At 40.2% G+C, this 576,716-nt stretch overlaps 1 protein-coding gene across 2 annotated transcripts; it reads right to left on the bottom strand.

Moving 5' to 3' along the window:
• Positions 1-116,813: 116,813 nt before the first annotated feature.
• Positions 116,814-558,522, bottom strand: CDH13 (cadherin 13). Of its 2 annotated transcripts, XM_058034103.1 has the most exons (14): positions 558,371-558,522; positions 471,690-471,801; positions 404,360-404,568; positions 375,301-375,417; positions 349,762-349,914; positions 304,696-304,840; positions 252,123-252,301; positions 199,396-199,536; positions 166,990-167,172; positions 165,789-166,042; positions 149,302-149,444; positions 138,569-138,802; positions 136,932-137,147; positions 116,814-122,074 (listed from the first exon to the last, which is right to left on the bottom strand). In XM_058034103.1, the coding sequence occupies exons 1-14, from the start codon at positions 558,413-558,415 to the stop codon at positions 122,067-122,069; spliced, it is 2,139 nt and encodes a 712-aa protein (XP_057890086.1). In that variant the 5' UTR covers positions 558,416-558,522; the 3' UTR covers positions 116,814-122,066. The 2 variants fall into 2 exon arrangements, with proteins under 2 accessions (XP_057890086.1, XP_057890085.1); XM_058034102.1 differs by lacking the exon at positions 116,814-122,074 and having other exon boundaries at positions 136,909-137,147.
• Between the last annotated feature and the right edge of the window lie 18,194 nt (positions 558,523-576,716).

Here is a 576,716-nt window from a genome sequence, read left to right as displayed (position 1 = left end):
CTTGCTGCCATCCATGGCTCTGACCCAGCTCCCAGAGGCTGTTTGCTGGCAGGGGAAAGCAGAGGTGACATCCCTGTGTCCCTTCTGAGGTGCAGGGACCACCCTGAGGTGCTGCAGGAGGTGTGAAGGTCCCTCAGGTTTATTGCTGTGCTCCTGAATCACTGCCCATTCCCTGTGAGGTGGCCAAAGCCATGCTGAGGGGTTGAATTTCAACTTTTGAAAGAAGTGCAGCTCCTGTTGGAGGGATCAGGGAATATGTCTGGAATATCTCTGCAGAACAGCTCCTCTGTGATAGGGAGTGTTTGCAAATTGCCCCAGATTTTAGGTTTAGAGCCAGCTCAATTCAGCTGAGGAGGGTCAGGCTCTAAAGGTATTTCAGCTGTAACCCTATACAACAACCCTGTCTTGTAGAATGTATGAAAAATACCCAAGATTTAACACTGACTTCTGAAATGTCATATTTTAAATGGATCTAAGGTGATTCCTCATGCTTTTCCTCTAGGAAATCTTCACTCCTTGGACTTCATCCCTTCCTTGACCTATGAGAGAGGCACTCAGTACCTGAGACAGGTAAGCAGGAGGGAAAAGTGATTTATTTCATACCCCCTAAAAATACAAGGAACTGATTTGGGGTATTTTCTCCTGTGCTGAGCAGTATTTTAATGCACAGCTGCGTTCTGCTGCTGTGGTAAAGGTTGTGCTGTGGTCACACTTTTTTGGGGTTTTGCTGTGGTCACTGGGTTTGCAGATCTCTGGCTTGAGGGACAGAGAAAGGTCAGGCCTGGTGGAAATTTTTTGTTCTGCTATTAAGAAGTTTTCTACAAGTAGCCCAATGTGCTTACTAGACAATGCCAGTACACATTGGGGTGGAAAACATACAGAATTCTGTTTTTGCTACTTATAGGTGTGGGATTATTGAGAAGTGATTTCAGCCACTCAGGGCCTCAAGGGTCTAATTAAAGTGACAAGTCTCCTCAGAGCCTGTGATGTTACAATACTTAGTGGCAGAAACAGGAATAAAAATCCCTCCCTTTTCATTGTCTTGCTGTTAAAATGTGTCATTTGACAGGAGAGAGGCATCAGGGTGGGCATTTTCACTCATTTGGGAAGCAGTGGACACCCAAAAGTGAGCAGAGAGAAGGATCAATCATTTTCTGTCTCTCACAAAGGTTTATCCAGCAGTAAAATAGAGATAATTCCAGCTGCATTCCAGCTGCATTCTAGTAGGATTTCTGTGGAGTGCAGGAGTTTTCCTGCAGTTTTCCATGGTTTATAAGCCTAGCTGTGAATCCATGGGTGGGGTTCTGCAGCTCTGTACCAGGTTTTGCCTCTCCTCCCCTTCGGGCTGCTGTGAAGTTGATAACAAAACTCCAGATAAAATCTGCTGGAAAAGCTTCTCCAGCTGGGCTCAGTTTTCCCATCTGTGGCCTTTTCTCAGAGCATTCCTGTCCCCTTTGCTCGTGCATTCCCTGCTCGTGCTCCCCACCCCCAGCAATGAGAGCACCCAACATTTGTGCCATAAATCCTTTATTAAGGACTTGCTGATGGAAGAGAAATCACATTCTGAATCATCATTTCCTCCAAGAGCAAAGCCTCTCAGGACCAAATATTGCAAAATGAGGCAGCACTCACACTTTTCTCTGCTCCTTGGGCTGCTCCCCAAGGGAACCACATTTTCCAATCCTGCATCACCCACTTGGGGAGTTGTTTACTTTTCTTTAGCACAATTTTTTTCTTTTAAATGATGCTTAATCACACCAAAGAGCTTTCTTTTCCTCAGACAAATTGTGTATTTACATACAATTCTCTAATTGCTTGCAACATGTTGTCTTCCAAGTGTAACACCTGCTTGGGGAGGCTGCTAATTTAGATATAACAAGATAAGCAGTGGAGTTCTGGGTTTTGTAAGGAAGGCAGAAGAAAAGTAATTTTAAAAATATAATTAATTAAGATGACATAATAATTGGGATTATTTTTTTCATATTCCATGGCAGATTTCATAGAAAATTATTTATTTTCCTACTGAAGAAAGGAAAATTTCTGTGAAAATTTGGCCTCATTATGGGACAGAAATGAGAAAGAAAAATCATGCCTTCTGTTTAAAAATTAGGAGCCTCTAAAGTCAGTTTTAGAGCCAAAGAAGAGCCTATTTCTTGGCATAGGAGAATCAAGGAGGAAGAGTTCTCCTCTCCCGTTTTCCCTTTGCCTTTCTTTCCAGCTGTGCCCACCAGAGGTGTGATGGAACTCACTGAGTTTTCCATCTTTGCTTTTTGCTTTCTGTCCCTTTCCCAGCCCTCACTGCAGAGGCCTCTCCAAATCCATTTTTCTTCCATTTGAGGCCCCCTGTGCGGTGCAGTGGGGAGTAAATGTCCTTGGAGGCTCCAGGGGCAAGGCTGGGTAATTGCTGGCAGGTGGAGCTGTGTCTGTCCCAGTGAAATCTTGCTTCCCTTATTGACAAAAGTGGCTTTCTATTGCCCTGATTCTGCTCATCTCCTTCTGCTCTGTGTGCCATAAACTAAAGGGAAGATTTGCTTCTGCTTGCAAAAATGCTGGTGGAGATGGAGCGCAGGGAAATGGCCTGGGCTGAGAAAATAACTTTGATTTTCACTAACCATGTCTTGTGTACTGTCTGAGAGCATTCGTAGGAAATAACTGTGTGGGGACTTTGTGTCATTTTTTTATTTCTGCCATTCAATTTCATTTGTGGCTTTTCTCCCTCCCTAGGATGTAACTTTTCTCTTCTGAGTATCTAGATGGGCTTCATAAATTGTTTTTCTCTCAAGCTTGTATGCATTTAAATGCAGTTTGTCTCCTTTTATAAATGGAAGGAAAGCAGGATCCCACTCTGTCCAGGTAGATGGGTTCTCACCTCCAAGCTTAGTTCTGGTCCATTCCCAAATTTGGAAACCCAGTTTCCTATGGCTCCAGAAATGTTTTTCCCTTTTAACTGTGGCCTCAGTATCTGTTTTTCACATTCTTTATGTGGACATCCTTATCTGTTCTTCATATCCATGCCACAGCACAGATTCCTGGCTGTGCTGCATATTTCAAAGGAAATATGATAAAACCTGATACCCAAACTCAGCCACCACAGAAAGGGTTCAACTGATATTTGGGGACTCAAATGAGTCTGTAGAGAAATCAGATCTGGTGTTTTCAGCATTTGCTTCCACCGTGGAGAACTCCTGTGTAAAGAGCAGAATTCAGATCTGGTGTTTTCAGCATTTGTTTCCACCGTGGAGAACTCCTGTGTCTGTAAAGAGCAGAACTCAGATATTTTGTTTTCAGCATTTGCCTGTAAAGATGGCTCTGTTATTATTAAATTCACTGCAGCGCCTTTGATAACTGTGCTGTGACAAATTGTAGGTATGCCACACAATTCAGGGCTCTGATTGTATTTAAAAAATATTTACAGAATTGTTTAAAGTCACTTCATATATATTTTATTTTTTTTTCCCCTTGAGGAAGGTATTTCATTTTACATCTGGGTCAGGCTACATCCTAAATGAATCCATATGGAAGGTGCAGGAGGGGGCTGTGGGATACCAGAGGCTTTTTCTTTGCACTTGGAGCCCATCCTGGGCTGTGAGCAAGCAAACAGCTTTGCCACCTGCAGCTATTTGCAAGCCAAAATGAAATGAGCTGATGTTCTCTGTCCTTTTCCAAGCATCCAGGTGTCCCCTGGATGGAGGTGTTATTGCCAGTGTTAGAGGCCAGCACAGAACCCAAATGGCTCTGTCTGGAAATTGCCCTTTGCTCTGCTCTGGGGTGCCAGGCTCTGCCTCATTACCAGGGACACAATTCCTGTCTGAATGCTCCTGCTTCAGCCATGAATAGGATCCAAAGTTCATTAAATCACTGAGCTCTGATTATTGAATTCAAAAGCATTTAAACAAGGTCTTGGACTCCTTTTTAGGGAAGATACATGTGGTGGCAGTGTTCACAGGGCTCCCAGGATGAGGGAAGAGATGAGGATCTGACTCCATGTTTCAGAAGGCTGATTTATTATTTTATGATATATATTACATGAAAACTATACTAAAAGAATAGAAGAAAGGATTTCATCAGAAGGCTAGCAAGCAAGAAGAATGATAACAAAATCTTGTGTCTGAGAGTCTGAGCCAGCTGACTGTGATTGGCCATTAATTAGAAACAAGCACATGGGCCAATCACAGATGCACCTGTTGCATTCCACAGCAGCAGATAACCATTGTTTACATTTTGTTCCTGAGGCCTCTCAGCTTCTCAGGAGGAAAAATCCTCAGGAAAGCATTTTTCATAAAATGTGTCTGTGACAGATACAGAGCTTCATTTGCAGGACACACCTGACTCCCTCCATCCTCACCTATCTTCTGGTCTCTGACAGTGTTGTTAAATACAATTTTTAGAATAATGGAGTGGTTTGGCCTGGAAGAGACTTTTAAATGTCCCAACTCCCTGTAATCTTCCACTGGATGAGGCTGCTCAAGCCAACCTGACCTGGAATGTTCTCAGGGCTAGGGCACCCGCGCCCTCTCTGAGCCTGTCCCAGGGCCTCACCACCCTCACAAAAAACTCACTCCTTATATCCACTCAGCACAGCCTGCTGGAATTTTGTGGAAAAAAATGCAGATGTTGAAATGGAAACTGTTTTTTGGGGGATGTATTTCCCAGTTTTGACAGGAAGCATTTCAGGTGTAAAGCTGAATTTCATTGCTGTGTTCAGCCTATTCAGAAAAGGGGGCAAGGCAGTGAACATAGGAGGTTTCCATGCTGACAGGACACAAAGTTTTATTCATGAGTGATTAATTATAAGCATATTCATGGACCAGAATAATCTGACTTTCCTCCTTTCTGTTGCCTGCAAGATTCTAATTTTTTTTCCAATAACTTTGTGATTCCTGCCCTCTGCTTCATTCAAAAGTCTTGGACTCTTGCTACTGTTATTATTATTTTTTTTTTTTTTGAAACTTCAGGTTAGTTACAAAATTCAGCTCTGAAAATGAGATTTTACAAGTCTTATAACTCTTCTCATGCTGTTATTAAATCTGGAGAAAGGTGACTTTAATTTCATCTGCTGCTCTTTTAGTTTTATTGTTGGCTTGTGAGCAGGACTGGAGAGAGAACACAGACAGAAAGCAGCAGCAGCTGAGAATCCCCTCCACCTGAAAGGTGATCCAGGTCAGAGGTGGGAGAATTGCAAGCAGAGGCAGAGCAGCAGCTGGGGAATCAGCAAAATAACAAAGCCTGGCTGAGGCAAGAGAGAAAAAACACCACCAGCCATGCAAATCGGGAGAGAAATGCAGGAGAAAAACACACATTGAGGAGCTAACAGAAAAATCATGTTATCGTTGGGTTGGGAACCCCATCAAATGCGCTTGGCAGAAGGAATTTATTTAGATATAGCTTCAGAAATCCCACCAAGGATCCACTGTGGCACTCTGCATTGTTTCCCAGCACAGAGCTGGCTTTGGGGTGCCACATGCTGCACAGCAGATGTCCCTCTGTCCCTCTCGCTGTGCCCACTGTGACTGTGACAGTGCAACAGATCCAGGAAAGGCTGTTTGTCTGATGCTTGTGCTGTGAAGTGAGCATTGCAAACAGAATATCTGGATTGTTTTCATTGCTCATTCGGGGGTAGTTCAGCTGGCTTCCTGCTTTTATTCCCATAAAACCACTTAATATTATTGTGGGGACTGAGCCATGGCCAAATGAGCCACTGCTCTGTTGACATCATTGCCCAGTTTTGGTCCTTGGTACAAATTTCATTAGCTCAGAATGCACAAGCACAATCAGAAGCAGCAATCAACACTTGAGCAGTACTTCCTGAAGCCCCACATCAAATATTTCCATAAGTGATTAAAACTTGTGCTGTGCTAAATCACAATGTGCACCAACAGTGCTGCACAGGGCATGTGTCAGCACTGCCTGAGCATTGCTGCAACTCAGACAGGGCTCAAGAAACTGCAACAAAACACACTAAGCAGGAACTCCTGCCTGCAGTGACAGGGTTTTGCTTAGAGTTTCACTGGGTTTTGTGGTTGTTCTCTCTTTCTTTTTTGTTTTTTTTTTTGTTTTTTTTTTCTTTAATGGATGACAGTGATTGTGAAACAACCAACCCCCTTGTCAGCTGTACCCATTTCTGTTCTCTGAGACTCTTAGAGTTTAGTTACTCAGAATAGTTCTTTTGGAAGACCATAACTGCGGTTGTTGAAATAATATAGTGAAATATATGAATAGATATAGAAATAATATCATTAAATATATGAAGTATGGTACATACAGTATAGTATATAGTGAAATAACTGTGGTTTTTTCAGTGGTTATTGAAATAGTATATTGAAATATATTAGTATATTAATATATATAGAAATAATATAGTGAAATAAATGATGTATAGTATATAAACTATAATTCACTATACTATATGAATTATAGTATATATAGTATGGTATATATAGTATAATATATAATGAAATACAGTGGTTATTGAAATAATATAGGGAAATATATTAGTATATTAATATAGACAGAAAATATAATGAAATATATGAAATATAGTAGATATAGTATAGTATATAGTGAAATAACTGTGGTTATTTCAGTGGTTATTGAAATAATGTAGGGAAATATATTAATATATATAGAAGTAATTTAGTGAAATATATGAGGTATAGTATATAGAGAAATAACTGTGATTTCAGTGATTTCAATCTCTGTGGGAAATGCCTGCTGTGCTCCTGACCCACAGAGACATCAGGGACTCAAACTTGCCCATTTGTGATGTGATTATCGTGGCCTCATGGTCCTGTGGTCTGGGTGACACTGGTGGGATGGATCACACAGGACATCACCAAATCCATGGGAACACAACTACAGCTCTTTGCACAAATTTCAGCAGGATTTGGATCAGCTCCTCAATCAAAAAAGGAGTTTTTCCATTTCTCCATCTGCATGCAGAGCCCCCATCTCCCAAGCTGTGCAGCATCCCGTGGAAGGATTTGTAAACACTTGAGCACTTTCATTGCTATGCTGCTGCCTGTCCAGTCCTTCACAGAAATCCATTCTGATTTCCCATTTCTGCAGGGATGTTTGCTTATCTTCTTTCAGCTGTCTTGGCCTTCAGGAAATTGAAACAGAAGGGCTCAGACCCCCTGCCAGAGATTTTGTTTCACAGTGCTCTGGTGCTCTTTATGGCTGAGTGATGAATACCAATTTAATTATACTTGGGAGCCCTGGCTGAGTTTTCTTTTGTTAAGTCAGAAGTGTGGAAATGAGTTCCAGCTACTGTTAAAGAATTGTTACAGTGCTACCACCATAAAATACAGAATTTCCACTGTACATATCTTGTTCTACAGCCCTTCTAAATTGAACTCAATTAAGCTGCATGTCTGCTCCTCTGTCAGGGATATCAAACTGCTCCAGTCACGTGTGGCATGTGGGAATGCATTAAATCAGGAGATTGTCAATACCTCCACACCATGTCCTAAGGTGCCCTTTGCTGAAGCTCCTTTTAAATTACTGTGAATGGCTGCAGGTGTAATAAACACATCTCTATATTCAGGGCATTTATTATGGAAAGGAACCATGGTTTTGCTGCTTTAAGGTTTGTGAGCAATGTTTGTGAGCAGAGGTGGATAAATGAGTATGATCACTGTGAAATTCCTGCTGTGGAAAGGGTGAGGATCCTTTATGTGGACAGACTTTGTTGGAATTTTTACTTTCTACAACATATGCTTCTGAAATAAGCTGGTGCATTTCCAGAGATTTCAGTGGAGTTTCATCCCCTTAACATTGGCAGAAAATTCGAACTTGTTTTGGGAAAAGAAAAACAACACAACAAAATATGTATGAACCTGATGCAAAATACCTTTAAATTCTCAGTGACCTCTATGGGCACTTCATGAAGCACTAACATTATTCATAATATCTGGTTTTGAGTACGTTTCTCTCTCTTCTTGCTGCTTCTTTCCCCAGCCTTCTTAAAATTTACAAAGCAAGACTGGTACTGAAATGGTATTTCCTAATATATGTGTTCTGGCTGACAAAATGTCAGCAGACTGTTAAACACAAAAAACCAAAAAAGAGGAAATTTTATTTATTTCTCCCTGCAGAAGTGGGAGGAGATGAAGAGCCCCATTGTCAGGCACCTCTCAGAGTAGGCAATTAAGGAGCAGCAGTGTACTATTCACATTCAGAGCATAATTCAATAAATACATACTGCATGCTCACATTCCACAACTGGTAATTACACACAGATGCAATCAACAGGTCTTTTCCAACATTTTTACAAACCTCATTGAACTGCTAAGAAACCTGAAAGGGCAGCACACCCACCCCACACACTCTCTGCTCTAAATCTAACCATAAATAAATTAATAAATAGAAAAAAAACCCAGAAAAAACTGTGGAAAGAAAGGATTTATCCAAGGAGAGAATTAAAAATTCAGCATGATTTTAATTATAGGCAAGTTCCTTAGATGTCACCTTTTAAAACAATGCCTATCACTTCCCATGGGGTGTGGGAATGTTTGGGGTTCTCTGTGATGCAGAGGTGTGAGGTGAGAAGGATGAGCCAGAACAGCGGCTGGACAGAGCTACAGAATAAAGCAGGGATTTATTAAAAGGATCTCCTCAATGGATTGGGCAGCACAGGAGTCCAGCCAGGGCTGCACCCAAGGTGAACTAAAATGGTCCCAAAATGAACCCAAGATGAACCAAAATGGTCTCAAAATGAACCCAGGATGAACCAAAATGGTCCCCAAATGAACCCAGGATGAACCAAAATGGCCCCAAAATGAACCCAGGATGAACCAAAATGGCCCCAAAATGAACCCAAGATGAACCAAAATGGTCCCAAAATGAACCCAGGATGAACCAAAATGGCCCCAAAATGCACGAGCGCTGCCGGGGTCTCTCCCTGGGATCAGTTCTGCTCCATTTGCACCTTGCAGTTCATTGTCCCATTCCAGCTTTAGCCCCTGCAGTCCCACCCTGCTTGTTTTTCTCTCTCCAGCCCACGGTGTTTGTGCTCCGGGGCTGAGATTTGGATCATTTGTCCTTGGTGCCCAGCTGGAGCAGGAATTGTTTTGTGTCCCTGCTCTGTGCACAGAGCTCAGCATCCCCTGATGTGAGCCCAGACCCACACACTAAAGCAGCACAGAGTGTGAAAAACAGACAAGCCAAAACCTGAGACATGAAAGGCAGAGCATCCCTGTGCCCAGGCTGCTCTGCACTCCCAACACCCAGGGGATGGAGGTGCTGAGGAGGAGGACACATGCAAAAGAAGCTTTCCTTATTCCTCCTCTTGGCTTCAAAGGTGTCACTCAGAACTGCCATTATTTGCTTGAAGTGTGGGAGCAGCAATGCCTGTGCAAACCAAAATATTATTTTCGTGCATTTTAACAGCTGTTGAAACACAACTGACACTTGTGGTTCCAGCCACAGTTTTCCCTCTGTGCTCTCAGACAGAATCAAACATGAAATTGTGATTACAAGATGTGTTGTTTGCTTTTCTGAGTGGTGCAGAGCTCTCAAATCCCTCATGATCAGGAGAAAATGAAAGACCTAAGAAGTCCTGGTGACTCTGAGCAGACCATGAGGGAATGATCTGAGGGGGAATTAGTGTTTTGCTGCGGTTTTCCTTCCCATAGTTCTGAAAGTTTGCAGCTTCCTTATCACTTTCTTGGCTCCAAAGAGAGCAGGGAATTTTCTCACCCTCTACTTCATTTGCTGCAAAATTGATAAAAAGTTGTAGCTAATGGGAGTGTGTGGAACACAGATGGATGAGGCACTGGGAGAGGCATCAGGAGCTCTAACACTGATTTATGGGACAAGTGGCTTGGGCTCACTTGCAGTAAACCACTTGAGCATTGTTCACAATCTTTAAATTACATCCCCAAAGAATTCCAGCTGAGGGCTGCGGTCCCCAGGCTGTGCTTTCTGCTGCTCCCATTCCTCACTGAATCCTAAACCCCTCAAGGCCCAGCTTCAAGAGGACATTTGGAGGGTAGTGTTCATTTTGTGACAGTCTTTCCTCCTCTGAAATCCACATTTCCAGACCCTTTCCAAGCCCCTGGGATATGATTTTTCTGGGAAAACTCACTGGACTACATTTTTAGGAGAAAAGCCCTTGGGGTGATCAGCGGGAATGTTGATGGACATCTCATTTCTGCACCTAGTGGTGCTGGGTTGTGAGAGAGAGCTGTTCCTAGGCCAGGGGATGGAAATTTTATTTTTCCTAAACTCTAGATAATGGAGCTGTTATTCTTCCCAAACTCTAGGTGAGTGGGAGCTGTTCCTAGGCTAGCAGATGGAAATTTTATTTTTCCCAAACTCTAGGTAATGGTGGTTTTAGAAACTCATGGGACATAATATATCCCACAGGGAAAAGCTGGTACCAACTAGTGATGAGCAGAATTACCACCTTCTGCAAGGCCCAGGAAAAGGGACCAGGTTGCACCAAGTAAAAAAATAGTGCGGAATGCTGTGTTTGTAATTGTGTGTAAGTTGTTCAGCCTGAACTAGGAGCAAGAAATGTGTTCCTCTCAAGACAAAAAAAAAAGAAAAAAAAAGAAAAAAAAAGAGATGATTCTGCACCATATGCTATGAAATGGAATTTTCAGGTACTCAGTGAAATTTTGAGTAAAAGCTGCATTACCTCTGTGAAGGATGGTCCTGAAGGACAGCAGGAGGGAGCAGGAGTGCTCTTTGTGGTACTCACAGTCTGCTTCAGCTTCATTTCATAATCCCCTATAATTGGATGTCATTTTTCCCCACGTCTTGAGCGCTCGTTTACCTTTGGAAAGGGTTTTGTGCTCAATGGGTGGAAGGTGTTCATTAAGCACGAATTATCACTTTGTTTAGCTGCTGATTGAGCTGAGGGCTTTGCACAGGTTTATAGCAGAGCATAAACCAAGGCAGGGAGAGAGAAACAATCCTTCAGTTCAATTAGAGATGGAGAGAGGAGCAGCTTTGCTGCTGAGTCACTCGAGCTCCATGAATTGCACCTCATTTTCCACATCTCTGCTATCAGAGCAAGGACTGATGTTGTTTTCTTCACATCTCAAACACACCAGCCTCAGAGAACACACTAACCTCCTTCATCCCAGCCATCCCAAGGTGTTTAGAGGCTTTGTAGGGGAATCGTTCCCTGTGGGAGAGAGGGGGGTGATGGCTCACTGGGAGCATTCTGGGCTGATTGAGGTAGGTGTGTGGCTCAGAATCTGTTACCTAGGGGCAAAACTGGGCCCACTGCTCAGAAGTATCAGAACAGAGCTTCTTTAGTGTTGTCTGAAGAGACCTTTGCAGGTGTGACAGGGATTTGTTTCTGGGTGATATCCCCCAGACCAGCCAGACGGGTGTGAAACTCTCCAAGGTATTAGTGACACATAGTCTGGTTTCAAACTGGAGCACCAAGCCAGCAGTAGAACAAGGACAATTCCCTGAATTGCTGCAGGCCAGGCCCCAAATGGTTTTTCCATACTTTTTTTCTGAACTGAGCAGTGATCCTGATCTCCTCACCCTGGCTGTGTGGCCACTGAGCCACCAGCCTTTAATTTACCAGAGCTCATCCATCCCTGCCACATCTGTACCTTCATCTGATGCCCTGTGAAGGCTGGGCTGGAACAGAGGCTGGGCAGAGCTGCAGAATAAAGCAGGGATTTATTAAAAGGATCTCCTCAATGGATTGGGCAGCACAAGAGCCCAGCCAGGGCTGCACCCAAGATGGACAAAAATGGTCCCAAAATGAAACCAAGATGAACAAAAATGGTCCCCAAATGAACCCAAGATGAACCAAAATGGCCCCAAAATGAACCCAGGATGAACCAAAATGGCCCCAAAATGAACCCAAGGTGAACCAAAATGGTCCCAAAATGAGCCCAAGATGAACCAAAATGGTCCCAAAATGAACCCAAGATGAACCAAAATGGCCCCAAAATGCTCGAGCGCTCCCGGGGTCTCTCCCTGGGATCAGTTCTGCTCCATTTGCACCTTGCAGTTCATTGTCCCATTCCAGCTTTAGCCCCTGCAGTCCCACCCTGCTTGTTTTTCTCTCTCCAGCCCACGGTGTTTGTGCTCCTGGGGCTGAGATTTGGATCATTTGTCCTTGGTGCCCAGCTGGAGCAGGAATTGTTTTGTGTCCCTGCTCTGTGCACAGAGCTCAGCATCCCCTGATATGAAGCACAGAATGTGAAAATATAAAAGCCAAAACCTGAGGCATCACATGCAGCAGGCTGAAGTTTCCTCATTTCTCTTGTTTCCCCAAAAGCAGCCAGCCATGAGCTCACTGACTGTCCCAGACTCTTTTAAGGCACCCCTGTCTCTGCTGTCTCTGTATTCAGGCAGACACAAGGATCAGCAGTTTCCCACACCTCCATTTCCTCCTCATCTCCTGCTCTGCTTCTTGCAGCCTGGGCCAATTTTTCATTAAGGAGAGCTCAGCAGTGGAAAGAGCACACGAGGCAGCACAAGCAGAGTGGTTTATTCCCTTTCCCACTGCCATATGATTCTTTGTTTTGAAATGTAAGCACAACATGGGGCATGCTGTTCTTCAAGCCGCTGAATTGGTGACTCTCCTCTCTGTGTGTTGTCACCAGCAATCAGGGATGGGGGAAAGGCAATCTCTCCCACTACTGATCCTTCCTGGGCAAAGGTAATGGAAGCCTGAAAGATTATTCATCCTCTTCTACTCAGTCTCATATGGTGATTTTTTTTTTATTAAAATACAAAAATATTTAAAATTTGCACCATCAGGAGGCTGTCTAAGCACTGCCGTTTATTTCATGCTTTTAAATCAGAGCTGCATTAATCAAAATATTTGCCTTGGAATTGAACAACCACTTTACTGCTTAACCTGGGCTGTCCCTTGGAATGCTCACGTGTGGATTAAATGAAAAGTAGAGCCCCAGGGTTTGATTTGTTCCTATTCATGTTGGGGTCCAGAGCTGAAAGCATTTAGTCCTGGGTGTCTAAAATGTCAGGTGTCACAATACAACATGAAATGAATGACACTCGCATGCTGAGATGTCCAAGGTAAAAAAGTGTGTTTATTTGGGGATTTTGATATTTATAGAATTCTAAACTCTATTTTGGATTTTGGTATTTATAGAATTCTAATTCTAAATCCAATCCGTGGATTGGAGGATGAAATTGCCACCTCTCCCACCACACTGTTGTTGACTGTTGGTCAAACCAGCAGTCCATCAATTCTCTCCTCCTCCAGAAAGGAAAGCAGAACAATCATTATTTACATGAAAAGTGCACAAGAAACTCCATTGCAAAAATGTAAACATCAAAAAGCTCAGAAGGACTTTAGAAGAACAGAGTCAGGGGGGGAATTCTGGTTCTTTCCACAGAGAGCAAGGGTCACTCTGGATTGAGGTGAGTGGCCACCCTCAGTCTGTGGCACAAGGGAGAGACACATCTGGAGGGGATTGCAGTGGGGTGAAGCCCTGAATTAATCACATTTTGGGAATGCACAGCTGGGAGGCAGCCCAGGGGCAGAGCCTGAACACCCTAATTTCAACCCAGGGATTTCAAATCACCCCTCACACCCTTTGCTGGGGCTTCCTGGAGAAGACCCTCCCAGAAGGAGATGCTGCCATGGGAACAGCAAAAGGAGCCCTTTAATATTCCGTGCATTGAGCAGCCTTGCTATCAATATGCTTTTGGGATGGCAGCATTGCTGAGTTTAATGATTAAAGATGCAAAAGTGCAGTTCGGTTCTGTACTTCCCAATGAAAATTAGACCCTCCAGAGATTATGGATAAATGACTACATATCCCAGAAAGTAATTTGAGCAAGTTCCAGATCACTGACCAGAAGAAAATTCAACTACTGAACACAAAGACACGTTTGCAGCCATGAACACTATCTGACAGGGTAACTAGATTATGTCAGATTCTGCTTACAGGCAACTGAAAATAAATAAACCTGAAAAATTACTTCACAGTGGGTGACTGTAGGTGGTGAAAAATACCACTCATGAAGAATTATGATCCAAACCAGAATTACCTTTATGCTCCTAATCTGCTCTCAAGGCTTTCTTTTTGTCTTTAAAATAATAATAATAATAATACTAAAAAAAAAAAAGCTACAACCTTAATATTTCTTACATGTCAGCTCAGACCCCCTTGGGTTAATACATTCTGCAGTCTTGTTGTTTACTTCTCATTAAGCTAAATGTTTTATGCAAATCATCTGACATAAAGCCAGACGACCAATCTAGAAAGGCTGTAATTCCATCTGATGAGTTCATTCAACTGAAATCTGTACTTAATTTCCATAATTATACTACCCTATTCTCATAATGTGAACTGATTGCTGCAAAAACACAAAATAACTGAAATGAGTTCAGATTTAAAATATGAAAATGATATGTCCCTTTGGGCACAAGAGTTATGTTTTACAAACAGTTTCTCTATTTTCTTTATTTTCTCCAACAAAATATCTCTTTATTTAAGGCTTTGCCAACCTCATTTAAAGACTATTAAAACGATAAGAGCTATTTCTAATGCAGTGTTGCCTTGCTAGTAAGAAAAAAAAAAGAAAATTAAAAATAAGAAAAAAGCAGGGGGAAAGAGAAGAAAATTGAGGGGAAAAAACCCACCAAACCAACACAGCAGGACATTAATAATTATATTAATGCATTATGCTCAAAAGCCCGAAGATTGCTGTCTTGTCATGGAGCTTAAACTCAGAACAAACTGGCTGTGCTCTTGCTGACAAGTCTAAGTATCTTTTTAATTATAGAGTCAGACAAATGAAGTTGCTGCTGCACCAAGAGAAGTCTGAGAGTAGTTTGGCCTGAAGGAGCTGCCGAGGGACTGAACTTCTCTTGGGAAGCTCAAACCTTCCAAAAGTCACTCAAATATCTCAGAACCAGAGAGGAAAGCTGTGCTCCAGCTTTGGGTTGGGTTTATGGAGGTAATTGAAGGAATCTGGTTTATAGAACAGTGATAATTTTCAGTATGCCCCTAAAAATGAAGTCACTAAATCACCAGAAGACCAGAATTTTTATAATTTTTGGTGTTTTTCTTCTGCCTGGTTGTATAACCACAGTTGTCTTATTGACAACAACAATTACAAAAAGTTGTAGTGAAATGGAGCAACACTCAGGACACCTGATGAGAAGGGCAGGGTGCAGAAGAGGTGTTTGAAGAGGTTAAATGACATCAACCTGATGGTGTCACCAACCCCTCCCTCTGACCTGTAGAAAGGTGCTGTCATATTCAGAAATGTGAATTTCCATGCAAAAAAAAAAGAGTGCATTTTATTATTTTTCTGTCTCTTGCATAGAACAAACCAAATATTTCCTTGGAATACTCTGAAAAGCAGTGGCTATTTTTATGTAAAAATCACTGATCCCTGCCTCAGGTTGACCCAAGAATTGGAGTTTCCTTCTCCAGTGTTGTCCTGGAGAAGGAATTTCTACCAAAATTGCCCTGGGTTCAGGCAATTTTGGGAGAAAAACCTCCAGAGGAGTTTCCTCCAGAAAAGGAAATTCAAGTGGGCCCGCCCCCTGCTGGTTCAGGTAAAAGATTGGAGAAAAGTGGAAAAAAATGTTTATTTAATAAGCAAAGCATTTACCAGCACAAAAAAATGAACAGTATTAAATTGGGGGCTTCTTGAATATATCCCAATTTGTGACCAGCCATTTGTCTGTCCCCATGGATTTGTGTCAGCAAATCAATTTTTTTATCTAGGTGTAACTCTCTCTTTAGGAAGCTTGCAGCACTCCAGCTCTGCTAATGATAACTGCAACACTGCTTTGAAACCCTCCTTCCTTCTCTGTGGGGGGAAAAAGGCGAAGCTGCAGAACTTTTATTTCTGTTATTTTTTTAATCACTTTTTCTGAGGAGTTTCTGAACTTTTCTGGGTGGTGGCTGGATTCAGGCTTGGCCTGAACTCTGTGTGCTCTTAACTTGAGAGGAGCTGAAAAATGCAGCTCGATTTTTTTTTTTAAACCTTCCAGAGGTTGGAGTGTGCAGCAGACAGCTCTGGATGGTGAAACCTGTGTAATGTGCCACACTGCTGTGAGCCTGGGCAATGAGACTGCTGCAGGAATTCCATGGGATGCAGATAATTCTGCTCTCACCATGATGGAAAAAAAATAATAAAAATCTGGGAAAAAATAATAATAATAAAAAAAAGATGGCAGAATCACTTTATAGCTTTCTAATAAAAATAAGAAGTAATCCTGTTAAATTCAAGCTCATCCAGCTAAATCCCTTGAGCTTTCTCATATCCCTGCTTTAAATATCCTCAGCTGGCTTTGCTGAAATGAGAAACACTCCTGGGTACACAGCAGCTGGCCCCGGCACATCTGTCAATGCTGGGAGATGCAGAATTACACTTTGGGGCCTGGGATTTGGGAATTTCTTGAAGAACTGGGGCAAAGTTGGGAGCTCTGTGAAGTTGCCCACACCTCCAGCCCATGATTTGCTCTGTTTGTGCTCTCAGCACACTCAGCCCCTTGCTGGGACTCTCAGAAGGAAGAGTGTCACTTGCTTAATTGCCACTATCACTTCCTGGAGCAACTGGTTGTTCTGGTGGAATGAATGCTCATTTGTTTAATTAACTTAATGGCCTGGAAGTGTCTAAACCCAAAAAGCTCTGTTCCAGCTAACTGGAAAGATCTCTGTGCTGAAAACAAAGGTTGCTCACAGCCTCATGGATTATTAAGTTTACATTTTTTTAATCAGAACTCAGGAAAAAAAATATTATTCCATAACCCAAGTCCTAGGAATTTTACAGTTGAGAGAAGTCCCTTTAAGAAATTAAATTGCATTTTGCTTTTCTGCAGGAAAGGCTAATGAGGCCAATTTAAAGGGATGTGATTTGTTCTGAAAGTGTTGGCCATTGTAGATTCCTCCATCTCTTGGAGGGAATGACCAGATTTTACTCCAGATGAGCCTGCTTTGGATCCAGCAGTTTGGATTTGTGTGCACTGAATGATTCTGCATTTACTGGGCTTATTTGCATGAAGCAATTTGGATGGAGTTTGGCCGTAAAAAGACTCTTGCCTGTATTTTCCTGCAGTTTTTAAAGTGATAAACTGTAGTATTTACCTAATGAGGAGCATAAGATTATTTTTCATTGTCAGTGGCTCCCTGATATTTACCTGAATCAACCTCAGTGTTTTATTGAAACAGTGTTCACCAAATAGATATTTTTGTTTATATCTCTCCCATATTCCATTTCCTGCCACTCCAAATTACAATAATTCAGATAGGTTGGGTTTATATTAGACAAAATTTCCATTGGTTGCAGCATGGATTTGCACTCCAGGTGATCAGAGTAAACCATTAATGGTATTTTTATTGTGGTTACAGGTGCTAACATTTCAATTTACCACACAAATAGCATTGCTTTTATTTTTATCTTGAATTTTCTCTTACTGAGATATCCGTGTGCCTCCCAGAGCTGTTGATTTGTGATCTGGGGAATGGAGGGGATGAAGCTGCTGGGATCATTCTCTTGTCACCACAGCTCTTCTCCTTCCAGTCCTGTTCCCACCTGGCTGCTCTGCCTGGAAATTCTTATTTCTTGTTTATTTAATGTTTATTCTTGTTTATGTAATGTGCAAAGTGCCTATTTAAAATAATATCCAACATATAATAACAGAGAACGTAGTTCTTAAGTCTTATCTGGAGATCTTCTAAATATCAGGCACGGGGAGCAGAGGGAGTTGAATAATCACCAAGGAAATGCCTCAGAGAAGGATTTTCAGAATTTCACTTAGGCACATGTTTCTGCCTCTTTACAGTCCAACAGGGCTTTAAACCCATCCCTTAAAAAGGAGTTTTTAATGTTGTTTGCACCAGTGGAACCAAAATAGTTAGGATGAAATAAAGGGCTAAAGAGAGATTTGGGGGTGAGAGGGGTACCATTACATAGAGGGAAAATATTTGGTAGGAAAATAAGTACTTAGGAATATCTGCTAATAGTATTGCATTTTACCTGAAGCTCCTCTGGTAACAGCTTGATGTTTTTCCAGGCTAAAGGGAAATTCACTGGTAGGATCTCTGCTTTGCTGGATGATCTTTCTGGAGAAGGAGGAGGGAGACAGAGCTGTCTCTGGAGAGGGAAAAGGGATTAAATTGAGGTGTGTGGGTGGAAATCTGCTCTGCAGCCTTACATCAATTTTACAAACCCACAAATTAATTGAAGTGGTTCAGGACAGCTTAAACCATTGGAAGGTTTTACTCACTCCTGGTCTGAAAGGTTTCAATGAAAATTTACTCTGAATACTGGCTCAGTAATTGGAATTCATGTACTGGCTACCAACTGAATGCCTAATCAGAATCTATTACTGCAGCTCTTCCTAACAAAAAAAATATATGTTCTGGAGTGCAATTCCACTCAAATTATCTGCCATGTCTATAGATTCAGCCCCCCTAATCTTCAGAGGAACAATTGTGCAGAGCAAATATTGGCACATCTTGTGCACGTCAAGCTGCCATCTCCATTGTTCTGGGCATTGCGTTGCATTTGGAAAATAAACTTGATTTTCATTTTTCTCCAAACATCATATGATAATCCCTGCACGTTTGCTTTACAAAGATGCTGTCTAATTAGTAGAATTCTAATTAAGTTCGTATGCAAAATGGTTCTATCAGGTGCCCATTTCAAGCATGAGAACCTTTGGAACTCCCAGAGTTTCTCATGGCCTCGAGTGACATTCCCATTTGCACGAGGTGTTTTAAAGCCCTTTGAGTTCATGTGCTGCTGCTTGATGGATTCAGTAACAGATCTCGCAGTGCTGCTGCAAGCTGAACCTGGAGAAGCCTGATCAGGTTGAGCTGCCCAAGATCCTTGGGATCATCCCCAGGGTCTCCATTTGGCTGCAAATCAACTGACACAACCAACCCCACACACAGGATCCTAAAGCTTTGTTGTACAGGTGAAGGCAAACAGTTGTGTGAGAAAGATGATTCAAAGAATTTTAAAAGTTTATTAAAACCTTATAAAAAAACACAACAGATGAATGAATAGAGAAAATATTACAGTGCCGGGGCAGAGGATCTTTCCCACCATGGGCTCACCCACACAATGGAAGTTTTGCCCTTTAATTCTTTAGCCCCTCCCAAAGTTCTGTCCATCAAATCCTTCATTGTCCAGTGGTGGAAATCAGTTCCTTAAATCTTTTCAGGAGTGTGCCATTCACATTCTCTGAAAAAATCCCTTTGCCCGGGATTTTCCTCCTGGAAAGCCTCAGAGTAAAGGAAAACAATTCTGATCTCATTTGCTTCTCCTGTGTTTTGCTCCTTTGGAATGTGTTTGGAGATTGTTTACCCACAGGTGATTGTTCCACTGGGTTCTGCTGTGAGTTGTTTTCACTCTTTGGCCAATCAGGGCCAAGATGTGTCAGGACTCTGGAGAGAGTCATGAGTTTTCATTATTATCTTTGTAACATTCTGTAAGTATCCTTTCTGTATTCTTTAGTATAGTATAGTATACTATATATTCTATATACACTATAGTATTCTTTAATGTGTATATAAAGTATGTATATGTTTTATATATATACTTTATATATATATATTTATATATATACTTTATATATTTACATATATACTTTATATATATATAGTATATATAAATAAAGTGTATATATATATATATTTTTATGATATCTATATATAATATAGATATCATAAATTAATAAATTAGCCTTCTGAGAACATGGGGTCAAATTCATCATTCCTGCCTTCATCAGGGCATTCCCTGCAAATACAATACTGGAGGGCAGGTGCTGCCATAGTAATGAGCCAACCCAAATGTCCCAAACCCAGGCCACCCCTAGTAACAACACAAGGGGGTAAAACAGCTATAAATCTATAAAACTTCTCTTAACATATACATGATATTTGCCTTTTAATTGTGAGAGCCAACCATCCCATCACTCATCACACCTGCCCAAAAGTCACAGAACTAGGCGCTGTGCTGTGAGGATGGGATGGGAATCAGGAATTCTCCGTTTTTCTGCTGCTGGGGCAGCACAAGGAGCAGTGCCCTGAGGTTCCTGTGCCCAGCAGAGCTATGCAGGGATCCCTAGGGCAGATCAGCATTCTGACACACCCTGCTGCTGCCATCCCTGTGCTGCTGCCCAATCCTGCCTGCTCCCCTGGCCCCTCTGAAACACCTCCCACAGCTTCCCAGGGCAGAGCTGGCTCTGCCTGCACTGCCTGCAGCTCTACACGAGCCTGCATTGTGCAGAGAGAGGAATAAACCCATTATCTGCTTAGTCCCACTGCTGACAGTGTGGCCATGAATAATGAGAGCAGAATTTGGTTGTTAATCCTTCATGTGCAATTAATTTCTCTTTCAAGTACATGTTCAGTGCCTCCTCGAGCCCGTGTAAATTACTGGCATCTGTAGCATCCTTTTGCAATTGTTTCCCAGCCCTGCTGTGTGTGGTGGGAGGAATTACCTCTTTTCAGGAGTGTGGAATTTGCTCCTGGCCATTTACTCCACGTCCCTGCTTTTCCATGGATGCAGCAGTGAACAGTTATGAGAAGTTATTTCCTCTCCATCCTTTCAAATTTGGCACACTTCTGTCACATCCCACCAAATGATTCTTTTCCTAGGCTGAGTAGTCCCAACTTATTCTATTATTGCTTTTATGGAGAGTTATTAGGCAGCCTAGTTTCCACTTTCTGAATTTTTTCCACTTGTAATGTACTCATTTTGAGATGAGAGAACCAGCCCTGTGCCCAGTATCCATAGTCTTTCTGGGACGTGGTGCACAGGATTCCTGTGGCTTCCCTTTCCTCAGGGCTGAGATATTCAGGTCTCTGGGATGTCCCTCCCAAGGGCTTTTAGACTTGCTTTGGCTTCTAAATAATTTTTTTGTTTTTCTTTTATTTCTTTGTCTTTTGTAGGTGACCCAAGAATATTTCAGAAAAGATTGTTTTTCTCTTTACACTATTTGTCTGTATGCTTTTTGTGGTGTGCCCCCTTTACTAAATAATTATTATCAAGAGGAATCATGAAATAATTAGAGCCAGCACTTCCCCCCTTTTGGAATTGCTGAGGAACGTGGTTACTTGGAAGCCACTTGTGTCTCTGGAGCTTTCGTTATTCTTTTTATTCACTGAAGAACAAAAAAAAAAAAAAAAAAAAAAAAAAGAAAACACGAAATCTGGAACTTTGTTCTCAACATGAACCTTGGATCTCTCTCTATTGTTACCCAGTCCTTGTTATGGATGAAATCCAACATCCTCTAAATTCCAGCTCATCTAAACTTGCAGCAGCAGATGGGTTGGGGGAACATTCTCCCTCATAGTTCCTGGATATTCAGCTGCCACTGGCACCCACAGTTGTGCACCAACATGTAAAACAGAAATGATTCCCTCCTTGTGAGCTCCAGATGAGCTTTGCTCTGTTCTCAGTGAGTTTCCCCCATTTTGTGCAGGAATGTTCACCTGTGAGGCCACAGTGAGCACGTTCAAAGCCAGGGATATTTCACTTGGATCCTCTGAAGGGATGACAAGCTCTCTGTATAATCAGAATGGCTTGGCCAGCCAACCTCAGCAGGAGCTGATTTTCTACTTCTAGTTCATTTATAATCCATACAATATTTCACTGCTCTTCCTCTAAGGATATAGCTTCACTTTTATATATATTTTATATGGACTTTACATTATGGCTTCTTAGATGAGAGTCTTAATGTGAGATCATGCATACATTACCCACATGCAAATAAATTATACATGTTCTATTAATTCTTCTTTTCCTTCCTCACCTCTCATGTACAAGCTGAGTTACAAAAATGTCTGTTAAATGCCTGCTCAGGGTATTCCCACTTTTCTGACACATTGCTTACTTCTGTTTCTTGGACTAGAATGGAGATTAAAATTGGAAAAGATATTTTCATAGTTTGTCTACTTTGGGAGAGAAATCAAAGAGAACAAACTGATTACTGCATCAAGGGAGACACAGATTTAGTGTTAGATTGCAGGAGGGACTGCTTGGAAAGAGGAATGAATTGGGTTGGTAGCTCACATTTATGATGGATTATAAACCACAGTGATTTACTATTTAATGCAGGGGGAAGAACTGTGGCATTTCCAAGCTTTGATTCAGGGAAGAAGTGAAATATTCACACACAAGTGGCCCATGTTATTCTAATAAAAGTCCCCACAGGTTGTAAGTCAGGCTCCAGCCTTGGCAGCAGGCAGGGCTTTGTGGCAACCTGACTTTTTAATAGCAGCCACTGGAGGGAATTAAGGATGCTGGAGTGAATCATCTGCTGAATGGCTGGGTAATTAGGTGCCCTGTTTCTGAACACAATATTCTGGAGGACTTGGAGACATCAGGAGGGCTTGCTGCAAAAAGAAGAGTGGCAGAAATAGCTGGGAACTGTGATGAGCTGTAAGCAAAACAGTGAGAATCTTGGGGTTTTTTCTACTTCTCAGGCAGAAAATTAAATAGGTAACTACCCCCAGATCCCAGGCCAGCATTTCCTGCCAGAGCAATCCTCTCACAGCAACAACTGGCCATCGTGGAATACGGCAAGTGCAGGATGACTGCCTCTCCCTGGAAGATGCATTTCAGGGTGTTAATTAGGATTCCTTGGTGAAGTACAGCTACACTGCAAAATATTTATCCTCTCAGTGCGTGTGCTGGGGTTTGGATCAAGGACTTTGGGGAAAATAGTATGATTTTTGAGGAAAATACAATGATTTCGGAGGAAAATAGCATGATTTCTGAGGAAAATACAATTATTTTTGAGGAAAATACAATGATTTTTGAGGAAAATAGCATGATTTTGGTGCCTCACTGTGCTGTGGCTGCACTGAAAGCTGGTAGAATACTTTTCATTTCCCACTCCCACCATCCCTCTTGAGATCTTATTTAAGTTCTGAATAGAACTTCCATCAAAATTGAGTTCAGTCCTTCTCCAGACTTCATTTCTTGTGAGTCTCCCACCAAGCAATTTTAATCACAATTGCCAACCTAAGAGTAATTTTAACAGAAGGCACATTTGTAACTGTCAGTGTTCATTCCAGAAACCTTGATCTGGATGTTAAATGTGGGGAAACACAAACATACAATAAATTCCATGCATGCAGCCAAAACAATTTATATTCTTCATACTGAATATTTGTAAGTGAGCACCCAGGCAATAACTATTCAAATGAATTTATTGGAGCTGAAATAACGTCAGAAACTCAGGAGCTGCTCATGTACAATTCAACACAAGGAAGGAGGTGAAGTAATGTACAATTGTAGCCTGAAATTTCTACACCAAGACATTCTGGCTTGCTCTCATTTTCCCTGCCTGCCTCCATTAGTAGCAGAATCCTTTCTGGAGAGGTTTCCTCAGTGCCACAGTGCTGCATGTGTGTGATAATGTGCTGAGACTTTACTCATAAGAGATCAAAATGACTCCTTAGATCCAATTCCTCAGCGCTCCGACTGATCTGAGTCGTGTGCCTGCTGTAAATAAATTCATTTTCACTCCCTCCCTCTGGAGATGGCTTGGATCATCGTGGGAGAGGAAATCCAAAGCAGTGAGGGCTCCTCCTTGGTGGCTGTTTGCCATTCATTTCATTTCATTTCCAGCACCAACTGTGGCTCAGAGGAGCAGGAGGTGCTTTGGGGGAACAGGTTCTGCTCCAAGCTCTCCCCCAGACCCATTGCCTGGTGGGTCTGGGTTGTGCACAGCCAGGGTGGGGCTGGAGGCTCAAACCAGCCAAGTTCAAGGAGTTTCAAACACAACTTTCACTCCTTTTTGGTAGGGACAGCCACACCAGAGCAGCGCTTATCCCCTGTTCCTGCACTGCACCATGGCACCGTGGATCTCCTCCAAATGCTCTGCCTCCAGAGGTTTTGGGAGTGAGCTCACACAGTGGTTATGGAACTGGGGAAAAAATTGTATTTCTATGGAAAATGCTGCAGATAGAAAATGCACTTCCTTCTTGCAATGCTATCCAGTAAGAAAATGGTCTCCCAGTGATGCCTTGTGAGGGCTGAGCTGGAACAGAGGCTGGGCAGAGCTACAGAATAAATAGGGATTTATTGAAAGGATCTCCTCCATGGATCCACCTTGGGCAGCACAAGAGCCCAGCCAGGGCTGCACCCAAGGTGAACAAAAATGGTCCCAAAATGAACCCAAGATGAACAAAAATGGCCCCAAAATGAACCCAGGATGACCCAAAATGGCCCCAAAATGCACGAGCGCTCCCGGGGTCTGTCCCTGGGATCAGTTCTGCTCCATTTGCACCTTGCAGTTCATTGTCCCATTCCAGCTTTAGCCCCTGCAGTCCCACCCTGCTTGTTTTTCTCTCTCCAGCCCACGGTGTTTGTGCTCCTGGGGCTGAGATTGGGATCATTTGTCCTTGGTGCCCAGCTGGAGCAGGAATTGTTTTGTGTCCCTGCTCTGTGCACAGAGCTCAGCATCCCCTGATGTGAGCCCAGACCCACACACTAAAGCAGCACAGAATGTGAAAAATATCAAAGCTAAAACCTGAGGCATCACCAACAAATTCCATCATCCAGAAAGCACCACAAAGCAGTCTGTGCTCTGCAGTCCTACATCCTTTTCCCTCACCCCATTATGTGAATGGCAGCACTCTAGAATTAAATTTGCAGCATTATAGAAATAGACTCTATTTCTTGCACTGAGCATTCCTTTCCTGCAGAGTTGCTCAACACCTTTTCTTTCTTCTCTTGTTTTTCAGGTTTTTTTTGTGCAGCAGCAGCTACAATCTGTCTGTTCACATCTGTTCATGCCATGGCCCTAATTTATGAAGGCCCCTCTCCTTGCCAGTAGATTTTTTCCCCTTATATTCTCTATTAAAATAATAATTCTCAATAAGGACCATGAAATAATCTGGTGTTAAACACAACATGGGATTCAGTGGCTTTATTACCAGCTGTGGAGTGGAGTCCATTGCAGATGTGTGGATCAGACAGGGTGCAAGGAAACCTCTGCATTTTCTTTGATTTCTACAACAAGCATGCATGAATAAATTCTTAAATGCTCCACTCCTCCCTCAGAAATGTAAAGATAGACGTCATTTAGCTCTGAGCTCCTTTTTGGGTGTTCCATCAATCATTAGCACAAATTGAGAGTCAGGTCAAGGGTGAGTAGAGCAAAGTTGTTGTGCTGCCTCCCTTTGGAAGCTGAAAAAAAGAAATTAAAGGGGCCTGGGACAGTCTCCTTTTGGATTCCGTGTCTAACAGCAAGATGTGAGCAGCCTTGGCAGGGAGAAGCATTCCTGTCTCCCCAAATTACAGCCCTGAGCCAAAAAGGGAGCACTGGAGAGCATTGGCAGAGCAGGAGTGGAAGCCACCTCATTGCTGTGGACAAGAAAATCTTTAATTAGGAAAAGGAGACATTTATGGGATGAGAAAGCTGCAGAAGGCCTTGTAGAATATCTGAAGACAAAGATGCAGCCTTTGCTGTTTATGTGAAAATAGGTTTTTTATGTGGTTGAAAATGTAATTTTTGGACTGTGTGGCACTAAACCATCACACTACCCACATCCTCCACTTCCAACACAGATATTGCAGGTGGGGTTTGTCTGCTGGAGCAGTGTCCAACCCTAAAGGGAAATATAGGAAAAAAGGTGGGCAGGTGGAAGTTCCTGCAGGGTTAGACCTGACTTGAGCCCGCACCTGGCCTCTACTGATCTAAACCTTCCAAGAAAACAAAATTATCGTGAATTTCCTCCACGCTGCTCTTGCTGAGGAGTTTTTTACTCAAATCCCTTCTGTGCAGACACATCCAGACTGAATCTGAGAAAAAAAAGAGTGTTTGACTTTTTTGGGCTTCTATTCCTTTTCCTTATCTTCCTGTCTTTTATTCCACCAGATGAAATAAAAACTGGAGGACATGGCATTTTTATCTCCTCCTTCATCCTGAGACACCTCTTTTCTTTGCCATGATAAGGTAAATGGAGTGAGCCTTTAAGCACCCCATTGTAAAGCATCTGCTTGACTGCAAGAGTTTCTCTATCACAGTGTTCAGGGGGAGATAAAAATCACATTCCTGCTCCTGCTCACATTGCCTCTGTTTGTATAAAGATTTCATTGGTGCTTTTTGTTGCAGCATCATCCTGCAATCTCATCCATGCAGCTCCAAAGCCACTTGGAGCAGCAAATCTTTTTGGAGTAATTCATTTCCAGGCTGTAAATCCTCTGTGGCATTGGGATAGGCATGGCCAGAATTCCTTGTGATGGTTGCATTTCCCTGTCTCCTTTGCTTGAATTCCCCCAATTTACCAAGCAGTTCTGTGCAGGTTTCTTACCAAATTTCCTCTCAAGCAGCAGCTAGAGCAGCCTCCAATTTTCTCAGTAGTGATTTTATATTTAATTCTGGATCACTGATGAAAAGATTGAATTCTAGGAGGCAGCCATGCACTAAAATTCCATTTTTCCATGACAACTTTCCTTGAAAACAGGTTTGTAAAATCTGCCATATGGCTGGTTATTGATGCACTTAATGTTTATATGAAGATGGTAAAACACTAAATTTAAACAGAATATTATAAATTACACTGCTGTAACATTACATTTACAGGAATTTAAGGGTTTTACCTCCATAAACTGCACTTGTAATTCTACCAGGATATGAAATTGGGTTAGTCTGACAAATCTTTCCTCCACAGAACCACAGTGACTCACAGTCCCTTTTAATTCTTTATCAGATCAATTCCTTTTTATATTTTTGGTGCTAAGCAAACAAGCTCTGGCTGAGTCATTTCACTGAGTCAATCTTCCTGGCTCACCATTTCCACTCTTACATTTTTCCAAAATTTTTTGATGGTTTGCTTGAATAGTTGAGATATCTCCTGAGCCTTTTCTCATCAAACTCTTGCAAGATTTCTTTCTGATTTTTGATATTCTGACGGACTCTGCTGAACATGCTCTTGGAAAGAATTTAATCCCTATGACTGGAAAGCACTTCCAAGTTTCTTTCACTACTGCATAAAAATATCATAAAAATAAGATTTAAATAAAAGCCAGTCACTTGTTGTTGGATCTCCCTTGCGCTTTGTTCCCTTTCTTTTTTCCTGACCAATTAAAGCAAAAATATAAGCATTTGTTTTGCTGAAAGAACCCTCCTGTCTCTCAGGCTTTCCTCCTGCTTGTAAAGTTCTGCAATACTTGCTTAGAAAGACTTTTGGGGCATGCTAATTTCAGTAAATTCAGTTTATATCTGTAGTCTTTGAGCTGAAGTCAGCTGGGCACTGGGAATTTAAAAGAAAAGCCATAGGAACAAAATAGTTTGTGAAGGAAGGGAGGAAAAAAAATCTCCTTTGCAAAGCAGAGAGTTCTTTTTCTGCTTTTCCCTGGATACATTTAATGAGAGGAAAAGGACTCTTGCAGTGACACCTAATTGCTTTTGTTCCTGTGTATTCCCCCTGCAAAATATTAGAAGCTGCAGATCTTTTGCTGGATTTGAGGACAGTTGTCAATCACTTTTACTGACAAAAAGACAAAGAAAGGATCATCAGCCCCCTTAGGCATCAAAAATCTTATATTTTCTGGATTTTCTGGCATGGCATTTTTTCATATTTCTGCACACAGGCTCATTTCAGAGCTCACGTTCCCTCCATCACCTGTAGGACTTGCACCAGTGGGCCAAAAAATGTCACACCTTGGACATTTCGGTATTTGCACGGTTCCATTTCTAACAGGGTGGAAAATATCACACATCATGCTTTTGCTTTTTAAGTAGAAGGGCAATTTAGAGCACAGAAATCCCCAAGCCAGTGTATAAGGGATGTGTGACCTGGTGGAGAAGAGGAGAAGACAAAATAGGAGTCAGGTGTGGCAAAGGATGGCCTTGCCTGATGCAGAGCCCATCTCCCCTGAGCAGAGGAGCTGATAACAGGGTGCTCTGCCCCCAAATCTGAGCAGGCCATCAAAAATCTTGTATTTGCTGGATTTTCTGGCATGGCATTTTTTCATATTTCTGCACACAGGCTCATTGCATAGCTCACGTTCCCTCCATCACCTGTAGGACTTGCACCAGTGGGCCAAAAAATGTCACACCTTGGACATTTCTGTATTTGCACGGTTCCATTTCTAACAGGGTGGAAAATATCACACATCATGCTTTTGCTTTTTAAGTAGAAGGGTAATTTAGAACACAGAAATCCCCAAGCCTGCGTATTAGGGATGTGTGACCTGGTGGAGAAGATGAAATAGGAGCCAGATGTGGCAGCAGATGTGGCAAAGGAGCAGCAAACCCTCTCACCTCCCCTGATTACAGGGTGCTCTGCCCCAAATCTGAGCAGGGTGTTCCCACCAAAGCCTTCTTCCCACCTCAGTGCACAAAACCATCTTTTCAAGCTTTAGTGCTGGTCTGGGATTTTATTTGTGGGGTGCCCCGTGGCAGGAAGGAAATGATGAATCTGACTCCATGTGCTCAGAACGTTAGTTTATTATTTTGTGATACTATATTATATTAAAGAATACTAAATTAAACTATACTAAAGAATACAGAAAGGATACAAACAGAAGGCTAAAAAGATAATGAAAACTTGTGACTCTTTCTAGAGTCCTGACACAGCTTGGCCCTGATTGGCCAAAGAGTGAAAACATTTCACATGAAACCAATGGAACAATCACCTGTGGGTAAACAATCTCCAAACACATTCCAGAGGAGCAAAACACAGGAGAAGCAAATCAGAGAATCATTGTTTTCATTTTTCTCTGAGGCTTCTCAGCCTCCCAGGAGCAAAATCCTGAGTGAAAGGAATTTTTCCAGAAAATGTGAATGCCACAGTGGATGTTAGGAAGAAGTTTTTTACAGAAATGGTGATAAAGTTCTGGAATGTTCTGCCTGGGGAGGTGGTGGACTCTCCATCCCTGGGTGTGTTTAACACAGCCTGGATGTGGCACTGGGTGCCAGGGTTGAATTGAGCTGTTGGGGCTGGGTTGGACTTGATGATCTTGAAGGTCTCTTCCAACCTGGTCATTCTGTGGTTGATCTTGCTTTTACAATGCACTAAAAATGTCTTTTGTGATGGTTTGAGTCAACAGTGCAGGGAATCATTCCTCCTGCCTTGTTGGAAGAAATATTGGGTGATCTTAGGTGCTACTGAGCTGCCGGGCATCTTTTTCACAGGGTTGTTTGGGGTGTGCTGCAGGAACTGTGGAGTTCAAGTGGTTCTTTACCCCAGCCTGGCCTTGCCCAGCCCACTGTGCATCACTCTGCCCTGCAGGCAGGTGGGTGAGAGTTTTCTGGAAGCTGGTTTCATTTCCGTGCCTCCATTTCAAGGACTCCACTGCTGGCTGTCCCAGCCCAGCTCAGTTTAACCTGATTTACACCCAGCTCAGTTTAACCTGATTTCCACCCAAGCACTCAGTCCTTGCCCAGCCCTGGGGACTGTAATGAACTCCTCCAGCTCTCACTCCTCAGCCCCTCCCTTCCCCAAACATTCCTTTTATTTGCAGAATTGAGTTGAAATGTCAGTGCTTCCCACTGACACGCTCCAGTCTCTGATGGATTCATTTCTCCTCTGCCTCTTCTGTATTTCTTTTCATTTGTTCTGTGTGAGGAAAAGGTAATGACTAAATCAGATTTCCAGGGTTAACCTCTTTTGTGTAATTTATAATTTGAAGGACCTTATGTGGTGCTAAATGGGAATAACCCTTTGGGCAGTTTGAAAAGGTTCTCTCACAGAACTTTTTATGATTGTTTCCTTTGGTTGCTGTTGGGATTTCTTAGGCAATCACTTTTTTTCTTCTTTTTTCAACATATATTAGCAAGAGATACTGATTTTTCTGCTGAATCCTTTCAGTTTCCTGTTACTGAAACACATGCCCTTTTTTTTAAAAGAAATCCCAAAACTGTTAGATGAATGAGAAACAAAAATAGTCCTTTTTGTTTGTGTTTTTTTTGGCCTTTTTTTTTTTTTTTTGGTATTCTTAACTGCCTTCCAGCATCTCCACAGCTGTGCAGCCTCATTTCAATAATGGGCCTTGAAGCCATTCAGTGGAAGGTGCTCCAAGAGGGCAAATTATAAAGAAGCTGCAATTTGCAAAGCTACACTGACACCAAGTATTAATTCACAATTTGAAGAGTTGAGGCCTCAGCAAAATGAGATGAAGAACAATCCTTGTAAGTTTCTTTGTACTTTTAAAGTTATCTCTCCATTGTAAAATTTATTTTCCAATAGCATCATATGCATGTCTCAGAGTGCATTGCCAGGGTCCTTTGTTTGCTGTTAGAAATTACCCAGGCTCAATTTTCCCCACAGTTCAGTTCCATGGAGCAGCTGTAGGAGGCATTGATTCTCTGTGATTTACAGGAGTGAAGTTTGGGGGGTTTTTCAGCCAAAATTCTCCCACTGTTAATCAATAGGTAATAGCAAGGACAAAGCACTCTCATATTCCTCCAATTCCTTTAGAATTCTTCAGTGGTTCTGCCCTCCATTTCATTAAATCATTAAAACCCTGTAAATTTTAGGCATAATGGGGAGAAGAGAATATTTTTCTCATTTGCTCTGGGCCTGTCACATACAAATGATTTATTTGGGCTTGCACCAGCTCCACTTCCAACAGGGTAAAAAAATATCGACCACATTACACATTTCCCTTTCAAGCAGAAGGACAATTTAGATTACACAAATCCCCAGGCTTGTATTATGGATATGTGACCTGGTGAGGAAGATAAAAGAGGAACCCAGCTCTTCCTGCAATGTGAGATGGATCTGGGAGAACAGGTTTAAAACTGCTCAAAGATTCACTCCCTCACAATCCTCTGCCTCCTCCTCCTGAGAAGGGCAAGGGATCTATTTCTGGGAGCTGCTTAGCACTTGTAACCTCCTCTGTGTTCCCTGGGTTTGAAGCTGAATAGTGAAATTCACCTGTACACTGAAAGCAGCACTTCTTTTATCCTATTTAATGGGTCTCCTGTATAGGAGTAAGAAAAAAAAAAAAAAGGCACAAAAATGTGTCAGATTAACTTTGCAGTAATGTGTATTAGAAGTACCACAAGGAAATCTGCTTAAGGTAGAAAGGTCCAATTTCAAAATATTTTTACATTTTTAATGAGAATTCCAGCCAAGCTCAGTATGCTCAAGATTTCTGCCTAATTTCTCCACAGTCTAATGTTCTAAAAAGGGTAATTATAAAGATTTCATTAATATGATCCTATAGACTCCCTTAGCAGGGAGAGTAGACAGGACTCAGGCCATGATACAGAGATGGTTCTTCAAATCCTGTCTTTCCATAAAATTCATCCTTAACTGGGCTGTGTGATGTTGTTATACCCATCAACCAAATAAAGTGACACATAGCCAGCTTGTCATCATTTAAAAAATTATTATTAATCTCCTTTTGTGCTGACTGAGCCCTGCAATCCTCGCTGCCCTCGGCAGCCTTCATACTTGGGCCCAGGGGAATTCAGGAATTCTTCATCCTTGGACATGGGAGCAGTCAGGAATTCTTCATCCTTGGGCCCAGGAATTCTTCATTCTTGGGCCCAAGGGCAGTCAGGAATTCTTCATCCTTGGGCCCAAGGGCAGTCAGGAATTCTGCTCTCCTGGCAGAAAAACGCTGGGGAATCTGGCTGATGGCTGCTAAAAACTGGCACTTTCAGTATTATTTCCTGCACAAACAGAGCACAAGGATGTGCCATCTTTGCCTGCCTTAAAATTTCGTTCAGACAATTTAAAAAAAAAGGTGCAAAAATGTAATCAAGAGCTGCCAAGCCGCAGTAAGTTATTCAGGTTCTCGATTGGAAGGGGGATGTGAAGAAATAAGATTTGTTGGTGTTTCCAGTTTGTGTTGTCTTGCTGTGGCAATTATACTTTCAAATACGACGTGCAGGGATTCTGTGCATCCCTGATTGATTGGAGAGGCTGGGGATGAGCTGCCTGTGCTAATTTGGGGCAGGGAGAAGGTTCTGGAACAGCCCCACGGCTCATGTTTGGGGTGAGGGTAGAGCTCCGTGCCCTCTGACAGATTCGAATTTATTTTTATCAGCTCATCCTAAGGAGCTTCTTGCTGGTATTAAACCAGCTGGACTTCTTGAGGCTTTTTTAAAAATTATTATTTTATTTCATTACTTGTCATGAGAGGACAACCTCTGCCTTGGGTCCCTTGGCCTTTTGTCCTTCCTTCATGCAAATGCACCAAGAGAGCTCCAAAAGGGCTTTAAAAATGCTGGATAGAAGGGAGCCTGGAGCTGAGAGCTTTTAGAAACTCTTAGAAAAAAAGTCTGGGTGAGACAGCAGCAAGGTGAAAAATTCACCCCTTGCATTCTTACCTCATATAACTCGTGGCTTTTCAGGTACACTCTCAGCCCAGCAATCTCCAGTAGTTTCCTGGATTATATTATATTATATTATATTATATTATATTATATTATATTATATTATATTATATTATATTATATTATATTAATTATATTATATTATAATTATATTACTCCCAAAAAAAGGGAGTTTAGCCCCATCATCTCTTTCCTTAGAAACAAATCACACCCTGGCTCTTGCCCCTCCTTGATGGATTTATTTCCTTTTCTGGCAGGTAGCGAGTAGAATTAGGATGAATACAATTACATATTGGGGCTGCTGGACACAGACAGATTCCTTTTTTCCTCCTATCTGTTCCAGCTGCCAGAAGGGCTGCACATGAATGCTCTGGTTTGTGTCAGCACCTGGATCATCCATCCTGGGGCAGCAGCCACACTTTCAGCTTCCTGGAGAATGTGGCTTGTCCCTTAGCATTGCCTGTTTGAGGGAATTTAGCATTTTACACTGTTTTGCTTTAGTTGTTTTTTTCCCCCTTCTCTCAAACTGTCAGGGATCCTCTTAGTAGAAGTGGGAAATTAATTTCTGCTTCAGGAGTTGCTTTGAAATAGACAATATACTGCAATTTGATTTTTTGGCATAACATCTTTCCTACATGCTGAACTTATACCTCTTCAGTAATTTTGCCATTATGAAAACAATGGATAGTACAGTTTATCCACCCCCCTCCTTCCCCCCCACATCTATTTAAAACTCAGAAAATAGCCTAAGGAGTTTGTTCTTCATACCCAGCATTTAGAATCATTATCATCACATCTTTTACAGGCTGGACATTATCTTGTCTTAGCATCACTTCCCAAGATATAAAGCACTGGGGGGTTAAGGAATGACTTGCCAGAGCTCATGGCCAGAGCAGTTAAATGACTCTGTTACATCCTCCATAAAAAGAGATTTTCATGCATTACTCCCAGCACACTGAGACATGAATGTCTGCCTGTCTACATCCTAAGGTGTCCTTGAGAAATCTCCCTGTGACAAGAATGATTTGTTCCAAGAGCTTCAAAAATTCACTCCCAGGGAAAAAAAAAAAAAAAAAAGGCAGCAGCAGGGAGCACATCCCTGGCACTGAGACAGCAAATGGGGCTGGTGTTTGCAGGGGTGCTCCTTTGTCAAGGGGGTAAAGCAGAGAAGCCAAGGATGAAGAGTTTCCCCTTCAGGTATCACTCCTTCAAAGCCAAAGTTCACAGGAGCAACAGGATTTACATATTTTAAGGGTGAATGTAAATGGACCCTTCTCGAGGCTCCTGAGGAGCACTTGGTGGTGTGCACAGGAGGAGAATCATTATTGGTGCTTCTCAAGGCTCTGAGGAACTTCCAACACCCAGGAACTCTGTGGTAGCTCCTCTTCCCTTGAGACACAGGCAAGGATGTTCAGTGGTTGTGAGCAGGAGAGCCAGAAGCGATGGGGAAAGCAAAAGGAGCAAATCAAATCCAGGAGCTCATGTTCTGCAGCATCCCTGTGGTTGGGACAGCAGTGGAAAAGGATGCTCTGAAATCAGAGCGGCCCTTTAGGCTGTTTTTGTAGGATTCATACCCAAAATGGGACAAATCCCAGGGGAAATCTGAATTCTGTAGGAATTCTGTCGTTGCTGTTGTGGGTGGCCCTCAGTCAAAGCAGGCAGTTCCATGCAATGCCTTGGAAATTAATATTGTGGTGCTTGGAAAAAGAACAGGAACATCAGAGTCAAGCAATGACATTTTTTCCTTCAGTTTTAAAAGAGGACTAGTTGAAAACCTTAACCTCAGGAAAAAAAAAAAAAAAAAAAAAAAAAAAGAAGTGGAATAAGGGAATCTAATTAAAGAGCTCAAACCTTGTAGTGGTAGAGCTAATGTCAGCATTATTCATACCTCAACGTGGAAAATTTGACAAAAGAGCACAAATGGAATTTAAATTGAAATAAAGACACAGGGGAGCATCTTCTCTGTCTGAAAGTAATAAATGTTTGGAGCGAGCTCCCTGTCAGGGTTTGGGAGGTGATGACACCCAGGGCATTTTCAGGAAGCTCCTGACTTCTGCTGTGTGGAAACAAAGCATGAATATGGATGGGCTCAGGTGAGCCCAGGGTTCTCAGGTGTTTGTTTGCTGCCAGCCCCTCCTGAGCACAGAGTGACAGTGCAGCATCACCACTGAGGGACTGGAGGGGCTGGGGATGAGCTGCCTGTGCTGATCTGGGGCAGGGAGAAGGTTCTGGAACAGCCCTGGCCTGGGGTGCCCATGGCTCACGTTTGGGGTGCAGGTAGAACTCAAATCTCTGACGGATTTAAATTTATTTTTTATCAGTTTAACCTAAGGAGCTTTTGATGGGAAAGAAGTTCTTGCTAGTATTAAACCAGTTGGACTTTGTGAGGCTTTTTAAAAAATTATTATTTTATTTCATGACAAGTCTCATGCTGCTGGCACAGGCCAGGCTCTGCAGTGGAGAGAATTTCCTTGGATTTTTGAGATCTTTGTGAAAATGCTTTTCTCCCTGGTGTTGGACTGTTTTCCAGCCCATAAATACACCCCAGAAATATTTGGCAGCCAAGGTAAAAGTTATTTAATTTGTTTCTGCTGCCACAGAGCTAAAATAAGTCATTTGTTATTTGTTCATAAAAATGAAGAAGGAAAGGGGAGGACAATGGTTTGGAATCAGCTTTACAAAAATATAATTTACACATGGGTTTTTACCTTTTGCTGGCCCTTATTGACACCTTTTCTCACACATTAGAGTTCATCACTGATCCCAGGTGAAATGCTGCCCATCTCCTGATTTACCATTTACCGATTTGGGCCATCTCCTGAATTACCTCTTGCATGGCTTAGTACTTCCCTGATTAATTCTCTTCTGCTTTAGATTGTTTTTATTCTCAAATTCAGGCCACTGCTAAAATTTCAGGAGCCTCAGAGAGGAGTTTAATTCCATGTAATGACACGATGGAGGTTGTTTTGACAGCTCTCTGTGGATTCTGTGTAAACACAGTTGTTCTGCAGGAATTGCAGCTTCATTTTCTTCCATGAATTCAGTGGAAATTAAAAAAAAAATTAAAAAAATCTTCAATCCATGATCACCCCACATTATGAGCTTCCAAGAGAAAAAGAATGCAAGGAGCATTTTTGGGGTTTAGGGACTGAAGGCCAAGCCTAGTAAAGTCAAGTGGAGTCTTTCAATCTTCTTTCATAGTCTGAGAGTGGGACCTGTTTCCATTTGGATAAATTGATCCTTTTTTTTTCATACACATCCAAATTAATGAAATTCCTTGTGTAAACATAGACTGATTGCAGTACTTTGAATTCCTCATTTATTTTTTGGAGGACTCTTGCATGCTTCAGTAAATATTTGCTCATTCACAGAAAGTTTTTTGAGAATCCCCAGAGTGATTATCTCAGGGCAATTGAGACATTCACAATAACAGATTTTTTGCAAAAAAAATTAAAATAAAAATAAATTACCATACAAGTGGAACATACAAGGTTGTTTCCTCAGCTGCCATGAAAATCATCATTACATCCATCTGTGAGTGTTTGTCAACATGATTTGTTTCAAACAGGCCAATTTAGGGGCTGTTTGGAAGCCCAGACTCATCTGACACCCATCTGGTGAGGATGCACCCACACAAACACAGCTCAGGACTGTTCTTCATCCTTTCCCACAAAACCCAGCCAGGAATCTGCAGATCCCAAATCCAGAATCTCCTGCAGCTCCTGGAAGAAATTCAGGTGGGTTTTAGTTGTGCCATCAAGATTTATTTCATTGCTCATTGTGTTGGTGTCAGCTAAATTGCATTTTTGTGCTTTCAAATGATGTTCTCATAGTGGAGAAATTCTCCTTGTCCCTAAACACAAAGTTAAATTGTGTTTTTATCCTTACAGTTTATGGGAAATTTCTTTACTTCTATAAGTTTGGTCCTTTACAAATTCCTTTAGATTGCTCAAGAGAGCAGGAGGCAAGATTGTTTAGAAAACAACATTTTTATTATTGTTATTTTTTATTTGTTGGGTTGGCAAAACATGCAGAAATCTACCTTCCAGAAAAAAACCAAATTAAGTACCTATAGAAAAATAAAATGTTGCAAAAAAGAAGCAGCAAGCACAACAGAAGAACGACTTCCTATGGCTGAATGGCATTTTTAGTATTTTTTAGCAGATTCCTACTTTTAGTTAGCAACAATGGAACTGTCAGTTCAACTAATGCAGTGCTTCAAATTTAATCACCTTAATTTATTCACACTGACCAGAAACAGAAATACAGGGTCCTTTTAATTAAATAACAGTCCCTCAGAATGCAGGGAAAAAATATATATCCATAGGGGATTATTATTCCGTTTCCTGCTTTCAGAAAGGACTTTCAAAACCCTCAAGAGTCACTTATGGTCCTTTCCTATTAATGAAATGATTAATAGAATATCATAATTACTCTTTAACAAGGCAAGACATACTTCCCTCAGAGTCAAGGGGAAAAGTGAAACAAGGAGTATCCTAAAAATTTGGTCAAACAACTGAGAGGTAAAGAGAGGAAAATAAAAACCAAGTCAACAAACTAAAGCTAAAATCCCCCAAAACCCCAAAACTAACCCAAAACCTGAGCCCTCTTTAACTGAAATATTGGATTCTTTGAATTCCTCCTTTGCAAATCCCACCTGAAGGCAACATCCTCATGCAAGTCCTATTTCTGCAGGGTGATAGGAGTTATATTGAGGAATTAAATTTTAGCATTTACTGGAAATTGAGACATTTCCCTGCTCTTTCACCTCCATTTTATTTGTTCCTTTTCTTATTAAAACCAGGCTATCAGAGTACTTAAACCTAGGAATGAGCAATGAATCAGAGCTTTCAAATGATGCTCAGACATCCCTGGAACAGGGTGCCAGGAGTTTGAAATCCCCTTTTTCTGGGCAGGGCAGGTCCTGGATCCAGCCTGGGCTCAGGGCAGCAGTGAGCAGCCTTCAGGAATCAGACAAATTCACTTTCTGACTCTCTGTGTAATTTCAGGGCAAGCCACTTAACCCCTTCTGGCTGCTTTTGTCACCTGCTGGCTGGTGGTTGATGGTGTAAAATAAAAAAAATTCCAGTGGAAAGGAATATTATTGAAAAGAACAAGGGGAGAGCCAGAAGCTCACACATTTCATGGCTCTGACTCCTGGGTGGTGCTCTCCAAAAATCCCAGGGTGTCTGCAGGAGTCACAAATTACTCCAGTTAGAATGGATTATAAATCTCAAGTAAAGCCCAGTCAATTCTACAAGTGATATATTTCTTTTATTACTGACCCTTTATTGCTTCTCTCTCTCACACACATCTATCTTTATCTATCTTTTGTTCCTGGGCACAGGGGGTGTTGTGCTGCATTAATATTCCTCTCTGCAGCTTTTCTAGCCAGCCCCATTTTCTCTCCTTCTTGCATCAAGAAATTTGAATTTTTAAAAAAATATTTTAATTTTTTTTTTTTTGGTGGGATTTTTCTTGGCTATGGAACAAAATATAAGGATATGAGAATTGGGATGGGATGGGGTGGAAACTGGGATGGGATGGAGAGGGAGACTGGGATGGGGTGGAGATGGGGATGCGATGGGAATTGGGATGAGATGGGGAAAGGAAAGGAAAGGAAAGGAAAGGAAAGGAAAGGAAAGGAAAGGAAAGGAAAGGAAAGGAAAGGAAAGGAAAGGAAAGGAAAGGAAAGGAAAGGAAAGGAAAGGGAAAGGAAAGGGGAAAGGAAAGGGGAAAGGAAAGGGGAAAGGAAAGGGGAAAGGAAAGGGGAAAGGAAAGGGGAAAGGAAAGGGGAAAGGAAAGGGGAAAGGAAAGGGGAAAGGAAAGGGGAAAGGAAAGGGGAAAGGAAAGGGGAAAGGAAAGGGGAAAGGAAAGGGGAAAGGAAAGGGGAAAGGAAAGGGGAAAGGAAAGGGGAAAGGAAAGGGGAAAGGAAAGGGGAAAGGAAAGGGGAAAGGAAAGGGGAAAGGAAAGGGGAAAGGAAAGGGGAAAGGAAAGGGGAAAGGAAAGGGGAAAGGAAAGGGGAAAGGAAAGGGGAAAGGAAAGGGGAAAGGAAAGGGGAAAGGAAAGGGGAAAGGAAAGGAAAAGGAAAAGGGCTCGGCTCTCTGGTAACTGCATTCATGAGCCATAACCCCAGAGTTCTGCAGAGCTGTTTAAAAGCCAGGTTGGACCTTCCAGCCTGAGCAACCAGAAAATGCCAAATTGAACCCACAGGGACACTGAGAGAACATGTAAGGTTGAGTCTGTACTAGAGAGAAACAGGAGAGACAAACCTTCCATGCCACGTTCAGGATGGCACACCATGCTGTCCCAACAAGTCCCCTTTATTTTACACCAGAAATTCTTGCTCCACTCCTGGCAGCAGGAGAGGAAAGTTCAGATCTCCAAGCCCACACCACTGTGATGCCTGAATGTGAAAATCTCTTGGAACAAATACACAGAACGGAGAGAGACAAATCTCTCATCTACCCTCGGGGACCAAATGCAACTTACAACTGCTGAGTGAATAATTAGTGTTAATTAGCAGTAGAAATTGATGCCTTTGGAGATAGTCTGCCAAGTTTTTAAGCACTTTAATACTAATGGATTTTTTTTCTCTGGGATAAATCTTTATAGAGGAAGCGAGTGCAAATTGATTTTTAAAGAGCCTGTCCAATGCTGAATTTATCTTATGAAAACATTGGGTTTAAAAACAATTACATTTGCTTTCAGTGTATTTTAATGCTTTTTCCAATGGATTAATTTCTCTTTAAATATTTTTGCTATCATTTTTTTTGCCTAGTTTCTTGGAAAAGGAGTCCGTGGAGTACATTTGCATGTTTGGAAGTTGTTAGGATAAAATATGCCACCATGTCAGGCTACTTAGTTCCTAAATCATTCTTCAATTATGAGGAAGTATTCAGCTGTAATGATAATGGCAGTCTAATGACACTTTGAATCACAAGAGTAAAGTTCACTGAGCAGAGGCAAAGACCTAAGAGTTAAGAAAATTTTCCAAGCAATTTCATGTTCTCTCTGTTCAAACACTTGCTGTCTGAACCCAGAATCCTGATTTAGGTTTCTTTTCACATCCTTGAATCTAAAATCAAGTAATGGGGCCAATAGGATTTGGAGAAAGGGCTTGAAAATGCCCTTCTGACTCAGATGGCATTTGGGATTTGGGCATTTCCATGGGGAAATCAATATTTCAGGGATTCAGGGCTGGCTGGCACACTGACGGTGACACACCAGTGGCACTGCCCTGCTGGGCCTGGGCAGGGGCAGCAGAATCAGACTGAAAAGTCAAGGATAAACAAAATATCTTGATTTCCAGAAGTTTTGGTCACCTTGGTTTCTCCCTGAAGTTTCTGAGAGAGATGTTTATTCAGGACATCAAAACTCTGATGGAGAAAGCTTAGAGCTGTTTGCAGGCAGCTGATAGGGAAAGCTCTAAACCAGCACAGAATAAAAGCTGTTTCTTGCATTATACTGCAGCCAGGAGTCAGAGAAGTAAATCAGTGCAGGAATTTCTTTGTTGTTATTGCCAGAAACACATTGAGGACTTTCTGGAGAAATCAGTGCTGAGAGGAAGGTTTGAAACAGATACATGTTCAATATTAAGCACATTAATTCCCATAAAACTGTGTAACTTTTCTAACAGGTGCTGTAGCAGTTCCAGGTTCTGTGAAAAGCTTGCTGTATTTCTTTCTAACACAGTGCAAAATGTGCAGGGAACATAAAAACCAAATTAATTTCCTGCCGCACGAAAGAAGTTTGCTTTCTCCAGTTTAGATTTAGAGGGGAAAATGGCTCTATTTTGCACTGCTTGAAACCTCAGAATATTTGTTCACAGAGGTACAAATATGAGAGTCACAAAATGAGCAATGGCAGCCAAGAGCATCTCTGCTTCTCCCTTTCTTCCACTTTTAGGATTATTTAGAATATTTTCTTATAGATCATGATCCAAAGCCAGCTCAAATCCATGAAGTACCACCAGTGGTTTCCATAACGTTTAGATGAGACTTTATTTGAAAATCACTGGGTGCTCCACAAGAGCAGACAATTCTGTGACCCTCCAGGGAACTGCTGAAGTTACATTTGCCTTAATGACAAATTGAATTTTTGTTCATGATGTGCCCAAAAGGGAGACAAGGCACAGAATTGATCTGGTGCCTCACAGCAATGGTGAATTAAAACCTTGAATTCAAACCTGTCATCAAAGCCCACAGACCATTTTTGCAACCTAGTTTCTGATCACAGTGCATAAATAAATTGGAGTTTTTTTTTTTTTTTTTTTGAATAAACATGTTTTTGTGTTCGTCTTCCAGATGAATATGTGGTGCATGTGTTCTGCATGGGTTTCCAGGCAAAATTAAAGAATTTGGGACACAAAGTGCCTGTGACAGAGAGGACAAGAGCGTGAGACCTGGCAGCACAGGTGATGTGGAGCTGGCCCAGCCTCTGTGGTTTCACTGCTGGAAAAGCCCATACAAGAACAAACTTTTGTCAAGAGAAGCCTTTCAAATATTTACAGAAAAGTAATTTTCAGGTACACTGAGATTCTGTACATTTTTAAATCCTGAGACACCATAATCCTTTGAGAGAATAGGTGTTGTTTTGGGTTGTGTGTATACTTTAGAGCAGCACTTGTTAAGTTTATTTTCCCTCTTAATACTAGAGACAGCAGTGACTTGAGTTTAAAATAAAAATAAATAAAATAAAAAGTAATTATTGCACAGGATGTTTTACCCAAATACCCAAACACTCTGGTTTGTACACAGATTTTAGTGACTCAAAGCCTCCTCACACAGCCCTTGTCCCTCCTCTGTGATTTTATCAGGAATTTCAGACACACAGCTCTGAAGATGTGCATTTATGCTTGGCTGGGCTCAGGCTCTGGGAAGTTGTTTGGTTGTGAACAAAACATGAAAGGAAACAAGCAGTGGCAATGGAATTATTTTTGTTTGTACCAGCTAACACCAGAGGCTTTGGGGATCACAAATATGTTGTGTGCTGGTATTAGGGAATTCACCACTTTATCAAAATGTTGGGTTTACAGGCCCCTGGAGAGTGACAGCTTTTCCTGGTTTTCAGTGAAAATGAAAATGTTGGTGTGAGCCAACCCTCTGTGCTCACACCTTTCCCTGCCTGCACCTCCCCTGTTCAATAACATCCTTTGCCCTCTGGGTGTATTAAACACAGCTTGATTACTCTAGAGAATATTTTTCTCCTTTTTTTTTTTATTGCTTTTGACTCTTTATTACTGCTCATTAGAATGTTATTAACTCGGTTTGGGCTGTGACAATCCTCAACAGCTGCCTCACTCAACAAAGCGTTTCCTTCCCTGGGCCTTGGGTGCTCCCCTTTGGCTGGGCTGAAAGGAGCAGCAGAGAGCAGCAACTTGGATTTTCTCTCTACCCATCTCTCGCCCCTCTTTGTTCACAAAAATGTGATTATTGCTCACAAATATGCGATTTTTAGTCACAATAAGGCGAGAGGTTTTTAATTTGTGCCTCATCAAGGATCCTGTTAATGACCTGAGGTGTGTTTTTGTGTTTTCCACCCTGACCCTGGTGATTATTTTGGGACAGTTGGTGATGTGAGTGGGGTTTCGGTGGGAAAAGAGGCAGGGTTGTGTCTGCTGTGAACTGAAATGGATTTTCCTGTGAAAAACCTCCCTGGAGAGAGCACAGACATTGGTTGGGCTTGACTGGAGTGTCCCAAAGGCCACCAGGGCTCTGCAAAAACCTCCTTGGGGTTTGCTTCCACCACAGCTTGGCACAGAAGGGTCACTGCTCCTCTTGGCTCAGGGAAGGCCGAGCTAAAATCAGAATTTCTCTTTTTATGAGGGATTTATTTAAATTATTGCAAAGCAGAGAGCTGTGGGAGGAAAGGAAAAACTTGAAAGAAATGAAGAGCATCAGGTGAGGCAATGCTGTGACAACACCTGGAACCTGAGAACTGAGGAAAGTTGCATTTTTGGGGACTGTAATTCACAGAAATGCTTCCCCACCTCTCTCTGTATAGCTCAAAATTTACGTTAATTTAATTAAATTATAAATTTAATTACATAAATTATGCATACTTTATACGTACCTTGTTACATAAAGTATGTATATACCTAGATATAATATATAATATACATATACATATAATAAATATAATATATACATAAATATAAAATATTATTATATTACATATTATGTATATGGCCACATATTATATATTATGCATATTACCACATAATATATAATATATTATGTGGTAAATTATATTCTATTAATTTTACATATATTATAGTATATATTTATTTATATATTAAAATATATATTAATTTTATATAGATAAATGAATATATATTTATATTATTTATATTTATTTTACATATATTGTAGTACCTTACATAAAGTATGTTGATATACCATATTTTAATATGGAAATTATAAATCACTTCAATTATAAATTTAATTACAGCTCACAAATAAAGCCCACAAGTGTTTGCAGGCTTCCTCCTTTTCTCTTTAGTCAGAGTTTTTCATTTTTCAAAGCTGGAGTGAAAACACAGCAACATCCCCAGAGAGGACAGCAAGGGCAGGGGACCAGGGCAGGATATAAACTTATCCACACAATTTAGATTTTGTTTTTACTGAATTATGCAGTAGCAGAGCTCTCAAACCTCGTGCACTGATAATCCCAAACCAGTGCTGTGGGAATTGTCAGAATTTGTGAGGAAATATGAAGATCTTGAAAGTCTATTTTTACCAAAATGAGGTGCAGGCAGCTGGAGTGCAAAGTTGTAATAAAAAATAAATTTCATAGCCCTTTTTGTGCATTAAAATTAGCCATTAATGAAAGAGTTTTGGATCAGGGCTGACCTCCAGCATGTACAAAACTCCTGTGTCTTTTTATTTTTATTGTTGCTCTGTTACTGAATTCTTTTGATCTGAGACCTATATTTATTCCCAGGCTTTCCACTGTGGCTTTGTCTCTTGTTTTCTTTTTGTTTTGCTTTGAGATAAAATGTTGAATTGAGTTCAAACATGCAAATAATGGATTTTAAATGTATTATTTGATATCATAAAATAGAAAGAAAAAGGGGATTTTTATTGCCTTCTAAAAAGGCCATGCTAGAGGAAATTTGACATTTCCTTGGTAAGCTGAAAATGTATCATTTAAAGTCATTGTAGTTTATCTGCTTTACCTCTAAGCAATTATACAAATCTTAACCAATCAACATTTCAAGTGGAAAAATTTTGGAATTGAAAATTCACTCATGTTTTCTGAAAAATGCAGCCACTGAATACGTATATTTTTTAGCATTCAGAGTGCAGTTTATGCAAGAAAAATTAGCTAAAAATTAATAGTTGCTGATGTCTTTTTGCCAGTTTGTGCCCAACTGCAGGACTAGTTTATTGTTTGTCTGTTGGTGTCCTGGGAATGGGAGCACAAGGAATTCAGGATTTCTTTCCCTGTGTGTGTACTGGCAGTGTAGGAGCCCTTTGGAGCAGAGAACTGCAAAATTTTGATTTTACAGCGAGTTCTGAGCAGCTTTTAAACATCCCGCTGCTGGTGGATGTGCTCGTTGTGTAGAGATGATGATAAAAAAATCAGGGTTTTTATTGATAGCCTGAACTTTTGCACCCAATCTGCCCAGATATTTTGGTGTCTGGACGTGGGGGAATACTGAAGGCAGAATATTTCCAAGGCCAGCAGAATGTGACCTGGGGCAGAATGTGCTTGTGGCAGCTCTAAATGTCCCACGTGTCCCAGAATTCCAGAATAGCCCTGCACCATTTTCTGTTCATTTCCAAAGGGAAAAGAGAGAGAATTTTCCAGTGCCCAACCCTGGAGTCACCAATATCACCAATATATTTCAACCAATATTTGTCCATCTGAACTGAAAACGAATTAACTTTCCAGCCTTTCAAACACGATTCTGTGCCCCATTTGATACTTTTTGAGGTTTTTTTTTGGCATCCTTGATAGTAATGGATATTTCTGTGCCCAGTTTTCTTTGCATTGCTCACCACCCATCTCTTGCCCCTCTCCATTCACAATAATGTGATTATTAGTCACAATAATGTGATTATTAGTCACAATAATGTGATTTTTCGTCACAATGAGGGCTGGATCAGGTGATTGTGCTGCAGGAACTGAGGCTCCATCCATTTGTTTTTAATGAGCTGCTTTTTTGTCTTTTTTCTTCTCAAGGCTATAAGGCAGCCATGAAATAGCACTGAGACAGCAGAAGGTCATAATTTGGGAAAGCTTTTTATTTTTAAAGAAATATTGATACAGTGGAATTGATTGTTTTGAAGATAAATGAGGTGACAGGCGCTTTTTGTTTCTTTTTCTATGAATTTTCTGTCTCAGCATAATAGTGACCCTTTTTTACCTTAGAAAATAAAAAGTGATGTTTTCAGCTTGGAATTCTATAATGGAGATGGCTTCAAAAATCAAATTGATGTCTGTGGAAGTAAATTTTTGTGGGGGGAGATGAATGGAATTATTTATTATGTGATGTAATTAATAAGTAAATTTGGGAAAAGGAGAGATAACCGAATTTCAAATTGGGAACAAAACAAGAATTTGGCAGAGAAAGGTGGTGAATCCCAGAAAGCCCCAAGTGCCACATCCACGTGGATTTTAAATCCCTCCAGGAATGGTGACTCCATTCTCTTTGGGCTGCCAGTTCCAGGTGAAGAAATTTGTCCAAATATCCAACTTAACCCTCCCCATGCACAACTTGAGGTTGTGGTTGTCATTATTAAGGGTAATTCTGTGTCTCAGCACTGCTGAACCCCGCTGAGCTGCCCAGTAAAACAGAATTGATGATTTTTTTACTCACTTGAGCATGAACAGAAGCCTTCAAGTAACAAAAATATCAAAAGGCCAGCTGGGAATTGTGTTTTTTCTCCATGACTAAACTGGCCAACAAGAGGATGATAATTAGATGGAGAGTAAGTCACACTTTAAAATCTCTTGTTGCTCTCCTTAGCAAAAGAGAAAAATCATGGACACACAGTGAGAGTAAGGCATTTAATCTGATAAATATCAGATTTTTCCCTTCAGCCACAGGGAAATGCAGCAACTGGCCAAAATAAACCTCATGTGTCCCTATGATTGATACAAGAAAGGCTGAAAGTCCCTAAATATTTCTTAAGAAAAGAGGAAAAACCCATTAAATTTGTGTTCTGTGAGGCGTGCAGTCCAGGCTGGATAATCAACAGCTGCCACTCCCAAGTGCTGCAGCACATTAAAGCCATATTTTATTGCCCTTCAATTGGGATTGCATTGCACTTCTGCCTGTGTGTCTGGTTCCCATATTGGCAGAGAGATTTGTGCTTGGTTCTGGTTTTCATTCTGGTTTTCATTCTGCTTTTCATTCCTGGTTTTCATTCCTGGTTTTCATTCTGCTTTTCATTCCTGGTTTTCATTCTGCTTTTCATTCTGGTTTTCATTCCTGGTTTTCATTCCTGGTTTTCATTCTGCTTTTCATTCCTGGTTTTCATTCCTGGTTTTCATTCCTGCTTTTCATTCCTGCTTTTCATTCCTGGTTTTCATTCTGCTTTTCATTCCTGGTTTTCATTCTGGTTTTCATTCCTGGTTTTCCTTCCTGGTTTTCAGTTCCTGGTTTTCAGTTCCTGGTATTCATTCTGGTTTTCAGTTCGTGGTTTTCAGTTCCTGGTTTCCATTCTGGTTTTCATTCCTGCTTTTCATTCTGGTTTTCATTCCTGGTTTTCAGTTCCTGGTTTTCATTCTCGTTTTCATTCTGGTTTTCATTCTGGTTTTCATTCCTGCTTTTCCCAAATGTCCTCCACCTCATGACACATCAGAGCAACAAAAGGACACCCAACAGATGCTGTTTCTTGCTATTTTTGTATTTTATCTTTGAGGGCTTTTTATCTGAGGACTGTGTAATAAAGTGATGTTAATTTTTAATTTTTATTAATTTTTGATTGATTTTTAGTTGGTTTCAATAATTACACTACACCATAAAACCATCCTGGTTTTCCTCACTGTCCTCCAATGAAATACTTATTTTTGAAGTTCATTATTCTATCAGAGGTGAGTGATGCAGAAAGCCCAAATGCTCTTTTTTGGGCACAGACTTTAGTTGTTCATCCAGCATTTTTCCCACACTGTTCTCTCCTTCCTGGGCTTTCCAGACCCAAGAAATGAGTGCAGATTTCTGAGAGTTGCCAGCCCAAGATGACACAGAGCTGACCCCTTTTTTCCATTCAGGACACTGCTGTCTTGTTTGTGCAGTTGCCATTCTTAATTTCATATTTCTGTGAGAAATAATTGGGGTTTTTTGCATATTTCTAAACCAAGCAAAGAGTTATCTGCAGACCAGAAGGCTTTGTTAATCAGTGTGGAATGTGCAATGGAAAAGTGTTTGCCAGCTTTTGCTCCTGGAAAATCAGGAGCCTGACAGAATTATGCCATAACTACAGTCTGGACAATTTTATTTCTTCTCTTTTTTATGTGTTTCATTAGGCATCACATTTTACAGACATGCAGAACAAACCAGGGAAATGGGTGAAATGAAGATAAATGTTCTCTTTATTCTCTACAAAGACACACAAAAAAGGAAGATCTTAAAAATTGGATTTTGTTAACATCTTTTTTCCCCTCACTTTTCCTTTGCTTCTTTGTTTCCCTTCTCATTCTGTGAAGAAATTGATTTCTTTTGTTACCATTTTTTGGGTGTTTCTTTTGTTTGCTCGATTTTTATGTTTTAACTAGAAATATGTTTGCACACAGCTTTGTGTTCTCACACAGACAACTCCCCCCACACCTTCTTAAAACCATTTTCTCCTGCCATGTGAATATTTCCTAATGCCATTGCTGCAGTGATCAGAGCACAATAATGCTCCCCCTGTAGAAATGTTTATGGCAAACTCTATTATTGTCACAGAAACAATCACTCTCTTTTGATTCCTGTGAAAAATTGACACATTTCCTGCAGACTTTATTTTCATTTCCCTCAGTTATCATGGAAGTCAAATCAAATCAAATCAGCCGCAATTTATTACAGCATTTAACACCACTCACTTGTTGGGAGCTCTTTTTGAAACTCAGTCCTTTCCCCACCTCCTCCTTTGAATAATGCAGGAACCAGAAAAAACCCAAGGATTCCAGATAGGAGGATAATTTGGAATTCTGCTGCCTGAAAATTGGCTGGAATTTAATTTAAATTTAAATTTTTAAATTTAATTTTTAAAATTTTAATTGCCTGAAAATTAGCAGGAGTTGGAGTCTTCCCAGTGCCATTGGGAGCTCTGGGTCACACCTGAATTTTCTGGAAAATGCCATTCCCAGTGAGCTGGATTTCCATGGCACAGCTTCGTTTACTGCACCTTCCCCATATTGTCAAGCTTGATGGTTTTTCTCCCCACATTTTGAAGTGTTTATCAGACAAAATTACAAATTAAGTTTTATCAGTCTTCCAAATGCCAAGACTTTTTGTGGTTTTTTTCTGCACATGGATCCAGAATAAAACTACTGCAGAGAGCAGGGCTGGGAGAGGAGCCAGGATTTTGTTTGATTAATACTTTGGGCACACTCCTAGATTAAATATATATGTGTGTGTATAAATATATATATGAAAACATTTAATAATAACCTTTTTCCTGGCTGAGATGCCGTGCTTGGCATTTTATTCTCATCCATTTCTGAGGCTGCTGGTTTGATTCCTGAGTCAGGGTTGGTTTGGATGCTGCATTTCTCAGGCCACACAAACGTGGGCTTTTATTTGAGCTGGAAAATCTCTTTGCAGCTGCAGCAGGATGGTTCTGGCAGCAGCACAGGTTGTTTTCCCTCAGGTGCTGAGGTGGTGAAATGACTTTAAATTAGTGGGCAGCAATCCTTTCTGCCAAGGCAGGTAGTTCAGAGACATTAAAAATTCCCTGCAAAAATAATATTTAACGTTTTGCAGCAACTAATCTGCCTTGCAGCAGCACTGCAGCTCATCTGGGCTGGGTTTGCAGCTGAAATTCTGATTTAATGTGGATTTGTACTGAGGGAACCGTGCTGTGTGTGGCTGGGTGAGGGAATTCTGGCACAGGAATCAGCTGCTGTGGGATGGAGATCAGGTTGTTCTGTGAGAATGTCCTTTAGAGCAGAAATGATCCCATTTCCTGGGCACAGCTTGAGCAGGGAACCTGCAAATACAATGGGTTAAATACAGAGCAGGCATTGCCTCACACAGGGCCAGGGTGAGAGAATTCCCAGCTCCGAGTGTGGATCAGAGCCTTCCCTGGGGCTGGAAAATCAGATATCAGATCTCAGCAGAATGACAGGGCAGCGAGGCCATCACCTGGAATATCCATATTTTCATCTATCTATTGCACAAGAATTTATAGTGAATTATAGAAGAATTATGAAGAAAATATCTTTCTTAGATATTCTGGCTGAGCAGCGTTGCTATTATTTAATAACCTAATTAATGCCACTGAGAGTTTGTGCACAGCTGTCCATCCAGCTGTGGCCCAGGGGATTTGGGGACATTGTGCTGACAGCACACAAACTTTACACCTTCAGCGCTGCAACTTTGGAAATGTTAAAATATTGGACAAATCCAAGCAACTCAAGGAGCTCACAGATTTATTAGGGAGCCTGAAACACTCAAAAGGAACCTTAACAATATTATTTCCTCACTGATAAGATCCCCAAATCCCTTGCAGTTCAAAAATTACAGAGGATTTAAAAGGCTCCATGCTGCAGGTTATAAAGTGACAGTGAGCCAGTCAGAGTGAGGAGCTCTGGCTCACAGAGCCACTGTTACCTTTTAATTCTCTGCACCCTGGGCCTTGACAGGTGGCTGTGAAGAGCAGCCAGAAATGTCACCTGTCCCACCCCTATCATGGCTGAGTTATTTACTTGAGTGCTTCCCACAGCATCCTCCCATAGAGGGTGGAAATCCAGAGGAAATCTGTCCTGAGAGCTCAGTGAGGGCTCCTGATCCACCAGGGGATTCCTGAGGGACACAAACACTCTGGATGCTGCAGGGGGAAATCAGAACAGCAGCACAGGTTTGGGGAAGGGCAAACAGAGATTTATTCATTTATCCATCCATCTATCCAGGAATGGGCCACACTAAAACTTGGCACTAAAGGATAGCTCTGTCAAGAGCTCCTGGTGCAATTCTGCCCATTAAACCTCGAGTTTTCTTTCTTTCTTTCTTGTTTGTTTTTTCCCTTTTCCTTTTCCTTTTCCTTTTCCTTTTCCTTTTCCTTTTCCTTTTCCTTTTCCTTTTCCTTTCTCTCCAGCCCTGCTCTGTGCTGCTGGTAACTTTCTGGGTGCTGGTCCCAACAAAAAGGGGAGAGCAGGGGCAGAGTTTTGTTGAGACGGGCCAGGTGAGACTCCTGTGTGCAGGTGCATCCTCTGCCTGCTCCAGAATTGTCCCAAAAAAGGCATTTTTCTCCCTGGTGCTTTGGCTCTGGAGTCCATTTATGCCATTCAGTCACAGTGCACAGAACCCAAAAGGAGCTCAGCTAACAGTGAACAAATGTTAGTTTGTTGGCTTTGATTAATATTTTTATTGCTTTAATTTTGATGTTTTATTTAATATATTTAACCTATCCCTAGGTTAAATATATTAAATACATTGTTATAGATACTTAATATATAATTAATTGTATATTATAGGCAATAATACTATATTTCTTATATATTATAATTATATTAATTATATATTATATATAATATATAGTTAATATATGTTATTATATACTCTATATTGCATATATATAATATATAAATATATATAACTGTATAAAATATATAATTAATATAGAATCTATATTAATATAGATATATATTAATCTATAATATAACAATATGCTATATATATAGCATATATAATACATATTATGATATGCTATATTATTATATAAGTAATATATAGTAATATACTGTATTATTATATAATTAATATATATTATATATAATATATATTAATTATATATATTATATATGATACATATATAATTATGTATAAAATATATCTCAATATAAATATATATCTATTTCAAATATCTATATCTAATCTATATCTATATAGATATAGATTAGATACATATATAATCTATATCTATAATAGATATCTGTTTGTATATAAGATATGTATATTATATATAGATATCTCTATATATTTATAATATCTATCTCTATCTATATCTAATATCTATCTATATCTATATATGCATTTAATCTTTGGCAATTTGATGTTAATGGGCAAGATCTGCCATAAATTCAGAGGGGTTTTCTGGGAGCAAATATTCAGTGCAAGTTTGCTTTGTGTGTGTTTGGTTTGTTCTGAGCTGCAGCCCCCAAAGCACAGGCAGACCCCTGAGCCCATCCTGCAGAGCTCCTGGGTGTGTTCAGGAAGGAGCAACCTAATGGGGCAAAACTGCTAAATTCTGCTTTTCCGGAGAAGGGAATGCTGATTTAATGAGTGTGGGTGCCTTGGAGAACTGGCTCCCTCCGTGGTTTTAGCTGTTGGTATTAGTTACACTCCAGCTGCCTTCCTGAGCTCACTCTTTTTCCATCAGGATGGTTCTCCTCACAAGTGTTTTGCATTTAACTGTTCCATAAGCATAGAGAAAACAAACACAGGCCTCCCCTGAGGAAAATAACTGAATTATTTTGTCTAAAATAGTATTTTTCCACATGGATTACTACCCACAACAGCAGTTCATGGATTGCACGCTTTGAGAAGGGTTTTCAGCACACTCCATGAGTGTAAGGGCTTTGGAGCCCCAAAAAGTGTTTTCCCCCAAGGGAGAACACCTGGGCCAGGCACCTGAGTCCAATGAATATTTTCTGCTGGGCAACAGTTCTGGGGTAGTTCAGAGGCTGCAGGTAAAACTCCAGGATGGGAGAGCTGCAAACCTAATAAAATAAAAGGTTTGCTAAGGATTTTTTCTCATAAAAGCACTTTTTCTGAGCAGTTTCTGTGCTGTTCTGGGACTGCACACTCCTGGTTCCTGCTGCTGGGCTGTGGATTTCCTGCCCATCTCCCTGTTAGAGGTAAGGTGCGAACTCCTAAATTTTACATATTCCCATATTTGATCACCAAAATCAGAAATTTGGGAGCGAGGAACAAAATGCAGCTTAGTCCTTTAACTGCCCACAGGGCTTTTTTTTTTTTTTTTCTCTCATTTCTCTCATCTTTGTTTTTTTATTTTCTTTCCTTGAGAGTAGAGAAAGTTAAGTTGCTTATGGGTAATTCATGAGCTAGAGACTGAAAATTTGGATTAAATATTTAAGTTTTTTTTTCTAAACAGTTATATGAAAGAAGCAAACACTGTATAGGTATTTTTCTTCCACATGTCAATCATTCTCAAATTCTGTTAGCTCCTTAAATTCTTTTTCCATGTTAATGACATCTCATTGTTCTATTAATGGTCTGCAGCAGGATTATCTGTATTTGTTTTCCATTAGTGCTTATGCATCTTGGTATGCCTGAAAAAGCATTAAAAAGTCAAACTTTCCTTGGAAACCTGGGAGAGGTGAAATTTCTCACAGTATGGACACTGGAACGCTAATTTTTATTTTATTTGTTTTTTGGTTTGTTTTTTTTGGGGGGGTTTTTTTGAGGAGTGAAGTCAGTAAGTTTGTTTGAGGCAGTGAAAAATGGAGCATTTGTCACTTTGGTGGTTTGGTTTATTTTTACATTTGCTGCTGAAGAAAGCCTGGAATGAGTTCCAGTTTAGCACCAGTTTAATTTTGCTCTTGTGATTTCCTGAGCTTGGTCCAAGCTCTGACAAGACCAAAATCTTCTGGAATAGGTGTATGGATTTTTTGAAAGAAACCGAATATATTTGGTGATGCTGAAGTGTGTATGTCCAATTCTGCAGGTGAATTAAATTATTCCAGCAAGAGCACAGGCTGTAGGGTGAGAGTTTCCACATTTCATTTAAACTTTTATAAAAAAGTAAATTAATGGCTGGTAAGGATTTGGTGGTGCCTCTACAGGACATGATTACAACACAGCTTTTCTTTTTAAATATTTCATCTTTTTTTTTCCTTTAAAATATTTCTCAGCTTGACCTCCTTTTCCCCTCTGTGTCACTCTGAAGCACTCCCCACAAGCCATCTGGACAGAAATATTCTCTGACCAGGCTGATTTGCAGCATTTCCCTGTTGGCTGTGGCTGGGGGCTCCTGGCAAAGCACACACCTTATTTATTCTGTACATTTATCAAATAAAGCTTGGCATGAAGCCATTGGGTTGGACAGGAGATTTATGGGGGTCTCTGCTGGCTTTGCAGTAGCCCCACGACGTTTTTTTGATGACCTGTTGAACAGAATTAGTTAAAAGCACTTTTTTTGGTTCTTTAAGACCTTCTGTATAAGCAAAACAGCTCACGGACTCTCACAGAGCTAACCCCTATTAAACTTATAAATGTAGCCCAATATTTTTTTAACTTTATTTCCAATTTTTGTGAATTCTATAGAATCTTATGTGCTGCTGGTCCTTCTGCTCCCCATCTTGGCATTTGACCCCATGAGATGCTGCTTCCCCCTTCACTTTCTTTTCTCTAAAAATCATCTGAAGTCTTGGAGAAATGCATTTAAAATATGATTTTGGCTTTAATAAAGAGGAACAAGGTGTGGTGGAGAGAAGGATGGAAAAGAAACACAATGATAATTTAAGGAAAACTAAAAGCCAACCCCAGAGACCCTTTTGATCTTGCATTAGAGTTTGTGTGCAAAATTTTTCCATCAGAGAGCTGTTCATGTTGACTGTGATGATTACAACATTTCTGTGCTGTAAAACCACTTCTCTAATCCCACAGAACATCAAGATTCAGTCTTTCACTGAGTTCTGAATTTCCTTTCTACACACCAGGGTTAGATCAAGGCAAGCTGATGGATTTCCTGGTAGTGTTTGCGTCCAATCTGTGGCTAATTTACCTGCAAGAAAATGAATATTTCCTCCCCTGCAGCATTATATCAGGAAGTTCTGAGGGCTTGAATTTTCCTGCCAGCTTGATTTGTGCCAGAGTTTTGTTTGATATCTGATTAGAGACATAATTTGGTTTGGTGGTGGCTGCTTTGAAAACCCAACTCACCACCATGAGGTGAGGTTTTGTGGGATTCAATGGAAATGCTGAGAGAATGGAAATAAATGGAAATAAATGTCCCTGTGGGAGGTGTCAGCTGTGCCAGAATTTACAAATCTATCTCCTGAACTGTTCCAAAAATCTGCTGTTTTCCCAGGTTTGCTTCCCCCACCTGCCCACTTCCCTGTACGTGTTCAGCTGGTGCAGCAGGAAGGTGTCAAAAATTCTCAAAAATTCAACTGCATCCAAACAAATTCTCAAAAATTCAACTGCATCCAAACAAATTCTCAAAAATTCAACTGCATCCAAACAAATTCTCAAAAATTGAGCTGCGTGAAAAACAAATTCTCAAAAATTGAGCTGTGTGAAAAACAAATTCTTAAGAATTCAACTGCATCAAAACAAATTCTGCCATGAAAAGCTGCAAAACTTTGGTTTGCTCTGAGTCAGATTTTAAAGTCACCCAAATGTTGATTTGTTTGCTACAACCAGCACCTCCTGCATCCCAGAATGATTTTAAAGAGAGGTGGCAACTATGAATGCACAGCCTGAGCTCTCTTTAATTGCAATAAATCAGCAGAGAAAAAATAAATATGTATTTAACATAGAAATTTAAAAAAATGCTTTCCTGGCCAAAAAAAAGTCACATTTTGTCACTGTCCCATACATGCACCAGCTGAGTTGCTGTTCCCAGGGATATCCAGAGAATTTTATATTTTTCCCTCTCCCAGGAGAATTTATAAACCTTGCTCCCAACCTCCTTATAGGAAACCGTGCTCAAAACCACAAGAAAATCCCTGGAACTGCGTTCCCTTGGTGCCACATTTGAGTGACTTCTCTTGGCTACAGTGGAGAACAAACTCAGATTTATTGCACATTTCAGAAGCACTCCTCACATTGCTTTGCAGCATTCATTTTTTTTCCCAGCATCAGCAATCAGTTGCACCTCAAATTCATCAACAATTTTACTTTTCTCTTTCTCTGGCTCTGCTCTATCTCCCTGCATGGCACTTGCTGAGAGGTGATTTTTACCCATCACTTTGCAGAAGGTCCCACGCAAGTTGTAAATAAGGAGCTGGCCAGAGGGAATTGTGGAATTATTCTACCTTGCAGCCTAATTAATGCCTTCCCTGCAATGGAGAGGTGCGGAGTGGTAATTTGGAGGTGGCAAAGCTGGGATTTATTGTCAGCTCAGGAGGCTGTGAGTGCCAGCTCTGCAGTTCTCTCCACCTCAGCTCACAACTGGGATCAATACTGCAGCTCCACGTGTATTTTTTATTTATGGAACACATATTTCGAAACTCTTTTTTTTTTCCCCCCTGTTGTTTTTTTTAAAGAGTTACCGATGCTTTGGTTTAGGCTAGCCAGGATTTATTTTGCTTTTTTTGGGAAGTGGTACAACAGCTGCCAGTGCTGGTGTTTGGGGTGTGTGCACCTTTGCCTGGATGCTCCTGGAGGCACATGGAACCTGCCACTCTCAAGTCCATTTAATTTAATTTCTCCTTCTGCCTCCCCTGGCAATGCTTTTGTCATGAGCACATCCCATGGCTAGTAGGATGGAATATAAAAAAAAAAAAAAAATATAATGATATATAAAAAATATAATGATAATTTAAAAAACACAAAACCCAATTCTGGAACCTGTTTGGATCTTGTATTTAGACTTTGTGCGCAAAATTTTTCCATCAGAGAGCTGTTCATGTTGACTGTGATGATTACAGAATTGCTGTGCTATGAAACCACTTCTCTAATCCCACAGAACATCAAGATTCAGTCTGAGTAATTCTAATAAATACCTGTGAATTTTAACTCTGTTTTTTCCCTTCCTCCTCTTTTTTTTTCCTTCCTCCTCCTTTTTTTTCCTTCCTCCTTTTTTTTCCTTCTTTTTTTTTTCCTTCTTTTCCCCTTCCTCTTCTTTTCCCCTTCCTCTTCTTTTCCCCTTCCTCTTCTTTTCCCCTTCCTCTTTTCTTTTTTTGTCCAGCAATATCACCTGGACAAAATGGAGATCAGGCAGTTCCAATTTTCCTCCTTTTCAGCTACTGCATTCCCACTCTCTGGATTTTGTGGCTCTGTTCAGGCCAGTTGTGAAATCCTTAAATCTCAGGGCTTCAGGAAAAACTTAGGCTTTAAAAAAAAAGCTTTAATTCAATCCCTCTTTTTGCCACCAGCCATGCACTCTGCCCCCACACCTGAGGGCTGTATTTTGATTTTCTATCCTATAAAACCACAGCCTAACAGCTGAGCTGGTGCCTACAATGCACCGTGATGGAAGCCTGGCTGTAGCTTTGATATATTGCAGGAAGGCTGCACTCATGAATTGTGAATAAGAGCAACAATTCCTCAAATATATATTGTCAAAGCCATTTTCTCTCCAATAACACTGCCCATAAAATGTAACAAGTGTAATGGCTGTTTTACTCACACTTAAAAAGTGCATACAATTGTAATATATCAGTTGTTGTTAAAATGACATCTGGGAATACAGGGAGATTTTTCTTGCCCTTTTCCCAGCTTCTTTACTACCAGTGTTTCCTGGTAAAGGTATTAATATTAAAGAATTGCTAGAGAGGATGGCAGCTACATACTTAAGTGTATATTCACATAAATATATATATATATGTGTGTATTTGTTGAAATGGATATTATTGGCTGTGGAGTGACGCAATAATTTCCCTGTAGGTCAAATAATGGGAATCTCTGTGCAATTTCACTCATATCTGTCAATCCAGATTGAAAAGTTGGTTGTTCCCAATCTGAAAAGTTGGTTGTTCCCAAACCCCATGGGAGGAAAGGGTTGATGCTCCAAAGATCACAAAACTGGAAGGGATGTGGTCTTGATTTTGACCGATTCATTTGCAGTCAAATGAATTCTTTAACTGCAGTTCAAAAGCTTTCCAGAGCAGTTTTTAAGAGCTCAGGAGGTCTGACAGAGGGTGCAAAGTTCCTTGAGAAGGATTTCTGTGCTCAGCCTGCAATCCTCCAGCAGCTCAGGGCAAAGGCAAAGCTCCTTCTGCCGAGGCCAGGATTTCACCCACACCCTGGGATTTTGGGGTCCTTCTCAGCACAGATGTTTGAAATCTTTAACAGGTGTAGAAATGTTGAAAATCCCTCTCGACTCCCAGAGCCTCGTGTTCTCCATTCCATATTTCCCAGATCCTCTCATAAATCGCTGCTTAACCCAAACCCTCATCCCTGCTCTGTCCTCCATCCTGCAGGGGGTTTTACTCACAGAACTCCTCCAGAATCAGCTCTAGGGACTCCTCTATGGACTGGGATGATTTATTTGTGGGGAATTTTAGAAGGAATTTGAGATGGGACTTGGGAATTGGTTTTGGTGATGTGGTTTATTTTTTTATTTTCTACATAGGTAGGAAAGGTGAATTCAGCTTACGTTGTTATAGTAAGGTTAGAAGGTTACAAGACCCTTAGTTTTGAGGCCTTTTAAGGATTTATTGATTAATAAAACACTCAATAAGGATATTTATGGTTTTGATCTAATTCTTAAATAATTTGTTTTATGGACTTCTGCTACAGTGTAAGATTTTTTAGCTAATCATGTTATGATACACAAACTTGCATAGCAGCTTTTTTAGCTGTTTTCCCTGACCACCCTCTAGCAGCTTTTATTGATTCTCCAGAAATGTCCTACCTGCTTATAGGATCAGGGCTCTCCAGTATTTAGTAATGAAGCAGAAAGCCCTATTTATATATTTAATGATGTGTCCTGGACCATCTGAAAATAAATGTCAAAGTTTCCTGTTCGAGGTTTATTCAACTGTTGCTCGATGGAAAGTTTGGGCTCTGGGAAAAAAAAAAAAAAAAAAAAAAAAAAAAAAAAAAAAAAAAAAAAATTCAAGGAGATGAGGGGAAGTATCTGAGCAGCTCTGAAATCACTGCTGGTGTGAAAAGAGGAGCCACGAGAGCCTGGAGGGAAGAGTTTGTGCTTTGAACATTTGCAATGGCAGTAGAATAAGCAGCTCTTTCATATCTGCTTTCAGAAGCTGAGTGGTAAAGGGAGACACAGGAATTTTGTTGAGCAGTGAATTAATAGATCATGGTCTGTTAATATGAATGTTGTTTGTTGTTACATTGAGGATTTAAAACAAGTTATTATTCTGCAATATTCACTTCTTTGTGTGTGTGTGATTTCAATCCATCTTCTTTTCCGCTTTGCCATTTTGATACATGGTAGGAGAAAAAAAAAAAGGGCAAGGGAAATAACAAAAATCTTGAGGAAGAAATGAAACTTTTCAAAAGCTTTCCATAGGGGGAAAAAAAAAAATTTCTTTTTCATCTTACTGTAAGTAAAGCTGGTATGAAGCTGGCTCATCCTCCCTTTGCTCAGAATCCCTGTCATGGTATCAGCAGCTAATGACTCCTCTTTACCTATTGAGATAGTGGGAAATTCTATTTGCTGTTGTGCCTGGAACAGCGGGGGCAGCCGGGGATGAGAGAGGCCGGGATAATCTCGGAAAGGCAGCGTTTAACACCTGTCGGGGAGCAGATGATTGCCACATCCCCGGGGATTAGCACAGGGAGCTTTTCAGAGGGGAGAGAATCCCCGCTCTGCTGCCTCTGCCCAGGTGGGTGTCAGGAAACACCGAGCGCAGAATGAATAAAAGGAACAAAGCGCGGATGAAATGTGCCTCAGAACTGGGGAGAGGTTTTCCATTCTCAGCTGTCCCGGCTCAGAAGGGCTTGGGGAGCACTTGGGGATGAGTGAAGTGGTGCCTGTGATGAGGAGGAACAGGAGACAAATGCTCTGCCACTCACCCAGAGCAGGAAACTGCAGGGTGGATTTGGCATGGATTGGCCACAAAAAAGAGCCTCGAGAGGAGCAAAAGCAGCAGTTTCATAACTTTGGGATGGATTGGCCCCAAAAAAACAGCCTCAAGAGCAGCAAAAGCTGCAGGGTTTCAGTTTTGGGATGGATTGGCCTCAAAACAGCCTCAAGAGTAGCAAAAGCTGCAGAGTTTCTCAGCAGGGTGGATTTGGGATGGATTGTCCCCAAAACCAGCCTCAACTGCAGCAAAAACTGCAGAATTTCACAATAGTGTGGCTTTTGGATAGAATGGCCCCAAAACCAGCTCGAGAGAAGCAAAAGCTGCAGAGTTTCATAGCTTTGGGATGGGTTGGCCCCAAAACCCAACTTCAACTGCAGCAAAAGTTGCAGTTTCACAGCTTTGGGGTGGATTGGCCCCAAAAAAGCCACAAGAGCAGCAAAAGGTGCAGTTTCACAGCTTTGGGATGGATTGGCCCCCAAAAATACCCTCAACATCAGCAAAAGCTGCAGAATTTCACAACAGTATGGATTTGGGATGGATTGGCCCCAAAGAATTAGCTCAGTCAGAAGCCTTGGGTTTGGTTTTGACACTAAATTTGCAGTACAGAATTATTTTAACAATTTGATTTTAACTGTTTAATAACCTTCACTCTGCTCAACAGCCGAAAGTCACTGAGAGATTTGTGACAGACGCAGGATTTTAGGAGAGAGGAAGAGTTGTTTGGTAGTTTTCTGAAGAACAACCCCAGAAAACCACGTTGCCTGGCACAGCATTTTAATTTAGGAGTGAAATAAAGCCCCAGGGAGATTTGCAGCTCTGTTGCAGCCCTGTGACCACTGTCAGCATTTACAGCACTGTGTGAGCACAGAGTTCCTGACCTGCTGGGAGGGCACAGGACCCAAATTTCTGCATCGTTTGACCCTGCAAGGAGCAGGGCTGGTCTCAGGGATCCTTGTGGGTCCCTTCCAAGCTGGGTTGTGGCACTCAGGGCCATGCTCTGGCTCTCAAGGGGGTGTTAGGTCATGGGTTGGTCTTGATGGTCTCAAAGGTCTTTTCCAACCTGGTTAATTCTGTGATTCTGGATATTCTGTGACTCTCTGCTGTTGTCTGTTTAATTGGAAGCCAACAGCCCAGCTTGGTGGGCTTTGTCCTGATCTTCACCCACTCTGTTTTCCAATACAATGTATTTTATCATGCTGTGGCGATCCTTGTTGAATGACCACAAATCTCTGATTGTAACCAAATCTCAAAATGAGAAATTTCATTGTGAAATGTGGGCGCGTTGTTTCTAAATGTGCTGCCTCAGATGAAATTGCAAATATCGTTGAAAATGTCTCAGGAATGAGAATAATTCTGAATTCTCCTCATCCTGGCATCCTTTGAAAATTGTCTCCCCCCCCTTGCTGCTGTGCTGGGAATTACCTCTTGTTTAGCAGCGAAGTCGTGACCCAACAAACCGCTGAGGTCTGATTGCAGAATAAAGATTTAATCAGAGCGTGGAGGCAGAAAATGAACTGTTTATGTTCCAGTTGCTTCCCTGTCACACCGTGTGAGTGGTGTTAATAGAAGGGGGACCTGGGCTACCCAAGGTGTCTGCAGCTCCTGTGTTCTGCTTTGCATGTGGAACAGGCAGCAAAAAATGCTGATTGCATTCTGACTAAATACAGCTTTGTCTGTCTTGTCAAAAGGCAAAAGCTGAGTTTTTTAGACTCACAATTTTATGGACAGTTCCAAGAAGGTTGGACCTGCTTGGTCCTTAATCAACACCATCGGCTAATTAGGGACTGCACCCTTCTTGTAAACATCTTTCAAGAAACAGCAAGTTCAAAACACCACCTGCAGGATTGTCTTAATTCTTTCTCTGAGCCTTCTCTAAACTTTCCAGGGTTTTTCCAGTTGCTTTCCTGTCCCACTGTGTGAGTGGTGTTAACAGAGAGGGGACCTGGGCTACCCAAGGTGTCTGCAGCTCCTGTGTTCTGCTTTGCATGTGGAACAGGCAGCAAAAATGCTGATTGCATCCTGACCAAATACAGCTTTGTCTGGGCATCAGCTGGGTTTGTCATTGTCAGAGGGGCACAGACAGGAAAAACCCTTTGTCTTTACCTGATTTGAATGTTTTGGGGTTTTTTTTTTTAATTTTAAAATCATTCCTTTCACACTGTAAATACAGCTTTGTCTAGGCATCAGCTGGGTTTATCATTGTCATTCTCACAAACAGAGAAAAGCCCTTTGTCTTTACCAGATTTGAATATTTTGGTTTTGTTTATAATTTTAAAACCACTCCTTCCACGCTGGGAGCATTCTGCACCAGCACTAGTTTCTGGTGAAACCAAAGGATCAGAAAACGGGGACTGGCAATCAGAGGCAGGAGTGGAGTTTAATTCATTTTGCTGGAGAGCCCTTGCCAAGGCTGCCATGGAGAGCTCTCTGCCTCTCCAAAAGTCACTCGTGCTTATGATAATTAGAGTTCCAATGATCTGGAACTGCTTGATTCAGCTAAAGTTTTGGCAGGTGGTTGACACAAAGAAGACTATTAAAGCACTGTGCTAGCCTTGGAAAAGTCGTTTCAAATTATTTGCATGTCTGTAATACTGTTACAGCATCAAAAAAAAAACCAAACCCAAAATGATCAATCTATTAGCTATGGATGTGTGGTTATAGTTTTCTGTCACATAAAACACATGAATTACGGATTTTGGGGGATAAATGGATGGAGAAAGTTCACTTGGTTAGCTGCATTAAACATTGTGCTATTATAAATTAAATTGTTCCTCTCTATATTTTGATGTATGATAGCTCAAGCTCACTTGGCACTCTTAGTGAGCCTGCCTATCTGGAACTGTGCCTGATGAGCAGGTCTAAATGTGGAATTGCCCAAAAATGCATGAAAAGTGTGTCCATCCTCTTCCAATTAAAAAAAAAATCCACCTATGAAAAACTCATAATAAATCCTTTATTTCATTTTTGAACCTTTTGCAAAACCCCATATATCAGAAAATGCCAAATTTGCCACCAGATGTCAGCTAAGATTTAAGGAGCTGCTGTTTTCCTGGACCCAAAGGTACTTTTGAGACAGTGCAGCCCAAAATCAGTTCTTAACAACTGCTAATGCACTTCCAGGGTTATTTTTAACTTGTCTTTTAAATGAAATATAAGATAACACATGCTTTACCATCACTGACCATTCAGTTACCTGCTTTTCTCTCTGTGCCTGTGTAAGGCTGTCTCACACAAGCTTTGAGGCTCTTCTTGACCTTTTCAGCTTTTTTTTTTTTTTTTTTGCTAATTTGGTGAAAAGATGAAACAAGGCTTTGTTCTTAATGTGCACCTCAGAACCTCCCTCAGAAGTTTTATCTGGGAATGTGAAATAGCCCCTGACCAGGATGAAATTCACATTTAAGTGTAGAAATTTATGGACATTACCTCACTGTCTGCTCAGAGTTCAGAGAGGATCAGATAAACTTTGCCAGGCATTGCCCTGGGAAGTTTTGAGGAAGAATTGAGACAATCCTGCAGGTGGTGTTTTGAACTTGTTGTTATTTAAAAGATATTTACAAAAAAGGTGTAATTCTCAATTAGCCAATGGTGTGAGTGGTGTTGATTAAGGGCTGAGCAGGTCCAACCTTCTTGGAACTATCTATAAAAATAAAAATTTTAAAGTGTCTATAAAAATATGACATTCTTAAAAAAGGGAGTGTAAAAATCTCAGTTTTATGCCTTCTTAGAAGACATAGGAGTCATGCCACTTCATTCATCAGTGACACATTCTACCTCCACTACTCTGAAAGAGAAGTTCAGTTTTTCTCTGCCACTGGCACACCCCAAAAAACAAGGAAATGCAAATCAAATTTCAGTAATAAATAAGGTAGAACTTGGCCCAGGAAGAGCAATGAGGTTGAAAATGAGGTTGGGAAATGTGCATTGTGTGGGTGTGCGGGGTGAGATCTGCGGACATAAAATGTCAGGCCCCACCTTCCATGAGCCCCTTTGCAGCTTTCACCAATAAAGCACCAGCAGATTTCCAGTGTGAGTGAATGGGGCTGGGATCTGTCTCCTGCTGGGATCCATCTCAGCCTGGATATTCAGATTTGAGTGCAGCCCAGCCTCTCTGTGCGCTCAGGTAGCTGCAGGAGAATCTCTTGGAATATTCAGCCCTTAATGTGTAACATTTAATCATGAAATCCTCAGTTTAGCTCAAACTGCTTTGATGATGATGGGATGATTAATAAAGTGGTCTGAAACGTAGTTCAGAGCTTCTCTCTGGGGAGTCTTCCTTTGCCAATTTTGGCAAGATGGCCTCCTGCAGCAGCAGCATCAGAAATGCCAATGGTAATTGAAATTTTTAATTACATTTCCTGCTTTATTTCAAGGCAACAAGCGTCTGGGCCGGTGGTGTTTTTATTTTTCCTCCTCTTTGAGTGCTGATAGTGCTGAGTGCGTGCAGGCTTCCTGTGAGCCCTTGGCTTTCTGAAGTTGATAAGGGATGAGTACAAAGGCAAAATGAGTCCCTTCCAGAGATAACCACAGCGTTTTGCAAGCCTTTTCGAGCCCTGCCAGGCAAGTTTACTTAAATAAAGTCCTCAAATTTCACGTGGCATTAAAGGGAGAATTCAGAGAGTGGAATGAGCAGAGCAGTGTGCAGGGGTTCCAGCCCTCACAGCATGACCCATGCCTCAAACCATAAATCATGGAAAAAGGGTAGGAGGAGACAAAACCCAGTCAGGGATTTCTCAGCGAGACAACTTCTTTACTTCTTGCAGAAGGTGAATGCTGCCATCATCCTCATCAGCACAAAGGGGAGCACAGGGGCCTGGGAGGGCGGGTGGTGTCACCAGGGACAGGCCTGGGAGTGGATAAAATAAAATGATTCACCATGAAGATGAAGAAATCATGGTCAGAGAATGGATAAAATAAAATGATTCACCCTGGAGATGAAGGAATCATGGTCAGAGAATGGATAAAATAATTCAGCCTGGAGATGAAGGAATCATGGTCAGCAGGGGCTGCCCTCAGAGAGTGCCCTGGGCTGCTCTGTCGTAACTTCCTGTTTATTCCAATTTATTCTTATTTGGGATTTTGCAGGCCTGGAATAGAAATAGTGCAGTAAAACCTGAGACATCTCCCCAGATTGCTCTGCCTCCTGTTGCCTGTTTAGCCCACCTGCAGCTGAAGCTCTTTGGTTTCATACAGTTCCTTTTGGCCAGGATGGTTTTTTGTGCGTCTAACTACTTCTTTAATATTGTAATGATTTGGAAAGGTCAGCAGGTATCATTGTCACCGCTAGAAATGAAGGGATGGGACTATTTTCAAGCTAAGAATGAAATTTATTGCTCAGATATCCTGAGATTTTAGAGGAGCAAGCATTCAGCCATAGCTCAAGAGCAGTCACGAGTTCTTTGTTACAAGGCAATACAGAACTTTCTAACCCAATAAAGGGATGCCACAAGGTTTATTTTGCTTTTCTGACCTATCACCTTGACTTAATTTTGCTGCACTGTGGATACTTTTGTCCAATGGGCTTCTAACTCACAGGCACACACACGATTCTATTGTAAATTCTAAACTCTCAGGTTATTCCATGCAACCACACCCGTACATTATCAACCCCTCACCATCCTATCAATACAGTTTTCTACATTGTAAATCATTCACCATCTTATCAATACAGTTTTTTGCATTATAAACCCTTCACCATTTTATCAATGCAGTTTCTCACTTAAGGCATATTCTCACCTGCAACTAGAGAAACATAAGTTTATAATTTTTCTGCTTAATATCTGTGAATTGTATTTTTACATTTTTCAATCCAAGCTTCTTCTAAGGTTGCACATCAGATCCTTCAGTGTCTGTAGAAGTTTCTGGTTTTCTGATTCCCAGAAGCAGGGAGAAAATAAAGCAAGTTGGGGTTCTGCCATGGAGTGGGCATTCAGTATTTTCAGAGTGCTCCTCAGCAGAGCCTGGGGAAATGTCATGGCATCACCCCAGAGACCCCAAAACACACAGACCCCAGTGCCTGTGGTTGCTGCTGGGATATTTTGCCTTTGAGATGGGTTTAGCTTTAATTTTCCTGCTGGAAATATAGAGAGCTATGCTGAGGCTCTGGCCTCAGGACTGGCTGGTTGACATTTTTTACATTTTATTTTTAAACATAATTTTTTCTTCCTCCTCCTTCCTCCTCCTTCCTCCTCCTTCCTCCTCCTTCCTCCTCCTTCCTCCTCCTTCCTCCTCCTTCCTCCTCCTTCCTCCTCCTTCCTCCTCCTTCCTCCTCCTTCTTATTATTTTATTATTCTTATTATTTTATATTTTTAATTACTAATAATATCCTTCTGGCAGAACTTTTGGCGCATAAAGTTACTGCATGTCCTCCTGAAGAACTCCTGTTTGGTATTTCCATTGGCCACAGCTTTCAAACTTGAATATCTGATTTTTTTTTTCCTTCTAGAAATGCACTGCAAATTTTCACTTCTGTGCTGGTTTTGTCTGTTTGTGATAAAGCTGATGGCAATATTTCTCAGACACAGCAGGGTCAAATTCCTCCTTCATGTGCCTTTTTACCTCAGAGATGTTGCAGCAGAAATCTCCTTCAGGCTGTGTTGTCAAAAGATCTCATCTCCTGCTTGAGAACCAAAGTTGCCCAGTTTTCAGAATATATCAACACATCAAGGACATTTTTGACACAGAGTTTCAGTGAAAACACTCAGAGTTTCTGAAATATTGTTCTTTTTTCCTTAGGTAGATAAATTTTAGCTGAGCTTTTTACAAAAATCTCATCCTGGCAACAGAGCTGACAATGTTAAAGTCCAGGTTTGAGCATTCTAAAAATTAAGCTCTATTAATGTTAATCTAATCAAGATTATTAATGGTTATAACATTACAGGTTCCTGTAAATATATGCTAATTTTAAACATCTCATTTAGAAATAGAAATCAGGAATTTCAATAAACTATTAGTGTTCTTTTGCAGGCTTTCCCTAATACTGTATTTTTACATTTTTTCATTTCAAATTTAATGTTCCTAGTTAATTTTTACATTTCAAGAAACTGTCTAAAAATTGTTTGAGATTCAGAGAGAGAACTTCAAATTCTTAATTTTCACATCATGGGGAGAGAAAGCACAAATCCATTTTCAAATGGAAATCTTAATATGGAGGTAAAATTGACTTTTGAGCCATTAACTTGCTTTTAACTCTGCCGTGTCTGAAAATAACTGTGGCAAAATTAGCGCTCATTTAAGAATGAATTTGTATAACCAGTATTTTAGTATGGCAAATATGTTGATTATTTTTTCCCCCTGGAGACTTGAATTACAAAATTGTTTTGTTGGTTTTTGGTTTTTTTTTTTTTTTTTTTAAGTAGAACTACAGCTTTTAATTAATTAATTTATTTATTCTGCATTGGTTTGTGCTGTGATTTTGGCTTCATTGAAATGCCAGCTGCAGCTGAGGCCCCGGGGTGCTCTCTCAGTGTTTTGTTGGTGCTTGTTTTACAAAAGCTGCCTCTTGCACAGGGCTGGTTTGGGTTCAGGCAATGGAAATTCTGTCCCTGGAGAGGTGGGCACTGTGCCACTGAAAAACAAAAACCCTCCAACAACATTTTTAGTGTCAGAGAATTAAAGTATTGCTGCCTTGATGTTGTTCTGGCCAGGATGTGCCACAGGAATAATTTCGTCCACAGAAATAATTTCGTCCACACACTGCCTGGGTTGTGCAGAGAGAATCATTCCATCCCACATGAATTTTATTTGATTTTCCCCATATTTCTACAGTCAAAACACGGAGGAATTCCCTGGTTCCACATTCACTGGTCCCAAGTTATGCAGTCCTTTGGTTTCCTTTTGGTTATTGATCCCTTCACCTTTGATATGAATTATCTTCTCATTTTTCATTCCCTTGTGGATGTTTTCCCAGAGCAGGTGTCTCTGACCATGCCAGGGCTGATGTTTGGAGATGATGCTCATTAATGCTCATTAATGCTCATTAATGCTCATTAATGGTCATTATCTCCCAGTCTGCTGAAATGTTAAACTCCTCAGACCCCCAGTGCTGGAACAGCCCTGTGAGAAGGAATTTCACTCCCTTTCCATCTGGGCAAAGGAGAAACAACCCCCTGACCAAAGTTATGTAAAAAATATTGATTTTGGTGTTGTTTCCAGCATTGCTGCTGTTCCTGCAGCTGGGCTGTGAAATCCCAGGGACACTCAGGGCTGGCACTGCCCTGGCCTGGCACAACTGCCAATAATTTCAATAATTTCCCCTCCTTTTCTCCATTTCATCTTAGGAACATTGCTTTCTGCCTCTTTAATGAAGAATTTCCTATTTTCCAACACCAACTTCCTTTGGAGATGAATGAGAACTCAGCAACCAACTTCTTCCCTCCTTGATGATGCAGTACAGAAATATTCATCAGGCAGCCAGAATTGTCTTTATTTACTCCTGTTCTCCTTTCCCCAGAGCTTCTCCTGCCTCACTTGTGCTGGCTGCATAATTATTCTTCATATTGCAATGAAAAACTGACTTTAAGATCTTTTCTTCATGTGAACACAACCCTCCATCCCAAGGCAACACTTTGCAGATTCAAATTTAATTGTGAATTAATTTAAAAGGGAGAGAGAGAGGCTGCACATTGTAAGGGAAACTTAGTGCTTGTTGTAATAATGAATGTTTTAGACTTTTTTTTTGTATTTTTTCTTAATTCTTGTAGTCGTGCTCAGCTTGAATGCTCAGATTCTTTCTCTGGAATAGACAGCTGTTCTTAAACATCCTTGCAGCCAACATTCATTCACAAGGAGATTTCTGCAGAATCTCCAGCAACATGCTTTTATTTTATTTTATTTAAGGGATTAACCCTTAAAAGCAACAGCCTGTTGCACATTCATACACCTCATCCATGATGCATAAATTCCATTCAAACACAGGATTCTGTCTGGGCAGTGTCAGCTTCTTCCTCTGAATCCTGACAGCATTTTCAGGACTAAATAAGGCAGGAAGAAGTTTGTTTTTTCTGATAATGGAGCAATAAATTCTCTTTCTCTGAAAGATTCAGGTGTCCTGTGGCTGCTATTTCAGTGTGAGTATTTAATTCCTTTCTTAAAAAAAATATCCCACATACATAGTTTCTATTTTAACATTATGTTATAACCTAAACCTGTATTTAACACACTACTTAAAAAATTAATACAGCATCACTTTCTAACACAACACATATAATATTCATTTTAATATTTGCAAAAAGCCAATCACAAAATACACATTTTTTCACAGCAAGCAACTTCCAGCTTTTTCCTCATCACTGGGGAAGAGATTCCTGTTCTTACCACAGCTTGGTTCTCTATAAATTCCTCTTTTAAAGCAAATTTCTCTTCCAAAATTATATTTTCTTGCAATGCCTTCAGAGCTCCTGTGTGACTGCTGCTGCAGAGACAGAGGTTGCCATGGGATGTGGAGTTAGCACAGCCCTGCTCTTTATTTCTGCTCCTTTTTATCAGAGAAATCGTGTTGTGGAGGGTTAATTTATTTTCTTTATTTTGGTTGCATATGTAGGTCACCCAAAACAAGTCATAAATTAATATTGGATCTGTAAAAGTGTCTCTTGTCTTGACAGGGAAAAGGTTGAGATCAATTCTGAGAAATTGAGAGAAGATGTATTTTGACAGGTTTTAAATTTATATTTTTAAGTGACAGCTCTTGCAATAGATTTTCTTTTTTAAATGCAAGTGTAACAAGTGGGAAACAAAACCAAATCATATTTCAAACTGAATGATGCATGCTAGGAACTGCTCTGAGTTTGGGGCTCATTTAAGGGTAAGAGAAGTTCTTTGGCCTTTAGGAGATGTAAGGAGAACCTTCCCTCAATTAGAGAGGAAAACTTGTGGGAATTGAACAAATTTGATATAAAATCTTTGTCTGACAGTCCTCAAGCTGCCGGAAAGGGAAAATAGGATGTGTCTATGTAATTGTAGACCTTGAAGAGTTTTTAAATATCCTGCTGTTCTAAAGTTTTTCTCTATCAGCGTCTATTCTATTCTATTCTATTCTATTCTATTCTATTCTATTCTATTCTATTCTATTCTATTCTATTCTATTCCATTCCATTCCATTCCATTCCATTCCATTCCATTCCATTCCATTCCATTCCATTCCATTCCATTCCATTCCATTCTTCTATTTTTTCAAGTATATTATATTTCCAGGATCTATCAGACTCTGCAGCTTCCCATGTCACTTTTCTAGTACTTTCCTTAGTTTGGGAAGGTATTTCTTGGTGCCTAATGTGATTTTTCTTGCCTCAGTTTCAATACCTTTGTTTGCCACAGACAAACCCTTCCCTCCTCAATCAGTTTCTGATTTTTATCTCAGAATTCATAGCCACGTTTGTCCTCTAAGGAAAGCTGGGATGTATTTTTGAGACCTCTGAGCCACAACAGAAGTTCCTATAAATGTTTTTTTTTTTTTGGGGTTTTCCTTCATCTCCTGAGCTCATATGAGACTTTCCTCTCTCTTTTCTGCTTTGAACACATAAACACACTTGAAATAATGTTCAGCTTTACAGAAATTTCCTTGTCTTCAGTGAAGTCTAAAGCTTTCATGAGAAGAACAAAAAAAAAAAAAAAAAAAAAAAAAAACAACAAAAAAAACCAAACAAACAAACAAAAAAAAAGATAAAAATTTGATTTCAGTAAGCAAACCCAAGGACTTTTGCAAGCCCTGCCCTCCTGGATGGGGAGGATCACAGAGGATGAGATTTTCTGCAGCAGGGCCAATGGGTGATTGAATAATTAGTGAGGAATTCAATCACTGCATGGATTCTCAGTGGGCCTTAATTACACTCCTCCATGCATGATCCCTCAAGCCTTGTGCAAGTGGATTTTCATTAAAGCTGAAGAGAGATTTCCATTGCCTGAGAATTACAAATTCAGGCTGTTGGCGTGTTTGGATTTGCCTGTTCATTTGGTGTGCTTTGGATGGATACCCAATACTGGACTTTTTTAATCTCAGTGTTTCAAACATCCAGATCTCTGTGGTGAAGAAGGACAAAGCTGTGCTTAGAAATTATCAGAATTATTATTAGAAATTAATAAATTCTGCTGAATATCTTTTTGTCTGCAGAAAAAAAAAAAAAAAAAGACTTTGTGTCTGCAGGGAAAAAAAAAATCAACTTGGAAGCATATGGTTTCCTATTTTTCCAGAAAATTCCTCTGATGGACAGAGGCAGTAAAGCAGCCGCAGGAAAATAATGGGCAAGATTCTGCATGGGTATAAAGGCAATAAAATCCTAGCAGGAGGCTAAATCAGGTTGCAGGGCTGCAGCAGAATGTGTATATTTTTTGGAAAATTCTTGCTGGTCTGTATCCAGGAGCCCTGGAGTGGTGGAAAACCTTGGTGAATATTCATCCCCAAAGGGATTCCCTGCCATGGATATCTGCAAGGAACCAGCTGACAAGATTTCTTTGCAGCTTTATATAAAGCTGGGGAATAGCATTTGGAAAATATATTTTCAAGGGTGCTATGTTAAAAACCTCAAGTTTTCTGTGTTGTAGCACAGCTTCTTTTTTTTTTTTTTTCTGTCACAATGTAAAGGTGGCTTTATTTTCTTAAAATGCTGAGGAAAAAATATCAAAATTTCACTGAGTTCACTCTCCCTAGTGACAAAAGGAGATGTTCTGAATAATCCATACACAAGTGGGAAAGCTTGTGTGAGGGAGATGACATTTTTAGACTGAATTTCCAAATCTTCAGGCTCAGTGACTTAGCTCTGGGATTATTGCAGAGTTTTCAACCAGGACTGGAGGGGAAGGGTTAGATGTGAATGAGATGTTTCTGTTTCAGGTTTCTAACGCAGATATTTCGCTTTTCAGCAGTAATAAATGACATTCAAGTTTGTGGTGGTCTGGTCAGAGTTCACTGCCTGTTTTAGGGAATGGATTGCACGTCCTGCAGCATTTGCAATGGAAATACTTTGGAAATTATTCACACAAATAATATTTGAATAATTGTGTATGATGGAATGTGTTCAGCAGGGCTGTGGTTGGGATTGGGTGATTTGGGAAGGAGGAAGGAGAGGAAGAGGGATGAAGGTTTTTCTGTGAGATGTGTGATCCTCACACAGCTTTTCTTCATGGGAAGGAACCCAAGAAGAAAAGTGCAGATATTGGCCACACAAATGTGTGGTTCTGGATTCTGCACTGCTGAAGAACATGGTTCTGCTTTGGTTTTGCACCGGGGGCTTGGCAAACACTTCTGTTCCCCAAACTGTGAGATTCCCCCTCACTTTCTGACAACAAAGCCTTCGTGTAAGGAGAGAAAATTTCCTGTCCTCATTTTTAATTGATTTTCAAGCTAGATCTTTGGGGACAACAGAACAAATGTTTCTTATACACCAAGAACAAAACGCTTTTTAATTTTTTATCCATTAGTTCAAACATCGAAGGAGAGGACAAAACCTTGCTGTTTCTTTTCTCGTTATTTTTTCTGTTACTTTTCTGATCTTTGGGAAGGCTTTTCTGGGGACCCAGCTGCCTCTGTCCCAGAGCTCTGACATTTCCTAGGCTGTCACTGCTGCTTGTGCACAGGGTTTTAAACCACAGAGCTCTGGGCACAAATGGACATTCCAAACGGTGCATGGCAAAACCTGGCTTCTTTTTTTGTTCTTACTACTCCTTGAAAAAGCTGCAAGTAGGTGTAAAGTAGGTCACTGGTCTCTCTTGAGGTTTGTTCACAAATCCAACTCCTCTAAAATCTCAGGAGATGTTTGGCTCTGAGTGAAACCTTGTAGAGTATTTGCTCATTCCTGGAAAAGGTCCTGATCCAGTGTTAGATCAGGCTGGCTCTGACACATCTGCTTTATTTGTGGTTGCAGCCGTTGACAATTACTTTGGTAACTATAACTACAGACTAATTAGGAAAAAGCACTATTTAAATGCTAAATAGATAAGGGAACTAGAATTCTTTTAGCCTGTCAAATTGATCCATTAAATCTCTGTGTGTTGTACCTGTAATTTCAAAGCTCCAATTATCATACACTTAGTGAAAGGAGTGATAACGTTTTCTGGAGCAGAAAGTGATAAGAGATAAAAGTGAAAAGTTGCCTAATAATAACTTTCACTAAAAGCTATCAACAGCAAATGTATACCTCTGATAAGAGGCAGAAGGCAGGAACTTTAAATCCTGATAGCTGCAAGCAAACAAAGGGAGGGAGAGCAGGAGCTGGAGGGAAATGGCACCACTTTGTTCAGACGGGATTTCAAACAATGCCTGAGAGCCCCACTCCTGTGAGAGGAGGAATTTGGTGTTCCATGTAATCCAGGAGAGTCATCTGCCAAAATAAAGCCACCAGAGGATGGAGGATTTGAGCATTCCTGGCTTTCTGTGGGATTTTTGGGTGAAACCAAAATGGGGATGGCAGCAGCTCCTGAGGCTGCTCAAAGTTTGGGAATTGTGCTGCCTCACATCTTCTCTTGAAAATCTCAGAGGGTAAGGTGGAGAGGAGTGACCTAAATGCAGATGAAATTCAGGTGAAGGATGGAGTTTATGGAGAGGAGAGGAGAAATTGGAGGTGCTTCATTTCTAATCCACAATGGGGGGAAGCTGAAGGGTGTCTGTCCTGTCTCTCTGCTTTTCTGTTGATCCAGATCTTTGAAGTGGGAGCTGGAGAAGCTTTTAGAAAACCTGGAATCAATTTTTGAAAGGGTTTAAAGGCGAGAGATTGTGTGAGGGACAAATAATTTCGAGAAAAAGCAAAAAGGAGGAGGAAGGTGGCCTTAAGGAATGGTGAGGTAGAAAGGATTGCTCTTGTTAAGCAGAACTTCCCTCACAGGAAAACAATGCAGAGCTGGCTGCTGTTTGTGAGAAGGGGGAAAGAAAAAAGAATCATTCTTTTTTTGAGAACCCAAGAGGCTTCATTTCATTTTGAAACCAATTCTTTGTAATATAATGGCAAGAGAGCATATGTATTCCAAATGGCACTTCAGCCCCTCTTTAAAAAGAGTCATCAGAGTTAAAACACTCATCCTTACTTTGTGGTGTTGCTTGCTGGCTTTTTCTGTTGGTACATTCAAAATGCTAAGCCTAACTTCTAATTGGTTTTAGAGACACTGATGCTGAAGTTTTGCATAGAAAGCTGAATTTTTTTCAGCTCCTACAATAGAGTAAAAAATGAGAAGCATGCAGGTAAAAGACAAGAAAAGGGTGATGTGTTTGCTTTTAGAGTCCCTTGGGAAGTTTGACTTTACATGAAAGAATGTTTTCATTTGAACGGTTGAGATAAAACAATTAAAAGGCTCTGCCTCTGAGAAACAAAAATGTTTGTTCCAGGAGAGGGAATGCTGATGCTCAGGTGGTGGAAATGCACTTTTAAAGCCTCCTTGAGCTGAAGTGTGGCCCCTGAACAAGGTGACACGGGTTTGTAGGCAGGTGGCAGGAGAAAGGCAGCACTGGGGAAGAATATGTGGTGAGATTCTTGAATTTTCCAGATGTATGTAGGAATCAGCACAAGATTTCTTCAGGTTTGGTTTTGCAGAACCTTATTCTGAAAGAGATTTATTTTCTGAACCCTTTTGTATTTTGTGATAAGGGTTAGAAGGAGGTAGGAATCAACATTGTCCTCCAGTCAATTAGAAATTAATCTGCCTTCATACCAGGAGCACTTCAACAGCAGCAGCCCTAAAACTGAGCTTCAGGTGTCACAATATTTTCCTTTCTTATAAAAACACCAATTTTATCAAAGGCTATTAGTAACAGAATAGGTTAAGAATGATTATTGATGGTGAGAACTGTGAAACCTCTAAATTTAGTTATGTTTCCTGAAGTGGTGGGAAGATGTGGTTGTGTTTGACAGACTGATGTCCAATCTGACAGGACAAAAGGAATGACTCAGATTTAAACATTTCATCAGACTTCTTCTGTGTCTTGGGACAATTTAACATCAATTTAATAAGGAAGGAAAATTCCTTATTTAAGTGCTGATAGAAGGGGTGGGTGGTGAGAACTGGCTGAGTCTTTTTGGCTGTGTGAAAATCACCTCAAAGAACTCCTGGTGAAAATTGTCCAAATCCACACTCCCCAAAAAGCAGCTTGGCACTGGGGAAAGGTGCAGGGTGGAACTGCTCCAATATTGGCCTGACAGGGAGCTTTTCACATGGAACAATCTCTGAACAGAAATAATCAAGAAATATCTTAGCGCCTGCTGAAAGAGCACGAGTAATTTATTATAGTAAATGTAAAATAAGGATTTTTGGTGTTTCCTTCCTCACTGTGGGCCCTCAACACCTCAAAATTCTGAGCAGTTTATCAGCACCAGGGACTCTGTGCTGGTGGTTCACGGGATCTGAGAGCGCTGACTGCTCTTCCATCTGCAGGAAATCATTTATTTCTTTATATGTTCAGAAATTCAGTGGGACAAAATAACAATAATAATAACTCCTGAGAGGCCACAGGTGTCACTGGGGACTTTAGATTTTTATTAGCTAACAGGTATTAAGTGTGAATTAAAAACTAAACACTGCATCAAAGGTCTGCAGTGACACCTGCAACAAACCCTGGCAGGATAAAATAATCCAGCTTGACCAATATTAAAATTAAAGCAGCTTAGTTTAAATCTCAGCCCTTTACACTTTTTTGAGAAACACTTTTTTTTTTTTTTTTTTTTTCCTTTGGGATTGTGGATGACTATTGACAACATAAAGGAGTTTTTTGAGGGAAATCAGAGATTCTTGGAAAGCCACAAAATCCCATTTTGGAACTGCAGGAGGAGAGCCCCGGCCCACTGTGTCTGCTGACTGTTCCCAGCTCTTCCATCTGTAGGAAATAGTTTATTTCTTTATATGTTTAGAGATTCAGTGGGATAAAATGCAAGAACTTCATAATCACAATAATAATGACACCTGAGAGGCCACAAGTGTCACTGGGGACTTAGTTCAGATATTAATATTCAATAACAATATTAAATAACAATATTTAATTCACGAGTGTGAATTAAAAAACCTAAGCACTGCATCAAAGGTTTGCAGTGAGTGCAAACTGGCAGGATAAAATAATCAATTTTGACCAATTTTAAAATTAAAGCAGCTTAGATTTAAATCTCAGCCCTTGGGGCTTTTTTGAGCAACACTTTTTCTTTGGGATTATGGATGACTATTGAAAGAACATGGATGAATGCTGAAAGAAAAGGGTTTCTTTGGGGAAAGCAGAGGTTCTTGGAAAGCCACAAAATCCCATTTTGGAGCTGCAGAGGAGAGCCCCAGCCCCCTGTGCCGTGCTGAGCGTTCCCAGCAGGAGGAGAGCCAGGAACCCGAGCTGACGTGATGGATCCCCCCTTCCCCTGCTGCCTCCCTCCCATTAGACCGCAGTGATTAAGGAGTTATCAAAATTTCATACCTCAAAATGACTGCACGAAAGCAACTCCTCCCCACGAGGAGGCGTCATTAGAGGCTGTCACTCACCTGCACAGGATTCTCCCCACAAATCTCTTCCTCTGGGCACTCAGCCCTTAAATTTATGAGGAAGTGGTGAAACCTTTAGCCAGCAAGAGCCACTCCTGAGGATAAATATGGGCTCTAAATGATTTCAGCCCATCGGGCATATTGGTTATTAAACCTTGCCTGGTGCAAGGGGGCATATGGATGTGCTGTGTCACTGCCAGCTGTATTAATTGCATGCTAAAGATTTTCAATTATTTAGGTGGAAATATGGATTGGAATTATACCAGGATTATTCAGGTGACTCTGACAAGCTGCAGCTTGAGAGATGTATGGAAACAAATTGGGTGCAGCTTGGTTTGATCAGGCATTGACTGTTGTCCCCTTGCTGCTGTTTGTTTTCCTTCTCTTCCTCCTTCTCTTCCTTCTTCTCTTCCTTCTTTTCCTCCTTCTTTTTTTCCTCCTTCTTTTTTTCCTCCTTCTTTTTTTCCTCCTTCTTTTTTTCCTCCTTCTTTTTTTCCTCCTTCTTTTTTTCCTCCTTCTTTTCTTTCTCCTTCTTTTCTTCCTTCTTTTCTTCCTTCTTTTCTTCCTCCTTCTTTTCTTCCTCCTTCTTTTCTTCCTCCTTCTTTTCTTCCTCCTTTTCTTTCCTCCTTCTTTTCTTCCTCCTTCTTTTCTTCCTCCTTTTCTTTCCTCCTTCTTTTCCTCCTTCTTTTCCTCCTTCATTTCCTTCTTTTCCATCACCTTTTCCATCTTCCCTTCTCCTTTTTCTCCTTCTCCTTTTTCTCCTTCTCCTTTTCTTTCTTCCTTTTTACCCTTCTTCTTTTTCTTCCTTCTTCTTCTTTTCCTCCATCTTTTCCACCATCTTTTCCTCCATCTTTTCCTCCATCTTTTTCCTTACTTTATTTCTTTTCCATCTTTTGCATAATTTTCTTCTTCTCTTCTTCTTCTCTTCTTCTTCTCTTCTTCTTCTCTTCTTCTTCTCTTCTTCTTCTCTTCTTCTTCTCTTCTTCTTCTCTTCTTCTCTTCTTCTTCTCTTCTTCTTCTCTTCTTCTTCTCTTCTTCTCCTTCTTTCTTTTCCTTCTTTCTTTTCCTTCTTTCTTTTCCTTCTTTCTCTTCCTTCTTTTCCATATTTTCTTCCTTTTTCTATCTTCTTTTCCTTCTTCTTCTTTCCCTCTTTCCCATGTACTCCATGCACAGATGAGATTAGTCCAGAGGAACACAAGCTGATACCAAACCAATCCATCCCTCCCCTTTTCCCATCAGTGCACCTGTGCAACAATCCCGTTCCCACCCTATTACTCAAGAAGAGATGCTAAGAATCTGGGTGCCATGCCCGAAGCCACCTGGAGGAAGGCGACAGCTTTACCCTGAGCCTGTTTATCTTGGATTCAGCCCATGGCAGTGTTCCCTGAGCTGTTTCCTTGGATAAAACCGCCTGACATGACCAAGAACATTTAGAGGGTGGGACCTGCACAGACCAAGCCCAGGCTCTGTGGACCCTGGACAGAGTTTGCTCCTGCCAGCCTGGAGCTCTCTGCATGAAGCTGCAAAAGGGGATGGAAAAGTGGGGCAAAAATAATCTTTGGAGCCTCTAATTCATCAAGCTTGCCTGCAGTTGACATAAAATGAATTTTCTGCTCTGGATAGCGACAGATGCTGTAGTGAATTGTGATAGATTCTGTGAATTGTGATAGATTCTGTGAATTGTGATAGAGTGCCTGGCAAAATTCAGCTGTGCAACGTGGGTGCTGATGAGGCTGGCAGTCTGTGTGGAATGGGATCCCACAGTGTCTGTGTTTGGATATAAAACATTTTCATGAAGTTCCTTCATGTAAGAAGTTGAAAAACTTCATGCAGAAATCCAGAGGTAAACAAAAAATCACAGCACAGGAAAGTCTGAACTGCTGGAAATCAGTTTAAAGTTCCACGAATTAATTACCTCATATGATGCTGCTTTTGCTCCAGTTTATGCCCTGGTATAAAAAAATCCAAATTTTTGTGGTAATTTTTATATATGCACTGGCTCTATGTTCTCACAGATTAACTTTAAGGAGAAAGAAGAACTTGTGTAATACATAACATTTGAATTTAGAGGGAAAGGAGTTATTTAAAAAAAAAATAATCAATCTGCAATCTGTCTTCCATCAGAGACTTGGTATAGCAGTTCATTCTTCTGCATCAGGCAAAAAGGGTCATGCCTCTGCTTTTATATAGATTATTTACTCCCTAAATGTCACATTTAGCTCTTAATTTCCAGTATATTAACATCTCCCCTTGGCTGCCCCTGTGAACTACCTGTGTCAGAAGGTTTAGGGCCAGAGCACATAAATGTTAATTTAGGAGGTGCAGTAGCTTTTGCAGCACTGAGCTTGCATGTCAAAGATTTCTAATGTAATTTTCAGAGCGTGGAAGTGTGTGAAAGATGCAGGAGTTCAGGGGTCAGCGGCAGCACGGGGTAGAAATGGCTGGGGGATGACTGAAGGACACAAAAACTTGTGGTGTGGTGTGGTTTTGGCCAGGTGGGTGTGACAGTGGTCACAGGGGTTCTTGGATGAGGGAGGAGATGAAAATGTTGACTCCGTGTTTCAGAAGGCTTGATTTATTATTTTATTATATATATAATATTACAACTATACTAAAAAGAAATAGAAGGAAAAAGTTCATCTCAGAAGGCTAGCCAAGCTAAGAATAGAAAAGAATGATAACAAAAGACAGCTCTCTCAGACTCTGAGATAGCTCAGCCTTGATTGGCCATTAATTATAAACATCCAGCATGGGCCAATCAAAAATCCACCTGTTGCATTCCACAGCAGCAGATAATTATTGTTTACATTTTGTTCCTGGGGCGTCTCAGCTTCTCAGAAGGGAAAAAATCCTAAGAAAGGATTTTTCAGAAAAGGATGTCTACGACAGGCGGGGATGGAAAAAATTCTCCCCAGCTTCAATACCTTATGTCAGCTTACACTGGAAAATGTAAATGCTAGCAGAGATGCAAACAGGGGGAATGGAGCTCATTGTGTTCTTCATCTCTCACCTGAACCACAGCTCTAAGCAGAGGTATTTGTAAGCAGTGGGAGGTGAAAAGCACTGGGGAGACAATAGTACTATGTAAAATAGCATCTGAGAGATGATGAGTTTATTTCCAGGCAGGCTCTTCAATGGTTTTCATGATCTCTCCATATCACACAGTGGTTTATTATTATTTTTCTAACTGATTGCACTTATTGCTGGTGCAGGTTTAAGTGGCCATTGGGACAAGATGCCCTTGCACTGACCAGGTTCAGTTTCACACAGACCCACTCAAACCAGGGCAGTTCACTTGCTGCAGCTGCAAAGAGGAAGAGTTTCACTGATTTGTGCATAAATCCCTTTAATGCTGCTCTGGAAGCAAAGGGGATCATTGGCCATGAGTATAAACAGCATTGCACTGCACCAATGTGCAACCTCACCCTTAGAGAGGTGCAGCTTGTGGAGCTCCCAAGGCTGACATTTCTAAAGGCAATCACAAGAGGTGCCCCAGGTGGCCACCAAGAGGTTTGTGCAGTTGCAATGCTGGAATTTCAGGCTGCCCACTTGTAATTTGTTTTTCTCTGGCCAGACCCGAGGGTGTTTCTGCAAGCTGGGGTTGCTGGTGCTCTCTGTTGGCTGCAGAGATGAGAATTGCAGCAATAAGGAGCTGCAGAGAAGCAGGAGTGGTAATGACAGCATGAATATGCAAGCAGTGCTCAGTGCCAGCACCATCAACACCAACAGATGTTCTCCTGCAGCTGGGGTCCTCACACCATTCACCCATTTTGCACATGTTCCCTCTCAACCAGCTACTCTGAACATTCCCAGCCAACAGGGGATGGCTGCTCAGCCTTTGTCATATTCTCCTCAAGTTTACCCTGGCAACATCTGTGTGCAGCCATTGCAGACCTGGCACTGCCTCTGTGTTGCTGCTGATTTCCTCTTCTGGTGACAGCAGCACTCTCATTTTCCATCCCATTGAACGTGGGAAATAAAGCAACCAGGGCTGTCAGACACGTCAGGCTGTGCTTATCCCACCCAGCCCTGGGGTGCTGAGCTCTCCCATCCCTTCTGGCTTAAATATGGAGCTGATGGAAGCAGCTCTTCCCCCAGGACACCTGGGCTGTGTCTCTGGGCATCACCCTGCAGCCAGAACGTTCAGCTCTGAGTGTGTGACACACTCCTCCATCCACCCATCAGACCCTGCACCTTCCCTTCATTTTTGTCATTTAAAAAACCCAAAAGAGTAACCAGCCTATTTATCAGATGGTTACAGAGCCCTTCTGGGCTGTGGCTTCAGTGGAGTCAATCCCATTTTCAGTAAGGAAGGCCTAGAATCCTGTTGCCCTGTTTTGAATGTTGATTTGTGATTTATCTGTAAGGCAGCTGTCCAAAAATTATCTGCTGCTTCTTCCACATTAAAGTGAATGTAATAGCTGTCAGCTCAGCATGACTTTATCCTGCCCATATTTGAGTTTTCACCTGCCCATATTTGAGTTGTCATCACTTCCAGTCTGTTATATTTAGCTTTTTTGAGCTAGGTCTAATAAGTTCTTGGAGGGTCATAACACCCTTAAGATAGCTCAGCTACTCTTGGAGGCATAAAAATCAGCAGGATGGCTTCTGCTGCGGTGTTGGAAACAAAAGGGTTTAATAAAAGGCAAAATAACAAACAGAGAAAAGCTGATCTAGGTGCAAGAGGTTCTTCTTGGTAAAACACCTCCCAAAAGCTATTAGTTTCTTTGTTTACTTCTTTTTCTACTAAATAACCCAGGCAGGACTTTTTGCTTCTGTCTAATTAGTTATCCTTAACTTTGAGGTGTAGTCTTCTGGGTTTTATGAGGTGTCTTTTCACTTAATCCAGGAGAGAAACTTCTGGGCTCCTTTCCTTTCAAGGGGACAAAGGAGAGTTTTGTCACTCCATCAACAAGGAGCTCACTGCTGCACCAGTCACTTTACAGAAGTCTGTAAAGGCCCAGAACAGTTTGGGTGGGAAAGGAACTCTCAGATCATCTCATTCCATCCCCTTTCTGCCAGACCAGGCTGCTCCAAGCCTTGTCCAACCTGGCCTTGAACATTTCAACTGGAATTAGTGAGTCATGTTCTGGAAGTCCTTGTCCAACATGGCCTTGGATGTTTCAACTGGAGTTGATAAATCGCGTTCTGAAAGTAAATAATGTTTCATGCAAGTTCTGAACATAACCATAAACACAGAATTTGCTGCATTCCCTCAGGTGTTCACCGTGGTTCTTCCCCTTGGGAGACACAGAAATTGTTGCAATGAAGGACCAAACAGCTTTGTGAGTTCCCAATTCCTGGGAGCAGGGTTGGGGTGAGATTATTAACATATTGCAGTTTAGTTATCAAATGTGCTTGCAGGAGTTGGGTTGTTCTTGGCTTGCTTGTTAGTGGTGTGTGCTCTCCGTGAGCAATAATTGAGATTAAACATCCTCTGGGGAAGGAAGCAATTTATTTTGTAGTAAACTGATATCTGTTGATATTTTAACGTTTCCTTACATTATTTATCAGTAGATTTGCATCCCTGAGCTGGAAAATATAATCTTTTATTGGGTAAGAAAAGTAATTTAATGTTAAAATTAAATAAAATATTAATTACATGTGAAAAGGCTTATGTAGCACAGACCACGTACTATATATTATTACAAATTGTTCATGCTGAATAAATTGCTTTGCAGAGGAAATGGGAATACGTTAGCAGAAAATAGAGGCACTGGAAGGTGGCTGTTCACTTTCCTAGATTGATTGGTATGGTTGAGCTGGTTGCACAGGTGGATTCATCTCCTGAGGGCAGGAAACCAGGAGGGAAACTGGGGGATGGCAGCTGTCTGTCCTTGGGTTGGAAAGGCACTAATATAATCAATAATAATAATAAATAAATTGCTTAAATAATAAATTAATTGCTTTGCAGAGGAAATGGGAATATGTTAGCAGAAAACAGAGGCACTGGAAGGTGGCTGTTCACTTTCCTAGATTGGTCGGTATGGTTGAGCTGGTTGCACAGGTGGATTCATCTCCTGAGGGCAGGAAAGCAGGAGGGAAATTGGGGGATGGCAGCTGTCAGTCCTTGGGTTGGAAATGCACTATAATTCTGTGTGTGGAATTGGTTTATGTCTCCTTTCCCTCTCCTGTTTGAGAACCTGCAGCTGGGAAATTTGGGGCTTCCACATTGCAGTTTTCCAGTCCATCAGAGCCCTAATGATTCAAGGAGCTATGTAATTGGGCAAAGAGCTGGATTAATGTTGTGACAATTAATTTAGGGCTTTAATTCATGTCAGGCAGAGGACAAACTCGGGGAGAATGGTTAAATGGTGGTGGGGAAAGCATTTCATTTCATCCACAACATCAATATTCTCTATTAACACCAGATCTCAGCGCAGACCTGCAGCACACAATTATCCCTGGACTGTACATTAATTTCTGTGTTGAGTCTTGGCCTCATTTAGTGTTTTATGTCCTGAATCAACTGATGTCTGCAGCAGGGAACTGCTTGCTTAGATGGATAATGTCCTGGCAGCCAGGGCAGCACCTCTGGAAGTTGTTGGAACAACGTGCATGGTCTCAGGCTGGGAAACCTTCCTGAGCTTCACGTGGTTGGGAGAAGTCCTGGCTTTGAACTCGGTGTTGTTTTGGGTCGGGATGATTTATTGTGGGGAAACAGCCTCACCTGCTGCACCCTGACCTGGCAGAGCTGCTCCCACTGAACCTGCACAGCTGCAAGGTCACCTCTTTGTAGCATTTGTGACAAAGATGAAAGTTCTCTCCAAGCCTTTTCCCTCAGAGCTAAATCCACCACAAAACCGGGGCTTTCAAGACTTTTTCTAAGCACAGAAATGTTGAGCACTAAGATAAAAATCCCACTTTATTATTTTTTTCCCTTGCAGCCACCTCAAAAGGTATCTGTGTTAAATTCACACTCTGCACCCTTTTGGGAGTATCCTGCAACTCCCATCCCTTTTCTACAACCACTGTAATACTCAGCTAATTTGAGAAGTTTTTGCTCTTATGTAAGCTGTATGTTTCTGTGGACTTGTTTTTGAGTGATTATTAATTAATACTTGTGTAATTTCACCTGAATATCTCAAAGCTCACAATTTCTTTTTCCTTCAGAGTGCTGGATTTTCAAATGCCAGCAAAACTTTGTGCACACAAATTAATTGCCAGATTTATGGAATAAGGCCTGAATACTTGGGTTGCAGCTATCTATATTTTAATAATATAGTTATTATATTTAGTTATAATAACTCCACCAAGTGATACAATAATCTAAATATTCAGTAGCAATACACTAATCTAAAAATTCAGTGTGTGTAGCTGTCAGTGTGTGTTCATCCTTCATGTTTTCCTTATCTAAAGGCCTTTTCATCAAAGGTTCTCTTTGGTGCATGGAGTCACGCAGACATTTAAAATCACCACAGTGAGATGATTTTCCTGGCATTCCTTTGCAGATTTGATGATAAAATTCCAGTGTACTCCTCAGTTGTGATGCAGGATGATTCCTGCTCCGTTGTCTCTCGAGGCTATCAGCGTATTTCATCTGTGTTTCCACCTTGTGTCTCTGAGCACACGAGAGCAGTGATGAATTCCACCCTTAAAAATGTGCAACACAGCCACAAAAAGCAGCATTAAGTACCCAGAACATCCAGAGTTTGAGGGGAGTGCTCAGGGCCGCTGTGCTGGAAGCACCATTTGCCCTTTTACAGCTGCTGGATGGATCCTGAGCTGGAAACAGGAATCCCTTCACTCTAACAGGTGCTCTCATGAACATATTAAATTAATATATAGCCCAGGATCAGGGTGTGGGGGTGTTTCCTCACAGGAATGCTGCTGGGAGTCTATTGCCTGTCATAACATTGATGCAGGCAGTCAGCTCCAGTGGATTTGTTAAACGGGTTTTTACATCAGCACATAAAGCCAGGGATTTATGGCTTGCCATAAGGCACACAAAGTGAGATTTCAGCTCCCTGTGGTGCACAGAGCATCACACATCAGGAATGTCACTGCTCCTTTAGCATCTATTACTCCAACCTGCTGCTAAAATGCAATTCCAGGCTGTGCCTCATGTATTGCAGGAGATGGGCTGAGACAGGGAGATGGATAAATTGCTGCGGGGTGGCGGCACAGAGGTGGTAAAACCCATCCTTCTCTGAAACTTTCTGCGGTTTTATTTCTGAAGGTGATCCTCGCTAACCCCACTTTTGATAACCCTGACAGTTCAGGTGACCACTAACAGGACGGATTAATTGCAAACACAGAAAAATCAGAGTGATGGGACTGAAAAAGCACCACAGCTAAATGGTGAATTGTCAGTCTGAAATGAACTTTTTTAGGCCAACAAACTCCTCTGCAGGCTCCATTTGTGGACAGCAGCTGATTCTAATTTCTGCTAGCAGTGCTGCTCGGGCTCTCCTCCAGCGCCTCTCTGCTGAAGGGCCTCTCTCAGCTCTGAAGAGCAATTTTTGTCCCCTGTGCAGCCAGCAGCAGCACGTCCTCATAGTGCTTCAAAAGCTGCTGCCAAGGCTTCACAGCTTCCTTTCCATCCCCTCATGATCTCCAGACTCGGTGTTCTCAGTGACAGCAGCAATCCTCTCCAGAGAGGCACACTGGGGGTGAGTTTTGACTCTAGAAATAGCTCACACCTTTAAAACAGTGATGTTCTTCACAGCAGCCACCAGCTTCCAACAACAGCAGCTGCTCCTGGTAGGATGAGGTGGAAGGGAACCTTTGGAGGTGAAAGGGAACCTTTTGAGGCCAAAGTGAACCTTTTGAGGTGAAAGAGAACCTTTTGAGATGGAAAGGAACATTTTGAGGTCAAAGTAAACCTTTGGAGGTGGAAGGGAACCTTTTGAGGTCAAAAGGAACCTTTGAAGGTTGAAGGGAACCTTTTGGGGTCAAAGTGAACCTTTTGAGGTGAAAGGGAACTTTTTGAGTTGAAAAGGAACCCTTTGAGGCCAAAGGGAACCTTTTGAAATAGAAAGGAATCTTTTGAGTTCAAAGTGAGTCTTTTGACATCAAAGGGAACCTTTTGAGTTGAAAGGGAACATTTTGAGGTCAAAGGGAATCTTTTGTTCTCTTCAAAGAGGTGCAGAATCTACTGCTGGTGATACTTTGGTCTGACAGGCATAAACTCCCTCGTGCAGATTTTAATTACATGTGATCTTCTAAATTACCTGTGTTTTTCTGTGAGCTGAAGCTCCAAATGTCAGATGGATGCAGCGAGCCCCTGAGCTGACTCCTGTTTTTTCTGGGTGAATTTCAGCCTTGTTTTATTTTCATTTCATGCACCAGTGTACAAATTTCTTATCAGCTTCTTGCCAGAGTAATGTGTGTGTCCCATGCTGGGCAGCTGGATGTCAGGGCAGTGTAAAAATAAAATTGTTTTCCATTGGCTGGGCTTTGGGAATAGAGAGTGAACTAAAAGCCAGCTCCATCCCAGCCTCCATTTCGTACATTTCTCAGGTAAATAGTGACCACAATCAAATAGTTGCTTGGTACCTGGTGTGAGGAGGGGGGTAACAGCACTGACAGCTGCCAGGTGCTGTGCCTTTCACAGATGGGATCATCCTGGGAGCCTGTCTTGGTTTGGAAAGACAGGTGTCTGCTAAGGAAGGCAGGAGCCTCCCCTGAAATGGAGAATGTAAACCCTCCCCACCCCTCCCAAATGCCGTAAATTTCAAATTAAGGGACTCTCAGGCAAAAAATATGGGAGCAGGAAATAACAGTTCTTTAATAGGGAAGGAAAAATAAAAGGATAAAATAAACAATGCTGTAAACTGGAACAGCACTGACAGAGTCAGAACCCAGCCTGACACCCTGTGGGTCAGGGTGTTGGTGGCAGTGCCATTGGAATTGTGGCTCAGCCCTCCTGCAGTGTCAGGGCTGGTTCTGCTGGAGCAGGGATCCTGTAGAGAAGGATGGATTCTTCCTCTGGAGATCCAGTGGAAGGAGAGGCAGCTGCTGTTCCTCTGGGGAATCCAGTGGAGAAGCCGTGCTGGTGTCTCAAAAACCTCTGGATTATATTCGGGTAGCAATGCTTGGCTCCTCCCTCTGGATTATATCTGGGTAGGAATGCTTGGCTCCTCCCTCTGGATTATATCCGGGTAGGAATGCTTGGCTCCTCCCTCTGGATTATATCTGGGTAGCAATGCTTGGCTCCTCCCCCTGGGCGGAGCATCTCACAATGGATGTTATAGTTCTTATCAGCCATGCTGGGACATTCCATAGCTGTTATCAGCAATGTCCCCTCCCGAGGGAGGAGTGATTGTGGTCACTCAAAGAGAGAGATAAGGCAAACTGCCCACTTGACAAAGGTAATCTGCCATACAGATGGTAATGGAAAACATCTTGCCTTGCAATCTGGAACAGAGCCACTGATCTGTGGGGGATGAGGGGTGTCAGCGCTCATCTGAGATGTGATTCTCACTCACACAGTGACACTGCTCCAGGAAATTGCCACTCAGCCCTCTCCCATCACATCCCATCTCAGGTTTTCAGTCTGCACTCCCTCCCTGTGCTCTGGAGCAGGGGGTGATGGTGGATGGCCCTGGCTGGTGCTGCCAGAACTGCCTGGGCTCTCCTGCAGCAGCAGAAATCTGTTCTCTCTCTCTCAGGATGATCATACCCATCCCTTTTGCTATGACAATCCAGATTTTACTGCATTGGAAGGAGGGCTGGACTTGTGCCCTCTCCTGGAGTGAGTCCTCTCAGCGAACAGACAGGGAAAGAGGGAAAAACTCCAGAGGGGATGTGCTGCTCAGAGCCAGACTCTCACAGGAACTCACACTGCTCTTTGCAAAAGTTTGACCAAAAACTCCAGCAGGGGCCTGCATGGGTAGAGAATATAGGGAATCCTGACTTCCCACGGGTTTGGGTCTGTGGTTCATTGATCTAGATGGCTTTCTTCTTCTATTTTAAGCGTTTCATTGTGGTCACAGCTCTGATCAGACATCAGAGTCTGCTTGGAGCACATTCTTGGGGTGCTTTAGATGCTCCATTGAGAGAAGCTTTAGGAGTAATGACCTGGAGTCCAGGAGAGGTCTGGCTCAGAGTGCAGCCTTTTTCTCAGTGGCTAACCTTCATAACCTCTCTCTCTCTTCTTGCTTCTTCTTACAAAGCTTGCAGGTATTCTGTATCTTTTAAACTTTTCCTCCTCAAATTTGATTGAATCCTGATGGACAGGCTGAAAAGCTGATTAGTGAAAGAAAAACAAGCTGTACGCTCACTCATGCATCTTATTCCCTGATAAGATACCAGGCTGGTATCTATAAATTATAAAAGAGCTGCCCTAAATATCACAAGATAGGCTTTATCACAAGGCAGAAGAAAGGGGAAAAAAAAAAATTTGTTTATTCCCTGGGTAATGTTTCAGCCATAATTATTCTTGGAACCCTGTAGCTTGCCACATCAAGCAAAACATCAGTTTCTAGACACCCTGCTGACCACAAGAGGAAGGATGCCAAGTCCTTCCCAAGCCCAGGACAAACAGATGTGCTGCCTGCAGTGCCGAGCCACGAGTAGAAAGGTTGGATCAGTTTCTAGGAAATTAACATTATTTAGCCTTTAGCAGAGAAATCCCATCTCGGGTACTCTTTTTAATAAATTTTTCTCATCGCCTCTGTTTCATTTGTACAAATTCCCCTGGTGCCACTGGTAATTCTTTTTTGTATCTGCACAGAATCCAGTGCAGAGGATCAAACAGCAGAGGCTGAAAAAGCAAACACATGAGCCTGGTGATATGGCACAGGAGTGCTGCTCCTCACTCTGCTGGCTGCTGCACCCAGCACAACAAAGAAAATGGCTTTCCAAATGCAGTGTCTGTCTGAAGGCCATGCACACCAGAGCAGGACAAACCTCAGAAGGGCCCCGCGTTCTGTTTGGCTCAGATAAGCTGCACAAAGGATCCAACTGCTTTGATGATTATCAGGAAATCTTGCATCTGCCAGGCTGGGCTGCAAAACTTGTCAGAAGCTCCCAGGTTTCTTGTGAATTTTTTTTTTTTTTTTTTTTTTTTTTTTTTTTTTTGCTGCTACCTGCTTTGAGGCAGGTGCACCTCTGGAAGGGGCTCAGTGCTGGGGATGAGTGGCACACAGAAAGAATTCAAAGGGACAGACGTGTTCCAAGGAATGGGGAGCCTCATTCCCTGGTTCCAGCTGGGCAGGGATGACAGAGAAGTGGGTGCAAAGGAGGAACAGCCATTGCCTTTCAGATCCCAGCAGCAGCAAAATCATTTCTGCTCTTCTGCTTGTGAGAATTTTCATTTTTGGGCCAGTTTCCAATTCATTGTTGGAATTTTTCATTTTTTTTGTACCTCTCATGCAGACCAGGGCAGAGCGGGAGTGGCATGGCAGCACTGAGAGAACCAGAGGACACAGTCTCAGGCTGTGTCAGGGGAAATATTGTGGTGGTGTTCACAGGGGTCCCAGGATGAGGGATGAGATGAGAATCTTGACTCCATGTTTCAGAAGGCTGATTTATTATTTTATGATATACATTACATTAAAAGAAAATGATATACTAAAACTGTACTAAAATAATAAAAGAAAGGATTTCATCAGAAGGCTTGAAAGGAAAGGAATGGAATGATACTAAAGTCTTGTGACTGATCAGAGAGTCTGAGACAGCTGGACTGTGGTTGGCCATTAATTAAAAACAACCACATGAGATCAATCACAGCTGTACCTGTTGCATTCCACAGCAGCAGATAACCATTGTTTGCATTTTGTTCCTGAGGTCTCTCAGCTTCTCAGGAGGAAAGATCCTAATGAAAGGATTTTTCCTAAAATATGTCCATGACAAAATGTAGGTTGGGCATTAGGAAAAACGTTTCACAGAAAGGGTGATAAATTTCTGGAATGTTCTGCCTGGGGAGGTGGTGGAGTCCCCATCCCTGGGTGTGTTTAACAAAGCCTGGATGTGGCACTGGGTGCCAGGGTTGAGTTGGGATGTTGGGGCTGGGTTGGATTCGAGGACCTTGAAGGTCTCTTCCAGCCTGGTCATTCTGTGATTCTGTGGATCTCCTGCTGCCATCTCTGTAATTTTAGGTGGAACCCTCAATGGATAAACTCCCAGTTTTCCTCAGCAGCTGTGTGTTACTCTCCTATTTCCACTGGATCAATCCTTTCTCCAGGAGCTGTTTTCACATTTGAGTCCAGGTTTGTCTGCAGCAAACTCAGGGTTCCTCTTTCTTTGGGCTGAAGAACTCTGTCTCTTGTTCTCTGTATCCTTTATTTTACTGGTGCAGCTGAACTTCAGCAAGAGGGGGCACTTTGCAAACTCTGCTTTTTGCCATCAGTTTAAAATTTTTTGCTTCTTTTTGCAAAGAAAAGACTGAGAGTGCCAAGCATCTTAGATTTTCAGATTATAAATTCTGTTCTTTCCCAGCCTGAAGAGCCCTTGACCACAGCTTCATTCTTTGTTTCCTACTGATTAAGTCAGAAGGAATAGTCAGGATTCAAAGAAAAAGTGCCATTTCTAAGCAAAAAATAATGACTCAAGTAGAAGGATTTCTCATGGATGCTTTTCTACTGTGATTTGGATGTATTTTGGGTATATGGGTTAAATGTATTATTCTCTTTGGTGATCTGCAATAATATCTTGCATCTCTAAGAAAATATTTTTTTAAAAAAGTTATATGCTTGCTTCAGAGCTGCGGCTGAATTAATTCTTAATATTATCAGGGTTAAAGCATCATCTTTATTTGAGTGGCAAGGGAAAAACCTCAGGGTTATTCTATTTACATAGAAAAAATATCTCCAGCAATCCCACTCACCAGTGGGTCCCAGGTTATCCTGAGGAGCTCCTGAGCACAGGGGGTACTCCTGAATCTCTCTGTGCACTTTCCTGATGGAATTACACTCCTTATTATTCCCACTGTCTGCTTTGTGCTGCTGGAAGATGACACAGATGTGGTTTTGTTTTCTGGAGCAGCACATGTGTGACTTGGAGGCTTTGCAGTGTAGAAATGATGAGAAGAATCAAAGAGGATTTACAAAGAGGAAGGCTAAGGTGAGGAATAGAAATATGAACACATGAACTCAGCAATTGCAATTTTAGCATTGCTAATTCTAAATCTGGCTTTTTAAAATCTTCTTCTTATTTTTTAAGCAGTTTCAACGGGGATTTCTGTAGAAGTTAAGAAAACCCAGCTATATATATATATATACACATATACATATATATATACACACATATACATATATATATATGTGTACATATATGTATATGTATATATATATGTATATTTATATGTGTATATGTATAAATATGTGTATATGTATATAAATGTATATATATATATATCTATATATATTTATAAATATACACAGCTTGGGAGCTGTGAAAAACACCAATCACTTGTTTTTAAAATTTTAAAAATTTATTAGTAAAAAAAATGGTTATAAAAATAATTATAATTATAATTAGAGTAATGAAAATTTGGACAATTTTGATTAGGACAATGTGAGACAATAGAAACAAAGAGTTACAGACAGTCCAGGTACCTTTTTCTGGGCAAAATAAGCCTGAAGAAGGATCCACATTACCAGAGGATTAACCCTTAAAAGCAGTGGCCTGTTGCATATTCATACACTTCATACACGATGCATAAATTCCAGTCAAACACAGGATTCTGTCTGGTCAGTGTCAGCTTCTTCCCCTTAATCCTGAAAGAGTCTTTATGGCTGAGCAAGGCAGAAAGAAGTTCATTTCTTCTGATAAGAGAGAATTCTGATAAATTCTCTTTCTCTGAAAGATTCAGGTGTCCTGTGCCTGCTGTCTGGTGTGAGTACCTCATTCCTTTCTTTAAAAAAATATCCCACATACACAGTTTCTATTTTAACTACAAAAGTTATATTTTAACTACAAAACTACGTTTACCATAGTATTAAAATGGTAATACAGAACTACTAATCAATACAACGTAATGCATGTAGTAAATATCTGCATAGAGCCATATAATATCACTTTTCACAGGAGCTGTGGATGGTGAGGCCTCTTGATCTTGCTGTGGCATTGCATTAAATAATATTTCCCTTGCAAATGCTTCCCCATGGAATCACTTGGCTAAATTCAAATTAAGCCCCTGCTCAGAGTGAGGATGGCAGAATGGAACCATCAGAGAACTACAAAATTCCAGCACAATTTAAATTGTGCTACCTACAACTTGCCCGCTTTTCTGCAGGAAAATGAGTGTCCCTGGTCACCAAGAATAGCATGTTCTGAGATATTCCAGCTGGAGCATGTAATGTGTAAGCCAGCCTGAGCCTGCCTTTCAACCAGAATTCTCACTAAACTCTACAAAGTCCTGCTGAGTTTCAAGCAAAATGCCAAGAAATGAAACACAGCAAAACCCTTGTGTTTTGATGAGTTCGACTTTGAATTTTGGTTGCATCTGTAGAGGTTCGGGTACAGGAAATCCAGCAAAAAATACCAAATTAATTTGAATCCAGTGATCTTAAATTTAAAAGTTTATCCAGAGGTAATTGGAGCTGCTTGGAGTTTTTCCCACTGACATGTGCAGGGTGAAGTGTCCAAGTTTAATCTGAAAATGTGATTATTTTATCTGAGTTTATCATGAGTTTAATCTGAAATATGTTTCAGTGAGGCACAAGCCATGTTTGCTAATACATACCAAGGAGCTTTTTACCTTGTTATTCTAATGAAATATTCAATTAGAACAATCGTTTAGTTTAATTGAGCAGTTACCTGATAATCTGCACGTGCTTAATGGGGTAAATGTGTGAGGCAGGTGCAAAAAAACCCCAACCTTTCAGTAAATTAAACTAATACAGCACTCAATGAACTAATGAGGTGTTGTGGGAGTTGCATCTCAATTAAAAATCTATGAGGGTGTATAAAGAACTTATGGAAGTTGTTTGTGAGTTTTGTCTGCTTTTCCATGGAAGGAGGAGCTGGTGAGAGGCTCCTTAAACACAAGGCTGAGCTGGAAATTAAAGCTGAAAATAAATTTTAATGAAAATATAACAGTAAAATCTATGAGGATGTGAAGAACTTATGGAAGTTGTTTGTGAGTTTTGTTTGCTTTGCCATGGAAGGAAGAGTTGGTGAGAGGCTCCTTAAACGCAAGGCCGAGCTGGAAATGAAAGCTGAAAATAAGTTTTAATGAAATTATAACTGCATTTGGCAGCCCAAGTTTTTCTCAACCTGCCTGGCCTCACCTTCTGATTTTCTGGATTTTCTCCTCACCCTTTATGAAAGGGGCAGCCATGAGAATGACCATAAGTCTCATTTCCTACAGAGAATTCCAGCAGAGCTGGGCTGTGTGCCTGAGGAAAACGTGATGTTTATGGACTTCGAGAATGAACAACCCCTGATATCCTGCAATAAGCCAAGGGGATGGATCCTTAATGCTTTTCCAGGTATGTTCAGAGTTATTCAGCAATTGGAGGCTCCAGGAGCAGATTTGATTGTCAGCCTTGCAGTGTCCCAGGGAGGATATAGATAATTTCTGGGAGCAGCAGGCTCCAAATGGGTCATTCCAGGGAAGAAAAGCATTTAGGACAAGATGCAGCAGAGGGAGGGTCATTGGCAGGGCTTCTGCCAGCCCGAACACAAGTTTTTTTGAGGTTTTTGAGGCTTTTTCCTGTTAATGTTGTGGCTGCTGAATCAGACATCTCCTCTCCTTCATGATGGTCTGACAATGCTTTAATGAGTTGTAATTGCACATCTTGAATTGTGATTACAGGAACATTATCCACAAAGTCTCTCTTTTTCTGCATTGCTCACAGGAACGTTCAAGGGCAGGCAGAACTTTCCATGGGCTTCCTGTTCTCCTTATTTTGTAAATGGGGAAAGGTGTGACTGCTCTGTCAGAATTTGTGATGGGCTGTATGAGCTGAAAGAGCACCAGGAGCAAAAGGTGTTTTGAATTTTTTTAGCAAAATTAACAGCAGGATATGTCCCCCTGTTGAAAGAGCACCAGGAGCAAAAGGTGTTTTTAATTTTGTTAACAAAATTAACAGCAGGATATGTCCCCCTGCACACAGGAGAGGCCTCACTGAGGAAAAGGGGTTGATGAGGAGCTCAGGATTTTGGCTGATCTGCTGCTTTGCTGAGAGGCAGATCCCCATTAGCACGGAGATGCTGTTCCTGTCTGGCCTCATCACCTTGGCACACATTGACATCACACCTGTAAGTTTAGATTACAGGTTTGTCCCCAAAGTAAAGTAAAATTAATATTTTACCAGAATCTAAAGAGGGGCTTTCCACAAAATGCTGCAAACAGGCTTCTAAATCCTCAAAAAGATAGGGACATCATTCTTTACTGGAGTAATTAGCAGCTACAGGATTAATGAGTTTGAAATGTGCTGTTATTTTGTTAGGATTATTCTTGACAGATGGACCTGTGATTTAGCTTAGCACTTCCTTTCTCTTGTTATAAAAATAATACTTTTTAACACTGGGAAATTATTTGTTATACTCAAAGCATTCAGAAATTTGCCCAGAACAGGAGTCAACCAAACACCATTCAAATGTGAGTTTTAATGTGAATTGCATTGGGTGCTCTATAAATCACACAGTGTTGTATTTGCCATTTGTGTATTTCCCATTTCTGGTTTATCCTGAGCACGAGGGCTGGGATTTGATGGTGCAGCAGGTAAGTGATAGGAGATAAACAAAATCTGTGCTTTTGGAGAGGATCAGACTTTGGGTCCCACCCCATGGTCTGTGTGACCGTGTTCACGGGGGTCTGAGGATGAGGGAAGAGATGAGGATCTGACTCCATGTTTCAGAAGGCTGATTTATTATTTTATTATATATATTACATTAAAACTATACTAAAAGAATAGAAGAAAGGATTTCATCAGAAGGCTGGCTAAGAATAGAATGGGAAGGAATGATAACAAAGGTTTGTGACCCGGACTCTCTGTCTGAGCCAGCTCCCTGTGATTGGCCATTAATTAGAAAAAAAAAACGCATGAGACCAATCCCAGATGCACCTGTTGCATTCCACAGCAGCAGATAATCAATGTTTACATTCTGTTCCTGAGGCCTCTCAGCTTCTCAGGAGGAAAAATCCTAAGGAAAGGATTTTCCATAAAAGATGCCTGTGACAGGTCTGCATGAGCCGATCTCCAAATCTGCTGAAACCAAGGGAAAAATCCGTGTTGGCTGGGCAGCCACTGAGTCCATAGAACTTTCTGAAAATGGCTCAAACCCCTTCTTCTGAAATCTGTGGTAAAACCCTTCATTATGGGTGTTGTTTTGGCCTCTGCTTTTGGGGATTTGTTCAGCTTCCATACAGAACCAACCCAGGAGTGAATGAGGAGCTGATGCAGCACCAACACCTCCTGGCCTGTGCTGTTCAAGGGCCCAGGGCTGCATCCCCTTGTAGATTTTCATTTATTTTACAGCTGCAGCTCCTTCTCTCAGCAAATCTTTAACATCAGGTGCGTGTTTGCATTGTTAGGCTTAGAACCAACATTCACCCTCAATACAACACAAGCCAAAACTAGAGCTTAAAATATTGATCAGTTTTTGGCATTGTCACTGTGGCAAAGTTAGAGATTCCTGCAAGAAGCTTGTGAAATTAGGTGTGCTGGAGGAGGTTAATTCTCTTTGATGAAGTGCTTATTTTAAAGCACAGACATTATCTGCATTGCAACCCTGTATGCTTTGGAGTTTTGCATAATTTCCAGCAATCTCTGTGCTGGAATTCTTCCCCATTATGTATTCTGCTGGTTAATTTATGAAGTGTGAGGAATAAAGCTGGTTAAAAATAAATTTACTTTGGTGATACTTAATCTTTCTCCACAATACAGGCCGTAATTAACATATTAATCTGTAACAAATGCTAAAAGTTTCCTCCTAATCTCTTTGCCATACATTTCATTTGACATTTCAGTTATATTTCACTGCCTTGCCCCGTGAGCAGAAAGCAGTAAAAAAATTCAATGAAATTGGGCATATTCGTACTAAGAATCTGATTTTTATATAAGATTAATTTGTTTTTTTTTTGTGAAAAGTCTCCGTGGCTGGGAAGAACGTGACTTACATGAACAAAAATGCCATTTGCTAAATGCCAAGGGGAAGGGGGGGATAGAATCAGATCTTGGAGATGATTATGTAACATTTTAGATGCACTCTGAGCTTTCTCAGTGTAAGTTAAGTGAAAAGCATGGCAGAGGCACATTAAGTTATGCTTTATGGGGAATAAAAACTTGTAAACCCTGGAAAATAAATGCAGAAATCTGTGACACCACAGCCTGCTGTGGGTCAAACTCCTCCCAGCACCCGAGCTTAACTTTGGGAGCAGCTGGAGGAATTTTAGGGAAGTTAATGGAGTAATTTTTATTAAAATGGCAGCAATATTTGGGGTTTTAATTCCTGGGAGTTAAATATGGCAGCACTGAGCTTAATCTGGGAGAATTATGGAAAGAAAATGGTTACAAAAATGCCTCCTTTGGTTCCATCAGGATTGTGAAAAAGCAGCTTTTTTTGGTAGACAAATTATTATTGTTTTTGTTGGAGGAGCAGCTTAATGTGCCAGTGGACAGGGATGGACAGAGTGACAAAGGGTCATGAGCTGGGTCCTGCCTTAGGATCTAAGAAAAGAACTCTGGAAACCTCTTCAGAGCACTGAAATGATATTATGGGATAATATTCAACGTGGCACACCTAACTAAGCAAATTCGCTAATCTATTTGTTAATTTTGAATCAATTTCCCCAAAGCCTCTCTCACAGACTTTTCAATTATTGCAAAAGGGAAAACCCCTTTCTCCTGAGATTGCAGGAGAATGTTTCATTAAATAGGAGCAACTGAGGGATAAGGTGGGAAAATACAAATTTCCAGTGTTGGTCCTGCAGAAAAGCAAGTCTAAAACTCCGGATTCTCAAAATTGCTGTTCAGATTTGATTGTAAACTGGGAGCCACCCATTACCTTTTCATCAGTAATCGATCCATAATTAAAAGTAACGATCCCGAGGAATGTAAATTTCCCCACAAGATGAATTTGTTTCGTGTGGCCCCTTCTCTTTTCCTTTCCAGTATTTCTCCTGTCCTGCTGTATTTGCCTGTTTGAATTTTCCATCCAAAATGTTTGTCATTTTAACAAATTGATAACATTTAACAAATTTTGATCAACTTTGATAAACTTTGGAGTATTTCTCTATTTCACTAGTTCAATGGATACCCCTTTTTTCCCCAGAATTATTTATTTACCGGCTGATTTTGCACCATTTTTACAGTTTATGCCCAGACAAGCCCTGGCAGTGCCCAAGGCTGGGCTGGACGGGGTTTGGAGCCCCTTGGGACAGTGGGAGGTGTCCCTGCCATGGCTGGGACTGGGTGGGCTTTAAGCTCCAAACCATTGTGAAATTTCCTGAGCAGCTCTGCTCTGATAATTATATTACTATTTTTATAACCATTTTATTACTAAATTAATAATAATTATAACTAAATTAATAGTAATTATATTACTATTTTTATAACCATTTTATTGCTATCAAACTTTTAAAATTCCACCTGGGATGGTGGCACCTGGCTGTCACAGGGTGCCACATCTTGAGGCACCTCAAGCAGCCCCTGCAGCATCAATCCCTCAGGGACAGCTTGGAGCATTTGCTGCTGAGCAGGAATTATTAATCTCACTTAGTCCTCCTGAATTTAAAATGTATGGCACCTCCTGCTCAAGGTACGTTGCCAGAGATGGAAACCAGACAATCCTGACGTGATGGATTCCTGAAAAATATCCCCATTCCTTGTCAGTTATTTATTCCCCTGCCGCTGACGCATTCATTCTCTAATATTTTATATTTTCTTCCAGATTTTTTCTGGGCACTGAAGATAAATTAGCTCATGTCCCGCTGTCTGTGTCTTCCTTTCCCACCTCTCTCTGTGGGTTTGGGTGTGGTATTTTGTGGAGAGCCTGGTTCAAGCATGGCTTAAAGAAAGAGGCCATGAAGGTATACAGCTGAGAGAAAAGTAAAAGGCAGCTGTGAAGCAGCATTTCCCAAGCTCGATTCTGTAAATAATTAGGCTCTCTCAAGCACCACTTTATAAACAATAAGATTCTCAGACAGTCTTCCCATAACAGGCAAAACACTCTGTCCTTGGGCTCTCTGGGAACAGATAACTGCTCTGGGAACAGATATGGAGGTTTTGAGAACTTTTCATATCACAGTGAGAACGCTGGTCCTGTTTTCAATAGACAAACCACAGGTATTGTAAAACAAAAGGAGGGGTTAGAGTTTTCTCTGTGGCCTATCGTGAGCTCGAATTTTGCAACATGCATGAAGTTAATTAACACTGTTATATAAAGTGGCTGATTGATCAATAAATCGGAGTCGATGCTGATCAACAACAAGATGGGTCGTCTCCCTTTGCTTTCAGCAGTATTTGCCCTTCTCATCCTTGTGGGGCCTCCCCTGTGCTTTGCCAAACCAGGTTTGTCCTGAGAGCTGATTGTCCATCCCCTCCTGGCTCTGCTGCTGTGGCTGGGTTTGGTTCAGCACTCTCTGAAATCAGCATTTGACAGCAGAAACTCCTTCCTCTCTTCCCCTAGTTAGCATTCGAGGAATGACTGGAGCAGGAGAGAGAGATGTCCAGGTTCAGAAGGATTGTAATTAAAGAGGACAAAGAAATTGAGAGCAAAGGTGGAAAATAAGGGGAGGGGTGAGAAAGAAATGAAAAATAAAAGACTTGAAGTGTCACAGAGTAGCAAGAAGTGGATCTCTTGATTTAAATCACTGATATGTTTTTAGGTATTTTTTAGCTTAAGATCTTGCTGTTTCTTCCCCTTTCTTTTTTCCTTTTATTTTGTCTTGAACAAAAAAGGAAATTTTACAGCTGCTAAAAAATTCTGCCATTGGGATTTCCCTCTGCCAGACCATCAAAGCATTGTGCACCTGCCAGTATAAATGTGTATTTTATAAACAAATAAATATGTATCTATAATCCTCACTCAGCAGAATTGGTGGTTGCCAGTGATGGTTCTAAGCCTCCAATCTAGGTAGAAATGGCTTTTACTTGAAATCCTGGCTGTAGCTCGAGGCACATGAGATCCCAGAGGTCCTGAATTGTCATTTGGGCCCTGAAAGAAAAATTGATGAGAGCTCAGCCCTGGACAGCTGGTGCAGCCCTTCCCTGGCAGGATGTTATTACAGATCTCCTCTGATATTCTGGGTGGGAGATTTCTGCCAGCAGGCTCAGCATCAGCCCAGAGACCAAAACTGGGGCTGAACTCCTCGTGTCTGATGTGATATTTGTGCCTGTGATAACTCCTTTGGCTCTCTGTGCTCCAAAGGAAAACTGTTCTGTGCCTGCTGTATTTGTGATCCAAACAGTGCTAGGGAGTTCACCACTGAAATTCTGCTTTGTTCTTGCACTGAGAACACCAAACTGCTCATTTGGATGGATTTTGATTTAGATTTTATTTTTTGTTTTTCAGTTTGGTGACTCATTTTCTAGACAAGGTGAAGTAAATAGCTGATGTTTCACGGATGGGCAGTAGATGGACTCATTCTTCTAAAATATAGCAGCTTTTTTTTTTTTTTTTTTTTTGTTGTTCTTCAATAGTTCTTAAGAATTCTAAAACCTTTTCCTCACTCCTTTTTTCACTTATAGTACACTGCATTTAGCTGTTGAGGGGCACTTTTTTCACTGTGGTTTACAGGGAGTATGCCGCACACCTTCAAAAATCCCCACTAAAATAAAAAAAAAGTGAGTTGTAATATTAAGTTCTTTGTCTGCTGCCTGGGATGTGAGCTGGTGGCATCTTCCCATTGTCATAACCATGCAATGAGGCTGAAGCTGAAAAATAAAACAGCTCAAGGCACGTTCCAGCAGCCCTGTCCTGTTCATTATCTGTAAATACCTCACTGCCAGCCTCAGTCCCCACCTCTGTGCATTTCTGTCACCGTCCTTTATTGCTGACTCCTTTGCTGAGCTGCTGATCCATGGCCTGCCCTGCTCTGGACATTCTGCCAAAAACAGGGCAGGAACCATCCTGGGACTCAGAAAGGGGAAGGGAAAGGGTTAATGACAGAATCTCACACCGTGGGTGCAGATATGGATGAAGAGTTTATGATCATAAAGACAAAGAGGCCAGAAGGAACCAGGTCTGGCATTGAAAAATGGGGTTTTCATGCAGCTGGAAGAACCTTTTAGCTTTGGGAGAAGTTCTCTAATGTCTCCTGGGTGGAGGCAGAAAATGGATAGAAATTGTAATGTGATCTGAATAAAAAGAAAAAAGCTGAAACTTTGCCATTGCACAGAAATGCAGTGAGAACTGGGTGTCATTCCTGAGTGCAGGAATATTGTTGTGCAGCTCCTGGGAGGGAAGAAACAAAACTCCATTACCCTGTTGGATGTGTTTAGCATGCTAAAATATGTACAGCTGAGCAGAGATGGGCTTAGCAAAGTATTGCAATGCTTTCAGGGGCTCCTATTGATTAGGGAGTTTATGGAAAAGCTGCTCTGCTACCAACAGGAAGGAATCCATAACACAAAATGCCAGAAAAATGAGTGGGCAAGCTTTTAAGGAAATGATGTGCAAATTTATTGCCAGGTCTGTGCAAAGAGGTGGAAATGAGGGGAGAATAAAGCAACCAAAATTTGGAGCAGGGAGAGGAGTAACCAGAGATGGGGTGTCCTGTTGCAGGGCTGCCTCTGGGGTTTGGGCAGGTGAATTCCCATCCCAAAAATGTTACAAAAACCCCTCAGGCTGTTTGTGAGAACAATTTTAGTGTTAGGGTTTGAGCCAAGAGTGCAGGACCCTCTGAGGTTGTGGATCCAGCAGGAGGAACCAGGATGCTCCACAGGGATTGCCACAAAGCAATTCCAGAAGTTGGAAAAAGCAGAGGAGAATGAAACAAGAAAAATCCTCTTTCAGGTGATGAAGGGTTCGTGCGTAGTCCTTGAAGGATATTTTTAATAGTGGGTATTTTAAGCACAGCTCTATTTCTTTATTTCTCTGGTGTTTCTGGACAGCAAAGGGCCCTGCAATTCAGCAATTTGTCACGTGTGTGTTTGCAGGGAAGCAGGCCATGGATTTGTAGATGAGTTAATGCAGGAGAGAGTGGAAATGGAGAAAGGGCAGAATTTTCTAACAGGGAATTCCATCAGCAGAATGTACTCACCAGTGGGAGATTGGGGCTGTGTGGCATTTAGAGGTGAAGGCAGGTGAGCATCCAGAGTAATTTGAAAAAATACTGATGTGGTGATTGCAGTGTCTGATCTATTTTGTCTTAGAGAAAGCTCTTAAATGTGAAAAAGTGATGTCTTTGGGGCAAATTCATATCTAACACAGATTGCTGTAGCTCCAGTGTTTCAGAAAAATGATGACATCCTCTATCAGTTGGGGAATCTGTCTGAAATTGTACTGGAAGCAGCACCTGAAAAGAAAAATAAGACATCCTGGTGCACAAACACACCCAGAGCAAGGAGCTGCTATGATCAAATATTTACAAATTTAAACTTGCTGCCAAAGTGTAACTCATTAAAACAGTGATTAAAAACCTGTTCCATAGGTGATGCAAGACCATAAATTGATCTGATTTCCTAATTTGGTTATCTTTTATCACTTTAAAGGAGCAATTTAATTAAATTACATTAAAAATTAAAAAGCCCACATTAATTACTCTATTTTATTTTGCCCAGAACAATGAAATTATAGTCAGTGTTATGAGTGACTGAAAAAATATATGTACACTCCTGCATAAGCCCCAGTATTGTGTTCTACAATGTTAAAATTCTGGAAAAAACTTTCTGATAACATAAAACTTTTAAAGCTGTTGCCTTTTCCGCAAAATATCCAAAATAGTGTTCAAGGAAAAGCCGTTTATCGTAGAAAACACATTGTATAACAAAGTTACAATCTGTAATTAAAACAGGAGATTTTCACTGCGCATTGAATCCCAAATTTGGACTTATCAGCGAGCAAGGTAATTAAGGATAAAGCTGCTGGAGATAAGTAACTCTTCAGCCATCTTCTGGGTGACATATGAAAGCTTCTAAACACTCCTGTGAGCAATTAATCTTCTATAACCCACCCCATGTGCAGATTAAGAGCAGATCCAGTCCTGAGCCAACACAGCACACGCTGAAATTTCATTTTTGAGCATCACGTTTGGGTTCAGCCTCAGTGGGTCCCCCATAAAAGGTTGATTCTTGAGACAAGAGAAGTGATATGTGCTGTTTAATTGTTTATTAGCACGAGAACTTCACACGGCGGAAGGAATGATTGTTTATCGAAACAAGACCTTCAAGGGATTCTTTAATTATAAAACAGCTTGATATTTTAAAGGGAATGACAGCAGCAACAGAAAGAACAATTTACTGTGGGTAGCAGGTTGAGTATAGCTTGGGGCCTGTTAATCAGTCATGCATAACAACTATCCCATAAAGAAACTGGAATTAAATGCAGGAAATGTTGTTTCTGCAGGAGGATCCAAAGAAATACAACTGGAAAATGGAATTAAGTTGGACCATATGACATGGAGAGGAGCAAAAGCAGTGTCTGCCTCCCAGCTGGGGATGGATAAAATGAAGGCACCAGTTCCAAGGTTTGGAACCCTCCAAAAACAAAGCAGTGGCAGGTTCTGAGGAAAGGGGGACACATTTGCTGCTCTTGGCGCTGAGACACAACCAAGGATTTGAAGCAGGTGGGGTTTTTTTTATTGGGCATCTCCAGTTTTAAAGGCAGAGAGATGGAATGGAGAATTTTGTCTTGAAGTTTTCTAGAAAGTAAACACAGACCAAAGCTGTTACCTTTTGAAAAACATAAGTTTATAAAGGTGCATGAATGCTTAACAACAGAAAGAGGATGTTTTCCCATTGTGAGGAAATCTGAAAGAATTCAAGACAGGACCTCTGAATTGTTTGAGATAATGTGGTTTATTTTTTAATCTTCTATATAAGCAGGAAGGGTGAGTTCAGCTCATATCTTCACTGCATGGTTCAGAAGATCACAAGACTTTTACTTACAAGACCTTTTAATGATTTATTGACTAATAAAACACTGCTAACAAGGATACTCATATTTTTGACTTAATCTTTGACTATTTTGTCTTATAAACTCATGCTACAGTGTAAGCCTTCTTAGCTAATCGTGTTTTGACAGATAAACTTACAGTACTGCACTCTAAACTTTTTTCTACTTAGCTTAACATGTTTCTGCTTTAAACTATAAATCTACATTCCTGCTTCTAGCACCTAAGTTTAGAAACCTTTTCTGAAGTCTCAAATAAAATCTTGTGTTTAATTCTAGGATTTAACTTACAAGCCCAAAGTTCTAAGAATTCCCTATATTTTAGATTCCAACATCCCATCAGAACTGTGCAGGGATGTCACAAGAAGAAGCACGGACTGGGGCAGTGAGCTGAGATGAACTTTGGGGCCAGCCTGGCACAGGAGTGAGGAAACCCTTTGGGAGACACCTGGGGAGCTTTTCTTTACCCTGATGCCTCAGGTTTTGGCTGTTCTGTTTTTCCCATTCTGTGCTGCTTTAGTGTGTGGGTCTGGGCTCACATCAGGGGATGCTGAGCTCTGTGCACAGAGCAGGGAAACAAAACAATTCCTGCTCCAGCTGGGCACCAAGGACAAATGATCCCAATCTCAGCCCCAGAGCACAAACACCGTGGGCTGGAGAGAGAAAAACAAGCAGGGTGGGACTGCAGGGGCTAAAGCTGGAATGGGACAATGAACTGCAAGGTGCAAATGGAGCAGAACTGATCCCAGGGAGAGACCCCGGGAGCGCTCGTGCATTTTGGGGCCATTTTGGTTCATCTTGGGCTCATTTTGGGGCCATTTTGGTTCATCTTGGGTTCATTTTGGGACCATTTTGGTTCATCCTGGGTTCATTTTGGGGCCATTTTGGTTCATCTTGGGTTCATTTTGGGACCATTTTGGTTCATCTTGGGTTCATTTTGGGGCCATTTTGGTTCATCTTGGGACCATTTTGGGACCATTTTGGGACCATTTTAGTTCATCTTGGGTTCATTTTGGGGCCATTTTGGTTCATCTTGGTTCATTTTGGGGCCATTTTGGTTCACCTTGGGTGCAGCTCTGGCTGGGCTCTTGTGCTGCCCAAGGTGGATCCATGGAGGAGATCTTTTCAATAAATCTCTGCTTTATTCTTTAGCTCTGTCCAGCCTCTGTTCCAGCTCAGCTTTCCCAAGGCATCAACCCAGAGCCCTGCTCTGGAAATTCCAAGTCTGGCATTGAGTGGCAAATTCAGCGAAAAGGCCCCACATGAAACTCCAGTGCCAGGGCAGCTCCACAGCTGCCTAAACCCTGCAATCCTGAAGGCAGATTTTACTTTTGTCTTCAGAAGGAAATTCCTTGTAGTGATGTTTCCTTTCCTGGCAGGTGTCAGGGAAAGAAAAGGCTGAGGGGTTCCATTCTGCTGCCCCATTTGCTCCTCAGTAAAAACAGAATTTAGGCATTTCATCTGGTGGCTTTTCTCAGAAGAGCTGAGATTCCTTTTGTGTAGACTTGGAGTTGGAAAATTCTGGTTAAGTTCTGAGGTTTCTTTTCTTTTTTTTTCTCTTTTTTTTTTTTTTTTTTTTTTTTTTTGTTTAATTTCACTGAGGGTTCTGTGCTTGTGGTATGTCAGGTAATTAGTTTTTAGGTAAATTAATCTCCGAGTGACACCAGGAGGTGGGAAGTTAATTCTCAAGCATTCCTGGTTCCTTTCTGACTATCTGATTATTGCTGAGTTGTAGGGGCTGTGTTCTAGAAAGGCAGCCCAGCACGGGGTTAAGCAGTGCCCAAACACAGGAAAAAGGGTAAAAAATTACCATTTTTGACAGGCCCACAGCTGCTTGGAGATTGCCATTCCCCAATTTTCATTTCTGTCCTGTTGCTGTTGTAAATTATTAATCAAACAGTGATTACCTGTGCAATCCTCTGAATTTCCAGAGAGCTTTCTTAATGGGAGCTAACACACCTGTCGTGTGCTCAAAGACAAGTTGTGAACTCTGAGCCAAATTTTCCCTTTTATTCTGCTGCTGCATCTTGTTTATGAGTCAAAGAATTTGGCGTGCAGGAAGGAGCAGGATTTTGCTGTGAATTAAACAGGAAAAGGAAAAACTTGTGCTACAGGTTGAAGAACAGAAGAAAATGCTGGCTTGGGTGCCAATGTAAAAATAAAGTGAAAATTCTGCAGGAACCATGGTTTACAAGACAAAGCTGAAATAAAAAAAATAAGGAAAGAATTTAAATAAAAGACTTGGGGAAAGCAAGGAGATACCAAGATAGCTTGGAAAAAATGGAGGCTGCAAGAATTTTATAAAATCTTATGAGAGTATAATTGAATTTTGGGGATGTTTAACTCAAGTAAATATAAGTGATGTCATCAGATCTCTAAATAAAGGAAGATAGGCTCAGCTGCAAGGCTTGAAGTCTCTCTGGAAAAATGCAAGACAGGTAGGATTGGGAAAGGTTTGCATTATTTTATCTTCTTCATGTGAAATTGTTGGACTTGTGTTTGATTTGCCAGGAGTAGAGGTGATGAAACACAACAGTGATGAGGAGAAATGAGGCCCCAACAGCACAGGTTCAGTACTCACACTCAGACTGGGGAGAGCATACAAAATAACCTTACTAATCTGGGAAGAAAAATGTGGGATGTATTTTTTTCTTAGAGTTTTTACAGAGGAATTGTTGCTTTTCTAAACCCAGAAGGTCTCGGTTTAGTTTTGTTCCTCATCAGCCTTGGAGGAGTTCAGGACTGAAAGACTAAAAAAAGCAAATGTAAAAAATGTTTTCCCACCTTCTTCTTACCTTTTGACCTTTCCAGAGGAGAAAAGCAAAGTCTCGTGTGGAGGCACCAAAGAGAGGAGCTGAGGAAGGAAGGGGCACCAAGGGGAACAAAAGGAGCTAAACCTCAAATATCAGCTTTTATCTGAAGGCAAACTGGAATATTTGAGACAGAGAAAACTCAGCAAGATGGATTGAAATGACAGCTCAATCCCCATTCCCATGCAGGGTCCTTGGGCCTTTCCCAGTCCAACAAATTTCAGTGCATCCCTTGTTGGCAGCAGTTCCAATTCCCAGTCTTGCTGGAATGTTGTGGTGGTGTTGTGAGGGTCCCCAGGATGGGGCGAGAGATGAGAATTGACTCCAAGTTCTCAGAAGGCTGATATAATTATTATATTATATTATATTATATTATATTATATTATATTATATTATATTATATTATTATACTATACTCTAGTATACTATATTATACTGTTTTATACTATACTATTCTATACTATACTATATGATATGATATTATATTATACTATATTATATTAAATTTATATACTAAAACTATACTAAAGAACAAATAAACTAAATATATAAATATTTATATAAATAAATAAATAAATATTTAAAATAGATAAATACATTTAAATATAAATAAATATATATATATATATATATATATATATATATATACTAAAGGAAGAGAAAGGAGCCATCAGAAGGCCAGACAAGAATGAATAATAAAAACCTGTGACTGACCAGAGTCCCAACACAGCTGGACTGGAATTGGTCATTAAATTAAAACAATTCACATGCTGGATAAACAATTCTCCAAATCACATTCCAGAGGTGCAAAACATGGAGAAGCAAATCAGATAATTAATGTTTTAATTTTTCTCCGAGGCTTCTCGTCTTGCCAGGAGAAGAAATCCTGGTGAAGGGATTTTTCATAAAATATCCCAGTGACACTGAGGTAATATAATATAATATAATATAATATAATATAATATAATATAATATAATATAATATAATATAATATAATATAATATAATATAATATAATATAATATAATATAATATAATATAATATAATATAATATAATATAATATAATATAGATATTTTATATAAAAACTATTATGTTATATTATATTATATTATATTATATTATATTATATTATATTATATTATATTATATTATATTATATTATATTATATTATATTATATTATAAGTGGGACTAAATGAATGTGTGATAAACCTTTCTGTTCTAGCTTGGGCAGAAAGCTGTAAAAGTGAACTGATTCATTTTATTCTATTTATTTATGTGGTGGTTTTGGAGCTCTGATTTATTCCGTTTATTTATTTATTTATTTGTGGTTTTTTGGCATATGTGGTGGTTTTGGAGCTGTGAGGATGCTGGGGAATGGCCAGGTGCTGGTCACTGTGGAGAGGAGCTCACTGAAATCTCAGTTTGAGGAGCACTGGTGGAATCTTTGTCTCTTGGTTCAGAGAGAAGGTCACTGGATTTTCTCGGTGATTACAGAAGAAGAGCTGAGCACCCAAATATAAGAAGGCAGCTTTAACTAAAACAGATGAAGAGGTAATTAACCTTCAGACTTGTCAGTGTTTCCAAGAACTGTAGGCAACCCTAACAGTGCCAGGTTCCTCTGGGTCATTCTATTGTGAATCACCCCAGGAAGATTTATTTTTCACATGGCCAATTTTGCTGCATCCTCCTCTTGTAAAAATCAAAGTGGGATAGCTTGCTTAAGGGGAAAAAAATAAAAAAAAGCAGCATAATATCTTGATGGTTTCTTCAGAGATATCTTCTCACAGTTATAGGTATCTTAGAAGGGAAATTGATGCATCTTCCTTTCTTCTTTGTGTGTTCTTGGTGCCACAAGCTGTGCACAGCATGCTTTCAATTAATTTAAACAAACTTTCCATCTGCTCCAACAAATGCAGGATTTGAGTGAGAGACAATGATGGAGTGACACGGAATGTGCTGATGGCCACTAATGTGGGAGCCAGTCTGCTGTGGAAAATGGAATATCCACAGTGGATATTCCCTTTCTGCTCCATGGTAAGGCTCACTTCGGTGATAAATGATTATTGTTTTCAATATTTGCCTAATCAGGACGGGAAGGGAAAGCTTTAGTGCTGGAGCTGGTGATTTACATTTTACAGAGCGTGGTAATGTGGAGAGCAGGATGTATCAGATCTATTCCCTTTTAATTGCCACTTTCATCAGGCTTTATGGTATGGAATTATTTCATTATGTTTCTGCACTTAAAACAAAACCACAGAAATGCTGAATATGATTGGAGCTTGGAAAGCTTTGGCTTTGCTATCAGCTTGATCAGAATACAGCGTGTGTTGCAAATATTCTGCTTTTCCCCAACAAATTCAATTCCAACAAAGGTATTTAAATGAGAAAAGCCAAGGCCACAGGAAAACAGCGACAATGGCAACATTCAAATAATGACACAGACTAAATTACGGTAAATGTGTACAAGAAAAGCCTTTTGCTATTAAATGTGTGCATTTACAGACATTAATTAGTCCTTTGTGTGTGGGGTTAAGAGGGGGGGTTGTGGTATTGGCTTTTTTTGGGAACTTATGGTGGTTTTTCTTTTTTATTTTTAATATTATAAAATAGTAACTAACTGTGATTCTGGCATCAGCCCTTCAAGCAATAATGTTTAAAACCATGTGTAATTAAGGTTTACCTGCAGCCCAACCTTGTTCCCAATTGAACTCAGGAGAATAAGTTTATGGTTTCTTTCCCCTCCAATTTAAATTAGCACACGAATTTGCAAAGTGGAATTATTTGGGGCCCTGCTTCCTGCTCCCTGTATTTTTTATTTTAAGTGCTGTGCTTTCAGCCCTGGTTGGCCTCTCCAACTGGTCAAACACATGGAAATCAGAATTCTGGGCCTGTGCAGGGAGCCGTGGTGGCAGCATTTCTGTGAGCAACAGCAGGGAGAAGACGAGAAACTGAATCCTTGTAATTCATTCAAACCCCACACCACTTGCACTTTGGAGTGGATTTCATGGAGAATGATTCTGTATAATCCTGTGTGGGTCCGTGGAAATTGATGCTGTGTTTTCATGGCCATTATTATGTACCCGCAGTCAGGGCAGGTTCCTCCCTGCTGCTGCTGCCACCTGTGGCACCTCTAGCCCTGGCAGGTCTGGGTTTGGGGTGGCTTTCTGTCTGTTTAGTTTGGGTTTTGTTTAGTTCTCTTTTTTTTTTTTTTTTTTTTTTTTTTTTTTTTTTTTTTTTAGATCTTATTCTTAGTAAGGCTGAGCAAGAGCTGAATTTCAGGTGACCTCGTAGCCTACCTGTGGATCAAACAGTGTAAGATACCCAGTGAGTGGGAAAAATCCTCCCTTTTCCTTTTCCTTTCCCTTTCCTTTTCCTTTTCCCCCCTTTTCCTTTTTTCCCCTTTTCCTTTTTTCCCTTTTCCTTTTCCTTTTTCCCTTTTCCTTTTTTCCTTTTCCTTTTTTCCTTTTCCTTTCGCCCTCCTCATCCTTTCATGACAATTTTGGGGTGATATTTATTCCTGTATCTGCTCCATTCTGCAGACCAGAATTACAGATTTCCCAGGGCAAGATGATGTGTGAGTAGGAGCCATTTAATTTCCTTTATTTCCTTTCTCCCTTGCTGCAAACAGACCCAACAAAGCGGTTTCTTCATCTAAAATCTGCTTTTCCTCACTGGATATGTTTTATGTGTAGGAGTGGTTCCAAACTTTGAAAAATATGAGGCAGAAAAGTTTTATCTGACCAGCTGAGAGAGTTAAAAAAGGAAAAAAAAAAAATAAAAAAATAAAGGGACATTGTTTTGGACAAATGGTGAACTCATTCCTCACTGATATTTAGCATATTTTGGACCTGTGTGTCACATTCCCTAATGAAAAGTGTTAACTTTCCCTCCAGACCTCTCCTCCCTGCTATTCTGCAGGACATTTTACACCTACAGCAGATAATGGCCTCAGGAATTTATATGCTCAACCTGAAAGCCTTGTAAGGGAAGTAATTAGACAGGCTTAATTAGAGCTGGCATGGCAGAATTGATGTCAGTAAACGTGCCCAATTCTGCCCAGAAAGGCACTTTCAGAGGGCTCTGAGTGCTGAGTTAGTCATGCTCATTTTTCAGGCCGTGTGTACAAGTGTGCAATATTTAACCACCATTAAATGCTGCTCCAGTTGGAACAGCTCCGTGCAGAGCTCATCCATTTAATCAATCCATCTCCTTCACTGTTAGCCTGCAACTGGTGCGGCTGCAAAGGGGGGAGAGCAGAGGAGAAAATGAGATGCTCCATTAGAAAACACCATTTGGAAGTGACAGATTAAGCCGTTGGAAGTGAAGGAAAACGTGAGGCATTTGGGGGACACTTTATTTTATGTGCAAATTGGATCATTGGCTGAAAAATAATCACTTGGTCCATCAAAGACATAACCCAGAAATGAGGTGGAGAGAGGAGTTAACAGAGGATGAGTAATGGAGGGAAGAGAACAGGCATGGAGCAGGGAGGGAAGATAATACAAGTTATTTAACATGGCAAACAATGGCAGCTAATGGTAATTAACAGCCAAGTGAACACATTTTTTCCCCTTAAAAATCTGGTGTTGGTGTCAGTGGGACTTGCCTGACTGCAGATGTGGAGGGGGAACGTGGATCTGAAGTGCTAACAAGAAAGCAGGGAAGGATTATTAGAGCTAAATCATTATTTATAATATTTTAATTATTATTAAATTTAAATTTTAACATTAAAAATAATATAATATTAAAAAAGTAATATTTTAGGGGAAAAGGGGAAGTCCAAGAGGAGGAATAAAAATTAAAAAGAATGATATCAGGAAAAATGTGCATTCTTCTGGTTCGTGTTTATAATATTGTTTAGAAATATTACAATATTTCTAATTATTATATTATTATAATAAAATATTTACAATAATGTATAAATATTATAATATTTCTAATTTATTAATATATAATTATTCTGAAATATTATAATATATATAATTATTCTGATATCAGAATAAAATTCCTTTATGAAGATCACTAAATATGTGTTTACCTGGAGGTTCCAAGTGACACATTATTGTCAGAATAATTGCACTCCAAACCAGCCCCTTACAGCTCTTTTAAGGTGAAATTGTGTCCTTAAACCATTGCTGGGTCTCCTCACACAGCCAAGGCCAAACAGCAGAGGGTTCTTCCTAATGTTTGGTAGCCAGAACTGTTCCCTGCTAAAATCTGTTCCAGCTATGATGGCATAATAATTTATTTAATGCAGTTCTAGCATTTTTTTGTGTTAATACATTTTTTGTGTTAATACATAGGTATATTTTCCTGCTGGAACCGGAGAAAACATTCTGATAATAGCTCAGGTATTATTTTCAATAATACTTTGGGGCATGCTACAGAATAATGTTTCTTTGTGGTTTGACCTGCCGGCTGGAGGCAAATTACCTGCTCCATTATCTGACTTTCCTGCTTGAGAAGCTTCATTTGAAACAAGACAGCCCCAGATGGAGAATATCCATTTATTCACCATTTATAAAGGTGTGTGGGTGCTCAGCTCTGCAGCCCCCACCAGGGGAAGGGGTTTTCAGACACAGATTTCCCTGTGGATCATGCAGCAGACAATAATTCTATCAAAAATTCAGTATTCCTCACTCAGCCACGGTGAATTTTCCCCTCTCCCATCCTCAGGAATGTTCATTCCCTGGAAGAAGCCTTTGTCCCAGCCATGAAGGATGTGAAGAACAGGATTTAAGGTTAAACACAGCCATGTGTGAATAGAAAGAGTCACTTTGGGGTTTCTGGGAAGTTCAGTTTGTCTGGCTTGAACACAAAATCCAAACACCCCATCCTGCCCATGGAGCTCAATATCCAGGGAGAGAACCATGGTTAAAGGACATTAATCATTAACCATGATTCAGAGACAGTTTGCATCAGCTGCAGGAATTATAAAATTCTAAATTAATGCTGGAAAAATCAGCTGAGTTGAAATCACCTCCCTTCACAGCCCCTCTATGTGTGTAGGTTTAAGAATTGGATTATTTTGCTTTTTCTGCACTCATTCCTGGGCCACTGGATGAATAGAGATGTCTTATATTTTTATAGCAGGCTGTTGGAAAAACAAACTTATTTACAATGTAAGTAATGGTTGAAAGCATGTAATACTTTAAAAATTATTTTAGACATTAAATTTTTAGCTCCCAAGCCTAAAAATGTCAATGTATAATTTTTAAATGCTTAAGGTATTCCATGGTTACAAGGAATGCTTCTGGAGCACTATTTTCTTTTTTTCAACTTAATTTCTTTATTTTGGGAGGTTGGGAGTCTTTGTTCATATTTGTTGTGGTTGTTTTGGGTTTTAGGAGGTTTTGCTTTTGGGTTTTTTTGGGATTTTTTGGGGGGTTTTTTGCCTTTTATTGGTGGGTTTTTTGGTTTGTTTGTTTGTTTTTGGTTTTTGGTTTTTTGGTTTTGTTTTGTTTGGTTTTTTAGGTTTTTATTTTTTTTCGTTTTTAAAGGAAATCTTTCTTGGATGTTTATGGTACCTTAGAGGTAATTAGTAAGTGTGGAGAGCCTGGTTCAAGCATGGCTTAAAGAAAGAGGCCATGAAGGTATACAGCTGAGAGAAAAGTAAAAGGTAGAGATAAAGCAGCATTTCCCAGGCTTGATTCTGTAAATAATTAGGCTCTCTCAAGCACCACTTTATAAACAATAAGATTCTCAGAAAGTCTCCCCATAACAGGCAAAACACTCTGTCCTTGGGCTCTCTGGGAACAGATAGCTGCTCTGGGAACAGATATGGAGGTTTTGAGAACTTTTCATATCGCAGTGAGAACGCTGGTCCTGTTTTCAATAAACAAACCACAGGTATTGTATAACAAAAGGAGGGGTTAGAGTTTTCTCTGTAACCTATCGTGAGCTTGAATTTTGCAATATGCATGAAGTCAATTAACACTGTTATATAAAGTGGCTGATTTAATCAATAAATCGGAGTTGATGCCGATCAACAACAAGATGGGTTGGCTCCCTTCGCTTTCAACAAGTAAGATTACGTACCTGTCTTCTACAAATTGTTATCTCAAATCGCATCCAACTAAACCAGAATTGCAGCACATAAGAAAAATCTTTCAAGAATTCTCTTAAAATTCTGCGATTTTTGTGTACTCCTGTCCTTCACATCCTCATTTTTTTCTCTTGGTTCCTGTGAACCGCTTTTTAAATTAACAAGCAGGCTTTCAGGGCTCATGGTAGGTCCTAGATAAGGTGCAAAAATTATGCAAAAATATGCGGCGATAATTGGGTGTCAGTTTGGGAGCGCGTTTGAGCAGAGCAGGTGCCTCTTGTTTGCTGGGGTTATTGGGAATTCTGGCTGGCAGCATCCCGTGCACTCATTTCACACCCGGACCTTGCGATGTTTGCAGCGATTCTCAGCGTTCAGAGATGTCCAGGGGGCTCTGGTGGGGACAGCCAGGCAAAATGTCAATAAGGAAAACAGAGCAGGAGCCCCAGCCAGGATTCAGCGCTGCTGCCAGGCTCCATCAGCGCTGCTGGCAGGGGAAAACATGAGTTATTTCATCTCTCGCAGCCCCACACCAACGGGAGTTTATTTATTTATTTATTATCAGGGAAATAACAGAATTAAATACAAGGGAGGGATGGGAAGAAGGAACTGTGTCAGGCCAGTGACGCCTCTCGTGAATGAGTGCTGTGAATGGGATTTGCTCCTCACCGCAGCTCCAAAAATACAGTTTTTTTTGGAGGACACTTTATTTATGCGCAAATTGGATCATTGGCTGAAAAATAATCACTTGGTCCATCAAAGACATAACCCAGAAATGAGATGGGGCTGCTCGCACATCAGAGCACAGTGTGCCGTCCTGCAGAGGCATTTACACTCTGCAAACTGGGAGAAACATTCCAGCACCAAAGCTGAGCTCATTTTCCTCTCTCATGCTTTGGGGTAAATGTATAAATGTTGAGAAAAATGCGTATTTTATCATTGGCTTTTCACAAATATTAAAATGAATATTATATGTGTTGTGTTAGAAAGTAATGCTGTATTAATTCTCTGAAGTAATGTGTTAAATATAGTTTTAGGCTATAGAAAATGTTAAAATAGAAACTATTTTAACGTTTTTGAGATAAATGTATGAATGTTGTGAAAAATGCGTATTTTATGATTGGCATTTCTCAAATATTGAAATGAATATCATATGTGTTGTGTTAGAAAGTGATGCTGCATTAATTAAGTAGTGTGCTAAATATAGCTTTAGGTTATAACATAAGGTTAACATAGAAACTGTGCTGTGTAGGATACTTTTCCTAAACAAAGGATTTGCACTGAGATAGCAGCCACAGGACACCTGAATCTTTCAGAGAAAGAGAATTTATTGCTCATTATCAGAAGAAATGAACTTCTTCCCGCCTCGAAGGCGCTGTTAGGATTGTGAGGAAGAAGCTGACACTGCCCAGACAGAATCCTGTGTTTGAATGGAATTTATGCATCATGTATGAGATGTAGGAATGTGCAACAGGTTATTGTTTTTAAGGGTTAATCCTCTGTTAATGTGGGTCCTTTTCCAGGCTTATTTTGCCAGAAAGAGGAACCCGGACTGTCTGTAACTCTTTGTTTTTATTATCTCATATTGTCCTAATTCAAATTGTCCAAATTATTATTACTCTAATTGTATTACTATTTTTATAACTATTGTATTGCTGTTAAACTTTTAAAATTTTAAAAAACAAGCGATTGGCGTTTTTCACCATGTGCTGTATGAATGTGCTCAGGTGTAAAGCAAGACTCAGGTGTGTTCCCAAATCCATGGCCCAGCCAAGCTGCAGGTGCTGGGAGCACCTTTGGTTCTGGTGGGAGCAGCAAATTTGGAATTGTGTTCTGTAATGAAAGACTGACCTCCACAGGGCAGAAATCAGAGCTGGAGCTCCCACCAGCCTGCACAGCAAGGCTCAGAGTTCCAGGGGGGAGCACCAGCAGCAAACTTTGGCTTTCAGTCTGAATCCATCCTGGGTTTGGGCGTTCCCAGTAAATCCCCACTCTTCACCTCTCTGTGATGCCCATGCTATCAAAAATGAGGGGCAAATCTTCACGGTCTGTCCAGTGACATCCTGCTCCTAAACAGGAAAACTGCTGGATTGAGGACTTGAAAATAAATTAAAAAAGGAAAAAAAAATGTTTAGCAGGCTCCCTCAGTGGTATTTGCTGAGAAATAGAGCATTCTTCTGTCATTTCAGTTATGAGAAAAGCAGAAAATCCTTCCCCTGGAGGTCTGGGTTGAGCCTGGTGATTGTTTTCTGACTCTCAGGAAACTGGGAACAGCTTTGAACAGTGGCTCAGGGCACAGCAGCCTTTGGGAAGAGCAAACCTGCAGGGATCTCCTAAGGGGAAAATGCTCCATGGCTGAAGGGCTGAGCAGGCTGAGAATTCTGTTCAGGTCAGTTTAAATTTATTTATTTAAAGGAAAGTGCAGAATGCCAAGAGAGGGTCTGCACAGAAACAAAGGGAGAGGTGTTTTATGGGGTAAGACGAATCTATTATCTTTTGTCTTTTATCCAGACTGTGTGAAGACCCACAGAAAACAATTCCCATTTCAGTGCCATCTATTTCCTCTGGAACTGAAACCAAGAAATAGAACCAAAAACCTTCTCAAAGCCCTGAAGTCGAGGGAAATGCATCTGCCAGGCCAACCAAGATGAGTGTACAAACCCAACTGTCCCCACTTCCACCTCTTAAAAGGTATCAGAATCACCCCAATTCCCATATTAATTAGGCTGCACTATAGTTTAATTGCATGTTATTTTTTTTCATAATGAACCGAGGTTTTAATGAGCATTCACTGTTTAAAAAGCAATTAAAAATAGCCTATTATTTTTATGTGTGCGTAATAACGAAGCTCATCACCTGAACAGCTTACATTTATATGTATACATATTTTATTGCTTTGATTTGAACAATAAATCCAGTGCACCTAATTATTTAGCTGTGTTTTGAATGAGCTATACCTTCACTAAATGATGGAGTTTAACTGCTCATAAGCTAGAAGAATGTAGAATTTGGTGGGTGATTGGTAGATGATTTATCATCATGGTTTGTATTTTTGTTTGGAATTTTTTGGGTGGGGTTAGTTCTGGGGTTAATTCTATGTTTGTTTGGGTGTGGTTGTGGAGTGATGATGACAGTTGGTTATTGTATTTGATACTAGGAAATATAGAGGAAGGTTAATTGAAAGTGTATTGATGACAAATGGTTTGGATAATGTAGGGATATATGGTTTAATATATCTTCCACCTATTTAGGAAGAGCTGCAGTGGCAAGAGGAATTTGCCTGAAATTGAAGAAAGAGCTGAAGAAAACCAGCCTTGGATTGCATCCACTCCAGCCCAGAGGAGATGTGAGTACAGCACTCATTTACTTGTGCTTCAGGAGCTGAAGAACAAAGAGCCCAGTGCCAGAAAATGGGAATTAGGAGTGTGAGGAAGGGCCGAGCTCCCCAGGTGTGAGTGAAGAGAGATAACTGCATTAAAAGTGGATTTATTACAGAAGTGAGGAAAGAGAGAGCCCTGATGGGTCTTGCACAAGGTGCCAGGGCAGGAGTGATGGCAGAACATCAGTGCACAGAAAACTGAGGTGAGACAGAGGGGAAAACCCAGCCAAAGGGAAAAACCTTCCACAAGGAGCTGTTGTTTCATTTCCTGGATGTGCAATCACCCTGTGCCCGTGCTGAGTGCCAGCCCAGCTCACTGTGGGGCTCTGGAAGGTTCCAGCTCCCTGCCCAGGGCCTGGCAGAGGTTCTGGGGGGGTGTCCCTGCCCTGCGTCCCCTTGGCTGTCACATCCCTGTGCCTGCCCTTGCGGGAGGGTGAATCCCCACTGCCAGGCTGGTTTGGGCAGGACTGGGGCACAGAGGGTCCTGGCACCCTCCCAGCACCAAGGATTCCCCTCCAGAGCCATTTCTGCTTTGACTTCTCTGTGCAGGATCCAAGTCCAAGCCATTGTCAGGTGGATCAATGCAGTTTCTGGCATTGGTATCAGTGGCAGAACTTCCCAGGCACTGTGGCTGGGCTCTCCAGCACTGGGGTGGATCTGACGTGATGCAGGGAGTGCTCACAGCTTGGACACGTGAGTTTAATGGCACAAAAACCCTGAATCTTTCCTTTGGACACTGTCTTGTAACAACAGTTTTTCTAATTACTGCAATATGTGGTTTCTACTGTGCTTTGTCCACGGACTCTGTCACATTGTCTGTGATCCCCACATGAATTACACATTCCCCATGTTTCTTTTTTTCTTTTCAGCAATCAAGGATATGAAAGGCTGGGATCTGTTAATTGGGGCCCCTGTTCTCTGGAGGTTTTGCTGGTTTTGCTCAGTATGAAACATGATGCCAATTAAGTTACCTTGGAGATGTAGGAAAAAAAATTTAGTGTCTGTATTAGCTCATGATGACTTAAAACCAAAGGAAACACTTTAGAGTTATAGAATTATTTTATCAGCTGGGGAAGGGGTCATTCAGCTCTTAATTTTAGGGTTTTAATGGTTCCAGTGGGATCCAGGTGCATAAATGCCACCAAAGGCCATTTGCCTTGGTGCCAGCTGAGCCAACACTGCACCCTGCCCCCTCAAGGCAGGTCATAATCACTGCTTTTAATTATGGGCACACTTAATTACAACTGTCCAGCTAGGCTTTGCTTCCTGAGTGCTCAGCATACCTGGCAGTGATCAAGGAGCCAAAATGTTTTTTTTTTTTGTTTTGGACAGCCTGTTTTGGGAAGTGCATCCAGCCACAGAGATGGGGGTGATGTCCAGGATGGATGTGGGAGAGCGAGTTGGAAAATGAGTGAGAGGAGTGACAGGAGTGAGCTGTGCTGCCTCACACACACAGCTGGATTGGGAGCAGTGGGTTGGGAATGGAGTCACAGGAGTGGGCTGAGCTGCCACACACAGCTGGATTTGGAGCAATGGGTTGGGAAATTGAATCAGAGGAGTGAGCTGTGCTGCCTTACACGCACAGCTGGATTTGGAGCAATGGGTTGGGAAAGGAGACAGGGCAGTGGGTTGTGCTGCCCTACACAGCTGGATGTGGGGCAGTGGGTTGGGAAACTGAATCAGAGGAGTGAATTGTGCTGCCCTACACAGCTGGGCAGTGCTGGACTGTGTCACTCACTGCAGGAGCAGCCAAAGGCCAGCAGGAGGATGAGTGCAGTCCGGCCAGAGGTGAGGAGGTTGAGCCTCCCCAGAGCTTTGCAGCAGGAGCAGCGACCTTTGCTTTGTTCCTGCAGGTGAGGAGGCTGCACTGAGGGCAGGGGGACTGCTCTGATTTCCTGTGGCTGGAGAAAAGCCATGGCTGGGCTGGGCTGTGCAGAGTTCCCAGCGAACAGCAGCGAGCAGTGCAGAATGGGAGCGGTGAGATGAGACACAGGAGGGTTCAAAGGGCAGCACAAAACCTCCCCCAGCTGAAAACCATCCAGCATTTTCTCTCTCTGTTAACACTACGTTGCTCATGCTTTAACTTTGTGCTGTTTCCCAGCTTTGCTTTAGGACAACGAGCTCAGCTGGGACCAAAGGAGGTGACACTGGTTTGCTGTGGCTTTCAGGTAATGGATGACCTTTTGCTCAATTACACCACAAGTTTCACGTGGGCTCTTTCATCCTCTACTTATTATGGACCACATGAAAAAACCCCTTTAGACTCAAAGCCTGAAAAGCACCAGCAATGGGCAGGAGCTGGGGGTGGGTCTCGGTGGCACAAAGCTGCTGGGGCTTGTACTCAAATGTTTGCTTCAACTGCTGCCCTCCCTCCCCAGCTTCCTCTATTCTCACAGGTATTAAAAGGCTATTTTCAGAGATATTCCACCTTTGTGTGGCTCTGTCACTTTAGATAACTTCCTAGAAGATCTAAAGTGCAACCTGCAGGAATTTCAGCGAGGCAGCAGGCTCTAGCTTTACACTGGAACAAGAATTCCCTGGCAAGGAGGCGTTTGTTCAGTTTCCTGTGTTGTTTGTGCAGCTCTTGTGCCTGGCTGCTGTCTCTGAGCTGAACTGGTGGTGGTGGGTGACCACGTGAGGCAGAAGGAAATGCATAAAAATCCATGAGAGCTCCTGGCTGCAGCCCAGCCTGGGGACAGCTGGTTTGGGTCTGGCTCAAGGCAACCTCTTTAATGGAAATGGGGCTTTAGACAGCAAATTATTGTTACCTGAACATTCATTTCTGCTTTTTGTGTGAGCAAACCTTTTTCTTGTGTGGTCAAACCATCCCTGGGGTGTCCAGGTCCAGGCTGGATGGGGCCCTGCTCTGGTGGAAGGTGTTCCCTGATCTTTAGATCATTCAAAGATGATTTTTTAGGTCCCTCCCAACCCAAACCATTCTCAGTGATTCTATTTACCTCTCCAAGCTCATGATTCTCGTTCTCAAACCACGTAAAGGCTGCAATTTTCCTCCTTCCCTATGAACATCCTGGGGTTTCTGATGTTTGGCACAGGTGGTTCCATTCCTTTGCCAGTCTGGAGGTCCTTTTGTGGCCCTCCCTTCCTGAGGCAAGGTCTAGGTCCAGACAGAAGGTAAAAGCCCATACATCCTTTATTTGAGCATTTCACAAATAAATTACAAGTTTCTTTGCAACCACATCATAAATCAAAATGTTTATTTACACCTCAGAAACAGCAAGCGATTCAGCAACTAGGGCCCAAAGGAATGATTAACTGGAAAAGCAGCTGAATTAAGCATCTTGAAAATCAAACAAAATGTTTTCCTCCTTGCTTGGACTAACAAAAATGGGAAAAAAAAATTAAAAAATAATCTTGATGGTAACTTCAGGGGACAGAGGTTGTTTGGGGTAGGTGTGGTTTTAAGGAGGGTTCTGGCTGAAATGGCAGTGACAACACAACTCATTGTGCTCAGTTCCCCATCTCAGCCCCCCAGACACGGATTTATTCCTCAGGCAGGGCTGTGTGCACCCAGCCTGGCTCTGGATTACATTTATTTCACCCCAAATCTCCGAGTGCAGCCTTGCTGATGCAGAGGGGAGTGCAGTGCTCAAGGCTCGATGGAAGTTTCCCAACCAGCTGTCCCACAGGAAGCTCAGCAATGTCCCACACTGTCCCACTGAAAGCTCAGGAACGAGGAATTCTGGCTCTAAACCCTTCCCTTTGCACTCCTGTGACCTGCTGGTCCACAGACAACTGAAAATGAGGCAGAAAACAATGATGCATGTCTTCAGCTGATGGAATTGTGGTACGAGGGGACAGCCCAGGGAGGCAGAAATACAACAGGAGAGTTGAGATAAGCCTGGGGTTTGCTGTGTGGGCTTTTTGCCCTTTTAATTTGCTTTAAATCAGACTGGTTCACTACATGCAGCCCATGCTGTCCCTTATCTCATGAATTAAACTGCTTATTCCAAATCCCCCGTGTCGTATCCATCTCCTTCCACCTGCATATATAATATATATATATTTATATGTGTATATCTCTATATATCTACATATATACACACATAGCAGTTGTGCAACCAGAAACCTTCCTCTGGGAGTGGGGGATGCATCCATCCCACTGGGACCAACCCAAAGTGTGCTGGGGGGAGGCAGGAAGGGCAGCCAGTGCCTCATGTGCTGTAAAACTCAGCTCTGTCTGCTCCGAAGGGAATATCTGTAATAATAATTACTGATGTGCACTGCATGTGACTGCTGAAGAGCACAGAGTTAGCTGCAAGGAAGTAATTGTTATTTTATTTTTCTTTGTGTTAGCATTGGGTTGGATCTCAGACAACAGTTTCTAGAGATGCAATAAAGGCAAGACAGGAGCAGAGTTTTGTTTTAGACTTGGTGGTCTCCAGCCAATGAGACTTTAATATAATTTTTTTTAAAATTAAATAAGACATTTTTAAACCTATTCCAAAAGCAACTTAGCCTTTGTAAGTTATTAAAATTATTTGTGTGCAGAATTCTGCTCTGAGCGGATTAATAACATTTGAGAGGAAAATTGGCAGCTTTCTCAGTGTTTCAGACAAGAGGCCTTTGCAAAGGAAAGACAAAAGTTGTCAGTATAGTAGATGTCTTTTTGTAGTGATAAGGCATTTAAAGATAGGGCCCTACAAACTGCTTGTAAGTCCATAATTTAATAAATGAGATTTGCATTATAGTAATCTAAAAAATGACTATGCAAGAGAACAGAATGAATCATTTGACCCCATCCGTTTGAAATAAAGGTTAAACCAAATTGTTCTGGTAGACCCCTCCAGGTGGTCAGGAAGGGCACCTGTGGGTGGCTGGACGTGGCAAACCCCAGGCTTGATAGGGTGTGAGCACTCAGCAATCCTGTGACAAACATTGCAGCTCCACTGTTCACAGCCAGCAGCAAAAAGCCAGAGGTGGGGAGGGAAATTCCACCTGAATATGATGAACTGAACCCAGTCCTGGTGATGGAGCTGCTGTTTGACTCCCAGCATGATGAGAGCAGGGCTCAGGGACTCTGCCACCAGAGTTCCACCCTCGCCTCATCTCATCTTCCTCCACACCCAGCAGGAAATTCAGCTCTTTTTCCTTATTTTTACTCTGAGCAAAATGAACATTAATAAATGCACACAGGCACAGGGGAAAAGCACACACCAGGAGCACAGACCAGGGTTCAGATAGCAAGCACACCAAAAATGAGACCTTTCCCTTGCTAATAAACCCCTCTCGCTGATTGTTATTCCCAATTTTTGTTTCAACAGCACGGAGCCTTTCCAAGTGAAATGACTTTAACAAATAAAAAGTTTTGTGCATGTTACAAAATTATAATCAACAAGTTCACTGCCTTTCCAACTCCAGACAGAATTTATGTACCTACAAACACAGACTGAAATAACTGTTGGTGGGGCTAAAACAGCTGGGTAGGAATAAGGGGCGTGTTATAAAACAGCAAACTTGAATTAATGTTCAATCAATTATTTAAGCTGAATTAATGTTAAACAGAATCAACTATTTGAAAATAATACAACCAATTTTGTAAATCTTCTGCTTTTTCATGATATTGTAGGAAAATGGATAAATCATAGTTGTTCCTTTGTTGCAGGAAATGGACATTGGTTTTTGAGCCAGAGGTGACACCCTTTGTCCAGGTAGGAAAATTCAGATTCTGCTGTGGTTCCTCGCTTGAGTCACACCATGAACGTGCCACAGTCTGTGTTCAATGGGCAGAAACATGAAATGGCAGCTTCATCTTCTCCTGGCATGGCTGGGATGGAGCTGGGACACTTGGGAGAGGCTGGGAGGCTTTAATGTGGGAGCAGAAATAAAGGGAAAATGGGGATGGAGGCTTGGATGCAGCTCAGGTCAGAGCTCCAGCCAGGCTCTGACCTCTCTGCACACCAAATTCTGCAGTGGATCCAAGAAGAAAGATCTTTTCCTTGGGCACATGGTGTAGGAAGAGTCTTCCCCTTGCTGTGGAGCTCCAGGCAGAAGAGCTTTCTCTTTGCTGCTCACTTGGCTGCCCTTGGGATGGTTCACCAAACGCTCTGTGAGCCTGGGGGTAAAGCAGGGAAGGGCAGATTTTCCTGGCATTTGACAGAAATGACACCAAAGTCAAGGGGGGTCTTTCCAGAGGTGGGTTTGGCTGGGTGGAGAGACGAAAAAAGCAAGTAGAAAAGAGTATTTGTGGGGCAGGGTAATATAATTTCCTTTATTCAAGATAGAGGTTCTGTAGCTGAAAGCACAGGGTGCAGAATATCTTTGGGTGCATTCATTGAACATACACGTTGGAATTCCAGAGGTGCCATACAGTAGATAAATTGTTCCTTTTGGAAAAAAAAAATTTGCTTGAAAATAATATATATATATATATATATTTTTTTAATAAAAAAGATGTGATTGTTGATGGCAAAGCAGCAGTGAGGGATCCATACAAGGCATGGGCAGGGAGAGAGGGCCAGGAGTGTGCCCATGACAAGGGTTGGGATCAGGCAATTCCTGCTGGGATGGATGCCTGGAGCTGCCAGAGCCACTCCTGGGGGCCTTGGCCAGCTCCCAGTGACCCCCAAGTGCCACCTGGGTGACACAAGAGATCTCACTCGGTCAGGACTGCAAGAGTTAAGCTGGAAGAGAAAAACTGCTCTGAAGGCAGCTCATATCTTATCAAGAAATCTACAAGGTTAGGAAAGCTCACAACACAAACTCATTTTTCCTCTGTCTGTTGTTATTACTCCTTTTGATTAAAAAAAAAAAAAGGAAGGAAGAAAAATAAAACCTGTTTCTTATTTGGTATAATACAGGAACTTGGAGAAAAGCTATTGTACAGCAAATTTTAACCACCAACACACATTTAATACCTAGTGTAGCATTATGGGAAACTAAATGTATGTCTGGACTTATTTTTAATGCTTCCAAAAATCTTTACTATTGAACCATAGATGTGGTGTGGAAGGTATGCTCATACCCTCACTGTAGTAAGGATGCCATCGAGTATGAGCCATAATTACTGTAAAAATGCTAACTAAAGAGTGCAGCTGCAAAGTTCTATTGCATAAGGAAGCTTTCTTGTTTAAACTTTAAATAAGCAAGTTTATTAAAATATTCTAAGACACTTACCTTACCCTAGTTACTGCCAAGCTCTAATAAAAGCCACAGTCTGTCACTAGTATACTTTTTTGTGTTAATTTTATAAAAATTTGGTGTGAGCTTTGATGGATCATTTACAGTTTATTAACAAGATGATCATCTTCATACAGTTAGAAGGATTTTTTTGTTTGTTTGTTTTTTCTTGACCTTACATGCTCACAGAATAAAAAAAGGATCCATATTCATAGAGAACAAACACCCTTTTTTCCCCTGTCTGCAAACAGGTGTGGTAAGTTTACACACACAAAGAAATGCTCTCGTTACTCTTGACTGTGTGTACGTGTGTATGTATGTATATATATATCTCCAAAAGGATGGACTGGTGTGGTTGTGAGGGTATTTCTGGCACAGATCAGTGCTCTGCCAAGCTCTGGGCGTTGCTGTTGGATCAGCTTCTCACCTGCAGAGCTGATAAAAACATTTTGTCACCTGCGCCAGCCAACATTTCAGCCCTTTGGCCTCTCAGATCAGGAAGAGCTGCTCTCACCTGGCTGCTCCTGCAGGCCCAGCTCCCCTGGGGCAGGGAGAGCAGCTCAGAGCAGGAACAAGCCCTGGGATTTGCGTTTCTCCTCGGCTGACCCTGAGGTGCGACAAGGGCCAGGGGCTCTCTGTTGCTCTGGGCAGCACACACAGCAGGTTTAGCCACGCTGGCACAGCTCCCATTCACCTGTGGCGTTGTTCTTCTGCTCCCTCCCTTCTCTCACCCTCCAGATGAACATTTTATAAAAGCTAAACCTGTGGTATAACTCTTCTCTCTATATAAATATATATATATACATACACTCATACATATACAAATACTAACCCACAGACAAAATATTTTCTGAACAGTTGAATAGCAACAAGTCAACAGATAGAAAAAAAATTGAGTCAATCTGGTTTTGTGGTGTTGTTTTTTTTTTTTTTTTCTCTTTTTTTCTGCTCACCCCAAGGTGGGGGTTTGGATGTCATGGTCTTTTAACATTCAGAGTAAATTTTGAGTAAACCTTGTGTCCTGCAGGAGGAATCCAGGGCCAAAGGGCAGCGGGGTGGAGGCTGTCGAACACCAAAGTACAGTTGGACAGATTGAGTGAGATTGCAAACTAAACTGGAGCAACTGAGGCCGAGGAGTGAAGAACAGTCCTTGTAAACTGCAATCTTCAGAGCTGATGGGGTTTTCTTTCCTTTTTTTTCTTCTCGTTGCCGTGGCAACTCGGTAGGACAGCTTCAAATGGCAGAATTCTTACAGACCTAAAGGAGGAGATGGGAGTGAGTATTGCCATGCAAATCACAGCATCTTCAAGGGTTTGGTGTTTATTTCCCCCCAGACAAATTGCTGGCTGGGTGCATGAACATTGCCAATAGTTAAATATCGATTATCTGGACCCAGAAAACAATTAATTGTGAGTGCAGAAATCTCCAAGAGGAAAGCCCAAAATGTCATGTGGGGCAGTCAGAGACCTTTGTGGTGCAGTTCTGGAAAATGTGGGGAGAGGATAAATCCTGAGCCAGGAGCTGATTCCCCCCTTGGGCACCTCCATCAGTTCCATTTGTGCCCAAGGAAATGCCAGCCCCTCCCTCCCTGCACACCCTGGCAAGCAAACAGCAAACAAAAAATATTGTTTTTGAAAAATATAATGTATATATTATATTATAATATATAATAATATAATATATATAATTTATAATAACAAGAGAATAATAGAACAATAATATAATAACACTATTATATAATACTGTTATAAAATATATGTAGATTATATATATTATATTATTATAGTTTTATTATAGTTTTTATATTATTATAGTTTTATTATAGTTATATTGTATTATATTATATTATATTATATTATATTATATTATATTATATTATATTATATTATATTATATTATATTATATTATATTATGGTATATTATAGTATAGTATATATAAAAATATAATAATATAACACTCTAATGGAGCTTTATAGTTTGTGAATAAAAGGGAATAAAAGGCCTGGCGTATCATATTAATGTTGCTACATAAATATAAGGCTTTTATGTGGGGTTTCTATGAAATAAAGTGAATGTGGCACTTGAATTCTGTTTTAGATGGACACCCTGATAATACCAAGGCAGTAAAGAAATTCAGAAAGGAGAATTCAGGAGCAAATCTCACATCAGCTGTAGCTCACACTCAGCCTATAAAACCAAGGGAATGACACAGCAAAACTCAGTCAACAAATGTTTGTCTGATATTTATTGCATCTGTGCACTTCAAAGATTGCAATATTGCAATATTGGTAGTTTTGTCACCACCACAGAAATGTAATGGTCAATGTTAGATGCTGGTTTGTGCCCTTTAAAAATTTTAATGATCTGTTTGCCTTTTAGGGCAAATCAAATTTAATTTAATTATTGATAAGGCTGTTTTGTTTTATCTGTTTCTTTCTTTCTATCCTTTGAACTGATGTCAATATTGAATTCTGCAGCAATGCAGGCACCTGGATGCCAACACTGCCTGCCCCTTCCCTGCAGTGCCTCAGTTCTGCTAAACAAAGGTAAATAAAGCAAATTAAGGGTAAGAAATCCACAGAGGTGCTGGTGGATGGGGCTCACTGAGTGAGAAGTTTAACTGAGATTTCCAAACAGGACAAAATCTGGAATTGCTTGGCACGTGGATTACTATCCTGCTGCTGAAAGAAAAGGTCTGGCCACAAAATCAGGATCCAGACTCACATATAGGAGATTTATGGTCGTGACTGCCAAAGTCTGGATATATTTGGATTAGGGATGCCAGCTAGAACTAAATTCTCATAAACAACCTGATCTCCTGGGTGGTGAAAAGAAAGAATTTGAGACTCTGCTCTCGCAGACAACCTGGAAAATAGCATTTCCAGACCCCAATGAAGCTTAGTGTCCTTAAAGGGCATTTGCTTAATCCTGCCTCAAAGGAGCTGACCCTGCTCTGGGATGGATGGAGCTGCTCTGAATCCTTGGGAGATCCTTGGGGGTCTCCCTGCCTGGGACAGGCACTTGGCCATGATGAATGGGCAGCAGCTGTGGCGCTGGGTTTGTGTGCAATGCACAGGCTGGGACCTCACCAGAGAAATCTGTCAGCACAGAATTTATCAATTCCCCACCAAGCGCAGCAGCCACTGAGCTGCTTCACCCACAGCCTGTAAATAAGGGGCAGGGTTTGTGATTTATGTGCACACCTGAAGAAAAGCTTGTATATTTTACATTATATTGACAGGCATAATGAATGTGTGTGAACCTTTCGTTCGCATTGTGGGATGTACAAAAACTAGTTAGTTCAGCTTTAATTATGTCTCTTTCTCCTTTGCTATTTTTGTATCTATTGAAGGCCAGTTTGTCTCTCACAAGGAGTTTTTGACCCTCCCTGTTACCCCAGATGTCTCTGCCCATTCCTGCCTCCTTTCACCTCAAAGCTCTGCAATCCCTGCCCAGATTTTCTTTCACTGAAATTTCTTCTCAGCTCCATTCTTCCTTGCTTTTAATCCATTTAATCACATGCCTGAAAATGATGCTCCCTTGGCTCCTGGGACTATCTCCTCCTATAGTTTAACCATGATTTCTCTAATCACTTCTCCAGCCTCTCCTTTGGTCTCATTCCTCCAGTTTATTTTTTTAGCAAACCTTTTTCCCCTCACTTTGGTTTCTTCCCCTTCTCAGTGCCACCATCCTTTCCTGCTCAGCAATGACATTGTTGCTGACAGTTCAGAGCTCTTACTCTCTTTTCCCACTTTTCCATTTAGTCTCAGATGTCAGCCTCTAGCTCTGATAACTTTTGGATGTTTTCCCGACAGCTCTGCACAGCTACAACTCAGCTCTTAAACCTTCCCCCTAAAGCTCTCCCTTCTTTGATTACTCAGGACAACCCCATCATCCTGCCTCTTGTTCAAGCCTGAAAGCACAAACAAATCAGAGGAGGTTTTTTGTCATGGAATCTCCTTTCTAGCTCTGTATATTTAGGTTATGTCAGTCTGGAGGATTCTCTCTCACAGGTTGTCCCAAAGGGCTTTTTGTAGCCATTCAAAGAGCTAAATCCCCTACCAGGCTCTCACTTAGCAGCTTTGCAGCATCTTTCCTGAGCCCCTGACAAACTGAGCTGCTGTGTGCTCATCTCCTGCCAGCCCTGTGCTCCACAGAGCATTTTCCTGCTCTGCCACTTGGACAAAACCTCTGTGGCTGTGGCTCCTTCCCTGCCTCTTTCCCCCTGGGCATTCCTGGATTTTCCCTGCAGGAATTCCCTGGTTTTCCTCTCATTCACACCCCTCAGGTGTGTTCAGAGAAACCTGGGCCCCTTCCACAAAAAGCTGTGTCCCAACATCTGCTGGCACTTCCACAAACCCCTGGCATTGGCAGAGGGTGCCAGGACTACTCAGAATTCAGCTAAGCCTTGTGTGAAAAGAATTATTCCAATTTCACAGCCATGAATGGTGACTGAGTAGAAAGAAGGGTTTTTTCCATCTAATTTTTTATGTCATGAGTCTCCCTACCCTGAACTGTGCACTTAGACCTATACCCCCCCAAAGTATAACAATTTTTATTTAATAATAATTATTGAGCAGAAAAGGAGAAACTTTTGCACAGGTGGATTATTTAAAGAAATAGTTTTTGCTTCTGGAAATCAGATTCAACACTCAAAATTATGATCTGTGAAGTTCCAGTAGACAACCTTTGGTAAGTAAGAATATGCAAGATCAAATTTATCTTTGTTCTTTCTGTTGCACACAAAATTGATTGCAAATTGTTCTGTCCTAGAGAGCATCAGTCTTTTATTTTCTGTGGTTAATAACAAGTGTCAGTTACAAATTTAGTTTCTACAAAGAGTCTGATAAGGTCATGTAAGGTGTTAATTGGATAAACATCCTGGCCAGTAACTCCCTTAACACAAAATCTACAGGAATCAAAGATAACCAAAGTATTGACTGGGAAATTCAATGTTTATCCTCAATCAAGGATAACCAAAGTATTGCCTGGAAAATGTAATGTTTATCCTCAATCAAAGATAACCAAGGTATTGCCTGGAAAACTCAATGTTTATCCTCAAGCAGGGATAACCAAAGTATTGTCTGGAAAACTCAATGTTTATTCCCAAACATGGATAACCAAAGTATTGTCTGGAAAACTCAATGTTTATCCCCAACCCAAGATAACTAAAGTCTTGCCTGGAAAACTCAATGTTTATTCCCAATCAAGGAAAACCAAAGTATTGCCTGGAAAACTCAACCTGAATGTGAGGAAATCATTGAAACCAACACAACCGCTCTGTTGCAAACTCACTGGGGATCTCTGAGCCTCTGGTCCATATTTGAAATCTCTCTGTTCTCCCAGTTGGATTTCCAGTGTTCATTATTGTTTCTTGTGTAGGAATTGTAGTTTTCTTGTTGGCTTTTCTTTTTATTTATTGTCCCCATAAAAAAGGAACAAATGAAACTTCCAGAAATGTTCACACAGAGCCAAATTTTAGAATCTACTTCTTATTTGAGCCCCAGCTCACCTGGTGACTTTTCCACTCACTTTGATGGGGTTGCATTGGTTTTTAGTTTTTTTTTTTAATTAAATAAAATACATTATTATGTATTTTATAGCACAGATAATTTATAGTTTGCAGCTGGCAATAGCTCATAAAATTTATTAGTATTTAAGGAATATTGTGAGTATAAAATGTGCAAATAATGCATGCAGGGAGCACATTTGCTGATCAATGAGAACTATTTCTTTTAAGAACTTAATTCCCTGGTAAGCCTATGCCTGGCAGGTTTAGATCTGCACACTAATGATAATTAGGCCTAGTAATTATTTTATTTTCTTTCTATCAGCTCTGTCTCTATATCTGGCTTCAGCACTCAGGGATTATTACCCACCCTGTGTTGTTTTAGACGTAATTTGACAGAAATTACCTACAATGAGTGATTTGCTGCCCAAAGCACTCAAGCCACAAGGGTGGGAAGGGAATTTTTATTCTTATTTTGTCACTTCCACCTTTCCCTTTGGTTATCCAGCAGCACTAAGCACAGCTGTAGAGAATGTATTTCTCCAGAAACCTCTCTCATTTCAGTCTCTAATGTGATCTTCACCAATTTTATCTCACAGTTTTACCTCTTTGATACTTGAGACACATTCAGCCTTGTTCTTTCTGAGATAACGGTGAGAAAGCACAGAATCCACAGAATTCACAGAATGACTGGGTTGGGAGAGACCTTAAAGATCCACAGCAGTGACAAAGACAGGGTTACTGCCATGCGTTTCTGAATTATTGCATTTCTGTCAATGGGCTCAGATAAGAAAGCCACAGAACCTTCTCACCAGCAGCTGGTGGCTGTTGGCATCAGGAAAGTTTGGAAGTGAAGATTTTGATCTGCTGGTCAAGAAAACTGACAAACATTGTTGGAATTTGTCTGGATCTAATGTACTAATAGCATTATTAAAAATAATTATACTGTGGGGATACAGGTCTAAGTGCACAGGTCAGGGTAGGGAGACTCATGACATGGAAAATTAGATGGAAAAAACCCTTCTTTCTACTCAACCAAGGTCTACTGGCTGTACTTGGAGTTGATGATGGTGGCCAACTCCACAGGAAAGCTCTGAATTAGAGTTTCAAAAGTTGATTTCTTTTGAAAAGGTGCAATTTACCTAATTCAGCCCAAGTTCCTAATGCTGGCATCTTCAATGACTGCAGAGACATCTCCCTGCCTCTGTCACACTGGGCTAACCCAAGGTTTTCTCCTCATGTTCAGCCACAAAACAGAAGAAAATGGAGAAAAAGATACACAGAATTTAAGACAAAGATTTCATGATCTGCATTCCAGGGAAGAAGCAACTGGTGGGATGTAAATTCATTCCCCGAGGTCCAGGCTGCCGAGAGCTCCCATTCCAGCAGAGCCCTTCCCTCCAGCCAGCCACCAGTGGGGTTTGCAGAACTTCTGACCTCAGAAAATGCTTTGGTGCCCCCCAGCTTTCCCTGCTGCAGCCAGAGCTTTCTCTGAACTTATTTACATTACATTAGTGACTCAGTTCCCTGCTTGTTTTAAAGAAACAGGTCTAACCTGAGTAATTAAAAGCCTTTGAAAGATGTGCTCTTTATGAGCCCAAGATCACCCTCTATTTCACAGACTCTGCTTCTACACTGCAGTTAAAACCTCATAAAAATTAAAGGCATTTAAGTTTCTTGCTGACCCTGTGTACAGGAATGAGCCTTACCCAAAATGCATTCATCCTTTAATTCCCACTAAAAGAAGAGAGTTAACACAGCTGGAGTTTGGAGTTCAGCTCATGCACGCTCCATTTCTTTCAATTACCCTTTCATCAGAAATATTACATTAATCTGGCATAATTAAAAGGCTACATTACATCATGGACTTTATTGAAACCTCAGTAATGCTAAAGAGGTAACAAAAGTGATGGAAGAGATCAGCTCTGTGCTTCTGATTAGGCAGCTAATCAACATCCAGGTACTTCTTTCCTGGATTTACCATCTAGGAAAGGTCATTAATTAGAGGCATAGTTATTATTTAGCCTCCATGTAGAACTTTGAAAAATATAAATTATTTTCATGTGCATCACTGGTTGATCTGTCACAGGAAGGTTTCAACTGCAGGAGTTTCATAGTGTGCCTATAAATTATTATAAATTTCCCCCAAAATCTCATTGAATTTTAAGGACTATTCCCAGACAGATTCCCTGTGTTTTCATTCCTGCAATTAAGAAATCTGGGTTTAATATCAGCCAGAACAAACTGCTGATCTCACTGGCCACAACACCTTAGGGAAAAGTTTACAGAGACTCCAAAAGTAAATTAGTTTATCCTGAAAATCTGCAGTTTATACCATCACACACAATTTGTTTCTCATTTAAGTGAGAAATTATTTGAAATTATCCTGTTAAGGACGGGAGAAGCACTGTGTGAAATGAGAGGCTCATAATTGCCCTCAGAGCTTTGGTGGGCCCTGATAAATCAGTGCCAGGGTTTGACTGCAGAGCTGAAACTCTGCCAGGGGCTCTGAAATCAGCCCAGAGTGGCAGGGAGGGGAAATGTGCCAGCCCCAAATCCCCAGCTGGCACTGGGGACACATTTCCCCTGCTGAGGTCATTTCACCCGCGGGACACCAGAATTAGTGGCTCTCACTCTGCTAATTTATTATAATACATTTATTTGTATCATATTAATTAATGTTAATATATAGAAATATATCAATATATAAAATATATTGATATTATTATATAATAGAGTTATATAATATATATAATATTAGATAACCAATTTTATTTTTATTATATATAATTATTTATATAATTCTAGATAACTAATTTATAATATATAATATTATATAACTATTTTTATAATTATATTTAGTATAGTTATATAACATATAATACATAAATATAGAATATAATATAGAATATATAATAAATAATAATCAATCTATAATATTCAATGTATTATATAAAAATATAAATATATAAATATAAAATATTAAATATATAAAAATAAATAAATATATATTTTTTATATATATATATATAATAAATATATTCTATATATATTATATATATTTCATTATTATAAATAATAAAAATATATTTTATATATTATATATAAAAATTAAATATATAATTATTATATAATATATATAAATTATATATATATTTTATATATATATTTTATATCTATATATCTATATATCTATATATCTATATCTATATCTATATATATCTATATATATATATATATATATATATATATATATATATATATATATATATATATATATATATATAAAATTTATTATATTTTTTATTAGGAGACTGCAGTGGCAGATCCCAAACAGGGCTGGAGGAAACCAAAGTGCTCTTTCTTCTGACCCTGGCAAGGGCAGTGCTGAATCCTTGTTTGTGCCTCCCCTCTTTCCTGTCAGGTACTCACACACACTCCCTGTGTAATGAGCTGTTCCTAACAAGTGAATAAAATAAACATTTTCTGAAAGAAACGTTGCTCAGACGAAGCAAAATTCCGACTGTCCTTGCTTAGAAATTCAGAGCCATGTGCTTCCCTGGGTTTATCAAATAAAAACCATTTTCTAATACAATTCCTGTTCTCCAGGGAGGTGAAGAATCTCACTGGGAGAGGGGGAGTTTTGGGGCAGAAAAGCCAAGATGTGCTCCATTATTATTTTTTTTTTAAACTGATGTGAATTTCAGTTGGATACTTTGTCAAAGCAGTGTTGCCTTCATTTGAGCAATAGGGAATAAATGCTTCCTTCATTTTTCACTGCTGTCAAAACTAAACAATTGCAGAGGAGGCTGCCTGCAGCCTGCCTGGATATTTCCCCATGCTCTAATCTGATAAATGGAATGGAATGCTTGAAAATATTCAACAAGTGAAATGCATAAGTACAGCTTGGAAATGGCAGCACTGAACAAGTCTGCTCTTTTTTTTTTTTCATAGGGATGCTGAAAATGAAATGCATCAGCTGTAGCAGGGAGCCAACCTTTTAAAGGGCTGGAAGCTGCTCAGGCACTCAGATCTCATCTCCCACAGCAGCACTGCACAGGTTACCAGCAGTTTTAAATAAGCAGAACATGAACAATCCAGACACATTCAGATCTGTAGGTACAGACTAAACCCAGCTTGAAATCCTAAATTAATCATCTGAAGAAATCCTTGTTGAGTAAGAATAAAAACCAGAGTGAAGGATTATGATTAGAAGCCACAGAAAAGGAAAAAAAAAACAACTAGAAAATCCAAAATTAGAAAAACCAAACTGTTGGTATCAACACCTGCTCATTTCAAATTTTTTGAAGAATTGCTCCTAAAGTGGCACTTACCTAAGGACCAACTAATGACCTATCCCAATTAATTATATTGATAAAGTGAGGCTTTAAGATCTCATCTAAAACACTCCAAACATTAATGGCCCTTTAAAAGGCTTTGTAAGTATCCACTGGGTATTGCAGAAGCAAAGGCAGCAGCATCAAACCTTCAGGCACCACAAATCTCCTCCTAATCTTTAATATCCTGCCCAAATCTGAACACAAAGCTGTTTACATTGAGTTATCTGGATGTTATAAAGGGAAAAATATAAAAGGAATAGGAAAAATTGTTGTAGGGAAAATAGCCAAGGGTAGACATAGTGAAAAGAAACAAACATCTCACAATGTACAGTGACCATTAATGGCAGGAAAAAATACTTCAACTGGTCATGTATTCAGTGCCAGTTTTTAATCATGGGCCACTCCAGAGCAATCCTGACCATAACTATCTGAAATTCAATATTTATGTGGCTTTAAGAAGTTGTTCAGAGAAGAAACACAAAATATTATGTCCCAACAATTACTGTGGAGCACTGTTGAGAAAATGAAAACATAAAAGCGTTCACTTGGATTCCCAGCACTAAATGGGCCATCAAACCAATCTCTCTGAATGTCCCTTTCATCCTCCAGAATGACCATCAGCAATAACACTGCAGCTCCTGGGGAAGGAGCTGCATTTGCTCCCTTCTGCATTCCAAACACACATCTCCCAAACCGCCCCCTCTGCTCACCTCTGCTCTCCTGCATCATGTTTGGATGGTTTCAAATGTGTGCAAAATGCCATTTCCCACCTAATTGACTCCATCAAATGCAGTGTTATTGAGCACATTTCAATATGCTGATGTGTAATTTGGGGGCATTTCTATTTGTCTTGTCTGGTGTACAAACATCCTGTCCCCAATTATGGACGTCCATATGGATTTCTGGGCCATTTCAAGCCCCATTAATTTTAGGTGGGCTCCCAAACTGCACAATATGTTGCAGGACTGGAAAAAACCTGCAGTGAAATCAGAAGAATGGACACAGCTCTGTGTCAAAATTGAGATTCAAATCAAGGCTGGCTCAAATTGAAGCAGTCTCTTAACCTCAAACCATCCTTTCCTTAGAAATCAACCCAAATAAAAATGGCGTTTTTCTCATACAGGCACTTGAGAAAGCATCTATTTCAGTGATATTTAGCTGCAAAAACAATAATATTAATGTGGACCAAAGCATCTGTAAAAAGGCAGTGAGTGATAGTGGATATTGCTGGTGTTGTTTGGTTTGGGAGGTGAGATTTACATCACTGGAACTCACTAAATATCAGCAATCTCCGATTTCTTGGAGAGCAAAATTTAGGTGATATTTTAGGTACCTACATGGTTGTGGTCTAGCAAGAGAAGGCAACTCAAATTAGAGCAGTGCAAAAATAAATAAAATCCAAATAACCCCCTCAATAAAGCACCTTTCACAGCAAAACTCTCCAGTTTTAATAGTTTCTGCAATTCTAGCCAAAATAGGGATATTTGATTTCTCAGAAATGGGAAAATATATCTTGCAGACTTCCTTAATATTTTTAATTAAACTGATTTTTAAAAATTTATTTTAAAATAAACTGCTCTGAAAAGTAGAAAATTGCTGTAGAAGACTGAAGTGTGCTAAAACAACCTAAAATATAAAAAGAGAACAACCAAACCCAACCAACAAAACAAAGAAACAAGAAGTGTTTGTTTTAGCAAATTCACCTATTGGGAACCCTTCCTCTGGAACTGGATGGAACAGGGATGAACTTTTTCCTTTTTTTCTTGGGAAAACCCAAAAACTCTACTGGAAAAAACCCAATTGTTGAGTCCTGAAGGAAAAAAAAAAAACCAACCTGACAGTTTAAAACTCAGCCAAGAAATTCAAAATAAAGGCTGAAAAGTGGGAATGTGCAGGTAACAAATCTGCAGAGGGAATGGAAAGAGCAGTGACCTGAAAGGTCTGTTCCATTTGGAACCTGCTCTGATTTGTCTCGTTCTGGTGCCTTTCAGGAATGCTCTGCTTCACTTTTCAGCCATTTGATGTTCCTGCACAAATAACACGGGGTAAACAAGAGATACAGGGGCTGCTGTGGCTTTGAAAAATGAGCTGGGCGAGAGATAACACTGCAGGATTAACTCTGCCTGTCCTGATCCGTGGAAATTCAAACCCACCAGCTTCATGTAATTCATTTTTTTGCATTTTTTGGGGTGTTTTTTGGGTATTTTTTTTGTTTTGTTTTGTAGTTGTTTAATAATAAACACATCATTTTCAAGGGATAAAAAAAGCCACCTGTATTTTCTCTATTGGCCCCGTACCTTTATTCCTCAAATCAGAAAAAAACCCCCAATATAGAGAGGGACAGCCAATACTAAATAGGAAAAGTTTGTGGAAATTACTAGGAAATTAAATTCAAGGGCATCTCTAAGGCTTTTTTTGCAATTGCAACACAGATATCTCTGTGCCAGTCTCTGTTTTTCAAACATACCTGAGGCCTTTCACCCTGACTTTAACAAATTAATTGCAATGTAGAGACCTCCAGCTTATTTAATTTCTTTAAGGCAGCACTTCCCCCTTGTCTGGCACCTCACTTTCTGTTCAGAATAATGGAAGTTTTCACTTATTTCAGCTTAAGTCAACTTGCAGCTTTGTGGTCCATTGGTCAGGTGAACAAAATAAAGCTTCTTATTCATGGTTGATAGTAAAAACAGATAAAAAATTGGGTTTTTTCAACATGAAGTTCAAATCCCAGTCTTTTCATAACAAGGAAATTTAAGTACAATATTAGTGACACAACCATTGTGCCTTTTATTCCCTTCATTCCACACATTTGAATCTAACGTGGTCTTTTATGTTGGTAGAATATAAAAGAAGATATGAAATGCAATTACCATTCTATGATTATGCAATTAAATGAAATAGTTATTATAAAATCAAAAGCCCAGAATCCAAATACCCCTTTAAATACTAATAATACTATCAATAATTTGTAATAGATCTAAAGCTTAGTTCTGCCAGCCACAGTGGTTCTTTCTCAGTATCCCACAGGGCTTGGGGCAGATTTTGTGCACAAATATGCACAAATTTGTTTTTGGCTTGTTTTGCTTTGCCCTCCCTCACCCTTGTGGGATGCTGTAGATGCTGAGGAGCCTGTTTGTGAATCTGGTGGTGAGGATCCCTTTTGTAGCTGAGTTCTGAGCAGAGCAGGGTTGGCTGTGTCACCTGGAATCACTGCAGCACTCAGGGACAATCCCAGAGCAGCCCCAGACATGCTCAGACAGATTTTCTCTTTCCTCACTCACTCTCTTCATCCAAGAACTGATTTCTGCTGCTCCCTCCCTGACCAGGAACCCAGGATGGTTTTTTCATGTTTTTTCCCCTCAATCTGAACTACTAAAATCTGAATTTTGTCTGAACATTTGGTGCTTTCTTGTCTCCAGTAATGGCAAGGAAAAGCTGACAGAGGACAAAATGTCACCACATGGAGTCTCATCTTAAACACAGAGTCTGCTTTAATGACAAGTGACAATATCCTTTCCAATATTTGTCACCATTACCTGTTGTAACTTTGGAAACTCCTCTGCCTGTCCCCTCTCCATCATTCCAGCTTGACCTCAGTAAAATTAGGTTAAACACAAAACATACAAAGATGCTCCAATTAACTTTGCGTTCATCATCTTTCAATCCCACCTCATTGTTTTGTTGTGCAAATCTGCTCATATATTTTGGCATCTCATATTTTCTATTTCTGGCTGCCAGGAACTCCTAATTTTTTTTTTGTTCCAGCTCCGTCTCCCTTCCCAGGGGCTTCTGGGCAAGTGTGCAGTCTGTATCCCATTATCCCTCAATATAGTGAGCACAGTAGGAAGTCTCCAGAATGGGAGGAACTGCTGGGTTTTGCATCCATTTCAGTTTTAATCAGGCTCTTCACTTGTGTGCTCAGACACTTCAGAAATCTGCCACATCTGACTTCTTTCATGATTTACTGAGGAGGCACATATTCTAAGTATAGCTAATAATTGCACCATTTAAATGATAATACCAAGATGTTTTCCACAGGAAAGATATTCATGCAGGGCTCTTTCACCACGAGCAGCTCTTGCACAGGGCTATCTATCCTCACACCAGATGTCAAATACAAAAAGAAATACTTTGGCATGAGTTACAAAGTTCATTTGACTGAAGGATTTACCTCCCAGGAACAAGAGCCTCATAAAATACAAACACTGGGAGCAAAGTCAGCCACGTAAGGGCTTTTGCTAAAATTAAACCCATAACTTGCCACTAGAAATGGGACGTTTCATCTGTTCAATAAGCACTAAAGTTCTCTTTGTTTTTATGGCATCATAATCTTTGATTACTCTGATAAATATTTGGACTATACAAAACATTGCAATGGAGCTAATCACAGTTATAAAAAATCTGTGTGTGGAAATGAGTTGGGAACGGGGCGATGGCAGCACATTTCAGAGGAGTTCAAACACAGAACCACATTATTTTAACTGGCTCCCAGCCCCTTTCCTTTCTGTCTCTGTGCAGTGCACACCTGAGCAGAATGCTCAGGGCAGTTGTGGTGTTTGCTGGCTTTGCACAGACGTGGATGGGAATGGTTCCAGAGGTGGAACAGCCATGGAATACCCTTGGGATGCCCTTGGGGTGTGTTCCACCCACAGCTGAGCTGGACAAGACCTGTAGCCAACAAGAGCAACTCAAAAAGTGCTTTCCAATACTTAAAACTGGTTTTATAATTCAACCTAAGGAAAATGATCAGGCTTCTTGGTGGGGGCTGTAAAGAACCAACATGAAAATGGCAACTTCCCAAAGCACAAAGCTTTTCTCTACCCCTTTGTATTCTGAGCAGATGAATTAATGTAAATAAAGTTCAAGTGCAAATCACATCAGATAAGAAAGCAATTCCAGTGGTGAAAGTCACGCCTAGTGTAGCAGCAGCAACATTTATGAAGTGGCAACAGGAATATATTTGAATCAATGGGCTGCACATTTATATCACTGCTGCAATGGTGTCACACCCTGTCAAATATTTTTAACTTATTACCCCTAACAGCTCAAGTTTGCGTTTGGTTCCAGCAGACTGAGCCCAGCCCAGCTGAACCAGAGCCAAAACAGATCCTGTAGATGGCACTGATTGAGACTAAGAACAGGAATTTGCACTTAGCATTTATACAGTCCTTTTCATCTTCAAAGAGCATCACAAACATCAGCTGCTAGCAGCTCACAACGACCTTCATGCCAAGCTTTTGGGATAAAAGGAGAAGGAAACAGGGCAGGACGTGTGCTCAAGCACACAGCAAGCCTCAGGTGCGGAAGGGATCCCTGCCTTGACCTCTCCCCTGCCTCGTGGCACATTTTATCTCCTGGAGAATCCAAGGCCTTTCACCACGGCTCGGGTTTTAAGCCACTTTACAATATATTCTGTTAATAGAAGATGAAGGTAACAGTCCTGAAATAACAGATTTACTGTCATAGTTGTGGGATACAGCTATTCCTTTGGATAGGAATTCAAAACTAACACTGCATCAAAAAGTTTGCTGGCAGCTGTCACAGGACTACCCAGGGACATGTCCTGTTTAAATTTGTGCATTCCATGGCATTGAGTTCTTACTTTTGAATCATTCTGGGATTTTTTTTTCCCACTTTCAAGTCAAGCTTTCCAAATGAGATTTACAAAATTCCTTTCTCATAAAGAGCAGAAATTCCTTTTACCTGGCAGTTTTCTCTGCCCTCCAAGCCAGCCTGGCCATTTGATTATCAGCTCTGGGTGGTTCTAAGCCCAGAATCTCAAATAGGTTCCTCCTGTTCCAGTCACTTGCACATTTTATGTGCAGGAACAGATTGAAGCAGACAGGCCTCGTTTTCCTGGTGACCCAGAGCAGCCATTGTTACAGGAACACCTTTAATCTCCTCTTTCTGGGCTTGAATTGAATTCAAGTGGGGAGAGATGAAAGCAAGCATTGCACAAATCTGCTGCTACAGCTGGTACCTCTCAGTTTATCATATGGTAGCTCTGGTTCCCTTTGATTCCTCTTAAAATTATTGCTTCTACTTCTTAATTTGACAATCAGACATCCATTTATATATATATATTTTGGTTATGAAAAATCCCTCTCCCCCCCATCTTTCTCACTCATGGGAAAAGAACCCAAAATTCCAGCATTATGATATCAATCTGTGAATTTAACTCCTCCTCTGGAGGGTTTTCTGATACAGGGTACAAATGAGCAGAAAAACAACATTTCATTACTTAGAGCTGAGCAAAAGACTTACAAAATAAACTGAGGAGTGAAAGGAGGATTAGGGTCAGGCTGATGTGGAGAGCATCACTGGCACTGCAGTCCATTTTGGATTTCTTGCAGGTACACACTTGTAATCTCAGTTCTGTGGTGTTGGTCAGAGGAGGTTTCCCAGAATCTGTCACTGAGATGGGGATGTTGTAATTGGCCTTTTTCAGGTTCTGCAGCAGGATCACCTGGGCATGGGTATCTGCAAAGGATGAGGGCACAATTAACCAAATTGCTTGGGAGAGTGAAGGAGTCTGCAAGCAACATCAGACATGCCAGTTAGTCATGGAAATCAAGATGAAAATGAGAATACTCTAAGAAAAAAAAAAAACAAAATAATTGAATTGGAAGGAAAAGAGAGTCCTGAAATTCTTTCATGGCTGAAATCTAATTCCAAACTTATTCCAAACCCCACCAAAAGAAAGACTTGTAAGAACCCCTTTTATTTAAATACATTATTTGGTCTGTAAATTATTGGCAGAAGTTGCCTGTGCAAGCTAATATCTAATGAAATGCATTTGGGGGCATGTCACCCCCAAAATGACAAAAAGAAATAATAAATTTACTTGCCAAAGGAAAAATAACCCTTCTTGCTGGGAAATACAGGGAAAAACTGCTGAAACACAGAAGGGAAGGGAAGGGAAGGGAAGGGAAGGGAAGGGAAGGGAAGGGAAGGGAAGGGAAGGGAAGGGAAGGGAAGGGAAGGGAAGGGAAGGGAAGGGAAGGGAAGGGAAGGGAAGGGAAGGGAAGGGAAGGGAAGGGAAGGGAAGGGAAGGGAAGGGAAGGGAAGGGAAGGGAAGGGAAGGGAAGGGAAGGGAAGGGAAGGGAAATAAAGCTCTTTACAAATCCACAGATCTTCTCCACCTGGAGAACTGAGGCCACAGCAGCTCCTGGCACCCAGGTGGGTGTGATAATTCTTTCAGGTGTGACAAAGGGGTGGTTTGATGTTTGGAGAATAGCCAAGAGAACAGCCAGTACAGCCATCACATCAATCTCTAGATATTTCTAAAGCTATGACATGAATTTAAAAATTGGAGAGTGGCAGAGAAAAATAAAACATTCCAGAAAAGAAACAAGAATAATTACATTATGAAGAAATGTTGTACTTTGTGTCCACAATTTGATGCGCAAACCTTCTGCAATCTCATGATCCTCTTACCAAATGTGCAAGGTTGCAGTGCATTGGGAGATTTTATTTGTGAAGAGTTTAAATACTTAAAATTAGGAAGTTTTTCAATTGCATTGCTAAAGCCCATGCAAAACTTCCATGCTGTCCTACAGCAAAGCCTTGTGCACCTTGTATAAATCAATTGGGTGGCATGAGATGCAGTAATCTTCACAAAACTATCAGTTATTAATAGCCCCTGATTAATGCAAAATAGAGGGAAGAAAATTCAGCCAATACAAGAGATTAATGCAAAAGTTCAGCCAACACAAAAAGAGAAGGAGTTTCAGGTTTCAGAAGAGAAGGAGTTTCAGGGTAAAGCAGCGGCTTTAGGTATTTCCATCCTACAAAACTTTCATTCAAAACCCCTCCTAAATTCCCCCAGTGCCTCAGGGAGAGCGCCCTGGGATGGAGAATTGGGAAGAATAAATACACAAAAATCCAAGTTCCAGCCTTACTGTTGAGCCTGTTGATTCTCCACAACTTCTCTGGGCCGGATTGCTTGCTGAGCTCAAATTTGAATGGGTCTGTGTTGGGATGAAGGTCTTTGTCTGATGCTCCTAGAACCACTACCCTGAGATCTTTTGCATCATCACAAACTTTTGCCAGTGTTGGATAAAGGGATGGGACATTGTCATTGACATCCTCCAAGGTGATGTGCAAAGTTCCTGTGCCCGTAGCAGGAGGGTTACCTAGAGGAAAAAAACAAACATCTGTTTATTAAATCACATTTCCATAAACTCTTGCTCCTATTTGCACCTGCAGGCTTGCAAAGGGGAAATAATTTTTTATTGTTCTTACCTCTTTTATATGGAAATTATTGCTTAAAAAACCTGATGAGTCACTCTTGTAAATTCATTGCTGATTTTCAGAATGAAGCCTGTCTGATTCTCTACAGTACGGAAAATTATTCTAAGGAAACCTCTGGGAGAGGAATATTTTGAAGTTAAAATGAGAGTAGGACATGAATAGATATCTGGAACAGAATCTGTTCATCAGCACATACTGAGAGAAACATACTGGGAACCATCCCCCAGATAGATAGCACAGTGTTCAAAGAATGAAGAATAAGAAGTGAGAGGAAAAGGAGAGAGGAATCAGGAGCTGAGGTGGTGCCCAGAAGCAGAACAGCACCAGATCATCCCCACCAGCCCTGAGGGCCACGAGCAGCTCTGTCAGCAGCACTGAAACCTGCCAGAGCAGCCCTGGGCAGTGAGCTGGGTTATTCACCCTGAGCTTTAAACCGTGCAGAGTGATTGCCAGCCTGCCCTGGGAGCCAGCTGCAGAGTGAGCCCGTTGTGTGCTCACCCTGCAGGGCTCAGTGCCAGGCTGGCAGCGACAAACCAGCCCCGGTGGCTCTGGGGGAGCTGGGCAGGCTGAGTTTGCCCGCTGCTGAGGGGAGCAGCACCTCATCTCCAGGGCTGAGCCAGCCACACACTGCCTGCAGCTCAGCAGCTCCTTTGGCACCTTGGGAAAATCACCTCAGAGCTTTCTGAGCGCACATTTTGTCCTTTACTGCGCCTGGCACTGAAATGCTGCACTCATGGGTTGTTTATTCCTTTTTTTCTTTTTTTTCTGGTTCAGCACAGGGAAGTGTGATCCCTGCACTTCCCTGAGCAGAACAGTCTTACAAGTTGTGAGTTCTACAGAGCTCTACAACAAGGCAAAAATGGAGTTGTATCTTTCTTTATAAGGTTTCTTTAGGATAAACTGCTTATTTAAGAAATGACACCTAAATAATTTATATTTTAAACCTAATAACTAACTACTTGACACTCACAATGTGGACTTTTTTATTTAAACTATTCAAACCTATGAGAAAGAAGGTGAAGAAGAAGGTAAATACGAAGGATCAGTCTCTACTTTTGAACTCCTATTTTGTTTTATGTATAATACTATATTCTAAAACTTTAAAGTTTTCTACTATGTGATATTACACACTTCAATTCAAACTACACACTCATAATAGTTCTATTATTTAATTTTACAATTTCTTTATGGCTTTAGGTCAAATGCAGTAGGGGATCAGTGTCTGTCAGTACAGAAAGTCTAAAATTCTCAGTGACCAGGTGTCACAGACGTCTTTTATGAAAAATCCTTTCCTTAGGATTTTTCCTCCTGAGAAGCTGAGAGGCCTCAGGAACAAAATGCAAACAATGGTTATCTGCTGCTGTGGAATGCAACAGGTGCATCTGGGATTGGTCTCATTTAGTTGTTTTTAATTAAAGGCCAATCACAGTCAGCTGGCTCAGACAGAGAGCCTGAGACAGAGCCTTTGTTATCATTCTTTCTTTTTCTATTCATAGCCAGCCTTCTGATGAAATCCTTTCTTCTATTCTTTTAGTATAGTTTTAATATAATATCTATCATAAAATAATAAATCAGCCTTCTGAAACATGGAGTCAGATCCTCATCCCTTCCCTCATCCTCAGACCCCTGTGAACACGGTCCCAACCCACACAAACCCTTCCCGGATGGATTTGGGGGCTGCAGTTAACCCCTGCAGCACCAGGGCAGGGTCCCACAGCATTTCCAGCTCAGCCCTTCAGCACAGCCCACAGCAGCCCCACAACCCAGGCTTTTCCAAGGAAACCCACAGCACATTGTAATAAACTGAATTATTGCTGTGCTGGGAGAGCATCCCAAGGCAGAAACAAGCACCCCATGGTCTGGATCTGATAAACTGCTGCCTGCAGCAGAATGCAATTAGTCCTTTCAATAACAAATGTTACTGATGGTGACACTTCATCTGTTTCCTGCGAGGAGAAATGCATCACAAAGGCTGAATGTTCATCCTTCTCCAGCCCTGCCCTCCCTTCTCATCTCACACTTTGTCATCAGAAGGGTTAGGCTTGAGTTCTTTTCAATGAAAAAGAAACTATTTTTCACTTTTTATTGGACTAATTGAATTTACAGAAAGACTCCCATACGTTTTTTGTTCTTGATATATTATTAAGTAAAGTCATACTGCAGAATGGATGAAAAGACATTCTGGTATTTGAAATATGATCATAAAAGCCAGCCTTTCATGCACTTAATTAAACTGCTGTCTTTAATTTTGAATGCATTATTTCCACACTGGACTGATAATGTCTTATGCACTGCCCTTCTTATCTTTCTCTGAAGTCAGTAATATTAAAATCTGCCTTTTGAAATGAAGAAGCCAACAGATTTATGGATGTCCTGCTACTTTGTCACACACAGATATGGCTGTGTTCTCCCTGCTGTGCAATTGTTTCACTCTTTGTATGGTTCAGAACTTGGGCAAATATTACAGATAAAAAAAAAAGAGTGAAAGGAAATTGCTTCTGTCCATTTCAATGACTTATTCTCTGCTTGGTTTATTTATAATGATTTAAACAAAAATCTTTCATTGATTTATGAAGACCTCCAAAAGAAAAGCAAGCAAATGTCAGGGTCATAAACTGGAGCTTGTTAACACACGTCATAAAAATGTAACACGAAATGAATCAAGCAAAAATGGCCACAACTCATCCATTGGGAATATGTGACTTTCATAAATTTGATGGTATTATGCTGTCGAAATAATTTAAAATCCCATGATCTCCAGACGCCTTTGATTTTGAAAGGAAAGTTACCCATAGAATATTTTCATTCTGAAGTAAAACTGTTAATTTGCATTACCAAACCTTGTGGCTGAGAGCAGAATTAATGAGCAGAGCAGGACCTAAAGGGTCCAACAATCCTGGGGAGAAGCTTTTCCAGCGAGCTGTGATCCCAATTGCCACTGAGCAGAACCGGCCATCCCTCCTGAGGATGAACATTTAAATATTTGGGTGCCTTTCGAGCCCAAATAGAGAAAGAAAGAGAGAATTCCAAACTCCCAGAAGTGGCACATCTGGGAATACACCATGGCCATCATAGGAGTGAAACAGCATCACTGGTTTGGGTAAAAGCTGCTGAAACAGAGATTGAAGGATGGAGAATTTCACAGTGAAACAAAGTGGAAACTTGGTGGTGAAGTGAGTCTCCAATACAAGGGGCTGTAACCAGGAAATGTGGATTTTAAACTGGATTTTATTGCTGCCAGCATAAAAGACCATGTTGCTACCACCAGTTGAAAAAATTAGTTTGAAAATAAGTGTTATAGAAAAAGATACTTTGTTTACTTTTAATGATTGAATCCTAATGAAAAGATGCACAGAATAATATCAGAATTATTAAAGTCACACAAATTACACACTGCTCCTCAAACAAGAACAGTGCTTCTCATGCTTTCTAGTGATGCTGCTCTGAGAACCTAAACACAAATTTCTGTCTCATCCCTCACATTGGGAGACACCAAAATCTGGGAGTGCTGCTCACACAACTGCTCTACTCAAACCATGTGCTGATATTTTGTCCCTAATTCTCCATCAATTAAAATTTCCTGTGCATTTTCCATCTCTATTAACATATAGATGATTTGTAAAACATATAAAATAAAAATATAAAAAAAATATTATTAAATATATATCATAAATATATTATTAAATATAGATATTGAATATATAAAGTGAAATATAAAATATATAAAAGAAAAATTATATATTATACATTTATCTATACTACATAAAAATATATTATCTATAGTAAATATATAAAAATATAGTAAATATAATAGATAACATAAAATAAATATAATATATAATATATAATATATAATATATCATATATCATATATCATATATAATATATAATATGTAATATATAATTAAATATAATTGAAAATAAATATAATATAGGAAATGTATAATAAATATATAAATATGTATTATATATTTTATATATAATATATAATACATAATGTATATTTATATATTCATTAAAAATGAATATATATATTATATATTTTATATACTATATATAGTAAATATAGAATATATATTATATATTCTATACTTCTTATATAATATATATTATATACTATATATAGTAAATATAGAATATATTTATTTAAAATATATATATAAATAAATATTTTTATATATCTGTATATAGTTTATATATATTATTATATATTATAATAGAAGTCTATAATATATTTTATTTATATTATAATATGAGTTTATATATGTATATATTTAGATATAATCTATGAAATAGATATTATATAAATTATATAGAAAATATATAAAATAAAAAATATCTGCATGTTTAAAAAATATCAGGACACCTGTAATGTTGTTGGCTTCTTCTAAAGTTCCAACCCTTCATTTATCCCTTCAAATAAAACACACAGCTCCTGTTTGTGAGTAATTACATTTCAGAAGAGCTCAGCTCTCTCAGCATCTCCAATTGCTATGACATCTGCCATCCATCTTAAATACTGTTTTCAGCATTCCCATTTCTTTTTCCAATCATGAGTCCATGATGACAAATTAAAACAATATTTTGTGTGCAATTCATATTTTACTGAAATGTAAAATGGCAAGAAAAGGATGAGTCTTCAATTTATTTTCTCTTCTCAATTAATACAGCAATTAAGATAAGGGGTATAAAACTGGCTTAATTGGGTTGCCATGGTAACTAATTGCCTGATTTCTTCAAAAATAGCATGGTTTAGGTGGAATCAATCTGTGGTAATTTAATTATGTGCATCATGGAGAGAGGAGACAGGTTAGATACATGTCAGGAGAAGTTCTAATTGCACAATGCCACAATTCTCTTTGTTATCCAGCTTTTCCTGGGTGCTGTGTGTTACTGCTCATCACACAGAGGACAGAATAAAAAGTTTTCTTTCCGATGATTAGCAGTGCCAAGACATGCACAATAAACTGGATTCAGGATTGCTTGGGTTCAGCTGCTCCTTGGAAACACAGGAAAAAGTGAGAAAAAACTAGACCCTGATTCACCATTTCTTCCTTTTGCTCAGGAAAAATGAGGCAGTGCCACAGCTCACGAGTGCAGCTGCCCACAGCCAAGTCCAAGTTGCTTTTTGCTTAAACTGCCAGTGTAGCTCAAGGCAAACCCTGAACTCACAACTAAAATTACTTCTAATGATATTTATTTCTTTGTTTAACGCAGCTGAAGTTCTTTTCCCAAATTTTGCCTCAGTGGCTCCCTGGTGTCAGGAATGACAGGGAGGGAATGTGGAATGCTCACACTGCATCAGACTCACTGGGAGAATATTTCTCTTTAGGTGGGACCCCACTGGGATGGCATCCAACCACCCCAAAAAAAGTGGAATCCAACCTCACTTTGCATTTAACCCAACCAGCAAGATTAGTGTGTCATTACTTGTCACCAGGTGACAAATAATGGACAACACAGGTGGGTTTTCTATGGGTCAAGCAACCAAAAATACCCAAAGATTTTGTTTTTAAAGAGATAGAAAAAGGCTACACAATGGGATCTTAATTGCACCACAAAAAGAGTGATTCTTGTATAAATAAGATAAATCTGGGGATAAATTATTATTCATTCCTCTAAAAAGAAATGGAGAAATGAATTTTATCTTTTAAAGATTTCACAGATTTTCCAGGTATTTTTCAGCTTCACCTCCAGCCATGGTTTCCTCCTCCCTCACTTTTTCTAGATTGTGACTCAAACTCTCAGAATACAGAAAAAAAAAAAAAAAAAAAAAAAAAAAAAAAAAAAAAAAAAAAAAAAAAAAAAAAGACCTTTCCTGGAGAGTTTCTAGCATGGGTGAATGAGATAAACATGCAGGTGCTGTGCTTTGTGATCCTCATCCCAAATTGAGTGAGCAATGGGCTCTGCAGGATGGCACCACAGAGCACATTTGGAAGCTCTGTTCCACACAGGTTTCTCAAACCCAGATGATTTCTCCTCTCATGGAATGAGCAAAATCCCTTTTGGCAGAAAAGCTCCCAATAATGCTGTGATTTTGCATTGGATTCAATGATTAGAGTGCCAAATAAAATGATCACCATTGTTGGCACTTTTGTTAATTTAATGAAACCTCTGATGTTTCCCAAGTTTGCATATACCTGAATTTGCCCCATTATCAGCTCATTGTCAGATTAAACACAGTTCATGACACTTTAATGTGTTAACTCTGCTGCATGGTATTTCCTACCAGGGTTTAATTTCTTCTTTAATAGGCCAGAGACTCTGTGGTCACACAGGTCTTCAATAAAAAGTTTTCAAATTCTAAAGACACTAAGTTGACCTTTTACTGAAATCAAATGTACTGAGAAAATTGGGATATTTCTTCCAAAAAGTCCTTTTTAAAATGTAATGCACCCCTATAAAAGGTCAAAATTTATTATCAATAAATTAACAGTGTTTCCATCAAATTTGCTGTTACACATTGTTTCAAGTGTGTTTGGGAAGATACAGGAACTGTTTGGATCAGGAATAACATAATTCATACTTTACCACCTTTAGCTGCAGTTAATTTGATAATGCTGAGAAATAATATCATAAAGGTCAGAAAGAATCTCATAAAGAGCCAGCTTATTTCCTGCAGTGGAGTGACTCCATTTTCTGTGTCCCTTTCATTGTTCCTGTCCTACTGGTAAAGTGATATCCCCAAAAAAGATAAAGATGTGACAGGTTTATACAAAGAAACACCAAGCACAAAGCTCCAGGTTTTACTTGTGACAGAAATATCCAACTCTTTGCAGATAAAAAAAAAAATAAAATAAAATGCCCTGGCACTTGCTCCCTGCACTGAAGTGTAATAACTAGGAGTCAGATGGAACTGGTGATAGATTCTCCACTGACATCAGCAAAAGGGGATGGAAAAAGGAGAAAGGAGAAAAGGAAAAAGGAAAAAGGAAAAAGGAAGAATGAAAAAGGAAAAAGGAAAAAGGAAAAAAGGAAAAAGGAAAAAAGAAAAAAGGAGAAAGGAGAAAGGAAGAAGGAAAAAGGAAGAAGGAAAAAGGAAAAAGGAAGAAGGAAAAAGGATCACTGTGGGGTTTGTTTGCAGCTGTCTGCACTCCTCCCCCAGGACAGCACTCAAATATAAGGTTATTTTATAAAGGGGTGAGCATGGAACACAGGGGGACAACAGAACTTTTTCTGTAAGCAGGTAAATGCTATGAACTCCAATTAATATTTGTATTTATGTTTTAGAATATGGCTCGTGCGCTTCAGCAATGCCTAAGGCACAAGGTTCTGTATGATTTTAGATTTATTCACGATAAATTCTGTTAAAGATGATCACACATCTTGCAGTGCCTGGGAGCTGCTGTGTGTGCCAGTTCCCAGTGCTGGGCAGCGCCCTGGGCATCACCTGAGCTCTCTGGATTTCCAGGACAGGGAAGGAAAGCCTGATAAAATCAACTTTCCCATTGCCTGTGCCATCTCAGATTTGACTGAGATGAGCTGAGAGGCCAAAGGAAATAAAAACCTCCACTGAATGCTTTTGCAAAAAGAGTTTCTGCTAAAGTATTTCTTTTTTTCCTCTCCTTCCTTTTCACCACAAGTCAGTTAGCCCAAGCAAATGACTTGCTCTATTGGAAATGCCTCTAAATTTTCACTTTTTTACCCTGTTTCATTTGGCAGTTCTTAATCCTGCTCTTGGCTGCCCTCTCACTGAGAAGTCCCAGGCATTTTCACTGGCATTAGACAGGCTCCACTTATTAACCTGAAGAAAGAGGTCTGCAGCCCATGGACAATGCTGCTCTAAGGAGGTGCAGATAGTTCTGTTCAATCTGATTTTTCCCCCTTTTCAGTTAGCACAACCTTCTTTTAGAGTCCTGAAGTAATTCTGTATTCATTTCATAGCATTTTCCCACAATTTGGTTTCTCATCTATTGCAATATTTCAAGTTGGACATTAGCTCTGATGGCTGCAGAGATAAAGTGGTTTCCCAGCAGTGCTAGATCGCAGTGCCAGCCTGGAAACAAATTTGGGATCACTTCCCAGGGATGCTGTCTGTCCCAGCTGTCCCTGAGGGGAAGGCAGAGCCCAACCTGTTGAGATCAGCTCCCAGACCTCCCTGGCTGCTTTAGCCAGAGTCATTCATCCAGGCCAGCAGGAAACTTTCCCACTTCCCAGACTATGTCTAACTTGAATTTGCTCCCCAAGCTGCCTGGTAATTAATGCAGAGGTGATGCAGGGCACAAGGTTAATATCAGCTAATTAAGTTCTGCTGTTTATTCCCACTGCCACGTGTGGCAGGGCTGCTGATGGCAGGAAAAGATCATTATTAACCCCTTAGCATGGCAGTCCTGAGTGCACACGTGTGGTTTGTGATCATTGCATTCACAGGAGTCAATAATGCTGGAGAAGATGAACTCCTGCACTGACAGAGTCACAAATAAACACAATTACAGGGGCTGCAATCAGGTGCTGCCTCAGAATCCCAAGTGAGCAGGATTCCTTTGCTCTGCTGTCCAGCACAGCTTCCCTTTCTCTCATTTATCCACAATAGAAACAAAAAAATATCTGAGAATTAAAAGCAGTGAAGTTCTGGGTTTAGAATAAATGAGCAAGGCCTAAGTTGTACATAAAGGTGTCCCCCAAAATCCACATTACTCAGGCTGGTTCCCACAGCCAAGAACACTCATGTCCTTTCTCCATCTATTCTCTGTGACAATATCTGACTTCACCTTTAAAACACAACTTTGTCCTTTGGGTAACCCCTCAGTAATATCCCAAATTTTTACTTTCATGGTGAGATGACATTTCCCAGTGCACCTGATTTTGAGATGCATTAAAAAAGAAAAAAATCCAATAGCAAGCAAAAGACAGAAATATGTTTAGTGCTACATTTCCCCCCAGAAATTTCCTAAGGAAAATATGTATATTAATATATAAGTAAATCATCTCCTCAGCAGATTTTTTTTTTCTCTTATACTTAAGGCGATATTTTCTTTCTCCTGTCAGGCCCTGCAAATGTTCCCTGAGTCATGTGCTTGCAAAAATGTAGAATTACTCCCTTAAAAAGAGCATTTTACAATTCATCACCAGGGCTAAACCAGCTGCAGCTGTGAAAAAGAGTTAGCATATTAGCTGTTATATTACAGGCAAATCTTTTATTTATTTTGTGCCTTTAGCTCAGGAGATTTGAAACATTCAGGATTTGCTCTTTCTTCCTCTGCTCCAGAGTCACTCTCTGGATTTTCCTTAGATAGCTCAATTTGGATTCCATTTGACAGGAGGAACTTTAGTACACACAATATGCAAAAACTGTTCCTTTTTAACAAGGAGTTTAGTTTTTGTTTTTATTGTCACTGTCATTGTAGTGAATAGATTATAATCCAACATATCAAGGATGAGCTGTTATTGGTATTTCAGTGCCTCAGGCATGCTGACTGCTCAAATATTGTGAAGAAATTAACTCTGATTAGGAAGATTTATTACATTTCCAAGAATGTTTCTAGACTAATTACACCTAGCATTAAGACATCAGTGTAGGGATAAATCTGTAAGGTTTAAAGCTAAATTAAAACTGTTATAAATTTGTAAGTTTCAAGTTAATTCCTCTTTGCAAGTTTCAAGTTAATTCCTCTTTCTTCTGGTTTCTAAAATGGTCTCTAATACATTTAGGTGGCCACAGAGAAGTGATGCAGAACCTGGTTAATTTTACACGTGTGATGCCTTGTGAGGGCTGAGCTGGAACAGAGGCTGGGCAGAGCTACAGAATCAAGCAGGGATTTATTAAAAGGATCTCCTCCATGGATCCACCCTGGGCAGCACAAGAGCCCAGCCAGGGCTGCACCCAAGGTGAACCAAAATGGTCCCAAAATGAACCCAAGATGAACCAAAACGGTCCCAAAATGAACCCAAGATGAACCACAACGGTCCCAAAATGAACCCAGGATGAACCAAAATGGCCCCAAAATGAGCCCAAGATGAACCAAAATGGCCCCAAAATGAACCCAAGATGAACCAAAATGGCCCCAAAATGCACGAGCGCTCCCGGGGTCTCTCCCTGGGATCAGTTCTGCTCCATTTGCACCTTGCAGTTCATTGTCCCATTCCAGCTTTAGCCCCTGCAGTCCCACCCTGCTTGTTTTTCTCTCTCCAGCCCACGGTGTTTGTGCTCCTGGGCTGAGATTTGGATCATTTGTCCTTGGTGCCCAGCTGGAGCAGGAATTGTTTTGTGTCCCTGCTCTGTGCACAGAGCTCAGCATCCCCTGATGTGAGCCCAGACCCACACACTAAAGCAGCACAGAATGTGAAAAATAAAAAGCCAAAACCTGAGGCATCACTTGCAGCATTCAGAACAGAGCATTTCAAGCAGGAAATTCAGGATTTTGCCCGAGGGGTCACTCACCACTGTCGATGGCCAGGAACAGAGCAGTGTAGATGTTGTTGTGCACGAAGGGAGATTCCCTGTCCAGCACTGCCGTGGTGCCAACGGTGCCGTTGGTGGGGTTGATTTCCAGCCACCCTGCTGGGTCCTTGTACACTGAATACCTGAACAAAAGGGCAGAGGTTGTTAGCAAATTATAGATCTGAACTTCAAAGAAATGCATTGCTGCAAAGGAATCTGTCTGGGCACTCAGTGGCTTCCACAGTGGATCTCTTCATGTTGCAAAAACACAATTTAAGCTTGTGCCCTGCCTTAGAGACAGTTCAGTGTTGTTAGAGGTTGGAGTCAATTCCTTTGGATATATATATATATTTGTCCCAAAGTTTAGCAGAGAAATCAATATTTAGGATATTATATAAGACCTGTTTCCTACTGCTGTGTTATACAGCCAGAACACTTCCAACAGCCTCTGCACCCGCACTCACCTCATGAATCCTGTCCCAGGATCCTTTTTCCAGACTCCAAATTCCAGTTGGACTAGAAGCTGTATTTTTAATTTATGTTTGAGAGGGTCTATTTTCTTTTTTCTTACCATTATTTGTTTTGGGTGAGCTGGAAATGCGCTAAATTGCAGGGAATGGTAGCAGAAAGAGTCAGACAATGAATGCACCAGGTCAGGGGGAGGTGGTTACACCCAGCCCTGTTTGCACACTCTTGTTCTGCACTCTGGGATCTGGAGCTTCCTCCTTCTGTTGATTAAATTCAGACACATCCACGTTGCCTCAGTCACAGTTTGGGAATGCTGTCTCCAAGATGCCCCAATATGAAATTCCCTGGTGTGCTTTTTTCCCTTTAATAAGCACAAATACTCAGCCCCCAAAACTGGAAATGTTTAGAGAGATTGGGGAGTTTACACACCAGGAACTTCCCTGAGCTTGACTGAAGCAATAAATATAAGAATGTTCATGATTAGGGCCTAATTCTATACAAAATTAAACATATTAAGTAAAGAACAATCCAGAGCTGAACTAACTGATACCAATTCCCTCTCCAATTAAATGTGTTTATATTTTAAACAAAAACTCCAATCATATAATCAATACCTGGCATAATAACCTGTTTATCTTTTTTGTAGTGAATTGTTATAGGTCATAAACCACCATACAACCTTTTATAGACATTTTAAATTACCAGTAATTGACATGGAGCCTGTTACTGTTTAATGAGTCTGTGCCAAGGCAGTGCCTCACAGTGAAAGTGAATTCATCTGAAAGTCCTATGTGATAAAGTTGCAAAAAAAAGTTTAAAATATCATTGCAAATATGAGGGAATAAACAAAACCAAGACATTATTGAGGGGTTAAAAAAAGGTAAAATGAAAAAAAATTCCTGCCTCTAACAAAGTGCTGACAGACAGCCCTGCTGAGGCTGCTGCTTTTTACCACAACTTTGTTTCAGGCTTGAAAAATGGAATTTCCTGGGGGCTGCTGAGCCTGACTGTGGTGCACAGGAATATTCAGGCAGAGTGAACATCAAAACTTCAGCATATACAGCCAGGAAAAATTACATACCTTTATGAGCTCTTATGATGTTAAAATAAGTTAAAGAGCAGATCTGGCAACCAGAAACTTTTGGAATTTATGCAAAAAAAGAGATAAATAGGGAAAATAGTTGGCTTATTTATGCTGGCATAAAAAAGTAACTCAGAGTTTCACCACTGACTTCCCCAGGAGCAGAAATTATCCCCTAGGGAATGTGTGGGAAAGAATCAAAGGAAAGCATTAGTGCACAGTGAGATGTTCCATCAACCCAACACGTCCTTCCTCCTAATAGCCATTTAAACATTAATCAATACCTCAGCTTTATCTCCCACAAAAATGAGTGCCTGCAACAGGGACAATGCAGATCATTTCATTTCACTTCTTTGTTTCTTCTTTTATTGTTGTTTTTATAACTTTGCAACAAAGGTATGCACAGAAATATGGAACAAGGGCAGCCTAAACAATTCCTAGTCTATTGTAAAATTGCAAATTCTCAATTAACCCCGAAACCATTTCAGAAGATTCAACACTTCTAAAGTAATGAGAATGTAAAATGGATTGTATTATCTTCCCTGATTGCTCTACAAAGCACTGTTGGCTGTGCAAATAAAAACCTGGATTGTATAACCTGTGATTTGGCACAGGATATTGTGAAAGTAGCACTTTGTCTTTCCCACCACATTTTTACTTATTGTAAGAGCATATTGCAGCACATTTGATTGGTTTTTGTTCCATTTTTTGAGGGCTCTGCTAGCAAAGGTTTAGAATGGACCCATCATAAAAACCATGATAAAAATAGAAGTTTTGAATGCAAAGATTCACTTCCCACTTTTGACTTGGGTGGGATCTGATTGCACAGCAGCTTTTAAAATCAGACTATTTTTTAGGTGGTTAAACATGAACTTTTCTAGATGTACCTGCTGTACCTCCAGTCCTGAGCACAGTGATGTATCAGATGTACACAGAGCTGTGCTCTCTGCTGTGCCAATTACTCTTTGGTTTGGTTTTATTCTGCTTTGCTGCAGTGCCACTCATGGAGTTTGTTAAATTTTGGGTTTTTTTTCCTTTTACTTTTAAACTGTGCCAACAGCTCCCAGCTCCCAAGGGCTTGTGTGACAAGATGGGAGGGAAAGAGGGTGTGACACATTCTGACTGTGACCTCCTTGCTCTGGGTTCGTGTCCTGGGGTTGTCTCAGCCAGGTATCGCAAAGAGAGCAGCAAAAGCAGCTCCCTCAGCCTGGAAATTGTCTGCTCCAGTGTTCCAGTGCACACCTGGAACACAGAGCTCCAAAGAGACACAGAGAGGTTGTGGATGCACAGCAGAGGACAAATCAAAATTTGTACTTGGTGCAGAACTAAAATAGAATAGCAGATATATGGAAATTATTTAGAATTTATGAACAGCTTTGCATCAAGGCTGGTTGAAAAATCATGAGGCACCACCCCTGGGAAAAGTTCAGTTTTTTGGGAGAGGCTGGTGCAGCAATTACAGCACAAATATCACACCCAGAGAAGCAGTGGTGCTTCTCAGAGAAAGATAAAAAACCATCCCAAAATATAAGTGCAACATTAAAAACCTGGATGAGAACTCTATTGTGCTCTAGATAGGGATGACATAATGCAGAGTTTTAGAGATCAGCCTGCTTCCCATGGAGCTCCCTCTTCTCCACTGTGCTCTCATTACCTTTTGCCTGCACTAATTAGGGCAGCATATGGCACCAGGAGGAGCAGAAAGGGAACCTTATTGCAGCACAGCAATTCTCCAGCTGAACCACACTCCACACTCATTACTGGGGACACAGTGCAGTTTTTCTGCTTTTTGGCCATGAGATAACAAAGGTGTTCCTGCTCCCAGGCTGGGTTAAAAGCTCTGGGGAGGGCAAAAACCATACATATATACACATATACACATATATACATATATACCTATATACATGTATACATATATATATATACAGACATATATATATATATACACATATATACATATATAAAAATAATATATGTATGTATGTATGCTGGGAATGTACATATATATGTATATATATTTCAATATATATTAATATATAATATATATATATTATACATATATATACGTATAATATATCTAAATATATTATATATTAATATATATTTAGATATATTATACATATATATATATATATATATACACATTCCCACATTCCCAGCCTTACACAGCTGGCTCTCAAATTCCTGTCCCATGTGAAATTAAAACAATAACAGCAATTCTCTAATGTATATTATAGTAATGTCACTATGCTGACATTTGATTTTGTAAAGATCATTTTTAGACAGTTTCCAAGATTGTGTTGTTTAGGGTTTTTATTTTTCTTGGGTGTTTTTTGTTGTGTTTTTTTTTTTTTTTGGTCGTTGTTTTGGGGGTTTTTGGGTTTGTTTGTTTGTTTGTTGTTTTAAATTTTAAAATGTTTGTAGCATTAAAGCCATTGGAAGAATGCTGTTGGAGCAGTTGGGGTGACATCCCTACCCATGGCAGGGGGGCAGGAATGAGATGATCTTTAAGGGCTCTTCCAACCCAAACCATTCTGTTATTCTATTATTAATTTTTTTTTCAGATACTGAAAACCAATGTAGATTAATCAAATGTATTAATTACAAGGAGCAGGTGAATATAGAGGTTTGGATTCCATTTATTACTCAGATATAAAACCACTGCCCAGATATAAAACCCTTCCCAAACAGGGAAGGGTGTGCAGGCTGTGTCTCTCTGCAGGCAGGGTTTGCTCCGGTTTGCATCTGCAGAAAACCATGCACCCATCTCCCCCATCTCAGCTAAAATATTCCTCATCTCAGCTTTGTTTTGTTGGTCACATCAGGGATTTAACAGGCTGGCTTTCATCACAATCCTGAATCTCCAATGATACCATCAAAACAGAATGAAAAATCAGATGAAATTCAGTTTGCAGTCCCTCGCCACTGAGAAATGTCAAATGAGAAAATGGTTGACTAATTAGTTATTTGTGTGGAGAAATAATGGTGTAAACCCCTTGGTAAGCATGAAGAAAATAACAGGAGAGTCATTGCAACTTGAATAATAAAATAAATCCAATCTCAAAACCAACAACAATTAATCAAATCAAAATAATAAAAGTGTATTAATGAGCTGGTTAAATAAAATGTTCTGGAAATGAAAATATTTTTCATTATTATTGTACAGTCTTTCAAACATTTCTCTGTGCTGAAACCTAATTTTCTCTTTTTCTTTCCTTTGGGGCAAAAAACCTCAAGAAGCTGAGGTGTAAAAAGAAAAAAAGTAAAAAATCCACAAACTCATTTATGTATGTTTTAATCAGAAGTGATTAGGGCTATGGTTAAATGAAGCCAGAGGCCATAACTATCCGAATTATTCCTAAAGCTAGGGAATAATACACCATATCTGGGACTAACACACTGGTATAATCAGGTTGTTACTGTTAGAATAATTGTCAACACATGCAAATCACTAAAAGTTTTCTCATTGTAGCAATTGTGCCTCCAAAGCTAATCAGCATCAGATGAGCTTCGGGGTCTTTTACAAACTACCCAGAGAAGGATTTTGGCAGCAAAACTCTATCAAAGTTTCTGCACATCCCTGTTCTTTGTGCCTGTGCTCCCACTGCAAACCCATTTGCTGCCCAAGAACTGCCCTGGTAGCTCTTGAAAAACGGAGAAAGTTTTAAAATCCAGCAGTGAGATGTCAGTATTGAGCACAGCTGGGAAGCAGAGCATTTTCCAGCTTCTCCAGCTCTTTTTTTCCCCAAGGGATGGGCAGAAGGGAGGCTGGAAGTGGCTTGGGCTGGCATGTTTTAGTCAGTCAGGATCAATAGAGCTCTGCTGGACTGTGGCAAGGATTGCTCTGGCAGCTTCAGGGAGCCCCAGCTGTGCCCTGGATGATAGCAGAGTCCCACAGGAACCCCTGGCCTGGAAACAGCTTCTAAAACAGCTGCCAAAAGGGCAGGGCAGGGCAGAGCAGCACTGTTCACATCCTAATCCTGCAGCAAATATGGACCCAAACACATCCAAATGTGCACCCAAACATATCCCAGCCCTGGATACCCCTGACTCTGCAACTCATCTCTTCAAGAATATGGATCCAAATATGGATCCAAACACACCCAAATGTGCACCCAAACACATCCCAGCCCTGGCCACATTGACTCTGGGACTCATCTCTTCAAGAATCCAAATATGGATCCAAACACACCCAAATGTGCACCCAAACACATCCCAGCCCTGGATACCCCTGACTCTGGAACTCACCTCTTCAAGAATCCAAATATGGATCCAAACACTCCCAAATATGTACCCAAACCTATCCCAGCCCCATCACACCCAGGAAGTACATAGTGTATTTGAAACAAGCTGGGGAAAAAACCCTCAAAATCCTAATTTAAAACTTATTACTAGTCAGGACTAAATGTGCTTTTTCTTCACATTATCAGGTGGTAATATAATTTTTCCTTGGAAATTATGCACTCTCATTATTAACCATGTTACTGAATCTCTCACCTCCCCTTTCCTTTTCTTGTTATTGATGTTACAAGGCTTGAAAGTGTTTTTTTCTTGATGAGTATTAATTTTATTTTCTACTTGATATCCATTGCATTCAGTGCACACAAATACAGTGCCCTGGGAATTGAATGTATTTAATCTCCTAAAATTCTGTTATGCCCAAGTTACTTTGTGCCGTTTAACCCTGGTTGGATACCCAGGTGTTAAATTTCTCTCACCCTTTTCCCTTGTCTTTTGGGATCTGAATGTTTTGTCCGCCACCTTCAATGCAGGCCCAGAGCATCATTGTGAGGTGAATTTTAATGTTTCAGTTTGACAGACAAAAAACTGGAAGCCTCAAAACCTGTAAAATTAAAAGAATCTGGGGTTTTTCCCCCCTCTGAAATGACAGAAGCCTTAATGAAAAGGCTCACCTGGCTGCACAAAGAAGGACTTGTTCAAAAGCACAGTTATACAAAGATTAAAGCCATTAGGGGCTTTTCCTTCTTTTTCTTTTCCCTTGCACTTCAAAACCAAAATTCTGCAGCAGTTTCCATGAGTCAGCTGACTTAACACCCCTGACATGGACATGTACAAAACTGAGACTGTGCTGTTTGCTTTCTGGGCTAAAATGTTTTTAAAATATTGGTTAATAGCTTAGAAGCTTCCAGGGCCAGAATCTGCACACCTTGCTCCCCTACTAATAGAAATATTTGTTATTTTAGTCCTGAAATATTACCAGATGAAGGCTGGGGCTGCATTTGTGTAAAATGCTACCAAGGAGCCAGGGTTGAATCTCCTGAGAGCTGGGCCTTAGGAAATGAGAATTCTTGTGGAAATTTCCCATGTGCAAGAGGAAACAGTTCTCTGCCAGCCCCATTAAAACAGGGAATTGTGTAAAAATTCAGGGTTTGGAGTATGCAGGGAAATCTGGGTGAGGAGGGTTGGTATCTCCAAGGTGATGTGGAGCTGAACACCACCCAGAGGAGCTGCCCAAGGGATGCCACAGATAACAATTATCTGGCTCTGTGTAGGGCAGGCATGCATGTCTCTGTAGGCATATTTACCCAGAGTATAATGGGCAGAAAATCAGGAAGAAGTCAGTCCCTAATGCAGTAATTCACATTTGAACCTAGACTGAATCTGCAGGCTTACTGCTGCTTAACAAAGTGCATAATTTCACTCTTACTCAGAAACTATTTTGCAGAAATTGGCATCCTTATTACAAAGTTAATAGAAAAAAATTCCAATTGAACTCTACAAGGCGTTTTTCCTATTACAGTAACATTGCAGAGCTCCATTTAGTAAAAATGAGTGCTTAAACCCTCTGACAATTTCTTCAGTGAACTTCAATTCCACTCCAAGGATAACCAGCAGTGAGCCTGAAAGGAGATGGAGCCTTTCTACCTCGAAATGCACAGGCTGGGGCTGCCTTGCCACTGAGCTGTGGTGTGAAATCAGGACAGGAATTCTGTGTGTTGGGGAAGATTCTGTTCCCACATGGAAAACTCCTTCCAGATTAAGTAGGAATACAACAGGAATTCTGTGTATTTGGGAAAGGTCTTGATCCCATATGGAAACCTATTCCCAGATTCAGTAAGAATACAACAGAAATTCTCTGTACTTGGGAAAGCTCCTGCTCCCACATGGAAAACTATTCCCAGATTCAGCAGGAATAGGAATACAATGGGAATTTTGTGTATTGGGAAAGCTCCTGATCCCATATGGAAAACAACTCCCAGATTCAGTCGGAATAGGAATACAACAGGAATTCTGTGTATTGGGAAAGCTCCTGCTCTGACATGGAAACTTACTCCCAGATTCAGTCAGAATAGGAATACAACAGAAATTCTGTGCATTCGGGAAAGCTTCTGCTCCCACATAGAAAACAACTCCCAGATTCAGTGGGAATTTTGCCACTGAATTGCGGGTGTCCATGATTTATTCTATCCTTAGTCTGGAGATGTTAAATTAATAAAATATGGCCAGGATGTGCCAGACATCTGCTCAGCGCCATCCAAGATCTGTACTTGCTTTAAAGACACAAGAGCTGAATTGCTTAATTAGACACTTTCCCTCCATGGCACCAATCTTACTGGAAACCTTTGATTTCAGTGCTTGGTTTTGCAGCTTTTGCCATCATGTAAAACACCACTGGTCCCTGGAGCTCCAATCACACTTACAACCAGCCCAAATAAATTTCTATCAAAGCACCACTGAAAGCTGTAACTACACACAGATGATCAAACCCAGCTGAGTGAGACTCCAGGATTCAATAGCTTTAAAATATTAAGAGAAATTCATCCCACCCTTTTCCCCATCAACACAACTCAAACTCACACTTTGTCCTCAAACTTGATAGCTAACTTATTATAATCAAGATACTCTTTACTTCTTCCAGAGACAAAATCCTGCCTTTTCTGAGGCTACAAGAGAACAGTAATGACAAAGTGAGTTATTGTCTGGATCTGCCTTCCACTGCAAGCATAACTTGTGACTGATAGGTCCTATTGTTATATTTCTCAAGAAGATCTGCAATATTGTTTAGGCAGTGACATGAAAAATGTGCCCTATAATTTCACAGTTCACAGCCATTCATTCTGAGTGCTGACACGGTTGAAATCATAATGTGGCATAATATTGTTATGCAGGATAAAGACAGAGGGTCTAATTAAACTCCCCTTAAATGCTACATTCATCCTTATTAATCAAGAATTCAGGATTCTAAAGGTAATATCAAGGCAAGTTGAAATAGGTGACTGGGGCTTATTTGACTTCATGGAAACACAGATTTTTCAATGCTATCATCCACAGCTTTAATATCAACATATTAAGTATGATTTATGGCAACAGAGTGGAGCAGTGGAAAATTTTAAGAAAAGGATCTTTTGACAAGTATTGTCAGGAGTGATGAAGTTTAGCTTCAGGTAGCTGGGTTCTGGGCAAAACTATGAATCATGGATTGAGAATTCCTGGGCCCCCTGCTTTAGGTAGCCTTTAATAATTTAATTCAGACATTTCTGCTATTTCAGAGACCAATCTAGGAGAGAGAAGTTGATTTTTTCCCCCTCCCCTTAGGAAAGAGACACTGTTTTCAGAACAGCCTCACTCAGTCTGGATGAAATTTCCCCCCCTGCTTTGCCTCTTTTTCTATCAGGAGAGGACAATGAAATAATGCTATACCAACCTGTTTATGTACACAAACCTTTCCCCAAACTTTGGGAACTGCTAGGAAGAGCCAAGAGTCCAGAGAAGATAAGATATGAGCACAGACAAGGCAAGCAGGGAGGCTCCCTCCCCTCCCAGCAAGGCAAAAACTGCTGGAACAAAGCTCAGCCCCAGCTGGGGAGATGGGGTTGGCCCCAAGCACTGAAAATTGAGATATACAACAGCAGAAGAAGAGGTCAGACATCTGTCCCAACACAGAGGCAGAGAATATCAGTAAAAAGAGGGCAAAAAGAAGCACCAGGGGAGCCTTGGAGGGGTCCCTGACAGAGATGGAACTGGCTCTCCTGGATGGTCAGCACCAGGCGCTGTCCACAGCTTTTACAGAGTCAGCTTTGGCAGATGTTTCAACTCTCTCAGCATTAATTCCAGTCATTTGTTCCCTTCTGTCCCACCTCTGTAGCTCCCACCTGAGAATTTTTATTTATTTTCTTTTTTTAGATTTGTTTGTTTTAATCAGCCGCTTCCTCCACATTAGCTCAATGTTGGTGATAAATCCAGGTACAAATCACTTTCTGCACAGGGAAACTGGGGCTGATTTGGCTCCATTTCCCCCTTCCAGAGTTACATCAGTGTGGTTCTGGGTATGAGAGGAGAATAAAAGAGGTATAGTACAGCTCCAGAAACAATTTTGCTGCTTTCCCTAACGCTGTAGGCCTAAAGAGTTTGCTGTATGGGGGAAGAGGGGCCATTTAAATTTAAATGAAAAGTGGAAGTCAGTTTGGTCAAACTACCAAAAAAAAAAAAAAAAAGAAATCCAATGCAAGTTTTACAATTTTTTCCTTCAGGTATTAGTTCTATGATAGCAAAATAGAAACATCACAGTAATTACCCACTCAGATAGTGTTAACACCTTCAAGGAACAGTGTCAGTAAAAAGATTTCTGTGTAAAATGCACTCGAGCCAGCGGCCACTGAGAACCTGCAATTACAGCAGTGGGTGAGGGAACTGCCCAATTCCATCCTCTCAGAGCTGATTAAATCTCCTCTTTTCTGGCATTGTTAGCTGGACACCCCCATACCCACAGCTCTCCAGAGCCGGAGTTTCTGTGCTTCAGAGTTCACAAAGACAGAAGTGAAAAAACCTTTCATTGCTTCAAGCAGATTCTGCCTCTCCCTGCCTTTCCATCTAACTTAAAAAAGAGAAAGGAAGAGAAAAACAGTGTACACTGCTCAATACACAGCAACTTCAGATCCAGAGATGCGCTACAAATTCCCAGTGGCTGGGTTCAGGCAGGCCATCAATAAAAACTGCAGAGCCAACTTGAGATGCTCCTGGGTATAACTTACAGTGAAAAACTCTGCTGCTGCATGCTGAGAGCATGGCTCAGCCATTCATTTGTAACAATGGAGCTATTCTCCTGTCTGCACAAGGAAAACAAATCTCCTGTTGTTAGGAATCAAAGACAAGTCCTTCAGACTCTAGGAGACATATTTAACCATGACTAAGTGTGTTGCTTCCTAAGCATTCACTCTTTAAGTCTTCCCATCCCTCTCTCATTATGGAGTACTTCTGGAAGTGATTGGAGTGTATCCCAAAAAAGCGAATTTATTGACCTCCACCGGCAACAAAAGTGCTTTAAAAAGGCTTGATGTGCAACAAAGTATGCAAAATTGATCCCTTAAGTGGCTGTGAGCAATGTGATGTGAAGCCTCATCCTTGTTCACAGGGGGTTCAGGATTTCTGGAAAAATCCTGGCAAGAGACACGAAAAAGGCTTTTTGAATTGTCTTTGTGATTCATGGCTTTTGCATTCTCTGTGTGGAAGGGTGGGGATAGGCAGGCAAGGAAAGGAGCAGAATAAAACTCACTTTTCCCAGAAAATTCTCCTTAGTTTTCTCAACCATTTGAGTTTTAGGAGAAGTTTACAGAGCTATGAATCCATTTCAGTGTAGTTTCAGCACTGTTTTATAGCATTTCAGGCAGCCATTTTATTTCATTTATACATTTTTTGGACGAAGATCATGGCTGCCATCGATCAGAGGTTACAACATTTCCACTGATTCCCACCAACTCCATAGCACCAACCCCAAAGTCATGAGATCATCTAAAACAGAACAGCAAAATCTCCTGTTCCCAAAGGCATTGGCCAGTGCATCACCCAGAGGTTCTTGGTGAGAAGACAAACCATAGACAGAATCATCCAGGCTGCAAGAGACCTTTGAGATCCAGCTGCAAACCAAGATCCAACTCATAAAGTGCATTTCCACATCCAGACACCCTTGGACACTTCCAGACCTGTCTGCACCACCTCCCTGAGCAGATTATTCTGATACCTCACCACCCTTGCCGTGAATTTTTCATTTTTTCCAGTGTCCAATCTGAAAAAAACTCTGGGAAATTGAATGGTCTCTCTCCTCTCATCCTTTCATTGGAGGCTTGGCAGAAGAGACTCACTACAACCTCCTTCAAGGCAGCAAAACCCACAATCACCCTTAATTCAGTTGGGCTCAGCCTCCTCCTTCCCCTGCTCTGATGCTCCAGCATGAAGCCTCATTAATGCTTAGCTTGCAGCACAGAAAAATGCAATTTATATTAAGAAAAACAGAGTTTATCCCCTCCCAGACAGAGCAGTTGCTGTTATCTGGAAATGCTGACAATAATAAATGACTTTGCTCCTATTTCCAGATGTGGAAACATTGTCCCTGTGCTTCCAGGAGCCACCTGTACTATGTGGGACAGCTTGCTATAAATATTATACATAAATATTATACATAAATATATATCTTATTTGCATACAGAGCTTCAGATATCTCTGCAGTCTTTCATGTGCCCATGAAACTCGATGCAGTTTTGGGTTCTAAGTTCTCCAGCTTCAAATGCTGCATTTTAATTCTACTTAATGAATTAGATATGCTTTAGAGCTGTAATAAACTTTTCTTATGAAGATATTTCTGAAGCATTGAGTCACATTGCTTACTGAGAATAAACAATATGTTTACATAAATAATTTAAAATCCAAGAGCACAGTAGGTAATAAAAATATATTGCCATGATAAGCCACGAAACCAGAAAACAACACTGCTCTAATTAAAAATTACAAATACACTGCAGTAAACAACTTATTTACACGTAGTTAAAAGTTTAACTGTTGAATATTCTGCACTTGTTGAATCCTAAAAAGGGAAAAATACTGAAACTAATCTCGTCACACAGTCAAATATTGAGAACCATAACTGTGTTTAATTAAGATCTACTGTTAATAATGGGTTTCAGAGTGAGGTTCTTCTTTTAATTTCCCAAGGTAGAAAATGTTATTAAATTTGGCCTTTAACTTCTCATTGACATGTACACTTAAAAACTTCTGATTAAAATTTCAGAGGTTGGGAAGAAGTACCTAAAATTAAACTCTCAAATCTGGCACAAAAATAACAATGGTCCCTGATTAAGAAATCAAATTTCAGAAACTTCATTACTGTTCTATTAATAAATTGTTGGGTTATAATTAAAATGGGGCCTGCTGGATTTCTTTCATTTTTTTAAAAAGAAAAGATGGAAACCGGAGAGAGATTTAAATGCTTAAAAAAGAAAAGAAAAAAGGAAAAAGGAAAGGTCAATGGATGTGAGAAATGTGACCCAGCTTGAACAAAAGAACCTTGAAAAAAGGTTCTTTTTCTTTCTGGGAGCAAAGAGAGTGGAACAAACACAGGTTTCCCCCTCTTATTTCCAGGATGATGCTCTCCCATCTGCCTGGAGTTCCTCTGGAATTTCAGTGCCAATGGAAAGGGAATTTTAGTGCCGATGCAAGTTCTGCCATGGGTGTGCAGACCAACAGCCACAGCCCCAGCTCAGCCGTTTGGAGCCTTATTTTTCTCACTGAAACACATTTTTTGCCAGTTTGTTTCAGCTTTGTAATGAAATTCTTCCTCAGCCTGCAAAAACACTTGAAGCTGAAGAATAAGAAGGAAAATTGCTTCAAAAGTACAGCTGTCTTCAGGAAATTTTACAAAGTGAGCCTCGTTTTTCAGAGATAAGTAATTCGATTCTGATTCAGATCTGCATTGTTCAAAGAATAAATTCAATCTAGTTGCAGACAATGGCAAAAATGCTTTCTCTACTCTTTTTTGTTGGTCTTGAAATGCATTTATCATGTTATATCTAGTAGAGTAACTAAATTTCCTGATTACAAATAATCAGCAGCTCCTTCTACAAGTTCTATACAGAAAATTAACTAAAAATATCCCTGCAATTGGATATATTTAAGTTGTAACAGGCTGAAAAAAGAACCCAAAGCCCACCAACATTACTAATTCTCTGCTGGTCTGCCCATTTTGAAGAGATTTGTACTTTGTTGGGGGTGATGTACACAATTCACACCCACAAATCTGACATTCATTGCTTCTTACAGACAAAACATGGTTCACTCATGATTATTAATAATCAATTAAACCCCAGACTCATTCAGGAGCCTGTGCTGATCCTGCTTGGCCTTTATTTTACCATGTAGTCACAGCAAGGACTGACAGCACAATTATTGGAATTGGATTCCACAAATTATTGGAATTATTGTTATTATCCATTATTATTGGATTCCACAAATTTGAAATCAGTGCTCTATAAAAGTCCTGCACATTGTCCCAGACTCTGAACACACACCTGTCTGTGGGAATTGGAGATAAACATTTCAGCCAGACCCCCAACCAGTGAGTGGTTTTGGCTTTTATACATGGAATTTCACCCTGTCCTTAATTGCAGATGCTGTTCTCATCCCAAGTCTGCCTTTTTCACTGCTGGCACCCAGGTGTTTCAACACCTGTCACCATTAAAACATCTTTTAAAAATTCTGTTTTAGCAATAGGACTGACAGGTATTCAAATTAGCCTTTTCCTGATGCATTCTACCATTTCCCAGATTTCCATGACATTTGCATTATTTTTCCTCTAACTTACACAACCATTTCCCTTTCCATAGTTCCTTTATATGATCATTGCTCATTCTCAGCCCAGGCTAGCTTAATTCTGCTCTTCTTTTCTGCACATAAAAGGAAACAAAAATCTTGCTTTTGGCTATAAGCCTTCCATGTTTGCTATGCAGATATAGAAAAATCTTCTGGGAAAATTCTCTTTATCTTATGAGTTGGTCAAGATTTGGGGGTTCCTTGGCACCAGGTGTGGTGAACTGCAGAACATGTTTATGTTTCTTAACTGTTTACACCACCCTTAAAGCAAATTGAAGAGTATTCAGTGACTCACTGGGTGCCCTTTAAATTCAGGGTCAAAGTAGTTTGGAGAAATTCAGCAAAATCAGTAGGTCAAGAGGAAAATTTTGGGTAATAGCTCCTGGATTGTTGGCTTTGGTAATGAAATCCTTACATTTTCATTGCTTTTCTCTCACATAATCAGGTGTTATGATAATGAATGTTAGTTTTCCCATCTCCCATGAAAATACATAAATTATGGAGAGCACCAATAAATTCATTTCTTGAGCTCAGTCCAAAACCCAGAGGAAATAAATACCTGCACAAGCCAGGTTCTGAGCAAAGCTGCTGAGGGTCTGACAAACAGAAATTCCATCCATAGACACAAATTTTTGTGTGTGAAATAAGAAGTCTTTGGAATAAAAGCTAAACTTAAGATTAAGGAATTATTCTATAAATAAATCCATTTAGAAAACAAGGGAAATTATGTGCTAAGAATCATTCTGCAGATAAACTAGTATTTCTATGATAGAAGTTGAAGGAGAAAAACTGAACTATTAATGTTATTAACAATGTTATCTTTGATGCAGAGAATTGAAACTTTTAATTATCTGCCTTGCCTTTTTCCTCCTCCCTCAAATATGCTTAAATTCACCTCCTCATCATTCAAACGCGAGTCCTTTGCAGTGATATTTTCCCCAAGACTTGCTGCTGACAGAGAACATCTCCAAGATCAGCAGCTTGCTTTATTGTGGAGCAGAACACGTGTCAAACCTTCTGTGAGGATTGCACAATCGCTGCTAAATAACCCTGTGACAGCAGAGAGAGCTCTGCCTATGGTCTGGATTGACAGAGCCATTGTTCAGCTGCATTTTTGAAGTCGTTCTCAAGAGGAGTTTATCCCCTTTTATATACACTGAGACCTGGGGGAAATGATACTTACAAGGAGAAATGAAAAATTAAACACAGCTGTAGGTTTTAGTGGTAGCGCCTAACCTGTAATTCTCAAATGCTGACAAAAGCTGTCTGGAAAGCCAATTTAGTTTTAGAGAACAAAGTGGTTGTTGTTTTTCATAGAATTCAGATTCATTTTTCATAGAATCTGAAGCCAAAGGAACAAACTAGGTCGATCAAAATATAAGATGATACCATGTAATACCCAAGTTTTTCCCTGTGACATGGCACAAGTGTGGGATTGTATTATTACAGCACAGAAATAATAATTTATTTCCATTTATCAGGGCCAAGCCTTAGCTTCCTTTAGCTTCAGTCTTTCACTGGGAAATATTTTCTCAGCTCTTGAAAGCAGATGGACGGTCATTATTTTACTGAGGGATACTATAAATGATCATAAACTGATTTAAACCCTGTGTAAAACAGATGAATCACTTCTGTAGACATTTTAAACTTTTATATATCTTCCCTGGCTCTCATGAAGGAAGAGTAATAAACTAAGCAGGTTAAAAGTAATTTTGAAAGAGTGCAATGTCAAGTCTATTCCTTGTGGCACTTGATAGTTCTACTCTAGGAACTTCACGGAGTGGAAAATTATTGTTTCCTGTGTCTTCAACAAACTGAATCTCTAATTGCAGGACAAAACATAAATTGTAACTTCTTGCTAAGTTAAACATAATTCTGCACTGGCAGGCAAATTCTTGGGCACATTCCCAGTTAGTGGAGGATGAAAATGAGGGGGCACTGTGGCATTCACGTTTTCTGGAAAAATCCCTTCGCTCAGGATATTGCTCCTGGGAAGATGAGAAGCCTCAGAGAAAAAGGAAAACAATAATTATCTGGTTTGCTTCTCCTGTGTTTTGCTGCTTGGGAGATTGTTTACCCACAGGTGATTGTTTCATTGGTTTCATGTGAATTGTTTTGACTCTGGCCAATGAGTGCCAAGCTGTGTTGGGACTCTGGAAAGAGTAATGAGTTTTTCATTATTATCTTTTTAGCATTGTATAAGTCTCCTTTCTTTAGCATAGTTTAGTATCCTTTAGCATAGTATAGTACCATAAAATAATAAATTAGCCTTCTGAGCACCCTGGAGTCAGATTGATCATTCCTCCCTGCCCACAAACACAAGAGGCACTGCTCCCACCTGATGGTCTGGTGCTGCAGCGTGTCGGGGTCGGTGGCGTTCACCGTGAGCACCACGCTGCCCACGGGGATGTTCTCCTGCTTGGTCACTGCCATGGGGTTGGGGTGGAACACGGGGCCCTCGTTGACGTCCTCCACGGTGATCTGCACCGTGGCTGTGGAGCTGGGCCCGTAGGTGATGTCTGGGATCAGCGGGTCTTCGTTCTCCACTTTGATCAGCAGCGTGTGGAAGGCTGAAATCTCGTAGTCTAAAGGCTGCAAAGAAGAAGATTAGAGGGCAAAGGTTAGAGACAATGCTGAATGCTGTTTCCTTTAGCCCACAGCAAAACTTCAGACAGCAGAATTAGCCAGAAAGGGACAAGGACATTCCCTGCACCTGGTGGGAGTTCAGAATTACACACACTCTGTTCTAAAGGGCATTGGAGATAATAAATAATGGACTTAAAAACCCATGGAGACATCCCCCTGTCCAAGAGCTCTCATTTTGTTGCCATACCTCACCTCATAGACACAGTTCAATGCTCATCTATACATGTTTATTTATATGCAACATGTATTTAACAAACAAATGAGTCACACTCATGACAATAACACAAGCTGCTTTCTCAACTCTTGTCTTGAAACCAAAGACAAATACATGCACTTGTCTTAAGATTTGACAATGCCTCTTCTGAAGCCAAAAAGAGAACGTTCTGGCACAGGCAGCAAACAGGGCTATTGTCTTCATATTTTTTTATTTTTTATGTTTGAGACATAGGATAAAGACAGGCAATAAATTTTTCTATGAGATTTTAGAAATGTGGGATAAATTCACTTCAGAACCGGGGACTCAGTCTGAATCCACTCCCCTTTCTTCCCTGCTACTTGCATGTGTTCTCTGAGTGAGAACAAAATGGGGCTCTTGAATTCTAATTGTACCTCCAGCAACAAACAAAACTTTGTTGTCAAATCTCAATATTAATTGTGATGTTTACAGCAACCCTGGCTGTTATTTAAGCACGACAGTTAGGACCAGGCAGTCCTTGTGACTAAAAATAAGGTTACTGTGACAGAAGAAGTGGTTACACACATGGTTTGGACAAGAGCTGGCAGCCAATTTTATATCTCCTAATAACCCATCCCTGCTGTGCCTTGCTTTGTGCAGTGAACCCAGGGGATGAACCTGGCAGCAGAAATACAGGGAAGGATGGGATTGTTCTTACCTTGACAACAGAGAGCATTCCCTCGTTAGTCTGGGGGTTGGTGTGGATCTCAAAGCTCTGCCCTGGGTTCCCATTGATGATGGAGTACACAGCTCTCCACGCCCCCGTGGCGGGGTCGTCACGGTCACCCACAGTTAAATTCACTATTACACCTGTGACCCCCTCCTTCACTGTGGCCTGGAACTGGAAAAAAAAACCACGAAAACACAGAGGAAATAGTTACTATTTCCACTTAATGACTACACACACACACACACAAAATATCCAAGGCAGCATTAATTATTTACCCCAGCAGGAGGAAGATGGAATCCTCGACCGAAACTTTGAATAATGCATTCTCACTTTATGAAATATGAGGCAGCACATTTCAGCTGCTCTCCATGAATAGATGGCAGATAAGCAGTGATGTGATGGGAATGGAGCTTGGGAAGGTTCTGATCACAAGGATACAGTTCAGCCCATATTACTGGAAGGTGAAGCATGAAGAGACTGCAGTGCTGCATAGCTGCATGTATTCCCAGAAAGGGAACTGAGGGAAGAGGAACCTGCCTTGTTCAGACCACTTTTGCCTCCAAATCCACTTTTATTTACAAATAAATCCAGTTTTGCACTTCATACTCCTTTTTTTTCATGAATTGTCCCCCATACCCATTCATTTTTCACTGCATTGTTATCAAGACACAAAACAGGTCTCACAAAAACCATTCCCAGAACATTTTTTTGAGGCCTTGCTCTAAGACACTCAGAAATAATTGGACCTCACGCTACCACTTTGTCTGCATAACTAAAAGTCAGTGCTGCTTTCTTTTTGCAGTGGAAGGATTTCTTTATGACCTTGTGAAATGAGTTGCTGAACGATTCAACCCTGTAAGAAAATTCTAGTTTATTCTCCATCATTCTTATTTATGTAGGAAAAAAAAACATTAAGCAAACCATTGGAAAAGCTTGCAAGGGTCAAACTTAATAACACTCCTCACCTTTCAAGTGCTTGAGGCTGACGTGCTAAAAGCACTGTATGTGAGAGTGATAAGATAATACCTGCTTTGGAGGTGGATAAACCAGGCTGATAACAGACCTAATCCTGAGAAGTGCTGAACATCAGCACTGCCATTACAGATCATTAGGAAATCTTAGCATTTCTAGGGATTAAAGCCTTCAAAAGTCCAAAATTACAAACTTTAATGACACAAATTGGTTTTGCTGTACGTGTGCTCCTTAAAAGCTGCATCGTTGGTGACAAAGCATCACTCAAGGGCAAGAGTCACCCAAGTGGCTCCAAGACCTGAATAAACTAAATGTCTTTTCCTCTATTTTACAGAAGTCATAACACTGCAGAAGATTTGGGGAAATAATACAGAAAGTGGTGTTTATTAATATATAGATTTCCCAGTCTGGACAAATAGTAGGTAAAGTGGATTTCCTCATATGAAAATAAAGAAAAGATGACAATGTCTTCCCCTGTGTTATCTTTGTTTTTCTTCTTTTTCCAATAGATTTGATTTATCTTCCCAAACCCCTTTGTCAATTTTTCTGTATAATTTGAGTGCAGGCATTCAGTTCAAGCTTTCCAACCTGATTTCATAAAAGGATGACATTAATAACTGGCTATTTCTATCTTCCTTGGTGTATCTAACAAAGCATTTAAAGATTCTTTTGATTTTGATGGTTAATATGTAACAGGTTGTGATTGAGCTGTGTTTCAGACAGTCCATTAAGCTCATTTTCAGTTTAATTAACTCTAAATGATAATACAACAATATTTTCACTTGCTTTGAAACAAATTAAAAGGAAAACTCTATTAAGAATCTTGGAAATAACAGAAGACTGATTACCAAGACTGTGTTCCTTCCAGCTCAGCCAAATGTTTTTACTGTCAAGCAGACTTGGATACCCTTTACTCTGATTGAAAATAACCAATTAGACTGATTGATATTTTTATATTATTTCATATTTTCCCAACTTGACCATGCATAATATGAGACACAGAACCATAAGGGTCAGAATTTTTCTCCACAAGTGTTCAGCACCCAACAATTTCCCTTCAGCTGCATAAAAAGGTGACCAGACTTCAAGGAGCCTAATAGTAAAGAATCTAACCCTTAGATTTGACCAGGCATCTCCTCCTAATTCATATTGATCCTTGGGAAAAAAATCTTTTCCTTAATCCTCCAGTCTGATTCAATTAAGAGTTCAGTACTCCTTTCCTAGCTCACCTTGGGAACTGTGAGGGTAAGATATTAAAAGATATGGCTGTTTTATTCAGATACAATATTGTGAAATCTGTGCAAAAAAATTTATTATATTTACCCCACCAATGCCAGACTGTGATGGAAAAGATTGCTATGGTCTAGTTCAAAAAATATGGAATTTCAGGCTAAGGATGTCTAAATCAAGGACATCTCAGCTGGGATTGGCTTTTTTCTGCCTACCTGTTTTCCCCTTGTTTAGGAAGAGCTCTCAGTAGCTTGAGCTGCAGAGGGAAAGGGCACAAAGACCTGAGTTCTGCTGAGTTCTGACTCCTGCAGGTCAGGAAATGCCAACATCCCCAGGGATAGGCTGTGCCAACCAAACAATTCCAGCCGCAGTGGCACCCTCACCCCCAGAGTCCTTCACATTTGGGAAACAACCATATAAACACAGATATTTGGAGCTGTCTATTTGGAGCTGTCTGGAACTTCAGGCTGAAATCTGCTCAAGATGGATGGAAAAGCAGAATGATCAGACCACAGACGTTGTCACAGAGGTCTACTCTAAATTTATAATGTGGAAAGTGTAATAAATCACAGATTTGTGATTGCAAAAGACACATATCTACTGTGAAACTGTGTGGCCTAGAAAAATACAGTGCATTTTATCTGGAAGGTGAACTCTTTTGTCTGTTCAGTCACCTTTATTTAAGGAATAAACCTCCCAAAACTTAGAAAAATCTGTTATACCATGTCCCTTCCAAAAACAAAAGTAAGAAAGGGAATTTAAAGACTAAGAAAGGGCAAAAATAGGAATTAGATTAGGAAACAGAGAAAAATAACCACAGGTTTCTCATATTTCACAGTGAAAGGTTTATATTCTCAAAGCTTAACTGGGAAAGTCTGAACCAGTGCTCTAAAATAAAACCCCACAGTGGCTAACACAAATAATTGGATCACAAGTTAATTGATTTTACTCATTTTAAATATCTGCACATCCCCCAAGCACCACTATAAATTAAGAATAAAGGAGATGAGTTCAGTACTTTATTTAAACTGCTATCATTTGCACCCATTTGAACACTAATAACTTAGAAGGAGAATACCCTGGGCCAGAGTGGGTTTGCTGAAGAAGCTGTGTGAATTTTCTGCTTCTGATTGAAATGTGAGGTTAACCTGCTCTGTGATGTGCCATGCTGCCATTTTTTGTGCTTATCATCCATACAGCCCAGAGATTTTAGCAATTCTGTCATTTTTAAAGTTTTAGAAATAAAAGGGAGAAAAAAGAGGCAGCTCTTCTATTTCTGTGTCCAAAATCTTGTGGCAAAATACACAGAAAATGGACTGATAGAAATTTAGAAGGAAACACTGAGTGAACAGCAGTTAATGGGGAACTGGAAGATTTTCAGGGAACAAAGTGATGGATGTAGAGGAAGAGAGTGAGGCTTGTGAGGGTGCATAGATAGGCTGGAAAATGAAACAAGCCAGCAACGTTTGCCACCATGGTGGACTGATGGGGAGCAGATAAGGACACTGGGATCCTTGTGAGGGATCACCAGCCTGGTTCCACAGGCCATGGAGAGTGACAAAGAGCAGCTTTTGTTCCTGACAGCACAGGATCAGGGCAGGGATGGCAGGGAGAGCAGAAATGTTCAAACCAGCTGTGCCTGAGCAGAGGAGTCTCAGTCCTACAGACTGCTGCTCGCTTCCCCAGATCTTGCAGGCTGAATTTAGTGGTTGTTTCCTGCTGGAGCCAGGAGGTGACACTGAGCCAAGTTCTCCACACTGAGCTCTGTACTGAGCTGATGGGACAGGGCACTGGCAGCTCTGAGGGGCAGGAAATTCCTCTGGATGGTCCCAGGACAAACCAGCCTTGTCAGATTCCCACCACACAGAAAGATCACTGTGCAAAATGTCATCACCTGAGAATCCAGGCACCATAGCCCCAGACATTGCTGGGAGGGGTACCCAGACCCTGTGAAAATCAGATTCTTATCTCACAGCCTCATTTAAAGCTTCTGTAGTGAATAAAATTCTGTTTACTGACTTCTCAGAGTGGATGAAGAGATGAACTTCAGTGCATCTGAATGTCTCCTGTCCAGCAGCGCCTGAGCACAAACAGCACCTTAAAAAACTCTCAGAGTGGGGCACTGGCACCCAAATGAAGAGCTGCCACAAGCAGCAAACACAAAGCAAGAGAAACGTGCCTGGGGTGGGTGATCAGCACCCAATGGCTCATTAAGATTCTGCACACTGTGATTCCCAATCAGGAATAAACAAATTAAAACTCTGTGTCAGTTTGCATTTATCAGGGTGATATTCCAGTGGAAGGGGTTCTGTGCTGCTATCACGTGTTTGTTTCCTCTCCTATCTATCATAAAAGATGGAAATAATGGGATGTATTAATTCATATGTCTGTGTTAGAAATTCCACAGAGAAATTGTATTATTGCAATTATCTCCCTCCACTGAAGCCCACTGCCTTTGTGATCATATTTTGTCTGTCTAATTTCTTGAGAATGTGATGACAAGTTATAGAATCTCTTTCAACCTGCTTGCTCTTTTTGCCTTTTCCTTTGCATGCTGCCATTCAGTACAAATGCACCTGAGCTCCCAGGATTTATTTGCCAAGGAAACAAAGCATTTTCCATAGCTCTGTACCTGGAACATCTCCAAGCACAAATGAATTTTCAGAGTGGTCACAAAGGTCTTCATTCTGGATCAATCAGGAATGAGAGTCCCATAAATGTCAGAAATTAGCATTTCAGGTGGAATTCAGTGGGAGACAGAGCCCAGTATGCCAGAGAAGGATAACCCAAGTCACTGGTGCTTGAGGTAGGGGCGCCACAAGGAGGAAATTGTATTTTTGCAGTGACCAAAGAGCTGCTGATCCTACACCTTCCTCCCATCCTTAGGCTTCAGGGTGCTGCCCTGCTGATCTGGGCCCCTCAAGGGCTGCAAAACTGCACCTGAGCAAAATCAATTTATGCCAAGCACTCCACTGCAGCAACTGAATGGAAAATGGTGTGGTCAAAGCAAACTTGGTCAAAGCAAGTTTGGTGCTACATCTCCCTAATCTCTTCTGCAGATTTTAAAGGTATTTTACTTCTAAGACTGTGCACAGCCTTTGCTGTGTGGACACAAACAGCAGCTCTATTTCACTACAAAAATATCTGCATTAAAGTAATGGATTAGGTTGATGTAAGCTGCACACCAAGCAACAACACATGAAACCCTTGGAAAGCCATTTAGATGAAAGACATCAAATAAATATAAAGCATTATCATGGTATGACAAGGATTTGATGGTTTAAACGAGATGCAAAGCAGAAATTATAGCTGTGAGTCACCTAAACAGGCTTTATTATTGTCATTGTCTTACTGCCATAATGCTGGCTCGTAGGCACTGCATTATTTCTTGACTGAAAGTGTTTCTTTCAGCTTATTCTATATTTTTTCTGAGCACATAATATTCTTCCACCTCCCTGGTGAAACTACAAAAAGAATTCAATCATAGTTTAGAAAAAGAAAAACAAAAAAAACCCCTTTCAAATATGTGAAATTGACCATAATAATTTTGGACGCATTTTCAGTTTTTACTTTTGGATCATTTTTCACAGCCTCTGCATTTTAAATGCTTTGTGATCTTTCAAGGCACACACCAGTTGCTTTAAAGAGTAAAAGCAGGACTCAGTAATGAAGGACTGAATGAATATTTTTGTCTGCAAATTCTTTGTCTGCAAGTCTGCAACAAGAGCAACCAAACTGAGAGATCAATTAGGTAAATGGAAGGCTAAGGTTTCAGTTCTGCTCTCTGGAACATGGCTACAACGTCTGCAGGCTCTGAACTTCTGCCTTTTTATAGAAAAACACAAAGATGCTCAAAACCACTGATATTCATCATGAATGAGAAAAAGAAAGGGAAAAAAAAGGAAGTTTCAGCATGGCTTCATTTTGTTTTGCTGCTCACCAGTCTGCTTGGAAAGGCACTCAAAGAAACAAAGAAAAAAGAACTTATTAATCAGGCTCCAGATAAAAGTCCCTCTGGAGGAGTTTTCCACCAGGTTAAAGCTAAACTGTTTATGGGACTGAGACCACTTCAGGTATTAGAATTCATTATTTTGTTGTAGTGGGTTAGAATGAGAAAATAATGGGGTAGAATGGATGGGGGGAAGAGGAAGAAAGAGAGGGAAAGGAAAGGGAAAGGGAAAGGGAAAGGGAAAGGGAAAGGGAAAGGGAAAGGGAAAGGGAAAGGGAAAGGGAAAGGGAAAGGGAAAGGGAAAGGGAAAGGAAAGGGAAAGGAAAGGGAAAGGAAAAGCCTGCTGAGTGCTGCAGGGGCTGCCTGTAAGGTTGCCAACATGAAGGGTCCTCCTGTCCCTCTTGCAGACACCACAAATCTTTAAAACTTTGGAAGATCTACAGAATAAGATCCTCACAAGAGCTATCAATTAATTTACAGAACTTTCTCCCTACTTCTTCCCCACAGCAGTACTGAAAGCCCACCCAGAGCTGGTGCTGGTTTCAATCCTGTCATTTATGTACTTGCACAAGACTAAAAAGCCATTTTAGGGACTGTAAATCAGTGATGGTGAAGGTTCCTTGAAAACAGCTGCTTTTTGGAATTATTTTGAAGATTTTGTTTACACAAGATTACACTCTCCCTCAGCCTAGCTCAGGGCCTCACTGAGCAAAGGCAAAAAGATAATTCTAACATGTATTAATCATATGTTGAATGCCTGCTTCAAAGCCTGCTACCCCCAGGTGTACATCAAATATCTGAAGATGCAGAAGGCAGACAAAGATGCTCTCTATTTTTTTTTTCTTCCTGAATATATAAATAATTTAGAAATGATTCATTCTTTTTCACTTTTCCACCTATAAATGCAAGGTGCATTCAGTGGTTTCTGGAATAAATCAAGTACCCACCAATAATTGGACACCTCTAGAATGATGGTTGTATCAGAGAAAAACAAATTCTCCTTCTCCAGGTGGACAGAGCACAGTGGAAGGTCGCTGTATTTATTACATTTAAGGAACTTTTGAGAAAACCTCAAATAATGATGTTATTTTCTGAGCTATAAAAAATTCCTTCACCACAGGTAGAACAAACCTTATGTTTAAAACAAGAGCATGAGAGAAAAGGATGCTGTGAGCAGGGCTGGAGGAGCAGCCTGCACCTATTCACCTGCCTGGGGAGCAGGCAGAGCTCTGCCTTTCACATTCATGAGGCTCCTTGTGCTGCATGCAGCCAGCCCAGCTCCCCTCATTTCCTCCTCTCTGCACTTCCAGGCCAGAGCTCTGTATTCTCCCCAAGATGCTGGATGTCTTCTTTAGATGGAGTGGACTTTAAATAAAATACACCTCTCTGGATTTTCTTTTCTTTTTTTCATCCACTGGATTTGAGGAGCACAAACGTTTACAAGATTTTCCCCCCACTTATCCTAATGGTGACAAGGGAAGGGAAGGAGCTCTTGTTCAATGGTCCTTTTTTCATACTTAGCAGAGATTTTTCATACCCAAACCAACTTTTCTGGTGCTGAAGGTGAACATCTGAGCATAAATGGTGGGACTCACTGATCCTGCCCTACTAAAAGGAAAATCTGGAAGTCACCTGTTACTCATATTACAAGGAAGAAGGAGGAGTGAAGTTTATTCATCTCTGAATATTAAACTGGTAGAAAAAAGGAGAATTTTATGAAATACATGAATTTTTTTCTTAAAATTAGCATTAATGTATGGAGAGACCAGTTAATTTGCTAGAAATTTGGAGAGATTGAGGCAAGTGAAGGAGAAATCTCTCGAAGGGCTTTAGTCTCCTCCCAGGTATAAATAAATGCAATGGGCAGTGACAAGACCTTCAGCAGATTAAACCTATTGATGATTTTAAAATTATTATCATATTTACCTCTAGGAAGTAGACAAGGTATGAAAACTGTATTTTAGTGCTATACAAAAGCACTAAACAAATAGAAGTTTAAAAAACCCAAACAACAACACAAAAAGAAAGGAATGCTTCATTCTAAATAGGTGAAGGAACAAAAATATTCTAGATAAAAATCTAGAGGCATCTTGTTCATCTACTTTGGCACCTCGATAAAGGTAACAGAGCCATATTCTCATTAGTCTGAGACTCCTGGTTTTGCAGAGAGGCAGAAGCTGCGATGAAAATGAGATTTTCTCTGTGTGGGAATCTTTGGCCTGGTTGAGAACAAGCAGCATATGCAGCCAGATGAGCAATCCTGCCTTTGCTGCCCCGGGAGGGCTCTGATTCCAGAGGATGGAGTTTTTCCTTGTGCCAGTTTACAGCTGATCAAGGCCCAGGCTGCCAAGAGCAGATGTTCTGACACTGGTCCAAGCTCCTCATGGGGTCTTGGGTGGGCAGTGCTGAGCAGCCCCAGTCCAGGCATTCACAGCAACTTGTATCTCCAGAATATTTCAGCTACAAATCTCAGCAATTCCCCAAACTTGTGGCATTTTGGATTGTGCCAGCTGATGGGGATGAGATGCCCTAGATTTACAAGCCCCTCCAGCTGAGAGCTGTCTGAAGTTATCCCAGTTTGAAAACTCTATTTTGGAAGCAGATAAGAACTCTGCAAGGTTTCACACTGCTCCAGTGGAGGCAGGAGGTACAGATGGAAGTTTACAGGCAGCATAATCTGCAGTGATACAGAATCTGTCTGAATTTTAAAAATGAAATCTCGAGCCAGCGTTTTGTTTTCTGTGAAAAGCTGAGTGGGGAAAGGAGAATTTGGGCTGAATGCTCCATATTTCAATCCATCTGAACACAATAAGTCTTCCAAGTCTGCTGACAAAGTGATGAATGAACTCCACTGCACATAGCTTCTTCTACTGGATATACAAGATTTTTTTTCCCCCTCAAATTATCCAGTCTACATCCAGTTGGCTCAACATTCATTGAGCAAAACATTACTGCTCTATCAAAAAGCTATGATACAAGAATAATCATTTAGAGATCAGAGACCTAAGTGAACTTTGGTGATTAATGATCCCTTTCCTTTTCTTTTTCCCTCTCATAGCAGAAAAAATCTTTATTATACCCTGAACATCCAGGTGAGCACTGAACTCTCATTACCCAGGATGAGAAAAACAAAGACCTGGGGCCTCTAACCCTGTTAGCACAGAGAAAATCTGTTTCCAAGGTCAAGAATAAAGACAAATAGCTGTAAATTCAGTGTATTTGACTAATGGCCAGGGTGATGTGAGCCTGCCCATCCTGCACTGTGAGAGGAGCATCCCAAAGGCAGGGTCAGGGCACTTCTCTGCCAGCTGGGGTGAGCCTGCTTTGGAAACTCTGAGATTTCAGCATATATTGCAGCAACAGATGTATGGCTTGGCACTGCACAGCTGTGAAAAGGTCAGGAAAAATCTCAGCTATGCTAAATGGATTTATTGCTTTCTGCTTTAAGGCTTCTGATGGCCTCCCTCTCCCACCACCCAGCTCCTTTTGCCAGTGCTCATTTCATCTTGCCCTGAAAGAAAAATATTTGTGCTAAAGGAAAATGAAACATTCCTCTGGCAAGGGCCCGTTGTGTGCTTATTTCTTATCTAGAATGTCACAGAGGGAACATTCAGGGCCCTTTCATTTTCTCACAGGTAATTTATGTTTTCCTACCCAAACACTCTCTGTACACACATCCCTCTGGAGCACCGACACCACTGCAGCCTCAGCTGGATCTGCTTTGTGCAAATGGTTCAGCATTTGCTCCTTTGTGTTAATAAGGAAGATCAAAATGAGCTAAGGGTGTTTTTCTGTCCTGATACTGAATTTTCTCCGAACCGTTTAGGGTTGGTTGTTTAGGAGTGCCCAGCTGAGGTGTCTGAGCGCTGGGAATTAGCAGGGAGGTGAAAACAGCCCCAGGTTGTGTCAGAGAGCAGTGGTGCAAACACACAAACACAGGGAACAGCCTGTCTCACCTGCCCTGTGTGGGCTCCATCTCAACAGGGTGCCTTAGAGCACCCCAATACCTAAAAGGGATTTTTGGATAGGGATGAAGTGATAGGAAAGGGGGAATGGCTTTAAGGGTTGGATGGGATATTAGGAAGGAATTGTTCCCTGGTGCCCAGAGCAGTTGTGGCTGCCCCTGCATCCCTGGAATGTCCAAGGCCAGGGTGGACATTGGGGTTTGGAGTAGCCTGGGACAGTGAAGGTGTCCCTGTCATGGCAGGGTGGGATGAGATGAGCTTTAAGGTCCCTTCCTGTTGCAGTAAGGTAGAAAAATCATAAAGGCTTCATAAAATCAGGCCTGCTCTGTTAAATCAGTGATGGCTTGTCAAGCTGGCCTTTGCAGGTTCCCACATGAAAGCAATCCTGGTGTGAGCAGGTCATTAACATCACAATCCATTCCTGGCTAGAAAACTACTTGAACCTTGAACCTGTCTAAACATTAAATCTTTCCCATGAGAATCAGTGAAGAAAACATGTAAACAGATGAAGAGTAGAGAGATTTGATGGACAAGTAAAATACCATTTAGTAACCAATAAAGTAATTGTTAAGAAAGCTCCTGACCAATTGGAGTCACACACCAGGTCTGTAAAACTGGATAAAAGGAGTTATGTGAATAAAGAATGGGCTTTTTCCACCAGAAAGAAAATGGAATCTGGGTGATTTATTCCAATACCTTCCCACCAAACCATCCTGTGATTTCAAGATTCTATGAACAGCAACGGGGCTGTGCCAGGGGCACCTGCTGGCTCTGGTTCCTGTGAGGGCCATCCCTGGAGGGAGAAGCATCACCCTGAGCACAGATGTTCCCCATGTGGGGCTGGGGGACAGCAGGCAGCACCAGGCACCTTCACAGCCACTGTCCCCCGGAGCTGCCACTGCTGGCATCCCCAGATTGTGTGCAATTCCCTCCTCCTGATCCCAGCTGCCACTCTGGGATGCTGGAAATCCTTCAGCAGCAGCTTAGGGACCTTCTGATTCCAAGCACACCAAATGTCTCATACAAATAAAGGCAAGTCCCAGGAAATACAGGTGGCACCGGTGAGATAAATAAGAATTTGGTATCACCTTCAGTTTATATCAAAAAGCTTTTCCACAGGGTTGAATGTTTACTAAATCAGGATTTGTATGAAAAGCACGAGTTCATTAAAGACTGTGCCATTCCTCATTTAGGACTGGATCTCCCTCTCCTGTAGAACCCTCCATGTGATGTGCTCATACATCTGCATCACTACTGCCACACCGAGCTCTTCCCAAGGACAGCCAGAGCAGGAGGAATTAATTGGATCCTGACACACATTTCCAGATACAGATTTTTCACCTGAGCTTGCCAGTTCTAGGGGAAATCATTTTAAGGGACAATAAATACCACTTTATTTCTGTACACAGCAGTGTGATATAGTGGAAGCAGCCACCCTTCCTCCCCTTGGAAGGCAGGAAAATGCTGTGCTTGCAGCTACCTCAGAACTATCTCCTATTTCTTGCCTCTGAGTAAGCTCATAATTAGAGTAGAAACACAAGGAGCAATTTCAATGGAGCTGTAAAACTCCAACAGAAAGGAAAAAAAATCTATTTGAGGTTAGAATAAAATCTTTTTTTAATCTGGCTAATGCTGCTTTTTTGCTGAGGCTAATCATTATATTTATGACTGACTGTGGGATATTCCAAAGCATTGACACCTGACTTCACTTACCAGAAAAGCAATCACTTGCAGATATTCAGCTTGGTGATTAATGTGTAGATACCTAATTTTGAGTGGATTAAACCATGTTGTATCAATTTGGTGGTTTTTAGGATTTATAATCAAACCCTGGTGACATCTGATTAATGCCAGCTCAGGCTCCCTGAACCTTACAATATTCTTGCTCCTTTGGAGCTCAGATCACAGCAGGCTGATTACCCCCTGATTATCCTGAGTAACTGGGGTCAGAGGTTCCCTGGCACCACAGAACACATTTAATTCAATCAATTCAGTGACTGAAGCAGTTGGGAAAAAAAAAAAAAAAAAAAAAAAAAAAAAGATATTCCAATTGCTGTAATACAGCATTAGAAAAATTGCCCAGGACTTCTGTGCTCTAAATGATGAGCACTTCTGCTTAATTTCTAATTTAGTATTCTGCTGGGGTTTGCAACTTCGATTACTTGTGATATTTTCACTCAAAGTCAGGGGCACTGAGCTTGGAGGGAGGAGGGAAAACCAGAGGGAGAAAAGTTGCCTGCATTGAGCTGGATAATGACCTTTGTGCCAGGGCTGGCACAGCTCAGCTCTGCCTTTCCTGGTCACCCTCTCCACAGGTAACTCACAAACTCCTCCTGCTTCTCACTGCACGTCCCTTTCGTCACTGCCAGACTTTTGGCCTTACTTTCCCTTCTGGTGGGTTTTTACAGTTGTTCAGCTGAGCGCCATTTCATTTTCATGGCAAGCAGAGAGACTTTGATCAGCTGTGGCAGAGCACAGGGGCGATTTCAGAGAGCCCAGTGCCCTCCTGGCTGCTCAGAGCACTTGGGGAGCTCATTAAAGGCTCCACTCTGTACCTCAGCCTCCTCCAGCACCAGGGGCTGTGGCTGGGATGAAACACAAAAGTCTCCTCTTATTCACCATGAAACCTCGAGGCATTCACACAGCAGTGTCCAGCAGCTCAGATTGGCTCCTGAGAGGGAGCTTTGCATCCTGCATGAGGATCCTGAGCCTGCTGACACACAAATATTCCTTCCTGTGCATCCTGAGGCTGCAGCACAGCCAGACTCTGCCTCTGGGATGGCTGATGGTCACAGCTCCAGGCACTGCTCAGAGGGGATCTAACAAGGGTGAGGGACATCACAGACAGGAAATTTGGAGCTAATGTGGGGCTCCAGGCCAAGCAACACACAAAAACATGTTTTCAAAGACATAAACATGACCCCAAATGATTCCAAGGGAAAATGGTCAGCATGAGCATCCCCTTGGTCCTGGCAAAGCACCTCAAGAGTTACAGCTCCCCTCAACAGCCTGGCCACAAACACTGGGATGGAGCCAAACCCAACCCAACCCAACCCAACCAATTCATGGCCCAGAGGAGCCCAGAAATGGTGACAGAAACAGCAGGAAAAGGAGTAGGAGCTAAGAAAGATGTCTACAACACTTTTACATCTCTCCTATTATCACTATTGAAAATTTTTTCTAAGTTGAAGAATGTTTGTTTGTTTCAGTAATTCAATCAGGATTAATAACGATTCTTGGATTTGGATGAACTTGGATTACTTTTCAGTTTTATGAACATTAAATTCTTGGCTTTATATATAAGGCAGGCTTCCCTCTGCCCATCAACAAGGTTTTGAATGTAAAACTACAATATCAGGGTTAGCCATTACCTGCAATGCTTCATCAGAATGAAGCAACTTTCTTGAGTAGAATTCTTTAATAAAGGAAATGAAGTCTTAGACCTCTGTTTTCTCTGCAAGCAGGAGAAAGTTGCAATTTAATTTTCTGCCTGCCCACAGAGAAGATCCATTTTCTGTATGTTCCTTTGGGGTTCTTTGGAATGAAGAATGCTATACGGTTATAAAACATTCTTTTAATGAAGCTCACTCTCAACTATCCCTGGATTGATGGATTTCCTCCTGAACCCCTGGGCACATTTGCCCACAGGATGAGCCCTGGCAGAGCTGTCAGCATTTTTTACCTTAAGAGAAGCCCAGAATAGGAGCTGCAGGACAGAAGTTTGGTGTTTTAGAGAAGATCACAGTGTCCCTAAGTGGGACATAAAGCTGGAGCCCATAGACAGTGCCTGTAGAGCCCTGCAGGGTCTCCTTTGGGTGTGAAATATTCCCAGCCTGTCCTACTACAAATAAAAAGACAACACCCAAATGACTTAATCAATTCTTCACATCAAACACAAAACCACAGGTAGAGAGGAAAAACCACAGCAGCAAAATCCCATCACATCAAAGCCCTCAAAATCTATACATCCTTCTCCTCCTGTGCTGAGGATGAAAGAAGAAGACGCCACAGACAGCAGATGTTGGTTTTGTCACTTATTCTGTGCTGGAAAAAAGAATTGTGGACAATAAAAGGGATTTGATGTTGTGCAAAGAGCAGAACTCTGTGGAGAAGTGCAGGGAGTTGCTGCCCGTGCAGGGCAGAGGCTGGAATTGTTCACTGGGTCACAGCCCCTGGTTCCTGCCCCCAGCAGGAGGGAAAGGAGCCCTGGGACAGGCAGAGGTCTGAACACATGGCCTGGGATAATTCTGGGTAGCAAAGGGGCTGTTGTGGATAAAAGGATTGTCTGGGTGTCACCTGCACAGGGACAAGGCCAAGAACTGCTGGGCTTCACTAGGAAATCCTCAGGTATCATGTCCTTCAGAAATGAAGCAAAACCTGCAGGGAAGCTGAAGGGCTGCACAGGATTTCTGGGAGACCACAGGCACTGTAACCTCAAAGCTCTTACAGGAAAAATAGACAAAATATAGGCAAATAATATAGGCAAAAAATAGGCAAAATATAGACAAAAAATAGGCAAATAATGGAAATTACATAAATAGGAGGGAAGAATTTGAGGATATCTTGAGAACCCTTCCCTGAAAATTTCATGAGAAACAGAACAAAACACAGATCCCTGATTTTCTAACATTTTAAGGTTCATGATGCTCATGAACACCCAGGAAGTTCACTGGAGTGCCACGATTTTTTTTTCTGTGCCAAAACCAAGTGACAAGAAAGAATTTCCTGACTGAGATTCCAGTCTGAAACTCCTCACCATCCAAGACTCTTCATTCTGCTGGGTTTGGTGCTGACAGCTGGAGATACAGGGTGGAACTGCAAAATAACACCTGACCTCCTTCCTGCAGATAAAAATTGTGCCTGTGGCTTTCCTAGCTGGTCATGTCCTCTTTTGGCAACAGAATGTAAGGAAAAGGGAGAGGAAAATAACTCTGATCTCAGCCTGGGGAAGGATCCAAAGGAGACAAGAGTGGCAAAACTAGATATCAAAATTTAGGTGTTTTGAGGCTGCAGCATGGCCACTGTAGAAAAATTCCTGCTCAAATCAGAACTCCTCCATTTTATTAGTGAATTAAAACTCTTCTCTTGCAGGAAGTCCTGCAGGAGCAAACTGCTCCTGCCACACAGACGAGATTTCTGAAGGAAATCATGCTTTTAACAAATCTCAGCCATTACTTCATCCTTTTCCTGAAATGTCTGGCAAAAAGGAATTCAAAGGCCTGCGTTTAAATTCTGGAGCCGCTATGAAATGAAGAAAACAGATTGATTTGCATTCTGTTCCACTCCTCTCTTTGCCAAAGTGATATTTATAAAAAAACCCCTAAGAATTAAAAAGACTTAAACCCCACAATCTGAGCCTGAGAATTCAGTTTTTAACAGCAAACCACTGATTTTTTTTTAAATTTCCTTACAATAAAAAGCTTTAGAAATAGGGTTTACAGAAGAAATGCTGCCAGAACCCCTAGAACGTGTCATCCACTCATTCCTCACATGGAATTAAAGCAAAATGCCAGCCTTGCCTTGCCCACAAACCCTGCCAACAAATAAGGATTGTGACAGGCTGAGAGCACTGTCTGGGGTTTTTATGCTCATTTTTTTCCATGGCAACATCTCTGTTTCACGTGCACGGTTTCAATCTCTGCATTGTCTTGTCTGGTTTATCCCTTCCAGGAGCACCTGCCACGTCTCCACTCTGCTGCAAGGCACAGAAATCACATTTGGAGGGTCTGGGGCCAGCTGATTCTTGCTCCTCAGTCATAAATTTCACTCCAATCACACCCAACCTTCTCACCTCTCCCACTTCCCATTATTTGTCCCTTCCTTGGTTTCCTCCAACATCCAGCTGAGTGTCCTGGATTGCCAAGCAAATTGTATTCTGTTTGCCATCTGTGTGGCAGCTGTCTTTTGTTCAGTGGGCAGTTTTCCTTATCTCTCCCACTCCTCCCTCAGGGGATACATCTGCTGATAACAGCTATTGAATGTCCCTGCATGGCTGATAAGAACTACAGCATCCCACTGGGAGATGTGAGCCCAGAGGGAGGAGCCAAGCATTCCTGCCTGGATATAATCTGGAGGTTCTGGAACACCAGCACAGCTTCTCCACTGGATTCCCCAGAGGAACAGCAGCTGCCTCTCCTTCCCCTGGATCTTCAGAGGAAGAATCCATCCTTCTGTACAGGATCCCTGCTCCAGCAGAACCACCCCTGACACTGCAGGAGGGCTGAGCCACAATTCAAATGGGACTGCTGCCAACAGCCTGACCCACAGGGTGTCAGGTTGGGTTCTGACTCTGGCAGTGTTGTTTTAGTTCACTTAGTTTACTTTCTATTTTTATTTTCTTCCCTAAGAAAGAACTGTTATTCCTGTTCCCTTTTTTTTTTTTTTTTTTTTTTTTTTTTTTTTACCTGAGAGCCCCTTAATTTAAAATTTATAACAGTTTGAAGGAAGGAGGTTTACATTTTCCATTTCAGGGGAGGCTCCTGCCTTCCTTAGCAGACACCTGGCTTTCCAAACCAAGACACTGAGAAATTGCATCTCCTCCACTGGCACTGCAAATGCCAGCCCAAAAGATCAAGCACAGCTGCTCTGTGCCACCTTGTCCTGTTAGGGACAATGTTCTTGGAGGCCACCTGCACACACAGCAAGGGACATTTCCACTCAGATCCTGGGTGTCCCAGTGCTGGGTTTTGAGAACAGCCTTGAATAGATGGGATTTAAATTGTATTGAGGGCATTAGCCTGAAGTGAATGAAGAGGAGAGTATGCTTCTCGTTTCTTTTCCCAGAGTGATAAATGTGAGAGTGGAATATTTCTTTTTTTTTTTTTTTTTCTAAGGCAAAGAAAATGGGAAACCAACATGGATTTCAGGCACATGAGAAATAGCTTATGAATTTAGATGATAGCTCAGCAGAAATAAATTGTACATCTGTTCATTCATTTTAATAAAGCAGGGAAATGACACGCTGCTGGAGCCTTTGGAGAATGCTGAGATTTTTAAATGATGATCCTATAATAATAGCATTAACATTTGTAATGCTGCCCATACTTTAAGAATTTAAGAAAAATACATTGATGGGATAAGTGAGCTTCAACCTATAGTCTGGACTCCAGGCATTAAAAAGTGAATAAGGTGCTTCCTGAATACTCCCAAATTAGTTCAGCAAAGGCTCTACAATGGCCTTCCCATGTAACACAGAAAATCATCTCAGTGTGTGTTGATAAAGCTTATTATTTCTGAATAAATAATTCAAATGGACAACATGCAGCTGAATTTCTGCTGACTAGAATCCCAGTCTTCATTTATAGGCAGTTAAAGTGGAGTGTTTACTTGAAAGTAATCTATGAAAGAAGCCAACAGGATGTTTTTCCTGGCTGTATGGATGCATGGAAACATGTCCCACCTTCTGCTGAATTCAGGCAGGAATAGAACCTTTCTCAGGCATCTCCCACAGCACAGAAGTTAGAAATGAGAAAAGTTTCATTGTTTCTATGCTGCCATTATTTACAAACCCAATGAGCAAATTTAAGAAGTAAACCAGTGAGACTGCAGGGGATGGTGCATTTTAAAAGCTATGTTTTGATTTTCCAAACGGATCTCCATGGGAAATAATAAATTAGGAGTTCAATAATAACTGCCGTGTTCCCTTTAAAAGCTCAATTATTAAGATCATTAAAATTTCCTTTTAATTGATTGCATTAGAGCAATTGCTGCTGGAGTAAGGAGCATCTAAAACTGATTAGTGCTCACATATTGCTCTTTGATCAACTGGGATAACCCTCACTCAAGGCAAGGGAAACAGGCAAGTCTGAAATCCTTGAGAAGTGGAGAAGTTCACCTAAAATTAGATCTCAGAACAAAAGATCTTTTAATAATGTCCTGACACTGTTCCCCACTGACGCCAAAGGAGCTCAGGCTGAACTGTTGGATCTTCCCAGAGCAGAGATTGCCCAGAGGTGCTGCTGGGAGCCAGAAACTCCTCAGAGCTGCCATCCCTGATTGATCCAGCAGCACCCGAGAGTGCCCTGTGCTCTCTGTGTTCCCGGCAGCTCCAGCAGGCAACCCAGGTAAACAAGGCTCCTTGTGCTTTGGTTCTCTCCTGAGTACAGGGGGATTGAAGCACAGAAACACCCCTGGGACACAGAGAACCCCTGGGTGAACGCTGCCCACCACAGAACACTCACAGGGTTATTGATTGGAACTGCATTTTAAGCATTTTGCCTGGAGGAAAGGAAACAGCTCCCGGGGATGTCAGGCAGCCCTGGCACAGGGCAGGATAAACCTGTTTGTGCCAGGAATGTCAGGCAGTGCCTGTGTCACAGCAAAAGGACATTAAAGAGTTCAACATCTGCAGGCAAAGTTGAATTTCTTTACTTATGGCTTCAATTATTATTTAAGAAGGGAAATTTGAAAAGGTCAGAACTGCTAAATCAGAAAGCCTGCCCTTCATTTGTCTTCAAACATACACAGGTTTCTTAGCTTGCTTCAGCACTGGATCAATTAATCAGAAAAAATGTTCTTTGTTTTCAAATGCCAGTTGTGTTATTTCTAAATATGGAAATACATTGTGTTATTTCCAAATGGACCTGTTGATCTTAGAGCTCTTTCCCAACCTGAATGATTCTGTGGCTCTGTGAAACAAACAAGTAAACCCAAGTTCCATTTCTGTTTTAACCCATGTTAGAAAATGCAGCTTTAGAAAAACGAAATATCAGGTGTTCAGTTTAGGTAGGCAGAGACCTGTGGGCCTGTTTCTATTTATAAATATGCACAGAAATCCAGATTTACTTCCCAGTCTAAAACTGCACTCCCATCTCCATTTGGATGGGAGCCACAGCTTGGATGCAGGCAGTTAAGAATATCAATACTACAGATAAATCTTCTTCCCTGATATTATTTCAGACAACTGTTGGTTTAGATTTAAGCTTATTTAGCAGGATTGATCTTCCTTATGTTTCTTTCAAAACTTCCTCACATAATTCCTTTGATTTTTCAAACTCTATATTTTTTTTCAGTTAAGAGATTGCTTTCAACCCTTTAAACTTCTTGAGAACAGCATTGCTCTCCTCACCATCAGTCTTCTAAATGAAACAAAATCATTGATCTAAGAACATCTGACAGTACCAGGTAATGTATGGGCACTGCCAGCCTCGGTGGCTGGAGATGGGCAGAACAAATGAGCTGGGGAGGAGGAAATAGAGCCTAAAAGGAACAAATGAGGGGATGTGTGTGAGAGCCAGCATTTAGAGCTGGCTGCATCTGGGTTTAGAGAAGGCAGGCAAAGGGTGTGCACAGAATTTGTGAGCCCTGGGCAAATAGTCAGCTTAAGGCACTGAAAACAAAAAAGTGGCTCCCAGGGGAGGCAGGGGATGAGGGCATGGGGAAGAGTTCACTGGGAGATGGGATCAAGGGATGGGAAAAGGAAGGTCTTCCAGAAATGAGAAAAAAGGGGGGAAATAATGGGGACAGAATGGGGATCATGAGAGGACAAAGGTCAGAACCAGATTTTGGTGATATAGTAAAAAAAAGTTTTCCATGTAGAAAGAGAGGGGAGAAGTGATGAAAATAAGAGCAGAGAGAAAGGGAAGTCACTCAGCAAAAAGCAAAAATCCGTGAGCTCTGAGGCAGCAGCAGGAAATAGGAGCAGATGCCTTGAAGGAATGTGAGGTGATCAGCTCGAGGAGTTTGGAGAGAAAGGGAAATTTAAAGCTAATTATTAAAATTCAAAGAAGGCTCCTAACAGACTCCTGGCTAAAGAATAGAAGAGGGAAAACCCAAGAGTTTGCTCTTTGGTAGTTAGTTAGAATGGGGAAGTTTGTTTTGTCTTAAAAAAGGGAATGATGCAACAGGCAGAAGGAACTTTGAAGGATAAATTTTAACACTGGGCAAATTAAATATCAAGGAGAGGACACAAGTGATTAGGACAGGGAAGTGGAAAAAAACCTCTATAAAAGCTACATTAAGAGGAGGAGTGAGAATAGAAACTCCAAAGGACTGGCTGTAGAGAAATAGTGTTGGAGGGAAATATTGGGTGAGGGAAAAAACTGGGATTCATGGATTTTTCCTAATTTGGTCAAAGTCTAGAATGGGAAAGGGAAGATAACATCAATACTCTGTGTAGAGCTGGGCTTACACTTTTTTGGTGACATATGGACTGAGAACACAGGGGAACACATTTGTAAAAACAAATAAATATTAAGTGACTGTTGGACAGACGGCTGGAGAAAGGGCTCCCCTTTCAGCAAAGAAGCATCTGGAACTCTAAGGCAAACAAGTCCTGGAAACAAGCCAAAGTAGGAGCTACAAGAATATGAATAAATTCCACTTCTGAACCATTTTCCTCAAAAGAGACCATAACTACAAGGAGTCCTGTATGAACCCCCTAATCTGCTTTTCCTTACATGTAACAACACCATTTTCATTCCACTAAGTTCAAGACACAACCAGGCCTATATAATTTTATTTCTTCCCAAATGAATATCTTTCACAGGCATTTGCTAAAAATTTTATTTGAATAAACCTACAACTCCTTTTAGCATGGTGAGTTTTACCCATTGTCTATTTTAATGCTTCAGGGCAGAAAGAAAGAAGATATTTTGTCTAAATAAACCTGACACTTTGATTCGTGTGCACAGATGGTTAGCAAATTTCAGAGTAGCCAAATCAGTTTTAGTGTTGCTGAGAAAAATCTTAAAGTCTCACTTGTCAGTGAAGGAATTGATAAACTGATCACAAAACTCATTGCACTCTAGTGGAATGACCCAGGCAGTCACATAAACTATTATTTTTGAATGAATAGACTTCAGCTTTACAAATTCCCTCTGCTCATATAAACTGCAGCTATGATACCAGCTCACACATATTCTGTAATTGGTATTAAATAGGGTTTTGTCTGCTGCAAATTGAATATGTTAAGATCTATAGTGTGTTATCATGTTTAATCCTGCTTTAAAACAGAACTCCCACAGATGCTGCAGGCATATTAACAGTGCGGGTTTCTGAACTCGTGGGATTACAGTGATATTTGCAACACATCTAACAATTCCTCTATTTGTTACTTCTCCAATCAGCTGCACTGTGTCAAACAAAGAGATTTAGAATTCTTGGTGTTTCTGTTGAAATTCTGCATTCCACAGGTTAGGAACTGAAATAATTTATACACGGAGTAAAAAGCCCTTCAAGTCCAAAAAGGTAATACTTGGTAATCTCTTCCTCACTGTAGGGAGGATTAGATTGGATATTAGGGAGAAATTGTTCCCTGTAAGGGTGAGGAGGCCCTGGCACAGCTGAGGGTGCCCCTGGATCCCTGAAAGTGTCCAAGGTCAGGTTGGACAGGGCTTGGAGCAGCCTGGGACAGTGGAAGGGGTCCCTGACACAGTGATGCCTTGAGAAGGCTGCCCTAGAACAGAGGCTGGACAGAACTAAAGAATAAAGCAGGGATTTATTGAAAGGATCTCCTCAATGCATCCACCTTGGGCAGCACAAGAGCCCAGCCAGGGCTGCAACCAAGATGGACCAAAATGGTCCCAAAATGAACCCAAGATGAACCAAAACGGCCCCAAAATGACCCCAGGATGAACCAAAACGGCCCCAAAATGAACCCAGGATGAACCAAAATGGTCCCAAAATGAACCCAGGATGATCCAAAATGGTCCCAAAATGAACCCAAGATGAACCAAAATGGCCCCAAAATGAGCCCAGGATGAACCAAAATGGCCCCAAAATGCACGAGCGCTCCCGGGGTCTCTCCCTGGGATCAGTTCTGCTCCATTTGCACCTTGCAGTTCATTGTCCCATTCCAGCTTTAGCCCCTGCAGTCCCACCCTGCTTGTTTTTCTCTCTCCAGCCCACGGTGTTTGTGCTCTGGGGCTGAGATTGGGATCATTTGTCCTTGGTGCCCAGCTGGAGCAGGAATTGTTTTGTGTCCCTGCTCTGTGCACAGAGCTCAGCATCCCCTGATGTGAGCCCAGACCCACACACTAAAGCAGCACAGAATGGGAAAGATAGACAAGCCAAAACCTGAGGCATCAATGGCACATGGAATGAGATGATTTTAAGGTCCCTCACAACCCAAATCATTCTGGGATTCTATGAACAAGACAATGATGATTTAAGAGCCACTCTGTAATGAATACCATGTGTAGAAATTACTGTTTCCACACTAAGGTTTTTTTTCTGCTGGATTTCACACAGTCAAACGAGGTCTCCCAAAAAAGACCTCCAAAGTTAATTTCAGAAAAGACATTGGTGCATCATTTTATATCTTGATTTGAAAGCACCTGTGTGAAGCTTCTTGGAAGTCTCTGTGTCACCTGCCAGCACTCAGAGGTGAAGCTGGAATTCCTTGGACAGTTTCTGAAGTTCAACATGCCGTGAATGCTCTTGGAGAAGAGTGAAATCAAAGGACATTTCCATTGACTGCTCCACCAGTACATTTAGAGGAAAAAAAAGAATTATCGGGGAAAATAGTCAAATTTTAAAATGTCCAATTGAAATCAGTAGAAAACAGTTCTAATTTGATTTGAATGCAACTGCAAAATTCCAGCTGCAGGGGTTTTTTTGGGATTTTTTTTTTTGGTTTGTTGGTTTTGGGGTTTTTTTAAATTTAATTGGAAAATCACATACCCACTCCTGGCAATGATTGTTAATAATTATGTTTATACAGCTTCCCTAAATAAGTGATCCAAGACTAGACCTGGAGACATTACATTATCTTTGTTTAGCTTGTGCTTCCCTCAAGAGCCTTTGTCTGAGCCTTCCTTCCTTTTTAATTTCTAATTTCTCCCCTCCAGCTCCTCACCCAAACGTGTTTGTGCTAGAGGTACTCCAAACTCTCACTGCTACCGTTTACTTTGTAATCCTGACCTTAATATCTGTTGTAAAGTTCACACTTGATGGACCACGTTGAGGAAGTACATTAACCTTCACTTCTTGGGGAAGAGAGCAGTAAATTGTGGGGTTTTATGGCTTTTCTGCTGCTCGCAGGGTTTGGGTATTTGCTGCCTGCAGAAGCAGATGGAAGAAGCCTTTGGAGGATAAGGCAGCACAGGATTTTTGGGTTTGCGGTGAGAATTTGCCAGCTGCAGTGAGAATTGCTGTTATTGCCACGGAGCTGCTGCTGACCTTCCAACACAACCCAAGGCTTGCAGAGGCAAAGGAGTTGGCATCAGGGTGGCTCAGATCAGCTGAGGACAGCAAACAGGGCAGCTAAACAAAGGGCAGAGAAGGGACAGTGACAAAAAAAGGGGAAAGGACTGGCAAAAATGCAAGTTTGCTGTGTGAGCCTACTTGGAGAGCAAGAGTGTAGGGAGGAAAATCAGATGTGGAGGAGCAGCACAGTGCCTTTGTGCTCCTCCCCAAATTCCCACTGTTTGAATGATCATTTCTATCCACAGACCCTTCCCTGCATTGTACAAGTGTTTCTCAGCTGCTCCCAGGTTACAAAGCAGGCACTCTGTTGTTTTATGCACCACTGAAATGTGTTTATCTGCAGATTAAATAGACAACTTCATGTATTTCCTGACCTTGGTGGAGAGAAACAAAGCAGCGAGCTCACCCCTCACGAGCAGAGATAAATGTGGGAATCTGCTGCCTCCTGCCAGGCAGCACATCCAGCCCTAATTATGTGATAAGTGCATGGACTCCGTGTTAAACATATTTTGCAAAAGTTCTTGAACAAAGTGCTTACACTGGTGATGCAGATAGCTCGCTGAAAGCCACATGAATACAGATTATTATGCACACAGTGTGAATCTGGATGAGCCCAGGAACCACTGGTCTGCCAAACAATGTTATTTCATTTGGTCTTGGTTTCTTGCTGAAGAGTTCCCTGTCTCAGTCAATGCACAGAATAATCGTATTTGTTTTCATTTCTCTGAACTTATTCTACTCTTGGAAAATGCTGCAGCAGAGTATTTGTTGTTAAGGTTGTTGGTAATTCAATCCTGAGTGGTGCTGAGCATTTCTCATCACATGAGAATCCTCTAGCCAGCTAATTCTGATAAAAACTGACACACAATATTCAAGAAGAAGTAAAAGAACAAAAATAACAAAAAGCTTAATTTCATTATCCAGATAGCCAGATTGTTTAAATAAGTCTTCCAGATGTCCTTAGTTTGGTAGCACCACAAGACTACTGAGAAATATTAATAAACCTTCTTCCTGATCATGGGCATTTTTCCAGGTTATTTGAAAGTTTTTAGAAGACAGACAGATATTTGGAATCCTAATTGCACTCAGAGACAAAGCAATCTATGCTCCTAAACCCAGATGTTTGAACTCCAGTGGGGAACAGATATCTTCACAGCTATTTAATTTAGTCCAATAATATTTTAAAAATTATTTTTGACATCTAAAATTATTTAAGGGGGGGAAAAAAAAAGTCAGTGTCTACATGCCTGTTATTTAGATTTTAGATTCCTGAACTGCTTATGTGATTTTGAAACCCGTTCTATAAGTCAGGACAGCTCAGAAAACTCTGGATGACATAAACTGTACCATGGGTGAGACCAGTGACCAATTAGAAGAAGAAATGGTACAGTCAATGAAAATTAAATTTCATTTTGAAATTAAATTTCATTTTGCAGTGACAACAGAATGCTCACAGTCTTCATTTAGAAAATAAAATATTTGCTGCTATTTAGATGTTTGTCTCCTTTCATAAATTCTGCCTCTCACACATGAAAAATACACCAGGTAAGATCCTTCATTTGCTTCCAAGGAGACTTTTGGGCACTTGGAGCTATGTCGAGTGTGTTAGTGAACTGCAGCAAGAGGATGAAGTGGAAATAAAGCTGAGTGAAAAGGTCAGTGCAAATATTTATCCAGTGTAGAGGTTTCTGAAGGTTAAGATATGCTCCAGGAGCCTTTCCAGCTGTATCTACAGCTCCAGAAAGAACAAGGGTGGCCCAGGAGCTCCTCTCTGGTGCTCCCCAGCCATGCTGAAGCTGCTCTTTGTGCCAAAGCTCACTGGCAGCTGGAGAGGCTTTGCCCTGCTCTGCTGAGCTCCTGCATGAATTCTGGTTTCTCTGCATGTAAATTGTCCCACAGCCCAAAAACGGGAGCCAAATGGAAATTCCAATATGCACTCTGCTCATGTGATTCTGCTGCAATGGTTTTATCCATCCCACAAAACTCTTCCTGTTGACAAATCAGCGCCGGGGGAGTTGGATCCAATTTGAGCAGGCTGCTGGAATTCCAGATTGGTTCCCATCACTTTCAGGCCATAATGAAACTCTGACTCTTGACTACCAGCCTGGCAGGGGTTTGTCATCTGCTTGGATCTGGTGCTGCTGCTCCAGCCCCTCAGCCCTGCCAAAGTGCAGCAGCAGAGAGCAGGTTGTGGTGTGGGAGGAACCCAAACAGGTTTGTTCTCCCCAGCTCAGAGGGAACAAACTGGCAGCTGCTTTTGTGTCCGTTCAGCCTGGTTTGCCCTGTGATTTCCACCCCAGCAGGGAATGGCAGAGGGCTGCAGCCCTGGCCTTGCTGCCCTGCTGGGCTTTAGCTCCTCTCTGGCTCTGTTTTCCACACACTTGTGGTGCTCTGTCATGGATATATTTAATGAAAAATCCTTTCGTTAGGATTTTTCCTCCTGAGAAGCTGAGAGGCCTCAGAAATTAAATGAAAACATTGATTATCTGCTGCTGTGGAATGCAACAGGTGCATCTGTGATTGGTCTCATGTGGTTGTTTCTAATTAATGGCCAATCACAGTCAGCTGTGTCAGACTCTCTGGTCAGTCACAAGATTTTATCATTCCTTTCCATTTCTTTCCTTTCAAGCCTTCTGATTAAATCCTTTCTTCTATTCTTTTAGTATAGTTCTAATATATCATTTTCTTTTAATATAATATATATAATAAAATAATAAATCAGCCTTCTGAAACATGGAGTCAAGATTCTCATCTGTTCTCTCATCCTGGGACCCCTGCGAACACCACCACAGTTCTCACTCAACAGCTCTCCCAGTCAGATGTAAAGAAAAATAAAGAAAAAAACCCTGCGGAAGGGGGTTGGAAGGGGAATCATCCTCCATTAACATGATTGTGTCTAAAGGTATGGTCCAGCTCACTACACAGAAAGGGACAAAATCTATTAAGAGTCCCAAAGGGCAAAATTTTCCCTGCTAGACAAGGTAAGAAAGAGTCAGTCCACAGGAGAGGAGAGGTGAGATTGGTTCACTTCAAATATGCAAAGTCAATGGGCAGATCTGCTCTGGGTTGCCAAGGTCTGTTTGCCACAGAAAAGAAAAGTATCACGTCCAAGAGAGACAGTTTTGGAAAAGTATGGAAAAGTGATCCAAGAGGAACCTTAAAATTGCTTTTAAAACTCCCTGCTTGTTCCTCAGTAGAGTTTTTAACCAATACCAAGAGCTAAGGCAGGGACTCTCAGCAGCCTCAAGCCCGTTTCCCAGCAGCCTGAGCTGCACAATCAATCTGTCCAGATGGTGCTGTGGAATTCTCAGATCCTCTGTGAGCCATGAGCAGAAGGAGGCGCAGATTGTCCTCCAGGGGCTGCCTTCCCCATGGGTGACACAGGAGACAGCCCTGCAGGCCACCATCCATCATGGTCACAGAGCTACCCTACCACTCACAGCCCTCCACAGGAACTGATGGATCGCTTAATAAAGCTCCCATTAGTCATTTATTACTCTTTTATAAACCATTTATCAGCTGGCATTCAAAATGGGACCAAATCATATTTTTCACTCAAGACTCCCAGCGCTGGTGTATCTCAAGTCTCACCATGGTGGGGTTTTGTCAAATCACACAAATTTTATTCTGTTCACAGGAGACAAGATCTTTATTTTACTGGAAAATTCTTTTCTAAGAATATGTATATTAAAAGTAAATTTATACCAAGCAAAATATTTTCCCTAATCTTGCTCTCCCTGGTGTGACAGAATTATTTCTGTGTTACATTTCTTTGTCCCAGAAATGGATGGAGTTGAAGGCGAGGCTGGAAGTGGCAGAAAGAGGAATTGTGTGAGGAATGGTTGCTCCCTGGCCAAATGAAGTCTCTGTTTGTTATGTGCCAGTGAGAGCACTGTGACAAATCCCACTTTTCCAGGTTTGCCCAGGGATGGGCTGCAGCCCCAAATCTGTGGAGGAGGAGAAAAGTGGGAATTGGGGGCACTGCAGGAAAATCATCCCCTTCAGCCACACCACTGCACTGGCAGGATTTACCAAGGAAGGACAAGATATCTGATATATAAGGAAAACAACCCATTAAAGAGCAGCAATGGAAGTTTTAAAAATTCAGGTCAGAAGATAAAGGCACACAGAGGCAGAGGAATCTCATTTTTGAGAACACTCTCTGCAGGCAGGAATGGAGTAAATAGGATTTGGTGGACTATTCTTTTGGAGAAGGAAGAAAAGACAGAAAGGGGTCAAGTCCATATCTTTCTTGCGTTAGAACTTGTTTTTTCCGTCTCCAGGTCTCAGGCAGAGCCAGGCCTCCAGGAACAGACACAAGAGGAGAATTTGCCAGCTCGTGTCTTTCAGCAGATGCCACATTGTTAATTTTTCATCACAACACAGCCACAGTGACATTAACTCTGGACCAAAATCCCCTTTTTGCAGGATACAATACTGCAGTGATCTGTCAGCCACTCTTACAGTGACACAAGAAAAGAATTCTCAATTTTGTTAATGTTCTAGGTATAAACACTCAGCACCTTCAGTGTTCACTCAGCCTAGCTCATTTCCACCCACTGGGAATATCCTGCAGGATACAAACCAGGTGTCAGATTTTCCAGAACAATCTGTGCCTGCTCCTTGCTTTGCTTGATTCCTTATTTTCTCACAAGCAATTCCTTACAGCTGAACAAAATTTGAGCCTAAGCCCTTTCCCTGCTGGAAACTCCAAAATCCTTTGTGACACAAAATAATAATTCATCAAATTAATTTTAAAACTTTTTCCCATAATAGAAATGAGGTTGTAAATTTTACAAAGCAGCCACCAACTTTACAAGTATCTCTATTTTCAATCTCTGTAATTTAAATCTGGCACAATATCCCAGCCACTGTGACCTTTTAAAAGGCAGACCTTGCTACCTCACCTGGGAGTTTTGGAGGAACTCTTAAAATATTGCTCTATTTGGCATTAGAGATGAAATTATTAAAACCCCTGGAGGGAGCAGGGTACTGTTTGCACACCTGAATGGATTTTTACACTGCTCAGAGCCCATCATTAGCAGGAAAGGTGGATGTGAGACAGAACAAGGCAGAGATTTTGGAACAGCGACAGGGTAATAAGCAAATAATGAAGTGGGCTGAAGCAAAGTCTCATTTATTGAGCCATCAAAGCTCCTGACACACTCCTGGGAGAGTCTGTCTGAAATATCCCTCATCTGCCTCACAATTGTCATTGGAAGACCACTGAGGAGAAGACCCCCCTGTCTAAAATCTCTGGCTCTGTGGGAGAAAGTCACACGCCAAAGGCCCTGAGACCTGAGAGCACAGTGCTAAGTTATTGTTTTCACAGGGGTTGTTTGCTGTGTGCTACACCGAGCCCAGTGAGAAGAAGAAGGGGGCACTGTGCCCTTTTTGCAACAACAGCCTTGGACACTGTCCCACCTCTCGGCCAGGCTGGACTTCTCCTGAGTTCTGGGTGTTCCCCCCACAGAAGACCCTCACCTGTTTTACAAGCACAGTGACAGACAGACTGAGATGTGAGGAGCCTCTCCATCAGGGACTGAGACATGGAACCCCCCTGTGCAAAGGCCCCTCTCCATCAGGGACTGAGACATGGAACCCCCCTGTGCAAAGGCCCCTCTCCATCAAGGACTGAGACATGGAACCCCCATGTGCAAAGGCCCCTCTCCATCAAGGCCTGAGACATGGAACCCCCATGTGCAAAGGCCCCTCTCCATCAAGGACTGAGACATGGAACCCCATGTGAGAAGGCCCCTCTCCATCAGGGACAGACATGGAACCCCATGTGAGAAGGCCCCTCTCCATCAAGGACTGAGACATGGAACCCCATCTGAGAAGGCCCCTCTCCATCAGGGACTGAGACATGGAACCCCCATATGAGGAGGCCCCTCTCCATCAAGGACTGAGACATGGAACCCCCATGTGCAAAGGCCCCTCTCCATCAGGGACTGAGACATGGAACCCCATGTGAGAAGGCCCCTCTCCATCAGGGACTGAGACATGGAACCCCCATGTGCAAAGGCCCCTCTGCTCCTCCCAAGGACTGGCACTGAAACCCCCAGCCCGGGGCAGGTGTGTGGGGGAGGCAAGCTGACCAAAGTGAGATGTTTGCCTGCAGGTTGAGACCACTGGACCAAGAAAACAATGGCTCTCATTTACTGCGAGAGCATGGACTACCTGTTACATCTATTCCTTATTGTATCTGTTTCCCCCCCTGGCAATTTCCAATACAGTTATCATAATAAAAACCTCTGAGTTAGCGAGAGACTCTGAAATCTCCCAGACATAAGAGGCGGGTCCTCGACTGGACTGGACCAAAGGATTTGGTCTCTACATTTGGTAGCTATATCCCTCTCTTTCTCTCTATTTTTCTCTCCCTTAATCCCTCTATCACATTTTGCTGTGGCCACTCAATAAAGGTGCATTTGTTTTGATTATCATTGCAAACCCCCTTGTACTGTGTCAGTTTTTTTGCACCCTTAGATCAAATCCACAAATCATCATAAACCCCCTTCATAAGGATGGATCCTGACAGCACCCCAAGCCCCCAGGGTTTCATCTCTTGCTCTGCAGGCAGAGGAATTGCTGTGCTGGATCCCAGCCAGGATGCTCAGCTGCTCCTGGGGCACCTGGCACCCCTTGGGTGAATTCTCCTGGCCCAGGAGGGGATGCAGGGAGGGGAAAAGAGAGAGCTGGGAGAGCAGAGTCACTGGGCAAGCACTGCCTCTGCCAGGACAGGGACTTTGCTCAACATCAGGTAGGGATAGGACAAGTGGGAATGGGCTTTAGCTGTAGAAATGTGGATTTAAATTGGATATTTGAAGGAAATTCCTCCCTGTACGGGTGGTGAGGAACAGGTTGCCCAGAGAAGCTGGGGCTGCTCCATCCCTGGAAGTGTCCAAGGCCAGAAATAATTTAATTTATTACTATAATGTATTATTTATAATTAAAAATATTTATTCATTAAACTAAATAAAAGAAGCTACACTTTGTAATCAAAGCTTCAGATTTACTGAGCTTTCTCCTTCAGAAGTTACCTTGAAAAATATTGTCTCTTTCTTTCAGCTCTAATTCCAATCAATAGTATTGCAGCTTGTGGTATGCAACTGATATTAAAATGCAATAACTAAGCACTTGCAGCAGAAAATCAAATAAAGTGGCATTAAATCAACTGATAGACACCTCCCTGCTCTTATTTTAACAGAGAATCTGCTCCTGCAGGGGGCTGGCACCATACATGAAAGGCTGATTTTTCCTGCCTTCTTCATGGAATATGAACATCACTTAGCAAGGCAGAGGAAGATTTCTGAGGTCATTAGCATCTCTAAATAATGAAAGGTTCAAACCCACAGCAAACCATTAAAAAGACAAGAGATGTCACTATGGAAAAGAGAAAAAAATACAAGAAAAATATCTAAGAGCAGATTTTTTCAAAGAACACAAGATAATGCTGTCTCTTCACACCTATTTAATTTCCATGCTAAAAGCCACAAACTTTCCAGGGTTTTACTTTCCAAACTTTTACTGTCACTGAGAGAACTGAATTTATGAGCATTTCTGAATTTCCACAGAAATTTATACTAACAATGCATTTGTGGCTAAGCAGCACAAGAATTTTTGTGTCCAAATTACCAAATTAAGTCAAACAAGACTATAATTATAGAAAGACTTCTTCAAAAGAATTCAGTGTAGAAATGCTTCTTCCAAGAAAGAATTCTCCAACTTTGGAAATTCCAGTAGGTAGGACTCTGACTGACATGACTTGCTATCAATATTGATTGATCCAATAAATTCTTATTTCTAAAAGCATCGAGCTGTCCTTGTACATTGTTATTTTCCAGAAGGTTAAAAAAAATACAGCATTTCAAAGATATTTTAAGTATTGGTTGTCAGGAAATGGCTTTCAGAGCATTAAAAGCCTGATCTAAAAGGTAATTCTAAAGGAATTAATAGTTTGATCATTGTCACTTAATTGTCACTCATGAACTTAAAGGGTTTGGATCAGTCTGTCCACGATAATTTTCAGGTGACTGAAACACTGCTGCCAAAGCATTTTACTGATGTAGTTATAGATATTCCCCTGCCACAATTGTCATTGTTTCTGCTTTCTTCTTCTTTTTCCTTTTTTTTAAAAACCTTCTCTGTTGTGTTTGAATTATTTAATTTACTTTGCATTTTTAAAAGAAATAATTCTTCAAGTCAAATAACAGCATTATAATATAGTCCATTATATATCCATATAATCAATATAATCCATTGGCAAATCACTAATATTAGGCCAGGAAACAAATTTTTAAAAGGTAAAAATATACTTCAGGTTAAATAAAAAAACTCTACAGCAATAGGCTTTCCTTTCCTACTCCACAATTATCTTAAAATCAGATTTACTTCTCATATTTTGGGATTTCTCCTTAAAAGTTTTCAGAGCCCCAGGAAACTTTAACAGCAAAATCCAACCTGGCTGTAATTAGGTAAAAATTTTAAAACTATCTAATTTTCTCTAGATACCAAAAAATAAATCAGACTTACAGTGAATGTAGGGGGTGGAAGAGAACAGTGTCAGCAGGGCTGGAAGTCTGGTGGATTCAGGCAGGGAATTCCCTCCCCTTGGTTTTGGGGTTTATCAGACCTTCCAGCTGAATTCAATTTACAGGGAAAAAAACCTTTCCTTACAAATTCCACCTGTAGGCTAAATTGGGAGCTTTTAGGACTGGAGCTTTAATTCCAGACCCCCAAACTCTGCCTGGCTCACAGGGGAGGTGCTGCAGACAAGAAGAAAATGTTGTTTTCACCCACGGTCCTGGCCATCTAAAGCCTTAAACTAGTTTTGCTATTTCCCCCCACAGGAGCAAAAGGAGAAAATTACCACCAGAAAATTGATTTTACAGGTTTGTACCCTGCTGGCCAAGATCTAAATGACATCTTTTTTTTAACCTTATGGTTGCACTGTGGTTTGGAGCTGGTTCATTAACGCGAAAAAAAGAAAAGAGCAGCTCCAGGACAGTCTGCCAGACCGAGTTAAAAACATTCTGTACCGTCTTCTTTCCTTAAAGAACATCTTTATATTTAGAAATGAGCTGATTAGGATTGCTTGCACGGTTTTGGAGAGAACAGATGGGCAGTTCTTACCTCCTTCTTGGTGAATTCTGGTGCGTGGTCATTTTTGTCATCAATAAGAATGGTGGCAGTGGCTGTGCCTGTCAGTCCCACGTCCATCCCACCCATGTCCTTGGCTTCTATCACCAGCTCATACTTTGGGCTTTCCATAGTCTGAAAAAAATAAAAATAAAAATAAAAGTTAAGGAAAAAAACCCCCACAGAGATAACATACTATTTTTAATTTTTATTAAAATAATAAATTTTAAAAACCCCAAAACTTTATTTAGCCTAATAAAACATAGCAGAGAAACAGGTCTGTTATCAGAGTTTTACTGAAACACAAGCACAGCTTTCCATGAGATCAGCTGCTACCCTGGAAACCTCATTTGCAATCCAGCATGAGGGTGAATATTGGTAAACAGTACATAATTTATCCTGTTATTTAGGAAGATTAAGAAAGAGGTAAGAAATTAAAATATACTTGCTCTTTAAGAGTAAGCTCTACCTTCAGTGCACCAATATTTAGCAGCTTGCTTCATCAGTGTTATGATGGGTACATAATTAAATACTAATGTCACAATCTACATATAAATTCACTTTATTAAATCCCATTCATTCTGGGTATTAGCATTTAGACTGGTAATCTAAGTTTGCTGCGCTGCAAGAAACAAAAAAACAGTTTCCAAAACAGGCAGAGACTTCCAGTTATTGCCCAAAGCCAATGTGCAGGGTGATATTAATGATTTATATTGCTGATATCTGATTGCCATGTCATGGGTACTTCTCTGGCTGCCCACCTCTGCAGAACCAGACAGCAAAATCCAAATTAATTTCCTCTCATAAAATACAGCCTTAATCTGGGAAAAAACCCCATTTGTGGTCAGTTCTGGAATGGGAATGTGGCAGTTTTTGGAATTCCCATCTCTCCCATCAGGGATGAAAGCTGGAGCAGGGCTCAGCAGGAGCTCTGTCAAAGGTGATGTTCTGATGTTCTCAGCACCAGAACCTGCTCCCCTGGCACTCCTAGGGAATTCTGACATGGATCTCAGTGGGATTTCACTAAAATGAGGTTTTTAGGGCTGTCTCAGGTGGAAGCACCTGCCCAAAGCCCACGTGTGGCACGGAGGCCACAGATGGGCAGGGGCTGCAGCCACCCCTGGAGCCACAGAGTGAGAACTCACATTGCCCAGGAATGTCTATCCAAACCCTCCTGGACAATAAACCTGCATCCCACGGGGAAAACTGCAACAAAGCTGCTGCTTTTGGAGCCTCTTGGATCTGTGCCTGCAAGAGCCCAGGGTTCCCAGCTTTGACATCCCTCATCCATGTCCTTTATCCAGCATTTTTCCAGGGAATTGGACGCAGCCCAGCAAAGCAACCTCAGCCCCTTGGGTCACCCAGGCTCCTCTGCATCCAAGGGATTTGGAAGATTTTCCTAAATTGTGAATTTTGCACCTTTTAGAACTGTGTAAGAGCCCAAGGTTCCCAGCTTTGACATCCCTCCTCCATATCCTTAATCCAGCATTTTTCCAGGGAATTGGACACAGCCCACAAAGCAACCTCAGCCCCTTGGGTCACCCAGGCTCCTCTGCATCCGAGGGATTTGGAAGTTTTGCCCAAACTGTGGCTTTTGCATTTTATATTTTCCTGGGCACATCCCACCATCTCTTTTTTTGGAGCACCTTTTGGATCTCCTTTTGGAGAAGGAGATCCCAGCTCCTCAGCAGGTAAATTTTGAAGCATTTTTAGGCCAACAGAGAAGACACCACCTCTGTTGCTCGTCAGATCAGCTATTATGAAACAATAAATTTACATGTTAAATCAACAAGTCAAGCCAGAAGAGAAATTTTGTCCTAAAAACATATGGACTGCTAAGAAATCAGATACTACTGCCACACAGGGGATCCTAAGAAATGTATTTGCTGTAGTCTTACAACATTATTCCATGAAATTCATCTCACAAGGTGGCAAAGCAAGACCAGGAGTTTGATTTATAACATCATAAAAACAAATGCAAAGAAGTATTACTGACATGTCTGCAACACAAACTCACGCCATGGAGGGGAACTAAATTTATAGTTTTCATATATTTGTTTCCTAAAGTGCATTAAAACCTGAATGAGTCTTCTCTCCCCTCTCCTGGCTGTGACTTTTTCATTATTTTGATTAGAAAGTCGTTATTATTGTATGGAAAACTTGCAAAGCCATTTATCACTTCATGTTTATAAGCCTCTTTGCTCAGAAAGCCCATTTTTACTCACAAATTGGCCTTTTTTCCTTTGAAAACCATCCCATTTTCTATTGAAAACAAGCCCATTTGTGCTAGAAATTGCATCTACTGCAGCAGGAAATGTCTGTGACAGGAGCCCAATGTTTAAGCTCACGCAAAATGTGAGAAACATTGAATTTTGAGTAGTATTTCATATAATTATGAATACTTCACACTTCCCTGCTATGCAGCACTTCCTACAACTCGTTCTGACACCAAATATTTGCCTTGTTAGGGGAAGCAGCTGCTAACAGATGCAAACCCTGGGCAGAGCTTGTTCCCATCACAGGCTCTCTTTTTACACTCCCTTGTAAAGGACCTCACAGATTTCTCCTGCCTCCAGCCCAGCAGAGCCAGGCAGCAGCAGGGATTGTCTGGAGCAGTGGGATTGACCAAAAACCTGGATTTCTGCAGGCAGGCAGGGATCCCTGTGCTCCCAGCAGCCCCGTGCTGCAGGGATGTGCTGGGGGGTCAGGGCTGCTCTGGGAGATCTCACGGCACCCGCTCAGCATCTCCCTCTTCTCAGGGCTCAGAGCCTTGACCCCAGGGTGTTCTCCCTCCTTTTCCTCCTATCCTGTGAGGAGTAAGTGCTCACAAGAAGGAAGGAAGGAAGGAAGGAGGCAGTGGGGGAGTGTGACGGTGTTCACAGGGGTGTGAGAATGAGGGAAGAGACGAGGATCGGACTCCGTGTTTCAGAAGGCTGACTTATTATTTTATGATATATATTATATTAAAACTATACTAAAAGAATAGAAGAAAGGATTTCATCAGAAGGCTGGCTAAGAATGGAAGAAGAAAGAATAACAAAAGCTTCTGTCTCAGAGAGTCCAAGCCAGCTGACTGTGGTTGGCCATTAATTACAAACAACCACATGAGACCAATCCCAGATGCACCTGTTGCATTCCACAGCAGCAGATAATCAATGTTTACATTTTGTTCCTGAGGCCTCCCAGCTTCTCAGGAGGAAAAATCCTAAGGAAAGGATTTTTCATAAAAGATGTCTGTGACAGGGGAGAACATCCTTCCTTCCCCATCTCCATCCCTGCCCAGCTGCAGGGATGCAGCACCCAAAATTTGATCATTTTGTGACCCCACAGAGACTCAAACAGGTCCCACCAAGTCACTGCCTGTCACTAAACCCAATCCTGCTTCTAAGGGACCTAAGCACAGCCTTGCAAAAGCAATCCAGTGAGCAGACAGTGAGATGTCAGGAACAGAAATAAGCCCCAGCTCCACCAAGTGGGATCCCCAAAGGAAAATGGATTATTGTAATAAATGAACATCAAGTCACTGCTGGTGTGGTTTGTCATTTATCAGCTGTGACTCTGTGGAGTGTGGCACTGTTGAGAGGGTTTGCACAATTACAGCAGCAGAACCATTCCTTTGCCCATAAATTCTCCCTGCAGTCATTTCACACCAGCAGCAGGGACAGTCCAACAGTCTGGGCTGTGGGGCATCCAAATTCAGCTGGAATGTCAGCACCACCAGTGCAGCAGGACTCAGAAGGCAAGGTGGGAACCAGTGGAAGCACTTGGGTGGTCACAGGGAAGGTTTGGGGCCCTTGAGGCTGTGATTCCCTGCAGCAGCAACCAGCAGCAGGAAGCCCCAAGCCAATGTTCCTCCCGTGCCCCCCTGCAAGACACCCTTGGATTGCATATTTTGGTATTTTGGGCAGGGCACACTCAGTAGCCAGCACCAACCTTCTTGTAGTGCTTCAGTTCTCATAAAAAATGATAAAAAATATTAGGGAGAAGAGAAATCCCCAAATTCCCAGAAAATTGCTGAAATCAAAACAAATTCTGTTTGTGAAGCAATCAACACACAGAACATTCAAAATGCTTACAAGTGTTTTAAGGATCCTTTCAATACTAATTATCAGATGAGAGTTTTCTGACTATTCCATGGATATTTGTATTTCTGTAATGATGCAACATTGCCTCGACTCTTCTATTTATAAGTCTGTTTTTAAACTATGTAGTCATGCATAATTCTGTATCAGGAGTGTGCTGCAATATCATATTTGGTACTAATGACTTTATAATATAATGCTAACCAGAAAGAAAAAATCTTTGGATTGAAATAATTTCAGTTGGTGCTAAATAAATGCTTGTGTTCATTTAAGATGATAATTGCATATAATACATACTGAATGTGTCCTATTAAGACATAATCAATGTTCTTGTTGAGTAACAATATCAACATTGAATCTAACATTATCCCAGAGTATGCTTGTCAGGATTTTGACAAATGTAAAATTAAAAAAAATGAAGCAAAGTGACTATTAGCAGCTCTAACAGACATAATGCTTTGATAATTATAATATCAGCATTTATTTTAAATGCCAGTTGCTGCTGCTTAAAAAGGGAGATATACACAGAGGCTTTGCATTTAGAGCTTGAATTACAGTTTGATGAATAGAAAAACCCAAACTCTTTTGTAACATAAATCCTCTTTAGCTCACCAATTTCCAATTTTTTCATATCATAAAGGAAAGTCTCCAGTTTAATCACTGTAATAATGTACTTCTGCTATGAACAGAATCAATATCTATTTACTACCTGTGGGAGATGTGGAGTCCATGGGTATATCTGGAAGCAAAAAGGGAGACTAAATTTTCTCCTTCAGCAGTAACCATTAAAAAAGGAAAGAAGTTGCTCCAAAGTGTTGGAACCAAATTGGTTTCCTGGCCAGAGTTATTTGTCATTCATCATGATGAAATCTGTGACTATTTAATATATAGGATCAAGACTTTAATTCGTCATAACTCCAACATTTATTTTAAATTACACATAAATTTACACTTTTGATTCTTCATAATGCTGGCCTAAGCATTGGGCTTGTGTACATGGATGAGTTTGTTACATTTCACATGAAAATACAGGAATTTTATGGGCATACTTTCAACAGCCTCTGTAAAATGATAAATTTTGACTGAGGTACAAATTAGGATTTGGATACTGAGTTAATATCACTTTTTAGAAGGCTGTATGCACATGCATCTTGGCTGTTATATATATTAATAAAATTGTCAATATAAATATAAATATTTACACCATTTAAGGGAGTTTCCTTGCACAGATGATGATATTCATAAGAATTTCTCCTCAGGCAGAGATCAGCAATCTCGAGGACAAGCTCAGATTTAGTCTGAGATATTTCTCCTTAAATCATTATTGTTAGTTAGACTGCTCCTGAAAGTAAGGCCAGGGAAGAGATCAAATATTGAATATTGTAAATAAAAACTTCAATTGTTATAAAAGACACAACAGCACTGAAGGTGGTGCCTCTACACTGGTTTTTACTTTTCCCTTCATCACAGAGGATGCTGATCTGCAGCAGCTGCTCACTAGATACTCATGGTTTGGTTAGAAGATAATTTTCCATGTCAGCTGCTCTAGAAGTATAAAGTACTGTAATAATTTTTAATAGCTTCGGAGAATAAGAATCACAATGTTCCAAGGAAAATACTTGCTGTCAAATATACTGAAATCACTCTTTTCTTTTTAAAACACAAGCTATGTTTCTGCTTTCCTCTTGGACCAATGTGTGTAATTTCTCTTTTTATTTTTTCTTTTTCAGGCAAAAATTTCAGCTGTTCCTCATAATTAAACAGTGCTGCAGAAATCTTTCACTCCAGAGTGAAAGCATCAATTATTATGTAACTTCTTGAGCTGATTTTAGACCATTTAATCACCCTTATTTTTGCACACTCAGAGGCGCCAGGAACACAAAGGCAGCATTCCTCACCCAAACCCTCTGTCAGCAGCAGAAGGGGCTGCAGTGAGGCTCTGCTCCCCAGGAATGGGCTTGGTTAGAGGAAAAACACAATTCCAGATGGTTTGTACACAATTACAGACCTGCTGTGTGCAAACATTCCCTGCCTGGGGGGTGTCACTGGCTGTGCCCCTCCAGGGGCTGTGAAGAACACACAGGGCCAGCCTTGATGGGACAGAGCTCCTCTGGGCTTAGAATTGATGGCAATTCCAGAGCTCAGAATCCACTGAATTCCAGAGCTCAGAATCCACTGAATTCCAGAGCTTAGAATCCACTGCAATTCCAGAGCTCACAATCCACGGCAATTCTAGAGTTCAGAATCCAATGAAATTCCAGAGCTCACAATCCACGGCAATTCCAGAGTTCAGGACTTAGGAGAATCCAGAGCTCAGAGTTCAGCACAATCCAGAGCTCACAATTCAGGACAATTCCAGAGCTCAGAATTCAGAACTCAGGATTCATGACCATTCCAGAGCTCAGAATTCATGGAAATTTCAGAGCCCAGTCTTCATGTCAGTTCCAGAAGTCAGAATCCATGGCAAGTCCAGAGCTCACAATTCAGGACAATTCCAGAACTCAGAGTTCAGAACAATCCAGAGTTCAGAACCCATGGCAACTCCAGAGCTCACAATTTATGGAAATTCCAGAACTCAGAATTCAGGGCAATTCCAGAGCTCAGAATTCACAATAATTTCAGAGTTCAGGATTCAGGACAATCCAGAGCTCAGGATTCATGGAAATTTCAGAGCCCAGACTTCATGCCAGTTCCAGATGTCAGAATCCATGTAAACTCCAGAGCTCAGAATTCATGGAAATTCCAGAAATCACAATTCATGACATTTCCAGAGCTCATAATCTGGGACAATTCCAGAACTCAGAGTTCAGGAAAATCCAGAGCTCACAATTAATGGAAATTCCGGAGTCCAGACTTCATGTCAGTTCCAGAGCTCACAATTCCTGGTAATTCCAGAGCTCAAAGTTCATGGAAATTTCAGAGCCCAGACTTCAAATCAGTTCCAGAGCTCAGAATCCCTGAAAATTCCATAGCTCAGGATTCATGACAACCCATCTTGCTGGAGCTCCCCTGCCCTCCCTGCAGCCACAGGATTCTTTTGGGAGAGGAACCATGGAAATCATGGCCCAGCTTCCCATGTGCTCCATCAGAACCCCCTTTTCACAGAGCCTGCACCCAGGAGAGCCTCCAGCCCTCCCTGTCCGTGCAGCACTGAATATTCTGGTGCATTAAATGGCATCTGGCACTGCTCCTCCTCCTTACAGACTCTAATCTTACCACTGTTTATACTCCAGTTTTTGGTGCTGGATAGAAAACACTCTGTGTCATCCACATTAATGAACTGTACCCCAAAAATCCCCAAGGATGGACTTGGTTACCTTATTTCCCTGGTGCTTAACATTTTCCAAAGCTTCATATTGAACAATGCAACAACGCTAGAAAGCAAAAAATAATTCCAAGGGTTTCTCCATAAAAATCAGAATAAATTGTTGGAGACGTTAAGAGCCTGACTGACAAGTGTAGCAGGCACCATTCTCTCCTGTCCTGAGTATTACACTTCTAAAAAATGTTACAATTACTACACAATCTGCAAAGTTCTGCCTAATTATATTTACAAAGGTAACAATTTGGACAGAGCATATGAAAAGAGATGTGTCTCAGAATAAATAAATATTTACATCAGGACATCAGGCTGGATGAGGGAAGGTATGAAGCAGTTCAGCTTTTTCAACAGGACTTTCAATCTGATTGTCTCCACCAGCAAAATCTCAAGTGAGCTGTCAGGAGCACTCAAGATAAGAATTCCCTTCTGTATTACAAATATTTACTTCAACAAAGCTTTTTTCCCCCCCAAATCGCTGTATTGCAAATGTTCATTTTGAAAAATCAATATATTTCCATAAAAACTGGTCTCCTGCAATACCCAATCAGCTCTATTTGCAGTGTTAATTGTATATTTCATTTTAACAGTTGCAATTTGCAATTCAAATAATCCACAGGCCAAAAGGTATTTGCTGAAAAAAAATGGTCAAATAATTTTCAGCTATTAACATATTAGAGTTGAACAATCTGTTTGCAGACAATTTGTGAGGAGAAAAGAGGGCAAAGTTGTTCTAATAAATTATTAGTTGCAAATTATTGAATCATTCCTTGTCCCTGCTGTAGGTAGGAATGAGACTATTCAAGTCCAAAAACATGAAAGGAGAGACAAGTTTTTCCTACACAGTAACCTCAAATGTTTTTTAGCAGAGACAGCTTTTCAAATCTCTCTGCATAGAAATCCCAGTGCCAAGAGAATTCCCTGAGTGTGTGGAGTGTGGAAAGGTCAGAGAAAATGGATCAGGACAGAGATGAGCAACTGAGTTCTGCTGCAGCTCAGAGAGAGGAGGCATCAGGAGCAGCCTCAAAAGCGTTCAAGCCTGAAAAGAATCTCAGGCTGGAATAAATCAGCACAGCTCCACTGACTTCAAATGGACTCCCCAGGTTTATTTGCACTTTTATTAAGCTTTAACTTGCCCAGTTTGTGAATGAAAAACTGGCAGTTTCCATTCAAACCAAACCAGAGCTCAGGGTGAGAGGCTGCTTCCAAAACATCACGGCACCGAAACCATGAGAACCACAGGTCCCCTGGAAAAAAGTCCCCAAATTCCCCAAAACAGGAGGATGAAGGTAATTCTTCCTGCCTTGTTGCAGGTATAATCACATAAAAATTAGGGAACTTTGTGTTTTAAATTTTCCTAATAAAGAACTGCTGTTCCCACTCCCGTATCTTTGCCTGAGAGCGCCTTAATTTCAAAATTATGATAATTTGGAGGGAGAGGGTTTACATTTTCCATTTCAAGGGAGGCTCCTGCCCTCCTTAGCAGACTCCTGTCTGTCCAAACCAAAACACACTCACACAAGCAGGATAAACCATGTGAAAGGGCCTTTTGCAGAGGCCTCCCAAGGAGGTTCTCCATCCTCAACACCAACCAGCACCTCTCCATCCACCACAGCTCAGCATCATTCCTGGAGGATGTGGACAAGGCTGCTTCCTTGCTAAAACAATCCTGGGACAGGATCTTTGCCCAGCAGCTGAAGATAAAAGTTTTCCACAATATAATCATCAAACCCAGTGTTTTCTGCCTAGGCAATAAAAAATAATAAGTTTTGTGATATCTGCCTAATGCCAATTTTTTAGATGACGTGTTATCAAATGAATCAAAATGCAGCTTACTGGCTTAACATCAGAAAGCACATTATCTTACAAATTAGGCCCACTTAGATTATATTTCCCTCCCTAAACATTCCAATTCCCCCCACAGAAAGCAATGTGATAAAGGTCAGGATGGAAATTGTGATTGTGCTGTGTAATCTGCTTTGCAAATTTGTATCAGTGGTCAAAATGCCCAGAAAACTCAATTACTGACTTGTTACACAACCACACATCAGCAGACAGAGGTTATTTCTAAAATTAGTACCCAAATGCAAAAAACATGGTCTGTGATTCCAGATGTACAGCCTTTGCTTGATGTTTATATTGTTAAATATTAATGGAAGCATTCTCTATTATTTCAGGCAAATTATCAGGGACATAATAGTTTAGTTAAATAGGTGCATTGTCAGCTGGAGGGGAAAAAAAGCCTCTGTGTCTGTTTGAATACCACATTTCAACGTGGTGTTCTAATCAAAATAGTCATCAGATGTTACTTTTAATCACTATTATCATTTTTCCTTGAACTTTCATTTTTTATGCAAATCTTGTTTTAGAGCTTAGTGTTCTATTGCCAGCAATAATTCCAGGTAGCTTTTGAAAGAGAGGACCCTGCTGAGAGTGTAATGAATCAGTAAATGATACCAGCTTTGCTCGTGGACAAAAACAATTCTGGTGGCTGCATTTACACTCTCATTGGGTTGTACCTGCAGAATATAAATTGGCCTAATTCTAAATCATCCAAGGGAAAATGATGCAAAATGGATTTCAATTACACTATTTCTGTTTTACCAAAAAGCTTATCACACTATGGGGTGAAAAATCAACCCCTCCATAGGATTTATGTTCTGATGAAAGACATAACAGTGGAATTTTACATTTAAAATTTCTCCAGTCAATTTCATTCTTTTCTTTCTTACTCCTACGTATCTCATCACTTCCTTTCATGATAAAAAAAATTAAATGCCTTTTTTGCAAGTCTTGCATTTTCTGCTTCAGTTAAAAAGTTCTCTTTTTGCAAGACTTTTACAACCCTACTTTTATTTTCTAAGGGCATCTGCCAACCAAACATCTCCCCACCATCACCCTAAAGTCAGGCTTTGTCTTGTTGCAACCAAACCAACATTTGTAGGTTATTCTCCCTTTCAGACTCAGCCTCATGCAGATTTTGCACTGCAGTACAGCTGCTTTTGTGAAACAATAATTTACATGACAGAAAATATGGGACAGGTTGCTCAAATAAGAAGAAATAATGCTGCAGCATAAACTCTGCTTCCCTGCTGCGCTCATGCTACTCAATGTCAGAAATTTCTGGAGGCCTATAAAGTAGTTTTACATACAACTTTCCTTTAGGAGAACTCCCAAGGCACATTGGAAAGAAAAACAAATTCTTGGTAATGTGCAGAATTGAGGAAGAAATAAAGAGAAGAGTTAATGACTGAGAGAAATCTACTGGTTTTGTATAAAAGGAAGACAAACTGCAATTAAGTGAGAAACATGAGCCAGGAGTGCAGGAGGTGGGGTACAGGAGGACAGGGGGTGAGCAGGGGTCAGGGAACTACAATGGACAGAGCTCAGACTTGTGCAAACTCCAAAATTTCCAGGCAGTTCTTGCAGAGTAAAGGCAGCAAAGCCAACAAAGGGGAGAACGGTATGGGAGGCGCTGGAAGCAGGAGGAGAAGGCAGGAAAGAATACCTGAGCCCTTTGAAGGACTGGGAAGAGACATCCCAACGTTATTGAAAGAGCTTTTCAAAGGCAGGAAAGCTGGGCTGTGGATCTGAGCAGCACTTCCACCCCCAGCCCAGCCCTGTCGTGTTCCCCTTGCTCTGAGGGGATGTAACTCTGAAGGTGAAGGGTTTGGATTTTGCTGCTTGTCCAGGCTGTGCTCTCTGGGGGTGTGGAATGTTCTTAAACTGCTCAGTTTGGCTGCCTCAGCTCTGCCAAACCCACGTCCAGCTGCTCTGGAGAGAGAGCTGGGCATTCACAGAATCACTGATTTGGAAGAGACCTTCAAGATCATCGAGTCCAACCCAGCCCCAACACCCCAACTAAACCCTGGCACCCAGTGCCACATCCAGGCTTTGTTAAACACACCCAGGGATGGGGACTCCACCACCTCCCCGGGCAGCCATTGCAGAACTTTATCACTCTTTCTGTGAAAAACTTTCTCCTAATATCCAGCCTGTATTTCCCCTGAGGCTGTGTGCTCTGGCTGTGTCAGTGCTGCTGCAGACAGAGCCCAGCCCCAGCTGAGCACAGGCACCTTTCAGCAGCTGTGCAGAGTGATGGGGGCAGCCCTGAGTCTCCTTTTCTCCAGGCTGAGCACCCCCAGCTCCCTCAGTCATTCCTCACAGGGTTTGTGTTCCCAGCCCCTCTGGATGTGCTCAGAGTCCCAAGGTCCTTCCCAAACTGATGGCCCAGAGCTGGACACAGCACTCAGGTGTGACCCCACTAGTGACAAGGACAGGGGCACAATGACCTCCCTGCTCCTGCTGGCCACACCATTCCTGACCCAGGCCAGCTGCACTGGCCTTCCTGGCCACCAGGGCACTCTGCTGGCTCATGTCCAGCTGGCTGTGACCAGCACCTCCAGGTCCCTTTGTGCCTGGGCACTGCCCAGCCGCTGTCCCCAGCCTGCAGGTGTTATTGTGGCCAAAATGCAGGACTCAGAACTTATACTTATTAAACTTCATCTTGCTAGACTCTGCTCTTCTAACTCAGTCTCTGAGTGCCTGGAGGGATCCACACAGCCCTGAATTCCCAGTGTGGCTCACACAGAGCTGCAGCACAGATAATTCTGCCCACACTCAGAATGGTTTGGTGAGCCAGCTTGGCCACAAGCAGGGCAAGAGCTCTGAAACCATGAAAGAACCTGGGTGAAAATCCAGCCCCTCTAAGACACACATGAACAAATGGGATTTTGTATTGCTGACAGTTCCTAAAGATCTGCAATTAAACCAAATAAATGACTGAGGCATATTTTCTATTCTTTGCATTTCCTGTCTGGAGTGTGCACTGTGCAACCCGAAATTTGTGTTTCAAGGCACCCTCCAACACCCATTGGTCCAACAGGACATTTGGTGCTGACCACAAGCAGCTCAAGATCTAATTCCTGACATTTCAGCAGGCCACAGAGAGTGTGACATCCTGCAATGCCCTGCAACCTTTACTGAGCCCAGAAAACTTTTATTAACATAATTAATTTATATGCACAAATCTCCTGCTGAAACCAGCACTGAGCTGCAGGATTGGGTTCATGTGCTGGAACTGCTCCAAAACATTTCTGTAAAATGGGAATCAGAGCAGGCCCAGCAACCAGAGATCTAATGGGATTTAAATATAATTAATATTGAGTACTAAAAATTATGGTGTGTAATCATAATGACAATTCAAGCTTAACAAGTGCAGCACAGTAATGAATGAATTAAAAGCAATACACTTTCTCAGTCTCAACAGAAGTGTTTGAAACTATGTTTTAATACAAATCCACTGTTTGAACTGAGATTAACAAATATTAGTCTCATTATAAATTTTAATATTATTTGCATAAACTTTATTGAGACCGAAAGAAAAGGAAGAAAGAAGTTTCAATTTCACAAGAGAACTAGAAAATTGAATTTTCTTAAAAGCCTATCTTAAAAGTCACTTTAAGTTAAACAGATTTCCAGAGGCAGGAAATGCTGAGTTAACACTACAACAAATTGGAAGGGAAGCTACAAGTGAAGCAATTAGCTTAATAAATAAATGGAGAAGATGCTTCTAAAATTACTGCCTTTGTCAAATGTTCAGCATCTTAAGCCTGCTAAGATGCTGTTTATCAAAGCAGGAATGCAATTGCTGCTGAAAATGTGAAATAAAATTGGTATTATTAGCTAGACAATGTTTTAGAGCAGGAATGTGGTACACAACTGGAAGTAAAGCAGAATAAATAGAAATCAGCCCTAGGTTTCCTCTCTGGGATTCAAAGGCTGGCCACAGATAATCAAGGAGGAATTCAGTTATCTCCCAGTGCTCTCCTTCTCCTTATCTACCCTTGTTTCAAAAATGTTATTTGCCTAAAAATGTATGGTTTTTCTTGTGAAGGAGGACCTACAAGAACGTGTCAAAATATGATGAGTTTGGACTTCATTGATTTCCCTGGACCCGAGGTTTGACTTGGTTCTAGGCCAGGGTAGGTTCTACAGAAGCCAAGCCTTTTAACCAGAATTTTACACAACTGGGACGTTCCTCCATCAATATTGAGACCAGACAATTGATCCCTCTGTTGGACAGAACATAACATCTTCAAAAGCAGCCCTACATTAAAAAAGCACCACATTCTGCACTAAAAGTTTATTTACAGATGCTCTGTTGACCAAAGGTCAACATACTTATTCCTGACAGCATCAGAATCTCTCCCTGCAGGGATCAAGGGAAACATTATGGGATCCTTGACTGACATGGAACTGCTGGAATGTTCTCCAGCAATCCCAAAACCAACTGACAGCACCAGATCCTCTCCCTGCAGGGATCGAGGGAAATATTGTGGAATCTTTGACTGGCATGGAATGTTTTCCTGCAGTCCCAAAAACAACTGGCTGATAATGAAGGCATCTCTGAATATAATTCTGTGCTCAAAAGGATCTGTTGGGCTGTGCAGTGGGCACTGGGCCAGGAGGGAAGGATAAACCCATCAGGTGCCTACTTTGTGTGTGCTGTTGGTATCCAGACTTGGGAATTCACATGCTGCCCTTCCAGTCACTCCTTTCCCCACACAGATAAGAACCAGGAATTCAATTTGGTTATAGAACCAGATCTCTTGGTTACAGGTGGAAAAGGGAGAAAAGGCACCCAGAAATCCACACTTACAGACAAGGGTACTGAACAACTCACATGGCAGCATTAATGTCAATGAACATATTTAGGAAATATCAGTTTTGGTTAATTAACTTTAAAGAAAACAAAACATTGATCCTCACAGGAGCCTTTTTTAGCAGGACCTCTTCCTCCCAGCCTTGCACAACAGTGAGGATGCAGCTATCAAGGGACACACCATTTAAACTGACAGTGTCACTCTTGCTGAGCCAGCCATCAGTTTAGTGAGCAGCAGGACACCCAGAAGTAATGAAATGTGTCCTTACATGCAGATCCTGATGTCTTCCACAAACAGCATTAGCTGGATGCAGCAACCCCCCAGGGGCAGGTTAATTGAGGCAGTGATAAATGGCATGGCTGGGGGTCCTGCTGAAAATCACTTCATCTACACATTGAGAGTGCTCCTGTTCTGATCTGGAGCTCTGAGCACTTCCTCCCTTTAGTTATGAATGAAAAGATCAAGACTCCCTTCCTGGTTTTATTTTATTTCCTTTTTTTACAACAACCTGCACAATTCCCTGGATGGCTGATGATGTGTCTGTCCCTCGTGTCCCTCTCTCAGTCCCCACTTTGCCTGGCTGGCTCCAAATCTGTTTTTTGTGTCCCCCACAAACCCAACATCACAGGGCCAGAAAACATCCTTGTTTCTGGCCTGGCTTCTGTGTCTCGGTGGTTTTCCTGTTGGAATATTTTCATCTCCACTGCGTGTTCCAGTGAAATCAAGAGTTTCATTACCTCGGGAGGCAGCAGGGGTGTCAGGGTTGTGGGCGAGGTCAGCTGCTCACTGCTTGTCACTGAGGGACTCTAATTGGAGCATTTGCCTGACAATTTTAAAGGTAATAAGCTTTATAAGAAGATATTTGCATTTCTAGTTTGGTTTAGGTGTATCTTTGCTTATTAGAGCTTCTGAGGGAACAGCATTCACATGCTGATTTTCCTGAGATTGACTTTAAGCCCTCTAAGCCTCCAGAAAATTTGTTTCTACCATTTAATTGCTATTTTGTGTTTGGTTCAACAGGGCTCTCTGATGCTCACACAAAGTTTGAGGCATAACTGTTCAGATGGAATTTTTACAGCTGAGCTTCACTGGGGAAAACAATAAGAAAAATAAAATCAAAGTTCTTAAGCCCTTTGCCCTAAATTTCTCAATGGCCAAGAGACACACAGCTATTCCCTGAAGAGGCAATAAAAATATTCTAATATTAAAGAGATCACCACACACAGTTAGGAAATATTCTCTGTGTGTCAACCTCTGAAGGCCTGAGGGAAGACCTCTGTTATTCATGCTATTACCAGCTCTGTGTACCTTCCAATTCTTTATATAGAAAGCTTAATGGCCATGGATTATTTGCCTCATTGGTTATGGTGCTTGGAAATAAAACAATGGGAAATATTCATTATTATGCTCCCTCGTATTGAACTTCCACTTGGCTGAAGTATTAAAACAAGCTTCAAGGAAAATTAAACCTCAGAAAAAAATGGCAGGTTTATTTATGGACGCAAGAGACAAACTAACAGCTCTATTCCTCTTGGTTTGCAGTGGTTGTTCTGTGAGGGCTCTCTGCTCTGGGCTTACTCTGCCTATCCAACAGGATTTTGTTCACTTCCATTGCCAGGGGGCAGCCTAAGAACAGGAACTGGGGGCATATGGGAGGTGAAATTACAAAAAAAAACCCCAAAATCCAGCAACAAAAAAGCCACCAAATGACTACAAAGAATTAAAATAAAAGAAACTCATTGTCATATTCAGTACTTCAAGAACAATCGTATGTGTTGTCAATTTGAAAGTCTTAATAACTAGAAAATCCAAAACAGACTGACTTAAGAGTAATCTCAGAAAAAGATATTAATGGAGCAAAGGTTTTGGCTGAGGCCTACTGAAGTGAAAATTTATCTATAATTTCTTCATCAGTTATTATAGATCATGGCAGATAATTTTTGAGAAACATCTGCATTATATTTCGACAAGGCCAATATCAAAATGCCATCTCAAATGGTACAGAAATATTCATTTATATTATTTCATTGTGACTAAAGATCAGAGATTTATCCGTTGATTATAGTTTGCTGTGTGGAATCAATAACACCAAACAGGCAGAATGATCCCTAAAAGCTTTAAATTATGCTTAGCTGAGAAGTTAAATACAGGCTTTAAATGAATGCATGTGAAAAGTGTACATTGGGTATCTCTGGATATTGACAATTTATTAGCTGAATATTCACTAATTACCTTTCTTGACATCCTAATGGCCAGTGCTTTCTGCTGTCAATAACCTGTGCCTGTAATCCCAAAATGCTGCTGCAGCCCAATGATAAATGCACATCGCTCAGTAAAAGTGGGAAATTATCCCCTGAAACTGGGATTCCTCAAGCCCTGCTTAGTGCATTTGATTTGTCTCATTAATAATAGGGCAAAAAACACTTCAGGGATTTATGGTGGCCAGATCTGATGATTAAATCCTTTTTTAGACATGGAAGTGCCATCTGAGATCCAGGAAGAGCAAGAGGGATTTTGTCTTGCTTGCTTCTTCCTGAAGATAAGGTGACTTCTTTCCCAGAACTTTTACATTTCATCTCTAAAGTGAATTAATATTTTTAAAGGCCAAGCTTGTGGTTTCATTTTTCACTTTGACAGGTTCTGAAATGCAGATAGATTTGATATCATATGGAATATTTCTCTTGTTTTAGTCTAGTCATCTTTTGTTCTAATGCCACAGAACAAACCAGTGACTTTTCAAACGACCCTGCAAAAACACAAGATCAGAAAGCAAAGCTGTTCCTGTCCAGCTGGGAAATCACCTTCTCATCTTGACGAAGCTGCTTTTTTGTTCTTATTTTTTTTTTTCCCTTTTCCAGCAGTTTCTTTTTAATCTATCCTAGCAAGGGGTTTAACAACAAAGGATCTCTTTGAAAAACCCTGTTGAGATTTATAATGGTGAAAATTCCTAACACTGAGGTGCAAAGGTGACACATCAACAAACTGCTTGTATCACCTGTGTCCTTTCATTTTCCTACTTGGAAATTATTTTGGTGGGGGAGTTGCAATGCTGAAAAGAAGCATCACACACAGAAATTTAAATAATTACAATATGTAGATATAGATATCTGTAGATAAAGCTACAATATAAGTGGAGAGGGAACCATGGACTGTAGGAATAACCTGTAGGAATATGTAGATCAGCTCACAGGAGATGGAAAACATTTTCTAGAGAATACATTTGCTCTTTTGGGGAGAATATTGGTTTATTTGCCATGGAAAAAGACTCCTTGCTTTCACTTTGGGAAAGAACTGTCAATTTTAGAAACATTTTTGCCTCTCAAGTGCCTGGATCACCCTGGTGTGCCCAGGGGAAGGACTGATGAAATCCAAGCCTGTTGAGGTATTGAACTTGCACTTGTTTTTGCAGAGCTGCAGGTAAAGACTCTTTTCCAAAAATGGAAAAATTTGTTTATTAGAAAGTGGTGTGTTTAATGCATGCAGAAGTGCAAAGGAGGTGGCAGCAGGGTTTATCTCATACTTGCATTAAACCATTAGCATAAGTGTGCTGACTATGCAGAAGATAGAATTTCTTGGTCTAGAAACTTGCTCTAAATGCTGCAATCTTGATTTTAAATTAGCTATTAAATTATAATATGTGGTTTACTAAACAGTAATTAAAACCTAATTCTTATTAATGCTGTGAATATTAATCCATCCCAGGTTCATTTGTTTCATATAATTCTTCTAAAGCAACGCATTGCTGCTCTTCTAAAATATTTTTTTGTGTAGCATTTCTTCCAAGAGGGACTGGAAAAGGTCCCTGTATGCATCCAACAGTTCTCAGTGTGATTTATTTTTGAGAAACTAACACCATATGGGCTCTCACAGCATCCACTGTAATGGTATTGGGCACTGGCTTATTTTTCTGTGCTGTTTTGTAGACTCTGAGGACATGAGGTGAATGCAAAACCTGCCTGGAAGGTATCAAAGTGATGGAGTATTAGTCAGGAGAAGGGAAAACTTCTCCAAGTGATGATTGACTAGGGATGTGTTTTCCTGCAGACATTTTCCATGGTATAATGAAGCCATAATACAAGCATGCATTATTCTGTGTCTTCATTAGAAATTTAAACAAGCTGTAAGAGCGCCAAGCATGGACCCCAACGTGCACAGCAGAGCTCAGGGGGTGATTTATTATCATCTTAAACAGAAGCAGAATTGGACTTGACGTGGCAAACTTTGATTCACCTGCATCAAGACAACTGCATGTCACTAATTCCAGCATGAACCAACAGCCAGAATACAAATTAGTGTTGGACCAGTGTTTTCCAACTGCTTCAATTTGTTCTAAAACAACAGGCAAGTCATGACAAGATGGAAATTAATTTTAAAAATTCAAAAATATTTCCAGCCAGTGTCTGATATATCAATTGCAAAGTGATTCGGCTGCATTGTACAGCTCAAAGGCTGAAATTTTATATTACTTGATTAAACAGAAAACAGAAATCAGATGGTACAAGACACAACACTGAAAAATTTATGTAGCAGCAGGAGAAAAATGAAGCACAAAGTATTTAAATGTTTCCCCAGGTCACAGAGCAAATTTGTGTCAGCAAATGATTCTAGAATCCTCACTCCCAGGACAAAGCTGTAATTGCAAATCTGTGCATCTTGGAGCAGGGTCTGATTCCTAATACAAAACAGCTTTTTATTTAGCAAAGATATTCAGTCCTTTGCCCTGCCCTGTGCAGGGAACAATCTGATGCATGGACAGATTTCTGTTTGGGAATAGGAGGATGAGAGGAAAAGAGCTTTTTTTAAAGAAATGCCATGTATTTACTGACGAACACAGAGCTCAAACACCAACCTGCAACCCCCTTCAGCCATGGGCACCTTTAGAACTGAGCTTTGAGCCTGGGAATGCAGAGCTCACCCAGGAGCACGCAGAGAAAGTTAGGAATGATGTTGGTATGGATGATAGGACATGTTGGGAGCATGTGTTCGCTTTCACTCTTCAGATTAAGTGTCTTAGCTGAATGGTGAATTCTCCTCTGGTCAAGGTATTCAGCTCAAATTGTAGGAGAAAAAGCCTGCCCTTCCTATTTCAACATGGCCAGAAAACAAGCTTGCTCTTCTCCTGTACAGTTGTTCAACACCTTTGGAGATGAAGCTCCAAGATTTCTGGCCACACTCAAGGATTTACAACTTGAATCATCACTCTCAGAGTGAAGTGATGCACAGATGGCAAAGTCCAAAATCTCTCAGTGTGTGTCTGCAGCCTGACAAAGGCAATAACCACACAGGACTGCCCTGCTCACAGGCTCACCCCACACACCTGGGCAGGGCCAGCAGGGCAGAGCACACTCCTGTCTGGATTTGTTTTATTGTTCCTCTGGCAGAGCCCTTTGCAATGAGGGGCTGCTGGCATGGGTCAGCAGCAGTGATCTCATACCTTGGCACTGGCAAGAAATGAGCAGTTCCCAGTAAATGAACAATTTCTGACTGGAACTGATGGAAATTCTGTCTTAGCTGACTTTTGTGGCAGGCCAGGTGCTGTTGGTGCAGAGCTTTGGATTGCTCCTGGTTTTAAAGTTCTTGCTCTTTGACTCTGTCAACCAGCACTGAATAATGGGTGACAGGCACCCTGATTTCACACAATGGGTTGGGTTGGAAGGGATCCCAAAGATCATAAATTTCCAGCTCCTTCACTATACCAGGCTGCTCCAAGAACCTTGCCTTGAACACTTCCACAACTTCTCTGGGAAATGAAGAAGTTTTTCCTCCCTTCCTCCTCCCTTCCTCAAATCCCACATTTGTACAAAAGTCAAGCATTAAGAATTAAATAGATTCACAAAATATCCTGTAATATAAGGGAAAATATCAAACTTAGGTGCTTTATGTTTTACAAATGGTATTTCCTTTCAGATTGGTGTGTCTGAATTTCAAAACCCTGCTACCTCATTTCAATCTCCTGCTCCTATTTTCTTGCCTTCTATCTGAGCTCAGTAATATCTGTCACTGCCTCCTCTGATAACAAATCCTTCTGATTTAGTTTCTCTTAATTTATTCACTTTTTAAAAGGGCACAATAAACAATAATGGCCATTGAAAGACCAAAAGTGAGGATAATGAAAAATCCAGTCACCAGCAGTGCAAACTGCAGTCTATTATTAACCTAATGATGTGAGACTGTTTAAATATGATAAAGCTCTTGTTAGGAGTTAAAGCTAAGACTAAATAAATATAAAGCCTGCCTCATTTAGATCATTTAGCCTGTCATTTCATTTAAGTGAGAAATAAATTAAATATTTTATGATCTCTGCTGTCAGGAATTCCTTAATGTTACATATGACCATGCCCTCCTCCCTCTGCAAACACAAGTCTGAAGCTGCACTCCTCAGATGAGCCCATATTTATCATTAAGGGCAAAGGGATAAGTTCAATTTCAGTAACACCTGCACACAGGGGAAACATCTTGGTTGACAGCACAGCACAGGCAGCCAGAATGATGAATTTTTTATGTACCACCTACATTACAAACTCTTTGCAGAAGAACTGAGCATCAAACTGCCCCTGAACTGCTTTGGCTCGTGCAGCCCCCAGGGCAGAGCCTCACCCTCATTATTGATCCTGGGCTGGATATTGCTCCTGTCTCTGCTGGTGCTATTCTTGGAAAGGAGCGTTTTTGTGCTCTGAGATGCACTCAGATGGCTCTGACTCACCCAAGGCACCTCCAGCAGCAGCAAACCAGCACTGCCAGTGACCCCAGGGTGGAACAGGGAGCAGAGGGAGGGCGCTGGATGTGTCCTGTAATGAGCAGGGCCCTGCTGGACTCAGCACAGCTAATTAATGATAAATGCCACCTCACCCATGTGCTGGGGCAGCTACACTGGCTCCAGGCCAGCAGCAGCATGAATGATGCTGCAGCTCCATCTCCACTGCCCTCCTCAGCTGCCTTTTTGTCCAGAATGTAGCCATCAACCCACAGAAATTCTACTATTATTTAGTTATTTATTTATGCTCTGCCTTGTCTTTCTAAATATATTTTGAGTCATGAGGCTTTACGACAGGTAATTGAACATGTTGTTTATAAATGGACAAAAATGTACTCCAGAAAAGTCAAAGCAGCACAGATAAGACTTCTCCACCCCCCTCTCCACACACAACCACAGGGCAGGAGTTCATCTCCCAGCTCTGGTGGATAATGCAGACTCGTCTCAGGCTGTCCTGACCTACAAAACTTGCCACAAAAGTAAATTTTAGGTTACTATTTGCCATGATTTACCCACCACAGCTCCCTCTCTGCCCCTGCTGGACTCCTGTGACTCAGTCAGGAGGTGCCCTGGCCATCCCTGGTGGCTCAGGGTCTCCACACCAGCTGCTGCTGCTGCTGCTCGGGGCACTCTATCCCATCAGTCACTCCCTAAGTTTAATTAAGTTTAAATAATAAGCTTATATTGCCTAATAAACTTGGAATTACTTATAAAAGTAATCTTGGTAAAAGCAATATAAAAGCTTTTATCCAGAAAAGGAAAATTAGTGGAAAAATGAAGATATTTTTTAGGAGTTGATATTTGCCCGCTCTACCAGCAGATACTCATCTACTGTGCTCAGATTAGCTTCTGTTCTGGGTTATTATTTATTATCCCTTTGCTTTTAAATGGTTGTGTGTGTGAATCCCTTGAACATAAAGTATGAATAGAAGCATTTGTTGCTACAAGGATGAACTGATTGAATGGCCAGGGCATCCAGAACTGATGAGAAATTATAACAACTCCAGGAAGAGAAGGATGGTTAAAGCAAAAGCTGCCTTTTCTCTCTGCCTGTTAGTAAGAAGTTAATAAGACTTAATTCTTTATTGTCTGTGAGTTCTCTTTAAAGGATAGAGGTTACAGCTAAGTGCAAAGAGGGGATCTCTTAAAAATGTGGCAAAAGAAGATAGAAGACAAAAAAATTAGAAGATAAAGCAGAATTGCAGAGGGGTTTGAGTGCAAACACACCAGAGAGTTCTCCCAGTCACCAAAGGCACAAGACAGACCCTGGCTCCCCTGTGCAGTTTAATGCTCCATTTCTGTGCTTCCAAGCAGCTGCTCTGCACATCATCCCCAACATCTCTGAGGACACCCCATAAACCTCCCTGGTGCTGAAAGGGGCTGACTCCTGACTTAGGCATTTCTGGGAGACTGAAAGCAATCACAAATCAATTATTTTAGTGGAAAACAATCCAATTCTGAAGGCTGCCATGCAGAAAAGAGCGTGTGGGGGAGATCACAGGGGGGACAAAGACTTCAAACTAGTGCATTAACTTCCTGAACTTCCTATCACTTACTCTTATGTCCCTCTCCATTTAAATGATTTCCTATTGAATTGCTCAGCAGTGCCTCCCCATTACACTCTGAATATGTATAGACACAGCAGGTGGTTTAAAAATAGCTGCAAGTGCCTTGAAGAAAAAAAAAAAAAAATCCCTGGAACATATTAGGTTGGTTAGGGAGAATTTTAATGACACCTACAGCAATTTACAGTTGACAAATTTTTATGTTTCTGCCGTGCAGGAAAACCCAAAATGAATTATCTTGTTTATCACTGGGAAAAGGACAGTAATGAAACATGCTAATTTGGGAAGCAAAATTAAATTGCAGCCAAGGCAGTGTTCAAACAGGTGCCATCCCAATCACATTTGTTCCACCTTGGACTAATACTCCGCAATATTAAAGGCAGAGAGGTGTCTCATGCTCACCCAAAGAGATGTGAGCAAGCCCTGCACTGTTCTGATGCTGCAGAAGGCTTCAGTCTGCCTGCATTACATCTCAGGAGCCTTTGCAAATTACACGGTGAAGGAATCTTTTCCATGGGATGTTAAGGAATAGCTGCATCACCAAATAAAAAGCTGCACATTCCCCAAAATACAGGCTTAAACTGGATCCCTTCAAATATATGTGTGGTAATGACAGTGACCTCTTCCTAAAATGCAATTTTATGGCAGAAACTGGGAAACAAAACACAGAAAATTGAAACAAGCAAACAAAACCCCTGACCATTCTCTAAAGAGAATTTCTATTCTCACAGCAGCACTGATGCTCTTTTGGAAGATGCACTTTTGGAAGATGCACTTTTGATGCCAACATTTGCTATCAGTCATGACTCAAATAAATTTCCACACACTCAACAATTTCACTTCTCTTTGATTAGGATCTCCCAGGTTTAATTCCAAGGAATTTAGTATGAAAGTATCTGCTGAGGAGGTGCTGTGTCACTCTGTGGAGACACAGTTATTGCTTTGGATCTGCAGTCCCTCCTGTGGCCACCCACCATCACTTCTAATTATCGCTTCAAATCATACAAAGCACATCCCCTGCTAGGCACAGAAGGCAGGTGGGTGAGAGGAAATCTATTATAAAAACAGCCCTCCAGGGAAGGAGAATCACACTGGGCCATTTTTCTTGGTTTTCAGAAAGCAGTCCTGTTAGTTACAGCCATTCTCCTGGAACAACTCAAAAAGCTTTGGGGTCATCCCCAGGACAGGAAGGATCTCCCAGCAAGAGGAGGTGGCTACAGCACAGGAAGAAGGTGGTTGGTGTGTGTTTCAAAGTAGTAAAACATGTAGAAAAGCAGCAATTACAGGATGACATACACGATAAAATGCCTCCAGGACAAACCAGTTGCATTTCTGTGAAGAAATCCTGAAAATATGCTGAGAGTATAATGGCTCACCAAGCATTTTCTGAGTCTGAAATGAGGATCTTGGTATCCAGAGGATAGAGCAGAGCTCAGTTTGGCACAAGGGTGAACATGTTTGCTAAAGCTGAGCTGGGAAATTAGGGAATACAAGGTAACCCTGGTTAAGAAACAAGCAGAGAGCTCTGTGTCAGCATATGCTTCTACCCATTCTAATCCAATTTTTTAACTCTCATTCAGCATAAACAGCGAACTCTTCCTGCTCCACAGCCCCAGCCACACGAGGTAAAACTCAGGGAAGGCGTTTCAGCTTTCTCTTTCAAAATCCTCTTCAGTTTCCCCCACAGCCTGAGTGCAACAACAACTGCCCACCCTGCTGGGAAAGCCCAGGGTTTCACCTCTACCTGTATTTCCCAATGACTTTGCTTTTCCCATGCTTAAAATAACTGCTAACAAGGAGGATTAAGAAGTTTTTATCTCATGTCCACACAGGCATGTGATACATTGGGGTCCTGGTCCAAGACTGAAACTGTCATTTGTAATAAAAACATCCCAAGTGGGGAAGAATCACCTGAGACAGGGACCAGGTAAGACCTGGCGACAGCAGCTGCAAGAAAAGCACCTCGAGATTTGCCTCAGTGAGGTGATGGAGATTTAAACTGCACAGGAGGATTTTTGGCAGCCATCAATCAGGAGGCAGTGTCTTCTGAAGGGCTCTCCCATGGCTCAGCTGGATTCACCAGCTTGGCCAAAGAAGCTCTGCTGCTGCTTTTGAGCTGGTTTTGAGCTGCTCAGAACCCACATTTGAATCCTGCACATCTGGCTGGGAGGGAGCAGCCAAGCCCACTGCAGCAGAGTGTCTGCAAAGCTTCGCAATTTAACAATAATGAACATGACACACACAACTGAGATGGTTTAAATCTCACATTGCTCTTATTTAATTTATATTTTTTTATATAAAAGCCTCATCACAGAAGTGCTAGACTGTTTGGGTTTTTTTTTGTTGTTGCCTGAAATGTTATTGTAGCACAATAAAAAGAAACTGCTTGGATCTTTTATGTAATCAAAGCTGTTCCCCCACATCACCCAAAAGGGTAAGACACCCATTTCTCAGTAAAGACATAGGAGGGCATACAAAGAACTCTCTCAGCTGTAGACATGATAACAGTGAGGTCAGGAGGATGCTATATTTTTCACCAGACACTTACAAAACCAGGCTTTTAATGTACAAGTTTTATACAAAAGAGAAAAGGCAGACAGATGGTGAGCAGGAAAGAATGAACAAATACAGCATTCTACTTTTTATGGGTCAGGGATGGGAAGAGCCTAAGAAAACAAGGCTATTTCAATGTTTCTTTGAAAATCCTAGTGCCAGTTCCAGTTCCTCCACTCTCTCTTAAGGATAGGATTAAAATGCCAAGACTCCATGGGTGGGAAGCAAAAAAAGAAAAAAAAAAAAAAAAAAAAAAAAAAAAAAAAGATATGTGTGTCATTTCAGAGAATTTCTACTGGACCCTAAAGGGAAAAACCACCAAACAAAATCCAGGAGACTGCTCTGGAAAACAAACAGAAGCTATCACAGTGAATTAGGATGGGGATGGCTCAGTAGTGGCTGGAGCAAGGCTCGGAGGGTGTGCTAGGTGGGAACCTCAAGATTTTTCACTTTTTTAAGGTGAAAATCCAGCTTTAGAGAGCAAAATGGATTTATAAAAAGCTTTGGTGAACAAAACCCCAACATTCACTCCCTGAGCACTGTGCACTCTCAGTAGGGATCCATTCTGCTCTCCCTCCAGCAACTTTCACTGCCTTTTCCACCTGTAACAAACTGGTACAGACCTCCCAGGAGCTCCTTTTTTCTCCATAATCGCTCAGGCTTGGCTGGAGATGTGCTCCCTGCTCTTTCTGTGTGTCCTGTTGCTTCCTGCATGCGAGGCTCAGCTTGCTGCCCTCCTCCCGAGAGCTCTGCTCCCACATTTACACCTTGCTGCTCTCCCCAGAGCAGGAAAAACCCTCCTGTTGCTGCTCTGTTCCTTGTGCAGGAAACAAGACCAGACAATCACCATCCCTTCAGCTGCCAGCCTGTGTGGTGACAAACCATGCTGTGCCCACCCAAAAATGAGCAAATACTGCAAAAACACCTCCTGCCCCAAGGGGTTGCTACGAAGAACCTTAAAGTACTGGAAGAAGGAACTAAGAATGAGAGAAAAGATAAAATAATCAGCAATGGGGTGAAAAGAAAATATGTGACAGCTGATGAGCTGTCCAAGCCACCAGTGACCTCTCTGAATCCTGCTCAAATACAATCCAGGGTGTTTGAGCAGGATTTAGTATCTTCATGAAGTATTTTTTCCACTTTTAATGTAGAAGCTCCAGCATAGGACACAATCTTTATTCTCCTTTATAACCAGTTGTGCCAACTGTTCCTAATATCCCAACTAAACCTCCCTTGGCCTCAAGTTGTGCAAAGGGAGGTTTAGTTTGGATATTAGGAACAGTTTCTTCACCAAAAGGGTCATCAAGCATTGTAACAGGTTACCCAGGGAAATGTCCTGGAAGTGCTCACCGGCCCTGAAAATATTAAAAAAACCTGTGGATGTGGCACTTGAGGATATGGGTTAGTGGTGGCCTTGGCACTGCTGGGTTATTGATTGGACTCCATGACCTTGGAGGTCTTTTCCTGCTTAATGACTTTATGAGCATTAAAAACACTTTTAATCAGGATCTTTGAGGACCATCATTTTTAACTGGAAAGAACCAGTTTCAATGAAACTTCATGAAAAATTTTCAGCACCAATGTGGTCTGTTAAAAATAGACTGAGGTTACAGTTCTTATAGAGAAAACAATCTTTCCAGGTGCATATTTTGACCATGCCACTATTGCCTTTCATTTTTTAACAGTCTCCACTTCATCCTTGTGCTGATCTAGATCATCATTGAAAACCAAGCAGGAGATGCAACGCGTGCTCTGTCCCAGGCTACTGAAACTTTTCCTAAAATTCATAAATTAAATTTTTTTTTCCCTAATTAAACTTCTGTCTTTAAAGCTTCCAAGTAAGGGTCACAAAGTCTAAAAGCTGTTGTAGGAGCCCCCGCATTCTGATGAGGTTCTTTAACCCTCCCACCTGGTAACACACACGAGAGTGTGGAGAGTCTGGTTCAAGCATGGCTTAAAGAAAGAGGCCATGAAGGCATACAGTTGAGGGAAAAGTAAAAGGTAGTTGTAAAGCAATTCCCAGGCTTGATTCTATAAACAATTAGGCTTTCTCAAGCACCACTTTATAAACAATAAGATTCTCAGACAGTCTTCCCCTAACAGGCAAAACACTCTGTCCTTGGGCTCTCTGGGAACAGATAGCTACTCTGGGAACAGATATGGAAGTTTTGGGAACTTTTCATATCACAGTGAGAACGCTGGTCCTGTTTTCAATAAACAAATCATAGGTATTGTAAAACAAAAGGAGGGGTTAGAGTTTTCTCTGTTAACCTATCGTGAGCTTGGATTTTGCAATATGCATGAAGTCAATTAACACTGTTATATAAAGTGGCTGATTTAATCAATAAATCGGAGTTCAATGTTCATCAATCGGATGGTCGTCTCCCTTCACTTCAATACGAGAGTCCAACACAAATCACACATGGAGTCACTGCTGCCAGATGGAACCCATTTGTTGAGTGCTTGGAAGACAAGGACCCTCATATCTCATCTGAGCATTGCTTCTCATCAGTGACAGGTCATTCAGGCACAAGATGTTTCCCACACCCAGCACACGCTGGGCATGGCAGCACGTTCTGTGCCCTCTCCAGTGCCAGGAGCTGCTCAGGGGGCTCTCGTTCATTCGCCATCTTGATCTGATTTGTGCAGAGCAGAGCAGCCCCAGCTCCAGCAGGCTGCACAATCCTTCCTGAGCTGCTCTCGTTCCTGAAAGGCACAGAATTGTGCCAGGCTCCAGAAAGGGAGAGCGCAGATTCCGTTTGATGTGCCGCCTTACGTCTCTTTTTAGTGCATTTAAAAATTCCCTTTCATTATGCTCATAAAAGCTGCATCCATCACGCTGCTGAGCCCAACAGCTGTGCTGCATATAGATCCTGATACCCACAGGCAAAACCCTTTTATGGGACACCTCGTGGGATCAGAGACAGAGGCTCCAAATGTTTCAACTAAGCCGTAGCTGCGATGACAAATAAATATTTGAGACACACAGACATGTACTCAGGCTTCCCACTTTTGATTCCTAAATAAAGCCTATAAAATATGTAGTTATGCCTGGAATCAAATGCCTTGTGCCACACACACACTCTGAAACTTATTACCTGGGTTTTGCAGCAATGCTATCATCCATTTAAGCAGACAACTTATCCTAAGATTGTATCAGTGATAAAGAATATTAAGTTTAATATTTATTGCCCCTCCTGACCCACATCTTAAGCAACCACAACTGTTGATTTCTGCTGCACGAGGGATTATCCGTGTGGGATTTCTAACCAAGTTAAAGCAGAAGCTGTCTAAAATTGCCCAAAAAGCTTTCTCTAGGGGGTTTTCAAGCCAAATTTTCCACTTACGAAATCTGACTTTCTGAATGGTGGCCTCACTTGTGAAAGTGCAACTTTTACTGTCAGAAAAATGGAAAATATACTCCAAAGAGCTGAGCTCCTCATTGCAGCTGACTCATTGCATTGCCCAAGTACAAAGCTGAACTGTAAATGTATAAGATAATGCAAAAAGTCACTAATTCCTTTCTGTATTAATCGCAACATTAATATGGACATCTGTAAGGGGTTTAAGAAGAGAAAATGAACATTCACAGGGTCTAATTTAGAAAAACATGCAAGTATATTCATGTTCAGCTTTGCTTGCATATTTTACTCATATTTCAATAGTGAATCAAGTAAATTTTATCAATTCAAATTTCCTAGCTGATTTTGGCCTAGACATTCAATATTTCCATGCTTTATCCTTCACCTCCCCATTGCATGAAGCTGGTGCAATAAGAATTCATTTTGAGACATTGGAAGGGATCCTCACACCTGGAAAATCCTGAATAAAAGAGGGGCAACAAAGATCAGAATAATTTGGCAGCCACCACCATTGCTGAGAGGCAGTTGTGCTCTCAGCCTGGCTGCTCTTTTTGTCCTTTGCTGTTTTAGTTTTAGTGGTTATTTCTTTCCTAATGGATTGCTGCAGACAAAGGACTAGAAATGAGTAATAAGAGTAATTTGCTGTTTCCATTGCAGGACAACACAAGTTATATTTCCTTGTGCTGGACAGAGAATATTGTGGGGAAAGCAGAGCCGCCAGCAAACCCCAGGGAAGGTTAAGGGGAAATGCCAGGGCTGCAAGGGGCTCCCTCAGTCACACACAGACAGGCAGCAAAGCTCAGAGCCTGCAGAGGGTGAGGGCAGGGCAATGGTGACTCCAGGCTGGGCCATCCCAGGGCTGGGGCACAGCTGGAGCACAGGGACAACATCTGCACATCCATGGGTGAAGCCCCAATGAAGGGCTGAGGCTGCTGAGAACAGATCCTGAATTCAAAGCATTTCCAGAGCACTGGGGTTGGTGAGAGTGGCACTGTCCTGCTCACAGCAACCAAAATGTCACATTTCCCAAACTCCCTGAATTGTAAAAGTATAAAATAATGCAAAAAGTCACTAATTCAATGCATTTCCAGAGCGCTGGGGGTTGCTGAGAGTGGCACTGTCCTGCTCACAGCAACCAAAATGTCACATTTCCCACACTCCCTGAACTGTAAAAGTATAAAATAATGCAAAAAAGTCACTAATTTATTTCTATATTAATCACAAAATTAATGTGGACATCTGTAAGGGGTTTAAGAAGAGAAAATGAACATTCACAGGGTCTAATTTAGAAAAACGTGTAAGTATATGCATGTTCAGCTTTGCTTGCATATTTTACTCATATTTTAATAGTGATTCAAGTAAATTTTATCAATTCAAATTTCCTAGCTGATTTTGGCCTAGACATTCAATATTTCCATGCTTTATCCTTCACCACCCCCATGCTACTTCCCAAACCAAATTTTATAGTGTAGTTGTAATTAATTATGCCACAGTTATTCTAATTCTGCATAAAATTTTGCCTGCTGCAACTAAATACCTTTAAAATATACAGCTGAAGACACAAATATTCCTAATGAAAGGAATATGCACGACATGAGCTCAATTGAAATGATTTTACAATGTTAATAAATTAAAATCAGTATCAATGAATAAGAAACAACATTCCTAGGTAAAACTCAAATGTTCAGATTCAGACACAGGGATTAATTTAAAGCAAATTATCATTGTCTAATGTGAGGAAATTGTGCTTCTTACTAATGACTGACTATAATTGAAATAATTTCACTTTGGGCCAGCACAAGAACAAGCAGCACCTCATGAGCAGCATTTGTGCTTTTAGGTCATGCAAGTTGTTCCAAATACATTAATATTGTTTCTAGACTGCTGTACTAGACAGTAAAGAACTGGGATAATTTTATGTTCAGCATCAAATCTGTCTTGATTTTCATACACTGTGACACGTTTCAGATTTCATTCTTGTATTAAAAATTGTACAAAACTGGGTTAATTTATCAACAAGTGGAAGACAATCTGTAGAAGATGGGCAGTAAAGCTCCTGCATGGGACAGACATAGAATTTGTAAATATTTTATTGAGCAATTCAAACTGAGGTTTTGTTGAAGTGACATTGAAAGTCAGACCCTCAGATCAGCTGGTTTTGTACATTTTTTATACATCTATACATTTCCTAAAGGCCAGGAGGTAAAGCAAGGCCAGGAAGCAAAACAAGTGCTATGATCATGCTGTTGAAGGAGTAAAGTGGATTTTTGCTGTTCACAAGCTAGATTTTGATTTCATTACACTGCTGTAAATCCAATTTAAATGGCGTTACAAGATTCCAAAGGCTTGAAAGTGCACGTGAAAACAAGAATTGTGTAAAGCATCCCCTAGATGGAGCAGGTTGGCAAGGGCCCTGCATGTGAACAGGCATCAGCTGTGCTGCCACACTCAGCTTTACAAAGAATTCACGACCAAATTTTGATGAAGGACACTCATTTTACACTCATTTTACACCCCTTCAGCACACGACTGGTTATGTTCAGTGTTGGTCACTCAGAAAAACCATCAGAACATTTCTGTGCTGAAAATACCACACCTGGTCAACACATCTGCAATCTTTCACTAAAATAAGCTCCAATCACCAATACTTAATTTTTAAAAAATATATTTTCTTAAAGTCAAGTGCAGCTACCCAGGAGTGTGATGTGATCTCCCAAAGGCTCTTTTACCACATCAAAGGTCCAAGATGAAGGAAGGTTCAGAGACCCAGGTATCTCTTTCAGTTATAACTTTTCAAAGTTCTGAGGATTGAATATAAATTTTCCATGTCTACAGCACTTTGATCTACAGACAAAAAAATAATCATGGCTGTAAGGCAAGCAATTATATTTATTTGTCAATTATAAAATTAGATTTAGGATTCACTAGAGAATATCAATTCTGAATGCCCCATAAAGCTCTGCTAATAACTATAGATACCCATGATTTTGACCTTTCTATTATTTAGACTTATATTTCCTTCCATTTATATGGCTTGATAAAAATTAATGATGCTTCACCATTTAACTGAATTTCCCATGCTGGGAATGGCTTCTGAAAATGATTTTGTCTGTGTTTTGTTTGTTGTGCAGAGCAAAGCTGAGAGGAAATCACATGGCCCACTTCAAATCAGGCCATGCAGGGGAGGTTTTGGGAGGTAAAAAAGTATCTGGGACAAAGAATTCCCTCTTTTCCCACAGTTAAATAAAATCCCTTCAAGAGGCACACCCATCTAACATTTTCTAAGAGATTTATATGAAAAGCCTCATGAGAATTTATAAGCTTGTAAAGTATTTCTCTTTAACTTGCCTCTTTTTTAATCTTTAAAAATAAAATACTCCAAACACAGCACACAGTCTCAGATGGCAAAAGGAAGGGATTAAAAATAGTAGCAGGGTATTTTAATGAAATGGGAACTGCTTCCCCCACTCGGGTGCAGGGAATGAGCATTTCTGACACCCTCATTAGCAGAATGCAATCAGAAAAGCAGCAGTTTCCACAGGGTGGAATATTTACTTCTGCCTCATTTTAATTATTTTCTACAAATGGGGCAAAGTTTGAGTCATAAAGAGGATTTTGTGGTTTTTACCTAGGTCAGGCCTGTAAAAGCAAGTTTGTGCCACCACCTTTAGAAATGCTCAAATCCTGAACTTTGGCAAAACTTTCAGAATAATTGGCTGCAGGGTGAGTTGCCTTGAAATGTGTTTTACCTTAAGCCACTCTGAAATGTTTTACATATTAATGAATCGTGTAGATTTGGTAAATTTAAGGGAAATTCTCTAAAGCTCTTATTCAGCTGCTGTATGAGCATACCTGTTTTTCCAGTATTTGCAACAATCAAAATTATTCCTTTTGTTAGCAACATGACTTTTTGAACCTGAGCAGCAAGGACAATGAGCAGAAGATATGTACAGCATAAATAAACATAATACAGCTGTACAATTATATAAAACAGGATCTCAAATAATAGGGATCACTACTATTGTGTGTACAGTGTTTTAATTTAAGGTCACTCAACGGCAATGACTCAGTTCTGGAAAAAAATATTAACCCTGAGTCCAGGAAAAAAAATAAATAAAATAACCCCTTTTGACAACCAAATTGCATCTCAAGCTAAGATTCAGCCCAAAATAAGAATATCCCTGTGCAGAGCAGCCCTTTTGTGTGAGCTGCAAAGAAAATGGCATTTCTGCCTCCCATCTGAGAGCATCCTCCTGCACTGGGGCAGCTCCTCACCATGGCTGAGGACACAGAATTGCTCATTAAGGTGTGAGGGAGCTGGGTCCAGCCTGAGAGGGTTCTTATCTGGCTAAGGCTGCAACACAACCCAGTCTTGGCCTCTCTTTATGGTGTTTACCAAGAAATTGTAAATAAAGAAACAGCCGCAGAAAAAGTTCTGTTCTCCCCAGGACCTTGATCCATTTGATTTAATATCATTGTCTCATTAACAAACTTCCACTTTCTTGAGAAAGGAAAGATTCAAAAGTGCACACTCAGGCACAGTCACTCACTCAGGCACACTCACACTCGTGCACACTTGGGCACACTCAGGTACACTCAGTCACACTCAGTCGGGCACACTCACTCAGGCACACTCACTCACACTCCCTTCATGAAATCTCTCTTTAAAGCTGTGCTCTGTGTCCTGTATTTTTTTCCAGGTAAATTTTTTATTTCCCAGCCCTTTTCCATTTCCTGCTCTGCTGGTGCAGGTGAAAGGCACAGGGTGGGTGAACCCCAGGCTGGGCAGTGGGGCAGCTCCACGTGGAACACCTGTGAGAACCTGTGAGAACCTGTGAGAACCTCTCACTCTGCACATCAACAGCGGATGAGCTGGAAATACATCTCCCTGTGATTAAAGGGGATGTAATAAAGGGTTTTGCTGATTTCCTCCTCCTATTAGCTCATTTAAAATCTTTCATATCCTTTGTATTTGTAATACAGGTCTTTGAGAAACATTTTCATATAAATTATATTTTAAAAGTATTACTTCCCCTCCGCTGGTACGTGGAATATTGATGTGATCATTCCAGTGCCATTTCCTTTCCAGCAGGCAGCTGAGATTAAGCCAGCACAATTGGATCTGACATTGTGGCTGTGTGAAATGAGATTCCCACCTCTTCCTTCCACCAGCCCTGTGGAAAACTGCCTCATTTCAAAGGTGCTGAGCAGCCCCACCTCTCAGCAAAGTCAGTGCCTTTGAATCCCTGACCCTGATTATTTAAGGGATTAAAATACAAAATCATCCCATTTCGCCCATCTGGAGTGGAAATTTTGCCTCCAGTCTCTAATGCTCTGCATTCTATTGTCCCATGGTCTCACCCAGGCCAGGTAAATATTCACTATATCCATCAACTTTCACTTGGATTGGGTAAATTTCATCTTTGCTAATAAGGGCTTTTCTTGGGCCAGAGATTTGCAGAGCTGCTGGAGAATTTTGCTTTTGGCTTCCTGGGAGGCTTGGACACCTCCAGGGGTGATCAAGCTACAGCCCATGCTTACAACAACAAAAACCAAAGGAATATTCAATGCAAATAATTAAATTCAGTACATTTAACACACACAAAACCTCCCCCCCACTTTTGTTTGGTTTTTTTTTTTTTGTTTTTTTTTTTTCCTATAAAAGCATCAAGGATTTTCCACCAGATTAATCTCTTACACTGTGAAAGGCAAAGGAAATCTTTGCAGGGTGCCTTGGAACCAGAACCTCTTTGAGGAGAAGGAAATAACCCTGAACATGCAGCAATGTTCTCCCAGCACTGGGTGGGGCCATGGCACAGATGCCAGAAGTTTTCTGTCCCCACTGAATGTCTCAAGGTGCACCACAGGCTTTTAGAAACATGAAATATTATTTATCTGCTGGTTTTCTTTATGCGAGCCAAGCAAATCCTGAGTTCAGGCACTGGTTTTACCAGATTTTTACTTTTCATTGAGATCACCATAAATTTTTTTGCTGGTTGATGGTCAGAAAAGGAGGTGCAGAAAGAAATCCTTAATGCAAGCCTCCAAAATATTTACATTGAAATTTATCCATATATTAAAATAAACAATAATTTATAAAAGTATAATTAAAATAAATAATAATTAATGCATATATACAATTATTATTTATTAAATAATCGATATATATTAATATCGAATAATATTAGAAGTACTATATTGTTGTTATATATTTTTATATTTTAATGACCATATATAATTTATGCCTAAATAACAATTTATACCTAAAATGTCTTTAAAATTCATACTTCAGAAAACCTTGCACCTTGGTTGAGTTCAGAGGCTGGAACTGAACCCAAAGGAGTTTTTAAGTGTCCATTTCGAGTGAGCAGATGTGAGCAGGAGTTGTGAGTCTATGAACAAATGTGGAAACAGGATTTTTGAGCTAAATGCCTGGAGCAATTTCTGAAGCAATTTTCCACAGTAGAGAAGAATTTCAGATGACTCATAAACTCTAAAACAATGTGGCTAAAACCACATTTCAAACCCTTTCTTGTTTCTATTCTTCTGCCATGCTATATCTGTTGATTTGCATTTTTTCTGAAGAGCTCAATTTATATTTTTTAAAAAAACTCCCAGAGTCTGATGCTATCTAGAGAGACGGAGGGAAGTTTGTGCTAAATTTAAATAGCACCTTATTATGTGAACATCTGGATGTTCAGAAATGAACTGTTCCTCACAAAAGTCATCAGGGCCCTTCAGAAATACCAGGGATGTTTTTCACCTGTTTCCTTTTCCATTACAGCCACACCTCAGCTCTCACAGGCTGCTCTCTCCTCATTTCTACTGCAGGGATTTTTCACTTTAATGGGTGATTTAAAATCAGGAAAGGTCTGGGTTGGAAGGGATCATCTCATTCCATGTCATGCCAGGCAGGGACACCTTCCACTGCTCCAAACCCTGCCCAACCTGGCCTTGAAAACTTCTAAATATAAGGAATAAAAGATTTTGAACCCCAAAATTTATTTTTCTGATTGGTACACTCTTGATAAAAGGCTTTTTTGGTGGTTTGGGTTTTTTTGTTCAAGCATATACATTGAAGTTGTTTGGGTTTTTTTCCATTCTCCTCCAAAATATACCCATGAATATTCTTTTAGACAGGAATTCCATAGTTTAACCTTTGCTAGAAAAGGTTCCAGGATATTTCCCTTCACCCAGTTCCATTCTGTTATCCATAAATACAATTCCCACAAGTGAATTAGCCAAAACTCCCAATTTCACAGATTGTATGTTTGCACCTCATTGCCTTTTAAAATTTTCCCTATCCTTGTTCTTCTCTGACTCTTTTTCCCAGTTTTGCTCCTATGTATTACAGAGAAACAGAATTCCAGAGAAATTCTAGTGAAAAGTATGTTTGATATTTCAGTAACACATTTGTAGCTCATCAGGTTAAAGAAAGAAGAAAAATAAAGAAACACTTTCTCATGTTGAAAACTTTTTGAAAACACACCATTTACTGAAATAAATGTTTCTTTATAAAGAAGAAATTTGTCAAGAAGGTGGGAGCCACTGAAAAGATATTATTTATCAGACAAGGACTTCAGAAGAAAAAGGAATGCAGAACCAGATGAGAAACCAGCTTTATGACAAATAGTTCCAAACCAATGTTTTTGGTTTTTTTTGTTTTTTTTTTTTTCTGTCATCATCTACCCAGTCATTACCCCAAGACATAAATTCCTGCCATTCTGGCTCCCCAGTGTTTGTTGTCACGCACACCAGGATTAGCAGAGGAGTAAATCAGTGCTCCAGCAGCCCCTGCTCCTCCCAAGGAGACGATTACCCACAGCAAAGGCTGCTTCCAGAGATGATTGCCCTGCAAAAGGTGCATGTGTGGAGAGGCCATCTGAGGCTTCCCCTGCTGCAGGAAAGGGCTGAACAAGGAGATCAATCTTAGTGGTGCTTTCCTTGGGCAGCCCCCACCAAAATCAGGATCTTGGGAAAGCAGAAATGGATGGGTCTGCATTAGCCTGGCACCCTGAGAAGTGTCCAACAATAAAACTTGGAGCAGGGGCAGCAGCTGGGTGTGCTCTCCTTGATGCATGTGTTATTGAAGACCCAGTGGATGCCCACAGCAGCAGGAAAAGCACCCATGGTTGTTTTATAAGGAGACAAAACCAAAGCCATGGGCTCTGGTACTGGATGAGTCTCTTTGCAGGTAAAGCCTTAAGGATGTTGTTATTCTTTTCTGCTCCGACAGAGATTGGTATTAAATAACCAAATCAGAACCACAGAAATAAATTCTTGAGCTTTTCTGATGTACACTGAGCTCAAAGCCAAAACACAGAAATTTCTAGAATTATTTCCAATGGAATTGAAGCGACTGAAATTTTGAATTCACATCATTGTACGTCTCCAGATGTTTGCACAATAGCTAAAATCCACACAGCAGTACTGCAGAGAGAGGAAATGACCATGCCAAACCAAATCTGTCCCGGGCTCTTTTTGGTTCCAACCCTTCCTGTGCTGCATTTTTCTTTTGCAGTAGTTGATGAATGCAGACACCCCTTGTGGATGCAAGGGGGAAGAAACATTTCACACCATTCCTACCATGGAAAGTTTCTGAGCACAGTCTGGCCTGTGAGAGCTCAGCAATATTTCTGGTGGACTGTGCAACCCAAAAGCCAAACACCATTTTTCTCAAGGAGTGCACAACTGCACACCTTGCTCAAAACCTAAATTAAGTACTCTGAATCCCTTCATTAGTTTTTGAGCATTTCTTATTTGCTACTCATTTTTCTCTACTCATTGCTTTCTCCCAGAATTCTAACAAGAGATTCATCTCTTAGCCTTAACCCTCCATTTGCAGCAGATTCCTTTTTGCCTACAGGTTTTAAATCAGCTGTTGCATCTCTGAGTGGTTACTGGCAGGGCCATGTACAAACAGGAAATATATTTATATGCAAAATGCAATAACACTATCCCAGTGTTCTCCAATATTTATAACCAAGTGGAAGATATGTTTTAAGTGATATCAAATACTCCAGAATGTTTTTTGCAGTGCATTGTATGGTTTATTTTAGAGATACTGTCTAGTATTTTCTGAGATGGGCTGCAGAAAATAGGAAAGTGTTCAGTAAGTTCCCATTCTCACTCCTGTTTATTGAAACTAAGAATGTTCTGTTTGATCCATTACACTTATCAGTAATAGTCTGAATTACACTACATAATTTATCTTCCCTGGATAGGATTGAAAAAGACAGGTTTTACTCAAACCAAAGTGCACAGCATCTTCTGCTTATCCATTTCCTCAAAATGTCATCTAAATTCTTAATTTATATTCCAAAATCTCTGTCAGTTTTCGGTCCTCCATCTTCATAAACCAAAAATTACATACTGCTTTCTATAATTTCTGGGATGAAAAAAGAAAACCTTATCTTGCTTTATCTATTGGAAATGAACATCCTCAGTTTAATTTAAACCCATCTCTTCAAGTAGGAGTAGCTCACCAAGTCACTGAGATCAAATCAGACTCCCTTTGCCTCCCAAAAATAACATTGGCATGTCAGATCATGCAATCAAATCCTGTTTGCCTCATGTGGAGGCTGATAAACCAAATATGATAAATAAACTTCAGGGGACCAGGAATAAGCTGATAGACCAATGCTCCTGTACAGCACCTGACAAGGCAGGAGTTTCTATTGAAACTTTTGGAGCTCAGGTATTCAGTGTTCTGCTCCTCCCACCCAAAAGGAGACAAGATCTGCTTTAAAAATGAAAATAAATTCTCATTTACACAATATAAATAATGATTTTTCTTTTTAATACTGCTTCCATCCTCAAATCAAGCTGTGAGACTCCACTGGCAGCTGCTTTAGTAAAAGCTTGCTTTAACTCCATCCACACCTTTCCATGTGATGGGATGAACTTTTTATGCTGAGATATGACATTCCCAGCAAAACCATATGAAATTCCATGTCCCATTTTCCAATTAAAGGCAAGCCAGTCATAAAATATCTTTCAAAGGACTCTCAAGCAAAAAAAAAAATAAAAATCCAAAGAACAAACCACTTATACATATTTATATTTACATATATATATATAAATCTATATGTTCACAATACTTCAAAGATTCTCTTTAGACAATAAATTTCAAATCCTCCCTACATCCAGTGCACCCAAAGACTGAAGTTTTGAAGAATTCCCCTTACCTGAAGGGTGTCTGAGAAACTCAGACAGCCCTTAACAAATTAGGCAAGATGGCAAATCCCCTGAAGGCTTGAGGATATTGCTGATGGAATTTTCTCCCATGAAAGAAACAAAATCCTTCCCATGTTGGCTGGGGAAGAAGGGCCAGAAAACACTGGAAAACCCCAGCGTTTTGGGGTTTTTATTGGGTTTTTGGAGGGTAGGGGGTGCATGGGAAATTTTGGTGCAACATTGCTTAATGCAAATTTTATATTAGGTTAATAAATAAGCTGCCAGGCATTATATTTGCTTGAAAAAAGGAAAAATTAATATTGATCAAACTCAGTACAAAAGTGACAGGAAGCTGGGGGCTGGGGAGGGAATTACCCTGAGCAGATAGGGAAGGGAAGAGTTGACAAGAAAAGAATTCACATGCTCTGTTCAGCCCCATGGCTCCATCCCAGTGCAGGCACAGCCAGAGCCAAACTCACAACAGCTCCTAAAACTTTCTGATCAAACTTAGACCTTTTTATGTCTCACAGAAAAAAAAACAAAACCAAAAACCCAAAAAAACCCACACAAACCAGACACCTAAAACCCAATCTGTTTTAAAGTGCTGGACTTTGCTAAGAGAACCCCACTGTTTTCTCCTTGGCAGCTCTCAGGAGCAGCTGCTCACTGCTCACCCTGCTAAAAGCAAAGCTTTTACCCATTGCTGGCCCAGAGTGCTCCCTCCAGCCCCAGCCTGCAGAACCTGGTGATTATTTCTCTTTTAAGGCAGGAACATGATGCCTTAATGTTATAATTAGGCCATGGTGAGAAGTCAAGAGTCCAGCAAAAAGCTCTGCTACCTCCAATTCCCCCCAGCAGCTGCCTTGGACTCGCTGCAAATTCCGAGGTGAAAATCAATGGCAACAACTTTCTGGTTAGCTCAGGAAAGCCTGAATCACACCATTAGTACCAGCAGCACAGATTTTCCTGCCTTCCCCTCGTTTTCTCAAGCAGTTAATCCCATTAGTGGAAATCTCTGAGCTTCCAGATGTTAGAAGTGCATTTTTGACAAATTCTCCCTCGTTTCAGCACTTTCCATCTCTCTCGTGGTTCACTGGAAAGGCAGAAATCCCCTGGGAAAACTCTGATCTCCCTTCAGTTTGTCTCTTCCACGAGTTATGCATTTTATCAAGGCTACATTAAAGTGCACAGAGACAATTCAGACATTTCCAAGACAAGAGAAATTAGAGTAAGGGAAGATAATGCAGCCAACACGATTTCTGTCACTTCTGCCTGAGACAGCCCTGCATGACAACACGACCCAGAGCATCATTTTTCCCTCAAGTCACCCTTTCTGCCAAAGATTTTAGTGCAGGCAGCAAGCGCCAGTGCTGAGGTAAATGTCAGAGCAGCAACTGCTTCAATCCTGGAATTTTTCTAATTAAACCACATATTCTTTTTTTTTATTATTCTGGAGATCCTTTCCTGTCTAACATGCAACTTCCCCTGAATTTCTGCCTGGATAGCCATTGGAAGCTGCATTCCTGAGCTGTGTGGGGCTCCACTGTCTGCTGTGGCATGAATCAGGTGTCAAAAGGGATTTTGACAAACCAGAAATTATTCAGGAGTGAGAGATTAAGCCAAACCCCTGCATTTGACCTCTCACTGTTGCAGCACAAGAAGCCACCACCTGTGGTCGCCACGGAATGGCTCCTGTTGTCCTCTGTGAGATTTAGATGAAGATATTAATAAAAGTTCCCATTAGAAGAGGTCTGGCAACTGAAAATGGAAGTATGTTGGAAGAAAATTTAATTAGGATCTTTTAGTTCATCAGAGGGCTGTGGAATGAGTGTGAATGAACTTACAGGGCTACAGAGACTTGCAGCTCCCAGAGGAATATGTCTCTACAACTTTCCTTCAACATTTTATAATGAAAATTCAGCTGAAAAAAAATAAAAGTGTGATAAACCTAAATTGAACTGAAGCAGCATAACTAATTTTTACAGTCTAGTTACTGCTACTATCAAATATTCATTTCTCTCAACAAGCAGGTAACTATGGCAACAAACACACCATATCTGTATGAAAAGGTGCCAAGAAACAAAAAAAAAAAGTGAGAATCTTTACATTTATCTCAGGTTTTTTAACCTTCCTTAGAATTACCATCACAGTTATCAACTATTTAAAATATCTGCAAAGATTAATTTAGTCAAATATTATGAAGACACTGAACAACACAATGGGAAGGATCCCATTCCTCTCTGAAAACTGCAATCAAAAGTGATTTCCAATTAAAATACTTTCTGACAAGAAGAAGAAAATTAATTTAAATTTTAGCTCTAGGACGAAAGGAGAATGAGCAACGTCATGTTTCATTTTCTTCAGCCTGTCACTTCAATTCTCTTTTGAGGAGGACTTATTTTCAGATGATATAATTACAATCCTGAAATGGCAGTTTTAAATATACAAGACAGATGTTTATTAAGTTGAAATACATTTGGAATAAAATTTACTATTTCTCTTTGCTGTGGAATCAAAGGCCAGATTCTGGACCTTTTTTTCTGTTGCAGTTCCTTAAAGCTGGAATATTTCCATTATTTTTGGAATTGGAATGGAGCTATTTCCCATTTATTAATTATTGCCAATTCCCATTAATTATTTTTGATTATTTCCTATCCCATTTCCATGATTTTTGGAAGTGGAATGGAATTATTTCCCATTTCAAAGACTGGAAGTCTCCCTGCCATGGCACTATCCCACATCTCACCTGCAGTGTGTGTTGCCTGGCCTAAATCTACTTTTAATGTTTATGCAGGGCAACATCCCAATATAAATACTATAAAGAAAAATTAATTGGCAAAAATATTGTGGTCCAGGGTTCTTAAAACATTAAATGAGCAGTGTCAGGCAAAGTATTCTGAAGATATCACATGTTGTTTGCCAAAGAAGAAAAGTCACCATTCATAAATGCTGCTCCCTGTAAAATCAGCCTGCAAGGGAGAATTCACATTTCAGTATTTTAATGCAGGCACCTATTTGGGGATGGTGGGATAATATGGCACAAACTTAAAATGTTTACAAATTACTTTTCTGAGTGAGAAATATCTTCCCTTAAAAGTGATTTATCTCCGGTCTCCAAGGAGTCAGCTCTTACTTGTTCTGCAGGGAGAATGATGCTTTATGGATTTCCTCTCAAGGAAATAAAGTTGGTTTTGAGGGGGAAAAAAAAAAGAAAAAAAAAAGGAAAAGAAAATAAAAGCAATAGCACAAGACAGATCAAGTTTAAGATGTCACAAGCAAATGATGTCTCAGGTTTTGGCTTTTTTATTTTTCCCATTCTGTGCTGCTTTAGTGTGTGGGTCTGGGCTCACATCAGGGGATGGTGAGCTCTGTGCACAGAGCAGGGACACAAAACAATTCCTGCTCCAGCTGGGCACCAAGGACAAATGATCCAAATCTCAGCCCAGGAGCACAAACACCGTGGGCTGGAGAGAGAAAAACAAGCAGGGTGGGACTGCAGGGGCTAAAGCTGCAATGGGACAATGAACTGCAAGGTGCAAATGGAGCAGAACTGATCCCAGGGAGAGACCCCGGGAGCGCTCGTGCATTTTGGGGCCATTTTGGGTCATCCTGGGTTCATTTTGGGGCCATTTTGGTTCATCTTGGGTTCATTTTGGGACCATTTTGGGTCATCCTGGGTTCATTTTGGGGCCATTTTGGTTCATCCTGGGTTCATTTTGGGGCCATTTTGGTTCACCTTGGGTGCAGCCCTGGCTGGGCTCTTGTGCTGCCCTAGGTGGATCTATTGAGGAGGTCCTTTTAATAAATCCCTGCTTTATTCTGTAACTCTGCCCAGTCTCTGTTCCAGGGCAGCCTTCCCAAGGCATCACAAACTGTAAAAGTCATCAAAAAACGGACTTGGGGCATAAGGAGCAGCACTGGGATCACTGACAGGGGGTGCAGGGATCCCCCAGAAAGGGGAAATTCATCACCTGGGGGGCTCCAGCTGCATCAAACAGCACAGAATGGACAGAAAGAACCAGGCTGGGCTAAAGGGAACATTTTGTCTACACTAATCCACCACATCATTAAACGTCTTCATTTAAGCCTTAGGCTTGGAGCTTCTGAAGGGTTTCAGTGTACACAAAATGGGTTTAATGGACAACATTTACAAGCGTAAACAGACTCAGAGGCAGCCACTGTCTCACTAGGATGTTCCAGCTGTATTTTAATTAAGACTTCAATTTTTGAGATTTGTTTAATATACAAAAATTTAAAACAATCAGGCCAAAAGTTCCCTGAATGTTTTACAAGTGGAACACCGGTGGATCCTCCAGTCCAGAAGAGAAGCAAAGGAGAACCTGATTTACATGACTCATTATATTTATTTACATTCTGCCTTCTCATATTACCTTTTAATTTATACACCGAGTATAGAAACAGAAAACTAAAAATCAATGTTCTCCATGCAGAATAAGAGGGGTTTATTTTAACCTTGAATAGAGTTTTGTAAAACTCTACAGTATAGACTGAAAACTAAAAGTTGAACACACACACATTTAATTAATGTTATTGTAATTAGAGACTCCAGCACAAAAGAGAGCTAAATTTGGGTAGAATTTGGAGAAAAAGAAATTTCCCAATTGATGGTATTAAGATACAATCTCCTACCAACCAGCATATTTTAAATGATTTTTGCTACATGCACTCTAAAAATAGAAAGTCATAAGAGAACAGAAAAGATAAAAGAAAGTGGAAATAAAACGACAGAGATGTGTCTGTTGTCTGATGACATTTGGGGAATCAAAAATAAAACCCCATTGGTGCTAGAAGAATTATCCAAAAATAACACACTGGGAAATTAGAATTATTCTAGTAGAACTAAAAATAACCACCTACATATTTGAAAATACTCTTTTCATGTTAAAATAAAATAAAAAAATCAGATCTTGTGCCTCTGGGATAACTCTTGTTGAGTCGCAAGTATTCCAAGCTGCAACTCCACCAAACTAAGCAATTATTCCTATAGTAACTTTGAAGTAATTCCATTTATTTTCAGTGCTAACCCTACTTGATTTGTGCTGGTTGTAAACTGACCCCTTCCAGATGTTCTCCTTTCTGCCCTCTTCAGCACTGAGCATCCTGAAGGTATTGATAGTTGTGCTAAAAAGCCAGTCTTTGAAGAGAAAATATCCAAAAGTTTTGTTTCCAAGCATTAACTGCGCTCCACACTGCTTCTATAGCAGGAAGCTGATCTTGTCCAGCCAGCAAAAAATGTTTGGAAATGGGAAACGTCCAAGAAAAAAAATGGGATTAATCCATAGTGACGCTTTTCTACATTTAAAAATCATATTCCTTGGCCCCAAGCAAGGGCTGATAAAACACTGCCAGTGAGAATCTGTCAGATTTTTCTCACCTTTTGGCACCTCTTAGTCTACATGGATAGCATTAATTTTTTGTTTTCTGTTTATGTACTCATCCACCTCTCCCTAAACTGAAAACACTGCCCCAAACATCTGCAAAATGTGTGGTGTGTCCTCAACCTGGAATTTCTAAGTTTCACCATCTTTAGCCATAGATGAAAATTGAAGATTGTTGTGCTCTTATTTCTAGCAGAATATTTGCCAGCATTTAGCAATTAATCATTTAGCAATTAACCATTTAGCAATTAATTATTTAGCAATTAACCATTTAGCAATTAACCAGCTCCTCTGCAAAACCTGCAACTGGAGGCTTTTTTTATTCTAAGTCCACCGCTTCTTTTCCCTTCTTAGACAGCCATTTGTCACAGTGGGATTTTCACCTCTCAACATCCATAAAATTAATATTCCTCTCTTTTTCTTTTTGTAATAAAGAAACTCTCACCAAAAAAAAAAAAAAAGACATTTCCATTATCAGCTTCTATTCAAAATATGTGGGCAGCTGATATCATGTTTTGTGTCACTCTTTGTAAGTGCCTTGAGGATGATATTTTTTAAATCTCTCTGCAATACATCAGTGTCAGAGAAACTCAGGATGTTTGGATGAGTGACATTTCTAGCGGATCAGCAAACTATCTGCCACAGGAGGCAGTGATACCCAAACTCCTAACCCAAAACATCAGAGGGAGAACATAAATATTGCTTAGTGCAGCCACAGAGAGCTGCAGGTTTGAAAAATCAGATTCGCATCGTCTTGTGGGAAATGTGGAGATTTTCCAGGAAGCAAACTGTGAGAGTTAAAATGATGGTTGGGGCCACCAATAGATCAGAATCTCCTTGGGGAATGAAGGGCCAGTAGCCCACCTAAGAAACAAATCCAACATTCTAATGAATAACCAGAAATGCTCCTTCTTCCCTCCTTGTCAGAAGGAGACACAAAGAAATTAAAAGATTCTTTTGTGAGGTATCTTGGGATTCTTGGAGAGGAAGGCAAAGTCCTTGCAGAAGCTCTGCCTTTAAATGGTAATTTGTCACACCTGCAAGCTCCAGGTGAAAAGTTTGAGAAGGACATGCAGCAGATCTCCAGATTGTGTTGGGTGAAACCATAGAGGAGCACCTACAGGTGGGTGCTGGCCAGCAGAGCTGCAGGAATGCTCCTTTATGGATTTCCTCTGATGGAAATAAAGTTGGCTGTGACGACCAGAGGGCTCTACCTGCAAAGTTGTTTCCAACAAACCAGAGTTCAGGACTGCCACAGACACAGAGGGGCAAAGTGGGGATTTGGGGGCATCTCCAGAGGAAAAGGTGAAAACACAAAGTACAGGCAGCAGCTTCTGCAGGGAGCTGCCCATCCCCAAAGACAGCAAAAGTGTTTGCTCATCTTTGTTCCAGAAGTGGATTCTCACACTTTGTGTTCTGTGTTTGGAAGAAAAGCATCGAGTGATGTGTCTGCCCCAGGTCTGGGTGCTGCACTCCCTGCCCAGGAGGAGACAGGAATATTGGAATGGCTCCCTGATGGGATATGCTCATCCCTTATGGGTTTTTACAGAAGAGAAACTCTGGTCCTATTATTGTCAGAGAAGAAAAAGAAAGGAAGGAGAAGGAAGGAGAAGGAAGGAGAAGGAAGGAGAAGGAAGGAGAAGGAAGGAGAAGGAAGGAGAAGGAAGGAGAAGGAAGGAGAAGGAAGGAGAAGGAAGGAGAAGGAAGGAGAAGGAAGGAGAAGGAAGGAGAAGGAAGGAGAAGGAAGGAGAAGGAAGGAGAAGGAAGGAGAAGGAAGGAGAAGGAAGGAGAAGGAAGGAGAAGGAAGGAGAAGGAAGAAGGAAGGATTTTCTTTCTTTCTTTCTCTCTTTCTTTCTTTAGACTACCAAGCTATGTGTTAAATGAAATTAGAAATTATCTAACAACATCATGAAGGATTTGTAGGAATTCTGACACTGTAGCTTCAAACAGATCAGATTTGTGTTTGTAATGAGCATACATATCCTCTCATGTTCTCTCAATAGGAGCTTTTCCTGTTTGTAACCTGAATCATACTGCTCATATTTTGACACATTACTTTGACTTTTATTTGTCCTTTGCACAGCTTCTTTCAAGATTCAAGAACAGGTAAATGAGCTATCTCATCAAAAACATAATAGGAATCAAACTAAGATTTACTGGTAAACTAAGATTTTTTTTTCCTCACTACAGGCATTTAAGCTCAAACACTGAAAAGCTCATCACAAAATAAATTTTAAATATGATTTTACATTTCACTAAGAAGCACTTTCAATCCCTGTCCATATTTTCATAAATAACATTATAATTGGCAGATTTTTTTCCTCCCCATTTATAATATTTTAGGTATAATGGGATATGGAGTATCCTCTAAAAAGACACCAAAGGCCCATGAGTTTTCCTCTGACTCAAGACCCTCTGCTGCTTATGTTTACAAGCATCAGAAACCAGAATGTAAGAAATGCATTAACCATGGGGAAATGGTGAATACCTTGTTTATCTTGTTTTTTAAGCAGAAAGAAATAGGAGATATTGCTGTATCTATTACTAAAACCCCTTAAACCATAGAAACTGAGGTTCAGCTCTGGAATTTACCACACAGCAAAACAAGTTAAAGGTGTGCAAGTGGGAGTTCTGTCAGAGAAGACAAGACAAAATGATACAATTATTCCAACTTAGAGCTGATATGCTCCAAGGTATATGTTTTCCCACAATTGCTGTAAATATGAATATGTTAGAGGTTAATACCAAGATCAAATGTGGAATGCATTTGCTGAAAAGATTAATATCTTTTCATTAAAAATGAGAGTGCACTGTTGGTTCAGCATTTGCATTTAGATCGAGTAGGTAATAACTATATTGACTGCTAAGACACCTATCTCCAAAAGGGAAAATATGAATAAAAAGGGTGGTGTCCACATGCACAAGTGGAGGAGATTTTTCTATTTCCCACTGAGAAATAGAAGTTCAGCCCTTTGGACCTGAGCCCTGTGATTTACTCAGGCCAGCAGAGCTGCTCCACGCTGTAAAGAACATTTCTGCCCTGCTCCACACCAGCAGTGTGCTGCTGATTTGAAAATTGTACAGCCATGCATCCCTCCCAGCCAGAAGAGGCACTGGCTGGGTGTTGTACTCTGATTTTTGCTGCAGGTGTGGTTTAAACCCAGCACTGGCTGAGTGTTGTACTCTGATTTTGGCTGTAGGTTTGGTTTAAATCCCACTGCCTTTGGTTAAGAGGGAGGCTCAGCCAGCTGTTGCAGAGTCAGAATAGAGTTGGGACCTCTGGACATCACCCAGTCCAAGCCTCTCCAAGGCAGGAATGTTGTTTCATTCAATAAGAAAAGTGTCCAGGAGTGGCACATGGGGCTCCCTCCAGCCCATTACCCTTCCAGAAAGCCACACATTCAAGTCTGGGGATGTGCAGACACTTTATTCCCCAAGCAGGAATGCAGTCAGACATTTCCTCCTCCTAAACTACTCAGACATTTCCTCCTCCATGTTTTATTCCCCTCTATCCCCACCTCACACAGACAATTTTTTATAATAATTCAATTTCATGAGCCACACAGAACTACATGAGTTATTTATATAGCATCAATATTAAATTGGTACCCAGATTTTTTTTCAGAATAAAAACTTGGTGCTGCTTGTCCAGGTGTGTTTGGAATGTCTCCAGAGGAGACTCCACACCCTCCCTGGGCAGCTGCTCCAGGGCTCTGCCCCCTCCAGGGAAAATTATTCCTCGTGTTGAGGTGCAACTTGTTCTGTTTAATTCTATGGCAATTGCTCCTTGTCCTGCAGCTGAACACCCTCAAAAAGGGTCTGGGGCCATTCTCTTGGCACCCAGCTTGGAAATATTTGTAAAGATTGATGGGATTCCCTCTCAGCCTCCCCTTCTCTGGAGTAACCAGGCCCAGCTCCCTCACCAGGGAGATGCTGCAGACCCCAAACCATCTTTTTTTTGTGGGCAGTCCACACAAACATGAACAGTGGGAGCTGGTGCAACTCCAGCTTTCTCACAGTTCATGGCAAAAAGCTTTCAGCCTCATTTTCCCAAGTCGTAAAGAGAGGAACAAGTATTTATGATTGAAACCATGGCAGATTGATGCATCAAGATTGGTTCAAATGCTCACAGAACACAGAGCTTTTGTCAGCCCGCAGCAGAACTCACATTTCACTCACCCCAGTCCAGCCCAGGGTCTCTCACAACCACAGAACACTTGAACCGGATTTCTTGAGATGTTTAAAACCACCAGCACACAGATCAGCGTGCAGCAGACAGCCCAAACCATTTGTTAACCTGAACTCAAATTAAGCACAGCAGTTCCTATCAAAAGCAAAAGCAGGTTACCTCTCAAACTGTGAGAAGTAAATATTTCACTTAAGCAACTGTGGTGACAGCTTTCCTTTAGTACTTTAGCCATGAAGTTTATACAAATCTCAGTTGCTTTCCTACAGAGCACAGGGGTCTGTAACACAGGGAAAGCAGCATTGTGGGCAAGCAGAAAATCCATATCCTGACCCACAGAGGAAATTTCAGAGCTCATTCTACAAGACCACAAGTGTTTTCTTCACTTCATGAGGAGCATTATTTTCCTCTCACTGCAGGGAAGTGTCACTTTGAGCTGGACTCTCCATCCCTGAAATTTAGGACATTTCCTCAAGGTTTCCTTCCAACTTCTTCCCCTCCTCCTGTTTTTCTTGCTTTTTTACCCTCCTTCCCTGTTGTGCTCTATTTTGTGTCATTTAGACCATATATTTTGATGGAGGGCATCCTTCTCCTCTGAATTTATGAATCAAAATGCATTCTCCAACAGATACCTGGAGGTATAATTTGCCCCCTAACACTCTTCAATCTTTATTACTGACACATTCAAGGATGCCTAACTCCCACAAGAGGAAAAAAAGCACAACCCACATTAATCTTCAAAAATGTGTCCTTACCTGCCTTCTGAAAATGAAAATGGATGTTCTGTGAGAAATTACCTGAGTTTTGCTTTAAACCCCCAGGATCATGCACTTCTGGAAACAATTTTTGCATCTAAAAAAATTATAAATAAAAAATCTGCTGGTGTATAAATACAAATCCTTCACGGTGACTTTTCCTTGGAGGCAGGAAGCATTCCCTACATCCTGCTGGATGGAGACTGGGGGGCTCCTGCACTTTTTGTGCACAAGGACAGAAGGATTTCTTTGTAGGGGATACTCCAATATGGAAACAGCTCCAAAGCAACTCCATCACCCATCCCTGACCCATCAAACACCCAGACAGTTCATAACAGGGAGCATTCCCATCTCCAAACTCTCCATTTAGAAACAGACTCAATAAATCAGAGTCACAGAAAAAAAATAAAATTGAAGACTTATAGGAATTTTTAAAAAATCTTTTCACATTGAGTTGGTCCTCCATAGTTAAGATGCACAGTTGGAGTTGACCAGAAACAAGTCAGTTCCTTCTCCTTTTACATTTGATTTATTTTCAAAGTATCTCCTTAGAAATAACTTTTTTCCCCAATAATACTTTAGAAATAAAAGTATTTCATTTTTGTCTCTTAATATTGTTAATATAGATCTTTACTAATGCAAATTAAGAATTGCCCATCTATATAATTTGATTTAAAAATTGAGCTGTCTAGATGTCCAAATTTTATTTAATTTTAATGTAAATGCCTGTATTTTGATACTTTGCTCTGGAACAAGAATTTCTAGCCATGGCATAGCTCCCTTTCTGAAAATGCTGAAGCATGAAGAAAAAATTTGGAATTTCCAGGTGGGCAAAGCCTGCCAAATGTTTTCCATGTCCACATCTCAGTCTCCCCCACTGGGCAAAACCTCCAGTCTCCTGTTCCCTCTGATGCAGAAACATGAAATAAATCATACTTAAAATAAAATAAAAAAACAAAAAAAAAACACCCAATAAAAGAGACCAAAACCACCCCTCAAACCATATTCAGCTAATTTTTCTTAAATGCAGTGAAGAGTTTCCCAAAAGCATCAAGGACCAAGCAGTGGTAAATGCTACAGAGATGGAAAATAGGAGTAATTTTAGTCAGTGCTTTAACATGCTCTGGAAGAGTTCATATAAACCTCTGGTGCACAATCACATTAATGATGAAAAATAGTTTTCTCCATGTCCATCCTAGAGAATTCTTTACTTTAATTCAGCTCCTTAATTGGTGTCTAGGGCTGCTTTAGCTTTAAAGAGCACACCTACAATCACAGCAGCTGTTGACCCAGTTAAAGGTTTCAGTAAAGCCTCGGAGAAGCTGCAGGTTGAACTGGAATTCACCAATAATCAGACTCACCAGGACCAGATTTTGCAGTGTCTGGGCTGTGGAATTCCCCAGCACAATCTCACTTTTCTCCACCCCTATACAAAGCTGTGTGCACCTCCATGAGCTACACCTGCAAACGCTGCTGGCTCCAATTCCAGCTCAAACAGCATCAGCTGAGCTGCTCTCAACATCCAACCTCCTCTCCAAGCAGTGGAAAAGCTGATGGGAGGGTTTGCTGCTTCCTCTGTGTGTCTGCTACAGCACATTGTCCTCTGAGGTGCCAAGAACAGCAAGATAAGAATTGCTGAGATAAAACCATTCCTGACCACAAATTCTCCTTCACAAGGACTTTGTCCCCAACCTCCAGCTTGTGTTTCACACCTTCTAGCAAGGCTTTCAGGGGAAAGAACACTTCTTCCTCCCATGTTTCTACAACACATTTTTTGTGAGATTGTGACAAGGGGCCAAAACATTTAGGATTTTCTCAGGCTCCAATAAAAAGGCAATAATACCTGCAGAGGAATGGCACACGGGGCTCCCTCCAGCCCAACGCCCTTCCAGAAAGCCACTCTATCAAGCCTGGGGATGTGCAGACACTTTATTCCCCAAGCAGGAATCCAGACAGACATTTCTTCCTCCTAAACTACTTAGATATTTCCTCCTCTACATTTTACTCTCCTCTGTCCTCACCTCACACAGACAATTTCTTATAATAATTCAATTTCATGAGCCACACACAGCTACATAAGAGTTATTTATATAGCATCAGTATTAAATTGGTACCCAGATTTTTTTTTCAGAATAAAAACCTTGAGACTGCTTGTCTCTAAAAGCTGCAATTATGGTTAAAACTAGAAGTAATTCATCTTTGACCATGAGTGGCAACTCCACAGGTCTGACAATGGAGGCCTGACCACCAGTTTCTACTCAAGACATATGGGCAGGAAAGGGAAGAGGCTGAACCCACAAAGATGACTGTGAAAAAATAAACATCCTTTTTCCCAAAGCCTTGCCTCTGACAAGACAAAGTGAGACTGGATTTTAACAGCAGACAATACTTAATTTTAGTGTTAAAATTCTACACAGCCACATGTTTTGGTTAGTAAACCACTCAGATTTGGAACAACAAAAACTACTCTGGAATTTCAACAGATCCCAACTTGTCATGTCACCTTCAAACTGAAGGTGTAAAATTGGTGATTATTAAAAATCATGAGGAATTCAGATCCAGCCATAACATCCATCTGACTGAGGCCAGGTTTCTTGCATGGAGGCAGCATCATTATTTCATGAATCACCAGTGACCTTTGGAAGGCACTGGGAAAAGCAGCCATGTTCATTCCCTTCCATTGATTTTCTAATTTTGAGTAAATTGGTTTAATCTGGGGAATGGTTATCTATGAGGAATAAAAATACTTAAAACTGTCTTTAGAAAACAGTAAAAAGCTGAACTGTTTGAACTGAAACAATGAATTTGGAAGGGAAACTTGAAGGTAGAAAAGGTAGGGATTTTGTAAACTTTAATTTGGGCATCATTCTGTGAGCAGGCACCCAAATATGAATAAAGTTAGAATCTCTTAAACTTAAAAACACAGGCATTCAGACCCAGACATTAGCTCTACTCCACTGTGTTTCTGGTATCTGTGACTGATTTACCCATGAAATGTTTGCTGTTGGAAAAGCCTGTAGAAAGAAATTACCCACCCAGAAAAGGAAGTGCATTATCTGGTAACATGAAAAATAATGGGCTGAATATTGGGAACATTGGACAATCCTGAGTCTAGTCAACTTGGAAGACAAGCTCAGCAACTCAGCACACACCTGAAACATCCTGCAAGAACAGAATTTGGATGTCTCCAGGAATCTAAGAGCACTCAGGGCTACTTCATCAAAGGAAACTGTGATTTATAGAGTAACTCTCTCTGGTGCCAAGATTTTATATATTCCGGTATCTAAACCTTTAGATTAACAGATTGCCTCTACTTTATTATCTTCTGAACATGAAATGATCATACCTAAGCCTTCTTTGCCATCAATTTATGCTCTCATAATATTAATGATCTGTTATAAGCATGGATTTTGGCACTGTGGCAATTCACCTTAAAGCCATCTGAGGATTACCTGTTCCTTCTCAACCCCTTTTTGTATTTTCTTTTTTTGGCTATGGGGTACCAAGTGAATTAGTTCATTAAGTCCACTCATAAAAACATTCTAGGAAAGATATAGAGCACTAAACTAATAATCTCAGAGTGAGCTATATGCACAGCTAGCTCTGGGTGTCAATACTAACTCTAAGTTGAAGTCCACTTAATCTTGAGGTCTTCTTTCTCACTACACAACGCTAAATGTCTTGCACAGAAATTATGAACTACTAGATTTATAAACACTGATCAGAGCTTAGAACTTAAGTCCAAGTAAGAAATAAACAAAACTCTTAGAAGAAATGAGCATTCTCAAAAGTGAGTATCTGAATCCCCAAACAACAAGACCAAAAGCTTCTTTTCACGACCCAGAAGAAGATCAGTGGCACAACCATTAAAACGTGAGACTGGAGATAGGAAAGTTGTCACCCACCTCCCGGTCCAGCAGCGCGGGGGACACCACTGTGACGATGTCTCCCTTCTCGGGGTCGATGTAGAACATGTTTGGGGAGGGTTTGGTGGGGGTCTGCCTGAGGATGTTGTAGCGCAGCAGGGCGTTGTCCGTGCTGGCGTCGTCGGCGTCGAACGCCGCCATGCGCATCACCGTGGTTCCTGGGGAGAGGGCACACGGCAGGCACTGAGCAAAAACCGTCTCAAACTCAGTGCTTCCACCTTAGTTAGGTCCCATTTTTGTTCATGTTATCTTTACTTTTGTTTGTTTGCTCGTTTTTTTAACTAGGATGGAAGAGACCTTCAAGCTCATGGAGTCCAACCCAGCCCCAACACCTCAACCAAACCCTGGCACCCAGTGCCACATCCAGGCTTTGATAAACACACCCAGGGATGGGGATTCCACCACCTCCACAGGCAGAACATTCCAGAACTTTATCACTCCTTCCATGAAAAGCTTTTTCCAACCTATGTTTCCCCTTGTGTCCTCTGGTTCTGTCAGTGCTGCCTGGAGAAAGAGCCCAACCCCATCTAAGCACAGCCACCTTTCAGGAGTTGTAGAGAGTGAGTACTTGTTACTCAGCCAATAGAAGACTTATGTGCTCTAACACAAATTCCCTGTATCTCTGGGCTTTGAAGCCATCCACAGTAATTGCATTTCACTGAATGAATTACAGGTGTATCACTTCCACTTTTAATTCTGCAGGCAGAAAATCCACAGGTGGCTACAATGAAAACAACAATACTGAAATAACAAGTCTCTAATTGCATGGTGGAGTGTTGCAGTTCAAATTGTGTTTGATGTCATTTCTTTCAATAAGAAATGTTGTAATTATTAAAGCCTGCATTGTTCCAATTTCAATTTGTACAATTTTATGAGCTTATTTTATGAACACCAACAAGCCCCCATCTCTACTGCCCCACTGTCCCTCCAGTGCTGAAGGTTTCTCTGCCAGGAAATTCCCTGGGCACACAGTTCTGCTGCAGAGTGCAATAAGGGAAATACAATTCCCTGCACAGATTCCTAAATGCTGTGCAGAGGGAAAACCTCACTTTGTTTCTTGATCACAGTTAACAGAGAGAGCCCTGAGCTGCTGCCAGTCCCGTGCTTAGGATGGGAGCACATCCTGCATCCCTGGATCAAGGACTGTCCTCTCCCCAAGACAGGCAGCCCAGAGCAAAACTCTGTCAGCATTTTATCAGCTTTGTACAGTACAATGAGAAACAAAGAAAGGGCATAATGAGACACCTGGGCTGAACTGGGAGATGCTCACCCCTAGACCAAAATGATTTCCTCATCAGTTCATCTGTAATTTTAAGTGTAAGCATTAGTTTGAAAAGCAATCTTACTTAATGATATATGGTCACAGCAAGATTAAATATTTCAGGTAATATTGAGATGAAGACAGAATGAGATTCTACCAAATAACAAAAATACCAAATTCTACCAAATACCAAAAAAGCCATGATCAAATAAATAAATTCATTTCAGTAGTGGATCAATGTTAAGTAACAGATTAATGTGAGATATTAGCAAACTATAAAGTAAGAAATCTTAGAAGGGATCCAGTCTTTGGCCTAAAAACCCAACTGAAGCAATTTATCAGATTCCATGATGTACACCACTTCCATTGAAGTAACTTTGCACTGACATCATTATCTCCTGTGTGACTCAGTGTCAGAGTGAGCCAGAATTCTCTGTTACAGGTTAATTCCCATTAATTCCCATGTGGGAACTCACCCTTTCTTTTCCCCACAGACTGGGCAAGTATTATTTTAAACTATCATAGTCAACACATTTTAAACACAGCATTTAAATATATAATTTAAATATATAAATTTAATATATACAATATTAAATATATGAATTAAATATATAAATTTAAATAAAGCATTTTCATTTTTTCATAGATCTCTAAGACCACAGGATCATTTTTCAGTATTCACAGTGATTTCTGGGGCAAAATGACTACAAGAGAGTAAAACCTGATGCAGAAAGAGCCTGAGACATTAGATTGCAAGTGCCTCAATAACAGAAATATGTATCATTCATGTACAGGGAATTTGTTTTCTTTCTGAAGGTCTTGGATTTAAAAAATCAAATAAAAATGAAATATTGTGGTAAAAATAAAAACAAGCCCAGTCTCAGTTATAGACTGATATAACAACTGCCTGCTCACTGTTAAACAAACTCAACTGCCTTGTTTAGATACATTTATTCTTTTCTTTTTTCCCTTTTTTTGTTGCAGTTCCCAGAGTACAGTGTTGCCTCTTCTTGTAGTGACCTTGAATATCAGCTCTCAGAGGTTTCATTTTATTGCTACTTCGGGCAGAGTTACCCCCTTGAGAAACATAGCAGAGACCTGACAGCATGTTGGTTTTATTCAGCAGTGATTAAAGGTCAGACAGCTCAAAAAGAAGCTTACCACTGGATACCATGCCATGTTTTCCAGTGTTACAAGATGATCCCAGCCCTGATATTTTCACCCACTTTGTGTGAGACTGATTGAGAAGGAAAGAGAGAAAAGAACTGCTTTCTTTTTTGAAGAATTAAGATTCAACCAATGTGCTGTTTTTGGAAATTTATCACATTTTTGAGATTTTTAAATATCAATGTTAGATAACATGTTTCACAAGGGTCTCTAAATCACAAGGTTTCAGTGAAATTAATAAGGACTAAGGCAAATCTTTAAGGGATCTTTAAGAGTGCCCAAGTTCATGTGAAATTAAATGGATTTCAGAACACAGTGGTTTCCTGAATAAAGCACAAGTACAGTAGAAAACATTTTGGATGAATACAAGGTTGCTATTATTATAAATCTATTAGATGAGTTGATGTTCAGCAGAGATTTAGAAACTTATTACAATACATATTCAACTAAAAATCCCATTTATACAGTTGTCCTACTGAAATATTTCTGATGGTAAAACAGTGGAAGGCACATGTACATTTTAAGATCTGATGTAAATCCCCTAATCCCTCATTACCCTGGCATAGGACTGGCTTAACACAATGGCTGAGTCTGACTCTGATTTGCCAGCTGCAGTTCTTTAACCTTTCAACTCACTAGACATTATCTTGTTCCCTGCAATCATTCCTTTGGTGCCTACAGATAAGAATTGCAGCAACTCAGATGAGCAGAATTTTACATCCATTTTGCATAGAGATGCATTTTCCAGGAGGAAAGCTGGAGAGAATTAGATACATCTTTTTTCTCTGCTTCTTCTCTCAAAAGTTTTGTGTCATTGATCCATGGCTACCATCAAAGTGGAATTTAAATTTAATTTTAAAGTTATTCTATTCTCACAAGTTCTCATTATGTGTAAAAAATGCACATAAAATGTGGGGTTGTCTTTAGATGTTGTTAGGTATTAGTAGAGGTTGTGTTTGGTTTTTGTTTGGAGATCAATACAGAAAACTGAACCCCATGTGCTTCATATTTGTGGCTGATGCCTTAAAAATCACTAGAGCTTTAATCCAGCAGTTAAAAAATTAACCTAGAATGTTTTAACTACTTTGAAAAAGCCTAATGGCCACATTTCCAGGGAAGAAATTAATGTGTCCACAGAGGGAACACAAACAAACACAAAATTGGGATTGGACCACCAGAAGGGATAATATTTATAGAGAGATCTCCTTCTTAAAAGTACAGTGGCCCAAATGTAATTTTTGAAAGGCTCTGCAACAGACATCCAGTCCAAAAGAGCTTCATTAGAGATGTACATACACTTCTTCAGTTTCCTCCCTCATCATAAACTTTTATTCTTCATAAAAGATTCATTTCCCCAAGCCCATAAACTGACTGCGTCTAATTCAGTGTCATTTTACAAATACTTCCATTCCTGGCATCAATCAAATGCAGCTGCCTTTCAAACCACAAAACAACAGCTTGCTACATTATCATGTTAAACAATATATATAAACTGATCAGGCTGGGGAAGGGATGTCTGCAAAATCAGCAACTTCTTCCTTGTGCCAGTGACGCACGGAGATCCAGGGAAGAAACTCTCCCAGGAAAGCTGCACTTGTGTCCTGGTGTGTCTCAATATTCAGGGTTTGTTTGCCACACTTTCTGGGCAGAATCACTCAGAACTCCCAGAATCACTCAGAATTCCCAGAATCACTCAGAAATCCCAGAATCACTCAGAACCTCCCATTGCACCTCTCTCCTTGCTACCACCCAGATCCCACTCCCAGGCCATTGCTCCAGAGGATGCAGCTATCAATGTGTTGGTTATTTGAAAATATTGGCAAAATCTCCCCTTTGGCACCAAGAAGTAAAATCTAACAGATGCATGGTTTTGGAGTGGTTGGAACAGAGGATTTCTTGGGAAAATCTCTGGAGTTATTTTGTTAATAAACTCCTATGATCTGTCTCACTCTTCTTTCCTTTCCCCCTTTCCTTTCCTTTCCTTTCCTTTCCTTTCCTTTCCTTTCCTTTCCTTTCCTTTCCTTTCCTTTCCTTTCCTTTCCTTTCCTTTCCTTTCCTTTCCTTTCCTTTCCTTTCCTTTCCTTTCCTTTCCTTTCCTTTCCTTTCCTTTCCTTTCCTTTCCTTTCCTTTCCTTTCCTTTCCTTTCCTTTCCTTTCCTTTCCTTTCCTTTCCTTTCCTTTCTCCTTTCCTTTTTCCTTTCCTTCTTCCTTTCCTTTGTCCTTTCCTTTGTCCTTCCCTTCCCTTCCCTTTTTTCTGCTAAGATGCCAAGAGAACATTACTTCTGAATTTTTATTTATTTATTTATTTACTATATGCAGCTGCTGGGTTTAAAAGAAGGACTGGAGTAGAGTGGAAGTGAGGCTCATCTCCAGCCTGGTGAAATACAAACAAATGTCTCAAGCCTAAAGCCTTAAGAGAAGACTGAATCTGAAGGCCGACAATAAAATATTAACCAGTTTAAGGACTGAAAAAAAATGAACTTTATGAGAACTACAGAGCTCAAGAACTTCACCCTGGAGTTTTCCCAGGTGATTTTCATTCTTTCTGTGGTTCTACACTGTAAATTCAGTACATTAAATGTTTTCTGCATGTGTTACAGAAAGGGAAGGGCTTGTTCTCCTAATTAAATAACTGCACTGAAGAGTTGTGTTTCCACCTTCTCCACAAGTTGTGCTGTGTCTCTGTACATGATAACGATTGCACAATTGTTGCATCAGTTGCACAATGTTACATTTTCCAGAAGTACAGCTATTTTAACCCAAGAAGGACTACAAAGAGTAAAAAATGGGATGGAGAAGGAAGAAATCAGGAGGGTTACCTACATCCCTAGAGCTCAACTTTCAGAAACTGGAACAAAGCAGGAAGCCCTCCTGATAATGTTCTCATCATAACTAATTACATGTTTGATTATCATTTTGTAATTTCAGACAAAAAGCCCCAGAGGAGCAAAACAAATATAAGAAAAAAGGTGTATTTTGGTTCCAGTCAAGGGCGTTTGAATTGCAATCATGTGTATCACCAAAAACTTCAAGGCCTTGCTCAATAAAGATATTTAGTGACAATCATTGAGTTCAGGCTTTGAGCATATATTTGTACAGGGCAATAATTTTCTACCCTGTTCTCTATTTAAATTCTCTATTTAGATGTCTGGCAGGTTCTTTTAAACTCTAGATTAGATGGCATCACTGAGCAGTGCCCTGGGAATGCCACTGCACTGCAGCCAGCAGGACTGGAAGGGTGAACTGCTGAACTGTCAGCTCTGGAATGAATAATAAACAAACTTCTCCCAGTACACAAAAGAAACTTCAGTAATATTAAGCAGAGATGAAGAACTGTCAAGAATTGTTACTATCTATAGAGAGCTAATGCAGTCAGAAGAATATAAATTGAGTAAGAAATAATGGGACATTCCCAGCTGAATGTTATGACAGAAGAGAGATGATGTATGGGCAGGTCAACCTTTAGCAATCCTGGTATTTAACCTTTTTTCCCCAGGAACAGCAGAGTTGTTTTGGCAGAATGAATTATTCACTCCTGGGATGTTTGGAACATGACTTATCCACAGTCCTGTCCCCAGCCACACTGCAGCCACTGTCACATTGTGAAGAGCTCTCAGGTACTCTCTGCTCCAGGCCAGACATTGATCCATGGCGTGTCAGTAAGGGAATTTGCATTAGCTGCAGTTATGTGACATGGATCTTACTTTGGTGTGTTGTATTTTGTCTGCAGTGCTGTGGAGGTTTTCATCTTTGGGGTAAAACTGTGCGGTGAAAATATGGAAAATTGTTAGCCCCACCAAGGAGTCCCAAATTGTGTTTTTTGTCTGTGCACACCAGGTTATGACATTCTGTGGTAGATATTCCTACTGAAATTTACCTCTGTCTGTGCAGATAGAGGAAACTGTAAAAAATGTAATTTATTCTTTTAGAACACCAGATCCCCTTCGCAGATTTTGTGTTGTACAAAACTCATTACCCCCAAACAAGATAACATTTCAGACTCTGTGCATCTTCCCACACACAAGGAAACAAAGATTAAAAAAATGCATGAAGACTTTTGTCTTATAGACTACAGATAGCACGAAACAGGTATTTGCATGAGGAGTAAAATCAATGAAGTCTCATTTCCTATCTGGTACCAACCAAAAGTTCATCCCCTGAATGGATAAGATGATGTCTTATAGAGGGATCACAAAACCAGAGCTGCAACAGCTCAGCTTTCCCCTCAACAACTCCCCCAGTTCCACTCATCACTTCAGCAAACAATCCTTCCTTGCCCAGGCAAGGGGAATCCTTCATTCTTGCTCATTTAAAGACTGGGAATTGCAAGTTTAGTAAAAGAGGACTTAGGACAATGAAGATGCAGCTGACAAATCCAATATTCTTCCTTCAGATATCAACAGGCTGCAGGTTTAAGCAAATCACCAAATATTTTTTCTTAACCAGGATTCTCCCTCAGTAAAAATGTCATACTCTCATTTGTGTTTCCCTTTTGACCAGCCAAGTTTATTAAGAAAAGTCATGAATTACTTCTTGGATCATGACCATAAGCTATAAAATGTCCCACTGTTCTAATATTCTAAGAGCCAATTCATAACACAATCTTATATGTCAGATCCCATAATTCATAAAGCAATATAACACATTCTCTGGAAGTAAATGGTTTAATGGAAATGATGATATGCACTGAGCATCTCACAGCAGGCAAACATGACAGAGCAGTGATTTATGAGTGCAGGAACATCTATTCAACATACAAAGAGCAAGATTCAGCCCCAGGCATGACAAACACAAAGGGCCCACGTTCTCTCTGGAGTTTGACTAGCACTAGAAATCAACCAGGAAAATCACAGCAAATAGAGGCTGGATGAGACATTTAAATATCATGAAAATCAACCCTGTCAAAACAAGGCAGGAGCATTCTCAAAGAAGATACACAAGATTCTTTGCTGAGAGGTCAGAAGGAGAAATTTCCAGAGTGCCTGTGTAACTCATCACCACAGATGCCAGCTCTGCAGGAAGGCAGCCCAAATCCCACAAGGAGTTTGGTCAATGCCAGCTGAGCTCCAGCCCACTGGGGGGTGCTGAGCTCCTCCCTCTGCTTTTATCAAACCAGCAGAGGTAAAAAACCCAAAACTCAACATCCCTGCCCAAAGTGCCCTGCCCAGCCACTAAGCCCTTTGGTCTGAACTGCCTGATGATACCCCAGGTTTTGGCTTTTCTGTTTTTCCCATTCTGTGCTGCTTTAGTGTGTGGGTCTGGGCTCACATCAGGGGATGCTGAGCTCTGTGCACAGGGCAGGGACACAAAACAATTCCTGCTCCAGCTGGGCACCAAGGACAAATGATCCAAATCTCAGCCCCAGAGCACAAACACCGTGGGCTGGAGAGAGAAAAACAAGCAGGGTGGGACTGCAGGGGCTAAAGCTGGAATGGGACAATGAACTGCAAGGTGCCAATGGAGCAGAACTGATCCCAGGGAGAGACCCCGGGAGCGCTCGAGCATTTTGGGACCATTTTGGGTCATCCTGGGTTCATTTTGGGACCGTTTTGGTTCATCCTGGGCTCATTTTGGGACCATTTTGGTTCATCCTGGGTTCATTTGGGGACCATTTTGGTTCATCTTGGGTTCATTTTGGGGCCATTTTGGTTCATCTTGGGTTCATTTTGGGACCATTTTGGTTCATCCTGGGTGCAGCCCTGGCTGGGCTCTTGTGCTGCCCAAGGTGGATCCATTGAGGAGATCCTTTTAATAAATCCCTGCTTTATTCTGTAGCTCTGTCCAGCCTCTGTTCCAGCTCAGCCTTCACCAGGCATCACTGACAGCTGAAGGTTTTTGTCAGAGATGCTCCCAGCTCACATGATGCACCGTGCTGTTTTCCCAGGTCCCATGTAAAATTGGAATTGCCTGCAATCATTCAAATTTGATTTCAGGCATATGCAAGCTGTTTAAATGCAGATGCAAACTTTATAGTCAAGGGTAAGCAGAGAGCTTACTAAAAATATATATTCTGCACTTATTTCTGTTTTATAATCCAAATGTTTTCTTTTAGCTTTTCTTTACCTTTTTCTTAATAGTTTCCCATTTTTTACCCTTTCCTCTTTTTCTGAGGGGGTTCTGGCCATTCAATGCAAATTGTTAACAGACAGCAATTTTTAAAGTCATACAAATAAATATAACCTGATGCAATTTTCATATCCAGAAATACCCATGAGGAATTACCTCTTGAATGTGGTAGAAAGCTTCCCCTAAACTTCATGACAAAAAATAAACCAGGAAAAGTAGAATAATCATTTTAGTTTCTCCCCCAAAAAAGAAGTTAATATCCAGTTTCTCCCAGGCTCTAAGCAGGGTAGCATTCTTAATCAAGATAAATGTAGAACATAAAATAGAGGTTTCAGAGACTTAATTTAGGTTAGTAAAAAAGATTGACAATTATTTGCATTCTGAACTTCTGGGAGGGAACTGACCATCTTTCACTTCAAAGCCACTTTTACCTTGTCTCCCTCCAGGCCAGCCGAGCAGAATTAGAATTTTGAATATTTACAGGAATGGCAACAGAACCAAGCACAGATCCTTCTCTTAGCCCTTACTAAACAAAACTCTGCTGGTCACCAAGTTCACATCCATGAAGCCAGGAAAGACTCTGAATTTGGAGATCAAACTGCAATTCCCAGTTCTCAAACAGTCCAGGTATAATTTATCCCACAGCCCCTTCACAGCAGCAGTGTCCTTTGGGAAGGAACCTTTGGGCACTGGTAGGGAGGGAGCAGCAGTGTGTTTAAATCAGGAGGATATTAAAATCTAACAATGCTTGATAATGAAAATGAGAAAAATATTTTTTATTTCATTCCAACAACAAATGATTCAAAATTGGGAAAAAAACTCAAAATAAAACTGTGATGTATGGACACTAAGTGCCTATTTTTTAGAAAACACTAAAAATTACAGTGAGTGAGAAATGAGTAATGAGAAGCCCAGGCTGCACTCTGTGTGTATGTTCTGCGTTAAGACTTGTTCCAGAACAACAGCAGAAAGGAGATATTTTTCTAAGGAAACATTTTCACAGATTTCAATAATCTTTTGATCAGAGCCACACTCACAGATGGAAGATCTCATGCCATAAATTTTGTAAAGGAATTGACTGACTTCCTACAAGTATAAGAAAGGCAGCAATTAAACTCCCCTGTCTCAGTGGGCTTTAATCAAAACCATGTCATTACTTCACAGAAATAATTTTGCACTATTCTTCTATGTCCAAGTAAGGTACCCTGGCATCCTTCCTGATTAAAAAGCAATAATATTACATTTTAAAAAGATCTATTAGTGCAAGGTCAATCTGCCCCATTTGGAAACACTTTTTGAGACAGTGGGCCAGAATTTCTGTTGATCTAATTCAGCCCAGCACTACTAAAGCAAAGATTTATTTTAGGTGAGGCTGTGGAATACAGGATTGACTTTGAAGGTCTGTATTAGGTATACACAGTATTAAATTGCCCCTATTCCCTTTTTATCTCCCTAATTTCTCACTTCAATATATGTGAAATGAAAGAGAAAACTAAAGGATGATCTGATTTTTTTTTGGTGATTTTTTGCTTGGTTTTTTGTTTGTTTGTTTTTTGTGCCTGTTCTACATTGAACTCTTTCACTTCTTGCTACCAGCAATTTACACAAGTATCCAATTTTTCATAAGGATGTAGGATTATGAATGCACAGCACCACAGACTTCAGCAATTACTGCACCTGGGAAGTTCTCATTGTTACTCTTTGCCTGTTAACTAATATGAACTGGTGTGCTTTAATCTCAAATTATAAAGTGGAAATAGAAGTGAAACACCCAGCCCTGTTACCTGAGCCTGCCACTGGGCTCTCAGCTCCTACAGCAATCCAAAATTAACCCAGATGGGCTGAGGGTGCTTCAATATTACAAAAGCAGTGCTAATGAAAGGAGAATCAGATGTCCTAATGAGGAGCAAATCATCTCACAAGGTTTCTCTCTTCCTCTGCAGGAACAGAGCACACACTTAATTCTGATGTATTATTTCATCTCTGTATTGATTTCATCACCAAGTCCCAGGCATTTGATCTATTAAACATCTGAGGGTTTTTATCTGAGGGATAAGTGTTTCCATCACAATACAGGATCTTTTTAGGTGAGTTTTGTTTTTCTTCGCCCCCTTCTGCAGCTGAAATCCTGGATGAATTATTTGGTTGGGCTTGTAGTGTCTGCCCTGTTGAACTTATTTAAATTCACCCTGCCTGAGCAATATTTCATAATGGACTTCACTGCTGGACCCAATAAATAAACTGGGCAACTACTCCCTGTTCTTAATTCAGAGAATTGCATTAAGTCCATTGCACTTTTCTGGATAAATCATATCACAGATGCAGTAATTCCTATTAAAACTACAAACAGAAGTGGAAGATTTTATTTTAAGGTCTCAAAGTAAGCGTGGAACAAATCCTTAGTGAGGATCAGAAGGCATGCCTTGGAAAGGTATCCTTAAAAAGGATTCATTCTTCTCCCTTGCATCCTCCTGAACCCATTGAACAGCTGCCCACTGTAAAGGAGCTCACAGGAGGAAGGAGAAACACCTTCAGTTATTCTGGAAATCTGCACTTCAAACTGGGCAGCCTTTAAATCATTCCACACAGCTCATTCCCTAAGAGCAATGTCAGAAAATGGAATTGTTTTCTGCATTTTCCCCCATCTTGAGATTAAAGCATCTGCACATAGAAATCCTTGCAGCCCTTCTTCAAATGATCTTCTTGGTTAAATTATATTTTAAAGCCACTGATAGCTGAATTTAATAAATGATTCAGATGCTGCAAGAGTGTGCTCTGTGATTTTCATACAGGCCTCTGAAACTATCTTGTATAAATCACAGGTTTCAAAACTGTCCATATTTGTAACAAGAATACAATTTGGGGTGTGTGATAGATATTTTCAGTGGGGATCCTGATATTCTTTCCTGAATTAAGTCATTGATTAAATCACTCAGTTCAGCAAGTGGGATGACTTTCACTCAGTTACAACCATTTTAGGCTCAGATATCCATCCAGTCTTTTTTTATAGTCACTAAAGAGGCACTGGCAATTTTGGATGCAGTTCATCCCATTCTAACATAAAAATTTAGGAAAGGTGAGATAAAACACCTTTGGAAGTGATTCATTCTGGGTGAAATCTGACTCTGAGAGGGCACTTAAAAGATGTGACACACTCCCATTAATTCTGCACATTACTACAGGTGTGGAAAGCAGGGTTAGAATAAAATATTTCTCCAGTAATTTTGTTCTGGCACCTCCAGAACCCTTTCTCTCCCCATCTCACAACTGCTCAGGGCTGAAGGGATCTTTGTTCTGCACAACTTTTCAGCCTCAACCCCTGCAAAATGGAGCCCTGCAAGGATTACAAGCAGCCCAAGACATCCCTGTTTTTATTCCCTTAGAATTGATGCATCTTGTTGGGGAGGGACCTTAAGCAACAAATCAAGTTATTTTAACTCTGTGTGTAATTGATTTAGCACTGAAAGGGCTACAGTATGTACCTGCAAAGAAAATATGAGCATGGAAAAGCTTCTGTGTGTCATAAACCATATAAATATTGACTATGAGACTCCTTAATGTAAAATTAATAATTAAACACAGAACAGGTCATGATATATCACTGCCAGCAATTGGGTACTTAGAGATCATAAAGATTTGTGGAGCTCTGTGCAAATTGGGGGTCATTAAGTCACAGGCTTGCTCAAGTACATTTATACTTTATAAATGCAGACATTCCTTCTTGGACAAAAAGAAAACAAGCATCAGTCAGTGGCAAATCATCCTGAGAAAGGAGACTCAGAGAGAGATTTCCAATTTTCAATTTTCTAGTTTTCCACTGGGTGCTTTTCCACAACTCTCACCCTGAACACAATTAAAATTCAAATTTTCAGCTCAGAGCTTCAGTGAAATCTCATCTCTTGGGGAGAAGGTGGCTCTGGCCCCTGTGAGGGTCCATCCCAGCCATCCCCTTTCCCTTTTTGGGGGAAACTGGAAGGCAAAGGGAGCAGACACAGGTGCTCCTGCCTTGGGCTCCCTGCTGACATTTGCCCTCACAATTTCCAGTGCTGAAAATGTCAATACCAAAATACCACAAAGTTCAAAGGCAATGTGTAAACACCATTTGTCAAACACAGTCACAGAGTTTCCTTCAACCTCAGTTCTTTTGTAATTTTGAGTAGAGCCCTGACTCAATGTCTGGAAGAATGAAAATTCCAAACGATATCAACTTTCAGAGTACAAATCCCTGAGAGCTTGACTGGATTTCTTCCATGCAAAACTTCAGTTAAATAATCAAGTAAGAAATATTTGACTTCAAACCCCTGTGATTTATTTGTTTGTTTTCCCAGTAACTTATATAAAATCCTACTTTCTAGGGATGTGAGCTGTAAATCTCCCCAGCAATCAGCAAGGTCAGGAATTGAGTCAGAGTTTTTGTCTCTGAGGTGTCTGCTCATATCCATCCCTGCCCCTGCCACACACTTCTTAATTAGATCATCAATAAATTATGGTATTTATATAAACAAAGGGTCAGGGATCACAGAATTCCCACCATATAAATTCCTTGACTTTTGGCAAGAGCAGTGACTTCCAAGCCCCATCCCAAACTTAATAATGACTGTAGAAAAAAAAAGAAAAATCCAAGCAAACAAACTTATCAAATTTGATATCTTTACATTATAATTTTGGTAAAGATATATATATAATAATATTATTATATTTATTATAATATAATTACAATAAATAATTATTATATATAGAACATATTTCTTATATATCTTAGAATTATTTTATATCTGTTTATCTACAGTAAAACCCCTATGACAGCTATAAATGAGCCACAATGATCTGTGCCTATGGATTATGTGTCAAACTGGGAAAATTCTATCGTAAATCACAGATCCATGACAGATCTGGAAAGCCCAAGAGGAAAGAGGCATTCCAGTGGCAGGGACCAATGTCAAGTGAAGTTATTCTGTATTTTTAGAGCACTACCAGGAAGATCCATTAAATAACTGGAAACTCTTTTGTTCAGAGAGTTCACTTTGCTTTTTACCCCACCGTGCTGCTTTAAGGAGAGAAGAGTTTGTGATTTCCACTCCGCCTAAGAAGTGACCCAGGGATAGAAATCCCAGCAGATTTCTCCCAAGATTCTCTCACATTTTACTTTTTGTGCCTCAACAGGCAGATCTGACAACGATTTCTTTGAACTGAATATGTCTGTTGGCACAGAACAACTACAAATTAAATCAAATGGGAAATAGAAAGCAAATAGAAAATGCACATTTTTAGAAGTTTCCCACTCACACAGAATACCAGCATAGCTTAAAAATGTAAAGAAAAAAAATCCAGCTGTGTTTATCCATGCAAGCATTGACTTCTAGAACTACAGAACTGGTGGCAAGTTGGTTATGTTGTTAAAAGCACAGAAATACAGGTGTCAATAAAACTGTGAAAAAAATTGAGGTAGGGATATGATGCTCTTAAAGAAATTGATCTTAAAGATGTCAGGAATGTGATTTTTTCTGTATATATTCTCTGAATTTTTCAGATTTCCCTGGTTAGTAACTTTTTAAATGCATTAAAATATACATATAAACCCCAAAGAGAATATATTTAATAATGCATATTAAGACTTTATAGAGAAGCATTTATCTCTCTCTCTCTCTATCTAATACCAGGAATATCTTTTGTCCTTGAAGTGATCATGGATTAGGACTAAGTTTTACTTGAAATTTCTGAATGCTTTCAGATCTAAAAATCTATGAAAAATCTCTAATGTTCCATATAATTTTTAATATTAAAATGAAATAATTTTATTTTTAAAATTATTAAAATAATTTATTTTTTAAAAAATAAAACACTTGTACCTTGTAAGCCTGCCATTCTCTCAGCTCCCTGTACCATGAAGCACTGTGATTTCCTAACCAGTATTTTATTTATTTGTCACAGATGACAAATTCGTGACAAATATATTTATATATTTATAAAATACATATAAAATGTGATGTTTGGCATGCAACATAACACAAATCTGTTGTTAGCTGGATAACTCAGCTGCATGTATCCTGCAGGAATATTTCACTCTGGTGCCTGGAATGCAGCCTGGGCCAAAATTCCCTGCTGGGTGCTGGGGCAGGGAATGAGAGTTTTGCAACAAGCACTCTTCTCATCTGGGTTCTGTACTGGAGAAAATGGGAAATGCTGCCATTTTCTGCTTAGATTTTGTCCATAAATAATTCTTTTGCAGAATTAGGAGGCAGTAGAAGCTGCAGCAAAGCACCATTGGAATTTCTAATCCAATTTAGCAAATTCAGCAGCATCCCACTTGCAGATGGACCTGGTTGTGCAAATTTCTGAGGGGTTTTAGCCCATTTACCCACAGGAAATAAATGGATGAATGTTCTGTGATGTGTCACTCATGGAATCTCCTGTGTGTGCCCCTGGAGCTCCACACACAGACATTTCCTGCTGCTTCCAAGCAAAAATATTCCCAAGCTCAGGAAAATGGGATATCCTGAATAATGCAATGTAATTGTATGGGCTGCTACAGTTGGCTTCCAAAAATCTTCTTTTTAAATAAAGCTTTGCTCACTGATCTGCCAAGGTCTGGGCAGTGGATAAAAATGTCTGTGAGACATCATGAGGGTGTTGCTCCACCAGGATTTGAGTGGGAATGTTGCAAAGTGGCCCCAGTGCCCAGGAATTGGAAATAAATTAACACAAAAAGAACATTTCTCATTCTCTGTTTTTGTGCCTCTTCCTACAGCAGTGAGATCTATGTACAAATCCACAAATTGCATTATAAATTACCCATGCTACAGATGTTTATAAGCCATAATTAAAATCAACCCAGTGCCCCTCAATTAAACATTTATGACAGATTTATTCAAAAACTAGTTAACCATTTATAAGGCACTCACATGGAAACAGAGTATAAATGATGAGTTTCAATTTTCTGCGCAAACTTTATAAAGCATTTTCGTTTCATCTTCTGTTCTGGTTACTGCATGTGGAGCCTGTGCAATACTGGAAATAATTTCTGACAAGTTTGGAAGGGATGACAAGCTGGGATGACTCTGAATAATAGCTCAGGAGCATTACAGGCTTATAAAAGCAAATGAATGCTTTAAGAGCTGGCAGCACATTCTTAAAGCTGAGATCTATTGAAATGTACTGCTCTGAAGCAAAGAGAAATATTTTAATATATGTGTAATTGTGAGTGTCTGTGTATTTTTCTTTGACGTAATTTTATTTTGTATTCATGCAATGGAGTTAATTTCTGTATAATATACACATATACATGGTATAACAGACAAAAATGTATAGATATAGAAAATATTATAAAATACATTGATTTAAATTAAGTTCTTTTAAATTTATATCAGCGCATATGTGTTTCAAATTTGGTGTTTTTTCATCGACACATTCACCTGCTGAATTTTCCACATTGATTTAGCTTGACTCAAATAATTCTGGAAGAGCCCCCTATGGAATAAACAGCTCAGCATCATCTCTTAGCTGCCAATGCCCTTCCAGAAATCTGAACTCTTACCTGATCAGTAATTAAATATATAAATTCTTTAAAAAGTAATTAATGGAGACATAATATTCATATTGTTCATGTTTTTCTGCACACATCAAAAGTAATTAATGGTAATAAAAAGTTACAAGTGTTGGCAACTACACCACAACTATTACAGAGGGAAAAAAGCTCATTTCTGCTCCTGCTCTGAAAATAGTTTCTTAAAAATCCCTAGGAACTGAAATGTGACACTACAATAAATACATCTGTTACTCTAGGAGGTATTTCTGCAGCCCTAATGTACCAAACTGCTTGTATTGATTCCTTCCCAGGCTTATTCAATTAGAACATTTGAAAAATACACAAATTGTGGGGCAAACAGCTGTAAATATTTACAGAATGTAAGCTATTGATTTTTATGTTCAGGAAGTATCATAAGCAAAATTTTAATTTAATGTTTCAGTTCTCAAATACAGTAAGAGAGAAGTAAGTACAGAAAACTAACCAGCACTGGAATTGAGAGACAAAAAAATCTGATTTCCCCAATTTGTTTCATGTAGGCAAACATACAAAACCTAAACAATAGAAAATGTAAAGATTCCTCTCCCTCTGTAAGAAAACAGCTTCATTTGCATAATCTCCTACAAGTCTAATTTTCCTTTATGATATTTCGGAATGTTTTCCTGATCAGTGAATTCCCTATGGCTGTATAAAAAGTTCTCCACTCAGTAATGAAACACTTTTTCAAATCACAAAATAAGGATTTGCAGTACAAATATCCCTGGCATCCTGCCGCAAGACAAAACCATTTAATTCCTTCCTTTAAACAGAATCCATATAATCAGGAACAGATTTATGCCTCTGGAATACAGCAAAGGAGAGCTTCCCTGAGAGGGGGATACTCATGTTTATGACAAACCACATGAAAATGTTGTTTAGAGCAGCTGAAGCTGTGGCTCCTTGGAGGGACAGGCAGGAAGAATTTGAATGGGAATAAAAAAAAGCCAAACCAAGGTGTGGGCAGCCAATTAGTTCCAACCTGAGCAGCAGTGAGAGTGTGAAACACATTCCTAGAAATTCCTGCTACCCAAATCCCAGAAAATCCTGCCCAAATTCACAGAATGACCACCTTAGCAGAGACCTTCAAGATCATGGAGTCCAACCCTGCCCCAACACCTCAACTCAGCCCTGGCACCCAGTGCCACATCCAGGCTTTGTTAAACACACCCAGGGATGGGGACTCCACCACCTCCCCAGGCAGCCATTCCAGAACTTTATCACCTTTCTGTAAAAAACTTTTCCCTAATATCCAATCTATATGTCCCGTGATGCAGCTTGAGACTGTGTCCTCTTGTTCGGTCAGCTGCTGCTTGGAGAAAGAAACAATTGTCCCAATTCTCAAATCCCAGAAATTCCTGCCCTAATTGTCCCAGTTCCCAAATCCCAGAAACTCCTGCCCTAATTGTTCCAAATTGTTTCCCAAATCCCAGAAATTCCTGCCCTAATTGTCCTGCTTCCCAAAATTCCTTCCCACCTGGCTCCTGCCCAATGATGTGAGGTCCAGGTTTGGGATATTCAAGAATCCATTCAAGAATCCTTGGGATGGCAGCAGCACAGGAAAAGATTCAGGAAAAAATCCACGGAGGTTCAGTGCTCCCCCAGCTGCAGCATCACCCAAAAAAGAGCAGGGCTGAAGGGAGCAAGGAGAGCTCTCCTGCTCGTGGCCAAGCCCTCCTCTGCTACAGGCAGAAATGTGAAATGAAATAGAAATATGAGCGGGGGAACTTAGACAGTTTAAGAAAATTATCCCTGGTGATTCTGAAAGGCAAAGTGATTTATTTTTGCATACTTTTCAGGGGTTGTTTCCTCACAAGGAAAAGGAGCAAATGCAGAAGTTCATGGTGGTGGGACCCAGGGCCATGCAGGGTCACAGCTTTATGAGCCACCACACTCTGGTGTTCTGCACAGCTGCTTAGTGAAACCTTATTGTGCTGCTGGAGAGCTGCCTGAAATGAAAAGTTATTATTTTGCTGTTTACAGCTCATGCAGAGAGGGTAGGCAGAGGTTTCAGAAGGAAACACAGACATCAAAATAAATCAGCACAAGACCAACATAAAGTGAAGTTGTCATCATCTTCCCTGCCCTTGAATACACTGAAGGGATATTGCTTCAGCAGATTTCAACCTTCTTCAAATATTAAGTAACCATGGAAATTTAAGGTGCTAAATTTAAATCCACATTAGTGATCAAACTGGTTCCCAGGTACTGCCCACACAAATATTTCCAGGGTAGTGACACTTCTCCTGCAGTGTAAAAGTCTTTCTCTGAATGGAGGATGACTTAACAGACATTCTGACATGGGATCAAGTTCTTTCAAAGATGGGCTAGATTTTATTACACATTTTATTATACAGACATCCCCATTAATGCAGAAGAATTGTTAAATAAATGTTACTACTACTGACAGCAGTAATACTAACATGATGGGCAGATCATTATTTATTTAGTTTCCACATTTCCAATTTGTTCCATTTATTTCATAACTACACAAGCTTGAAAGAGTTCTTAAAATGAATCACAGAAATGGGAGCATCAGAAAACCAATTAGATCAAGTCTCCATCATTATTCCTTTACTTTCTTGCTCTCTACAAATTACACAATATGAAGGAACATTAATGTTCCCTTTTAAAGGCAATTCCAAGAACTTTTTTTTCTATCACTGAGTCAAGATTTTCCTTCCAACTCTCTCCAGAATGCAGAAGTGATCATAAATATATTTACAAATGCATATATAAATAACCTGAAACTAGCTAGAAATGTGCCAGTCCCACAGCACACAACAAATTGTGATTTATTCTCAGCTCCCACTTGAAACCAGGAGCAATGTTTCTTGTTCTCTGTACTGGTATTTTTTTTCAGATCAATGATTTTCAGCTGCATTTTAATTACAGAACTGTAACACAATCTATTCTTCTTCTGTATACGTAACACAGAATGCTCCAAGAAGCATGTATAAGAAATGAGGCTTGTTCCGAAATACCAACAGAAAAGGCTGATGCAGCTTTCCTTTCAAAACCAGGAGGAATGGACTTGGTTCTCAGCTCTGTCAAAGTTACAGTAAAGGTCTTTCAGGAATGAGGAAGGAGATGAAGATGCAATGTGTAAAGACACATTCCCAGCCTAAGGGATGAGCAAAGCCTGTCTAAAGGAGCCTCCCCACATCCAGATTTCCCCTCATTGCTCTTGTGGTGCTCCACACCTTCCCTTGCCTGCTGGTGCCACTAAAAACTCCCTTTCTCTGGCAGTGACAGTGGTGGCAATTCCAGAGAGCTTTGGGCTCTTCAGTTCACTGGACAACTCTGAGCACAAGACCAGGAACCTCTGAACCTCAACAGGCCTCTGCAGTATGCGCAGGAACTGAAATTCCCATTGAATTCCAAAGCAAACAAACCAATGTTCCCTGCAGAAATCCAGCACTGGTTCTCACTGCCTGAAAAATAAAACTTTGAGAAAAGGGAAAAGCTTTTGGGTACACCATTTCTTATTCAAGGGCATCTTTCAGAAGGGATTGGTGCTCCAAAGGGAGCCTCTTCAATTCTGTTGTACGAGTAAACAACACCATTTCCCAGAAGTTATTCACAAGCTTGGGCCATGACAATCACAAGAGTGTACAAAGTGGAGTTTAAACCAAAACCTTTAACCAGAGGTGTCCTGTCCTTCAGCTGTAACCAGGCACAAAACATCCTCTGTGTTCCACCATTCCTGGGGTGGGATCTCAGCAGGAAAATCATTCTTGAATGCTTCTGCTTCACATTGGATGATTGCATGTTTGTGCCACAGGGAAGATGGGCCTGGAGCCCAAACCCAGGCAGAGGAGGGAGTTTGAGCACGAGGCTGTCCCTGCCCAGCTCTGATCCAGGCACTTCTCTCTCAACAAGAGCCCTCCAGCCTCTCAGTGCTGGGAGGGAGCAGCTCCTGCTCTGCCAGCAGCAGCTGCTGCCAGATTCTGGGTTTCCTTTCCCCCTCTCAGTGAAGGTTTGGGGATGCACAAGAGATCTCCCTGCACAGAACTCTCTGTTTTTTCTCTGGGCATCACCACTGATGCTAAAGTTTGATGTCAATCTATTTGTCTGGCTGCTTATCTTGGTACCCTGCCAGTTTAGATGTTTTAGGAGAATTTACCTGCATCTGCATGAAAGTTGTATATAGTATAGGGCAGAGAGAAATATTTTACAAATTTCATCCTTTTTTTTTTGTTTTTTTTGTCAGTTTAAAAAGAGGATCTGTACTGGGTGTTTGAGTGAGCAAATCTACATAATACCCAATGTGAGAAATTTTGAAGATGAAAATTGACTCCTGCTCCTGTTATGTTTCTTTCTTCGTCCTTGGCAAACCTGCCTGTATAATAAAACACAGAGTTTGTCTGAGGCTGATTAACTAGCTTGTTTCCAGTAAAATTACTTTCCCTTGAGAGGAACATTAAGATTCCTTTAATGCAATCTTCAGCCATTACCATTGATTATGGCTTCATTAAATATGAAAATGAGGATTTACTCTTTGCAGCAGATATCGTTTTCTGTGAACGTGAGTAAAGACTTTCCTCTGTGCTCTGCTCAGAGGGAAGCGTGAACAAATATTTTATTTATGTACAGTTTTGAAGGAAGACATTGCCTGTGGCAAGAACACAGCTCACTGGAAAAGATTTTGCCAACAGGATGAAATTCTGGGGCACAAATCACTGCAGCCTGGGCAGCCTCTGAGGCACCAGGAAGTTAAATGCAATAAACATTCGTTAGTGAGATAAGCTGATGAATCACAGCAATCTTATTTGTGAATGAATCCATACATTTATTAAAAGGCCAGTTGAAGACACAAAGATATTTCAAGTGTAAAGCCAGCTTGATAATAGGAATGGATCTCTGGCAGGTGCAATGGCTTCATCAAAAATATACATAAAATGGCCATGATTTGAGGAAAAAAGCAGAGAAATTCCATATTCATGTGCCAATAGCACTTGAGCAGCACTAAAGATTTTTTTTTTAATTATCATTCTTGTTAAGTACTTTTTTGTAAATGTCTAACTTAATTCTGTCTTTGGAAGAAAAAGAGAAAAAAACAGCAACCTTGAAGAATCTCCTAGTACTGAGAGCACATCAGAGATTTCTCTAATTAGTACACTGTTCTATGATCAATATTCAGTCCAAGAAGCTTTGAAAAGTTAAATTCTGGGTAAAAACCAACTTTTCTGCCTTGCTATCTGGGTTACCCAGCACCAGATGAACAGGTCTTGTGCTCCCCTGGTGCAATGGGATATTTTGAAGATCACATTCAGATTCTATCTCTACACATTTTGCACAGGCTAAGTGGACAAATTCACCAAACACTTGCTGTAAAGGATATCCCCAGTTTCCCCATTTATCAAGGAGATTTTTTCAAGGGCCGGTCTATAACCTCAGGGATCAATTCAGACAAAAGTGCATCAGATCAATAAAGTAAGGAAGAAAAAGCAAAGTGAGCAAGGAGCTAGAGAGGAATAGGAAGGTTTTACGTTTAAGAGGATCTGTGTACACACCCTCACAAACAAGAGCTGTTCTCATGACTGATAATCTCACTCTTGGCCTCCCTCTAAACCAGTAAAAAGTGCATTTTAAGTTCTTATCCTCACATCAAAGTGCCAGACATTGGTTCTTCTCTTAGGGCCAAACACATTTCTATTGGTAGGAATTCAGCTGCTCTTAGTGAGGAAATACAATAAAATGGGTTAGGAAATGTGCCTCCCTCTCAGAAAAATAACATGATACAACACTGATATAATTAATATTCACCAATTCCTGGAGAGGGAGGTGTATTCACCCGGAAAAATTGTAAATGAAAGTTATTCCTCACTTTAAATGTCACAAACTTTGTCCTGGGTTTTCTCCAGAATTTATTACCACAGCCAGAGAGAGAATTTCACTTTACTCTCATGTAAAAAGTTAATATTTCACCTCCAGTACCTTATGGGATGAAGAAACTGTACAAACTTGAAAGCCTGAAGCAAGAAGTCAGTTTCTAAGAAAACTGAAGAGCTATAATTTCAATACCATGTAATAAAATGTACTTGAAATAAAGTGAAATCATTCTGTCAAAGAGAATACAGCTTGTCAATCAACAGCATCTTTTTGAAAACAGACTAAAATAAACATAGCAAAAGGAGAGTCCCATCGAGAGGACTCTCTGCAATTAAAATGTTATAATGGCATCTTTTAAATTCCGCTAAAGTCAGAGAAAAAGGGACCCTGGAGATCCCTAAATACCAATATCAGCAGGGAAAATACAGTAACACATTCTCTGTGCCTTGGACCAGTCCAGCTCCACTGTTTTCAGAGCAATTGCAATGATGGTGAAGAGTAAGAATCAAGCTCCAGTGCACTGTGTGACAGGACTAAAATGGTGGACAAATATAAATTCAAAGCTTTCCTTCACCTCAAAACCTCAAGGGAAGCCATTTGACACTGAAAGCATATGGATGCCCTCTAATTTTTTTTTCCTTAAATATTCCATTAGAAAAATAAATAACATGCCAAAAAATACAAAAAGTGAATTTTTCTTATGGCAAGATGATAATCTCTTAGAGCAGTCTGTTTTCTGCACAGCTTTGGAGCAGCACAAAGGAAGAGCCAAATAACTAAAGGTGATACAACCAAAAGTATTAATGTCAGAACAAGGCATTTACTCCTGCATTTACTGCTCTGGGAACAGAACCCTAACAAAAAACCTTCAAGGTCTTTTAAAAGTACCTTTAAAAGGTGCTGGCTAAACCCCAAATTAAAACAAAATTCAATGTAATACAGAAATGCCAGATCAGTGATCTGTCTCCTGAACTCTCCCAAATTCTGCTTTGATCCATCACAGAAATGAGGCAGGTCCAGAGTGAGGGATGGGCTCACTGGGTCTATCCATGCAAGATTATCCTTCAATACAACTTATTTCTTGTGAATGCAGTGTGAACTTGGCAAAACACACCAGCACATTCCTAATTTATAACAGCTTTAATGGAGCGCTGAAAAGCAGCTGCTTAAGTATTTATTTGTTTATGATGCTTTTTAATACTTTTTGTTTATTATATCCTTTTACAACGTGCTCGTCTCTGCCATGAATCAACAATGATTAGCATTAAAAGCCATACAATATTTATCACAGCAATGTGTTTCCTGCCTAAGGGGAGAAGCTAAAGAAAATAAGGATTTCAGTTTTAAGAACAGACAGCACAACGTTTAAAGATACTTGGGCAAATATTTTTTCTCCATAAAGGTACAATCCTGTAAACTTCCCTTCGTAGTGAGTATGATCAGAGCAGCTCTCATCTGACAAATGAAGACAGAACAGAAGCAAAAAGGACAGTTTTGAACTAAATATAGCTTTGAAATGGGAACACAGGGATCTTTGCAACTCTGCTAAACACCCATTGTGACCTAAAAAAAAAGCCCTAAACCACTTCATAATATTTTTCATTTTTGTATGGTTCCTCATTTTTAAAATATGCTCAGCCCACAGGAAGACAATAGAGGTGGTGGGCTGTAAATAAACATGTAGATAATGAAATTATTTATTTAAAATACTTTAAACAGTCAACTGAAAAGGTCAATAAACACACTGAATGCATGAATAAATTATGTATACGTATGCAAAAAGTCTAGCATTTACTTTACCAAAAGAACCCAAGACCAAAATAAAATAAATGTACACACATTTTAAAGATCACAGAGTATTTCTTATCTCCACTTCTTCAGCTAATGCAGAAGAAATACCAGCTCTGAACAAGTACGTGTGAAGGGTATCATAAGTTGCCATTAAGCTGAAAGGAACCATGAAGGTTCAAAAAGATTTACTGATCAGCTGGAGACTTGAGAGATCAAGGTAACGATGAATTTTAAGTGAAAACAACATAGCCAGATTTGAACTTCATTTTCTCATTTGCACTTCAATAAAATTACATTTTCTGTAAGAATACTTCTTAACAAAAAAAAAAACAAAACCGAGATAATTGATTCTTAGTAAAATATTGAGATGTTCAGGACAACACCTTAGACATCTCCAACTGGTGTTTTGAAACAGAACTAAAAATTAGTACAGAAAAATCACAGTCAGGGAATGGTTTGTGCTGGAAAGGACCTTAAATCATCCAGTTCCATCCCCTGCCATGGGCAGGGACAGGAAAAAAGAGCATTTAATATGAAATCATCCTCAGAGTGCTCACTGTGTGACTTTTTCTAAATTAGAAGCCTCCAAATGTGGGAAATCCCCTCTTTTGGGAGGTTTAGTTTTACTGAAAGGGCAGTCAGGTAACGTGGTGGAAGATGAAGATCATGATCACCAAAGCTTCCAACATCAAAGCTAAAACTCAAGTGTTTCAGGGATTCCAGCCACTCTTTCCTAAGTGATTTTGGCAAGTTTCCTATAGAGCACCTGTCTGACCAGCCAAGTCATGAGCAATTACCAGATCAATCAAGGGCAGTAAAACACAATGGGAAAATTTCAGGATCTCTACTCAAAACAGTTTGTTCCTGTCCACCTCTCCTGCCTCGTGTCTCACCTGAGCAGAGACGGCCAAGTGAACCCAGCACTGATGGAAATTCCATCATTTTCTCAGCTTTAATCAGGGACAACTATTGCAGAAGTGTCGCTCAGGGTGATCTGTTCCCTTTAAACCTCCGTGGTGAATGCTTTGCTGCTGGTGTTCTCCTCCCAGGCACAAATCCCTCAAGATTATCTCCCCCCCAAAAAAGAATCCAGAGAAAGGAAAATCATTTTGTATTACAGCAGCTTGAGAAGCCAATGGGAAAAATGAGAGAGAGTTATTGCAATGACTAATAGCACATTAAAAATATATTAAAAAGGTGTAGTGTAAAATGAGATAATAAAAAACAGGTTAGGAGAAATTCATCCCCAGTGAGTCATAATTTTAAAATATTTGCAGAAACAAATGGAGTTACAATATAAACCCCCAATTATTTAGAATTGACTCTGGTATCTTTCTGCCTTACATATTTACCAAAGAACTATAGATATACTGAAAAAGCTTTTTAAAATATAAAGTAATGAGAAATATAATTTTCTCACAATAAAATCTTTGACAAACATAACTGTATAACCAAAAACTCACTTATTATAACTTCCTAACTGCTCAAACTTCCTACAAATGCTCTGAAATCCAACCCTGTGAGAGGTGCAGAAAATCTCTTTGCTGCTAGGAGATTCCAGTAGGAAATTTGTGCAGCAAGGTTGGTAATGGGAAGGTGCTGAATTTATGTTTTAACAGTTCACACCCTGTCCCACACTGACATTTTAACACAGGGCTTTGTGTTTCTTTTATTTCTATGGCAGCAAACATTTGGTGGCAGCTTTTTCCACTATTCCATGCAACTGCAAGTTTGTTTGGGGTCCTGCTGAACTTGGAGTTGATGTAGATCTCACACTGCCAGACACAACCTACAGCTGGGAATGAAACCTGCTTGGTTATTTCTCTATTGGTTGTTGCAGAAGGTCACAACATAAAGATAGACTCCTTCATTTGTCCTAGAAATGGGAAAAAGTACTTTTGTGTGTGTGTACTGTGTGTGTTTTCATCTCAAAGGCTGCAATTTTTTGCTGTGAAACCCATCCCAGAGTTCAAGGCTGGTGAAGAAATGAATGGTTGAGTAGCTCAAATCACAGAATCAACACTCAGAAAATCCCTTTATGCCCACGAAGTCCAACCATCACCCCATGTTCAGCACTAACCCCCATCCTCAGGTGCCACCTCCACGCACTGCCACGAATGGTGACTCCACTCCTGGCTCAGCTGGGCCAGCTGTGCAAATCCTAACAGCCCTCACTGCCTTTTTGCACCTTTCCCTCTGCTAAACAGCCCCTCCTGTGTCCTCTTTAAAACCCTCATCAATGGGACAACACAGTCAGAATTCCCCTTTGCCATCATCATCATCATCATCATCATCATCATCATCATCATCATCCATGGCCTCCTGCCACCAGCAATTAGCACATTTGTGTCAAAATGACATTTCCCTATCACTCTTTAAATACCCCATGTGATTGTCAGCTGGCTAAATGTGAGGAAGAATTTATTCTTGAATGCTTTGCATGCACGTAGTCATTTATGATATTGGCATATCAACTGGGTATATGTCATTAAAAAAGAAATTTACTAAATGGCAGGTGTGAATGGCTGTAATTTATTCATTCTTTCTGCAATTCAGCTGTCAAAATTGCAGTCTAAAATTATATTGTAAAAATAATAATAAAAAATAGATCCAATAACAGAGAATTACTTTTTTTTTTCCCCACCTAAGGACTGGAGGCAGCAATCACATTCTGCCCTAAATAATTTATCCAATCTTAAAATTGTTGTTGAAATGACACTAAGAGAGCTCTAGGAAAACAGGAAGGGAAACATCACTGTTGAGACAAAGAGTTTTTCCCAGCGAACTCTGTATATGAATGCTGATTCTGTACTGCACTGATAACAGTGAGGATAATCAGAGAGGAACCCCAATACCAAGGTGAGACCCTCAGAGTCCTGCCACAGCAGTGCTACAGAAGCAGAGCTCTCAATATATTTTACTCTTTTTTGTGAGATCTGTCTCTAGTTTTCCCCCAGAGGGTTTTTGGGCATTCCCCAATGAATGGCCATGGCTCTAAGCCCCCCTGAGGTCAAAAAACCTCTGGACAAAGCTCTCAGGCATAGGTTGGGATTTTGGGGCTGGTCTGGATGACCCTGATGGGTGTCTCCCAACTCTGGATATTCCATGATTCTGTAATAGCTTTGCACAGTGACTCCATCTCAGTTTAGTAAGGATTGAATTAATCTAATCAAATTATAGCCATGGCAAAATTAAACAATCTGATAACACAGCCCACAAAGGAAAGCAGGAGTTCCTTTGCTAGTGTGGTTCAACCACTGCCCTAAAAACTGTGAGGATGAGATGAATGATCCTCAAGAGTAGATAACAACTGATTTTTATTATGGCTGGGGTTTAGGCCCATTATTGTTGTCATCATTCTGACCTGGATCACCACCCTAATGCCAGGCAAGCCTGACCTTCACACCACCCACCCTCTCTCAATTTGGTGCCCGTGTCTGGCCCAAGCACCTTATTCCCTCCAATCCCTGCTGGATCACCTCCATCTCTGTCTCACCCAACAGTGGAGTCAATCTTGGGAGGTGCATGGCAACCTCAGAGGAAAGCTGAGCTCTTTTCCTACCACGGAATGAAACGGAGGCACTTCAGCACCTTGAAGGATCTGAGCCTTCTGGGGAAAATGAGAAAATTGCAGGAAAATAAACTGTTGGGATTTGAGGTTATAAAGCCTCCTTTCAAAAGCAGTGAAAAGATGTCACTCAACAGCAGGACAAGGCTTTGGACCTGGCTGATAATTTATATACCAGTGAACTTTGTCTGTTTACAAATCCCAAGAGAAACAGACACTAAATTCCATTAGCAATCCAGCAGCTTGAGGTTTCATTTTGAGGAAAAAAACAACCAAACATACAAAAAAAAAAAACAACAAAAAAAAGGCATGCATCCCCCAGACTTAAGGTCAAATCCTCTGGAGTCATGAGCAAGATTGAAACCCAGAAATCAGATCACTCACAGAGTACCACAGTGATTTGTTAATGAAACCATGTCTTAATGAAGGTGTGGGGCATAGACAGATCTCCTAAATGAAATTAAAATTCTCTTCTTGCCCCTGAAGTATCCTTCAGCTCTTTTTTTTTTTTTCCTTGATCTATCAAAATTACTTACAAAGGCAACAGAGGCTGTGCCAAAACCAGAAAAACATCTGTACAGGCAGTCAGAAAAATGATGTGCCAAAAGCCCCACAAACCTCCAGTACATGTAGAAAGAAGCACATCATGAAAGAGATTGCCAAAACCCTACAAAAACCAGCCAGCTCTGGGTTCTGCAGGAATATTGAGGTAAAGAAATGAAACTACGCTTGGCCTCTATTCAAATAATGAAGGTGATATTCAGTGTTTGGCTTATTCTGGGTGAAAAAGTACCAGAAGCAAAGATTAATACAAGAGAGACAAAAAAGCAATTACTGTTTTATATATAAACTGTCATTCTGCACTTACATTTTATCTTTATATATTTTATTAAGTTATATATGCATCTTCAACCCCAAAAGCTGATATTTTCACAATTATCTGCTGTTATGGCTGAAAGTTTTTTACTCCCATTCTCAATAACTGGAGAAGGGCACTGTCCCTAAATGATGTCTGCTACTAATCTTGTAACTTGAGTTAAATATGGATTTTTTCTCCAATGTTCAATAGGGGAACTGGAGCCCTACTGGAGGATATTACATGGAGGGCTTGCACAAAACTCACAGAGTAAAATAACTTTTTGTGCATTTCAAATCCAACCAATTCCCCAAAGAACACACAAGAGTCGTTTAGAGAAGGTCTCTGCTTCCATTAAGGATCTATCAACGTTAATCCATTAACATTGTCCAAAAACTCAGTCACAGATATCTATGATGACACCTGGACAGAACATGGCTTAGACCACACAAAATGTCACTGAAATCCACGGGGAGGGGATTTAATCAGGATTTGACCCTCTTCAAATGAGAACTGAAACATCCGTGTTGTGTGAGATGCATTTTTCTCTTGCTAAACCGACACAAAAAAGATCCATTAATTTTTTTTTTAATTATTATTTGGCCACACTAATTTAAGGTATGTTAAATGCATGACTTGGATAGAATGGTGTTACAGTAAAACTGAAATAATTTAGCAGTAATTTCAGCATCTCAAATCACACATGCCAAGCAGACCGTGGAAAATGATCATTGTACTATTAAAAATAAAACATGCTCCAAAATGGTTTGAGTACTATGGATGAAATACAGGTTTCAAAATAAACATACATCCAGAAGGAATATCCTTAAATCTTAAAAGCTGTTAAAAGCTCTGATATTACTTGTTATTAAAGGTGTTTCTCATGAGCCTAGATGATTTTGTGATTTATCTTTATTTTCCTACTGTAGTTCCAAGTTCAACCTACAATTTCATGCCAAAATGCTAAGCAATTAAGAAATTATTACAGCCTACTGCTTCTGAATTTCTCTATCCTTCAGAAAACTGCTAATTTAGCACCAAAATGGCACATTAGAGGGCTGGGCCCAGGGCTGTGGCTATTTACAGAGTCCTGGAAGGGAAGTGCAGTTGATGCTGTGACAGAGCCGCACAAATAATTCACTGCTCCCACTTGCAGAGAACATTTCTCTGGGACCATGAGGACAAAATATTTTAGGAATTATGTTTCCCCTTTCCAGAAAACATCTGTGCCCTGTCCTTGGCGAGGAGGTCCCACAGCTGTGGCTGGCAGGACAAACAGTGCAGGAGGGAGGGCTCTGTGGTTGGGCTGCTGGTGGAATCTGGGGAAGGAGGGTGGAACTGGGAGAACATCCCAGATGGGGAATGGGCCATTTCTCCATCTCTTACCTATCAAAAATGGAAAAGGAATGGATCTGGTGTGACTCTGGAGACGATGTGGAAAAGTGATAGATCTGGTGTGACTTTGGAGATCACCTGGAAAAGCAGTGGATCTGGTGTGACTTTGGAAACCATGTGGCCTCAAAACAATGGATCTGGTGTGACTTTGGAGACCATGTGGAAAAGGAACGGATTGCTCTGACTCTGGAGACCACACTGAAAAGCAATGGATCTGCTCTGACCTTGGAGACCACATTGAAAAGCAGTGGATCTGGTGTGACTTTGGAAACCATGTGGCCTCAAAGTAATGGATCTGGTCTGACCTTGGAGACCATGTGGAAAAGGAATGGATCTTGTCTACTTGGAGACCACCTGGAAAAGCAGTGGATCTGGTGTGACCTTGGAGACCAAGTGACCTCCAAACAATGGATCTGGTCTGACTTTGGAGACCACCTTGAAAAGGAATGGATCTGCTCTGACCTTGGAGACCACCTTGGAAAGGAATGGATCTGCTCTGACCTTGGAGACCACATGGCCCCAAAGCACAGACTTGGAGCACCTCTCTGCTCTCCTGGAGGGAATGTGATCCTGTGTTTTCCACTCCTTGTGGCACTGTAGCTGTAGAGGGAATGATGCTGCTTTGGGGAAAAAAAAAATCACCAATTTGCTGTGATCATAATTTTTTCTGTACATTCTCCACTGCAGCTTTTGGCAATTGCCTGCTTGTTTGAATTACTTCCCAATTAACGAGTTTTCAGGAAACTACCAGCCAATATTTCATTTAATAGCTTCTCCTCTTAGTCCTTTTCCATTTTTTCCCCCTATTCTCCAACAACTCGTTGTTTTTGTTAGATGTTCAACCTGGTGTGTATCGTTTTAGCTTTTATTTAATTGCTTTTGACTTTCAGTTGCCACAGTGCCCTTTTTCATGTAATAACAGGCAGCAAGGACTGCCAGCAAAGCTGTGAATATTCAAGGGTTACTGCAATTTTTTTCTCCTGTAAATCTACTCCTTATGATAAAAGGAGCAGCATACATCTGTTCTGCAATAGAGAACTCATTATCTTTTGGGGCTTCTATTAGCTACAAGCTGTGCAACATATTTTTTTTTAACAAAGGATGGTCATTTGCAAGTGAAGTAGAGGATCTGTTGGATGCATTTAGCAAGAGATTTCCTTTGTAATTTCTACCTTTGGAGCACAGCGTTGAAAAGTTAAGAAATTAATGAAAAAAACCCCACAAAAAATATCACAGCTAAAAACTTATAGAAGGTCCAAGTTGTCTGCAGCTCAACAGCTGCCATGAAGAAAAAAGTTACATGAGACAGAAACGAAGAAAAGTCAATGCTTGTATAAGGCAAACCCATAACCATAAGTGTGTAAATGTATATCTTTTTTCTTACTCTTATAATTTCTCACTTATAGCTTAAGTGAGGCGTTAGGAAAGGTACAAAGTTTCAGCACTACGGTTTTTCAGTAAATTTAATACAGTGGGATGATGTCACTTTCAGTAGTTCTTGAACATCATTAGTAGGTGACTCCCAGCCTCTCGAGAGGTCTATTTCAGAGATGCTTTAATTATTCCTAAACTATTCTTAACAGGAATTAGCACTTCAAAGCAATGAGAAACCAATGAGAAAAAATTCCCTTTGTAGAAGAGCACAAGTTCATGTATTGAGTCTGTGTGATTATAAAAGGTAACAATTCTGGAAAAGTGTTGTAAAAAGAGGACTTAGAGAGTGATGAAATTATTATTTTTTTCATTCCTAAAAATTCAGTTAAGTGAAACTCCTTCAAACTCTCCTGTTTACAGACAGGCTGCTGGAATCTAGTTTTTCAGAATATGTACAAACATACATATATAAATATTTATATGCATAAATATAATTCTTATTTAGGAAGGCGTACAAGACAGGCTTAACTTCGCTTTCTCTGTACATGATCCTCTTATTGATTTGGCTCTTACAGAGCCAAAATCAATCCCTGCTGCTATTCAGTAGCATCAGCTTTGAATTCAGCTCTTTGACAAGAGCTTTGTCCACACAGCAGTGAAAGAACCTGGACACCTGACACTTTGATTTCGAAAATAATTTCAGGATGGATTATATAATACCTAAAAATAAGAACTTTGAGTTGTAATCAGTCATTTGATAACTCCACTCCATAAAGGAGAGGTCCCAATAATTCCTGTCCTCCACTGCCACAGCTGAAATTCTTGTTAACAGAGGTCCCAAGGCAAAGCAGTTCCAGATCATTGGGCATCTTATGTCACTTTAATGTCTAGGGAGGCAGCTGAGGAAATATATTGCCTTATACTCCTGTTCCAGCATTCATCATAGACAGAATTTATAGGCCAAATGAAGGACCAGGTTTGCTTTTTTAATAAATGCCTGCAACGTTATTTCCATGGTATAAAGTATAATTAAATTCAAATATTCATCCTATTAAACACTTCAACTTTAGTTTGCATCAAGCACAGAGATATATTTGCTGGCTTGCTCTGCCAAGCTGCCTGTCTGCAGAGAAGATTAACAAGGGAGACAGGCTGGGAAGCAGATTCATTCCAGCACTTGTGGATTTTAAGATTAGATTGGCCATTTGTTTTTATGCAAAATGTAAACATATCTGCAATTACCTCTAAGAGAAAGCTGAGTACTTGTAAGTTATGATTGATGTGGCAGCTCCTGTGTAGAGACACACAGCAGAGCTCTTCCTCTTACTCGATATTCAAATTACTCCATGGTAACTTTGTCACAAATCAGATTTACCAGCAGGGCTGGCAAACGCTGCTTTCCTCACTCACATTCTCTTGAAACAAACCCACAATCCATAAACCAGATTTTGTCCCTTTCCTGAGAAGGAGCACGTGCTTGACAGCCACTGTCAGCTCTGCAGTCAGATCTGCTCTAAGTCCAGTAGTAAATAAATAAATGTTAATGAGATGAGTGTGCTTAGATGTGCTTTGGCTCCTCATTGGGACTGATTTATGAAAAATTACAGCATTGACAAAACAATGATATCATCATGCAGGAAGATTTCTTGTTACCTGCTCTTAAATTCACCAACTGAAATTTGAGCAATTTCATCAAAGCCAACTCCAAAAAGATCCACGTTTTCAACTGCACTGTCACAGCTCTGTGCCACAAGGCTGGGGACATGACCCAGCTCCTTCATGGTAGGAGAGAGCACAAGTCATGACAACACAAAGCACAACAAGGACAATTCCTACACTCTCAAGCAGAGAAGGATAAAAACATAAAACAGAACCTGTGCTGCTCAGACTGTGCAGTTTTCATCCACAACCTTTTGCTGGCACAGAAATAAAAGCTCTAAGAACAACAATCAGGATTAGTAAGTCCAGCATTAAATAAATAAATGTTAATGAGATGGGTGTGCTTGGATTAGCTTTGGCTCCTCATTGGGACTGATGGATGAAAAATTACAGCAGTACTGACAAAACAGCGATATCATCATGCAGGAAGATTTGTTGTGCTGCTATTACATTTACTAACTGAAAGTTGACCAATTTCATCAAAGAGAAGTCAAAAAAAAATCTACATTTTCAACTGCACTGTCACAGCTCTGTGTCACAAGGCTGAGGACATGACCCAGCTCCTTCATGGTAGGAGAGAGCACAAGTCATGACAACACAAAGCACAACAAGGACAATTCCTACACTCTCAAGTAGTGAAGGATAAAAACATAAAACAGAACCTGTGCTGCTCAGACTGTGCAGTTTTCACCCACAACCTTTTGCTGGCACAGTAATAAATGCTCTGAGAACAATAATCAGGATTAGAGTCTCAAATCCTACAAGCATTGCAAAACCATGTTTAAAATTGCATTTTGAGACTGAAATTGTGACCTCATGCAGAAAAGCTCATAGTGAGGGCTCTTCAAGGAAGGAATGTTCCCTGAGTTCCTTTTCAGTCCTTTCCCCGTGGCTCAGTAGCATTAAAGATTATCAGGATTTCCTCCAAAATTGGTAGATATGGAAACTTTAATAAAGAAAATCTGCATATTTTTAAGCACCTTGGACCTGGCAGTGTTTCTGCCTGGAGAATCCAGATGAAACATCCTTCTGGAGAACATTTGCATCTTCCCCTCCTGAAAAAGGGAATTTCCTGGCCCAGTGTCACCAGAGGAAACTGCAGAGAGACAGAATAAAGCTTGTGCAATTTCATGTCTCCTGTCTACAAGATCAGGTGTTTCCTCCATCCTCAATGACTGCTCTGGATGTTTGGTGGTTTTTTGTTCTTCTTTTTGAAAATTGAATATCTTATCCAACCACAGCTACCCCTCCTCTATTTCAGACCCAGACTTTGCAGAATCTGAAGAGCAGCCTTTTGGAAAGCAGATTTAAGAGGACATGCAGAGCTGATTAAGTGACAACTGTTAAGTTACAGAACTTTAAGAATCTCAGCTTGAATTTTATATGAGTGTAAAGGACAGCATTAGCAACATAATTTTTAAAGAAGAAAATATCCAGAAGTAGTGCCAATCTGCCTGCAGATTACCAATTAAAATTTCTTCAGTCTGGCAGTGATAGTGCAAAGTTATCAAAGAACTTTTGAATTGAAGCTAGATAACCACCAGCCCTAAACAAAATTATCTTTATTCTAAGATAGCAGAGCAGCATGCAGCACATGCAAATCCATGCCACTTGATATGTGTCTGTTTTCCAATTCCTACTGAACACCCAATATTCAGCAAATCCATAGGCTGGCTCCTTCTTCAGCCCTCTCCCACCTTTAGACCTTTGCTTATCTCTAGAATTATACATTACATGTACCTCTTTTGATCTTTGCTTATCTCTTTGGTATCAGAAAAAATGAAATTTTCTAAATCATGGACCTAAAAATGACACTGGGAGTTCAGGAGCTGTTACACTACACTGCTTTCAATATTCTAGGTTATAGTTTGGGGTGAAAATGAACTGTTTAAAGGTATCACATTAAAGGTCATTGGAAGAAATGGGGACAGATCATTTTACAGTTAATTTTATAGAATGGTTTACCTTGTTGTCCACAGAAGTTCCAAATAACTAAGTTTACAAGGAGAAGCCTGTTACCTAATATAAATTAATTGTGCCATCAACTTGGTTCTTATCAGGTATTTTTATTGAGACCACTAAAGGATGGGTTTTATATAAAGATATTGTAGATAGAAAAGAGCTTGAGTCAGTGCCAGACACGTTTCCAGTCTGCCATTAACTCATCTGTGGTAAATAACATAGGAAAAGATGTATAAAAAGCAAAACCACGTGCTGAACCAAAAGCAAATAAATAACTTGTGCCAGTGCTGTTATTGGGACAAGAGCTGTGAATGGTAAGCAGTAAACTTAATTAAGGCTTGTCAGTAAAACAAAAGTGAGTTTGTTGGGGTTCTTTGTTTTTAATTCTACTCTCAGCCCCTGGTTCATTCACTTCCCATGCAATAAATGAGATGTTTTCTAGAGGACCCAACTGCAGCACCTGGACAGCAAAGAAATGGAGCCACACACACACAAGGAATGGGACAGTGCCAGCAGTGACCAGTGAACCCTCACTGGGGCATTCCTGGTTTTCTTTTGAGCTGGATCATAAAAACCATTCAGGAAGGCTCTGTAACATTAATTAACCGAAGCCAAAAAACCTGAACAGGCTCTAACCTCTCTAATTTCATGGTGTATAAAACAGAAGCAACACAGACAATTATCTCATAGGGGGAAACTTCAGGCCTACAGAAGGTTTAGTAATTCTGAAATATTTATAGAGGCAGACACAGTGAATGTTATGTCACTGAGATCAGGAAAAGAGCAGCTTTTTGTGCTCACATGGAAACTGAATCTCTACTCTGAGTTATATATTCTGCTTTCCTTCCTGTTTACCACTTCTCTTAATTCTATTTCACCTTCCTTTACCCTACATAACAGGTGGCTATAATGTCAAAAACTTGTAAAAATTAAATGGAGTAAACTTGGCAATTTGTGCTGCATCTGACACGTTGGGATATTATATAAAGGTATTTTTATAGAAGAAAACATTCATCTTGACTTTTATCTTTTCACCTCAGAACTGGGTGATGTTTATGGTATAAACATTCGTGCTTTTTACCTTGATTTGTGTTTAAAGAAAAAGCATGTTTGCTAAAAACAAGCAAATTAAAAGCATACACAAGTGAAGAGAAGATCAAGTGGAAACCAAATCTAATCTTCTTAAAGTAAGACTTAGTTTGTTCAGTAGATACAACTACAGAATATTTTTTTTTTCTGGTGGGTGAAACTAAAAAAGAGTATTCAAAACCATAAGACCAATTTTCATAATGAAATATAAGAATTAAAAGAGATAGATAGGTGCAAAGAAATGTTCCCTTTAAAATTTAAAAAATACTTTATAACCTCACAATGCTGTCATCCAAAACAGAATGGAAGATATTTGGTTTTCCCTTTTGCCTCTTTTAAGTTAAAAACATTCTTCAAATTTGATAAAAGTTTAGCAAAGTTTCAGGGTGCCAAAACTGCAGATTTGAGTTGTGCATACAGGTCATGACTTAGCAGAGCTTCCAATAGAGTAAAACAATAAATAAATGAGCAGAGAGAATTTGAACTCTGAATTCCCATTCCTTCATTTCACTCCTCTGCAGCCCAACATGATCATTGCAAGAATTAGATATCCATGGTTCCTAAATCCATCCGTGAGTCATTCCTAATTCTATCTATGATTCAGTAGGACATGATTTAAAAGTCTGACTAACCAACCAAATGTTTACCCTTCCTAAATAAATACATGCCAGACACCAAACCCAATTTCATGAAAAAAGTGGGTTTGGCTCCAGAATTGCCTTTCAGCTGATGGATCCAGCTGAGCCCCTCAGTTGTGCTGGTGCCATTGGTTCAGTGCTGAGTGAGCATTCCACAGCTCCCAGGGGCTCCTGGTGAGGATTCATCCCCTCTGCAGTCACCGATTTCTTCCACTGACTCCAGAGGGAAGCAGAGCGTCGAGCTGTGATCGCATCTCGTGCATCACATAAATCCTCCCCCTCCATCTCTGCTGCTCTGCTCTCCTTGGCAAGGTGGCTGCAGAGGTTTGTTGATGCACGACCCAGCATCCACCACATTCTAAATACTTTCCTTCTTTTTGTCTTCTTTTCTTCTTTTTTTGTTATTTTTAAATTTTTTTTTGTTTTATTTTTTGTAGGTATTGATTATACTTGGAAATTGGGCACTGTTCTTTAAGCATTTTTAAGGTTGAACTTTAGCCTTGAGCTTGATGGCAAAGCTCCCAAAGTATTCCCCAGAAGATGTATTTCACCTTGGAGTGAACAATATTTTTAAAGAATAAAATCACCCCAAACTTCTCTAAGCAGACTTTATATCTCAATATTGCCTCTATTATAATGCTAATGTGTGCCAATGTGACCATTTGAGTTTTGAGGGCCATTTAAAGAAAACATTAGTGACTCATAAAATATCACATTTAAAGTATTACGTCTTCCTCCAGCAATTAGAGAGAACTATTAATTCCCTGTATATTTTTGCAAAATTCCACATGCTCTATTATAATAAATGCTATAAAGATAACACTGGGTTCAACATTATTCAGCATTTAACAATTAATTTACATAATGTAAATATTAATGTAGCCTTGAGCACTGTGGGACTGAGGAATTCTGAATATTGTGAATTTCATTACCTCTAAAATTGCAGCCAGTTACTTCCTGCAGGACACCTGGGAGATCCTTGGAGGGGCTCATATTGTGTGTTAAAGTAACAAAATATAGCATTGACTTTTCAAAACTCAGGATGTTCTTCTAGAACTACCTAAGAATCTCTTAATGATCCCTTTTCTAGAGATTTTTATTTTCATTGCCAAAGGATTTGGGACTACTCTTCATTGGAGCTCTCCCAAATGTGTTTTGGTTTATAAATCCCAAGGGTTTATGATTCTCTTCACAGGGTAACATGACTGATAGCAAGAAACAATGATTTTATTTTCCTTTTCCCCTCTATGCTGAGCACTGATTTTCAGACACAAATAAGAAAGGTAATAATTTATACTCTACATACAAATCTACATACATACAAATATAATCTACATACAAAGGAGTCAATATTTCCTCACTAACAAATATACTCCAACCCCTAGTGAGGCCAAATTTCTCTCTCTGCTTTCTATCAGACCTACACACACCCAATGCACTTTTGCCATCCAACTCTGTTCACATCCCAAATGATAAATGAATTTGTTTCATCTACCAGAAGCAATTTTCATGTTTTTAATAATTTTAAAACTTGATACTGGTATTATTTGTCTGACTCTGGAAGGAACATTCAGAACTGGGAATATAAGCCATTTTACCTGACTATAATAAACAATAAACATAAAATCTCAAGCACAGGGTGGAAATTTATGAATTAAGATGTGAATATACGTCTACACACTCCAGGTATGTGATGAGCACATCCAACCATCATCATTCACCCTTTGAAGCCAACAGAAAATATCTCCATAGAAACTTGCAATTGCCAACTGTGGCAGCCATTCCCAACCATGCACAAAAAATTAATTGGCAAGCAAGGATTTATGGTCTTGACAATTAAAGTCAAAATAGGAGTAACAACTGCTGTGTCCTGTGTCAGTGTTCTCCAAAACTGGTCTGAAAAACTCAAGTGATTTGTTTAAAAGTAAACATATGAAGATATAAGTGGGAAGGAAAAATTAGGAATCCATACCTCAGAGCAGCTTTCTTGGGACACAATCCCAACAAAAGACACTGAATGTGTATTTACATGAGCATTTCAAAAAGTGCCATCTACTAACACATAGAAATATACATTTCTTAGCAGCTTATGGGCAATAAAGTTCTTACTGTGTCACAGATCACAAGGTCACAACTCACATCAAAGCTGAGATTATCAAAGCCACTCCAGAGATCCAAGATGCTCTCCTGAAAAGATCTCTTACACATTTAAAGAAAAAAAAACCCCAAGTCAGTACCCTTTAAGAAATAAATTAAACAAAAAATAAAATTGCAAAATCCGTCTTCTGGAGTTTGCAATTTAACATATGAGAAAACACACAGCATATGTGATGCAGAAGAGGTCAACAGTGCTGGAAGGCAAAATTATTTCAATTCCTGCCTTATCCCTACCAAGCTTTGCCCTCGCAGCTCCGAGGCTCTCTGAGCCTGTTCCTCAGCACCAGGCAGGGTCAGAGAGGGGAGGAAATGCTGCTCTGGAAGGTGAGAGCACCCCAGACCTGCCACAGCCACAGGGAGAGAAAAGATTCTACACAGAGATCAGAGAGGAGCCACGGGACACAGCGTGGGTGGGATGGAACAAACACAGCCACCACCAGAGCCCCCAGCAGCTTCTCATGGCCAGCAGCCCCTAAAAACATTCCAGTGTTTTTTTCTCCACACTTCTGGTGAGTGGACAACACAGTGGAGTGTTGATCTTTTTAGTTTTTTTCTTTTTATTAACCCAGGAAAAAACAAAAACCCACAAAACACCAAAGCAAAAAAAAAAAATAACCCAGGAAAAAGAACACTTTTTTTCCCAGTCTATTTTCAGTGGGAAGACATCTGCAGTTGCAATTTCTAACCAGGACTTTAATTTCTTGAAAGTATCTCCCCCTTTTCACTACAAAGCAAAGATGAAAGGTGTTAATTTTTTAGCCACTGGATAAAAGCAAATGCTGGATAATGGTGGAACAAGACTGCTGTAAATACATAAATACAAATATGGATGAAACCTAAATGGATCCGCAGAGTAAATCCTGCATTTTGCAGGAAATCATTTAGAAATAAACTGGCTGGTTCTGGTTTTCTCAGAAATTTGACCTAAATTAGAATTTTGGGAGAGTGAGGAAGCATTATTCTCAGTGGTACATTCCCCTCAGCTTCCAGCTGTCCTGGGCCCTGGATGATGAGGAATGAAAGACAAAAGCTGGCAATTCATTTGCAAACTTTTAAAACAAAAAAAGTGAGGAGAAAGGAAGAATCCCACCCCAAAAATCTTCGTGTCCCTTCTCTCCAAGCACTGCCAGGAGTGAGAAGAAAACATTGACACATCCCACCAGGACAGCTGTCAAGGAGAGCAGGACTGAAGGACATCCCATGGCAATCCCACTGTGCTGCCAACACTGTGCAGCAGCCACATCCCTCTGCCTCTTGATCTCTGAAGTCCCCTCAGATCAGTCTGAGGAAAAATGTGCTTCAGGGCAGGCTTGAGACAACAGAATAAACCCAACAAGTATCTGGGAGAAAAGCTACAAAAAGTTTTACTGGAGCACAAGCCCTCGGTGCTTAGCATCAGGCCATTAAAATTCTTGGCAGCAGCTCCCAGCCCTGGCTTGCCAATGGCCCACTTTTCATGCAGCCTATTTTTGTTTAGGGAAAAAACCTTCAGAACATCCTGAATATTAAACCTTTCTTCAAGCTATAATGATCAGGGAGATTAGCTCTGATCAGCAGTTTTAGGCCATATGTAAATTCAGTGTCCCTAGGCAGAGGAGCAAACCATGAAATACCCTTCTCTTCTCCCTTTGGCTGCCAGGAACAAGGAGCTGCTCCACAGATCCTCATTAGTATTGGTCCACATCACCTATTTAGCAGTCAACAGGTTGTAATTCCTGGGCCTGTGAGGGACCAGCCTGCAGCTAAGGTACACCAGATTGGCAAGAGAAAATCCACAGTAACAAAGAAACCTTTGCTTCTTTTGGTTTCTCCTAATTAACACTTTTTTTAAAAATGTTTTCACTCCTTTGGCTGCTGCAGCTCAAGCAAATTTAGAAGTATTTAAGCAGCATCACCACTACCCATCCTCACAGCTTATGCAAAGGCTAAAATCCATAAACTAAGGAAGATTTTTTTTTCCTCTACTCCAGCATACAGTGTTTAAACCCCTCAGGGCACACCAAAGTAATAGAAGGATGTACCAGCACTGAGTAAATATCACAACACTTTTTATGGAACAATCTATTTAATATAGAGCCATGGTGGGCATGAACAATCTCCCTGCTACAGCCTGGGCGGGAGAGCCTCTCTCCCTGGATGAGGGCTGAGAAAACAATCTCTGCCTTTATCAGGAGATTTGATTTTGTTTCATTTAGGAGAGAGACATCTCCATTCAGCAGCAAAAACACTCGGAACAAAGGTTCTTTGAGAAATGGTTTCCAAATTGTGGCGCCTGGCAGGAGGTGGCACAATCAGCAGCTGGTGATGTGTCTGTGCTGGGGCTGCTCTGAGCACTGCAAGGGCTCCTCTGCTCACTCTGCTTTGAAGAGAATGTTAATAATGCTCTAACTGCTGCTTTAATCTATAGAGTGAGCCAGGCAAACATTCAGAATTTTGATGTCCTTCCCCTACACTTTCCAGTTGGAGCAGCTACTTATAAAGGAACTGACAGACAAATTGTAATCTGCAAAGCAGGAAGAGGGGAAAAACAGAAGGCTTGCCTGCCTGCTTGCTTCCAAAAGGATTCTTCAGCTTGAAGAAAAAAAAAAAAAATAAAAAAAAGAGAGGAAAGAAAAATGAGTTAAAACTTTATTCAATAGCAATGAAGCCTGAAGCTGATAATTTCAGCTTTCTGGGATACAGCTGTAGCAATGAGAAAATAAGAGCCCAGAGGATGGATAAACTATATTATCTTAACTAGCAAAGGCAAGCCTTCAAAAAATGAAAATTGGAAAAGAAAAGCTATACTATTAACTTCTTTTTTCCCTGGCTAAGAAAATACGATCAAAATTTCAATTCTTTAGTTGTCTCCTGGTAAGCCTGGAGCACACACCAAGCCTGCTGAAAGTGTAACCTCCCCAAATGAAACTGCCAAATAAGCAAGATTACAACAAGCCCAAGAGGCACGTCTATCTTTTGGCCTTATAATTATTTTGAGTACTGTAGGTTTTTTCCTAACAGAAGCTATGATAGAGTTCAGCTTAAATTCAAGAAGGCAAAACTGTTTAAATTAAAAAAACCAAGAAGTTTGCAAAACAATGCTCGCCAGTGTGCCCAAACAGTAATGTCTGCAATTTCATGATCCATTACCCTGTCTGTTCAAACATGCTGATGTTTCTCCTGTGCCTCTGTTTTCCAGGGCCCCTCTCTGCCACAGCTGGGAACCCATCTCCTGTGTTAAACTTTGGCCAATCTCATTTGGGGGCTGCTCATCCCATCTGCACAAAACGTTGACAGAACAAGATCAGAAGTGGCCATGCTATGTTGATTGCATTTATTGCTAACTTTGCTTGCTAAACCTGCATCTGCTTTGATAACCAGTGATGGTAGGTAGTGCAAAATCCATTCACTCACTGCCACACCAGAGATATTTCAGTGTTTCAGGTCCCTCCATTAACAGAATTATGTTATTTTAGTGTTATGTCTATTTTTTCTGTTTCTATCAATATTCTTTCAGTGTCTGGCCACTATTTACCAGAAATTCTCAGAGCAGTTTCAGGGTATGAGCTTTCTCTCCAACACAATTTATCTGAGTAGTCCTTCAACTTGTTCATAGTTTTGCAGAACTTGTCAGACCAAAACCTCAAAGCACTTTTACTTAGCTGCTGCTGGCACTGGAATTACTGTGACTCATGGAAAGCAGATCCCAGATCACAAGAACCCAGATCCCATTTTGCTGGGCCTTAAGACAATGAACTGTTAGTGGAAGAACCCAAAGCAAGTTCAGCTGAAATCCATCACTCATTTTACATTCATCCTGGCCTCATCCCTATAAACAGGAGGAGTAGGGATTTTTATGGGGCAGAGTTTTAAACTGAAGAAGGGCAGGTTTGGTGGGGTAGTGGGAAGGAATTGTTCCCTGTGAAGGTGGGGAGGCCCTGGCACAAGTTGGAGAAGCTGTGGCTGCCCCTGGATCCCTGCAAGTGTCCAAGGCCAGGCTGGACAGGGCTGGGAGCAATCTGGGATAGTGGAAGCTGTCCCTGCCATGGCAGGGAATGGAATTTCACAATGTTTGATTAAAAAACTTTGCCAGAGATGGAATGGGATCAGCTTTAAGGTCCCCCAAACCATTCCACGACTCTGTGATTCCAGGGCTTGCCTCAACCCCAGCCCAACCCTGCAAAGTTTAAAATTCCTCTGACAGTGGCACTTCCAAAGCCTGTGGGAGGAAGAACCTATTCTTGCATACAGGAGGAAACTCTATATTGTTTAATAGTTTGATTTGCTATTATGTGCTACTGCATAAGTTTTATTTTAATATCATGTAACTGCTGTGATTGCATTTTTATAATTGGCGCTCTGCCCCAGAGGAGAACTTTTTGAAGAGTAAAAAATGCTACCTAGGTGCTGACTCAGAGAATTTACCGAGTGCTTTGGGTAGCAGTACTTAAGCATGAAGCTTTCCAGCAAAGGTGCTGCAGGTGCTGAAGAATTCAAACTGCCAGATCAATGACGTTAATTAATGGTTCATGCAACAAAATGTAAAAGAAAATTAAGGTGGTGAATTAAATCCTGACAGCAAAGTCCCATACAGAGTCAAGCAGAGATGCTGACAACCTTCTGAAATTTTGTATATTCTAAGAATTCCTTCTGAAATTTTGTATATTCTAAGAATTCCTTCTGAAATTTTGTATATTCTAAGAAATCCAGGCCTACATTATGAATCAAAGCGCTGGGATGGTTTTTGCTGCCCTAAATAGGGATGGCTGCCAATTCCATCTCCAAAGCCTCAGATTTGTAGTACAGGGGCTTTTAGAAACAGTGAGCCTGTGTGAATTTCACTGACATTCCTACTGATTTCACAACATGCCAATCCCAGCTGACACAAGGAATTGTCATTTAAGAGAGATCTCTCACAGACACTCCCTTTAACTTCAGATGCCTTCCAAACTTCTCAGACACACCACAGGCTTGATGGCAAGAAATGACAGATAAAAAACTTTCAAATAACACCTCTTTAAAAATTTAAAGCTCCTTTAAAGAAAGATACTGTGTTTATAACTGCTAATGGTAAAAGAGAATGACTGTTCAAGAGATTCCTTTTTAATCAAACATCATGAAATTCAGATTGTAAAAACACACTGAGACTGGCAATATTTTCAAAGACCAAAGGTTGTCACTACAGATGAGAGACTTCTGCTTGGAGCAACAAATAACGCATCTTCATCTGAGAGAAGTGAAAAGGGTTTGATGGAATGAATGCACAGAGTTGGGGCGTTTTGGTTGCTTTTTTATTTATTTTTTAACTTAGGTTTTGGGTGCTTTTTGCCCCCACCCAACTGGGGAAACAAATCTTTCTTACCTCTCTCTGTGATATCAGCTAAACTCTGCCCTTTTAGAGCCTAAATCAGCAAGGCCAAGAAATGCAGTTTCCATGTGTGCTTAATAAAATTACACCCTCGAGTAGACTGGAAGAAAATTCATAATGTATTAATTGAGTGAGTAATCATATGGCCCCATGGACAAGACCTGCAGTGTATTGCTAATTATTTCATTAATTAAAGTAGCTTTGTCTTGAGGTGTGTCTCTCAATTTCAAAACCATGTTAAAAATAAATTTGCCTGCCAAGTTTCCTGACAATGCTTTTGATGATTAAAAGGAAATGATATTAAAAGTAGACTGTGCTCTTTACCTTTATAATGGAAATCAAATTTTGTTTTTCTCTCAGAGATTCCACAGAGGAAATGGAAACATTTTCATCCAGCAATGTACATCTCCTTTCCTGGATGTGCTGCCATAAGGTTTGCATGGAAAATATTGCTATTTTATACAAAATCACATTTTTTATAATATTCCTGTCTCTTGAAATTTTATTAAATCCTTCTACTACTCATAAGATCATGGTTTTACCACTCTAATTTTAGAATAGAACATTCACACTGTTAAAACACAGATCTGAAGCTGGGACAGAGCTGTCCAAGAACACATCCACTATTGTCACCAACATAATTCTCAGCACATAGTAATTTCCATTTTCAAACTACAAGTGGCATTTAAGTATAATAAGTAAGCATTGAGGAAAAATCAGTTAAAATTCTTTATCCAAGTTATTTTTTTCTTTTACTTTGGAATCAAATTTTTTTGCCTTCAGAACTTTGACTTGTACAATAGAAACATGGACCTGAAGTTGTGTATTTTCCATCAAAAATATTCAAAATATTTTCCAGCTCTGTGCTTAAATCATAGAAATGATGAGCTGCATTTGTGTCCCCAAAAATCACTGTCTTGAACATGTATGTGTTAATATTTTCTTCAAACCACATTTAAAAGACATTTCTGCTGGAGTTTCCAACATGTACGAGCAGAAGATGGGTTGAAAGCAGGAACTGTGAGATCTCACCTTCAACCCGTCTATCACATTCCCCAAGTGTGAATCGAGCTCAGTATCAGCTGACAGCACCTTTCCCCCTTTCCCTCCACAAGAAAGCCAATAATAAACTTTTCAACATTTCCAGAAAGTTCTTCAGGTACAAATGTGTCATTTTATAAAAGCCTCTCCTGCTTACTTTCAAGCATGTTAGTGGTGCTCTCCAGGAGAGCTTGACATCTAAAAATAAATGTAATTTCCCACCTATTTTTGGTGAACAGCCATGGAAAAGTGCTATAGAGGAATAGTGTAACTGTGTGTGGAAATGAATAGTGGTGAGCAAAGGGGACATTTTCTGTATTTAACAGATGTGATCTGAATGAAGAAGTCAAAGAGTTCCTTTTTCTAGAAGTTGTGCTCAGTATCTTAAAGCCAAGTGAACTATTTTGAATATTTCTATAAAATAACACAAACCTTTTATACTGCAAAAATAGGTTACTGTGGGGTCATTCTCACTAAGGTTTCCTTTCCTATTGCAATTGCTTTCACTCTTCCAAGGGTAATGTGCAACTCCTTTGTGACTTCATGGGATGACACATTGCAATTTAAACTCCCAATATTTAATGATGGGGAAGGAAGAAGAACTGTGAGGGCATGAAATAAAGGGAGAAATTAGAAAAAAAATAAAGAAAAATGTGAAAAAATAATTTTACAGTTAAAAAATAATTTTAAGGCACTATCTGATAATAGCTTTCAGTTAAAATTGAAATTAATCAGGTTAACCTGAAAGGGAATAAATAATCCTGCCATTGTGCAGTGCTGAGTTTTCCATTCATGTCTCCCACAATAAAAGCAGGATGGATGTGTCTGTTGGCACACTGAGGCAAAGCCTGCCTGCACTGACAATTTATTGGGTTTTTTTGCTTTGGCACTTGGAGCAATGTCCCTGTTTCTGTCACCTGCCCTGGTGACACCAGCATGGGATTTACACCCAGCTCAGTGTGAGCACAGGGTGGGTGGGATGGGGCTTCAATGCAGCATCCCTGCCACCAGCTGGAACCACATCATCAATTTGTGGCACATCATTGCAGCTCCTGGGGATTTATCACCCTTTCCATGAGCATTTAAAGGATCTGGGTGAAATATGGTGGAGTGGCTGCTGCCAGGCCCCTGACTCCTGCACTGGCCTGCAGAGGGGATGGCAAGGCAATACCCACAAAGGGTGATTTAGAAGTGAATAAACACAAACTGAGGGTTTATACCACGAATAAGGCCTGCCCAGAGGGCTGCAGCAATGCTCCCTCCCTGCAGGCTGCCACACAGCCATGAGATTTTTCGCAGAATGCTTTCCTGGGACTGCAGGATCTTTCAATTTATTGATTACATGGATGAGTTTATCTCATGTGTCCAAAGTGCTCGGAGCTTTAAAGCTCATCCCTGGCTCTTCTGAGAGAACAGAAGGAGATGCACAAAACAGGTGCAAAAGCCCAGGTGCAAAAGGCACTGTTAAGTAAATTGGTACATAAATTTCCTTTTGCAAACAATTACATCCCAAACTGCACAAATTCATTTGAGCCCTTGTTTTCCAGTACCCAGCAAGAACTCCAGTATTTTTTTAAAAAATTCATTTGTTCTTTGATTAAGATGATACTCATTTTTATTTCATGAGCCTGGGCTATAATGCAAAAGGAGCCCAAACTCATCACTGCTCTGTGCAGGGAGCTGTGAGCACTTCACTCCATGAATTGCCCAAGGCTCAGAGACCATCATGCTTTTACAGCCTTAAACATCAGGCATCGATGCTGATCTGGTCATAAGGATGAATTTTGGTACATACATAGTGTGTAACTATGGAAAAAAAGAAGAAAGCTCATTTTAGCAGGAGGGGCAGCGAGCACACAGATCACTTGTGCAGAGAGGCAGAGGGGATTTTTTGTGCAGAGGGGATTTTCTGTCTGGGACTGAAGCTGGTGACTCATTTCCAGCCCTCCCAAGCAGTTCAGTAACTCTGCCTGTGCACCTGAGCTGCTCTGGAGCCTTCCCTGGGTTTGACTCCATTCTGCTGGAAATCAGAACTAACTGAACCCTGGAGCCTCCTGCTCCCACACGCTCCCATCCCACACCCGGCCTGAGGGATCTGCTAATTGCTACACACCAGATTATTTGAATTTCCTCCAAATGCGCTGCTTTAACCACACTTGCATACCTGAGAACCTGTTAATTACTTGCTTTAATGGGTTATTCCTTTCCATTTCCAGCGGGCAGATTACAGTGGGTGTACAGCTTTGTCTGCCATCATGCAACAAATTATTAGTAAATGCAAATCTGTACCTACACAGTAACTAAAATATACCAGAATCCCTAATAAAAGATCAGATATGTGTCTATATAAGCTCATCTCTCTGCAATATATGCACATCATACATATTAAAAAAATAGATATATCTATACACACACACAATAACCATATTCATATACAGCTGTATTTTATTCCACACAGATCTGTGAAAAATTTCCTACTGGGATATACAAAGCAGCTGTGCATAATTAGCCTGGCTGCTGCTTGGCTTCTGCTTGGAAATTTAAATATTGACATTACAGATGTTTCTACCTAGTTCCCATCCCTTACATTTACAGGCCAGATTACAAAGAGCTTTGAGGCAGCGAGCGGAGTTTTGCTGAAATGCAGATGATTAATCCCAAGAAAGGATGGCTGAAAGTTTGCCATCAGCAAGTTTTCAAGTTTGCCCAAGACTGAACATATCTGTAAGAAAAGGAACTTGGAAACTGCTCTGCTGAATTATACCCAAAGCTGAGCATTCCATCTCCAGTAGGAAGGACTGGGGAAAAGATGTGAACCAGGCTGGTTTAACAAATAAATATTTATTCTTTAGCTTCCTTTGAGTCAGAGCTTCCTCATCCACAGTTTGACTCCAATTCATTATTTTGTTTTCTACAAGAGCTCATAGCAGTAAGTTTCATAATTAAATATGTAACATTTGACAATTCAAATCTCCTCTAAATCTGAATATTGCTGCGAGTAACAGTGCTAGGAATCAAAAAACTTCAGGTTCAAACATTAATTTTGAGATAGTTTTGAGGTGAATTTTCTGAGATAATTCTGTTTGCAGGTCAGATCTGTAGATACTTCTAAGTTAATACTGCAAAAACCCAACTCAATAGAATACCAAGAAATAAACATTTATGCACAACACTGAAATTTCTGTGACAAAAAAGATCCAAGTGTCACCCTAACCCTGGTGCAGACAGAATGAGAAGACTGGAAACTCCAGATTCTACTTTTACCTAAATAAAAAATATTATATCCTTTACTATCCTTTTCTAATGGTTCTTTGTGACTTAAAAAAAAAAAATAATCTTTCAGCAAAAAGATAGCTTGTAAAACACCCTGTGATTTCCCTCTGTCCCCTGGGATTTATAGGTCAAAAGAAAGAAGAAGACTTTGACATTTCACAATTTGATTCATTTTACAGCTTTGGCAACCTTCTTCTGCAACAGGCCAGCAAGGATTGCAGGGCACAAATAAAGAGAATCTGGAAAACAGTATCAGAATATTTGAAATGTATCAAAGCTGGCAACAGGTGTGTAAAAGTCAATAATGCCAAATTTATTTTTGTCACTTTGCTAAGCCAGCTGGGCTGTTGTTTCTCTTTCATGGACTCTTTTGACTCCATCTATCATATACAATCCCATTTGTATTAATCTGTGTATTAAACTTAGGGTAAGTATTAAAACAATCAAAAACAACAGCCAATCAATGAACCTGGCAGGTTGTTCTAAATAAAAAGGCACCATTTCAGCACCAGTTTTCATTTACCTGAACCACTGCACTGTTTTCCAGAGTGAAATGATATTCAGCCCCTTCCTTTTTCCAGCGCCACAAATTACTATTTTATGATACTGCAGAACCCTCTAGGCTATTCTTCTTAATTCCTTCTGTTTCCTCTCTAAATGTCTCCAAGTGTCCCTTTATTTCCAGCAATTATTTATAGACATCTGTCAGTCCAGGCTCCTTGGCTGGGATGCAATGGATCCAGGCTATTTTGCAGCTCAGAAAACAAGTTACTTTCTTTAAATGCAATTCTCAAGCAATTTTGCTAAACCACTGCAGTTAAGATTTTACCCCACTGGGTTTGCAGCACACTGTTGTAAGTCACATCATGTCAGATGTGTTTAAAATAATTTCTGTCAAGTGCCTCCAGCAAGAGAAATGAGGCGGATGCCAGGTTCATTGAGCCCTCCTCCAATTTCCAATCTCTAAAAGTGAGATATCCAAAGGTTTCTGCCTGCCTGTGGAATCCATGGGATTGGGGCCACCCTCATTGATGTGCTCGGGTGAGGCTGCTGCACAACACAGATCCTCAACCCTTGAGCTGGCAGCTGGGAAAATCAGAGATCTACAGGAAATAAACTGGGTCATAATTCAGAAAACAAAAACGTGAGAAATCAGCAGTGCAGCGAGCACAAAACCCATTACAGTCAGTCCAGAAATTGCCATCAGTGTCACTGAGCCAGGCTCTGCCATTATTTTCCTGGTACAAATGTGCTGACTGCAACCTCATCCAGGAATGGGAGCTGATATAAATATAAAAACAACAAATCAAACTGGTTCTCCTGTCTTCAAACAGTTTCTACTGGTCTTCCAACTCATTTATTTATGATAAAAAGCCTCCAAGTTTGCAGTCCCTGCAGGAAAAGGCCTAATAGAAATCTCAGCACATCTGTGGTCACTTTAAGCACACATTTGAGTGTACTTTGTTAGGATTTAACTCTGGGCTATTTTCAGAACGATAACAATTTTCCCTGAAAAGAGCTAATTTACTGTAACTAACTATATTATTAAATTTCCCTAGGAATGATATATCAAGAAATAAATCTGTAGCAATATCATCTAGCGGTCACATATTTTTATCATTAATTATAAGGTCTGGCAAGCCCTAGCTTGAAATTCAGCTGAATACTCATTGTAATGTAGTTTGTGCTCTCAATAATTATAGGCAGGTATTGCCTCTCCAGGAGTGTGATGGCACATAAATTGTAGGTGTCCAAATAACCAGTGGTGTTTACTGGGAGCTTAAAAGTCACACATACAAAACTGTGAATGGCCTTAGCAACATAAAAAAAATTATTTAAACACCATTCAAGCCATCCTCACTGGGACTGTGCTCAAAAGGCTCTTTAATTATTCATAGATTAAATAAATACAAAAATCATACACTGTTTTCTCCAGTTTTGGTGGATTTATATCTATATCAGATAGAAGAGAATAAAAGAGTCCTAAAAGGGGTTTGGCACAACTTTTCACTGTAATTTCTGTGTTTATGTAATTTCTGAGCAACAGAAGAAAGAATGTAGCTTTAAGACAGAAACACATTGAGTTAAAAACAAAGAAAGTTTGGAGTTTTAGAGTTTAAAATATCGAAAAAAATTAAAGTAGTTACAAAGGTAAACCAGAAGTTCAAAATTCAGAATTTTAAGTTTGTGTATCATAACAAAGTTAACTAATAAAGCTTACACTATGAGTCCATAAAATGAAATATTTAAGTATTGGATCAAAAATATAAATATCTTTATTAACAGCATTTTATTAATCAAGAAATCTTTAAAAGGTCTTATAACTAAGGATCTTGTGACCTTCTGAAGCATGCTGTGAAGATGTGACTGAAGTCACCCTTCCTACCTATATAGAAGACAAGAAAAATAAACATCATCATCTAAAAACTCAGAGATTCCATCTCTAATTCATTCAAAATTCCTTCAAGATTCCCATCCAAATCCTTCCTTTTGCAGCTTCAGCAATGAAATACAGCGCAATTGCAATGCAAAGGGAAGGACTCAGGAATTCCACTTGCCAACACATCAGGATTCCTCTCAAGCTGTGCAGTGCAACCTTTGATTTGGAGCAGCACGACAGCTGGGGGGGCCCTTCCAGCCCAGAATATTCTCTGATAACCTCTGTGATAAAATAGCAGAGCCTGATGAATAATTTGAAGATTTGTGCCAGAAGTTGGGAAGAACTGTGGAAAACAAGGCCAGGAAATGGAGGCTGAGTGGGTGCCATCTGCACAGAGAGCTGTGACTGATTCCAGCCCACCCTGATTGCACAGGTTCCATCGTGCACAAAATAATTCTGCAAGCATTGGTGCTCTTGACACCAGGCAAATGAGGTTATGAAGTTTAATGTGATGAATACCTGGAGGGTAAGGGAGGGAAGGTAAGGGAGGGAAAGTTGAGAAAAATTATTCAAACTTTGGCCAACAGGAAAGACAATCAAAATGCTAAATGATACCTGAGTGAGTACCAAACAGCAATAGGAGAAAATGGATGAAACTATTACAGAAGAATTCACTGGAAGGTGGGCTGAGAAACATCTCTACTGAATCAGAAGTGTAAATTTCAATATAAGGAGTGGGAAGGAAAGGAAAACAAGGAGAGTTTATGGATAATAAAAATAGAGGATTGCCAGTTAAAAAATGTACTAGAGACCTACAAAAGAAAAGAGAGTTCTGCTGGCAGCTGTATTCTCAAATATGAAACGTTTCTTGTTTGGCTGAAAGGATCATCAATATCTTCATTACATGTTTATCACAAGTGAGGTAAATAAACATCTACCTCAAAAATTTAATCTGTTGAAGGAACAGCTTGTAATGTATTTCATACCCACAGGTTTTTAGATATGAAGAATTCTATGTGAAAATGCAAAATTCACCAGAAAGCGCACAGAATATAAGGGAAGAGTTTAACTTGGATGGTTATACCCACATTAAAACTTGGAACTGTATCGCACTCTTGTAGAATTTCCTCATCAGACAAAATCAACAGGAAATTTAATCAGAACATTTTCCTTACTCACTTTAATTATCAATGTGTTTTTGTTTTGTTGCAACGGTTGTATCTGCATTTACAACATCTGTTTATCAGCATTGTTCAGTATTTCAATCTCCCTACAACATTAGTCTATTCATAATGTGCTTCCCATTTATTTATGTTATTTACCAGACTCATGCTACATAAACAAATAAAAACAACCCTTCCAGTACCTAAACTTACAGGAAAAAAAAAGTGAAATTCCCACTCTGCACAGAAATTGCTCATGGTATTTGGTTTGAATCTTAATCATATCCTAGGGGCTGTCTTCATTGATTCCAGAGATGAAGAAAAAACATGAACCTAAATCAAAGCTCCTATTTCCAACTAATTTCTGGGTATTTTCCTTTTACTTTTTGTTACTGCAGAGACTCATTTTTCAAAAAATTATTACCTGTTGTCCTTAAGTTGTACTGCTCCTGCTTCTTTTCACAGAGGAAGAATCCAATGAGCCACCAAATCAGCAAGAAAACTTGTACAGAGTGACAATAATGCATTTATCAACAGAGGATTTGTTCAGGCTCTGTCATATTCACATTCTCTGGAAAAATCCCTTTGCCCAGGATTTTTCTCCTACGAAGCTGAGAAGCCTCAGAGGAAAAGAAAGCAATTCTTATCTCATTTGCTTCTCCTGTGTTGTGCTCACATGTGGAATGTGTTTGGAGATTGTTTACCCACAGGTGATTGTTCCATTGGATTCTGCTGTGAGTTGTTTTAACTCTTTGGCCAATCAGGGCCAAGCTGTGACTCTGGAAAGAGTTTTCATTATTATCTTTTTAGCCTTCTCTAAGTATCCTTTCTGTATTCTTTAATATCATATAATATCATAAAACAATAAATTAGCCTTCTGAAAACATGGAGTAAGATTGATCATTCCTCCCTGCCATGGGGATTCCTGCAAACACAATAATTTCCAGAGCTGTGGGTGGCTGGCACTCACCTGTGGCAGATCCCTCCATGACGTGCCCAACGTAGGGGCCCTCCTTGAACATGGGCCTGTTGTCGTTCTGGTCGATGACCGAGACGTCCAAGCGCACCGGCCCGTCCAAGGTCTTCCCGTTCATATCCACCACCTCCACCTCCAGCTGTGGGAGCAGAAAAAGGAATCAAGTCATGAGGTCACTGTCACAGTGAGAGGAGATAGGAAAAAATGAGTTCTGGTGAGCGTCGGTGTGGCCAGACCCTGCCAAAGATGTCACTTTCAGCCCAGTCTTATGGACCAGGCTCAGAGAAGATTTCTCCTCCAAACAAAAGAAGGAACAGATGTACATTCAAACTGAGATACCCCCTGGCAGCTTGAAGTTGCCACATTGCCCAAAGAATTAAAAAGCTTTAAAAAACCCCAAAGCTTTAAAAAACCCCAATAAACACGACACCTTGCAAAGTTGATCCTACTCATGTGAAGATTTGGTTAGAATTTGTTTCTTTGCTTTTATCAAGCACACTCCAGTGGACACACATAGAATTATCACGGTAGAATTGACATTAATGCTCACCCAAAAGCCTTATTGAAAACAAACAGAAAACAAAACCATGAAAACCAACCAAACAAACAAAAAAGCAGGAATGCTGTAGACATTCAGGCATTTTTTCAATGGTGACGGCATGAAGTGTTTGTCAGGCCATTTTCAGATTTCTCTGGGTCTTCTAATCAAGTGTGGAAGAATGAAAGAACATCTTCAGTCTCAATCAGGTGGGTGTATTCACAAGCTGAAGATTTGTTTGGACTTTCTTTACTTCCAAAAACTGGACAGAAAGATCCTGTTGTACATCAAACCCCCAAACCATCTACAGTGCAAGGCCCCAGTGAGTCACCAGGGCAAACCACGCCAAAACTTCTTAAACAACAGAGAAATCAATTTAGATTGCAACTGTGTGCTATACCTGCAGTTCTCTCCCCTCACAAGAAATCAATAAAAAACAGCAATAAACATGTCTGAGACACCACTATCATTCTCACCTGCCCTCCCCATCCCCAGACTCTAATGGAGTTAAGCCAGCCAGAAAATGAACCTGAGCTCAGATGTTAATATCACTCTCTCCAGTCTTTCCCTGAGAAAATGGAGCCAGCAGGGGCTGGAAGTCTCTGAGCATTTTGTTTATACTGTTAATTTATTCTTCATTGCCCTGTCTTATACCTGTAAGTTATTTATAACTTAGTGATAAATCCTGCTGGGAAAGAAATAGGTCAGAATCCTAATTCCTTATTAAAATGAATGGCTTATTATCACCTTTCTCTGTTTTCTGTTATGCTCATAAATACCTTCCACTTTTTTAATTCAATGTGTTGGGTGTGAGTAGGAGTATTTGTTATGAGTGAGACACCTACTCACAGGCACTGTTTGTAAATAGTGTCACAGTCCATTTTAACATCTACACACTGCTTAGCCTCACTTGCCTGGGAATTGTTCTTGCAAACCTTTCCCAAGCCTTATTTTTTATTATATGGATTAACAGCTTAAAGGCAGACAAACATTCTGGTTGGAATGATTCCAGCAGCTTTGGCACAGCTGAAGATTTCTGGGAGCAGCTCCCCTTCAACTTTTGGGGTTGTTCAGCTCTGAGCTCCAAAGCCAATGCAGGAATCTTTGCCATGGGATGTGATGGGAAAGGAAAAGTGATTCCATTCCTGAACTACATTAAAGTCAGATACAGTTTTAGCTACAGCTGGAAACTACTGAAAAAAGAATCATAAAATAATTTAGCTTGGAAAGGACCTTAAAGTTCATCTATTTCCAGCCCCTGCCATGGGCAGGGAAACCTTTCACTGGAGCAGGTTGCTCCAAATCCCACCCAACCTGCCCTTGAAGCGTTCCAGGGATGGAACATCCACCTCATCTCTAGGCAAACCACATCAATATTTTACCATCCTTATTTTAATTTCCCTCTCCCAGTATCTAATTCAAATCTCTTTTTGTTCAAAACCATTTCTCTTTGTCCTGTCAAAGCCCTGCTAAATGTTTATCCCCCACCCTCCTGTTATCCCCTGAAAAGGGCTCTAAGGTCTTCCTGGGGCCTTTTCTTCTCTTTACATGCAAACCACAAAGGTTAATCAAGGCTTTAGGTGAAATTTTACACCTCACAGCACAAAACCCTGTGATCAGATTTGGGGCTGAGCACCCCAAGTCTCTGAGCTCGTCCTTACAGGAGAAGTGTTCCCCTGCTCATTTTTGTGGCCTCCTCTGGACCCACATCTCCACATCATCCCTGTGCTGAAGACTCCAGAGCTGGACACTTTATCACAGTAAAACTGACTCATCAAAACCACGTTAATTGCTTTGGGAAGTGAAAGAATGGCAATATTTCCCTGTGAAATTCCAGGAAATTAATTTTCAAATTCAAGATAATTTGCTCCTAATCTATCTCTCAGTATCAAGTGACTGTGCTGTTCATTGGAAAGAACAAAGACTTGCCTAAATTTAAAAACTGCTTCAGCTGCTTTATCAGAATTGTAAGTCATTTAAAACAAAGGCTGATCTAACACCAGTTTTTGGGGTTTTTTCTCAGACTTGCACAGATTAAAGAAAAGAATAGAGGATTCTTATTAATCACTGAAATAGATTTACTTTATCTTTGCCAAGTCCACTGCATCTGAGAGCAACTGTCCAAAAAATTTGGCATGACAGCCTGTAGGAACAGTTACATGATATCTTCTTCATTTTATTAAGATTGTTGAGGACTTTATTTTATTCATCTTTGTACAATAATTTTCAATCCTGTCCTAATCATTGAGTTAACTCACCAGCTCCTTTTAAACCCATTCTACAATTTTTTCAAAATAAAAACCTGCAGCACTGAAGTTATGGCCATCATTCTTTATATGACCAGTTTGTGAAAGAAGCTGTCTGATATTTTATGTAGCTTCCTCATGAAAATCTAACAAAAACACCCCAAATTAAAACAAAACAAAAAAAATCAATAAAACCCACTCACAAAATAACAGCAGAAGTAAATTGTTATTTCCAAAAACACAACACATGCAAGTGAGAAAAGCATTCAAGTAAAAGACAATATTGGCACTTTGAACAGGCTGTAAATAAAACCAGGTGGGAAATGAGATTGTCCCAACTAACAGAACTGTGAGATTTCAGCCTTTCAATGCAGAAGGCAAGAAAGCTTCTCTGGTTTTAATGTAAAACTTGGCTGATGTAGGAAAAATACTGAATTAATTCTTTTGATAACAAGAAATTGGAATGGCACATTCAGAAAGGGTTTAAGCTCCTACCTGACTATAACAATGCAGCTCCAAGGACATGTGCTAAGCATAAAGACAGATTTGAACAAATTGAAAGAAAAAACCCCAACCTGCACAGTTCTGAGGCTGTTTATTTTGTGAAAAACTGATGCTTTCCCACTTAAAATTACGGAATTATGTTCATGGGGGTAGAAATGAACCCAAACCATGAATCAATGATGATGATGAAGTCATGCTCATCGTCATCTAACCTGTGATTTTCAGCAGCTCTTGAGGCTAAATCCCAGTTTCATTTCTGACACAAGTGTACATGCAAACCACAAAAGATAATCAAGGCTTTTGGAGAGACTTTGCACCCCGCAGCACAAAACTCCATGATCAGATGCAAAGCAGACTTTGGCTGGTGCCCCAACACAGCTCAGAAACCCCGATCATTTGATCACTGATCAAATCAGGCACAGCAATGGGACAGGGAAAAGCATAAACCCCCAAACTGCAGGCAGGATAAAATCTATTCCTATCTGGCAAACTCCCACTGAACCCTCTCCCTGCTGAAAATGGATTATTTCAAGGCTTCCCATTCAATTTCCCTCAGCATATGCAAAGCAAGGATCTTTCATCATCCCAAATATAATGATCTCATCAGAAGTTAAGCTTATCCAAAGTTGCTCATTTTAAGCTTTCTGCTTTATTTTAAACAGTCTTGAATCCTTTCTACTCTGCAGTCAGCAATAACATTTACATGAAAAGATAACCAGTCTCGTCCTTACCATTACTTCAAGTAATTTCAAAGGTTTCTCTTCACAGAAGGGTTGTTTTCATTCATTTATTGCTTTTGGTGAAATGATTCTGGAGAGCCACCTTCCTTCTCTGCATATAAATGTCTATTTTCACTTTGCAGCCAGCCAGCCAATGGCCCACATAAAATTATATCATAAATTTGGAGATTTTTATAAGTAAATCTGGAATATCTTTTAGTGCTTAATTATCTTTAAAGCCTAAGACAGGTTATTTAGTCATTACCCGCCATCTAATTTTAATTTCCAATTTGTTGCCCACAGGAATGTTTCTCGTGGAAGTTTTCCATTTGTTTCAACAGATGGTTTTTCTACTTGTTCCTTATTTCCAGATTCACAGGAGCACTGCACCATCCAAAATACTGCAACACCACCACCTGCCCCACCTCAGTGATTCTAATCACTGCTAGATTTATTTATTGATCAGATTAATTATTGAAAATACTTGTTAGGTTTATTTATTATCAATTTTTTAAGTGTGGATTTACACTAAGGACTTATGGATCTTTCATTCAGGCAATTTCCTGGTAAGAAAAGAAAATTTGGCCACATCTAGGTCATAAAATGTAGTAAAGAAATTCTCTTTATAGTGCAAGGTTGTAGTAAAAACTTTATGCAATTACCTAACAAACACAACTCAGAGAAGACAATAATTTAGACAAAGAGAAACTAATTACAAGTAAATTTTCCTGATTTAAGAGCATGAATAAAACATGAGCTAATTGTTATATTGCTCCATAAGAGATGGAGGGAGAGGATGCCAAACAAAAATAAACAGTTTTTCAGAGTTAAACAGAATTCTGTCGACCACCAGAGTAGAACTGCACAGATGATGGCAAACCCAGCACCATTACCTGCAATTAGAGAATTTCACCTGCACTCAGAGCCAGAGCCAAGGTGGAAAGGGATTAATTAGCCATGTAAATGCTCCAGGAAAATCTTCCACAGGCTTTATTCCTACTGCATCCATCTCAAAAATTAATTATTACACAGTTCCTATTTTCTTAGCACAACTATCTCTTAACTCTGTGCATTAATTAAACTATTTTTTTTAAAAGTCCAAGACTTCTATCTCTGCAAAGAGACAAGGAGTGAATTCTTCAGCAAGAGTCACTTCATATTTGATCACTTCAGATGTAAAGGTTTGTAAATGCATTAATAGAAATTTTAAGGAAAGAAAGAGGAATTTAATATTATAAACAGTCAAATATGTGCTTTTATTTCTGGTTTTTAAGGCAGTGGGCATAATATTTTAATAATTAGTCACGTCAGTGGACTCAAAGGTCAGGGTCTAAATCATATTTTAATTTGTGAAGCATAACATAGCAAGTTCTGCCAAATTTATACACTTTTGACAAAAAGGACCTTTTGCCTTTCCAAAGCTCAAGTTGCATCTGGACCTGTCACCAAGGGGGTTTTTCTGTGACTGTCAAATCAACATTCCCAAGTTATTTCAACTGTTTCTTCTTTAAACAAAACCAGCCCAAGTCAGAAAGCTCTTAGAGCCTTAATTAAATTTAATTAAATAACAGCTTCCTGCACATGATTTTCCACATGATTTTTTGCGCAGTAAATCTCTCCATTGTTCACCTTTCCTTTGTAGGGCAAAGCACAACAACATTTTCTTGGCCATTTTTCAATCAGCACAGGCCAGTTCCAAAATCTCCTTGTACCTGCAGCTCCTGCTGCCTTGAGATAAGATCAGAAACTCTTTTTCAAGAGGAAAACCTGGCACTGGCAATCCAGGAAAGCCAGAATATTCCTGGGAAATTCCATCACTGGAATGTGCTCCTTGCTGAAAAATGAAGCCACAATGCCATGCATTTAATATTTTTTGGTTTTAATGTATTAAATTGCTCCATAGCTGGAAACCAAGCAATTATGAATTCATTATCTAATTGAATGTATGCACTGTGCCACCATTAGTGTCACAGGAAATGCATTTTCTTCCCCAGCTGTGTCTCTGAATCACAATATTGTTTAAAAAAGTGTTGTTTTCTGTACAGCTTAAAGCCTGGAAATTTTTCTCTGTTCTAAGTATAAAATGGCCCCTTTTCCATGAAAAAAATCACAGAGGAGGAATATAAAAACCCCAAAATTGTAGAGAATGATGGCATAAAGTGCAGAAAAAATACATTAATTACGTACTCATAAAAATCTTATACCGAAATGAACTCTGCCTTGTGTTCAATTCTAAAAATTATTTTGATGTTTTTGTCTCATTAAAATATAAAATAAACAGTTTGGGATTTTATAGCAGATTTTTGTATATCAACTGAAAAAATAAACCCACAAAATGGATAACTTCATCTCATAGTTTTTGCCACCTATTCCTGAGGCTGGTTTTAATTTATAAGAACAAAGGGGTCAGCAAGCAGTAATTGGTATTTTCAGGGGTTTTTCAAGTCAGTTTGGGCCAGACAAGATTTCCTTGTGAGTTCTTGTGACTGTTAATTTAAGATTTCTTATTTTAAGGTTTAAATATTTTTAATAAACAACTCTTTGCAAACATTATAAATATTATATATATATATATATATATTTATATATAATATAAATATACTTTTGATATTCACAGAACATTTAAGATTTTATATAATATCAGCCACTAGTAACCAGCAGTTTTCCAAAGCTCCTGTCCATGTTTTGCCCCAGATGTGTCCCTGTGAACTCCAGTCCCCCTGAGAAATGTCACTTTCTAGGACACAGTCAGGCTGCATGAGGGAAAACTGGGTTTAATGTCATGCAAAAAGTCACAGCAACAAAGGAACTGGGAGCAGAGCAGGGAAGATTCTGACATTATCCCAAAATTCTCTCTTCTGTGGGCAGGAGATGGGATGGCAGGAGCTGCTCCAGGATCCTGCCCCCCTCACAGAGCAAATGGGTGCGTTTACAAACCCTCCAAAACCCACAAAATCCCCATTTTGGGATGGACACAAAGCAGGTCTGAGGTGCTCAAACTGAACTATCCTGATTAATTACGATGGGACCAACAGCCCCAGAGTGTTTCAAAAGAGAATCAGTCACAGAAATAAGATAAGCAAAGGGTGGGAGACAGAGATGAAATGACTTCGCCAAAGCCACAGACCAGACAAAATTTAAATCAAGCTTGAATCTGGGTTTTTGATCTCTGCACACAAGACTGATAGAGATATTCCATCTCTTGCTGAGCAAGTAATGTAAAATTAGATTTACAAAGATTATTAAGCTACCAACATGTGCACAGTGTGATTTTTCAAAGTGCCTTATGAGACTGGATAATGTATCCTATTAAAATCAAAACACCTTTGAAAGATCTTTGAAAACCCAGTTGTCCTCTCAGTATATAATTTTCCCCCCAGTTACACATTATTCTACAACTTTAAAGACACAAAAGCACGAGTGAAAATAATTTTATGCATCCTTCCAAGAGAAAGCCTCAAAGAATCTCTCATATGGCTACAAAAATCAAATTAAAATAACTTCTGAAGCATCCATCCTGTTAAGTATTATCTAGGAGCTGAAATGAGAATGCCCACTCCAAAAATAACCTCAGTGAACAAATGAGAAGAACATCCCTCAAATCTGAGGAGCAGCACAGCTCTTCAAGCAGCCACGTGTACTTCACACAGAGCAGAAGTATTAAGGATGATCATGTAAATTAAAATCTAATTAAAATCTTCCCATATCACAAGAGAGCACATGTTGATCCCCTCAACAAAAAGGGAGAGGGGGTGAGGGAGACAGAGGAGGTATCAGGATTCACCAAAGCAATCAATTCTAATCACCACAAAAATATTCAAGAAATCAAAAAGAGACAAAGTAGGGCTGAAATAAAAGATTAAGACATAAGCTGGGGCAGAATTTTTAGACTCTATGCTGCACCACAAAAGCAATAAAGACATTTAGCAAAGAAAAACTGAAAAAAATGGCTTTGCACTTTTAAATAGCTCCTGGCATTGTTTGACACTGCTCACCATTCTGGCTGCTCAAAAATAACTCCAAAAGTGGAGGAAGTGGCAAGAGTTGAACAGATTTCAACTCGTGGAAGGATGCAAGAAGCAACAGGGTCAGAGAGAGCCTGCAGTTAATCAGACCAGGAACTGAAATGCAAGATCCCAAATGCATCAGTGCCAAGGAAAAAACTTCTTTAGGCATAAGAAATAAAGGTCAGTGCAAATGCCAGGGATATATCACACGTACATGGATTTGGCTTTGTTGTTATTGCTTAAAACATCTGTTCCTGCAAACGAGGAGGAAGAGGTCTCTGAAGTCAAGGATGACCCAGGCTGATAGCACAACAGAGGGAACAGCTCAGGTGTCCCTGTGTTTGAGTAACAAGGCAAGTTACAAAAGCACCTGTACAGATTTTACAGGCTGCCCTGGAGGGCCTGCAGGTCACTGCTGCCTTTTCCAGCCCTGTCACATTCCTGGGGTGACATCCTGGAGCTCATCCTCCCACCCTGTCTGAGCTCCAGGGCACAGCTGCAGCCAGGACTCCTTCAGAGCCCATCCAAGAGAAAAACAAGAGTGCTTGGGATCCAAGTGTCAATGAAGAAAACACTTCAGAGACAAGTGTTCTCCTGGTGGAGATGCAGAAAAATTTGCTTTTCCTGTAAATAAAATTGCTCTGCTATTCAAAATTTGAAATGCTATCACCATACTTTATACACTGCATTTGTCACAGCCTTGTAAGATGCATTCCATAGCATTCCTAAACTTCACCTTTTGGAAAGTTGGTCTCAGAAGGCAGGAAAAGAGAACCAGATGAGATTTATTTGTCTCTGCTCACAGAGTTGAGATGACCAGGCTGCAAGGGCCATGCCTTACAAAGCCCATTAAAATTCCAGAGCTGCAAATCTCCCATCGCAGAAGGATTGGATTGTGACACAAGGTGTCTCCTCCAGCACATAGGATGGGGTGATAAACTGTTAAGACTTCTGGTTTTGTATCTATCATTTATGTATTTAATTGTATTCATTAGTTATTTATTTTTTTTCTGCTTCTAAATCTCCTTCTAAAACTTCTTTCCCAAGGCATCCTCTCCTTTACCCAGAGCACCCACTTTACCAACTGGAATCTGCCTGTTTGACCATGGAACAGCCCTCGCCTTCCTCCTCAAACCCTGTCTAGTAAACATTTGGCACTTTTTGCCTGTTTGTGAGCCAAAGCTGACACATTTCCATGCTGATGATAAAAGGTGTGGGAAGCATCATCACAACTCCCTCCCTGCCGGGTTTGGTTGCGCTCGTCAGTAAAAGTGAGTTTATTGATCTCCCTCCATAGCTTGGAAGCTGATTTATTAAGACTTTTGACATGTGTGAGGGTAAATATTTCAAATATAGCCCAGAAGTATTCAGAGTTAGAGTCTGGCTTTCCCTGCTGCACTCCATGCTCTCAGCAGCTGTGATGATGTGCAAGCACTGGAGGTAACAAAACTCTCTTCATCCTGCCCTGTCATCCCAACTAAAGGAGTTTTTGCTGATTTTGTCTGCAGTCAGCTTTGAATTTCACATTATGCCCAGTAGTTTGGTTTTTTTCCAAAAGGGTGTTTGTGGCTGATATTTTTATAATTCAGACAGCTGATCTTCCTGGTAAGGGCAGCCAGACAGATCAGCACATCCCAGATCACTGAGCAGTTCCTCTGTTTCATTCCAGCAGTGTAGTGGTTTTTCCCTATTAAATCTATATTTCATTCACAGAAAAAAAAAAAAAATTATCTGAGCAGTTTCCACATTATTATAGTAGAAAAGTAGTTTGCAGACATGGATGTAGAGGAAAGATATTCCCAGGGCAGCCTGATCCAAAATAAAATGTCATTTCAAATTACCTCTTCTCTCTCTCTTAACTGAGTCTTTGTCACTGTTAACATGTTGGGCCATCTCTCTGCATTAATTGTGAATAAAGGGAGATTTAGTCAATGAGTCTCAAATTAGGTGAATTAACACAGTAAAAGTCTTTTCTGAGTAGTCAAATAGCTCTAATGTGATTCCTGAAGGATCAGCAAGCATCTGCTGTGTAGTGACACATGGAAAGACAGAATTTATTTCATGTTCTTTTATTTTCCTTGCTTACATTTCACCCAGGAACTTTCTGAAATGCTTCACTGGTCTTCAGCTTTTATGACAAAATTACCTGTTAAAACTATTAATCTTAAGGTGCAATTTGCAGTTCTAGCATGCCTCACTGGATTTATTTATTTATTTTAAATGTCTCAGTCAACCATAATTTACTTCATTTAACATGTTAGGAAGGTACTTCCTCAGTAAATTTTATGCTCCACCATCACTTTCCCTTAATTCTGAGATCTTAAAGATGTTTTACAACAACAGTTCCTGTGCTGCACTTTTATAAAAGCAGATCTCAAACCAAATCCACAAACTTCTGCCTTACTGATTTGTCACCAACTTTCAGGACTTTATTTGTGCCACATTTCCACACCCATTTTGTTTCTGGAGAGAAAGATTTCTCTTTTTCTGTCCTTCATGCTCTTCCTAAACTCCAAATTATGACAACTTTATCTGAGCAATTTTCAGAATTCCAAGACCCACAATGTCATCTTTTGTCTTTTTTACCCTTCTCAAACCCTTTTCACTATCCACAAATACTGACAGACATGATTTTCAGTCCAAAAATGCAACCAAAGCCTTTTTTTTTACAATGATTACATTGTAGATGTCTATTTTTTCACTGATTGCAGCAAGCTGCATCAGTTGTATCAACTGAAAAAAAAAAATTCCTATGTGGAATATTGCATTTGGCAAAGGGAGAATTGGAAAGTCTGTTATTCCAGCAAAATGTAAAGCCTGTATATTGTCAGTCAAAAAACTAATTAAATGCTCTAAGCACCAAAAATTGCAAGTGAAAAAAATCTTTTTGAATTACAGCAATCAGCAAGACCCTTTTTCATGCACCCACCAACCAAATGATGATAAAAGGAGTAAATTTTAAATTCCAGAACTCATCCTAGCAAGTGTTGAAGGAAGATTTCCTTCTCCTATTGCAAGACTGCAACTCAAAAACCAAGGGATCTTAGGGACCCACAAAGATAATCACCAACAGAGTACCAGGGGTCAATTAAAGGCAAAATAGAAATAAAAGTACAAAGTAAACGGAATTAAATAAAGGCAACTAATTTCAAACACAGAGGATTTCTGTGGTAAGACTGGAGAATTAAACAAACAAATACACAAAGGAGGAGAAGTCTTGCAGTGTTTTGAGTTGTTCAAATCTACTGGGGTGCAGGAATTTTTTAAAATTTGCAATGTCCTAGAAGAGGAGGTCCTTCAAGAGACTTTTGAAGCTGATGCTCCAAGTTAACAGAGGGACTTCTTGCACAAACCAGACTATTCAAACTTCATGTATTTATTCCCAAAGTGGCATTGAAGTCACAAGGTGGTGGAAAATCATCCTGTGGTATTTTATTCCAGTACGCTCCCCTTGAGGAGTGCACACCCCTATGTCAATTAAGGGACTTTACATCCCAGCAGGGATGTTTTCTAAAAATAACAGGTGTGTGTTAAAATCTGAACTTTTTTATGCATTAGGGAGCTATTTTAGCAGTACAGCATGATTTGCTTGAAATGTATTTAATAATTAAGTTTGAAGTGTCATTATTTCTGCCTGTGTAATTGCAACAGTCCCTTTGAGTACAGACAGTGTCTTATTTAGACACTTTAGACAGTGTCTAAAAAAAGGAAAACAAGATTTATTCACCAAATTCTGCTCTGTGACTAGGTGTAGTCCTGTCTCTATCCCATTGTTCCTGTCACCTTCTTGTTTTTAATTTGCCAGACACAACAAACAGAATTATTGGATTTTACTGTTCAATAAAACAACAATTAATGGCAAATTGCATGAGAGTTCCTCACTCAGCTCTGCTACATCACCAAAACAGGTTCTCCTTTGGCCTGGCAAGGTGACTTCTCATCAATATATTGCTGGTTCAAACATAAGATAATTTCTTTGATTTGGAGTAACCTATTTGTAAATCTGTCACTATTAAGTAACTTGCTGGGTCAATGCAGAACACACAGAGAAACTCAGTCCAATCAATGCCAAGGCTTTGATTTTGGAGCTGAAATCAGTAGCAATCCATCAGCCCCATGGAGCCTATCAAAAAGAGCCTATTCTGGTTTTAATTGAGGTCTTTTGTAAAACTGAAGGTTTGCTATTATTGCACCAAGTAAATCCCCTGGCATGAAATAACAAAAGGCTCCTAAACCCACGTTTGGAAGGGACATGGAAGATTCCATGATTCTAAAAGGAAAGCAAAACCAACTGCAGAAAGAAACCAACTCAAAATTATTAGGTCTGCTTAGGAAGGCAGAAAGATCTCGCAATCTTTCCTCAAAACTAAAGAATTATTTTAAAACTTCGGTGTTTGTTTCATTTTAGGCCAAAGAAGGAAACTGGAACAAAAGGAAACACAGTAAAACCTCAGCTGGGCTGATCACTTGTGGGGACCCAGGACATTGCTCTGGCTGCCCTGGAGGGCTCCAGACCCTGGCAGGGGCTCAGAGACCTTGGTACAGAGTCACAAACACCTGTGCCTTCCATTTTAGCCCATGGAAACAATTCCCACCTTTGTGTGAAGAGTTACAAGCCACAAGAGTTTGAGTAGAATGATAATGAATTTATCACAGGGTGCAAAAGTGGAATTTTGGGGATTTGGAATGGGGGTTCAAGAAGCAAGATAGAGGAACCTGGGTGTGTCCTGTCCTCCTTCTTCTTCTTGTCCTCCATCTTCTGCTGTGATGGTGGCATTTTTGGATTGGTTTAGAGTAGAGACAGACTGTCTGACATAGGTGACAGGTATTGGAAAGCTATTGTAAATAAAGTACAGGAAGTTTTTAGTATAAAAAGCCAACACCACTCCAAAGACCGGGACTGTGCCACAACCCTGCTGGACAGAGCTCAGCAGGTCAGAGAAAGAATAGAATAGATAGGAGAAAATAAACAACCTTGAAAAGCAGAACTGAGGAATCTCAACTTCTTCTTTGGTCGTGGGGCTGGGAAAAAAGAGACTTTCTGACACCTCGGAGTCATCTCAACAAGAGAAACCCGAGAATCATTTTCTGGAGGATAAATGTTGTGTTCACGTGGCCGTGTGTCCCTCCTTGCCAAGGCAGGGTGCTGGCTCACAGGGGCGTTCAGTAGATGGCACTCTGTGCTCTGCCAGCAGCTCTCACCAGCCATGGAGCAGCCCATGACAGAGGCTGCTCTGGGCTTGCTCAGCTGCCCTGATTTCACTACAGACACCACCAGAAATCATTGTTTTTTATCAGGAGATAAATGAGCTCCATGCTGAACAAGTCAGAGAAATTGGGAGTTTTAACCTCAGAAAAATATGCTTGCGAGAAATGTATTTGAAGTGATCAGACCTTCATCTCTCACTAAGAGGTCAAAAAAAATAAGCATGAATATGGATTGTTTCTTCAGCAAGGAACCAAAATTGTATAACAGGAACATTTTCCTGCAGAAAAATAAAAGACATTCTGAGAAGGATTCAGTGAGTGTTCAGTAGAATGTTGGGAAAAAAAACCTTTTAAAAATGCATGATTCTAAACATAACATTCATAGCTCATCAAATCCTGACATGTTCTGGAATATGATAGCACCAAACTATGTCACTTAACTGGGTTTGACAGCAGGTAAATTATATCATGTAAGAGTTTAACTAAAATGAAGTTGTTCACTAAAAAAAAAATCTTGATCTATACAGGATTTTCAATGTTTTAAAAATGTTCTATCTCTAATGAAACAACAGACAAGAAAAGTGACATTAAGTTTACTTTTCTGCTTCATGTTCTGCTTTACCCAGCAGAAGATCATAGAGAGCAGAACTGAATAAATAGATGGAATCATCTTTTTTTAAAACCTTTTTCTCTGAACAGGTTCCTTTTCAGAACCACATTTAGATTTTAGAGTTACCCATCAAAGGCTGCCATTGAGCACATTTCAGCCTTTAGCTTTGAGCCCAGCCCTGAGTGGCTGTGCTGCCTGATCCCTTCAGTGACATGGCATTGCTGCCACTCTCTGACTGCCTGATCAACAGTTCTAGGGCTGGAATATGGAATTTCCAGCTCAAAGCTTCATGGCAGCACATGCTGGTATGCTTCTCCTATCCAAAAGCATTATAGATATCCCATAAATATCCAAATTTCTTAAACTCATACCTTTAGATGCACAAACAGCCACTTCTGCCATCACAGCAAACCTGAGGTTTGATGCACAAATGAATGTTTGACTTGCTGCTTTTTCAAAGTTCACATCATACAGCAAATTTTTGCTTTTTCATGGTATTTAATATTTGTATAAAATATTTATTCATTAATAGATGTAGCTGGATGATTTAACAGACAGAGCCCAGTAACCTAGAGACAGGCTCACACTGAAACCTGCAGTGCAAAATCATTTTTGCAGTTTCCAATAGTCATGAACACCCAAATTTAACCCAAAAGTGGTTGATTTTATTGATGGAACTGTCTTAAATTTTCACAGTTTCCTGGAAGAATGCAAACTGGTTTTCTGTGATCTTGCTTCTATATCTGTTGCAGTTTTATAACCTGATGACAGGAAATGAGATTAGGGATTAACATGAGGCTTGGCCAGCTGGGTATTTTATAAAGTCCTTCCCACAGAGAGAAATTTGGAAATTTGGAAGTTGGTTTTTTTTACCATCATACAACAAATATGGCTGGTTTAATTCTTGTCACAATGAAACCTTAATTTGTATAAGTTAACCTCTCAAGATCCAGAAAATTGCATCAAAAAAATGAAAAAACAGGTAAATTCTGTAATTACCAAGGTAATAAACTATATAATAGTCTAAGAAATATTTCTCTAATGATCATTCAACCTTCATATCCCCTACTCTTTGCCTGCCAAGAAACTTCACTTTTCTGTTACCAAGGGAGGTTTCTGTGCATTCATGTTCCCTCAAGTAAATTTTACTCCAAATTTGTATATTATTAATGGCAACATTTCTCAGACTTATTTCTTGTTCCTTCCACCAACAACCACCAAAGCTCATTTACCTTATGCAGAATGCAATTAGTAGGTATCCTATTTATTTGACAGATTTCTCATTTTCTCAGTTCTGTGTGATTTGACAGGGACTATTACAGATCTGTAACTAGTCTTTCAGAATGACTTTCACAAGGTTAGTTCACTTATTAATTGACCCTTGGTAATGGTAATTTAAGAAGCATATTAATCTCCTCTGTCAGTTCCAACACACACTAGATGTATAAAATAATTTGTCTTTTGCAAGGAGCCTTGCAACAGAAATGAAGTGTCTAAATTTTTAATTAATATACATTTTCTTTCAACGAATGAGAATTGGACTGGAAGGAGATTGGAATGGAAGGAGACTCCTTTTCAGAGGTTTTCTTTATTCTCCTTTAGAGCTCCTGTTTTTTATCATTATGAAGATAAACACAATTCCACCAGTAAATAGAGCGTATGATCTAAATAATCTTCTACAAAGGACATTCTGGTATTTTTACCAGATTCCTGAAACTTTAAAATGTGCAAACAAAGCATTTGGCACTTCAACAGGAATGTCTTATTGCATACACAGATTAAATGTTTCTGGAATTAAGGAGATTTAATACACGAAGAACATTAAACAAAAGATTACTATTCAGGAATTGAAAAACTTCAACCAGTAGCAGATGCTTGAAGTTGCTGTAATCTTATCAAATCTGGTTTTCTGATGCACCACATCTTGAGCAGAGCCTGCAGTTTATGTCTGAGAAACAAGCACTCAACATTCGTAATCCTAAGTAAGGGCCTTATGTAACTTCTACCTCTTCATTCCTTTCATTAATTAAATTATGGGACAGCTGACAGCAAGGGAACTGTGTAAAGAATCCCTTCTGCCTTTAGTGTGTGAGCACTGGGGAAATGCAGCTGCTCCCCTAAAAGCTCCAGAGGGCACAAACTTCCCCTGATGAGCCTGCAGAGCTCCCACCAAGGGCAGCACAGGTCTGAGCTGGGTCAGAACCCTGCAGAATCCACAGGTCTGGCTAAAAGTTCATTAAGAAGTCACTTTTCATCAAATGAAGCAAATATTATAGAAGATAGAAGCAATAATACTCTGATCTCATGTTCACTGAAGCTAATCCCACTGCAATATTTAAGGTACTAACGAATTTGATCATTAAAAACTAGAGGCAGCTAGACCGAAACCACAGCTTTAACTTTACAAAATTTCAGAGGCACATGAATATCCATTTCCTCACAGCCATGACAGATTTTCACATGACAAATTTTGCTGGCAAGTATTTCAGATACTTAAAAAAAAAAACAAAAACATAACCATTTTATTTATTGGCTGTATCATCATAATGTCACCACCGCTGTTATTCTACAGCATAAACAGGTATTCAAGCAATTCTTTAAAAAAACAAATTACTCACTCCACAGAATACAGTGTCTCTTTCAGAATCATTAGTGTCAATCATGTGAGTACAAGTTTTAAGTGCTGATAAAATTCAAGCTACATAAACAATTGATCATGATATGGAACCACTTCAGCACTTCCTACTGCCCATGAGTAAACCCAGTGTTAAAAACTCAGCTCTAAAACTCTAAATTTAACAATACAGAAAAAACCAACAGCAAAAAACAATGACTATTTTTTCACTCCGTTTCTTAATTTTTACCCTTCTAAGCTTAGAAAACTATGATTTCTTATGAAGATCAGAGATGGTAGTGCATGTACCTCAAGAAAGGATATGGACCCTTGTATGTGGCTGTTAGGAGGCAGGGAAATCACACCAGCCTGCCAAACTGATAACAAAATTAGCTTTTGATTTCTAGAATTCAGTGGTATCGTGCATTGATTTCTGCCAGCTGAACATTTGCATTTCATTGGAGGGTCTGAATTTAAAATTATTCTGGAGACTTTCAAGTGACAAAGAACTTTGCAGAGACAGAAGGAGAGTTTTGCTGTGTCCCAGGGCAGGCTCCTCCCAGTGTGGAACAAGGCAGCAAAGCCAGAGGTGATGTGGGACATGTTTTGTGCTTCATCACCCTCATTGGCAATCCACACTGCAGTCAGAAACAATCCTACTGCTGAAAGAGCTATTGACAGCTGGAGAATCCCAACTGGTACAGGCTGTTTTCAACAGCAAGTGCAGAAGCTCATCATATTGTCAAATAAAATAAATCCTGAAAGCTTTCATTTATAACCTCTCGGTCCCTGACTTCCATCCAGTACCTTCACCTGAGTTACTGTAGATCAATCTACCAAAAAAATGAAAAATGGGGAAGTGGAAAGAAAGGAGGACTCGGACATTCAGTGAAATAATTTTCATGCATTGCAAGGTTTCTGACTAACAAACCCCCATATTTTACTGCTTGTTCATTTTTATACTCTGTTTTGCCTTATTTTCTGATGATCACTTGTCCTGTATATTTGACAGGAAACCTATATGCCCAAACAACTTTCTTGACTTCCTATTAGGGAGAGCAGCACAAATATTCACACACACACATAAAAAGAACATAAACAGCAATACATTAAGTGTTTACGTTCTGCTTTGGATAAAGTATAACCCTTTTAATACCCGAAGAAAAATCTCTCTCTTGAAAACAGGCTGCTTTTGAAACTCAGAGGAGATGAATGCCCTGTTTAATACTTTTGAAAAGGCTGAATTACTGCACAGATGGTCATCACCTTAGCAGATCTTGCATAATTGTGAAAAAACTTCACACACACTTTTGCAGACCTAAGGGAATTTTAATGCATTTTATGGAACCCTTCAATAATATGAAAGGAATCCATGCTTCCTTTTCATGCATCTTTAATAAGAGAACAAACAATTCCTCCCAGTGGTGGATCTGTGGATTGAAGCAGCAGGAACACAGAGAGGTGGATGGGCCAACAGGAGATCCCAGAGGCAGGGAGGGGGTGTCAGAACCCAGGACATCCCTGCCAGGGGGCTCAGAGACCCTGGCACACAGCCCAGAGCACCTGTGGGTTTGATTATGAGCTGTGGAGCAAATTACCAGCTTTGTATGAAGACCTGAAAGCCACAGAGGTTTAAGTAATGTAATAATAAAATTATCACTAGGGGAAAAAGTAGATTTTGGGGTTATTAGAATAGGGGTTTTGACCTATGGATGGAGGGACATGGGCGTGTCCAGCCTTTCTTCATCATCGTCTTCTTCTTCTTCTTCTTCTTCTTTTTCTTCTTCTTCTTCTTCTCTACCTCCATCTTCTGCTGTGATGTTGGCACTTTGGGATTGGTTTAGAGTACAATCTCAGTGTTTAACACAGGTGGAAAGTAATTGTAAACATGTTATACATAGTTTGTAGTATAAAGAGATAACACCGCCCTGGGGGCAGGCAGAGCGCCTCTGTCTGTCCTGCTGGACGGACCTCGGCAGGGCAGGAGAAAAAATTTTTATAGATAAGACACAATAAACAACTCTGAGACCAAAAACTGAAGAACTCCAACTCATTCTTTGAATGTGCAGGTGAAACAGAGACTTTTCATGTGTCTTGGGGCTGCAATAAACTGCAACCTCCTGAGAAGGGGGAGCTGACCCCTGCACTCTGCTCTTCCTCCCCTCTGATGATGAGCTCCAGGAGGGGAGGTGAGCTCCTGAGCATGGCTGGCAGTTTGCTTCCATCCACATGAGATCAGACCATCACCTCCAATCTGAACAAAAACACCCTCAGAGGAGGCAACAGGAAAATTCATTTCTAAAGCTCCCTCCCAGTCTAAACTAAGTCAAAGAAGAGACACCTCAGGTAGGTTTCAATCCCACCTGCTCAGCCCCTGCCCCTCAGATTTTCATGCAACTCCTCCCCAGATGCCTCTCCAAAATCTGCCCAGCCTGGGAGGTGCCTCTTGCTGACCTTGCTTCCTCTGAGGATGGGATGAGCCTGTGGTGTGAAATGCTTGCATCTTGTCTGAGCAGCAGCTTTGCAGGAAACCTCACACATAAAGCTGTTTGTCCCTCATCAAGATGAAACCCGAATTGAAAATAGGCCCTTATGTAGAAAAGGCTTAATTTATGCCTCCCTGTGCAAGCTGGAATGAAAGCAGCCCACAGAAGAATCTAAACACTGAGCTTTATCTCTGGGCAAGTTGGAATTCAGGCTTTTAGTGTTCATTTTGCCTTCCTGTTTTTCAAACTCTCCAGCAGAAAAGGATAATAATGGAACAATTTTTCATATAAAATGTGCATTATGAATAGCCATTAGCTGACAAAAAAAAAAAAAAAAAAAAAAAAAAGTGAGAGGAAAAGCAGGTAACACACCATGTAAATCTTTGATGAGAATGGAAGCTTCAGGAAGATGTAAAAGTCAGAGCCTAATATACTGAGATTAAATGGAATTCTCAATTATGCTGCTGGAAAATGAAGTGGGTATAAATTTGATTTGTCTGCAGCTGCAATCCTGCAGGTTGCTTGGTAATGGACACTGAAAAATAAGTCTAAAATCAGTGAAATCTCTTCCACAGGTTGCAGGATAAGACTGTGTCAAGATATTGATGTAATGAGGAGTTTAAGAGCAGTTTTCTCTATTATTGGCATGGAATGCCATGCATATGTGCAGAGATTAAAAATGAATAGGACAGAGGGAGGAATAGGCAGGGAGAATGGACAAATTTGTAAATCCCAGCCACAACTTTCTAATGAGCCAAACCAATTTTGTAAACTAAGCTTTGAAATGTAAATTGCCCTCATTCCTTCAGTAAACTGTCAGCGTGGAATTTAAAAATGTGAAAGACGTCATTTTTAAAGACTGCTGACTAAAACCTCTGCTCCCTATTTTCACATTATTTCACCTTATTGCTCTTATAATTTCTATTACGGTAATAGTGGGAATAAATCAGGATCCTTACTGAGATGAGGAGTGTAAAATAAACTACGTGGTTAGAGACAGGCCCTGCTCCAATATGCACAAAATCTGAATTTAAAAATACTCTTGTGACTACAAAAAAGGCATGACAATGTTTTTATTTCAAATTAGGACACAACCTCTGGGCCTAACTTTGGAGTAACCTCTCAGAGTCCACCTATGGATACTGTGCCATGAACTAAGCTGGGAAGAGTGAATGATAAAGTTCTGATTCTGTCAATTAATGTGAAAACTCATGGATAGGTTTTTTTAGATCTTGATAGATCCTCATTTAGGTGTTTCTTCATCCCTGCAGGTAGGTCTGAAGGCAATGAGAGAAAGAGTCTTAGAGGTGATCAGTTGCTAAGAGAAAACTTGGAGCTCACATCACTCTACCACAGCTTCAAAGTCAGCATAACATTCAAAATCTCATGATCACCTAGAAAAAGCCTGTGGGATTCTCTGATTTGGCATCAAGGAAACATAACAATAATTAAAGGATGGGAAGAAAGCAGCACAAGAAGGCTTCACTCAGATCCTTCCCTAAATTCTGGTCATTCTGGTGTTGTTCTCATTCTTTCTGTGCTTCCTCTTCCCTTTGGCAGAGAAGTGTTGAAACAGCAAAACACAAAGTGACATTGTTCCCCCGTTCATTAATAAAAATGGCATGGTTTCATTCATGTTCCATTTGAAGTAATAAGCCAACAATCTTTCACCATATTCTGGCCACTGTATCCAGTAAAAGTTTCTGAGGCTTTGTCACTCAGAAACACTTTGTCACCTCTTGTCACTTCTGCTCTTTTTTTCCCTCTGAGAATCTTGATGAATTTTTGATCTATTGATAGGACTTTTCAAATTCAGAGAATTTGTTAAAGGTGGTAATAGTAGCTAAAATGCCAATGTTGTAAGTCTTTCCAAAACTAAGAGAAATTAATAGCCGAGACAACAAGCTGCCAACTGCAGTCACTGAAAGCAGTGAGGAATCTGGCTTGGGCTGCAGGACAGCCTGGATTTTACCTTGTGGGTGCCATCTGAAAATGCTCTGTTTGCCATATTTTGCTTGTACCATATGGAATGTAAATATAAAAACTTCCCTCCTACTCCAGAGCACTCAGGCTTGACTGCAGCCACACCTCACATCTTCTCACAAACAGATGGCAAGGCTCTTAATATTTCATGGCACTGCCCCTCACAGCTACAGGCTTTGCACAAATAAACAAAACACACGTTAGACAGCACTTTGCATCTTGCAGGGAAATACATCAGGGGAACATTTAGCACAAGTTTAGTACATGGAACAGAAGAGTAGAAAATTAGGATTTTTAATAAAAAAAAAATAATGCAACAGACATTCCCTGTCTCCATTAATTCTGTGAGTTTTCAGTAAAGAATGCCTTTGGTGAATACACTTTTAATATTATAAATGTATTACTGAATGGTAATTACCGCAGTAAAAACTATAATGTGTAATGCACTTCTTGTTAACATTTAGTAGTTGACCCTTTGATTTTTTAGTGCTCTCTCTGCACTGGGGATATTTAATTACAAATGGATCCTGTTATCTTGTATTAGCCACCATATCAAGTATTATTGTCCACTTAATGAGGAGTTATTATTTACAAAATATTAATAGATAGCATTGAATATGAACTAGTTGAATATTCAAAGCATATATTTATGCTCAGCAAACTCAGCTCAAGCAACACTGAAAGTCTATCCAAACAATCTGAAGTAACTGGATAGTAAAAGAGTAAATCACTGCCTGACTCTGGTAACTTCTCCCTTTTGGTTGACTTGAAAGACATTAAATAATTTCCTGGTGAAAGATTGTGTTCTGTATTTTAGAGATTTTGACATGAATTGTGGAAATGAAACTCAAAATGAACAACCACATTGATATCTCTTAATATTAACCATCCATAGGAGCATGTCTCAGCTAAGAGTCACATGTTTGGACAACAATCCAAAGATCAGAAAAGCCAAGAAAAGTCTCCCTTATTCCTTTTTTATTATTTTTCTAAGTTATTTGCTGATCTAAACTCCATGAAGACATGGGAATATGCCTAGGGATGTGTTTCATTTGCATGGCTGTGCCACAGGAACAAGCAGTAACAGGCACCAGGCAGGGTTCTCTAGGCACAAATTTGAGATTTCTGTCACCTATCCCATGGCATTTTGGGCACACAAAAGTCAATTGATCTGAGCAGACATTTCACATAATTTCATGTGGAATTAAATCCTTCTGTTCCATTAAAAAAAAAAAAAAAAGTGGAAGGACATTTTCTATGACTTATATTTCATTTCCTAAAGCCCTTTACATAGGCTTGGTATGCATTGATATGAATGAAATGAACACCACTGATGATTCAAACAGTAAGGAACCCTTCAAAAAGAAAAAAAACTACAATGAAATCTGGATCCAGGATGGAAATTTCTGCACAATACTGGGTTTGTTTATCCTTTTCACTGCTTTTTTCACCCCCAACACTGCTTTTCCCTTATTAGCCAAGGAGCAAAAGCAGGAGTCTGTGAAAAACCTCTTGTCAGAAAATGCTCAACTTTCTTTAAAATTTCTTTAGTATCAGCAGCACTCAAAGCTATTGTTCCAACCTGACACATAAGCACATTTTCCTTTCAGAGTGAAAGAATGTAGGTCTCTCTAAAACAAGCTGTGAGTAATTACTTCTCAAGATTCTATTCATAAAACACATCTGTTTTATAGTCAGGTCACATTTATCCCACATGGTTTTGTGTGCACTTCAAGTTGATTCAGTCTATTCAACGAGAGGGAAAAGTTTTGTTGTTTTGTTGTTTTTTGGTTTTTTTTTTTTTTTTTGCCAGTATTTTTCAGGGGTGGGATAAGTGAAATTAGCCATCAGAAATCAGAAAGGCTTTGTTTCCCCTGTGAGCTCCCTGCTAATGGCAGCGCTGAGGTTCTGGAGCCCACACGTGGTGTGGCTCATCTCAGGATCACCAGCTCCTGAGTTCTGGTTGCTAAGAAACAGCACTCAGATTTGAAATATATATTATGAAAAGGTGCTGCTTTTCTTTGTGAAATAAATATGTTGCTAGATTGACAGCCAGGGAAACAGGCTGAGGGATGTATTGTTTCATTCAGTGTTCCACAATACCAGCCATGTGCCCTGGTAAAAGCATTTTAAACTGTGAAACACCCGTTCAGCTGCTGGCATTGTACTAAACCAGCTCAGCAGTGCATTGTACAAATTAAATTCAGCTTTATTGTAAAAGATATTTATTCCCATTGAGCTAGAACCTGAAACTTGGAGCCATCATTATTTAACTAAACATGGAGCTGGTGCATGTCCATGACATAAACTTGTGTATGCCTCTTATTTCTGTGTCTGAATGTGACCTGACACATCCTCATGGTGTTTTCCTCACTGGCAGAAATTATTTCAACAGGACCTTGATGTTGTTGCTAAAGACAAAGGATTTAAAGTTTCACACCTTCCTCTCTCCTCCAGCTTTTTTCCTTTATCACTAAAGAAAATGGGCAAAATAACCCCAGATGACCATTAGAGGAAAAGGAGTTAAAGCAAAGTTTGTTAAAAGGCAATTTCTTCTCCTAAGTATATATTATTAAATAATTTAATAGAAAAATCCATAACATCTGAAAAGTGCTTCTCCTGACCTAAGATTTTAAGGTTATTTTGTATTTCCTGCTTTGATAAGATTATTCTTTGCTAGCACATTAACTGTAGCCATAAACAGCAAAAATTAGGAAGATACAATTAATCTCAAAAAGACACAAAAGATGAATTTCTTTTTAGCAATGCACTAAATTACCAAGAACAATTGAGAATTAAGACTGCCACCTCTTCAGTTCCATTGAATCCCTCTAAAAGTTTTTCAAGGGCATTCGTCCTCTTACAAATTATTAAATCTCTTGTCCCTTTTATAACAGAGTTTAGAAGTTCAACAACCACAATTTGCCACATCATGTTTGTTCCTGAGGCAACAGCATTTATAAAAGCCTTTTCCAATGGAAAGTTATTCAGCTCGTTACCTCTAATTAATTAGGGCTGAACTGCTGCCCTGATGAGCCAGTGATGATTTGGCAATTCAGAGGACATAAGTGGAGATCCCAATAAGGTCTGCAGAGGAGTTGAAAAACCTTTAGTGGTTTAAATCAGAAACACCCTCTGGTATTGTGGGATACATCATCTTCTGTGATCCTTTGACTTCAAATAATGGAAGTTTGAACAAATTAATGGTCTGAAGAATGATAATAGTAGCAGAAAATTGGACAAGAATGGGCTGACATGAGCAAATTGTAAGAGAAATAAACAAATTTTTGATGCATAGTCATTTCTGAGTCTTTTCTCATGAAACTTTGGTTCTGATTCTGTCTTACATTGGTGACCTTCTAAAGCAGATTTGAGATAAGAAGTGAAATAGAAGCAATAATTAACATAATCAAGATTTACTTTAGGAATCCTTGACATTAACCCTGTCACATGCCGGGGTTTCATTTTAAGTTGTGGTGCATATCAAAGCCCTTGCTATCCTTGCTGATGTGATACACAACCACAAAAATTTGCAATTTCTTATTTAATTTCCCTTTTAAAATATGTATATGTTTATGCAACTATATACATATGTATGTATATTTTTTCAATGCAAGGATGTGGCAGTGATCAGCAACAAAATAAAAAAGGAACTGTTCAAAAGAAAATCAAGCAAAAAATCACTCAAAGTGCCAAACTTCAAATGCTTTCAAATTAGTTGATGAAATTACAAAAAGTGAAAAAGCAGAACTCACAAGAAATTCCTCACTGTTTTCTGCTTAAAAATACAAAGACAAAATTAGGGCATAAAGTGAGTCCTAACAAAATAATTGAGTCTAGATCCTGTAAATACAGCTTTTATCATTTTCCATTAGACAAAAAAATTGAAAATGTTGCTCTAAGAATAAATTACTTGTCTCAACTTTTTATCTCTATCCATTTTATAAGAATACATTATTTTTTCATGTCAGTGACTTAATCCACACCTTGAACTTTGATTCACTTCTCCAAAGGTACAACCACCCTTCCAAAAACATGTGGAAGTCTCTTTAGCTACTCTTTATTTATGTTTTCACCAAACTCCCTTCCAGGGAAAGATCTCCAATGTGTAGCTCCCACAAAGGCTCAGCATGTTAATTAGGTTACCTAATGAGCTCAGAACCCTCAGCTTTGGTCCAAAGGATCAGCCTGGCTGAGGCAGACCTTAGCACACACACAAAATAAGTGATTTCATATCACAGTATGGTTTATCTGCAAGATGAAAAAAAAAATTATAGATTAAGACAGAAAGAGAGCTCACCAGGACTCCCATACAAGAGCTCAACAACAACAACAACAAAAAATCTCCAAGCTGAAAGAATAAGCTGATTACTGTCAAAGTCTATGTTCTTACAAGCTGCAGAGTTATAACCTGGGATTTCAGCGGTGCTTGAAACGTTGGGATGTCAGTCTCCAACTGCCTCAAAGGCTGCAGGCAAAACAAAAATGTGATGCCTTAGTTTCAGACTTGCCAGTGCAGAATTCCACTCCAAAGGTGAAACATATATGTGCTGTTGTAGGTGATGAAAAAGCAAAACCGTGCAGAGAGAGAAGCTCTTCTGTAGAAGATTCGGGAATTTTGAAACTTTGTGTTTTGACAAAGCCAAAACACAATTTCAATTCTGTGAAAGATAACTAAGACAAATTATTGAGGAAATTACTTAGATTGTTTTAAGACACAATAAGGAAGGAAATTATTATTTCTGAAATTTTTAAGAATGAGCTGAACATCTTCACAGACTTTTGATCCTTGTCTCCAATATATCAAAATGGACTGGACTTAAACAACCTTATGAATTTCCTAGGTGGAACAATTTTTCAGACAGTGTATTTTAAAAGTTTGGGTTTTTATTTAAACTTGTCTTAATACATCTTCTCTGGCCAAAGAATATGTTTTCTTTTTGGAATATTTGATGTTCTGCAACAATCCATTCACACTGACACCAATTCTTGTCTGTGGGACAAAAGTCCCAGGTCAATTTCCCTGGACATCTTCTATCAAGGATATTGGGGTGTTAATTCAGATTAAATTGAAGGTCAGGACGCAGAAAACAGCTGCAGAAAGTAGCTTCTCTTTTGAAGAGGGAAATGCTCTTTCATCTACAAATGATATTGGAATTTATTTCCCCAAGGGTGAAAAACTGGGCCCTTAGAAAAACTGGAGTTTTTTGTTTGTTTGGGGTTTTCTTTTGTTGTTTTGAGGAGTTTTTGAGGGAGAGGGGGTGTTGGGCATGGTAGAGGGTTGGGTTTTCTTTATAATTTTTGTAAATATTTAACCATAAAGAAAAAAGACTCTTCAGGTAATTTACTGCCTATTTCTACCTCACAACTCCCTGAGGACAATTTATTTTAACCTGTTGGGATCAAAACTAAGGCTCTTTGATTGCAGAGAGTATCTTCATTTTTTAAATAAATTTGAACACACAGAAGTAGAAGAGACTAGAGTTCAGAAGAAAATCAATGCCAGGTTTGGCAAGGCTACCTAAAACCAACATAATATATACTATAAAAAATTCTTTCATCTCTTCTTAATTGCTTCTCCTTTGAGAAAAACAGGGGGAAAAAAAGCAAATTCAGTTCAATGATTAATATTTGTATTACTAATATCTTATAAAGGACTTGGAATGGGTTGGACCAAAATAAAAGAAGGAATCCAAATCCATTTCAAAAAGACAATTTTGTTTTCATGCTGCTGTACATTTCTTCTGAGTGAGTAATAATAATATGCAAGATTGCAAGGAGAGGTTTGCTGTAGCTGAGGCTACAACTAAATGAGAATTGCAAAAGCCAACAAATAAGAGCAAAAGGACAATTTCCCAAGGCACAAATAAGAGCAAAAGGACAATTTCCCAAGCACAGGATGCTGCTGGCTGGCTGGCACAGCAGGAGCCACTCTGTGTCAATGAGACCATTACTCTCTCACAATCTGAGAGATAAATGATCCATGGGAGAATTCATTGCCTCTCCATCCAATTAAAAAACAAGTTACTAAACCAGAGAAATATGGCATTCACATTCTCTGAAAAAATCCCTTCTCCCAGGGCTTTTTTCCTGGGAAGCTGAGAAGCCTCAGAGAAAAAGGAAAACAATTCTTATCTCATTTGCTTCTCCTGTGTTTTGCTCCTTTGGAATGTGTTTGGAGATTGTTTACCCACAGGTGATTGTTCCATTGGATTCTGCTGTAAGTTGCTTTCACTCTTTGGCCAATCAGGGCCAGTCTGGAAAGAGTCACGAGTTTTCATTATTAGCTTTTAGAATTGATTAAGTATCCATTTTGTATTCTTTAGTTAGTATAGTATAATATTCTTTAATATAATATAGTATCATAAAATAATAAATTTGCCTTCTGAAAACATGGAGTCAAATTCATCATTCCTCCCTGCCATGGGGGTCCCTGCAAACACAATAGGGAAACAAAACCAAACCAAACTCCAAAGTTAAACATGGCAACTAAACAAATACAATACAGAAATACAACAGAGAAACTAAACCAAACCAAATTCCAAAGTAAACATGGCAATCATTTTGGTGTTACATTCCCTGAAAAAAGGAAGGTAGAGCCAGTGGAGCTGAAATGCCTCAGGACTTCACAGAGTCCCAAAATGTGGCAAAACGGAAATTTTAGTGCCTGGTAGAAGCAGATGGCAAAACATGGGAACTTCTTAGCAACCTCCTCTTCTTGGCTCAGTGGGATGTGAGCCAAGAAATTGCCTCATTCTCTTGAAGTTCACTGGAGATCTTCCCATCCGGGATTTATTGGCAGCTTGGATATTACTGCGAGCGTGTTGTAAACCACCTGGTTTAATCTTAACATCAAAGAGCTGGGGATTTAATTTATGAAAGTTTTTAAAGTTTTTCTGAGCCCCTAGCAGCTAAGTATATTTCACATCCCATCTGCTTTCATTCTTGTTTCCTCCTCACAAGAAGCTATTCTGGTAACAATCACACTTGGGCAGAAGTTAAAGCCAGAAAAATGCAATAAATGAATATTCTCAAAAATACTGAAATGAAGAGCATGTTCATATCTATTTCACTGTAAAGAGAATTACACTCATAAAATTTTTTCTGAGAAAACTTATTATAGATTTTTTCCATAACCATGAAAAATACAAGTTTCAAGTAGTTTTGAGGGTGAGAGAAGAAGAAAAGAGGAAAAATAAGTACCTGTTAATACAGAAAAATTCCACTGCAAGGATTATCAACTATTTCCACTTCTTCATCAATAAAACACAATGGGTTAGTTCACAGTGTTATATTTTTTGGTGGTCCATTACTCCATCTTTTTGACAGCCACTTCCATTCACAATGTACAGAGCCATGTTAATATTCTCCAATGTTGTAATGAACATTAAATATCAAGCATTTTCCTTTCTCTAACAAGAGATATTCCATTTCCAGCACCACTCAAAATCTCTGAGTGCCTTTCTTCCTATTCAGATTCCTTGATATTTTCTTGAAAATGCCTTGTTAAAGGCATATTTTTCTGTAATGACTTAGTATTTAAGTCAAAGTTGAACTAAATTTTGGAGTAGGGAAAAAAAAGTCTACAGCATACATCACATTGCCTTAGCACAAAACTGGATCACCCTTTGTGCCTTTAATATCTTAGGTTTTTACCCCCTTTCAGATATATTAAAAAACCATTAATAATTATTTTTCCCTGAGAAACTGGATGAGGTTGTGCAGTATAATCCACCTCAGTATCAGTTCAAAACTGCAGATTTACAAGCACCACCAGATTCCAGAAATCATCACTGTCCTTTTCCTTGGGTCTCTCACAAGCTTCATTTCAGCACTTTCTGGTGTGTTCCATGCTCCTGATGCAAGATATTTGCAGCATTAATTTTACTGCCACTGACAGAATTTCCTTTTATTAAATGCACCTATGACCTAGTAAAACATCTTTCTTTAAATAAAGAAACCCAGATCTGCTGGTTGTGATAAACTAAACAAAAAAGGTTTGAATATAAATCTACTCCCCATCCACAGTGTTTTCACCTTAGTCTTTACTCACTTTTTGGGTCAGTTTTTAATGTTAAGCAGCAAAAGGATTTTTCATCTTTAGGAAAACAGGCAAATATATTTGGTTTGGGTTGGGTTTTTCCCCCCCTGTTTCTTATTTTAGGTTATTGCCCTCCTGAGTGATAGTGTCCAATAGAACAGGAGTGTATCTCACTGGTGTTTTCTGAAAATGACAATTCCTGAAAATGACAATTCCTGTTTTCCACAGGGATAGAAGTTTACATTAGCAAAAAGATTAATAAAGAATATTTCTTTTAGGCTGCTCCAGAACCAAATTTACTCTTTTGGAATAAAGTGACTCTGCTGTTACTGAAACATTTTTCCTTTTCCAGCCTACTGAGCTTTACAGAGCAAAGGGCTGAGGGAACTGCTGGCCCACAGGAGAAAATCAGTAATTTTGCAGCATCACTTTCCCCACATAAGGAGCCATTTCAAACACAACATGTTTTGTTCATAAATACATTTAGAACACCTTCTACCTGTCTTCTATGAACCAAGGTTGTACAGACAGCCACATGGAGTTCTTGGAAAGAAGCATTTCACATCATTGCGATTTTTTTTAATATTTGGGCTGTTCCAAACAATTACAAGAAGGAAAATATGAGAGGAAACAAGAAAATCAGCCTGGACACGAGGATGGTTGGGCTGCTTAAACTGACAGAAAATGGGGAAAATGCAATGACTATTTCTGGACTGGCAGCAAGACATCCAGGAGGACAAGTCCAGCAGAAAATTTTGATATAAAACTTCATCAAGAGAGAGGTTGGGATACAGATGGAGCTGCCAGTAAATAAATAATTGGAATATATCAAATATAATGTGTAACAGGAAAGAATAAAGGGTTCAGAGAAAGCAAAGAGAGCCCAGGGAAAATCCCACAGGCAGGAGATTGATCAGAGATGCTCACAGAACAGCCAGAGATTAGACACAATAAGAAAAAGGTGGATTCACAAAACATGAGGAAATCAAAGTTTCCTTACCCAAATTATGATGGACAACACCAAAAATACCACCATTCTCTTAAGATGAAATAGAATTTACTTCCCCACCCTTTCCTTACCAAGGTGGGTAGAAACATCCCATGTGAGATTTATATTGTAATACAAAGAACCAACCTAAACTTGGCCAAGCCTTTTTAACAAACACATTTCTTCAGGCCTCCTCAGAACAATAACTTTCAGTGATGTCAAAACAATTACAGCTCATTTCCAAAGTGCCAATACAAGGCACAGTAATTGAAAGCACCATTTTAACAACAATAATAAGGATATGAAACATGTACCCACAGTTTATAATAACACGATGTGCTCTATACCATTAACTTTTAATTAACTCCAATTTTGCCACAATTAAACTCAATTAGAGCAGAATGTCTGACATTGCAATTAGCTGTATATAAACACCCCAGTTGGTGTCACATTGAATTAATGTCTCCTGGTGGTGGCCTCTCTTTCCAAGGATAATGGATTTACCACCATCAGACTGTTAATTGGACCTGGCACCTCGTGTGTTGTGTGTTTCTCAGACAGAACACCAGATCTTTGCTTCCTGAGCAACTGTGCTTGTCACAGCCACACAGATTCCAAATGCAACCAGCCAAATTCTTTACTGCACTGTGCATTCTGTAACCATTCCCATATAGATAAGCTCTTAAAAAATTGTGCATCTCTTTTTTTTTAAAATACCAAATGTTACATTCAGTTTTCTTTTCAATTGCTTGTCAACAATGAAAATGATTAGTTAAAAATGCCACCACACACGTAGAAGAAGAAATCACATCTATTAGCCAGCACCATACTTAATGGAATAAACTGCTGCTTTTTAGCAGATTTCAGTTTGAATCATCTATTTTTTCTTTCCTTTAACATGTTAAAAGTTCCATCATGGCTCATGAACAATCCTGAAATTATTAGGGCTTGGCCTAATCCATTATAGTCTCAATGGGAAGCAGTTAGGCAATGGCTAGTCTCAGTTTAATTTTGGATGCTGATGTAATTATTCAGCTCCAAAGACAGATATTAAGACACCTCCCATGAGTTCATTGCCACCTCACCACTGCTGAGCTGTGTGTGACACCATTTCTCATTACTCATAGAGTAAATCAACATTTATTACTCCTAAGTGCAACGGTGCCCTGCCTTAAACAGAAAATCTGTGAGTCTGAGAGTGAGAGCACAAGGAAAGAAAGAAAACTAATCCTAACACCTTCAGGAAATGGTTCTTTAAGTCCTCTGGTTTTCTAACTGTTAGAAAAAAGTTACAACCAAATTTGACTCAACAGACAGGTAAAATTCAAACACTGGCTTCCCAAGGAAAAATGAGCATTTAGTTCCTGTATATTTAACTCTAAAAAAAATATGTACAAAAAAAATTGCACTAAGTCCTATAAAAATACAGAAAGTTGGGTGACAATCTACCACATCTTTTAAAGAGTTAAGTCTTGTACCAAGAGATCCTAAGTGTCTAACACTGAAACCAATGGGCAGTAGAGTTACATAAAGGCTGATTGGTTGTTTGTGGGTATTTTTGAAAATTATACATTTAATCTCCAAATTCTATCGAACCTCTGCTTCCTTCCCATTTGTCCTAACACCTCCATTTCATCCCTCTTCAGAATAAAGAAAAGAGCTTGTGCAGAAGCTGTGAAATTCTCTGCACTACTCACACATGGCAAGTTTTGAGCTTTGAAAAGGAAAACATTCTCATTAATAAGCAGCTTTAATAAATCTAGTTTAAAATGATGCTTTATTAACTTCACACACATGTCCTGGTGTTCTCTGTGAACAGATAAGAGCGAATTGACCCGGTGGAAATGACTTTCCATAATTACATGCTTCTCCAAAGTTTGGGGATTTAGAGCAGAATGCATAATTGGTTCAAATCACACCTTTTACAGTGGCCATAAAATACTGTAATTTATGGTGCTGAATAGCAAAAATTAAGCCCAAGTAGCTCCTAGCAGCACATTCACTTCTCACTTAAGCAAGATGATAAAATCAGCAGGAGCAAAGGATCCTCCAGCAGAGCTGCAGTTCAGTCAGTGCTGGTGCTGTGTGAGAAGCAGCAGATTAATAATTCCAAATACTTCTGTGGGGTTGGAAAGTGCTCTGCATGGCCATGGGGTGAGGGGAGCAAAATACAGGAACTCTGCAGCGTCTGCTGGGGTATAAAAGTCCTGTTCTGGGGCCATTTCCAACAACATGGGACAAGCCCACAGCCAGGTTGAGAAAGCTGGATGATGGAGATAGAATAAATCATGGAAATATGTGATGGATGGATGGATGGATGGATGGATGGAAGGAAGGAAGGAAGGAAGGAAGGAAGGAAGGAAGGAAGGAAGGAAGGAAGGAAGGAAGGAAGGAAGGAAGGAAGGAAGGAAGGAAGGAAGGAAGGAAGGAAGGAAGGAAGGAAGGAAGGAAGGAAGGAAGGAAGGAAGGAAGGAAGGAAGGAAGGAAGGAAGGAAGGAAGGAAGGAAGGAAGGAAGGAAGGAAGGAAGGAAGGAAGGAAGGAAGGAAGGAAGGAAGGAAGGAAGGAAGGAAGGAAGGAAGGAAGGAAGTTTTCACTGTCTCAAATGCAAAGGTGCATGCCTGACAAATGTCCCGAGTCTGTTATATCAAAATATATATCAATAACCTGCAAATAGTAACTGCAATTTAATATACATTGCCTATATTGTCATTTTAAATATTTTGAGCTGAACCTATTGGGGGAAAAAAATCGTTATATGTTACTGATGGCATTTGGAGGTAATTATGTTCCCTGAATCACATCATCAGTAGATTCAAAAATCAATGGAATTCCCTCTTTACGCTGAAGAACTGAAAAAAAAATTACATCTTTTCTGTTTAGTAATTGCTAATAATCTAAGAGATTGATTTACAACCAGAAAAAAAAAAATAAAAGGTTATTGAAAACAGTTTTTTTTCATAATAAAAACCTGGTCTAATCCTGTAATCTGACTGTTACACTTTGAGCAAATGACTTGAATGCTAAGAGATAAAATTTTGCCTTTAATTGTAATTTTAATTCAGAATTCAACTAATCAATTCACTAATCCCACTGACAGGAATTTAGGAGACAACTTGCCTTCCATATATCAGCCTGGCTAGATGAGCCAGGAATTGACATGGGAAATTATTTATATGCTTGCATCTATAAGTTCAAAGCACGTGGCTGAGGTAGTGAGCACAGCACTGATCAAAGCTCCCAGGGCAGAAATGAAATTAAATGCATATCCTCAAACACCTGCATCCCTTTAAAGCAAATCTCTAATAAATGTATTGCACATATCAATTGCACACAGGCTGAACAGGAGCTGGAGATCACTATCATTGGATGACTCAGTACCTGGAAATTAATAGGGACTGCTAATTTTGCAATTTAGACCTGGCAGAATGCAGGTTGTCTTTCAAATTGAGGCACTACTGAGATGTTAAAGGGCACAAATGAGTTAGAGTCTCCCAATTGTGCAGTGCCATGTCTGTGTCCCACCAAGCTGGGGGACAAGTGATGCCTGGTGAAGGCTGCCCTAGAACAGAGGCTGGGCAGAGCTAAAGAATCAAGCAGGGATTTATTAAAAGGATCTCCTCAATGGAATCACCTTGGGCAGCACAAGAGCCCAGCCAGGGCTGCACACAAGGTGAACCAAAATGGTCCCAAAATGAAACCAAGATGAACCAAAATGGCCCCAAAATGAACCCAAGATGAACCAAAATGGTCCCAAAATGAACCCAGGATGAACCAAAATGGCCCCAAAATGCTCGAGCGCTCCCGGGGTCTCTCCCTGGGATCAGTTCTGCTCCATTTGCACCTTGCAGTTCATTGTCCCATTCCAGCTTTAGCCCCTGCAGTCCCATCCTGCTTGTTTTTCTCTCTCCAGCCCACGGTGTTTGTGCTCTGGGGCTGAGATTTGGATCATTTGTCCTTGGTGCCCAGCTGGAGCAGGAATTGTTTTGTGTCCCTGCTCTGTGCACAGAGCTCAGCATCCCCTGATGTGAGCCCAGACCCACACACTAAAGCAGCACAGAATGTGAAAAACAGAAAAGCCAAAACCTGAGGCATCACAAGGTAGTGACATGTCTGGAGAACCAGGTCTCCTGAGGCCAGAACCACCACAGGCTGTGCTTTCCTTTGCTGGGTTTGTGGACAGCAATTCCACAATTCCTTCAGGTCATTGCCACTCACACTCAGCACAGCCATGAGCATCCCAAAATTCCAACTTAGGAGCACTTCAGGCCAAATAAGTACCAAAATCGCTGATTTCCCACCAAATTTCTGTTGGAAGCTCTAGATTTTTGGCTGGACAAAGATTACAACTCTTTCTGAGGGAGAAGCTCAAGTTTCTGGGAATAAGAATCCCTGAGGGAAATCAGGCCCTCCTTGAGGGAGAGAACATCCCACTGACCACAGGGAAAGTAGAAGTTCATGAGAACTGGAAAGAGAGTAAGGCATTCTGCTACAGCAAATGTCCTCTTTAGAGGGGAAAATAAAAAATACAACAAAATTTCACAGCATTTGGGCAATATATGTTATTTTTAGAACAATTCCTTTATCCATTTTTTTGTCCTCTCCACTATGTTTCCTTAGCAGCAATGAAAAAAATGGACGTTTTTTACAGGTTGTTTTAGACAACAAGAAAAATTGGTAGTTTAAAACTGTCATGATTTTCCTCCCTCTCAGTAATTTCTAAATAGTAAATTTAATCCTGTTATTTTACATTATTATTACTCTATTAAATCTTCTGAATCTAACAGAAATGTGACTGTAGTACATTGCTTTATTTGTTCCCATCCACAAATAAAATCTGTACTCTGTATATGAAAACAGATCACCTGTTTTATGGATACATAATGCATTTAAGAAATATGTATAATAACAGAGCCTTAAATAGATAATAGGTATTTTCAATTCCTTACATTCAGATATCTGAATTGCCAGTATGTAAAATAAATATTAAGAATAATGTCGAGAACAGAGGTTGTGAAGAATTCTGCAAAGATGAACTCTCTGCTTTGCAAATTTTAACTGCAGATGCAGGTGGAGAGCAGGGTACAGCACATCACACTTGTTAATAACAAAACTAGAAGAAATAATTTGTATTTCTCAAGGTTTTTCATGCACAGAACCATTTCAGATGGAGTTTTCTGGTTCCACACCACCTGCCCCAATATTTCCCCCCCTTTCCCACTCAGAAGCCCTCAGTCCCAACTGGACTCTGATGCTGTTTTATGTTTTAGTGTTGGACTTCAGAAGAGCTTGAAGCAGAGCATTTCCCAGCTCTGGCAGACAAAAAAAAAAGTTTGGACAAAATGTTCTAAAGATTACAAAAATCAGAGGAAACAATGTCCTTATGAGGTAACCTCAAAGGGTCAAGATTTCAGTGACTGTCCTTGAAACCTTCCAGCCTCACACCTGCACAAGAGGCTTTGCCAACAGCTACTGGGAATTATTCTATTCTCTACAAAAAAAGTGCAAAACCCCTCAAAACAAAAAGTTCCACCACGAGTCTAAACATATGGTGCTCTACATGAACTCATATCAGCAAATTATCTCCTGAAAGTTCCTAAACTAAAGTCACGTCTCCTGTTAATGAGCTACTAGAGGAGGAAAAATAAAGCAAGACGCTTACATAAATGTAGCTTAATTTTAAGGAATTTGTCTAATTAAGAAATAATTAGTTATGACCTGAGTAAACAAGGATAAATACAGCAAGGCTTGTATCATTTACATGCAAATAAAATCATGGCAAAGTAAAATTTCCATAATATTAGAAGTCTCCTCATGAGTGTTCTCTAAATATTTATAACTAAATTCCTTCAACCTCTCTCACTCGTTTGCTCTTATGCAGTGAAACAGATCTAAAGAAAGAAAAATGTGAATACAGAGGAATCACTTGTTTCCATGAATGTTTCCATCAAAACAGATAATAAAGGAAAAAAGAGGAATTCTCACTGCTCTGCATGCAGTGTGCAGTGTTGCAAACTTACATTTTTATGAGTTTCATCACAGTTAGTGATTTTTCTGAACTTCCACCTATCAAGCCCTGTCCTATTTCCATTTTAAAGAATTAAATAACTGACAAAAGGAATTCCAGAGTTCAGATATTGTGGATCAAAAAATCCCTCCCCCCACCCCAGAAACCAGGTTAGAAGGATGCACTTAGGGTTTCTGAAATCATACATTTGTGTTTGTGAAGTGGCATATATTTTGGAGGTATTTAGTCAAAGAATAGCAAAAAAGCAGCTGGAGCACACAGATGTGCAGCAGAGTGATGTGCAGCTATATTTTCTTAAAATGGACAAGTATAGAAGTTAATCTCTTATTGCTTGCTTGGTGAATGCATCAGTCAGAACTATGTTAAAAAATCATTTTATTTCTTGCAAACACCCGTTCACCTGTGACACCAGGGGAAAATGGGTTTAATTTCTGCTCCTGCAGCATCTGCGGGCTGAGCTGCAGCTGCAGGGCCCAGCGGTGCCCCCGAGGCTCAGAGCTGCAGGAATTCCAGCAGGGTGGTGACAGCTGAGAGATTCTGGGCTGTGGGAGAGACAGCCCACAAAGGCTTCTGAGTTCATTTCCACAGACCAAACTATGGAATGTCACTGTCACCCACCCACATCTGCCTCACCCTGGGCTGGGATGCAGATAAATCCCTGCAGTGGATTTAAAATACAGCAGTCAAAAACTTTGGAGGGCACCTGGCCAGTTGGATCCTAGACTCCAATCTTCTGTTACTTTTTAATTTCTTTTTCCAGCACGCAGTAATTTTTGTATCATTTCAATAATGGAGATCCTCGTGGTCCAATGGGTTATTTTTCCTCACAATATCTTAGGGACATGTTAAAAATACTTAACAATGAACAAGCTGTGTTTGGGGTCCTATGAAAGTGCTGAATTATATAAGGACTCCTAAAGCTTGGTGTATAAAAGATACCAAAAGATTGGATTTTGAAGATAACTGCACATTCAACTGGGCAAAGATATTTAAATTTTCTCACTTGAAGCCTAATTCCCTCTAATGATGTTACAGTAGCTCACTGAGTCCACAATTGCTTGAAGCATCCCTATTTCTTAATTATATACAAATTTTTCTCACAAATTTTGCAAGAATATAGTATTAAATTAAAATTTACCTCTGTATTAAAATTAAAAACCTGGTTAGTGCTTTTTCCCCAAACACATGCAGATACAGCTTTAAAATAATGACCCATTATCCTACAATAATTCTACAGAGATCAAGCATTAAACTCACAGTTCTGAAGCCACAGATCTAATTATTATATCAGGTGTTCTATGCTCACTTTTGAGATGTGAGAGCTGACAGAACTTGGTATCAGAATTACTTGAAAAAACTAAATGCTGGCAATTTCCAGATAATCATACACTTCTTCAATTAATATCCATAAGTTGATGGAGAAGACTGGAAGGTATTAACATGGGAACAAAGTTCAATTTTCCACTGAAATTTTCTTAACATCAGATATTTACAGCCTGGACTATTTCACCAAAATTGCAGAAATGTTTAAGTCCTGTAGTAAGCAATGTGTAGTCAAAGATTTTTGGAACAGAGGCTTCTAAATGGATTTATTTATGGGTAATACAGCTGATCAGAATGGATAAAGCAGCGCAGCTTTTGCAAAGACAGTGGAAAGATTCTGCACAAAAACCAAACAAATTTGTGCTCAGATGATGGTTGTGTCCTCCCCTTGCAACTTGATTCATAAAGGACAGAAAACAGGTCAGGGTGTGAAAAAGGAAATCCAGAGTGCAGGGAAAGTGGAAGTGAATGACATAAAACATCAAGAAAGATGGGGAGTAAAATGTTGTGGGATGAAGTTAAAAATACAAGGGAAAAAGAGCAAGAAGGTGGAAAATGAAGGAAGATGGCAGGAAAGGATAAGACAGATAATGTGATTTTCTTCAGGTCTGTAAGGAACAAGAGGTCAGAAAGGAGGAGCAGCTCCTCTTGCTGCACACAAGGAATTATTGACAAAAATATCATGAATTCATTATATCAGTTAAAAAAGTAAAAACGAAAAGGAAAAAATAAACTTATCCCAGACCACACCTGTCTTGTTTAGAAACAGAAGCTATAGATAGTCATGGACCCACATTTCCAGCTTTAGGCCATAGAAATCAAGGTCTTTGCAGCAATTAGAACATTAAAATTCTGAATTTTGAATGAATATCTAAATAAGACAGAATTGTTTCTATGTTGTGGGGAACAAGAGATGTGGAGGTTTGAGCAGCCAACAAAAATGTCTGTATTACATTCTGAAGGTTATGATGGATGACAAAAAACTTATTATTAAATTAGCAAGGCCAAACCTTCAAGACTTTGTCTTGAGCCACAGGACAGGTGCTCTGTGCCAAAATTCCCACTGCAGCATTTCTGCACTCTCTAGCAAAGGATCAGGAAACTCAGAACTTGTGCAGTTTTCCAGAAAAGAAACCAATAAAAATTTACACCTAATAAGAGATGAAAAAAGATCCTCCTTGCCATTCATAAAGACAATAATAATAATAATTTCTATTTAACCCATTCTTGGCTGTGTGTCTGGCTGGTTTAAGAAAGGTTCATGAGCAGATAAAGATTTCCTACCCAAGTAGGAAAAACACCAACCAGAAAAAAGAGATGTTTCCATCTTTCCCACGAGCTCCTGATTCTTTCCTTTCCTGCAGGAAAACACAAGTTCTGAGGAAAGGGCAAAATGTTTTTCTGGATGTTGTTGTTGTACCCAGAACAGTGAGGCCTCAGCAAGGTATTTTGAGGGTTGTTTTAATACTAACAGGGAAAAGAAACAAATAAACCAATCATGCTAAACAGAAAAGAAGCATTTGATTACTTTTGAATGCCTTAAAATGCAATTAATATATAATAACAAAACCAGCAATAAAGTATCATGATGACTTTTAAATGTCTTGAAATGCAATTAATATATAATAACAAAAGTGGTTTCATAGATAATTAACATAATATCACAAAAAAGTTATTAGTCTCCTTGTGTTTTACTGAACACATCATTATTCTTTCTGGGAGTGTTCTATTAGAAAATAATTAACAAAAAAAAACAAATCAACAAATAAACAGACAAAAACCTACAAAACTTAACCACCATGCAAATAAATTTAATATCATTTGTTATTATCTCAATAAACTCACATTTTCCCAAAGTTCCTACTGCATTTCCACTCTCCCACTCCTCAATAAGAAAATACTCATTTTTCCTGGTCTTTGCAGATTGTGTTATTTCTAGGATGGAAATCCAAGCCCACTGCCTTGAGAGTTATGGGTTATACCCAAAACTTTGCTGATTTCTCCTTTTTCCAGAATTCCTCTCTGTTCCTGCTACAAATGACACGCCAGGGCTGCTGAACAGCAGGGATGGCAAAGCCAGGCAAGCAGTCAGAGCTCAGAATAAAGCAAATGCCCTCCAACAAAACCAACTGTTGACTTTTGCAGGCTTTCCCCAGAAATAAAAATGAGGATGTTACTGCATTCTGAAAGGAATCACAGCTCCCTGCTGATATCTCATAACATTAGGAGGTATTGATTTACATACAGTACTTATTGAACAGAATATTGCCAGTAAAAATGAACAAGATGTGGTAAATTACAGAGTTCGTATAGAATATTTTGTTCCCCCAAGACAAAAAAAGTAACAATGACATGAATTTTAGCTTCACTTCTTGTCAGATTTCCTCTTTATGCCATAAACCAACTTTGGGAGAGAAATATTTCCAGTAGCTGGAAATCCCATTTCCATCCCAGCTGCACAAGCAATTCTTTAAATCATAGTTTTAAGAAATGTGGCTCCACTTAAAATTTATGTGCTCAAATATTTGATTTATCCCCACAGTTCTGGTGATCACCTTGGCTCTGACCTTGTAAACAATCAATGCCAGAAAGTTTCCCACTAATTCAGGAGTCTGCCCATATGGGTCTCACTGAAGGATCCAGGATTTTGCTTCTGCTGGGTTTGTTTCTGCCTCCAGGTTTTTTGTTTTGAAGGGTCCTTTCTGAATTTACCTGCAGCCCCAACATGTGAGCACATTGATAATATAAAATAAAAACTCAGCAATATGAAGGAATAAACATTTATCTCCTGCACTCCCTACATATAACATCCAAAACAGGCGACAGAGATCTTTTCCCCTGTCAGAATTTTCATCTGTATTTCAGTTGATCTGACTGCAGCTCATTTATATAAATAATTCTCTATCTGATTAATAATTATGTTTTATACTTCCACAATAACTCCTTTTCTTCTTTTTACAGTAAAATTTTCTTTCATTTCCCTTTGCTAAATAGTCAGAATTCCTCCCTGAAACTTTGAACTCTGCCATTACTCCATGATTTTTTGATGCAATTTTAAATCACCAGTATTTTAACAGGCTTGATCTGTGTATTAATGATTCTTTAATTAAATCAAGGACATTTTACTGCAAGTTACATCTCTACATGACCAAACTTCTTGCCATGAAAGACTGAGTGCCGTCCTTGTTTTGGGATATTAGTAGGAGATGACTGGGGTCTGACATTTCCCATCAGCTGGTTCCAGCTCAGAACAGAGCAGATCAGTTCCACTCCAGACAAATCTGCCTGTGCAGATAACCAGGATTAAATGTATTTTTACATTTTTATTGAAGTTAGAAGCAAAAGTGTGATTTTCCTTTTGAAAGAGCAGCATGTTTCTGTGTGCTGTCCATAGATCTCCAGCCAGCATCAGCAGAGATTCAGCATCAGGGGATGATAAATCATCCCAAAAAGGATGTGGCTGCACTAAAATGGACTTACACAGACGAGAAATTCCTTCTCCTGCACAGATAAATTACAGCCATTCACTCCCAGGCTTTTGCTACAGCAACACTTCCCTTATCTGCAAAAATGCATTAAAGCACTCACAAATCTTTCCCACAAAATGCTCCTCAGCACCTGACCAAGCTGGATTCCCTCATCATTGTGAAGCATTTCCATTTTTTGTTGCTTATTAAACAGGGAAATTGAGCCCATTAGGGCTGCAGCCTCACCCTCAACTGGGACTCAGTCCCTAAAGTGAGGCAGCTCTCAGCACAGAGCTCTGGATGGGTCTGGAATCTTCACCCTCCTCTCAGCCCACATGTCAGCCAACATATAGAAACAATTCTTCATAGAACTGCACACTCCCACTTTGCTTTTCAGCCCTGTTAACATAAGTTTTCTAAATATCTCAGTCTGTCACTACCAGTTGCAAGGCATCCTTTCACAGAAGTGTCATCTGCCATTATGAAAAAAGCTGAGGGCTGATTTCACACCTCTGATTGTCAAGGATTTTTTTAAAAAGCAAATAAAGCAATAAAGCTCTTTACTTAAAAAATAATTAAAACTAACTCTTCATTAGCAGTTCAAATTGCCTAGGTAAATTTGGTCACAGCTCTAATTTGCACACAGTTTTATCAAGCTGCTTCATTTCATGCTTGCAGAGGATCACCTTCTGATTATTTCATTTCCACAGACATTTGTTGCCTTTCAACGATGGCAGCACCCTTTAAAAGCTCGAGTCCCAGCTGGAAAATCCCAATGGCACTTTTCCACTGATGCTTTAGGGGCTGCAGGACAGGATTTCACTGCTGCAGGGATTCTGAGCAGTGGGAAGTGATGGGGAACGAGCTGCTGCACCTGGAGGCTCTGTCCTGGACCCGGGGAATGCCTAACCCCAAATCTCATGCATGAACAATAAAAAAATAATGGAATATTTTTGCCAGTTCTTCTGGACCCCCCCTAACTTGGAGTAAAGAACAGAGTTCTTGTAACTTGGAAACTTTTTGTCATCTTGGCAGTGGCAATCAACCTCCACAACTCTTCCTGCTTTTCTTTGCATTCTGCCTATAAATACATTACCCAGGTAAATGTGAGGTTTTAAAAATGAACCCAGGGGTTTTAAATAACAATTTTCCCCATAATCACTGGTTTTCAGACTTCTATTTTCACTGGCCCTCTGTCTGACCCTTTGTTTCCTAATTCATTGGGGTTTTATCAACGCTGAGCACAAGTAGCCTTCCAGCCTCACTGCAATCCTTTTGCTGTTATCACATCTCTTTACAGAAGCACTTGATATTTTTTCCTTTTTTTTTTTTTTTTTGCTCAAGGAAAGAACTGAAAAGTCACTAATATTTCTGCTCTGCTGGAATCAGAAAAGGCTATGGGTCTGAAGTGGACTCTGAATTTCTATAAATTATGGGCAGGTTTCCGATGGCGTGCACCTCATTGATTTGGGTTAGAAAATCCATTTGGGCTAAAAAATCCCCACCAAGGTCCTTCATCTGTTTTTCCACATCTGCATTTTCCAACAGCAAATAAACTATTAATTATAAAAAATAAACTATTTGTCATTGTCTGAAATGTCTGACTTAGTCTGATTTATTCAAATCTCAAGAGAAAACCAAATATGCTTGAGAGCATATTTATACAATGCAACACCTTTTGCTCCCACTAAATAGGGGCTCTGGGCTCCCTCTTATCTCAGCAGCCCAGAAGCAATTCCACAACGTGCCCAGAGCCTGCTTAAGCCCCTCCTCAGAGCATCATTTAGCAGTTTTGTCAACAAGCTCCAGCAAGCCCCAAAGTAAAACCATTCCTTGTAAATCCATGAGTGTACTCTGACCTGCAGAATTCCTATCAGGATGCTCTTTAACAAACCTCTCCAGGAGGAAAAGGAGTTGCTACACAATTTTCTAGCACATTCTAGCTTTGCTGGGTGTAACATCATCCCTGACTCCTCCTGCTCCTCTTCACAAGCAGCTTTCACTTCAAACTGAAGCTGACTGACATTCCTTGGGCTTTAAGAACACAAATCACAAAGTTCCACAGGAAATAAACTCATAAACCAAGTGGATTAATAAATTTATTTCAGAGGGTGAGGGTGGTGTGGTTAATACGAGCTGCCTTACATTCCTCTTGCCAGTTTGAGTTCCTTTGCTAAAAACCAAATTTTAAACTCATCTGAAAACACAAATTCCACACAAATGAGCTCCACTGAAAAGACTGCCAGGCCCTGACCCTCAGACAGATGTTCCCACTCTATTTTAAAATATTTTCTAACTTTTACTAGAAATGAAATACTTGAACCATAGAAAGAAGGGATTAACACAAACAATGAACAAAGTTGCCTGTGTAGAGTTTGATACTCTCTAATTTAATCATGTCCTCTAGTTATGAATCCAGACAACTCCTGCAAGTTTTTCAGCATTCCTCCAGGAGAAAGAGGGCAGCAAACCCAAATTTTCAAATATTCAGTGAAAAAAAAAAAAACAGAATAAATATTCTTAGCTACTTTAAAATATTCTGAGGAAATAAATCAGTGCTCAGGCAGAGCATCCCTTGGTGTAGCTGAATGACTCAAACGGATTTTATCTTTTCATCCTTCCCCCACCTCTGATTACACACTTGATATTCTGATGGTTTGCAAGGAACTTGTAATTATTCACAATGATCTCTTTACTTGTTTGCATTTTGTTTTGAATTTTTCCTTTCAGAACCACAGTGCTGGGCAGGTGGAAGCTCAAACAAAACCAGAAAACACTTCTTTAAGAGAAATTCAAGGATATTTTAGATTATTCATCTTTCAGTGTACCAAGGAAATCAGGGAGAAAATCCTGTTGTCGTCCTGACTCCATGACACATATTTTATTGGAAAATAATGGGCTGGGTTTGAGACAGAGTGATCAGGTTGAGGGTTCTCCTTCAGAATGTTCCAACCCCATTTTGGGTGAGCTGCTGAGCAGAGTGCAGTACAACATCTCAGGAGGCACCACAGCCTCTCAGGCTGTACATTCACATTGCTCATTGCTCACCTGCTAAATGACGTTTTTTGTGCTTAACTTACATTGCTTCAAAGAGCCTCCTCCAGGGAAATGGGTTTGTCTTAATTTAAGTGTATCTTTTGCCAGATCAGATATGAGGGCCATTTGTGGTTTGCTGCATTAAGTTGAAAAGTCTACTATGATTTTCCAGCAGAAAAAATATTCAAGGTTTATACTCAACGCGTTAAGGTGGAAATCCACTGATAAAATAAGAAACAGCTGGCAAATGAAGACAAGGAACAACGTTAAAAAGAGAAACTGCAATGTTTTTCTTGCAAGGAGGACGTCAGCAACTCCCATAAATCCTGTGCAAGTGCTTAGCACACATTTCACTGCAGCCCCAGATAGGAAGGAGATGTTTACGTGTTGAAAACCAGCATATGGTAAATTTTAGCAGCGCTGGTTGAGCAGTAGGACCCATCACCAAACTGGGAAAGTCTCCCAGAGACGGAAGGAAACAGCACTGGAGGTAAAAATGGTGATAATTACACTGTAGGAGATGAAAGTGAGGGGTCAGGGATGGCAGCCAGGACTGTCCCCAAGCCTGTGTCCCACAAGGGAAGGACACACTTCTACACAGAGGTCCATGAGCCAGGGACAAGTGCTGTGAGTGCACATTCCCAGGGCTGGATGGAAAACGTGAATTGACGGGTCCTCTATTTATTTTATGCATTTTGGGAAAAGGTGAGGCAGTTGTTTTGTGGGTTTAGCAGATCATTTGTTGGGTATTCAATGGAAAAAAAACATTTCTATTGACAAGGAAAAGAATCTTTAGTAAGATGTACCTTGTAGTTGATGTACATTTCATATGTAACATTTTCATATCATCAGAATCTTCTTTATCTCTATTAAAGACACCCACTACTAAAAATGGAGTTCAATGGTAGTTTCAATTGACCATTTGACAATAAAAACGTATAATTCTGTACTACCATAGTGACAACTTCCCCAAAAGATCTTCCTTTGTCCGAACAAAATTTTCTATTCAGAAATCAAATGCATACACAACATTCAGACAGCATTTCCACTGAAGATAAATGACAAAAAGTCCATGCAGAAAGCAGACAAATTTCAATTGCGTGAAAAACAAACACTTTTACCATTTCCAACGGTTCTTGAAATTTCCTAGCACAGTGGTTGCAATTGAGTCTTCAATTTAACTGCAGATCTTTCAGGAGCAAATGCACATTCAGAAAATGCATGCTATCAACACAGAGCAGAGATGTTATCTCTGAGCACTCACCTCGTAATTGGCAATCGCTTCTCGATCGAGGGTTCGGGTCACCGAGACCTCCCCGTTCATCTCATTGATTCTAAAAATTCCTTTTGGGTCTTGATCTACTCCCTTCCCAGAGAGGCGAAACTTCACTCCCTCTGTCCCTTCACTTCTGATGACCTGCATGGCAGGAAACAAGAGACGGGCCACGTTGTAAAATCTTTTAAACTCATCCTAAAACCACATAAGTCATTTCGGTCTTTCAACTAATGCTGAGCTATGTTCCCTGCCAATAAAAAGTAAAATCATAAAATATTATTTCAATCATTCACAAGACACTGTGCAATTTCTGTGTTAAACCCTGGAAAAGCTACTCATGTTCTTGGCCAGTTCCTATCTTATCTTTAGTGTCTTCAATTTCACTACTTAAAGTTTCTGTTATTCCATCACTGAATTCACTCTATGCCTAGAATGTGACATTTCATTTAATGCTATTTCTTCTTTTTGGTTAAATTGATAGAACAGCTACAAACTTTTTAGTTAAATTTACAAACTCTTTAGTTAAATTGATAGAACAGCTACAAAAAAGCATTTTGCATTGATTGCCAAGATGCACTGTTATTTCACAACAACCCTTACCATACCAGAGAACTATCACACAATATTTTATTAGTCACTGTGAAGTCATTACACACTACTTTCAGGTTGGGTTATTTTTCCCCCCCAGTTCACTTTCAAACCCTTCCTTTTCCAGGATTTTAAATCAAGGGAAAAATCTCTGCATGAAAATAACAGAATATCCTACCCAAAATAGTCCTGAATTAGCTGGAATTAGTCCACTTCCCAAATTCCTACTTATGTATATACACACATCCATGAGTGCATGGCAACTCCTTGTTACTATCACCTTATTTTGCCATGAGAACAAAATCCCTAAAAATCCAATTTCATGGCAGCGTCCCATTAGTGACAGTAACATTTACCAACCCGCAGAGACACACAACGTCACTTATAAACTACACACTTTGCAAATTTGTATTTGTACACCAGAATCTGAGGGATTATAAATTAATCTTGCCCTTTTAGGCTGACAATTTTGCCAAGCCATTTCTTCCCTCTGCTGTTCTGTGTTCTTTTGTTTCTAGCAGCTTCATATTGCTGATTTCCGCAGAAACATTAAGTCAAAAATTTATATTCTGGTCTGAATTACAGCTCAGGAAGAGGAAGGGAGAAAGTGGCCTTAGAACTCTGGACCTTCTCCAATTTTGACATAATAAATATGCAGGGTGTTTAATAATGTCCCTGAGGAAATAAATGTTTGCTGCCCTGTTGCTGTGGGTTGGGCAATGCTGGTTTGCAGATTACTGGGCAGCAAGATTTTGACTTAACTCCATAATCATTGTTCCTTTATTTTAACTGAGAAAAAATTGCCACAAGTTATGAAATAGGAAATCAGCATTTTCACAGATAAACTTTTGCTTTCCAAACCCTTTGGGGAAGGGAGACATTTCAAAGTAAAAACCTGTTTCACCTCTTTTTTTTCTCCCTCCTTCCAACACTCAGAAACACTAGTGGCTGAAGTTTTCTTCCTGTGTATTTTTGAGTAAGTCATGACAAAACACAGAGGCAGACAACACTGCAGGTGACAAAGGGGCAAAGTCACTTTGAGACTTCTGGTTTGGTGATGAAACTGAAACTTAATGGCCTCTACTGAAAAGCTACCTGCTGTTCAGGTCATTTTTGGACCAATTTCTGGTATTTTTTACATCAAGCCTAAAAATACGAGTTTTTCTTAACATAAAGCTATGTTTGAGATTTTGCAATGTCACGACCATTTCTCACTTTTGTAGGGAAAAGATGAATTGATTCTTTTTTGCCCTGATGTCTGAGACTTCTTATGAGGAAAATGCACCTTCCCCTATAAGAGCAGTGGCTTGAAAGGCCTGAAATCAGCTCCAAGCAAGGACAAAATCTAACCCAAAGGTGTTTATACTACAGCCATTTCCACCAAACATTACTTGTTTATGACAAATTTAATATGCAGTATAAACGCAATGTCCCAGTTGTAACAACCCACAATAAGAAAGAAAAATAAATATTGGGCTCTGAAAGGGAATTTGTCAAAAAAGCCCCAGATATTCATATGGAAATTTTTCTCCCCATTAGATAGAAAAACAAGAATGTGATACTAATAATAATAATAACGATACTACTACTAATAATAATAAGTGGATAAATAACGATGATAACAGTAATAGTAATAGTGGTCTCTGCAAACCCAGCCAGTGGTAAAAATTCTTCTCCACATCAAATCTGGCAAAGTTCTTCACCTTGAATTTGATGGTGAGACATCCCAATATGGTGCCTGACTGGTCTGGGCTCCTTGAAGCTGGCACATCCCACATCTCATCCCAACTCCAGCTGCAAACCCTTTTTCATTCACCATCTAATGCATGGGAGGAAGAGCGACCAGAGAACAGAGCTTTTCTAAACAACTGGATGAACTCACTCAGCTTTTTGGAGACTTCAGGGATCTGTCACACTCACAGTGCAACCCTTTGCAGAGCTTTTCCTGTTATCAGTTTATCCTTGTATCAATTTTCTGCCCAGCCCCTCCAGGCTGGTTTAGTGACCCAGAGCCCAGCCCAGCTCGGGGCAGCGTTTGCGCAGGAACTGAGGGAGGTTCACAAAAAGTCATTTTCAGAAGGTTCCTTAAAAAAGCTTAATTAGCCGCAAGAGGGAGCCGCGAACTGCCAGGAATGTCAGCGAGAACATTCCCAGCTCCTAATTAAGATGCTTATATAACGGCTGCATAGTTCAAAGAAAGTGCATTTCCCAGTTCACACGCAGCTCAGTACAATGAAAAGTTTAATAAAAATCAGGCTTAATTTGCCATATGGTTTGGTGCTTCAGCAAGAGCAAGGAAGAAAACAGGAGGGTTGTCTGACATCTCCTCTGGCAAGGCTGATTTGGAGCACTGGCACAAACACAGCCCTGTTCACAGGAAAATTTCCTAGCTCACAATGCATTTGCAGAACAATGCTTTCCCAATATCCTGGTGGAGATAAAACAAGGCCAGGCTATTTCTGCTGCAATGTTTACTTGGGGATTTCATTTTTACTTTTCGAAAATACATAAATGAAATCCCACAGTCACTGCTACCTGCAGCCCAGTCAGAAACAGATATTTCCATAATTTTTTCACAGCTTCAGGAATTTCAGTGCAGGTTCTAATACTGAAAACGTCTGCACCATATGGCAGTGGCTATGTGTTGCAGATAAAGGCTTTGCATTCTTAGGAAATGGTTTTTAAGGCAGCACAGGACCCCACCAGCCACCCACTGGGAATATGGATAAGGCAGGAATACTTCATCCAGCATCCCAATTTCTGCCCATTTCATTCTCCCTTGCTCTGAGCTCACAGGTCATTCTGTGGGCAGATGGTTCAGAATAGACACCAGCTGAGCATCCCACCACAACATGGGCTGGGAGAGACTGTTCCCTCACCCAGGACACAAGGACAGCACTGGATGGATCTCAGGAGTTCTGCAGTTTATTGCAGCCCCGAGACACGTGAAAAGTCTCTGTTTCGGCCCGCATGTTCGAAGAATGACTCGGAATTCTTCAGTTCTCGGTCTCAGAGTTGTTTATTGTATCTTATCTATAAAAATTTTTCCTCCTGTCCAGCTGAAGTCTGCTCAGCAGGACAGACAGAGGCACTCTGACTGCGCCGGGGTGGTGTTATCTCTTTACACTACAAACTACATATAACAAGTTTACAATTACTTTGCAATGCCTATCACCTGTGTTAGACAGGGAACTTCTATTATAAACCAATCCCAAAGTGCCAACATCACACCAGAAGATGGAGGTAGAGAAGGAGAAGGAGGAGAAGGAGGAGGAGGAGAAGCAGAAGAAGAAGCAGAAGAAGAAGCAGAAGCAGAAGAAGAAGGAGAAGAAGAAAAAGAAGCAGAAGAAGAAGCAGAAGCAGGAAGAAGAAGAAGAAGAAAGAAGAAGAAGGAGTCCCAAGTCCCTCCATCTTGCCCCAAAACCCCTATTCTAAAAACCCCAAAATCTATTTTTTCACCTAGTGATAATTTTATTATTACACTACTTAAACTTCTGTGGCTTTAAGGTGTTCATACAAAGCCAGGGGTCCCGGCAACTCTGGACACCCGGAGGGATGTGCTGAGTTCCGACAGAGGGACACTCAGCCATCTCTCACTTGCCCATCTCAAGGGCACTTCAGAGAATAATTGGGAATTGAAGTGATCCATCCCACTGAGCCCAGCAAAAGGCTCTGTGATCCTGCTCAGCTGAAAGACACTCCAAGCACCCAGAGCACCAGGGAGCTGACAGGAGCTGCTTGCTGCTGAACCATGGCCAGAACGTATTTCCCCAGTGCTGTTTTTGGGCTGACATTATGGATCCCTCAGAGCCAAACTCATCTCAGCAATGTGATCCCCCTGCTGTTATGGGTTTATCACAAAAGTAATTCAGAGTGCTCTCAAGAGAGGAAGAGAAATAGAAGCACAACAACCCCACAGTGCCCCGAGAGAGAGAATTCACAGTTCTGCAGTGCCAGCAGATCTGTCCTAAGCAGCACCATCCCCAGTCACCAGCTTTGCTCTTTAAGAAGTGTTTGCCTCAACCACTCCCATAATTTCTTAGTTCTTGATGCCAGGTGAATTATAGGTGCATCATAACAGTTTCACTTTTTAATTAGAAAATTAATCCCACCCCAGAGAGGAATATTTGGTTCATGTTCCATTTCTTTTCATATCAGAGCATTACAGTGTCTCCCTTGTGTTTTTTAGTTTTGTTTGAGATTTCTTTTTTAGTGGGTTGGGTTTTTTTGGGGTGATTTTTTGGGGTTTGGTTGGTTGGTTGGTTTTTGTTTGGGTTTTGTTTTTTTGGTTTTTTTTTTTTTTTTTTTTTAGGATTGTTTGATTTATTCATGGAATATTTAAAGGTGAACTATTTTTTCCCTTAAATCACTTTGCTCTACAAGAGCAAAACAATGGTTTAGGCCCGTTGTTCAGATATTGTTTAAATAAACAGACACTTCCTGTCCTGCCATACTGAAAATTACTCTTTACACTCAGAGGCTCCATCTGCTCCACACTGACTCAAATATTCTTTCAACCAAAACAAATGCAAAATATTTCCATTGTTATTCGAAAGCATTAACCAACAGAAACTTCTTCGTTACTGTAAGCTAAACCTACAAAACCCATGGCTAGAAAGGAATTTATATACTTTGCTGACTTTAATAATTTATTATGTAAAAATTAGTACCTCTGGCTTTTTTAAAGAAATGTCAGATGAAGTGAAGCCAAATTGTGCTCTTTGATGAAGGCCAGACCTGACCCTGGCTTTCTCTCTGATTAGAACTTTCTCCAGATCCATTCCATGTGCAGGTGACAGGCAAGGAGATCCAGTGGATTCATTCCCACAAAATTAACAGGAATTCTAAAGCTTCTCTAAGTGATTGTGTCCTTTACTGGTGATAATTAGGGATAAAGCCAGGATGTTTTTCAGGCACCACTTTTTCTTGTTTGCATGATGGACCATTAACTTCACTCCATTGTCAATCAAAGCACATCTGGGCAGTGCCCTTTCAGGATGTTATCCAAAACATCCAAAACAAATTTGGATTCTGTATTTACTTCTGTGGATTATTTGTTATTTATTCTTACATCTTCATACACATTTAAACCTCAGTGGCACTGGGCAAAACTCTTATTACAAGAGTAGCAATTACTTCTCAGTCACGTTGTTTTGCACTTGTTCTCTTAAGAATTACAGGGAAAAAAGGAACGTGTATTATTACGATAGTGCATCTGTAAACTGAAGTGTTTTCATATCTGCATAAAATTCTGAAATACTCAGCATGGGGTATACAAATACCTTGAACATGAAAACTTTTATATCAACTTTCAGAGAAAAAACATGGGAATAAAAAAGTCAGGCATTGAAATTAAATTAATTATGAAAATAAAAAAAACCAAAACACTAATATTTTAAAGAGAGTCCTTTTTAGCATTTTAACTCTGAGCTTTGTCATGCAAAACATCTCAGGAAGTGCCAGATTTAGGAACAAGCCTGGGAGAATTAAAGTGGTTTTAGCATATTTTTGATGCATTTTTGTAAGATTGATTAGGGGCTGCAAATGGTACCAGTGTTCCTCGCCTGAAGGCATTCAGACAAAACTGTGAATGCTCTGATCCAGCACCACACTGAGGACTTCATGCACATGAAGGAAATAGAACTTGCACTGCTCAAAAAATGGGTGAAACATTGAAGGATTTTTTTGGACTGTGGCTTTACTTCCTATAAAATGTACTATACCAACTATTCTTTTCTAACATCAGTGCAAACACAATGTTTTACTAAGTAGAAACAACTGCAAATCTGAAATTTGACAAGGTTCATAAATTTGAGAGGCAAATGTTTTCAACAGAGTATCTCAATGTATGAAAATGACACAATATATTAAAAACCAGTGAAGTTGTTTCACCACCAGGGCTCCATTTCCCAGATCTTTTTAGAATAATCAAAACAAATAAGATATTTGATATTCAACCAAAAAATATCTTCTCAACATAATGGCTTTTTATCATAATTACGCATAAATGTTTGCAAAATTCAGATCAACTTTGTAGTGGGATGCACAGGTGTTGGAGTGAAGCAAAATGAATTTATACATGTGGGAGCCCTGGGCGCTGGTGGATCCCTTCAGCCCCAGGTTCATTATTGTTGTTGTACACAGATGCAAGGATTCTCCCTGAAGAACCCTTTCCAGCAGTTGCAGGATTTAAATTTGAGGATTTAACCAATATAAACAGCTAACAATGAGCATTTGCTCAGAGATCGAAGCAAAGTAATTCAATAAACACATCAAGATGTGCATTAGCTTTTGTAGCAGGTAATTCCTCAGCTTCCTTTTACTCCTAATTTATAAAGAGCAAGAAGATTCATTACAAATAATTTCCCCTCTCCCTGTTCCTAGCAGTCTGTTTCACAGCTGTATCTGCAGACTCAGGATTCTGTACACAGCACCGTGTCCCTACAGCACAGAGGTCACAAACACAGCTTTTTGTGGCCTCAAAGGAGTGGATTTAGAAATGCTCCTTGTCACAGGAGGCCTGGCTGTTTCGCTGGCCTTTCAGGAGCCATTTCAGCACCATATTTGATTTGCCATTTCAGTGACTTGCAAACCCTGTCACTTGGAGGAATTGGAGCACCACTCTCTGCTGAGTGACAGCCAGACGGAGCAGCTCCAAGCTGGGCTCTGTTAGGGAAAACCTGACTGTGATTGACAACATTAAAAGAAAAACTCAAAAGATCCCCTTAAAAACAAACAAACAAATGAAGGGATTACTTGGATTTAAAGAGGAGCTTTACTGAAAGATTTTCATAGATCTAAAAAGGCAGAAATTAAGAGGTAACATTGCCACATTTGATGATTTGGAATTGCAGCAATTCAGCAATTGGGACAAAATACACAATGTGCAATCACCACAGGTGTAGCTAAATGTGGAAGAAATGAGAGAAAAGAGGAGAACATAGCCAATTTACAGCACCTCTTCCCAGGTATTTCACAGTGCTATTTATTCTGAATAAGATCAAAATCTTAATTCATCACTGAGAGCCCCTTGTGCAGCACCCAGACAGGCACAGGGCGCTGATCTGGCCCTGGGCGGGGGCAGCAGGGCAGCGTTTGAGCTGGAATAATCTGCAGATGAGGGCTGGGCAGTGCCAACCCTGCCTTGCCTGGGGAACACAGAGCCCTGGCTGCTTGCTCTCCCTGCAGCCACTTCTGCTGCCCCTGGGACCCAGCTACAAATGTTATCTTCAGATCCAGGCATGCAGCAAAGAAAGGAAGCAAGACCTGGATTAAGTGGGACCCTCCAGCTGGGCAGAGTAATTGGAATTGCAGAATAAAACACTGAACTTGCAGAGCCGACCTGAGGAGCTGAATGGGAGTAGTAAAGTGAGAAAATGGAGCTGATGAGAGTGTTTCACCTAAAACGCTCTTGAAAGTTAAGACTCAGCTGAAGCTGAAGAAATTTCTTGGAAGATTTTGACTAATTTTATTTTTCCTTTAGCTAGCAACCTGATGAGCCTTGAATGTAAAAATATTTTGCAATTAAAATGAACTGAGAGGAATAAGTACCCTATCAAAAGTACTTAATTTTTATAATTGAAGACATTAAAAAAGAAATATCATGATGAAGGGTATTTTTTTCTAAATTTGGTTCGATTACATGAAGTCTGTCTAATACTTGTGGATACTTTAAGAACCTGCTTAGCACCCAATTCCCACTTGTAGCAAACAACCCACAGATCTAATTATAGATTTTCCTCAGTCACTAGTTCCCTAGGAAACAAATCCATGGCTCATGTCTTGTTCATGGAAGGTCATAGGAGGAAGATAAATACTTTTCTGTGTATAGAAACTTATCTAGGGGTCACAGGTCTGCATCTCAGCAGCTGCTGGTGCTTCTGCCAAGGGCAGATGGCAGCTGTGTTTGACAATTATCTGGGATATTTCAAATTTTCAAACATTTCAGTATGATGAAGCACTGGATACTTCTATTAGTAAGTTTGTGCTTTTTTAAAATTTTAATTGAGATTTTAATTTTGGTTCTCTACACACATTTCAATTTTTATCAGTGAATCCACCTCACTTTTCATGCAAAACCATCAGAGATCAATTCTAAACAGCTGTGAGTAGTCATAATTCTTTAAATATTGTAGGCAGAAATGTAACTTAAAGTTATTATTTTAAATGTAATTTGTGTTTTCTTCATATTGGCCCTTAAATTATCAATGCCATCACAAACCTGATCAAAAATTTTACCTACATGCTTGGAAAACCTTTTGTTAGCAATTTCACATGTGACTGTGTTTGAAGAGCTAGCATGGACTACATGGCAGAAACCTCTGATAATGTTACTCAAAGTTTTAATCACACCTTGATAAATTTGACTGCTTCTAATTTGAAGCAAAATCAGTCTATAGTGGCTAAATGTTAGCATTGATGTCTTTTTTTAATCTAATACCAGACACTCTTATTATTATTAATCTACTGTATTAATAAAAATCCTAATCATACTAGCACTGAGAAGAGATTAAAAAAAAAAAAAAAATAAGTATTTACCAGAGGGACTTCTGCTTGGTTTTAGTAAAGCCCAGCACTCAGTTCATAAAGTGGAATCATTACTTGAGTAGTCAGAAGAAAATGAAGGGTGGATCTCTGATCCTGACATTTTCACTGCAGGATTTGCCATTTCTTCAATGGCAGTTTGATCTCAAAATGGTGATTTGAATAAGAGCAGCCTGTACCCCCAGATCCAACATGCCAAACATGCAGCAATTCAAAACACAGAACATCTGCTCCTTCCCAGGTACTGCACAAAAATACAGGAGCTCTTTGGAGTGAACTTTTAAAGCTACTGATGCATTTCTAAAAACACAGGAATGGATGAGGTGTAAGCACAAAGTGCTGGCAGGCACCCTGAGATCAGGATGGTTCCTGTCACTGCTGCACTCCAAGGATTTATTTCATGTGTCCTCTGCAACCAGCTCTGCCCCTGTTTGTGCCTCTGTAAGGGCTCTCACCAATAAAATTGTAGACAATAACAAAATTATTCCTGTTTACTCACATCAAGATAACTCTGTGTACCTAATTCTGGACTAGCAAAACTATTTAATTCAATTTTGCAACAACACCAATTACCCAACCTGAATTTATGCAGAAAAGAGCTGCTCTAGGTTAGTGTGATAATTCATGCAAATTTTATAATTTCCTTCCTCAAAAACCTGGAAGCTGAGCCATAAAATTTAAATGCAGAGAGCATCTACATTGTGTGACTCAGCAAGCCAAAAGTTGTTGCTGTTCCAAGTGAGGGTGTCTTTGTTTTAGTCTCATCTCCTACTGACACAGATATTTGTATCAATATTTCTGCATAAACATTTGCATTTGTGTGTAAAGGTTGGCATCTATACCTGGAGAAACTGTGGAAAAGGGCAAATTTGGAAAGGAAAAACTTAAACTACCCTTTCTACATAGTGGAAGCTCTCACAGTCCTTAGCAAGTGTTATCTGAAGTGAACCAGTTGCCACTGATTTTCTCTGCTGGCAAACAAATGTCAACCTGATTTAATCTAACTACTCATTTAGAATAAAAAACTCCACATAAAGCTAAAAATCTCCTACAGAAATAATCTGAAACGTTGAGGGGATTACAAGGGTATTGGAAAGAGCTGCACAGCTGCTGGCTTTGAGCTCCAACAGATTATTTTAAGAGTATAAGTAAGATTTTCTGGTATATCTGAGAATAAATAACAAATAATCCACAGAATGCTGACTGATCAATTACACTGTGCTTAAAGTTTGAAGTAATCTCTTTTAAGAAGCCTTATTTCAGAATTCAGCCAAATCAGAGTCTTGTTGGCCATCATAAGAAAAAATGCCTTTGAGTCAGGTGACACAAAAATATTGCTCTAAATGTTTTCCTGGTTCTCAAAGTGCATTGATAAATACAGATATTTTCCTCAACTTTCACTAAGCAACAAAGAAAACTGCAATTTAATAATGTGAAGCAATGATTCTCCACATCGTTCCAATGGTAGCATTGCCCACTCTTGTGGAAGATTCCAACCAAAAAATTAAAGCCAGAAATGCAAGCTTAGTTAAAACTTCAGTAAATAAGTTCTTTAAAGACTACACATGATAACCTTTGGATGTTTTAACCAATAATTATTAAATATGGGCTTAAAATATAAATCTTCTTTTAAAATATGAACCACTTCCAAAGTCTAGGATGACCTCTATGGAGAGCTGTACCCTGAAACTCTTAACACAACAATCTGTACTGAATTCTTTTTAGAAAATAACTTTCTAAGCTGCCTAAAGTGTGGTACTGTTATCTCACATATCACCAGCTACATAAATAAATAGGTAAATAAAAAAATTTTTAAATGCAGCTTCAAAGAAATTCATTTTGATCACTTAGCTCTGCTTTTATCCCATATGCAGGTGTGTTTTTCAATGTTCTGTGAAACCCAGTCCATCAAAGTCTAATTTAAGTATTTTCCTAATAAATATACCTTAAAAAACAATATTTCATGACATCTAAGACTGCAGGAAAGAAATGTTTCATATTGCAGTCCAGAATGTAATAGTTGGTGCCTTCTATCAGCAACTATTAAGAATTAAAATATTAATGTTGAAGAACCATATAACACACAAAGAACATAAATTTTGTTCTTGAATTACTGGAATAAAATTTACTTTTAAAAGGAAGGAACTAGAGGGTAAATACACACAAGTTTCTATAAGAAAACGTTTGATTTTGCCCAATGGTGGCCTGAGGCCAAGAAAAAAATTGTAGGCAACAGAAATAATGGATTGTCTTTTTTTTTAACACTGCATTTCATAAACTTGCAAGTTAGTATCAGCCTCTGAATTTATAATTTATCTTTACTTAAATCTTAATTACAGTTTTTATACAATTAAAATCAAAAAATTGCTGAGATTTTTAATCCACTTGTGGCTAAATACAAGATATTTTTCCACTGCCTCTAGCAGTTTTATCTTTTTTAACTCTGACAAAATTAGATGCTTTCCAGTCACATACGATTGCTTTGCCATAACACTGTTCAAAGTCAAAAAATACTATTTAAAGCTAATAGTAAGATTTTGTGAAAGTTGGAGCTGTTAAATTACTAAAGTGTTACATACATAGGATTGGTGGATAATGGCTATGGTGTTCTTTATCTTGCAGAATGTAAATGTAGCTAATAGTGTGGAAAAAATCATTTTAATACTTAGCTGAGATTGAAGAAAATAAAGGAATAGAGAAAGACATTCAAGAAGTAAAATTCACACTGAATAAACCAGAGCAAAAAAAGAAAAAGGGGGATATTCTTATAAAGTATTCTAAATGTTAGAAAGAAATTCCCTCTTTTGTAACAACAAGATTTTTATTAAAATGAGCTCAGGAGTCATGGAGGTTCTGTTCCATCTACCAGAACAAGCTTAAGCAATTTGAACCTGACTTAAAAAAAACAGTTTAATGCTGTTTAATGGGAATGAATCTGACATGATCCAGTCCTGCTACTCTAAGGGATGTATTGGCTTCCAAGAGAAGAAGCCCCATTGATGTGTGCTCTGGAACAGGGTCTGGGAGGTGGATCCACCCCAGGGGTGATCCTGATGCCAGAGCATCCTTGCAGTGTCCCTGGTGTCCTTCTTAATTCAGTGTCAATAAACATGTCATCTGTCCTACAATGACAGAGTTAAAACAGGAGTCAAACAGAAACTCAGGTCTGCAGTGCCATTTTGAACTGGCAAAATGCAAATATCCAACCAGTCCTGCTGCCCTTCAGTGTGCAGAGAAAGGAGCCAGCTGGATTTGCAGCAATATTGGAGGCACAGCCACTCTGTGCCTTGGCTTTGGCTCTGGATCAGCACCCAGCCAGCACTGGGGCTGGGAATTCCAGCCCCACCAAGGCACTGACACGCTGCCAATGAGGGGAAAAGAGAAGGCACACCCAAAAAACACCACTGGACTTCATTCCATGGTGTTTACACTTCATGCTAACCACTCCTTACTGATAGTGACATTATTAAGTGATAATCTATGATCCCCCATGGCCATATTTGACTTCAGTTCCATCAGTGTGAATCCAGAATTCACCTGGTTTTCACAGGCATTGCCTCAGCTCAGTGCTAACCTCAGCCCAGCCCATTCTCACCAGTTCACACAGGCTCAGATCATTGTTCCAAGGATGCCCTTTGGCTTCTACATCTTGTGACAATACACAAAATATCTCAATGCTTGACAAAAATTACCAACCCGATCATTATTGCAGTTCCCTTACTCAAAACAAATGAAAGCATTAACAGCTATTTCTGGTGCAATTAATTGCTGTTCCCTATATTTAACTGCAATTATAATAAGACTAAAACATCCAAAGATAACAAATATTACATTACATACACTACTGAACCTGTTTTACTACAAATTTACTACACATTTTCATGTAAAAAGAACCTCCCTGAAATATTAGTGAGTCTCATATGGAAATAGAAAGATATGGAGAATAATAATGTGCTGACAGCTATAAAGAAGGTACAAGAGCACACCCATCCTCACAAAGAATTCAGCAATAAACTTAAAATAATGCCTTTCTCTCTTCTAATTTAAGGGAAATGCAGGTAAAACTGCAGCAATAATTAATGAGGCAAAAAGAGCCTTTAGATTAATGAAGCAAGTTAATTTCCCCAGGATCAGGTACTGTTGTTTAATTTTTACCAGAAGTTAAGGCTGCAGGCATCTGATCACAATTCTCAAACAGAAGTAAAAAAATATTTAATGGAATTAGTAACTTTTTTGAAATGTAAATCAGTCAACAACCCATTGTAGAGGTACAAAAATAATTTAGCAACGTCTACCAAGTTTATTAATAATTAAAATCACCTTAATATGTATGTTTCTATGGTTACACTTAATGTGTTTAGAATACAGAAAGATCTTAAAACAGTCCCAGGATTTCCCAGCTAATATGAAGAACAGAGATGGCTTTGAAATTGATCTTTAGAAAGAATAGCCAAGTCATTTCAACTGCAAATCATTCATTTCAATTTCAGCCACAGAAATCAATGGGCAAGAAAACAGATCTCTCATCAATTAGGACTGCTTCTCTACATCTATCACTTTGACCTATCCTGGGGATTTTCAATTGACAGCACAGTATATCAGCATTAAATTAAACCCACAGAAAAATAAATATTGGAGAAATTTATATTAGAAAGTTTAGTTGCTAAATTTAACCCTTCTGCAGTATCTTGGAGAGGAAGCCTGGAACAACTCAATTAAAAACCCCAGGTTCAAATTACCCCAACCTCCAGGACAATTCCTGCATGTTGGACAAACAAGGGATGTGCCAGCCCAGCATCCCAGGGGGGACAGCAGCAAGGATCCAAACTAAAACCCTGTAGTAGACATTATAAAATCTCCTTTATAGGAGTACTGGAGATGCACAAATTCTCAGAAATGCCAGAAGAAATAGCTTTAATTCCATTTTAACTGCAGATTACACACACCATCATGATGAAGGAAATGAGACACCTAAATTCACTGCAAATGTGGGCCTTGGAAACTTAAATCTCACTGCTTTCAGAAATAGCTTTTTGTTTCTACCATTGCCTACATGCTTTGGAAATGCAGAATGACTCTTTAAATAACAAAGCAATATTTGAAGACAAATAATGAGTCAGACATTCCTCAGCCCTTCTCTCTGCTTTCCAGACATATTTGAATGATAGAAATTGTATTTAGAAGAACAAGAGCTTAACCCAGACATGGCTTGTGGAATTACAGAACTGCAAAGTAACTATTTGTGCAGCCACCCTGAAATGTTCCTGCAGTGTGTTTTCTTTACAAAGAGAAGTACAAGTAATTCAAAAATGAACCAAAAATTACAGAGGAATGGTTGGGGGTCATTCCTGGATTCTCCCTGCAGTGGTGATCAGTGTCATCCTGTGCCAGCACAACACCAAGGACACCCTTTCCTTTTGGCCTCCACATCTTGTGACAACACGCAGAATTTCACAGTGCTTGACAAAAATTATCAACCAGTCCTAACCTTCAGTACTGTTAAATCACTCTGCAGCACTCTAATCTTCCCATTCCTTGTCAGTCTCATGACTCATTTTGGATGATCTGCAAACTCTGTCACTGCAATGTCTCCTTTCCCAGATAATTTCTGTTGTGTTAAACACAAATCACTTTATAAATCCTTGAAATATCTATTGGCAAAACCTTCCCTATGGAAATCTGTTTCCACACCGATGTTTCAATCATTTTTAGCAGAAGGAAGCATTTTCTCTCAGTAGAGAAACCCAAGTATGGTTTATTGATCAGATTTATCTACACTTTCAGCTTCTCCACAGATCTCAATACATTTAGGAAATATGAATTGCCTTAGAAAGACCCATGTTGACTGTTCACTTCATGATCTTCCAAAGTTTATCTGTTCCAGTGACTGCTGCATCTGGGCTTTGACTGCCTGGGGCAGGAGTGGGATTCAGTGGGCTGTAATTCCTAATGTTTCTCAAGGATTTTAGGGAGCTTTTTAAAAAGAATGGGAAGGATGTGACCCCACATTCCAGAGAAGCCAAGGTGCAGCAGTAGCTACCTGCCACAGTCAGGATTTAATTCCCAGTCTGAACTCCACCAACTTGCTCTTTGCTATTTTATAATATTTTTTTCTCTTCTGCTCTGAATCCATTTCTTTTGACACTTCATTTTGAGATACTCCATCATATTCCTGTCCCTCCACTGAGAACATCTGCAGTGTGGCACAGCCTCCCTTCTTTCTAAAATAATTGAAATATTTACTGGTAGTTTATAGTTTTCTCTTCCACTTTGACAGGAATTTCACTTTTGTGAGGGAGGTTGGGGATTTTGAAGAATCCTCTTAGAGTTTTTTGAACCTCCAATAGATTTAAAACTGTCTGCATGAACTGTTTGCCAGGTATTTGATTGTCACCCAGATCTATGAAACTCAAAATCTCCTGACTGTAAATTCATGACTGAAACAAATGGCAGGCCCTGTTCCTAAATTATGTGCAATGAGATAATTTCTCTCTCTCTTCAACATAATAATTTCTTTGAAAGCTGCTGCAGGAGGGTCCCCATGGTTCATTACACAAGCAACAGGGAGTCCCTCCTTGAGAGAATCAAGGACAAAAAATGACAGCTGAGCTGTATTTTCCCTCTAGTCTTTGATTTAAAAAGCTGATGAGAAAATTTCTGTCTAATTCTAAAAATCTAATTAACTCTGGTTGCCAATAAGAACTCTAGAAAGTAGTTGTTTTGAAAAGCCTGTGAAGAAGGATTTATTTTTTTTTTTATTTTTTGTTCTTGGCTCTGCTGCACTGGCCTGGGTTGTACCTGTCTCCATCTCCATAAATTATAAGCACCTATGCATACACATGAGTTATCATCAGGGAGCATGTGCTTCATTTGTTCCCAGAATTAAAAGGCTGTTCAGGATGGGAGCTTTCAAGATGAAAAATGTGGTCAAAGCTTGTTTTCTAGTACATGAGGAAAGGAGCTGCTGGGTGCAAACAGCAGCAGCACGGCCTGAACCACATCTGTACCTCCTTGGATAAAGAGTTTGGAACCACCAATCTCTGTGGAATCTTGGGGAAATAAATACCATCAATTTTCTGTTATTTACAAAATAACTTTCTAGTACTTACAAAGAATATCCTTCATCAGTCATGCCCAAAAGGAAACAATATGAAGTTTATATGATTTCTCATTAACAGATAATTACACTTTTTTTTTTTCCAAAGCATTATTTATCATTATTGAGTTGAAGTTTTTTTTAAGAAAAAAAAGAATATGATTTATTGACAATTAGGATTCTCATAAGAAAATTACTTAATGCAGTAATGATGGTATAGGAGTTTGAAAAAATAATCCATGCATAATAAATTCTATTAATTCAAGTTAATTTTGGTGTTCTGGTGACCCTTAGCAAATTCAGGTTTGCCCAACAGCACAGTGAAACTGGAGGAAGTTGATTCCTTATATTTTCCTGTTTGCACACTTTCAAGATGTTCTGCATTGCCCATTTTGCTGCATGAAATTCATACAGATCCTTACAGTTTTGCTTTTACACAATTAGCAATTTGCCCACTGCAGACTTTGCCCTTTCCCTGTGTCTGATTTAACCATTATTCCAACCCTACAAGAGCTTCTTCAGGAACATTCAATGGCTTCTTTGTCAAGTAGAAAAGGATTTGTTGAGGAAAGCCTGTTTTGCTAATCATCTGATTTCTTAGTCTAATCTCCTGAAAAAGATAACATTTAACTGATCCAACTCAAGCCTTTTGGCTAGTTTTGACCAAATTTGATTTAAAAACATCAAACATGCAAAGTTCCTAGAAGTTCCACAAAAAAATTGGAGCAATGCAGAGTGAAAAGACCTTTGGCAGAGACAGAGAGGAAGGAAGAATTTCCATTTTTCACATGTATATTCATTGCCTGATCAGGTCAGCTGCAGGATTTGCTCCCTCTTATCCCAGTTTGAAATATCAGGAGGCAGAAAATAACCCCAGTGGTGCTGAGGGGATTATTTAGGGTCATTGTGCAAAAAGTGCTACCATTGATAAGAGCAGCTGGGTTTGTTGCACGGAATTTTTATTTATTGGAAACCAGCTCTCATCACTTCTATTATCATAAAATACTTGTAATATAATGTAAATCAGGCTTGAACATGAATTCTATTAAATTAATATAGCCCCTGAATTCAAGTTTTCAAGTTGTAGCCAAGCTCAGCTACATCTACGCTACTTTTTTTTTTTCAATTCTAATAAGTAAAAAATATATTAAGACACATGTTATTGGATTATAGGGATCACTACTACTTTCAATTTCTGGACTTCATTGTTGAACAGATTCCTATTATCAACTCCATTCTCAAGCTCAATTGGAAATGTAAGCTTAATAGTTTTGTCCATGCTTTGTAGAAATAAAAACCTTCTGAAGCTGTTTGAACCTTGATGAAAATCCTATTTCCCAAGTGTACTTTAAAAATTTTCCCAAAAAACACATTGAATAAAGTGTTTTTAACTTGATGTGTACATGATCAGCTTAACCCACATTTCCTCCAAGGGTCCTTTTTTCCCTCTGCAATCTCCCAGGAGGGTTGACCTTATCAAAATTCCTTTTCCACTTTGATGGGAGGATTTCTGTCAGCTTCAGCATGCTCAGGGTCAGGCAGGGTACAGGAAAGTGAAATGTTTTAGTGTGTGCTTACAAGGCTCCATGGCACTGCTGAGGGATCAGCTCAAGCTTACAAAGACTTGGCTTAAACTGCAGCTCAAGTTAAATATTACAAAAATAACACCCTGGCAAAACTGTGCAAATGTTTTAACAGTCACTTCAACTCTTAAACAGAATGTGTATAAATATTTATGCCATGTTTTCCACCTGTTCTTCAGGAACATGAGGCAGATGGAAACATGGCAGGGAAATAAAGTGTGGAAGAGCAGCAGCGCAAGGGACATTTTTGGATGGAAAAGCAGAATTTCCAATGACAGGGAGAAGAACTCACAACAGCAATTTATAGATTAAAATGGGAGGAAAACACCTACAAAGTCAACAGCACTGACCAAAATGAGAGCTGATGGAAGTCTGGATAAGTTCTACAAGTCTGTAGTCATTTATTGCTGTGCACAGCTGAAATGTGTGCATACACATTTGCATTTTACCTATATATAGATAAATACAGCATGGAGGGTCTGAATTCTGTGTTTAAACACCAAATATATACATTCCAATAATCACCCTGACTTCATAAACAGCCTGAGAAAATTTAAGGAACATCATGGCCAAACCAAAAATCCACCCTCTTGCTAACTTAAACACAGAACTTTGGAAAGCAGGTTAATCCCAAAAAATTACATTTCTCTAAATTCTTCATTTGCCTTTGTTTAAGCAAAGTGTCTGTGGCAGAAAGTGATTTTTCTCTTTGTGAGTCATTCCAGAGAAAGTAGAGTGGCCAAACTGAATTCTTCTTTTCCAAACACAAGCAAAGGGAAATTACTTGATATGTGGGATTTTTGTAATTGAAAGTTTTAGGTCAACAGTGGAACACTGATTAAAATGAAATCATTTACGTTTTTATATATTTGACCAGAAAGAAAAATAGGTCAATAGAGAAGAATGACATTAACTTCAAAATTAGGTATTGCAGAAACCTTTTCCAGCCTCAGCATTCCATCATTCTGCCCTATAGACCATACCTCACTTACTCCATTTCTGAATTCAGCCAACAGGGTTGCACAGCAAGTGATGAAGATGATAAACCAGAAAGGTTAAAAAAAATGTGCCTTTAGAGGGCAGCTGGAAAAGAGCACCAGATGTTTTAGAAATGAGAAGGGAAAATGTTTCCTGAATTAAAACACAGCTGTCATTATGGATAATGGCATCATACTCCTTTATTCACCCTATTGATCAGTTGCTGTACATCACCCTAAATTGTAAGTGGAAAAAATACCCCAGGAATCATCCATGTATGATAAAAGCAAGGGCAAAACACAAAAAGGTTAAAATTCTCTTCAATTAATCACTGAAGAGAATCAGCAGTTAGGGAGGAGGAAGAAAATTACTGTTGTTCCCTGAGTGACAGCTATTTACTCCACCTTACAGATGAGCCATATATAATACATATAATTTTTCCTTCTGGAAATGCTCTGCCAACCATCTTTACTTAATTCCATTTTAACAAGCCACAGCTGGTAATATCAAATTTGTCGCCAGACCAGGCTGCAAAATGCCTTTATTAAAGTCTTTCATTAATGAAAGCACCAAGGTTGACAGTATGACAGTATCTAGTTTGTAAATTGGCAGGGATAAGTTAATTTTGTTCCTCAAATGTCATTCATTTGGATATTGCTTTATATTGTATTATAAACTTGCTAACAATTGACTGTATAACAAGAAACCAGAGGAATTATTTGGAAGGGAACAGGAAAACAATCATGTTTGAAGCAGTATGAATCAGTTCACAGCTATCAAATAAATATCTTAATTGATTTAAAGGAAGCTCTGTGGTAGTGCTCTCTCCCTGACTTTGATATTTTGCAGTTTTTATGTTAACATATTAACATATCACTCTACTAAATAAAGCTGGGTAAGTCTGTTGCATCTCTCATCCCACTTAAGATAAAGTGTTACTCTGAATAGATTTGTAGGAAGAAACTTTATAAATTAAAGGATTAAACAAACAGAAATCCTGCATCCAAATATCCTGTTTTACCAATCCAAGAATACAGAATTAGGCTCTGCATCTTGTTAAGTTTCAAATTTGGCCCTGCTAAGAATGCAGAGACCCAGTTTTTGCTCAAAACTGTACATTCAATAAGAAAATAGATTCTAGGAACTGGACAGATTGAGTGGGTATTCCAAACAACTGAACTGAAACAAAACAGAAAGTCAAGGTGGAAAAAAACAACTTCCCATCAGTCAGCTCAGGATACAGGATCATTTTGGAAGACTGTAAAGATGAAAGGTAACAAAAAAATCAGTCTGGTTCCATGAAAACCACAGAGAATGGGGTTAGGGAATGATAATTCTCATTCTCCATCCCTAGTCATTAGTTGGAATAGCTGTTATGTCTGAAAATAATCCAAACATTTTAAACTTGAGCCTACAATTAGGTTACTGTGCCAATGACAAATGACTTTCCAGGGTTTTATTTCATCTTAGTTACTTTCCATAGGCAATTTACTGGCAGGGACAGACTTTTTTCTCACCTCTACCTTAATTTGCAGCACAGTTTAAAATTATCAACGCCTGAAATCAAAGTTAAGACAAGCAGTGTGGCAGTTAAACTGCAGCATACTTTGCTGAACAGCTTTAGAGCAGAAAATCTCTTCTGTTTGCTGCCTTCCTTCAGGTCATTAATATGATTTATTATGAAGCAGGAAATTAGGTACTGGATATATCAATATTGTTCAGAAAATTCGATTCCATCATTGCCACATAACTGCTTTATCTCCAACAATCTTGTAACCATAGTAACTAGATTAGAAAGTATTCCCCAAATGTTTTAAAATTCTTTTATTCTTATTAGCAACATCAAACATTGAAGAAATTATGGTAAATTATTGTTTTCCAGTTTTCCAAGGCATTTGCAACTTGTGTGATTCTTCCGAAAGTCTTAAGTAAACAGGTGTATTTTAGCAAATTTTCCCAATAAAATTCTATTAGCTGAAAGAAAACAAATGTGTTCTGTTGGAATTGTTTATGTGAATGTCAGTATTCTTTAAAAAGGGAGGGCTGAAGAGACACCTCTCAGACAAAGAGACAAATCTGAAGTGCTGTTTTCACTTAATAGTTTGTTAGGACATCAAATACATATCCTTTAATGAGAATTAATGTGCTGTAGCTTAATAATTCATGGACATGCAATGAAAGCCCTTTCATTTAATGGAGTGCTGCTCTTTTCATTGCTTCCATTGCTGAGGTAGGCTGGTGTTTTTCCCTGAAGGTCAGGAGTGTGCCATTCCTCCATGGATTTAATCAGATGTTAAACCCTGACACCTCCAACCATCCAGGCCCAGCTCAGCAGGGTTTTACACATTTCAGGAACACCAGAGTTGCAGGAAAACTGGAGGTGTCTGTTCTGTCAGGATCAGAAGCAGCTGTGTTATGCAACTGTGAACACATATTTATCAAATATTGTCTTCCCTCCTCAGTACTGCTGGTGGAAATTAATTCCTCTTCTTTGGGTACCAGAAACTTTTCTTTTAATCTTATGCCAAAATTTATGTCCATTAGTTATTACACCAGTGTATTCCTTTCACTTAAATCATCTGGATTTACAGAAAATGCTTGTGCTAGGCAGAGCAAATTGAGCTCATATATATTTCTGCCCAGTCTTACTATACCTGGACTATAACTTGATTTTTTCTCTAAACCCAATCTTTGTTTCTTGATGGATTTCAAAGAGCTTTATTTATTGCCTAAGTGCTATTCATAAATAACACCCTTTTCCATTTGTTCACTTTTCTGCCTTGTTTGCTTCTTTTTTCTATATCCTTATCTGTGGATATGCCTTTCCCACGTGGAATTGTAGACGTATTTTAGAAGAATGCTCTCCTTTTATGCCATCAGACTTATTCAAGGAATCAAAATTCCTTGTGTCTCTGTAATTCCATCTCCTCTCTGAAAAAGTTCCTCACCCACTTCTTCAGCAGTCACCAAAATATTTTTGTCTTCTGGACAAGCCAAAATTCTTGCTGATGACCATTTCCTGTTTTCTGACCATGCTCTGGCACAGCACAACCACTGCATTTATGTGATGATGATTTGAAAACAAACAATGGGATATTAAAAAATTAATCCTTAAAAATCCAGTAAATGTTTCCTGTAGACCCCATGCCTAGTTCCATTATGAGAAATGCATTCTTTTTCTTCCACATCATTTTTAGTAACTGAAACAAAGATTCAGGCCAATTATTTGGATTCAGACCTTTCCCAGCCAAGCAGCTGATAATCACTCACACAGATCCCTCTCGTGGTGTTGGAAAGGTTTTGGGGTTTCTGCACATCATTCTCTTCCCTGTGAGCACACACCATTATCCTCCAGGACATCCATCCTTGCCAGGTCCTTTCCTCCTCAGCTTTACACTCCCTCTCATTTTCTGCTTAATCTTCCAGTGGTACCAAAAAACTTCTTAATTCAGCTTTTGTTTCACTGTTGCTCCACTCTTATGTCTTCCTCTAACCTACAAACCTTCTGTCTGGATTCTCTTCCCAGGCTGAGATCATGATCATCTCTTTTGACACTTCAATTTTTTGCCTGAAGTTTGACATTTTTTTACAGCTGCTTTCTTAGTCCATGGCAATTCTCTTCTGTGAAGCATGCAATTTATGGTATATAAATAGTATAGCCACCAAAAATACCAGCTTGCAGCAGCTTTTTACATCCAGTTTTCTTCAGCTTCCTGCCTTCTTCAAGTGTTTTTCTACTGCTGCTTTAACAGGCAAGATGCATTTGCTCTTTGCCTTAAATTCACATCTCAGAAGAGGAAAAAACATACCACTACTTCATTGATCTTAAAGATTTTTTATTCTGTTTGCAAGCTTGGACCACTTCTAGTCTTGAGATTTTGTTGGGGTCAGTCCTGCCATGCAAGTGCAGCTAACAGCCAGATCAGGGGCAGGAAGTATAGAAAGTTTCTGATCAAAAATAACTGATCCAGCCCCACACCCCCTCCAAAAGACAAAACAGACAAATAACAGCAAAAAAATTCTTATGGGAAAAAAATAAAGTTTTGGGTTTGATTTATTCAATAATTTCCTGCAAAGACTCCGGTGTAACTCTCTCTGTGTTCCGCCCTTCACTGAGCATAAAATGTCCTGCCAATTTTCACCAGGCTTCCAGATTTTACCTGCCAACAATTGCAATATTCATTCTTATGCAGGACATCTCCTTTAAACTGGAGAATAGAATCCTTGATTCACCATTTGTCCATCCATAACACGAAGAGCAAATCCTCTGAGCCTAGATAAACACAGTCTCACTTTGCAGGTGTCCTTCTCTTCTGAAGTGTGGGAAAAGAGCTGGGACTTGTTGAGCATCTCCACAATTCCCTTTGTGCTCCTTGGGGTCAGCATTAGTGAGGATTAAACTTCAAAAAGCGCCATCCTCAGCTGAAGTGTGCCATTGTTTGCACATGCACAGAACCACCACTCTAAATTAGTCTTAGAAAACATTTCCATGGTGAAGTGGAGAATAATACAGTGGAAGTACAAAATAATCCTGCATCCCACTGCTTTGGATTTCATTTGACTTCATGTGGACAAATAAACCGGAAAAGCAGCATATGGAGAGAGACTAAAAATTGAATATCATATCCCAGTGCTCTATCAGCAAGAGCTAAACAAAACACATCAATAACAGCCAGGAGTTGTAGCCTGGGCCATCTGGTCACAAAGGTTGTATTAAAATGTTTTAATCTCAGGGTTCTCCCTCAGGCACAAAGGCACAATATGTAAAACCTTAAATCCTGCTTAAAGGTGAGATTTCTCCACCTACAAGCACAGCAGGCTATCCTAGGATAGTTATTTAATTAAGAGCTACCCTAGTGAAGGGTGTGGAAATGGCAAGGCAATAATCCAGTTCCTGAGTGGGGATGCTGGAAAGCCAGGGACAGCACAGAGAACAGGCTTGACACATGTACCTCCTTGTTAACCTAAATACTAATTGAAATTTTTTTGTAATTAATTTGAGCAAAACACTGTTTTCACTTGTCCAGTGCAGTATCTCCTTCCTGATATACATATATCAAAAATTCATGAAGGAAATCCTCTAAAATTCCTATTTTTTTTTCTTTTATGATGTGATTCCTAACTGTGAAATAAAACTCAATTAATTGTCCTCCCTCTGCTCTCCTCTTTCCACACATCTGCCCAGCTCCCCACTAAGTGCTAATCAGCATTTCACCTGTTGGCTGCTGCAATCACTTCCAAACAACCTTGTGCAATTCCAGCCAGCACAGCATGAGGTGGAGAGCAAGAGGAAATCAGAACAGATTAATAAACCACGCTGGTAATTTGCTAAAGCAGGGAAAAGTAAGGGAAAGTAAGAAAGAAAGGGAAAATAACACACTGGAAACCTGACTTCTATGTGAACACCCAGACAGGATCACGTGGTGGTACCACACAAGTCAAAAATCTGAAATTACCCTTATCATCCATTCCATGCAGTCAGGACAGCTTCATATTCCTTCTCATTTTTGAAACTCTGTTATGACATGCAAATTATTCTCTGGATGTTTTGCCTCTTCCCCAAAACACCATAGAAACCACACAAATCTGCAATGTCCTTCTGCAGGGATCACAGCAGAGCAGAGATGGCAAAGGGTTTTTTCATGAGGTTCAGGAAAAACCAACACCCAGCAGGAGCTGTGATCCATCAGTCCATGTGGCTTCTGAAGATGAGCCCCAAAATATTTTGGAAGAGGGAATAAACACGTTCCTCACACCTCACAGAAGTGAGCAACTAAGTGAATTTTTAAAAATTCATGAAGCTATGGAAAGCTGATGATAAATATCTAAATTTAAGGGAAGGATGAACAGCTTTTTCTCCAACTTGTGCAGGATCTGACACAGGTACAGGAACCAGAACTCTGAGTTACTACAGACATCCATTGTGGTCACCAGAACCTCACAGCCTGTCTTGTGAAGATCTGAAAAGTTAGAAAGACCTGAAATAGCTGCTTTTCTTTTCTGCATTGATTTTGACAGAATTTCTTCCCTACAATCAGTAGGTCTGAGAGTCCAAACCTTTTTATTTATGCTTTGTTCAGCATTCAGTTGCAAATTACCACAGTTGACCTAGAATATGTCATTCCATTATCTTAAATATCTCTAAAACTTCTGTCTCCCCTGACACATGCATAATCTCTCTTTCTGTTTGCAATATATTCCAGCCAAATTAATCATCTGGAAACCTAAATTGGAGCTATGCTGAAAAAACCCCATAAAAGATTGTAAAAATTATAACACCTCCAAATGTTTCAAGGTGCTGATCATTTGCAATTCCTGTAATTTGAACATTAGTTGAGGACAGGTTTCTCAGGGCCTTTGAAAAGCAGCCTGCCAGATGCTCTCACATTTCTGTCTTTGTGCATCCTCTAAGGCACTTGTGATGCCCAAGAAGCACTTCAGGAACAGGGACAAATCAGGATGACAAAATGCCAGGAAAACATTGCAGCACAAACAGGGCCTGCTTCGTCTCCTTGTGCCTGAGGAGCCCAGAACTCCCATCTTAAACTCCCCAAAAGAAATTCTTAATGAAGGAACTTCTACAGAGAGGCTGCCTGAGATCCAAAAATCCAAAAGCAGAAGGGATGGAAGAGGGTAGGAAGAAATCTGGGTTCCTACCAATGTGATAGGCATTGCAAAACTGTAAGAGTAATAGATCAATTACTTAATATCAAAATTTGACCCAGTTTGTTGACTTACCTTGCCAACTAATCTGGGGAATGGAGGTCTTTGATTTTCAGGAATTAGTATTGGAGTTGCCAAAATAGCCCTTTTTTGTCTTGGAATTCCAAGGCTGCCTTCTAGTTTTAAGATTTCCTGAAAAAGAAAAAGACCAATGAGTAAAAATTCCAGATATTCAGGTGTTATTCCCTTTCCCTGCACATTTAGGTAAAATTCCCATGAACCACCAGATTCTAAGTTTAGTATTGTATATTTTCCAGCAATTAGTGATAACATAATAAAGCATGTATTTAATCTTTCAGGTTACTGCACTTTTTCAGTGGCAGTAGAAAGCCCATATTGATTTTGTACTCATGTAAACAAGTTATAAACCTAAGCAGTTGTGTCTACAACCCTAAACTGATAGCTGATTAAATCATAAACCTTTAGCAAGGACTGATTTACCTCAAATACTTGCACAAGACCAGTAAAAGCCACATTTCAAATGTTTCTAGAGAATTTTCTCTAAAGATATAGATGATAATATCTCTGAAGACATAGATGAGGACAGACATCATCTTCACTCAGTCACTTCTCAGCCCAGGCTTTCAATCAAACAGAACAAAGTGAATTTGCAAACACAGTCCACAGGAAATGAACACTCAATAAACACCAAAAGTTTATAACTCCAAATCAGACACCAAAGCCCAGGTGTAACTTCAAATATGAGCTGGTAGGTTGTTGGTGTTGGATGTTTTGCTGTGTTGGCGTTTGCTTTCTCTTAGAGAAAGCTTCATGCTATGCTCTCAGAAAGAACAAAAATAAAAGTTGCATGTACACACGACTCCTTTTTCTCTGTATTTTCTGGAGCCTTTCTTTCTGTCTGAGCTTCAGGCAGTTCAGCACGTTATGAGCTACACTGAACTCTCCACAGTGGCCTCTGGCCCCTGGAAAACTCTGCCCAGCACACCTTTGCTTTCTCTTCCCTTCTGCCTCTGATCTGCTCAGCGCTCTCCCTGCAGGAGCTGCAGCTTCCCAGAGACCACGCTCCTTCCCCTGCTTCCTCCCACAGCCTCTAAAGCTCTCCTCTCCTTTTTGCCAAGGTCAAAAACAGCCTCTCCCCATCTCCCAAAGCTCTTCCTTGATCCTTTTTTGGAAGAGAAATAAACAACAAAAAAAACCCACAAAACAAACAAACACCCACAAACAAATGAAACAAAACAACCAAAACCTAACAACAAAAAAGGGCAGATTTGTAGTGTGCTGGGAACTGTGGAACTGAAAAATATTTCAATCACTTCTTTTCATTTGGGTTGCCATGGCAGTTTTATTAAAAAATCTCTCTTTGAATTAAATGTCTCATCCCAGTAAGGCAGTTATATCCTACAGATAACACTTTGTTCTCTTAATGCACAAACTCCAAACCCCAAAGTTTTCAGCCAGTTCTGGAATCCATGTTGTTGTTTTAACAACTGATTCTTCATTACACAATGAAACCTCCATCCCTAGGCTGTGTTTTTATAAAATGGCAGAGCTGAATGAGTTTATTTCGGTGGCACAGTCTGGATCCATCAGCCAAGCTCTCCACAGCTGCTCCTGCCTCCATCTGTGACAGCTCCTCCCATCCAACAAGCCTCTCACCACACAACTCTGCTCTACCTCTGCTGGCTTTAGCATCATTTCTCAAATTTGACAACAAACATGAGCAAGGGAAACTCAAGTTTTCACCAGTTTGCTTTAGTCATGATAAAGTCAAAGAGCAGTGGGAACCACACAGAGAATCCCTTCTCACAATGCTGCCAATTTTCATAACATTTTGAGGCTCTCCCCAGTAGAGTTCCCAGCTCTCCCCAAGGCTTTGCCATTTCTCTCTAATCTTTCAGTCTGAAGGCCACTCAGGTCCCTGCTTTTGTCTTTCAACTCCTCTCCCAAGAGTTTTCCTTAATAAAAATTCATGAGAAAGTTCAAGATAAAAACAGTTGAAGTGTCAAATGACAAGAGCTGAATCCTGTCCAAAGGCAAACGCACAGAGCAGTAAAGCTTTCAAAACCCCACTGTAAACACAGAGGGGCTGGCACATGCCTGGGATGATCCTGAGGAGCAGGAGTGACTCCCAGGATGGCCACAAGGAAACCCCAGATCCTCGGCTCAGCAGCAGCATTTATCTGATCACACCTTTCAGTCCTGCTCTACTCTCGTGGTTTGATTCAGCTCAGGGAGATGGAGGGATTTGAGACAAATCTGAATGTCTTGCTCATTTGCAGAGACCTGGGGAAATGAACAAGGCACTCAGATTTGCTTATCTTTGTGTCATGGAAAGGTTTGGGTTGAAAGGGACCTTTAAAAGCCATCTGGTCCTACCTGCAGTAAGCAGGGACATCTTCCACCAGATCACTTTTCTCACAGTCCCATCCAACAAGACTTTGAATATGTCACAATTCTTTCTGTGACAGTTTGAGTAGGAAAAGCAATTTCCAGATTGTTCAACATCTAGGGCTCACAATTTTGGTAACCATAGACCCATAAACAGTTAGCTCATCACTTTCCCATGACAGGTTATCCTTACACTTCCCAAAGGTTCTCAAATGGAAGAAAAACTCAAATTATATACAGTTATTCATTAATATAAAGCAGTGAAGTTCTAAAGGAAAGCACTATGATGGTAAGACTTAAGGCCTTTAAGTCCAGATTTCTAAGCAGAACTTCAGAACAACAACAACAAAAATTTGAATTATTGTCTTTTGTTTCTAACACAATTATTCTGTTTCATGGAGAAGGAGGTTCTGCAGATTAAGCACAGAAATGTAAACACTTCCCTAAGTGTGTTTCATATTCTTCATATCTCACTGTATTTTTCTAAATAGTGATTTCTTCACGATTTCTGTCCTATCATCCCCTGGTGTCTAACAGCAATGAGTGATTAAATAAGTGGCCAAAAGCTCCTCTAGGGAATGCAGGTAAGCAGAGAAGAAGAAAATGTCAAGAATACTTCACCAATTGAATAATTGACTGGTGTTTGTGGTTATCATGATTACCACCTTTGTAAAGAACTGAGAAAAGGAAAAATATTTTGTTTAGTGCCAAGCAGCTGCAACTGCAGGTTTGATCCTCAGTGAGTGTAAAAGAAGGAATTTGCCAAGGAATCTGACATTACATGTGCACTTAACACCTGACTCAACAGCTGATAACTCTCATTCATGGATGGATATATTTGATATATAATAATTCTTACTGCATTCGCCTATTTAATTTCTTGGAGAAGAACTCACAAGGGATATAAAATTACTCCAGGTAGAGTTGGTAATTTTGCTTCAAAAGTTCTTAAAATACCAGGCTGGCATTGTCATGGGAGTGCTCTTTTGGGCCTTGCCATGAGTGAACCCACAGAGTTCTCCATCACCTTTGCTGGACCCAGCTGACCAAAACCACAGAGGTTACAACAACTCCAAATGAGGATTTCTGGCCTATCCCAGGTGGCTGTGTCCCACCAGCACCCAGAGACATGATGGCTCTGGTCACATCTGCTTCTCCCACTGGTGCTACCTTGTATGAAATACAGGAATATAAAAGTGTCTGTCTACAGGCAAAATTTAAAATAGGTACAATATAACAAATTCTTTCTTATCTAAAATGCACTAAAACAAAAAAAAAATCAATCTTTTTGATTGTTTTTAGTGGGTTTTTTAAAACAAAAATGGTAGAAGAGAAATCTCATCAGGTTCATTACTTTTACTGCTTAACTACAATCCCATATCTCACATGGTCAGTGAAATATACTTTTCATGGTCAATGGATTATGATCAGAATCCAACTATTACTTCACTGCCACCATTTCATGACCAACTTTTACACCCTCTTTTTGAGTTCCTTAATTTCCTATTCTAGGCATGGAATCAGCTCAACCATAGTTTAGCTGATTCAATGGCAATAAAGTTTGGTTATAAAGTTTGGCAATAAAGTTTGATTTCCTGTTCCCAATAAAAAAGCACCAAACACAACCTCCTCATTTTTTCCAGCATTTTGGCTAAACTTGAATTGAGAGATGCCAGCCTGCCCAAACTCCAACATCATGCAAGCTGGAATTTCCCTGCATCTTTCAAGAACTCTCCTCTTTGTTTTGTTTTTCCTTCTTTTTACCAGGCCTTCTTGCAGTGCTTGAATATTTGAATGAATAGCCTGGTCACTCTCCAGCAGCACAAACCATTACTCTTGGCAAAGAAAATTTCATTAGAACTTGTCATGGGAATAGGGTGGCTGAATTCTGGGATCGATTTGTCACAATGAGGGTTGGAAACGCTGCTGGAGTGGCAATCTGTAATCCACTGTGCTGACCAGAAAAGTGCTTCAGTTTCTTGTCATTTAGTTGGTCTTATATACTAAGGTTGATGGTATAAAATGGGGTCAACCCTAAACACAAAAAATAAAATTAATTGGATGCTTGTTGCAAGCAAAGTTCATCTGAAATAGGGAATGAGGTGTGGGAGTCTGAGATATATTGGTTTTCCTATATCACAAAAATACTGAAAAACTAGAACTCTTTGCAGGTGAATTTAAGGACTAATTTTTATATAATTCTCAGTTGACATTTTAAATCATGCTGTAATACTTAATTCCTTTATGTGTGTTATTTCTATCATCAGAATATTGCTATCATCAGCAATATTGAAGTTAATTATTTCTAAAATGTATTTTTCTGCCTAAACCAGAAAAATATTTTCACATGTTGGTAGTAATATAAAAAAAATCTCAGAAATGTGCTGGAACTTTCAGTTAATGAACAACTATTTAAACAAATAATGAACTCAATGAATAAATTTAAGAAATTTAAAGGTCAATGGCATTCACACAAACATCTGCTCAAAAGCATTCTGTCCTCAATGCCCGTAAATGTCACCCTAAAAATCACTTTTTGTGCTTGGGAAGAACAAACCCAGTAAAATACAGCTGGCTAAGGGAAATTGGATATTTCAGAGAAAAAAAAAACTTCCAAGCTGGTGATGCATGGACCGATACAATATCTAATGGAAATTGCTGGTGAAATTTGATTTAATTACTCTGGGTGCTCCTCCTCCTATAATTGTGCCATAAGTGGAGAGGCAGAGCCCCACAGTGCCCATTTCTGATCCATCCATTAACTGCAGAGACACTTGGAGATCTCAGCTTTTCCTGGGCCCTCCATCTGCCTGGCCCAGGGGGGGTTTTATAGGATGGAGGCTCCTGTGATCTTCAGGGGAGTCAAAAACAGAGGGGAAAAAAATTGTTCTGGTTCAAACCATTTGGTCATGTGTAAATCAGAACCATTTTAATGACAATATATTCTAGAGTGTTTTTGATACATAGGTGACAAAGCTATGGTGGAGACACACCTGAATTTTCACTTTGTGAAATAATTAATTCCATTATTGCCCTGGACTTCTGCAGTATCTTTTTTGATGGAAAAAATCCTGTTTCTATTGAAATACAAGTTTCATTTATCTACACACCTGCCTTATTCTGTGACAGCAAAAAGTTTTTCTAAGATGAAAACAAAGTACCACTAACTTTGCTATAGCCATGGGATTTACCTGCACTGAGAACAATACACTCTTCTTTTAAATTAACATTTCAGGCTTTTTTTTTGGTCATCATTTAGAGAATGTTATTCTCATTTTGAAGCATATGTGAATCACCCCCTCTTACAGGAAAGCTCATATTGGTTCAACACTGCTCATTAAATATAATGAGGTGTCCCTTATACACAAACAACCAAATATGCTCTGACTGCCTCATCTGTCAAACACAGCTGAAATACAGGCTTGAGGAGAAAGACAATGGCTGACCTTATGCTCTATCTTCACCAGGATGCATTAGCAACACATCACTGATCATGGGTAAAAATACCCTTTTCTCCATCCCTGCTGTGCTTACACTTGTAGCAAAGCAAATAAAACCAGACTGCTTTTAACAGCATGCCAGGAGAAATGAAAAATTCTTAAAGATGTCCCAAAACCTTCAGCACTTCAAATAAATGTAACTGAAATAAGGAAAGCAATTTTTGATGCCATTGCCTAGGTAAAAAAGCCTTAAGAAAAGTGTGCTGTAATAAAAATTTACATTAAAAATAGAGTGTTTTGGTTTGGTTTTTCTTTCACTTAATGAAATCATCTGCTTTTGGGTGAGATACCAAATTGCTACTGAAAACAGAAACACAGTGGAGATCTGAAGCAATTAAAATCTTTCAAAAATCTGATTCTTTTTAGATTTAACCAAAGCCATGTGTAAAATACATTGCACAGCATGGACACGAGGCCTTAACCTCTTACTCCCCATATTCCTGCTCTCAGTATTCCACTGAGTGGACTCATTTCTCTGCTCACATTGGAAGAACTCAAAATTCAAGAGTCCTTTTCATACTCAAAAAGGAGAAAGAACACATAGAACATAAATATCAGTTCTAAGGCTGATAAATGAGTTAAAGATGAGTTTTGGTGGGGCAATAACCAACATGAATCCACAAAATCTGTGGATCTGTAGCACACCAATGACAACTCCAAATGTGGGATAACACAAGCAGCCATGAACAAGCAGCTCCACATTTTCCTCCTGGGATATAAGGACAATTTCTAATAAATAAAGTTTATTTCTTATGTGAAATAAATATTATTCATAGCAGAAGTTGTTTCACCTTGGAAAACCAGCTCTCTATGTCTTGCTGCAGGGCAGCCAGCTGTGAGAGTGTGCAGAAAATTAACACCCTTTATACCTTTATTGTGGGCTCAAGTGCTGTGGAATCCACTGCATTATAACAGTGCTGCACAAAAGCAATTCCATGGTACCTTCAAGAAAAAGAGTGTGTGCTAAAGCCATGTGTGCTGTTAAATGCAGTCCCAGACCCCTGCCTGAATGGACACACAAGCCACATTTCTTGCCCTGTATTTTGTATTTTGGTTCCTTGAGCTGTGCAGGTGCATCAGTTTGGCACCTCCAGGTGAATCCTGCTCTGTGCACAGCATTAATCACATGGAGGACACAGCTATGGATCAATTTCCATGTACCTTATGCTGAAAAACAAAACAAAAAGACCACATTCGTTAAGAGTGTGAGAAGTGTGTTTCTAGCTGGAGCAATCCAGGTGAGCTTAACTGGGAGGGGTTTTGAATAATTCCCACTAGAACTAGTACTCTCTTGCATGTATAATATTGCAGTCATGTGCCTGCACAACTTCCTCCCTCCTTCCCTGCTCTACTAACTCCTAGCAAAAATAACTTTGCCCAAGAGTGCAGAGCAGGGCTGTGCTGTGTTTAGATCACAATAAAAACTCTGGGTGTTTTCCCCAAGGCCTGACAATGCATGCAGGGTGCTCCCCAGAGCTGCATTCCTGAGCTCTCCCGTGCAGGAGCTGCCAGGCTGACAAATGAAGCCGTGGTCTGTGATGAAGACAAAATGCCCACTTAGATCCAGGCTCCAGCAAAGCTCCTCAGTCACCAGGCTGGATTTCAAGTCTGGTTGAAAGAAGAAATGTTAGCGCATTAATCCACTTCACTGCTCGGTCCAGCTACTCGGAACAAATTAATTAACGGGCGTTAACTGAGTCCAGAAAGCTGAAATCATAGTGAATTAATCCACTTCACAATTTGGGCTCTAGTTTTACTCTTCGACACAAATTAACAGCCAATAACTGCCCGACAGCAGCAGCTTGACTCTGTTGTGTGGCACAATAAAGAGAGAGTGCTGCAGTGCCTTGTGGACAGCTTTTCATTATCACCTGAGTGCTGCCGGCCTTCCTGCTGCACTCTGGCTGCATTTTTCAAAGGTGAGAATACAAGACCTAAACATGCCCTGTGTTATTTGTTCCCACCACAGTGACCCAATTAAATTCACAGGACAATGCCTCTTAGTTCTACACCTTTCATTAGACTGGACAGTCTCAAAGACCCACACAGTATTAGTAAAGAGAGAGCACCCAGTTAAGTTCTGACTTGGATAAAAGGTGTCTAAAAATTCACATGCAATGATCCAAGTTTTAAAAAATATTAATTCCAAGACACATTTAAAAAAAAAAAACCAAACCCAGTCATTCATTCAAATTTGACTTCTAGATTTGATTTCTGCTGAATTTATAAAATATGCTGGCTAGAAATAACAACATTGTTTTGGTTTTGCTGTATCTGTTTTGGGTGGGAAATCAAAGCACAGCTTTTTTTGCAGAAGGCTCCCAAAAGAAAAGTGAAACATGCAAGATGGAGACCCAGAACAGGCTTGGACATCTTTGTGCATTCTCACATTTCTCCTTAATCACATGCTGGCAATTAAGTCTGCTTCAGGAAATTCAAAGAGTGTACCTGTCAGGAATCAGAGGCAAATTAATTGCTGTACTGGAACAGATCAATGATTCATGAGCTGTAACATCAAGCTGCTAACAATATTAATTGCCACATACTTCAGGGAGAAGAGCCTAAAATGGCAGGAGTCATAGTTTACAATGGTTTGAAGATGTTTTTTCTGGGTTATAACTGCAGAAACTAAAGCCAAGTACACTTTACAATACAAGAAATGTGACATGAGAGTTCCCAACTGTAAATCATTCCAGTTCATATGTTTGAATCTGAGCATCTTGCCCTAACAACCTGCAGCCAGAGGAGCACAGAAATATTTATATTCCTTAGTTCACACCTGCTGACCTTTAACTGAGCATCTCCATGGTATGAGAACAGTCCCCACCTACACAAGCACCAAGTAAACAGGTTTTATTAAAGTTTCCTGGCCAAGAGAAGGCAGATCCAGACTTACTCCCTGCATGTCATTTGCCTGGCAACTCCAGTGCTACTTGTTTTTGTGGCATTGGCCATGGGCTTCCCACTCTGTGTTTCTGAGCAGTGGGGAGCTGAATCCAAGATTATTTAAAGGAAATGATGCTCTCAAAGCTGTCAGAGCAGGGCTGGAGCACTCCAGTGCTGCTTGTTAACTCCAGAGCAGGGACAGCCAGCCCAGCAGCCACAGGGGACAGAGCAGACACAGGTTCTCTGTTGTTCTAATAATTGCTCCCACACACCTTCCAGTGAATGCTGTTATTTCAGCACTCCACAGATCTGAAAACCCTGCTCAGGTCTTGATTTCTAATCCCGTGTGTTTCTGAGAAAGAAATTATATATTCAAATGCATTCAAAAGCCTGGGCTCTGACCAAAGGAGATTATCCACCCCTTTATTTCCACTTTACCTTTTTGTTCATATTTCATATTTGTTCAGTTCTGTCAGATAAGTTCTATTTTTATCCATATGCATTTTCTTGCTCCCAAAGTAACTGAAGTCATTAAAGCAGACCTGTGATGTCTGCTGCTTCTACTGACACACTGGAATTCAAACAGGACAATTCTAGAACTGAAACCCTGGGTTCTCACAGCTTGAGCTAAATCAGCAATAATTCTCTACCCCTCATAATTATCCATCATGCCAGCCCCAGAAGAACCTCGAGTGGACTGGATTTAAATGTCTTTATGAATTTGTAAAAATGATTCTCCAGTTCTCATTGCACATGTCAAGTACAAACTCCTGCCTCCCAACGAGGCAAACAACCAAAGACCCTGTGTGTGCCAGAGCAGGCACAGCATGCTGCCATTGCAAAGTGCAGAATTTCCCAGGAACGTGAGGAAATTAATTCAACTCTGCGTTATTCAACTTTGATCACACCGTTCCCTTTGGTATCCCAGCTCCAAAATCAAACCTTCAGCCCTCACTGTGCTCGAGGGTCTGGCTGCTCCTGCCTGATCATTGCACAGAAAGTGCAGCATGACTTTCTTAGCCTAAAATAGCTTTATTTTGCTGGAGCCATCTAATAGAGACAAGTTAATAAATTGCAGCCCTCCTAATTTGATACATTTTTGGTCCTGTTTCAGTTTACAAACTGTCCATTAGCAGACCCTGAAATCTGTGAACAAATACATTATCTACCATTATACGCAAGTTTTTCAGATGAGTAATTTTTGATCTTCAGATTGCTCAGGCAGTTGCTTGGAAACATTTGTCTGTATTAGTTACACAAGTCATGTGGCATTATTTGTCTTTTCAGATTGGATGGCTTCTGTGAATAAGCAACAGAGCATGAAATGCAAATTTCATGATATAAAATTCAGAACTTGCTTTTGGCAAGGATTTGATTTATTACATTTAGAGCACAAGATGAAAACAAAAAGGTTATCTCTGTGATCTGAATGACTTTATGGGAAGTGATGCCTGTGCCACTTGGAGGAGTAATGACATAAATTACAAAACCAAAAAAAAAAATGTAAAAGATGGAATGAGGTTTGGAATAGCTGTGCTGCGGAGAATGAACCCATGCAATGGAAATACTTCTGTTGATTAGTACTTTCCAGGGAATAATACTTTCCTAGATTAAAACATAGGTGGGTAGGTCAGAAAATTCATGGGAGCTCAAGTAAACTGTTATTTTTCTTATTTTGGAATTTTGAGCAAGCAAAGAAAGAGAAGCAAGTGGTTTTGTTCATATTGATGGTAACAGCCTGGTATCATTCAATAAGGCTGAAAAAAGCATTCATTGGTATTTCACTGTACATTATATGAAATACAACAGAATCACTTTTCTACTGATTCTATCAGTGTGAGGGAATTGGAAACTCACACATTTTCACTTTTAACTTTGTAAAAGAACCACTTGTATTTGCCTAAGTGTTTCTGCACTGATAGTAATGATTTTTCCTCTCTATTGGATGCAACAATTTATAAAAGTGAAATCATTGGTTAGAAACTAAATATGGAATTTTACCAGCACAGACTGGTCCTTTCAGTTGAAGAGAACCAAATATGGTCAAACAATGTTACTGAGCACACTCAGACTGTGATCCAGGCTACTTCCACCAACTATAAATCCCACATTTAAAATACAGACAGAGTCCAGGAGACTGAACCTAACAAACCCTGAAGGAGGAAATAGTGCTAACACAGTGACGAAAAAGTTAGAAAATAACAGGTTTGGGGTTTTTTTCCCCAATAAAAATTTAAATCCAGAGTGCAAAGGCAGTAAAAATCATTTGCAAAGAAGAAAATATCTCTGAGGTTTTGTCTGAATTCTAGTGCCACAAGAAAATATAAAAGTGTTGGGTCTGATTTTTAATGACACTTGTGATAATTGACAGAAACATATCCCACTGCTAATTAGGTAAAGTCTCTGACTAACTTTCCTGGTACTCCCAGGCTTTCCCTGGTGCTTTTCAGGCTGGCATATTTGCCAGGAACAAATGCCAGGGTCCCAAACACAGCCAGTGCCTGGCAGCTGCAGCCTGACTCCAGAGCAAAATATTTGCGCCACCCATGATTTAAAACAGGCTCAGTTCTGGGAGGCCTGTGAGTAACCCATGATTAAGGTCAAATCCTTCTGCTGGCAGAGACAGCCCTGAGTGTGTGTGAAATATGGCAGCGCAGGCCTTGGGTACTGTTTAATGCTCTGCCCCATAAATCCCAGCAAAGGAGCTCCACAGCCCCAGCCAGGAGTGCAGTCACACTCTGGGCACCTCTCAGATGCCAAGAGGTTGTTAATGAACACTTCAAACACCAAATATGAACTTGTTTGGAAAACAAAGGTATCAGTTTGTGTTTTAACAAAACCAAATTTCTCCACTGCTTTCCATGTTTATATAAAAAGTCACACATTCTTAAATGCCAAAGAATCACCTTTTTGTCTCCATCCTTTCTCCAACACACATCTCAGCCAGATCTTGCTCATCCCTTTTCAACTGCATGTTGTTCCCTTCATAACTGCATACAGAAACTTCCTTTAAGGAATATGAGCTTATAAATCACCACCCTTTGCCTGTGCTTTAAATCAGGCATAAAAAAAATAAAATAAAAGAACCAGCATGCAGGGCTAAGATTAAAAGTTGGATTCATACTAAAGAATGGTGCCTTTTTAGCATTGAAACTGAAGCTGTAGATTATTCTGTGCTGATTAAGTGCTACAGTGGGCAAAGGACTTTCTCATAATGAACACTGCTGTAAAACAATTTATCTACAAGAAAGGAAACAAGTTTGCATAATCCATTTATGGTTGATTCAGCTTTAGAGGAATTTGTTATATAAATATATCTCACCCTGGGGAATTGTTTTGCCAAAATAACTAATGAAAGCATTTGAACAACTTAACACTGATAATTAATAGGATTTTTCAGTATCACAATGGAAAATGACACTTTCCCATGTACATTAACCATCACACCAGTGACAGACAAAAACTTGGCAAATTCCAACAGCCAAACACATCAGAAGGTGGAAAATGAATTAATGAATTGACTTAGCAGATGCAAAATTGCTAAGCTGGTGACATGTTTTAACTGAGCCTCAAAAAGTGTTTAACTATACTCCCTTAAAAAAACATTCCATAGCTCAGTAATTACCAATTTTAAAAACCCTTAATTAATAGTTCAATTGTTCAAGTGACATCACGAATATTCTGCTATCATGCTGGAATGTTTGAGTAAACACTATCTATGTTGTTATCCACTTTGCTGGCAATCTCAAGCAATGTTTTAAGTTTAGGTGTCAATATTTAATCACCAAGAAGGATCACAAGCTCATCAATAATGCTTTGCCAACTGCAGTTCCCCAGAGACTTCAAACTTACAGTGAATTTCACCTGCTTTTGTGGTCACATAATTATTTTTATTATGCTTTTTGGCAATGTTGGCTGCCAAAAAAGGTTGTCCTAAAATCCCAGTGTGACAAAAATCAATTTTCAGATGCAAATGAGGGTGCCATAGGTGACATTTTTCATACCCAATAAATTGCCTGTCTGTGGCTTTGAACTAATGGACACATAAACAAGAGAGATTGGTGCCAAGGTATTGCATTATAATCTTAGTGACGTTTTATGAGACTCATGCCACAGGCTGCAGAGGGAAAATAAAACAGAGGGACGGGGCATGAACAATTTGAGGAAACCTGTAAGAATAGATTTATTTTTTATACAGTATTTTCTTTATTTTTTTCCTGACCTCTCATTTTCCACCCAGCTACTTCTGCCCTCCTCTCCTCTCTCCTTCTTTTATTTTTAATTTTAGGGCTCTTCATGACCCCTTCTGTCTGTCACAACTTTTATCTCATTTTGATCCTACACTTCTCTTCTGCTCTGTCCCTTACCTATCTTCCCAATTTCTCTCCTAGAAAATTTATGCCAACAAAACAAAATTTATTCCAGTCATTCATTTTTAATTCTGACAGCTGTGTGTCCATCTACCTCCACCTCCTTGAGGTGATATTTAAACTTTCCTAAGAAATACAAGAAATACACTGCAACTCTCATTATCTTTAGAAACAACAAAGACTTTAAGTGAACTCTCTGCTCGTGTCAGGCACGGCTGCACTTCAATGAGGAAATCTGCATTTGCACCAAACAAATAGCTGAGACTTCATAGGCTGTCTGAAGCTTATCCTGAATTATCACAAAATTCTTATCCTGAATAATCACAAAATTCTTGAGCCTGCAAATTTATGTTGGAAGTCCTGTGAGATATTTACCCTTGCAAAACAAATAGAAACAAGATAAACCCAATATTTTTATGCTGTGTTGATAGTATTGTTTCCAACTGTAGTTGAAATGAAAGATATGGTTGCATAATAGCTTCTCAAGCCTTTTCAAAAGATGTAAGTAAAGTTCAAATCTTAAGCTTTTGAAACTTTAATCTTGGAATAAAGAACAATCTTTTTGTTATTTCACATTTCTCTCCTGCTAGGAAAACATGAATGTTACAGAAATGGCAAAGAAATGAATCCTCCCTCAGACTTATCCCCATGCAAGGGCTGAATAATAATTTTGGGGAAAGATCTGGAAAATACCCATTTCAAACTCTCATCCTCTCATATTTAATAAACAACATTTTTGCTGCTGATTCTCCTTAGCTGTTTTGACTTCTTTTTGGAGTAGAAGAGAAGGAACTTTTTCTGCTGCACTTCTATTTCCCTCCTCCTGCAAAATCAGAGCCCTGTGAAGCCCAGAAACCACTGCTCCTTGTCTGTGCCCATCAGCATCATGTTCAGAAGTGTTGGGATAATGCTCTCAGGCACAGGGGGGATTGTTGGGGTGTCCTGTGCAGGGCCAGGAGCTGGATTTTGATGATCACAGTGGGTCCCTTCCAATTTAAGATATTCTGTGACCATCAGCACGGCAGCAAGGCAGAGCTGGTGTCTCAAACTGTGCAGGCACAGCTCTTTAAATACAGCTTTAAACTTGTGTTTATGCCCCTGCTCTGGCTGGCCAGACAGCATCAGTGCATTCCCCAGAGCCAAGAGTTTGTTCCCATTGCCAGAGCAACCCTGGGCAAGGCTGGAACCCAGGGCAGAGAGCCACAGCCTTCCCCACCCTGCTCTTCTGAGAAGGGAACCCATGGTGGGGAGTGTGGAACACCCTGTTCCCTGCCTTTTATGGTCACCACAGGCATCTGCTGCCCAAGGCAGGGAATGTCCACAGCTCCTCTCTCTTCCTCACTCCATTCCGGCATGGCTTGTCAGTCCTGCAAACATTCAGAGAGTCTTTAATTCCAAAAGTCCACAAGTGACTTCAGTGGCCAAATTCCCCGGTCAGATTAATTATCTCTGTCACTGCTGGCAGTGCAGGGAGTGTCTGATAGAAAACTCCCAGGTGGTGGAGAATTTACCTTCTAGTAAATTTACACCACAGAGCAGTACCACAGTCTGCTCCTCCTCCAGAGCACCAAAGGTGATTCAGAGTTGCTCACATCACAGGTTGGTTTCAATGTAAAACTCAGTTTTACAGTTTTACAATATTTCTGGAAGCAGCTTCAAGTTGTATGGATGAAAGAAATCTATCCTTAAGGCTACAAAAAAGGATTTTATTTCTGAATGAGGTTTGACCAGCTCATATCTCTGAGCAGCAGGACATACCAGCCAAAATACCAATTCAATCACATTCACCAATTTAGCCGTGTAAAACAATAAACTGAACTTGGAATAACTTCTTAGATGCCAGGTATATTAATTGAAAGTACATCAGAGGCAAAAGGTGTACAAATTTCAGGGAAATAAATGTTCTGAGAGCTGGTTCTACACTCCTGATCTCTACTGCCACTGTCCAAAGCTATTAATTTACACAAAATGTTAATTTAAAAATAGATTATATAAAGTAGCATAGTTTTATGAGTATTCAACACAGAGTTCTAGGACTCATTAATTTAAATTTTATTTCACCTGTAAATATTAAAGACTTAAAAATACTGGGATAAATTGATGTAGAGTTGCTAAAGGTTCTATAAACAGCCCTGTACTATGTCACTTTTCCAAGTGTCTGCTTTGTTGACAGTCACTTTATTCCAGTTTCCCTGTAGTGAACATGAAACAGCCACCTAAAGAAAACCTCTCGTAATTAGAACAAGGCAGGTACTAAACCTATCCCATGGCTTATCTCTGTATTTGTAGCTGGAGTTCATTAACTTGTCAGCACTGATTCCTTTTGAATAGGAAAATGAAATGAAAAAATGACGTGCAAATCAATATCAACTGTTAAGCCGTGTTCTCATTTAGCGCAGTGTCAGATATGAAATATTGAGAATCAAAATGAAAATTTCTGGTGGAAAAACATGCTTAGTGTGGCATTTTTATAAGACAATTATTACAGTGAATTAAGGTACTTGTCATCCCATGGTGAAAGTTACAGCATGTTGAAAGTTAAAATCTTCTAAACTTTTTTTTCATTTTTTTTTCAGATTTTTTGAAACAACATTAAGCTTGATAAATGGAAGAAGCATTTAAGAATGTATAATTCATGCTTATTAGCTGAGATAAAATCCATGTAGCACATTCACATATATCTAGAGAGAAAGAGATATCTGCTTAAATGAGTCTCACAGAACTCAGCATTCCATCACAGTTCCACTGATATTTTTCAAAAATACACTTCACACATACAAATCTGTTATCAGAAGATTACAAATTAGTCTCCTTGGACTAGATAACAATGATGTTAATGGAGTACAAAAGTGTGGATTTTTTTTTTTTTTTTTGTTGTTGTTAAGGTTGGGATTAAATGTGTGAGATGGAATTTTTTGTTTGGATTTCTTCCTTAGCAGACACCTTTCAAACCAAGACAAAACCCCACCTGTAATGTGCTTCTTGCAGGAATCAGACACAGAGAGGCATCAAAGTGAAGATTGTCAATAGTAACACTTCTTCCTTTTGCCCATCTTGGGCTTCCTTCTAGAAGCTCTTTGCTCTATTTCCTGCATGCATCTCCTAAAGCCAGAATTTTTGAACAGAAATGCCAGTGCAGGACGTTCTTGCCCTCCCTTCGTTCTCCTAAGCACACACCCTCACTGGAAACCAGTCTTATCTTCCCACTGTCTAGACTTGAGGTTAATTCACGTTATTTTCTCATTTTATAGTTTTAAAGAATGAGTTTTAATCAAGCCACTTATCTAATTCACAATTGTTCAGAAACATATTTCCCATTAATAAAATGATCGTAAGTGCAGCCTAATGCACTGAGTGCCAACAAAAAGAAAAGACACAATAATTACCAGCACTGACAAGGAATTCGGAAAGCCATTAAATAAAACCAATAATTTCTCTCCCCCAGTCCTCCAACCATAACTCTCCCATATTTTTATACCACTAGAAGCTACTGTAATTATGTTCCTCAAGTAAGCCATCTACTTTTTGTTTAGTAGACAAAAATTAAAGGAACCCTTTCCGTTTTGTACTTCTAATGTATTCCCCATGTTTTTCCTCTAATTGAATTAAATATGACATGTTAAAGAAGGAAACATTTTCATTTGGGATACAGATGATTGAACTTTTCTGGCAGATGTTAAATTTAATAGACATCATAGGGCTGAACAGAATCTCCTTTATGTTATTTACAAATTTGAGATATAATTTTAAAGTAATTACAGTCAGTACACAAAATCTGGGATTAAAAGCCACTGAAATAATGTGAAACTTCTGAGATCCTCTGAAGAGCTGCTTGATCAAAAAAACATTAATTTTGCAGGGATTCAGCTGAAGGCAGAAGCGACATTAAAAATAACTGAAGAGGTTTTTTTCCCTGTTTCAGAGACACAAAATATAACTGGCAGACTGTGACTACCCACTAACATTATGCACAATTAATATTACATAGATCAACTTGTTGCTAATAGTATCCAATAGAAGGGACCAGACCATATGATAGTCCCACTAATGCTTTCAGCTTTCCTGGCAATTAAACAACATGGAAGCACTAACAATTAACATCAAGGTCACCCCCAGATAAATTCTGATTTGGACACTCCTCACAGCAGATTTATGAGTGGATTCAAAGCTCATTAAAGCTGGTGGAATGACTCCTGTTGACTTAATGGGGATTGCATTTGGTGCACGCTTGCTGTGTTTTCCTATGACAGATTAATTACACGGTTTTGTGAATAATCAGGCCTAAAATCAGCCCTGTAACTTAAAGCTCCAAGCCTTGCTCACACACTCGTGTAGCTTTGTCAGGAATGAGTTTGAGTGTTGTAGATGTGAGCCAAATTCAGAGCCAGGTGTCCCCCAGCTTTGACTTTAAATCTTTAAACTAAAGTTTTAACATCCCCTCTCCTTACTTCTGCCTGAATTCCTGATTTGAGGGTCAATTTTGAGGGTCAAGTCTGGCTTTAATGGCCAAACCAGCTTCAAAAAGGTAGGTGTTGGATGTGGAGGGAAGGAGAGAAAACAATGGTAGGACAACAAAATACAGCAGCACAGAGAAAATGAAACCTTCTGCCAATAAAGTCAGAAAAGTTCTCAGGCTGCCCTGCACATCCACACGAGGGATGAGGCCTGAGAGCTCCAGTTTTGCCCTTGACCTGTTGCTGAAACAATTCACCTCCACTGAAAAATAAAAGTGGGACAAACAAATAAAATTTTTTAGCACCGAATTACAGTTGTTATTGAAGCAGAGTGGATAAAATAGCAAACTGTATCAATTTTAAGTTTTCAGTCATGCAGGAACATGACTTTGTTGAAAAATTGTCAAATATTGTTCCTCTTTTTTATCTCAGCTTATTCCTATATCTCTATTATGTTTCTCAACCCAAAATTATAATGTTAGCACTTAACTGTGTTAAAGTCTCTCCTCGATATTCCACACTGATGTATCAGTCATGTTTCCACAGACATAGCTGGAAATAAAACACACCTGAGCAGTTCCAATGAACCTCTCAGTTTGGAGGTTCAGCTTTGATATAATCAATAACAGAACTGAATTAATCAATGACTCTTGACTGAGGTAGTACCACAACAAATCATGAAATCCCCATCTCCCAAACCAGAAACTCAATCTAAGTTGTTTTTTTTTTTTTCTAGCAGGCCATTCTGCTGCAAAGGACTGGCAGGATTAATGCAAACACAGAATATTTGTGTAATAATCATCTTAGTAGAGCAAGAGTTGAGAGTTTGCAGTAAGGGCAGCAATAAGAACAGATTTAGTGTGAATATTCTTGTTGCAGATACCAGGTTGGAGTAAATCCCTGAGTTACCTGGGCCCTCCCACCAGGGGATTTGTCACCAGCACATTTTTCAGCAGCCAGGAGTGTCTTTTCAAGCAGAAGTAGCTGAATTTTTATTTCATCTTCAGGGAAAAGGAAAAATTTACAGGTATGAGAAAATTCTCTCTGTGCAGAGAAGAAACTGCAATGCATACCGTTTGTCAGCCAATCAGGAATTTTGTGTTTATTGGATTTTTTTGTCCCTGAGTTCAACAATATCCAAATCAAAACGATCTGGCTCTGGAGAGCACTTGAGGCCCCTGTTGCAGGGAGGTGACGTGCTGCCTTATCACCACCCTGCTGGGCCTGAAGGGAGCCCTCTGCATTTTGATACAGCCTTTTCAGCTGCATTAGTAGTGCAAACATGAACTGATTTCTTGCTAGTATTCTTTTTGTGTAGGTCAAAAATTCAGGTAATACCAATGCACCCTAATATCAGTGCAAGTATAAAGCATCCATCATCTCCTAATTCTTCATGGGATCACACCCTTGAAATCCCTGGACAAAAACATTCTGTGCCAATATCTGAGAATAAAAGTTTGGTTTGGTCTTCCAGATTTAAAAAAAACCCACAACTTATACTATCACCTTTTCCCTGGTGATTAGAGGATAAAACTTTCTACTATACAACAGTATTCAATACTGTAATAAAAGTCCAGCAAACATTTAGCATCAGATGGGTTCTAGAAGAATTAAAGAAAGATAATTGGGTTTTTATGGGTTTTAATAACTCACAGATTATCACCAATAGGTCTGCAAGCTGTAAATGGTCATCTAATGGATGTATTTTGCACATTTGTTCTAGTAGTTCTGAAAATATTTTGTCCATTAGGAGAGTAGGAAAATGCTGAATTCTGTGATGCTCCTTGTTAGCAGAGTCCTTAAAGCTCCATAAAATCTGATCATTTATACATTTATATTCACAGGAGAGATGTCTAATCTGAAACACACACAAATAAGACTCCAAGCTTCCATTTACAAATACACAGGTCATGTCACACGTTTGACCCTTTTTTGAGACAAACCAAACCAAACCAGTCCATCCACACTGCCTTGACATCACCTGGCCGCATCAAATATTCTGCAGCACCATTGGTAACATTAGAGAGATTTTAGATTTGCACTTTCTCCCTGTGCAATCACAACCCCAGGTGCCCTCTCAGTGAGAAATTGTATAAACCAAGTGGCAAAACTGTTTTTTTTTTTTCCTCAGACAGATGAACTGCTTAATGCAAAGGTTATTCAGTTTGATTTGGTGGTGAAATAAGTGAGGGGATGGATGATTAATAACTCCAAGATGACTGCAAGCATTAGCAGAGTTGTTTATTATGAAGACTCCAAATTGCTCTAAGCTTTAACTCTGACATTCTTCAAGTTGCTGAGTTATTCTAGGTACTTAAAAAAAAACCTAGCTGCAAAGTAGGATGCAAAGAAATAACCACAAAAGCATCAAAATTGTAATGATCAACAAATAAGGAATTTTAGGTCCAAAAGAAGCCATCTGTTTTTGCAATGACAGAATCAATTCTTGGGGGTGGACAAATGTAGATTTTTATCCTGTGATGCTCCATTAAATGTTTAAGATGTGTGCTGAGATAGGTGTTACTGTAATAACCATAATAAATGTTCCTTTAGGATTGTGGAAATCAGCATGGAAACATTGGGACAATCATTAGAGATCCTTATTGATGTGACCAATGAGAGAAATTGCTAAACTCTTACTCAGGGAATTATCTTTTCATGTCAATTATTTCTCTTATCATGGCTCTCTCAAATCCATGCTGCCTCCGGAAGCTGAGGGAGAAGCAGAGAGTGGGAAAACACCAGCAATATTTTGTGTGTCTGACCCAAAAAAAAACCAAAACCAAAAAACCTTGAGCTTGGTTTTGGGCACAACTCAGTTTGAGTTCCTCTTGGAACTGTCTCTGTTCCTCAGTAAATCTGAGAGCTCTGGGGTGGATCTGGGGTAGTTGTGCTGCACCAACTGCATCATTCCTGGTGCTGGATGAAAGAACAGCCATGGAATAAATGGACAATTTTTCTTCTTTACCCTCAGTTGCACACATTCTCCTGGTTTCTGTAACATCTCTTTTTCAAGATGGATTTGAGGACATTAAGGCTGTCATGGCAATTCTGATATCATATCAAAATTGCCAGCTCCTTTTCCCTAATCCCTCATTTAAGAAAACTCTGTTCCTACCCTGATGTGGAAAACTAAGTATCAAAAATAAAGATATCTATGCAAATGCCTCTTTTTAGAGATGTTTGTGTTAAGACAGGCACACACACATTCTGTCCCCATGTACTTAATAGTTGCTCTTTAAGGATCTTACAGGATGAAAGCCACTTTAGAAATGAAAGATATTACATATCCTAAGAGAAATCTACTTATCCTTTATGATCTCGCCTAATGTTCTACTAAATCATTCTTAGCCTCTTGCTTTCTTACTTATATCCTCATTTACTACATGCATTTTAAATTTAAACCTTTCACAAAGGGTTTCTTTAAACCTTCTTCTAAAGGTGTGTTGTTCCCCACACATCTGTCATGAGTTTCCATAGAACTCCATCAGTCTCTGAAGATTGAAGCATAGGATTGGCACAGTTCTGTCTGTTCCAGAATACTTCCAGGCCAAACACAGAACAAAAAATACTAGAAAAATAATTATATGCCAATGCATGATGGTTTATCACTAATCCCCAACATTTAGTGGATTCTTTCTTTATATGGATAAAGGACAGTTAATGTAGAAATCATAAAGAGAAGCTAATTTAATTCAAAACATCCACAGATAATTAATCCATCATTCAAATTCTCATAAAATGTTTTAGTCAAAAGAAGTAAATAGGTATTTTCTTGGCACTATGTGCCAGAATCCATTTTAGTTCAAATACAAGATTTTAACAACCCTTGAGCAAGTGCTCTCATTGAGGTTTGTGGAAACTTTGCCATGAGATCTTATGGATGGAGGATAAGACCTCAGTGTGTTTTAAAAGAAAAGAGAATAAAATTGGTGCATTCTAGAACTGTGTCTGGTTCTGAGTTTCCACAAAAACCTGAAGTTTCCACCAGAAGCACATCAAGCCACAGTGAAATGGTACCTGTTGCAGCAGGGAGAACCAACTGAGCAGCCTAAATGCAGCTCAGGGCTGAGAGGAAATCTGTTTGTAACTGGTTTTTAATAAAATACATTCATTGCAAAGAATTTTGACTGTCATTTCACGTTAGTCTCTAAATAATTTGAAATCGTTAACAGGGTCTGTGTTTGTCTCAAAAATAATCTAATTTCACCTTTGAATCACTGCTAAACGCATTAAGTTCTTAGCCCTCCTTGCTACTGAGGAGCACAAAGTGCCTTTTCCTGGGTAACTACACCCTGGCTCACATGGAATCTGAATGTAGATTACTCACAAAAAGGCACTGAACACTCAGGGAAGTTAACACCTTCTTGTTTCACAGGCAATTATTCATGTTTCCAGTCTATAAGACCATTTTTCTCTCCTTAAATAACCAAGCACTTCTCATTTACATGCTGAAGTTGCACACTAAGGGAAAGAGGAGGAAAGCGAGCCCACACATTTGATCTAGGCACTTACACACACAGTGAATAAACTTATGAGTCACACTTTGTCCAAAAAAGGAACATTAAATTAATGAAAACCACCAGTGGCTCCTGTTCTTTATAGCATTTACTCTGGTATTCAACACAATATGTAATTGTTGCTATGGCAACTGCCACATCTCTTGGCACCATAATAATTCTCAGATAAATAGATCTTTGTCAGAGCAAACTCCAAAGCCAGTGGATATGAAACCTGCATTTCCTTGGTGCTGGGGAAGGGGGAATTCAGAGCAGGCCTGAGGAAGCACAAGCACTGGAGGGGAGGGGAGGCTGCAGAAGCGTGGGTGCCCATTAAATCAGAGCTGTCTGGGGGTAATGCAGGGACACCCAAAAACTGCCCAGCAAAGGGGCAGGGGAGCCACAGCACTGCCAGGCACAGCTCCTGCTCCAGGGCTTCAGCTGAAATCCTCTGGAATCTGATCATTTCAGCAGGTTCTGGACCAGGCTGAGGCACAAAAAGGGAAAACAGGGGATTGGAATTTCTGTGGAAAAGAGGCTGAGGAAATTTCTGCTACAAAAGGAGCTCTTTGTTGTTTCTGCAACAGCAAGTGGTATGCACAGAGGATTTTTATAAAAATATCGTTTAAAAGGCAGCTAAATGACACTAGAGAATGACCCATTGATGAGAACAAGCTCTTGCTTTCATTGACATAAATTGAGATGTATTTTGTGCAATCCTAAAAGTAGCATTACATTTCTTTAAAAGAAAAAAAATCTATTCAGTGGTGATTATAGCACGGAAAAGTCATTTACGAAAATGCCACCAATACATAGGTATTAAATTCTAAGATCACTTTTACCTCAGCTTTTGATGCATGAATTCCAAGTCAATATGTGTTTGCAGTGCGATAACAAAAGTAACAGGAGTGATAACAACTTAATGACTAGGAGAATGTTAATATGTTAAACTTTCTGCAAAACTGAACAGTGAGAAAATGACTTTTTTTTGTTGTTTGATCTTTAAGAAAATCCTTCTTTATATGCCTGAAGGACGCTTTCATATCTGAAGGGAAGGGATCTCCTCCACTTTTCTTGAAATGGTATTCTGTACACAGTTTTGATCAGTATAATAACTCAAACGTATCATAGGTATTGATGCACCCCCTGTGACTTATTCAATTTTGTGCCTCTAAAATTAAATGCAAAACATGGTATTTTATTTATGCAGTGTATCCCTTTCTGCTGCAACTGCTATATGCAAAATCTAATAACATGGAGCTCTTGGAGCCTGTTTGTCAATATCTCATATGAGAGTCCATCTCCATACCTCTGCACAGTCATTTTCAGCCTATTTGGAATTCCGTTCTAAACAGAAAAATGCTAATATACGTTAATGGGAACGATTGCCTGCTATATCAGAGAGGCTGATTCTTGATCTTATTTTCCAAATAACTTATTGAATTGCCAGATGACTAAACTCAACTATTCACACTTCCTCGCCTGAATATTTTCTGCTGTGAGAGAATCCTGATTCATAATAAGATTATTGATCCGTTATCATCTTTCTAAGGCAGAAAGCCATACATGTAGGATTTAAGGCTCTAGGCACTTTTTATCTCATATCCATAATATTTGCAATCTCTATCCTGTGGGGATAAGCAGAGAGCAAGACACAAACAAGAAATGCTAAGGTTTAAATCCAAGGAGCTTAGTTTCATTATTTCTGTTTGATACTTTAGGAAACATGCACAGGCAGAAAGCAACTTGCACAAAAGGCAGAGGCTTGGTAGGAATGAGGATTTGGGTCTGCAGGGAAGTTTCCAGCCAGGCTGCTGAGGCTCTGTAACAAACACAGTGAGTGCTGGCATTGGGGAAAGCAGTGATTTGACAAAGGGAAAAAAAGCAGCAGCTTCTGCCCAGCGCCTGGCTGGTACAAAGTGCACTGGACAAAGTAACAGCACTGGGGCAACTTCATTTCCTTCAGTCTGAGCTGCTGCTGGAGATGGCTTTAAACTTTGTCTACAACATGCTGTCTCTGGGTGTGCTCCTCACCCTTATCTCTTCTTTTCTTTCTCCTGTTCCTTTTCTATCTAGTGCCTGAAATGTGTCCTGAGGGTTTGACAGTTTCTATTTAATCATTTCATCCTTCTGTATGGAAGGCTGCTGAGCACCATGCAGTGAAGTTACTACCAGCCTGGAATTTCTGAATATCTGCCTGCCCTCTTATCTGCTCTGGTGCCAGACTCTTGATATCTCACTCCCCTCCACCCCTCACCCTGTGTCTGTAATGGTGTAGCAAATAAAAGTTCTAAATAACTCCCTTTGCTGTGGGGAAGGAAAAAAAAAAAAAATAAAGGCTGCCGACACAGAGAGGCAGAGACAGATTGTGTCCCAAGGTTTCCTTTTAGCTCTCAGTACACTGAGGGTATGTTCATTAAAACCAGCACTAGATTTCAGAGGGGGACCAGGACCAGCAGACACCATTTTATTTAGCCTTGGAGGACAAAGTTCAAGTCTCAGCTTGCCACCTTTTGCAACTCACCATTTATTATGAGGCTCTAAAAAAGCCTGGCAACGCTTTCTGCCTTCCACAAAACCTGACTCTTTCAATAAATACATAAATCCTCTAATGTCTGGACACATGTTCAGATAAGACGAAATTTCCAACTTTCAGTTGTCCTACTTTCTCCATAAAACAAAGCAGGGATCAAGCATTGGACAAGACACAAGTTTAAAAAAGAGGAGAATGCTGCCAGTCATTGGCTCAGCCATTTTCTCCTCAGCTAGGGTTTATGAGTGATTTATTTTTCCATTAGGGATTTGAGGCTTAGCAATTCTCTGAATTATTCAGAATGAATCCAAAGTTCATTTGGGGAATTCTGGGTGAATCAAGACATTTCCAGGTCTCTTTTTTCTTAATATACCCAAGCACTCCAGTCCTGACTGTGTGAGAGGGCATCAAGCAAACGCTGTCAGAGCAGGGCACGGGCAGGGCAAGGCACATCCCAACACTGGGATTCCATGGGGAATGTGATAGATGAGTGATTGGATGCTTGAATCTCACAATTAAAAGGCAAATATCATGTATATATGTTAAGAGAAGTTTTATAGATGTATAATTGTATTTTACACTCCTTGTGTTGTTATCAGGGACTGGACTGGGTTTGGGACATTTGGGAGGGTTGGCTTGTTACTATGGCAGCACCTGAGCTCCAAAAAAGATTTAAGGAAGTGATTTCCACCACTGGACAGGGAAGGAGGAGTCCATGGACAGAACTTTGGAAGAGGCTAAAGGGTTAAAAGGTGAAACCTCCATTGTGTGCGTGAGCGCATGGTGGGAAAAATCCTCTGCTCTCAGGGTCGTAATTTTTTCTCTATTCAGTCTTCTGTTGTGTTTTTGATAAGGTTTTAATAAACCTTTCTAAATTTTTGGAAGTGAGTAGCATTCCTCACAGGAATGTTCCATTGCTCACCAGCACTGCTCCATGGGAAACGCATGTGGGATTCCTCTTTTTCACTGAGCACTGATTGCATCAGGCTCCAAGGGTGTACAGGCACAAAACCATTAAAGAGTTAACTGTTCCACCTGTCACAGGCTCTTCTGTACACTCACATTCAAAAGCCTCTCAGAAATGAAGGAAGATTTTTGGGAATATTCCTCTCTGTCAAGACAGAGACCAGTGCATCTATCCAAAATCACAGGAGGGAGGAGGCACATCCAGCAGGCTGCAGAAACCAATTCCAGCTGGAGGCTGATCTGGAATCCAGTGCGGAATCTGATGGACAGATTTCTGTGTGTATGAATATCTGTAGCAGAGATTGATGGGGTTTAGGGTATGTTAGACATGCAGACATCAGGGAAAGCAGCAATGCAGTGTCTGCCCCTGTAGGAGATGGTGTAACCATGGCCAAGCTGGCCCGTGATTGAGGAACCACCTCTGCCCATATTGCAGCCATGGCACCCCTGGACGGAGAGCTGCAGGCTCTGCAGGTCTGTTATGCTTCTGGCAGAAGAGGAGGAAAACAGGCCTGTCACATGGAAACAACAGCTAAATACTAAGTGATATTCCAACAGCCACTGATTATACTCTGGCCATGAAGTTAATTTCGTTAATCACATAGGACAGATCAGTGAGGCCAGCTGGAATCATCCCCCATCTTTCCAGGCAAGAACTGCACCCCTTCACCAGCAGAATACCAAAAGCTTTTCTGCACACTCCAGATTGCACCTCTAAATAATTTCCATATTCATCCAAAGTATGGTTGGTAGCAATCAGAAAGTTTTAGGAGCTAGGAACTCTCTGTTCCTAGGCTCCAGTGCCAGTCAGCACATCAGAAATCATTGTTGAGAGCCATTCCCAAACACGTTGGGAATCTGCAATTAGCAACATTAACAATGGGATTTCACAGATGTAGGTTGCATGCTTTCAGAAAAGAAATGGCAGTTGCTGGCAGTGGGGAAATACTTAAGAACTACTTATCCCCTAATTAGACAAGGTACAGTTCTCTAAGTACTGAATGCTAAACACTGCTCCAGCATGTGCTCATCTTAACCCCACAGAATTATGCTGAATTACTGAGGTTCCATCTGAGCATTTCTTAGCCAAGGCTCCTTGCATAAACAGATGGAGCAGTTCTGCTGTTTCCGTGCTGACACATTTAGACTGCAAAAGTACAGGATTAAGTTCAAATTTATCATAAAATCACTTTAGATAGGATGCTGCAGTCTTTATATCCTTCTCAAGTATGACAAACAGAAAGACAACACTGTCTGTGTGGTGTTTAAAACAGGCAAATAGATGAAAAAGTTTGGGAAGAAATATTGGTTTAACAGCTACAGAGGACTGGGTGAGGCCAGAGCAGGACAGCCAGCCTCAGAGATTTTTATATTCCCTTGAAGGAGGGGTGATTCTCACTAGATGGATTTCCCAGGACAGGTTAAGGCACCATGTAACTCACAATGACATTGCAAACACTAAATCCCACCTAATACGGGTAACAGATGCTTATGGGCTGAATACTAAAATCCAGAAAGAGGTGATGAATGCAGGTTGAGATGATGTTGTGATATTGTCACCTGTGAGGAAAGGCTGGCAAGTGGCAGAATTTGCCTGATTTAGTCTGGTTTTCTATCTTTGAAACAACACAAAGTGGTTGGAACAGAATCCAGGAGTGGGGCCAAAGCAGCCCTGGCTTTCAAATGTAGTCTGGAGAGAGATTTCACCAATAGGCATCCATTGATATTGCTGGAACATTCTGAGGGGAGACTCGCCAGAACCCAAACAGAACGTAAAGACAAAGGGTCACTGGCAGAGCTTTGTCATAATCTGTGTAAATACACATCCTGTAACTCCTGCTCATGAGACAAGATCTCCCCTAGATTGTAACTTCCATAGAATATCTGACAAGATCTCCCCTAGATTGTAACTTCCATAGAATATCTGACAAGATTTTCCCTAGATTGTAACTTCCATAGAATATCTCTCCTCACAGATCTGGAAGGGCTGCTTCTCTAAGAAAACCAGAATAAATCTTCAGAATGTGATTCTCAGAGAGTCGAATCTTCACACATAAACCAATCCCTTGAAGTTTAACTCCAGGCCTCCTGTCAGAGACGTCTCAAACTCCTCAGTGGTTTTAGTAACTTCTAACCAGAGAATGATCATCTCCATTTTCAAACTGCTCCTAAGGTTTCAAAATAAAACCATTTTAACATTCTTGTGAATGCACCAGAAGGAGCAAGGCTTGCTAGTCTGAGGCACAGGACAGCCAAGTGCCCAGCTTCCTCCTCAAGTGTAGCTTTCCTACTCTGAATTTGGCAGTCTGTGGTCCTAAACTCACAACTCCTCCACGTAAGAGACTCCCTTGAGTATGGCTGCGTTAAAATTTAATTTTGTGAAGAAAAGGCATATTTAAATAAAATTAAATTCCATTTCAGTGTTCTGATCAGCTTTCTGCAGTTACACATTCTGGTTCTTTCTCTCCTGCTGGCAATCCATATTCACATGGTGTGCTGCTTAAAGTGCAGAGCAAAACCTTTCCTCAGCCATGGACTTTCAGAAGGTTGTTCAACCTTTCTCCTCAGGATAATTTGTTTTTATAATGGAAGGCTTAAGTTATACTAATATATTGTTGGGAATATAAGGAGAATGCTGGCAATTGAATGTCTAAATACCAAATCAAGACAGCACATCAGTCATTTTTATCAAAGTTTCTTTATACTTCTGTGAAATTATAGGTCTGGAAAGCTACCAGGCTTAATTGCCTAGTAAGCCACAACCTTGCCTGCCTCTCTCCTAAATGCCAGGACACAGAAGTGAAGCTATCTCACATCTCCTTTTGTTACTTGCAGGAGTGTGAAGTAAATAATTCCATTTATAATAATTCAATTCAATTTCTGAAGTGCTTTATCCCCCTAAGGATGAGGTTTGTTTTACACTGAAATTCAGGAGAGGGAAAGAAAGGACAAAATATTTAGTGGACAGAGCAGAACAAAAATCAGCAGGGTACAGAGATAGAGTGTAAACGTGTGCCACTGTTTGTGTGCAGATGTTTAAGCAGTTTACCACCCAACAATGTCAGATAATCAGACCAATATGAAAATTTAAATTACACAGAATTCATTCCCACGCACTTAGACTAGGAGCAAGACGTGAAGGTTCTGTAAATTCTAAATTACACATTTAAACTATGATTTTCCATTTTTAGTTGTGGCCAAACTGTGATTACCTGGCATGACATACATTGGAAGAAGCAGTCAATTTTCATACTTGGGCTCTTTCATTTGAATAAAGTCTTTATGAATGTTTAGCATCCCCACCTGAAGATGTAATACATCTTCCTCAACCCGGGAAATTTGCATCACAAATTAAACCAAGAGCTAAAATGTTACAGCAATATCTGCATTGAAGACTGATTTTGATCTCTGCTAACAGATTAAAATTGCCTACAATCCTAGGCGACACATGTAAACATTTAGCAGCAGCATCTCCTTGGCCCTTTTTTTTTTTTTTAATCTTTGGTATTTGTCTTACCTTTAATGCCCCACGTTTTTCATTTGCTTCAAGGATAAAGATTTCTGCCATATCCTCGGCGTGCTCCGACCGCGCGTGCACAAACAAGGCTCTGCCAACTTCTGATACGTTCTTGAGTGCAACCAAATTCCCATCGAGTTCCACTCTAAAGTCTGGGTTAGAAACTTCAAAGTTCAATTTGTTGTTCCCCTGGCAGTCATCAAATTTCACTGGGGGTGAAAAGAAAAAAAGGAAAAAAACACATTGTAAGTATCCACTTTGGAACACAAGCTTCTGATATCTTTATGTTATTAGGTTGTCTACAGATTTGGGAAGAAGTGTCTCTCAAAGGAAAAAAACTTTCAAAGAAATTCTATTTTTTTTTTATTCTTCTTCATAAAGAAATGTATGAATGAAAGAAAGAAAGATGAAGAGACTTTGACCAGTCTAACTGGGTGGCAGATAAATAAAACACTTTGGACATTAGCCTTTTTGGGATCAGACCTCCTTGTGCTCCTCATCCCAGCCCAGGACCTCCAAACCCTCTTCTGTGGCAAACTGCTTTCAGATATCCAGCACATCTTTAGGCTCAGCACTGGTTGCTTACAGAATATTCAGCCCCAGGCTACTGCAAAAGTTTTATAAAACTGAAAAACTGAGCTCTAACATTTCTTACTGCCAGGATTGTCACATAGTCCATGAACTGCTCTGTATCTAAGGATTGTGAGAACTTTTAATTGAATAGTAGATGTCAATAATCCTGTTTCACTTTACATGGAAAGTTTAAAATATTTAGGAAAGCTGGCACAAAGAGGAAAATATTCCTAAGGCACAAAGATTTGAGACTTTGTCTCAAATTGCTTCTCTGAGTAATTTTGCACAAAGAACTGGATAAAATATTAATGATTTAACTACCAGCTATATCAATAAGAGATCTTCACCACAAACTTGCAATTGCTAAATGAACTTTTCAGGTTTTGACATCTCTGAACAATATATTTGCATGTGAAAGGTTTTTCTGCAGACAGCCTGTTTTGTATTCCCTACCTTCTCCTAGAGTTACTGCTGCTGCAGACTTTTCATTTACCTGTATGTTCTCACTATTTTTATTTTACATTTCACTTCCCCTGGATCTTTAAAAACTGCATTACAATTTCAGAAAAAAAAAACTACAGACAGTGATACCAGCTATATAAAATCAACAACAATGGAGTTTTACTACAAAATAAAACACTTGACATAATTGTTTAAATTCACTGTATACACTTCTTGTACTGAGGCATTTTTTTAGAAGGAAGAGAAACAATGCCAGAGTCTCCTGTGGCCAATCCCTAAACTCTTCCTGGCTGTGGAATTTCTATAACTGGTCCTAAAGCACAGGAATAGTTTCATGGTGGGTGGCCACTCAACACTCCTGGCAAGTTACACAGAAATCCTCTTCATGCAATTCTGTATTTCTCTCCAGGCAGAACAACATGAAGGCAGGGCTGCCAGAGGACCTCATGGAGACCCTTCCTTTCTGAGCATTCCTTGGGATCCAATCCCAAAGCAGAACACCACAGGGGAAAAGAACCGTCACCGATTCCAGAATTTACAACTTCAATTTATGATGAATATTGATGAGATGGGTTGAATTAACAATTAAACAATTCCAAAACCTCAAGCATTCAAGCAGAATAAGGCACAAAAAGAGATGTGAGGCACTGTTTAACAAAGCAAAGAGCGGAGGGTTGGCCTTGGGCTGCTCCCAGCCACCCTGTCACTGCCCCACCTCAGCAGAACTGAGGAGAAGGATGGAAAAGATGAAGACAGGGAGGTCACTCACTAATTACCATCACTGGCCAAACAGAAACCACTTGGGGGAAATGAATTTAATTGCCAATTAGAAGAGACGTGGATGCTGAGAACAAGACAAAAATTAAAACCACCCCATGAAGCCGTGACCCTGAGAATTCACACCAGACAATTCCTTCCTGAGGAGAGCCCAAACTCTCTGACAGACACCGTGGGCTCTGGCAGAAAAACTCCCCCAGCAGCTGAAGGATCTGCTGCTGCACGAGGCTTCAGCTCAATTACATGTTTTTAACTAAAAACTGCTGCCATTTCCTCCACTTTACTGTAGGGCAAGAGAAACATCCTTGGATTCACAGCGGGACACAAAACCAGAATTTCATCAGCTCATTTGGTGTTGCATTGAATTTTGCTGAAAGCAAGAGGGATTATAAATAAAAAAAGAAACAAAACCTCTTTTCCCTCAGACACTGCAGTGTCTCCAGACAAACCTATCTCAGGCTGTCAGGTGGCACATCCTGCCTGCAAAGTCTTGTACTGAAGGAGAACCAGGAGGGAAAACCACTGAATTTGGGAGCAGCAGCAGCTTAGAGCAAACTCAGAGTGCTCAGAGTGTGCTGGTGCCCACACTCCCAGGCTGGGAACTGCTTCCAGGAAGGGTCTGGTGCCCACAGCAGGGTTTAGAGGGTTTTGCTCCCTGAGAAAAATCTGCCTGGTGAAAAACCACCCTTTACAGTTGATGTTGGGTTTATGGCAGGTGTTTTAATAGACTCACTTAAATTTCCTAAAGCTACCAACCAAAAAATGCAATATTTTCCTGTCACAACAAATGTGGGAAGTTGAAATTCTCTGTACAAACCGCTGTATAGATACTGCTTGGATTGCAGCCTTTTTGAATTACAAGTCTCTTATTTTTTAATCCCCTAAAAAACCACACAACCCAACTAAATAATTTTTAAAAACCCAATGAAACAAGGTTTAGGAACTTGTTGTATTGGTGGCATCTCTTCCCACTGCAGAGGGTTTGGGACTGCATGACTCTTAGGGTCACTTCCAACCCAAGCCAGTCTGTGATTCTCTGAATAAATATGTCTTTTCCTAATCCAAAACTGCTGCTGATCAACTATTAATAGCTTACAATTGGAAAAATTTAGCATTGGCCTCTGAGAAATTATATCAGGAATAAAAAGCTCTAAAAAACTTAAAAGTCAAAGACAACTATAATAAAATAATCCCTTAAAATCCAATGTCATGGTTCAGAGCTGTAGCATCACCCAGCCAAACAGTCCAGGTGCCTTTGAAGAAAAGGACAAACTTTTTTAAACACAAAGGGTTTTGTTTCTAAGGCAGGGAGGAGCTGCCTGGGGGCGCTCTGCTCCCACCTCTCTGCTCAGTGCTCACAAGCCCTGGGATCCCTGCATCGCTGCCATCTGCATGCTCTGGGGAAATTCAAAGGCCACCTGCAGGTTTGGCACATGGAATCAGGAGAAGCACTTGAATCTATTCTATATTCCCTTGGAAGTAAGAATTTGACACTTTTAAACCTTTTATACTTTGCTGTCTATTCATCTTGCTTCACAAAACCCTGCAACTTTTTCCAAAAAGGGCTGAGGCAGAGTTGTTTGAAAGTGGAAACTGGGGCTTTTTTACCATATCTCATCCAAAAGCACTGATGCTTTCAATTCCCAGTCCTGCCACAGAAATGATTGTATTTGGTGAGGTTAATAGCAAGGAGAAGGAAAGAAATTCAAAAGGCTCTGAGAAGTACTGATATGTAGGAGAGAAATTAGAAGTGGGAGGAGATGAAGTGATCACAGGGATAGAGAACACTGGAGATTATTTGGCCTCAGGGCCAACAGGGAGGAAACTGAAACCAATTGTTGAGAGAGTCGAGGGGAACTGGAGCCTTAGATAAAATCCCTAGTCAAACGTGGACCTTATCAGGATGGTGCTGTCTGCTGGACTGGGCTGAGCAGGGAACATCACCTGAGATTGAATACATCCCCAGGAAACTCCTCACTGGAATGTTTGATTCCTCAGACTCATGTGGCTTCTGGGGAAGAGCCAAATACCCCAAATTTACAGTACTTGAGCTGCCTCTGGCAGGTTCCAGGAGCAGCTACACAGCCCATGGAGCTGAGGCTGGCACTGACCACGCTGACCTTCCCTGCCAGGCACTCAGGAGAGCTCTGAGGAGTTTCATCTGCATCAGCTTCCTCAGATTTCCCATCCATGGCATCACATCTATCTCTTAACCAAACCTGTACATTGTAAATGCCCATTAAATACAAAGGAAATAGGATTTTTAGTTCCTTTCTCTGGTGAAAAAAAATCTTGCTCTGTACATAAAACCAATATAGAAATGTAAAAACTCTAAAGTGTTATTAATTAATTACTCCTTTTGTCCCCAAGTACCAACCAGTGCAACAAGAAATGAGACAGAAGTTGTGGATATCAGCTGTGGAAAGTGTCAGCCTGAGCTGCAAAGGTGCTCTCTGAATATCCAACACTTGGCTGCTTGGCAGCCCTGCTAACATATGGTCTGTGTGATGATGTTTGTGATGTTCATGCATTTGTCACAGAAATGAGGTGTGAGGAAAGCCCTGAGATGGGGATAATTGACATTTTTCCCACTACCCACGTGCATTATAACAGGTTGGGTGAGTGGCAGCCTGATGAGAGGGGCCACAGACACACCCCAAAAGTTCTCATGTTCTCCTGCACACTCACTCTGCATGAGAGCTTGAGGACTTTAACTGGATTTTAAACTCCTCAGAGCAAAGGCCACCCGTTCACTCTGTGTCTGTACAGCACTTGCAACAAAATGATTCCTGTTTGGTGCTAAGGGTACTACAAAAGTGCTAAAAATGAATAATAGCAACAGACCAGCTCTAGCCCCAAACTGAAACGTTGGTAATGCTGCACCAGGCATGACAAGTGAATGTCACTGACAGGAATTCAATGGGCAATTAAAACAGTGATCTAATATTTATGTGAGGGTGGAGTTCTTCATTTATTGACGCATCCATGACTCTTTTGATGTTCCTAGTCGTGCTCCAGCTGCCAAATGAACATCTTTATTGTGCCTAATGTGCCACATGCTATGAGGCAGGCTCCAAAACTCCATGCAAGCAAAATGAAAACACTGCCAAGCAGCTCCCAGTGAAAAACATGAGTGTCATTCATCGCCCTCCGCTCATTTCTCAGCCTCCTGTGTTAGACTTTTACTCCTTTTTGTAAAATTCACATGTCAATTGTACTGAATATCTCTTTCCACTGAGCAATATTCATTATTAGCAATACCTACATGGATCCCAAGGATTTAATCACTGACTTTGAGGTTATAATCACCAAAAGACCTGATGGAAAAACTTGTGCAGGATCCCAAGACCTCTAGTGCAATGATGGGAAAAGTTTTAACTGGAAATATTAACCTTTATAGATCTCAGCAAGGAAACTCATGTTCCTGGGATTCCTCCTCTCAGTGCCTTCCATTTTCCCTGTTATGATACATCACAATGTGAGGTTTCTACACCACTGTGACATTTATGATAATGACCCACAGATGTTTTAAAGGATACCATTTTAAAACATTGAAAGGTTAGCAGTTGCATTTCTTATAAACTAAAGTGAAAGAAAACAAGCTGAAATAGGTTTGTATTCAAAAGCATGTGTTGGTCTGATAGATTCCACTTCCAAAGTAATTTTTTTTTCTGAGTTTAATTCTCAGCAGTTTAATTTGTTTTGAACAGAAATTCTCAATCCATAATTTTCTCTCTGGTGAAATCTCCACAGAGGTATTCTGAATAAATAAATACACATATTTATCTATAAGCATACCAAAACTAACTCTGTATATCCCTGTATACAGGTATTCATATATTTTCTGTTAGCTCATCATAACAAGCAACAAAATTACTCCTGAATGTGGAAATTTCAGATTGAAAATACAGACTTAATTGCTCTGTCAATAAATATGAAGATGCTTTTTGGAAATATAACCTAGCCTTGCTCAAATCCGTGGGAATTACAACATCAAAGCAATATTATCCTCTGCATTTTTTCCTTCTCCTTTCTAGCAAATAACTTTAGATCCTGTTGAAGGCACGAGTCAGAAGGTGTATCTGTGAGAGGTCTGGAGGTGCAAGAAAAGCACATTACAGCTGCACAAAGGCAACTTAACTTGCCAGCCCAGCAGGGATCCCCCAGCTCTGCTCAAAACAGGGAAGTGAGAGAGGCTGAGCCTCATTAACCACGGAGAAAAGTGATGGCTGAGGCAAATGGAAATGCTTCCGAGTGCTGTGGCTGTGTATAAAAATTCATAAAGCACCGTGACCTGGAGAGGCTCTTGTTAGGAATGAGAGTGAGTGAGGAAAGGGAGAGGGGCTGGGGAGGGAAGGGGTCCCAGCTCTGGGACAGCTCTGAGCACCTCCAGCTGCACAATCACCACGTGCAACCAGGCTCCAAGCGCTGAGCTATCCTGCCCACACTGGATGCCATAAATCCACCTGGAACAGCACATCTGGACTACCTGAATCCATCCCAGAACAAGAGAGGAAGCTGCCAGAACAGCCACCAGCACAGGAGCTGGGAAACCAAACAAATCCTGCCTTTCAAGCCAACAGAAAGGTCCACTAGGAGAAGCAGCTTCTTTCCCTGCCTTTGAGGTGCCTTCAAACCATCTCTTGAGCACAAGTTCTGGCAGTGAGCCCACAGCCTGTGTGGTTCTGCTGGTTTGCTGCAAAAATACCTGAGCAGCAGAAGGAAAAAGTGTTGCCCCATGAAAATTTGAGAGCAGAATAATGTCCAGACAAGACACTGTCAACAGTTAAATCAGACAGGTTGTTCCTGAAGTTATGATATTATCATTATTTTCTATCTAAAAGTACTGCAGCAATAATGATTTCACAGATTAGAAACCTTCTAGCGTGACTGAAGTATTTACACAAAAAAACTTATTGAACATTTAATAAAATGAACAAAATGAATTTTATGAAAACCCTTTCTCAAGGTTTTTATACAGCTTAATGCTACCCTAACTCTGCAGTAGAATTGCTACAGAATTTTTTAACAAATCCAGCAAGCAACAGTGGGTTATTATCTTGCACTGCATGTTTATGTTTTTCTTGCATTTATATAATTTCTTTATGTGCCCCTGAAGTAAATTACAGTGATGACTTATTTAGTATCCAGAGAGTCAGAAATTGAGGGAACATCAGCAACAGTGAAATGTTCGTCACAACATAACAAGAATTGCTTAAGACAAATACACATTTATATTTGGATTCTTTGGAAGAACAAGTACTAAGCAACAAACTGCATCCCTGAGCACACTTTTCAAGTCTGAAAAAACAAACTGATTAGCTAAACTGGCAAACATCCCTGTGTGGTTTATGTGTGATGATTAGATCTGTGCAGAGCCCTGCTATGATACAAAAATTAGGCCAGCAGTTCATCCACAGGGCACAGGGTGTTCATTGCTGCCCTTTGGAGAGCGCCCTTTCCACTGGAGAGATGGTGCCTATTAATAGGCACAGCTTTCCCTGTGCTGTCAGAATTCATTGCACGTATCACAGAGAGGAGAAAAGCTCCCTTAGATGGTGGAAGACAAGGGATTTCACCCAGGAGCCAGCTGCAGCCAAGGGAAGGTGTGATGTTCCACAAAAAGACACACTGATCTCTCTCCTGCATATCCTCTACCACCTACAGTCATAGCAGAGCTGGAAAATTGCTAAAAACCTGAGATTCTGCAGCACAGATCACTGAGGGATACCTGACTGAAGGTTCCCTCCTGGGTGATGGGTTTGGTGTGTGATTCCAGAGCCGGGGACTCCATCCACACCAAACCCCAGCTCAGCCATGCCCTGCTCTGCCCCTCTCCTCACCTCCTGCCCTGCCCAACACTGGGCTCTGGCATCTTCACATCTCACTGAGCTCTACCTCCTTCCACATCTCACTGAGCTCTGCCTCCTTCCATATCTCACTGGGCTCTGGCATCTTCACATCTCACTGAGCTCTGCCTCCTTCCACATCTCACTGAGCTCTGCCTCCTTCCATATCTCACTGGGCTCTGGCATCTTCACATCTCACTGGGCTCTGGCATCTTCACATCTCACTGAGCTCTGCCTCCTTCCACATCTCACTGAGCTCTGCCTCCTTCCACATCTCACTGGGTTCTGGCATCTTCACATCTCACTGGGCTCTGCCTCCTTCCATATCTCACTGGGCTCTGGCATCTTCACATCTCACTGAGCTCTGCCTCCTTCCTCATCTCACCGAGCTCTGCCTCCTTCCTCATCTCACTGGGCTCTGCCCACATCTCACTGAGCTCTGCCTCCTTCCTCATCTCACTGAGCTCTGCCTCCTTCCACATCTCTCTGGGCTCTGCCTCCTTCCTCATCTCACTGAGCTCTGCCTCCTTCCTCATCTCACTGAGCTCTGCCTCCTTCCACATCTCTCTGGGCTCTGCCTCCTTCCATATCTCACTGAGCTCTGCCTCCTTCCTCATCTCACTGGGCTCTGTCTCTCTGCTCCTGGCACATCACAGCACCACTTGGCTTGATCTGAGTATCACATCTGGTACCCTGAGCTAGAAGTGATCAGCCCTAAAACCAGAGGCCTCACAAATTGTATCACCCCAGGTCTGGAGCAAAATGTCCTCGCCCTGCAGCGCTGGGGTTGCTGTTTGGTTTTCCAGAACAGAGCACAAGTGAGCTCCATCAGCACCAAAGTCAAGGATTCCTGACTTTTTCCATGCCACTGCTACTTGGCTTTTCCCACCACGCTCCCTCTTTCCTTTCTGCTAGAAAGGAAGATCCCTGAGCAGCATCTCGTGCTCTTCAACAAATTTATTCTGCCAACAGGGCTCCATCAGCTGTCTGTGACTGCTTGAAATTACAGCAAAACACAACCACTGCAATCAAAACTGAAGGCATTCCCTCCTCCTCCTCCAGCAGGCTTCATCAGCTCACATTACATGATATCTTCACACATCATTTTGCTGCCCATTTTTTTTATTTAGGGCAAAAATTTAATCAGGTGGAAGGAGCTGTAATGAGTTGTTCTCAGTTGGAAGTTATCTTGACTTATTCATTACAACACAGAGGTGTTATTGACTGATCTCCTGGGTCAGTGGCTGCATTATAAGGCACGAAAATACTGTAGCTGCTGTTCTAAACCCTAGAGAAAAATTACTGTTCAACAAAAATATTATGTCAGGGAGTGTGTCTGAAGAGAAAAAAAGAATAAAACCTTCAGAAGTTATATCACAGTCATTGATCTTCCGAGCACAACACAGAGTTCAGTTTAACCAGAGCTGTTTTCTCTCTGTAAATGCAGAGGACATGAACTGACACCACATTTGTGGAGCTCCAGTCTCAAAGGACCTGTCACATCTGGGGAGGAAAGTGACATTTCCCTGTTAATGCTGCATCGATTGTGAGCAGCCCAAAAAACCCCAGAGCCAGCAGTGATATGTAGAAAAGATACTTTTAAACTTTGTTGGTGTCTGTGAAAGGCTTTCCCATTGCAATGCAAATGATCAATAATTTTCCATTTTAGCAGATTTACACAACATTGTGCTAAGATCCCCAGGAGAACATAAGAGGAAATTAACTTTAGATTCCTACAATGTCTTCGCTGGCTGGGCCTGAGACACGAGCAGACAGAATCAAAGACACTCAGATGCATTCAATATGCTCATGGCTCTGCAGATGGCTGTGGAAGTTTGTCAATATGAAATTAATCGTGTCTATAGAGGAGGGAGAAGGGACAGAAGTCTGAGTTTGTACAAGAATTCCCAGTGGGATATAATGGATTATTTCCTCCGAATGCTGCCTGAATAAAGCTTGGAGAGGCAGTGTGCTACTGACCATGAATTTCCTTGTCTTCTGCACATCTAATCTTTGTTCAGTCACCCTAAGTGCTAACAAATCCAGATTTTTTGATATTTGTAATTTATCGAAAATTAATCAGTGGAGATTGAATTCAGGAAAAACCCTAAAACGGTGTCCCAGGAGTTTTAACTGTAGAAAAAAAGACTGCCAACAGATGTCAAAAAGTACCAACAAGCAATCACTCACAGGAAACACCTACAGTAAAACCAGCCCAGAAAGTACCTTATTGACACCAGTATATGTTTCAAATGCCTCCAAAGCCACAAATTTATTTAGCAAAGGTTTTTCATTAGCTAGACAATTAGTCAAAGGTCATGGGGATATTTTCCCTCAAGTTGACAATTAAAACTGTTTATCTTCAAGGTCAGTATGTTATAATTACAGTGATCTGTCACTTCTTAATGTGATCTGTCAAAACTTTTTCAATTGTTTTTTTTTAATTTTTTAAATGCACAAGGTTCTGCCAGCACTCAACTAATTTTCTATGAGTGTTAATTAAGAAAAACTATGATATTCTCTTGGATGAACAGAAGATGCACTGGGTTACACACACATTTCCATTTGCCTGAGGTTGGGCCATTAGTAGGAAAAGTAAATTATAGAAGTGAAATATGGAGCCTCACTGAAGGAATGGAAACTTTGTCTGCTCCTACGGTGGCATGTTCAAATAATCTGGTGATTTGAGGCTGGAAGAAGAAATTACTATTGTAAAAAATATCTTTTGTTCTATACCAAGTCCATGGCAGCTACTCACAGCCTTATACACTTGCTTTTATCGGAGATGGAAGAAAAATATTGCTTGAGATATCTCTCCTGCCGTGGCAGTAACTTGGAGACAAGAAGTCAAAGGGCAGGAGCTTTTCATTAAATAAGGCATCACTACAAAGTGCTTTTTTGCACATTACCCACAGCTGCTGTGCAAGGCAATATTGCCTCCACCTCCTCAGTCTTGGGTCTTGGTTTCACCTTCTGTGCAGAATGACAACTAATCTGTAACTCAGCTCACTGCTGCCTCACCTCAACACTCCAACAGAACCCAAACTCCTGATCAGTACACGCTAGGAAATGTTAAAAATCTCAAATACATGGACATCTACAAAGAGCTGCCTTTCTTTTGTAGTGATAGTAATTATGAAATTATAATAATGTTTCCTTAGAAGACGTCCCCAGGAATAAAGCCTTCAACTTGTGCCCTGTGAAATAATTTCCAAACAGCACTCAGGGGTAGGAGTTTGTTTCAGAAATAGAGGATGACGCATCATTTACAATACATAAAAGGAAATGAGAGTGAGTAATAAATCCACTGTGCAATATTTTCCTTTCAAAATGGATACTGTAGGTTGCTGGCCTATTTTCCCAGCTGCTGAATGAGTAATGCCATGCCTAAAAATCTGCTCAAACAATTTATTCTATAGATTGTTCAGCTTTCCCAGTGAAAAAGTAAATCAAAGGCCCTCCCAGTTCCAGGGAAATCTTTTGGTTTCTCATCTTCTCCATCAATGAGCCTGACAGAGGAATAGCAATTCCTCTTAGTGGTTTTCCAAGTTCTCTCACGAGAGTTCCCTCAAACTCTCATGAAGTAAGTTGATTTCTCCAGACTGATCTGATGAATGTGCAAATGACTGACCTGCACTCCTTTCCAGCCCTCAGTCTAAAAATCAGGTTAATAAAATTGAGCCCTTGGACACAGTTTACTAATAACTTTTCAGAAGGCCTTCAGAATCTAAACTGCATTTAGTTTTGCAGACTGAGTTGGTAGTTAAGCTTTTGTTTTACTCAAGTAACCATCCAATTCTAACACAGAGATAATTCTGTAAGCCACACAAAAATCACCCTGCTAAAATACAACATTTCTGAGAATGAGGAAAGTCACTTCTCAGAACTGTGCTAGATTTTAAACTTGTTAAACTTATTCAAACAATATCAGTGCTTGACTAACTGTTACAGAACCAAATAACCTTGGTTTGAATTTTGACTCTCACACTAAGATTAGACAAGTTGCACTGCTGAGAACAATGTAATTAAAATTGCACCATGTAATCTTGCTCTGCACAGTCATTCCCAGAACAGTTTCTATTCACATCAAACACAGGCTTTTATACTTTAAAGAAAGACAGGCTTTGGTATCTTCCACAAAAGAACTGACCTGAGGGAAAGTATATTCTGTCAGTCAGGATCATTTATAAATAACCTTAAATTTGTTTACACAGATAAACCAAGGGAAGAACATCAAGCTACCGAAGTTTGTGCCTCTTTTAATAACTAAGGAACAATGGGGAAAAAAAAAAAAAAAAAAAGAAGAGAAAACAGAAACAGCTCAATAGTGATTATTTGATGATCCTGGTTGTGTTGTTATTCACGTTTGCTGCTGAAATGGGTGGAATTGCTCCACGTTTAAACAAGTACTGCACATGAAGCAAATGACAATGAAAACTTGTGTCAATTGCTTCACACAATCTGTATTTCAGGTGCAAGCTCTGCTCCTTTGGGCCATTTGCTGCTGGCTGGTTGTCACAGGTGGATGTCCCACCTTCCTCTGGCACCATGTGGGTAACGCTGCCAAACTCGAGTTGGCACCACTGGAACAGCAGCTGAGACTAGGATCAAGGCAGTGCTGGATTCCAAACCTTTTTGGAACATGGATCAGGCCCATAACTGACAGTGTCCACAGAAAGTTGTGACCAGTGAATAAAATTGTGTCTTGTATTAAACTTCACAGTTGACAAAAGAGTACATTGAAAAGCTATCTGAGAATTTTATTACCAGATACTCTCTCAGATTTAATAAATTACAGTTATCCCTAAAGTTACATGAATTCCAGCTGCCATCATAGCTGTCAATTCAAGTAAACTTGTGTCAAAGTCAAATAAAGGAAAAAAAAATTTGATTTATCATTTTCCCTCATTTCTCCTTAGGCTTTGTATAGGTCCCACTAATGACAAATGCTCTGATGGCTGCACTGAGAATTACTCATAAAGATTTCCTACACTCTCACCTCACTTTGCAGCATTAGAATGCAGAAACCTCAGCACATCTGTTTGAATAAGTGCCTCTTTTCCTTCACATTAGAATAACTATAATGATTATAATGCTTATGAAGTTTAAAGAGGTGAGATAATAATCAGTCAATCTTTACTTTGCTTCTGGTTATAAAGCCATTAAAAAAGAAAAGAATGCAAAAAAAAAAAAACCCCAAACCACTAAATCTGTGCATTTTTCCAGCTCACATCCCCTCCCAGAGCATTAGTCTCTTGTGACAAATAAAGCTCTGTCCTTGTGTACACTGATACCCTCATTTGTGTTCCACTTTGTTAATGGCTACAACCATGACAATCAGAGAATTCATCTGGTAAATGTGAGTTGCCAAAAGTTTTCAAGTGACACAATGTTATATATTTATACACATGGCTGCTTAGCAACTTTGTAGTAGTTCCACCCAGGAACTGAGGCATAAATAAGTAATTATGCTATAGCAGAGAGTGCATGAGACATTTATAAATGTAGGAACAGAAAGGTTATCAGAATTCATCACCTAGCAACAAATATAATATCATCAGCTCTCCTGTCTGGCAGGCATCTAGCAAGACATGCATTATAAACTCTGCTGCCTAGCAAGTTAACTTGGGAGTTTGAAGCTGAAATGAACTCTACAGCTAATTAAACTTAGCTCAGTGCTTCTGTAGGCTGCTTGTTTGTGTTTCAGCACATGCTTTATTCTGGAATAAACAGTTGCCATTCACTCACATCCACAGATGGGTCACGCTCAAACACTGACAGAAGCCAAGAAAATGAGAATACAGAGACATCCTGCACTTTCTCATGGCTCCCAAGAAATCGAGACTGGCGGGTTGATGCCTGTAAATACAATGCACAGGAGCAATTCTGAGAACGTGCTGAGATCCCTCAGACTCAGAACACGATCAAACTGTAGTGTCAACATGGCTCCCACAACGCAATTTTGGGGATGACTCCAACACAAAAGACTGGTTTTACAACTCCACACTTGTCTTAAACATTTCAAAGTGATGGATGTAATTATTCACCAGATTCACTTAATAATAGACTAGATCTTGCATCAATGAATATTAACTAAAAAGTACCAAATGCTTTGTGTATTCAGCCTGATAGACAACCTTCACTCCTTCCCTCCATCCTCTTTCCCCTCAGTGTTTTACATAAATACTCTGTTATTACAAAATCTGCTGTCTGGAAACTGATGAGCCTCATTATTGCACAGGCGATGGCTGCTATTGTACTGCAATGTAGAGTGATAGAGGTGCACTGGTGCCACCACACTTCATTTTACTTTGTTCATCTCATATTATTTTTGGAAAGCAGTTCCTGATCATCACCTCCAAGCTCTTTTATTTTGCAAAAGTCTTCATTAAAATTTCCTTCCAAAGCTGAACAAAACCAGATCTCATTACAACCCTGAAAGATGTCTGTCAATGCTTTGAAGTTCTGCCAGAGACAAGTCTGGATTGGGAATATTCTACACCAGGGAAGCTTTCATAGAAGAGTAAATTACAGACAGAGAAATGGATCCTGAACTGGCAAAGACCACACAGTCATTTTATCCATTTCCTAGACATGGAACAGTTCTCTCAGATGAATCCCAACTCCAAGAGATGAGAACATTTCCTTGCAGGAGGAGCTGGAGCCCAGCAGCCCTGGCTGAGGGCAAGTAGATTACCTGGCCAACCATGACAAGCAATCAAGAAATAAAACACAGACTCTTTACATCCCCCCACATCTGCTCCTGCCTTTGCAGACCAATCCTCCCTAGTTTGTACACTCAGTCTCTGGCTCCTCCTGACTCACATCTCAGGAGCATCTCTCATCCCAAGCAAGCACGAGGAGGAACGTGCTCAGCTCTTGGGGAAGTGTTTCTCTCACTTTGATTCCCGTGCCTGCCTCCCACCCCCTCTCCTGCTGACACAACCTTTCCCTACAACATTCCCATACAGGAATTGGCACTGAGTTGTACTGCTCAACTTAGCTGCACTTGCAGACTTGTTTCCCAATTATTCATTCCTCCTCCAGATTTCCAAACCAACAAAGGAGTAAACATTATTTTACTACTGCATTCACTTGCTGTTCCAGGAGGAGATGCTGCATTTCTCCCCCTTTTCCTTTTGAAGTGTCTAGAACACCCTCCTTTATAGGCATGGAAAATAACCCAACTTTAACCTGTGTTAACATGTTGGGAGCTCCAGATGAATTGCTCATGTGAGGTCACACAGCAGGCACTTCCATAGAAACATGGAACAGTTGAGGCTGGAAATTACCTAGGAGATCAAGTCCAACTTCCAGCCCAGTACAGCCACCATGTTCATCATTAAGCCATGTCCTCAGGTGACACATCCATGGGTTTTTTCCAGGTATGGTGACTCCATCACTTCCCTGAGCAGGAACTTCCCCGAGTTCCAATGTTTTAAAGCATTCCTGTGAAGGAATTGTTCCAGAGCTCAGGATGGCTCTCTCCAGTGCAGAGAGCTCCACTGCCATAGCTCTGCAGGCCACTGCTCCTATATAAAAAAGTTGGAATCACCGCACAGGGTGGAGGTGCAAATATTCCAGAAAAACAGCATTTGGACACAAGCATCAAGACTTGCCTAGGAAGAAACCTGGAAGTGCCAGAACAGTCAATCAGCACACACAAAATAAATAGAAAGTTACCACCTGGGAGCACCAATTGACAATAGACAGTGTCACAAAACCTGCCACTCTCAGGAACTGAAAAGCTTTTCATAGGCCAAGAATGTTAAATTAATTTCATTGTCTCCGTCCACAGAAGCCATCAGGTTTTTATTTCCACTGAAATGGGGTTTGGCTACAAGTATTGAAGAATTCATTTGCTCAAAATGCATCCTGTGACCTGCAGGGACCAGGGACAGCCATGGAAACTCCCTCAGGAAGTTCATCTCAACGACAAGCACATGTACAAAGTGTTGAAAATGTCAGACAGGGGTGAACAAATTGATAGGATTAAATAAGGAGGTTTAAAGTACCAACACAAGCATGCACAAGCTGAATGTGGGAAATAATATTTTGAAATACAAATTTGTGCATTTAATTGTTATTAGGAATGGGAGAAAATCCACCTAAGAAGATTCAAATACCAGATCTCTATTCCCATTCCAGACAGGCAGTGTTTACAAACATGGACCAGCCTCTTAACAGGCAGACACCAGTTCTTCCCAGGTAGCACAAGTGACACAGCATGGAACAGCATCAGCAGGGAAAATCAAGAACCAAAAATCAGATTCTGCAAAAAGTTACAAGATTATGGATAGGAGACAAACGGAAAGGAAATGCAGATATTCCAGAGGGAATGCTACTGGTCATTTGAGCAAGTTCTGTAATTCTTAGGCCTCAGGACAGCAGGAGAGTTCACTACTGGTGAGAGTGTTTGATTCTGTGTGATGGAAAAGCTGCACCCAAATGAGTGTCCCAATTCTTGAGCTGGTGGAGAAAGAGAATACCAGCACTAGACTTTGGTAAAAGGATCACGTGGGAATTTTTTAATTCTGGCTTCACCAGTTATTCCAAACTAACGTTTTATTCTAGGTCAAACAAAATAAATGTTAATATTAAGAGATTTTTAAAAAATATTTTTAATTTGAGCAAGAAGGAAAAAAAAAATCAAAAAAAAAAAGTCCCACAAGTTCCCAAATTTAAACAAATGCCTGGGCAAAAAACAATTGTTCTCACACTTGCATGAGGTGAATTATGAGGCATTATTCCAATTAACTGATGTGTAACACTGCTCAAGATTTACGTCAGAAACCAAATTTCATTATGGAAAAAAAATTTAATAGATTTACAAAATAATCATAGCTTATTAAAAAACCATCACCTTCCAACTAGTAAACATATTTACTGTTCTTTAGCTTGTTTCAAGCAAAGTCAAGGCAAACCAGATAAACAATTTTTCTATTTTAACTACCTATTGTAATTTTTTTTTTACACAGATTCAATATCCATTCTATGTGGAAACAAATGTTGGTGCTGTGTAAATTAATTTCTTGTTTATTAAAATAATATCACATTCCCACAGGCACAGAAGGGAATTAGGAATTTCTCTTTTCAGATTTTACCTCCTCTATAAATCTTAAAACTTTATACATAGTTAATTAAAAACAGTCGCAGTGTATAACTCATCATTACATATATCAACTAACATTTCTCATTAAGGCCAAAGATTTTGGAATTGCAGCTGCTGCCTGGAAAATAAGTCCTTTTTATACATATCCTTCATAAAACAACCTCTGTTGCACATTCCTATTGTTTTGTTATTTTTTCCCCTGGTAGATATGTACTTTTCTGCTATTGCTTTAAAACTGCATTTACCTGAGAAGCAGGAGTTTAAATCTGGGACTTTATGAAAGCTCAAAAAAAAAAGACACTTCTTAGCAAACATCAGAGCAGAGCAAATAATTCACAACAATCATTTATTTATTGGATTTGCCATTTATTTTTCTATTCACCACAGATTGCTAAATTCTTATATGTAAATTATTCATGAATTTCTGCCAATGCTCCTGCCATTTAAATTACTGTGAAAATGGAGTTGCAATTATTCTGATTTCAACATTGGCTCTGTCAGGTTTTTGGAGCACTGGTTCTGCTCCATGATTGGTTGCAACTTGCCAATTTGGAATATGTTTCAAGCATTACACTTGAGTACACTGTTCAAAATTTACTTTGTCAGTTCTATACTTGCAATTTGTGCTCTGAATATAATGTTTTCTGACATTTCCATACTGACAAAAGCTCGAGTGTAGACACAGCTATATCTTGCTTCAATGGACATTTCAGTGGCATTATTTCAGTCATTTTCAGTGCCAAAGCCATTACCAAAATACACGAGACTGACAGAGGAGGTTTTTGACACTAACTGCCTCTGTGTTTTCTGCTGTTTATAAAGGTGCCTGAGTCAGGAGGGCTCTTGATGACAATCCCAGCTGGTTCCTGCTCAGGCCATCCATAAAGTGTGCAGCCAGCACTCAAGGGACGAGCACAAGAGATCCCACCCCAAGACCCCAAAAGAAAGGGAAAGGAATGGCAAGGAGCAATCCTTCCATGCAGGAGGAGCACACCTTGGCTCAATGGTTGATCCTTTCCACCCAGGAGGGAGAACTCTGCCAGGGAGTTGTTGATCACTTCAGCTAAAACATCCTGGCACCCCAACAGGGCAGCTCCAGCCAGGAGTCGCCAACTTCTCCAGCACCTGGGAGAAGCTCTCATACTGCCCCTCCAAACCTCTGCCAAAAAATAAGAGCTGGGAAACAGGGACTTTGAGACAGTTCAGTATCAAAACACAACCAGAGCTCCCCTAGCGTCAGATGAGGCTGAGGGGTTCTCGTCCTTCAATTTCAAAGCCAATGTGCAAAGTGATTCACCTCAGTGTTAGCATTACTGCAGAACATCCCATTTTCATCTCAGAATCTCCAGAGCTGCCTGTGCTGGGGATCTGCATTTGCACCTTTGCTATTAAAACTTGGCATTGTACCCAGTGCCTCTCCTGACAACAGACAAATGGCCTGAGGGTACACACAGATCAGGAGGGACAGAAAATACTCCAAGTTTCAAAGAGGTAACTCACCATCCTCTCAAACTTTCAACACTTTACTTTTTCCCATCACTTTTCAGAAGATAAACCTTGCAAGGGGACGGTTATAATTGAATCTCCCAGTGTTAGCAGCAATGCATTTTACATGAGAGAGCCTGATCTTGCTTCACAGGGTTGAAGAGTGTTTGCAAGCCAGTAAAGCCCCATCAGTTACTGTAATACATCCCTCTCTCCTCAAAACACTAAGCTCCAGCAGTGATGGAGGAGGCACTGAGTCGAAAAGCTCCGAATTTGAAAGTCTCACCATGTGAAATGAGGATAGATTATGTACAACACTCAGCCTGCTCATTTCGGGAGTGAAGTTTCCCTAAGAAATGCACCTTTATATCACTACAGACAAAATGCAGTCAAAGAAATAATATCATAATCTAAAATTAAATCAAATGTAATCTAAAAAGTCAACCTACATTACATTAATAATTGTAGCTGGGATTTGGAAACAAAGCAATTTTTAAGAGGATGTATTTTGTATAAGTTTTTCTTTGAAGTCCCTGGGCAGCACATCAAAGAGGGAATGTAGCATACTTATTCTCTAGGGATGGTTCTTAAAAAAAATCACAAAAACTCTATTGGGGACACACTTTGTCACTGCTCTCAGCAGAACAAACACAGAGAAGAAGGTTCTGTGTGTTGCCTCCAATGGAGATTTGAGCTGATTATCCCATTTTGGTACAAAGAGCAGCAAATTTGGGAATTGGTCACCTCTCTGCACAAAGTCAGGAATTACCCAGTGAGCCACCTCACTGGGACCACCACCAAAGTGAAGAATCTCAAGTTCTGCTCCCAGTTTTTGGTGGAAAGCACTCTTGAGCCACGATCTCTGAAGGAAGAAATGTGCATCTCATGTGATTCCTTTCAACAGCATCAAGATTTTACTTTTTATTTCCCAACAAGTGTTTCAATACCATTCAATACCATTCAATACCAGTACTTGGAGGAGTAACCTGAATGCCTTTGCAGCCTGGATATTTGTTAGAGGAAGAGAAGTAAATCAGTTAAATTAAAAAAAAAATCTCGATGGGGCACTGCAAAATTTTGTGCGAGCCACTTATGCCGCAGAAAATTGATTTTCCCGCAGGTTCTGCAGCTCTGCACTGCCTTTTGAAGTAGAGAAGCTAGATATATTTTTCTACATATATTTCTCTGAGCTAGAGCCCAGAACAGTTTTATATTTTGCTGAACATTTTCCAGCTGATTAATGTTGTGTTTACCAAACTATAAATATAGGATGATGCCTCCTTGAAGAAGTGATTTAACTTTTCTCCTTTAGTTTTGTAAATTGTTTTTGCTGTGTGTCTTTAAATGAATGGTGTAAACATAAAACTGAAACTGGATCCCTACATTCTACATTACATTTTCTAGAGAGATTTTCTTTTTTAATAATGAGCAATATCAAAATACCAGTACCCATCCTGTGCACAAACACAACTCAGATCTTTAACATACAGCATGTGCTGAAGTTTAATATAACTTCAGTAAGTTATTCAATAAAACAGAAAATTATTTCATTTTTAATGAGTTGATATTTTTAAGAGGGTTTTTAAGTAGAGTTTGACATTTGGTGGCTTCTTCATGTCCTTTCTAGGAAACCTCTCTGATGCCATAAACACAGCCTGGCTCTTTTGATTACTTTTTTTTGGCTTCAGAGAGATTTGGGACATAGAGTTCTTTGTCTGGCTTCATCTGTTCACAGGAATATTTCTGCTTTTACCTTCCCACATGAAGGGGACACTCATTCCTGCCTGCTGTAAGTTTGTACCCACTGACAGCACTGGCTCAAGCTCAGATCCTGGTGATAAAAGGGCTTTGCACTGATCCCAGAAGGTTCTGATTAAGCTGCAACAGGAAATATTACTGTTGAGATGTAAGTGTACAGACATTCCTCTCTCACAGGGTGGGCAGGCCCTGGCACAGGTGCCCAGAGAAGCTGTGGCTGCCCCTGGATCCCTGCAGGTGTCCAAGGCCAGGCTGGATGGGGCTTGGAGCAGCCTGGGATAGAGGGAGGTGTCCCTGCCTATGGCAGGGGTGGGACAAAATCTTTCAGGTCCCTTCCAGCCCAAGCCAGTCTGTGATTCTGTGACACACCAATCTTCACAAAAATATAGGTTTTTTTCTCACCTTCCTTCATTTTCACCACAATATATTGGCAGTATGTAGAAGTGCTGGACCAAGTGGAGATATTTCAGTGCCACCCACAGCAGATGACATTTCCCCCCTGCCACACTGGGATTCATCAGCACTGGGAGTGCCACACCTCTAATTGCCCCCATTATCCTGGTGTTAGGAAATGTTTTTGGTAATGATTTCACCAATCCAGCCAGGGGTTCTTTCCAAAACTCCTTAGGTAACAACTCATTTCCCACCTCTCATTTTGACATTTCTTACAGAGCTCAGTACTTTTCCCCCCGTGCTAAGCACTCCTGATGTTGTGTAGTGTACAGATTATAAACAATGCTAAAATTAATTTGTGTCTCATGCTTTCAGCTTCACCCTGACTTAATCATTCTGCTGTGTGTTTACTTAGATAAATGCCTGACAATGCTATTGACACTTCAAAGAAAATAAGCCATTTTCTTTATGCATGTACATCAGCACTGCTCAGATTCACCAAAAAAAAAGAAAAAAAAAAAAAAGAAGCAGAGAGGGATAAGATCAAAAATAATCCTGGCTTAATCCAAATTCCATTTCCCCAAATTTGCAAGCATTGTAGTGCAAATATTTCACTAAATTATGCTATTCTGTCCTCTAAACAGCAAGAAGCCATGAACAACAATCTGATTAGTCAGGGCCCCTTCTGAATGGCATTAAAATTATTTGTTTTTCTCCCACCTCTCAATTCTCTCATTTGAGAGCTCTGTTCATTTCAGCCCTTGAATAAACTCTGTTCCAAATACACTGACAGCTCCTGACACTTATTGGGGAAAACAAATTGTTTCCATCAGAAATAAAGAATCTAGCTAGTAGTAAATAATACTTTTTTTCACTAAATGAATTGATTTTTTCTGCATCAATAAGTTTAGGTCTCAGGTTTAACAGGGTAAAGGAAATCTTCATGTTTCTAGAACACTGTTAAGCAATGCTTCCTTACCTTATTTAAGGCCCTGAACTACAATTGGGGAAAAAACCCCAGACTAAAGAATTTTATTTTCTTTTATTTTCAGAATACAAACATTTGACAGAAGCATATTATGTTTAATTTAAAAATTTGGAATAAAAGAATGCTTTGTTTTCCTCTTTTTTGATTGCTAGCATTCATTTCACTCTCCTCTTCCCTTCAATTCATGTCAAAAAGCTCTTAGGAGCTCTAAATTGAGCTTTAGAAAACTTAATATTTTGTAAACTTATTTCATAGACTTGCTGTTGAGAGTCTGGTAAATTTGTAAACCAAATGTTTTGTCATTAGAATGCTTTGCTGTCTTTACAGTAATGTTTCTACTTCAACATTTTTCCTTTCTTGTTTCACAGCTTTGAAGTCTTGTCCAGATTTAAAGAAAGTAATTTGCTTTGGTTTTTTTGGTTTTTTTTTGTTTTGTCTGTTTCGTTGGGTTTTTTTACAAAATTTGAAAATTTCTGTTGGACACAGACTGTTTTTCCAGAGCAGGTTCAGTTTGTGTAATGGCCCCTTAGAGCACTGCAAGGCTACAACAAGGTAAAATAGGAAGGATAAGTATTGATGAGGGCAGAAAAAGGAACAAAACTGAGTGTTAAAAGACAAAGCAGCTTTTTAGCCTTTAAATCTGACACCCAGGACAGAAACAACAGCATTGTAAAAGCCAACTCTGAAATACAACTTAGGCTGACATATAAAGAAAACAAATGGTTATTTTGCTAATGTTGATGTATAGATACATTCTTCTGGTTGCTAACAATTTTACTCACTAAATTGTACAGCTACTGGGTTCCCTAAAAATGAGGGGCATTGATCATTTCAGTGCTTGATGTGATACTGAAATCTTTAGCAATAAACTGGGGAACTCAAAATCAGTTTGTCGTATTTGGCTTTGCAGTTTCACCTGTGGCTCAGTGGGCTGTTCCTAAATTGTGCCTCTCTCTGCAGTCAGGGAGGCCTGTCTGTCACAGGGAGAGTCATTTGAGCTGGAATACCCCAAAAATGGTGCCCAGGTTCACAGGGACATCTGCCAAGGGTTAGATCCAGGTTTAATGCCTCACCTTTGGTGCAGAGCCCACAGTGAAGAGTCTCAATCAGATTTCAGTGTCACTCACTAACTCTGGGGACTCAGATTGCAACATCAGAGGTGCATTTCTCTTGGGTGAACCCAGAAAATTGGTGAAACTGGGATTTCTCTCTCATTACCAAGGTTAGTTCACTCAAAACAAGTGGCTGAAGCACTTCCAGTCCTATCTCCTATTTCTCCATCATCCTGTGCTTACAATTCTACATAGGTACCACCTTCACATGAAGGAATTTCATTTAGTGTTTGCTTAAAAATATTTTGTAATTTAAAAAATGAGAGCACAGGGTTGTCAGCAGCCATCCCAGCCTGACAATACATCACACCTCCTTTGGGCATTGATTTCAGCAAGGCATTGCACAACATCAGCCTCTGGAGCCAGAGAACACTGCAGGAATAGGTCACTAATATGGGCTGTGCAGGTCATATGCTGTTCTCTTTATTTGGCAGAGTACTCTTTTTGAAAAGACCTTCTCAATAAAAAGTATGATTTTAAACTATGTTATTTAAAACTTTGTTGGAAATTGTAGGTGGAACTCCCAGTAGTGGAACACACTTCTAAAAAAGATATGTAAACGACTTAATTCTGAATATCAATATTCACGGTAAGTTTCTGAAATTATTTCCCATCTTTCTGTGCATGGATCGCTTTGAAATCTCTTCTGCCAAGACATTCAGAAGTACAATTTCAAAGTTTACACTGGTGATTCTATGTCCTGCCATTAATTATGTGATCTCATATAAATTTGCAGAAAAAAAAGTTATTCAGTAGAGATGCTACAAAATGTGGAGTGTGTCTGCAACTATCTCCTTTATAATAAATATTAACAATGTCGGATCCACCTGAAACCCTTCCCCGGTGCTTATCAAATATTTAACGAATTTTGAGTGAGGACTTTGTGATGTTGCCACAAATCTGTGGCCAGGAAGACTGGCAGTCACAGCTCACCTGCCTGGCTCCATGACTGTAACCCACCACTGAGAGCACCCAGGAGTTCTGCTCCGTGCTCTGATTGCCAACTGCACAATGTGACAGCCACCAGCCCCAGCCTGAGCATCTCACAAACCACAGCTCCTCTGGAAACCCTTGAGCCACCTGATAAGATGCTGATAGCTGTCAGTGGCCCTGGAGCAGTTGTGCAGGTGCTCCCCTCAGCAGCAGGGACAGGTGAGTGTTTGCACACCTAATGGATCATCCATGTGATTACCCACCATAATTACTTGTGTCCCTTTGAGAGCTGCACATGGAGCTCTGAAAAACCCGGGTCTGTTTGTTTTTATCAAAGAGAAGCTTTTCTCTGTCTTAGTTGAATGGCACAACCAGGATCTCAGATAAGGCTGGAAGATATTTATCTCCCAACAATGCTGCTGTGGGTGTTAATTTGGGGAGTAAAAATACACAACTCACTGCATTTATATAACTCTTTCAACAAGTGTCATTACAACCTAAAACACAAACCCAATTCAGATGTTAAAGATTCATACAAATCTGCCTAATTAATAACTAAAGAAAAAATACCCTGTGTAATTTCTAAGAGAAATTATATCACAGATTCTGAGAAACTGCAGCAAAACAAAAAACCCCAGGCTCTGAGCTGTCAATTAGTTATTCTGTTCTTCCCTGTGAGCTTTTCCATAGGTTATGCATTAAGGAAGTGTAAATGATGTCTGCCTGACTGTATTTTCTATACCCCTGACAGCTGCTTTCAACACAGTGTTGTTAACTTGAACTTGCATTCAATAAAGGCTCTTTCTGCATTATTGTCAGCAGCACATTGTAGCCCCTTTTAGGCAGCACCTTTCTTTCCTTGCTGACTGCTCCTCACTGATAGCTCAGGCTTTATCAGCTGAGTTTGCTTTGTCAGGTGTTCCTGATGCCTGCAGGCTGACCATGGAATCCTGGTGGATGTAGAAGATCCTCCCCCAAAGAAACACGATTGTGGTCTCTGCAGTGGGGATGATTCCAGCAGAATTCCAAGCCAGCTCACCACACATGGTGTAGGAATAAACACCACAGCTGTGCTGGAGAGTGTTAAAGCCTTATTTGTCATGGAGCATTCAGCACAACTCCTACTGCTCCATGCAGTCACCAGTCAGCAGCCACAGCATCCCTCTGCCAAGAAGGGACAATCCTTGAGGAGGAGGAGGAGGGGGAAGGAGATTTCTCATCAAATATCTCCAGTGGGACTGAAACAGCAGCACCTCAGTGACCAGAAATGGATCACCCTGCTCGGTGGGCTTTTCCACTGGCCATCCTCCAAGGAATGGTGGGAAGGGCTTTTCCTCCTCCAGCCCTCTGGGACATGGAAGGAGTCACTGCCTTGGGAGCTGCTCCTGCCACGCTTGGTTTTATTGTAATTTGTTAAAATTTTGTGTGAAGGGAAGGGGAGGGATGGCTTGGCAATACCAGGGAATGGAAAACAAAGGAGACCTTTGAGGTATCATCATTTTCCACTGAGGCACAGGGAACACACAGCACTGCATAATATATCCTGAGTTCATCACAAACTGTGGGAAAAGTACAAGCTCAGAAACAAGATATTTTATGTGTTAATAACACATTTTGCATGTTATAGTATCATTTCACTCATTCTGCTACAATCAAGGTCACACATAAATGAAATTCTGGAGTAACATCAAGGCCACTTTTCCCTTGAAGTATTATCACAACTGAGCAATAAATTATTTAATGACATTTTCAAAAATGTCTAAAAAGACACCGCAACTTTCCTTCTGTTCTGAATAACTGTTTAAAGAGATGGGAGAACAGAAATTTGTTTAAGCAAAACAGAAAGAAACTTCAGGATTATGGAAACAGAAAATGAGTCAAAGGAATAGCTCAGGAGTTCATAAGGAATCACATTACCAGGCTGGAGCACTCACAAATCCCCTTCAGTACCAAGAGCCAATTTTGGCCCTTACACACTTTTTGTCATGGCCTGTCAAATTTTGATTCCCTAAAGCAAGGAAATAACCTCGGGGTCAGATCTTCCTGCCCTTTGCCAGGTAAATCATTCTCTTAACACCAAGAACATGAAGGTTGGGATTCCCAGCTTTTCTCTTCCTATTGCTGAAACAATATACAATTAGGACAAATAAATCACTCCATCTGCCTTTTTTAATCTTGGAAGAAGGACAATTCTGTCTTTGGGGAGAGGTGTGTTATAAAGTAGAGCAAGAAAGCAAAATCAAATATTTGAATAGTTAATTTCATTCTGTCCTAAGCAATAATTCCATAAAATACATTGGTACAGAACAGCATAAAAGTCAACATTCAGCAAAAGGTAGCACAAATATCTATAAATAAGTAACTACTAATAGCTCCCTTTATGAACATTATTATTCTTGCTATAGATATTTAAGCTGAAAGTGACCAGGAGATGCTGCCAAATGAAGGGAGAGGTAGTGGGGAAGATCATAAATACACTGATTTTTGTTTTGTAGTAGAAAAGTGCTGATCAGTTTTGCCTCAGTGATGTTGAGTGGTGCTCATGCTGCTGGGAGACAGAGGAGCAAGAGAACACCTGGAGGAGCTGCACTGCCCCCACTTTCCTACCCTCCATTTCCTATTGATGAAAGATCTTTACATTTCTGAGGTTAAAGAGAAAAAAACACAAAGGGAAAACCCAACAAAAATCCCCTGTGTTTTCCATCAATGCTTCTCCCCATGAATGCTTCATTTTATCAAGCAAAATTGTCACTCTCCAGCCAGACTTTCCTTTCTCATTAAGCCTTGAAATTATGTTACATCCCAATATATATCTATTTTTTTAAAAGGTCCTTTTTTCAGTACAAGGAATTTGCAATGATTAAAAGGCTGATCTGCTTGTGTGATCGGCCACAGGAATAGCAGTAACACACAATGCCATTCCCTAGCTTAGCCTAAAAAACAGATACAGAGCTGTTTATGAGGGAACTTTCTCCACTTTTACTCCTTATAGAAACCTATAAGTTACTACAAACAATTCAATTTCATTCCACTGTAAATTTCATTTCAAATGCTTTGGGGTTTTTTTTCTATTTGTTTGTTTTCCCATCTCTAGAACAACTTGAAATATAAAAAGCTTAGCAGATTTACAAATACATGAGAATCCAAAGGGCAAAAAAAAACCATTTACAGTATATCTTGGTGTTAAGGAGCAGAAAAATTAGTTTTCTAAGGAGCTGAGTGTGGAGTTGTGATGGTCTTCTACTCTTGGGTACTAAATAGTGCCAAGGACAAAGTTTTGAGATACTTCTGAGACTTCCATTATGGATTCCAAAACAGCTATTCCAAACAAACTCATTAAACCCCTTTACATTCTGGCAGAAAGCACACAACACTCAGGTCTATAAAATCTCCAGAACAGAATCAAACTAAAAGAAAATTAGGCAAACAATTTAAAGGAAAAATTCTGGTTAAACTCTCCATCTTTTAAAGAATTCCAACACCTTCAGCTGAAGTTAGGCAGAACTGTAGTATTTGTGGGCTTCTGAACAAAGACCTCCAATAGCCAGGATTTAAAAATAAAAGGAGTACATTTCATAAAAATAGAGATGCAGCATGGCCACATTGAGCCACTGCACCAGATCTGCATCCTAGTTCCCAAGTGGGGAGAAAATCTGCAAAACCTAACACAGGAATGACTTGAAATGCCTGAGAACCACTAATGAATCCCATCCTGCTCCAAAAAGCCCAAACAAACAAACAAACAAACAAACAAACAAACAGAAAAGGAGCTGGCACTGCAGTGGTAGTGCTTGAATGCAGCCATTATTCCATTCAGTATTTGCTAAGTAGATTCCCAGGGCTGCAATCCTGAAACAGACAGTGCTCAGCAGAAAGAGAATTGAAGGTATTTTATGAAAATGAGATTGCTCCAGTGGCCAGTCTTTAAAGCCTCCTACATTTGTATTAGACAAAACAGAAGTAGAGCTCAGTGTTTTAGAGCTATTTAAATTCAAACCAAGACATGCATGAATGGCAACACTTGCTGAGGCAAAGTATTTTTTCTGAAAGGCAGCCTATGGAGCAGTTAATCTTGGAAATCCTGGGAATTGTTTACACATTTGCCACATTCTTGAGGACTTTTTAAAACAGAAGTCAAAATATAGGTACAAAAAAAATTGTACCCTCCAAGATGAAGACAAAAAGATTCACAAAGGTCCACTGAGCACATTTTCTGCCCTGAGCATCCTACATGGTCCTAAATCATGGACATAGCACAAATCTGGGCTTAAAGCTTTTCCAGTGAAGAAATTATTTTACATCCACAGGAATCAAAAGGCAAAAAACCCCTATACATCAGGAAAAATTCTTACTCTTTTGTGTCAAGTCTAAAACTGATGTACACAGAGGTGCAAGTGTGGCGGTTGGCACAGCATTCCCTAAAAAGCCAGCTAAAGAACAGATCCAATGATGCCTGACACCATCCTTCTCCTGAAGTTTTCAGGAGCAGCTGTACCACTTGAGCACACAGATTTGAGACAGCAAAAGAATCACAAAAGCCTTAAAGTCTTTCCTTGTTTTGTGGTCCTTTGCTCAAACCCCTTTGATGTTACCTCGGCCTTTACCTGGACCTTTCCTGCAAAATGAGCTGCACAGCAGGGACAGCTCCCAAGGCAGCCCTGGTGTGCCCCTGCTGAGCTCTCACAAGGGAGCAGCTCGGGCTTTTCTCACTGCCATTCCCTGGGGATTTGTGTTATCCAAAGGCAGAAATTCCTTGGCAGAGGTGGGAGGGTACAGGAGACCCAGAGGCTGGGAGCAGAGTCCTGTGGGGCTGCTCCTTGGAGCTCTGTTAATGCTTTCTGTAACTAGCAGGGCATTCCCCAATCTAGATAAAGGCAGGAAAAAACCAAAAACAACAAACAAACAAAACCAAAACCCAACAATATCTGCTTTTTTTACTTTCAGAAATGGTTACAACATCAGCAGATCCATAAGAGGAACAACCACTGCAAGCAAATCAAGAACAAATTAGGAAAATGGTTTCCTGTGGCCAAGCTGAATCCCCAGCTTCCACAGCCTGTCTAGCACAGGCTCTCCATGGCTGAGGAGCCCCAGGACCTGCAGCCCCTGCTGCATCCCTGAAGGAAGAGCAGCAGCAGAGAGGAGCAGCAGTGAATGCAGCTGTTGAGCAGTTGGCCTTTTTATCACCAGCCAGGGAACACTAAAAACACCACAGCAGAGATCAGAGCATGGAGATCTTTACTATAACACAAACAAGCTGCCCTGGCAGCATTAATCAGCCTATACAAGGATAGAGAGCTCATTAGACTAACAATTCCTCTCTGAGGCTCCATGATTAAAGCAGAATGAAAATAACATACAGCCCAAGACACACCAGAGAATACTGAATACAATGTAGGTGTCAGCACGGCTAAAACTATATTTTGTAGCAGCCATAACAGCAGCTATTGAGCCATTCTGTAACTCTGGGCAGTTGTCTGAATACAAATATAAGGCTCAGAAACTCCAAAGTCTTTCCTATGAGGTTTGAGGGAAACTGTATAAACCTTGCATGTGTTATCAGTGAGGCCATATTCAAACTGATTTTCTTCCATTGCACCCAAACCCAGCCTTGCTCTCACACTGTAGCAAACGCTACTTTCTAGAAGTAAAGTGACATTTTCTGGTGCTCACCCCTAGTAAATAGAGCTCCAAGCAGCATTTGCTCCTTTTTCACCCAGCTGTCCCAGCCACATTTCCCAAAAGAGCTCGTTGTCCAGGAACTCTGAGTTTGTGATTTTGAGAATTAAATAGCAAAGCAAATGTCAGCTTGCAAGGTGCTCTCAGTCACCATCTCCTGTTTGGTAGGTGTTAAAATGCACCTCAATTACTAGAAAACTCTACAAAACTGTTGACTTTTTTATCTCCAATTCAGTAACTAGGTTTTTGGGTTTTTGGTTTTTTTTTGCTAAATCTCCCATAACTATTAACAGAAGAATGATAGAATGATAGTGGAACATTCTGTTCAGAGACAGACTATTAGCTTGGCATTATCTAGCACAATATATTGTTCTGGTTTACTTTGCAGCGGGGGAGAAAAGAAAAAAATGAAATAAAAATATAAATCTGTTCCTGGTCTATCTTTTTTGTGTTTGATCCCATTTTCCTAATTGGTTCTTGTGCTCTGGCAAAGCCTGTCCAGGTGACAGAGCAGCCAGAGAGAGATGAAACCCACAGTGGACTTCAAGCTCCACAAGTACCTTCAGACATAATGCAGGGATGTTCTTCCAATCTCATCAAACTCAGGATTCATGCAGATTTTCCCTGTGCCTCTCCATACCACTGGATGTCTCACTCCATGGACAAGGCTTTTGTTCTTTTCCAGCTTTCTCCTGGTCCGTCTCTCTGACCTCTTCCAGCAATGTTTGTTCCAAAGCTTTGTTTCCCCACAGTTGGAGCTACTCTCATCTTGCACCACTTTCCCTCCCTCCTGCATTAGGTGCTTTTACCCCCGCCCCAAACCTTTGCTAAAAATTTCTTTCTCTCAATTCCTTTTAAAGTTTTCTCTCCTGCTGTTACTAGCCAAATGACAGACTTTCAAATTTCATTCAGAACCGAATATCTTTAAATTGCAATAACCTGCAATTTCTATTGTGCTGCCTTTCCCTTGTCCCATTTAATTCCAGAATGTGTTCTGGCATACAGACAATGCATTAGGGAGGTGGAAATGGAAGTGGGGACAGCAAATGGCAAATAGAAAGTCTGGAATTTTGTGTTTGCATTGAAATGTATGTATGTGAGACACAGTTAATGGCTACTGCAATATTGTCTTCGTCAACTTATACAATACCAGTGAAAAAATAAGCATATGAACACGATTTTTTAAACATGCATAAACCAATGAAACACTATAACAATAAAAGTAATTTTCAGTATTTTTAGAAAGTGGAAGAAGTTTTAAAACTTTGGCATCTTTTCCTGACTTTTTTATGACACTGGAAGTACACCATTTGACAGGGAGAGGAAATTAAATTAGCCTTGAAGTCTTGTACAAGTTATGCCTTTTTAAAGTATTTTTCTCTCACTGGCTTTGATCGTATAATCCTAGCAAAAATAAATGTGCATTTGGTTTGGGGTTTCGTTTTTTTAATGCAAGTTTTGTGCTTTAAATTATTTTCAGGCTCATTTTGAAATTGTGAAAAAACAGGTTCCCAGACAGAATTGTCTGTTTAAAAGTCTCATAATAGGCCTGCAATTTTTTAAAAGCCCTGGCTCTTTTCTGCTCTTACATATAATTTCTCCTCTGCTCAAAAGAGACGGATTATCAGAATGCAATGGATTCCATGTCATTAACATGTCATGTACAGCATTTCATGTAAGTGCAACCTGCCTGGAAACGAGAACGAGGGTGGCAGGTTCTGGCTGTGACTCCTCTGCAGCCCTTGGGCAGGGAAGTTCTTGTTTGTCAAAATGTGCACAGCAGGAGAAACTCAGAGAATCAAAGCCAAGAGCAGCTAAGATTTGCAGTAGATGGAGCAAAAAGAGCACGTGGCTCTCTGGAGAAACAGACTTTTCAGGAAAATTTAAATTGTTCATGTTTTGCTGTTCCTATGATCTGAGTATTTCCTCAGAAGTCTCCAGGATTTTGATGGAAACCTAAAGTACACTCAAGTGGGAACTCTGACCAGGAAGGAATTTAGTCTTACTGGACCTCATCAGCTAAGTATCCAGCACATCAAGGTCTTTCTATGTAATTCTTGAAATTTGTGTGTCCTGCACAGTACGAGATACAAGAAACTCCCAATGAGAAACCTGGAAGAACATCTGGGATATATCCAGCTGAAATAAATCAGTGGGAATTTAACTCCATTCACCTTACTGGCATATGAGGAGGATTACATAGGATTTCAGAAGAAATCCTATCTCTTTTTTCCCTAAAAAAGGACATATAATATTAGTTAATCCTCTTCAGATTAATCTGACCAAACCAATGCACATGAAAAGAAAACCATCACTAACTGCTTTAATTCATCTTGGTCATACATTCAGTACCTGGAATGGGTTCTCAGCTGAAATTCAATGGACTTAAAACAATTTCACTTGCAAAGAATGTGTGGACATTGCCAATGACATCAATTGAAATGTCCCTGATGATGTCAATAGAAATTCAAAGTGTTTTTCTGAGGAGGGACACAGTACATGTAGATATAGAATTATTCCAGAGTTTGCTAAGTACAGCTGAGAAGAACCTGGCCTAAATGTGAGCTTGAATATGTGCAATACAATACAGCACACCTGAAAAATGATGCACACCTTCAATGATTCTTTCAGAACTGTGTTTTTTCTGTGTCCCTCTATTAAGCAACCAAATAACAACAAAAACCTGCTACAAATCCTCCACTTTAACTCTTGCACGTGGAACTGAAGATGTACTCCAAAATATTTATGGAAATACAACCTCCTTAATGCTATGAGTAAATGGGAAAAAATGCAAAGGAAAACTATTTTTTTATATAGATCTGGAATTAAAAATCATTTGTGTTTTAAAATAATGTCAGTGAGGTATGCTGTGATATTGATTTTTTTAAGCAGAAGTCTCTGTTTAATTCTACAGGGAAGTTCTGCTGGAAACAAAAGGCTTCTGCATGCCTGCTGTATTTGGTGCCAGCTGATGTATCTCAGAACAACACTGATTATTATAGACACATCCTGATTCATTTCAGCTGAAAATTTGGCTTTTAGAAGCTGATGGAAAGCATTTGTCTGCTCCCCAGAAGGATGAGAACAGAAGCAATGGTATTATTTGGATGTCAGCAGGCAAGACATTGCTGTAGAAGACATTTGCTTCTAAACCAAATTAACAGTGAATAAAAGCTGCCTTTTCCAAAAGCTTTACCTGAAGCTGCCACTGGGGCTGCTTGCTTACAGGTTGATTTCATCTGACCGGGCTTTAGGAGTCTGCCTGTGGTCAGAACAGCCCAGGAACCTGTGTTCTGCTCCCTGGTTTTCAGCTTCATCTGCTGCCAATAGAGCAGGTCAACCGGACCACACACGCAATCACGGAAAACAGGGAGCATGAGGGACACCCCAATTTGCTTCAAAAGATAAAATAAAGTACTATTTGCAAAGGGTGAAATTTAATTCCTTCTCAGTTCTCCAATACTGGTCAATTTTTTATTTCATTTTCTTCTGGTTTTCTCCCCATAGAACTGCTCAGAGGAACCAGTTCAGGGAAACCACCTGAGCCATAAGTACAGGGGGTAGAGTGAAGTGGCCATAGGGGTTCTCTGTGGATATGTAAGTTTTGAGTCCTCTCCAGAGCATGTTAATTACTGAAAGCAGAAATATTTGTTGGCATCACAATGTAATGGAAGGCACTTACTCACTGTAAAAAAATCCATTATGGTATTTTCAAAATCATACCAACATTCTTACTCAAGGCTTGTACCATAATTAACTTTAAAACAGAAATTCTGTATATTTAAGCTAAGGTACAAAGAAAATACAAATACAAAATTAATTAGATTAGAAAATATTAGGGTTAATTTTCTTCTTATCCAGTAATATCTCTCAACTGTCCCAGCAGCTGAAGTCACTTTTTAAATGCCTTCTGTGATATTACAAGTCACAGTTTGAAAGAGAGAGCAAAGCCTTCTGTAGACTAAATGGTTTTACAGTACATGATACAATGATTAGAACTGATTGGGACTTAATTAAAGAGTGTTACTGATTGATTATTGATTCACTATTGGGAGGTTTCACATCTCTGGTTCTTATTTTAATGTGAAATTATACCCTTGAACAAGGTTATCTGCACTACATATCTCAGATACAAAACTCTATTTTAATTAAACACAACTAGTCAATACAATGTTATATTAGAATTATTCAACAGCAGCACAGCCCTGCTTCTTTTATATTCTGATTCAAAGAGATGATGCAGATCTCTATTGAGATAACAGATTTTCTGAGCTTCTGAATCAGAGAGAGATAAAAATGAAAAGGAAAAACACAATGAACAAGATTCATGGTTTTGCTATTCCATTTGACTCTGTCAGTCTACTGCCATGACTTTGCTGAATCCAGCACGTCCACTGCTTTCAGAGGCATTTACCCACATGCACCATTTAAAACAGGATGAGGAAAAGTCTCAGCCATTGATCAGTGGGGACTTGGACTTTGAATTAATCTGGGAAGGGATCAGAGCTGCTTCTCCTCTCATCTGGAGCACGAAGGAAGTGTGGTCTGTGCTCTGCTACCTCTCCCTTACGCTCGTGGACATCACAAATGTCGATCTCTGAGCAGAGCCCCACAAACACAAATGCTCACAGTGAGGTAAAAATGATCCTGCTCTTCTTGAACCTCTCCACTAAACCCAGGATCCCTCGCCATTCATCCAGCTAAATAAAGGATAACACAATTAAAATAATTATCCCCTGTGCATTCATGGTGTATTTGTTGCACGACATGCCTCCTTAGTCACTCTGAAATTACTTTATTTATTGAGAACAACAATTATAGCACCAAAACAAATTATAGCCCAGAAATGTTCTTTCCACCTGGCTGAGGGAAAAATGATGCTGGGAGCCAGAAGGGCTCTGTTATTTATTCTGAGCTGTGCCTAACAGAATTTTCAGAGTCAAGCAAAAGGACCACAAACCACCTGGTTTGGAGGTGGTGTTAGAGAGGAGAGAATGAGAAACTTATTCAGAGCTTCCTTACACTCTGAGATTCCTGCAAGTATAAGTGAAACTATTTCCCCTTATTTCTGCACATGCAACAAATTGAATTTTAAAATATACTTTTAAATAAATTACAAAATAAAAGCCTCCTCCTTTTCACTAGAAAATTGCCCACAAATGGAGCAGGAGAAAAATTATTACAAACTGTTTTGACCCAATAATTCCTCAGCATAAAGTGAAATAGATACATTGATGGAATTGAAAATTTGGTGGAATATAAACTTGTCCCAAAAGCAGGAGGGAAGATGTCCCATACTCACTGCAGTATCACGTGCTGCTTTAGCAAGTGAAATGCCAGATTTGGACATGATCCTCTACAAGGCAACCAAGCATCATTTTCCCAATTTAACAGAACACCCAAACCCTTGTATTTTGACAACTCACTAATAATCCTGAAGTCAGAGGATCTGACCATGCAGTGAATATTTAACAGGGAGTGAGGCACTCAAGCACACGTTTAACATTAAATACAATCTACAAAGGCCTGCTCATTAGCCTGGGCGTTCTGGTGAGTTAAATGATGGATTAAGCACTCATTCCCAGCCAAGGATCCAGCCTTCCAATTTTATTGTCTCATTCTCTTACAGGCACTCATTTGTGCAAACAGAGGTGAGTCTCTGCTCAGTTTAGTTTGTTGGGCATCCTGTCATCCTTACCTGGCTTTCCAATTTGTAATTCCCTTAATTAAAAAGCAGTGTTTCTGCCATGGGTACTTCCACAATGAAGCTATTTATCCATTTTATTTATTCCATCACAAGCCCTACACACTTTGCAATTTTCTGCTGGATTTCATCAGCTATTCATGACAATAAACAACATTAACTAGGTCAGCTTTATATACTGCTTTATATAAGATCCTGCTTTCTTTAGCATCAGGTTGGCCACCAAATTATTTCAAGAAACACTTCGGCAAAAAAGGTTGGGTCCTGTATCAGATAAGCACCTGACAGAAATGGAAACAATACCAACCCTGTCAGGGGGTCACTAATAAATTTTTCCTTAATTATATATTCTAAAACCACAATTGAGAAATTCTTTTTCTCTCTCCTATCTTTCAAAACAAAACCTACATTTTGACAAAAAATATCTCCTTCACTCTTCCTCAACTCCTTCCTTTTCTTTGATCTTTGAAGAACCCTGAAATAATGACTTGTCTGGAAAAACTTCTTCCCCAAGGATGAAGTGTAAATTCATTTTTCTGTGTTATATTCAATAGCACAAACAGAAGTCAAGAATAGATGTCAAGAACAGAAGTCAAGAATAACTTCTGTACATGTTGTTTTTGAAATTTGAACATCCAAAATACGCATCTTAATCCAAGATGAAAGAGCAACTGCTACCAAGAGAAAGACAACGATTTACAGAACAATTACTTGACAACGATTCCTGAAATGTTTCAGTGGGGGCCTGACTGAAATGCCTCTGAAGTCAAAGGGAATTCCTTCCATTATTCCAAGCAGAATTTAGGCAAGGACTTTGTTTCCTGAAGAATGTTTATTCATCGGGTAGTGATGAATAAATGCACATAAAACTCTCTCATAACAAGCTGCTGGGTGGTTACAGGAAAGTGTCCAGAATAGAGCCAGCACAGGGGGAGAACACACTGTGATGTTCACGGGGGTCTGAGGATGAGGGAAGAGATGAGGATCTGACTCCATGTTTCACAAGGCTGATTTATTATTTTATTATATATATTATATTAAAACTATACTAAAAGAATAGAAGAAAGGATTTCCTCAGAAGGCTGGCTAAGAATAGAAAAGAATGATAACAAAGGTTTGTGGCTAGGACAGAGAGTCCGAGCCAGCTGTGCTGTGATTAGCCATTAATTAGGAACAACGAGATGAGACCAATCACAGATGCACCTGTTGCATTCCACAGCAGCAGATAATCAATATTTACATATTGTCTGAGGCCTCTCAGCTTCTCAGGAGAAAAAATCCTCAGGAAAGGATTTTTCATGAAATATGGCTACAAACACAGCCCAGCCTGGCGCAGGGACAGGGGAGAGGTGTTTGGGACGCCTGCAGTGACATCACTCCCTGGCACAGGGAGCAGCACTGATGCCTTTCACAGCCCTGATGGCATCTGCAATATTGCACTGCCCTGCAGAAAGGCATTGACGAGGCACTGGAGTGAAGTACAAATAATCAGAGGGTGAGAAATATTGATCTGAGGTAATGACAGAGAGAGCCAGGCTGATCCAGCTGGGCTAAGGGAAAACAAAAGGTGAGACCTGAGAGCTCTGTACAAACACAAGAAAAGGGCAGCTTTCAGGAGAGAAAGGAATTATTTAGGGTCCTTCACAGAAGAATCAGCAGCAGTAATGGAACAAAGGGGAGGGGGCACCCTCATCTCGTTCCTCACAAAAGCAGATCTAGTCCTCTATGAATAACAGAAGTTGGCGCACTGAGAATTCAGGGGAAAGCTTGGTAGTAACTCACAAATAAGTGACCCAGAACCGATTGGGCACCCACAGAGCTGTCCTGTGGCTTATTCCATGTTTGCAAAACCTACTTGACTCTGTAATTAGGCAGAAACCCCTTCCAGGCAGGGCACAGAGCAGTGGAGTCTTTATCTTAACTGATGTTCTGGTTATAAATAATACACTCAGCTGGTTAACAACCGACTAAACTTGTTAGAAAGCTTTAGGCTGGGAGCCTGCAAGTGTGGTGCAGTTTGGCCTCTAAATAACTGCAAACTCCAACCCAGCAGAGCTGAAACATCAGGGTTGTTGTAAGGAGAAAGTCTAATTTGGGGAGGTTTCGAAATCTATATGAACATCTGTTTTATTACTGTCCTGGCAATCTGTAAACCCTCCAACTCAGAAAATTCCCTTGCAGCAAGAACATTAGTGAAGGAAAATCAACAAAAAGAATTCCCCAAATTGCCTTCTTCAAGAAAACCAACATCTTTCTTCATATTTTTGAACTATGAGTGGAATTTAGGTTATGAAATCAAGGCAATATAATACAGTAGGAACTAAATTTTCCAGCACTCGTTCATAGCACTTGATACAATATCTAAGGTATATATTTTAATATACAACAAAAGCAAAAGGTCATCTGAACTGAATATAAAAAATACTAATGCAATAAATAACACCAGAATCACAATGCAGGAAATGGCTCTTTTCCCATTGCACTCCAAAACTCCCTTATGAGGATGTGAATATTCTTATTTCTGCCTTGTTTTTAGCTCTGTGTGGTGACAGATGGGCTTTCGACCTGAGTTCTGGGACTTACATTAGGCAAAGGACTTGTGAGATGGAATATTTATACTTTTTCTAGTTTCTGTAATATTGCAGAACTTGTTTCTTTTCAAACAAGGAGAAATAAAGTGTAGGTTCTCATAGCTCGGGGATGTGGGGTTTTAAAGACATACAAAAATTCAGATTCCTTGAATTTGAAATTCTCTGCTCTGGATATCGTAGAACCTAGTCACAAGCCCCCTTCCAGAAACCACAGAACTACTAAGATTGCAAAATCCACATCAACAAGAAAATAGCATCCATGTAAACCACCCTGTGTAAACCACCACCATGTAAAACACTGGATGTCTTTAGACATCCAGTGTCTAAAGACATTGATATTCAAATAAATCTATAATGGAACTGTGAGTTTTTAGTTTGAGTTGAGTGAGAACACCCAAACTTTCCAGCTCTGGGTGAGACATGAACCATTCCTGTCTGAGGTTCATCCTCTTGTTTAATAAATCAGACCAAACCAGAAACTTCAGTCAATATAAAGATTTTTCCTTTGAGGTGACTAATCCCAATTTAAAAGAAAACAAATAACAATCCCATATCCCCTTCATGCACTGCCCAAATCCTTGCAGGCCTCCTGGGGCACATGACTGTACTCAGAGCCCTACAGGCACACACCATGGTTGTTTGTGTCCTCAATAAAGTAAAGAAAAATAGAAAACACAAAGACCTACAAGTCCTCCCTATCCCCTTCAACACCATCCCTTATATTTCCACAAGGCCAAAGTAAATAGCTCGAGTTCCCTGGCATAATTCACCTCACTAACACTTATTTACATCATAAAACCCAGCTCATGTTTTTAGTGGGATAATTAAATACAGAAAGGAGAAAACAAAATATCCTTCCAGTCCAGACAGTCAAGGTGTTTTCTGCAGCCTGAGTATGGTCCTTGGCCAGGGCACAAAATAAAGAGCCCAAATGAGCAGAGATTATGTCCAACCTCAGCCCAGCTGTGCTCAGATCTGGTGTGCTCCACAGAAAGAGCTGAGCTTTTACCTGTAATACATAAACCCTACACACTTCATCTTGAAAGCTTATTTTCTTGAAGCATGAGGTTTAGTCCTAAAAAAAGGGTTGCGTTTAATTGCACTACAATGGACGGATTTGAAGCAAAGCTCTGAATAATGGAACTTTATCCCCCTGCAAACAAGAGAGCTGACACAATGTATTCAATATTATAAATCCTGCTGTGTTGCCAAACTTATAATGAGGCATTCTTAGAGGAAAGTCTAATGATGGAGGAAAAAAATACACTTTTTTTATTTTCCTTACATGAGATCATAAATTTCCTCAGAATCACATCTAAACAGTAAGGTACTACCTGCAGGAAAACAAATTACCATAAAGCTGTTATGTTGGTTTAAGGTGGGGCTTTTTTTGTATCCTGATACAGATTAGGGGGTTTTTTTCCCCTGAATATTGCATTAAAGGTTGGGTATTAGAGCAGAGCTTTTAACTCCGGCAGTTTGAAACATGTGGAAAACAGCTTTGGTGAAAGATTCCTCTCATCTCCTGCCTGTTTATTTATTTTCAAATAAATTCATATCTGCTTAACTCTGAAGTCTACAAATACATAATGACACTGGGTTGTACAAATTTGAAGGTTAAGCTGTATCTGCCAGGAATACACTCAGTGCATTAAGAGATCATGCTGAAAAAATTCAGTTTCCTATTTCCCTTTCTAGATAGGAGAGTGTGTTTTGGTTTTTTGGTGGGGAGAAGAAACCCTTTGTTTTCTTTTCATAAGTATAAAGCCTTTGGACACCAATGCAATTCTTAATAGTGGAACAACTAGCAGGAAGAAAGTGCTCCAAGGCAACATTATTTTTACCTTGTGGAACCCAGTGTGTCCCTTTTTCTCACCATCCAGCAGGAGATAAACACAACGATTTGCAGCATGTTCACAAATATTCCTAGGGATTACTAAATCCCTCACCTTCAGTTTGCCATTTAATTACACACAAAAAGTGTTTATTGACTAATGTACTTCTCTGTTATGAGCAATTAATTGATGTGACTATTCCAGCTAGGGCTCAGCACGCTCGGACAGATCCCCCTGCACTGAGGCACACAGAAAATTAATGGCTCAGGTAGATCCACGTGGAGGTTAAACTGATTTTGGTGTATCTTATGCTACCTTTGCTAGTCCATAGAATTGCTCAACCAATTCTGTTTGCAGATAAAACAGAATTCATGAGAGCATGAGTTTTCCAAACGGTGTGTTGTACAGAAATCCTCCATTCATCACTAAAAGCTACCCAGCAGATTTCTCATGCCACAGCAGGAATCAGGTACTGCACACCAAGACAAAGAGTATTGGGCAGGCTCACCACCAGTCCTGATCTGGGAAAAAAAGGTGAGCACTGTCAGTGTTTCTCTGAGCTCTAATGAGCAAATTATCCTCTGCTGTAATGACACTAATGAATTAAATCACACTTTGGTAATGAATTGCTCCCTTCTAGATCTGAGGGATAAATCACATTTCCTCCAACCCTCCCAGTGCCACAGACAGTCCCATCCAGGCTGGCAGGGCTCAGCAGCCTGAGGGTGCAGAGCTGAACATGACTGGGGTTCTTGTTTCATGCAGTGGAATTTGTGTTTTTCACAGTTCCGAGGCACTCAGGATGGGGCCCATGGGAGTTACAGAGCAGAGCTTTCACCAGAGCCTGACACTGACAGAAAATCTTGTTTCTTGACAGAAAATCTTGTTTCACTTAGTGACCTTCCAAACAAGATGTGGGACTGATCAAATTTGAAGTAATAGCTGTGAAAACAAGAACTTGCATTCTTCGAGTGCATTTTGTCAGCGATCACTGTGCAAGACACCAGGTTAAGAGGAATTCAGCAAATTCCCATTACCCAATCCTGAGGAGTCACCTTATTCTTGACTGCAAAGAATTTAACTGGACTTTGCAATATTTTCCAAAAGAACAGGATTAGAATCCTAAAAACATGAGTACAGATGGAAGCCTGTGTAGGAATAATCCAAGAGCTCTAAAATGAGAGAACAACTGCAGTCAGTGCAATGCCACCACACCCTGACATTCCTCACAAAGAACATGTTTTGGTAGGGAAGGATGTGTATGAAATCAGTTCACCACAATAGAAAGGAAACAATAATTCAAGAATGACCGATTCTGTCCTAAGCCTTTTTATGGGCAGAAATAAAAATACAAGAAAAAAAGCATAAAATATTTAAAGAAAACTTTTTTATTCTGATTATTTTGACAGAGCAAGCCCCAAACCAGTATTTCAATCAAAAAATAAAATATTCTTAATAATTATTGGAAAAAGATATTAGAATAATTATTAGAAAAAGCATGATTCTGAATAATGCATTAGATCAAATTGGAGTAGTTATAAACAGTTTGTGTTTCAGGGTCATATGTTTCACTTATGCCATTTTAATAAGATCAGGGGGTTGAGCTTTTGTTTTCTACCAAGAGAAAGGACAGCATCTCCATGAAAAAAAAGAATTGAAAAAGGTTGTAAATATTACAAATTTGTGGGTTTTTTGCAATAATCACACTAAAAAATATGTGTTAGTTCCATGACACATTGGACTATTAACTTAATGTATAATTATATTGTTTAAAAGACTTGGATAAACAAAAGCTATAATCATGACACAACTCTATGCCATGGTATTATTCCAAACCAGTAAGTCAAACATTTAACTCCTAAATGCAAAAACTTTGTTATCAATCAGATTGGGTATTAAAGGAAGCAGCAGCATCAGAAGGATCAAAGGATTTCTTGCAATCATAACCAGATTGATAAACTGTTTGTTCTGCTTTCACAAAGCATTCATGTCTGATACATTTGACTCTGACATTTTAGATAAACACAGAGATAAGGATCAGAGACCTCATTTTGTATAAAAATACCTTTTACCTTAATCTCACTTCAGAAGCTGATGCAGGAGACAAAAGAGCACCGGTCTATCGTGTATTCCTTTAGAGCAGGTTTTAATTTGGAGATGTGGAATTGAATGCCTGTGGACAGACACTTGGGAAGCCTTTCCACAGGAAGATAAGGAAATAGGCTGCACTTCACAAAGGGGTTTGTGAGCAGCTGTCGGGAACTTTTGAAGCACTGATGTGATAAAGGTGAAGGCCCCTGTGGAGCAGATCTCAGCCACCTTCCATGTGCTAATCTTGTTATAAAGGATTGCTCTAATAAAAAAAGACTAAATAAAAAGCCAGACTGACGAAACCCTGCTTTCTAAAGTTCAAAACAGGCTTCTTTGTTATTAAAGTCCAATGAGAAACACTGAATCCTTCGGTAATATAATCAAGAAGAAAGCCTTCAATAATGAAATGATGCTGTGAGGAAGGGTTGTAAGCACGTCTGTGTCAAAGAAATCAATCCCACAAAAATCTACTCTTTTATGGACCTGAAGCAGAAGAATCTTCTAGCACCTAAAACTTTTCTTCCTGTAGCTTTCCAGCTTTGCCTTTGCTTTTTCATTTCTGGTGGACAAGAGAAGTTGGACACTTGTCGGAAGCAGCATTAGAAAAACATACTGAAGTATAAAAAAAGATGCTGCTTCAAAACCAAAATCAAGCCCCACCAAATCTGGCTTCTTTCACATTAGCCACTTTCAAAAGAACATCTGATTACATTTTAAAATTCTGCTGCTCCATCGCAGCAGTTTTGAAACATTTATAAGCTCAGGCTGTGTGTGTTCCAATCCCAGCGGCGGGTGTAACAACGGCCTGAGGATCCGAGGTTGTCAGGAACAACAAATTGCCAACAAGAAACACATCCTGTAAAACACTGCCTGGGTAGTTCATTTAAATTTGAATCTGTATCTCTGTTGTTGGCACATAGCATTAGTCATGACTTAAACCATTAGTAACAGAATGCTCTCCCCTACCCAGCACCCTGTGCAACGACAAACGCCACTGCCGTATCAGCAGAGAGCAGGCTTTTTATCAGTTTCCTTTAAAATGCTAGTTATTTGTAAAAATAAAACGAAATCACAAAAACCAAGTGGAGTGTGCAGCAATCCTCAAGTGGTTATCGAGCTCTCAGAGCTCTGAAGGTTCTGCTGTGCCTGTTGCAGTGATTTTCGTGCTGGCACACCTGGCATGGTGCAGGAGCATCAGCACATGATAAACTACAAAGTGTTCTCTAATGGGGTGGTTTGCATTAAAAAGGGAAAACCACGGAGGTTTGCTGGGTGTGGGCCACACAATGCAGGTTTTACTGTCTTGGAGCAGCATGATTTATGGTGCTTCAGCACACACCAGTTTATATCTGCTCCAGCAGCTGTGTTTAACAACCTTCATTTCCCTTTTGCCAAGAAGAAAATATCACCAGCCAGAAATGCAGCCAGCAGGGGACTGCTGTGCTCATACCCACACAAAACTGAGGCAAACCAGCTTAAAACACTGGGAGAACCCACTCTCCTAAGGAGACTCAAAAAAAAAACCCAACCAAAATGGACAGAAATGCAGTTTTCCACTTAATTCTGGCTTATAAAACACTTCATCAGGGACTCAGTCAGCTCAAGGTCCCCCCAGAGATGATGGCTGTGGCTCTCAGGATGGCTAAAATCACTCCCTGACAGTACCCACATTTTCTCCATTGATATCACAATCACAGTGTTCTGGTGCGTCTCAATTTGGTATCCGAAATAAATTCCAGTGAAATCTGTACACTTCTTTTATTGATTTTTTATTTCCCCAGTACCAATGGCTAAAGTCTCACTCACACTGTCAGGTGCAGACATGGAAAAATTAGGAGCACGTGGGAAGCTTGTGTCTCAATGAGAAGACATCCAACACCTTTCCAAAAAACATACACTCTCCTGATTTATCACAATTTTAGTGCCTGTGACACAATAACTTACAAAAGAATGCAATATAATCTCTGGCAAGGCAGCCAGCCCCAAACAGTGATCCTAAAAGAGCATTAATACAAAACTGCAGCAAAGCTACAAGATGGATGAGTTGGATTGAAATGACAAAACCACAATGACAAATTTTTAATGGCAAACCCACAACTTGCAGTTTTATCAGGGGATGAACTCACTCTGCATTTTTAACATCTTTCACCCTTTTAAGCAAGTACTCCAGAATTTGGTCCAAGCCCAACTGATTGGAGGTTCATAACAATTCTCCACCCAGAAGGTGACGGCAGCCTACATTTGTTGATGTCACAGAGATAAACTCTTCAAAGCAAATTTTTCATTCTTCCACTCAAAAGAAAATATGAATTTCATGGAAGTTTGAGTTATGATTTCCTCCTCTCACTTTGTCTTTTCCTGCTCTTGGAGCACATTTCACCCAACCCAATTTCTCCATCTCTGCCCTACAGAAGTGCCAAACCTGCTGCTTTGACAGGGTAACTCTGCAGCTTGTCAGGGCTTTGCCACCCTGCAGGAAATTCAGAGGAGGCAGATAAACCCCAAGATGTGCTCAGATAAACTCCCTGTGCCTCCCTCCTGCTCAGGTCCTGGTTTAGCTCCAGTTTTTTCCTTTGAACCTGGCCTTAACCTTGCAAACACAAAGCGCTCACAGCCTGAGTGCAACCATAAATGTGGCTCTGACAACAAACACTTTCTCTGCTCTTTTCTCAAGGTCCCCAGTGGTCACACTTTTGTCTTTTCAGCTTTCAATAAACACCTTTGATTTAGCATTATGAAGTCAGAAAAGATAATAATATGCCAGGAAAACCAGGAGGCATAATGCATAAACAAATCATTCATAAGGACAGGAATTTTGCCAGTTGTTTGGAGGTGTTTGGTTATTTAATGGAGATCCATGAAGTTTTATCCATGCTCAAATATTTACGAGCAAAACAAGTTAAAATAGAGAGGGAATTAATATAGCAAAACTTTGATTATTTGGGCTTTAGAGACAGCAGATATTGGAAGCTGAAAAGATTTTATAAATAAAATTAAGAGTTGATTAAGAATAAAAACTATCTCCTAAAGTCTGTTGAATGATAACAAGCAAAAGGGTGTTTGTAAACAAATAACAAATTTGATCACAACAGACCTGTTAATTTGGAATGGACTCAAATTCACAGCCAAATGCATACATATTCTCAGGCTGAATTTTCTTTTAAGTGTCCTGAGATTTTTATTAATTGCTCTGCAAGCAGTGTATGTTTCCCCTAAGGTTTTTCATGTACTTCTCACTCTGTTTATTAGAGAATAATTACCAGCTGCCTCTTACTAGCTTACATTGGTAGCTTTGAAGAAACACACTTTCATATAGTATCAAAATGAAAACTGCAACTGTGTCCTCCAAAAGCAGTTGTTATAATTGCTTCAGAAACCTTGATCAATTTAAAATATGTAGCTCTGCTTTGAACTAATAAGAGTCAGTCTAAGCAGAAATATTGAAAGTGTGGTTCAGATCTGCAGCAAAGGTAATGGACAGAGAAAACAGAAAAAGCTGCAAGAAAGAAAATCTACTCCATGAAAATGGGATTAAAGAATGAATCTTAAAATAAATATAAAGAAATAAGATATTAAGCTCTAATCCGACACAACTGAGCTGAAAAACACCCTGCACTACGTTCACAATCATCTCTTTTGTCAAAAATTCACTGTGGTGACTGTTTAATATGCACAGTGTATATTCAAACTCTTTTTGCAAATAAAAAAGTAAATCTGTGACTATAATTGCCTTCAGTATTGGAAACAGCAATTAAGGAGAAAAAACAAGGTAGGAATGGGCGTTAAAACAAAAATACAACAATCTGAAACTTAGGAGTTTGATTCCCAGTTTTACAATTTCTCCAGATTAGTTCTGTACCCCTCCATTACATATTTTCTGGAGACCCATCTGCAGAGGGCTGCATGCAGCACACGCTGCCCTGTGAGCCCTGCTGCTCTCTGTGTCTCAGGGCAGGCTGATCTCCTTGTTCCAGAGAGCTGCCTGTGTCACTCTGAAATGTAGGACACCTCCCTTCTCTGTCTCACAAGTTTCCCAACTTTGCTCACCCTTGAGAATCTCTCGACCCTTTTAATAACTGCACTTTATCCATGCACTGGCCTTGGAACAATTTTGCCATGCATTCTCAAGAGTTGTTTCCCAAGCATAAGAAATTCTGCACTCCAGAGCTGCTGGGCTGTCCCTGCTGTCCCAGCAGCAGATCAGGATTTGATCCAGTGGCCTGGGTGGATTGTGGCATTTGTTTGTGTTACACAGCCATTGGAATGCTTGGGATATGACAGAACATTTATCATCATCATCCTCCTCCTCCAGCAGAATCCTTTTTCAATTACTGCACATTGCAGCTTTTCTTCCTTCTATGGCAAAATAGGATTCTGATCCCTCTAAAGTTCCCCCAGAGTTGTCCATTCCCATCTCTCCTGTGCCATGAAGGCCAGATTCCCACGTCTCTGCCACATTCTCTCTTCAGCTTGGACTCACTCTATAACCCTCAACCACCACTGGGTTTATCTCTTTCTCAAGCTGCTGAGAGAGTACCCCAGAACATGTTTGCTGTTCTAATATTCCAGGCAGCACTGTTCCCCTAACTCCTCTTTTCCCTTCAGAAAGCAAAGCAATGCTCATGCTGTTGGCATCCCCTTCCTTTCCAGGTCAGATGAGTGCATGGTCTTGCAGCAGCTGCACAGCTTTTGGAATTTATGTTGTCTTGTAATCCAAAGCCCTCAGAGGTCTCAGCACACATTGTGTTACCTGCATGTTCAACCCATCCCTTCTCTTCAGTGGCTTGTGCTGGGCTGATTTCTGCCCTGCGATACACAGGCACAATGCTCTGAGTTTCTAACACAGAATTCTTTATCATCAAAACTCCTCCAGGAGGCACCACAATTCCAGCCTGGTTTCTTAGTGCTCCCAGTCTCACACTCTCTGCTCTCCTGCTGCCTCTGGTTTGTGTCCACCTTCCTCCTCAGCAATCCAGGTAAAAGTCCAAAACACTCATCACACCCAAACTCAACCTGTGCTGGAAAACTACAAACAGGAAAATGATGTGCCAAGAAAAGCCATTGTGTGGGAGCAGTGAAGGTGCTGCTGGTCTAGTCAGAAACATCTTTTCCAAAAGCAATTCCATCCTCTAGATAGGCACGTGTTGCAGTGTTTCCTTTCATTCCCTTCCAATCCACAGCCCAGGTCAGTGAGGATGAGGAGGAATGGGTTCCCTGGCCAACCTACCCCTCAAAGTATGGCTTGGAATAAATTCTGGTATTCACCCCCAAGTATTTGGTTGCAAAAGATGCCTTTGAGTTGACTGTGCAATGTCAGATTGCCTCACTTGAATTGCAGAGGAAATATTAAACATGACCTTTATCCTTCTGCTCAGTGTTCTCTGTCCTGGAGCTTTTTAATACAATTTAGCACAATTACTTAGAATGATTTCACAGCAACACAGTGGCAACAATTTTTCCTGCAACCTTCTGAAAGGCTTCTAAGATATAAATTAATTTCATGGACACTAATTCTGCTGAGTTCTCAAAAGAAAACATAACTAAGAAAGTTCAACTGACAAATAGGATGGAGCTGTGCAATTACAGAACATTCTTACAGGGGAAAAAAAGCTGAGTTTTCATGTAAACTTAACTTTGGCATTTTGCATTTTCATCGGAAGAATTTACTCTTCACTTAATAGAGAATTTTCTATTTTAGAATCCTACATTATTGAAAGAGAAGAACTCAAGACACACTTTTGGGACAGATATCATATCATGTATGAAGAAAATAAAGTGATTTTGCCTGAGCCTTCATCTTATAAAAATAGTGAATCCTCAAGAAGGCTCAGCTCACGCTGCCCAATAAAGCAAACACACAGAATATACTATTTTATTTATTTAAACAAAGTCCTCTACCCCTACCAAATCAAAACCAATTTTCACACAAATAAAAACATTTCCTAACAATGAGTAATTCTGTGTTACTGAATTTCAGCTGTCCTCCTACACACCTTGAACTGTGAGCTGCACAAAATTTGTTTTTACAGCAAGAAATGGGCATTCTTCTTCCTGCTGCATATAAAAATACCTGTTTTCCTTTCTGAGTGGAAAACTGTCTTGCTTGTTTTGGTTGAGTTTTTTTTCCAAGATAAAATAAAATTGAAACTCAATAAAATTACAGACAACAACTGCTTGATGCTGTTTCCAACAACTGAGGAAAAATGTCTCAGGTATGAGAGGTTAAGAAAACTAAAAAGTTTTCTTGCAAATGCAAAATGCTTGGGCAACCTTCATTGTACATGCCTTTTTTTCCACCTATATTAAGTCCATTAAGGTACATTAACTTCAATAATAGCAGACTCTAATCATAAATCATTTAGGAATATTTTACAGAATTGTTTTTCCAGCAAAACTTTAAATGCTGATGTTTGACTGGTGGGGTTTTTTTAAGGTTAATACTATTCAAAAGCTCCAGAGGGGCAAAGACATTTATCACAATCTGAAATTTAGAAATGTAGAATTTAGCATTCTCATAAGTGCAATAAACATCCCAGTACATGAGGAAGACAGAGGAAAGTAATTTACTCTTGTAGAGAGGAAAGTAATTCTTGAAAGGTTTGCAGTGTGCATAAAATAAATTTTCCTGATATACAGTAATAATTTCTGTAACTTACTAACTTTTAATGAGAATAAATGATGAAATAATTAAGTTGGTGCACAAGAGATTGTATTGATAGGAAAAAGCTCTCTGGATTAGAAACACATCTTTGAGCTTCTACTAAGTCTAATTTTTCTCCCTCCAAATATCCAGCACTCTCAACATCATCCTTTAGAACAGAACTCAGTTTTAGCCTGACAGATAATTACTATGATTCTTCCAAATAAAAGAAAAATGGATAAAAAACATTCTTTGTGGCTTTGAAATTTCGTTACATGTTCCATGTCAGCAGTTCTTCCCTGTGTGCTTTGAAATAAAGTGCCAATTTAGACAGAAAAACCTTACAAAATCTTTGCCTTCAGTTCTGCTGACCCTGAGTTTGTATCTCCCTGCTCTGAGGTGCCCAGAGTTACCACAGATGGCAAACACCTCACAGAGGTCAGAAAACAAATGGATGCTTTGAAACTTGATTTAGTTTTCCTAAGCTTTGAAAGGAAATGAGAACAAGAAATGCTGAACATTCCACTCATCAGTTTGCAAACATGCCCCAAATGGGGGTTTTGGTTAAAAAAGTCAAATCAGCAAGAGCAGTTTATCTTGTATGAGATTTCTGAGAGAAGAGTTATAGAGAGTTCCACACCCTGAATTGAAAAAGAGCCCTCAGATACAAACAATGCAGTCAGATACAGAACCAACTCTCACTCAGAGAGATTCCAAATTAAACACTGGCTCAGATACTGCCAAATTTACAGAGAGTAACAACAGAGACTCCTCCAGGAGAAAGATTGACTTTGGAGAATTGCAGAACAGACTCATGAATGGGCAAAGGGCACGTAAACTTTGCCCACTTGTAATGACTGATCAAGAGGTTTGGTCAGCAAATTCAGCTGTTGACAGAGCAGGAATTACACAGTGTTTCACTGTAATTCACTGCTTCTGTAGTGCAGCTAGTTCAGACTGAGCAGCCTTAACCTTACAAACACAGATCAGCTCTTAAAAATTGCTACAAGCTTTTAAACTTATTAATACAGGGGTCAGGGCCTGCTGGGCACACACTGCAGCCCAGGAAAGTTCAGCTGGCCAAGGCTACTCACATGCTAAATATCCTTGCCAGGCAGGGACAACAGCCTTGCTCATCTCCAGCAGCTCTGACTGCTCAGAGCATCAATATTGCTGATCCTCACATGAGGAACCTGCCAGAAACTTGCCTGGCACATGCTGGCACAGCCATATGTGCTCAAATCCAGTGCCAGGCACACAAACAAAGCTCTGACCTGAAATGTTGCTAATCACAGTGGTCAGCTTGGGCAGCTACCACGGGATCCACAAAATCACCCCTAGGTGATTAAACAATGCTGAGGGGCTTCATTGGGATGTTAAAAGAAAGAGTTTGCTCAGGAGTTTTGGGAGGTTTGAGGGCTGTAAATATGAAAAGGATCTGGAGAACAAATTTCAAAGGAGTTCTCCAGACACACTAAGCTGGAAGTGAGGCTGGGAGCCTTTGGAAGGGAGCAGCCCAAGGAAGGGGCTCATTTTCAAAGGAAGGGATTCAACATCTCCTGCTGACTACAGTGGCAAAGCACTGCTTTTAATTAGCATTGGCTGGAGGGAGGAACACAGAATATTCTAAACATGACTTTGGTCTAAGTCTTCAAACACTGACTGATTTATATCCAGCAATGTATTTCACACAACATTGTCCATTACTCGTAAATTAATGTTTTCTGCTGCAGAGCCTGGTGGGTTTTTGTTAATAGACACCAACAAGAATGGTAATTAAAGGAGGCACTGATGGGTACTCATTACAAACAAAATGCTCCCTTTGATCGTCCAGGTTCAGGGCCTTCTGAAAAACCTTTATCTCAAGAGGAGATAAACACAATGTTTGAGAACCTTTTGACTTCTCTGCTATCAGCCTTGAAACTTTTTTTAGCTGTTTTTTAATGTTTCCCTATGCAATTAGCAGCACCAATGGAGAAGGTGATTGACAAGCTACCAGCAGCTGTTTATACAGTGGGAAAACCAGAAAATTATAACAGTGTGAGATGTTTATTTAACTCCCTGTGCAAACACAACACATCTCCCATTCCCTGTGCTGCCTCAGAGCCCCTTGCAAGTGCTGTGGCACTGAGAGACCCGCTGAGCTCAGGAAGCAAATTCCCCTCCCTGCTGGCTCTGCAGAGAGCATTCCAGCACACACAAACACCGAGGAATGGGAAATTCCTGCACCAGTGCCAAGGCCTGGGCTCCTGCTCCTAGTTGTAGCCACCGCAGAGTCCAACCCAGCTCTGAGTTCCACTGGGATCAAAACTCAAAACGGGTGTTTGGAGAACAGCTTTATCCAACTTGTAAAATCTTATATTCCTCCCTCCAAAGTAAAGCAGGTCACAGTTATGTCATCTCCAGGTTGCGAAGCAAAGCCTTCTTCTCTTAAATAGAGCTTCTTAAAGATCAAAAATATTTTAGTTCTGTTTGTCTATGCCCATTCTATTAGGAAAGAGCCAAATAAAAAGTTTCCTTTTTTTTCTGCAGACAAAAGAAAAATTTAAAAACCAAATTTTCTAAGTGGATAAACTGGTAGAAAAGGTTTTGGAAAAACAGCCTTAGGAATTAAATCCTATTTCTCCAGCAAGTATCTAGAACACAAATAGAATTGACTCAGCACCTGCAGATACTTAATAACTTGCAAATGTGATTTTAATCAACCCCAGAACACACTTGTAAAGAAGGAAGAGTTCTGATTCTGCATCTCTGCAATGGACATGTGAATATCTGGGTACAGATCACCAAAAGTACTTTAACACTTTTCAGGGATCTCTGCTAAGATAACTACTCAAATAACTCACTACTCAAAATAACTACTCAATCTGAGCTTCTGAGGAGTAAATGGAAATCTTCTTAGCTCTGAGCAAATGCTTCTCATTTTTAATGCTCTGACCATGATGAGGGTAGAAAAGGACCCTGCTTATCTTTCTCTGCAGTTCCGCTCATTTTTGCTATTGAACAACAGCGTTTGGTCATTGTGATTTTGATCCAACTCATCAAAATGCAGCAGGACATAATGTTCCAAAATGTTATCGTGTATTTGATCCATCTCTGTGTTTTATGGTTTCAAGAAGAGCATGACTGAATACAGGAGAAAAAAAAAGAATGTGCCTATCAGAACAGCAAAGAAAGGCAAAATATATTATTTCCACTCCATTTCTCCCACTGTTTAATAGCTTGACTTTTGCATACCAGCATTCCACAGGTTTAATACAAAGACAGCTCCAGCATAATGTGTTTTCCTTTAAAAGGTCATCATTATATTAGCAGTGTTTGATGCATTGTGACCAGAGCACACATTTTTAGAGATTGCAGCCTAATATTTTCCTTTAATTTATTGGTATCAAGAAATTCTATTTAATTTCTGCTTTCAGAAGAACATCTGCAAGTGATTGGCATAACTCAAGGGACCTTTGCAGCTGCAACTTTCTCCAAGAGCAGAGCAAAAAGCCATGTTTGTCAATATGCCTGAGTAGGATTAAAAAAGAACAAAAAGGAATAAAAAATAAAAAGCCCCAAACTACAAAACAGCTAATTATTGGAAGTAAATGTTTCATGATCTGTGTATGGCACCCAGAGCTGAATAGATCATTAGCTAAACTTCCAGTCAGCATTTCACACAAGCATATGTTTTTCTCCTAAGTCTGCCAGCAGCCTCAGTGACTTAACTAGGAGTAGTTATGTACATTGTGCAATAAGCAGGGCCAAGGAAAAGCAGGGTTTTTTTAGGATCTTAACTGCTTTATCATATGCACTTCCAACAGTCCTAAGCAATTTTTCCAGCTCCTAAATTTTCCCTCCCTATTGAATGCTCAAGGTGAAGCTGCTCCATCTGGTAACATCAATGCCATTTAGTGCAGCCCCTTCTCTTTTCCATTTGTGCTTCCTTGTGGCAGCCTAATTGCCCTCCCAGCTTCCAGGGGTCCAGGATCATGCACAGGGTGCAGTTTGCATGCAGCCACTCTGGTTAGGAGTGAGAGAATGGAAATTTGGGCATGGGCAGCTTGGGGGCCATTGAGCAGTCCCGGGCACGTTCCCTTTAGCACCACAATAAAAGTGGCTGCAGGGCATTGATGAGCACCACGGGCAGGACTTGGTGAATTCCTGTTTCCTCTCCTCACTGTGTACACACTGTGCTGGGTGAATGCTGCCTGTAAATTAGCTGGCAGCTCAAGATCAATACACAGAGCAACCAGCTAAACAAAGCAATTCCAGGTAGAAAACACTGCAAAGATCCTGGGGGAGCCCATAAAGGAATCAGTCAGCAGGTGCTGACAGTCACTCCTGCCAGTCCAGATCTGACCCACAACTACTCTGGAGTGAGGAGTTCAAAGTGACCATCTGGGTGTAAAGATCTCTTCAGCATCAGGTTCCCTGCTTGGCAGCAACAGCCTCTGCACAGAAAAGTGCCCTCAAACAACCCAAAGAAATTTCATTACCCCAAAAGCCCAAACCCTCCCCTGCCCTATTTGTGTTTATCTTCCAAGAACATACTGAATTGTTTTAATATTTTCAACATTTTATGATGTACTGTGTAAAGCCAGGAAAACTTACTAATCTCCATTTATTTCCAGCAGTGGTCTTCTAAGATTCTCACTAACTGAAAATAGACAGAGGAAGATATTCCCTGCCTCAGAGGTCATGTTACTTCTGGCAGTTAGAACATTCTCCAGCTACAGGATGCTGCTGTATGTGGTGTAAATAGGATGCAACTTCAATAATGGACCTCCCCTCTCCCCTACCCCTCAAACAGGCTGTTTGGAGACAGGTTCTGCATCTCATTTAATTTTAGAACAAGAGGAACACGCTGATTGCTGAAACCTTCTGGTCAGAGCTGTTTGTTTGCTTATTTCTGGTCTGTAGGTGGGCTGGTGCTGGAGAGTTTGAGCTCAAGGAAGCAGGTGGGTGGCAGGGACCTCGCTTTCCCACTGCACCAATTTCCAAAGACAGAAATAAACATAAAAGAAATAAGCACAGCTCACAAAAGGTGTTGAAGCACATCAAATGAGTTCAAAAGCCTCCTGGAGGTAGAGGCTTCCTGAACAGAGAAGTTGCAGCAGTAAAGGTGCAATATTAATTAAACATATGTCATAGTATCTGCTGGGAGACACTTAAACAGACCCTGGCTTGTCCTGGAATTCTCCAAATGCAGACATGGAAAGAGACTGGGTAAGAAGTGACAAACTTTTGAATTTCTGTCTTAGAAAAGAATTTAAAAAAATAAAGAAATAAAAATTGTTTTAGTGGTATAGCTCATAAGACATATGGTAAGAGAGAAGAACTTTCCCCAGAGCTTTATTACACTGTGAGTTGCACACCTCCAAAGAAATATGATTCCTCTAAATAAAATCAGGAGAGGAGACACAAGGTGCTGAATTACATCCTAAAAGCCCAGTGTTTTCCTCTCTGATCCCCTTTTCATAAGTTTCATTACAGAATTAATGATTTCAATTATTGGTACTGACCAGACCTTGTATGGATTTTGCTCTAAACTCACATTCCACTGCTGTCAGCCTCCCTGGGTCTGCTGGCTGCTCACAGGTACAGCTGGGCAGGGACTTGAAAGGCACCAGAATGATTCCAAACCACAGAGCAAAGCTAAGGGAACTAAATACTCTGCACATGAAATGAGTAAATAAAATCCCAAGAAATGGAATTAAGATGAGCATTAATCAGGAGAGGGTTGAGCATGGCCCATGCATGGCCCAGTTCATAGGAATCTTGCTAATTGCCTTTCAGAGACACTTTATCCTCTTAAGATTATCCTCAGGAGACCCCCAAGACTCTGGGGGCAGTGGGGAACACCAAAAAACCCTGGTCACATTTATCATGTTTAGAAACAAACAGGAATTGGTTTTTATTTATCTTCTGCAGCAAAACCTCCGTTATCTTCCTCTCCCGGTATTTAATCCCATTTTTTTCTTAGCAAAACAAATAATGAGAAAGACCAATTAAGCTCAGGGCAGCCTTCTGGGTAGGGAGAGATAAATAATTAATACCTCAAGACCAACTGCAGTGAGCAGCACGTGCCATTCCTCTTGTGCACAAGTGTTGGTGCAGATTACGTGACAGTTTCAGACTTATTGCTGTGGCTGGGCCAGGTATAAATTATGACAGGTCCACATGGATTACAGATGATTTGGAGGAAATCAAAGGCATTAATTTTAATATGGTGCTTTGTCTCTCTTAAATGCCACTCGTACTTTCTGTAACAGCAACCACTAAAAATCAGTGGCCAGAGACCCCTGTGTGCTCCAGAGCTGTTAACCCTGGAATTTCAGCCAAAGGAACAGAGCCACACACCCAGCTTCCACATTCCTCTGTCACACACAGCATCTGCAGGAGCTCCATCAACAAAATTTGCAATTAAAAAAAGTGTAAATAATTTTTACTTTCAAAGTCTGTTCTAAAGTTGTCCTAATGAAGAGTTCCCAGTGCTCTGCATATTGTGAGAGGTACAAGACAGATATTGAGGTGCTGGAGTGTGACCAAAGGGCAGCAGAGCTGGGAAGGGTCTGGAGCCTAAATGTGAGGAGAATCAGCTGAGGATGGATTTGTTTTGGCCCAGGGGACACCTTATTGTTCTCTACAACTCCCTGAGAGGAGGTTGTAGCCAGTTAGGATCAATCTCAAAATTAACAAGAGATGGGAAAAGAGTAAATGGCCTTAAATTGTACCAGGGAAGGTTTGGATTGGCTATTAGGAAAAATTTCTTTAATGAAAGGGTTATTAAGCATTGAAACAGGATTCCCAGGGCAGTGGCTGGGTTCCCATCCTTGGAGGTGACACTTGGATTTAGTACTGGGGTGATGGGTGGGCTTCATGATCTTAGGGGGCTTTTGCAACCCAACAATCCATCATTCTGTGAGGCAAGACCACATGCACAGCACAGCTAACATGTAAGACTTGAAAGAGATGGAAAATTGAATAAAAATGCTGATTATACTTTCAATAACACAGCAATAGCTCAAGCCAAGCCTCAGCCAGCTCTCAGGGAAGTCAATGAGAGTTGTTTCATTGAATTCAAACGTTGTGTGATTAGGTCCTCACAGAATTATGTGTAATACCATATTCAAAATTGTGAAGAGTTTCAGGTTGACATCTAAAAGCCCATTTTCCATCTGGAATTCTGTAATGAAGCTACTGCGAAAGAAGAATCAATACATAATTCAGTATAGTGGAAAGATTGTTATAAAGGGTTATTGAATATAGCTCCACAATTGTGGATAAAAAGAATGAAATCCCTCATTGTTTCAATCATGCTGTACTGACTTCTACCAGACACATTGTTTCAAGAAAAAAATAGCTGTTCCAGATTTCAAAGGGGAAAGAAATCAGCAAAAGCAATAACACCAGGGTTTTTTTACAAAAAGGGGATAGAGCAGGAGAAAAAAATGTTCCTAAATCTCAAGATAAATTTTAGTTTTGTACACTAATAACAACTTATAATTTAGTTTTTTGCGAAGTGTGCCAGGACAAGGCGGGAAAGTGTTTCTTAACTTAGTTTGCCAATTTTCCTTTCAGGCTAGCACTGTTATTGATAATATCCATCACAATTCTTTGTCTTCCCAACAGGCTGGCAGAAATATCTGAGAAAGTGCTGACTCACACACCTCAACACCTCCCTGTCAAAGTTAATCTGAAATTGATTTTACTTTCCAGAGGTAAAACAGAGCTGCATGAAGTCAGCTACAAATGGCATTTGCAGATCAGTGTTCAGCATTTTTTCTAATTCCTGTAAGATTTCATCACTACACCTCCACAGTTTTCAACCAAAACCTTCAGATCAAAATTGTCAATTTTATGTCTATATTTTTGGGAGGAAAATTAATGTATATTTCCCCAATTATGTTCCAGTCCCTGTATCATAAGAATGGTACTCTAGCCATGACTTTGGAATCCAGTAAATAAAGCACTTTTTTCTCTGCTGAAAGCTAAGTTAAAATGTTCTTACATACTTTGTAATCACGACATCCAAATATTCTTGTGTACAAATCACAAGCAAGTTCAAGTTCCAGTTCCAACTCTCTGAATAGCTATTAAAATACCTAGAAAAATACTTATTTTGAAATCACTGATGCTTCTCATGGCTTTATCTATCCATTGATTGATTTAAAGCATTAAAAATACAAACACTCGGGTGAGTAGGGATTGAAACAACCACTTTAACGCGTGGAAATGGGGAAACTACTGGGCTGTGGAGTCACTCATTTAATCCATGTGTAATTAATCCATCTAAAGTAAAACTCTTTCCACAGAAAGAGGCAACAAGATGGATAAAGAACAAGATTATGTGCACAGCTAAGATTTCAGTCTCCTGGGATTATGGCAGGTGTAGGTTCAAGTAAAAACTCTGCTCCTCAGGAAAGCCTCAACAAGAAAGCACTGCATAAAAACTCAAAGACTGGGACAAAGATTCTCACAGGGAGGGGAGAGGACAGGACAAGAAGCAGAGGTCACTGTATTTGCCTGAATGTTGCTTTGAGGGCTCTGTTCTGTGTTTGTATTTGTTTTGGTGGTTTTTTTTGGTTGATTTTGGTGATGTTTTTAAGCCCATAAAGGCAGGAGGTCCCATTCCCCCCTCTCAGCACTACCCAACCACACAGCTGAGTCCTGCCTGGTGCTGGCTCAGCGTGTGCCACCCCCTGGCACATCCCACGCCCAAATAGTAAAGCTGGACAGAGAACAACTTTACCACCTTTACCCATAAACTATCACTTTCAATCTGGCCACATTAAATCCAGTCCTTAATCTAATTTAGCAAATAGTTATCTCTTTATTAAACTATTAAATCTGCCAGTTCTCCTGAGGGCAGTGCCAGCTGCTCCCCAGCATCCTGAGGCTCTCACCCACTCACTGCCAGCAGCAGGTGCAGCACCAGCCCCTGCCCCTATTTCCAGATCTGTTACATTTAAGAAGTCATTAAGAGAACATTCAAAAGACCAGCCTAGACGTGTTTGATCAGTAACCTAAAATCCAGTAGCCCTTGCAGACAGGAAGGATGAGAGTTTTGGCACAGGCTTGTGCAGAAAAACCCAATTTCAGCAGTAGCAGCATTCACCCGTGGAAATTGAACTCCTTGCTGTATTTATGGTTCTGAGCATAATCAGCCCAAATCATCTGCTTCAGCACAGAAAATTCCTGTGCTGGGAGCTCTCCCACCTTTCCTTTTGCATGGGGAGCAGCCTGAGCCTTTCCCAAAGGACATTCTGAGCAAGAAAATCTGGGGCTGAAACTGAGAGAATCTGGGCTCTGCTGCAAAGTTCTGGAGATGGGAAGGACTTGAAATTCAGGTGCTGCTTAAATTCCATCTAAATCAGGATCTAGAGCACCAGAAAGAGTTAAGTCCAACATGTCCAGCTCTCATTCATCATTCCAGTTATTTCATTTCAATTAATTACCAGCGCTAACTCCAGTCAGTGTCAGACAGTTCTGGGAAGGGATGCTGACTTATAAAAACAGCAGTAAGTAGTCAATGCCCAATGTTTTCAGAAGCATTACAATTAATAGATTTATTTTGGAAGTGTTACAGCTTCTATATTTCAGCTTCCTTGAAATTTATTGGAGAAGCTATTAAAGGCAGTGTCTCAAAGAATAAAAGTAAAGTGCCAGAAGTAATAATATAATTTTAAATAAAATTTCTTATTTTGATTTACATTTAATTGACAGAGGATGCTATTCTATTATGTCAAAAACCTTCTGCCTACCTGCATTAGATCTGACTGATTTCTCAGAAGAAATACCAAATCTTACAGAACATTTGGAGAGTTGCATTTTCTTATTAATCGGAAGAATGAACTCATCAGCTCTGTTATTAAAGATAATTTTAGACCCTTTCCTCTGTCACAAATGTAACTTTTAAAAATTTAAATGAAATGAGCTCTCTGGTGGCAAATTACTCTGTGTAACTCCCACAATACTGTTTTCATTGCTCTAGAAAAATATTATAAAATCACTATTTCCTATATTTTTTATGATGCACTTGAGTGGTTTCTCCATAAATACAAACCAGGCTGAATAAAAATTCCAGCTAGAAGAGCCTGGATTAAAAACATCAAAAAATCCCCAAAAACCAGAGCAATAGTAACTGGACAGCCGAACACCAAATTATTGTCAGCTGAGCTCATGGTTTTTCATTCAACCACAATGAACCCCTGGAAAACTCTTGACCACAATATTGAATAACTTCCTTCCTACCCCCATAATTTTTTTTTGTATCCAGCATCACCTTTGAACACAGATATAGCATGGTGTGAAGCATCACATCAAAAGTTAGGGAAGAAGAGATTTTAGCAACTGATGCTTCAGCTGTCAGCAAACAGCAAAAGAAAAATGTTTCAGGTCACATGAAGGCAACCTGTAACCTTGGCATTCAGACAACTTCAAATTTTCCTTTTATCATGGGACATTTAAAGTATCCTTATGTTTACAGCTTCAAGTCCATTTCATAAAAAAGCAAAGGTGACATTTATTAACTATGCTTATTATATATTAAATTAACAACAAGAGAAGACCTGGAGCACACTATTCATCATCTTTGAGTGATGACAGAACTAGAAAATACTGTGAGCTGCCACACTACAACTCAGGGACTATTTCAGCCAGAATTAAGCAGAAAATGCATTTGGATTTATGACCATTTCTGGTGTTTCTACACCTTGGATCCAGTCCTGCTGCCCCTTTCAGCAGTGCTGAAAACAATTTTTGTGTAAGGTTTTTGCTTTTATATATATGAGCTGGCATTGAAATTACAAAATAGTAGCTTTCAAGGTGAATTTCAGTTCAGAATATCAATAAAGATTGTTACTGGTCCATAAAAACATAGGATATAAGATTGCTCCTAAAAATCACATTTATTTAGGCCTACCTGAATACAGCTGGACCTAAATATATGCTGAAATTAAGCATATGCACATTGGTTTGAAAAAGTGATAAATTAAGAGCTGCATTGACATTCCCATCCAACACAGAACAATGTTCTGCTCCATTCCTCCTCTTCCCCACCTCATTCTGCTCTGACCTTCAACAGGAGAAAGGAGCCCTTGGTGCAACTCACCACAGGGACTGCCACAAACAGCAAAGAGGAGATGCAAAGGGAATGGGTGGGCACCTGGAATTTCCTGAATTGGCTTTTCTGGGGAAAGAAATCTGGATTTTATCCATCAGCATTTCCTGTGGGGTTTGGGCAGCGTCCTTTACCCCAAGCCTCACAGCAGCACTGATTTCCCCAAGACATGAAAAATCCCAACAATGCAGCATTTCTCTCCTAGGACCATAAGATTCAGGGAACCAAACACACCAATATCACACATTTGCTACCCACATTGCTGTGCTTTTTCCAAAAGTTAAAGTATCATAACTACACTGCTTTCATAATTTCTTGAATTCTGCCTCCCACTGTATTCTTTTAAGCTGAAGTTTTGTTTTTGTATAGGTTGGTGTTAATGTTTTATAAAGGTCAAATTATAGTCGTCTCCCTACTGTTTTATTGTAAGTGTTGAGAGCTGGCACTGTAATTAAAATTCCAGCTAAATAAAGACTGCAGGGGTTCTACTTGTAACCAGGCAATTTGGGTTTTTAGCAGACCAGAGCACATTTTGTGTTTCCTCTGTTTCACTGCCACACAAAGGAAGGTAAACAAAACCCACGTGCCTCAATACATTTACATAAACAATGCTTCCTATCAGTGTGGTTAGTAGAGAATAATATATTTAATTATAGAATACAATAAAAAATTTTAAAATGCACCCATTTCCTACAACCTTGCTTTACACTATTTCAGGAAAAGTCCAAGGCCAGACAATCCAGTTTATAGATAAAGCCAGATCCAAAGCACTCACAACACAGTTGATAAGGGAGAAAAGATTCACCATGTGCTGTTCAGTAAAACAAACCTGACTGCCTGGCAGCGCAATGGTGCTGTGCATCAAGGAGATTATCACTTAGTTCAGTCTAACCTGCTTTTAGGTTCTGGTACCTGCCAGCAAGTGTTTCAAAGTGTCAGAGATTTACCAGAGCTGGCTCCAACTTCAGGGAGGAATTTCTCTTCTGCTATTGACTACCTGTAAAGCTGCTCCAGCAGTGCCTCCCTTTTGCTGCCTTATTAAAGGCCCTCAGTTCTGCTTCAGTTCTCTCCACAGCTGAGAGACGAAGGCTGCCCTGGGTTTTTTATTGCTTTTCCTTTTTTAAAGAAAGTAAACAAATCAAAGTGAGTATTGTAAGTGGAATTCTTGTCTTAAAAGCAACATCCCAGATCACTATAGGAATGTTTTAGGCCTTCCCCACGTTCCTAGTTTTGTTTTAAAGGAATTCTTTGGTAAAGGAATTTCAAATTTTGTTGAAGATAATCCCTTACAGGCAGGGACTCTTATTTGAGCAAATCCTACCCTTCGCCTGGGCTGATATTTTTTCAGGGATTTGAAAAACACAAGGCAAACATTTTAGTTCATATTCACATCACAGAATATGACATGCACTTGCTCCCCTATCTACAGGTTCACTTGTCTGCCCCAGAAGCAGCAGGTACAAGGCATACAAATATGCACAAAGTCATCCCAGACAGACCAGACTTTCCAGAATCAATCCATTAAAAGTTACTTTTTCTTTCCCTTCTCTAGAGGAAAAATTTCAGGTGGATAGGCTGAAGAGAGGCATAAAACAAAATCAGAGGATTAGCCTCCAGCTAGAAAAATCCCCCAATCTAAGAAATTTCTGAAAGACTCCCTGAGTTTACAGCCAGTGGTACTTATTCTCAAGGCAAGACTGAGCAATGACATGGCACAGGAAAGCTGTGTGAAAAGGAGATGTGTCCATTAAAGCAGGCAGACTGCTCTGTCTGAAAAGGACTGATTTAAATAAGCAAAGGGAAAGAAAAACTGCAAGTTGAGGCATGACCATAATTACATTAGAAAAGTTATAATTTGATTTGGATTAACAGAGAGAAATCCTAAAAGCTCAGAATTAATTGTGAACTACATCTACAATTATTTTCAAGAATACTTGCATGCTTTAAGATATCATTAACTTAAATGAGATTCTATGTTTAAAGGAAGATTTAACCTCACATACTCCCATTAATTCTCGCTAAATGTCCACACTGCACTTTGAAATGTAATGGAAAAGGTTAGCTAGCCATGATTCTTTTGAATGGTGCTTTGCTAAGATCCTCAAATTAAAAGTCTTGTCAGAAAGGCAGTCTGTGAAAATACCAAGAAATGTTCTACAGAAATGCATTAATGTCTCAGTGTGGGGTGATTTGCATCTCTTTGTCACACAGGGACAAAGTTTGCTCCTGACAAAGCTGGACTGGTGCTGGATCCTCTCCAGAGTGACCCCAGCTCGGACCTATAACCAGAAATTCACCTCCCTACCTCCCATTTCCTCAGCAAGACGACCCTGCTAAAACGTTGCCAGCCATAAGCAATCAGTGTCAGGTTATTTGCTGATGGAGTTGGCCTAAGCTGAGCCACCTACACTTTCCTAAAAGAGATTTTGGCCTTCCAACACATTTCTACACCTGCAGAGAAGGAGCTGCCTCGTGGCCTACGTGGGTAATCAGTTCAGGAGTAATAGCTTGGTTAATTTGATTTTTTTTTGTTGTTGTTCTGAAATTGCCAACTGGAAATGAGCAGAGAAGCCTTCCACTGAAGCACCTGGGGACATTGTTAATACAAGGTTTGCACTGCACTGAGCAAGAGACCCAACCTGCTAATACTGAGCAGTTGGCCATTGATTTAGATTATTAGGAGAACAGCTGGCATGTTTCAGCCAACCAAAGCCCACACGTATTTCAAAAAAGTATTAGCTGTGAAGCATTATGGTTTTTGGACAGTCTCCAGAAACAAATTAAATCTCAAACCAAGTAATCTGCTACTTTTATCTTCCTAAATCCAGACCAAGCTGCTAACAGAGCATTCACTGTCACTGCAAAGATCCTCACCCACTTTTCATGTGGGTATGCTTGTTTTGGTTTGTTTTTTAAACAGGATTGTGTGGCTTTTCTCAACCAAACAGACAAGAAACTTTGGGTTTAGATCCTCATTTCCTCCACCCTGGAATTAAAATGCAGGGAAGAGGTTTCACCAACACATATGCCTTTCCCTCTGTTATTCCACAAGAGCTGACTGCACCCCTGAGGGGTTTTGATTCAGCCCTGAAGATGTTTTCCAGAGACTAAACAATTCTTTTATTCTGCTCAGTGTAATGTCCTACCTTTGGAAACACTAGTTTAATTTAATGTATGTGCATAAAAATCAAACAATATATTTTTGACTCCTTCCCCCTCGGGTCCTGGAAGCTTTTGGGAGGGAATTGTCTGACCACCTGGCACTCAACAACTATTCTCTCCTATTTTGTTCTCTTTCAATCATGTGTGAAAGCAGTTAAACAGATGATGTGATATTGTTGTGCTGCAACACCAATCTGCATGTATCTATTCAGAGGCACATTTGAGATATTCTGTATTATTTAGTTATAATTTGTGTTCCCAGAAAACGTTCTCCTTCCAAGGGGGAGGAGTAGGAGTGCAACATCTAACTTGTGGGAGTTCAGCATCAAACTTCAATTAAAAGGCAAGGCATCAAGGCATCAGGTATTTAGGTGCAAAAGGATCTTCCTCACCCTGCCTCCACAAGCATGTAGTAAAGTTCCCAACCTCCCACTTTAAAATTCCACAACTTTACAACCATTTTGCACAGAGCCCCAGGTATTTCCTGGAACTTTACTTACATGAGTTTGGCTTTCTATAACCATTTAAATAGGAATAGTGTGCTTAAGATGTGTTACTTCAAATCCTGACCAATATTTCTGTCCACATGGAATAAGAGTTCCAGGTGCCTTATCTTAACCAGGCACCCAAGAGTCAGATTGAAGCTCTAGTATTCACATTCTATCCATGCATATGAGCCCATTAAGAGATATATTTTAGGATATAACAAGCACTCCCCTGCCTGGGTAGGAAAGTTGAGATGCCTTTCCACTGAACCTGTTCCCTCATGCCAAGTAATGGGAACCAAGTCATTTTTCAATATCTTCTGAAGCATGTTCTTAATACACTGAGTGATTTACGTGAATTGAAAGAAAATTGAAGATGTTTGTAAAACTCAAAATGCATTAAAAACTTCTTCATTTTGAAAAGCCACAACACTGTTTCAGCAAGGACACACTGAATAGGTGGAAAATCCACAGTTATCTCCCTATTACCCAGAAGCTCAGACAGTTTTCCCTGCAAGAAATTGCTAAGCGTAAAATCTTACCTTGCTTGAACATGTTCTTTTGCAAGCTACAACTACCATGTGCAATCCCAATTACCCAAACCCTGCAGTATTCAGCATGAAGAGGTAACAGCCACATCCAAACCCTGTGTCAGAACCCTGAAGAGGCTTTGGCAGACCACAGGGGGCTGAATGAGGCTGGCTCTGCTCAGGGTGTGGGGAGAGGGAAGAAGGGGAGATGAACGAAGTGGGTGTGATAACTCCAGGATCTGGATGAGCAGGAGAGGAACAGCACCACTTTTGGGAGCATGGAACGGGCACAGGAAGAGGCCATCTGTGCAGTGAACTGGCATGGAATGAGTGGGAAGGGTGGGTGTGATAAATCACAGCTCTCACATGGCATCAGCTCAGAATCAACAGGAAATATTTGGACGTGGGCACGACCAGGGCCATGATCCATGTGCACACAAGGCTGTAGGAGGAGGAATGGTCTTCTCTGATCTCTCCACAGGCTTTATTTGGTTTGAGCAAAGTAAATCTTGTTGGAGGTCACAGCTTTGCCAGACAATTTAAAACCTGCTTTTAAGCATTAATAAGCACACTAAGATATTTCACATCATATGAATAAGCAATGATTTTGATATGGTTGAATAGAAAAGCTCTTTGTTAAAATCCACAGAACAAAAAGTACCCAAATGCAGACAGACAACACCTTGATCTTGAAGCAGGCCAGGCTCTGAACAGGCAATCTATCACGTAATAGACACAAGAGGTCAGCCATTAATTAACATCCAAATTAGAGCTTTTCAAGTAAGGGTCAAAACTTACTCTGTTTTGACATTTAAAGCACTGGCAATGCCGTCCCCAGTTTAGCATGCACAATGCATCACCTTGTGCTTTATGTTAATTGCCTCCATTATTCAAGTGCACTATTTGATTCATTGTCAATTAAAAGTACCCCCAAAAGCCAAGCCCGATGTGTGTTAAGTATAAATGTGATTAATGTAACACAATTACATTCCCACGTTTGTTGAGTCTGATTAGGAACTTTCGCTCAGCCCAGCGTGACAGAGCCCTGTCACTGCCAGTGACCTGCCAGCCTTGGCAGGGACAGGCATTTCCTGGCCACAAGTGCTTCTGACAGGTGTAAAACCTGTAATTAAATGCTGTCAATTAGCACTTCATCAAGAATGTGGAAATCTTGATGATCTTCACTATTGGATTGCAAAGATGGTCCTAAATGTAATGCAAAGATGGTCCTAAATGTAAAGTAAAAAAAAAAAAAAAAAAAAAAAAAAAAGCTATAAGGAAGGAAAAAACCAGTGACACAAGTGTCTGTTAGAATAATAATTATGTGAATATAATTACTATTTCCAGAAAGTGACTCCGTGGATCTTTTTCCTACTACATCAAGGGAACATCTGGTTCTGCACACAGAGGAAAAAATTAGGCAGACCAAAAGTAAAAGTGCAATGCCTTATTTTGTTTATGTTATAGAAAACACAAGTTATAAGGAGATCTGAAGGGGTCTGAGGGGAAAAAAAATTAATGACCAAACAGGGACAAAGAAATGGTCAAACTCTGGAGTTACTACTTAATGAGATGCAAGAGTAAATAAATAAATAAGAATTGAAAAGCCAGTTCAGCCTGAGTACAATGACAGAAAAACTAATAGTAACTGAATACCAGTGAAACTGATAGGAAGGACAATATGCACGCACAGGTGGACTTGTCATGGCCAGCTTATAAGCAGGCTTTAATAAAAATTGCTACAAATCACAACAAGAAATAAGAGAAAATTCTGTAACCTCAGTATGGTCTACTCTTCATTCTTCTCATCAGTATATAAATAAAAAATATAATTAATACTGCCATAGGTAGAAGTAATAAATACAGAGGAACCAGATACAACTTACATTTAATTACAAGGAGATGCTAGCAATGAAACGTACAGTAGGTTCTTGTTTAAATTGAAAAAGAAAAAAAGAAAAGGACTGTATTATTGCACTTCAGAAAAGAATTAAGGAGCTGCTTGGCTTATTGAGGACTACAAAAACAATCACTGCTATAGGCCTGGTTTACATATTTGCTCTATTAATTTACACAGCGCTGGTAAGCCTCACATTGCAATGCAACTGCTAAATTACACTGCTCTTGGTAATGGGCATAAAAAGATGCAAGAGCATGCAAAGTGTATTCAAACAGACAATTAAAATTATCAATTCTGTTGACAGCTAAAATGAAGGAACTGTGCTGAGGTTTAATGGTGCTGCATGAAGGACACCCTGTTTGTGGGTGATTGAATTAACCAGGACCACGCATCGACAGTCTGCCTCTGTCCAACACTGCACATTAGGCCAATTTACTGTCTGCTTATTAAAATAATTTAATTCCACAGACTGTTCCCAGGCATTTCTGAGTCTCTTCCTGCTCTTCCCTCCTCTTCTCACTAATGATGGCATCTTAATTATTTGTGTTCATTTTACACCACTGCAAGTGGCTGGGTCACCCCAAAGCAGCCCAGTCAGTTTGGCTGAACCAACCCATCCTTGGGGTGATCCTCTCCAAATCAGCAGGAGATCTGGCCAGACACACTACAGCCTCAAAGTTCTGAAGCAAAAAAGTATTCAACAAAGTTGTTTGTATTGAATTTAGCTTATCCATATTAATATAGTTTGTCATATTGCTTCTTTTAATAGGTCTTCAAACCAGCTTGCATATTAAATCTATTATATTCTTAGAATTTCAACTTCTAGCCATGTAAGAATAATGTGTTTGACAAGTCCAAAATAAGAATTCCAGAGAAAATGAAATTTCATAAAGAAATAAGAAACTTGAAGCCTCTTTTCCAAGCTGAACAACAATCTCACATCTCTGATTAGTACTACTACTCATGATCTAAAGTTCCTGTGAAAAAGCAGCTCAGACTAAGCAACATATCAAAATGCTGAGACTAAAAATGTTATCCTAGAGATTTATTTTAGTACCTCCAAAGGCTGAGTGACTTAAGTTTAAGAGATTTATTTCAATAGACTTTGGCAACTAATTCTGACATTTCGTTTTGAGAAGTCAATGCTATTTTAAAGTGAATGTGCACAGATTACACCTTCATCTGAAGTGAAAATACATCAGTGTGTAGCAGGATGGAACTGAGTTGGAAATGTGTGCATTTGGTGAGTAATGTTGGTTTGCATTTCTTGGTTCCACCAAGCTATGGGATGCATCCCACTGTAGGATTCAGATATTGCCCATTGCTGGACACCCAGAAAAACTCCTGGTTCAGCACCAGCAGCTAAGCACAACAAAGAAATCATTGGTAATAAATATCACACATAAAAATACAGGTGTGCTTGGAAGCTATGAAAATGGCAGCACTTAAATCCTTTTTTAAGTCTTTAAAGACATCGATGAGGCACTACTTCTGTTTGACAGGGCTGAAATCCCAAAGCCCCAGAATGGAATGAGCAATTTGTAACCCTGAAGTATTGGAATGAACTGACTCCAGAACTGAAAAACTGTTAAATCTCCTTCTGTTTAATGCTTTGGTTGTACAGTGTCAGATTGGGTTTTATAATGTGATACCTGCTCTATGGAAATATACTGAATATTCCAGTTGTGTGACACTTTGCTATCATTGATTATCCCAAACTTCTTCCAGCCTTTGAATTTCATGTCAAGACTTGGACTTGTATCACCTATGAGTGCTTTCAAAATATTAACTTCTAAATCTCAGTTGCAGAGATAATTTAATAGACATGTTGATGTGCAAGTCCTGATTTCAGGCTCATAGGTAAGACTATAAAAGAAATTCAGAGTAAATTTAATTTTTAAGAAATGGCTGATTCTAGGTTTCCACAATATTCACATAGCCCTAAATGATTATATATTGTGTTTTGCCATTTCTAATATATGAAACAAAGTCAAGCCTGTAGAGACATAGGATTAATACAGGGGAACTCAGACTGAATCATGGCAATATCCAAAATCTTAGGTACAAAACAAAAAAAAGCTTTCTGATAAATGGCAGGAATGAAATGAATCCATAAACAATTCTGATTTTTGCACAATAGTAATATATGAAAACAACATACGGTTCAGAATCAGCCGGTCCTCTCTGAATTCAAATGGCTTTTCTATATAAAAAACCTTCTGCTGGAATCCAGGGACACATTCTAAATCTTCTGCACATGCAAGCAGCAGAACCTGAAGGGAAAAAAAAAAAACAGAAATAGACTTTTAACACCCACTCCTTCATCCATCATGTTGGCTTCTGGGAACCATAGCAGGTTTAGGCTCAGTGCTCATAAAACAAAACATTGGGGTCCATACTCATAAAACAAAATATCCATCACATCACACTTCCCCTTCAAATCTTACTAAAAAAGGTTTATGTAAGGTTTTTGCTTTTATATATATGGGCTGGCATTGAAATTACAAAATAGTAGCTTTCAAGGTGAATTTCAGTTCAGAATATCAATAAAGATTGTTACTGGTCCATAAAAACATAGGATGTAATATTGCTCCTAAAAATCACATTTATTTAGGCCTAGTTGAATACAGCTGGACCTAAATATATGCTGACATTAAGCATAAGCAAATAAATTTGAAAAGTGATAAATTAAGAGCTGCAAATCTGTCTCAAAGTTGATCACCAAGTTGCAGAAGAAATTCTGTATTCATGGGTAAAGTCTCACGTACAGAAGTTTCATTTCTAGAATAAATTCTCTGCTAGCAAGTATAAACCGCTTCTTTTCCTTCTCTCCAAGCCACAGTTGGTCCATTCTCCCTACAATCAAAAGCTTGTTTACACCAGGGGAGGACTGAAAAAGAAAAGTGTGCATCATAGAGGAGGTGGATCTGAAGGCTCCAGTTGAATACAGTCTGTGTCACTGTCAGAACACGGTCACCCAAGCTCTGTGTCACCACAGGAACATCAAAGGAGGAAGCTTACAAGCAAAATAAAATTGCTTGGGAATAGGTACAATTCTAATCTCAGACTCTGAAGCATTTTATCCCTGAATAGAGAAAAAACCTGAAGGGCTATTTTTCTTGGCAGCTCTTAAATGAGAGCATGGAAGTAAGAATGGTCAAGAAAGAAGCAGCAAGCAAAAAGAAATTACTAAAAAGTTTAAAAGGCTAAAGAGAGAGGCAAAAGGAGGCAAGGTTAAGAGCAGGAAAAGCCAAATCATATTTTCCAACCCATATGTGCGTAAGTGCATTTTCAGAAGTACTTTCTGCTTTAGAACATCTAAAGGTGTTTTACAAAGCCTGACTTTCAGGTGGTGCACTGACCACTCTGATCTCAAAATTGTTATGGGCAATCTGCTGCTTGTCAGGCAGCCCCAGCACAACCAGTGAGAGAGGGCACGTGTGGCAACCAACAAAACAAACACAGGGGTTCTGAAAGGCATTTACTCCTAAATTCAAGTGGCTCTGCACAATGGGTCTATTTACTGAAGACATCCTCAACACAAAATTACAGTTTTAGAAATAAAGTTCTTCAGGGTTAAAGTGAAGACAATTTCTCCCTAATGCCACACCAGTGAACGCTGAGGGTTCTTTTCTCCTTCGCCAGCTCAGGTGACAGCAGGATTCTCACTTCTCCCAAAGCACCAGCAGCATCTCCCAGTCCCACCTCCACTCCTTTATCATCCCAGCCTGCTGATCCTGATCCTAGAGAGATGTCCTGCAATATTTTAACAGCTGCACATTTCCCTACTCCCCACCACTCACACTCCACTTGCTAAACCACAGTGATACATGATCTGCTCTCTCCCTTCTTGCATTTCCCACTCATTTAAAGTCCAGTGTGACCCCATTTACAAAACCCAAAGGCACCTGCTCTGCATTAGTTGTTCTTATGGAACCAACTGCTGGATCATTTGTTTCATGTCAGGCCATTGCTATAAAAGCTTGGCCAGAAGTGCCAGCAGACTGCAAGGAACAGCCAGAATATTTCATGTTAATTAATCTGGTGGAAGGCAAACACAACAGATGGACACCTTTGCTTTCCATCCTGTCCTGCTGCACAATGGTCCCTTGGAAGGATTAACCAAGAAAGAAGAGAAAGATTTAAAGTAACACACCAAGAAAAGTGCAACACACTTGACTTCTAATAATTTCAGTATCATCACACTATTCCTGCCTTTCTTAAAAAGGTTTAAAACCACAGCTTCCAATCCCTCATTCTCTTAATGACATTGATATTTTGTTTTTATTGGAGATTTTGGTTGAGAATTGGATGTGTCCCCTTCAATCTTCCAGCAGGAGATATCTGCAAATGTGCACTGAGGTATTCAGAGCCTGCCCTGAAAATTGTGCATAAAGCTTGATTACTGATTGTTAAAAAACCTGCCTTATATGCATTTCAATGGGCATATGCACAGGAAGAAAGGCACACATGCATCTTCTGCACTCATTTTCTGTGTGCACAGGTGCAGGTTTAAAGTACCTGTCTTTCTGACTCAGTGTTCCTGGATGAATACGCATTAAAATGCAATCACAGCAGGAGAAAACCTCTTCCCATCTCAAGATGCAAGCAAAGTTATATAATGAATCCTCACCAGAAAAACAGTCCAAGCCATATATCCTGAAATTTATCTACAAACAGCTCTTCTCCTAAAGGATTAACGCAGCAAGTGAGAGGCAAATCATGTTCTGATCTCGCAGCTACTCCAGCCTTAAAGCTGGAACTCTTGTCTTACAGAGCTATAAATAAAAAGCCTCTTTGGACATCATCTGTAGCAGTACTTAGAGATGGGAATATGTCAACTTTATCAGATTTGTGACAGTCTAAGTTGACTTTGAAATCTGGGCAATCTAAATGGGTCATGAGTTAACTTCTGTAAGCCTGATACAGAAGGCTCACATAATAGAGATGCAGCAAATAGAAAATGACCTTTACTCCCTTTGAAATAATTACAAGACTAAAGCTTGGCCTTGCTGTGAAATGGAACATTTTATTCCACTTGTGCAATTCCAGGCTCTTTCTTCTTCTCTACATGTCAGACAAAATGTTAAATCTGTCATCACACGGACAGTTTTTAATTAATTGTATTTAAAAAAGAAAATTATTCTTTTAATTTATTTTTCTATGAAGAAACTTCTGTTGAACTAAATGTCTAGCTCATTAAAATAATTTCTGTAAAGGTTCTTCACATTGGAGACAGCAGTTTTTAAAAATATCTTGAAAAATTAAGTCAGGCAGATGTATGTGTAAGGCAAAGAGGCTTGTTCAAAGCAGAATATATTCTGAATTTGAACACCATGTAGATTTCATATTTTTGGATATAATAAAAGGTTCTATGGACTGATAGCTGCCTATATGAAGGCTTCAGCTAAATAGACTGTAAATAATATTTAAATATCATATGTAGAACTCTGAATAAACAAATATTGTTCACCCAGCTAGTCAAGTGCTGCACAATTAGTACAAAAGGATCCTTCACCTGCTCCCAAGGAAAAAGACAAAATTCTTGAACAAAAATGACAGTTATGCAGCAAACAATTTGCTCATGAAAATCTAAAAGGGTAGAAGTCTGAAAAGCAAAGCAGAGTTGTGACTACTCAGACCTACCAATCCTATGTTCATCAACAAGCAAAATCAAAGTTCCTCATAACCTCACGCTTTTCAGAAATGCACAGAGCCCAGACTCAGTTTTAATATTATGACAATTTTCCTTTCAGAATTTATTGCCAGTTGGTGTAAGGAAATGTCATAGTTCAGATAACTCCTGTGCTAGTTGGGCCCCTGTGCTGGAACTGTACTCCTGGTGAGATATCAAGCCTAAGAAACACCTTTTTTTTTTTGAGTTAATAAACCAGCATGCACATGCTGGTGACCTTTACTGACCTCTACATTTGCACTGAAAGCTGCTCACACAGAATATGGTTGGAAAGCAAAAAAAAGAGAGCAATTTAATACTGTACTGCAGAGGAAATGAATGAACTCCCTGATGCTAAGGCACCTTTGGGTATCACAGTGCCTCAGAATAACAGGGTCCTTCTACCTCCTCTTCTGGTGACTGAAAGTCATCTCAGAAAGGTCTTTCTAAAGAATTTCAGGTTCTTTGTGTTCTTTTCAACTTGCACAGTTTCAGTTTGGCCACATGCTCGCTCTGCAAATGAATTTTCTCGCCTTTTGCTGTGCACACCCTCGTATCTTCATTAGCCCTACCTTGAGGAGATCACCTAGCACACAAACACAAGCTGCAGACTATTAATTGCATTTCACACAAATTCTTATGGTGTGAAATTCATCCTTGTGTAAGGCTTTACTTAATTAGAAACGTAAATGGTGCAGACACCTGTGAAAGCCATCTGCCCAGACAGGAATCCTGCACACAGTAAAGGTAAACAAATCTCTCTCCAGAGGAAAATATTCTGTAGGACCACATTCTACCTTTGACTTCAGGAGAGTAATCTGAAACAAAAACAAATCAACATAGAGCACAAGGAGGAGGAGCTAAAATTCAAATCATGCTCATTTTTACTAAGATCAATAATTTCAAGAGTTCAAACATTGTGAATTTTCACTTCCTGAGAAATGAGGTTTTAGTTCTGGTTGTTTTGCTTGGCATTTCTGGTAGGATTGGGGTTTTTTTATGTTTTGAAGCATGGTTTGGGGGCTTCTTTTTTATTTGACTCATTTACTTGGAAGTGGGTATTGAAAATTTATGCTTCTGAGCTTTTCTGTGGAAACATGAGAAAGAGAAATTTGCTTTTTGCATATGAAAACTTCAGATTTTCATAAGAAACATGGTATTCCTTAGAGCTGAGAACGAAGAGAAAAAAGTAATCAGAATAATGAGAACTGCCAACACCGAATTAAATTGCTCATGACAAAATATTTTTATCATGCAGATTGAGATTTTTGAATCTTAAAACCTTTTCCATGTTCAGGTGCTGCAGCACCAGACCCACAAAAATGGAAAATGAAAATGAGGAGGCCATCATAGAAGGAAACAAGTGATAAACAGCGCACAGTCATGGGGAGATGATGAAATGATGAAATTTGAATTCTTCTCTCAGATTTAAATGAGGGAGTTATTAAAATGAAATTAACAGAGGGATACTTAAAATAAAGAGTGCAGCTCTAAGTAAGGTTTTGATTCTGCATTACACAGACTCCAATTAGAGTGTCAGCAGGTCCTAAGGCAATTATTTCATCAAATCACACACACAGACTGGACATGAAGTTCTCTGTGTCTTCTGTGTTTTTTAATATCAACTAGAACAAAAAAAAAAAAAACCTGAATAAATTATCCTCTGATTGGCATAATTAACAAAGGCATTTTACCTTTACAGAAAGGTATGTTGAATTATTTATCTCTGAATGTGACTAAATTAAATAAATGCAGTTCTTTCAAATGAATTTGATTTCTAGAATATTATTATTTGGGGCATTTATTAATGCAATATTTTCATTTTGGGAGGAAGTTTTCACTGTTTCAGGCTTTAACAGCTCTTCTATCAGGAAAGAAGTTAAAAAAAAGAAGACAGTTCCCTATCTCTACAGCTCTACCTCTATATCTGATGGAGAGCTCCAGTCATTTTTGTAAGAAATGCTATTAAGATTTGGCACTAAGATTCTTCAAGGATGATAAATATCCTCTTAAAGGGCCTACCTATCCATTTACTGCACAGCTCTGTCCTAAAAGGGAAAGTCACACTCGGAGTACTGAAGAGTGGGCTATGAAAATGCAAATTAGAATGACTTTATTGGCTTAAATGAATTCAGTTCTCCTGTCACTGAAGCTGTGTGACTGCGGTAGGCATCCATTAACTGGAAACAAAATGTGACAAACTCTTTTGTGAGACTATCTACCACAGGAGCTTCCCTTTTATGGGCACTTTCCTTACGTACCTATGTTTATTATGAGGATTTTATTGCATGTTCAGTAAAAGGTGTGCATCTTTCTTGGCACTGGGAGTCTCATTAAGTTGTTCAAGGAGTGATTTGCCAGTGGTGGTGTCAGAACAGGGAGTATCAAACAGCCACTCGCCTTCTGAAGTTGAGGAGCTCTGCAAGAGGCTCCATCATTTTCTTCAGAAATGATTTATTCATTTATTATTGCTCCCAGGGGCTGTTCAGAGATCAAAGTGACCAGGGAGCCCAAACTGTGCAGGGTGAAGAAGGATAATATGGGCAGTGCCTGCAAAGTACAGGAGCACCTGGACAGCATCCTCATTTCAAGGCAGGGTTGGGCCAATCCTCTCTCCCCAGTCACTTTTCCTGCTCTCCCATTCCCACCTGCTCCCTGAGCCCAGTCACCACAAAGTTCTGTGAATCTCGTGTCCACAGGATGATGTGGCTGGAAAAACAGGGCCTGGTGTGAGACACCCACAGTCTGCACCCCAGTCTGGGGCAGCTGCCATGAAACTGCACCCTAAAATAAGATTTTTAAATTATTTTTACTAACATATTTTCCATACTTCAGAACTAGAGCTAGCTTAGATTTCCCATGACTTCAGAATCCAGGAAAAACTTGGGGAGTCCAGGGAAATCCTATAGATATTCCAAACCCATCTGGACACATTCCTGTGTCGCCTGAACCAGGTAACCCATCTTGGCAGGAAGGCTGATCTGGATGATCTCCAGAAGTCGCTTCCTACCCCAACAATCCTGTGATTCTGTGAAACCCTCACACAGGAACCCCCTCTGTTGTCACAAGCAGGCGCAGTGATCTGCTGGCCAGACCACTTGATCCCCATCAGAAATAATTCCTACATTTCACAATTCCTGACCCTTATTCTGATGGTCATTTCATATCTCCCAGAGTAAATTTGTTCACAGTCAATTTATAGCCATTTATTCCTGCACAAGTCTTGTCTCATAACTAAATTAACCTTTGTCCCCTCTAAATCTTCCATTTATTGAGCTAGACAAACCAAACTCCTTCCATCTCCTTCTATCTGGATACATCCCTGTGACCATCTCAGTAACATTTCTTTGTGCCTCCTTAAGCTCCACCTGTGCAAAATACGTAAAGAATTCCAGATAAATCTTCTCCACAGTCTGGATATTTCCTTAAGCCCAAAACATGTTGCCTAATGCTTCCTAAAATTCCTTTTGAAGTCTTGTCATGCTGGTGGCTCACAGTCATTCTAAAATTAACCAGCACACAAAGAGCTGTGAAATTTGACATCAGTGGAGGAGTGACCACCATTTACCTTCAACAATGTTAAGCAGCTTCTGCAAACAGAGCCAGGATTAATCTTTATGAATATAAACACAGATGCAAACCCTCATGCATTGTTAAATCCATTTTTGACCAGATGGGGACCAGCTCTGCCCATGGCCAGCAGAGATCTTCCAGCCCCTTCCCTCTCCATACAGATTCCTAGCTGAGGTTCAGGATCTGCCCACAGATCCAACAGAGCTCCCAGCTCAGAATTATCTGTACCCACAAGTGCAGATCAGAATGCAGGATGAACTCCCACTTCCAGCCATGCAGATGTATCTGATCATTGTTCAGATTTTGTAATCCAGGGAATGGCTCTCATCCCGCTTCATTAGGTATTTTGATGATTAATAACAGACCAAGAGCAGTTACTTGTGCACAAAATAAGTAATATTTTAAATTACTCAAGTATTTAACAAGTAAATAACTACCCATCATGATTAATAGCACCATTTAACACACTAGACTCGAGCAAAAGGACAGGTTGGGCTCCAAGGTTATTTTTTGTTTATTTTTAGGCATTATGAAGGAAGTAATCATGTTTTGTTGAAACCCATACACCACTGGAATGAGATTACAACTGGTTAGCCTATTTAGAGAAGCTGCATAATAAATTCATTTTACAGGGTACAGAGTAATGCAAATGAGCAATTCCTGTACCAGTGAAAGGGGCATAAAGAAGAAACATTGAAAGTCAGAGTTCTGGACTGGTTGTGCTGCAAGGTGGGGAATTGCTGAAACCTGAACTGCCTTACAACAATAACCTTTGTGAAGATCTGCTCACACCAAACATTTTAGTTATTTATTGCCTAATGGAATAAACAGGTTGATCCTCTTTTCCTGCAGTAATGACTTCATGAAGCATTTAGATGAACGAAAATATGGATGTCTGGTTTACTAAAAAGGAAATAAATTAAAAATTGTTTAAACTTATTTAAAACCCTTCACATGAAGTTGCATGGGGCAAAGTCATTATTCCACATAGGAAAACACTGATGTGGCAAAAGCTGTTAAAGAAAAAATTAAAATCATATTTCTTAGAGCAGATAGTGGGTTTTGGATAGGATGGCTGGAAACTCTAAGGAACATGATGCATGTTTAATTTCCCAGCAGTGTGATAGTTATCAAAAAGAAAAACCAACCTTCCACCTATTATTTTCCTCATATTCCACAAAGTTAGAGTCTAAAGCAATTATTACTGCAGCACAAACTGAACTCGGTGTAACACTGAACATCTGTCTTTTGCACTGCTAAGCTAAAACTGAAAATGAGTTTGCTGAAAACAATCTTTGAAAGTATAACATGGATTTAAGGATTAAACACAAACACGCTTCTATCACCTTCAAACATTACCAAAACAGAAACAACCCCCCAGAACTCATAAAAGTATAAGGACAAGTGAAAATATCTGGTTTTCAACTTCAAAAAAGATTTGCTGAACGTTTTCTGACCTTCTCCTGAACACTCACAAATGAAAGATTTTTTAAAAATTAATACTTTCAAGTAAAATCCCTTGAATCCAGCAAGGTTATTGGAGAAAAAACAAGTCTAACATCCAAAGACTCTTAATAAAAACTGAGAAATTTCTGCAAGGAGCCTAACACAAACATCTCTGCCAGTTTTGACAAGATTTTATTTGACATCAACATGAAGAGGACCATCCAGTCTGTAAAACAAGCTATAGAAAACTTTTTCATTAAGGTATTTGCATATCACATGGTTGCTTTTTTTTTACAGCAAATAATACAGAGCAATAATATTATGATAGTATTAAAATAAATAGATTGGCTTCCTATGGGTTTCTATTTAAAAACCAAGCTCAGAGGTGAACTCTTAGTAAGGACAGGGCTGTAAATCACCTTAATCTTTTTTAGTGGGTCAAGACATTCTCTATCTTCTCACCTGTTTCTCATTTGCACAAAAATCATGTAAGCTGAGTAAAGTCTTCTTCAGTGCTGGTTTTTAAGTGATTTTACTTTCTTTTCCTGAAGAGCAGTAACTGTACCCTAGTAGTAGTACAGTATTAAACATACATGGATTTACTTCATTTTGACCAAAGTTCTTGCATTACTTCTCATTTTATAAGTCCAGACCTTATGTATTTACGTACAACGAGTAGTAATTCTCAAGCTCATGGAGTAATCTTGAAATAAATATAAAAGGATTAAAAAAAAAAAAACACAATGTATTTTTGGCTATGTCAGCTGCTCATTGGAGAATGCTTTTAATGCATTGCAAGAACACAGTCAAAAAATGAAAAAGAACTTGTACTAACTCTTCTGAGTGAAAACAATCCCCAGGGGAAAGACAGCAAGTAGTTGAGTATTTTTGAGCTCATCACAATCAAGCAAAATGTCTAAAACTTACAGGCTCCCTCGTGTTAACAGTGACATTACATCAAGAATGACCTTTCCAAAGAAATAAAACCCATTAATGCTAGGAACAGATAACTATTAAAGATCAACACTTAGTAGCCAAAGAAGGGGAGGGGGGAAATTCAGTCTGGTAAGTTAATTAGAACATAAATAATGTGAAACCAAGACCTTGGTCTATAACCCTCTCTCTTATAATTGCTTGCAATTTAAAAGCTGAATGAAATCTTCTATGCAAAAGATACAACTATTGACCTCACATGTATTAGGTAGTCAAAGAAAACCCTGACACGCTGAGAATGAGATCTCAGGAGTATTGCAGAAAGCCTCAGTAACACCCTGTGAAACACTTATTTCTTATTTCTTTACAGAAGAACTTTTTTTCAGCTATCAAGGAATGGTGTTTCTGGGAAATACTGGATGTTAATTGGCAAAAATGTCAAGGGGTTGCTTTTTAGGGTTTCTTTTTGTTTATTGTAGAAACAATAATCATAGAAAATTATCTGTACCCATGGGAACAACGTTTTCGTCAGGTGGAGGAACAGCTGCCAGTCCTGAGGCACAAGAACAGATTTTGTATCCCACAAATTCCACATGGAACCTCCACAATAAACTATCATTTGCTTTTGGAAGCCATTGTTTAAATCAACTCCAGTGGTCAGGAAGCCACTGCAGCCTCCCCACTAAACCTTGTGGATGGCACTTCCAGTACTTTTAATTGTTTTATAATTATCTGTATTTACCAGACAAATCAGCTGTGACATCCAACAGGCAGCAGACACAAACAATAAGCATAAAACACATGAGAAGTTGGGAAAAATGTAAATTTCTGCCCTGAATCCTGCTTTAATAACAATAGTACTGAGAATTCCCACAGCAGGATATGAGACATTCAGTTGTGGAATGTCCCATCATCACTACATGGAACGGAGGTTAATGTAATATTTTGCAAGTTTATAAAATCAGATTGTTTGGCTCATCTTGACAAAGTTAAACTCTTTGGGTTGTACCTAAAAATAGGGAAATTTAAAGAAAAAATTTGAGTATCCAATAATTTCAAGCCCTTTTCCTTGTATATAGCAATTTAAATTTACTGGAGCACTTCAATCATTTTTTCTTGTATGTGCTTCAGCCTGAAAGTGATTGGGGTTCTGTGCTTGCACAGTATAAAGCAATTTAAAATTATTCATCTGCTTCAATTTTTATAGGTACTTTTATTTGAAAATGATTGGGGTGCTGATCATGCTCAGCATTGAACAATTTTAAATTATTTAAATGCCTTTTTTAAATCAATGCCTAATGTTTAGGCCTGAATTCTAGGAGGCTATAGCACATTATCAGGCAGTTTAAATTATACAAGAATATTATATTTTGCACAATCTTTCATCTCCTAAATAAGAATCAGTTTCCAAGGGTGAAAGCATAAAGCATTACACTTCAAAATAAATCAGCATTATGCAAAACCAGAAACCTAATTTTTTCTTTTTTAAATATTGTAAGAGACTCTTTTTCCATAATCAAATTCCTGTGCCTTCGTACATCCTATGAAGCAGGAGCATTTCAGCAGCTACATATATTCCTACTTCCCTAAACTGATATAAACCATTTCAAAGGAGGAGAACAAAGTTTTAATGAAGTCTGAGTCCGTGAAAAAAATGAGAATGATTTATTCCCACAACATTTGTCTTATCAGATGTTTTATCAACCAAGCATTCAAGTCCTCTATTGTGAATATACAGAATTTCAAACACTTCTGGGGCAAGTTTATGGTAAATAGTAAGTATGTCAAAATTCAGGTTGGACTTCGAGGACATCATTCCAGATTTAACAGGACTGATGCACAAAAATCTGTTGGGTTTTGGGTTTTAATTGATAATTTATTGTTATCAATAGTATAGAATACACTTTACTTTTAAGTATTTTTCTGTAAAACAACAGGAAATGGAGATGTGAGGTTTGCAAATGGTGCTGGAGATGTACAAATGGAGAGCTGAGAACTGCAGGTGCCAGGCCACATTTTTTAGTGAATCCTCCACTTTTTTCATGCCTGCTCTCCTTCATCAATGCTATGCCAAGGTGCTCACATTTCCACAAAAATCCAGTCCAAGAATTTTGTACTTCCCACCAAGATATTCAACAAATATCAATGTGGACTACACCTCCACTTGAAAATGGGATATCCTGGAAATAAAAACTTATTGACTAACTTCCTCCAGGGTCTTATCTCCATATTTCACCTTTTGCTTTTCAACACAAATGACACAGAAGAAATAGGACAATTTCTCACCAAGAACAACAATCCCACGTTTGAAAAGATAGGAGCTAGCCCTCAAAGGTATTGGCATGCCTTACTAATCACAAGCTTTTAATTCAGCCTCTCCAATTTCAATTAGTGAGTAAACACTGACATCCTCAATTGCACTACACAGAGCTCCCCTTTATCCAGTTAATCATGTTCACTGCAGCTATTCCCCAGGCTGAGGTTTCAGAGTTCCCAGATTCTGTAAATCCTCAGCATTACATCTTTTGATTCAGGAGCAAAAATACTGACACATCTTATCATTTAAAAACACGTGTCCTGGCTCAGGAAGGAGTGTGTTCTCCTCTCTCCCAATAGTCAGCTGCCACGCTCCCATGTACAGAATTAAGTTGCAAAGCATCACTAAACTCATCTGGAATATTTTGCTTAAGCTAAACCTCATATTATAGTAATTAAAGTAGCTGTGAGAAACTGTAATTAGACTAAGTGTCCAACAAATATTAATCAGTAAAGTAATATTCTATTATCAAGAAGAAGCTACTCGCAGTAGGAGTTTCTCTTGTGAGAAACTAGATTAGGAACTGAGCCAAAATCAAACCAGAAGGCAGAGCAAATTGGGTCATTTGGAGCTTCATTTTAATGTGTAAATGTTTTCACCTATATTTCACTCATTTGTAATGCCATTTCAGTGCAGAAGGCATAAGCAGGCTCCAGGTTTCACTCCTGGACCTGTTGGTTATTCCCAATGCTCCCAGTCACTGTGACCAGGATTTCCCTTCCTCAATTCTAATCCATGCCAAGAGACAAACTCAGGCCACACCACAGGAAAACCATTTAACCTCCCCATGTTCCCCCATCTGTAAATGAAAATAATGCAATTAACACACAAAGCAGGGAGGCTCTGTGATTTGCTTCAGTAAACTAAAAAAACTTAAATAAAGAGACACTTTCTGTAGAGGGCAGAAGGAAGAAATATCTACAAAATGTAAGAATTAAAAAGCTGAAACTCCAAATTATTTTCTTTTTTAATTAGGCTAAGTAGGTGTATTTATAGGTATATATTTAGGGCAAACATACAAGTGTTGTGTCCTTTTCAGCACCATGGAAAATTATAACAAGCTTTCAGTTCTGTGATTTCCAGGACTGGTAGAAAGTTGTTTATTACTGAAGAAGCAACAAGAGAACAAAGAACACCACCCGTGGCTTCCAGAAGGCTCACATTTTCTAAATGGTGAACTGCAACCCATCAATTAAAACCCATTCTCTAAGTTCACACATCCTACAATGTTGTCTTTTCCCTTTTGCACTCATTAGTGCCTTAACAACAGCAAAGGCTTTATTAGCAACTAACAAAAAAATCAGGTTTAATACACAAGACTGAAGAATAAAGCCCTTGAAAGATGTTTATGCTGTGACAGTGGCTTTCAAATCCACACAGGAGATAATTTTACAATTCTAATTCAAAGTAGAGATCTGCATTGTAAGAGACAAAGGAAATTTTGAAAAGCAAAGCCAAAGTGCAAATGAGAAGATCATCTTAACCTCTGCCAACAGTTAAATTACAATCCCTTATTGCATCCATTGGCCACAGAAATAAATACCAAGTAGCAAAAGGAGCAAATATTATATGGAGCAGATGGAGAATGGGAAATTTTTTGATCAGATGTCTGGGAAACCACTCATTTTTTACTCTCCATTTTAAAAAAAGAGTCAGATCCAGAAAAGTAGACACAATGGATGGGGTAATAGGTATCCACTGGCAGAAAAGTTCCTGAAAAGCGAGAGTTTGCTGCTATAATTTATTCTCATGTAGTGAGATAAGAAGGCACTTGTAGGTTGGCTCTGGTTTTTTCTAATCAACTGATAAAAAACTAGGGGAAAAACTCAGTGAAAATCAATTAGCCCAAGGGGGAAGAACCACAACAGAGATGACCTGAAGGAGAAATGAGGGGGAGGACATGGAAAAATTGCCCTGTTTGCTCTGAAAGCTCACAGGAGTTCCCACAGAAAGTGTTCTGTAGTTCTGCGTTCAGCCCTCACCAGCTCACACACTTCTCAGACTGTGCTTTTCTATCCTATGTAAAGGCTCCAGTGTTTCTTGGCATCCAATTTGTTTCACTAACATAGTTCATATTGTTTCCATGCTTACCAAGAACTGTTAAAAGCAGGCATGGAAGAAGAAATAATTGCTCTTTTTTCACAGCTTGCTCTAGCCAGCTTAGAGGATGGAGAATTCCATCAAGCAGCAAGGGCAAAATCCATCCTAACCCCTAAGGAAAGTCTCATGTGTGACAGAGCCAGAATCCCATCACATTTATTTTTATTTAATCTCCATGCCTTTTCACTTAGCAATTTTCTTTTTGTCATTAGCTACCCCTCTGTCCTAGATTTGGGTTCTCTCTTTTTTTGCCTTTCATTTCTGCTTCCTTATCCTCCATCCCAGAGGCTGCCAGGATTATGGGACTGCTGGAAGGGGCTGGTGTCCCTGAATTCCCTCCACAGCCATGGCAGACAGGAGCATCCACCTCACTCCTAGGAGTGTCCAGGTGCCAGCCCTAAAGATGCAGGTGGTCTGTGTGCTCACAGGCAGAATTTTCAGGGAATTTTTCATCCCCTTGCACACACAATCATATATTCCATTTAATTCCAGTTTCCCCTGGAAATTGCACTGCAGCTGCCAGACCAGACCAGCACACTTTATAACCTTCACCTCCACAAGAATATAACTCCTGCTGAAGCACACTAAACACAGTAAGAGCTAGAAATTATTAGCTTGGTTAACTCATTAATAGACAGTGAGTTCTAAGCTGAAAGGATGCAAGAAATCAGTGTGTGAGCAGGGCTGTGCTCAGTTGAGATATCAAGGGGAAGTTTTGTCAGGGAGATTTCTGCTGAATAATTGATCTGCACCTTTCTGCCTATGAAAGCTCAGGGAACAAAGTCCATGTCTTTGAGGGAGGTCACTATCAGAGCACTGCAGTGGGAGACCAGAAGACCATCTGAGATGAGCAAACAGTAAATGGAGGAACAGAAATCACATTAAACTGTTTTTTCCCCCGGGATCCAAGCATGAAGATAATTAGGACTTCACAAAGCATAAATTAAACAAAACTTTTCCATTCTGTTAATATTAATCATATTTGTTGTCATCTGTTGAGCATAACTTAAAACAATATCCTAAGAATTGAAATGTGGGTTTTCCCCCCTCTCCTGGGCAATATCTGTTTCATGGAAGTAACTCTAGAACCACAAAAACCAACAAAACCTTTTTTAAATTTAGAAGTGTGTGGGAAAAAAACCATCCTGGAAGTGTTGAATCACTTTGTTTTACCATTTTTGAAGAAAATGAGCAGTTAAGATTCCCAAATCATTTTGCTTCATTTTTTGTTTAAGAGCCAAATTACATGAATGAATTCATGTTAGCTGAACATTATTCTTCAGCTGCTGTGGAACGTCCTGGAAGCCAGGAGTTTTGTGTCTCTTGTTGTGTGTGACAGGATCTCCACCTGAGTGGCCCCTCTGGATGTGTTCCTGGACCAATTCCTGCCCTGCAGCCAAACAGGGTCTGTGGATGAGGCACCTTGAGGCCACCAAGCCTCATCACAAATCATTTTTAAACTGGCACCAAAGACGGACTTCTTGTTTAATCTTTCAAAACTGAAGAGTCTCAACTAGAGGTGACACAATCTAAAATATACTCCCACTTCTGATTTCTAAATGGAGGAGAAAAGGCAAAATTCTATAGAAGAAATCAGAAAGGATTTGTTGCCTGTGTGGCTCCACATCACCGGCTCATGGAAAAAGGAGTTTCTAGTTAATTTAGTCAATGTTTGTCATCATTGTAGTGCCAAATAACCCCTGAGTTAGTTCAGCACAGTGTTCTGTAGATAGACCAAGGTGGCACAAACAAGATGTAACATTACTGAGGTGGCCAAGGACAGTCTGGACAACCCTATGAGGAAGGAGGATCAAACTTTAGCACAAAGAAAGATGCATAAGTGCAATAGATTTGTTTAGTGCCCAAACTCCCTGAGTGAGGCAGACAAAGCCACTGTGCATCTCCATCTCCAGCTATGGAGATGCTTTTCCAGCCCCCAAACGAGGTGTGAAACTGGTATTGTTTTTTTCCTACAGAGTAATCTGAAACAAACAGAGGAATAAATATTGGGGGAGAAACAGTAATCTTAAAGACCAAAGACAAGCATTTCTAAGTCAGGACCACATTTTGAAGTATATAAACGATCAACAGCTGCCTATATAACTTCCTAAAGTGTTACAAGCCAGACCTGTGGTCTTTGTCTAGTTTTAATGTCCTGAATGACACAAGAGTTTTGTGATGGACACTACTGAAATCTACCCTTTTAAACTTTTTTATTAGAACTATTTGATCTATAGTTTAAAGATGAATAAAGCTATAACAGCATCTCAAATTTACTTGACCCAGTTTCTACAAAGTTACACGGTAAGCTCTGCTTTCATTATGCTGAGTGAATGCTCACCAAAGTGGGTTCTGGCAAACAGGAATAACTCATGAACCATAAAGGCATTGAAAGATGCTTTCCCTCTCCATTATCTTCCTTAGTTTGTATTCTCCATTATATTTGGGTCCCCTGTTGTGATATAAAGAATGGTGAATCTCTCTTGAGCATAAATTAACACAAAGCTCCTGCAGCAGTTTCTTGCTCTCCCCATTCTTGCCACAACACACCTGCTTTAAGCCTGCAATAATTGTTTTGCTGTTACCTGCTCCTAGAAGAAAAGAAGCTTGATAGCAATGAATTGAACTTGGCCTTTGTCCCCTTTCATTGTATCTGCCTACAGCAGACAGCAGCAAAATGCAGCTCAATTAAACACAGCCCTCTTGTCATCACAGAAACAGAAGCTCTTCTCACAGCAGAAGCAGGAAAGTTTTGCCATGACACCCCTTGTTGCATTTGACAAGTTTATTCAAAAGCAAATATTTCAGTGGGGAGGTCTGTCATTCTAATCCTGTCCTTTATGCCAGAGCAGCTAATGCAATTTCAGCTACCTGAATAGGAGGGCTCTCGCTTCCAGATGTTCTATTGTGCCTTGCAGACGACAGCTGACACCAAAAGACAGGTATTATGAGCACTTTTTCCATCGTTAGCTTGCTCCCAGCACAGGGTTTACAGCTGCTTTGTTGATTCCTGTAATTCTGATAGGCACAGTAGGAGCCAGTGTAATGTTATCCCTCTGTGGCTCTGCCATTATAGCAGCAGAGAGAGGGCAAATGTACTGAGCAAGGTGGCAAACTTAAACAGCCCTTCAATAGCTCTGGAACAACTTAAGAGATGAAAAACAGGCTGGTACACTGAATAAAGGCTTGAAGGAATTGTAGAAATGGTTGTGTTTGTGCTTCCAGGACTCAAAGCTCAAACTGCAGTGTCACAGGAGAGCTGCACCTCCCCTGCCTGGAGCCAGGCAGGGACAGCCCTGCAGGGGACACCAGGGCAGGGCAAGGACCAGAGCAGCCAGGGCAGTCTGGACACTGCAGCTGGCTGAGAAACACCTGGAGAGAGACAGCCTTAACTTCAGCCTCAGAGGCCACTCCAGCCATTCCAAAATCAGTTCAGACCTAAGTCCTGTCAGGTCAATAAAAAGTCCATTAAATTAACCATGGCAAAAGTTGTATTTACTAGGCTGTGAAGGATAACTGTTTGTTGCCCAGATTCTGGTTTCTACCCTCCATTCATATATTCCATTGGCCAGAGGACAAGAGAAAATGGGTAGAGAAAGCAGTGGGGATCAACTCCGGCTTCAAAACAGCTCCAATACAGAAGGTGTAGACTGTTATCACAATTCTTTGTACTAGAATTATGTAGTAGTTTCTAAAATAAAAAAAAAATTAAATCTCCTCTTTCAGATCTTGCTCTTATAATATTTCAGACACTTCTACTTATTTTATTTTTATTTCCAGCATATTTCCTGCCCACTGCCATGCAGCAAAGCTAAGAGTAAAAGAAAATACACACAAAATGCAATTAAAAAAACAGGCCTCAGCTTTTCCTGTCACATCTTGCACCACTGGCAAACAAATAAACTGGTTTGATTTCATTAATTATGTACCAGTGTTTATAATCAGCAGAATAGGCTTTTTCCATGCGGCCTCTTCAAGTATTAAAGAAATAAACCTCACCATGAAGCTGTTGAACTTTTTAATCCCATTGGGAAATAGCAACTAAATGCAAATAAAAAGGCAGGGATGGAAAAAAAGGATAGTTTTAACAGAGTAATATTTGCACTTGTCTTTGGTTCTTAATATCGATCTACATTATTTGAACATGCTGTTTATTGTCCAACAGCAACATATTTCTCTCCCCACCTGTGATTTGTGGTGGATAAGCTACATCTGTTTGCCATGAGCTTCTGCTAGGAAATAAAGTGCTTTCCTTATAGAATTTCATTCTCCATACTCAGGCATGAGCAGTCACTACATTATCACTTCACAAATGTTTTCTGGTTGCCAAAACCTTATGGAAAACAATCTGTTCCACTCATTTTCTCCTTCAGCATAGAGGATGTGTTATAAAGATCAAAAGCTGATCCAACTGGATCAGGAGTCAGTGATATTTAAGAAGTGACATCACCACAGCCTATCCAATCTATTTCCTAAGTGCAGAGATGCATTCAGACACCACGCATGGCTCACACTCAGCGAGACTGAAAGAGATGACAGTGTCTCAGCTTACACAGAGAATGATTATTATTCTCCAGGGGAAAAAAAAAATATCTTATTTTGAAGTACTGTAAGCGATCCTCTTTTCTCTGAAAGAAAAAAGTAATTGCTCCTGATTTGCTTGTTATCAAAGCATGATGATACATCCTCTTCTTCTGTACCAATTCATGTAACAGACACACAGAGTTGTTCAGATATGCCACTTCTCATCCATATGCTATTTTCTTTGCCCAGTGTTTTGGGGGGGAAAGAGCTCCAGCACAAAGGAAAGCAGGCAAAAATTCAAATCTGTGCAGCAATGCTAAATTGCAATAGAGATGTTCTTCCAGAGACTTTAATGCAGACTGCACCCTCCCTTGTTAAACATACTAACTAATGGGAGCAAATTAGCCACCTGGTCTGTATTCAAATTCCTTTTCCAACAGCAATTCTTTTGTAATTCTTCCCCCTGTTAATCTAGTGTTGAAATAAGAGAAAAATCTGTACAGCCTTAGAATACAAATGGCTATTAGATAGTAATGTGGTGCTCCATCTATATGAGTTATATTGTTTTTCTAACTGCAGAAGGAGAGGAGAAGTGGATTGTAATGAAGGCACTGTCCTCTAGCTCAGCAAAGCCAGTCAAACCTCCAGCTTTTGTTTTCAAATGTCTTTCAGAGTGGCTGGCAGGGTTCTGAGTGACATCCATGAGGTTTGGCTCGGGTCCTTCACAACTTTCAGGAAATGTGTCTAACACAGCTGCCCTCTCTGCCTGTCTGATCCCCAGCCCCTTCATTTACCCCATAATTTGGAGGGACAGATTTATCAGTCACAGCTCCTGGCACCACATTGCCTCGTGCTTCCCAATCCCAGCCAAGCAAGACCTAAGAAATCCTCGAGGCCAGGTCTGGATTTCCTCCCTCTCTCCAGCACAGAGCACACAGCCCCTGCTACAATAAATCATCCCCTGAAATGGGAAGTGACAGAGTAAAAACACTTTGAATAGGAGCATATTTACACCAGATGCGAACATAGGTCACCAGAAAGATGCTCAGGGTAAAACAGATGGAGAATCAATGAGGCAGAGAGCTATAGGAAAGCACTTCTGGATGGCAGGAGCAGCAAAGGAGGCTGTGACTTGACTCTAGGAAAGGAGAGAGACTCTGAGGAAATCCAGGGAGAAAACTGCCAAGGTCCCTATGATCTTCTTTTTTTCTACACTGCCACAAGCTGCTTTTGAACTGAAAGATCTTAAGAAATGTTCCAAAACTAATGAAAATCAATTAAAATCTGTCCAGAAATCATAATGGGGTTGGGATCAGATAAGCAACCAAATATTTCTTTATAATAAAAAGAGATCACATTTCTCAGATCATGAAGTGAGAGTAATAAGTATCCAAACATCTGCCAATGTTTGCCAGGGGACAGCAGCACGTACATAACAAGGGCTGTTCAATTTTACATCAATGCACAATCAAAGGGAGGATTTATGGTATCTCCTGCATAGAAACAAAAAAGAATAAATTGATAGAAAAGATAAAATACTGTAGGACCTGATAAAAAAAGGCAGAGTACCTTAATATAAGTCATAGATGATATGGTGAAAAGACTATCACATATATATTTTATAATACTCATATGAATATTCCTTTACCATAGAAAACTTCTTTCTATATTTCTTATTTCTTGTTATCTTAGGTTTCACCTCAGCAAGTCAGAGCCCAGAGCAAAAAAAGAAAAAACCTGTATTATCATGTTCTTCCTCCGAGACTGAAAACTTCATTGACTGACTTTGGTTTGTGTCCTTCCTTTTCCTCTTTGCAGTTCTGCTTTAGTTACCTACTCTCTAAATCAACAGTAGATGCTTCAAAACACTTTTTTCATCATGGAACAGGTTTTCATATTTTTGGTGCAATTTTCCAAGGGCCAGGGAGGATGTAAAGCATGAGAACTAGATCACCCAATTGATCTTTTTATGTCTAGAATATATTTGCACAGTGGAGAGACACACCACTGATACAGGCCATGTTAGTCCTTGAAATTATCTCCTTTTTCATGTTTCTTATTTCAAAGCCACACAAACCATATCTGATCTGACCCAATGTCTACTGGAAGTCTCTCCTTGGATCATGTCGCAGATAAGAATTCTTCCCCTTGCCAGCATATTTACATCCAGCAATTTCCTCTATAAAAGTTCCCTAACCTCTCTGCTGTCCCAGTCCCCTCAGTTTGCAGTCATAGCCTCAAAAATGGGATTTGAGAAAAGCCTCTATTTCCATGATAGTAATCAATCCAAAACAAATCCAGAGCAATTAAGGAATAAAGCAAAGGTGTCACAGATATGCTTGCTACTATATTCAGTGTTGAAAAAACCCCAAGACTCTCACTGAGTTTTTGACTTTTAAATGACTTGGCTCAGTGAGGGTCCCACAGTGTGAGGACAGGCTGACAGAAATGGAGAATAATCATTTGCAAGAACAGTCTTTAAAACAAGGTACTGTACTCTGTTGAATAATGAACCACCAGCAGCTCCACAGGCAGTATTTTTCACTTCTATAAAGAGCCAATTTACAGGATTTTTCATTTAGAAGGATTAATTAAAAAAAATAATAAAAAGGAGGGGGAAAAGAAAAAGACTCCACTTCAGCTCTAAGCATTTTCTTCTCTACTATTACACCTTTGTACTAAGTCCTTTTGAGACTGTTTTATAAAAATGCCCTACATCAATATAATTCAATGATAACTTTCTTACTCCTTTCCTCACTGCCTTAAAAACATGTCCTGGATGGACACAGGAGATGTTTAGGAAGATATCCTGCTGCCCAAAGGTTTCTTTTCCACTCAAGCACACGTTCCCACTCCCAGAGCTGCCAGCCTGCTGGGCCAGTGTGGAGTGAGCAAACAACAACCATCAAGTAGATCCATCCTTTCTACACCCCTGTGCTTCTATCCCGGGACACTTAGCCAGGTTTGTTCACCAATCCACAATTTCTCTTGGTGCCCACTTGCACAGAGCAGATTTCCCTTTCCCACTTTGCTTTCAGAGCCCATTCAGTACAAATTCTACCTGTGTGGCAAACAAAAGCCACGTGTCCCAGGGAGGAGCTGCCTCTGCCAGCTGAGATCTCGGTCCCACAGCTGTGATCCCATTGCAGTGCCCGAGACTTTTGTGAAAGAAGCCAGGAAATGGGGATGAAAAAGTGGATCAGACTGGTAACTTTACTCCTGAGGCGGCTTTCCCAGCCTTTCAGAAGAGAATCCATCCTACAGTGCTGCTGTACTTTGGATTCACGATCACAAGAAGAAGTCATAATAGCAAGCAGGGAATTGGGTTCTCCTAAAGAGGAACTCCTTGAAGGGTTGTGATAAATGAGAAAGATACAGCAAGAGAAGGTAGACTTGGAAGTCCTGCTGCTTTTGCAAACTCTGTGGTAAATCACTGCAGTGTTTCAGACTGCATTTTTAATATCCCTCCCCTGAAATCTCCACATAGGGGGCTCTTCAATAGACTGAAACCTTACATGACATATGAAGCTTGTGGCTTCCAGAATGCTTTGGCTCCTTCACAGCATTTTATTGATACTCTCCCCGGGACTACTTCCAAGGAAACAATTATAAATCTTACAATTCTACCATTCCTAAGGTGACATAGATTTGTAAAGTCAAAAAGAAACACAGCAATCACCCAGGTCCAAACTAGTACATTGGAAATGCCAAATCTTTCCCTCAGTAATTCTTCCTTTGAGTTCAATGACTTTAGTTCTGTGCACCAAGGACAAGAGGATGCTCTATCTCACTGAAATAGCCTGCTTAGGGACTTTGCTTCAGCAAGGGATGTAAAAGTATTAGGTCAGAATTCTCATGTGATGGAAACCCTAAAAATGGAGCAGAGCCTGTGTCACAGGGTACTGAAACTCCCAAAACTGCTAAAATATTAACATCTTTCCACTCCCCAGAAATGACATTTACCTGCCTCAGCCTAGAGAGGCTTTCCTTGCTGTGGGGCATCAGGAGGTGGCCCACAATAGCTCAAAAGGGGTCCCTGTGATGACTGAATCACATTGCGTATTTTAACAAGAATAATCTTAGTTTTAATCTGTACCACATTAAGTCATATCAACAGAGGAAGTAATAAACAGAGCCTTTAACAGATATTTATCATTATTTCTTTTTTTACACAGCACGCATGAAGATATGCATGCCAAAAATTTTTATCCTCTCTGCAGATGAGAAAACAGAAATTGAGTTCTGGTAGCAGAAACAGTTTAGGAGAGAGCCAGAGATACACAAATGGGATAATTTTTGTTGAAACAGAGCTGACCAGTTAGTTCTCAACACAGGAGCTTTTTATTCAAGAAGGCAGTTTTACCAAGAATAAAACAGTTCAAGGGCATCTATTTCTGTTTAAACCTGATTTCAGTGATGCTGAAAGAATTAATGTTCTGATCTGCATAATATTGAGTTACATAATGCCAAAGAATTTAATATTTAATTTCAAAACACAATGGTTCAGTAATGAGAAAATACAGCATTTAGACAATTCCAGTGGGCTGTCTGTTTGTTTTGGCATTTGAGGTCTACAGTAATTTTTACTAGGGAAATATTCAAATGTTTCCTTGAAGTGTTTTCCTTTCCTTCAGAATATCAAATCCACTTCCCAGCCAGTGCTAATCCACTACACTTAATTGAAATTTTGTTTCTCTCCATCTCAGAAGTCCCAACCCAGATGCTCTAGACTTGTATTTTTCCTTAGGGTGTCATCTATAATTATAACCCTGGGAAGGAACATGCATCACACCTCTGTTAATTCAGCAAGCAGGGGGAAGCTTGCTCAGCTTGCAGCATTCTGGCCAGCAGAACAGACCTTGCTTAAAGCCTCAGGGGGACTTTCCACATGTGCACACTTGTGTTTGCTACATGCTTCTTGGGCATATTTATTTCTGATTTTCAAAAGCAGACACACTATTTCTCTAAAGACACTGAGATTTTTTTTATGATCAGCTGTAAATGAGTTATGGTAATAAACCTTCATAGAATCACAGAATTGTTTGGATTGCAAGGACCTTAAAGCTCATCCAGTCCCACCCCTGTCATGGCAGGGACACCTTCCACTGTTCCAGGGTGCTCCAAGCCCTGTCCAGCCTGGCCTGGACACTACCAAGGATCCAGGGGCAGCCACAGCTGCTCTGGGCACCCTGTGCCAGGGCTTCCCCACCCTCACATGGGAGAATTTCCCCCTGAAATCTAATCTACATTTACCCTCCTTCAGCTTCAGGCTATTCCTCCCTGTCCTATCATAACCTGCCCTTGTGTGAACACATTTCTACAGCTGGGGCTTATTTCCCAAAGGTATTAAGGTTTTTACCACTGCCTACATTGGTTTTGACTTAATGTGATTCCATGGGTTAAAAAATATGCAGAAAAGCCTGGTTTTAACAGGCAACACTTGCATGCAAGCAGTGCATTCCTGCAGGGCTGGGTCTGACCCAGGAGAGAGCAGTTCTGCTCATACAGCTGAGCTGGCACAACTTTAATTGTAAGAAAAAACATTACATGAAAGCAGAATTAGGCCAAGAATGACCACTTGTGGAAAAGCCCACTTGCCAGTGCTGAGGTGGGAGCTCAGATATAGCATTCACATTTTCTGAAAAATTCTTTTTGCCCAGGATTTTTCTCCTGGGAAGCTGAGATGCCTCAGAGAAAAGGAAAACAATTCTTATCTCATTTACTTCTCCTCCCTTTTGCTCATGTAAAGTGTGTTTAGAAATTAGTCACCCACAAGTTGTTTCATTGGATTTTGGTGTGAGTTGTTTTCACTCCTTGGCCAATCAGAGCTAAGCTGTGTTGAGACTCTGGAAAGAGTCACGAGTTTTCATTATAAACTTTTTAGCATTTAGTAAGTATCCTTTCTGTATTCTTTAGTATGGTATAGTGTTCTTTAATACAATATAGTACTATAAATTAACCTTCTAAAATAAAGTCAAATTCATCATTCCTACCTCCATTGAAACATTTCCCAACAATACAATACCCAGGCAGTGGCACTGGGGAAGGGAATGCAGGGCCACAATGGGAAACGTCAATACCTGCTCTGCAATCAAGAGAAAAGCAGCACAGAGCAGGCACACACGGAGCTCTCCGAAGCACCAGGGCTGCTCCAGCCCTCTGCAAAGTGCAGGCTCACCTTTTTCCCCAGCAGAGAGAGCCCACCTGAGCTCTGACACAAACACCCAGCACATCACAAGTGATGCACGGGAGCATCTTCTGCAACAGCACTCGGGTAATGTGATACAAACGATGGCACCTGGGTGCCACATATGAAAATCAGCATGATTTCCCTCAAGCCTTAATTGCCATGCAGCATCTAATGCACCTTACTCTGATATTCCTGGCAGGAGACAACAATATTAGCTATGAAATCTGTGGGCTTCTGCCAAATTCACAAATACTGGCAGCGAAACCTAAGGAAGGGGCAGATAGGGCTGGGAAAATGAGGAGTAATTTAATGCAAATGTTCTGTACAGCTCCCCAGGCTCCATGATTAGGGATGTCAAAAAAATTTAAGTGCTCCTTCTTTAATATTATGGAGAACGGATTATTACTCACTGTATACAAGGTTTTCTAAAATGATTGTATTTTTCATAAGTAAATCTCTCATTATTTCCTTCACTAAAATGTATTTTGCTTTGTGCTCAATAATTTCCCCCCTAAAGTGAAAGCTAATTCTTGAGTTGTGATTTTAACCATGATTTCTTTTTACTTAACTTATTTTACTCCCTGGTGTAGTAGAGAATGGTATAAGTTGAAAAAAATAGAAAGAAGGTAAAAAAAGAGAAGAAAAGAGAAATACTTTTGCTAAGGCAGGTAGGCATAACTAACTTGCATTGAGGGCTAGATTGTCTCAAACTCATACCATCTAATTTTCTGAGGGGAAAGAATGTTTAAAAATCCAATTCAGAGATTGCTCTTGAAGGTGAAAGTCCTTCTGTGTACAAGGTGAGTGGAAGTTTTATTTTTTGCCCATGGTTTCAGATGAGGAAGATCACATTTGTACAGGTCACTTTGATTCATGGAGCTGCTTGCATCTTACAGTCACTTTTGCATTACAGAAATAGTCCTGATTAATTACTGAAAATTTTTGGATTAACAGCTATGCTCTCATACACAGCTGAATTGTTCATTAGAGAATTTAACCTCACTGCAATATGTCTAAAGAAGAATAAAATATATTGAGAAAGAATGGTACCAAGATAAGAATAGTCTGCAGTCACCTGTGAAAACCAAAGCAGACTTTTACTTGCACTATTTCATTTTTTGCTTCAAGTGGGGCTGAAGGTTTGTTTCTTGAATCAACATAGAAAAAACTGCCAGTGAAAATTCATCATGTCTGATTTACAAGCATCCTATTCCCAGTGGGCAAAGACTTAAGTGGAAGCATCCATGAGCTAATTCTCCACAGAAATAATAATCTGCTATCTTCAAAAATTAATGTTTTCATGGGAATACAGCCTGAACTTCATCAAGGTCTTTGCTTTGGCATAACTTTGATATTCAAGCTGTGTTCCTGAACCAGAGATCAGTCTTGCTCAGTGGTGAAGGGATTCCACTGTACAGATAAACCCTTGTAGAGAAACTCTGCAGAGAGGCAGAGTGAAACCCTGTGGATCCTTCCTGCAGAGCACCACTTTGGAGCCTCAGTATTGAACTAACACAATTCGGCATTCCATGATCCAGCAGTTATCCACAAGTTAACATCCCAAAATGTGATCTCCACACTGTTACTCTTCTGATCCATGGAAAGTGACACGTTTCTTTAATTTGACTATTCAGACCAATTTTAAGATGGTATATAAAGAAAATATGAAATATATAAGTAAAAAGTTCTTGATCTTCTTCACTGACTATTAAAATAGCCAAGAAAATGAGGTCAGAGCCACAGACAGCCAAAGCCTGAACTAAGATGGGATGCATGTAATGAACTAAGATGGGATGCATGTAATGAAGCATCCAAAAAAGGGGCATTTGTGAGAATCTGGTTCTCTCTCTACATAGATGAATATACTTAGTCTGATTTAACTGTTCCCTTAACTGATAAAAGCCACCTTCTTTTATTCAAGGAAATCCAGTTCTTTAGCTCTCACTACAGCCACAAAACTATCTTCAACTACTTTTAAAAGGTATATATCTTTATCCTTTTTATTTACTGAAAACAGTCATAATCAAATCAAAGTATTTGCTAAAATATTTCATTTCCAACAACAACATAGTCAAGGTGGAGCCACTGCTGGAAAGCTGATGGAAAGGGTTCATTAATAACTAAAGTGTAAGTCCATACTTACACTTTAGTTGAGAGATGCAACTTTCTTTTGGTTGAGAAAAAGATAATTTAAAGTTGCCCACATTCCTCAGAATCAATCTGAATTCTTTAAGAGATGCATAGCAAATTAGTCTATAATCAAATGTTCTCTAATAAGATTAAAACTTTTTTAAAGTCAATCCACAGGCAATGGGAGGTTTCTTTATTACCCAGTCTAAAACTGAATGTGAAATTAAGGAGATGGGATTCACCACACTAAGACAGTATCTCTTATTGGAATTCAAAGTGCAGTTAATTAAACTCTGAGTAAGAGTGATTTATCCTACTCCTGTCTCCACTGGTGATCCAAATGCCTGCTGTGAACATCAGGTGCATTACTCTGCTTTACAGATTAGTCTGATTTGAGAACTGGGTACTAAACACTGAATTCAAGATTTACTACAATTCTCCAAAATTTCATAATTACTAATATTGCCAGCCAAAGACATTAGTATCTACAGATATGCCCAAACTCAATACCATTACAATACACCCCCAAAATGTACAGAACCCAAGGATAAACGCAACCACCCAGCTACAGAAAGAAGCTCCTGAGATCACACAAAATCTCACAAATTTGAATGCTCAGAGAGTAACACAAGTGCCAGCCTAACACACACAATTGCAGCTTCCCAGCTGGAAAGGCTCTGCAGAAGTTGCTGATGTTATGGCTTCAAACCATCCCTTAAATGTGTCTTTATATCTCTCTTCCATGCCCACACTAAGCTGCAGTTTCTTACACTTGGATGCTCATTGGGTCAATAAAAGGAGAAAAATAAGAAAGAGCAAGATGATATTTTGACAAACATCTGGCAGCTAAAGGTGCTAAGCTGCAATGCAGAAGATAACATTGAAAAGATTAAAGGAGATAAAAATAAATGAAAACAACATAAAAAAATAAGAGCCAGCCTTTTTCTATGACACCTACTTTGGAGCTGAGAAGCACCAAAAGGATAAAAAAATGATTAAAAATATGTACTCAATAGACCCAGAATGCCCCACTTCATTTTGCTGGCTTTATAAACATGAATTTTTCTGACTCATGAAACAGAAGAACACAAAACTTTCCTGCTTAGTGGTAAAGATGTTTAGAAAGTTGTTTTACATTTCATTTTTGCTTCATCAACTTCCCACTCCTCAGGGGATTCAGTCTCAATTGCATGAGTATGGAAAATGGGTTAGCCAGACTGCAAAGTCAAGGCTGCATATAAATGCAAGCTCTTCCAGCCATTTTTGACTGGTGTCTGGATTATCTCATTCAAGAAAAGGATATTCAGGTAACAGAGCACAAACATTGCTAAGATTAACAACCTCCTGCAAAACTGTCAGTGTGTCTAAACAGACCTACTCCCCCAGAGATAAAAATCTCAGGTTTGGTCAGTTTTTATGTCTGGACCATATAAAGTGATGATGTTGTTTTGCATCTTTTTTTTTTTTCCCAGGCATTTGGAAAGGAAAACCAGATCTTTACAGGAACTGATCAAAAGGGAACATCAATTTCTGAACCAACCCAAGCAGTTGAAACACATGGTCTTTGCTCTCTGCCAAAAATATCCAGATTTGTGTCCACTTGGAACCCATCATAATGCAATCATTAATCAGTCTGATTTAGGATAATGTTTGCAACAACTGATTACCACTGCACACAACCATTTATCCTGTAAATCTTAAAACCTTTCCCCTGCCATCTGAAACAAAGCAAACTAATTCTCCCAGTGTGCTGGGGCTGGGCAGAAATGCCAGTGACTCATGTCAAAAGGATGGAGCCTTGCTTAAAATAAATAGCACATACTTCCAGTAAACCCAAAGGCTAAAAGGCGCTGTTCTGCTGGGGACACTCATGGTAGATATCTGCACCCAGTGACACTGTGACCTGGGACTTTCAACATCCCTGCTCCCAGGTCACGTGCTGGCAGGATGCAGCTTCACTGCTCTCATTACCAGATCAAGTTTCTGTCTGTCAAAGTTGGATATAAGAGAAACAATTTCATGCCACACAATAGCAGCAGCTCTGGAAATAGCTGTCACACGTATTACAGAGTTAGAATTGCTCTTGCTGAGTGTCACTTGAAATAGGAGCTGATCAGACTTTATAATAGGTTCGTTCCAGACAGATTTTTGTTGATCTTTCACAATGTATACAAATGAACTGCTGTTGTTCAAGTTCAGACATCACTGGGAGACTTCAATCTGGAGATGGCCATTTAACATGGGAGCAGGTATCCCTGGTGAACCCAAAGGGAACTCTGGGAGGAGAAGGGGAAGCAAGCAGCTTGATGGGGAGCAGTTTTTTGCTGGTGAAGATGCCTGTGCCAAATAAAAGCAGATTCCAGCCACAGGGAGCTTGCAGCATAGCCCTGTCTTTTGGGGAAGGGTTTTGGTTTTGGTGGGGGGGAAAGCTTTTTTTTGTTCTTAGGGGATCATGCAGTGCTTCCTTACAGAGAAATTCTCAGTGAGACTTTTTATGTGTAGATGGTGGAACGCAACTCCAAAATACCTGTACTCCTAAAACAGCAACAAAATCAGTGGAGATCCTTCTCTTTCGGTGTCCACAAAGCCCCCCAGAGGAAAACTCCCAATTCAGCTGGCTATTAGCAATTACCTTGGAAAACTCCCTGAGAAGGGGTTCTCACTACTCAGCATCACATTTAGCATGATGGGGGCTCAGGGAAATATTAAGACACAGCCAGAGTGTAATTAAATAATTATTTTAAAGGCTAAAGGACCTTCATTCCTCTTTCTCAGGAAAAAAACATCTTCTACCAAAAAAAAAAAAAAAGGAGAGAGAAACACCGTGAAAAGTACAGAAAACAGATTAAAATGGTGATAGGAAAAATTTTATCTCCCAGTTTAGAGACATGTTTGGAAACTGGTATCCTTATGTGCTAGGAAAAGTAATAATAAAGCCTTTCCTTAGACTCTGAATTAACGCTAATTTACTGGCAAGGAAATGTAATCATTTTTTATAAGGAAAAAATAAACTGCTAATCAACAGAGCAATGTGTGTAAGCGTGTGTTGTCTTGACAAAAAATCACACATTAGTAGCTGTGCTGCAGAAATAATGAAAAAAATCAAAGTGATATTGCCATACAAAAATACAAGAGGATCCTGATATTTAGTACAGAATATACACATTTTGCATTTCAATAATTAATCATCAGTGTTGAAAGATGAGAATCAGCTATACAACAGTCTGATTACATTTCTAATCAAATTAGGAGATATTAAAAAAAGTTGCTGGAATACCTTTGAAGCAATATCAGGAATAAGAAATAGCATAAGCACTTTGGTATTAGTCTGGCTAATTAAAGACAAAAAAATACCTGTAGTTAGCTAAAAAAAGAGCCTTTATTCAAGGCCATTCTAACACCAAGCAGAATTAACTTCTCTTTATACAGATCTTTATAAAAGGTTCAATTCTGCCCCCAAACTCTTCCCAAGCAATGAAAATGTGGATACAAAGGAGGGCAAGAACAGGATAATGACAGAATCACAACCCAGAGCTGTTCCCTCTCAACATCCTCTGCAAGTCTCTAAAAGATCGCAAGGCTTAAGTGGTTTTGTATTATGAAAACAATAAATTACATATAAAGCTGTAATTTAAATAAGCTCCAAATAAAACCAGGTTAAGGCCACATCACCTGCACCTTCTCCATGGATTCACTCTGGTCATTAACTCCACCACCATTCCAACACCTGTGGCAGCAGATTTTGCCTAAGCTATCTTCAGAGCTGGTGCAGTCAAAGGAGCATTTCAAATCATTGTTTCATATCACATTTCCTTGCTCAGTGACACAGGTAAAAGGAAACCATCTGTCTGTGTGTTTTTTGTGTAAACTCATTTGCATGCTATTAATAAAATTATTATTTAGACATTTATACCAAAGTATTTCTGATTCTTCTAGCTCAAAATACTTCAATTTGTAGACTGGAAGGCAATTTCAAACCTAAGTGAACTTGAGGTCAACGAAATTGGGGAGGGGGAGAAAAAGCAAACTGAACAAATGTGTTCTTTATGAACTGGCAGGTGACTTGGCTCATGACAAGATTGTATCAAAAGCCAGTTGCATTTTAGTCTGAATACAAGAATCACTCAAGGCAACACAATAACACTAATGAAAAAAGATATTTTACAAGAACCTGTTTCGTTCTAATCATGTTTCTAATTTTGGCAATACCACTCATTGAGAGGCAATTAAAGCAGCTCTAATGTAGTGGGGACTTTTGTTTTGTCTTTGCAATGACACAATTTGTTTCAGAAGCAAATCCAATAAGCCATCTAAAATCATCTTTGAAATTGTGTTTGTGACAGTTACTTAAAGCTGCAGAAACATAACAGCTTCACTGACATCATTCTTTTCTGAAATGTGAAGGGAACCTTGATTTTCTGCAGGGGCACAGGGAGGCTTATGTTATCCTCTGATTAATTCAGAGGGCAGGACTCACCTGGCTTGCTGGATGTGCTGCTTCAGACACTGGAAAGCAACTCCCCACAACCCTATAGCATCCCTTTGTTCATTATAACCATGCTATGGGGCCAACTCACATTTAGCTACAGTTAGAATTTTCAGTATAATTTAGCCACAAATGTGAAGCCAACTCACTGCCTGAGCCACACATACCTACACCACACAGCAAACGTTTTCTTGCCATAAAACCTCTCAGGGATCTACACCCAGACAAGTCACAGAAGCATCAGGCTGTGCTTGGATCTGGGGCACAGCAGAGCAAGGACAAGTTCCCAACATTGCAGGAACCATAACATTTTACAGGAATGGTGGCAAATGATGTGCATGAAGCAGTGTCAGTGTAATTAGTCTGTGGTTAAGTGTCTTGCCAGAGAGGTGATAATTTGGCAAATCATTGTGCTATAAATGTTTTTTTAAAAATGACTGTTCTACTGAGAGAATTAATCAGGTTAAAGACATGACCAAAAATGTTCCAGTTTAGGAAATAAAGTCATGGTGCTTTTAGACTATGTTTAAATTGCTGTAAAGTGAAAAACCTACTAAAGAAGAAAGATCAGTTTGCTGGTAGTAGAGGAGCCCGCTGTAAGCTGGAACAGCAGCTGTGCTATGGTGATAAACAGAGAACATCTCTGTGGCTGCTTAATGTGACAAATTAACAGAGAAAATCTGTAGTGGCCATAGCAGTGTGAGTCAGCCTGGCTGCTTTATCAGCAGCTCTGGGTCTCCTCTTCTATCAGCTATTTCCAGTGCAGAGCTCAGTGAACTGATTGACCAGGATCCACTCCACTGCCTGCCCCACCATCACTGCAAGGGCCTGGAGAGATTACCTGAGTTTAAGTTTTAGCTTCCACATTTTTCACATTCTGTGCTGCCTAGGTGTGTAGGCCTGAGCCTCATATTAAGGGATGGTAAGCTCTCTTCACAGAGTAGGTAGACAAAAAAAATTCCTTTTCCAGCTTGAGACCAAGGACATTACAAAAATCATAAACAACATGGACTGAAGAGAGGAAAACAGGGTGGGACTTCATAAACTAAAGCTGGAATGGGACGATGAACAGCAAGATGCAAATGGAGCAGAACTGATCAAAATGAGAGATCCTATGAGTGGTTGAGCATTTTGGGACCATTTTGGTTCATCTTGGGTGCATTTTGGGACTGCTTTGGTTCATCTTGGGTGCAGCCCTGGCTGGGCTCTTGTGCTGCCCAAGGTGGAACCATTGAGGAGATCCTTTTAATAAATCCCTGCTTTATTCTGTAACTCTGTCCAGCCTCTGTAGGCATCAGGTGGATGAAATGAGCACGGGCAGGTTCTGCATCCATCAAACACAGCAAATTCCTGACAGGGCTCCCAAATCAGGGCACTGCAGGAGAGTCAGGAGTGAGAGCTGCCCAGTCCCAGCCCCAAACTGCTGAGCTGCAGTCAGGCTCAGTACAAAGCACCATTTAGAGTCTATTAAAGAACCTTTTATAATCACATTTACCACCAATATACTTCTTTAGCCTTCATAGATAGTCCAAATACTTAAAAATTTCATGCATTAAGGAATCATATTTCAGGTGAAACAAGGTTAAAAACTGGTGCCAAAAAGAATGAGAAGGAACAATTTCCCTTTTATGGAGAGTAGATAACACTTAGAGGCAATCAATCTACTGCTCCTGAGCTACTCCTGCTCGAGGAACTGTGGCTGGGACAGAGATTGTCCTTGTGACATCAGGCTGATGGGCTCCAATCAGCCTCATGATAAATAAACTAATCTCTTCTGATATCTTTTTTTTTCATCTATGTTCATTCCAATTTTTTTCCAATGCCTGAAATTAGATGTATTTTAAGTATTTTCTGACTTTCTCATGAGGACGTTTTCCAAAAAATCTATTTGTTGTCCTGCCTTTATTTTTTTTCTCCACACTAAAAATGATAGAATTGTCCAAATTTCTTTAAAATGTTTGAAAAATAAATAAAGGAGTCCTTGGGCAACTGAGATTTGAATGTGAAAGAAGGTTGTGTAAGCAGCTGGGCTGTGAAAAAAAAATTTGAAGAGTTGATAGACAACATTTCTACAGATATTTACATACCATAAGCCAAGATCTCCCATCTTCCCATGCCTTGGTCTCCCACATTTATTTAAACATAGAGCTATAATTCAAGTCCGCCAGGACTATTTGGATTATAAATGTTTTGAAGTAGAAGCTGTGCTAGACTGTGTCCAGGCACAGAAAAAGAATGAAAACTGACATATGAGGTAGAGCTGAAGGAGAATCTCTCTAAACACAAATCAATTATAACAACTTTATAAAGAAATAGGTCTTGAGTGGGCTTGATTTCCTTTTCCTGAATGTTAGGATGACATTTTTATATACCTATATATAAAATATACATTTAAATATATATATAAATGTGTCCAGTAAAGGCAATCCTGTATCCCTGAGGGACATTGTGCCTCTGTCCCAGATCCTGGAGATGACATTCAGCACTCAGGAGCAGCTCAGGAGAGCAGGCCCTGCTGGCTCCCAGCTGCAGAGCATTCTGTCTTCATTAGCATCTGATCCTCTCCACTTAGTCAGAGGGGACCCTGTTAGTGCACATAGCAATGATCATTCCAGCTAATTAATTTTAGCTAAGATGCTCAAGCTGATAATTTCTAAACTTGTGCATCTGTGACTTGGGATGTGCTACCCCCAGGAGAGATTTATTTATTCCGAGAAGCCTTGCACCAAAGAGAAAATTCCATTAGTTTGTTTCCTCCCCTTCCACTAGCACTGATAAAAGTCTTGGGGCGTTCAGGCATTATTGTGTCACCCATCCCCACACCCACACCTGAATTATTTTCTCCTGGCTGGTGCCCTGCAATGCAGCTGCTCCCCTCTCCTTCCCACTCCAGTTTGTTTTTCAGCTCAAGATCAGCCTGCCTAGACAGGAGAATTTTAGAATCCATTCATTATTTTGTGTTTTACTTATCCACGTGAAATGTTTCAATCAGGAAATTAAGTTTTGATGGAAGATAAAGAAATGGTTCTCATTCACTCAGTTTTATGTACTATTGTTCAATGTATTTTTCCATTGTTCTAGAAGGGAGCCAGGGGCAGAAATGAGTCATTTGTAACATTAAAGTTTAATATAAATTCCATATCTACATAACTGAATATTGATGAATGGTGGCCAGTTCATTACCAACAAGAAGCACACTTTCCAATACTGCAAACTCAATTCAATCATTTTTGGTTGGAAAGCAAGGTGAGGAACTGCTTCTACACCAAACACTTTCTGACAGTGTTCTTGAGCTCTTGAAGCATTTCTTGCTACAAGCTCTGGCTCTGCAAGGCTCCCTCTGGCCACACCTTTCCACCTTGGAGAATCTCCAGCTTCTCCAGGATTCTTTGCATGCTCCTATCTCACCTCCTAAAAGTCTTTCCCATCTTTCTTGTATTTTATTGTGGACTTGGAAGATTTGGGGAATTCATTTACTTTTTACTTCCATGGAAAAAACGTTATGCTATGTTGACTTAGAAAATCCATTTCTTTAATATTGTGGTTCTTGTTAAAGCCCCGTTCCAGAGCCTTGTTCAGCTTCTCCTCATCTCAAGCTCAGGCACTTGGAGGCAGCAAATCAAGGCACACAAGATGCTCCCATTTCCTAGACTAAGAACTAAATAAAATGACATGCAAAACTGCTCAGAATCAGTGAATTCAGTAGAAAACTCACTTTTTTTTTAGTAGTATCTCACCTTATCCATTTTATCAAAATATTGCTGGAGTAATGCATGTGAAAATAGCACAGAAGAAGGAATACACCAGCCTGGAAAAGAAAGTTCTGATCTCTAACTGTATCTTGGACTTTTGTGTTCAAAACCACATAAGGAGCCAGCAGTTTTCCACTTTAATAAACACCCTCACTACCAAGTAACTTCCTGACCATGACAGAAAACATCCACAACTTCAAATTTATCACAGCTTTATCCAGAAATCATCCTGTGATGGAAAATAGTCAATTTTTACATTGCTGAGGAGCATTTATAGGCTTTATCTGTGATTGCATTTGTAATTTGGGTAATTGTGCATGCACAACTGGCCAGCTGCATGCAGAATCACCCAATTTGCACATGTTGCCATAATTGCCACTTGAATTATGACATTTTACAGTTGTGTGCATGCAAATATGAGCAGAACAAGACTCATTTGATAAACAAAGCACTTTGCACTGGTTTTCAGTCCTTCCTAATCAGTCAGAGTACTTGAGGCCGTTTCTGCTGACACTTGAAAGAGAAGCTGAATCCTGAATTTAGTACTGAAGAAGCTTCTCTGACCTTATGTAAGCAAGGAAAACAGAGCAATGCAACATGGCTGGAACTGCAAGGCAAATCACTTGGCCCAAAAAGGAGCAGCAAATCCTACCATGTATCCCTCACTGACATCTTGGGTGCCAAATCTTTATTGATAGTTAAAATAAGTAACTTTGTTGCTTTGTGGTTCTATGAAATGTCACCTTCTCCAAGTAGAACAAATACTGAAGGTCAAATAGCAAAGCAGCACCCTGAAATTCCACAGAAGTGAAGTTATTCTGCCTTGCTCTGCTTTGGAGAGTCTCAGTTATGCTGAGACTAAAGCAGCAGAGCTGGATCTCCCACTTGAGCAAAGTTTGTTACTCCAGAGAAAGAGATGAAGGTTCAGGATCAGCACCTGGAGTCTGACAGTGATGCACAGGTTGGGTGAGTTACAGCACCCCTAAGAGCACCTTTTAAAAGGCCAGGAAAATGAGCTCTATGATATACTGTATCTGAATCAGGGAATACTGGAATTTTAAAAGGTTAAATTAATTTAAAAAAAAATGCTGCCCAAATTTTCCTTCTCCACAGCTCATCTTGCATTCATCTGTGCAGTGTGATGAGGCTGAGGAGGGCTATTTCCTCAAATGTAAAAGTATGACTGGACAGAGGCACAGTGGAGATTACATCATCTTCAATAAAGATGTTTCATTTCCACTAAATAAACCTTCCTGCTTAGAGAAAAGTGAGCCTTCCTGTTTACACTGAGAGACAGAGAGAAAAGCTTTCAGCATAAAAATATGTTCAGCCTTGGGAGTACAAAGTGAAGATTAAAAAATGCATTTTCAAGTATCACTACAGGTTGGGCAAGAAATGTTCTGAACTTAATTCCAACCTGAGCATTTGTCTCTGGAATGTGTTGTTTAATAAAGTCTGAAATGCCTTACATCTTTCTTTTCTCCACACAGACTAAATCCCTGTAGAATCTGGAAGTCTTCTCGAGTTATGAATTTATTCTCACTGAAGCTGGGAAGAAAGTTTGACACTTTGTTTAAAAGAGAGTGAAGAAAGGAAAACAGGGCCACAGATCCCCATGGCCTGCTGAGAGTGACAGAGGGAGTCTGGAGCAGCTGTGACACATTTCACTGCTGCCTCGAGTAAGAGCCCAATAAAGGCAGGTTGACAACTCAATAGCCTCAAAAGGGGCCATTCCCTAAAAAAGCTCTCCAGCCTGTGACAGGGGACACCAGGACTGCCTCTAGTCTCAGCTCCCACTTGGTTACAGCTCTCCTACATCACTCCCATCACATTAAAGCCACTTAGCACTGCAATTACCACAGCAAACCCTCCCTCCCTCCCTGCTGCACCCAGCAGAACGCAGGGGTGGATAATGGATGCTCATTGTTGAGCCTGCCAGGTCAGGTGTTTCACATCTACTAATGCCAATTGTAAACACATTAAGGAAAGAAGGATGAAACTTTGGGTTCCTCACTACGAACATAATCAGCACCTTACACTTCTTTTCTACACTCGGCAAGCAATTAATATTCAGAGAGAGTTAAGCATGTATAAAGGTATCACACAGGACATGAATTCTAAAATAATAATTTTTGAGCTACATAGCCTGGTTCTCATGTGAGACATAATTCTATTTTTATTCTTTATGTATTACACACAGGTAGCTGAAGAACAAAGTTTCAGGCTCGGGCAGTCATCTGCCGAAAAATATGGGATAGTGAGCCAGTATTCAGTTCGAATCAAAAACTGTTTCTTCTTCAAAACTTCCCACAGGAAAACTAATTAAACAAAGATTCCACACCCTTCCAATCATCTCATCCAAACTGGAGTTTCTTCCTGTCTCTTGAATTTCTCAGGTTTTGTTTAGCCTTGTTCCAAATACAAGTTTTTTCCTACTGAGTCATGGCAGACTGAAACATTTCATTGGTGTTACTAACAACCACCTCAACAAATAATCTTTGCAGTTTGGTAAAGCTAAGGGCCAGTAAGGACACAGGAAATTTCAGCCCACAATAGGGCTGGGTAGGTGTTTCAGAGGGTTGTAGCTGTACTCTCCACTTTTTTATTAAAGTGAACTGGAGATCAGGAAACTTGTTAAATTCCTTCAGGCAAAGGTAAAACCAAAAGACAAAACCCTCTTCCATCACCTTCTACCTCTCAAGAACAAAGTCAGCATTCACAGAAGTCAGGCCCCTGGAGTTTTATTTTTGAGCCACTCACTTGGGGGGGGGGGGACAGTAGATTTCATTTTCTCTCTTTGTAGGGATTGGAGATTAAAGAAATATTTCACACCCCATTGAAATATTACAGCCTGTATTCTGTCTGCCAAAGCATTGCTGACACTTTAAAGGTCAAATTCTTTCTCCTTATATTCTTCTCCGGACCAAAGCAAAGTTTTCAGTGTTTCACACTGGCTTTACAAATGTTCTGTGTTAATAAGAGTACAAGAGCAGGAATCACACTTTATTTTTACACACCCCCTCCATCTTCCACACACCAGCAGTTTTCAGAACCATTTCCCCCTCTTTCTTCCAAGTGTTTCAATGGACTCAAACTGGCTGCATCAAAAGCACGTTTCTTAAGCAGCATTAAGGAGGCCCTATTAAAAATACCTCAAGCAGTGTAACTAAATAGAAAACAGTTTCCAGAAAAAACAGCAGAACTCAAAGTCACCGAAGTTAAGGGCAAAATGTTGATGGAAGTCAACTGAGAGATTGACTCAAGACTGTTTCTTTTTAAATACGTAAATTTTGGTTCAAAATTACAGGCTACCTTCTAGATGTCCTTGCAGACAAGGAGTAGGGAGCAAGGTCTCTTGAGATAACAAAGTGAGCTTGTTGAAAAGCTTGCCATATTCCAGCAGATCATGGAGGGTGTGAGGCACCTGATATACAGAATTTCCCCCTTTTTTGTATTCAAACACGTCTAAAGAGGAAGGGAGAACAAACCCGTAAATTCCTGGATGCCATCCTTCCCCTTCCATAATGTGCAGAGGTCTCTGCACATTTTCAAGTATTCCAAATTGTAGGAAACAAACAAAAAAGAAAGAAAAAAAAACCACAAAAAAAACCCCACAAAAACCACCACCACTTAAACTGAGAAACAACATTTAGATGGGGACAGACCTTTTATTTCCTTGGTTTTTAAGGCCCCCATAGCAAGACATTTCCCTCAGTGTACACTGCATATTTCTAAAACCTCCACCTCCTCTGATGATGTGCATCAGCCCAAGCTAAAGTCAGCAGGATGCCAGGGTCCCTTCCTCTGTGAAACCTCACCATTCTGGATTAAAAAGGGAATTACAAAAAAAGTGGTTTTCTACTCTTCAGGAAGTCTTCATTGAAAGCCATCAAATGTACACATGCACTGCTGAATTATCTATGAGCTTAAAAGGATTTAATATGCATATTTCCTATTTTTAGAGAAACACTACAAAGCCTAGATACGCAAGTTTTCTACTGCCAGTTTCCATGCTTTGGCTTTCACTGTTAAAACTTACTGTGCTGCTATAAATTTAACACCTACTGGAATAAAAACCTAAATTAAATATCAGGCATTTTTACCAATGTAATTTAAAAATGCACTAATTATTTCCTAAGTGAAGGCTTTATCAATTATAGAATAGGAATCACTTCTGATTATTCTGTACAATTGCTGTCCACCAAGTTTGTGATTATTGCTTTACACACCATGAGGAGGGAACATACATGTATCTGTCACTTACAATTTATAACAATGTCCTAAAAGCAAGTCCATCAATTTATTTTTAATGGACTCCTAAAAGAATTTTTAAGTACATCCCTTAGACTTATTGTAGTTCACCAACACTTTCTCTCAATACATGATGGATAGTTTCCATTTTAAAATATGACATTTGTTATAATGCAGTTTAAATTACTTTTCATGGAGCATGTGTTATTCAGAGTTACCATTATGCACTAAGAAATTGTACATTATGTTGCTGCTTTATCTCCTTTTATGGCACATGTTACAGTTGCATCTATTCAGGTACAATTACACTGGGGGAAAATGATTTAACATTTGTATTAAGAACAGTTATGTTCAGCAAATTTATTTCAGCTTTTGGTTAATTACTAAAGAGTACTGAGGATAGTCCAAAACAGCAAGAGCATGCAGATTTTAAATTAAGTAAATAAAACATTTTCACCCCAAGATATGTACTTGCAGCACAGCTGATTTATGATACTGAGTCTAAAGTTGTAGTAACTTCTGCTTATCCCATAAATTCCTTGTAACAGGGGCTAAAGAAATTTTTCTCAACTGAATTAACTTTTAAGTATTAGATCATTTTATGTCTGAGCTCTCTCAGGTTTCACTGAGGGGAGCATCACAAGATGAACTTCATTGAAAAACAAGGTAATCATGGTGTATACTTGTAGTAAGGTATGAATTAAGAGTGCAATTTTCTCAGATTCTGAGCATTATTTTATAATATAAAACTCCAAATATAATAATTAATACCTGCTCAAAATGATACTGTTTCTCTCTTCTGCTGCCAAAGAAAATGCAAAACATTTCCCTATCAGTTTTTACATCTATGGGTACAAACAATAAAATTTGTGCTGTAAATTAGAATTTGTTTTGTTCACATTGCCAGCAAGATGGTGAAACGATATTTTTATATATACAGAGTGTAACCTGTTGGACAAGTACAAAGACATTTTAATCAGGCTATAATAGGTATTCTTTTTCTGTTCATTAAGATAAAGAAATGTTTGGCAGGCAAATGTTTCATTAGGTTGTAATTTGCTTTGATATGCAAATTAAGATGTAATTAGTTTTGCATTTCTGAAGAGGTAGAGTCTATGTGCTACACATTTTTATGTGTAGAGTAGAGGCAGCTCAAGTAAATCCCTTCCTTCATCCCCAAAACCAACCTCCAAACCCCACTCCATCCTCTTTGTAAATATCCTTAAAACCAAGAGCCACCCACATCTTTCTCTCAGATGAGTTCTTAAAAATTTACTTCAAAAAGGAAATTACCTCAGAGGATGCCTGCTCAAGTTACTTTATTTTTTGTTTGGTTTCAACTCTGTCCTGCAATATTGGAAATTGTGGGGCAGAATGAGGAGCTGCTGTAAATAAACACAACTACAGCATCCTAGGACAGTCAGAGCAACTTAGACTGGTTGTAAACCCAGCACTGGGAGCAGAGCCTGAGGTTAAGCAGGGCTGCAAATCTGAAATGAGAGAATTAAGCACAGGACACAGAGGTATCTGGGGTTATTAACAAGCAGTGAAGGAGAGCATGATTAATTCTAATTCTTCTTTTTAACAAGGCAAGTAGGAAGCACAAAGATAGATTATTTTAAATTTCAAATTATTTGGCTCAGCCCACTACAATAGATCAGTAGGAATTAGTGGAGTAAACTATTAAACAAGGCATGACATCACAGGTTTTGGGACACATGAAAATTTATGAGCCACCTATCTATGGTTAGGACCTGTCAGTGTTGTATCTTTTGAAAGTCATTTTGTTAGAAGAAAATAACTTTTATCTATCAGTTTCATCACTGCTGTTAAGGACTTCCTGATTTTAAGAAGAAAACACACATTTTTTGGTGTTTTAAGAAAGTCTCAATAGGAAAAAATACACAAAAATTGTGAAAGACCTTTGTCCAAAGCTATTTGGATAGGAATTCCCCTTCTCACTTTTTTTTTTCATTTCTTCATCCGTTCATGAGGGTCTCATCACTTCAGTGTATCAACACATTCATTTCAATAAAAAGACAGAACTACATGTTGGCTATAGTGCCAGTAGGAACATGTCACAAACCCTCACAATTTCATATAAGTATTTTAAGGTACACATTATTAGATGGATTTATTTTCATTCCAAGCCAGACTGAAAGCTATCAAAAATAATTCACCCAACAGAGAAACCAAGACTTTTAACCAGGTTCCCCCCTGAAAGTGAGGGACTGACTGCTTTTCACCTCAGAAAGGTTCAACACAACTGGATATCACTGTGGAATGATTGTATAATTCTGTATTCTCATTCCAACACTCCAAGCCAGTGTGAAGTTTGCCAGTGTTGTCCTATTGAATGTCTGAGTGCCACTCCAGCAAAGCAAACATTTTGCTTCAGCACGAGTTGCCCCTGCAGGACTTTTGGGTTTTTACAGGTAATAACACACTTGCTGTTTCTGAATTGGGTTAAATCCACGTGTTAAGGACAGCAGGAGCACTAAAAGGTTGAACCTGTACCTCAGATGAGCTCTATCATACTGCCAGGTGACAGACATGCATTTGTGATTTTTTCACTCAGTTTTAACCTTGCCCATCTTCATACAGGCTGACTGGACAGTATTGTGCACACAGTGCAATTATTGAGGACTAAAATTACAGTATAGTTTTCAATATGACCACCAGTGTGGCATTAGCATGCATTTAAATCAATTTTATCCACTTCTTTTATTTTGTGATCTGATAAAATAGGGAAATTTGGAGATCACCAAAAGAGCCAAAGCTGGAGAAGAAGCATCCAGGCCTCTGCTCAGTTTAGCCGATCTGTTCATCTTTCAAGAGATAAGGAGGAAGTAGGAAATTATTTGGTAATGAAACAGCAGGTCTGAATTTGAGAAAGGTGAAGAGGGACAATAAAAACTGATATTAGTCCATAAAAGTGAGGAACTCTTGTTTTTCTAGGTGATAATTTTGGCTCAACACACTCAGAGCAAGCACAAATATGAAGTAGCAACACCATGAGCTGGAGATGAGGATGTGCTCAGCCCATGGTGACAGCAGTCACTGCTCTGAAATTGAACTGACATTTCCCAATTTCTTGCATTCACTTCCTCCCTAAAAAGCAGCACCTGCCAGAAATCTGCCCAATGTACTCACATACTTCCAAATGACAGCTTCAAAACAGGTAACAGATGTCACTGGAGAGTAACAAGAACTCTCTTTAGATAGAATCAGTGCAATAGAGGCTTTCAAATGCATTAGTGGCTCTTACAGATCATCTAGAGCTTTTGGGGTTTTAGATAAATCATTCTTCAGAACACATGCATCTTTTATCCCACAAGCCTGAAGTGCTGAGATCTATCACACTGAGAACTTACTATGCTTATAAACAGAAGCACAACGTTCAAAAAACAAGAGTTTACAAGGATCTTTTATCCTGACACTCCATATTGAATGTAGCAAAACATTCAGTTCCCCTCTGGTTTTATTTTCCTTGCCTGAAATAGGAAGATGACATAAATTTAATGAAATTGCATATGTTCTATCAAGACACAACCCAAGAGAAGAGGGCTGAAAATGAAAAGCTTCAAGTTTTGACAATGGAAATAATGAGAAGACATTCACAAGAGATAAGGAATGAATGATACTGATCTACAAAGATTTACAAGTGTGATTTGTCGTGTTCTGAGCAGGTCTGATTTTATGCCTGTCAAACTCAATAGAAATACTCCCCTGAACTCTATTGTGTTTAGGTGCAAGCCCTTAATCTGTAATCTTAACAAGATCTGCAGGCTGGAATTTCAAGGTAGAAATTCTGGACTTGAAATGGGATCACAGTTTAAGTGAGTTGCTCTCCAACTTTCCAAGATATAGATTGGCCAGACTATCAGTGCAGTCTTTATAAAGACACTGAATATTGATTTAAACATAAGTTGTATTTCAGTCACAAGACTGGGACAGAAATCCCCATTTCAGATCTACAGAGACACCACTGAGGTCACCAGCTGAACTAAGGAACCAGGTTTCATTCTCACCTGGAAACTCCTTGAGGCTGTGACTGAAATAAAAATGTTGATAGAACTTCTTTGTTTGTTTGCAACAACAAAAAAAAAGGAGAAAAAGGAATCAAATCAGCGTTGCTGCGAGGTGTTTGGTGCTGTCAGTGCTGCTGCAAGGGAGCACAGCTGAATCTCATTTGCAAGGGAAGAGCTGGGTGAGAGCACTGGGCCGGCGCTCGCTGCAATGACAACTGAAGTGTTGTGCTCAAAGCAAACAGCACCAAACCCAGCACAGCCACAGCTCACAGGCTCTGCCAGCGGTCTGGAATAAAAATAAAATTGTTTCTTCTGTCGCCCTTTCCCTTTAATAAGCTTTCAAGCACATTGCAAACATGAATTAATCAGTTCTTGGATCACTCATGGCACGGAAAGATGGCTTCACAGACAGGGGAAACACGATAAAGAGTCCTGACTGCTGTGCTGGAGGAGCCATCAGCTGCCACTGTACCTTACCCCAGTTTGCCATGGAAGAGCTTGGGACAGTCCCCAAGAAGTCAAGGTACAACATATTAAAGGATGCTATTTAACAGGTCACCCCACATCAGCCTACATTGTGTATTTATTATCAACAGAAACATTTAGGACCTTTATTACAGGCTCCCACAGCTGCACAGGAAGGCCATGACACATCCTTTGTGCAATGTCACCCTCAGGCTCTGCTCAAATTTATTACAAAGTGCTGTATAGAAATTCTCACTCTTTGGTCACTAGCTTGAGAGTTTTATCACTGCTTCAAAACACCCACACAACTGAACGGCTTCCAACTAACTCCAGTAAAGCAAGAGATCTCAGCTTTGTGGTGAATTCTTCATTTCATAGCTCTAACACAAGTAGCAATAATGTGACTTTTTGCTGTTTAACCTTAGCAAACATATTTTAGCTTTAATGCACCTGTCAAGCCCATGATTTTTTTCAAACACAATCATTATAATACAAATTTGCAAAAGACTCTGTCAGACATTAACTGATAATGATTTATCTTCCCTTTTATGAGTTTTTTGTAACAGAAGCAATGCTGCAGACAGAAGTAGACAAGGTCTTGAAGTGCAATTCAAACAACCATGATTAGTGATGAGAAACTGCACAATCTGAGTTACAGATGTGACCCACTTCACCAGCACAGCAGTCTTAACGGCTGTCAGGAGACTAAAAAAAATACCTTTGCAATAGTGTATTTCAGCAGCCCCACAGAAAATATTATTTTTGATGTATTATTACTACATGACTTTTGAATATCTGCACTAAAGCATGAATTAATATTTTTTTTAAGTTATGCATTTTCAGTTGAAATGAGACTCTTAATTGGTTTTGTTGTTGGTAATGGATAGCAGAAAGAGTCAAGCTTCACTTCATACATTAAGCAGAAAAAGCAAATCTGAAAAAAGAGAGGAGCATGCAAATTTACACCATTCTCTAGTCTACTTCAAACTTGTAGCACAACATAATTGTAAAGGAAAATAGATCCCAATGAGATTCCAAGATTTTAATCAGCAGGTCTAAGTATGGGCAGATGGGATTCTTTCTCATCCCTTCAGCTCTTCAAATGAAGGTTCAACATCTTCATTAAAAAAAAAAACTTAAACAAGAGAACAACTTGATATCATGATAAAAATATGGAATTCCCAAGGCAACTTAATTTTGTCTCAATGCAAATGCTCTCAGAAACTCCTTTATTTACACATCACCATCAGTGTCCCCATCACTCTACTTTAGAAAGTGCTTCAGCTGCTGGCTTGGGCAAAAGAAGTCACTACAAGCCCCTCCATCCTTTTCTGGGTGCTATGAAAATAGGTTTATAAATCTCATTGACTCAAAAATTTTAACTCTATGCACCTGACAAAATAGAATTTCAACTCACTCATCTTGACAAAGTGGAAAAATACATATATGCAGCAGTCACATGATCCTAGTAGTTGTTATGCTTGCTGCTCACACTGTATTAATATATAATAAAAAGGATGTTCTGCCTTATTGATCTTCAGACCACAGCTAAGAGCTCTAATGCTTGAAGCATACCAAAGATGTTTTGTTCTTTTCCTCATTCTCTCCCTTTTCCTTGGTTACATTATGCTAACCTCTGCAAAGTGGCTTTTATTACTTGATATGTTGTTGGTCTTTTCACCTTGAAATTGTTGACAGGAGAATAGAATGCTCTGTGTTGTATTTTTAATCTCTATTCAAATATACATCTTGCTGTTTTTCACCCTGTCAAGTTAATCCCTTGGAAGTATCATGAAACAGCAGTGAGGTATAAAACTGTGGAAGTGCTCAGTGTGGGACAGAGCTCAAACGTGCCAGGCATCAGCACAGGAGCCTCGTCTCTCCCTCAGAATGGGCACAGAATTCCTTTGGGCCTTTTGTTTGTCATCTTAAACTGAAAGCTGTCTTGTTGATAAGGTGACTTGAAATAGAAAGCCTTGCATACAGAGCAGCCTCCCTTTGTGCTTTCCAGGATCAAGTGGAGTTTTTTTGTTTGCTTGCTTTTATTGTACTTTTCTTTACTCACTTCAGAGCTCCTGCTCTCTAGGATTTTAATTATAAGCTGCATAGAGCCTAATATTCCTTTTTCTGCCTCTCACTCGTGTTCTGAAATGTTCATAACCACCTTATTACAAGAGAGATGACAAAAAAAGCCTTTGAAAGAGCTGGCACACAGAGCAGATTCTATCACAGGGCAGTGATCAGCTGCTCTGTTCCCAGCAGCACACGCTCAGGAGATCAAAGGCAGCGCTCAGATTGTGATTCCTCCATGGATCCATAGGCAGAGCAGATGAAGGTCACTCTTTCATCAGGCGTGCACACGATACCACCACACTCTCATCCATTCAAATCACACACACAGAATTTGCTGTGAGGATTTCCTCACTGCAGAGCAAGGAGATTCTTCTCAGATCTGTGAGGGGCATTGTGCTTTTTGATGTACAGGGTTTGAAGGGCAACTGGAGCAACTCCTGTCAAAGAAAATGAATTGCTTTGGTTTCCACAGCCACCCTCACCCTTCTGTAAAATACAGGGAATTTTCTTAGATGTTACAAAGCCACATTAATCAAAGTTTCATAAAGTAGAAGTCAGGAAACAAAGAAAGATACTTTAGTTTCTTGTTTAAGATTGTTCATCCCTGGTGCTATATTATTTATCTTTATGTTATTTTAAGTTAGATTCAATCTGTGCCAAAAATACAACATGTAACTTCTAAATAGTAAGCATGGAAAGGGAGTCATGAAATTTTAATGAACTTTCCCCCTTGGACATGCTGCTTAAGTCGTGTTCTCAAGAAAAAGGGAGCTATTCACAAATTTCTGTCCCCCATAATGGGCTTGGCAGTGAACCAGACTGAGCAGCCTTGTGACAAAAGTAACAAAACCAAATAAAAAAAAACCCCAAACAAGTCCTAATCTAGCAATCTCAGAATTCTTGTTGTGCAGTCTCAACTGTGACCTGAGGTTTCATGACAGTGAGAGTCCTCCATCACCTGGACTCAAATTCCACTTCAGCACTTTCCTATTCACTGATATGAAAGCTTCAGCAAGAGCAGTTTTAACAGAATAATAGTTTCTATGTCCTTTGAATCAAGAGCAAGATTTTGTAATGGTTGAAGCAATCCTGCAGCTATTGTCTCCATTTGAAACTGATGTTTAAAAAAAGACAAAAGTTGAACTCTTCAAACAGATTGTCTCCTTGATTTTCACTACAGGCTGTCACTCTGTTCCCCTCTTCAAGGAAGAGCAGTAGGATAAAATTGAAATTGAATTAATTGCAGGTATTATGTGCTAATGCAATCACACTGATATTAACTGGACACTGAGCATTGGAATATATTTTATGTTAGGTTTTAATCCATTCCTGTGACACATTTTAATGCTTCCTTCTCTCATTTACTGGCATATTATTTTCATGAATTCACATTCAGTAAAACACTAAAATCTAGAGAAAGCAGCATCCTAAGGGTTAAAGTGCCTACTGGGGTACAAGCATTTAAATCCTTCTACAGGAGATAATTAGCTGGGCTTCTGGAATAAAAGCGTGGTAGGGCTCCTACTGACACAGGCATTGGCTCACAATGACAAAAATGATGGACCAAGTCTGGCTCAAATGGGCTGCAATTCCTCAGCCAACCAAGCAATATTAGCATTTTTCTATGATATCTAAATTAAAGGAAGAAATGTTTTGGACTGCATGTTTTGAATGAACCCACAGGGAAGGTCATGGGGATGCTCCATCTGTGCTATCTTCATCTAAGCAACCACTTACATCCATCATATACCATGCAATTATAATTGCTATTAGCTTTTCATTTCCTTTTGAATGATCTACAGCTGTTAAAATGCAGCCCTTTTGAGGGAATATGCTGATTTGATTAAGGTTTTGTCAGAAAAATGTTCCTTAGCTCTACATCTTAGGAAGGTACAAATCAGAATTTCCAGGCAGCCAACAGATCAAAACTTAGAGCAGTTCAGCTCAAGATCTCCAAATTTTCTTTGCCTGCTGGCTATTCAAGAGTGTCTATATTGATTGCTTAAGAAAAAAAGTTTTAAAAAATCTTCAGGGCTTGGGATCATAACAGAAAGCCAAAGTAAAACCAATAAATTCTCAAATGTTTTCCGGAGAAAATTATTTCCTATGAAACCTCATGTTAAAAGTTTGACTTTGACCCAAGCTTTAAAATTTACAATCAAATGCTCTTTGCTGAATCTTGTGAGAAGTTACACTTCCCACTGCTAGCAATTATGAGAAAAACATAAAATATGTTTGTTTCATTTAAACCCTAAGGTTAAATCTGCATCAGGAACACAGAAAGTGAAGATCAGGATTCCCTTTAAGCCTGACATCACTTCTGTTGAGTCAATAAAATTTTCATTGCTGTCTTAGTTATAACTGTGTTCCCATTCCCAGACAGATAAAAATACTTATGGTTTTACAAATGTGTTGTACTGCCAGCTCTGTTTATTGCTATATCAAGCATGGATGATGCATTAAGATTGTACAGTATGAACACCTACAGGAATTTAAAAAGACAAATTCAGGCAATACAGCAAATTGCAGTCAGAATGCAATTCTGAATAATCAATCCTCTCCTCCAGATGATATTTTAGTTACCAAAGCTGCAATTTTACTTTGAAATTCTAGTGGTCAGTCAACAATCCCTTTGATAATTGTCCATTAGAATTATTAATTCTTATTTGTCACAAAAGAGATATTGTGAAAGAACCCTTTAATTCCTGATGGCCCAGAATGAATGATCTAAGGAACATTTTCTGGTTTAAATATGCACACAGTGCAAACACTGTGTGCATGGCACCAGGGCAAACTGAGAATGAAATGTTCACCATGTTTCCCTCTGTTTCACACAGATCTTCAAACCTTCAGAGCAGTGTAAGTTCATCTGGATTTTGGCAACCCAAGGGTGAAAGAACAAACCTTGCTTTCTGCAGGGCTGCAGTTGCAAACCCTGCTCCAGGCAGGTAAAAAAAAAAGAGGAGCAGAGCAAGGAAGAAGAAATGAGTGCCCATGAAATGAGGTGCCACAGCTGCTCTGAGAGCCACCAGCAGCCCTGCAGAGAGCAGATCAAGCTCCTGAGAAAGCCCAGGAGCCCCATTCTCCTCTACCTCAGCCCAGAGGCCATAGTCACACTTTTGTGGAGTCTCCTTGTCCCTAGCAGCCCTCTGGCATGGTAGAAAATCACCTCCTTATCCTCAGGGTGACTCCAGTGCTGGCACTAAGGTGGGCTCACACCTCAAGTGGGAAAAATAGCAAAGACTCTCAAAATATGGACACAGTGCTTGCAAAAGTTGTCTTTGTTCATTCTTTCATTAAAGGTGTTTCTCACTCTCTGAATTATTCTGTACACAGTGATGCATCTTTTAGCATAGAGTAGCAATGGTTATCAATTTTTGCAGCTCTATAAAAAAAGATTTGCCTGTCCCCCAGGTTAATTTGTACAATAGTGTAGGAAGAAAGCTCTCTGCAATGAACATGGTCACCTGTATTGTAAAATACAGCTCAAAAAATGAGCCATGAATTGGCATTGAGATGTACAGGAGAAAGCACTGCCAAAATGAGAATAGACAAAACTGCATCCAATGCTAATGTCATGCTAATACATCACGCAAGGAATATGACACAAAAAATCTTTTTAAAATAAAATACGTACAGTTTGACCATTTCTTACTGAGAAGAAAGAAATAAACATTTCTCTAGAATTATAGGGAAGGACAACAAACACAGGTATTTACACCTTTTAGTCAGTGGCTGAATGTCTAGGGAAATTTACTGTAATATAAAATTAGCCTGCTGTATTCCTGTCCTTTACCCTAAATCTTAGAGCATCTTTTGTCACATTCAATGTGTGTTCAAGGCACACACTGTCAGCTTCAAATGATCAAATAAATTTAACCAAAAACTAACTCCATTGTCAGAATGTGCTCTTCCAGTCACAGTACACTTGAAGTTTTTGTTTAACTGCTGAATGAGTACAAAGAATAGAGAAATCAACAACACACCATGAAAAGGGAAATTAGGAAGCCCAGCTCAAGAGGAACCACAATGCATAGATGAGGTCTAAAAAGTGCACTGATGCATGAGAAATTCATAGGGCTAAATAGCATAGCACTCATGGAATGTACTTATTCCAACTCCTTTGACATCAGTAAAAGTCATCCCTAACTCTGGAAGGCAAGGGGACCTGAAGAAGGGAAGAACAGAAAGAAAACTTGAGACAGATGACAGCAAGAAAACTCAAAGCTTGTCTCAGCTCCAAATGCATCAGCTGAACAAAGGCAGGTAATGACAACAAAAAGGGGTGCAAACAGAAGTTTCATGTCAGCCCATATCACTTCAATTCCTTTTTCCAAATCAACTGTTTGACAAGCTTTGAAATAAGCTGGGTAACTACAAACATGAGTATCAATGAAAATGTAACCAAAGAGAAAAAACATCCCTACATTACAGTTTTCAAGAGGCATCTGAACATTTCCAACCTATTCATACTCTGAAAAGAAAGGATTGTCAGTGCATGTTTTGATTTTTCAGAAGAAATCACAGTGAGATGTTCACACACTGCATTGCATTTTAAATTACTGAGCAACATAAGCGTGTAGAATCCTGATTGCTCTAAACTGAGTACAGGCACAGGCAAGCCAGAGAGATATTTCTCTGAAGTTCACCTTTACTATTTTTACTATGGCTAAGCCTGGAAAGCTGCTCTTTCTCTCAAGAAATATTAACACCTTGAATTACAGTCACCAGAACAAATAAAACCCAGTTAAATTAAAATGAATAAGTCAGCAAAAGTGACTCTGCGTGTCTGTAAAAATTCAGTATCTGTCATCACAGATGAGTCAGCAGAAGATCAATGCTCTCACTGCAGAGCCCTGGGATTTCACATCTTAGCTCACACTGAGACTGTACAGGAACAGTTTCACATCCTCAATTACAAACAGGTACAAGGAGAAGGTGAGAGACAGGACACGACAGCAAAGTTGCTGGTAGGAGTTGTTTATGAGAGCCATAAACTACATGGGGAAACATTGCCCTTCTACAGCAGCAGAAGGTAATTTTCCAGCAAGACAATGGAGATGATATCATAAGTCACAGGGTGCTAGTCACATATCCATGAATCATGTCACACAACATGCCCTGGTGTCCTGTTTTCCCTGCTGGAGTGGCAGGGATAACCTTCCAAGGATGACTACACCTGTAAGAGACTCAGTACATCACCTAAGGAGCAAACCCTTCACTCTGTGTGCAGTTGGTCAAGGTGTGATAATTGCTGAATACACACTCAATAATGTGCCCAAACCACAGCACAGATGGTGACAAGGGCCAGATCAAGAGTAATTCCTAACTTGTTGAAAATGTGAATTGCATTCAGACTAATTGTGTTTGGGAACAGCAATCAGAATAGTCTGTCACATCCCAGAAGTGGATCCCATTTAGAATCTGATGACAAGGCTGGTGCAGTTGCAAGTTCAAATGAAATGAGGAGAAATCAGCTCAAGGTTCATTCCTCAAGTCTAAAATGAAAAATTTCTGGCTATTCTCTAGCAGCACAGGAATGGCTCTTCACCCCTTTTTGGCACATTCCCCCTGGCTTTGCATGCCAGCTCTGTGCTTGATGGCACAGGGATTTCCAGAAGGCTCCTGAAGCACCAGTGTCCTGCATCCATAGAGCAATTGCTATGGGCACAAAACTGCCTGGGCCAAAACCCCTCTCTCTTGGGGGAATCAACAGCACGTGGGAAGATATGAGGGTATGAAAGCTGTCCCTCTCCTCACAAGCTTTTTCCTCCTTGGTGACAGGGAAACAAAAGGCTTGTTTGAGAGCTAAAGAAACCTTTTTCATGTCTCAAACCTGTTCCATTTGCAACACCTTCAGTTCATATTTAACCAAACATTCGCTCCTGTTAGACTGTAGACATCTGTTCTGAGGTGTTCAGGGTGTTCCAAGGGCACAGGCATCACCAGCCTTTCCAAAAGCACGTTCTTAATTGCACACTTAATGACTGGTAAAATACAGAATTGATGCATAAACAAGCAGCTGCTTCATCTATCTGGAACCTATTACATTGTAGCAATCAGAGAAGTCATCTGTTGTGCCAATCCCTGTGCGGAAAGCACAGAACTACAAGTGCAAGCCAATAGTACCACCAGTGTTGACATGCAAGGAACACCAGAGGAGGTTTTGAATGGAAGGATTTTGGCCATGTCTCAGTAAGGGCTGCTCAAGCAGAACCATTCTGTCTCATGCCTAATCCAAGGGGCTTTTCCTTCAGGTCTATAGTAAGTAAAAGTGCAAATTTTGCTTTTAATTGATGATTGGAAGAGAGAAGTCTCTAGGGGAAGGAATCATGTGCAATCAATAATTAATAAAAATTTGCTTTGAAGAGAAGAATTAATAGTCACCAACTCTCAGGTGAATGTCCCACTATGAAGCCAAAATGCCTCTACCTCAACCTCACCACAGCAGTCAAATCCTCTGCAAAACTGCACAGGTGATGTCTCCTGTGTCTTAAAGAGGGCTCAGATTAGGACAGCACCAGTCTGTGGTCCAGGTGTGATGAAGTGTGTGCACAGGGGGAATGAAGCTCCAGTGTCTGACAGCAAATGCTTATCTCTATATTTAAAAGTAATTTGCTAAGCAATAGTGAATGCCACAGCTAGGTGTTGATAATTCAGACATAATCTACCTCAGGCAATAGCAAGGCTGAGAAATCACTTTCTCCATGCCAGTCAGCCCTAATTATGCCTTGTACAAAAATGCTGTCTCACCTGTATATCTAAAATACAGATACATTCTTTATTGCAGTGTTCACTGTAAAACCAGAGAGGAGGCTTAAATCAAGTACTGATGCCAAGGCACATTTTGAAACAGAGCCTCAAAGTCAGAAAAGTGAAAAAATGCAAATATAAGTAGTTTGATTAAATGTTCAATGAGTAACTTCAGAAGGACAAGAGAGGGGAAAAGCTCATTTGTTTCCATATTAGATGAAGAGAGAAAATTCATAATCCATGGGCAACAGACTACATATCACACAGCCAGAAGAACTGTACTTGCACAGGCTAAAGGACACCAGCCTTTCCATAGAAAAGACCTATTTGTCATATCTAATCCAATTTTTGCTTCTGAAAAAGGCAGTCAAGAGGGCACTGTCAAGGTGTTTTGGCACAGTGATTGATATCTCCTGACAGCAGCTGCTCAGCCTGGAAGACGTGGCCTCCTGGAGCACAAGGATTCAGCTTTCCCACCAGCTGCCACACATTTCCTTCTCATATGCAAGAGCTTTGAATTAGCATAAATAAACCAATCTGTTGTTAAACTGACAGAGTCAAGTGTCTCTTTTTTTACTCAAAATTCAGAGGAAAAACTGGCAGGTTGGAAGCAATAAGGACATCCTGGGGCTCCTGTTGGGGAACAGTCACAGCTGGTCAGGGCGTGTGACATGGTGAATAAAGAGCATGGCTGGGATCAAACTAAGTTATACATCTTTCTTCATGCATGAAGTGGCTGTTCATCATGTAAGCATCAATCCTTAGCAATAAATATTAAAGATTTGTGTACATGAATTCTGCCCAAATCCCAAAAGCCTCATTCCAGCAAAATCTCATTGACTTTTTGGTCAGCTTTTAACTGAACACTAAAAGAAAAGCCCTTATGTGCTTTCTGAGATGAATGTACAGCCAGCCTGGAATGAAGCGTGCATGAACATTTCATTAACAAATTTTCACTCGATTCATAAATATGCATAAATATTTGGGGCTCGTTCTTTGTCATTTAAAACCTGACCTAAAGTCCTCTGAAGTCAGTATTGAGATTTCCATTAACTTCTCTGGAAGCTGAACATGTCACCTAAGCTGGGAAGATAATGAAAATGAAAATAAATTATAGGCACTGAATATTTTTAAGGTATGATAAAGTTAACAGGGAAGAAATGCTATTCTGTCAGCTCTAATCTTTATCCTCATCTGGGTACATATTTTTCCTTGGGAAATCTGTAATGTTAGTAATAATCTGTATTTATTTATTTTTTAATTCAAATCCACTGGTTCCATGACACGTTACAAGGTCACAAAAGAAAGGAGCTGCTTGCTGCAAGGTCCTGCACATTTGGTTGATGTGCTCCTCTTGCTGTGTCAATCAAGAAGTTACACTGAATAAATTCAGCTCTCTTGGAAAAACAGCTTAAGAGCACTTAAAGGCTAAGGGTAGTAAAGTAAACAGTCTGCTAATCCTCCAAATGCAAATAAAGGCTCAACATCCAAACAGCCTTTTTCTCCAGGCAATTATATGGCAAATGCACGCACAGGCCTTTGAAGTGCCAGCTCTTATGACATTTTATTTGCATAACAAATCTCTCAATAAACTTCTCTTTGCACAGACTACAGTAAAGCACTATGTATGGCTGTGTGATTTGTGCTCTAGCACCCCAGCCATTCTTAGATTTACCCATCTTTTAGTCCACTCAGCCTTTATTTACTCCAGCTCTGCCTGATTTTCATGGAGCCTCAGAGTAGCATCCATAGGACTTGCCCACAGCTGGAACATCTCTGCTCCAAACTGGTGAGCTCTGAAATCTGTCACACTTTACAAGCACTTAGACAAAACATTCCAATTGCAACCATCTGAAACAGCAGCAGAGAAACCAGTCAATTATTTCAGTTGTAAGGAATTATGAAAATGACTGATCCTGGTAGGTTTTGGGCATATATATATACAAGTTTATTGCCCAGCCTATTAGAAGATACAAGTGATGCCACTTCCAGAGCTGTAAGTGGTATTACCAAGGAGTTATACTCAACTAAACCAAGCTTGCTTTAAGAAGTTCTTCCAGGAGGAAGGTGAATTTTAATTACATGAGCAGAAAAGCCTTTCCAAAGAGTGTCTGGTACTTTCAATTATTTCAAAGTTAATATATGACAAGTTTTCCTATTGAAACTTTTCCATGACTAACAAAACCAGAAGTTAGCTTACAATGGTTGATGATTCAGGAGATTGCAGCTAAATAAAAATGTCACAGCTGGTTTGGTTCAGTGTAACCTCAACCCTTTCATAACCACCATGAACAGAACATTATGCACACCACACTGAAGACAGCAGAGAGACCACCAGCAGTTTTTGTAGCCTTTTTATCAACTGTTTACCAAATTAACTCACATTGTGTGTATGCTGGGTGATCTCATTGCTCAGAGACAGAAACAGTCACAGAGCAAGTTTTTACATGGTCTGTCAGTCCCTGCTGTGAAAGATGCTGGATGTTTCCCTGATGCTTCTGAGGAACCACATCTGATAGTATTTCTGTGCTCTTTAATAATGTTAAAATATCTTAATTTTAAATTGCTACGTGGTTATCTCACCATACCTCAAATCTGCATAGCAGATACCTTTTGGGGAGGAATGAAGAAACTTCCTTTAATTAGTTACATTCCAGAGTCTGAGTAAATTGTAGCTAAAGAAGCTCCAATAATTTCATAGCAGCAGTGCTTTTTCACTTTAGTTACATTAATATTATATTCAGATGTAGGAACAATACTTGAATTTCACAGCAGAAGCTGAAGTTTCACTTTCATGTTAAAGGAGAAGCCTTTTTTCCCTATACAACCAGGTTACCTGCACAGAGACGAGCAGGCTGAAAATAACAGCATCAAGAGACACAGCAAGGAAAGAAAAAAGGGCATAACCAGCTTTATTCTCTCTGAAAACAGAAGACTAAAATAGAAGAAGAGAAAGCAGCAGAGACAGCTTTCAACTTCTGATTGTCTTTCTACAAGAGCATAAACTTCTATAAACTGCTGGGACCAGCAGCACAGCTCTACAAGCAGCAAGGAATTCAGCAGGTTCCCTCCTTTATCCCAGCTTTGCCTTCCAGCATAAGTGTGCCCATGACAGGGAAGGGACAATCTGCCCAGCATTTCATTCTGAGGATATGGGAATCCAGCAAAGAGGAAAGGCTTGACCTTCCCAGAGCAGGCAGCAAGACAGGAAGGGAACTCAGATCATCCCACAGTCTGTTTCTGATCTCACCACTGGAACTGGCTCCTAGAGCTCACTGAAAAGGCAGAGGAATTCATCACTTGCTCCTCCTTTGCCCTACAGACTTTAATTTTGGATTTACCAAATTTAACATGGCACACTTGTATTTATGGATTCCCAGAGAAAGGTTTACAATTTAAAACTGCAAAGGATTGCTGCAAGAAGGAATCTAAAAATGTCTTCAAGTGCATGGCAGAGATTTAATAACTGAAAGTTAATAAAACTTGACAGACATTCCTAAGTTGTTGAAAAGTTTGGCAATTGGTATATGAAGTTTTAAGATGAAATGAATTATGATTTCTAGAAAGAATTAAGTTATTAAAGGAGTGTTCTTGGATAATAGAATGAGCTACAAACTGTTTGAACATGGTAGTCTGACTGCTCCTGCTTCAGCCCTGAAAAAGAAAACCCCTCAAAAACGAGATCAAAGGCTGTGTCTGTCAGTGCTTTCAACAATCATGTCAGTCTGAGAATGGCCACTGATCTTCCTCTGTCCTTAAGTCTCCCTTTCTCTCATTAAAAGAATTCTCAACTACATTAAAACATTTTTCAGAGGACAAAAGTACAGAGACTGTAGATCACTGCAGCAAGTGATCAGTGTCATGCACAGAGACAGTGAAGAAAACAGGACAGAAACTAAGCTTGTTACAGTGACAAGTTTTACAAAATTTAATTTAAAAAGGCAAGGACTAATCTTGCACTTTGCTGATTCCAGCTGGTCACATGTGTTGGAATCAATATAAAAATTCATATAAAACCAGGAATTGTAGCAGATATTTAAGACATTTCTCCTTTGGATGTTCCCACCCTCAAAGTGGAGCACTTGGAATCATTTGAAGGGCTGGAATAATTTCTACTTGTCTCATGTCCAAGCCACAAAACTAATGAAGGTGTTGTTTCCCATTTAGAATTGCCATAGCTGGGTATTTTCAGGACACTCCATTTGTAGAAACCTTTAGTACAAAACCCTGTAAAAAGTTTACTTATTTGAGAGCCACTATTACCTTGACACCAACATCAGCAGTCCAGATGTTTTGTTTTACAGTTAAGGTTATAGAACAGACAGCAAGTTCTTGTATAGAGCTACAATAGTGCCTTGCTAGAGCTTAACATGATTTACAAGAGATCTCAGTATCACTTTTCACATCTTGATATGTGGGAATGTGAAATAACAAAACACCACAGGCAGCCATTCCTAACTCCTAGGACAAACATTATACAGCAACAGCAATTTAATGAAACAGCTGATTAAACATCTCAAAACTCTGACAATAGGGAACAAAACTCTGACAATAGTGAACACTGTCTGGATTTTTAAACTATTTTTTAATTCAGACTTCAGTTTTTAAAGCAGGTGGTGCTTATATCAGCAACACCTTGCTCCATCTCAGCCAAGCAAGCAGAACAGAAAACAGCAACCCATCCTCCCCAGCTGCTGTGCCCTGCCTACCTTTCCATCCATGACAAGCAGAATTACACCAGCTTGGCTGCCATGGACTCGCTGCAGCGTGCACTGACATTCACACCTGGTACCCAGAATTCCATTACTCATCCACAGATGCTGAATTTGTGGCAGCAAGGTCAAAAGCCAACTTTTAGCAGGTATTAGTAGATTTGGCATGAGAACTGAGCAAAGATGCCAAGAAACCATTGAGATAAATTGTCAAATGAGCAGTTAGACAGGGGGAAAAGCCCATTTAGTTCTTGCTGGTGAGAGCAGAGCAGAGCCCAGTATTCCTGGTGTGAGCATCAGAAGCAGGCCTGGAGAAGGATTTGTGGTTTGTCAGTGATGTTAATAGATGTCTCACTGTCACAGGAGAGCCAGGCAAGCCCCAGGCTCTGCCCTGAGGTGTGCCCTGCACTCAGCACAAGAATTCCCAGTTCCTCAGGCACCCCCAGCCTGTCCTGGGCAATAGCAGTCACCACTTCTGCCAGGGTAAGTGGGTGATACAAAAGCAGAGAGAGCATGGCATTCATCTCTGGATTGTAAGGAAGAATTGGAATGAACCCTTGACCCAGAGCTGCCTCTGGATCTTTATTCTTTCAAGCACTGGACCCTTTTTGTTGTATAAAAGGTATTTTTATTGGATACCTGCCCTCCTCCCCCCACTCATCTTTGCTATGTTCTAACCTCTTTCACACCAGTTCCTGAACATCCTTTTGTCCAAGTGCACCTCTGGCTTGGCACTAGGAATTATAAGAGGAAGAGGATGCACTCTATAGTGGGACAAGTTTTGAAAAGCATCTTTCCTTGAGAACCTCTTCTAGCAAAATAATCAAGAGGACATGGACCAAAGATTGCAACACCCTGAGCACTTGAAGAGGCAGGTACCTAAACCTGTGGGTATCAGGGCTGTGACAGAGCTCTGCCAGCACTGCAGAACACTCCAATGGCTCAATAAATCAGTGTACAGGCTGTATAAGCACTGCTATTTTTAATCCAGCAGCTGGTTGTGCAGCAGAAGAGACACCACCATCATCACTGTTGAAGTCTGAAGTCCAGTTTAATTTGTCTCTGCAGATGATGAGCGCATGGCCTAATTAGCTGTTTTCAGAAGGATGAAGTGACTGGAAAAGCATGGATAACCAGAACCACCCCTTTACTTGGCAGCTGCACTGTTGGCTTAGCTACAAGCGCTGTGTGTGGCTGTGCCTCACCATTATTGTGCACCTGAATACTCTGTCATCATCATCATCCTCTCCAAGAACAAACTGCATTGCAACAACCTGTGATGTTTGCTTAACCTCTGCATTAAAAGGGCAAAAGGTGCTGCACCAAAACAGTCACAGAGTCAAACTTTCTCTTTTTGGGGAAAAAATAATCTCAGTTAACAGAGAAAAAACAAGGACATCACCAAATCCTTCAGGTCTATTGAATCAACTTAAGACCTTCTTAAGGCTCTACCAAGAGCACCTACCACAACCAGCTGAGAATTATCATACATTGCCCTGTTCCTCCAATGCTTTCTCTTTTCCCCTGTTTGCATGCATCCTCTGATATGAGTTTGCACCCCATGCCAAAGCTCAGCACCTGCCAACACACATCCCAAGGCTTTAGCTCAGCCCATTTTTGTCCAGGTACCAGGATTTGTCCCTTTTAAGCTGCTAAAACAGACACCTCCCTAAACACAGACCCACAGAGAATGAAGATGGAAGAAGCTTTTTGGACTAGTAGTAAAATTGTGCATTTTGTATGTTGAGAAACAAATGCTTGAATGCCAACATATCATTAGCCTAAATTAAGAATATTCTGAGAAAATGAGACCCTTTCATAAGGCAAGTTCTAAAGCCCAGTGTTGCTCCTTTCTTCACTGAGGGAAGGATACTGGGTACATAACTCCACTATGGATGGTGGCGATCTCTTTTGTTTAACTCCTTTCTGCATAGATCCAGTAACTCGGCACCAGAAGCTGCTGATGACGACACTGATAAAAAACACTGAAGCTGATGGCCCAAGCTGAATTACAAAAAACATTCTGCTAAAAATTCAAATCTCTACAGGGAGAGACAACTTGTATTTCACTTATGGATTTCAGCAGCTCTTTCCCAGGAAGAACAACCTGAGCGCTCAGAGATTTCATGGGCATTTCTGTAGAATTATCCTTAAAAAGACACAGACTTCTGATTTATAAGCAAAACACTCCAGCAAAGACCAGTTGTCTCCACTTTACTTGCTCACAAAGCATATTGTTGCTTCTGAATAAGATATTTGGATTTAATTGTTAATAAATAACTGTCAGCTTGTAGAAGACAAGCTGTGGGATTTGACATTATTTTGCCACTTGAGTTATTCATCCCATGTCTCACTTGGCCAGTGTTTATTGAGGTGGTAAGTTAATGCAGGCTGACAGCATTAAAGCAGCCTGGCCTCCAGTATATCAGCCAGAGATGCATCCTGTGTCATAAAACAGAATAAAGTGCCATGCCTCTAAGTTCCATGGTATAACATGTAAATAGAAAAAAAAAAAAAACAAACAAACCCTTACAGGTCCCATTTTTGCACCAGATTTAGAATGTTACCTCAAAATATCTTCTCTTTTTTATCTCTGCCATAAGTAGTGGCACAGGGTCAAAAAATCCCCACATTGCAAAGGTTTACTAAGTGAAATCATTAAAATGCACAGTGTATTTGTGTAATGATTGCAAGGAGAAAAAGTTAAATTATGCTCACTCTCCTCATACAGTTCAGAGGCCTGCAAACCAATTAGCAAAACTCTTACTTCTTTCCTATTCATTAACTGAACCCATCCAGTGAGCTATTTGCCCAGTTCTCACAAAAAGGGAAACAAAACAAAGAGTGTAGAGAGTTCTGTTAACATTCTCATCCAGCATAACCAGCCTCTTGGGTCTTTCACTACAGACTAATCCCTCCTCTTTCACAACTTGCATGCAGATGGGGACACTAAAGTCCCCAGTGAAGGAGTTTAGAGGTCTGTTACAGCCCAGTCTTCCCATTTGATGCTCACAGGGCCTTGAAAAATAAATGAGACAGCAGCTTAGATTATTCACATTACAGAACTTGTCAAAATCAGGCACACAGCTTCACTGTACTGGCAGAAGAAAGAAGCAGATTCCTAATTTAGATGCTTTCATTTGCCTACTAAAGGCTGAATTACCATTGGAAAGCCTAGGTATCTAACTTGGGCTCTTAAATCTGCATAGGATGAATACATTTCCTTCTCCAAGCTCACTCTCAAAGCTGCCTTTTATTCATTAATTGGTGAGTGTCAGAAGGGAGCAAAACAGGAAACACCATTAGGAAATCTGCCTGTGAATTCATAGCAGTGTCACAAGCACATTCAAGAGATTCAGGTGCAGAGTCAATACCTTGAATGTTTCATGCTAAGCTTGCTCAGATTGATCTAATGCCTTGACAAGTCCTCTGGATTTACATCAGTGTTTGTTATTTACACACACCGTGGAAGGATTCCCCAGGTCAGGGCCAGTACACACACAAATTCAGAAGCAAAAATCTCGTGCCCCAGGCATCCAGCCTAGGACACAACAAATAATTCAGAGAGGAGTGGAAGATAGTGCCAATTGCTATCACTTGCCAATAACTCCAGAGTGAAGTTACTGATTCCTTACAACAGAGAAGAATTTTAAAAGAGTTAAATGAGGATAATAAAGTCATCTGGCAAATGGCTGCAGGTAGCTCCTCCCAGGTCAGAGTGGCAGCACAGGAGAAAGAAATTGAATCACTGTTCTCATCACAGGTAGAGGAGAGAGCTGACATTTCAATAAGTAGGAGCAGATATCATAAAGGAACAAAAAAGAGCTCAATACCCAATGAAAATCTTTCTACTTCCTCCAAATAAATACAAGAACTGCTCTAAAAAGATAAGCAATATACTGGATCTGATACAGAACACCCAGATTCTGCTGTAATGCAACAAAACAAGCAAATGCTGGAATTATAAATATCTCCACCCCTGACTTTGTGACATTAAAACTTTCTTTAAAAAAAGCCATTAAATCTCTTAGAATACAGGCACAATTCAAGCCCAGCTCACTTGCTACAGCCAAATTCATGAAGTTTAGAATTGCTTTAATGGTGAGATGAAAAGGTCTCCTTCTCTGTCGCACTTGTACACTGAAATAACTTTTTTTTTTTTTCAGAAAATAAATATAATGTAGAATGCCCTCCACAGTAGCAGCCCTCTTACTGGGGCACAGATACAGCAAAATAGAAAACCTGTATTAACTTCCTGATACAGAAAGCCACATTCAAAGCCCATCAACTGTAAGTTGCATGATGACACAAGCTACAAACAGCACTTGGGAAATTATTGAAGTTGCACTCAATACGTTTTGCCATCAAAAACCCAGAATGAATTACAGGAAATGAAAGACATAAGGAGAAATAATCACAGTTTAAGAAAAATTTCCACCTATTTAGAAGATATCAAGCCCCTACTTTCATTTGTGGCTGCACAAGGGAGTTATTTCCCTTGCAATGTACAGATTTCATTCTGCTCATTTTCCAAGGGTACAGTGAGACCACAAACCAATTCAGTCTGTAACATAAATATGTCCACAAGGAGCAAGGAGAACATTTGGCAAGAAGGACATTGCAAATAACAAGATCACCACAGACTCACAGAACACCTGAGGTTGGAAGAGGGCTCTGGAGGTCAATTAGTCCAACCTCCTCCTCAAAACTTCAAAGTCAGACCACATCCTTCAGGGCCTCCTCCAGTTGAGTTCTGAAGTCTCAAAATATCTTTCTCTAGTAGAGAGGCACTGAAATATCTTCACCAGAGATCTCCCAAAGGAAGTGAATTAACATTGTACAAGGGGCAGTTTTCTTACTTTGGTTAAAATAGATTTTAAAAAGCAGCCGTAAAAAGTTCTGGATGTGACTACCCTTGGCATATGTGCCCTACACCAAATAAATCTTGGCCATCTTAACCAGTTTGAGATGGAAGAACCTAAGGTAAAGCACCTGCTGCCTTTTAGACTCTTATTGAGTACAAGGGACTAAAAGGGCCCCATTAACTTTCAGATTCATAGCTCCAGGACCCAGGAACCCCAGAGATGCCCATGGTCTCCCGTTCCTACATGGGGACCATTTGAGACAAACACAAAGATCATAAATAAAAAGTCCTCATGGTGTGTAAATGCTCAGAGGCAACTGGATCTATGCAGAGCTGTTGGGTTTGCTCTCAGTAATGTACCCTGGCACATTTGGGAATTAACACAGGGCAGAGAGAATTTTTAACAGGCATTCGGCATGCAGGGGAAGACAATTTAATAGAACAGACAAAAAGAGCAGGATAGCTGGCCAGTGCTGGGGCAGTCCCAATCACATCTGACAACAGCTTGTGTCACCTCAAGAGGATGTAGGACAAAGTTCCTTCTATTGAGACACTGAACATTTCATTTTGACCTACTCCTCCTCATCCAGGCAACCCATCCTTCCAAGTGACAGAGGATGATGGCAAGGTAACAGGTTTGTATCCTCTTATTTTCTTGTCTAATGCCAAGAGCATTCACCCACACTCTGCTTCATTCTCTGTCCAAAGATGACTCAAATCCACACTTTGCTCTTTCTCAGAAGAACCTCATTTGCCAGAGTGAGCAGGCCCAGTGCCAGCACAACCCACAGTGGAACATCTCAGGAAAGTGCCATGGGGAGTCCCAAACCACAGGAAACTCCTCAGAAGCTGAGAAAGCTTTCAGGACCCACAGATCACAGGGCCAGGAGCATCAATGGCCCAGAACCTCCATCCACATAAGGTCCAGGAGCACCAACCAGCCCAACAGGCCACAGCAAAGCAGCTGATGCACAAATGGGGTGCTCTTAAGGACAGGGTCTAGGGCTGGACTTGGCTGTGCTGGGTACAGATTTGGACTTGACCCTAAAGGTCTTTCCAACCTAAAGGATTCTCAGACTCCAATTTGTTGATGCAGAATGAAAAGTCCCCTGTTCCAGCTGTAACCTGGTGACAATTTGTTGCCTTTGCTGCTTGAAAGAGCATCATGTTCCAGACAGCACCAGCCCAGGTCTGGTTCCAAGGGAATATCCTGTGTACACAACCAAGCCAAGATCCTGTAAGCAGCTAAAAATGACTACAGCTACCCTGTGCATGCACAAAAAACCCTCCTATTTCATAGACAAGTTAAAAACTGCAGGATCTAGGTCACAGCTTTTGATGCACTTCCAAGCTTTTCAAATAAGATTACATTTTAAATTATTATGCAATTAATGGAGATTAATTGGATTTAGTAAGAAGTGAAATGTCATAATTTTATTTTTTAGGTAACACTTATGGTGAAACCCTGACATTACTGAGGCCAAGGGAGTTTTAGAAACAGCCCCCTGGGAGCCCAAATGTCACCCTTAATGAGTTATAATACAAAATTACTGATATTTAGCATCCTCGAGCATGAGGCTGTGATTATAAATTATTTACTCTTGAACATCCCTACTGCATAATGGGTTTAAAATCAACTTATAGGTAAAGGACCTGAATGCTCCAGTAAAATTGTAATTTCACTGTAAGAGAAAATTGGGAATTTTTCTGGTTACAAATGCACAGAATGAATCAAAAATCATGCCTACACAGTCAGAGGTTTGCTTGTTCTGCCACACAGATGTACAGACTCATGGTAGGCACAGATCAAGGTGCTGGATGGGTGACTTTCAATCACTGTTGGAAATAGGCAAGCATCAAAAGAAACTCAATGCCCCAAGACAGAAATAAACTTCATTGGGCTCACATTCTTAAAGAGTCCTCTTTCATCCTTACTAAGAAGTGAAAAGGAAAAATAGACATCCAGCATCAGAGTTAACCATTTGCACTCCTCAGGGACCAGTATACAGAGTGAAAAAAATTTATTCAAGTTTCAAATATCGACATGATTCCACCCTTAAAGTGATATTATTCTGTACAGGTAGTTTACATGTGACTGGATAAAAGGATTGCTAGAATATCGGTGCCCTAAATGGAATTCACATCCAGAGGAACCTGGAAAGAACCATCAAAGGAGAAGGAAAATGTGCTAGTGGCACATGAACGGCTTTTGATGCTCTGCAATATTCTGACATCTTATTCTGCTTCTCCATAAATCCCACCAACAACTTCAGAATGACCAGAACCTGTTACAAGCAACACTTAAGTCAGATTACTTGGCAAATCTCTCTGCTTCTTAAAGGGGCAAGATTTAAAAGGAACAGTTTATAGAGACATAGCACAGGAAATAGTGCTTGATTGTGCACATTCAGTCCTCCCATAAACCACATTCCCATCACTGGGCGTGCCTGAAATGAGTTTTGCTCATCCACGGCATGTCAGAAAACCAAGCTGAGTTCCCAGGGTCAAGGGGAGCCTCAGCAGGTGCAGCATCATCTCCTCAAAGAGCAATCCCATCTGATGGATGCCCTGGGACAGAGGGACAAACTCTGCGATGTGACACTGCAGAGTGAGCCCAGGGGAGGGATCACAGGTGCAGCTCAAACTGCAGCAGCCCAAAGGCTCCTCTGCTCTGCCTGCTCTCTGCTCCGTGTCACAATTCATTTTCACTTTGTTTTGTTTATTTTCCTTTTGGTGTTCAAGCACCAGGAATAGAGCTCTATGTATATCACCACAGTCAAAGCACTGCGTAACTTTCCTCAGAGGAAGAGGGATTGGAAAAAAAGAAACAATATGAACACAATTATAACAGATCATAAATTTTAATGGGATGCACTTCACTAGGAAGACAATGTAGTTAAGGGCTATCAGTCATTTTAGGATTTCTTCTAAAGTTTTTTCCTTCATTTCAATAGAAAACAAAATCTTTTTAGAAACACAGCTGTTTTCCTAGTCAACATTTTATGCAGACCTGTCCCACTTGCTCAGGTTTTGAACAATATCCTAATTTTCACTCACTCTTTCTCCTGAGCAGATCTATTGCATAGCGCATCTACTCCAAAACTTCCAGGAAAATTAACTATAACAGCTATGGATAAAATCATGTTTTGTTTATATTTCAGGTACTAAACAGCTGCTACTAGATATTGGTACCAGATGCTTTAGAATTATATGCAACATTATGCTCAATCTTAACTTTACAAAATTGCAAGCTAATAAAAGATGACACTTCTGTAGTCAAATGATTTATTAAAGGAAAAAATCATTAAGCTCCTCTTAAGCTTCACACCCCACTACCCCAAATAACTCGTCATTATATACATCAGTGAACAGATGCAAATGTCTGCAGCATTTTGAGGTTTCAGTACTATCCCATACACCAATTCTGTATCCAGATGCCTTTAACAGCCCTGTGCACATCTGTCCACCTGAACCTGTGATTGTTCATTTTGTGCTTGAACTACCTGTAGGATGACACAGATCTGGCTTTCACACAGTTCACACAAAGAGCAGCTTTTTCTGCCACACAAGTGAGTTCTTACACAGCCTAGGTAAGAATTTACTCATTGAAAACACCTGGGATATAAACCCTGAGACTGCTGAGCAACAGAACAGGCAAGATTTGGTGTGTTGTATTCAATTTAATTTACACCTCACTCTGCAAATAAACTTTAAAAATTAGCACATTTGCTGTGTGATTTTAAGGGGTGTAGGGGGTGACTTTTTAAACAAAATCTTACAACCTGATGGAAATCAAAGTCCAGCTCAACCTTTCCCATGCCCAATCACAAACATCAAACAGGAGCCCCAGTAATTACAGACCTGAACACTGCCATGGGTTCCTCTGTGCTAACAGAGCCAGGCACAAATACAAGAAACCTAAATAGCTCCTTTAAATCCTCCAACAGGAAAATACACACATTAACTGGTCTGCAGAGTACTTTAAAAGTTTGTGCAAACCTGTGTCTGGGCAAGCAAATAAAACATTCCACCTAATTTTCCCCTCACATGTAGCAAGACGCAGGTCCTCACCAAGCAAAGCAAATTTCCCCAACCTGGAGCCTGTAACAGATCCCATTAGAGTGGAAGGCACAGGGACAAGGTCCTTGAACTGTGTTCTAAATCAGGAGCAGGTTCACTTAAGTCAGGAAAATCCCCCCTGGGACAACAGAGGGGAAGAGAAATACAAGTGTAGAGTGGCTTTAGTTAAGTTTTAGTACTTAAACAGCCTATCCTGGAGCAGGAACATGTGAATGTGTTACTTCATCAGCTTATTCTACCATGGAGAGCAAAAATAAGCTAAATACAAGAAAGAAAAAGAAAATAGTGAGGGAGATGAGCCAGAAATGATTGTTTATAGCTTTAGATAGCAAATCCCCAGTTAATGTACACTAGTCTAGCTCCACTGAGGCCACAGTAGCCACACAATTTACACAGCTGAGCATCTGGCTCCAAATATTTAACTGTTAGGAATTCTAGTGTGCAACCTTGCATAGCAGAGCTTCTCTGACTAATCACACCAGAGGTAACCACATCTTAAGTGTGTAGTTCTAAATTGAGTAATATTACCATTAATAACAGTGCCTAATTAAGACATCTATAATGTTTTTAATGAGAAAAATTGAAAGTCCTTCTGGAATTTTTCCAGTCAAATTAATTCTGAGGACTTTAGGCGTTATTACAAGCAATGTTACAGGAATGAAAATTAGGTCTAAATTAGGACACGTCACTGTACTTAAAAGCAGAAGGAAAAAAAAGGAAACGCATTCCATTTTCTGCTCCACACACCATCCTCTGCTATAACATCACACCACAGGGGAAAATAAAAACACCATTTTGTGGTTTGCTCTAAGTTGCCCTGCATATAGTTATACCTGATGTATCTCTAAGGTCTGCTCATATTTTGACACTTGCTTTAAGGCTCTTTTTAAATATCACATCAGTATTCTCTTGTGAGCAACTCTTTCCAGAATCTTAAAAGGGACAATTCCTATTGGGTTGATAGAGGCCCAAATCCTTGTGGATGTAATGCATATGAATTATGCTTGTCCAAAGAAACCCTTCTGTGAAGCTGCATGTTTAGGCAGGGAAGCACTTGTGGTTAAAAACTGTCAGATCCAGCCTGCCAAAACCACACAGGAAGGAAGGATCCACACGGTCCTGAATGAAGCTCTTGAGGATAACAACCAGATATTTCAAAAATCCATCAAACCTGGCAAATTTTTATTTGAAATTCTTCTAATAGATCAGTCCTTCAAACTACTCCATGCACACTTCTGGTCTGCAGCTGCTGTTGCTTTGTCACTGCTCCCATTGTAAGAATTTAGCAAGCATAAACCCGTGAGTGTAGTGCACAGCTGGACCAGGTTACTTTGAAGTAAAGATACTCAGTCCTTGCTCTTCAAAACAGCCGATTTGAGCACCTGCTTTCATAGCACTGATGTGAGTTTGAGTGTGTTCAAAAATACACACAGGTTCAAAACCTGAGAGCAAGAGTCAGACTGGGCTCTGGCTGGATTTTATATGAATATCTCAGACTCAAAGAAACTTGAGCTGAATATCTAAAGTTCAGAAGCTTCAATCTTAAGAACACAATTCAAAACAATAATGAGTTACAAACCAAGTATTAATTTTAGGAATTAAAAAAAAAAAATCATTGTAGCTGAGCAAAACACAGGCTTTTGCCTGCCCTAGATTGTGTGTAGGATCCTAAATCTGGTCACACATTTTCACATATATATGGAGACACACAACATGGATATACTTAACATTCTCCTCACTGTGGTACTTCATGCCTTCACATTTTCCCACTCTCTGCCATGAAATGCTTCTCTCAGATCATTCTGACTCAAAAAAAAACAACTTTGAGTTCTGCAATTCATTATGTCTTAATAAAGACAAACACATCAGTGTGTGTTTCAGGCTGGTCTGTTAATTAGGTGGCTTGTCCTTGAGACAGAGATTGCACAAAAGGCTTTTTTTCTAATGCATTGTACTAACACTGAGGATGTTGTCAGGCTTAGATAATACTTTGAATGGGTTTGCAGCTTACAATGATTAAAGTTATGATAATAGCAAGGACATTCAGGCATATACAAGTTCCCTAATAGCTCAGGGAGGTTTATCCTCTTTCAAATCATAGTGTTGTTTACCTCATCCCAGCTAAATTGAATTTAAGGACTCATCAGAGAAAGAAAATCTGATTTCTATCTTCTGTTAATACCACAATATATTAAATGCAGAAAACAAACAAAATGTTTATCTGTTATTAATACTTGACAGATAAACCTCTCGGACTTTAGAAACAACACCACAATTACTGCTCTCAAGTATAATGTCAAAATGATGAAAAACTTTAAAAAGCAAGCATTTCTTTTCAAGATCTTGTCACTCAAATGCTGCATTACACCTACAAAAGTCTAAGAAAAAAGTGCTAGGACAGAACTTATATACATGTGAATGTCATAATGCAATTTTGTATTTCAATTGTAGCACTCATACTGGCTATCATTGTTTTCTTACTAAATGTTTCACTTACAGCAATCTGATCAATTATTATTCAAACAACTCACTCTTAGCTATTAGGTTTAACCTCTAGTTTGAATTGCGTTATAAAGAAAAAATCCATTTGCAGCAGTCAGCTGCCAGTTGTTTTGTGTAGGACTTCAAGCCAGCACTTCACTGGGGACATGAAGGATTGTCACATCTTATTTTTGTGCAGCACAGATGTTACACATAGAAAGGAAATCACCAACGTGGCCATGTGGGAAGTTTGGGCAGGTCTCAGTGCTCCCCTCCTCAGACCAGCTCAAAGTAAAGCCACAAACACTGGCAAGAGTGACAAATGTGGCACTTGCAGCCCCCCAAGGAGCAGCCAGTGCCTGCACCAATATCTCACAAAGAGCTGCTCTGAAGTAGGAAGATGAACACATAATTCCATGAAGGGGAAACCTGCAGTAATTTGTTCTCTCATGCAGGAGGAGAGGAGCATTCCTAGCAGAGCACCTCCACTCCTTTCTTTGATCACAGCAAACTGCAGACAGCACATGGAGACAATGGGAACCCAATTCTTTCAGCAAGTTTAAACAGAAACACAGATCCAGCAACTGGCACGTGTTCCAGACATTGCTGCTCTAGGAATACCAGCAATTTCATGTCTGAATTCCCCAGTGCCTATCAGGATGCCAGAGGATGAAGTTGAAATGAAGCCTGATGACTCTTGTGAGTCAGTGCAAGATCGGGTTTATCCAGCAATGGCAAAGAGCAGCTGAGAGTAACCCATTATCCATCTGCCAGGACTCAAATAGATCTTCATAGAAAATATGTTTTCCAGTGCCTGACTGTCATGATTTAGAAGGTAGAGGGGACAAGGTATAATAAATGCAAGAGGAATAAAAACTTACTGTGAGATAAATATTTTCTGCTTTTATTCTCAGATTTGTAAGCACACAATTTGCTTTAAATTCTCACAAGCAAGTTAATTTAAGCAAAGCAAAGAAAATGACAGAGTACTTCTGGAAAAGAAAAGAAACCTTGGGAAAAGAGGATAATATTCTTAAACCCCATTGACTCTAACCTTATTTTTCTTGAAGTAAAGCATTGATGCTGATGATGTATTTCAGATTATTGAACAAGAACTCCCCTTCAGGTGAAGTCATTCTGTGAACCATAATTCTCCAAGTGCTCTGAAAATACATCTTCACTGGCACAAGAAGCCTGCAACATATCTAAGATGAGGACTGGCAGCACTGCACAAATAGAGGGATGGATTGCTCATTAAGGTACAAATTAATTACTATAATTAAAGTAATTAGTTCAAATAAACAGATTGAGTACAAGACTCTTTTCCAAGATCCCCCACAAGCCACGTTCCTCTGGGTTCTCACTACCAGGGTCAATGTGTACTGATGGGTGATTTGGGAATCCTCAGCTGTGACTGCAAACAAAGCCTAATTGATAAAGTCTTCCTACAGGATTTTTCACAAGCTCCTCCTTTGATTTCAACTTGATTTTTTTTTGCTCTTAAGAGTTCCTATCATCAAAATGCTGTAAGAAGTCAGCAAAATAAAAACAGAAATACAGTAGCATGCAGGGAGTGAGGTCCCTTCATTATGTCCTGTTAATCCTGGTCCCCAGTAATGCAATTCTGCCTTGAAAAACACATCCAGGTGTTTGTAACTGTAATAAACAGCTGGAAAATACAACTGAGAAGAGTCACTTGGAACACAGGCCGTCTGTCTGTCCCCACATTTGCATTATCCTCCATTGCAATGGAGGCTCTGTGCAATTCCCATGCAGCTCTGCACTTGCAAGGAGCAGGCGCCCCAGTTAATCCAAATCCCAGCAGACAGCAAGAGTCCAACATCTCCTAAAACTCAGCTCACCTGCTCAGAACTAGGATTTCAGTTATAATCTAACAAAAGCTCACTGCTCAACTTCTCACTCTTCTAAATGCTGGCACCTTTTGACTAAGAATTTAGTCTTCATAGTTGTGTACGTATCAGTTTCTGCCACTGCAGCCAATATGTCAAAATCCCTGCCTGGTCTCCAGCAGTCCATAAAAATCTTACAGTAAATCCTCCAGCTGGAGATTTACTGCTGGTTCCTTGCTGGGTGCACTAGACAGCAAAAAGAAATAAACAGCTAATGTAAGAAAGAGCATTAACTTAGTTCCACAGAACATTTAGAGATTTCATTATTATTACTTTCTGTTTTCTCTTGGTTCATAAAATATTTGAAAACTTTGGAAGTTCTGTGAAAAGCAGTTATTTTTCTCCATCAGAAAAACCAGTTCTAGGGCAAAGATATACTCAGAAACTCCAAAAACCCTGGAGACCTGACTGCAGGACAGTCTGTCAGGCAGTAACTGACCCCTTTAAAGTTACTGCTTTATGTTATAAAACCTTTTTTTCTTTACTACACCAGAGATTTCTCACTGTTACATTTCCAAGTCCCTTCCAGAGGCATGCTCATTACAGCTTAGGAATCTCTGTACAGGAAAAGCTCAGAGAGGACACAGTCCTAGGCCCCCAGACTGAAGCTGCAATTCTGAGATCTTGACACAGGTCAATGCACAGACAGATGGATTAAGGTTCTTGATTTCCAATATACTTTTCTCTGTTACAAGCATAATGCAGCATTGACCATGTCAGGGACTACTCTTAGTGGCAAAAAAAAAACCCCAAAAAAACAAACCAAGTTAATGGTTTCCAAAGTGCAGTTACCCACCAGACCACTGTGACATTTCAGGAGTCAAGAGGAGCTATTATTAGCTGTGTCTAAGAATATTGCAAGTTCCCACCCATGGAATCTGTGTGCAATCCTCCATTGAACTGGCAGCCTCTGCCTGTATCACTGCCACATGATTTGAAGCAGGCAAGTCTCAGAAAAACTGCCACAGCTCTGTGTAGCCAGCCTGAAAATACCCTCACTGCTCTAGGGAGATGAGTGATCCCTTTGGAATTGGTTTCTGGAACAGCAAACTAATGAATCACTAACAGCTCTAAAGTAGACAGAATGTATTGCAACACAGCATGTAGTGCTGCAGAGCTGAAGGAAATCTGTTTACAGTGCTTCAACAGACACTTGAAATCAAGATGCTCAACAAGGATGAGGCTGTTAAGAGAGAATTGAGGCTCCAAGTGCTGAAGCTCCAAGTGAAGTTATCCCCAGCAGGACCAGCAGCCCTTCCTTGGTGCCAGGGGTGGGCTCTGACCCAAGAGCAGCAAAGGCACAGCCCAAGGGAGGGCACCCACATGGAAACAGGGCACGGGATGGAGCAAGGAGCAGCCCTGCTGGAGCCTGGCCTTCAGTGCTGACAGAGATCAGAAATCACTTCTGTCTCTCACACACACTCAGTGCCAGCCTGCCCCCAGCCACAGCAGCCTGGAAACCTTGTCACTATGATTTGTGTGATCTTTGCTAATGGGGCAGGGTTGACACCAAACTTGGCATTCAAGCCAAAGGCCAGCCTGATGCATATGGTTGGTAGAATGGGAAAAGGCAATGCTTTACAGCTCAGTTTCTTAGTGAAGCAGCTGTCTGGAAAAAGAAGCTAAAACACAGAAATAAGATCAAAGTCCACACAGAGTTTGCTGGGCTAGGAGAAAACCAAAGCTCAAAAAAACCCACTTCAAACTAAGGACACTCAAAGTCACAACTTTGAGTACACTCACTGCCCTGTTTTTTTCCCAGCCAAAGCTGGGCTGTTACACAAATGTGATGCTTTGGCCAAAAGGCCAGAAGTGTAGTCCCAAAAGTAGGCAGAAAAGAGCACAACTTTGAAGGGAGCAGTTAGAGCTTTATCTGAAAAAGACAAATTTCAATTTCAATTCACTAGTGCTGCTTATCCAGTGACTAGTTACATATTTTACAGCAGAGAATTACTTAAGGCAGAATATCAGTTTATCCCTTCCTTTTCTACCTCTCTTTTTAAATGCACAAATTGTATAACCCTCCCAGTCCAGCAGCCTTGTTTCAGCATAAAGCCTTGCCAGTAGCACTGAACAGAACCAGAGAGCTTTCATTACAGGTGCTAAGGAAGCTGATCAGATATTTTATCCATTCACATAAAAATATGGAAAAAGAGGCAATTTAAAAGAAAAATTGATTATTACTTAGGCAGATTCCTCAAGATCTGTTGTCAGTGAAATTCATGTAAACACAGCCACAGGAGGTGACTACACATTGAACCAAGAAATAGGAAAGTGGAATAAGGAAAAAATGTTTCTCTCTGCTGCACAAGACTTGACCAGCATATGACAGGCAGCAGGGTAGTACAAATAAATTAAAGATGGACTATCATTAATAGCTAAGAAGCTTCAGACCAAAAAACCATCCAAATTCCACTGCCGTTACTGGAAAGTAGTTTTAGAAATAACAAAAACAACTGTAGCAATGCCAGATCAGAGCCCTACCCAGGTGCTGCATAGTCTTCCTTCCCTTCCCCAAAGAGGCTCAAGATGAAAGTTTAACCTGGTCACCTCATTTAAAACCTACCCCTGACCCAGAACCTGGCACACAATTCTGTACACCCTGTACATCTCTGTAGGCTGGGACAGTTGGACTGCACATCCCTCCTCTGCTTGTAAAGCAAAGGAATGTGCTCACAAATCAACCACAGTTTTACAAGGAACAGAAGGGAGGATCTTCAGTTCCCACCATATTTGGAGCATTGCTCAGAGCTGCACACCCTCCCCAGGAGCAGCGATGCCATGGGGAGTGGCACAGGGCTGGTGTGCCCCCACCACAGTTCTGTTTCCATGCCCTGCCCCTCCAGGAGGGACCCAGTGAGACTGAACCCCAACACCACAGAGCACCAATGGAGTCTTTCCCTTTTCAAAGCAGCTCACAGCACAGATATGAGGTGTGTGCATCCAAGCTATGGTTGCAGCTGGCTGAGGAGTTTGGCAGGAGCTCCCCACAGGTGCCCCAGCCTTAGTTCTGTGTCAGTGCTGCTGATTTAAAGTGGCACTTCCAGGGAAACTTTACACTTGGAATACAGACACCTGCCCACCAGGCAAGTCAGTCAAGACCAGAGTGCCAATTACACAAACATAGCATGCCAGACAGTAAAGATTTTTGGCTGCAGCAGACATGAGGCCAATCCCTGACCTGGGGAAATCAAAGTTGACCTGCACCTCTACATCAATACCAGGCTAACTCACACACAGTGGAACAGGAGGAGCAGCAGTGGCGCTCAGGCCTGGAGGCCTCTGTGCTCCCAAGGCAGGAATCAGAATGCTGGTCTGCTTGCAGTCATTACACATGTACAAGGAAAAACTGCAAAGTAACTATTTTTCCTATTTTTGTTTTCTATTCAATGTTTTGAAAGGTCAAATGTATTTGCACTCTGCTGTGTTGCCTTTATCAGTGCTTAAACTCAAGCACTGCCAGATGAATCACGAGTGGTACAAACGCCCCAGAAATACAATGTCAGAAGCAGATCCATTGTACATGAATTGTATGCTCACTTGTCAGGGGAGGATTGTTTCTATTTGAAGCATGGAAGGACCTGCAGAAAATCAACAGCTAGTTTGCAAATGTGCCTGAAGCCAGGTTCACTTCCTTTTAATCTCTTGCTCTTTAGCTAGCCTCCAAGAGTTGTCAGAAAAATAAGAGAAAATGGATGAATCTGTGAAATTATATTAGGAAAAGCAGTAGGAGAGGGGAAGTCACAATGTCTGACAAAACTTTGGAGCATTTCTCTTTCCTAGGAGTTGCCCCTTTTCAGCAAGACATCACCCAGTTGCTCCTGGTAGCTGCCTTGCTTCATATTTATTGCTAGAAAACCATAACAGAGTTGTACTTCCCCTCTGAGGTTCGCTGACCCTTTCCTACTTTCCCATTTTCTTTGGGACATACATCCATCAGTAAACAGTTAAAATCCTGCTGGTGTCACACAGGGAGCATGTGGCAAGTCACCTTCCTGATCCACATAATCCAGCTTCAGACAATTAAAGAAGTGACATGCAAACAGCTCCAAAAGAAATTGCAAAGTGCTGTCCTGCAATGAAGGCTGCTTTGGCCTCACAATTTATACCCAGTTGTCTTCTGTTCTCTCCACTCCCATTCCTTCCCCATCCAATTAGTCAATTAGAGGAAGGGAAATTCTACATTTATTTCATCTGTGTGATAACAAGCTTGCCAAAGAATCAGTAGAATGGATTTAATGGATACAACAACGTCAAAGCAGTGGGGATAAATGTTGTCCATCAAGATAATAAAGCTCCACCAAAATATGAAATATAAGAGAGAGGAGAGTTCTGTGGTAGCTAATGAATGCTGGAAATGGATAAAGAGTTTTACAAAGGATTAAATTTCCTGCCTCTCATAAACCAGCATGTTGATATACACAAACATGCATAAAACAGCATCACCATTTCCTGGTGCCAACAACTTCAGATGGAGATATGAGCAAGAGCTCTGGATATGGGTGTCAGCCTAAGCTCTGAGGCAAGGCTGTGCAAATGGAGATGTGGAAATCGGGCAAAAATCAGACTGTGCTCCATTCCTGTATACATCTGTTGACTGCATCATAAACACAAAAGGCTGCTTTCCAAATCCTAACAGCTGCAAAGTGACAGAGCATTGAATACCATTTTTTCTTTTTCCCTTTGTTTTGCTTTCCTTTCCATTTTTATGCTTTAAGGTTTGCTCTTCTTTCTTGTACTCCTCAGTCAACCAGGGAAAAGGAGAAGAAATTCAGCAGCTATGTCAGCATGTTTATTAACAAATTACTACCCCAGCACTTCTGACTCCAGGAGATCACCAACCTAACACCATTATTGGGGAGGATAAATGAAATTCTCTTTTCCACATGAGCAGAAAGAACTAAGGGAGAAAGGAATAGTGTGATATGAACATACCAGGAAAAGCACAAGTACTGACATTACAAAATTTTGAGTTCCCTACCACATGAGCCAAAGGTTAGAACACTGCACCAACTCTGGGGAAACTTCAGATTACCCAGTGAAAACATGACCCATGTGAAATGTTGAAGGAAAACAACTCCTTAAGGGTGTCTGGTTCTCTTCATAGTGCAAGAAAACCTCCATCCTCTTCTATCACCAAATAAAAACATCTTTAAGCACCACAAACAGGGATGGATTTTCCAGCAGAGCCTGCTGAACCTCATCTAAGTTAAACCACAGTAGTAAAAATTATTCATAGCAATAAAAATTATTCACCCTTTCCCCCAACACTAGGGGTTCTGGAGGAAAGTTTGAGTAGAAAAACTAAAAGCACTCAGACAATCTGAATTATTTTAACCAGATGGAGGAGAAAAGAGAAAAAAAGCAATTTGAACAAGGAAATTACAGGAATGCTGATGCTTCCAGTCAGCCTGGAGGTAAGGCAGAGAGAACCATTCATGCTGTGCACGATGGCTTTTTATTCCTACGTATCCCAGCTAGACTCCACAAACACACAGCATGCAGAAATCAGAAGTCAAGAACAAGTTGGAGAAACAATTCAGTTCAGGTTCAACACGAGTTATTGCAGCCAAGCAAGTCAGTTTGTTTTGCACAAACTCCTTCCCCCACCCCATAATCAATGTTTAGCTCCCATGCACAGCAAGAAACAGGTTCTGTGCTTGTGTGCCTTTGAATCCTGAAGGAGGAAAAACTTTGAAAATTCTATTATTAGGAAGTAAGTGCAAGACTAAATCCTCATTTCAGAGAGACAAACACACAGGAAGAAGCAGCTCTTCCAAAAAATAAGACTTTGTGGATTTGTGGGGACTGTTGAAAGCCAGAGTCTCATGTTTTGGGCATGTAACAAATGGTGCCTACCTAGTGCTCCCAGGAATTCAAACATTTGGGTGCATCTCTCTAACAGTGACACTTACATTGGCAACATCCCACTTCCAGCAGCTAAACCTGGGAGGGGGGAACAGCCACAACCAGCAGCTCACCTCCTGCCAGAGCAGCCCAAGGTTTTGGCAGCTCTGCCTCCTCCAAACTGAGGAGAGGAAGGAAGACAGGAACCTCTGTCAGTGAGCAGATGGCAGGAGAAGTATTCTGAGACTGTCGCCTGTTGCAATGGCAAGATGCAGAACCTCTGCCCTACCCAAGTTGGTTGTGCATTACCTGACCCCATTTTCCACCCCAAACTGCTGTGGTCTGAAATGCCTGGAGTGTAAATAGAACTGCCAGCCTCATCCTCCTCCTCTGCTCCACCTGGTCACTGTGCCAGCAGCCCTCACAAGCAGCAGCTATGAGCAAGCATTCTCCATTTCCTTATGCCTAAAGAGCTCTGTGCAGCTATGATTATATTTTATCTTATTAGTTTCCTCTCTATGCAAGTATGGAGATATGCAGTTCCTTGGCAAATCATAACTAATTACATTCTCAAAAGTTGAGCTGGATTATTAAAATACTCCTGGAAACACCACCTTCTGATTGGCCTAGAAACTGAATTTATTCTGGGCTCCCTCCAATCAGAATTAATCTTTCTGGAGTGGAATGAAGTGCCACCACTGAATCAACACCAGCAGCCCAAGTGACAGCAGGCGACATCATTACTCACCTAAGATAACAGACCTCAAGTCATTGAAACAGGCAGATGTTGGAGGCTGTCTCCCATTTCAGAATAATGCTCCTGTCGTAACTGAGCAGTTATTTTAGGGAAGCAAGGATAAATTCATTACCGTTGGTAGGGTGCTCAGCTATCACAGCAATAGAAGCTGTGTAAGCATCCTGGTACGTGCACAGCAGGAATGCACATGGCACTGACACCACCCATCCTTCACCCAGATAACAAAAGGAGGGCAATGCAATCAATCCACATCCTCTGGAGACTTCCTCCTGTGTTGGTGGGAGCAGTAATGCTTTGCTATGGCAAACACACACAAGTGAAGTTGAGAGATGTGCAAGACCAGAAGTAATTTCCACAAAATTTCATTATTTATCCCCAGCATCCTTATCTTACTTCCTGGTAACACATGGTATGTGAACTTATCAGCTGCTTTTTCTCCAGATTACAATAATCAATACTCTCACCACACAAAGCACCAAATTTCTGCATTGATAACCAAACTGCAGAGATCAACAATTCAGGAAAACCATTGGTGACATTTAACACTGGATATTGCATTCTTGTTTATTATTTTTAAATAAGACATTGTTGCTTAAAACATTAGAAGAAAACAGTAATTTCAAAACTAGATGGTTTATCCATTCCCAAAAAGCAGGGAATATGGGTGCAAGACAGTATGCTCCCTTTACTTCAGGCTTTCCTGACCATCCCCACAGCTTTGTTCCCTAAATAATGCCTCTTGCAATGATATTGCCACATTCCACACAGAATCAGGTCCAGAAGCCCAAGTCCAAGACAGAGAATGGATTGAGAGTGCTCAAGGTCAGGCTGGACATGGCTGGGAGCAATTGGTCTAGTGGGAGGTGTCCCTGCCCATGGCAGAATGGTTGGAATGAGATGGTCTTTAAGGTCCCTGCCAAATCAAACCATTTTATGATCCATTATTAAGGAGAGATTATCAAATATGCACCTGACTAGTTTAGTGTTCAGGTCAGAGCTGTGTATTCGTAAATTGACAGGAATATCAATACCCATAAATCACGATTTATAGAGTTCAGAGTCCACTTAGTTCAATCTGATCATGAATTATGAAAACAAACATTTTAGAAAACAATAAATTCACTTTGCCTGGCACAAAATACAACCTTCAGGTAGCAAGCTAAACAATATACCCAGAAACCAAGACAGAATTTTATGTATTGTTCTATTTCATATCATTCCCATTTGTCTTTACCCACAGGGATTTCATTTTGCAGTTCACCTGGATTATAACCAAGACTTCCTGGCACTTGCAAGACCAGTTATCTTGGCAGAAGGTCAAGCTGAACACCTTTAATTTGGCTGGTTATTTAACTGTACAGATCAACTCAAACCCGCAGCTGAGATATCCATTCTTGCTGAAAGCACAGTTGGAGCTGCTCAGCTTCCTCTGACAGAGCTCTGAAACAATGGGTTTGATGGGGAAGGAAATGCCCATCCAATTCTAATGCCTAAATCCATCTCCTTTCACTCAGGAGCAAAGTACCAGATGCTCTGGATTTCCTGCTTTGTCAACTCCAGAGCAGTGCTGTGTTCAGTTCTCACATTTTGTTAGAGCTGTTTGTTGTCTGATAAAATGCAGCTCCTCAGGGACAGCACAGGGCTGTCTCAAGAGAAGTGTATAAATACACCTTATTTGGCAGCAGAGGAACTCAAAGCAAGAAGGTTTGTCTATGGGAAAATGCCAGATCCTGGGGACACCATTTCTGGAGTTTTCTCTTCTCCCAAGCAGTTACCTGCTGCTGAAATTGCAACTATACACAAGAACACTGTAACAGGCTAAGGAAAGGGAAATTTTACAACATACTCCCCTGCCTCTATCCTTTTATGCTGTCTCTACAAGCTGTGGATCATCCTCCTATTTCAGGCAGCTGAGATAACTCCCTTTATACAGTGACCCCATGGACAACTGCCAGCTTTTGTTTTACACTTACAGGTTCAAAATCCCCTGCATTTGACTCCAGGACTCTTTACTGACAACTTGCACAGAAGCCCAACTCCAAGTTATGCCAAGAAGATGAAAAGAAGGAGATTGAGTGTCTATAAAGTAGATGAGCCAATTATCAGCATGATAAGTGCTTTGTAACACGTTTGGGGTTTTTTGCTCCGTGGCAGTTTGAACAAAACTCAACGTGTCAATGCTTTTATGGATTGATTTGAAGCAATATGAGCAGTTATCCACGCTCTTGCTATGTGTGCCACAGCTGTGTTCCTGCCCATGTGGCAGCCAGCCATTAATGCAGGGAATCAGGACTCCCTCAGCTGTGTCCAGCCACGTTTGTCAGCCCTGCCTTGGCGCAGGGAAGGAGCCCTCACACCCAGCCCTGGGAAGGGAGAGGGGTAACAAACACCCAAACAGTAACAGCTGAGGTAACCTGAGCTTACAGCTACAGATGTTTGTAAGTGAGCATCTCCTGTCCTGGATTCCAGTTTTGGGTATAAATATTTCTTTGCATACAGCCACATTTACAGCACTGTGACACCTTAATGACCTAGAACCTGAGGTCTTCAGCATTTTGAGTCCCTGTTACACACAAATTCCACAAGGCCCATCTGCCATGATTACTCAAAATCCTAAAAAGTCTGCAAACTTTTAGAAACCCACTTGCTGTCTGCACTGTTAACACAGACTTCATACGCAGAAGAATTATTTGTTCTTCATTACATACCAGGCTGCAAGGTCCCTGGGAATTAAATATTAACTTTTAGAAATATATACATTGCCATTACTAGTAAGGAATTAAGTATTAGTTGTTCACAGCAAGAGAATTAAATAATTTAGACCAAAATAAATAGCTATTATTAGCGGTTTGCTAGGTTTTTTTTATCTATTTAAATTAATATTTTGGGAGCAAAACCTTTCTAAAATGGAGTCTAAGGAATGCTAGGTAATAAAATCTTATTAATTTCAGGAAACTGTGTAAGGGTGTCTAATTTTGAGACATTTCAAAAGCTTGAAGATGGATGTTCAGTTTCCTAAGAACAAGGACCATAAAGATACCAAATTAGACATCCATACATGGACATTCAGAGATATCAGAAGTTATTTAAACACCTTAATCAGCTTTTCCAAGTGGTTAGAGATACTGAAAACTGCTGTGTGCTGAAGAGATTCACCCCACTCTTAATACCTCATATGTATTTTAGTCTGTTCATAGAACTGTTCTAACCAGCTCCATCAAACCAAATCTTAAAATCCTTTTTTCCTCTAGCCAAGAAAATTAATGGTGCAAAACAGTAGAATATTGGATAAGATAGGAGCAGAATGAGTTCCCTTCATATGAAACATTAAGACTTTCAAAGAATTAAATTCTTCCATTTGACAGAGAATACCGTCTACATCACACACAAAAAAAAAAATTAAAAAGCAGTAGTGGGAAAATGTCCAAGACCTCCAAGTAATGAAACAGTGGCTAATAAAGCAAGTCTTATTTTTCTCTCCTCTTTGGTGTTTAATATCCTCCTGATTTGTGTACACTAACATTGTGTTAGCTGCAGGACACGTGAAGTGACAGAAAAACACAGCCTCCCATCTGGGCTGGTCCCTTCCATCAGGTGATCAGGACAGGGCACAGTGCAACCATATGGCCATGATCAAGAACCCACTAATATCATCCAGAGTTAACTGGGAAATGCAATAGCCCACTTAGTCTCCTAAGGATGATAAATGCCTCTCATTCTGCTTCTCCTCCCCAGTGGACATTGCAGATTTGTCTTTTTGCCTGCACAGATGAACCTCTAGTTAGAATCACACAATATGTGGAATTGGAAGGGACTCACAAGGATTATCGAGTCCAACTCCCAGCCCTGCACAGGACCATCCTCCAGAGTCACCCCATGTGCCCAAGAGCATTGCCCAAACTCTTCTTGAGCTCTCTCAGGCTCAGTGGTGCAACCCACTGCCCTGGGGAGATGATTGCATCCTCTGGGTGAAAAACTTTTCCCAATATCAAATCCAAACCTCCCATGACACAACTTCAGGCCATTCCCTGGTGTCCTGCACTGGTCACACAGAGCAGAAATCAGTGCCTGCTCCTCCTCTTCTCACAATGAAGTTGTGACTGCAGTGAGGTCTCCCCTCAGTCTCGTCTTCTCCAGCTGAACAAGTGCCCTCAGACACTCCTCACACCACTTCCCCTCAAGGCCGCTAACAATCTTCATTGCCCTGCTTTGGACACTCTAAGAGTTTAATACCTTTGTTATATTGTGGTGACCAAAACTGCCCTCAGCACTCGAGCTGAGGCCACCCCAGTGGAGAGCAGAGCAGGACAATCCTCTCCCACATGGCAAAGCTGAACCTGAGGCCCCCTTGTAACACTTGCCCCTGCTGGCTGGAACACCAGTGATACACACCAAAACAGTGAATTCTGCCCCTGTAACTGTCCATGAAACAAAAATAAAAACCCTGCTAACCTGACCTTTGTACTCAAAGTCCTGAATGAAGCCTCCATCCTCCAGAAAGGATTGCTTTATCACAGGTCCCCAGCCAGGTAATAATTAGTGTTGACTCCATGCTTCTCAGAAGGCTGATTAATCACTTTACCACACTACACTTATTAAGAAACCAATCCCCCTAACAGACAGCCAGGACACAGGTGGAACCAATGGGGCCTCCAATGCAAACACCATCAGCACTGGCCAATCATAAACCACCCTTTGGTGAACAAATCTCCATAACACATTCCACCTGTTCACAACAGGTGCAGCCAGTTAAGGTCATCATGGTTTATTCATTCTTTTCTCTGATCTTCTCACAGCCTTCCCCAGGCCAATCCTGAGAAAGTTGTGCCTGTTGCTCTCTGTGGCCAGAGAGCTGCTGCCACAGGTGTGTGCTGCCACATGAACTCTGAAACCTGAGGCCAAAGTCCTGACATGCAGCACACTGGTGCAACCCAGCAGCTGAAGATTGGAGATGCAGCTCCAGCAGTGATGCTGCAAGAGTGGAACACTGAGAGCTCTGTTATCTGCCTTGCTTTTACATATTGATAGAATGGGAAGAACCTGCTTATCTTGCAGCAAACAGGAAGAAAAAGAAGGCAGAACTTCACAACTCCTTGAAGGGGCACCACTGTTGCCATCTAAGTGGTTCTCATGGAACCTGCTGCACTGAGACAGCTTTTAGGAATACCCATTTCTTAGCTGCCAAGTCACTAAAAGCCAAGTCAATAATCCCAGTGGATCACAGCACAAATATTACATGTGCTAAGAAAACCTTTTTGAAGTTTTGATTCCCAGTAACAGAAAGCAGAACCCAACATATCACCTAAACTACAGCTTAGATTGAAGGCTTGAGTCTCAGGGGGCACACAAAGTGGGGTTTAATTGCCATAACTGCAGAAGCATTTCCATGTTTTCACTTGTCTTCTATAACAAACCCCCCTTGCTTAGCAGTCAGGGCTGTGGTCAGGTCCTGTGTAAGGACATTTTTAGAGGTTAGAGCTGTAGCCAAAAGCCATTGTAATTCACCAGTGCCAACCTTCCCTCCAAGGTAAAATTTGAGAAATAGGACAGCACAACTGCTGGAATGGCTCTGTGTTTTGGGAGACACCATCTTGTGAATGAGATAAGCAACTGGAAGATGGTTTTTGACTGCATGACAAAAAATGATGGACTGAAACTGTGGGGAGCAAACATCAGCCTGCTCACAAAGTGCTCATCAGTAGAAATAATTATACAGAGTAATTGACAATCGAGTTTCTGTAACATTTTTAAAGCATTTTTACAACTCTGATATATCAAAAGAACCACAGGACTTCTCTAGAACTCTCAAATAACAAGACCAACACGACAGAACAGGGAGATACTTGGTCAGATTTTGAGCACAATCTGCAATGTTCTATCAACACACTTGTGTGAGCAAGACTTGTCTTTTTTCCTGAAGCTGTTAAATTCCTTTTGCTTTCAATACCTGGGTGCTGCCTTTCAAGCTGTGCATGGAGCCCTCTTCTGGAGAAATTTGAACAAATAAAAGCTTAAGAATGCAGCAGTGTGAGCTCTGCATTAGGGGAAAGAGTTTGAGGACTAATTTTCTCTATTCACTCTAATGACAAGCTTGTAAAATCTACACATTTTTCCAATTTACTTGGTTGCAGCCCAGTGAAACGTGACAGTTATTGTTAAAATTATAAAAAATATGGGACTTTTTCCTCACTCTGAAAGCCTTACTCACAAATTTTGAGTCATCACTCTGCATGAAATGCATAACATAATAAAGGAAGCCTGTGAACAACTTTTGTCTTAAAACAAATATTTTGTATATAGGTTTTAGAAAATATCCTTTGGGGAAAATGTAAAACATACAGATTTGTAATTCTATCAGATCAGAGTATGCATTTACTGCTTACTGTACCCTGTATAGTGAACTGCATAAGCTACCAGAGTACATTTACTTTTTATTGTCAGCTTCAGATCAATAAAGCTGTATATTATAGTTATGCTTTGGAGCTTTAAAGGTGAATCTGAATTAAAGGATTACTTGAAACATCTCTTTCATTTATTCCAGCTAATGCTCAGTTTTCCTCTTGGTGAAAATAGAACAGTTGGTAGTAGCGTAGACTAAATCTTTGCAAAAAGAAAAATTAATTTATTGCTCACCTGTTTACCTCATTACTTAATGAGCTGCTTTGATATGAAAAAGTACTTCTCCATTTTTATCCTTTTAAAGCCTCAAAAAGCAAAGTTTTTGTACTTTAAAAACACAGTTGAATTAGAGGCACACCAAGAAAACACAAAAACCAAGTTACTAAATTTATAAATGGGCTTTTCATTAAAAATAAGCCTTTTACAGTCCATGTTCCTATTGACATAAAAGAATTTCCTCAAACTTTTTTCTCTACACTGCAAACTTTGCTATTATTACTTTGAAACTAAGTTATCATTATCTTCTGCCTCCACAGAAAGATTACTAGATTGCACCTGCTTAGAAAGGATTCCATCAAACTTGGTCCCTTTCTGGTTCCACTAGCATGGCATTACATGAGACATTCTTGCTACTCCTAAGGGAGAAAAAAAGAAAACGTGCAGAAAAAGATCCCCAAATGTGTTACAACCACCACACAAGCAGATGGCTGCATTTGTTTAATATGTTGTTTCTCACATTCTTCTGTTTACTTTTCCTGTCACATGAAAGTTGTGTATGTGGGGTGTCAAAGAGAAAAGCCAAACAGTGTTTCAGTAAATTGCATCTCTTTCCCTAGCATGGCACCCACTCCAATTCATGCTTTAACCTACCAATACTCAACTAGACCTGCAGACAGAATTACATACACTTCCATATTACAGTCTGATTCATTCCCCAATTCATTAACTCTTAGACATGATCTGGAAGGTGAACTTGGACATGCACTAGCTCACATGGTGGAGAGAGACATGGCCAGATAGAGCTGAACAAGCTGAGAAAGGAGGCAGAGGGCAATTTGAGCAATTAAGCTGGAAGTAAGGGTAAAGCACCACAAGCTCAGCCCTGCAGTACAGCAGAACTCATCTCAGCCCAGCCTGGGGAGAAACTCTGAAGTATCACTGAAAGTCATCAATAAAGGGCAGAGGGTGTTTTCAGAATCAGGTGTCTGCACCTATCACATTTTAAGTAATCATTATTGTTAAAAAAATGCCAGCTATGTTTCATAGACCCTAGAAGTCCATCCTCTTGTATCATACGCATTCTGCTTTCTTACAAGCAACCGCTAAAGAAAATCCAAACTCAAGCTGATTAATTCAGTGGTATATTGGAGAAGCACAAAAAAAAAAAAAAAAAAGACTCAAAACAGAGAGAAAGCCAAGCAAAGCAGATGGGAGGTCTCAAAGCCAAGAGGAGAGCACCAGTTCAGTACATCCACAGGTTACCCTTCCACTGCCTGCGCCCTCTCTCTCCCCTCTGCTCCCTGAGCATTTCCTCCCCCTGCCAGCCCAGCCTGGATCTCAGCCCACTTGTGACAACTTCTGGTCCCCAGGAGCCCTCTGGGTTTCCCCAGCCCACAGGACAGAGCTCAGCCCTCCCTGGGCAGCAGCTGAGCCAGTCCCAGCAGAGCCAGAGCCTGCCCTCGGATGGTGCCAGGGAGCCCAGCCCTGCTGGCAGAGTGGCCCTGCCAGGAACTCTCCATGTGGCACCAGCACACGCTGCTCGGCACCAAACCCATGGCCCCAGGCAGCTGCTTTCATTTGTTCCACTCCTCGGAGCAGGGCTGGTATCCCGAACCCACCCAAATGCCTTTGTGCTTGCTCACTCCCAACCCAGCCGCGGAGCCTCCTGCTGTCCCACAGCTCCGACCACCCAGGTCCCTGCCCTGACTCCTGAGCAGGTTAAACCAGGACCTGAGTGTCCTAACCTTGATCCACAGCGTGTGGATCACCCTCCTGCCTCCTCCTCCTCACACTCTGTGCAGCTGCTCCAGCAATAAAGCTCTCCCAGTGGTGATCCCTCACCGTTTGTCTCCTCATTGCCCTGTTTGGGATTAGCAGACCAAATGCCTGCTGGAGGTTGCAGTTACACAAACAGGGGGTCAAGCTCAGTGTCCCAAGCACTCGTTTGACACTAAACCCCACCAACCCTCCAAGGGTTAACAAACCCACTCGATTCAAAAAGGAATTAACTTTCATCCCTGCTCGGTGCAGAGGATCTCAGCCCACTGACACTAAACGCAAGTTTACGGAGCCCCCGAGACAAAAGGAGGGAGAACGCACTGAAGCTGGACAACAAAGGATTTCCAGCCCTGCTCTGAGCTGCCCAAAAGTGAGCCCTGTGACAGCGGCGAGGGGAAAAGAGAGTGACCAGCTGAGAAGTGAAAGCCCAGCGAGTCGCTGTGCTTTGACAGGCAGCAGCAGCGGGGCTCCGGCAGCTCCGTGTTTTTAAGGCTGGGTGTTTTTTCCTCTCCTTTCTGGCAGAGGGGGATCTATTACATTTAATAAGAGAAAGGCTACACAGCAAGTCACTGACGGAGCGTTACACATCTATCAGGAGAGTACGGCGAAGGGAGCCTTTTGCAAGGTCTGATTTTATTTTTCCTCCATATTCCCCCCCCCCTAATTCTTTTATTTTTTATTAAAAAAAAGCAATAAATAACGTGAGGTGCCTGTAACAGCCTATAAACCTACTACCCAGCACAAGGCACAGAGGAAAAGAGGCAAATCAAAGTTGCAGCATTTGATATGACAGAAAATATTGCCGCTGCAGCTGCAACCGAGACACTTGAAAGATTCCCCCCGCCACCCTTCCTGAAGGGAAACAAAAAAATGCTATATATCACACGGCAAATTGGTTGTAATTGTAAATCAGGGAACTATGAGATCCTGCATTCCTAGCAACTGCCTTAGAGCAGAGATCCTGCATCTTTAAACAGTAATTCAAGCAATGTATAATTACTCAGAAATCAGAGCTGAATTACAAATACTTTCAAATCCAAATGCACAAAAGCAGAAAGATGAAAGAAAGCAAAGAAAAAACCCACACATTTCTTACCTGGGACAGCAGAAAAGACAGAGTAAGTTGAGTTTTGTGCTGCATTTTGCCAGACTAGAAGGTACCAGAGGCTTTTTCATTCATGCACTCGGCTGCACTGAGCATATTTTCACTGTGAAACAGCCTTTGAGAAGAGACTCTGCCTTGAGAGCCAGCCAACTTCCCAAATAGATCAGCAGCATCATCACTAAAGCATTGGATAGAGTCTGATGACCAGAACCAATGGCTTTACAAGGATGATTTCTTCACAAAGCATCCCCATTTTGCATCACACATATTGAGCAAGCACCTCTACAAACACAGCACCTTTAGAAAGCATTTTTGCTTTGGTGTATTTCTGTTTAGTTTCCACCTAACATCATGCTTTACATATCTCAATAGTATTTTCCCTTTTAGAGAATGGAATTGAACAGAGGGAAATGAGAGCAACTCTGAGCACCACTGCAAAGAGATTCTCTTTATTAAAATGTTAATAAGGTAAACTTATTTTTAATAATTCAAAAAAAATGACCTCTGCAGTTTTGGTTACTTCCAAGCCTTAGAAGGAGAACACAGAGAGATTTTTCAGTGCAGTGGAAATATAGGTTATATTTTGTGTTTTCCTCTCAATCTCACAAATCACAACCAAGACAGATCCATTCTAGCCTGCAGAAAAAATGCATCATAAGGCAATAGATTTTATTAACTGCTCAGGCAATGGCAGAATTGGCTTTTAATTCAACAAACTAGAATCTAGGACAGAGTTTCAAAGGTGCATGTCCTCCAATTAGAAAAAGTTTTCCTGTTTGAAAGAGGGGACCTGCTTTCCCTGGATTGGTTACGTTGCAGCCCAGCAAGCACCACAGGCAGATGGACCAAAGATTAGGAATGAATTGCCCTGAGTGCATTTCCAACTCCACCTCCCTTGCCACTCCCCAGTATCACAACACTCCAGTTCTGTTCTGAGTTGTCTCCTGGCAGTCACCAAGGTTACTTAGCAGTACCCTTCCCCCATTTCTAGAAGGATCAAAAGTCTCCTCAGCTCTCATCAGTGATGTTTTTCCCTTACTTGCTCATCCAGCAGAACCAGCTGCCATCACTTTCTGCTCTGCCCCACCACAGGTGGCTGCTGTGCTGGTGGAGATGAGAGGAAACGTGGGGAGGGAAAGGCAGGTAGCAGATAGAAGGGATAAAGGAGCTGCCAGCCACTTTGAGCTCCCCAGCATCAGCAGGAGCTCCCAGCTGTGAATAATGTTGTTTGATGCAACCACTGCTAGTCTACTGCTCGGAGCTTACATCTTCCTTTACATACCCCTGGACCAAAACTGAGGGAAAACACTGTCCTTCCAAGTCTAAGCCCTCACAGGCAGCAATAACTCTGTTCCAGTACCTCCATTAAACACGAGTTTAAATTAATACTCAAGTTGGAATAGAATCCAAACAAAACCTAGCAGGAACTATCAGCAGCAATAATAATGCTCTACATAACCACGAAAGGTTCACTACTTAGACATAAAAAGGAAAAACAAAAAGCAGGTAGGTTGCTTTCTTTTTCTTTTTGACATAGGCAGAAAGCCAGTTCAGCAGAGTAAAATGAAAAACCTTAGAGCTCTTTATGACTGGAAATACATGATTGGCCACCTCCCATTTTTTCTTTCAGGGAGTCAGTTTGCCACCAAGTAGAATTCCCAGCCTCAAGAGGAGCACCCAGGAATTTATAAGCCAGGCTGGGTGGGGTCTATAGGGCAAATCCCACAGAAAACAGCACCAGCCATTCCACAGCGTGCACAGCCTTTGTGTGGGGGCACTGGGATTTGGACATTGCTAACCCCACCACAGGTGCCAAACAGCTGAGTGAGTTACCAGACCCACCAGAAGTAGGTGGTGGCTGAAAGAAACAAAGGCATATCTGCATCCTGTTTTACAGGAAAGGGACTCATTTAAAAAAAAAAATAGAAGTCAAGTCATGGGGTAGATGATTCACTGCAGGATAATGTGACATAAGATTTGAGCCAACACGAGCAGTTATTTTCTGTACACGGCACAAAGTGGCTATGGGGCCATCCCAGCACAGGGGCAGAGAGGGGAATGAGGAGGGTGAGGTTTTCCTGTTGGTTCTGCAGGAGCACTGCCATCAGGGGCAGAGAGGGGAACAGGGAAGTTGAAGTGTTCCCAGTGGTCCTGCAGGAGTATGGCCATTCCTACAGCCATGGCCCCCTTCACATGCTGAGGATCCAGGTACCACAGCCTGGCACAGGGCAGGACTTGCCTCCCCAATGGGCTCTCCCAGGCAAAAGAAGCCATATAACACAGCCCCTTACCTCCAGAAACAGCCAAGAGCCTCTAGCAACAATTGAAGAGAAAAACATTTAATAAAAACCAAAATTACCAACCTTTTATCTCCAGTTCCACAGAGCTTCCTCCTCCTGTTGCGGCCCATCCCTCCTGCTTTGGCCTCTACTCACAGCTGCTCTTATTTATCCACTCAAAGGGCAACTATTGATTCCTGGAGGGGTGGCAACCATCCCTACAGGGGTAATTAACCATTCCTGGAGGAATAATTAACCATTCCCAGGGGTTTAACCCTTCACAAGCCACTGGCAAGGCCTGGCACAACATGGCGCCCAAGCCCGTCCCTCCTGCCTTGGTCTCTACTCACAGCTGCTCTTATTTATCCACTCAAAGGGCAATTATTGATTCCTGGAGGGGTGGCAACCATTCCTACAGGGGTAATTAACCATTCCTGGAGGAATAATTAACCATTCCTGGGGGGGTTAACCCTTCACAAGCCACTGCCAAGGCCTGGCGCAACATGGCGCCCAAGCGTGAGGGCAGCGGGGCCCAAGCGTGAGGGCGGCTGTGTGCCCACCGGCAGCGCTCACCCTCACCGTCAGGGCCCAGCCACACTGGGAAATGGCTTTTGGCACTGCTCACCTGAGGGAATTCCAGCACACACAGCCCTGGCTGCTGGGGAGCCCAGCAGAGAAAGGGGGGCAGCTGCTGCAATGAGGGTTTTGACCCCGTGCAGGTGGGCCCCCAGCCTAGATGTGTCTTCTGGGGTTAGGCGCAGAGTCTTCTCTGCTTATTAGCTTACTAATGAAGAGCTGATAGGTTATTAATTAGAAATTAATTGTTGGTGCCTCTGTTTCAGCTAGGTAGCGGGAGGAGGTTTAAACTCTACAGAGCTTTACTGAGGAGCTGGACAGGAGGCAAGAGTGCAGGTGATGGAGGGTGGGCTCTCTCTAAACCCCAGCCTGGGGCAACATTGCTTCACAAATGGAATAAAGCTGAGGTGCTATGGAGCAACAGTAATAGAAATAACAGCTTCAGGTTTAAAGCATAGTTAATGAGAGGGTCCAGACCTCCCCTTTTACAGCGAGCTGTGCTTTTCCTCCCTGCCAGCATAAACTGTGTAGTAAGCTTAGGCAGTGACTGGGAGGGTCCTGGTTTGTGACAAAGAAAGCTCCTGCCAAGACCTTTTCTGATCCAAACCCATGCTAACTGATGGGTGTAATATGGTCTGTAGTCTTTAGACACAAAATGCCATCTTCTTCACTTATAAAATGTGGAGCAACTTGACACGTCAGCTCAGTCCCTCTCCCTGACAGTCTCTGGCCACAGGGGCCAATGCTGAGCTAATGTGAACAGTAGTAATTGCCTGCAACACACGAGGAGTTTTCAGAGACAGACCCATTAGCAGATGAGGGAGTGACTGCATGCTGCCAGAAATGCCTTTTGACCTTCAGAAGATTTGCCCTATTTTGTAAAAGCTGAGGATCAGCTTCTATGAATCTATCAGAACAAGGGAAGTTTAATTCCTCATTAAAGTGGGTCACATGAGAAACCTGGATGTGAGAGAGAGGGACTAATTTCCCCTGCCATGGTACTGGCAATCTACACTCCTGGCTGCTTCACAAGGTTGCATTTTCTTTAAGCCTGGGAAAAGGTTTTAGCCCTGAGCAACAACTGAGGGTGTGACTGTAGGACAAGAAACTGTGGTAAATGTACCTGGATTGAGCTGGAATCCATAGAGGAGTGAAATCTTCCTGCCTGAGGTTCTCCAGCAGAAATAAGTGAGGCCGCTGGTTGTAATAATGTTTTATTCTGTAGGACAGATACTCAGAAGTCTGCAACAGAGCTGAAGAGTTGCAGAGTTAGTGAGAGTTGAGGAACACATTTCCAGGTACTCTGGTTTTCTGCTTGCCAGCTCCATCAAAATAGGTCTGGGTACAGATTTCCAGTCTTAGTGCAGCTGAATTTTCTTTGGGAAAAGTTCAGAGAAACACCAGAAAAAGGGGATTGCAGTTTGAATTTGAGCCCACAGCTTTTCCTTTTGTACCCAACCCAAGGCTTCTATAATACCCCAAACTCCTACAAGACTTTCTTACATGAAGGACTTTGTGGTAACAGAAAGTTTGCCATTAATTCTTCTTTCTCTAAAACCTGTAGAACTTCTGAATGCTTTGTCTACTGTTTCCCTACATCCCAGCCCAAGTTCTGGGATAGTAGAAGGGTTTTGTTTTCATACTTTCTAACAGGCAAGTCACAAGCAACACAACAAACTGATACTTCAGTGGAAAGAAGTAGGGTGTGCTCCATTGTCAGAAGAGGACTAAAAATGGTTAGTCAAACAGGAATTTTGCATTTTAAAATCCTTAAGGGACCATCACACCCTTTTCTGTAGAAGTAATAATAATAATAATCAAAGAAATCCCTGTTCTTGTGAACACAGGATCCAGTTTTTCAGTTCTTATAGGAATAAAACCTATTGTTGTTTGGGTTTTGCATGTTTTTGGATCCCTGAGCGCTTTAAGCATAAATAAAATTTATGTTGAACTTCTAAAACAGAGCTATTGTAAATCATTCTAGAGTAACAATTTGCATCATTTTACATCTAAATTTCTAATCCTTACTTGAAACTGTTCATTAATTCAACCTTCATCTTAAACAAGACAGGGAAGGAGTGAGATGAGTCTTAGGTACATGGTGGGTTGGGTTGTCCACAACATCTTCTCTGTGGAAAAAAGTTTGGTTTTATTTCCTTTCTCTCTCTGGGCCTCTTTGTGGAAGAAGCTTTTGCTCCTCAGCTGACTTCCAGCATCTAAGAGTTTCCTGGAACAGTGCAGGTATTTTTCCAGGTCTGTTATTAATTTGCACCTTTCAGCTGAATCACAGCAGCTGGTCTTGTCCTGTGAGCTTGCCCCAACTGCAAAATTCCCAGGTTTAGTTGCAGTCTGCAGTAATTCAGCCACTTGTAGTCCTACACCTCTGTCCAGGTTGAATTCTGCCTCTTTATTTACCCCCTTTTCAGTAATCCAAAGGCACTGGAAAGGGCTGAAGTCACTGATCCTGGAGGTGCTCTAAAACAGACTGGATGTGGCACTTGGTGCCATTGTTTGGTTGATAAGGTGGCTTTGGGTCATAGCTTGGACTTCATGACCTCAAAGATCTTTTCCAACATAATTAATTCTGTGATCTCACAAGCCATCAGCATAGGTGTCCTTCCCACAGCATATGGGTATAGAAAAATATTCTTGCAGTGTTCCAGAAGGAAAACTCAGGCACACAACACAAAGGGACCCCATTAAGACCATAAAGATGGTCAAACCCAGAGCTGTAAATTGCTGAATGCCTCAGGCACTGGCTCTTTTGTGCACTGAAAGAACCTGTGGCCTTTCTGAGGGACCCTCAGTTATTGTGCCAACCCCAAACTGAGCCACAGCTTCATTGAGCATCTCCTCCTTGGCTGGGCTATCTGTTCCCATTCCTCACATGTGCCTCTCCCTCCTTGTTTTAACACCGCTGCTCCTTTGCCCTCCCTCCTACTCATGATTGTATCTGGCCTCAATACAGGTGTTCTGGAAGCAATTACAGCTTCGTGCAAGGAGAATATGATGCACGGCAGCTCATTAGTTGTTTGCCATTATTATGGGAATGACTCCTTGTTTCCCTTCTGACCTCACCTATTGTCTAGGAAATGAATGGATATAGGAGTGAGAAAATTTGTTTTGGCAATGGGATCTGTATTTTCCAAGACTGGGTAATATTGAATTCTGCCCAGAAATACAAATCAGAATAATTAACCAAACAAATGCACAAAAGACCTTATCATTGCCTATTTTGGTAGCAACTATACTAACTCAAAGTCATTATTTAAAATTCACTGTGCAAGTTTATTAGAAAAGTTACTCTTTAATACATAAAAAAAATAACATTTCCACAGGAAATGGGAGAAAAAGCAAGTTATCACTGTCAAAAGTTCTTCTAAGACATATCCAAACCTAAGATATTCATCATGAGTAATGGGAAAGTTAATACTGCAGGAATAAATTAACCACAGAATTTTAATGGCTTTATTGTGTGACAGTTTCTAAAGCCCAACCAAATATCAGCTAGGGGAAATTCAAATGTGAGAGATATGCTCTTAAATCTCACAGTTATGGATTTTTTTTTAAATCCCTTCTTATGATATAAGGGTCATTTAAAATACTCTACCATGAATATACAGCTTACTTATGGGTAGAACATTTCACCATTCTTACCCAGGCACAAGCCAGCTTAATCTTTCATCTTTTCACAGAGGAACAGCAGATACATAAGTATATTTTAGGGGGAATAAAATAGTTGAGAGAGAGAGGGAGAATGTGTCAGTCTTTGAATATCTCTGTGCACAGGGCTTGAGCTGACACATCAGCCCAGAGCTGTTAAACCTCCCGACTTTGGGCATAGCTGCTTGCACTGGAGGTGTTAAGAGACTGGGGCACTGCTCTCTTTCATGTCATTTTCAGCTGCTTTTCTTTTTGCCCTGGCCACTACAGCTCTGGATTTCACATGCCATGATCATAAAAATATCTTTGCAAATCCCCTCCATCAGAGTTGTGATTGTATTTGCCCTGGGCAAGGCAGCAACTGCTTGGTCTCAGGTTAGAAACTGGTCAGGTACCAGAGGGCTGCTCCAGCAGGAGGACAAGAGCAAATCCTGCCCCAGAAAATGAAAAGGCACATCTGAGCAACCTGGGCTAGGGTGTCCCACCTTGAGGTCCCCAAACCTTTCTGTGATCCCCTGATTTTCCAGCCTGACTGTGGAAACCAGGCTGGGCAGCCCCAGCTCTGTGACAGGGCCAGGCTGAGGTGAGCTCAAGGATATCCTTGTCCCACTGAACCCAAATTGCCATCAATTGCAGCAGCATCAAGGTTTCACCCTCCATCCTTAAACTCCTTCTCCCCCATTTACATTCACAACCTTTTCTCTATGCAACAGTCATGGCTTTTAGGCAGATAAATATCTTACATGCTTCTCAAGGGTGTCATACGCTATTTAGTATTTTCCCCCTGGTAGCAGCACCTGTTAAGCATGGAAATAAAGTGATTAGTCTCACATGTTTGGCTTCAAAAATTGATTTTAGGATACATCTCCTTATCATTGGTAGATTTGGCAACTCAAAACAATTATATTCTCTTCAATGATAAATTTTCTCAGTCTTGAAAAGTAGGAATTGCATTGGGAAATGTTCTGGATGTCCCTTTCTCATGGAATTTTCTATACCTATCAAGCCATTTATGAAAAAGTTCTCTGATATTACATAGCCTTAGAGAAAATTTGTCTCTGCAGATCTAGACATGACTTAAGGAAAAAAAAAGTCCTTGTGATGCAGAGGTGGAAAAATTAACGTTTGAAAATTGAATGTTCTTTTAATAACCAGAAAGCTGTTTTGTTTGGGTGTTTTAGGTCTGAAAATAACCTGGAATTTTAATTAGGATAATCAGATTGGATAAGACATATCACTCAGCCTAAATTAGGGGATCCTTTCTGACCTCCTGCATCCAGAAGGTGCATAGGGCTTGATGCATCTTCAAGTTTTGGCTCCTTAAGGAAGAATCTTTCTCAAACAAATCACTCTGTATACACCAAAAACATCAGATTCTTACACTGCTTCTTTACATGCCTTTGAAATACTGTATATTATGCATGAATTCTTGGTTCATCATGTATCTTGAGATCTCTTTGTATTTCATTGTTTGTCTTCAATTTTGTATCTTGCTTATGTAAAATTCATTAAGCCTTTGTAAATATGAAGAAAAAACCTGTTCCTTTTGCTGTCTCCCTTGGGATGCTGGAAGGTTACCTTGCCTCATGCTCATCTGTAATCTCTCTCTTGGGTTTAGCTTTTAATGTGTGCAGTACTCCAAGAAAGAGGCAATCTAGGATGTTTTACCAGGCTTAGCCTCAACGTGAAACAAACAGCTCCTTTTCAATTGATGGAACTGGATCTTCTAACACTAGAAAACAAATATTATTGTATTACCTTGCCTTGGTCAGGCTGTGACCATAAAATTACCTGTTTTTTGCTGACTGGATCTCTCAGAAAGGAGCAAACAGCTTGTAGTGGGTCACTCTGGGGCTCTGAGGCATCACTTAACCCTCGTTCTGAGGTCCCTTGTCAGCTGCTCAGTGATAGAGTGTGGGTTGGAACTTTGCTGTCTTTAAATCAGGAATGAAGGAGGGATGGAATGCTGCGAGAATGACCCACATCCAGGTACTAAATTCCCTATTTTATTTTTTTTCCTACTTTAAGTCAAAATAGGGCTTTGGTAGATCTAAGATGTTCTACTGGCCACGCTTGGTAAAAAACTGTGCTGCATAGTCTCGTGCCTGCCCTGCAGCAGAACTTTGGTCTCCTGGGAGCTGCAATCCACTGACATTTATTAAAGCAGCTTTGGGCACGTTCAACTTTAAGCTGAACCCAGCACTGACAAGCCAGTAGATCAAAGAAGCCACATTCAGCTCCACAATACCTTTTTTTCCCTCAGCTAACAACATCAGATCAGGAAATCCCCTGAGCTGCAAATAGTTGGAAGCTGGAAAAGCACTCAGGGGAAAGATCATGAGAATGGCTTGTTCCTGCTCCTCCTTAGGCATCTGTTTATGGCCACTGTTGCTGTGGGTCTCTCAGGCACCAGGGTAAATGCATTCCTAAAAGATGACAAAAGAATTGCTGAGAAGGCAAAGGGGCAGAGCAGAAGGAAGAGAGTTAGGGGCTGCTGGTGCAGCGTGATGGTGGCAGAGGCTGGCATATCAGCGATCAGCACATGCAGGCAGCACCATGGAGGAGCAGGAGGTGTGTAGGCTGCCCCATCTCACTCTGCTGGTGCCCATCATTTTACCCTTTTTAATTTCCTTCTTTTTAATCAGGAAACATCCCTGCCATGAGTGCAGTGCAGTGCAGCTGATGCCCAGGGGGAGCAGAGGGTCTGTGCAGCTGCAGGGCAGGGACTGAGCCATGCCAAGGGGAGGCTGTGTTCCTGTCAGCGTGCTGTTAGTGCAGGTGAGATGGATGGAGCCAGTACAGCTGTTCTTGTGTTAGACACCGAACAGAGCTCAGCAAGGAAAAGGAAAATCCAAATAAATAAGAATTATGCTGTGCTACCAGAAGTATTCTGTAGAAATAGAGATATTTTCTAAGTAGCTATTTTTGTCCTCATTTGGAGAATAAAACAAATGTTTTCTTCTGAGAGCTGTTTAAATCTGGGGAAGCCAAACCTGTTTTCTGAAATATTCCTCACAGTGATCAATGTCTGGTTCCAAAACCTGGACAACATGAGCTCCTAAAGCCCATGTGCCACACCCTGTGCAGCAGCACTGGCCATCTGCAGCCTGGGGAAATCTGTGCATCACAATCTGGGGATGCAGCACAGATAATAAGATGCTGAGAGGTGCCAGTTTTCCACTTTTCAGCAGGTTTTAAAGAGATTCAACAGCACCAAGGCAACAAGAGCTCTTAGAAAGCTCTGGTGGAAGCTCTCAAATACTGATCCTGGAAGGACCTGGATGGGTGGTGCATGAGAACAGCATTCCTGAGGTCCAGCTGCCCTGGGAGCAGTGGGACTGAGCTGTTTGTCACATCTGTGCCACCCGTCCCTGCAGCCCAGCACATCCAGGGTGCTGCAAGGACATTCCAGAATAAAACATCAGCTCAAGGCACTGGCTCCCTGCCTGGCACCCAGAGAGATGTGAACTTTTTCTGCTGTGGAAAAGGAAAAATTGGGTTCTTTAAGCTTTTTTCATCTTCTTTTTGTAATTCTTCCCACTAAGTAAAGAGGGATTAAAATAAAACTTCAGACCAGAATGCACAAACTAAAATACTTCTTTATTTTAGGAAGGGGGATTTTGGGATTGCTGACTCAGCTACTGGAATCAGCACTTCCCTGATTGCCCTCAGTTTGAGACCAAAATTTAAGTATTTGAATAAGATACAACAAAATGAAGGGTGCAGATGAGTTTGTTAACCAGTGGGTTCTTCTGAGAGAAGAAAGCTGGTTCAGTGGAAGCAATAATTAATAATAATTATTAATAATTAACTCTTTCAGTCTATTGAACACTGAAAGTCAGAGATATAAAGCAATAGCAATCAAATGTTATTAAACATGCCAAATGTCTTAAGAGATAATCATATACAATCAAGCTTCAATAGGAAGAAATAAAATTTACTTATGATTAGATCCAAGTCAAAACAGTCAAAACAGATGCAAAAGGAGAGAGTAAACTCAGCAGAAAAAAACTCCTCAAGATATCCACTTATATAGAAATTTAATGGAGTTTGCTAAATAAGTAAGTTGACTAGAAAGTGATAAAAGCTGGTCTCTGAAGGAAGCAGTCAGGTTGTATGTTCTTTGGGAAATGTCATTATTTATCTAACACCATTTCAAAGCTTCTAGTTAAAATATTGCCAGGGAGCCATCAGCCTGAAAGTCGAAAACAATAATTGTTGAAGAACTTCCTGAGAAACAGCTTTTAAGCCTGGAAAGCTGAGAAGAGATGGGTTTAATCACAAATCAAGTTAAGGAAGAAAATAATGAAACAGAATTCCAATGTAGACAGAATGCTGTTTCAACATATAAAAACAGTTGCAAAGAGGAGCTGCAGACAACATTTCAACTTTATTCAAAAGATGCCAGCACATAAATTAGGAGCCTTAGTCTACCATGACAGGATATTGGATCACTAGCACAGAAAAAGAAAACAGCAGTAATATTTTCTGCTTGATAAAGAGGTTGAATAGAGAGGGATCTGTTGATCAGTGACTTTCAGGCAACTTTAGGTGGGTGTCCTTGTACAGGTATGCAGCCAGCTAACACAGGAGTTGATCCTGGTTTTTTGAAGTTTTTAGCTGAAATAAAAGAGAAAATGGAGCTGAACCTGGCTTCTCATAACCTCTTTTTCCAACTGTGTAAGAAAATAAAGCATATTTCTCCCTAAAATCTCTGCCTCACTGTGAACTCTTTTGCACAGTGTCATTACTTGGATGATGATGCGAAAACAGGAGAGGCAAAGTGTAATATTGTAATCCTTCAGCCAAAGCCTTCAGTTCTGACCTAATATTGCTGGAATATTGGACAAATTTCAAATATTGGGGTTTAGGGAATCAATTTTCCAGTGGAGTGCCAGAATAACCTGCCAGCTCCAGTAACATCAGCAGCATGTGGCAATATCCAAAATCACCTTCTCCTGCTGCCGTCCCTCCCCAGCATCCTCCAATGCTGCAGCACAAACTGGCTTTGCACTGCCTGCTGCTGCTGCTTTATGCAAAACCCTTGCAGACCATAAACCTCATAACAAGAACAGACAAAACTGATTTGTACACCGAGGAAAAGGCCCTGGAGGTCTGGCTGTGCCTGCTGGTGACACTTGCCCTACCTGGAAACTGTGTTTCTATTGATTAATCACAGAGGAGCAAGGAGGCAGAGTGCTAATACATCCTGAGGGCATTGATTAAAGGAATCAATGCTGTCACATATTTATGCCAGATTTTCTCCCTTGGCACACCTCTTATTTTATGGCTCTGTGGTTACACAAGAGCCTGGTGAGATCTGTTTCTGCCAACACCACTTCTGAGCAGGATTTTACCTAAGTCCATGTGGTTTCACGGGGTTTAGCAGCAGCAAGTTCAGTCGAGCTCAGCTCCCCGCTCCCCCACTTTGTAAGGAATTTATCCCAAACCATTTCTGCCACACCAAGAAATACATTAACCTCAATCAGCAAGGAAGACTCTGTTAGAGACGACAGGCTGTCTTGTTCTTTCCTCTTTGCCACGAAACAAGCAGCATGAGAGCACATTCAGGCTGATACATTTTTCAGGCCTTTTACAATATGTACGCAGCTGGTTCGGTTGACAGAACTATCCAAGGATTATAAAGCATCCAAACATCACATCTTTATCTCCATCCTGGAATAGAAGGCAAAAATATTTTTATTCCCCAGCAGAGAACTGGAGCATTTGTCTCCAGGTATGTTCTCTGCAGGCATTCTCTCTTACTGTGAATTTTCTTCAGGCAATTCATAACTGTGGCATAAATGGCCAGTTCACAGCATTGACCATTACTCACGTGAGGAATGCAGATGACCTGGTTTCACAGAATATTTTGGGGGTTTTTCCACAGAAACTAAAAAATTTCCTAGATTTTGTACCTATGAACATAATTCTTCATCAAGGGAGTTTGGGTAAGAGATGAGGTTTGCTGGAGATTTTGGTAGGAACTGCACCAAATGCTTTGGTGCACCTGATGCTTTGAATTTCTTGAAGAGATTCCCTTGATAACCAGATGAACTGAACCAGACAGACAATGTACAATAGCACCATCTGGTGACTCCCAATAATCTCACTGTTGCCCCAATTGCCAAAGACAGGATCCACTAAAAAAAGAAAGAAAAATAAGGATATACTTATTTGTAAAAAGGAGAAGGATTCAGTAAGAAATAATTTTAGGTTACAGAGCCAGTCATCTCCATATGTGTGCAAATTTCATACTGCATGAAGTGACAACAGCAAAACGAGATGGTTCATGGAGGATTTGGGGAAATCTGGCTTTAGCTAACAACTGTGTGATTTTCCATCTCTAGTCAAGAAAATTCTAACATTTAACAAAATATTCAAAAGTCAACCCAAGCCCCAAGAAAACCATATTTGGTTAGTATTTAATAACCAAGCATTTTGCACCTGTGGGTTTAAATGGGATCATCTTTCTGCTTTCACTATGACTTGTTTGGGCTCAAAATTGTGTCCTGTAGATGAATCTGCATTCATTCTGGCTGGAAGGGGATGATCTGGGAATGTTGTTCTGGGGGTTCTCTGGAAGACTGCTGCAATCATAAATCCTGGTGGAATAAATACAGAAATATTTTCTTCCTGAACATTAAGATATCCTTAAATGATTTAACGGAGTTTCCAAATTCTTTAGCTTCATTTATTCCTTGCTGGCATAGCCCAACCTCTGAGCTGAGTTTTGTAAAGACCCAGCCCAGTTCTCTGCTATGAATGTGATGTGATTAGAGACAACAAGAGGATGGTTGGGTAAATCTATCCCCTGAAACAGAAAAGACTGAAAGGTTTCTGTAAGAGCACAGGAGAAGCATGGAAAAATCCAGAAGCTTCCTTACATGGTTGTGTGGTTGGTTGTCACTTAGAAACAAATTGCAGGAGAAATATTGAAGAAAAAGGTTCAACTTGCTGTGACTACAGCTGTGTTTATTTTTTCTAAAAAAAAAAAAAATCTGGAGTAGTTGAGCACAATAAGATTATCTGCAGAGTTAAAGCCAAAGAAGAAGGCTTGGAAATTTAAGTAGCAGTCCCAGACCTGATGAGAAGTCACTGGAGAGTGAAACCAGTAATTACAAGGTCATTGTACATCTCAGGGGTCTAAATGATGCCCTTAATGCATTTTTGTGCTGCACATGGATCCCAAAAGATTTCATTACTCCATTCATGTCAGCAGGGACGTGTGCTGGTGCTGTGCCATGAATTCTTCTCTGGGAGCACCACGTGATTTCACATTGGCTTGAAGCAGTGTGTTCAGGTGCTCTTTTTTATATTCAGTTTTGCTGAAGGATGCATATGAAGGGACAATCTTGCTGCAGATTTTTCATTTAGGTATGTCTCAAAACTGTGAAGAAACCATTTTGAGCTGTCTTCTGTGGCTAAGAATAAATTATTGTCCTTTTGATTTATTATATATGTACCTGGTATTGCAATGACCTGCAGCCAGCAGGAGCTCAGACTTTGACTGTAATACAACATGCATTAGTTTTCTCTATTCATGAAGAGTGAGCACTCTGCTCCTCTAATCTATGTATATTCATATGCATATTTTTTTAGTGAGGATAGAAATTGGAAATATCCAGAGAATGGGATAGGAAGCTATTGACTGAATGCCAAACATCTTTCCAAATCAAAATAAAGAACTAATAGTCCTCGTTGTGCCTGTCAGCTGTAGCCAGGTTAACGGTATGATGATAAAAATAAACAAGCTGTTTCACAAATTGGCTGTAGCACACTATGGAACTCATAATGCCCCACTTGTGGCTGGCCTTTCCTGATGATTTTTTTCCCTTTTTTGGGGCAGCAGAGATTTTTGTGTGTTGTTTACCAAGTGAAATAGGAATTCCAGAGTTTGGCTGTGGCTTAGTGCACTCTGTGCAGCTGATAGATATATGTGTGGTGTGTGTGTGTGAAAGAAGCTTTGCACATCATTACATCCTCCAAGGGCTTGAGCCATCCAAATCCTTTGGGCTGTGCCAGTTCCCTCTTTTCCAGGGAAAGGCAGACAGAAAACACCCATGCAGATGCAGGAGATTTCTTCAAGGAGACACTGCTTTGTTTTTATTCCATAGTGTCATCCTCTGGTGAGCTCTTGACTTGTTGTCTGGGATCCACTTTGACTACAGAGACCCATTTCAGGATGATTTACAGCACCAAAACCATCGGCACCAGCAGAGGAATTTATTCTGGTTCCCATTTTCTGTCTGGTCCCGTGTGTGCTGCTATCCCTCACATTCCTCTGCTCAGCACACAGGGGATGAGTGGGTGGGTGGAAAAGTGTGTGATTTATTTGTTCAGCTGAGTGAGGTCTGACACAGATGATTTGCAGTGTTCCCCACATCTTCCTGTTGGGAATGTGTGCAGAGAGGGAAGGGGCATTATTTTGCTCCCTGTACCAAGCAGTAAGATTTGAGCAGAAAGCACAACAAATCCCTGTGAATATGAAGCACCAGCCCCTCACTTCCCCTCCCAGGACATTCCCAGTTAATATTGGGATGTTGGAACAGGGATTCACAGCCAGCACATTGCTGCTCCTCACGTGTTGGGTACTGACAGGCCTGGCAGTGCTGCAGTGCCTGCTTCTGCTGCCATTTTAATCTTTTGTTTCTCTTAAAAGTCTTTTGAAAATCCCCTCCTGACTCAGCTTGCATCTTTAGATACTTAAATATTTAAGCAGGCACTGGAGACTGCCCCCAAGAGAGTTTTGTTCCCTCCACTTGTGGGTCTCAATGTATTTCCTGTCATTTTTAAGTGGAATATTGATGTCCTTGGAAATCCTAACCATGCTTATGACTGGAAGGGGACAATGCCTTGTTCTGATGATTCATGGAAGTTTTTAACATCTACAATCAAAAATAGGACCCTCAACTAATATATGTTCCAGCTCATTTTAGTTCTTCAAATTTCAAATAGTTTCTTCTAGATATTTCTTAAAAACAGAAATTTAAATGTGGGGGCAGGGGAAAAAGTGAAGAAGCAGAAATCAGTTTATTCTTGGTATAGTTTTCTTGTCATACCCTAAATCCTTAAAAATGAGGATTTCTCTGTGTTCAGAGATAGACTCCTGTCTCATACTGAGTTTCTCAGGCTTATAAGCTATTCACTGAAAGTCAAAAGTTTATTGAAGGGGAGCTGCAATGTAAAGTTGTTTCCTCTGAAGTATTATTAACATTTGACAGACACTGATAGATGTTACTAAAACATCTTGGAAAGGCAGAGGAATAATTCAGCCAACAGTTTCACTGATTTTGCTTTTTGATATATCCCCTCATAAAAAAAAAAATCTTTTTGATGGATATTTTTTCTCCAGAATAGAATACTGTGCCTGAAAAAGGGAAGCAAAATATTTCCTGCAGTATTTTTGCATTGATGAAAAGCTTGCAAGAAGGAAAAAATCACAGCACTAGGATGCAATGAAATAATTACTATGAAATAATTAATACCTAAGACAAAATAAAGAAGAAATAATGGCTGGGTTCTGCCTGAAATACCCAGCACTGACTTATGGGTTCCTTTTCTCATATGAACAGGAAAATTTGAGAGTTGATTTTTGAGGAAATCCCCAGCTGGTCTGAAATTGTTCCTTATAAAAGCTATTAAGTAAAAAAAAGAATTATCTCTCTTTTTCCTTTGTGTAGCATCCTTTCCTAGCTCTCAGTTCTGCTGATGACTTTGGGCAGCTCAAGTTTTTATATGAGACTGTGCTGAAACTCTTTTTGCATGAGCATTTCCCTCAGCCTCAATCCCTGCTCTCTTTCTCTTGAATTATTCAGCAGCACAGATAACTTATTGGCATGAATCTGTCACCTTTGTCAGGAGTTTATCTACCTCTTTTCTCAGATAATCCCCTCTGACTAGCTAATCTTTCCTTTTGACTTACATCCCATGAACCTTTGAACCTTTTTTTTTTTGTTGTTGTTGTTGCTGCTACAGCCCTAACCACTTCAATCTCTGCTGAGTATCTTACATTTATTTCAAGGACCAAAACTGTTCATAAAATGTTAATGGTGTCTATCTTATTTCCCCATCATGCTAAAATAACTGTGGTGTTCTGTGGGCTTGTCTACCCCAAGAAACCAGTGCACAGCAAAGCAAGGGATGAATTTACAGCTCCTCACTCCTCTCACAGGCATTTTAGGGGCACTCTGGGTAGAGGATGAGTTCTTACACTGTTAAACGTGGAGTAAGCCACCGTGAACTTAAATGTTCATGGGGCTTTACAAAATAGCAACTAGGGCAGAGAAAAATCCATAACAGCTCCTACCTGCTGTAGTAGAGAACTCCTGTACTCCTAAGCAGCTTCTTCCCTGTCTCTAAGAAGGATTTTCTTGTGGTTACAGCAGCGTGGAGGAGAATTGTGGCCAGGTGCATCTCCTGGTGGGTAGACATCAAAGCACTCAAAATAAAATGGTTAAAAATTTCCTTTCAAATTAGGGCTTCTTTAATTGGAAGCTTGGCTTGCAGAGAACTAATGTGCATATTAATTAATTCATATTTCCACTTCCTTTGAAAAAGCTTTTCTTGTGAGGGCAGAAGAGGAAAAGACATGCAGGAATATTTTCATTGTTTTTTGTTGTTACCCAAAACACTGAGGTTTTTAGCTGCAGCTCAAAATTTCCCATGAGAATTGTGTCAAAATTTAAATATTTTTCATTTGCAGCTGTATTTTTAATTAAAAGGTCACATTTTCCAAACAGCTCAAGCTTTACCATCTCTCTGCCTCAGTTCTCTGTCTGTCATTTGGGATTATAATTCTTTTCTATTTTATTTTTGTCTCCAGTCTATTTAGATTACAAAATACCTCTTACTGTGTGTTGATCCAGCACTGAGCAGAATGGGATCCTGAGCTTGGCTGGGATACAAAGTTGCTACTATAATGCAAATCAATACTAATAAATGAGCATCAACCACCTTTCCTTTTCACCTTTTACATTTCACATGTTTCAGTCAATATGCTCTTGAAATTATTGCTGGACTTTCTCTACTCTTATGTATCTATTTATCATCTAAAATCATCTTTAAGCCTTCACCATGATCGATGTCTCCTAAAAGTACAGCCTTATAATTATTTTCTGTCCCCTGCTGCATCACCTCATACTTCCCATCTAGAAAGTGTATCACCCATTTACTTGCACATAAGCCTAATTAATTTTGTCAAATTATTTTTAATTTGTTGGCTTTGTTCCATCACATTTGTTGCCCTTCTTCCCTGATGCTAATAAATCCATTCTCTTCTCAAAAACACACCTGCTGCCAAGTTTACACATGTAATATGAAAAGCAGTCCCTAAATCATCCTTGATGGGACCAATCCCACTGCCTCAGCCACCCTTTGGAAACACAGCCTGTGACTTATTCCTTGTCACCCAGCTGCCTTTTCTGCAGCCAAATTAAGAGCTTTTCCCTCTTAGCAGGTATACTGACTTTGCAGATTAACTTTTTGTGTTGTGTGGTTTTTAAATTTACATAATTTATATCATCTGCCTCACCTCTGTGTGCTAATTTGCTCTGGTGTTTAGCAATGTCAGTCACAGGGGTGCAGGGGGAGAGAGGACAGCCCTCAATTCTACCTGCAAAGCGAAAATACAGCACTGAACCTAGAGAAAACAAACAAAGAAAAAATCCTGAGTAAGGATGCCAAATATTTAGGGAAAGATCTGCTTTCCCTGGTTGCCAGAGAGGGAGGGTTAAAAGTGCTGCGATGAATTAAATGAAAGAAAGCAAGACATGACACAAACCGTGCTCTGAAGCTGTGCAGACTTTCAAATGGAGTAT

This window comes from Melospiza georgiana, chromosome 14 (genome assembly GCF_028018845.1).
Source record: "Melospiza georgiana isolate bMelGeo1 chromosome 14, bMelGeo1.pri, whole genome shotgun sequence".
Lineage (NCBI taxonomy): Eukaryota > Metazoa > Chordata > Aves > Passeriformes > Passerellidae > Melospiza > Melospiza georgiana.
Note: the sequence above shows the minus strand (reverse complement) of the source record. Positions and strands in the feature narration are given on the sequence as shown.

Coding starts and splice junctions, on each gene's coding strand:
- CDH13 (XM_058034102.1), bottom strand. CDS start 558,415: ATGCAGCACAAAACTCAACTTACTCTGTCTTTTCTGCTGTCCCAG. Junction 404,569..471,689: donor GGACCGGCTGATTCTGAACC/GTATGTTGTTTT, acceptor TTTCACCCCCAG/TGAAATTTGATGACTGCCAG. Junction 167,173..199,395: donor CAGAATTCACCAAGAAGGAG/GTAAGAACTGCC, acceptor TTTTTTTTCCAG/TTCCAGGCCACAGTGAAGGA.